The sequence below is a fragment of the Pocillopora damicornis genome, chromosome 2, assembly GCF_964200805.1.
Source record: "Pocillopora damicornis chromosome 2, jaPocDami1.2, whole genome shotgun sequence".
NCBI classification, from domain to species: Eukaryota; Metazoa; Cnidaria; class Anthozoa; order Scleractinia; family Pocilloporidae; genus Pocillopora; species Pocillopora damicornis.
This window is the reverse complement of record NC_142671.1, coordinates 5805833-6366572: the sequence shown is the minus strand read 5'-3', so window position 1 is coordinate 6366572 and position 560740 is coordinate 5805833. Positions and strand designations below refer to the sequence as shown.

The 560740-nt window shown below is 38.0% G+C and overlaps 53 protein-coding genes, 14 long non-coding RNA genes, 3 other non-coding genes and 3 pseudogenes across 131 annotated transcripts; 38 read left to right on the top strand and 35 right to left on the bottom strand.

The window, feature by feature from the left end:
- Nucleotides 1-11395: 11395 nt before the first annotated feature.
- Nucleotides 11396-12215, bottom strand: LOC149049685 (uncharacterized). The gene is made up of 2 exons (XR_016184468.1): nucleotides 11735-12215; nucleotides 11396-11601 (listed from the first exon to the last, which is right to left on the bottom strand). It is a non-coding gene; the product is annotated as an uncharacterized LOC149049685 (long non-coding RNA).
- A 5678-nt stretch (nucleotides 12216-17893) lies between these two features.
- Nucleotides 17894-18355, top strand: LOC149049684 (uncharacterized). Its single transcript, XR_016184466.1, has 2 exons — nucleotides 17894-18014; nucleotides 18148-18355. It is a non-coding gene; the product is annotated as an uncharacterized LOC149049684 (long non-coding RNA).
- A 3492-nt stretch (nucleotides 18356-21847) lies between these two features.
- Nucleotides 21848-36757, top strand: LOC113683113 (7-dehydrocholesterol reductase). 6 transcript variants are annotated; one of them, XM_089198502.1, is made up of 4 exons: nucleotides 26838-26972; nucleotides 27381-27518; nucleotides 29865-30013; nucleotides 33927-36757. In XM_089198502.1, exon 4 carries the CDS (start codon nucleotides 33956-33958, stop codon nucleotides 35636-35638), a length of 1683 nt encoding a protein of 560 aa, XP_089054628.1. In that variant the 5' UTR covers nucleotides 26838-26972; nucleotides 27381-27518; nucleotides 29865-30013; nucleotides 33927-33955; the 3' UTR covers nucleotides 35639-36757. The 6 variants fall into 6 exon arrangements, with proteins under 6 accessions (XP_089054630.1, XP_089054628.1, XP_089054629.1 ...); XM_089198504.1 differs by lacking the exons at nucleotides 26838-26972; nucleotides 27381-27518 and adding an exon at nucleotides 21848-22008; XM_089198503.1 differs by lacking the exon at nucleotides 27381-27518 and having other exon boundaries at nucleotides 26840-26972.
- A 12482-nt stretch (nucleotides 36758-49239) lies between these two features.
- Nucleotides 49240-50043, top strand: LOC149049683 (uncharacterized). Its single transcript, XR_016184465.1, has 2 exons — nucleotides 49240-49712; nucleotides 49846-50043. It is a non-coding gene; the product is annotated as an uncharacterized LOC149049683 (long non-coding RNA).
- A 9987-nt stretch (nucleotides 50044-60030) lies between these two features.
- On the bottom strand, nucleotides 60031-60805 carry LOC149049682 (uncharacterized). Its single transcript, XR_016184462.1, has 2 exons — nucleotides 60370-60805; nucleotides 60031-60236 (listed from the first exon to the last, which is right to left on the bottom strand). It is a non-coding gene; the product is annotated as an uncharacterized LOC149049682 (long non-coding RNA).
- A 2086-nt stretch (nucleotides 60806-62891) lies between these two features.
- On the top strand, nucleotides 62892-68421 carry LOC149049679 (uncharacterized). The gene is made up of 2 exons (XR_016184467.1): nucleotides 62892-63018; nucleotides 68355-68421. It is a non-coding gene; the product is annotated as an uncharacterized LOC149049679 (long non-coding RNA).
- LOC149049681 (uncharacterized) lies at nucleotides 63742-64556 on the bottom strand. The gene is made up of 2 exons (XR_016184463.1): nucleotides 64076-64556; nucleotides 63742-63942 (listed from the first exon to the last, which is right to left on the bottom strand). It is a non-coding gene; the product is annotated as an uncharacterized LOC149049681 (long non-coding RNA).
- LOC149049680 (uncharacterized) lies at nucleotides 65488-66268 on the bottom strand. Its single transcript, XR_016184464.1, has 2 exons — nucleotides 65825-66268; nucleotides 65488-65691 (listed from the first exon to the last, which is right to left on the bottom strand). It is a non-coding gene; the product is annotated as an uncharacterized LOC149049680 (long non-coding RNA).
- A 3792-nt stretch (nucleotides 68422-72213) lies between the features above and the next one.
- LOC113683118 (cGMP-dependent protein kinase 1) lies at nucleotides 72214-111483 on the top strand. Of its 19 annotated transcripts, none has more exons than XM_027200327.2 (23): nucleotides 72214-72477; nucleotides 72634-72796; nucleotides 84136-84304; nucleotides 85553-85988; nucleotides 96245-96411; nucleotides 97101-97214; nucleotides 98011-98116; nucleotides 98973-99036; nucleotides 99851-99928; nucleotides 100139-100233; nucleotides 100715-100783; nucleotides 101104-101193; nucleotides 102346-102366; nucleotides 103967-104066; nucleotides 104841-104977; nucleotides 105896-105985; nucleotides 106393-106492; nucleotides 106911-106952; nucleotides 107197-107295; nucleotides 107496-107683; nucleotides 108318-108380; nucleotides 108660-108726; nucleotides 109208-111483. In XM_027200327.2, exons 3-23 carry the CDS (start codon nucleotides 84148-84150, stop codon nucleotides 109301-109303), a joined length of 2379 nt encoding a protein of 792 aa, XP_027056128.1. In that variant the 5' UTR covers nucleotides 72214-72477; nucleotides 72634-72796; nucleotides 84136-84147; the 3' UTR covers nucleotides 109304-111483. The 19 variants fall into 19 exon arrangements, with proteins under 19 accessions (XP_027056128.1, XP_089054612.1, XP_027056130.1 ...); XM_089198486.1 differs by having other exon boundaries at nucleotides 102343-102366; XM_089198487.1 differs by having other exon boundaries at nucleotides 72240-72477; nucleotides 72688-72796; nucleotides 102343-102366.
- LOC149049678 (uncharacterized) lies at nucleotides 76847-82824 on the bottom strand. Of its 3 annotated transcripts, none has more exons than XR_016184460.1 (4): nucleotides 82781-82824; nucleotides 81840-81915; nucleotides 78364-78480; nucleotides 76847-78205 (listed from the first exon to the last, which is right to left on the bottom strand). It is a non-coding gene; the product is annotated as an uncharacterized LOC149049678 (long non-coding RNA). The 3 variants fall into 3 exon arrangements; XR_016184461.1 differs by lacking the exon at nucleotides 82781-82824 and adding an exon at nucleotides 82125-82190; XR_016184459.1 differs by lacking the exons at nucleotides 81840-81915; nucleotides 82781-82824 and adding an exon at nucleotides 78630-78781 and having other exon boundaries at nucleotides 77963-78205.
- Nucleotides 111484-112061: 578 nt separating the features above from the next.
- Nucleotides 112062-123615, bottom strand: LOC113683107 (uncharacterized). Its single transcript, XM_027200314.2, has 7 exons — nucleotides 123032-123615; nucleotides 121721-121861; nucleotides 118640-119087; nucleotides 118133-118355; nucleotides 115030-117941; nucleotides 114287-114324; nucleotides 112062-113651 (listed from the first exon to the last, which is right to left on the bottom strand). Exons 2-7 carry the CDS (start codon nucleotides 121823-121825, stop codon nucleotides 113142-113144), a joined length of 4236 nt encoding a protein of 1411 aa, XP_027056115.2. The 5' UTR covers nucleotides 121826-121861; nucleotides 123032-123615; the 3' UTR covers nucleotides 112062-113141.
- LOC113683108 (splicing factor YJU2) lies at nucleotides 123589-130573 on the top strand. The gene is made up of 9 exons (XM_027200315.2): nucleotides 123589-123696; nucleotides 124349-124449; nucleotides 125013-125067; nucleotides 125530-125619; nucleotides 126801-126935; nucleotides 127760-127853; nucleotides 128606-128693; nucleotides 129214-129340; nucleotides 129980-130573. The coding sequence occupies exons 1-9, from the start codon at nucleotides 123673-123675 to the stop codon at nucleotides 130289-130291; spliced, it is 1026 nt and encodes a 341-aa protein (XP_027056116.2). The 5' UTR covers nucleotides 123589-123672; the 3' UTR covers nucleotides 130292-130573.
- Nucleotides 130564-138151, bottom strand: LOC113683109 (serine-threonine kinase receptor-associated protein). Of its 2 annotated transcripts, XM_027200316.2 has the most exons (9): nucleotides 137950-138151; nucleotides 136215-136350; nucleotides 135188-135269; nucleotides 134237-134309; nucleotides 133960-134059; nucleotides 133432-133569; nucleotides 132556-132692; nucleotides 131908-132113; nucleotides 130564-131692 (listed from the first exon to the last, which is right to left on the bottom strand). In XM_027200316.2, exons 1-8 carry the CDS (start codon nucleotides 138056-138058, stop codon nucleotides 131941-131943), a joined length of 948 nt encoding a protein of 315 aa, XP_027056117.2. In that variant the 5' UTR covers nucleotides 138059-138151; the 3' UTR covers nucleotides 130564-131692; nucleotides 131908-131940. The 2 variants fall into 2 exon arrangements, with proteins under 2 accessions (XP_027056117.2, XP_089054634.1); XM_089198508.1 differs by having other exon boundaries at nucleotides 130564-132113; nucleotides 137950-138142.
- Nucleotides 138152-138171: 20 nt separating this feature from the next.
- Nucleotides 138172-151743, top strand: LOC113683120 (glutamate carboxypeptidase 2). Of its 2 annotated transcripts, XM_089198501.1 has the most exons (18): nucleotides 138172-138389; nucleotides 139667-139971; nucleotides 142962-143244; nucleotides 144009-144131; nucleotides 144793-144982; nucleotides 145508-145604; nucleotides 145946-146038; nucleotides 146679-146764; nucleotides 147274-147393; nucleotides 147515-147597; nucleotides 148337-148400; nucleotides 148535-148602; nucleotides 149001-149086; nucleotides 149279-149369; nucleotides 150025-150277; nucleotides 150705-150786; nucleotides 151019-151114; nucleotides 151351-151743. In XM_089198501.1, exons 2-18 carry the CDS (start codon nucleotides 139703-139705, stop codon nucleotides 151529-151531), a joined length of 2265 nt encoding a protein of 754 aa, XP_089054627.1. In that variant the 5' UTR covers nucleotides 138172-138389; nucleotides 139667-139702; the 3' UTR covers nucleotides 151532-151743. The 2 variants fall into 2 exon arrangements, with proteins under 2 accessions (XP_089054627.1, XP_027056133.2); XM_027200332.2 differs by lacking the exon at nucleotides 138172-138389 and having other exon boundaries at nucleotides 139544-139971.
- Nucleotides 151744-152495: 752 nt separating this feature from the next.
- Nucleotides 152496-156846, top strand: LOC113683070 (glutamate carboxypeptidase 2-like). 2 transcript variants are annotated; one of them, XM_089198510.1, is made up of 5 exons: nucleotides 152747-152887; nucleotides 154663-154945; nucleotides 155790-155886; nucleotides 156054-156146; nucleotides 156455-156846. In XM_089198510.1, the coding sequence occupies exons 2-5, from the start codon at nucleotides 154735-154737 to the stop codon at nucleotides 156633-156635; spliced, it is 582 nt and encodes a 193-aa protein (XP_089054636.1). In that variant the 5' UTR covers nucleotides 152747-152887; nucleotides 154663-154734; the 3' UTR covers nucleotides 156636-156846. The 2 variants fall into 2 exon arrangements, with proteins under 2 accessions (XP_089054635.1, XP_089054636.1); XM_089198509.1 differs by lacking the exons at nucleotides 155790-155886; nucleotides 156054-156146; nucleotides 156455-156846 and adding an exon at nucleotides 155118-155270 and having other exon boundaries at nucleotides 152496-152887.
- A 280-nt stretch (nucleotides 156847-157126) lies between these two features.
- Nucleotides 157127-168711, bottom strand: LOC113683069 (uncharacterized). 2 transcript variants are annotated; one of them, XM_027200270.2, is made up of 34 exons: nucleotides 168327-168711; nucleotides 167955-168085; nucleotides 167800-167865; nucleotides 166207-166274; nucleotides 165882-165955; nucleotides 165716-165774; nucleotides 165217-165286; nucleotides 165060-165133; nucleotides 164790-164898; nucleotides 164545-164639; nucleotides 164199-164383; nucleotides 163995-164062; nucleotides 163673-163734; nucleotides 163474-163590; nucleotides 163196-163300; nucleotides 162994-163097; nucleotides 162764-162806; nucleotides 162273-162347; nucleotides 162088-162158; nucleotides 161725-161806; nucleotides 161540-161602; nucleotides 161262-161324; nucleotides 161063-161125; nucleotides 160923-160985; nucleotides 160323-160385; nucleotides 160053-160163; nucleotides 159434-159520; nucleotides 159245-159319; nucleotides 158873-158947; nucleotides 158703-158753; nucleotides 158202-158438; nucleotides 157924-158112; nucleotides 157674-157769; nucleotides 157127-157483 (listed from the first exon to the last, which is right to left on the bottom strand). In XM_027200270.2, the coding sequence occupies exons 1-34, from the start codon at nucleotides 168550-168552 to the stop codon at nucleotides 157328-157330; spliced, it is 3276 nt and encodes a 1091-aa protein (XP_027056071.2). In that variant the 5' UTR covers nucleotides 168553-168711; the 3' UTR covers nucleotides 157127-157327. The 2 variants fall into 2 exon arrangements, with proteins under 2 accessions (XP_027056071.2, XP_089054611.1); XM_089198485.1 differs by lacking the exon at nucleotides 158703-158753 and having other exon boundaries at nucleotides 157129-157483.
- A 54-nt stretch (nucleotides 168712-168765) lies between these two features.
- LOC113683082 (ADP-ribosylation factor GTPase-activating protein 3) lies at nucleotides 168766-179930 on the top strand. The gene is made up of 19 exons (XM_027200282.2): nucleotides 168766-168892; nucleotides 168975-169093; nucleotides 169308-169380; nucleotides 170579-170637; nucleotides 171639-171711; nucleotides 171827-171968; nucleotides 172081-172137; nucleotides 172367-172422; nucleotides 172766-172801; nucleotides 172999-173366; nucleotides 173708-173749; nucleotides 174464-174511; nucleotides 175950-176003; nucleotides 176378-176424; nucleotides 176504-176571; nucleotides 176839-176941; nucleotides 177308-177378; nucleotides 177727-177765; nucleotides 178300-179930. Exons 1-19 carry the CDS (start codon nucleotides 168818-168820, stop codon nucleotides 178321-178323), a joined length of 1554 nt encoding a protein of 517 aa, XP_027056083.2. The 5' UTR covers nucleotides 168766-168817; the 3' UTR covers nucleotides 178324-179930.
- An 808-nt stretch (nucleotides 179931-180738) lies between these two features.
- LOC113683087 (small VCP/p97-interacting protein-like) lies at nucleotides 180739-184340 on the top strand. The gene is made up of 4 exons (XM_089198484.1): nucleotides 180739-181133; nucleotides 181329-181379; nucleotides 182055-182165; nucleotides 182913-184340. Exons 1-4 carry the CDS (start codon nucleotides 181077-181079, stop codon nucleotides 182925-182927), a joined length of 234 nt encoding a protein of 77 aa, XP_089054610.1. The 5' UTR covers nucleotides 180739-181076; the 3' UTR covers nucleotides 182928-184340.
- Nucleotides 184341-185149: 809 nt separating this feature from the next.
- On the bottom strand, nucleotides 185150-193849 carry LOC113683086 (growth arrest-specific protein 2). Of its 2 annotated transcripts, none has more exons than XM_089198482.1 (5): nucleotides 193715-193849; nucleotides 189246-189865; nucleotides 187501-187593; nucleotides 186820-186922; nucleotides 185150-186471 (listed from the first exon to the last, which is right to left on the bottom strand). In XM_089198482.1, exons 2-5 carry the CDS (start codon nucleotides 189831-189833, stop codon nucleotides 186398-186400), a joined length of 858 nt encoding a protein of 285 aa, XP_089054608.1. In that variant the 5' UTR covers nucleotides 189834-189865; nucleotides 193715-193849; the 3' UTR covers nucleotides 185150-186397. The 2 variants fall into 2 exon arrangements, with proteins under 2 accessions (XP_089054608.1, XP_089054607.1); XM_089198481.1 differs by lacking the exon at nucleotides 193715-193849 and adding an exon at nucleotides 190479-190583.
- LOC113683068 (uncharacterized) lies at nucleotides 190783-200350 on the top strand. Of its 2 annotated transcripts, XM_089198471.1 has the most exons (10): nucleotides 190783-190936; nucleotides 192289-192344; nucleotides 194977-195138; nucleotides 195728-195784; nucleotides 195868-195921; nucleotides 196184-197287; nucleotides 197517-197635; nucleotides 197940-197998; nucleotides 199028-199173; nucleotides 199501-200350. In XM_089198471.1, the coding sequence occupies exons 1-10, from the start codon at nucleotides 190932-190934 to the stop codon at nucleotides 199926-199928; spliced, it is 2190 nt and encodes a 729-aa protein (XP_089054597.1). In that variant the 5' UTR covers nucleotides 190783-190931; the 3' UTR covers nucleotides 199929-200350. The 2 variants fall into 2 exon arrangements, with proteins under 2 accessions (XP_089054597.1, XP_089054598.1); XM_089198472.1 differs by lacking the exon at nucleotides 194977-195138.
- A 1567-nt stretch (nucleotides 200351-201917) lies between these two features.
- LOC113683067 (uncharacterized) lies at nucleotides 201918-217858 on the bottom strand. 7 transcript variants are annotated; one of them, XM_089198474.1, is made up of 19 exons: nucleotides 215328-215695; nucleotides 215050-215196; nucleotides 214177-214222; nucleotides 213406-213452; nucleotides 212922-213069; nucleotides 212181-212447; nucleotides 211830-212029; nucleotides 210706-211216; nucleotides 209596-209754; nucleotides 207770-207885; nucleotides 207521-207569; nucleotides 206832-206890; nucleotides 206428-206486; nucleotides 205635-205695; nucleotides 205135-205216; nucleotides 204690-204815; nucleotides 204420-204448; nucleotides 204086-204236; nucleotides 201918-203640 (listed from the first exon to the last, which is right to left on the bottom strand). In XM_089198474.1, exons 3-19 carry the CDS (start codon nucleotides 214217-214219, stop codon nucleotides 203585-203587), a joined length of 2163 nt encoding a protein of 720 aa, XP_089054600.1. In that variant the 5' UTR covers nucleotides 214220-214222; nucleotides 215050-215196; nucleotides 215328-215695; the 3' UTR covers nucleotides 201918-203584. The 7 variants fall into 7 exon arrangements, with proteins under 7 accessions (XP_089054600.1, XP_089054603.1, XP_089054599.1 ...); XM_089198477.1 differs by having other exon boundaries at nucleotides 206428-206480; XM_089198473.1 differs by lacking the exon at nucleotides 215050-215196 and having other exon boundaries at nucleotides 215328-217858.
- LOC113683123 (zinc finger CCCH domain-containing protein 10) lies at nucleotides 216783-219800 on the bottom strand. Its single transcript, XM_027200338.2, has 2 exons — nucleotides 219643-219800; nucleotides 216783-218968 (listed from the first exon to the last, which is right to left on the bottom strand). The coding sequence occupies exon 2, from the start codon at nucleotides 218755-218757 to the stop codon at nucleotides 217873-217875; it is 885 nt and encodes a 294-aa protein (XP_027056139.1). The 5' UTR covers nucleotides 218758-218968; nucleotides 219643-219800; the 3' UTR covers nucleotides 216783-217872.
- Nucleotides 219801-220200: 400 nt separating this feature from the next.
- LOC113683093 (zinc finger protein AEBP2) lies at nucleotides 220201-225410 on the top strand. Its single transcript, XM_027200296.2, has 5 exons — nucleotides 220201-220522; nucleotides 220687-221138; nucleotides 221887-222008; nucleotides 223218-223288; nucleotides 224223-225410. Exons 1-5 carry the CDS (start codon nucleotides 220230-220232, stop codon nucleotides 224368-224370), a joined length of 1086 nt encoding a protein of 361 aa, XP_027056097.2. The 5' UTR covers nucleotides 220201-220229; the 3' UTR covers nucleotides 224371-225410.
- Nucleotides 225289-235451, bottom strand: LOC113683092 (uncharacterized). The gene is made up of 13 exons (XM_089198470.1): nucleotides 235331-235451; nucleotides 234033-234131; nucleotides 233341-233529; nucleotides 232581-232694; nucleotides 232256-232498; nucleotides 231844-232101; nucleotides 231407-231700; nucleotides 230592-230852; nucleotides 230117-230272; nucleotides 229430-229638; nucleotides 228985-229140; nucleotides 226894-227291; nucleotides 225289-226528 (listed from the first exon to the last, which is right to left on the bottom strand). The coding sequence occupies exons 2-13, from the start codon at nucleotides 234097-234099 to the stop codon at nucleotides 226114-226116; spliced, it is 2760 nt and encodes a 919-aa protein (XP_089054596.1). The 5' UTR covers nucleotides 234100-234131; nucleotides 235331-235451; the 3' UTR covers nucleotides 225289-226113.
- Nucleotides 235452-237694: 2243 nt separating this feature from the next.
- On the top strand, nucleotides 237695-247152 carry LOC113683121 (RYamide receptor). 5 transcript variants are annotated; one of them, XM_027200333.2, is made up of 2 exons: nucleotides 237695-237826; nucleotides 244975-247152. In XM_027200333.2, exon 2 carries the CDS (start codon nucleotides 244979-244981, stop codon nucleotides 246128-246130), a length of 1152 nt encoding a protein of 383 aa, XP_027056134.2. In that variant the 5' UTR covers nucleotides 237695-237826; nucleotides 244975-244978; the 3' UTR covers nucleotides 246131-247152. The 5 variants fall into 5 exon arrangements, with proteins under 5 accessions (XP_027056134.2, XP_089054591.1, XP_089054589.1 ...); XM_089198465.1 differs by lacking the exon at nucleotides 237695-237826 and adding an exon at nucleotides 239284-239371; XM_089198463.1 differs by lacking the exon at nucleotides 237695-237826 and adding an exon at nucleotides 240746-240979.
- A 1530-nt stretch (nucleotides 247153-248682) lies between these two features.
- LOC113683097 (uncharacterized) lies at nucleotides 248683-256008 on the top strand. Of its 7 annotated transcripts, none has more exons than XM_027200302.2 (6): nucleotides 248683-248802; nucleotides 249248-249292; nucleotides 250998-251105; nucleotides 251495-251890; nucleotides 252198-252443; nucleotides 255072-256008. In XM_027200302.2, the coding sequence occupies exons 2-6, from the start codon at nucleotides 249253-249255 to the stop codon at nucleotides 255281-255283; spliced, it is 1002 nt and encodes a 333-aa protein (XP_027056103.1). In that variant the 5' UTR covers nucleotides 248683-248802; nucleotides 249248-249252; the 3' UTR covers nucleotides 255284-256008. The 7 variants fall into 7 exon arrangements, with proteins under 7 accessions (XP_027056103.1, XP_089054595.1, XP_089054592.1 ...); XM_089198469.1 differs by lacking the exon at nucleotides 255072-256008 and adding an exon at nucleotides 252639-253377 and having other exon boundaries at nucleotides 248691-248802; XM_089198466.1 differs by having other exon boundaries at nucleotides 248724-248802; nucleotides 250986-251105.
- A 3377-nt stretch (nucleotides 256009-259385) lies between these two features.
- Nucleotides 259386-260490, bottom strand: LOC149049677 (uncharacterized; annotated as a pseudogene).
- Nucleotides 260491-261544: 1054 nt separating this feature from the next.
- Trnaq-cug (transfer RNA glutamine (anticodon CUG)) lies at nucleotides 261545-261616 on the top strand. The gene has a single exon. It is a non-coding gene; the product is annotated as a tRNA-Gln (tRNA).
- Nucleotides 261617-262785: 1169 nt separating this feature from the next.
- Nucleotides 262786-262857, top strand: Trnaq-uug (transfer RNA glutamine (anticodon UUG)). The gene has a single exon. It is a non-coding gene; the product is annotated as a tRNA-Gln (tRNA).
- A 588-nt stretch (nucleotides 262858-263445) lies between these two features.
- On the bottom strand, nucleotides 263446-263517 carry Trnaq-uug (transfer RNA glutamine (anticodon UUG)). The gene has a single exon. It is a non-coding gene; the product is annotated as a tRNA-Gln (tRNA).
- A 1586-nt stretch (nucleotides 263518-265103) lies between these two features.
- LOC113683100 (uncharacterized) lies at nucleotides 265104-266608 on the top strand. Its single transcript, XM_027200307.2, has 3 exons — nucleotides 265104-265301; nucleotides 265850-266195; nucleotides 266385-266608. Exons 1-3 carry the CDS (start codon nucleotides 265175-265177, stop codon nucleotides 266425-266427), a joined length of 516 nt encoding a protein of 171 aa, XP_027056108.2. The 5' UTR covers nucleotides 265104-265174; the 3' UTR covers nucleotides 266428-266608.
- Nucleotides 266609-267559: 951 nt separating this feature from the next.
- On the bottom strand, nucleotides 267560-270199 carry LOC149049674 (uncharacterized). Of its 3 annotated transcripts, XR_016184454.1 has the most exons (4): nucleotides 269963-270199; nucleotides 269669-269819; nucleotides 268139-268211; nucleotides 267560-268069 (listed from the first exon to the last, which is right to left on the bottom strand). It is a non-coding gene; the product is annotated as an uncharacterized LOC149049674 (long non-coding RNA). The 3 variants fall into 3 exon arrangements; XR_016184453.1 differs by having other exon boundaries at nucleotides 267560-268211; XR_016184455.1 differs by having other exon boundaries at nucleotides 267560-268211; nucleotides 269969-270199.
- Nucleotides 270200-270382: 183 nt separating this feature from the next.
- LOC149049673 (uncharacterized) lies at nucleotides 270383-272247 on the top strand. The gene is made up of 2 exons (XR_016184457.1): nucleotides 270383-270512; nucleotides 271834-272247. It is a non-coding gene; the product is annotated as an uncharacterized LOC149049673 (long non-coding RNA).
- Nucleotides 271503-273678, bottom strand: LOC149049672 (uncharacterized). The gene is made up of 3 exons (XR_016184456.1): nucleotides 273317-273678; nucleotides 272042-272192; nucleotides 271503-271610 (listed from the first exon to the last, which is right to left on the bottom strand). It is a non-coding gene; the product is annotated as an uncharacterized LOC149049672 (long non-coding RNA).
- Nucleotides 273679-276755: 3077 nt separating this feature from the next.
- On the bottom strand, nucleotides 276756-285392 carry LOC113683101 (uncharacterized). Of its 2 annotated transcripts, none has more exons than XM_027200309.2 (14): nucleotides 285279-285392; nucleotides 284154-284194; nucleotides 283508-283589; nucleotides 282959-282997; nucleotides 282483-282689; nucleotides 281736-282191; nucleotides 281232-281255; nucleotides 280590-280979; nucleotides 280240-280352; nucleotides 280064-280128; nucleotides 279738-279905; nucleotides 279187-279353; nucleotides 278387-279006; nucleotides 276756-278063 (listed from the first exon to the last, which is right to left on the bottom strand). In XM_027200309.2, exons 3-14 carry the CDS (start codon nucleotides 283563-283565, stop codon nucleotides 277383-277385), a joined length of 2988 nt encoding a protein of 995 aa, XP_027056110.2. In that variant the 5' UTR covers nucleotides 283566-283589; nucleotides 284154-284194; nucleotides 285279-285392; the 3' UTR covers nucleotides 276756-277382. The 2 variants fall into 2 exon arrangements, with proteins under 2 accessions (XP_027056110.2, XP_027056109.2); XM_027200308.2 differs by having other exon boundaries at nucleotides 284154-284205; nucleotides 285279-285383.
- LOC149049671 (uncharacterized) lies at nucleotides 284290-288054 on the top strand (annotated as a pseudogene).
- Nucleotides 287857-300638, bottom strand: LOC149049670 (uncharacterized). Its single transcript, XM_089195281.1, has 16 exons — nucleotides 300577-300638; nucleotides 299085-299172; nucleotides 298103-298678; nucleotides 296546-297009; nucleotides 295851-296028; nucleotides 295646-295765; nucleotides 295080-295148; nucleotides 294563-294658; nucleotides 293806-294240; nucleotides 293481-293504; nucleotides 292797-293186; nucleotides 292377-292489; nucleotides 291972-292030; nucleotides 291666-291845; nucleotides 291289-291452; nucleotides 287857-291157 (listed from the first exon to the last, which is right to left on the bottom strand). Exons 2-16 carry the CDS (start codon nucleotides 299164-299166, stop codon nucleotides 288726-288728), a joined length of 5382 nt encoding a protein of 1793 aa, XP_089051407.1. The 5' UTR covers nucleotides 299167-299172; nucleotides 300577-300638; the 3' UTR covers nucleotides 287857-288725.
- Nucleotides 300639-304056: 3418 nt separating this feature from the next.
- On the bottom strand, nucleotides 304057-311289 carry LOC113683054 (uncharacterized). Of its 2 annotated transcripts, none has more exons than XM_089196300.1 (12): nucleotides 311113-311289; nucleotides 310344-310420; nucleotides 309687-310112; nucleotides 309276-309299; nucleotides 308970-309164; nucleotides 308344-308544; nucleotides 307609-307721; nucleotides 306983-307056; nucleotides 306821-306841; nucleotides 306449-306573; nucleotides 306116-306136; nucleotides 304057-305883 (listed from the first exon to the last, which is right to left on the bottom strand). In XM_089196300.1, exons 2-12 carry the CDS (start codon nucleotides 310399-310401, stop codon nucleotides 304577-304579), a joined length of 2565 nt encoding a protein of 854 aa, XP_089052426.1. In that variant the 5' UTR covers nucleotides 310402-310420; nucleotides 311113-311289; the 3' UTR covers nucleotides 304057-304576. The 2 variants fall into 2 exon arrangements, with proteins under 2 accessions (XP_089052426.1, XP_027056051.2); XM_027200250.2 differs by having other exon boundaries at nucleotides 311172-311259.
- Nucleotides 311290-312243: 954 nt separating this feature from the next.
- On the bottom strand, nucleotides 312244-313364 carry LOC149049669 (uncharacterized). Its single transcript, XR_016184485.1, has 2 exons — nucleotides 313217-313364; nucleotides 312244-312819 (listed from the first exon to the last, which is right to left on the bottom strand). It is a non-coding gene; the product is annotated as an uncharacterized LOC149049669 (long non-coding RNA).
- A 1491-nt stretch (nucleotides 313365-314855) lies between these two features.
- On the bottom strand, nucleotides 314856-333948 carry LOC113683117 (uncharacterized). 4 transcript variants are annotated; one of them, XM_027200326.2, is made up of 23 exons: nucleotides 333643-333948; nucleotides 332018-332084; nucleotides 331321-331374; nucleotides 330515-330659; nucleotides 329997-330099; nucleotides 326439-326553; nucleotides 326184-326299; nucleotides 325545-325635; nucleotides 324776-325054; nucleotides 324177-324395; nucleotides 323561-323602; nucleotides 323320-323430; nucleotides 323140-323172; nucleotides 322269-322790; nucleotides 321114-321182; nucleotides 320173-320622; nucleotides 319994-320017; nucleotides 318888-319064; nucleotides 318175-318402; nucleotides 317493-317656; nucleotides 316434-316492; nucleotides 316181-316350; nucleotides 314856-315616 (listed from the first exon to the last, which is right to left on the bottom strand). In XM_027200326.2, exons 2-23 carry the CDS (start codon nucleotides 332067-332069, stop codon nucleotides 315312-315314), a joined length of 3528 nt encoding a protein of 1175 aa, XP_027056127.2. In that variant the 5' UTR covers nucleotides 332070-332084; nucleotides 333643-333948; the 3' UTR covers nucleotides 314856-315311. The 4 variants fall into 4 exon arrangements, with proteins under 4 accessions (XP_027056127.2, XP_089054771.1, XP_089054770.1 ...); XM_089198645.1 differs by having other exon boundaries at nucleotides 322269-322787; XM_089198644.1 differs by having other exon boundaries at nucleotides 333639-333713.
- A 1621-nt stretch (nucleotides 333949-335569) lies between these two features.
- LOC113683124 (uncharacterized) lies at nucleotides 335570-351361 on the top strand. The gene is made up of 22 exons (XM_027200339.2): nucleotides 335570-336292; nucleotides 336738-336819; nucleotides 338051-338204; nucleotides 338609-338711; nucleotides 339641-339779; nucleotides 340085-340288; nucleotides 340866-340990; nucleotides 341539-341680; nucleotides 342126-342236; nucleotides 342596-342631; nucleotides 343360-344019; nucleotides 344328-344650; nucleotides 344943-345087; nucleotides 345387-345608; nucleotides 345985-346197; nucleotides 346950-347062; nucleotides 347900-348047; nucleotides 348182-348781; nucleotides 349126-349275; nucleotides 349574-349864; nucleotides 350408-350565; nucleotides 350684-351361. Exons 2-22 carry the CDS (start codon nucleotides 336762-336764, stop codon nucleotides 350894-350896), a joined length of 4308 nt encoding a protein of 1435 aa, XP_027056140.2. The 5' UTR covers nucleotides 335570-336292; nucleotides 336738-336761; the 3' UTR covers nucleotides 350897-351361.
- Nucleotides 351362-353324: 1963 nt separating this feature from the next.
- Nucleotides 353325-366468, bottom strand: LOC113683074 (protein CIP2A). Of its 2 annotated transcripts, none has more exons than XM_027200276.2 (23): nucleotides 366196-366468; nucleotides 365192-365351; nucleotides 364445-364557; nucleotides 363687-363781; nucleotides 363064-363160; nucleotides 362414-362536; nucleotides 361858-362003; nucleotides 360989-361064; nucleotides 360315-360521; nucleotides 359589-359745; nucleotides 358926-359058; nucleotides 358339-358414; nucleotides 358029-358171; nucleotides 357671-357926; nucleotides 357167-357232; nucleotides 356954-357064; nucleotides 355990-356052; nucleotides 355793-355834; nucleotides 355351-355442; nucleotides 354747-354860; nucleotides 354574-354656; nucleotides 354100-354239; nucleotides 353325-353976 (listed from the first exon to the last, which is right to left on the bottom strand). In XM_027200276.2, exons 1-23 carry the CDS (start codon nucleotides 366301-366303, stop codon nucleotides 353803-353805), a joined length of 2775 nt encoding a protein of 924 aa, XP_027056077.2. In that variant the 5' UTR covers nucleotides 366304-366468; the 3' UTR covers nucleotides 353325-353802. The 2 variants fall into 2 exon arrangements, with proteins under 2 accessions (XP_027056077.2, XP_089054587.1); XM_089198461.1 differs by having other exon boundaries at nucleotides 363064-363156; nucleotides 366196-366425.
- Nucleotides 366469-367791: 1323 nt separating this feature from the next.
- On the top strand, nucleotides 367792-369810 carry LOC113683075 (uncharacterized). Its single transcript, XM_027200278.2, has one exon. It carries the CDS (start codon nucleotides 368019-368021, stop codon nucleotides 369228-369230), a length of 1212 nt encoding a protein of 403 aa, XP_027056079.2. The 5' UTR covers nucleotides 367792-368018; the 3' UTR covers nucleotides 369231-369810.
- An 88-nt stretch (nucleotides 369811-369898) lies between these two features.
- On the bottom strand, nucleotides 369899-377037 carry LOC113683076 (uncharacterized). Its single transcript, XM_027200279.2, has 6 exons — nucleotides 374616-377037; nucleotides 373859-373955; nucleotides 373397-373498; nucleotides 372630-372726; nucleotides 371764-371831; nucleotides 369899-371392 (listed from the first exon to the last, which is right to left on the bottom strand). The coding sequence occupies exons 1-6, from the start codon at nucleotides 374762-374764 to the stop codon at nucleotides 371243-371245; spliced, it is 663 nt and encodes a 220-aa protein (XP_027056080.2). The 5' UTR covers nucleotides 374765-377037; the 3' UTR covers nucleotides 369899-371242.
- Nucleotides 377038-379542: 2505 nt separating this feature from the next.
- On the top strand, nucleotides 379543-383956 carry LOC149049668 (uncharacterized). The gene is made up of 5 exons (XM_089198462.1): nucleotides 379543-379704; nucleotides 380233-380280; nucleotides 382482-382589; nucleotides 382702-382864; nucleotides 383432-383956. The coding sequence occupies exons 1-4, from the start codon at nucleotides 379675-379677 to the stop codon at nucleotides 382825-382827; spliced, it is 312 nt and encodes a 103-aa protein (XP_089054588.1). The 5' UTR covers nucleotides 379543-379674; the 3' UTR covers nucleotides 382828-382864; nucleotides 383432-383956.
- Nucleotides 383957-389324: 5368 nt separating this feature from the next.
- LOC149049667 (uncharacterized) lies at nucleotides 389325-393548 on the bottom strand. Of its 2 annotated transcripts, XM_089195817.1 has the most exons (4): nucleotides 393198-393548; nucleotides 392167-392402; nucleotides 391931-392023; nucleotides 389325-391427 (listed from the first exon to the last, which is right to left on the bottom strand). In XM_089195817.1, the coding sequence occupies exons 2-4, from the start codon at nucleotides 392240-392242 to the stop codon at nucleotides 391189-391191; spliced, it is 408 nt and encodes a 135-aa protein (XP_089051943.1). In that variant the 5' UTR covers nucleotides 392243-392402; nucleotides 393198-393548; the 3' UTR covers nucleotides 389325-391188. The 2 variants fall into 2 exon arrangements, 1 of the variants encoding a protein (XP_089051943.1); XR_016183495.1 differs by having other exon boundaries at nucleotides 392159-393548.
- A 1297-nt stretch (nucleotides 393549-394845) lies between these two features.
- LOC113683058 (uncharacterized) lies at nucleotides 394846-408497 on the top strand. Its single transcript, XM_089198457.1, has 4 exons — nucleotides 394846-394860; nucleotides 399434-399552; nucleotides 405839-405959; nucleotides 406420-408497. Exons 3-4 carry the CDS (start codon nucleotides 405859-405861, stop codon nucleotides 408104-408106), a joined length of 1788 nt encoding a protein of 595 aa, XP_089054583.1. The 5' UTR covers nucleotides 394846-394860; nucleotides 399434-399552; nucleotides 405839-405858; the 3' UTR covers nucleotides 408107-408497.
- On the top strand, nucleotides 395980-399324 carry LOC149049665 (uncharacterized). The gene has a single exon (XM_089198458.1). It carries the CDS (start codon nucleotides 395980-395982, stop codon nucleotides 397027-397029), a length of 1050 nt encoding a protein of 349 aa, XP_089054584.1. The 3' UTR covers nucleotides 397030-399324.
- LOC149049666 (uncharacterized) lies at nucleotides 397043-399283 on the bottom strand. The gene has a single exon (XM_089198456.1). It carries the CDS (start codon nucleotides 399281-399283, stop codon nucleotides 397655-397657), a length of 1629 nt encoding a protein of 542 aa, XP_089054582.1. The 3' UTR covers nucleotides 397043-397654.
- A 3816-nt stretch (nucleotides 408498-412313) lies between the features above and the next one.
- On the top strand, nucleotides 412314-418883 carry LOC113683057 (uncharacterized). 5 transcript variants are annotated; one of them, XM_089198454.1, is made up of 3 exons: nucleotides 412314-412437; nucleotides 415216-415347; nucleotides 416308-418883. In XM_089198454.1, the coding sequence occupies exons 2-3, from the start codon at nucleotides 415235-415237 to the stop codon at nucleotides 417971-417973; spliced, it is 1779 nt and encodes a 592-aa protein (XP_089054580.1). In that variant the 5' UTR covers nucleotides 412314-412437; nucleotides 415216-415234; the 3' UTR covers nucleotides 417974-418883. The 5 variants fall into 5 exon arrangements, with proteins under 5 accessions (XP_089054580.1, XP_027056053.2, XP_089054581.1 ...); XM_027200252.2 differs by having other exon boundaries at nucleotides 412389-412569; XM_089198455.1 differs by lacking the exon at nucleotides 412314-412437 and adding an exon at nucleotides 413615-413824.
- LOC113683059 (thymocyte nuclear protein 1) lies at nucleotides 418835-425372 on the bottom strand. 2 transcript variants are annotated; one of them, XM_027200255.2, is made up of 10 exons: nucleotides 425269-425372; nucleotides 424433-424467; nucleotides 423648-423719; nucleotides 422898-422966; nucleotides 422255-422350; nucleotides 421726-421787; nucleotides 421266-421299; nucleotides 420845-420913; nucleotides 419921-420002; nucleotides 418835-419241 (listed from the first exon to the last, which is right to left on the bottom strand). In XM_027200255.2, the coding sequence occupies exons 1-10, from the start codon at nucleotides 425327-425329 to the stop codon at nucleotides 419171-419173; spliced, it is 651 nt and encodes a 216-aa protein (XP_027056056.2). In that variant the 5' UTR covers nucleotides 425330-425372; the 3' UTR covers nucleotides 418835-419170. The 2 variants fall into 2 exon arrangements, with proteins under 2 accessions (XP_027056056.2, XP_089054585.1); XM_089198459.1 differs by lacking the exon at nucleotides 422255-422350.
- A 506-nt stretch (nucleotides 425373-425878) lies between these two features.
- LOC113680128 (uncharacterized) lies at nucleotides 425879-427962 on the top strand. Its single transcript, XM_027197121.2, has 2 exons — nucleotides 425879-426428; nucleotides 426765-427962. The coding sequence occupies exons 1-2, from the start codon at nucleotides 425917-425919 to the stop codon at nucleotides 427462-427464; spliced, it is 1212 nt and encodes a 403-aa protein (XP_027052922.2). The 5' UTR covers nucleotides 425879-425916; the 3' UTR covers nucleotides 427465-427962.
- A 756-nt stretch (nucleotides 427963-428718) lies between these two features.
- LOC149049664 (chromobox protein homolog 6-like) lies at nucleotides 428719-429717 on the bottom strand. Its single transcript, XM_089198450.1, has 3 exons — nucleotides 429512-429717; nucleotides 429333-429418; nucleotides 428719-429164 (listed from the first exon to the last, which is right to left on the bottom strand). The coding sequence occupies exons 1-3, from the start codon at nucleotides 429641-429643 to the stop codon at nucleotides 428750-428752; spliced, it is 633 nt and encodes a 210-aa protein (XP_089054576.1). The 5' UTR covers nucleotides 429644-429717; the 3' UTR covers nucleotides 428719-428749.
- A 4185-nt stretch (nucleotides 429718-433902) lies between these two features.
- On the bottom strand, nucleotides 433903-436006 carry LOC149049663 (uncharacterized). Its single transcript, XR_016184452.1, has 2 exons — nucleotides 435818-436006; nucleotides 433903-434064 (listed from the first exon to the last, which is right to left on the bottom strand). It is a non-coding gene; the product is annotated as an uncharacterized LOC149049663 (long non-coding RNA).
- LOC149049662 (uncharacterized) lies at nucleotides 436006-437266 on the top strand. The gene is made up of 3 exons (XR_016184451.1): nucleotides 436006-436157; nucleotides 436267-436354; nucleotides 437123-437266. It is a non-coding gene; the product is annotated as an uncharacterized LOC149049662 (long non-coding RNA).
- A 4383-nt stretch (nucleotides 437267-441649) lies between these two features.
- Nucleotides 441650-446462, top strand: LOC149049661 (RNA polymerase II-associated protein 3-like). The gene is made up of 6 exons (XM_089198649.1): nucleotides 441650-441720; nucleotides 443306-443374; nucleotides 443619-443684; nucleotides 444220-444381; nucleotides 445306-445383; nucleotides 446113-446462. The coding sequence occupies exons 2-6, from the start codon at nucleotides 443308-443310 to the stop codon at nucleotides 446460-446462; spliced, it is 723 nt and encodes a 240-aa protein (XP_089054775.1). The 5' UTR covers nucleotides 441650-441720; nucleotides 443306-443307.
- A 545-nt stretch (nucleotides 446463-447007) lies between these two features.
- On the top strand, nucleotides 447008-452562 carry LOC149049660 (uncharacterized). Its single transcript, XM_089198647.1, has 4 exons — nucleotides 447008-448282; nucleotides 448403-449596; nucleotides 450272-451942; nucleotides 452204-452562. The coding sequence occupies exons 1-4, from the start codon at nucleotides 447008-447010 to the stop codon at nucleotides 452213-452215; spliced, it is 4152 nt and encodes a 1383-aa protein (XP_089054773.1). The 3' UTR covers nucleotides 452216-452562.
- A 5007-nt stretch (nucleotides 452563-457569) lies between these two features.
- LOC113665610 (vacuolar fusion protein MON1 homolog A) lies at nucleotides 457570-469687 on the bottom strand. The gene is made up of 17 exons (XM_027181330.2): nucleotides 469523-469687; nucleotides 468796-469112; nucleotides 468384-468443; nucleotides 468120-468198; nucleotides 467392-467478; nucleotides 466761-466854; nucleotides 465987-466101; nucleotides 465525-465592; nucleotides 464515-464586; nucleotides 463179-463260; nucleotides 462654-462747; nucleotides 462001-462121; nucleotides 461584-461650; nucleotides 461368-461479; nucleotides 460378-460480; nucleotides 459203-459298; nucleotides 457570-458558 (listed from the first exon to the last, which is right to left on the bottom strand). Exons 1-17 carry the CDS (start codon nucleotides 469606-469608, stop codon nucleotides 458514-458516), a joined length of 1698 nt encoding a protein of 565 aa, XP_027037131.2. The 5' UTR covers nucleotides 469609-469687; the 3' UTR covers nucleotides 457570-458513.
- Nucleotides 469688-472262: 2575 nt separating this feature from the next.
- On the top strand, nucleotides 472263-475180 carry LOC113665596 (QRFP-like peptide receptor). The gene has a single exon (XM_027181315.2). The coding sequence runs from the start codon at nucleotides 473123-473125 to the stop codon at nucleotides 474269-474271; it is 1149 nt and encodes a 382-aa protein (XP_027037116.2). The 5' UTR covers nucleotides 472263-473122; the 3' UTR covers nucleotides 474272-475180.
- Nucleotides 475181-476047: 867 nt separating this feature from the next.
- Nucleotides 476048-478245, top strand: LOC113665597 (QRFP-like peptide receptor). Its single transcript, XM_027181316.2, has 2 exons — nucleotides 476048-476262; nucleotides 476383-478245. Exon 2 carries the CDS (start codon nucleotides 476440-476442, stop codon nucleotides 477562-477564), a length of 1125 nt encoding a protein of 374 aa, XP_027037117.2. The 5' UTR covers nucleotides 476048-476262; nucleotides 476383-476439; the 3' UTR covers nucleotides 477565-478245.
- On the bottom strand, nucleotides 477997-482386 carry LOC113665611 (uncharacterized). The gene is made up of 4 exons (XM_089198438.1): nucleotides 481943-482386; nucleotides 481204-481339; nucleotides 480309-480473; nucleotides 477997-479536 (listed from the first exon to the last, which is right to left on the bottom strand). Exons 1-4 carry the CDS (start codon nucleotides 482306-482308, stop codon nucleotides 478971-478973), a joined length of 1233 nt encoding a protein of 410 aa, XP_089054564.1. The 5' UTR covers nucleotides 482309-482386; the 3' UTR covers nucleotides 477997-478970.
- Nucleotides 482387-483242: 856 nt separating this feature from the next.
- On the bottom strand, nucleotides 483243-486402 carry LOC149049659 (uncharacterized). The gene is made up of 2 exons (XM_089198440.1): nucleotides 486279-486402; nucleotides 483243-484835 (listed from the first exon to the last, which is right to left on the bottom strand). Exon 2 carries the CDS (start codon nucleotides 484766-484768, stop codon nucleotides 483737-483739), a length of 1032 nt encoding a protein of 343 aa, XP_089054566.1. The 5' UTR covers nucleotides 484769-484835; nucleotides 486279-486402; the 3' UTR covers nucleotides 483243-483736.
- A 957-nt stretch (nucleotides 486403-487359) lies between these two features.
- LOC113665598 (ATP synthase peripheral stalk subunit b, mitochondrial) lies at nucleotides 487360-493123 on the top strand. Its single transcript, XM_027181318.2, has 10 exons — nucleotides 487360-487440; nucleotides 487992-488028; nucleotides 488157-488209; nucleotides 488496-488567; nucleotides 488837-488907; nucleotides 490377-490469; nucleotides 490750-490875; nucleotides 491231-491308; nucleotides 492237-492338; nucleotides 492936-493123. The coding sequence occupies exons 1-10, from the start codon at nucleotides 487407-487409 to the stop codon at nucleotides 492990-492992; spliced, it is 723 nt and encodes a 240-aa protein (XP_027037119.2). The 5' UTR covers nucleotides 487360-487406; the 3' UTR covers nucleotides 492993-493123.
- A 501-nt stretch (nucleotides 493124-493624) lies between these two features.
- LOC113665590 (thymidine phosphorylase) lies at nucleotides 493625-499334 on the bottom strand. Its single transcript, XM_089198437.1, has 5 exons — nucleotides 499171-499334; nucleotides 498480-498866; nucleotides 496772-496990; nucleotides 495379-495633; nucleotides 493625-495060 (listed from the first exon to the last, which is right to left on the bottom strand). Exons 2-5 carry the CDS (start codon nucleotides 498847-498849, stop codon nucleotides 494516-494518), a joined length of 1389 nt encoding a protein of 462 aa, XP_089054563.1. The 5' UTR covers nucleotides 498850-498866; nucleotides 499171-499334; the 3' UTR covers nucleotides 493625-494515.
- Nucleotides 499196-510525, top strand: LOC113665599 (uncharacterized). Its single transcript, XM_089198436.1, has 18 exons — nucleotides 499196-499721; nucleotides 501230-501258; nucleotides 501691-501790; nucleotides 502106-502149; nucleotides 502944-503022; nucleotides 503318-503388; nucleotides 503921-504152; nucleotides 504324-504420; nucleotides 505661-505689; nucleotides 506125-506414; nucleotides 506691-506787; nucleotides 507537-507610; nucleotides 508123-508198; nucleotides 508353-508441; nucleotides 508586-508655; nucleotides 509248-509307; nucleotides 509396-509470; nucleotides 509964-510525. The coding sequence occupies exons 1-18, from the start codon at nucleotides 499494-499496 to the stop codon at nucleotides 510042-510044; spliced, it is 1821 nt and encodes a 606-aa protein (XP_089054562.1). The 5' UTR covers nucleotides 499196-499493; the 3' UTR covers nucleotides 510045-510525.
- A 678-nt stretch (nucleotides 510526-511203) lies between these two features.
- On the bottom strand, nucleotides 511204-511907 carry LOC149049658 (uncharacterized; annotated as a pseudogene).
- A 2669-nt stretch (nucleotides 511908-514576) lies between these two features.
- On the top strand, nucleotides 514577-515794 carry LOC149049657 (uncharacterized). The gene is made up of 2 exons (XM_089198447.1): nucleotides 514577-514684; nucleotides 514783-515794. Exon 2 carries the CDS (start codon nucleotides 514805-514807, stop codon nucleotides 515651-515653), a length of 849 nt encoding a protein of 282 aa, XP_089054573.1. The 5' UTR covers nucleotides 514577-514684; nucleotides 514783-514804; the 3' UTR covers nucleotides 515654-515794.
- A 5025-nt stretch (nucleotides 515795-520819) lies between these two features.
- On the top strand, nucleotides 520820-521854 carry LOC149049656 (uncharacterized). The gene has a single exon (XM_089198449.1). It carries the CDS (start codon nucleotides 520936-520938, stop codon nucleotides 521737-521739), a length of 804 nt encoding a protein of 267 aa, XP_089054575.1. The 5' UTR covers nucleotides 520820-520935; the 3' UTR covers nucleotides 521740-521854.
- A 5309-nt stretch (nucleotides 521855-527163) lies between these two features.
- LOC149049655 (uncharacterized) lies at nucleotides 527164-529764 on the top strand. The gene has a single exon (XM_089198448.1). It carries the CDS (start codon nucleotides 527522-527524, stop codon nucleotides 528368-528370), a length of 849 nt encoding a protein of 282 aa, XP_089054574.1. The 5' UTR covers nucleotides 527164-527521; the 3' UTR covers nucleotides 528371-529764.
- A 3105-nt stretch (nucleotides 529765-532869) lies between these two features.
- On the top strand, nucleotides 532870-536134 carry LOC113665600 (uncharacterized). Its single transcript, XM_027181320.2, has 2 exons — nucleotides 532870-534047; nucleotides 535293-536134. Exons 1-2 carry the CDS (start codon nucleotides 533519-533521, stop codon nucleotides 536120-536122), a joined length of 1359 nt encoding a protein of 452 aa, XP_027037121.2. The 5' UTR covers nucleotides 532870-533518; the 3' UTR covers nucleotides 536123-536134.
- A 1644-nt stretch (nucleotides 536135-537778) lies between these two features.
- On the bottom strand, nucleotides 537779-541547 carry LOC113665601 (small ribosomal subunit protein RACK1). The gene is made up of 6 exons (XM_027181321.2): nucleotides 541355-541547; nucleotides 540191-540362; nucleotides 539443-539590; nucleotides 539110-539205; nucleotides 538191-538442; nucleotides 537779-538016 (listed from the first exon to the last, which is right to left on the bottom strand). Exons 1-6 carry the CDS (start codon nucleotides 541461-541463, stop codon nucleotides 537846-537848), a joined length of 948 nt encoding a protein of 315 aa, XP_027037122.1. The 5' UTR covers nucleotides 541464-541547; the 3' UTR covers nucleotides 537779-537845.
- A 91-nt stretch (nucleotides 541548-541638) lies between these two features.
- Nucleotides 541639-556741, top strand: LOC113665608 (coatomer subunit alpha). Its single transcript, XM_027181329.2, has 41 exons — nucleotides 541639-541859; nucleotides 542777-542890; nucleotides 543323-543396; nucleotides 544008-544088; nucleotides 544354-544430; nucleotides 544570-544679; nucleotides 544925-545040; nucleotides 545623-545722; nucleotides 545904-545993; nucleotides 546409-546454; nucleotides 546601-546683; nucleotides 546935-547020; nucleotides 547259-547323; nucleotides 547427-547496; nucleotides 547871-547946; nucleotides 548088-548170; nucleotides 548318-548457; nucleotides 548690-548775; nucleotides 548892-549030; nucleotides 549676-549730; nucleotides 550085-550192; nucleotides 550302-550379; nucleotides 550492-550560; nucleotides 550875-550961; nucleotides 551396-551498; nucleotides 551604-551699; nucleotides 551934-552022; nucleotides 552395-552518; nucleotides 552630-552722; nucleotides 552817-552920; nucleotides 553026-553100; nucleotides 553305-553373; nucleotides 553992-554128; nucleotides 554373-554445; nucleotides 554727-554918; nucleotides 555021-555053; nucleotides 555166-555249; nucleotides 555339-555416; nucleotides 555521-555633; nucleotides 555835-555916; nucleotides 556167-556741. The coding sequence occupies exons 1-41, from the start codon at nucleotides 541820-541822 to the stop codon at nucleotides 556224-556226; spliced, it is 3678 nt and encodes a 1225-aa protein (XP_027037130.2). The 5' UTR covers nucleotides 541639-541819; the 3' UTR covers nucleotides 556227-556741.
- Nucleotides 556364-560245, bottom strand: LOC113665605 (dehydrogenase/reductase SDR family member 12). Its single transcript, XM_027181324.2, has 3 exons — nucleotides 559323-560245; nucleotides 558464-558628; nucleotides 556364-557864 (listed from the first exon to the last, which is right to left on the bottom strand). Exons 1-3 carry the CDS (start codon nucleotides 559849-559851, stop codon nucleotides 557584-557586), a joined length of 975 nt encoding a protein of 324 aa, XP_027037125.2. The 5' UTR covers nucleotides 559852-560245; the 3' UTR covers nucleotides 556364-557583.
- Between the last annotated feature and the right edge of the window lie 495 nt (nucleotides 560246-560740).

Here is a 560740-nt window from a genome sequence, read left to right as displayed (position 1 = left end):
TTTCCACCTTATAACTTTTTACTGGGATACCTGTGGTAGCCCAGTCATAAAATGCCTTTGTTTTTTTGTCTTCTTTTTTTTTTATTTCCTCCGCCACAAAATGGAAAAATTGCGCAATAGTACTCAGTGGTCATTGGGCTCTCAACACCATGACAACCAACTGCGATCCAATGAAGTGTTCACATGCTGATCACGCGTGTTATCTTGATTGATCATTGACGTTGTCATGCACGGACAGGGCCGGGTCACATGACGAACCACGGAATTTTTACGTATACTAGACCCTGTGAGCAGGGTAACTGGGATACCTGGATGGTACTGGATCCGTGGAATCAAGTGTAGTGATACTACGCGTGTCGGACTAGTATACTGAAATAGTGAGCTCAAGTCTGGCCAAGGGCATACACCTGTCTCAAAACATAGGCATGCTATGCATGCAAGAGTTATTTTTTCTAGGGTGGCTGGATTACTTGAAACATTGTAAGTGGTCTACGTTCTTACAAAAGGAAAGAAGATTATTAACGCGGGAAAGAATGAAAATGTCGAATTACCTCACACACAGGTATTTTGTGGTAGATTATGTGTGTTGTACGAATAAATGTAACCAAAAATAAACTGTATTTGTGCCACGGATACCTGTTAGTACAAAATGTAGACAGCAGACTGCAGACCGGATACAAAATATAGACTGCAGAGTGGGTAAAATATGCAGACTGAGAATCTGAAGAGTTTTTACGTCTGGTATATAATAACATGTCATCTTACAGCTTACCGAGCGTCACGCAATCGCTTTTCCGCGATCAGCCTTCACGATAATTTGCACAATTGTGGAAAATTCCTGGCCCATTTCTTGATGAAAATCGATCGTAATATTATTTCAAGCCTTCAACATAGTCTTCTTACTTTGCGCGCGAGTTGGTTGGTGTGATGTCTGTACAGATTTTACCAGTGTAATAAAAGTAGATGACGTGAATAATAGTGATGGTAAAGCAAGCTTAAAACGGCAACAATCGCCAGAAACTACAACGGATACACAGGGTATGAGTAAGTTTTATTGATTTTACGAGAAAAATCTTCATATTTCGAAATACTTATCGTTGTAAATCGACCATATTTCGTTCCCTATACTATTCCTGATAACGTGTTCAAATTTTCAACGGTTCCTAGAATAACTTACTCTGAGTCACACAACGCGTGACGCGTTCGTGAATTAATCGTTGGCTCTTTCTCGAAACGTGACCTTGGGTTGCCTGTGACAAGACAATTGCGTAAACAATACTTGACATAATAACATTATACACAAAAAACACGGGATTTTGGATCATGTATTTATTAAAAAAGAATATCCATACAACTACAATGAAAACAAACATAAGATTCACCTTTCTGATCGTGAAATTAATACCATTCGCACTGTTATCGTAGCTACGTTCCCTGGCATCAAGTGAATCCAACATGGCGTCTTTCTTCACAAGCAGTTTGCATCCATTTGAATTTTGTTCTTCAGTCTCACGGTTACCGCTCAATAACATCTTTTTGTGTGGATTGGCCGCGAACAATACGACTTGTGTATGCATCTATAAGTATTTTGAGCGTTTGCCCCACAATGCTCCAGATGATCGTAATCCAATTACATTGAAATACAAAACGACTGACAAAATAGTTTTATGGGCAAAAATCTCGTGTTCGTCATGTGACCCGGCCCTGTCCGTGCATTACAACGTCAATCATCATCAAGATAGCACGCGTGATCAGCATGTGAACACCTCATTGGATCACAGTTAGTTGTCATGGTGTTGAGGGCCCAATGACCTCTGGGTACTATTGCGCAATTTTTCCATTTTGTGGCGGAGGAAAAAAAAAAAACTAGACCCTGTGAGCAGGGTAACTGGGATACCTGGATGGTACTGGATCCTTGGAATCAAGTGTAGTGATACTACGCGTGTCGGACTAGTATACTGAAATAGTGCGCTCAAGTCTGGCCAAGGGCATAGACGTATTTCAAAACATAGGCATGGTATGCATGCAAGAGTTACTTTTTTGTAGGGTGGGTGGATTACTTGAAACATTGTGAGTGATGTCTACATTCTTACAAAAGGAGAGAAGAATATTAATGTGGGAAAGAACGAAAATGTCAAATTACCTCACTCACAGGTATTTTGTGGTAGATTACGTGTGTTTTGCGAATAAATGTAACCAAAAATAAACTGTATTGGTGTCACAGATACCTGTTAGTACAAAATGCAGACAGCAGACTGCAGACCGGATACAAAATATAGACTGCAGACTGCAGAGTGGGTACAAAATGCAGACTAAGAATCTGAAGAGTTTTTACGTCAGGTATATAATAACATGTCATCTTACAGCTTACCGAGCGTCACGCAATCGCTTTTCTGCGATCCGCCTTCACGATTATTTGCAGTATTGAGGAATATTCCTGGCCCATTTCTTGATGAAAATCGATCGCAATATTATTTCAAGCCTTCAATATAGTCTTATTACTTTGCGCGCGAGTTGGTTGGTGTGATGTCTGTACAGATTTTATCAACGTAATAAAAGTAGATGATGTGAACAACAGTGATGGTAAAGCAAGCTTAAAACGGCAGAAATCGCCAGAAAATACAACGGATACACAGGGTATGAGTAATTTTTATTGACTTTACGAGAAAAATGTTCATATTTCGAAATATGTATCGTTGTAAATCGACCATACTTCGTTCCCTGTACTATTCCTTATAACGTGCAGTTCCTCTCGTAACTTAACACCGAGTCACACAACGCGTGACGCGTTCATAAATTAATCGTTGGCTTTTTCTCGAGACGTGAGCTTGGGCCGCTTGTGACAAGACAATTGTGTAAACAATATTTAACATAACAACATTATACACAAAAAAACACAGGGTTTTGGATCACGTATTTATTAAAAAAGAATATCCATACAACTACAATGAAAACAAACGTAAGATTCACCTTTCTGATCGTGAAATTAATACCATTCGTACTGTTATCGTAGCTACGTTCCTTGCCATCAAGTGAATCCAACATGTCGTCTTTCTTCACAAGCAGTTTGCATCCCTTATAGCTATGTTCTTCAGTCTCACGGTAGTAGCGTTGTTCAATAGATTGCATAGAGTATAAGCAGTTTGGTTTCAGATTTCAGATTTTGCTTTTTACAACAAGTGAACATTTTTCAACTAAGACATTAGCATACTTAGCATACAAGGCATTCGAGGCTTTCATGGCTTTCAAGCGTTCGCGACTCAGTCCGTTCCAAAATTACCGCTTAATAACATCTTTCAGTGTGGATTAGCCGCGATTAATACGACTTGTATATGCGTCTGTAAGTATTTTGCGCGTTTGCGTTATAATGCTCCAGGAGATCGCAATCCAAATACGTTGAAATACAAAACAACTGACCTAAGAGTTTTATAAGCAAAATCTCGTGTTTGTCATGTGACCCGGCCCTGTCTGTGCATGACAACGTCAATCATCATCAAGATAACACGCGTGATCAGCATGTGAACACCTCATTGGATCACAGTTAGTTGTCATGGAGTTGAGGGATAACACGCGTGATCAGTATGTGAACACCTCATTGGATCACAGTTAGTTGTCATGGTATTGAGGGCCCCATGACCTCTGGGTACTATTGCGCAATTTTTCCATTTTGTGGCGGAGGAAAAAAAAAAAAAAAAACTAGACCCTGTGAGCAGGGTAACTGGGATACCTGGATGGTACTGGATCCGTGGAATCAAGTGTAGTGATACTACGCGTGTCGTACTAGTATACTGAAATAGTGAGCTCAAGTCTGGCCAAGGGCATACACCTGTCTCAAAACATAGGCATGCTATGCATGCAAGAGTTATTTTTTCTAGGGTGGGTGGATTACTTGAAACATTGTAAGTGGTCTACATTCTTACAAAAGGAAAGAAGATTATTAACGCGGGAAAGAATGAAAATGTCGAATTACCTCACACACAGGTATTTTGTGGTAGATTATGTCTTGTGCGAATAAATGTAACCAAAAATAAACTGTATTTGTGCCACGGATACCTGTTAGTACAAAATGTAGACGGCAGACTGCAGACCGAATACAAAATATAGACTGCAGAGTGGGTAAAAAATGCAGACTGAGAATCTGAAGAGTTTTTACGTCTGGTTTATAATAACATGTCATCTTACAGCTTACCGAGCGTCACGCAATCGCTTTTCCGCGATCAGCCTTCACGATTATTTGCACTATTGTGGAATATTTCTGGCCCATTTCTTGATGAAAATCGATCGTAATATAATTTCAAGCCTTCAACATAGTCTTCTTACTTTGCGCGCGAGTTGGTTGGTGTGATGTCTGTACAGATTTTACCAATGTAATAAAAGTAGATGACGTGAATAATAGTGATGGTAAAGTAAGCTTAAAACGGCAACAATCGCCAGAAACTACAACGGATACACTGGGTATGAGTAAGTTTTACTGATTTTTCGAGAAAAATCTTCATATTTCGAAATATTTATCGTTGTAAATCGACCATATTTCGTTCCCTATACTATTCCTTATAGCGTGTTCAAATTTTCAACGGTTCCTAGTATAATTCTTAATAAAGAAACCACAACTTTTAGTTTGCAAGACATGTTTCGACATTCTTATGTCATCTTCAGTTGTAAATGCGATTTCAACGGTTGTACATTTGAATTTATATGAAATTACGTTACAAATTACGCCATATTGTTTACGTACGATTTGAATATTAACTACGAAAAAACGATACAAAGCACGCGCTAGATGGCGTGCTTTGTCACGTTTTTTCGTATTTAATATTCAAATCGTACGTAAACAATATGGCGTAATTTGTAACGTAATTTCATATAAATTCAAATGTACAACCGTTGAAATCGCATTTACAACTGAAGATGACATAAGAATGTCGAAACATGTCTTGCAAACTAAAAGTTGTGGTTTCTTTATTAAGAATTATTGCCACTCTGCTGTCTTTACGTCCTTTTCCTAGTATAACTTACTCTGAGTCACACAACGCGTGACGCGTTCGTGAATTAATCGTTGGCTCTTTCTCGAAACGTGACCTTGGGTCGCCTGTGACAAGACAATTGCGTAAACAACACTTGACATAATAACATTATACACAAAAAACACGGGATTTTGGATCATGTATTTATTAAAAAAGAATATCCATACAACTACAATGAAAACAAACATAAGATTCACCTTTCTGATCGTGAAATTAATACCATTCGCACTGTTATCGTAGCTACGTTCCCTGGCATCAAGTGAATCCAACATGACGTCTTTCTTCACTAGCAGTTTGCATCCATTTGAATTTTGTTCTTCAGTCTCACGGTAGTAGTGTTCAATAGATTGCATAGAGTATATGCAGTTTGGTTTCAGATTTTGCTTTTTACAACGAGTTTACGTTTTTAACTAAGACATTGGCATACTTGGCATTCAAGACATACAAGGCATTCAATGCTTTCATAGCTTTCAAGCGTTCGCGATTCTGTCCGATCCAAAATTACCGCTCAATAACATCTTTTTGTGTGGATTAGCCGCGAACAATACGACTTGCGTATGCGTCTAAAAGTATTTTGAGCGTTTGCCCCATAATGCTCCAGATGATCGTAATCCAATTACGTTGAAATACAAAACGAGTGACAAAATAGTTTTATGAGCAAAAATCTCGTGTTCGTCATGTGACCCGGCCCTGTCCGTGCATGACAACGTCAATCATCATCAAGATAGCACGCGTGATCAGCATATGAACACCTCATTGGATCACAGTTAGTTGTCATGGTGCTGAGGGCCCAATGACCTCTGGGTGCTATTGCGCAATTTTTCCATTTTGTGGCGGAGGAAAAAAACAAAAAAAAAAAAGACAAAAAAACAAAGGCATTTTATGACTGGGCTACCACAGGTATCCCAGTAACTAGACCCTGTGAGCAGGGTAACTGGGATACCTGGATGGTACTGGATCCTTGGAATCAAGTGTAGTGATACTACGGGTGTCGGATTAGTATACTGAAATAGTGAGCTCAAGTCTGGCTAAGGGCATACACCTATTTTAAAACATAGGCATGATATGCATGCAAGAGTTATTTTTTGTAGGGTGGGTGGATTACTTGTGGTCTACATTCTTACAAAAGGAAAGAAGAGTATTAACGTGGAAAAGAACGAAAATGTCGAATTACCTCACACACAGGTATTCTGTGGTAGATTATGTGTGTTGTGCGAATAAATGTAACCAAAAGTAAACTGTATTGGTGCCACAGATACCTGTTAGTACAAAATGCAGACAGCAGACCGGATACAAAATATAGACTGGAGACTGCAGAGTGGGTACAAAATGCAGACTGAGAATCTGAAGAGTTTTTACGTCTGGTAAATAATAACATGTCATCTTACAGCTTACCGAGCGTCACGCAATCGCTTTTCCTCGATCAGCCTTCACGATTATTTGCACTATTGTGGAAAATTCCTGGCCCATTTCTTGATGAAAATCGATCGTAATATAATTTCAAGCCTTCAATATACTCTTCTTATTTTGTGCGCGAGTTGGTTTGTGTGATGTCTGTACAGATTTTACCAACGTAATAAAAGTAGATGATGTGAATAACAGTGATGGTAAAGCAAGCTTAAAACGGCAGAAATCACCAGAAACTACAACGGATACACAGTTCGCGACTCAATCCGGTCCAAAATTACCGCTCAATAACATCTTTTAGTGTGGACTGACCGCGAACAATACGACTTGTGTATGCGTCTGTAAGTATTTCGAGCGTTTGCGCTATAACGCTTCAGGTGATCGTAATCCAAACACGTTGAAATACGAAACGACCGACAAAAGAAAATCTCGTGCTCGTCATGTGACCCGGATCTGTCCATGCATGACAACGTCAATCATCATAAAGATAACACGTGATCAGCATGTGAACATCTTCACCCTCATTGGATCACAGTTAGTTGTCATGGTGTTGAGGGCCCAATGACCTCTGGGTACTATTGCGCAATTTTTCCATTTTGTGGCGGAGGAAAAAAAAAAAAAAAACTAGACCCTGTGAGCAGGGTAACTGGGATACCTGGATGGTACTGGATCCGTGGAATCAAGTGTAGTGATACTACGCGTGTCGGACTAGTATACTGAAATAGTGAGCTCAAGTCTGGCCAGGGGCATACACCTGTCTCAAAACATAGGCATGCTATGCATGCAAGAGTTATTTTTTGTAGGGTAGGTGGATTACTTGAAACATTGTAAGTGGTCTGCATTCTTACAAAAGGAAAGAAGATTATTAACGCGGGAAAGAATGAAAATGTCGAATTACCTCACACACAGGTATTTTGTGGTAGATTATGTGTGTTGTGCGAATAAATGTAACCAAAAATAAACTATTTGTGCCACGGATACCTGTTAGTACAAAATGTAGACAGCAGACTGCAGACCGGACACAAAATATAGACTGCAGAGTGGGTACAAAATGCAGACTGAGAATCTGAAGAGTTTTTGCGTCTGGTATATAATAACATGTCATCTTACAGCTTACCGAGCGTCACGCAATCGCTTTTCCGCGATCAGCCTTCACGATTATTTGCACTATTGTGGAAAATTCCTGGCCCATTTCTTGATGAAAATCGATCGTAATATAATTTCAAGCCTTCAACATAGTCTTCTTACTTTGCGCGCGAGTTGGTTGGTGTGATGTCTGTACAGATTTTACCAATGTAATAAAAGTAGATGACGTGAATAATAGTGATGGTAAAGCAAGCTTAAAACGGCAACAATCGCCAGAAACTACAACGGATACACAGGTTATGAGTAAGTTTTATTGATTTTTCGAGAAAAATCTTCATATTTCGAAATATTTATCGTTGTAAATCGACCATATTTCGTTCCCTATACTATTCCTTATAACGTGTTCAAATTTTCAACGGTTCCTAGAATAACTTACTCCGAGTCACACAACGCGTGACGCGTTCGTGAATTAATCGTTGGCTCTTTCTCGAGACGTGACCTTGGGTCGCCTGTGACAAGACAATTGCGTAAACAATACTTGACATAATAACATTATACACAACAAACACGGGATTTTGGATCATGTATTTATTAAAAAAGAATATCCATACAACTACAATGAAAACAAACATAAGATTCACCTTTCTGATCGTGAAATTAATACCATTCACACTGTTATCGTAGCTACGTTCCCTGGCATCAAGTGAATCTAACATGGCGTCTTTCTTCACTAGCAGTTTGCATCCATTTGAGTTTTGTTCTTCAGTCTCACGGTGGTAGTGTTGTTCAATAGATTGCATAGAGTATATGCAGTTTGGTTTCAGATTTCAGATTTTGCTTTTTACAACGAGTTTACGTTTTCAACTAAGACATTGGCATACTTAGCATACAAGACATACAAGGCATTCAATGCTTTCATGGCTTTCAAGCGTTCGCGATTCTGTCCTATCCAAAATTACCGCTCAATAACATCTTTTTGTGTGGATTGGCCGCGAACAATACGACTTGTGTATGCGTCTATAAGTATTTTGAGCGTTTGCCCCATAATGCTCCAGATGATCGTAATCTAGCTACGTTGAAATACAAAACGACTGACAAAATAGTTTAATGGGCAAAAATCTCGTGTTCGTCATGTGACCCGGCCCTGTCCGTGCATGACAACGTCAATCGTCATCAATATAGCACGCGTGATCAGCATGTGAACACCTCATTGGATCACAGTTAGTTGTCATGGTGCTGAGGTGCTGAGGCCCAATGACCTCTGGGTACTATTGCGCAATTTTTCCATTTTGTGGCGGAGGAAAAAAAAAAAACTAGACCCTGTGAGCAGGGTAACTGGGATACCTGGATGGTACTGGATCCTTGGAATCAAGCGTAGTGATACTACGGGTGTCGGATTAGTATACTGAAATAGTGTGCTCAAGTCTGGCCAAGGGTATACACCTATTTCAAAACATAGGCATGCTATGCGTGCAAGAATTCCTTTTTTGAAGGGTGGGTGGATTACTTGAAACATTGTGAGTGATGTCTACATTCTTACAAAAGGAGAGAAGAATATTTATGTGGGAAAGAACGAAAATGTCGAATTACCTCACTCACAGGTATTTTGTGGTAGATTATGTGCGTTTTGCAACAAATGTAACCAAAAATAAACTGTATTGGTGCCACGGATACCTGTTAGTACAAAATGCAGACAGCAGACCGGATACAAAATATAGACTGCAGACTGCAGAGTGAGTACAAAATGCAGACTAAGAATCTGAAGAGTTTTTACGTCTGGTATATAATAACATGCCATCTTACAGCTTACCGAGCGTCACGCAATCGCTTTTCTGCAATCCGCCTTCACGATTATTTGCACTATTGTGGAATATTCCTGGCCCATTTCTCGATGAAAATCGATCGCAATATTATTTCAAGCCTTTAATACAGTCTTCTTACTTTGCGCGCGAGTTGGTTGGTGTGATGTCTGTACAGATTTTATCAACGTAATAAAAGTAGATGATGTGAACAACAGTGATGGTAAAGCAAGCTTAAAACGGCAGAAATCGCCAGAAAATACAACGGATACACAGGGTATGAGTAAGTTTTATTGATTTTACGAGAAAAATGTTCATATTTCGAAATATGTATCGTTGTAAATCGACCATACTTCGTTCCCTGTACTATTCCTTATAACGTGCAGTTCCTCTCGTAACTTAACACCGAGTCACACAACGCGTGACGCGTTCATGAATTAATCGTTGGCTTTTTCTCGAGACGTGAGCTTGGGCCGCTTGTGACAAGACAATTGCGTAAACAATATTTAACATAACAACATTATACACAAAAAAACACAGGGTTTTGGATCACGTATTTATTAAAAAAGAATATCCATACAACTACAATGAAAACGAACATAAGATTCACCTTTCTGATCGTGAAATTAATACCATTCGTACTGTTATCGTAGCTGCGTTCCTTGCCATCAAGTGAATCCAACATGTCGTCTTTCTTCACAAGCAGTTTGCATCCCATATAGTTATGTTCTTCAGTCTCACGGTAGTAGCGTTGTTCAATAGATTGCATAGAGTATATGCAGTTTGGTTTCAGATTTCAGATTTTGCTTTTTACAACAAGTGAACGTTTTTCAACTAAGACATTGGCATACTTAGCATACAAGGCATTCAAGGCTTTAATGGCTTTCAAGCGTTCGCGACTCAATCCGTTCCAAAATTACCGCTCAATAACATCTTTCAGTGTGGATTAGCCGCAATTAATACGACTTGTATATGCGTCTGTAAGTATTTTGCGCGTTTGCGCTATAATGCTCCAGGAAATCGCAATCCAAATACGTTGAAATACAAAACAACTGACCAAAGAGTTTTATAAGCAAAACTCGTGTTCGTCATGTGACCCCGGGCCCTGTCTGTGCATGACAACGTCAATCATCATCAAGATAACACGCGTGATCAGCATGTGAACACCTCATTGGATCACAGTTAGTTGTCATGGTGTTGAGGGATAACACGCGTGATCAGTATGTGAACGCCTCATTGGATCGCAGTTAGTTGTCATGGTGTTGAGGGCCCAATGACCTCTGGGTACTATTGCGCAATTTTTCCATTTTGTGGCGGAGGAAAAAAAAAAAAAAACTAGACCCTGTGAGCAGGGTAACTGGGATACCTGGATGGTACTGGATCCTTGGAATCAAGTGTAGTGATACTACGGGTATCGGACTAGTATACTGAAATAGTGCGCTCGAGTCTGGCCAAGGGCATACACCTATTTCAAAACATAGGCATGGTATGCATGCAAGAGTTACTTTTTTGTAGGGTGGCTGGATTACTTGAAACATTGTGAGTGATGTCTACATTCTTACAAAAGGAAAGAAGATTATTAATGTGGGAAAGAACGAAAATGTCGAATTACCTCACTCACAGGTATTTTGTGGTAGATAATGTGTGTTTTGCGAATAAATGTAACCAAAAATAAACTGTATTTGTGCCACGGATACCTGTTAGTACAAAATGCAGACCGGATACAAAATATAGACTGCAGACTGCATACAAAATGCAGACTAAGACTCTGAAGAGTTTTTACGTCTAATATATAATAACATGTCATCTTGCAGCTTACCGAGCGTCACGCAATCGCTTTTCTGCGATCCGCCTTCACGATTATTTGCACTATTGTGAGATATTCCTGACCTATTTCTTGATGAAAATCGATCGCAATATTACTTCAAGCCTTCAATATAGTCTTCTTACTTTGCGCGCGAGTTGGTTGTTGTGATGTCTGTACAGATTTTACCAACGTAATAAAAGTAGATGACGTGAATATTAGTGATGGTAAAGCAAGCTTAAAACGGCAGAAATCGCCAGAAAATACAACGGATACACAGGGTATGAGTAAGTTTTATTGATTTTACGAGAAAAATGTTCATATTTCGAAATATTTATGGTTGTAAATCGACCATATTTCGTTCCCTGTACAATTCCTTATAACGTGCAGTTCCTCTCGTAACTTAACACCGAGTCACACAACGCGTGACGTGTTCATGAATTAATCGTTGGCTTTTTCTCGAGACGTGACCTTGGGCTGCCTGTGACAAAACAATTGCGTAAACAATATTTAACATAATAACATTATACACAAAAAAACACAGGGTTTTGGATCACGTATTTATTAAAAAAGAATATCCATACAACTACAATGAAAACAAACATAAGATTCACCTTTCTGATCGTGAAATTAATACCATTCGCACTGTTATCGTAGCCACGTTCCCTGGCATCAAGTGAATCCAGCATGACGTCTTTCTTCACTAGCAGTTTGCATCCATTTGAATTTTGTTCTTCAGTCTCACGGTAGTAGTGTTGTTCAATAGATTGCATAGAGTATATGCAGTTTGGTTTCAGATTTCAGATTTTGCTTTTTACAACGAGTTTACGTTTTTAACTAAGACATTGGCATACTTGGCATTCAAGACATACAAGGCATTTAATGCTTTCATGGCTTTCAAGCGTTCGCGATTCTGTCCGATCCAAAATTACCGCTCAATAACATCTTTTTGTGTGGATTAGCCGCGAACAATACGACTTGCGTATGCGTCTAAAAGTATTTTGAGCGTTTGCCCCATAATGCTCCAGATGATCGTAATCCAATTACGTTGAAATACAAAACGAGTGACAAAATAGTTTTATGAGCAAAAATCTCGTGTTCGTCATGTGACCCGGCCCTGTCCGTGCATGACAACGTCAATCATCATCTAGATAACACGCGTGATCAGCATGTGAACACCTCATTGGATCACAGTTAGTGTCATGGTGTTGAGGGCCCAATGACCTCTGGGTACTATTGCGCAATTTTTCCATTTTGTGGCGGAGGAAAAAAACAAAAAAAAACTAGACCCTGTGAGCAGGGTAACTGGGATACCTGGATGGCACTGGATCCTTGGAATCAAGTGTAGTGATACTACGGGTGTCGGACTAGTATACTGAATTAGTGCGCTTAAGTCTGGCCAAGGGCATACGCCTATTTCACAACATAGGCATGCTATGCGTGCAAGAGTTCCTTTTTTGTAGGGTGGGTGGATTACTTGAAACATTGTGAGTGATGTCTACATTCTTACAAAAGGAGAGAAGAATATTAATGTGGGAAAGAACGAAAATGTCGAATTACCTCACTCACAGGTATTTTGTGGGAGATTATGTGTGTTTTGTGAATAAATGTAACCAAAAATAAACTGTATTGGTGCCACGGATACCTGTTAGTACAAAATGCAGACAGCAGACTGCAGACCGGATACAAAATATAGACTGCAGACCGGATACAAAATATAGACTGCAGACTGCAGAGTGGGTACAAAATGCAGACTAAGAATCTGAAGAGTTTTTACGTCTGGTATATGATAACATGTCATCTTACAGCTTACCGAGCGTCACGCAATCGCTGTTTTGCAATCCGCCTTCACGATTATTTGCACTATTATGGAATATTCCTGGCCCATTTCTTGATGAAAATCGATCGCAATATTATTTCAAGCCTTCAATATAGTCTTCTTACTTTGCGCGCGAGTTGGTTGGTGTGATGTCTGGACAGATTTTATCAACGTAATTAAAGTAGATGATGTGAACAGTGATGGTAAAGCAAGCTTAAGAAAATACACCTATTTCAAAACATAGGCATGCTATGCAACGGATACACAGGGTATGAGTAAGTTTTATTGATTTTACGAGAAAAATGTTTATATTTCGAAATATGTATCGTTGTAAATCGACCATACTTCGTTCCCTGTACTATTCGTTATAGCGTGCAGTTCCTCTCGTAACTGAACACCGAGTCACACAACGCGTGACGCGTTCATGAATTAATCGTTGGCTTTTTCTCGAGACGTGAGCTTGGGCCGCTTGTGACAAGACAATTGCGTAAACAATATTTAACATAACAACATTATACACAAAAAAACACAGGGTTTTGGATCACGTATTTATTAAAAAAAAGAATATCCATACAACTACAATGAAAACAAACATAAGATTCACCTTTCTGATCGTGAAATTTATACCATTCGTACTGTTATCGTAGCTACGTTCCTTGCCATCAAGTGAATCCAACATGTCGTCTTTCTTCACAAGCAGTTTGCATCCCATATAGTTATGTTCTTCAGTAGTTGAACAGCGTTTAGGCTTTAATGGCTTTCAAGCATTCGCGACTCAATCCGTTTAAAAATTACCGCTCAATAACATCTTTCAGTGTGGATTAGCCGCGATGAATACGACTTGTATATGCGTCTGTAAGTATTTTGCGCGTTTGCGCTATAATGCTCCAGGAGATCGCAATCCAATTACGTTGAAATTCAAAACAACTGACCAAAGAGTTTCATGAGCAAAATCTCGTGTTCGTCATGTGACCCGGCCCTGTCTGTGCATGACAACGTCAATCATTGTTAAGATAACACGCGTGATCAGCATGTGAACACCTCATTGGGTCACAGTTAGTTGTCATGGTGTCGAGGGATAACACGCGTGATCAGTATGTGAACACCTCATTGGATCACAGTTAGTTGTCATGGTGTTGAGGCCCCATTGACCTCTGGGTATTATTGCGCAATTTTTCCATTTTGTGGCGGAGGAAAAAAAAAAACTAGACCCTGTGAGCAGGGTAACTGGGATACCTGGATGGTACTGGATCCTTGGAATCAAGTGTAGTGATACTACGGGTGTCGGATTAGTATACTGAAATAGTGAGCTCAAGTCTGGCTAAGGGCATACACCTATTTTAAAACATAGGCATGATATGCATGCAAGAGTTATTTTTTGTAGAGTGGGTGGATTACTTGTGGTCTACATTCTTACAAAAGGAAAGAAGAGTTTTAACGTGGAAAAGAACGAAAATGTCGAATTACCTCACACACAGGTATTTTGTGGTAGATTATGTGTGTTGTGCGAATAAATGTAACCAAAAGTAAACTGTATTGGTGCCACAGATACCTGTTAGTACAAAATGCAGACAGGAGACCGGATACAAAATATAGACTGGAGACTGCAGAGTGGGTACAAAATGCAGACTGAGAATCTGAAGAGTTTTTACGTCTGGTAAATAATAACATGTCATCTTACAGCTTACCGAGCGTCACGCAATCGCTTTTCCTCGATCAGCCTTCACGATTATTTGCACTATTGTGGAAAATTCCTGGCCCATTTCTCGATGAAAATCGATCGTAATATAATTTCAAGCCTTCAATATACTCTTCTTATTTTGTGCGCGAGTTGGTTTGTGTGATGTCTGTACAGATTTTACCAACGTAATAAAAGTAGATGATGTGAATAACAGTGATGGTAAAGCAAGCTTAAAACGGCAGAAATCACCAGAAACTACAACGGATACACAGTTCGCGACTCAATCCGGTCCAAAATTACCGCTCAATAACATCTTTTAGTGTGGACTGGCCGCGAACAATACGACTTGTGTATGCGTCTGTAAGTATTTCGAGCGTTTGCGCTATAACGCTTCAGGTGTTCGTAATCCAAACACGTTGAAATACGAAACGACCGACAAAAGAAAATCTCGTGCTCGTCATGTGACCCGGACCTGTCCATGCATGACAACGTCAATCATCATCAAGATAACACGTGATCAGCATGTGAACATCTTCACCCTCATTGGATCACAGTTAGTTGTCATGGTGTTGAGGGCCCAATGAACTCTGGGTACTATTGCGCAATTTTTCCATTTTGTGGCGGAGGAAAAAAAAAAAAAAAAACTAGACCCTATGAGCAGGGTAACTGGGATACCTGGATGGTACTGGATCCTTGGAATTAAGTGTAGTGATACTACGGGTGTCGGACTAGCATACTGAAATAGTGCGCTCAAGTCTGGCCAAGGGCATACACCTATTTCAAAACATAGACATGCTATGCATGCGAGTTACTTTTTTGTAGGGTGGTTGGATTACTTGAAACATTGTGAGTGATGTCTACATTCTTACAAAAGGAGAGAAGAATATTAATGTGGGAAAGAACGACAATGTCGAATTACCTCACTCACAAGTATTTTGTGGTAGATAATGTGTGTTTTGCGAATAAATGTAACCAAGAATAAACTGTATTGGAGCCACGGATACCTGTTAGTACAAAATGCAGAAAGCAGACTGCAGACCTGATACAAAATATAGACTGCAGACTGCAGAGTGGATACAAAATGCAGACTAAGAATATGAAGAGTTTTACGTCTGGTACATAATAACATGTCATCTTACAGCTTACCGAGCGTCACGCAATCGCTTTTCTGCAATCCGCCTTCACGATTACTTGCATTATTGTGGAATATTCCTGGCCCATTTCTTGATGAAAATCGATCGCAATATTATTTCAAGCCTTCAATATAGTCTTCTTACTTTGCGTGCGAGTTGGTTGGTGTGATGTCTGTACAGATTTTATCAACGTAATAAAAGTAGATGATGTGAACAACAGTGATGGTAAAGCAAGCTTAAAACGGCAGAAATCGCCAGAAAATACAAAGGATACACAGAGTATGAGTAAGTTTTATTGATTTTACGAGAAAAATGTTCATATTTCGAAATATGTATCGTTGTAAATCGACCATACTTCGTTCCCTGTACTATTCCTTATAACGTGCAGTTCCTCTCGTAACTTAAGACCAAGTCACATAACGCGTAACGCGTTCATGAATTAATCGTTGGCTTTTTCTCGAGACGTGAGCTTGGGCCGCTTGTGACAAGACAATTGCGTAAACAACATTTAACATAACAACATTATACACAAAAAAAACACAGGGTTTTGGATCACGTATTTATTAAAAAAGAATATCCATACAACTACAATGAAAACAAACATAAGATTCACCTTTCTGATCGTGAAATTAATAACATTCGTACTGTTATCGTAGCTACGTTCCTTGCCATCAAGTGAATCCAACATGTCGTCTTTCTTCACAAGCAGTTTGCATCCCATATAGTTATGTTCTTCAGTCTCACGGTAGTAGCGTTGTTCAATAGATTGCATAGAGTGTATGCAGTTTGGTTTCAGATTTCAGATTTTGCTTTTTATGACAAGTGAACGTTTTTCAACTAAGACATTGGCATACTTAGCATACAAGGCATTCAAGGCTTTCATGGCTTTCAAGCGTTCGCGACTCAATCCGTTCCAAAATTACCGCTCAATAACATCTTTCAGTGTGGATTAGCCGTGATTAATACGACTTGTATATGCGTCTGTAAGTATTTTGCGCGTTTGCGCTATAATGCTCCAGGAGATCGCAATCCAAATACGTTGAAATGCAAAACAACTGACTAAAGAGTTTCATGAGCAAAATCTCGTGTTCGTCATGTGACCCGGCCCTGTCTGTGCATGACAACGTCAATCATCATCAACATAACACGCGTGATCGGCATGTGAACACCTCATTCGATCACAGTTAGTTGTCATGGTGTCGAGGGATAACACGCGTGATCAGTATGTGAACACCTCATTGGATCACAGTTAGTTGTCATGGTGTTGAGGGCCCAATGACCTCTGGGTACTATTGCGCAATTTTTCCATTTTGTGGCGGAGGAAAAAAAAAAAAAAAACGACAAAAAAACAAAGGCATTTTATGACTGGGCTACCACAGGTATCCCAGTAAAAAGACAAAAAAACAAAGGCATTTTATGACTGGGCTACCACAGGTATCCCAGTAAAAAAACGACAAAAAAACAAAGGCATTTTATGACTGGGCTACCACAGGTATCCCAGTAAAAAAGACAAAAAAACAAAGGCATTTTATGACTGGGCTACCACAGGTATCCCAGTAAAAAAAAAAAAGACGACAAAAAAACAAAGGCATTTTATGACTGGGCTACCACAGGTATCCCAGTAAAAAGACAAAAAAACAAAGGCATTTTATGACTGGGCTACCACAGGTATCCCAGTAAAAACGACAAAAAAACAAAGGCATTTTATGACTGGGCTACCACAGGTATCCCAGTAAAAAACGACAAAAAAAACAAAGGCATTTTAAGACTGGGCTACCACAGGTATCCCAGTAAAAACTCTCTTTGTCAGTCGTTTTGTATTTCAACGTGTTTAGATTACGACCACCCGGAGCGACATGGCGCAAACGATCAAAATGCTTACAGACGCATACACAAGTCGTATTGTTCGCGGCCAATCCACGCTAAAAGGTGTTATTGAGCGGTAATTTTCGAACGGATTGAGTCGCCAACGCTTGAAAGCCATGAAAGCCATGAATGCCTTCTATGCCTTGTATGCCAAGTATGCCAATGTCTTAGTTGAAAAACGTACACTTGTTGTAAAAAGCAAAATCTGAAATCTGAAACCAAACTGCATATACTCTATGCAATCTGTTGAACAACACTCTTACCGTGAGACTAAAGAACAAAACTCTAATGGATGCAAACTGATAGTGAAGAAAGACGGCATGTTGGATTCACTTGATGCCAGGGAACGTAGCTACGATAACAGTGCGAATGGTATTAATTTCACGATCAGAAAGGTGAATCTTATGTTTGTTTTCGTTGTAGTTGTATGGATATTCTTTTTTGATAAATACACGATCCAAAATCCTGTGTTTTTTTGTGTATCATGTTATTATGTCAAGTATTGTTTACGCAATTGTCTTGTCACAGGCAGCCCAAGCTCACGCCTCGAGAAAAAGCCAACGATTAATTCATGAACGCGTCACGCGTTGTGTGACTCGGTATTATTAAGTTACGAGAGGAACCGTTAAAAATTTGAACAATAGTATAGGGAACGAAATATGGTCGATTTACAACGATAAACATTTGGAAATATGAACATTTTTCTCGTAAAATCAATAAAACTTACTCATACCCTGTGTATCCGTTGTAGTTCTGGCGATTTCTGCCGTTTTTAGCTTGCTTTACCATCTCTGTTATTCACGTCATCTACTTTTATTTCGTTGGTAAAATCTGTACAGACATCACACCAACCAACTCGCGCGCAAAGTAAGAAGACTATATTGAAGGCTTGAAATTATATTACGATCGATTTTCATCAAGAAATGGGCCAGGAATTTTCCAAAATAGTGCAAATAATCGTGAAGGTTGATCGCGGAAAAGCGATTGCGTGACGCTCGGTAAGCTGTAAGATGACACGTTATTATATACCAGACGTAAAAACTCTTCAGATTCTCAGTCTGCATTTTGTACCCACTCTGCAGTCTACAGTCTATATTTTGTATCCGGTCTGCAGTCTACTGTCTGCATTTTGTAGTAACAGGTATCCGTGGCACCAATACAGTTTATTTTTGGTGACATTTATTCGCACAACACACATCATTTACCACAAAATACCTGTGTGTGAGGTAATTCGACATTTTCGTTCTTTTCCGCGTTAATACTCTTCTTTCCTTTTGTAAGAATGTAGACCACTTACAAAAACAAGCTCAAGTGAAAGAAGACCATTCAAATAACTTACTTTCAAAGAAAAAAGCGATAGATGCATATTAAGTTTTTACACTAAAATCAAGATAAAAGATAAAAATCAATAAATTTTTGCGCACGTGTGCAAACAAGTGTGCAAACAAGTGTGCAAACAAGTGTGCAAACAAGTGTGCAAACAAGTGTGCAGATCGGATTTCAAAGTGAATATGCAAATTTATCAGTGTGTGGAGAGATCTCTTGAAACATGGAATTTAAAAGTAAGAAGAAAGACGAAACTGACCAAGGAACGTTTCGGGAAGAAAGCTTTATTCAAAACAGTTCTTGATTTCTGTTAGAACCGAAAAACGTACGAATTTCTTACGTGAGCGAAACCCACGAAGTAGAATTCATCATGCTTAAATCGATGTTTACTTGACTTCACAGCAAGAATATTGCGCAGCGTTATGTTGAAAATACTGAAAGTTCTACGTTTTAACACAAAATCTTCTATTAAACAAATTTTTTGGACATCTGATTACTCAAACATGATAATTACCGTGCCTTGGAGTCTTCATAATGTCGCTAGGCCTCGCTTAAAGTCCAATGAATAAAGGGGTAAGTTTCTAAAGAAACTGTGGTGCTGCGTCGGTGGGAGAGTATAGCAGGTAATTTAGTGTTAACAACTGAGTTTAACACGTAAATTAGCCATCGTAAAGGGTAAAAAAGCTGACATTTTGACCGTTAGCCCTTCGTCAGAGCGATTGGATAAGTCCGATAGTTTGGTTTTCACTTTGCGGCCCTAATTCGCATTATTTTAGAGAATTGTAGTATTGTCGATTCCAAAGCTTATTTTGTCGTTTTTAAGACCTTGATGTCCATTATTTTTCAAGCAGCTTATTCTATAGTATTTTTTCTTTCCATTTTGTGTCCCAGGAGGTCTAAAATGGTCGGAAAGAAACGGAAAATCCGACTTGAAAATATTGAAAGTCGGCCGCGTGTACGCCATTTTTTCAAATTTGATCATTTTTTGTGAACGCATAAAATGGCGCCTCTGTACTACCCTCTAAAGTCATCAAAATAACTGCGCAAAACACGGATTCTGATTGGTTTATAGATCCTCTAACAACAGAGGAAATTTGGAGACAAAATTCTGCTTAGTAGGGGAGATAGGGGGGAAAAGCGTCTCCCACGCAAGTCCCCCACGCGGCACGGGCGGTTATGGGCGGTTTGGGTGTCAATGGGATACAGTGAAATCTGTATAAGGTAAGCGCTCCCCTCCTTTTGGCCGAATAGGAACATAGGCGCGTTAATAAGGAATTACTAAGGTTTTGGCTCATTTTTGTTTGACATGGCAAAGGCTTTATGAAATTAAGGTTATTTCACCGTGATGGCATCAAAGCCAAGGCGTTGGGATGATGTTGCCGATAACGGTTGGGAAATTTAAGTGAGCACTAAAGAATAGGTACTCAAGACTGAAACAATTCAGATTGTTACAAGAATTTCTAGAACAATTTCAACAAGGGGTGTAACAATTGCATTAGTTCAGGTGCTTTCTCCTAATATTTGCGCAGGGGAAAGCTAAGAGTACCTGTGATATCTTGATAAGGGTAATAATTCCAGTTGCAATGCCGTAGTGTAAACCTGGCATTCTCGTCATTCTCCCAGATTCCGAGAAGCCGCACCTGAAGGATGCTACATCTAGAAACTGAAATTACCACAAGTCCTTGTTCCCCAAGGAAAAATTGATTTTACACAATATCTGTAACACCTTGCATGGGTGTGCATGTGTGTGTTTTTAGAGACACTAGCGTGGACTCAGAGCCCGAGGTACTTCTTTGCTGCGAGGATTCACCCACTGATGTGTTCTGGTTACACTAGCTTAGCAGCTCGCCTCTTAGATGTATACTTGTTGTTCGTTCAATTATTTGTTGTCTGTTTGTTACAAATCCTTTCCGCTTATAATACTCCCCAGAGGAACCATTATGTCAACTGAAAAAGGAAACGCTTAGTTATTTCTTTCAAAACGCTATAAAATCACAACACGATAGGGCTCCGTAATGGTTCATATGGGCATGGTTCTTATGAGCAGTATCAAACCTCCTCATAGGAGGTTTGTAGCCAAAGAATATTATCAGTTAGGTAAAATTATTAATTGCATTTTTTAAAGTTAATCAGCTTGAACCTTAAATTGTGAATATATATTTTACGTTCGTACATTAAGATAGATTTTTAAGCCTTATTTTACAATAATTGTCGGTGCAACTATCTTTTCAATTATCTATTTATACACGACCCCAAAAGCTGCAAAGCTTTCATCCTTATCGTGATTAACATAAATTAACATTAAGTATAAGGAATGATTAAAGATACTGGGACTAGACAACTACAACTTTTTCTAAATATAGGAGGCTTTCAAACATGCCTAAACAAATAATAAATTCAAGCATGCAATGTCATTCTTAGTAAATATTATCATGGTTGAACAATACACACCACAAACCACAAACAGTCTCTGCGTCTAAGGGTGAATCAGATATCAAAAATTTCATTACTTCTCCAAAATTTCAGAGCTCTCTGGAACTCGAGCGAAATGAAACTTTTGTTTTCATTCCACCAAATATTGAAAACACTTAACTCCAAACAAGAAATGTATTTATTTGTTTGAATATTGTTTTTACCGGATACTCGGGTCGTTTGTTTTAAAGAAGGTAATTGCCTTCAACTTAACAAAGGTGAGCCACAGAATATTATTTTAATAAAATTTCTAGACTGGAAAGAAAACTGAAACCTGAAGGAAACAAGGAGACGGACTAAAAACGATGAACTTGAATTATTTTGCTCATCTTTGCTGAGAGAAACCAATCCTGACATGCCTCCTTAAGTTCGAAGAATAGAATATTCATCATAGTTCCATGCTTATGGGGTTTTGCCAGAGGCAAATATCAGTGTTCGAATTACCATTATCGAACGCCACGAACAGTGCTCGCTCGTAAACTCACGGAACAGGCTGGCCTATTTGATAGCAATAGCCACCTTCGGCGTTCGACTTTCCTCTGGATCTAACCTAAGGAGAAGTAATCAAATACTGGCACAACAAAAAAGCAGGTAAAAGAAGGCGTAAGTCATATCGTACTAGATCCTCTCCAAAATTTAAGGGGGATTTCAGGGAGCTTTCTATTATTTCTCCTTTGAAAATTGCTGCACATTATTGTTACAGTAACCAACCGACTTTCAGGGGATGCGGGTTTCACTAATAAGCCTCCCTTTTTCAGAACCGAGCCGGCCTTACTAACTGAGCCGATTTGAATTGCACTTCTGTTTGCTCGAAGTTTGCCCGCCCGAGAAATTACAAAATTGGTCAGCTAGGGAGTTTATTTGCACATGCCAATTGTGCTCTTGTAGAGACTCGTTCCAGCCCAGTAACTTCAGCTCATTTCTGACATACACGATAGATCTCTTACCGACTAAAAGGCGACCATGCAAGAGCAGCATGTCCGCACGAATTTAGCTATATAACAACGATTATAAAATCATTAGTTCGTGATTCTAGCTGAGCGTATATTGAAATATGGATGCACGCAGGATGTGTCGAAAGCACTAGAAAAGCAAAGTTATAAAAGTTGCTTGAGAAACGTAGCCTAGCTGAGAGCAACTTTAAAAGTTCTTGAGAGCTCTCCAAACTCCTTGCGTGCATCCATATCTCTTTATGCAATAGGCAAACTAAGCACAAACCGATTGTTAAAGGAAACCATATGTCACAACCAGGTATCGTATGAAAATCCCTAACAAGCCGTAAATAACCATAAAAGAATCTAAAGTATAAGTTAAAACGCGGTTTACCTAATATTAATGACATTCGCAACAAAGGTTGAAAGGAAAAGAATTGTGGATCAAATCGTCTTCGTCTTTGACAGACCAGTAACCCATTTAATAAAAATTTGTTGATTTTTTTCGCCCTTTTTTTTATCTTTTCCTTCCTCCTCTCGAAGCTCCACTAAGATTGGCCACAACTCATCAGATAAATCTTGTTGTATTGTCTGAAGACAAACCACACAAAATATTTTTTTTAAGTTCAGGTCTAAACTTGCTCTGTCATTGACAGATATTGACCGTGAAGTGGTATTCTGATATTATATTAGCATAAGTGCTGTCTCTGCCCTAAGAAGCAGACAGCTAACAGCTAACTGCAGTTTCATATCCAAGTTTACAAATAATGGACAATATCCTCTAAGGAACTTAGCGCCAAGTTCATCGAATGTAAAGCATGCAATCTGTTTAGCCGGTATACAAATCGGTGTCTCGGATTTTTCTGCTATCATTTATTCAATCCTTCGTCCATCTATTTACTCAGTTCTCATTTCTTTGCTATTTGTTGTAGTTGTAATTGCTGAACTGACGGTACTCGAGCCGATAGCTAGTCTGTGACATTGTCTTTGGTTTCGCATGATCATATAAGCCGAATCACATAGCAGGGTGTACTGACAGACACTTCGGGCCATTTTTTGAATGTTATTTTACACAGTATTTGCGACAACGTGGAGAAGGGATATCTTCGTCTCCAGCCTTCTGTCCGTTTCTTCCAAGGCGTTTTGCGCAGTGTCACGAGCCTGTTGCATGGCAAAGCCAGACCATCAAGCATCGCGCACCCCGCTCTTAGTGCTTTATGATATTTGAAGAAAAGTAAAGAGTGTTGCCACCCGCACATAAATATTTACATTAAAACATACGGAGCGGGAATTTTTAAGCAACTTTCTATCGACCTGTATTCGACGATATGGCCCGTGACAAAGTGAAACGAATATCAACTCGGTCGTAGTGACATACATGAAACAAATAAGTCATTATTTTTACATCAAAAAGTGTAAACGGGTTTGGCGGGAGAAGTGGGTCACAGCTGTTATTCAATATAAATTATATTCTAAAAAAAGAGTAACGCCTTAAAATATAAGTTTCATTTCACGGCTCCTGCTGGCCTTATCCTCCACCAAATCCTTATGCTGCAGTTCATATTATTGTAGAGAAGTACTAAGGGGACTTTCGCAGTGAGAGGCACCAAGAATCTTCTTTTGATTTTTCCTTTAATTGTTCTTCTCCAGCATCTAGACAACTTGACAAATTTCTGCTACCACTACACTTAATCACTCTAACACACCTCCCTAAGTATTCTATGAATAAACATGCTTGGGTTATGAGCCGGTTGGTCCTAGGGAACTGAGACTCTTGGTAAACGTGCTAACCCAAATAATTTTACAGGAAGAATAGAAATGAACAATAGAGCACTTACTGATTTAAACTAAATAAAACCAATCACTGAATACAAAAACCAAATCAGGAACTCTGTTGTTGGTCCAGACCAAGGCTGTGAGACAAACCCAAATAGGAACACCTAACAAACAAGAACAAAGTACAGTACAGGGCTGCCGTTAATGAGGATTTAGTTCCTCTCTGGCTTGACTCTTTTTGCCATTTTGCATTTCGATGTTATTTTTATTTTTTATCTGTCTGTAAATATATATATATATATACATGACAGGACGGAAAAACGTGTGGACTGTAAGTACCTCCCGTTGTCCCATACAAAGCCTTAGAAAACTTTTCTAAGGCTTTGTATGGAACAACGGGAGGTACTTACAGTGCATGCATTATCCGTCCTGTCATGATATATATGTTATTTGCCGGCTGGGAGGTCCGTATGGTGAAAAACTGTGACCGAGGTCTTGAAAATACTGCCCGAGGCCGTAAGCCGAGGGCAGCATTTTCAAGACCTCGGTCACAGTTTTTCACCATATGGACCGACCCTTAGCCGGTAAATAACATATTTATTGTTTTTAAACTTGACGAAATTCTTTCCGAAAGAACCCGAATGATTTAGGGCTGTAAATACGGCAAGATCTTCCATAAACTGAACAATTTTTGAGTGAGTAAATGGTAATTAAAATAGTGGTGATGCAAATTAAAGAGAGATGCCTCAGCGAAACATTTTCATTTCCGTAACGATAAAGGTGATTTAAAAGGCTTCGAAACAAACTTTGAAACATTATTTTTACAAGTATCTGTCACAATCTGACACCTGTCAATTAGAGAGCGCGCAAGAAAAAAAAGCGTAGGAACATTTGAAAAACATCAGAACTAGTTTGGCAAGGGCTGTCACGACAATGTTTTCTTCAATGATGTCAATGATCTAACGGAAAGTATTATTCACTCTCATCGACCATTCATTCATGTACGAAGATTTACCCCTGTTCATTAAGTAAACGGCGAGGAAAGTAATTGTGAGTAAATTCAATTTTTTTACTTTGAAGTTGTGAGAGTTTGCTCGTTTGTTTGCTGCAATGGCGTGTGTGACTCTGGTCTTTCCTTCACAAAAACTAAATTCGAACGGCACACTCCAACGAGACACAAGGGAATTTAATGCGGCCTTTTCTCAAAAAATTCCTTCAATTTCTGTTGTGCAATTTACGGTACAAATGTCTAAATTGAAGGGAATTGGAAAGACTCACCGGGAGCGTATATTTGTTGTAGAACTTAAATTAAAACTCCGCTCGCTCTTTCACTACGAACAAATTGCTCGAGAAAATTCAGATATTAAATGAATGAAAGCTCCATCATTCAGTTTAACTGTAACCAAATACTTCACGTGTCAACTTTCTGGATACTTTTTGTGAACGATTAAAATTAATTGCAGACGGTTTTTAGGCCGCTTGTCAACTTCGTAATGACACTATTGTTTATTCAAATTCATTCTGAAACCAATATTTTTCTGTCAACCAAATTGATTTGATAGAGAGAAAAGAGATGATTCATAAGTTATTTATCGGCTTGAGGTAGTGACCGACGTGTTTGCTTAAAAATACTGCCCAGCCGGAAAACGAGGTATATTTATGAAAAAATGACAACGAAAGTTGGGATGTACTCGGCGACTCAAGAAAGCGTTACCGTGGCCCGTGGGCAGAGATAGGAAAATACTGACCGAGTAAAGAACCAATCAGATTGCAGGATTCGTTACCGTGCCCTCTAAAAAAAAAAAAAAGTTTTATTATTATCTCTGCTTTTTTTTTATATTATTATTATTATTATTATTATTATTATCTTATTATTTAGGCAAATGAAGTTATTATAAAATGCAGTCGCTGGGTGTTCGGTCTCGCGAACTTTAGAATCAACTAAACCATTCAAGTTTTCAGGCTACTGGACATAACATACAATAATAAGGAAACTTCGCGTGAAAGCTAGTACTACTTCTAACGATTAACTCCACTACTTTATGTCTATTATGAACTTTCGTCATAATTTGCAAAACGTTACGAGAAGCGGTTTATTTTTTCCAATTTTTTTTTCATGGAACTTTGCGAACTTTCGAAATCTGGGAGCTATTTGTTAACCAGAAAACAATGATAAGGTAATTTGGTATTATCAACTGAGTTGATAAGTAAACGTAAATTGGCCACCGAAAAGGGTTTTAAAGCTGATGTTTCGAGCGATAGCCCCTCATCAGAGCGAATGACAAAGGCTAACACTTGAAGCGTCAGCTTTGAAACTCTTTGCAGTGGCCAATTTACGTTTACTTATCAACTCAGTTGATAATACCAAATTTCCTTGTTAGATTCTCCCACCGACGTAGCACCACAGTTTCTTTACAAACTTACCCCCTTAGAATACAAAAGTAGTCTGTCAACGAATCTTCCCGGTTAAACTCTGTACTACATGAGCTTGCCCTACGAACAGTCGGACCACCTGATATCTTGGGATATCAACCTCAGTGACAAAAACACTCTTTCGTCACATGATTACTATTAATGATCTATTTTTGCCTTTATTCTGCTTTAAAAGCTGCTTTTTTCATTTTAAAAATGGAAATTATACCACACTCGTCTGCTATTGGATAGAAGACACACCACGTTTTTCTCGAAAAACAATTGTCTTCTTTGTCTCATGTATAATGATCACTAGAAATAGGAAGAATTTCTCCACCAGTTTAGCATGTGATTTGAGTCAGTGCGGTGTATTTATTTCGGCAGGAATATTCGTTGACAGTCAAATGTGTCAATAACAAACCAGCTCAAAAGAAGGTAAATTTTCTTCATTATTTTACCAGGGCTAATTCTGAAAATGAAATCAGGCCCTCAATTTTATTTACATCAATTTTACGTTGTATATCTAACCTCTAAGAGGCTAAAAATCAAGTTTGGTGCGCGACTACTGAATCAATGTATTATGAACACGGTAACCAAGATCAAACTGAATTTCTACCTCCAAACAAACGCGCAGTCTAGAACTCGTTTCCCACGACTGTTACAGAATGATGAAATTATTCAATGTCTCAATGTGAAAGGCAAGTCTCCATGACAGACTTAACACTTTATATTTCGATGAGTGTAAATACTTTTTTCTGAGCAAATTCATTCGGTCACAAGCGTTAAGCGAAATTCTTCTATTCGACATTATTTCTCAGCGCGGACCATTTACTTTTCCCACAGTATTTCCTGCTTCAAAGCTGACAGTCTTACTCTGTGGTTGATCTAATTAAGAAGTAGCTTCGACTTCACGCGAGGAAGTTGCGCTTGAAGTGAAATTCTACGAGGAAAACACTCTGATTGTAAAAGCGGAAGCCGGGGGTGAGCTATAATCAGATGAAGGACTGCGTTTCTGAAAAACGACGCAGAAAGTTATTTCTTTCTTCGAAAGCCGTGAAAATCATTATCGATGCCAGCCTGGGTTTTTAACGTGAAGTGGTTATTTGCCCTTTTTATTTGCTCAAGCTAAATAGTCGCCGGCTTTGAAACATCTTATGGTTTGGTGAGAGCCTTCAGGGGATTTATTTTTAGGATCTTTTCGCTGTCAGCGTTTTTCATAATTAGTAAAATCTTATTAGAACCGAGAACGACCCTATTTGAAATGCAAATTTTCATGAGAAAGTTGCTTTTGTTAGCTAGCCGACAGATGTGTTACAGCTTTCTAAAACAATAAACCGGCGGGCTCCTCAATTGATTTTTATTTTTCTTGTTCTTTTTATCTACCCACCATTTGGGAACAAATTTTTCGTTCTTACCGTTATAATTACTACGATCTGACCAATACAAAGAACAACAATACTCAGATATTCGTATAGGACCGAGCTGTAGTTAATTTGAGTCATCCGATCTTACATTCACTCATGCTGTAAAATAACTTGTCCACACTGAAGCACCTACTGCCGCGACTGTCAGACAGTTTTATAATTATAATTTCAGCATAAGTTTTTATAGTCTTTGAAAGGGGAACGACCATACCTTTTCAAATATGCGATCTTCGAATAAAACCAAGCAAGTCCTGGCTAGACAACTTTAAAATGTGTAACTCGACCTGATGTTTCGTGCACCCGTCGGGAAAGTTTGCGCCAATGCGGCCGTGAGAACACTGGCATTTGAAATTTTAACTGACAAGTGTGACAATAGGCAAAAAAATGGAGTGGCCATAATCTGCAAGGGCTGATCAAGGTAGAAAATCCGCCGCAGCAGTGTCATGAGAGAGGCCCTTATTATTGGTGCCGCAGGAAGCGCGTTTCTCCAGTCGCGGGAAGATTTGAGACGATCTGAGGAGAGGTTTGCCCGGGAGGTTAGTGCCAGACCCCCAGCAAAACTCTTGCCGACTCTTGTGGGCTCATTTCCGTACAGCGGCTGGCAATCGAACCCACAAGAACGGCAAATATCTCCAAAGAGATCCGGTCATAGCATAGACTAGGCTCTTGTGACGTCAATGGTCTGTAACGGGTGCGGTGAGGGAACAACAAAGTATCTTTCTGTCCTGACCCTCGTCGTTTTCCACGTCCTGGGCTCAAACCACAAGAGCCACATTCCCCATCGGATATGGCTTTTTCTCTCCCTCATCTCTACAATTATTCTACGTTTTTTCTTTCCATTAAAAATTTCCATTCATCTATTTAAAAGCAGGAAGCCATCAGCCTTTTTAAAAAAGGTTATCTGTGGGTAGCCGGCGGAAAAGCTTCCTGTACTTTTCAAATGATTTTCAACTCTGGTTTCAGATCCCTATTTTAAAAAACACCACACGCTCTCTAAATCAAATTAGCACAGACATTATTTTCTGGAGAGAAGTCACGGGCTCAAACACAGAAGTACATATCCGGATTTGGAGTTCGTGTTGAAGCCGACTTCCACTCGATTATAATGGTCTGCAAGATAATGCACTTACTCCCAGCGCATAACAGAAAGAAGCCTTTAATTATTGTTCTGTAAATTTCACCAAGTGTGTTGTACCGGAACCTCAGAGAAATAATCTTAGGTAGAAATTCTCATTCGCTGTTGGACAAAAACAAACTTGCGTGTGAACACATGGCACTAGCACACTTGCTGTCGACGCCAGCGGTCTTGTAGCCTTGTCGATGCTCGAAAACGTCAGATTAAAAAAAAAAAAAACAAATAGCAGGTCGCTACAAGTTCCGGTTTTCCAATGCAGGGGTATGAATAATCTGTTCATGAAAGAAATATCGAGACAAGAAATTCAATCGTGCTTCGGCTTAATTTACTCATTACTCCACTTTTTAGTTCCCTTGTAGCTTCCCTTGAATAGTATAAGGTCGAATGTTTTAACCCTTTAATTCTGTTTGTTTTAACTCTCAAGATCTGTTTATTAATTCCACTCTCTAGCCACTACACATTTCCTTGTAAGATAATTAACAACTTCTACCTGATAAGTTGGAGTATTCTGGACGAGTTTGCTGGATAATGTATGAATATTCTGGACGAGTTTGCTGGATAATGTATGAATATTGCAGGGAGAAGTTAGATTTTAATCAGTTTTGGAGTTAAAGGGATTGAAATTATAAAAGGCGGCATTGTGGGGGATTTTCTATCCCGTGGTCCACAGATATAAACAGCAGGTTTGAGGAGCGGGATATCAAACACATCCTTGTGATCTATCGTGTTTGTCTCGTGTTCGAGTAATATTTTTATTATTTCCGGTAGGGTCACATTCACGCTTTCGATTACCCACTGTTTTGAGCGCCACAGCCATTAATAAACATAAAGGAAGCGTGTTCTTCGTTTGGATAATTGAACTGACTTCACAGATTGTGCAGCCTCTTGTTGGGAAAATATACGAACCAAGTGTAAAGGTAAGTGATTGGATGTGTCGTAGCTCAGCAAACCACGATCTGATAAGCAACTGGGGCCTGACACGAAATAGCGCATAATTTCTCTGTCTGTCTGACCTTGGCATAATGGTGATTGTTGGACGAGAAATTCGAGTTCATGTTACGTTTATATCAATGGGTCAATTGTATAGCTGGATGATAAACCGTAGATTCTGCCAGGACCGATGGGAAATATAAGCTGAAAGGTGAATATAATTACCTTGGCAATCGTTTATTTGGAAAGCCTTGGCGGCTTGAAGTTAAGCAAAGAGTGTGTCAAGATTTTTTCAGGTAACTGTTGAAGGGACTTGAAATTTTAATTTCATAGCACTATCAAGGCAAAGAAGAAAATTTAGATTGAGCAGCTTTGTGTCGTTCATTTCTGGATTTCAGTTTCATGAATTAAGACAGATTATCTTCTCTCCATGACAAAGGTAATTATTGTTGGGTTTCAATGCCAGGCGAAGAAATTCCCATTAAGAGGTGAATAGGATTATTGATGACTTGACAGCCAAAGCTGACATTTGCAAATTTTGAAAGGAATTATTTATCACGAAATTCAACAGAATCAATCATTATCCCTCAGCGTTTTTTCTGGCTCCAGAAATAAACAGCACTACATGCATAGTTATTTTCCTGACGTCTGCAACATAGACTGAAAGAGAAACTTTCTTTAATTCACATTTTTCGGATGCGGCCCATCGTTCGTTTGAGAGTTTTCGGCTTTCAGAGGGTTACGAACGAGTAAATTAGGAAACAATAGAACAGTTAGATGAGATTTGGGAAAGGTTAAAAAGGTTTCTAGACATTTATTAATATAATCCACCGAAGCAAAAAAATATTCAAATTTTGTTTACGTCCAAAGATTTGGGATTAAGCGAGTTTTACATAGGCATTAAGATTAATGAGTTTCGTTGATAAGGATTGGAGGAAAAACAGCTTCAACACCGTATGAAAACAAGTTTGATAATCTCGTGATTCCATGATATCCCGAAATGAAAATTACTAAAATTATTGCTCAGAAGCATGTTTCGGTTCTCATACGAGAATTAAAAACGCAAAGAAAACAAATTATACAAGATCAGGCAATTCTGTGCTGGAGTTACAGAAATAGTTACGAACTGTGAACGATAAGAGAAAACCTGGCGGTGATTCAGAGTAACGGTTTAAAAAGAAATACTAAAAATGACACAGTTTTGTCAACTAGTGTTGCAGGTTTCGTTTGTTCAATGACCAGATAAATGTAGAATGTTTACTGGTTTTGTATCCGGCTAATAGAACGTCACTCTGACGGTGCGAGTTTCAAGAACCAACACCAAACGTATTACTGAAGACTATGAAACTTAACTTAACTATGAAACTTGTTAGAAAACGGCCATCACTGAAAAAGCCGTTAAATCAGCGAATTCATTTCAGAACTTAACTTCGGAGGGTCGTAGGTGGAAAGCAGATTGGCCTAAAATCTGGCGTTACTTAAAGTCGACGCGATTGTTGCTCTTGAGAGTCTTTCAAGCGAACAAGATAAGCAATCATGAGTTTAAATCTATTTTAAGTTTCATAACAAAACAAAATTACACCCCAAACACTTATCAGAACGAACAAAAAACAAGAAGAGCCTATAAGAACTTAAAGTGAAAGCGTGCAATCTGTCTGAAGCGTGGGAAAGCACGATACATCTCGTCGCATGCATCTGATTTGGTCAGATGATGATACGAGTTTCTAGACCAATCACCGAACGATGAAAGGCAAAATTAATTCTTCCATGGAAAACTCCTGAAGTTCTATATCGATCAAAACCGTGTGGATAACAACTGCGGTCTATTCTTCTGTCAGTGATGAATAAAAATAACTGAAAGACGATTGGGCTCATTGATCCAATTATTGGTCATCATATATTAAAGTTCTGATTGGTCATCATTTATCCAAAATTCTTTCCTTCGACGGTTGTCGAACCGGTAAATTTTTGGCTCACTCTTGGTGCGAGAACCTGTCCCTTCACTGGCGATTGACGGAGAACGAAGAACACAAAGAAGTCAAGACAGTTGATCTTAAAAAATTATTGGTGACAACACAAAGAACAATACACTATTTCTTGCACCGAGGTATGCCTTAAATTTTTCTTGACGACTGCTGTAGTGTTGTCTGTAAATGCATTTTAAACCAGTGTGTTTTTTGAATTGTTGGTTATGATGTTTATCAATTCGTTACTCTTTTACGAGTTTTTAATCATGGGGTGTTATGTAACGTTACGTAGAAAGACAAAAAGCATTGTGGCGAAAACATGAGGTTGAATGGGAATATTTACGGCCGCTCTTAGGGATAAAAAAGTCAAATTAGCTAAAAATACTTCAACTTACTTCCACAGTGCATCGCTTGTTGTCTGACAGCTTACTTTGTTGAAACGAGGCCGTTTTAGCGAGTTATCCATTCTTAGGTTTCTTACTCTTAAGAGAAGGACAAGGCTGCACACTCCATTACCGAGAAGCGAAAAATTCAAGCTCATGACCAGGCGGCCACAAATCCAGCGCAGAATCCAAGCACGTGAATTGAACAGTGGCTTAATTTCAATTCACCACCAACTCATGATCATTCCTTAATCCGGTGGTTTCAACAAAGTGAGCGGTCAGACAACAATGGAAGTAAAAAGCAATGAGAATTTAAGAGCGGTCGTAAATATTCCCATAATTTGGCCACGACGCTTCTTACGCAAGATGATCATCTCACAGCTGGAGCTTGGGCCGCCTGCAATGTACTAAGAAAACTTGTGTGTGTATGAGAGCTAGATCCAAATTAATTCCACAGTTTCATCGTAGGATTCCTGAAACGCTGACAAGTAAGACGCAGTCGGGTGGAAAGCCCTCCTGAATAATACCTATGTCGTATTTGGGTCGTATAAATGAATTTGCGCCGGCAGCGATTGGAAACATGTGAAACGCATCAATTTGATCGCATTGTGCATTCATAATGACATAGTTTTCACACATGAGTGGCACCCGAAATGAACAAAACGAGGATTTTCATTTTGGTTGTAGGCTCATCAGCGATGTAAATTCAACAAACACAGTGAACCGCGTTGACGGTGTGAAGTTAAAGAACTGAAGCTTAAGAACTCGTGTTTAAGTACTTATATGTGTTTCCTTCGGTTGTTCTCATCCACCGGAGAAGCGACATACTCATGGTATTAACCCATTGCCTCGCTAACTACTGGAAATCTAAGGTGTTCCTTGCCCACAGAACTGAAATCATTTTAGGCGTATTCAATAGTGATATCTATTAATATGGTTTACATTAAGACCGTTTTTATAGAGAAATGTTATACATCTTACACAACACATTTTCGATTGTTCGTGTAATTCGTAGATTTGTGCACCGGTTTTTGGAGAAATATGTTATGTAACCGCGGCTTGCGGTCCGCGGTTTGTGTATGAATGCTATTCTCGAGATGAAGAGTACTGGGAACGAGGTTGAGTGAGTCTCTAAGAGCACCAAAAAAAAATTCTTGAAGATGCCTAAATCTTTTACACCCCAACATCAGTATGCATGGTCTCCATACTGTTCCATACACATTTTCAAAGGTATTTACATAGAGAATTTTCTTAACAGTCAAGATATTTCCTTTTGAATCTTTTGCTCTTTTTCTTTTACAAAAATGCAAACATCAGTTACGTAGCGCCCCATCTCAGCTCATCCATCAAAAACAAAAACAAAAAAGTCTTGCATACGTAGCATGCCTATGTTTTGATCTTACGATTATTTCCTTTATTCACGTGTAAGGAGAAATCAGATGCCAGCCATTCTTAAAAGGATTAACTTGTTTTGTATCTTCTTAGTTGTAGCCTTTTTTCAAGATCTTTTTGCTATATCTTTTTTTGTTCTGTTTCATATATTTTCGTAGACAAGCTTTCTTCCTTGGACAACTCTATCATGAAGTCAACCTCTGAAGTTAAAACAGACGATGGCCACTCGGTTGTAAACGGCTCAGCGCAAAAGTACTCTGGGGAATCTACTACACAGAATGGCCATGTATCTGTCAAACAGAATGGTCACGTGCCTGACTTGCAGAATGGTCACGTGCCTGACTTGCAGAATGGTCACGTGCCTGACTTGCAGAATGGTCACGTCGCAGAAACACAGAATGGTTACGTGGCAGAAACACAAAATGATTACGTGGGTCCGTCAGCCTCCGATTCACAGCACGACACTGCTCAGCTGCTCGTTAAAAGGAGAAAAGTAGGAAACCGGGTCCAGGATGCCGAGAGAGTTAGAACCAAAAATGAAATTATCAATTTGTCCCCAGGCCTACCAGGTTTCAGCGCCAATATTATAGGATTCCTCATGTTGCTATGGCCACCAGTCTGTGTTGCCTTCTTCTGGCACGCCTGTCACGCATATCAGTGCTCTCTTGGAGATTTGGGGGGGCAAGTGCTGCACGAGATATCCGCCTGGACCATCATCGTCTTCGCGAGACGAAACATCCCGGAAGTTAGCGCAGGTTCGATAATGTTGTACAGCGCGTGGATGCTTCTGCAAGTGTTTTTGTTCTTGGTACTTCCTGGTCGCATCAGACGTGGAACAGCTACGCCTGCTGGAAACGTACTGACCTATAACTGTAATGGCTTTAGTGCTTGGATTGTGTCTCACGTTCTGTTCTTTATCTTGGTGAAAATGGGCCTGATACAGGCAACGATTATCAGCGACAACTGGGGAGCCTTGATGGTCATTTCCAATGTGTTTGGCTTCAGCTTGGCCCTCTTCTCCTACGTCAAAGCGCATTATTTTCCGAGTCATCCGGAAGATCGGTGTTTCAGTGGATCGTGTTTCTACGACTTCTTTATGGGTATCGAGCACAACCCCAGGATTGGTCCTTTTGATTTCAAGTTGTTTTTCAACGGAAGGCCTGGAATTGTGGCCTGGACATTGATCAACCTGTCATTCGCTGCCAAGCAGTACAAGGACTTTGGTTACGTTAGTAACACAATGATTCTCGTCAACCTATTGCACGCTACTTATGTTGTTGACTTCTTCCTCAACGAATCTTGGTATCTGCGCACTATCGACATCGCCCACGACCACTTTGGCTTCTACTTGGCTTGGGGAGACACAGTCTGGCTTCCCTTCATGTATACTCTACAAAGTGTTTACCTGGCCCGAAATCCAGTGAACCTGCCCTGGTGGGGATGTGCAGCCACCCTCTTAATGGGTTTGACGGGTTACTTGATCTTCCGATCTGTCAATCACCAAAAAGATTACTTCCGGGTGGAGATGAAGACGAATGGTAAATGTACTATCTGGGGTAAACCTGCTCGGTACATTTTAGCACCTTATGCCACCACCGACTCCAAGCAACAAGTCTCTTTCCTTCTGGCTTCTGGTTGGTGGGGACTCTCCCGCCATTTCAATTACGTCGGCGACTTGCTAAACGCGTTGTCGTACTGCTTAGCGTGTGGGTTTGGTCACGTGTTGCCGTATTTCTATATTGTTTTCATGTTGTGCCTTCTGATTCACCGTTCGTACCGTGACGACGTAAGATGCAGGCAGAAGTATGGCGTGCATTGGGAGAAGTACTGTGAAATAGTACCCTACAGGATCATTCCGTACGTGTTTTGAAAAAAGTTGAAAATGCCAATAGCTGCACCTATATATTTGCTTTTTTCGCAGAAAAACAAATTTGCCATCAAACGACATGATACAAATTTGCCACTAATGAACAACAGGGGAGCATAGGGTCAAGCAGTCTTGTGGTCGGTAGATGTGGACATAACTTCATGAACACGTCTGTTACTTATTTATCTTGGTGTTGGGAATTTAAAATTGATATTTATCATAAGTTCATTATATTCGGTGAAATAATCAGTCACCGCGAGAAAATAATTTTTCTATACCCGTATTATACTTGCTGCTAACTGTTAGCAGTATTGATCATAAAAATTACAATTTCCTCGCTTGTGATTGGTTTAAAAAAACTCCTGTTTTCCACTAATACACTTAACAAGTTGTTATCGGACAGTTTGTCATCAGAAAGTTCAATAAGCCAATCATATTCAAAGTTGTAGTTTAAGTCAACCAATCATATTCAAAGTTGTTATTAAAAGTCAATTTAAGAGCGGCATTACACAATTTACACCCACTTGTCAGTCTTTAAATGAAAATTTTCCCTTTCTTTCATAATTTGGCTATTCTTCTTTTCTCGGAAATTGTAATTTTTATGATAAATTTGTAACAAGACTTCGTGTCGTCCAATTCGGTCTGTAATCATACTCGTGATAAACAAATCGGTCTCCCGCTACGCGGACCTCCGATTTTGTTATCACTCGTATGATTACAGACCGCTTTGGACTCTACTCAGTCCTATTACTATTACTAGTCGAGACAGAATTTCTCTAATCTTGAATTCGGTGAGGAATTACATGTTCTCTTTTTGTGACAGTTACCCTCTTCAGAGATTCATATTTGATTTACCAGGCTCGCCTTAGGAAAGAAATAATCTCTTTACACGAGGAATATGAGGGTGATCATCTTTAATAAGGAAGATTTTTGTACAAGAAATTTCCGCAAAATACCTGTCATGTATTTTCGATATTTATTTGTATTTTTAAAATGTACTTATTTTAGATAAACCTATTCTGAATTCACTATCAGATAAGAGTTCACTTTACTATAATCTCAATGCAATTTAACACCTCGAGGTGGCTGTATGTGCAAATAATTATCAGTTTTTTCTTTAATATTTTCCGCGTCCATTTTTATTCATAACTAGACCCTGTGAGCAGGGTAACTGGGATACCTGGATGGTACTGGATCCTTGGAATCAAGTGTAGTGATACTACGGGTGTCGGATTAGTATACTGAAATAGTGCGCTCAAGTCTGGCCAAGGGCATACACCTATTTCAAAACATAGGCATGCTATGCGTGCAAGAGTTCCTTTTTTGTAGGGTGGGTGGATTACTTGAAACATTGTGAGTGATGTCTACATTCTTACAAAAGGAGAGAAGAATATTTATGTGGGAAAGAACGAAAATGTCGAATTACCTCACTCACAGTTATTTTGTGGTAGATTATATGTGTTTTGCAATAAATGTAACCAAAAATAAACTGTATTGGTGCCACGGATACCTGTTAGTACAAAATGCAGACAGCAGACTACAGACCGGATACAAAATATAGACTGCAGACTGCAGAGTGGGTACAAAATGCATCTGAAGAGTTTTTACGTCTGGTATATAATAACATGTCATCTTACAGCTTACCGAGCGTCACGCAATCGCTTTTCTGCAATCCGCCTTCACGATTATTTGCACTATTGTGGAATATTCCTGGCCCATTTCTTGATGAAGATCGATCGCAATATTATTTCAAGCCTTCAATATAGTCTTCTTACTTTACGCGCGAGTTGGTTGGTGTGATGTCTGTACAGATTTTATCAACGTAATAAAAGTAGATGATGTGAACAACAGTGATGGTAAAGCAAGCTTAAAACGGCAGAAATCGCCAGAAAATACAACGGATACACAGGGTATGAGTAAGTTTTATTGATTTTACGAGAAAAATGTTCATATTTCGAAATATGTATCGTTGTAAATCGACCATACTTCGTTCCCTGTACTATTCCTTATAACGTGCAGTTCCTCTCGTAACTTAACACCGAGTCACACAACGCGTGACGCGTTCATGAATTAATCGTTGGTTTTTCTCGAGACGTGAGCTTGGGCCGCTTGTGACAAGACAATTGCGTAAACAATATTTAACATAACAACATTATACACAAAAAAACACAGGGTTTTGGATCACGTATTTATTAAAAAAGAATATCCATACAACTACAATGAAAACAAACATAAGATTCACCTTTCTGATCGTGAAATTAATACCATTCGTACTGTTATCGTAGCTACGTTCCTTGCCATCAAGTAAATCCAACATGTCGTCTTTCTTCACAAGCAGTTTGCATCCCATATAGTTATGTTCTTCAGTCTCACGGTAGTAGCGTTGTTCAATAGATTGCATAGAGTATATGCAGTTTGGTTTCAGATTTCAGATTTTGCTTTTTACAACAAGTGAACGTTTTTCAACTAAGACATTGGCATACTTAGCATACAAGGCATTCAGGGCTTTCATGGCTTTCAAGCGTTCGCGACTCAATCCGTTCCAAAATTACCGCTCAATAACATCTTTCAGTGTGGATTAGCCGCGATTAATACGACTTGTATATGCGTCTGTAAGTATTTTGCGCGTTTGCGCTATAATGCTCCAGGAAATCGCAATCCAAATACGGTTGAAATACAAAATAACTGACCAAAGAGTTTTATAAGCAAAATCTCGTGTTCGTCATGTGACCCGGCCCTGTCTGTGCATGACAACGTCAATCATTATCAAGATAACACGCGTGATCAGCATGTGAACACCTCATTGGATCACAGTTAGTTGTCATGGAGTTGAGGGATAACACGCGTGATCGGTATGTGAACACCTCATTGGATCACAGTTAGTTGTCATGGTGTTGAGGGCCCAATGACCTCTGGGTACTATTGCGCAATTTTTCCATTTTGTGGCGGAGGAAAAAAAAAAAAAACTAGACCCTGTGAGCAGGGTAACTGGGATACCTGGATGGTACTGGATCCTTGGAATCAAGTGTAGTGATACTACGGGTGTCGGACTACTATACTGAAATAGTGCGCTCAAGTCTGGCCAAGGGCATACACCTATTTCAAAACATGGGCATGCTATGCGTGCAAGAGTTCCTTTTTTGTAGGGTGGGTGGATTACTTGAAACATTGTGAGTGATGTCTACATTCTTACAAAAGGAGAGAAGAATATTCATGTGGGAAAGAACGAAAATGTCGAATTACCTCACTCACAGGTATTTTGTGGGAGATTATGTGTGTTTTGCGAATAAATGTAACCAAAAATAAACTGTATTGGTGCCACGGATACCTGTTAGTAAAAAATGCAGACAGCAGACTGCAGACCGGATACAAAATATAGACTGCAGACTGCAAAGTGGGTACAAAATGCAGACTAAGAATCTGAAGAGTTTTTACGTCTGGTATATAATAACATGTCATCTTACAGCTTACCGAGCGTCACGCAATCGCTTTTCTGCAATCCGCCTTCACGATTATTTGCACTATTGTGGAATATTCCTGGCCCATTTCTTGATGAAAATCGATCGCAATATTATTTCAAGCCTTCAATATAGTCTTCTTACTTTGCGCGCGAGTTGGTTGGTGTGATGTCTGGACAGATTTTATCAACGTAATTAAAGTAGATGATGTGAACAACAGTGATGGTAAAGCAAGCTTAAAACGGCAGAAATCGCCAGAAAATACAACGGATACACAGGGTATGAGTAAGTTTTATTGATTTTATGAGAAAAATGTTCATATTTCGAAATATGTATCGTTGTAAATCGACCATACTTCGTTCCCTATACTATTCCTTATAACGTGCAGTTCCTCTCGTAACTTAACACCGAGTCACACAGCGCGTGACGCGTTCATGAATTAATCGTTGGCTTTTACTCGAGACGTGAGCTTGGGCCACCTGTGACAAGACAATTGCGTAAACAATATTTAACATAACAACATAATACACAAAAAAACACTGGGTTTTGGATCACGTATTTATTAAAAAAGAATATCCATACAACTACAATGAAAACAAATGTAAGATTCACCTTTCTGATCGTGAAATTAATACCATTCGTACTGTTATCGTAGCTACGTTCCTTGCCATCAAGTGAATCCAACATGTCGTCTTTCTTCACAAGCAGTTTGCATCCCATATAGTTATGTTCTTCAGTCTCGCGGTAGTAGCGTTGTTCAATAGATTGCATAGAGTATATGCAGTTTGGTTTCAGATTTCAGATTTTGCTTTTTACAACAAGTGAACGTTTTTCAACTAAGACATTGGCATACTTAGCATACAAGGCATTCAAGGCCATCATGGCCTTCAAGCGTTCGCGACTCAATCCGTTCCAAAATTACCGCTCAATAACATCTTTCAGTGTGGATTAGCCGCGATTAATACGACTTGTATATGCGTCTGTAAGTATTTTGCGCGTTTGCGCTATAATGCTCCAGGAGATCGCAATCCAAATACGTTGAAATGCAAAACAACTGACTAAAGAGTTTCATGAGCAAAATCTCGTGTTCGTCATGTGACCCGGCCCTGTCTGTACATGACAACGTCAATCATCATCAAGATAACACGCGTGATCAGCATGTGAACACCTCATTCGATCACAGTTAGTTGTCATGGTGTCGAGGGATAACACGCGAGATCAGTATGTGAACACCTCATTGGATCACAGTTGTCATGGTGTTGAGGGCCCAATGACCTCTGGGTACTATTGCGCAATTTTTCCATTTTGTGGCGGAGGAAAAAAAAAAAAAAACGACAAAAAAACAGAGGCATTTTATGACTGGGCTACCACAGGTATCCCAGTAAAAAAGACAAAACTAGACCCTGTGAGCAGGGTAACTGGGATACCTGGATGGTACTGGATCCGTGGAATCAAGTGTAGTGATACTACGCGTGTCGGACTAGTATACTGAAATAGTGAGCTCAAGTCTGGCCAAGGGCATACACCTGTCTCAAAACATAGGCATGCTATGCATGCAAGAGTTATTTTTTTGTAGGGTGGGTGGATTACTTGAAACATTGTAAGTGGTCTACATTCTTACAAAAGGAAAGAAGATTATTAACGCGGGAAAGAATGAAAATGTCGAATTACCTCACAAACAGGTATTTTGTGGTAGATTATGTGTGTTGTGCGAATAAATGTAACCAAAAATAAACTGTATTGGTGCCACGGATACCTGTTGGTACAAAATGTAGACAGCAGACTGCAGACCGGATACAAAATATAGACTGCAGAGTGGGTACAAAATGCAGACTGAGAATCTGAAGAGTTTTTACGTCTGGTATATAATAACATGTCATCTTACAGCTTACCGAGCGTCACGCAATCGCTTTTCCTGCGATCAGCCTTCACGATTATTTGCACTATTGTGGAAAATTCCTGGCCCATTTCTTGATGAAAATCGACTGTAATATAGTTTTAAGCCTTCAACATAGTTGGTTGGTGTGATGTCTGTACAGATTTTACCAATGTAATAAAAGTAGATGACGTGAATAATAGTGATGGTAAAGCAAGCTTAAAACGGCAACAATCGCCAGAAACTACAACGGATTCACAGGGTATGAGTAAGTTTTATTGATTTTACGAGAAAAATCTTCATATTTCGAAATATTTATCGTTGTAAATCGACCATATTTCGTTCCCTATACTATTCCTAATAACGTGTTCAAATTTTCAATGATTCCTAGCATAACTTACTCTGAGTCACACAACGCGTGACGCGTTCGTGAATTAATCGTTGGCTCTTTCTCGAGATGTGACCTTGGGTCGCCTGTGACAAGACAATTGCGTAAACAATACTTAACATAATAACATTATACACAAAAAACACAGGATTTTGGATCATGTATTTATTAAAAAAGAATATCCATACAACTACAATGAAAACAAACATAAGATTCACCTTTCTGATCGTGAAATTAATACCATTCGCACTGTTATCGTAGCTACGTTCCCTGGCATCAAGTCAATCCAACATGGCCTCTTTCTTCACAAGCAGTTTGCATTCATTTGAATTTTGTTCTTCAGTCTCACGGTAGCAGTGTTGTTCAATAGATTGCATAGAGTATATGCAGTTTGGTTTCAGATTTCAGATTCTGCCTTTTACAACGAGTTAACGTTTTCAACTAAGACATTGGCATACTTAGCATACAAGACATACAAGGCATTCAATGCTTTCATGGCTTTCAAGCGTTCGCGATTCAGTCCGTTCCAAAATTACAGCTCAATAACATCTTTATGTGTGGATTGACCGCGAACAATACGACTTGTGTATGCGTCTATAAGTATTTTGAGCGTTTGCGCCATAATGCTCCAGATGATCGTAATCCAAACACATTGAAATACAAAACGACTGACAAAAGAGTTTTATGGGCAAAAATCTCGTGTTCGTCATGTGACCCGGCCCTGTCCGTGTATGACAACGTCAATCATCATCAAGATAGCACGCGTGATCAGCATGTGAACACCTTCATTGGATCACAGTTAGTTGTCATGGTGTTGAGGGATAACACGCGTGATCAGCATGTGAACACCTTGATTGGATCACAGTTAGTTGTCATGGTGTTGAGGGATGACACGCGTGATCAGCATGTGAACACCTCATTAGATCACAGTTAGTTGTCATGGTGTTGAGGGCCAATGACCTCTGGGTACTATTGCGCAATTTTTCCATTTTGTGGCGGAGGAAAAAAAAACTAGACCCTGTGAGCAGGGTAACTGGGATACCTGGATGGTACTGGATCCTTGGAATCAAGTGTAGTGATACTACGGGTGTCGGATTAGTATACTGAAATAGTGAGCTCAAGTCTGGCTAAGGGCATACACCTATTTCAAAACATAGGCATGCTATGCATGCAAGAGTTATTTTTTGCAGGGTGGGTGGATTACTTGTGGTGTACATTCTTACAAAAGGAGAGAAGAGTATTAACGTGGAAAAGAACGAAAATGTCAAATTACCTCACACAGATATTTTGTGGTAGATTATGTGTGTTGTGCGAATAAATGTAACCAAAAGTAAACTGTATTGGTGCCACAGATACCTATTAGTACAAAATGCAGACAGCAGATCGGATACAAAATATAGACTGCAGACTGCAGAGTGGGTCAAAATGCAGACTGAGAATCTGAAGAGTTTTTACGTCTGGTAAATAATAACATGTCATCTCACAGCTTACCGAGCGTCACGCAATCGCTTTTCCTCGATCAGTCCTCACGATTATTTGCACTATTGTGGAAAATTCCTGGCCCATTTCTTGATGAAAATCGATCGTAATATAATTTCAAGCCTTCAATATAGTCTTCATACTTTGTGCAAGAGTTGGTTTGTGTGATGTCTGTACAGATTTTACCAACGTAATAAAAGTAGATGATGTGAATAACAGTGATGGTAAAGCAAGCTTAAAACGGCAGAAATCACCAGAAACTACAACGGATACACAGTTCGCGACTCAATCCGGTCCAAAATTACCGCTCAATAACATCTTTTAGTGTGGATTGGCCGCGAACAATACGACTTGTGTATGCGTCCGTAAGTATTTCGTGCGTTTGCGCTATAATGCTTTAGGTGATCATAATCCAAACACGGTGAAATATAAAACGACCGACAAAAGAGTTTTCTAAGCAAAAATCTCGTGCTCGTCATGTGACCCGGACCTGTCCGTGCATGACAACGTCAATCATCATCAAGATAACACGTGATCAGCATGTGAACACCTTCACCCTCATTGGATCACAGTTAGTTGTCATGGTGTTGAGGGCCCAATAACCACTGGGTACTATTGCGCAATTTTTACTGGGATACCTGTGGTAGCCCAGTCATAAAATGCCTTTGTTTTTTTGTCTTTTTTTTACTGGGATACCTGTGGTAGCCCAGTCATAAAATGCCTTTGTTTTTTTGTCTTTTTTACTGGGATACCTGTGGTAGCCCAGTCATAAAATGCCTTTGTTTTTTTGTCGTCTTTTTACTGGGATACCTGTGGTAGCCCAGTCATAAAATGCCTTTGTTTTTTTGTCTTTTTTTTTTTTTTTTTTTTCCTCCGCCACAAAATGGAAAAATTGCGCAATAGTACCCAGAGGTCATTGGGCCTCAGCACCTCAGCACCATGACAACTAACTGTGATCCAATGAGGTGTTCACATGCTGATCACGCGTGCTATCTTGATGATGATTGACGTTGTCATGCACGGACAGGGCCGGGTCACATGACGAACACGAGATTTTTGCCCATTAAACTATTTTGTCAGTCGTTTTGTATTTCAACGTAGTTAGATTACGATCATCTGGAGCATTATGGGGCAAACGCTCAAAATACTTATAGACGCACACACAAGTCGTATTGTTCGCGGCCAATCCACACAAAAAGATGTTATTGAGCGGTAATTTTGGATCGGACAGAATCGCGAACGCTTGAAAGCCATGAAAGCATTGAATGCCTTGTATGTCTTGTATGCTAAGTATGCCAATGTCTTAGTTGAAAACGTAAACTCGTTGTAAAAAGCAAAATCTGAAATCTGAAACCAAACTGCATATACTCTATGCAATCTATTGAACAACACTACCACCGTGAGACTGAAGAACAAAACTCAAATGGATGCAAACTGCTAGTGAAGAAAGACGCCATGTTAGATTCACTTGATGCCAGGGAACGTATCTACGATAACAGTGTGAATGGTATTAATTTCACGATCAGAAAGGTGAATCTTATGTTTGTTTTCATTGTAGTTGTATGGATATTCTTTTTTAATAAATACATGATCCAAAATCCCGTGTTTGTTGTGTATAATGTTATTATGTCAAGTATTGTTTACGCAATCGTCTTGTCACAGGCGACCCAAGGTCACGTTTCGAGAAAGAGCCAACGATTAATTCACGAACGCGTCACGCGTTGTGTGACTCAGAGTAAGTTATTCTAGGAACCGTTGAAAATTTGAACACGTTATAAGGAATAGTATAGGGAACGAAATATGGTCGATTTACAACGATAAATATTTCGAAATATGAAGATTTTTCTCGAAAAATTAATAAAACTTACTCATAACCTGTGTATCCGTTGTAGTTTCTGGCGATTGTTGCCGTTTTAAGCTTGCTTTACCATCACTATTATTCACGTCATCTACTTTTATTACATTGGTAAAATCTGTACAGACATCACACCAACCAACTCGCGCGCAAAGTAAGAAGACTATGTTGAAGGCTTGAAATTATATTACGATCGATTTTCATCAAGAAATGGGCTAGTAATTTTCCACAATAGTGCAAATAATCGTGAAGGCTGATCGCGGAAAAGCGATTGCGTGACGCTCGGTAAGCTGTAAGATGACATGTTATTATTTATCAGACGTAAAAACTCTTCAGATTCTCAGTCTGCATTTTGTACCCACTCTGCAGTCTATATTTTGTATCCGGTCTGCAGTCTGCTGTCTACATTTTGTACTAACAGGTATCCGTGGCACAAATACAGTTTATTTTTGGTTACATTTATTCGCACAACACACATAATCTACCACAAAATACCTGTGTGTGAGGTAATTCGACATTTTCATTCTTTCCCGCGTTAATAATCTTCTTTCCTTTTGTAAGAATGTAGACCACTTACAATGTTTCAAGTAATCCACCCACCCTAGAAAAAATAACTCTTGCATGCATAGCATGCCTATGTTTTGAGACAGGTGTATGCCCTTGGCCAGACTTGAGCTCACTATTTCAGTACACTAGTCCGACACGCGTAGTATCACTACACTTGATTCCACGGATCCAGTACCATCCAGGTATCCCAGTTACCCTGCTCACAGGGTCTAGTTTTCTTTTTTTTTCCCTCCGCCACAAAATGGAATAATTGCGCAATAGTACCCAGAGGTCATTGGGCCCTCAACTGTGATCCAATGAGGTGTTCACATGCTGATCACGCGTGTTATCTTGATGATGATTGACGTTGTCATACACAGACAGGGCCGGGTCACATGACGAACACGAGATTTTGCTTATAAAACTCTTTGGTCAGTTGTTTTGTATTTCAACGTATTTGGATTGCGATCTCCTGGAGCATTATAGCGCAAACGCGCAAAATACTTACAGACGCATATACAAGTCGTATTAATCGCGGCTAATCCACACTGAAAGATGTTATTGAGCGGTAATCTGGAACGGATTGAGTCGCGAACGCTTGAAAGCCATGAAAGCCTTGAATGCCTTGTATGCTAAGTATGCCAATGTCTTGAAAAACGTTCACTTGTTGTAAAAAGCAAAATCTGAAATCTGAAACCAAACTACATATACTCTATGCAATCTATTGAACAACGCTACTACCGTGAGACTGAAGAACATAACTATATGGGATGCAAACTGCTTGTGAAGAAAGACGACATGTTGGATTCACTTGATGGCAAGGAACGTAGCTACGATAACAGTACGAATGGTATTAATTTCACGATCAGAAAGGTGAATCTTATGTTTGTTTTCATTGTAGTTGTATGGATATTCTTTTTTAATAAATACGTGATCCAAAACCCTGTGTTTTTTTGTGTATAATGTTGTTATATTAAATATTGTTTACGCAATTGTCTTGTCACAAGCGGCCCAAGCTCACGTCTCGAGAAAAAGCCAACGATCAATTCATGAACGCGTCACGCGTTGTGTGACTCGGTGTTAAGTTACTAGAGGAACTGCACGTTATAAGGAATAGTACAGGGAACGAAGTATGGTCGATTTACAACGATACATATTTCGAAATATGAACATTTTTCTCGTAAAATCAATAAAACTTACTCATACCCTGTGTATCCGTTGTATTTTCTGGCGATTTCTGCCGTTTTAAGCTTGCTTTACCATCACTGTTGTTCACATCATCTACTTTTATCACGTTGACAAAATCTGTACAGACATTACACCAACCAACTCGCGCGCAAAGTAAGAAGACTATATTGAAGGCTTGAAATAATATTGCGATCGATTTTCATCAAGAAATGGGCCAGGAATATTCCACAATAGTGCAAATAATCGTGAAGGCGGATTGCAGAAAAGCGATTGCGTGACGCTCGGTAAGCTGTAAGATGACATGTTATTATATACCAGACGTAAAAACTCTTCAGATTCTTAGTCTGCATTTTGTACAAACTCTGCAGTCTGCAGTCTATATTTTGTATCCGGTCTGCAGTCTGCTGTCTGCATTTTGTACTAACAGGTATCCGTGGCACCAATACAGTTTATTTTTGGTTACATTTATTGGCAAAACACACATAATCTACCACAAAATACCTGTGAGTGAGGTAATTCGACATTTTCGTTCTTTCCCACATTAATATTCTTCTCTCCTTTTGTAAGAATGTAGACATCTCTCACAATGTTTCAAGTGATCCACCCACCCTACAAAAAAGTAACTCTTGCATGCATAGCATGCCTATGTTTTGAAATAGGTGTATGCCCTTGGCCAGACTTGTGCGCACTATTTCAGTGTACTAGTCCGACACCCGTAGTATCACTACACTTGATTCCAAGGATCCAGTACCATCCAGGTATCCCAGTTACCCTGCTCACAGGGTCTAGTTTTTTTTTTTTTTTTTTTTTTTCCTCCGCCACAAAATGGAAAAATTGCGCAATAGTACCCAGAGGTCATTGGGCCCTCAACACCATGACAACTAACTGCGATCCAATGAGGCGTTCACATACTGATCACGCGTGTTATCCCTCAACACCATGACAACTAACTGTGATCCAATGAGGTGTTCACATGCTGATCACGCGTGTTATCTTGATGATGATTGACGTTGTCATGCACAGACAGGGCCCGGGGTCACATGACGAACACGAGTTTTGGTTATAAAACTCTTTGGTCAGTTGTTTTGTATTTCAACGTATTTGGATTGCGATTTCCTGGAGCATTATAGCGCAAACGCGCAAAATACTTACAGACGCATATACAAGTCGTATTAATCGCGGCTAATCCACACTGAAAGATGTTATTGAGCGGTAATTTTGGAACGGATTGAGTCGCGAACGCTTGAAAGCCATTAAAGCCTTGAATGCCTTGTATGCTAAGTATGCCAATGTCTTAGTTGAAAAACGTTCACTTGTTGTAAAAAGCAAAATCTGAAATCTGAAACCAAACTGCATATACTCTATGCAATCTATTGAACAACGCTACTACCGTGAGACTGAAGAACATAACTATATGGGATGCAAACTGCTTGTGAAGAAAGACGACATGTTGGATTCACTTGATGGCAAGGAACGCAGCTACGATAACAGTACGAATGGTATTAATTTCACGATCAGAAAGGTGAATCTTATGTTCGTTTTCATTGTAGTTGTATGGATATTCTTTTTTAATAAATACGTGATCCAAAACCCTGTGTTTTTTTGTGTATAATGTTGTTATGTTAAATATTGTTTACGCAATTGTCTTGTCACAAGCGGCCCAAGCTCACGTTTCGAGAAAAAGCCAACGATTAATTCATGAACGCGTCACGCGTTGTGTGACTCGGTGTTAAGTTACGAGAGGAACTGCACGTTATAAGGAATAGTACAGGGAACGAAGTATGGTCGATTTACAACGATACATATTTCGAAATATGAACATTTTTCTCGTAAAATCAATAAAACTTACTCATACCCTGTGTATCCGTTGTATTTTCTGGCGATTTCTGCCGTTTTAAGCTTGCTTTACCATCACTGTTGTTCATATCATCTACTTTTATTACGTTGATAAAATCTGTACAGACATCACACCAACCAACTCGCGCGCAAAGTAAGAAGACTGTATTAAAGGCTTGAAATAATATTGCGATCGATTTTCATCAAGAAATGGGCCAGGAATATTCCACAATAGTGCAAATAATCGTGAAGGCGGATTGCAGAAAAGCGATTGCGTGACGCTCGGTAAGCTGTAAGATGGCATGTTATTATATACCAGACGTAAAAACTCTTCAGATTCTTAGTCTGCATTTTGTACTCACTCTGCAGTCTGCAGTCTATATTTTGTATCCGGTCTGCTGTCTGCATTTTGTACTAACAGGTATCCGTGGCACCAATACAGTTTATTTTTGGTTACATTTATTGCAAAACGCACATAATCTACCACAAAATACCTGTGAGTGAGGTAATTCGACATTTTCGTTCTTTCCCACATAAATATTCTTCTCTCCTTTTGTAAGAATGTAGACATCACTCACAATGTTTCAAGTAATCCACCCACCCTTCAAAAAAGGAATTCTTGCACGCATAGCATGCCTATGTTTTGAAATAGGTGTATACCCTTGGCCAGACTTGAGCGCACTATTTCAGTATACTAATCCGACACCCGTAGTATCACTACGCTTGATTCCAAGGATCCAGTACCATCCAGGTATCCCAGTTACCCTGCTCACAGGGTCTAGTTTTTTTTGTTTTTTTCCTCCGCCACAAAATGGAAAAATTGCGCAATAGTACCCAGAGGTCATTGGGCCCTCAACACCATGACAACTAACTGTGATCCAATGAGGTGTTCACATGCTGATCACGCGTGTTATCTAGATGATGACTGACGTTGTCATGCACGGACAGGGCCGGGTCACATGACGAACACGAGATTTTTGCTCATAAAACTATTTTGTCAGTCGTTTTGTATTTCAACGTAATTGGATTACGATCATCTGGAGCATTATGGGGCAAACGCTCAAAACACTTTTAGACGCATACGCAAGTCGTATTGTTCACGGCTGATCCACACAAAAAGATGTTATTGAGCAGTAATTTTGGATCGGACAGAATCGCGAACGCTTGAAAGCCATGAAAGCATTGAATGCCTTGTATGTCTTGAATGCCAAGTATGCCAATGTCTTAGTTAAAAACGTAAACTCGTTGTAAAAAGCAAAATCTGAAATCTGAAACCAAACTGCATATACTCTATGCAATCTATTGAACAACACTACTACCGTGAGACTGAAGAACAAAACTCAAATGGATGCAAACTGCTAGTGAAGAAAGACGTCATGCTGGATTCACTTGATGCCAGGGAACGTAGCTACGATAACAGTGCGAATGGTATTAATTTCACGATCAGAAAGGTGAATCTTATGTTTGTTTTCATTGTAGTTGTATGGATATTCTTTTTTAATAAATACGTGATCCAAAACCCTGTGTTTTTTTGTGTATAATGTTATTATGTTAAATATTGTTTACGCAATTGTTTTGTCACAGGCAGCCCAAGGTCACGTCTCGAGAAAAAGCCAACGATTAATTCATGAACACGTCACGCGTTGTGTGACTCGGTGTTAAGTTACGAGCACGTTATAAGGAATTGTACAGGGAACGAAATATGGTCGATTTACAACGATAAATATTTCGAAATATGAACATTTTTCTCGTAAAATCAATAAAACTTACTCATACCCTGTGTATCCGTTGTATTTTCTGGCGATTTCTGCCGTTTTAAGCTTGCTCTACCATCACTATTATTCACGTCATCTACTTTTATTACGTTGGTAAAATCTGTACAGACATCACAACAACCAACTCGCGCGCAAAGTAAGAAGACTATATTGAAGGCTTGAAGTAATATTGCGATCGATTTTCATCAAGAAATAGGTCAGGAATATCTCACAATAGTGCAAATAATCGTGAAGGCGGATCGCAGAAAAGCGATTGCGTGACGCTCGGTAAGCTGCAAGATGACATGTTATTATATATTAGACGTAAAAACTCTTCAGAGTCTTAGTCTGCATTTTGTATGCAGTCTGCAGTCTATATTTTGTATCCGGTCTGCATTTTGTACTAACAGGTATCCGTGGCACAAATACAGTTTATTTTTGGTTACATTTATTCGCAAAACACACATTATCTACCACAAAATACCTGTGAGTGAGGTAATTCGACATTTTCGTTCTTTCCCACATTAATAATCTTCTTTCCTTTTGTAAGAATGTAGACATCACTCACAATGTTTCAAGTAATCCAGCCACCCTACAAAAAAGTAACTCTTGCATGCATACCATGCCTATGTTTTAAAATAGGTGTATGCCCTTGGCCAGACTCGAGCGCACTATTTCAGTATACTAGTCCGATACCCGTAGTATCACTACACTTGATTCCAAGGATCCAGTACCATCCAGGTATCCCAGTTACCCTGCTCACAGGGTCTAGTTTTTTTTTTTTTTTTCCTCCGCCACAAAATGGAAAAATTGCGCAATAGTACCCAGAGTTCATTGGGCCCTCAACACCATGACAACTAACTGTGATCCAATGAGGGTGAAGATGTTCACATGCTGATCACGTGTTATCTTGATGATGATTGACGTTGTCATGCATGGACAGGTCCGGGTCACATGACGAGCACGAGATTTTCTTTTGGCCAGGAATTTTCCACAATAGTGCAAATAATCGTGAAGGCTGATCGAAGAAAAGCGATTGCGTGGCGCTCGGTAAGCTGTAAGATGACATCTTATTATTTACCAGACGTAAAAACTCTTCAGATTCTCAGTCTGCATTTTGTACCCACTCTGCAGTCTCCAGTCTATATTTTGTATCCGGTCTGCTGTCTGCATTTTGTACCAACAGGTATCTGTGGCACCAATACAGTTTACTTTTGGTTACATTTATTCGCACAACACACATAATCTACCACAAAATACCTGTGTGTGAGGTAATTCGACATTTTCGTTCTTTTCCACGTTAATACTCTTCTTTCCTTTTGTAAGAATGTAGACCACAAGTAATCCACCCACCCTACAAAAAATAACTCTTGCATGCATATCATGCCTATGTTTTAAAATAGGTGTATGCCCTTAGGCAGACTTGAGCTCACTATTTCAGTATACTAATCCGACACCCGTAGTATCACTACCCTTGATTCCAAGGATCCAGTACCATCCAGGTATCCCAGTTACCCTGCTCACAGGGTCTAGTTACTGGGATACCTGTGGTAGCCCAGTCATAAAATGCCTTTGTTTTTTTGTCGTTTTTTTTTTTTTTTTCCTCCGCCACAAAATGGAAAAATTGCGCAATAGTACCCAGAGGTCATTGGGCCCTCAATACCATGACAACTAACTGTGATCCAATGAGGTGTTCACATACTGATCACGCGTGTTATCCCTCGACACCATGACAACTAACTGTGATCGAATGAGGTGTTCACATGCTGATCACGCATGTTATCTTGATGATGATTGACGTTGTCATGTACAGACAGGGCCGGGTCACATGACGAACACGAGATTTTGCTCATGAAACTCTTTAGTCAGTTGTTTTGCATTTCAACGTATTTGGATTGCGATCTCCTGGAGCATTATGGCGCAAACGCGCAAAATACTTACAGACGCATATACAAGTCGTATTAATCGCGGCTAATCCACACTGAAAGATGTTATTGAGCGGTAATTTTGGAACGGATTGAGTCGCGAACGCTTGAAAGCCATGATGGCCTTGAATGCCTTGTATGCTAAGTATGCCAATGTCTTAGTTGAAAAACGTTCACTTGTTGTAAAAAGCAAAATCTGAAATCTGAAACCAAACTGCATATACTCTATGCAATCTATTGAACAACGCTACTACCGCGAGACTGAAGAACATAGCTATATGGGATGCAAACTGCTTGTGAAGAAAGACGACATGTTGGATTCACTTGATGGCAAGGAAAGTAGCTACGATAACAGTACGAATGGTATTAATTTCACGATCAGAAAGGTGAATCTTACGTTTGTTTTCATTGTAGTTGTATGGATATTCTTTTTTAATAAATACGTGATCCAAAACCCAGTGTTTTTTTGTGTATAATGTTGTTATGTTAAATATTGTTTACGCAATTGTCTTGTCACAAGTGGCCCAAGCTCACGTCTCGAGTAAAAGACGATTAATTCATTAACGCGTCACGCGCTGTGTGACTCGGTGTTAAGTTACGAGAGGAACTGCACGTTATAAGGAATAGTATAGGGAACGAAGTATGGTCGATTTACAACGATACATATTTCGAAATATGAACATTTTTCTCATAAAATCAATAAAACTTACTCATACCCTGTGTATCCGTTGTATTTTCTGGCGATTTCTGCCGTTTTAAGCTTGCTTTACCATCACTGTTGTTCACATCATCTACTTTTATTACGTTGATAAAATCTGTACAGACATCACACCAACCAACTCGCGCGCAAAGTAAGAAGACTATATTGAAGGCTTGAAATAATATTGCGATCGATTTTCATCAAGAAATGGGCCAGGAATATTCCACAATAGTGCAAATAATCGTGAAGGCGGATTGCAGAAAAGCGATTGCGTGACGCTCGGTAAGCTGTAAGATGACATGTTATAATATACCAGACGTAAAAACTCTTCAGATTCTTAGTCTGCATTTTGTACCCACTTTGCAGTCTGCAGTCTATATTTTGTATCCGGTCTGCAGTCTGCTGTCTGCATTTTTTACTAACAGGTATCCGTGGCACCAATACAGTTTATTTTTGGTTACATTTATTCGCAAAACACACATAATCTCCCACAAAATACCTGTGAGTGAGGTAATTCGACATTTTCGTTCTTTCCCACATGAATATTCTTCTCTCCTTTTGTAAGAATGTAGACATCACTCACAATGTTTCAAGTAATCCACCCACCCTACAAAAAAGGAACTCTTGCACGCATAGCATGCCCATGTTTTGAAATAGGTGTATGCCCTTGGTCAGACTTGAGCGCACTATTTCAGTATACTAGTCCGACACGCGTAGTATCACTACACTTGATTCCACGGATCCAGTACCATCCAGGTATCCCAGTTACCCTGCTCACAGGGTCTAGTCTTTTTTTTTTTTCCTCCGCCACAAAATGGAAAAATTGCACAATAGTACCCAGAGGTCATTGGGCCCTCAACACCATGACAACTAACTGTGATCCAATGAGGGTGAAGATGTTCACATGCTGATCACGTGTTATCTTTATGATGATTGACGTTGTCATGCATGGACAGATCCGGGTCACATGACGAGCACGAGATTTTCTTTTGTCGGTCGTTTCGTATTTCAACGTGTTTGGATTACGATCACCTGAAGCGTTATAGCGCAAACGCTCGAAATACTTACAGACGCATACACAAGTCGTATCGTTTCGCGGCCAGTCCACACTAAAAGATGTTATTGAGCGGTAATTTTGGACCGGATTGAGTCGCGAACTGTGTATCCGTTGTAGTTTCTGGTGATTTCTGCCGTTTTAAGCTTGCTTTACCATCACTGTTATTCACATCATCTACTTTTATTACGTTGGTAAAATCTGTACAGACATCACACAAACCAACTCGCGCACAAAATAAGAAGAGTATATTGAAGGCTTGAAATTATATTACGATCGATTTTCATCAAGAAATGGGCCAGGAATTTTCCACAATATTGCAAATAATCGTGAAGGCTGATCGAAGAAAAGCGATTGCGTGACGCTCGGTAAGCTGTAAGATGACATGTTATTATTTACCAGACGTAAAAACTCTTCAGATTCTCAGTCTGCATTTTTTACCCACTCTGCAGTCTCCAGTCTATATTTTGTATCCGGTCTGCTGTCTGCATTTTGTACTAACAGGTATCTGTGGCACCAATACAGTTTACTTTTGGTTACATTTATTCGCACAACACACATAATCTACCACAAAATACCTGTGTGTGAGGTAATTCGACATTTTCGTTCTTTTCCACGTTAATACTCTTCTTTCCTTTTGTAAGAATGTAGACCACAAGTAATCCACCCACCCTACAAAAAATAACTCTTGCATGCATATCATGCCTATGTTTTAAAATAGGTGTATGCCCTTAGCCAGACTTGAGCTCACTATTTCAGTATACTAATCCGACACCCGTAGTATCACTACACTTGATTCCAAGGATCCAGTACCATCCAGGTATCCCAGTTACCCTGCTCACAGGGTCTAGTTTTTTCCTCCGCCACAAAATGGAAAAATTGCGCAATAGTACCCAGAGTTCATTGGGCCCTCAACACCATGACAACTAACTGTGATCCAATGAGGGTGAAGATGTTCACATGCTGATCACGTGTTATCTTTATGATGATTGACGTTGTCATGCATGGACAGATCCGGGTCACATGACGAGCACGAGATTTTCTTTTGTCGGTCGTTTCGTATTTCAACGTGTTTGGATTACGATCACCTGAAGCGTTATAGCGCAAACGCTCGAAATACTTACAGACGCATACACAAGTCGTATTGTTCGCGGCCAGTCCACACTAAAAGATGTTATTGAGCGGTAATTTTGGACCGGATTGAGTCGCGAACTGTGTATCCGTTGTAGTTTCTGGTGATTTCTGCCGTTTTAAGCTTGCTTTACCATCACTGTTATTCACATCATCTACTTTTATTACGTTGATAAAATCTGTACAGACATCGCACAAACCAACTCGCGCACAAAATAAGAAGAGTATATTGAAGGCTTGAAATTATATTACGATCGATTTTCATCAAGAAATGGGCCAGGAATTTTCCACAGTAGTGCAAATAATCGTGAAGGCTGATCGAAGAAAAGCGATTGCGTGACGCTCGGTAAGCTGTAAGATGACATGTTATTATTTACCAGACGTAAAAACTCTTCAGATTCTCAGTCTGCATTTGGTACCCACTCTGCAGTCTCCAGTCTATATTTTGTATCCGGTCTGCTGTCTGCATTTTGTACTAACAGGTATCTGTGGCACCAATACATTTTACTTTTGGTTACATTTATTCGCACAACACACATAATCTACCACAAAATACCTGTGTGTGAGGTAATTCGACATTTTCGTTCTTTTCCACGTTAATACTCTTCTTTCCTTTTGTAAGAATGTAGACCACAAGTAATCCACCCACCCTACAAAAAATAACTCTTGCATGCATATCATGCCTATGTTTTAAAATAGGTGTATGCCCTTAGCCAGACTTGAGCTCACTATTTCAGTATACTAATCCGACACCCGTAGTATCACTACACTTGATTCCAAGGATCCAGTACCATCCAGGTATCCCAGTTACCCTGCTCACAGGGTCTAGTTCCATTTTGTGGCGGAGGAAAAAAAAAAAAAAAAAACTAGACCCTGTGAGCAGGGTAACTGGGATACCTGGATGGTACTGGATCCTTGGAATCAAGTGTAGTGATACTACGGGTGTCGGACTAGTATACTGAAATAGTGCGCTCAAGTCTGGCCAAGGGCATATACCTATTTCAAAACATAGGCATGCTATGCGTGCAAGAGTTCCTTTTTTGTAGGGTGGGTGGATTACTTGAAACATTGTGAGTGATGTCTACATTCTTACAAAAAGAGAGAAGAATATTAATGTGGGAAAGAACGAAAATGTCGAATTACCTCACTCACAGGTATTTTGTGGGAGATTATGTGTGTTTTGCGAATAAATGTAACCAAAAATAAACTGTATTGGTGCCACAGATACCTGTTAGTACAAAATGCAGACAGCAGACTGCAGACCAGATACAAAATATAGACTGCAGACTGCAGAGTGGGTACAAAATGCACACTAAGAATCTGAAGAGTTTTTGCGTCTGGTATATAATAACATGTCATCTTACAGCTTACCGAGCGTCACGCAATCGCTTTTCTGCAATTATTTATTTATTTGCACTATTGTGGAATATTCCTGGCCCAATTCTTGATGAAAATCGATCGCAATATTATTTCAAGCCTTCAATATAGTCTTATTACTTTGCGCGCGAGTTGGTTGGTGTGATGTCTGTACAGATTTTATCAACGTAATAAAAGTAGATGATGTGAACAACAGTGATGGTAAAGCAAGCTTAAAACGGCAGAAATCGCCAGAAAATACAACGGATACACAGGGTATGAGTAAGTTTTATTGATTTTACGAGAAAAATGTTCATATTTCGAAATATGTATCGTTGTAAATCGACCATACTTCGTTCCCTGTACTATTCCTTATAACGTGCAGTTCCTCTCGTAACTTAACACCGAGTCACACAACGCGTGACGCGTTCATAAATTAATCGTTGGCTTTTTCTCGAGACGTGAGCTTGGGCCGCTTGTGACAAGACAATTGCGTAAACAATATTTAACATAACAACATTATACACAAAAAAACACAGGGTTTTGGATCACGTATTTATTAAAAAAGAATATCCATACAACTACAATGAAAACAAACGTAAGATTCACCTTTCTGATCGTGAAATTAATACCATTCGTACTGTTATCGTAGCTACGTTCCTTGCCATCAAGTGAATCCAACATGTCGTCTTTCTTCACAAGCAGTTTGCATCCCTTATAGCTATGTTCTTCAGTCTCACGGTAGTAGCGTTGTTCAATAGATTGCATAGAGTATATGCAGTTCGGTTTCAGATTTCAGATTTTGCTTTTTACAACAAGTGAACATTTTTCAACTAAGACATTGGCATACTTAGCATACAAGGCATTCAAGGCTTTCATGGCTTTCAAGCGTTCGCGACTCAATCCGTTCCAAAATTACCGCTCAATAACATCTTTCAGTGTGGATTAGCCGCGATTAATACGACTTGTATATGCGTCTGTAAGTATTTTGCGCGTTTGCGCTATAATGCTCCAGGAAATCGCAATCCAAATACGTTGAAATACAAAACAACTGACCTAAGAGTTTTATAAGCAAAATCTCGTGTTTGTCATGTGACCCGGCCCTGTCTGTGCATGACAACGTCAATCATCATCAAGATAACACGCGTGATCAGCATGTGAACACCTCATTGGATCACAGTTAGTTGTCATGGAGTTGAGGGATAACACGCGTGATCAGTATGTGAACACCTCATTGGATCACAGTTAGTTGTCATGGTATTGAGGGCCCAATGACCTCTGGGTACTATTGCGCAATTTTTCCATTTTGTGGCGGAGGAAAAAAAAAAAAAAACTAGACCCTGTGAGCAGGGTAACTGGGATACCTGGATGGTACTGGATCCTTGGAATCAAGTGTAGTGATACTACGGGTATCGGACTAGTATACTGAAATAGTGCGCTCGAGTCTGGCCAAGGGCATACACCTATTTCAAAACATAGGCATGGTATGCATGCAAGAGTTACTTTTTTGTAGGGTGGCTGGATTACTTGAAACATTGTGAGTGATGTCTACTTTCTTACAAAAGGAAAGAAGATTATTAATGTGGGAAAGAACGAAAATGTCGAATTACCTCACTCACAGGTATTTTGTGGTAGATAATGTGTGTTTTGCGAATAAATGTAACCAAAAATAAACTGTATTTGTGCCACGGATACCTGTTAGTACAAAATGCAGACCGGATACAAAATATAGACTGCAGACTGCATACAAAATGCAGACTAAGACTCTGAAGAGTTTTTACGTCTAATATATAATAACATGTCATCTTGCAGCTTACCGAGCGTCACGCAATCGCTTTTCTGCGATCCGCCTTCACGATTATTTGCACTATTGTGAGATATTCCTGACCTATTTCTTGATGAAAATCGATCGCAATATTACGATAGGCTTCAAGCCTTCAATATAGTTTTCTTACTTTGCGCGCGAGTTGGTTGTTGTGATGTCTGTACAGATTTTACCAACGTAATAAAAGTAGATGACGTGAATAATAGTGATGGTAAAGCAAGCTTAAAACGGCAGAAATCGCCAGAAAATACAGCGGATACACAGGGTATGAGTAAGTTTTATTGATTTTACGAGAAAAATGTTCATATTTCGAAATATTTATCGTTGTAAATCGACCATATTTCGTTCCCTGTACAATTCCTTATAACGTGCAGTTCCTCTCGTAACTTAACACCGAGTCACACAACGCGTGACGTGTTCATGAATTGATCGTTGGCTTTTTCTCGAGACGTGACCTTGGGCTGCCTGTGACAAAACAATTGCGTAAACAATATTTAACATAATAACATTATACACAAAAAAACACAGGGTTTTGGATCACGTATTTATTAAAAAAGAATATCCATACAACTACAATGAAAACAAACATAAGATTCACCTTTCTGATCGTGAAATTAATACCATTCGCACTGTTATCGTAGCTACGTTCCCTGGCATCAAGTGAATCCAGCATGACGTCTTTCTTCACTAGCAGTTTGCATCCATTTGAGTTTTGTTCTTCAGTCTCACGGTAGTAGTGTTGTTCAATAGATTGCATAGAGTATATGCAGTTTGGTTTCAGATTTCAGATTTTGCTTTTTACAACGAGTTTACGTTTTTAACTAAGACATTGGCATACTTGGCATTCAAGACATACAAGGCATTCAATGCTTTCATGGCTTTCAAGCGTTCGCGATTCTGTCCGATCCAAAATTACCGCTCAATAACATCTTTTTGTGTGGATTAGCCGCGAACAATACGACTTGCGTATGCGTCTAAAAGTATTTTGAGCGTTTGCCCCATAATGCTCCAGATGATCGTAATCCAAACACGTTGAAATACAAAACGACTGACAAAATAGTTTTATGAGCAAAAATCTCGTGTTCGTCATGTGACCCAGCCCTGTCCGTGCATGACAACGTCAATCATCATCTAGATAACACGCGTGATCAGCATGTGAACACCTCATTGGATCACAGTTAGTTGTCACGGTGTTGAGGGCCCAATGACCTCTGGGTACTATTGCGCAATTTTTCCATTTTGTGGCGGAGGAAAAAAACAAAAAAAAAAAGACAAAAAAACTAGACCCTGTGAGCAGGGTAACTGGGATACCTGGATGGTACTGGATCCTTGGAATCAAGTGTAGTGATACTACGGGTATCGGACTAGTATACTGAAATAGTGCGCTCGAGTCTGGCCAAGGGCATACACCTATTTCAAAACATAGGCATGGTATGCATGCAAGAGTTACTTTTTTGTAGGGTGGCTGGATTACTTGAAACATTGTGAGTGATGTCTACATTCTTACAAAAGGAAAGAAGATTATTAATGTGGGAAAGAACGAAAATGTCGAATTACCTCACTCACAGGTATTTTGTGGTAGATAATGTGTGTTTTGCGAATAAATGTAACCAAAAATAAACTGTATTTGTGCCACGGATACCTGTTAGTACAAAATGCAGACCGGATACAAAATATAGACTGCAGACTGCATGCAAAATGCAGACTAAGACTCTGAAGAGTTTTTACGTCTAATATATAATAACATGTCATCTTGCAGCTTACCGAGCGTCACGCAATCGCTTTTCTGCGATCCGCCTTCACGATTATTTGCACTATTGTGAGATATTCCTGACCTATTTCTTGATGAAAATCGATCGCAATATTACTTCAAGCCTTCAATATAGTCTTCTTACTTTGCGCGCGAGTTGGTTGTTGTGATGTCTGTACAGATTTTACCAACGTAATAAAAGTAGATGACGTGAATAATAGTGATGGTAAAGCAAGCTTAAAACGGCAGAAATCGCCAGAAAATACAACGGATACACAGGGTATGAGTAAGTTTTATTGATTTTACGAGAAAAATGTTCATATTTCGAAATATTTATGGTTGTAAATCGACCATATTTCGTTCCCTGTACAATTCCTTATAACGTGCAGTTCCTCTCGTAACTTAACACCGAGTCACACAACGCGTGACGTGTTCATGAATTAATCGTTGGCTTTTTCTCGAGACGTGACCTTGGGCTGCCTGTGACAAAACAATTGCGTAAACAATATTTAACATAATAACATTATACACAAAAAAACACAGGGTTTTGGATCACGTATTTATTAAAAAAGAATATCCATACAACTACAATGAAAACAAACATAAGATTCACCTTTCTGATCGTGAAATTAATACCATTCGCACTGTTATCGTAGCTACGTTCCCTGGCATCAAGTGAATCCAGCATGACGTCTTTCTTCACTAGCAGTTTGCATCCATTTGAGTTTTGTTCTTCAGTCTCACGGTAGTAGTGTTGTTCAATAGATTGCATAGAGTATATGCAGTTTGGTTTCAGATTTCAGATTTTGCTTTTTACAACGAGTTTACGTTTTTAACTAAGACATTGGCATACTTGGCATTCAAGACATACAAGGCATTCAATGCTTTCATGGCTTTCAAGCGTTCGCGATTCTGTCCGATCCAAAATTACCGCTCAATAACATCTTTTTGTGTGGATTAGCCGCGAACAATACGACTTGCGTATGCGTCTAAAACTATTTTGAGTGTTTGCCCCATAATGCTCCAGATGATCGTAATCCAATTACGTTGAAATACAAAACGACTGACAAAATAGTTTTATGAGCAAAAATCTCGTGTTCGTCATGTGACCCGGCCCTGTCCGTGCATGACAACGTCAATCATCATCAAGATAGCACGCGTGATCAGCATGTGAACACCTCATTGGATCACAGTTAGTTGTCATGGTGTTGAGGGCCCAATGACCTCTGGGTACTATTGCGCAATTTTTCCATTTTGTGGCGGAGGAAAAAAACAAAAAAAAAAAAGACAAAAAAACAAAGGCATTTTATGACTGGGCTACCACAGGTATCCCAGTAACAAAGGCATTTTATGACTGGGCTACCACAGGTATCCCAGTAACTAGACCCTGTGAGCAGGGTAACTGGGATACCTGGATGTTACTGAATCCTTGGAATCAAGTGTAGTGATACTACGGGTGTCGGACTAGTATACTAAAATAGTGAGCTCAAGTCTGGCGAAGGGCATACACCTATTTCAAAACATAGGCATGCTATGCGTGCAAGAGTTCCTTTTTTGTAGGGTGGGTGGATTACTTGAAACATTGTGAGTGATGTCTACATTCTTACAAAAGGAGAGAAGAATATTAATGTGGGAAAGAACGAAAATGTCAAATTACCTCACTCACAGGTATTTTGTGGTAGATTATGTGTGTTTTGCGAATAAATGTAACCAAAAATAAACTGTATTGGTGTCACGGATACCTGTTAGTACAAAATGCAGACAGCAGACTGCAGACCGGATGCAAAATATAGACTGCAGACTGCAGAGTAAGTACAAAATGCAGACTAAGAATCTGAAGAGTTTTTACGTCAGGTATATAATAACATGTCATCTTACAGCTTACCGAGCGTCACGCAATCGCTCTTCTGCGATCCGCCTTCACGATTATTTGCACTATTGTGGAATATTCCTGGCCCATTTCTTGATGAAAATCGATCGCAATATTATTTCAAGCCTTCAATATAGTCTTCTTACTTTGCGCGCGAGTTGGGTGGTGTGATGTCTGTACAGATTTTATCAACGTAATAAAAGTAGATGATGTGAACAACAGTGATGGTAAAGCAAGCTTAAAACGGCAGAAATCGCCAGAAAATACAACGGATACACAGGGTATGAGTAATTTTTATTGACTTTACGAGAAAAATGTTCATATTTCGAAATATGTATCGTTGTAAATCGACCATACTTCGTTCCCTGTACTATTCCTTATAACGTGCAGTTCCTCTCGTAACTTAACACCGTGTCACACAACGCGTGACGCGTTCATAAATTAATCGTTGGCTTTTTCTCGAGACGTGAGCTTGGGCCGCTTGTGACAAGACAATTGCGTAAACAATATTTAACATAACAACATTATACACAAAAAAACACAGGGTTTTGGATCACGCATTTATTAAAAAAGAATATCCATACAACTACAATGAAAACAAACGTAAGATTCACCTTTCTGATCGTGAAATTAATACCATTCGTACTGTTATCGTAGCTACGTTCCTTGCCATCAAGTGAATCCAACATGTCGTCTTTCTTCACAAGCAGTTTGCATCCCCTATAGTTATGTTCTTCAGTCTCACGGTAGTAGCGTTGTTCAATAGATTGCATAGAGTATATGCAGTTTGGTTTCAGATTTCAGATTTTGCTTTTTACAACAAGCGAACGTTTTTTAACTAAGACATTGGCATACTTAGCATACAAGGCATTCAAGGCTTTCATGGCTTTCAAGCGTTCGCGACTCAATCCGTTCCAAAATTACCGCTCAATAACATCTTTCAGTGTGGATTAGCCGCGATTAATACGACTTGTATATGCGTCTGTAAGTATTTTGCGCGTTTGCGCTATAATGCTTCAGGAGATCGCAATCCAAATACGTTGAAATACAAAACAACTGACCAAAGAGTTTTATAAGCAAAATCTCGTGTTTGTCATGTGACCCGACCCTGTCTGTGCATGACAACGTCAATCATCATCAAGATGACACGCGTGATCAGCATGTGAACACCTCATTGGATCACAGTTAGTTGTCATGGTGTTGAGGGATAACACGCGTGATCAGTATGTGAACACCTCATTGGATCACAGTTAGTTGTCATGGTATTGAGGGCCCAATGACCTCTGGGTACTATTGCGCAATTTTTCCAATTTGTGGCGGAGGAAAAAAAAAAAAAAAAAAAAAAAAAAGACGACAAAAAAACAAAGGCATTTTATGACTGGGCTACCACAGGTATCCCAGTAACTAGACCCTGTGAGCAGGGTAACTGGGATACCTGGATGGTACTGGATCCTTGGAATCAAGTGTAGTGATACTACGGGTATCGGACTAGTATACTGAAATAGTGCGCTCGAGTCTGGCCAAGGGCATACACCTATTTCAAAACATAGGCATGGTATGCATGCAAGAGTTACTTTTTTGTAGGGTGGCTGGATTACTTGAAACATTGTGAGTGATGTCTACATTCTTACAAAAGCAAAGAAGATTATTAATGTGGGAAAGAACGAAAATGTCGAATTACCTCACTCACAGGTATTTTGTGGTAGATAATGTGTGTTTTGCGAATAAATGTAACCAAAAATAAACTGTATTTGTATACAAATAGACTGCAGACTGCATACAAAATGCAGACTAAGACTCTGAAGAGTTTTTACGTCTAATATATAATAACATGTCATCTTGCAGCTTACCGAGCGTCACGCAATCGCTTTTCTGCGATCCGCCTTCACGATTATTTGCACTATTGTGAGATATTTCTGACCTATTTTTTGATGAAAATCGATCGCAATATTACTTCAAGCCTTCAATATAGTCTTCTTACTTTGCGCGCAAGTTGGTTGTTGTGATGTCTGTACAGATTTTACCAACGTAATAAAAGTAGATGACGTGAATAATAGTGATGGTAAAGCAAGCTTAAAACGGCAGAAATCGCCAGAAAATACAACGGATACACAGGGTATGAGTAAGTTTTATTGATTTTACGAGAAAAATGTTCATATTTCGAAATATTTATCGTTGTAAATCGACCATATTTTGTTCCCTGTACAATTCCTTATAACGTGCAGTTCCTCTCGTAACTTAACACCGAGTCACACAACGCGTGACGTGTTCATGAATTAATCGTTGGCTTTTTCTCGAGACGTGACCTTGGGCTGCCTGTGACAAAACAATTGCGTAAACAATATTTAACATAATAACATTATACACAAAAAAACACAGGGTTTTGGATCACGTATTTATTAAAAAAGAATATCCATACAACTACAATGAAAACAAACATAAGATTCACCTTTCTGATCGTGAAATTAATACCATTCGCACTGTTATCGTAGCTACGTTCCCTGGCATCAAGTGAATCCAGCATGACGTCTTTCTTCACTAGCAGTTTGCATCCATTTGAGTTTTGTTCTTCAGTCTCACGGTAGTAGTGTTGTTCAATAGATTGCATAGAGTATATGCAGTTTGGTTTCAGATTTCAGATTTTGCTTTTTATAACGAGTTTACGTTTTTAACTAAGACATTGGCATACTTGGCATTCAAGACATACAAGGCATTCAATGCTTTCATGGCTTTCAAGCGTTCGCGATTCTGTCCGATCCAAAATTACCGCTCAATAACATCTTTTTGTGTGGATTAGCCGCGAACAATACGACTTGCGTATGCGTCTAAAAGTATTTTGAGCGTTTGCCCCATAATGCTCCAGATGATCGTAATCCAATTACGTTGAAATACAAAACGACTGACAAAATAGTTTTATGAGCAAAAATCTCATGTTCGTCATGTGACCCGGCCCTGTCCGTGCATGACAACGTCAATCATCATCTAGATAACACGCGTGATCAGCATGTGAACACCTCATTGGATCACAGTTAGTTGTCATGGTGTTGAGGGCCCAATGACCTCTGGGTACTATTGCGCAATTTTTCCATTTTGTGGCGGAGGAAAAAAACAAAAAAAAACTAGACCCTGTGAGCAGGGTAACTGGGATACCTGGATGGTACTGGATCCTTGGAATCAAGTGTAGTGATAATACGGGTGTAGGACTAGTATACTGAAATAGTGCGCTCAAGTCTGGCCAAGGGCATAGACCTATTTCAAAACATAGGCATGCTATGCATGCAAGAGTTATTTTTTTGTAGGTTGGGTGGATTACTTGAAACATTGTGAGTGATGTCTACATTCTTACAAAAGGAGAGAAGAATATTAATGTGGGAAAGAACAAAAATATCGAATTACCTCACTCACAGGTATTTTGTGGTAGATTATGTGTTATAAACTGTATTGGTGCCACGGATACCTGTTAGTACAAAATGCAGACAGCAGACTGCAGACCGGATACAAATATAGACTGCAGACTACAGAGTGGGTACAAAATGCAGACTAAGAATCTGAAGAGTTTTTACGTCTGGTATATAATAACATGTCATCTTACAGCTTACCGAGCGTCACGCAATCGCTTTTCTGCGATCCGCCTTCACGATTATTTGCACTATTGTGGAATATTCCTGGCCCATTTCTTGATGAAAATCGATCGCAATATTATTTCAAGCCTTCAACATAGTCTTCTTACTTTGCGCGCGAGTTGGTTGGTGTGATGTCTGTAAAGATTTTACCAACGTAATAAAAGTAGATGACGTGAATAACAGTGATGGTAAAGCAAGCTTAAAACGGCAGAAATCGCCAGAAAATACAACGGATACACAGGGTATGAGTAAGTTTTATTGATTTTACAAGAAAAATGTTCATATTTTGAAATATGTATCGTTGTAAATCGACCATACTTCGTTCCCTGTACTATTCCTTATAACGTGCAGTTCCTCTCGTAACTTAACACCGAGTCACACAACGCGTGACACGTTCATGAATTAAACGTTGGCTTTTTCTCGAGACGTGAGCTTGGGCCGCCTGTGACAAGACAATTGCGTAAACAATATTTAACATAACAACATTTTACACAAAAAAACACAAGGTTTTGGATCAAGTGTTTATTAAAAAAGAATATCCATACAACTACAATGAAAACAAACATAAGATTCACCTTTCTGATCGTGAAATTAATACCATTCGTACTGTTATCGTAGCTACGTTCCTTGCCATCAAGTGAATCCAACATGTCGTCTTTCTTCACCAGCAGTTTGCATCCATTATATTTTTGTTCTTCAGTCTCACGGTAGTAGTGTTGTTCAATAGATTGCATAGAGTATATGCAGTTTTGTTTCAGATTTCAGATTTTGCTTTTTACAACAAGTGAACGTTTTTCAACTAAGACATTGGCATACTTAGCATACAAGGCATTCAAGGCTTTCATGGCTTTCAAGCGTTCGCGACTCAATCCGTTCCAAAATTACTGCTCAAAAACATCTTTCAGTGTGGATTAGCCGCGATTAATACGACTTGTATATGCGTCTGTAAGTATTTTGCGCGTTTACGCCATAATGCTCCAGGAGATTGCAATCCAAATACGTTGAAATACAAAACAACTGACCAAAGAGTTTTATAAGCAAAATCTCGTGATTCATCATGTTACCCGGCCCTGTCTGTGCATGACAACGTCAATCATCATCAAGATAACACGCGTGATCAGCATGTGAACACCTCATTGGATCGCAGTTGTCATGCTGTTGAGGGATAACACGCGTGATCAGCATGTGAACACCTTATTGGATCACAGTTAGTTGTCATGCTGTTGAGGGCCCAATGACCTCTGGGTACTATTGCGCAATTTTTCCATTTTGTGGCGGAGGAAAAAAAAAAAAAAGACGACAAAAAAACAAAGGCATTTTATGACTGGGCTACCACAGGTATCCCAGTAACTAGACCCTGTGAGCAGGGTAACTGGGATACCTGGATGGTACTGGATCCTTGGAATCAAGTGTAGTGATACTACGCGTGTCGGACTAGTATACTGAAATAGTGAGCTCAAGTCTGGCCAAGGGCATACACCTGTCTCAAAACATAGGCATGCTATGCATGCAAGAGTTGTTTTTTGTAGGGTGGGTGGATTACTTGAAACATTGTAAGTGGTCAACATTGTTACAAAAGGAAAGAAGATTATTAACGCAGGAAAGAATGAAAATGTCGAATTACCTCACACACAGGTATTTTGTGGCAGATTATGTGTGTGCGAATAAATGTAACCAAAAATAATCTTTATTGGTGTCACGGATACCTGTTAGTACAAAATGTAGACAGCAGACTGCAGACCAGATACAAAATATAGACTGCAGAGTGGATACAAAATGCAGACTGAAAATCTGAAGAGTTTTTACGTCTGGTATATATATAATAACATGTCATCTTACAGCTTACCGAGCGTCACGCAATCGCTTTTCCGCGATCAGCCTTCACGATTATTTGCACTATTGTGGAAAATTCCTGGCCCATTTCTTGACGAAAATCGATCGTAATATAATTTCAAGCCTTCAACATAGTTGGTTGGTGTGATGTCTGTACAGATTTTACCAATGTAATAAAAGTAGATGACGTGAATAATAGTGATGGTAAAGCAAGCTTAAAACGGCAACAATCGCCAGAAACTACAACGGATACGCAGAAAATAAAATTAAATTTATCGTTGTAAATCGACCATATTTCGTTCCTTATACTATTCCTTATAACGTGTTCAAATTTTCAACGGTTCCTAGCATAACTATTCCTGAGTCACACAACGCGTGACGCGTTCGTGAATTAATCGTTGGCTCTTTCTCGAGACGTGACCTTGGGTCGCCTGTGACAAGACAATTGCGTAAACAATACTTAACATAATAACATTATACACAAAAAACACGGGATTTTGGATCATGTATTTATTAAAAAAGAATATCCATACAACTACAATGAAAACAAACATAAGATTCACCTTTCTGATCGTGAAATTAATACCATTCGCACTGTTACCGTAGCTACGTTCCCTAGCATCAAGTGAATCCAACATGGCGTCTTTCTTCACAAGCAGTTTGCACCCATTTGAATTTTGTTTTTCAGTCTCACGGTCGTAGTGTTGTTCAATAGATTGCATAGAGTATATGCAGTTTGGTTTCAGATTTCAGATTTTGCTTTTTACGACGAGTTAACGTTTTCAACTAAGACATTGGCATACTTAGCATACAAGACATACAAGGCATTCAATGCTTTCATGGCTTTCAAGCGTTCGCGATTCAGTCCGTTCCAAAATTACTGTTCAATAACTTCTTTTTGTGTGGATTGGCCGCGAACAATACGACTTGTGTATGCGTCTATAAGTATTTTGAGCGTTTGCGCCATATTGCTCCAGATGATCGTAATCCAAACACGTTGAAATACAAAACGACTGACAAAATAGTTTTATGGGCAAAAATCTCGTGCTCGTCATGTGACCCGGCCCTGTCCGTGCATGACAACGTCAATCATCATCAAGATAACATGCGTGATCAGCATGTGAACACCTCATTGGATCACGGTTAGTTGTCATGGTGTTGAGGGCCCAATGACCTCTGGGTACTATTGCGCAATTTTTCCATTTTGTGGCGGAGGAAAAAAAAAAAAAAACGACAAAAAAACAAAGGCATTTTATGACTGGGCTACCACAGGTATCCCAGTAAAAAGACAAAAAAACAAAGGCATTTTATGACTGGGCTACCACAGGTATCCCAGTAACTAGACCCTGTGAGCAGGGTAACTGGGATACCTGGATGGTACTGGATCCTTGGAATCAAGCGTAGTGATACTACGGGTGTCGGATTAGTATACTGAACTAGTGCGCTCAAGTCTGGCCAAGGGCATACACCTATTTCAAAACATAGGCATGCTATGCGTGCAAGAGTTCCTTTTTTTTAGGGTGGGTGGATTACTTGAAACATTGTGAGTGATGTCTGCATTCTTACAAAAGGAGAGAAGAATATTTATGTGGGAAAGAACGAAAATGTCAAATTACCTCACTCACAGGTATTTTGTGGTAGATTATGTGTGTTTTGCAATAAATGTAACCAAAAATAAACTGTATTGGTGCCACGGATACCTGTTAGTACAAAATGCAGACAGCAGACCGGATACAAAATATAGACTGCAGACTGCAGAGTGGGTACAAAATGCAGACTAAGAATCTGAAGAGTTTTTACGTCTGGTACGTAATAACATGCCATCTTACAGCTTACCGAGCGTCACGCAATCGCTTTTCTGCAATCCGCCTTCACGATTATTTGCACTATTGTGGAATATTCCTGGCCCATTTCTTGATGAAAATCGATCGCAGTATTATTTCAAGCCTTTAATACAGTTTTCTTACTTTGCGCGCGAGTTGGTTGGTGTGATGTCTGTACAGATTTTATCAACGTAATAAAAGTAGATGATGTGAACAACAGTGATGGTAAGGCAAGCTTAAAACGGCAGAAATCGCCAGAAAATACAACGGATACACAGGGTATGAGTAAGTTTTATTGATTTTACGAGAAAAATGTTCATATTTCGAAATATGTATCATTGTAAATCGACCGTACTTCGTTCCCTGTACGTGCAGTTCCTCTCGTAACTTAACACCGAGTCACACAACGCGTGACGCGTTCATGAATTAATCGTTGGCTTTTTCTCGAGACGTGAGCTTAGGCCGCTTGTGACAAGACAATTGCGTAAACAATATTGAACATAAAAACATTATACACAAAAAAACACGGGGTTTTGGATCACGTATTTATTAAAAAAGAATATCCATACAACTTCAATGAAAACGAACATAAGATTCACCTTTCTGATCGTGAAATTAATACCATTCGTACTGTTATCGTAGCTACGTTCCTTGCCATCAAGTGAATCCAACATGTCGTCTTTCTTCACAAGCAGTTTGCATCCCAAATAATTATGTTCTTCAGTCTCACGGTAGTAGCGTTGTTCAATAGATTGCATAGAGTATATGCAGTTTGGTTTCAGATTTCAGATTTTGCTTTTTACAACAAGTGAACGTTTTTCAACTAAGACATTGGCATACTTAGCATACAAGGCATTCAAGGCTTTAATGGCTTTCAAGCGTTCGCGACTCAATCCGTTCCAAAATTACCGCTCAATAACATCTTTCAGTGTGGATTAGCCGCGATTAATACGACTTGTATATGCGTCTGTAAGTATTTTGCGCGTTTGCGCTATAATGCTCCAGGAAATCGCAATCCAAATACGTTGAAATACAAAACAACTGACCAAAGAGTTTTATAAGCAAAATCTCGTGTTTGTCATGTGACCCGGCCCTGTCTGTGCATGACAACGTCAATCATCATCAAGCTAACATGCGTGATCAGCATGTGAACACCTCATTGGATCACAGTTAGTTGTCATGGTGTTGAGGGATAACACGCGTGATCAGTATGTGAACACCTCATTGGATCACAGTTAGTTGTCATGGTGTTGAGGGCCCAATGACCTCTGGGTACTATTGTGCAATTTTTCCATTTTGTGGCGGAGGAAAAAAAAAAAAAAAAAAAAAAAAGACGACAAAAAAACAAAGGCATTTTATGACTGGGCTACCACAGGTATCCCAGTAAAAAAGACAAAAAAACAAAGGCATTTTATGACTGGGCTACCACAGGTATCCCAGTAAAAAAAGACGACAAAAAACAAAGGCATTTTATGACTGGGCTACCACAGGTATCCCAGTAAAAACAAAGGCATTTTATGACTGGGCTACCACAGGTATCCCAGTAAATAGTATATTCGTTCTAAGAGTACGTTAATTTACGGAGAAGGGCCTCCTCCCTCCCCAGACTTGAATGAGTGGCTACTACCATTTGTAGGGCAATTTTCAGTGGAGTCCTGGCCCGGGTTGTTCAAAGCTGGGTTAAGGTAATCCAGGGTTAGTGTAAAATTTGATTTCAGGTCTGAAAGCTTTAAGAGAAAATTCAGTTCAAATCGTTTTGCTTGCGATTTGATCATTGGATGTTCTAAAAATAATAGTGAAAATTTTCCCTAAAAGACTTTTGGACAAAGAAATAAAGAAACCTGAATTAAAATTTAACCCTGGGTTCGGGCTAATCGGCCTTTGAACAACTGGGCTCTGGTCTGCTTTGGGCTTGTTTCACTTCACATTGTGATTTGTCCAAAATCGGCAGAGAATGACTTTTGATTTTTTTAGTTTGTAGTTTGAATCCCAATCGAAATCCTGCACGTTCTTACATTATACAAAGCAGTAATTGGGTTTCTTATCAACACTCCTTTATCGCGGCACCCAAAGAGAACATAAGCCCGCAGACTGAGCGATTTGCTGCTTGAATTTGGGTATAGCTCAAAATTCGCCAGGTAAAGCCGAATTTCAGTACGTTCCAGAGATACAGAACCGATTGGTCAGGCTACAGTATGAGAAATAGTAAAGAAACATTGGAGAGGAAGAGGTGTTACGGCGAAGAAATACCAAAAACAAACAGAAGCGGGGAAGCTATGAGCAGCGGGGGGGAAGAGACGAAAAATTTGTAGCTATTACTTCAATTTGTCTATAACATCAGAATGAACACAGTAATATATAGGTGACCAATCGATATGTTTCAGACTTGACTAAATGATTGTTGGGTTGTTTGTCACTTTTGTGTTTTAAAGCTTGTGACGCATAAGTTTTAAAAAGGTGAAAACGTGCAGGCTGAAACAAATTGTTTTTAAAATAATCGCACATCACGATGATAAACTTAGCATGGCACGTACCTGTGGTGTTCTTGGAAATATTGTTACGTTCTCAAATATATTACATTGTTTCAGAAAAGAAAGCTAAGGGAATTGAGTCAGGTTTTGCCTTGTGGCTAATTGGTGCAATCACAGAGCAGCAGAATGGAGGGTCTTTTCAAGGTGATGAGCTCTCTTGACTGAAAACTTCAACGCCTGTCAACATGAATGCAGAGAAGGTCACGAAAATACGGGCAGAGCTGTACTGGACACAAGTTTCGTGCACATGTAAGGCCAATCACGGTATAACGATTACTTCAACAAAAGAACTGTAATCAAAGGATTTACGAACAGCTTTGTTTCACATTCCACGGTTAACATGTATATCTTCTGTAGAATAAACAGACTAAGTTTTAAAAAAGTGAAAAAGAAAACACTACAACTGATGCACAAATTGCAAGAAAAACAGAGAGCGTCTCTGTCAAAATCCGCCCCTTCGTGGTAAGAGACGCATTCTGCGACTCTTCGAAGAAAAGACTCTCAGGGCTCTATAATTATAGACTTCATAAAAATTCCTAAAATGTAAAACGCGCGGTGGGTCGGTTCATTGTAAAGATATCCAATTGAGATAATAATTGACTGCGAACGCCGGCGGTCTAATGTCTTGGAATACTCGGGAACAAGACTTCACAGGCCAGCTTTGGTTACCAATCACTCGTTCAGTGTTTTGACGGCGGGTCAGCACCCTCTAACAATAGCATAATGAAAACCTTTCTGTTTTTAAGAGAAATTAAATAAATTATTATACAAACATCTGAGCAGTGAAGCGGAGAGCGCTTGTCAGTTGTCAAACACCACAAAAAACGTGTCACTTCCAAGTCTTGTGGCGGTCAGTGTCAGATTGTTTCCACTTGCGGTATGCTCTGCTATTTTCGGTTTCTATCAACATACCAGGCTGTTAAATAGCCCTAAGCATTGAATACTGAAACATAAGAACGAAAGAACGCCTCGAGCAAAGCTGACAAACAAGAATAGGATACGGAACCAGTGCTTTCAAAGGATGGTTCCTAGAGAGACGAGGTATTGTATCGTTGTTGTGGAATCTTTCGAGCTCATTATAGTTTAGAGCTATGTATTGCTGTCCTTGTGGTCGCATCAAAGTTTGATTTTTTTTTATTGAGTCACACCACAGCTAAGTTTGAAGTGTTTTCTTTCGTGTGATTTTTTATTCATGAGGCTTAATTTGACCACACGTAAATACACCGCTTCAACTTGTAACACCACCAACAGTATCCTCTACGAGGCACAGCTGCCTTCGTCTCATTGGAAGAAGTCACCATCTCAGTGAAGAGAGCCGTTCGCTACAATACTGTGATTGACAATCCTTTCTTTATCAGAGGTGAGTCATGGCCGAGTTTTTAAGGCAGTTTAAATTCTTGTTGAGGTTTTGGGGATATATTGAGCCATACTTTAAGCAAATCCAACGGGTTACTTGGTTTCTATCGACGCTAGTCAGTAAGTGACTTATGGCTTACAGTCAATTGTCTTAACAAACTTTGCGGTCACGATGTCTGCTGGATTTTAAATGAAAAGTGAATTGCAATTTATCATTCTTGTCAGTTGTGTGACACTGATCAATGAAAAGCTTAAACGAGCTCTTACTGAACGGCTATCGAGCTTGTTTACTTCGGAATCGTGCCGTTCTTGAGCGTCCGTCCTTACGGTCACTTGAATTACAGTCAAACCATATACTTGCGTTGATATTCTGTGGAGGAGTTTCGTCGGAGCCATAACCAAGTTTAGTAATTTGCCGGAGTGGAGTGGATCGCAACGGTAAATTAAGAATTACAACGTAGACTGCGAAGCAAAGAAATCATCACATTCACCATCGTTGATTCCAAGCCAACCGTTATTAGCAATGTTTTGATTCAATAATCAACTTATTAATGCTTTGTTAGATAAGACGGAACCAAGTTGAACAGTTTTAGTAAGATTATCATGTTTGTCTTGGCACTAACTAAATCATATATGAATTTCTTTCCGGCGCGCGATACGGCTTCAAGCTTACATCTTTGGTGAACAGACTAAAGTAAACTGCAGAGTTTACATTGTTTCAGAGGCTGTTTACACAGCGCAAAGCTCTCTTTGTTGTGCTTCAGTTTAAAGAATCTCTCCACGTTTTATGGTCTGTAACTTTAAGAAGACATCCAAACCACGAGCTTATGTCAAATGCGCATTTATTCTCAAGTGCTGCCGCGTCAATTATATTGGAGACATATGCTCGCCATAAAACAGCTGAAATTTTCTCTCCAACTAGTCGCGAACTGAGAAAAATCTAAGCAGAAAGATCAAACAAAACCGATCTTTGAGCAGGTTATTTTATTATTTCCCTTCGTTATTCTATCAAAACAAGATTTGGTAACAAGTAATAATAACAATCGATAGAATGTTATTCTATTAAAACAAGCCCTAAGGGCATGCGGTGAAAACGAAATGATCGACTGAAAACTTGAAAGCGACCCCGATCAAAAATAGAAGTAATAGCAAGAAGCAGTTGATATTAGCGTTTTTTTAGTTTAACCCCCAGCTGTGTTTAAAGAAGCGAGTTCTCTCACAATCTAAATAAAGTATCACCTCTACAGAAAAATCAATTTTCTGTCCGTTTCGATTAAAAATCAATTTTCTGTCCGTTTCGATAAAATTTACAAAATGATAAAATAATTCAAACAGGGTCAGTAAGAGGCCGCTGAATTGTGCAGTCTGTCAATCAAACAATACCAATGGCGTATTTTGTTTTCTTAATGAAATAATTGTCATGAGAAAAACAGAATACCGATTTTAGATTATTCATGAGCGGAAAGTGCCGCTACAATTATTTTCCTTTAGCTAATTGCTGCGAAACAAAAAGAAACTCGGGATCTATTTGTAGCGACTGCTAATGGCTTGTCTCCCAAGATACCACTTCCATGACTTAGTGTCAGGTTTGATTCTTTACATTGTTTAAGCACTTGTTTACAAAAACGTGACTTAACCTGAGTGTTTTGCTGTTTAAAGATGCTCTGATAACCTCTTTATGGAAGAGAGGGGCGTGAGGTATGGCAGATTATGGTAATTCGCATCCTTGGGGCTACAGCGGCTTCTTTTCTTCGTGATAACTTATTAGCCTCTGTTACTAGTAAAACTGTGTGGAATGATTTCATATAATTTCGGTGTAATAGTACTACTACACGGAAGTGAACATCCCATTCGGTAAAGAAACAATATGATCACAGGTAACATGTTCTTGTGCTGATAGTATTATTTAAGGCTCCTATAAAGTGCGGTGTCAAACCTTAATTGCGGACACCGTTTAGTCAAGAAAATAGACGTAATGTGAGGCTAAAAGTGGTCAGTATTATTTGCAGGGATTATAATGAAACCAAGAGAGATTTTTCAAATTGTTATAACTTAGAGGATAAAGATGAAAAATCAGCAGTTGTCCAAAAGGCATTTATCATATACTAAGATCTATCTCTTTCTTTGGTTTTGAAAAGCCAACGGCAACTAGAAGGCGGTGCGTGGCTAATGACCTTCACTCAACTTACCAAAGCTAACGTGTGTAACTTCTTCCAGTCGGTGGAGCTAAAATAGCCGGCCATATTGTAAAGAAGAACTGTCTCCTTACCTTGATCCGAAAAAATGTCTTATTTTTTCTCTCTTCACTGTCTGCCCGCGGAGAGAGCAGTGGGATAGAAAATGAGTGAAGAACTCAGAAAGAGAACACATCATCTTCTAGTCATTCAAATAGTCTTGATAGATTCACAAAGCGCTACATAAACGTTTCTCCTCTTCCGCCTTATCTTTGAGAACGGCGTGTCTAGAAAAAAGATATGATCATCATCTATGCTTCTGGACTACATATTGTTTCTACAGAAGTAAAAGAAGTTGATTTTATGTTAATGATCAACAAAAGCGAAAGGGTAAACACGCGTCAAAAACATCTCCAAACAACATGACACCATTTTCCTCAGTGACTCGCTAAAGAGATGACAGTCAGTTTAGTTTACACCGCACCCATGAAGGCTATGACTGTTCGCGCTGAGTTAATCCGCTCGTAAATCAAGCCAAACCTGTACCAACCCTGCATCAAGGTGCTAAAATTCTCATAAATAATTTTTTAAAGGTAATGTCGTGCTTGAATGTAACAATATGTAAATACTAATCCCTTTCCTAATTAGAAATCGCAATTAAAATGGTCGCTCAACAACATCGTTCAAATATTTTCTTACTTTCTTGAGCAGACTTTCACTCAACTTCAGCCATGAAAAGACTTTTCTACCTCACCATACAATAAACCAAATTTCAAACGCTTAGCTCAAATCGTGAAAGGGCACTACTGTACAGTAAGTGTCACAGCTGAACAACGAATGGAAGCACAAATTATTTGTAAATTCATTCATCACAAAGCCATTTGAATCGCAACCTTACAAAAATCAGTCACGATTGACTGTTATTTCGTTTCTTTTTCCTTTTCTGAAGAGCTGCGAGGACCTCTGAAAATCCCATCTTACACCTGTCTATAGTATGTATTTGTTGTGAGATGATGACTGGTCTCAAGAGGGCAGAAAAGCTAGAACTTCGAATTGACAGGTTTTGCCCTAAGCATCTTTTAGCACCATCTCTAAGCGGGTGTTCAGTTGATTTAAACCTTAAATACATTTGCATAAAGAATAGTCTGTTTTACGTCGCTTTTCCGCTAATGATATAACCACAACCAGCGTGCCAACCTTCTTGGAAACCATCCTTAGCAACATTTCTTGGCAAACAGTCGGAGATGTGTACGTATCGTTTAGTCCACAGTGAAGTGGACTGTGAGATGCCATGAACTGACAAAAACTTTTTGGAATCCGTCTAGTCTGTCGTTTTTCAAGCACTAAAATAATGAATGTTTTTCTTTCTTGAATCATGAGCTATGAAATAAATTCAGAAATTAATACAGCCCGCCAGACTACACACGTAAGATTGCTTTTTATGATTGTTCCAAAACTGTTATCAATCTGACGGTCTGCTTTAAGGTCGTTCTTGACGGTATCGCGGAGGTCACGGGTTCGAATCCCGTTGAAGTCCTGATTTTTTTCAGGCTTCTTCTTTCCAATTGCTTAAATTGGAAAATTTACTGCGATGATCACATTTCACTTTCATTGATAATGTATTGCGGGTAACATCACCAAAAGTTAAAGACCATTGCCTAAGAACCAATTTCTTGGCACAGCGCGGTCAGGGAAGTCTAAACTACAGGTAATAATTTTGTCTGAAGTGAAATTACCTATGGATCAAACATGGTACAGATGAGAAACTCGCACTAAGGCTACCTTTTGTAATGTATTTATCAGACATCTGGATACCAAATGTACATATTACAACAGCAAATGGACAAATTGTTATCACGAGTTGTTGAGCGACCATTGAGTTAAATAGAAATTTTTTTTTTCAATTTGCAATATATTCCATCTACAGTGTATTGAATTAATTTAAAGAAAATTACTGGAAACCAATGGAGGAATGTTAGAATATCAGTCAATGGCCATTACTTTAAATTGAATCATAGTAGCATCCTATTCGTTTACACTCAATCCACAAACTTTGAAATTCTACGCCATACCATGTTTTAAAATCATGTGTAAAGTTCAGCTACGTCAACTCGTGCAATTAAAATGACTATTGTTTGCAACAAGGTTGGAATCGATGTCCTTCCTGAGGTTAACGCACAGTGGCACACGTTTTTCCCATTGTGAAACTGACCCGACACTTTGTGTGTGAACAAACATCTTACCCTTTATATTCCAAGTGCTGACTCCTTTGCATTTATTATCCGCCCTGTCACTCTGCCAAACTATTCCATCTTCACAGTACTAGAATACTGAAGAGATATTCTCTAATACCTCTTTGTTAAGTTCCTGTCTTTCTACCGACCTTTTCATTGCTGCTGCTACCTGTGCCGCTGTAGCTGTTGTTGGTGCTTTATCAAGACAGTGTTATGGTCTTAGGAAGAATAGAGGAGCTTTTATCGATTGACCAATTAGACAAGTAGTTTTTCGACATGCAGGACTTCTTCATACTCGTTTTCAACTTAACAAAGTGAAACACTCAATAACATGCTTGTTGTCTGTTGAATGCTGTTACCACATCTTACCTCCCCGCCGTGCTGCGCCCCACCTCCCTTACTTACGCCAGGAATGAATACGATCTCGCAAAAAAAAAAAAAAAGTGGATAAATAAAACTGTGACAAAAAAAGGAAAATTTCGACCACCTCCACACACGGCTTCGGTGCAAAAAAATGGCGAGTTTTATTTTGCTCTGATTTGTTTTTTTAAACGTCATCTTAATGCAGAGACAGTGTGGCAGAGTGGTTAGGGCGCTGGACTTATAATCTGATGTCAAGCCCTCCAACTGGTCTGTCTCCAGCCAGTTGGGATTCTTATTAACATCATGTTTATTTACAATGTTTGTTTTCAATTAGTTTGTATTGGCCCTTAAAAGCCCCTATGGGGAAGGGTTCAATTATCATTTTTGTTTTGAGGGAGGAGTTTGGTTGCTTCCATATATTCCGTGTAAGACAGCAGTTGATTTTGTGTTGTGGCCCTGGCCTCACTCTCTCTAATAAATTTCTTCCATAATCACAACGTTTGACATTCTTGACACTTCAGTGACAAGAGATCCTAAAGGCTTAAAATGTTCAGCTGAATGATGCAAAACAGATTTGTCGGCAGAGGTCTTGCACGATCTTGCCGAGCTATGGAATGGATTTGAACAGTCGTGGCTCTAATCCTACAAAGAGCAATGGTTGAAATAAGTTTATCGTTCGATCAAGGAAACTTAAGCTGAAAAGAATTGCCATCTTATAATCACACACATGGATCGACTCACATAATGAGAATTAAATGAGATCGAGCCGAACAGTAATGAATAACGATATAATTACTCACGTCTGTTGGATTTTCAGGTGTGCATACAAATAGTCTGTGACTTGTATTTTCGCAATTGAAGGATTAATTCTCTCAGTACCACTTGTGCGGTTGATTGTCTCGTTTTTTTTCGATGAGCTACCAGAAAATTGACAGGAAAAAAATTGGAATAAAAGTGAAACTCATCAGTCACCTTTCACTGAAAAAGTCGAGTGAGCGTTTTCATGGAATATACAACCCCTTTTTGTGAAATGTAGGTGCAAAAACATCAAATAATAGGGTCGCACCGGGTCACGTTTGCCATCTTGTCTGTCAATAATAGGTGTCCTTGAACAGATTCGCGAATGAACTCGTTTATGGTTACTGTGCTTTCATCTTCAGCTGTGTTTAAGATAAGATAAGCAGATCAATAAGTGGATCATCACACCACTTCTGGTTTGTTTATGAACACAGTGTGAGAGTGTAGCCCTTGTGTTCTGGTTTATTCTCTGGAATTCCGATCAGATCAAGACGTATGCTTAACAGCGCCCTAGCAATCGCACGAACCTTTTATTTTCGATTTAGCAGTAGCGGCATCCTCTGTCTTCTAAAACTTATGCCGATGAGCTTTATTGAGGTGAGTCTCGCAGTGCTATGACTATTGGTCAGCTGTTGGCTCTGTAACAGTACTTTTTGATTGTGTCATATCGTTAACTTTACATCTGTCGAGGCTCATTGCGGGTAACTTTACTATCGGAACGTACATGCTAGAGATCGAAGTCTCCCTCGACGGTGACGAAAAATGGATTTCTAATAACTGCGTTAATTCAAACGTAGCCAAAATACATAGCAGTACGTGGTTAAGCATACTAATGGAGCGTATAAGCTACGTAGCCATTATTGGCCACCATGCAAAACGTTTCCTATTTAATGTCGCTATATAACACGTCAAATACTTGAACGGCAGAGCATTGTATTTTTTTCCAAAACAGAAATCATCAAAACATACCAAAACGGAAATTAGAAATTCGTGTTTTACACTTGATCGCTGCAAAACGTCATTCACTTTTGAATTGGATATACCGTAACTAAGCTACTGGCTCTCATTCTTGAGGGGATTAGGTAATTGTTCGGTTATTGCGGGCAAATTGCAAATAAAGCGCTCCAAGTATGTGAAGTGGCAAGGGAACGTTCCTTTATCAGCTTACAAGATTTAGCCATGTGCCTTTGGCCCGCTGCCGGAATTGCTCTCTAAGCAACTAAGTTCGTTGTTGATTAAACTATAGAAGGATTACAGGCTTCTCACTGAGCTGTTAATTTTCTGAATACAATATAGTACATTAATTGTTTATTTTTAACTGAGCTGACTTAAGTTAAGCCACTGTAAATGGTTCATCCAAAGGCCTGCGTTTGGCAGAAGATGATTTTGACCGTTGCACCCACCAGCTTGCTGCTTGCTGGCACAAAAAAATGCAAGTACTGACAAATTAAATTTGTGCGCCCCGGCTTAAAGGTTTCGAACGACGACGATCAGATGATTCACAACTTACTGTGGAATCGAAAGCCTTTTCCATTGCTCCTTCGTTTAATGCCTTTAAACTATCTGATTATTCCCAGGTTTCGGTTCATTTTTATCTTCCTTCTCTTCCACGATATTAGACTTTTATTTAAGCTCCCGAACCTTATCTTTAGTTGGTATCTCGTCGCATTCTTTCGGAAATTTCTTATGTGAGATGGTACATATCGTCACACAAAAAAGTAATTCGAACGATGGGCTTATCTAAGTGACAGGAAGAGTTTTTTTTTTTCAAGTGATTCCTTCCATACCGGATTCTTTATCCTCCATTCGCACGTCCACAAAACTTATGAAGTTTTTAGAGTGAAGAATTCCCTAATTGATTGATTAACTTTAGGTGATAATGTCAAACCTGTCCGAACTTGGGCATTGACTGAATAATTTCATTCTAGAGATATTAAAAGTCACCTGGAAATGATACTAATTTTTGATTTTCAGCAGACTCTTGTCGGATCATTTGTCTCAAGCTTTCATAGATAAGAAAAACTCGAGCCAATTGGTACGATCCAGTGATCTTCATACAACGCATAAATCTCTTTAATGTGTTACCTTGTTACCACACAAGGCCCTTTAATAAACTACCTTCTCTTTCCGCCGTTAATCCACTTAGACATGCATGTTAGATACTTTTAATCCAGTCAGCAGTAGTTATCTTTACTACTTCACCCATTGACCTCTTTGGTCCGACCTAATATCTCAATCAGGCGCCTTCTGTTGGACTCGGACGTCTTCGGAAAATTAGTGCGTCACATTCGTAAAAACTAAGGCTCTCCATACTGACCCTTGGTTGGAATATCCAAGTCCCACAGATGATCCATATGGATCCTCCCTTAGCGAGAGTAACTCAACGCAACAATTTGGTGTCAAATCGATTACAACCTATTTGCTTGAAACGATTTCATCAAAGTCCAATGATCGGAGCCTCCAAAATATTTTTTGTCAAATGCATCATATGTATACCTTTATTAAGTTGTTTTTGTTTTATGTTTTGGTTTAAAAGAAACAGAAACGACTGCAAAGTGCAACTACTGATTCATGTTTTTTCGCCGGTCGCGGATTATTTGTGCTTTCCTCATTGCTGCTTTAGTCGGTAAAATTAAGAGTTCCTTCCAGAAGTCTATGGAAAGGTATTTACCTTCTAAGTGTAATCTACGCCCATGCAAGCTTTTCATCAGTTTTAAATGTCAAAATCTCATCAAAAATTTTGTAAACATGTTAGCTTTCATCAGCCTCTCATGCTTTTCTACACAACGATACTTCATCGCTCTCTGGTATCATTTTCCTTACAAGAAAGAAGACAAGATATTCAAAAAGTGGACCCCGCACCATGCTATGTTTCTTCCAAATGCATGAAAAGATTTTGCATGATTTTATGATTAGCGATCAGGGGGTCAACACGAAACTCAATCATCTGGAGTAATGGCGTTATGCAAAGATGTCATGTTAACGAGACATACTTCCGTAATAGGTTTAACTGAAGGCTAAGGAAGATAATTAAATTAACTCAGAAAGAATTTTGTGGGAATGCATATGTCGTGATCACGCGTGTGTAGAATGTTATTTTCGCAAAATGCTACGGCATCGATTTACAACCACAGTGCGTAGGTTACGTTGCAAACCAGGATTAATTTACATATCTCTCGTAAGTCTTTTGAGAAAAATCTGTCAAGAAGGGCCTCTAAGGCTTAAAGTCATGGTACTAGAACATCGTTACTTCCTCGTTTTGTTGGTTGGTCTTTTCATAGTTCTTAGAAGGCGCCTCTATGAATATCACGTGCAAATCGAGTTGACATGGGAGGAATAAATGAGGTCACCAGGTGGGCTTTCAAGCACCACATTTGTTATTCTAAAAGCACTCTGTCAGTTCTACAAATACTTAGGCGGGTTCTCGACAGATACAACGTAATTGAACTTAATAAAAGTGGCTGCTAAAAGCACTCACCACATCTTGAGCCATATTACCGCTGCGGAAGTCGCCTGACAACTTGACGGAGGCTACGAAATTTTTTTCCAGGAAACTGAAAAAGACAAAATGCAAAATGGAATTATGGAACCAAAATAGAACATAGATGGTGAAGGATCGAGGAAAAAAAAACGGGTCAGTATCGGACGACGACGACCTTGCAAAGTTTGAGCTACATTATTGTGAGATGCGCAAACCGTGACAGTCATGGTACACAAAATAACACTGTCAGCTTTGAAATCTGTTTTGTAAGAGCAGAAATACCTTTCAGGACAATTGGGGTAATAATCGACTCCTTTCATTGAAAATCTAAACGACCCCGGTTCCCAAGCTGGCGATTGCCCGGTATTATTGCTGTGTCATACAATCGTTGCTCACATGTAGCAAGTCTTGAGATAAGAATTTCCAATTCTTGTATTTATTTGCTTTTTGCATAGACCCTAAATAAGTCTATTTAGGAGATCTGATATCGAGGAAACATTCATGAATTTGTCGTTTCCTCTTTTCTTTTGAGTTCGAGAAACAGTGTCAAAAAAAAAATTGCAGTCAGTTCGTGACATGAGAGATTTAACTTGGCACGAATGCTGACAACTTTATTATTCCTTTTTTGCGGGCGAATATCAAACGTACTTGACCCGCTTTTTAAGTTCATGCGCCAATAAGGCACATCCGATACTTTTCATTTCTCAAGGACCTCTGACGCTCTGTCCGCTGTCTTCCCTGCAATCACGGATATTTCAAGTAGGACTTTTTACCTTGTCTCAAATGTATGTATTTTTGTTTGATTGCTTAAAAGAGAGGATTAGGGCATAATTAATTTATAAAATGATCTTAGTTACAAAATGTTCGGAGAGCAGTTTGGGCTTCTGCGCCAGATTTGGTGGGACACTGTTGTAGAATTCAATGAGAGGGTAACATACCTTACCCTGCTTCCACGCTAACGGTTGTTTTTTTAACATTTTCCTCTTTTCCATTGCTCTTGGAAAGAGCGTTTCAGTTCTAAATAATTGATCCCAGTACGGTTCATTCATTCACTTGCGCTTGAGACCTCTCCTGTATATCAGTTTGTCACAATGTCCCAGAATGGAGTTCCCGTAAGTGAAAAAGTTTTCAATACCAAATACTGCAACGACAGCTTTACAATCTTTTCGTGAGACTTCGCTTTTGGGACTCTTTAGGAAAACTTCTTTTTCAATTAACGTTAAAAGTTTTTTGTTTATTGCTAATTGGTATTGACAAAACTCTATAAATAGAAGTCCGGAAATGAAGCATTAATTTACTCATGCAAACCGTTGTCCGTCAATGGTCAATGTATTTGACAAACATCGCGAGCCTTAAGCGTAATTTTCAGGCACAATGGCACTCCGCGTAACCTTCAAAGATCACTTTGTCACTTTCTTATCCTATTCATAGATCAAAACTGATTCATTTTAGTTTTTACTACTACAGTCGAACCTCCCCTTGCCACCCCCTCTCGTATTAAAAGCTACCACCTCTCATAAGCGACCACTTTTCAAAAATACCAAAAGTTTTCAAGCCAAATCGCTATCGCTGGAACCCGTCGAAAGCGACTACCTCTCAAAAGCGACCACTTTCAGAGATGATTATCAATTGCTTTTAACCTCCCGTAAGCGACCACCAAAAGTCGATATTTTGGAAGGTCGTTTACTAGAGGCTCGACTGTAGCTGTATATCGATTACTGAATTACTTTATGTCTTTATTCCTATTGATTTGTTGTTCATCTATCCGTCCACTCGTGTGTGTTGTGTGTATCTGTTTTAATGGCGGTCTGAGGGAGGTGTTATATTGGAAGCAAGTTGAGTCGTGCAAATCGTCACACGACCGTCTTGTGCCTATCAAGTTTTAAACGCATTACTTCCAATAGTCATCTTTTCAATGAACTGTCTCGTTCACCGTCTGAAATTTTTAATTTGAAAAGAAAAGCAACAGATGAAAGAGGTGTGCTTTTTTTCATCATAACAATCGAAGCGATGAGTTTCGTTATAAACGCACCTGTGACCCTAGTTAACGACAGAAATATCAATCAAATGCGGGAAACATTTTCCACATCATTACCGTTTCGACAACCAGGCTACCAATAATGCGTTCTCAGTACGTTTGAGATGTTAACTGTCATACTCTGTTAAACCTCTGATTAAAGGAAATGAAAAAGTCCACAGTCCTATTGGTTGAATCGTGAAGCGACCACAAGGTGAGTTAATTTAGTTCCGCCGAATGACGCTGTCGTACTTACTCACTCATTCGTTATTTCAGACCGAATCATAGATGCAGGATCACATTGGTTCGCCAGCGTTCAAGCTGGTTGCAAGGAATTCTAGAAATAATTCCCCTTTCTTCAGGAGCGACTCAAACAACAACACGCCTCGGCCTAAGACACCGCCAATGAATAATCCCAAGCAGGAGAGAGACAGAGAAGGAGAACGTAAGTATATCGTTAGCAAACTGAACAGACCAGATCATGTCGACGCACAAATGTAGCGTCATGCCAGTGATATTGGTTCTTGTGGTGAGGTGATATTGTGCACTAAAAGTAATAAAACAAAATGAGATTTACCATTTGCATGGAGACCTTATGAACTGACGCGAAAATAAGTTTTTCATTTATCATGAAACAAGTGCAGGTTCGCCCAAAAAATTATAGTGAGATATATATTTTTAAAGTTACACCTGCGAAAATTGATTACATGCAATTTGAATTTTTCACCGAAAAAGCCATCAATACGTTTAAGATGATAACGAATGGATGAGTGGCTGTTGTCATGAAACGTCATTGAAAAATGGTAGAATCTTGATTCCGTACAGCAAAATGCATGTTGACGCTCTTATAAAGAAAGAACAAATGTGCGGAAAGTTTGGTGAGAAAATTAGTAATTCATGGAGTCCTAATTATCAGATTTGATGTTCAAGGCCTGGACGAAAACTATAGTTTTAGTTATTCAGGGGCGGATCCAAGTTTTCTTTTTTATTAATTAGTTACATGAGAGCTACATATTATTGTGATTTGATCCGCGTTATAATAACTAAAGTTACCTGCAAACAGCTATTTAGGCTAAATTACGTTCTGATATGCTAATTTTGAACAATGCAATTTTTTATTTCAGTACAACAGGTTATTTGGCACTTTTATAACCAAGAAAAAACAAACATGAAAAATGACCGGGTAGTTGTCTTTGCATATTAATTTTTTGGAACGATTATTGAAAACGCTCGTAACAAGGCCTTAGGCCGTGAGGTTTCGGGCATCGATAAGAACTAGAAACATATGAGGAGCGAGAGGGGCATGGGCACGATCAGGACACTCGACTACTAGATCTGATAGTAAATTCTCCTGACTGGTGACCGTATATTTCTCTACTGGCCTTTCAAAAGGTCATTTTATATAGATAAAAGCTTTTCTTTTCCCAAGCATTTTTTGAGAGGTAGGTAAATTTACGTCACTAGTGAAAAAACACTAAGCACCTTGATCTATAAAAATAACTCTAATCAAGCTACGGGTACTGTGTGGAGAAATGAATAAAACATCTCTTCTATATTTAGACGCTGAGTTATTTACCTCAGTTTTGCTCACTTTATATTCTTTCGTTTATTTATCTGTTTCAACCATTTTTCATATTTTGTATATTTTGTTTATTTTGTTTCATTTTTCACTGAACCAAACCTAAAACAACAGGACGAGCAGCAGCCTTGAACCTGGAATGGCTGAAAAGTTCCTTCAAGCTGTTAGAAAGTGCGCTGAGGGAGCGGAACAAACAGCTCGAGATACAAAAGAAGGAGATCGAGTTCTTACGGAACGAACTTAGAAGAAAAGATGATGTCATCAAGGAGTACGAAAACTTGATCAATGAACGAGAGGACATGGAGAAACAGGAAGTCGAAATTTTACACAAGGAAATTAGAATATTGCGTATGGACGTCATGTCTAAAGAGATGACAATACGAGAGCACCAGAGCGAGATTGAGAGACTGGACAGCAAAGTTGAAAAGCTCATGTCCGTTATGCCGCCTCCATCTCTACCTCGCGCGCGCGCGCAGGGAGTATCCGCTGAACCAAAGAACCTGAACAACAACAGTCAAAAGCAGCTTAAACACTGCCCCAAAAAGCCAAGGTATGTAAGCCGGAATATCATGTTATTAGTTTCTTTACCTCTCCTTTTTTTTTTGTAATACGTGCGAATGTATATCAAGGGAGGCGTATTAACCGTTCCCAGGAGCTCGCTGGAGTTGTTAAAACTAAGCCCTGAGAGGGCTTTGCAGGGCCTCGAAATCAGGTTTTTGGTGTTTAATTAGGGGCAGGCGTCAAATTATGGTATTTCTGCCACTATTTGAGCATCCTTACTATAATCTATGCTAAATAAGTAAAAAGAGAAAAAAGTATCACTGGTCTTATTTGTATTGAACAAGTCACTCTTTCAGCCCAGCGGTTTGCGTTGATTTGTTTTAGTTGGACAGTAACGAGACAGTTAGTTACTGGCGCGTAAACAATTTCGAGTGGAGTCTGGTAACAAAAGAAGGGGCTACATCGTGATTACAAAGGAATACCGCATATTCGAAACAAAAAGCAATTTTTATTAATTTCTCATATAATTTTGAAAAAATAATACAATGGTAATAATAACAATGATAGACTTGAAAGAGTTGAACCAACTTAACGCTTCGTTCGCATCATTAAAACCAGCCATGTTGACTGGTTCGCCCTGTGGGTTTCCTCTAGCTACATAAAAATATGTTATATGTTTTATACTTTGCCCTACTTTACCTCGACGACGTGGAAGCAAGTGTCTTACGTAAAATGAAAAAGAAGGCATAACTAAACAAACAAACAAACAAACAAACAAAACAGTCATACAAAACAGGACGCTTCCCTTGAAATTCCCTCGATTAATTTTTAGCAGGCTCATTTGAAAATTAGAAAGTGTGAACGCAATAAAGAAAAAGAAGACAAAAATTCCTTTGAGCCGGATGGAATAAAGGGAGGATTTTTCATGATCACCATATGTAAAGGACATTGTAACCTCACCTCAAGTTTTATAGGTACAAGAAATAATTGTCTTCTAAACGCTGTTATCAGAAAGTTTTCCAAAGGGGCGTCCATCAACGAGAGAAAGAGGAAAAGGATACTGGGCTATTAACTGCATACTGCATGAACTTCCAATCACATTTCCAATTAGATAATCTTGACCCACATGCACACTGATGAACTGTAGCGTTTAGGCCGAATGAAGTCCCCTTCTTGCACTCAGTCACGTCTTATTCATAGTAACTCTGCGGTTATTCTATCACACGTAACCCTTTTGGCTATTCTGGCAAATATTAAAATGCTGAAAGAAGAAGAATTTTCGAAGAAGCAGAATTTTTCCATGATGCTTACAGAAAACAAATTTATCAGTGAAGAATCACAACCTTGTTTATGAGTGTTCTGAAAACCCCAAAATGCTGCCTTCTGGGCGAAAGTTTGATAAGATATTACAGAAATATGCAAATTCTCAAATTTTATCATTATCAATATTTTAAACTTCGCCTCAAGATTTGCTGATGGTCTACCGACAGAGTGTAATCCGAGTGGAACTGCCGGTAGGTATTGTTAATGGTAGTTAAAAGCTGGAATACAAATGATGCTAAGTTATAAATCGTGCATTGACTCTGAGAAGGTCAAGTTCGTGCACGTAGGCGTTTGGTTAATGTTCTCTCGTACGTGCTACACTCAAACTTAGCTCTCCACTCCACCGATCCACCCTCAAATAGCTCAAAGGCAATAATTTAGGAGATGACAAGCGATGCTCGTATTACTCGTAATAAAGGCTGTTTTCATGAGAAATATCATCCATGTCTTGAACTTTCATGAACACTTAGGCAAAGTCCTATTTAAAAGACCAAGGGTCGGAATATTGCGATCGCTAGAACATTTTGAACGGATCTCTAACATATCCTCATATGCCTTTCTGTGGTTTAATTACCCACTTTTTTGGGGGGAAATTTGTGAGTGAGGTAAAAATGGGTTTTTCTAACAAGGATCAACCCTGGTTAACGGTGATTTCCTGTAAAGGACCTTGGTTACGCAAGTATACAGGTGATCTTGTCCACAATGACCAAGGCACGTTCGTGGATGGAGGCATTTCATATTTGTTGGATAAGTTAACATCTTAAAATTCCCTGCTCAAAATATTAAGCACGGAAATTTTAAATATTTTCATGAATGGTGTTATCATTAAGTTTATCTCCTACACTTGACAATAGAATGTATTTTGACTTTTTTTCGTCTAATGGAAAATTATCAGTGTTCCAATGTTTTCGGAAGGAATTATGTTCTAAGTGCGTGTAAGGAGAAGTGCTATTTGATTGATTTGATATTGTTTTACCAATTTCATAATCCCTTGATTTAAAACGAGGTAGCTCGGAATATACAGCTTAAATACTTGTGGCAGGATTATTGTCACCTAAAGCCCACTTTACACCAGGTATTTACAGGAAGGAAGAAAAAATTATACCAAGTCAACATTTTCACCCGAAAACTTGCTTGAAACGTGTGGATAACATACCTTAACAATAGGCAGAGGCGTTACCACAACGTTCTGGTGGTTTTAAGAACAAATTTTTCCTTCTTTCTGCATCTTGGCGAATTTGTGTTGTACGTGAATGGATATTTTTAGCCTTAGGCAGGTGCAGGTAGCGCTGTTTTGACTACTGGAAGCGAGGAATGAGACACGCGACCTTCCGCGATTGTCTTTACACGTTCCTGTTTCCTACGCGCGCAATCTTCTCAAGCCAAAGATTATCGCCAATAATTTACAGTACTGTTTGGGTGAAGAAAAATTTTAACTTTTTTTCTTTTCTATCTGGGGGCTTTTTCAATGATAATCTGATATTTACGTGTAGGTACTTAGTTACTATTTTTTTATGTTAAAAAAAAAGACTGGATGATAAAGGATAAATCTAGTGTGCGCCTCAGGGGTAAAAAGATCGCGTCAACTTTTTCCCTCTTCCTATCACTTGCTTACGTTTATTGTCTGCAAAATATTTATTTATGTAAATGTAAATGGAACGGTTTTGATAATCCAATGTCTCGCGTTAAAAGGCAGAACGCGAGGTTGAATAGCTTTTTGACAGAAGATTCTGCTCGATTCATTTTATTAATGTACTTTCAATCAGAATATTTTTGGGCCACCTATTTTACGCTTTGTTATCAATTTCCCGATGCTCTAAGGTGAAGAAACAGATTTCAGTGGCAGAATTGTGCGGCCTTCCCTGGCTGGAGTAATTAGCTTGTTGTACCAATATACCCTCGATGAAATCATGCCAGCTTCAAATTCCACCTCCTTACTCGTTCACACTCACGGCATTGCCCAAACAGACCAAACTTATATGTGAACAAGTGATGATAAATACCAGATGAAGAAGAAATACAATTGTCATTTAGATATTTTAAGGATGTTGCTTATGGCATACCACGCATTTTGACTGCATAAGTGAAAATCGACATCAATACTAATGGCTAATCGGGGTTTTTTAGAGGGGGGAGGGGTGGGGAAACATCTTGCCCCTTGTTTATGATGATCCGTCACGTCGTCCGTCGTCTTATGATGATTTTTCTCTGATGGAGTATTTACTTTCAAGCCTCGAAGAAGGATCTTTGTTAGCTCTCTAAAAAAAATTGTAAAAAAAGAAAAAAATATACATTTTTGTTTTATATCAAAAGTAGATGTTGAACCCCGCACGGTTCGTTATCAATTCTGACTGGCCACAGCTGTATAACACGGAAAGTTCATTCACTCAACAGCTCTGTCCTCCTCGCAGTGTTTAACATTTTTCCGCATTAACCCAACCTATAATATCCGAAAGATGGTGAATGCTTTAACAAAGCCGACAATTCTTTGTTCCTCAGTCATTCCTCGTTCAACTAAATGCAAATGTGACAGAATTTTTTTGCAATTTAACGAATATCGGTGCCGAATACCCGGCGCTGAAGTTGTCACCAGAAACATAGTTAGTAGAGGCTCTACTAACTATGCCAGAAAGAAATAACAAAACGGCTTGGTTCGAACTCATATAAACTGTGTTAGGCAGGTGGTATCAAATCATTACTGCTTTTATCTTATTAAGTTGGAAAATACCTTTAGTGATGAAATTGTTGATAAGTTCAATTCAAGTTGAGCCGAACGGCACGCTATGAATATTTGAACGAATCATCGTTCAAAATCTTTACCATTTTTATCTTTTTGTTGTTGTTGTTGTTTTTTTTTTTTATGGACAATTCTGTCAAACCAATTTATGTAGTTGATTTCAGTCTTAAAATTGCGTCGTCGTTCTGGAAAATTTAGTTATCAGATCTCAGACAAAGAATTAAATTGCTGGCGAGAATAAAGTCGTATTCATTTAATAGAATGTTAATTAGCAGTTAAAACTTCCACTTATGATGCGGTAATTTCAACTCTTTGTAGCCTAGCACTGTCACTTTTCTACCCTTTTGTGGTCCTGATATGCAAATTTAACCAATAAAATAAAGGGACTCCAACAGGAAATGTAAACAGTCTTAATGCTTTAAGATTTTGTGTCGAAAACACTCCAATGAGTGTGTTTTAGGAACAAAAAGAAAGACAATTCGATCATAATTTAAGTAAAAGAATCACCGCTTGATGACCTTTTTTCTACGGGGCAAGTGACTTGAAGAGTGATAGGTTTACATCCGGTTGCTTTTAAGTTTTGTAAGGTAGACTGCGAAAAGGGTAAAAAAAAAAAAAGGGGCCAAATCGTACGTAAGCACAGAGAAAAGGACTAAAGAGATTATTCTTCAATAAAACTATTGTTTTATCCTTTGTTGGTGCTCGGCGCGGTAAACAAGGCGCCGCTGGTTTGAACTGACAGCTCTCTACCTACCTTTTCTTTGTTATTGTTCTTTATTTTTTTTTTTTCCGTGATGTCTGAAAATAGTGCCCGATGCTTGATATCCTTCATATCTACTGGCGTCGCAAAGTTTGTGAGACCTGTCACCAGCAGAATATCTTCGTGGGATTTTAGTTCAGAGTGTGATTAAAGGTCAAGTCCTCAAAACGCACAAAATTTGTCTGGATTAAAATATTCTTCAAGTTAAGTGTAAATGAGATAAGCGCTGTAAATGGTATTTGACGGTTATGTTGTCTAATTTCGGTTTATGAAGTGAGTGGAAGCTGACTGGACTAAAGCGATCACTCCGCCTCGAACCCGTCCGCACTGCTTAGTGTAAACAAACAATAAATGCAGTTGAAATTTACTTGGAGCAATCAGTTTTATCTTTGTTTTATTGGCACATTAAGACTTTAACATTTCAGTCAGTTTTGTCCTGAGTGGCAGCTTCGGCTCAAAACAGTCAACGTGCGCAGGTTTGCCTCGATGATTAGGCCAGAACATCCGTTCCAAACGTCAATCATCTATTAACATACAAATTACTTTATAACCACGTCCCTGATAAAGCTCTTACGCATGATTTACGGAACCGAAGTGCGCATTTATAAGGAGGAAGAGGTGGCGTTGCGATTTCTTCGTTAGATTCGCGCTTTACCCGGCGAACTTTAATTTCATTTCACAAATTTTGCGAGTGTCTCTTTTGAACTACCCTCAGGATATCGGTGAATGAATTCCCAGTATTCCATTGGCGATTAGATAAAGCGCGCGGAGTGATGCATTGCGGTCGAGCTGAGAGTAAAAAGAAGGCAGGGTGTTTGTGTTTTCGGCGGGGTACTGCGGCAACCACAGCGAAAATGGGCAGTCTGCGAGAGCTGCAGCAGGCCCTCCAAGAGAAGAACACCGAAATGAAAATGAAGGACAGCCGCATCTTGGCCTTGGAGCAGGAATTAAAAAGGAGAAATGAGTTGATCCGTCGACTCGAGAGCGAGTTAGACAAATATCGTTCGGTTCTGCAACCGGCCGTAGCAACTCGTACTAGAAATCAACGCCAAGGAATTTCAGCTGAGCCACAAGGCTACAAAACGGTCACCGATGCCTCTCAGCCACCTAAGAGACACAACAAAAGTTCCAGGCAAGGACGATTTCTATTCTGTTGTGCTTATGTTTCCTTATTATATGCGGGGGCTCGATCGATGGCTTAGAATATTTCTCTGTCAGTAAGCGTGTCGATTATTGTGCGCGCTCGTAGCTTTGCTGATCTTTAAAGTCATCGAAAAGTTATTGGTAACCCTTTTATCGCAAAATACGTGCGGCTGTAGACGATTGCTACTTTTTTTCCGCCGCCTGTTGTCAATATTTGCGGTCATTGAAAACCATCGCGGAACGCCAACGCAAGATAGCTGGAAAAAACGAATTTTCAATGTGCGCCTGAACTTCTGACACTAATATGAAGAAAATTACGCCTCACAGAAGGGGTGATTGTCTCAGTCAGCAATACGATCTATCTTCCTTTCGATCGTTGTTGCTGGAGGTTCGCTGGATGTTAGATCTCAGATGGTCGGCTTTGAATTATAGACCGTTTGTGCGTGTAGGCTATCGGTAGTTCTTTGGTTCTTGAAAAGTGACACCTTCGGTTAAAGTGGCCGATCGTGAATTTAATTTCGTCGTTCGGCTCAAGCACACATAATACCCGTTTGATTGCATGAATTTTCCTCAGTCTCGATTGCGCTTCTTTTCATGAACTTCTTGTGCATTTCCTGTGATCTTTTCTTTGTTGTTTTTATTGTACACTTCAAATCGACAACAAACCGCATTCGGCGAGAGCTTAAGATACACAATGTCGATCGAATCACGCTTGGTTGAGTTTTAATATTTGGCAAATTGCAACATCGAACAGGAGTCTTTCTTTCCTTTTTTTTTTTTTTTCATATACGCTATACCGCGATCGAACATTTAAGGCCGATTTATTTTTGAAGTTACGTTTACTTTAATTCTAACATGTAAAAACGCGCTGAAAAGGATACTTATTTATCTTAATTGTGCTTCATGACTTTTCGAGTAGCGAGCATTCTCTGATATTGACATGGTCACAGATCCAGTTGGTGTTTGGGCGTCCACGAGCCTAGCACGCTTCTGTTCAATTTATCTCTTTCTCCGTGATCTGAAGTTTACAGCATTTTGGGCCCGGATTAAAGTAGCAATGATTGCTGGTTTGATTTTTATTTTTGTAAAGCTATACCCAGCTTTACCAGATATCGTTCAGAAGAAGGTTGTTCAGTTCGGGTCGTGTTTTATCAGAATGTCAAGCTTGAGGTTTTGGATTAAAGCGATGTTCGTTTTTCTTTTAAAAGCTGATCTGACGAAACAACCTGTTAACTGAATATTTCCGGGCTCTGGCTAGCCGCTTATTTTAGATCGATCGATTTGTACCGACACAAGATTGTTTATTGCTTCGGCAAGTGCTTTTATGGCGAACAAACCGCTGTTTGGTTTTGTATATTTCTATTGATGCCTTGATACTTGTAGTCTCGCCATTCGGAAGCTCCATGCGAGAATTTTTATCAAACTCGAATTATTTGGTAGCGGTTTGCTTACAGAACGATATTTACATATAATGGTTGAAACATGTTAAATATAAGCTAACTAGGCTTTGAATACAGAGATCGGCTACGCACCAAAATAAAGACGAGGTCTTGAGGGAAACGTGCGAAAGAAACGAGGTAACTTTTCGTAAAGATATGCAGGATAGAAATAAGCTTTAGTTCCCTGTTGGAGTGTAAACATTTTGGAGTCAAGGATTTTGTTTTTTTTCAGATTGCTAAATAACAAGTAGCGCACAAAAGACAAAGATTACGATATGAAGTTCACTATTTTATTAACACCCTTTTTCAGAATAGCATTTATGCGCATGCCTTATACTAGAGGGCAAGTGTGTTTGTTTCATCTCACGAAAGACGTTTTTTTCCGTTTCTAAAAGAAATTGAATCAGTCGCTCACGAGCATACAAGCATTCTGTCGTGATTTAAATATTTCATCATGTAAATTGCCCTTTCTTACAGCTTCTGTGTATATTATACACCAAGGAATTAATTTTGCGGTAAAGTTACAATTTCATCGGTTGTGAGGGTTTCTTTGTTATGACATGGTAAATTGCTGTAGAATCATCTTTTCTTGATTTACATAGGAAGCAATAAATTAAAACCAGGACCAAGGAGTATGCTTGAAAGCAGCTCCTAATCTTGTGCTGTAATCTCCTCATCAAAACAATCACTGTTTGGGTTGAAACAAGCCTTTAGTAGCTTGTGTAGTGCACCTGTCTTGTGCTTAAAGTACTCAGACTCTTAGAAGGAAAAGTTCAACTTTTTATTGAAAATATGAAAAAAGTGACAATATTGATATTGAGGTCAATTTTACCCTGAAAGTGTAAGGGTCAAATGTATTGCAATTGAAGAAATTCAGAGTCTTTACTGTTTTATTGGTGTGTAGCCATAGTGATCAGCCTCAGAATACAAAATGTAAAAACTGAACAAAACAATGAAAAAGATAGGTTATCTTTTAAATTCTATTTACCTATTGTTAGGCTTCATAGATTTTAAAAGTTTCCTGTCTAAGTGAAACAGTGATCTGACTTTTTGGAAACTCTCACAAAGCTTTACATCTGCATACATTCCTACTAATCATGTCATATTGGAAGAAATTATGGGTGATGTTTTCACTACCTAAGATTTAAATATGTAAAAAAATAATCTCTGTTTTGGATTTAGGTTGAAAAAGGAAATTCTCCACTTCTAATTGCTTCTCAATTAAGGTAGAATTCAGTTTCATTTTCATCAATTTGTACAGCATTGCATAAAAGTTTTACTCTACAGTGTGAATTTTACGCTGTTAAATCCCATGTTATGGGGTGAATCTTAGAGACTACATGTCTTTGTCTTTGAGATGTCATACAAAATTGTAGTATCTTGAACACTGCTTTTGTTTAAGTATTTAGAGCAATGAGAAGGTGATTTGTTGGCTAAAGTGAGTCTTCTTTTCTGGATTTTGTTATGTTATATGCTGTATAATCATACATATATATATATGAAATGAAATAGTTTCAAGATTTGCATTTGATTGAGGAAATTGTGGCTTTTTAGGTTGTCTTTGGCATGTTTTGTCATGATTACACAATGGCAGTAAAAAGAACTGATTTTATGAGTTGCAGTTTATTTTTAAAAAGTGGTGATATCTAAATATTTCAAAGTTGCGTTGCTAAATTCCCACAATGAAAGGAAATACTGGCATTTGCATCAGTATGTGAAAAGATACACAGTCTTTTTAAGCATAAAATCTCTCCTTATTATTGGAAAAATAGTACTCAGAAACTTCACTGAGTCCTTACATTCAATATGATATCAGTTTAATTAAAGTTCAAATATCTCAAGGAGCTCACTTGAACTAATAATAATCCAATTACCAACCAAAAAGAAAGAATGAAAAGAAGAAATTTCTGCCTTCATCATGGAGATTTTATGGTCATAAATAAAAAAGACTTAGGTTCATGAGTATTTTAGACAATTTCCATGCCTGTCACCCTTTTATAATTTTAAGGTAATATCTTTGTGAAGCTCAGTTTTGCCATCCCTTGGCTTTACACACTGAGAACAAAATGGAAAATTAGCCTGGTTATTATGACAATATTTTTAAAATGATTTTATTATTGTTCCTAGCTTTTTCTGCAAAGGACTTTTCATTTAGTTTCATGGTTTTGTAGTTTGTTGCATTTCATATAATTTCTCACTTGGAAGCGTATTTTATTTAGGAAACAAAACATATGCAAAAAATCAGAATCAAACTAAAATTACAATTTTTAAATTTTCATAATTGGACTTTGTATCCTTGGAAGTTACACATAAATTTAGGTGACTGAGAAAATTAAAAAAAATAATTGAACAAACCAAAATTTATCCCTTGACATGTACCATATCAAATCCTATTTATATTTTTATGTACTCTGTTTTATCCCCTCCAATAATCCATAATATATTTTGAATGCTTAGTAGAAAAGTACCTTTTCCTTCCTCCTTCCTCCTTCCTCCTTAAATAAAAACTCTGAAACAGGAACATTTTATCCTTTCATTTGAGTTGGTAGCATTTTAGTACAAAGAATACTTCTTAAAGAAAGCCTGGCTCAGTTCACATTTGAAATATTTTAGGTTTGAACAGAAGAACTACATGCTGTACATGGTATTTGTTAGATTTCAAACAAGGTGATAAATCAGATGGAAAATGATGACTCATGTTTTGGTTTGCAGTGAGTTTGTGACAACCTGCTGTCCCCTTGATATAGACTGTAAGCAGACCTCGTTGTTGAGGGTCTCTTTCCTGTGTAATTCATTGGTCTTATGGTACAAGGTGGCGGGGAGGGGGAAGGGGTTATGAGAGTGAACATGACTATGTTGACACAGATTGAAGCTAATCTTGCTACTTTTCTGTACCAAAATAGATCTAAAGAACTTATAAAGGATGCCATTTTGGACAATGATTTCCTCAAAAAGTTGGAACCATCGCAAATCCGTGAAGTTGTTGAATGCATGTATGAGAGGAAATGGAGAAAGGGTGAATTCCTTATCAAAGAAGGAGAATCAGGCTCACACCTTTATGTACTGGAAGGTACATATCTCATGTCTTTATTAACATGTTTGAAATATGATCATTATAATTAAATATTTCTTAAGAAACATTATGGCTAGAAATTAACTCTAGTGCTTGGTGGCCAGTCGAGCCAGTTTCCCTGAATTCTTTGTGGCTCATCCCAAAATGAAGTAGCCCTTGATTTCCTCTAGTTTAAAATGAAAAACTTGAATAAACACCCTGTGGCTTTTAATGGAGCATTAACTAAAAGGAAAGAACAAGCTCGTGAAATCACTGTTAAAATGGCTCGGAATTTCCACTTCAGAACTAAAAAATTTGCTAAAATGGATGATCTCAGAGTCCAGGCAAAGAAACGAAGAGAAAGGAAGTCCAATTAAATTACATATTGAGTTTTATTTTTAACTTCGTACTTTGCATAATTTACATTGCAACTTTTTGAAATTCTGTAGCATAGTCACATGTCGTGTGTTCCAACCTTAACTTTTGATGGCCCTGGTCATTTTTAACTCGCCACTGGGGACTGTGCGACCACCAATTTTTAGCCCTGAAATATATAAGCCATTGTCTATCAATTTAGAGTATTCACCTTTGTAAAGATTTTTCTGTAAACCTTTCATGGAAAACTTTCTAATTCTGTGGTGAACCTTTTGAAAAATGGGTAATTTACTTATAGCCATGAATGTTGATGTAATATGTTTTTTTTCCAGAGGGTAAAGTCAAAGTCCTAAAGGAAGGAGAGGAAAAGGGTAGTATGGGACCAGGAAAAGTGTTTGGGGAACTTGCTATCTTATACAAGTGCCCCAGGACAGCCAGTGTGAAAGGTAAATTTCTTGTTATTGCTTTTTCCTTTGGTTAATTAAGTTGAAAAATTGTTGTTTTCTGCAAGCAGTGAAATATCAGTTTTTTTGTTTACAAGTACATGTATGCCTTTCTATTCATTTCATTCAAATAGTTTGCCCAAGTAAAGAAAACTCTGATTAGTTTTAAGGCTGGATTTCCCTGGGATACAGAGTTGTTTACACCCACTTTAGGAATTGTCACATTAGGAGGGAAACATTTAGTTATTGCAGACATTAACTTTTTTACAGTTGAAACTCAGGTGCAGTGATCATTTATTTATAATTTGTACCAATGCCAATCTCAAAAAACACTGAAATCTGTAGACATAATTAAAGGGGATATGTTTAAGGTGTTGGTGATAAGCTCCAGGATAGTATAATCATACCAAATCAGAAGCTTGCATTTAGATAGTGGGTTGTCTGTTACTATGTACCACTGGCCATTGACTACTGTCTCTTTTGCTTTAACTGTAAATAATCTTATTTCATTACTGGCATATTTTACTCTTACATGGTAAATTAGTTTAAGTATGGATATTACCAGGGTAGTCTAAGAAATATTTAGGGTCATTTAGGGTTATTCTAGCTGATTTCCTCTATTATAAATTTATGTACATATTACTTACATTTATTTTTGTTGAGCATTTTTAACATGAACCTTTGGCATGGAGAACTGGGTGTAAATTAAGTTATCTTATCTTTTCTTATCTTTTCTTATCTTATCTTATTTTCATTTGTGGAAACATTAGTAATGTTTATGTGTTATCCTTCATTTTAGCTGAGAGTGATGTCAAGGTCTGGTCCATTGACAGGCAAACATTCCAGACAATAATGATGAAGACAGGAATGTTAAAACAGAAGGAACACATTGACTTTTTGAAAAGGTGATTTTAGGAGATGAAGAATCAAAACTTACATTCAGTCTATGTTAGATTTTCTGCGCTTTGGTGAAGTTTAAGGGTTGTGATTTTCCAGAACCTAACCTTCCTTTTAATGATAATTGATTAGTGTTGATGTCTATGTTGTAGTGAAAATGATTTCAGATTGAAATGGTTTCAAACTTGTTTGACTTCTTTTCTTCAATTAAGGACTATGTTAATGTAATGGTACCTAGAACAAAGGAGAAAACAAATTTATGATCATTTTGAACTTAAATTTAGTTCAAACTACAACAATTATTTGTTTAAGTTTATTTGTCTAAACTCTTCTGTTATTTTAAGTCTTAAGCTTTGAACTCCCAAGATCCAGTTTGTAATTCTCTTTACTAATTGCTATGGAAAATTTGGTCTTATGTCTTGGTAACACCCTCTTGCTGATAAGAATCTAGGATCATATAACTTGTTTGCAAGACAATTATTGTTATTTTTCCTAAAGCATTTCAGCATGTCTGAATCTTAAGTCTGATTGGCTAATGATGCGCTCATAACTGGTCCAGCTTTTAACAATATGAACCATGGTCCATAGATATTCACAGCAAATTGGAAAAAAAAACCCAGTGGAAAAAATTTTAAAAGGTATTTACCATTGTAAGTAGTTCCTTGTGAGGGAAATTGTGCCTCAGGTTTTGAGTACAGCCTGAAGGCAGAAGGCCACACTTATGACCAAGGGTACAACTCTTACTCATACAGACATCATGCCTGGTAATTAACATATAATTAATTGCCAAGAGAAGTTACATGTTAATCACTTTTGGAAGTGAAAGAGTTAAATGTTTGTATGGCCTATCATTTTACCTTTCAGTGTCCCATGGCTTGCTAAGTATGGAGAAGACCTGCTCTGTAAGGTTGCAGATGTCATTGAAGAGGTAGGGTTAATGTGATGATCACAGACATAGTTCATGAAGTGTCTCATCGTTGGATTATTTCTTTACGTTACTGTTAAAGAAAAAAAAAATACTTGTTTGGTAACATTGTTCTCTAAGATAGAAGGGTTAGTTCTCCTTGAAATCTAAGCATAACTTGTTGGTAAATCTTCTCTCAATCAATAATTTGTGTTGAGGCTGTGATAACTGACTGTCCAAGAGAAGCAAAAAGAGCTGGCATTAAAACAACAACTATTTATTGTGTGGGCAAGTGTTCTCACATTTGCTCAATCAGTGATTTACTCATCTCATTTAGGCATGACAAAGGGATGGCTGTAGTTGGTTATCTTCAGTCATTTGTCATTTACATCTAATTAACTATAAGATTATAAAATGAAGATTTCTATTGAGTGTCTTTTGATGAGGGGAAAGCCTGAATCAACTAACACACATAGAAATCAAGAGAAAGAGTTTCCCAATTGTTTACCAGATGTAAATTTTAAAACAAGATAGGCTCATTATTTTATTTTGTTCACAATGCCCAACTGTTTGTCTACCTACTTTACCCAATAATTACCATGGAACAGATAATGAGTACTGTAGTCAATCAGACTGTGACATTGGGGTTGCCTTTCAGCCCCTTCTCTAGGCACAGCGGTCTAAAAAACACCATCAATTGGTGGCCAACTATTGGAAAGCTTATTGAAATCCCTGAAATGGGTGCATAATCATTGTAATTTAATACATTTCATGGTACCTTTGATTTTATAGCAGAGTATTTGCTCTGAAGCATTCTTTGAATATAACTTTATAATAGGCATTCTATGATGAGGGAGAGTACATCATACGCCAGGGTGCGAGGGGAGACACGTTTTTCATCATCAAGAAGGGAGAGGTAAGTAATGCTTAATGGAATGTTTCTTCCTTTTCAGTGATGGAATAAATGAGTGTTACAAAATTTTGAGTCATAGGTGTACACCATGGGTTAAGTTCTATGGTTAACTGAGGCAGAAGCCATTCTTTTGCCACCCGTAACTTGTCTTCAGTTGTGCTGTTTACTATTTTTTTTGATAATTTTAGTTCTGAGGAAAACTTCTTTTGGTAGGTTGAAGTTACACAGAGAGCTACAGTGCATGCAGATCCTAATTTCATTCGCACTCTCAAAAAGGGCGAGTACTTTGGGGAAAAAAATCTCATGGGGTAAGGTTGGACTTTTCTATAATGTCATTAAATGGGGTTAAAAATTGTGTTGTTTTTGACCACATGGAAGTTTCTTTTCTTTTTCATTACAGCAGACATACATGTTCATGTAAATAACACATGGATTACTGAGTGCTTATTATAAATTTAAAAATTGGGTCTAAAAGCTTTCAAGATGTACAAATAAGAGCATAGTTATAATCCCTTGGAATTTCACAGAAGATAAAGGTTTACTTGCAGTTTACAGGGTAACTTAGGTTATTTATTACTTCCTTTCAGATTTTTAAAGCCCCTTCTGTGGTCTCTACTGCCTATTTTGTCATTGGCAGCCAGTAATGAAAAACAAAATAATAGTGACATTCAGCTGCAGCAATGGGCGTGTTATGGATAAATTCAGCTGTGACACATATCTTTTAATATATTTGTTCATTTATTTTAAACAAAATATGCTCCAAGAATAAGGGAATATTTTCTTTTGCAGTGATGAATTTCGAACAGCAAATTGTATTGCAGCCAAGGGAGGTGTGCAATGTCTTGTGTTGGATCGAGAGTAAGTAATAGAAAATAATTTTAAAAAAAAACTTAAAATTTACAAAATCAATATTTTTTCGAAAGAAAAGTCTCTAATTTAACATCATTCTAACGGAAACAAGCTCCCGGTGAGAGCTGTCTTAACCATTTGGTGTTTACAGCTATCCAGCTTTGACAGTTATGTTCGTGTGAATATACAAATCACAATTATACTAATTCTGGTTCAGTTCAAGTTCCCCTATAGAAAAGGAAACTTAAGTGTCATTTCTAAAGACATATTTTTCTTGTTGTGAATTCATCACTCCACCTTGATTGCCCAGCTATGTTTGCATTCCTTAGACCTTTTGAAGCATATATTGGAAGTTTAGAAGACTTGCAAACAGACAAATATAGCGACAAGGCAAGAGGAGTTGAACCACAGACTGCAAGGTAATATAATTGTTTTCAATTGATTTTGATATTGCTTCAAATCAGCTATCTATTCAATGGTTATCACCTCTGAGTGAGGAGCCAAGTTAATGACTTTGATCCATGAATTTTCAAGGTGGTATGCATCAAGTATGACATAATTCTACATGTTTTGTTGAGTCATATATAAAGTAAGTTTTGGTGGTAAGAGGAAGACGACTTTGATAAAAAGGCTAATGCTGGAAATATCAGCTTTAAAAACTCTTTACAGTGATAAATTAACATCAACTCAATTGATAAAAGCAGATTAGCTGATTACATGACAAAAAGAGTATGTATTGAATGAAATGATAACAAGTGAGTCAAGGAAGGATCAAAGAGTAGCTCTTAACAGTGATTTCTTTTATAAAAAATAGTTGTGCAGTTGAAATGGTACCCTCAATTTTTTTAAGTTATAAAAACAGGTTCAAGAATTAATCATTGTTTAACTGACTCCATTGAGAAGGTGATTGTTCATTCAATTTTCATGAATAAAAAGCAAGCTTGTGTTAATATCAGTTTCTAATTCTTTGCTAGGCGTAACTTCCTTCAATAATATGTATCTTCTTAATGAAATGTCTTTTAAATTAACTTTTCAATGATCAGTTTGCAGAGTTTTAACTCAGTATGCCAGTATGCTAAGGGTATCTTTCTAAAGGGCTCGGGAAAGGTCTGATGCTTTTTAATAAGAACCTATGGTGTCAATGTCAGCTATGGTTTTTCATCTGCACTTTGTTTTGCCAAATTGTAACATCCAGTTCTACGGGATACATGCTAGTGGATTTTCAGGAGAAAGCTTCTTAGTGTCCTGCCTCTTAGGATTAAAAAAGAGCAAACAGAATCTTCATGGGAATTAAACAGCACCTTAATTACTATGTGTTGTGTTGACTCACCATAAAATTTTCTTTGTGAGACCCTCATAACAGCTACTGTTCACACATTCAAATCTAACGAAAGTAATCATTTCTAGGGTTGTAAATAGCTTATTTTGAACTTTGATTTTTTTATTTTAAGTAATGTATGAGGCTAATTTAAATCTACATTCATGGTAAATTTTGATCTTTCATACTTAGAGTTTACTTTTTGTCAAAGGACTTACATTTATTTTTTCCTCTTAACCCTTAAACCAAGTAGACAGATCCAAGAAATTGAAAGGTTGGTACATTTGGAAACTTTTCATGCACCAGCAATGTAATAATAACGTTTTTAAATTTAACTCACTGAGCACTTAACTTTAGTTTTCAAGATACTAATGATTTAAATGTACTTAAGTTGCTGTTTTCATAGTAATGAAACTATGTTCTATGTGGTATTTACATAACTCATGGTATTTTCATGTAATTTCTTATTGTTCAAATGTTCTATGCATTGCCAATTTGAATGATAAACATCTTAGTAGTGATGATTTCAATGAAGATGGTGAATGTTAAGCCTGGTGTTTTAGTGAAAGAAGATGTTATTCGGTGAAAGACAAAAAACTCCCAGTGCTCCCAATAGGAGTCAAACCTACAACCTTCTGATTAGTTCTTTTAATGCTCTGCCACTGACTTATAGGAGACTTGCTGCAGGCTAGGCAAAGGCATAACAAAATTTTTTTGCAAACTTGGTCAAAGTGTTTGTACTTCATCCAAAATGTTAGACAGATGTCTGCTACTTTACATCAGCTATTACTGACTTCCTTGGGAAAACAATGCATTCAAATTCAATAGCAAAAATTTTCTTGCATTTAAACTCAAATGTTTTGCATCTCCATGGTCAGATGTGATATGACAGGTGGACATGCAGATAATGAACAACACAATGAACATGTTTTGACTGTACTATGAAGAATTTTGTCTGCAACTTAATTTTGTTATTTCAGAAGAGCACCATATTAAAAAATCTACACTACTGATGTATTTGTTGGGAATTATCAATTCTAAAATGAAGGGGGGAAAGTACAGTTTGTTCATGTTGTTTTCTCTTTGGGTTTTTACTTTTAAGATATAATTTACCAGACTGACCTTTTAAGAACCATCTGTAAATAATTTCTTGTTAAATTTTTATGCACTTTCAAATAGGCAGGTCAGAACAAAATCATAAAGTTATCAATATAGAGATAATTTAAGTCCTGACACAATGTCAAATTTTCAGCACTAGCCAACAAGATAAATGTGTGGTACTGAGAGAATTAACTTGTATTTCATGAAAGTCAAATGGTGAAGATTATCCTTTGAGAAATGCAAAAAATTCAAGAATTTTTGCATCACTGTTTGTGAATTGAAAGTGACAATGATGCCTAAAAAGTGTACAGTGTTGTACAAATATTCATATTTGTAGATAAGGGTTGTTTTAGTTGGGAACCTCTTAACCCTTTAACTCCCATGAGTGACCAAAACAGAATTTCTCCTTACAATACCAATACACTATCAACCAGATAAGTGATGAGAATAAAGAAAAATATCAATTTGGGGATAATTAGTTGATCTAACTCTAAATTCTCTGAACTAACATTACAAGAATTGTATGGTTGACAGTAAGGGGAATTACAATTATGATCTGGGAGTTAAAGGGTTAAAATGTTAGTTTGTTTGATTGTTTTTACTTCTCTAGATAGTGTTTTTCAATGGGTGTATGGCTTATTACTGGGTTCTGTTTTGTGGCTAAGTTGCTGGTTTTATTTTCTCAAACTTAAGAGATGCTTCTTTGTTAGTGACTAGGATTTTTCTTAGAAGTTTTCATGATGGGTGTACTTATTCAAGTTTTTTGTTTACAGTCGCACTAAAGAAGAACAGAATGAGTTTGCAAGTGTTTCTTTGAAAGATATCTCAATCTTGAAGACACTGGGAGTTGGAGGTTTTGGGCGTGTTGAATTGGTGAGTCTAATGAATTGGCACTCATTACTACTGGTTCAGAATATCACTGATCCAGTGTATTGTACAAGCAGAGCATAGCAATCTTTTTGAAACAGGTACGAGTCAATAAGGGTCCATAACCCTGACATACATGGAAAGGTTTTTTAAAAGTTATGCAGTCTTGTTTAACATTGCCTAGTGTTGCACTTGTGCTAAAATTATGAAGCCAGAGTAGAATAATCAAGATATGCTTTCCAAAACCTTCAGGTTGTGAAATATCTTTCTTAGCCCCTTACACCCTGACATCAGTTTGCAAGATCTCCATACTGTTCTTTATACGTTTTGTATGGTACTTATTTGGAGAATTTGCTTAATGGTCAAGAGCTTTTTGACCTTGTCATTATTTCATTTATTCTCATGACCTTAATGTTTGATTCTGGGCTGGTACCATTGGGAGAAATTAGATGCTTATCACTCTCAGGGAGTTAGGATTATATCTGAACTAAGGAGATCAAGCCATAAAATTGATATGAAGGAGGTGTTTTTTAACTTTTGTCTGATCATTGCCTGAAAGGGAAAACTATGAAAAGAGAGGGAAGGCATCTTTGACGGTCAACTGGAAGAAATGTGTCTGTTAATGAATTGTGTGAAATTTTTCTGGTAAATAATTTGCTAGTCTATCATTAAATTGGTATAGCTCAGTCTTAAGAGGGAAAGCATGATGTCTAGATAACAGCAATATAGATAAACTCGGTCGTAGTTAGGCGTATAACCTTTCCATTTTGTCATTGTCAGGTTCAAGTCGCCAATGAAAAGAAAACATTTGCCCTGAAAACTCTTAAGAAACATCACATCGTTGAAACAAGACAACAGGACCATATCAATTCAGAAAAGAAAATCATGATGGAGGCCAATTGTCCCTTCATTGTGAGGTAAGCACAAATCTTTGGGCTTGTATGAAACAAGTTTTCTTCATGATGTTGTTCCTGAAACGGTTCCTTTGAGGAGCAACAATTGTTTTGGGTAGCTAGGAGGGTTAGGGTTAAACTTTGGCTTTTTTTCATTCGATACAATAGTGAAACAAGTTAAACCTTGGTCACATGCACATTGGGCGTGAAGCTTGTTGAAGCCAAATTGTTATTGTTTTGTTGTTTTGTTATGTTGGAAGCCCTAGTGAACGTTATGCGTTGTGTATTCAATGACTCTTGCCAGTCATTGAGCCCTGTTCCCATTTCATGTTTAACGTCTTTACCTCTTCTTTCCTTGTTCATCTTGTAAAATCTTGCGAATTTGACCTTGTTTAAATGTGGAACCTTTTAGTCATTGTTCCTCTTCATAATTTAAAACTTATTAAGCTTTGTCCACGATGTCGGCCATTTCTGTTTCCCTGATCACGTGACGTGCGTGAGCTTGATCACTGCCAATAGGGAGTTTAAGATGTCATTACGGCTATGGTAAAAGGTTTACTTTCCTCTAAGATTTTCGCCAATAGCTCGATGCGCACAACGTTTCTGACGGCAAGAATCTTCACTTCGTCATAACAAGTAAATGCAGTGTTGGGTTCAAAGTGAAAATGAGACTAAATTGCTGTCGAGGTTTCTTTGCCAAAAGAACTTGAAAGTTGGTGATTTGACGTTTTTGTTCCCGTAAGGGACGGCTACGAAATGTACACATTTTTTAAACGTACGTGTTTCGCTTATTGTCTTGCTCATTTGATCTTTCGTTTGGCTACGTTCTCGATGTTGTCGCCGTCGTGGTTTTCTTTAAGTCCCTTATATTGTCCTTGTATGGTCGGAAAGAATAAATATTATTGATTAGTTTTGAAACCTCGAATTTGTTCCCCTTTTCAGGCTATATAAAACGTTTAAGAATAATAAATACCTATATATGCTTCTGGAAGCTTGTCTGGGCGGTGAACTTTGGACCATTCTGAGAGACAAGTAAGTAGGGTTCTGTGGTTTTATCTTGTAAAGAAAAATTGTAGTGGAAAATCCGTTTAACAACTCAGACCCACAAAGCAAATCTTAGAACCCCCACGTTTCCCCCGTCCAGTGACCAGAATGCAAACTTCTTTGAGATGAAATTGCACGGTGGACAGGGAGGGCACAAATTAAGAAGAGCAAAATTTTCCAACCCTTCTGAAATTGCATTTATTGTGAATTTTCCAGCCCATCCCCTCCCCCGCCCCATCCGTATTTATGACGAGCCCCTTACCTTCACTGAAAAGTCTAAGTTGTTCGAGACTCTTTAATCCCTAAGTCCTTCTCTATCAGCCCGTTTGAGGTCAAGAATGTAACATTTCTGTGACTTACTGATTTAACTAAGCTCAAGTCTTTTATCTCCGCAGAGGGTCTTTTGATGATGCGACCACACGTTTTTATGTAGGCTGTGTAATAGAAGCTTTCACGTATCTCCACGAAAGGGGCATCGTGTATAGAGATCTGAAGGTAAAAGCCCTGGTTTTTTTTTAAGACTCAGTACAAGCTTTTAGCACTAGAATTACAAGCAGCAAATTCGGTTGAATTTTCTTTAAGGGAGGAGCTGGGGAGAGGGGAGGGGAGGGTAAGTGTGTCCTGTACTGGTGTCTTGCTGGTGTTTACAGCTCTGCGAAGATGGTGTTTTGTTTATTTGCTACCAACTTTTCCTGACACGAAGGGGGTTACATGCAAACCTCCTCTCCCCCTCCCCCCCACTTTCCCTTCAGTCTCTGCATCTAAGAAGAATTCGCTTTTTCAGTCATGTACAATGGTAGAAAGCCTAGAAAACCTCACTATGGAATGTAGAAGTAGTGTTGTTGGTGATGTTGCTATAAAGATTGAAACTTCGATAGTGGCTTGAAAGACTTGTCTTGTTTCGCATTTTCAGCCTGAAAATTTGCTTTTGGATGAAAAAGGCTACTGCAAATTGGTAAGTTGAATGACATGTTTTGTTGCTTTTCATTAAAAAAAAACTTTGTGCTGTAAACTTGTGTACTATTCATACGTTCAGTATTTGAAAATTGTAGTTGTAACTATTATCTCTGACACTTGAAATAGTTGTAGTTTGAAGTGCGGTTGCTTTAACCTGTGTAAGTAGAGTTAACAGTTTTTTTGAGCATGAGAAGACTTGTTTCAAAGGTGCTAAATTTTCCTTTTATTCCCTTTGATCCAAGGTCGATTTTGGTTTTGCAAAGAGAATAGGCTATGGAAGAAAAACGTGGACGTTCTGTGGAACACCTGAGTATGTTGCACCTGAGATCATTCTTAACAAGGTAAACAAACTAGTCATTCTTATCTTCATTAAAACAAAATAGACCAAGGTAATCCTGGTTTCCCCCCGACACTTACTTAAAACTCTCTTAAGTCCAGTGAACAGTTTTTGTAAGGATCAATTTCTTTGAAATCAAGATTCATCTTCTCCATCCGATAATAATGATTGGGATTACTACTGAATGTTTGTTTACCTTCGTAGGGCCACGACTTGTCAGCAGATTATTGGTCTCTAGGAATTCTTATGTATGAACTGCTAACAGGCAGCCCACCTTTCACGGGGTCAGATCCAATGAAGACCTACAACATAATTCTCAAAGGAATTGATATGATCGAGTTTCCTCGCAAGATCACCAGGAACGCTCATGGTCTCATTAAAAAGCTGTGTCGGTAAGTTCTTGTAGGTTGGGTTCCAAACAGTTTGTTAGATTATAGTAAAAAAAAAACAACATCAAAACGTCATTTTCTCAACTTAAAGCTTCACTTCAATGGTAGTGACAGTTGATTAGTGTGGGTAATAACAGAGTTTCGAGTGCAGTAAATTTTTCAAAGACAATAAAATTACACGAGCCCGTAGGGCAAGTGCGATTTGTAGTCTTTGAAAAATGCCAAACCAAATTGCACGAGAAATCATGTTGTTGCATGTCAACAATGTACATGAAAAAATATCACAGAGATTCAAGATAGACGTAAATTTTGACAGCGCTGGCGTGCTATTTGTAATTTACATTCGTATTACAACTGTGCACTCGTGTTACATGAGAATGCCCTTTTCAGCCAATCAGAAGCGCGTATTTTTTCAGGTACATTATTAAATATTAAATTTGGTGGAATTTCTACGGCCGGTGTATGACACGAAGAGGGCAGGGAGAAACTCTGAAGTGTCTGTTGGTGTTTATCCTTGTTAAATCTTGCCACTTAATGGTTATTTTTAATCAGAAGTGAAAACCAGGTAATTGGTTCCATCAAGTTTGTTATCAGCCCAGTTAGCTGAATTACTACGCCTTGTCATTTGTCTTTTTAGGGACAACCCGATTGAGCGTCTTGGCTACCAAAAGGGAGGTCTGAAAGACATAAAGAAAAACAAGTAAGTATCTCAGTGAAAATGGGCGAAAGATTGCAATCCTTATCACAGCTCATGCCACCATATTAATAGCCATAATGCCAACTGAAATGGCAGCAACAACATCTACATCTACAATACTTTTTGTGGATGTTTAAGGTCGAAGGAAGGAAACCCCCCCCCCCCCCTCCACAAGATCGTTGGTTCCATTGTAGCATCTCTCTGTCACCCTTTTAAATCCTCTCAATGAAGGCCTATTCACCAAACATTTGCGTGTAACTTAACATGTCTGTGTGTGTCTAGGTGGTTCGATGGTTTCAACTGGGACGGCTTGAAGCAGAGGATACTCAAAGCCCCCATCGTCCCAAAGGTTTGTAATATTTGACAAAGGTTTGGGCAATTGACGAGATAAGTAACGCAATGCTCCTCTCTGTTACCGAGAAAATTACTACTTGCCGACCCATATAAGGTAGCCATTTTCTCAACTATAAGTTTTAATTAAACCAAACCATTTTATAAAAAGACATTTTTACATACGCGAATAAGTCGTCGTTGAGCTCATTTTCTTCTTTGTTCTCGGGGATTATTTGGTTTTGTTGAGTTTTTCTAAGAGATACGAGGGGCAATTTGCTTTAGGCAGACAACTTACACAACACACAACACTGTCATGGCAGGCGAATAGTTTCGTTGTGTAAGAACTTAGTTACTCGTGAGTAGGATGGTTGGCTGCGTAGGTGTCTCGTAAATCGTGTAATATTTACGGCTAGTTTCCGTAGCCCTCACACGCGTCATGCAAACCTCTTCCTCAAATGTAGCTTTTAAAGTAAACAACAACCCTAATTTTCATTTAGATCAAGTCCCCAACGGACGCATCAAACTTTGACGACTACCCTCCCGATGACGAGATACCTCCAGATGACACGACAGGCTGGGACAAGGACTTCTAATCTGGGTGTCAGTGCTATCGCCACCCGCATACTGCTTGGATTCCTCCAGTGTACAGGGCAAGATGATAAATTCCTTTTACGTAGTTCTTATCCCTTCTCTTTACTTCCTTAGTTCTTACCATCCGTGGTCTAAGTAGCCAGGATAAAAAGTTTTTAACCTAATCTGAATAGTTTTTAATACAGTTTTAGTTTGTTCCTGAAAAAGTCTATTTGGATTTGAGGGAGAAGCGACAGCAATAGAGTCGTTTACTTCAAAGTAAGTAAAAAGACGAGAAATTAGATTGATATTCTAGGACTTTTTTGTAGCGGTTTTATTTGAAGTTCCAAATTGATCTTACTCCGAAAATGTTTTTATGGTTATTATATATGTCAAAAACAAGACTGTACACTATAGACATACAATTGTTTTATAGGTTCGTTGACTTAGGTTTTCCTCTTTTCCTCCTCGTTTCTGCCTGATAAAATCCGCACAGTCAAATTGAACGCTGGAGGGGTGACGATTGTTTTGCAAAGTCTTAAATAGCAGTAGGTCAGTAAGAGACATTAAATAACTATTCTCATATTTTAACAATGTTTTATTCTTAATTGGTTTGCTTTGGAGAGTGTTATTATCCAGGCATACCCACATATTTTTATTAATAAATATTGTAACGTCTTTAAAGTAAATGGTAATGATGCCGGAGAGGGAGAACAATTTTAGTTGATTGTCAATTTGTAAACGAATCATTTCACTGTGTTCAGGACCTCTGCAAACAGGATAGCAAAATTTAACATGTGTTAAGCATATTCTGCTCTTTTATGAGATTACGCTTCAAATTTTCTTTCGGAAGTGTGTTGAAGATATGTAAATAATTCAGTCACAAATAATTGAAGTTAACACTAACATATTATTACCCTGTCACATTATTATATCTCCTAAAGATACTTTCCTTGTGGATTAGCTTTCATTATTCCCACGCTTCTAGCGTAGCCTATAAATTTCTCCAGAAAGCAAATCTTTTGCATCCAGTAAGGTTGGAACAATACCAAATCAGTTACATTTGTGGCTGAACCGCGTTAGATAGCAACCTTACCAAGGGAAAAACAACAAAAAACGCGGTTTGCTATCGGTGGTCTCTTATGAACTGGCATTTGAATGTGTTACGCTTGCTGTTTCGCTTAGATTCCTTTATGGCTTGGGTTACCTTATTGTCAATTTATATAGGACGTATGCTGCTTTAAGTAACTACTTACAGGAAATAATTGCCCACCGTAAAGTAAATTTATTTGTGTGACAGCCTTATAGAGATTGGTCACGCGTTCTTCGTATTGTGCGACGGTCAGTTGGTTTTCACGTCCTGCTCGCATGCAAAATATACCTTGTAACATGAAAATAAGTAAACTTTTGTTAGAACTAAAATGGTTGATATATCTATCAGGATCTATATGGAGCTGGTTTGGCCGCGAAGTCAGGAGAGCGAGTCGATTGTCTGTGCGGTCGAAAAATATAGATCTGCTAGGCGAGTGAACCATTTTGTTATGGCCTTTGTCACTATTGAGGCTTCGGTAAATAATAATAATAACTTTATTCATGTGTCAATTATAAAAAATAGCAGTAATGAAACCACTAAGTAAGGACACAAAACTCATCTGTTTTGTTTCGTTAAGAAAGCTCTGCAGACCTCCGGCCGTCAGTGACATTCCTGGGAATGAAAGAGTAGTACCTTAATACCTAAGCAGTGAGCGAATTCTGTCAGGTATTTTCACTATCTTATTATTAGGAATGTAGACTACTCATTGCCAAAAACGAAATTATAACACACCCGAGGCAGATAACTTTGCCCTCTTATAAGTATTGAGCGAAATCAATTTTACGTATAATTTCCTTTTGTTTCGTTTTGTAGTTCTTTAAAGGTGGGGAATGATTTTAGCAATTTTGCTCTTTCTTAACTTTTAAACATAGTTTCAAAATCTTTAGGAGAGTTTTATGTCGATTATTTATTTCGGACGCCCCTATCCGTAAGAAATTGTAATCGTAAGGAATTGTGCTGTGCACGGTGGTTTTGATACGTCATATCTGTGAAATGAAATGAATTATACCGTTGGTAGTTTTGTATTTATTTCTTCTAGTAATGCCAATCAAAAATATAATCGGATAAAGCTGTGCAATGAAAGCGTCATTAAAATTAATTTTTTAACCACTTCATTCGCCTTTTTCGAAGTAAGCGTTGCTTGGGGGTATGGGTGTGTGGAAGGATGCAAACGATCCCTTACTGTCGAGTAAGTCTTGTATCTCCTCAAATTCTAGTAAAACGTGTTCTAAGTCAGCACTGGTAAGCTCGATTTCCGTCGTTTCCGAGTGCAGTCTTCGATCTTAGGCGGCTCCCATACTTAAGTCCCTCACAAAAGTTTGCGTACTCTCCAGACTCCTCTTAAAAGACTTTCTTTATGAGAACCAAAGCTGCTACCTTTAATTTCAAACAGCAGCGGAAGGCTAGGGAGAGAAAAAAATTGTACCAAGACTATCAACGGGATGGGCGACGGTCAAAAGGAAGCGGAGGAGACGGAACTGGACGATAGGAATTTTCGCTTAGTTCCCCCCTCCCACTCCTCTGACTCCAAATCAAACATTACCGGCCGAACTTGCCGTAATAAGATGCCTGCCCCGCAGGCCGCGCCTGTACCTCGTTGCCAAGGAGCTTACGACACATCTGATTACAGGAGCGGCGAAGTCTACAGAAGAGTAGGTGTGAGGTAGAGATTGATCATCGACTCGAAGTAAAATTATTGCGTTTAATTTCTCTTATTCAGTGCAGTATGTGATCATCAACCACAAACCTTTACCACAATAGTAAATTTCATTAAATATGATTTAGCAACTGCTATTAAAATACCTTTCACCTTTACAATTAATTTCTATAATCAATGCTAGTGCTTCTTGTAACAATTCAAATTTAACTCGATAAATTTTTACCTATTGGGTGCATAAGACCACTTTAAATAGAGGGAATTCTGTTCGAAATTTCGTCCACATTACTAACTGTCAATAAATGGTAAATATTCTTAAGGTACACAGTACCTTCAAGGAATCGTTTAAATATGGAAGGCAAGATTTCTTATACTCAGTTACAATATGATGCACGACCAGTAAAAGAGACATAAATATTATATTTACTCCTAATTCCACCCTGCTACTTAAAGGCTCGACAGCCTTGTTTTCATTTTCCAATCAGAGTCAACATAGTAGACGATAAATGTAAATACAAGACTACGTAACAGGACACAGAACAAGTCAAAAGTTCTACTAAATAAAAATCGAACCGAGGGAGAAAAGAAACAAGAAAATATTTCTACACTATTCGACAACTATACACGATAATATGTTTTAACTAAATGATTAAACGATGCCGTATTTATTTTCATTTAACAAAAAGTCGACCTTCTTTTCCACGTTCACATTCGCCGTTTTCGTTTCCTTCACGATATATCTAGTAAACATGACTGCGATTCCTTTCAAGATCGCAATCGAACCGGCGAATATTTTTTTGCAAGGAAAATGAAAAATCAAAACGTGGACAGATCTTTGATTTAGGAAGCGCCGGCCGCTTTATGGCATAGTAAAGAGCAAGTAATGAAAGCTGTTTTTGTTCTACGATGTTCCATTCGTATTTGTAACTACTGAGAAATGGAAAATCCAGTAAATTATGGCCCAATTTCTGCTTAGTCCAAACCCACTTTCCCCGTTTTATTTCCCGTTACCAAAATAACTCGTTTCATTTTAAGCTTTCATGAGCTGGAGCTTCTTATATCAAACACCCACCCCCACCTCCCGCCCTTTCCCAATCACGTGCGGTTGAAGCTACGTTATGCTCACACTAGACAGTGTCAACGAATTTCTTTCAATATTCAAGGGCGTGCTCGATCTTTTCGGCGTGATTTGACCTTCAAAGTTTTCACCTATAACACTTGTGATTCTACTATCATCACTCTCGAACGGGACATCATCATCGTCAACAGACGCCTCTCTCATCAAGTTTATTTTCAGACGCATCGCCTCCCTCGGTGATCTTATCACGCGAATTTCTCCCGAGTTAAGTGGACCTGGTGACGACTCAACCATGTGATTCGACTGGGAAGGGTGTTGCCCTGAACTATCTTCTGACCAATCCTCACCCTGATCTGATGCGTCCATTTCTAAGGTTTCTGAATAAGAGGAAGAAATACAAACTTGCTGGTTCGTATGGCTGCGGAAGAATTCACTTGTTTGGACTTGTTGCTCTCCCTTGGGTGGCCGGAGGGGAACTGGCTGCGACAGAGAGTCATATGCCTGATGAGCGGCTGACATGGTCGGAGGGCTTTGGTCTGGGGCCTGGGAAGAGACAGAACAATATTAACTCGATCATAAAAATGAAATGGAAACAAGCTGTACCTCACAGAAAACCTCAATACGCTCTTATGTCGCACCGGGGAAACGATCATACTTACAACCACCACACATACAATTTTGCTCAGGATGTTACGGTAGTTCTATTTTCACGCGTGATTACCGGGCACATCAAAAGGAAAAAAAAAAAGGAAAGAAAAATGTCTACCCATAAGGCTCTCCCTTTCTACAAAGATTCAACGCAGAGGCTATTCGGAGTCTAACCGCCCCTGCCGAAATCATCTATTTTGGAGCAAAGAGTGATTAGGAATTTATCAAAGGATATTTCTCTAACCATGCGCGCACAGACAGGAGAAAAAGGGAAGACGTTAGTTCCTTCACTCTCTATGTGTGCAAGCCAAGCAGACCATAAAGAGCAAGCAAGTCAAGCCAACTCTCTGCATGCTTTGCAAATTGAATTACCAGCAGCCATCGGCTAATGCACTGACGTCATACATTGGTGATACATTGACGTCATGAATATCTGTTGAAGCGAAAAGCAGTCTATACCTTCACTAATTTGTACACTTTCCGTTTACCGATATGATGCTTCGTAAAACTGATATATTAAAGACGATTACCTTATCGTTCAGGGAATTTACCATATCCTCATCGGAATCTACCGTAATTAAAATAAAATCTCATTGTCAAGATATGTTGATAGCATTAACATTACTTGTTTAGGTTCAATGATGCTAGGAAGAGAAGAACTATTTTACATCGAAGGGAAAATTCAACCTCAAACGAGAAGCCATAATCCAAGTTCCTTATCTTCTTGGATAGAACACTTAACCCTGAAATGTGCCTCTCTTCGACTTTGAGTCTCAATAGAACAGACGACTGGTGGGAGAGGATTTTGCTACTGATGTGTTAGGGATTGCCCCGAAGTAAAGGCGAGAGGTTGTGAGTGGATAACACTTCTTACATATAAACGCATGCGTCTTTCATATAAATCCACACACAACCCACAATTCCTCTAATCGCTCTGACGAAGGGCTAACGCTCGAAACGTCAGCTTTTTTACTCTTTACGGTGGCTAATTTACGTTTTCAACCCAGTTGTTAACACTAAATTACCTGCTTTACTCTCCCACCGACGCAGCACCACAGTTTCTTTAGAAACTTACCCCTTGATAACACTTCTTACGCTCGTTCTCTAACTTTGCCCCAGTCCAATCCCCTTACACTTTCTGAATAACCCTTAGTTCCCATACCGAAGAAACCCCTCTTATTTTTTTTTTTAATTTATGGTAATCAAAGTTAAAGAGAAACTCGACCCTGAAAAAAGCTGGTAGTTGGTAGACAAACTCGAATCTTGAGCTCACCCGAAAAGCGTTTTTCAACGCAGTCGTCTTTATTTTCCGGTGAGGAGCAAGTCAGCTGAATGACTGGGGCACGAGCAGAGGTCCGTTCGTTTGACATCATCTTCTTAGCATCGGGTGACTGGGCATTCTCTCTCCGTGGTGGAACAGGTGGGGGAGGCAGCAACTCTTCCCTCGAAGCACTACTTCTTGATCCATTGTGTCGTCTACCCTCCCTCGCCGATGCAGCAACAGGCTGAGATGTTCTTCCATTTGGGAGAGAGGTACTCATATGGGCAGCAGCCGTAAAACTCGAGTTACTTGATGATTTTCCCACTCTGGGTGGCAAAGGGGGAGGGTTGAACTTCTTCCGTGGGGGGAGGGCTGGCGCAGGGGCGTTGTCCTCTATGATTTGTGGACACTCAGTGTCAAGCATGTCAGAACTAAGCCCATTTATTGGACAAGACACTTCAGTCTCTATATTAATAACTTCGTTTGATCTGCAAGTATCATTCTTCAAGTCCATTTGGAACTGTTCGACGTTTCCAAATTTCCTTTGCTTCTGTTTGTTAGTGCAAGTAGACGATAAACTGGGTGAAGCCGTTTGTTTTGCTGTGTGATCAGCCGTGAAATCCTCTTTCTCCAACCACTCCTCTTTGGAAGCCTTTTTCACTGCAGGTTCGTCTTTCTTTGTATCACTGCCTTTGGATATCTTACGCAGAATCTTGGAAGCGGATGAAAATTTTGCCGTGATATCAGGAGACTCTTTGTCTTTTCTTAATTTTTCCTCTCTGGATGTCTTACGCGAGGCCTTTGGTGACGACTTGGACGATTTTCTGGTCATCTGAGGGGACACTTCTGGTGTACTTGGTTCGCTTCCCGAAAACCGTCCTTGAATATCCATGACATCCCCAGGCGACAACGAATCTCTCCGAGGTTTTTCCGGTACATCTTCGCACGCCTCACCTCGTGAATCGTTACTTCCCCGCCGAGGTTTTCGCGCATGCTTCCACACTTTCTTCACAAGTTTGCTGGCCTTTGAATCTTTACGTTTCATATCTTTAAGCCCATCGTCTTCTAAATTTTCGGTCGACTTCCATGAACTTTTCTCTGAGGGATCATTATTGGCACTTAATAAGTCATCATGACTTCCCCCGTCAACAATTGAACACGTCGGAAGTTCACTTCGTGGAGCCAGGTTTGTTGCACACTGAGCCAGTTCATCTCTCATTTCAGTTTTCTCAATAAGTCGCGCCTGTATGGCCGCTTCTCCGCTCAGGTGGCTGGAATTGATATTAGTCTTCAGGGGAATTCGAAATATTTGCGGATCTACACTGCCTATACCCTTGGCGAAGAATGTCGAACGATGAGCGGCCGCCAGTTCGGGTCGTTTCTGGAGTTCTTCAGATATTTCCGTGGTGGATCGTCTTCGGATCGCTTCGCTGGGCGTGGGACGAACTGGCAATGGAGGAGGACCCGGAAAGGGAGGGCGTGGTGCGAATCCTTCAGAGTGAGAATTACTTTTCTCAATAACAGAACGTTTCTTGAGCGACAGATGATTAACTTTCCCTGTCACTGAGGTTACCGATGTTTGCTGAACTTCATGTACCGTCTCCACGGAAACAGCCCCAATACTGTTACGCTTAAAACGCGAACATGGAAAGAGGTTGACGTCGTTCTCTTGTGGTTTCTCCATCTGAGCAACAAGTTTCTCGTACATATTTTTCATCGACTCAGGATTAGAAGTATCAAAATTAAAGGGAACCCGAAGAGCATCACTTTCTGATTTAGATTTTGGTGGTAAACTGTTTTCCGACTTAACTGCTTGTTCCTTTTCCAACTTTGGTTTCAGTTGGATTTCACCGCAGTTTGGGTCTTTTATTTGGGAAAGAAGATTCTCGCGTGTTTTTTGACTAACTCGCACAGTAGCTGGTGAAAGTTCCGAGCTGTTACTCTTCGCTGAATGTGCACCAACAGAAGAGCGCCGTAGACTTTGGTTACCAGAGATTTCGCCCATCTGGTCATCCGTCCATTTTTCGGACACGACAGACTCTAAAACATTCCTGTTTCCGTCGAGGCTACTTTCAGTTGGCCCAGACTGTAGGGCCTCGCATTTTATATATCCTTCAGAGTCGATGTCGTTTTCTTCCGTAATTTGCTGTGCGTTAGGAAAGGTCTTAGGTAGAGAATTAGCCGGACGACTATTGTCTTGCAGTAACTCGCATCTAATATATCCTTCAGAGTCCATTTCATTTTCTTCCGGGATCAACTGCGTGTTTGGGAAGGTCCTGGACAGAGAGTTAGAAGAGCGCATGTTTCCCTCTTCGCTTCCAAATGAGCTGCTGCTCGTAAAGGAATCGGTGGAGGTTTTGCGTGAGAGTGGAACTGGATCAGAGATGTGGATTGGCTCCGCGTTCTCGTCCGATACAAGGTCGATATAAGGGCTGATTTCCGACTCCTCGATCACGCCGACATTTGCATCAATCTCTGGATAATTTCGCCGTGGCACGAAAACGTCATCATCTCCAGCTTTTTCAACAGACGACTCGGTGGCAGATCTCGATCGGGAATCATAACGGGATACAACGCCTTCTTCTATTTCGCTCTGTTCAGCGGCTCCATTGTCCCCTAATCTCTGGCCCAAGAAGGGATCGGTATCGGCTCGTCTTCTCGCCTGATCAGTCGCCAAACTGTTCTCCCTTTTAAGTACACTCGCAATCTTTCCCGTGGGTGCGGTCATCGTTTTTGAAAGCCTTTTGGGCGAACCAAGATTTGGTGGAGACCTCGATTGGCTGTTTGTCGAGCTCCTTCGGAAAGCCTCGCGCTTCTCCGCTGCCGACTTGACGACGTACCGCGAGTGATGTCGGATTTCATCGGCGATAGTGGCGCCGTGTTTGGTCAAGAACTGGAATATTCCTTCACCGGTCGCAGTGCGTCTGTTTAGAGAGAGAAAGAGTGAATTTCCCAGAAGTCTAAAGGAGAGCTTACCATTTACATAACATTTCGAAGGGTGAATAACTAGCTCTCTTGGTTTTATCCTTGAAAATTAAAATGGTGTAGTTGCTTTTGCAATGTTCTTTCAAACCTCCACAACATCACTATTTGTCTACAAAGTTGAAAACCTTACCTTCCAACATGTAGTGTGAGAAGTTGCATATCTTTAGCCGCTACATTAACTGCAGGTTCACTCTTAAAAGCTCGTAAATCAGCCACAGACCATGAGACCACTGTCTGACTCCTCTCAGCAGCAGACTTCAGGAGTACCTCTCTATCAGAAATACACATCAGAAAATCTCCCCTGATATTGTTCTGCTCTGAATGGGGAGTGAGCCTTGTGGTGACAAAATAACCTGTTGACAGAGAAACAGTGTGACATTTACTCCTGGTAAGTCATTTGAAAACTGGATGTCCGTGGTCGGGGGGGGGGGGGGTTTGGGAAATTTGAACTTTGCCTGGGTGGTGTGGGGCATTTCTACTGGAAGTGTCAAGTCTTTCCAATATAATACACGTGTTTCACTGGAGGAATTACAGGTAAAGAGTCTGCTTATCCCTGTTGATGATTGTGTTTGGTGGGCAAAAGCAAAAGCAAAAACTTTGTTTTATAATCAGTCTATTCAGTGCCATTCTCACAAACCTGCTGCCTTCCTGGTTGTGCCTGGAGACACATCTACGGATTCACTACAAGACTTGGAGAGTGATGGTGACAACTTGGCAGATGCTTGTCTTGGAAGCTCTGGTGTTGACACTGGACTGTCATCAACTGTGACATTCGCCCACATCTCTGAGGAGTTGGTTCCACCCTCTTTGATGGCAACTCTGTTCAACATCGACAGCCAATCTTTTCTAGCTTGTTCTGTATCACAAGCCAAGGTCAAGGCTCCCTGCTTACTACACAGCACCATTAATGGATAGGAATTGGACTTTGAGCTTTTTGTTTCACCAATGAAGGCAATTTTATCCAATCCAAAAGAATACTCCACTGATTTTTGAAACCCAAATGCAGTTTCATCTTTGTAATATTCTAACCTTTGAATGGATTTGTGTGTCTTGTCTCTCAAAACAAAAAATTTTGATTGCCATGCCTGGGAAAAAGAAAGGACTAGGTTATGGAATAGTGATTGAATCATTTACTTAAGATGAACTTGTGTTAAGAGTAGTTCTAGAAAGAGTTAAAGCATTAACAAAAAAGATTAAAGCAGGAATAACATAAAAGTCAAAGACAGCTAATTTGTCAGCTCCCAACCTTATGGAGTCTGTTTTTTCAAAACTTTTTGTCTGATTTTGTTTGCACAAAATGCATGTTAAAATAAAGTGAAAAATGCAATTCCCTGACTTTTGCCTGATTTAAATAATTTCCAGACCTACTCCTGAACCACACCAACCAGAAGATATAATTAAGTAATTGAATACAAATTTGCATTCTGTGATACCCTTGAATTCTTTGATAAAAATCAGTTCAAATGTGCCAAGGAAAATCTAAAAGTGTAACAGTGTAAAATTTCTAGTTAGAGAAGTGTAGTTTTTATTAGGTTGTTAAATTCTTTACTCTCAGGTTTCACAGATACACTGTACTGAAATGTGTTAACTTGGCAGTGAAAGCTGCATTGTCTGATTTACAATAATAACTTATCTGCCTTGTCTGAACTGTCTGTTGTGTAAAGTTTTGAAAAAAAAAAAAAGCATAAAACAAACACAGAGCAATAGTGAAAGTACAACATCACTGATGAGTCATTATATAAATTATGCAAAAGTTTAGCAAGATATGCTATTATTTAACCAAATGATACTTTACTTTCACACAACATCATCCTAATCCACAGCTGAATTATTGTTATGACATACTACTCATCTCAGAATGCACAACCACTTGAAACTACCCACTAAAAATTGTCCTCCTTTAAGTACACACTTTGATGCACATTTTAAAAATATGTAAATTCAAACATTTGGTTGCTGGGAGAGTTGAGAATTACTGATAATGATCTTCTTTCAGTTACAAGGTTTACAATGCAATTTAAAAAGCACAAGGAGAGTGCCTTTGAACTTCTCCATGGCAAGTTCTGGCATTGTGACTTAATCATATTAACTGTAAACTTCATGTAAAGGCCCAACATTTTTCTTTTTTGTTAAAATCTATAATTATTATACAAGATACTTTGCATAATGACAGACTGTACAGCTGTCACATAAACTAGAACATTCTTGACCAGTGCTGATTTCTTATACTGCATAGGTGTAAGTTGCATATACATGCACATTTACTTAAGATTGTTAAGTTTCAAATATCAGTAAGGAAAGGTTACACAGAGCAGCTCAAAGGAAGTATAATGGCAAATGTTATGAAAAGTTTTCCTATTGAATGACTTCAAATGTTAATGAATCACCATTCAACATAAACAGCTTATGACAGTTGTGGCAGCTAAGTTCTTGATTGTTGCTTGAAATTTCAAGCTAACTATGCAGCAGTTGTTGGGAAAGTACAGAACATCACAAAGATCAAACATTAAATTGGTGATAGAGAAAATTTATAGCTTCTTTATCTTGGAGAGGCCAACATTTTGGATGCATCAATGATTTCAAGCATGGTTTGGTGTACTACACTCAAGCCCTGTTTTTTTAACAGAACTGAGAAAGAAAGATATGGCAGAAAGAAAAAACGGAGGGATTCTCTAAATTAGAATGGCTGTCTCAAGGTTTTCCAGTTTAGAACAATCCCAATCATTCACATTCTGCTGTTCAGTTATGACAAATTATTAGTCCAGGGAAAATTTTGTTCATGTACAATCAAGTATTGATATTTTCATGTAGACTAAAAATGCATTCCTGCCAGCATCTCTAAGAGAATAAAGATGAAAGGAAGCTATCTAACTATGATCATAAATAATGCTTGTAATACTGAGTGTGATGACAGCAGGATGGGTGCATCCCTTAAACAACTAATAAAAGTTTTCATAAACTTCTTTTTCCATACTATTCAGGATTTAAGGAAATATTCAAAAGAAAAAAAGATTTTGATTCATACTTAAGACCTTCTGAAACACACAAGAAATTGTGATTCTCTAAGAGACCCCCTTAGCTATTAAATCTTATATTCTTAATTCTTAAGAGCCAGTTGCATGCTTAAGACTGGAAGATCAGATAAGAGATTGTGTACATTTGTCATGAATAACACTCTGAAACTAATCACAGAAAAAAAATGTACCTTTTATAAAATACTCAACATTCTCTCAGACTGATTGTAAAAGCTTTTCAGTCAAAAATTGATTGTTTGCAATCTCACTCTCAAGCTCTAGATAAATTTGTCAATGATAACTATTCACTGAATAGAGAAGCACAAAAGTGCAAATTCTTATTCATTATCTCTAGAAGTATACCAGAGGTCTCCAGACACACGACCATAACAGAAAGACTGCCTGCAGGAAGGCAAAGTCCTGAGTACTAACTCAAAGGTTCCCAAATCTCAAATAAATTTTACATAAGGCTGTGTCAGACAGGTTCTGTTATATAAAATTGTTTGGTAAACACAGAGAAAAAGGTAACTCTCACTGCTCATTGCCTAATATACAATACATGAGTCTTTCTGCTTTTACAAGAACATGGAAAATGATGACACCAATCTGTAACTAGAAACACAGCGCAGCCACATCAAATGCGATGATGACTCACGTTTGAGAGCCTGTTCTTATTATAAACACAACCTCTGTACTTCACTCACCTTAATCCGCACTTTGGTAGAAGATGGTGGTCTTTTAATCCTCATGTAACCATACTTAATAATGTCTCCAGCTTCAAAAATCCCTTGGCTATTAACATCAACCATGACTACCACGTTACCTATGCAGTATTTTTCCAATTCCTGTAACAAGGAGAAAAAGAAGAGAATTTCAGGAAATGGCAAATAAGATATTTGACTCATTTCATTATCTGAAGAGGTGTAAACGCACAGGCTAGGAAAACACAAGGCACAATTATAAAAGGCAGATTGTTACCCAGAATGAAAGAAAGAAATAACAGTTATAAGGACTTATCCTCCATAAGTAACATCATGCAGCTGAGAATATGAAATAATAATAATTGCCATGTCTGTTAAAAATTTGATGAATATTTTTGTTGAATAGATGACGGAATGATTTCAGCACAAACCGGAATTTGATCATTTCGTTGCTTAGTAAGGCATGAAAAAAGGAAGCCGGACAGACGTGAACTAAATAGGATTAAACATTCCTTCTTGAAGACAGCTTTCATTCTCAAGAGATGATACGGTTCACTGGTTTTCACCCGCGATGTGTCAGGGGAAAAATTGAACGGATTTCGAACCAAAACAAAACAATCAATATCTAGTCCAGTATGTTCGAGCATGACATCGGCGCGAAAGCATCATATTCAATTTCTCAAGAGTTTCTAAATATAATTTGTATTTCTTTCCGTCCTATACTCCGAAGCTGGACGTGAATTTCATTCAAACAGCAGCAACATGACGTGATTACCATTTCCAATAGTTATATTCAAGGTGCATTCATCAATGACCACATGCAAGTCTGTGAAATGAAAATCTTCTAATATCTGTTTAGAACGGCAATGCAGGATTCTGTCATGAAGAGGTAGAATGCATTACAAAATATCAGCTGAAAGAGCCGACCTTAATTTTGCACTTCCGTAAGACTGAAAGTGATCGCGTGGTTTTAGGAAATTTGATGCAAAACCGCAAGGAAGTGCGAATTTTGGAACTAATCTAACGAGAAAAAAATTTTATCACGCACAACTTGCGGCATGAAAAGGACAACTACTCGGTATTTAAGTGGATATTTTACAGCCCAAACAATTTTCAAATTTTCAATAACATGGCATGTTAGTATAATTTAAATTACTTCCCTTGCTTCCTGCTGATTAGAAGCTTTACTATGTCGTCAAAGTTCAATAATTAGTCACCGCGTTCGTTGAAATATCGCAAAACAGTTCACTGTAACTAAGCGAACCACAGACATGAATTTCAGTAGTTATAGCATACACACAAAACAATACTCGCCTCTCATTCTGTTTGACGTCCAAAGTTCGAAACGATTCTTCCCCCAGACAATGCCCACAACAGTAAACGTGATGAATCTATTGTCAGTATAACGACAAAGAGAAGTCACTAGGTCTATAATTCTTGCTCTTTGCTCTCGCAGAAACGGTTGACTTGATGGCACGCAGATCGAGCGTATATATTACTTAAGTGAATGACAACTCCGATCCATTATAGCAGACGTCGGTTGGGCCACATATCCACAATTTCCATCATTTGCATGCAGCAAACTGAAAGACTGGGGGGTCAGTTATTAGCGTAAGATGAAGCTATGAAAGTCAAAATAGCCACCAAGAAGATTTTCGATGAAGACTGCACCCGGTTCGATTGAATGAATACGGCAGCTTTGCTTTAATACTTGTCCCCTCCAACTTCAGCAGATGATCGCAATTTTTTTTTTATGAGAAGGCTTCGGTCGCTCAACATTCGGATAATAATCACGATTCCCTCTACATAGCTGATTTTCCCAGCTGTCAAAACATCAGAGCCAATAAATTATTCTGTTCTCCGACCTTTTCCTTCTTTTTATATAAAAGCTACAAAATTGCTTTGAATTATGGGAAAGCTTGGTGACCGCTCAGAAGGAGCAGAAGAAATACAAGATGTCGGAACGCAAGGTTCTCAACGTAAGTAGGATTTGATTTTACGGCCATTCCTGGCAATATGATGAAGCAATTTTTTATTATTACCTGAAATATTGAGAACATATTCTAAGATAGTCAATAATGACGTAATTATGGAATGAAATAAGCTAGGTGACCTGATAACCTTGCCTCAGCTAAGCTCACTAATTTATATGACCTGGGTTATTTGATTATTCAACTTCCTGAAAGTGCATGATTGTAGACTATGCATATAAGAATTGTTTTTCGAGGATATTTTCTAGTCTATCTTTCATTGAAGGTCTTTCTCGCTACTGGTCTATGTATTTTCTTTATATTACTTTGTACTAAAATAACTGTGATTTGTGGAATAATTTATTTCTGATTGTGTTCTGTTTTCAACTTCCTGTTTCTTATCTATATATATTAAATGACGTGATTAGTGCCTGACTAATAAGAAAAAATTAATTGTATGAAATGCTACTAGACAAGATTTTGGTATACCCCCATACTGTTTTTGATTAAAGAAAATAGCAGTGGAAATTTTAGATTGCCTTTTGGACCGAGGCTTTGTTTTAAAATAACATAGGGCTAGTATAGTATACAGAAACCTTACCTTCTATTTGTTTATATATCTAAGAGAGTATTAAAATTCATCTCTTTTTTTATCCTATAGAAATATTATCCTCCAGATTTTGATGCCTCTAAAATCCCTAAGTTGGGACTTTCTAGAGATCGTCAATATGTTGTGAGACTTATGGCTCCTTTTAACATGAGGTAGGTTTTTGAAAGCACGCCAATCAAAGAGAGATGCCAATCTCTGGAATTCTGAATCGTGGAGATGTTTGATTTGCACTCACTTCCTTCCCTCCCTTGCCTTTTAATCCTAAAAGTTGTCTTGTGAATCTTTTATCTCAGTCTTTACCAACAACTTTAGGTCATTTTTGTAATTTGTAAATGTTGCTTCTGAATAATCAATGGTAAAAAAATTTGAGACATGAAAACAACCCAGTCCATGAAACAGATCTGTATCACTTTTATGGCTCTTAGAGAGTCTGAAACAAGTGTAAATGGTACACGTAGATCAACAAGATATTTGATAATTTGGCAGAGTATGAATGGGAGCTTCTTTGTTAGGTCACAGCTTCAATATTCATGTCAAAATTGTACTAAGAAGTTGTTTTGTTAATGTACCTCAAAACAAGCAGTTTATAACAAGAACAAAGCAGTTTAATTGAATGAACTACAGAACTTAATACAACTGACCACTATGGGGAAATATCAAAATGTCACACAACATTAACAATAGTATTTAGCTTTGCACGTAACTTTATTTTTAGGTGTACAACTTGTGGAGAGTATATTTACAAGGGAAAGAAATTTAATGCAAGAAAGGTGAGCACATGGAAAGTGATATCCAGTGGTTCAAAGGTGCTTTGTTATGGCACTTCAGTCTGAGTTAATTAGCTGATGAAGCTGTAAAACTGCATCACATATGCACAATGATTGTCTTAAAAGCATTTCCAGTCATGTCTGTTACAAAAGTATAAAAATTGTGTACATCAAGCAATTAAGAGAATATGATATTTTTGCAACAAAAGATAAGTTAGGTAGAAGTTACAAATACTCTCAAATGTCATGGAAAAAGTTACAAATGATTAGGCTTGAAGAGGCTCATAATATTCCTAATGGTGGCTGGTAATGTAGCTTTTTCCTTTGTCTAATACACCATTTGAAAGTGTAGTCTGATTGTCAGACAACCTGAGCAAACATCATGATCAGAATCAAGAGAATATTGTTGTCAGTCAAATAGTTGTTGTCATTCACATGTCTAACATGCACATGTCCTTGTTGCAGGAAACAGTACAAAATGACACATACCTTGGACTTCTGAAATTTCGATTCTATATTAGATGCCCAAGATGTATATCAGAGATAACTTTTAAGGTAAAAGTTAGTCCAAAAGAGGGCTGTGCATTTAATTTTGTTTCTGACAATATTTTCAATAATTTTCATTCTGCATGGTAAACCTTGTTGGGAAAAATAATACTAAGGCATTTTACCTTGTATCATGATCTTTGTTCCCTTGGTCCCCATGGCTGTTGTTGAGTTTCTCTTTTTTTCTTCCATTTCTTTTTATTTGAGTGTTGTTGCTGGCTGATTAGTTAAAACCATGGAGCATCTATGGCATCTTCCAGAAATGTATAAGCCTTCAAAAAAATAAGACACCATCACCAATCAAAATTATTTTTACATGTACTGTCATGCCCTTGTCATGTAGGTTAATTGAGTTTTAGGTCAAGCTAATTTTATCAAAATGGGTTTTTCGTTTTGTAAGATTATAATAGTCTGAACTTTAATTTTTGAATATACAGTTATTGGTTTCAAGATAGTTCAAATTTCAGTTTACTTAAAATTTACTTCAAAATGCAATATTGCACCATTCTGTAGATCTCAGGAGACAAAGAGGTTTCTTTGGCTCGCTTAAACTTCCAATATTCATTTTGTTACTCTGAACATAAATACATTGCATACTTGCATAATTGTTGCTGCCAATGTTGAAATCTGGAATTTTGAAGATACTCTGTAATTCCTTTGTTGAAGGGCTAATTAAATACTCAAAGTATCAGATTTTAAAACCTTTCTGCAGGAGTTATTTTTGTGTTGATAACTTCACAAATTATTGTAAAATAATATATAGATTTAGCCAAGCCTAAAAGTGGAGCTTGCATTTTTTTTTCACCCACACATCTTAAGGGCATGACACCTTGCCCTGGCCAGGACTAGAACCCAGGTCATCCAACTCAGAGCCCAGTGCACTGACCACTGGACTACTGAAAGTCGTGGCATTGGTGTGCCCATGGTACTGTTGACCACGCATGTTAAAACTAGCACCTTGTACAGTTGTACAATCATACATCCAAATTTTTTTGGCTTGATGGGTTACTACTATTTTGTATAAATATGGGTCTATGCTCTGCAAGCTCCACTATTATTTATTAGTTGAATTTCAACCTCAGGGTACAATTATATTTGCAAATTCCCAACCTTATTGTCCAATTTGTGGTGAAGTTTTTGCATAATTAGGTGTAATTATGATGTACATTTTTGCGTTCTTGTTCTTGTAGACAGATCCTGAAAACACTGATTATGTTTGTGAGAATGGAGCGACAAGGAACTTCCAAGCTCAGAAGCTAATGGAAGATGAAGAGAACAGAAAACAAAAGGAAGAGGAAGAAGAAGAGCAAAACAATCCAATGAAGGTTTGACTGTTATGAAGGTTTTGATGAAATGAATTTAAAAAAGGAGGTTCCAAGAAAACACAACACTTAAATCCTGAAGAGTGACTGTAATCAAATTTCTCCCTACAGCATCACTGCTGAATCAAACAGTATGGTCATGATGGCAGTCTAAAAAAAAACTTGTGATTAGCCAAGTTGTGATTGAGTTATAGCCTGATTGGCATATCAGAGGATGGTTCATCACAGTCACAGAAATACTGAGACAAAGTCATGTAATCTTGGATTTCTTCAATGCTCAACCAAAAATTAGTTACAGGTGTCACAAAAACAACAAAAACCTAAGTTTCTAATACAAAAAGTATTGTTGTGACAATCCCTTTGTTTTTTATCCTGCCCAAAAATAGTGTTTAGTGGGTCTGGGAAAACTAAGAAATCTGTGGAATTTAATGTGATTTTCCAGACATGGAAAGTCAAGAAATTTGATTACAGGTCCCAAAAAGTCTGAGAACAATGAAGGGAGAAATGTATTTATTGAACAGCTATTTTCACATTTTTTTTCACACCAGTTTCTTCATCACTGGGCTTGAAAAGATTATTTAGGTCCTGAGGTGGTCAAGGTTATAGAGAGTTATTTTGAATTTTACAAGTGTGAAATTGTTTGAATTCTGAGATATCACCCTTCAGTGACCATTTGGGAAAAAGTGCCTATGCATGGAGCCCAGAAGTAAGATAAAAACATTTTTTAGGATGCCCTCATTTGCTTGATGGTTTCTGTTACTAAAGAAACATGATTATAGAAATTATCTTCAATCTGTGCTATATGTACATGTCTTTACATCTTTCAGGCCTTGGAGAAGAGAACAAAAGAGTCCAAACAAGAGATGGACATTTTAGAAAAGTTAGAAGAGTTGCGGGATCTGAACACAAGGCTTGCTAATGGTATGTGCTGAGTTTAATTGCAAGGAAACCACACAATGAATTACAGTTACCTCTCAATTTTGTAGAATTACATTCTTGGGTGTCTCCAATGCCTACCTGTAGAAATAAACTTGGTCCCTTCCAAAAGTGACCATTCAGACCACAAGGATACTGGAATCAGTTGTCTGGGTATAAGATGTTTCTACTCTGCTTTTCTAAATCAAGACATGTAATTCTGATTTAGACTGTCAGGTTTCTCTCCAAGTTGTAGTTATCTGGGCCAGTTGTTCAAACAGGGTTCGCATTGGTCCTGGAAAATCCGGAATGTCCTGGACTTTTATTTTGACATTTTCCAGGACTGGAATGGAAAAAGAGTACAGATCCTGGAAAGTCCTTGAAATCTGCTTAACTCAAGAAATAGAGTTTTCAAAATTTATGTTATATGAATTGCAGTGTAGGTCATAAGGAGAATTGATTTTAAAATCTTGGTATGAAGGGTTCAAGCTGAAATTTGGAGTTATGGAAAAATAAATCGGAGTCCTGAAAAAGCCTTAGAAAAGTCCTTGAAATTTGTCTCTGAAAAAGGATACGAATCCTGTTAACAGAGCGGGCCATGCTATGCTAAGGTTGAATCACTACTGGTATCCAGCAGATATACGACAGTTAACATATGACACTGCACTATCCAATGGATAGAGATTGGTTTAGTGGATTCCATTATCCACCCTTTGAACAATGGCGGCCTGACAAAGAACTTTCTTCTTGTTTTGTAGTTGATTACGATACCTTGTTGGAGCTGAATGCAAAGGCAGCAGAAGAGATGCGAGCCAAAGAAGAGGAGGAGGATGAGCAGTTAGTCCAGTAAGCACAGCTTGGGTTGATTAAAATTAACATTTAATGTCAAAGCACAAAAGATTGATTGACTAAAATTTGTCACAAGGATGGAAGGTGGACAATAATGACTACCTTGCGAGGATTCCAACCACAGCTTGTTCCCACTGCTTTAACAAAAATCAGTTGTATACAAAGATGAAATTTTAGTCACACTTGAAGGAGCAGTTCCTGTTGCTGTACTTAAGTTTCTGGCCACTATTACCAACACAGAGCAACTTACATTTTGACTCTTAGAACAAGTACCCCAGGGTCCATCATTAGTTCTTGACTGTTAAATAATGCCAGTTAATAAATACTGTTAACTTCACTTTTCTCTGAGTGCAACAAAAACTGGAAGAAGTGAAAGAATCTAAGGAAATAAAAGCTTTGAATTGACCTCATATATAATAAATTCCATCTCCTTATCCCAGTAGAATGGGACAACGCAGGAGCTGGTTTATAGTTTGATCTAAATACACTAACTTAAATGCTTGAAAAAAAATTTTAGATCCATATTTGGTAACCAGAAGATCCAGAGAAGATTGGAAGATGAAAGTGATGATGATGAAGAGGAAGGAGAACAGAAGTCAACAGGAAGAACTGAGAAAAGAAAAGCCACAGACATTTTGGCAGAGGTAAGTGCTCTCTCACTGCATCCTTCAGTAACATGTGAACTCTGAGGTACAGAGCCAATTACATTACAGAACCATTTCCTTTGAAACTGCACATTCTCCCTTAAAGAGGCATGCAACATTGAGCAATTAGGGAATGTAAAATGCAATTTTCAATGATGCACACTTTAGTACTGTACTAAAAGTTCATGTTTGCAAAAAGATAAATTATACAGTAATTTGCAATGAGAACTTGGAGTTCTAGGATACCAATGAACATGTGTCAAGTAATCAGTGGAATAAGATACTTCTTGTTTTATCAACTGAGCTGATAATGTACCTGTAAATTGGCCACCATCAAGAGTTTCAAAGCTGATGTTTCGTTCATTGGCCTTTTTTCAGAGCAAATGGAACAATTTGATTGGCTTTAAAAAGTTTGGAACACTGGGTATTCTACTTGTTATAACTAGGTGAAAATGCCAAGATGGCACACCTTTTTTTTTTTTAACTTGAAAACACATCTCCCACCTGATTGTAATTATTTTGTTAAATTATGGAACAACTAGAAACTGAGCATGATGTAGAAGTCAAAAGTCATTGTGTTCTTTCCTGACTTTAATTTTCTGATTTTTTTTTTTTTTTTTAACTTCAATTTGTCTTCAGGATGTCTCCCACACATCTCAACCAGCTCAGAAAAAACAAAAGACCTCAAGTAATGTTAGCATTGGGAAAATGCAGAACAAATCACTACTGTCGTCATTAGTAAAAGTCAACAAGGACAAAGCTAAAGAACAAAAAGCTGCAGGAAAAGCAGTGGTAAAGCCAGGAACTACCTCCTCTGAACAGAGGGATGTGATAAAAAATTCTCACAAAGACACTGTTGAGAGAGAAGATGTTAATAGAGCTGGAAAAAATGAATCATCACTTGGATTGTTAGGGAACTACAGTAGTAATAGTGAGGATTCTGATAACTAGGGTCAAGAATATATGCAGATGTTTCAAATAATGACACATGCCCCCATACTTTTTTTTTTTTTATTTAGTAGATATTGATTAGAAGGGGAAGAGTCCAAAATCAACATATTACGGTATTCAATCGCAGGCTCTCCACATAAAGTTTTATATTATGTTGGATGTGTACCACTGGGATTATAAGGGACTCTTGTACATAATTAATTCTACTCTTCCCATTTAAACTTTTACCTGTGAAAGGAGTTTGAATAAACAAATAAATATACAAGCAAGACTTCAAGTAAACTATTGTTTCATTTCATTACTTTATCTTATCATACATAAACATAACAATTATTTTAAACAAGAGTTTTTAAAAGCTAATTTTTCAAGCAAGAGATCTTGGTCAAAAAAAGTGCTCAGCAAGGAATGCTTTGCAATTTAAATTTACTTTTAACAGTGCGCTAATTTACTAAAACTCTATGACAACAGCTGCTGTTGCTATGCTTCACAGTTTTTTCCCCCCAAGTGGTTGTCATTGCACACGACATCTTTAGGATCACACTATCACTTCATTGTGGAAAATGTCACAGAAATACATCTAGTGAACCATGCCCATGAAATGATTAGTGGTTGTGACAAAAAAGATCTGTTTTGAATTACAATGTACAAAATGCAGTATGAAAGCAGCACAGTGCTAAAAGGGAAGGAGAACCAGGACTGGTCATGTAAATAAATTCTCTAAGTCTCTCATCAACACCATACCTCCAAAAAAACACTAGTTGGTTCCAAGTATCTAATATTCATATAAGAGTTAACATTAAACACAAGATTTTCCTAACAACAAAAATTAAATATAAATGTTTGGAACACCCAACAATGGTTTGAGGAAACATGCAAGAGACAATTCTGAAAATACCATTACTGATAAGATTCTTCTGTTCAAATTGCCTGTCTCATCTCAACTGCAGAGATAACTTTAAAAAAAGGAGAAGAGGAACTTGTGCTTGATAATTGATATTTAGTAGGCATTGGTTCTTCTCTTACAAAAACAGCACACTAGTGATGAATTTTGGTATGCTGCATTGCATCCTCACACTTGCATTAGAAATTAAAACCAGCCCAAGACACTATACTTTTTGGAACTAAAATTGAAGTGCAGAAAGCTATTGATAGTCTTTGATATTTGACAATTGATAAACAAGTTTGGCTATAAATATAATGGAATTTTTCAGAAGGGCTCATACACTTATATCTAACAAAGTACATAATATTATACAATGTTGTAATTACACTTCCAGTGATAGTGGTTTTTTTTCATAACAATATATACAGTGAGATAGAAAAAAGAATAGCATGTTTCAGAAAGCTGGAACCCACATTTTCCTTATTTCTTGCAACTGATTTTACACCTCTGAACAGACCCTGAGAAGGAGTAGTGATGATATCAGTAACTGGCAATTTCTGACAACTTCTGACAATTCTTTGTGCTTTACTTTTCTATGCTTATTCTAAAATCAACTAGTTTGTTAAAACCATGCAAATAATCTTAATATGTATCTTCCAAACAAATAATAAGTTTAAAGCAAAATTACTTGGAAGTAGATTTCATCAGACATGAAGCCAAAAGATCCTATTACCTTTAACTTAATACAATGACTGGCTTATTTTTATCAGGTTTCAGTAGAGACACCATGATTGTTAACAGCTCGCCACAACCCATAGGTCTTGCCCACAGTGTGCTGCCAAAGTCGCAGTGTTCCATCTTCAGACCCAGATGCATACAGCTCACCATCAGGGGAATATCTCACACAGTGCACAGGACCAAAGTGCCCTTTAAATGATTCTAGAATAATATTGTTGGCAGAAGTAGACTAATTAAAAGTGATTTCTTAACCCTTTAACCCCTAAAAGTGACTAACATCTAATTTCTCCCTACAATATCAGCCCTAAATCACACATTAAGGTCATGAGAATAAAGGAAATGGTCACTAGGGAAGGAACCTTTTGATTAGCAAACAAATTCTCCTTGTCAGCACCTTAGGAAATGTATAAAGAACAGTGTGAAGAATATGCTTACTGATGTTGGGGTGTCAAGGGTTAAGACAAACACCTTAAATACATAAGGCATGAATGCTGTTAGGGGATATTATACCTGAGACAACAAAAAAATTGATCAGGTTTGATGATGATGAGGTTTTCACACAAGGAGCTCAAGAAAAAAATGGTAACAAAATTTGTGAAATGGTTTCTTGTCAATTAAGATTTAAATAACTCTGTGTTCTCACCTATTTCCTTTCCATCCTCATAATCAAACTTATAGAGCTTAAAGTCATCTCCTCCAGCTACAAAACAAGACTTGCTAGGGTGGAGTGAAGCTGAAAATATTGGTGTCGGAGCAACAAAGGACTTGATCAGTTCCATTCTAAACAAAAGACAGTCATCCTGTATTAAGCGGTTGGTTGTCAAAATTCCCAATTTTTTCCCTCAACACTGTAGTTTTCAACTCTATTGGGTGGTCCCCTCTATTAAGCAGTCCCCTTTTATAAGTGGTAATGGTCACCCTGAAGTGAATCCCAACAGCCTTTTTCTATTGTTTTCCATGTGTACTGAATGGTCACTTAAAGCAGAACCATTTATTGACAAATAAAAGTAAGAGTAACTTTCAAGTAAGATTTAATCAATATTTATCTCCCAAAATCAATGCTAGAAGCATTTCAGGCAAGTTTTTTACATTGTAGTGGTCAATTAAGACATAAAACGGCATATTTTTATTGTTTCTTAGAACACCCCTATTCAGTGTAACCTGTATTAGGTGGCCATCCTGCCATTCCCTGTGGATGACCACTTAGTACAGGTTCAACTGTAACCAAACAGGGGGCTTAAACTCTGCCACTCCTGCCTCTGAAAAACACAACTATAACTTATCTGCAGAATATCATTACATTTTTATTTACTAATAATGTCCCACCATCCAAGACATTTGTAGAAAAGACTAATTAATTGGCCATTAGAGCATTTACAGAGAGGGTGGGGGAAAGTGGCTGAACAGTTGAAATTTAATTACCCCAGAAGTGGAAGGTTTTTTAATCTTTCTTGCCCCTACTTAATAAAAAAAAAACTCTTAAAGTGGTAAAAGCCATTCTCCATTTTTGATTACTCACCTTTCTGGATTCCAAAAAGAGATGGTTCTATCGTATGTGACAACAAGTACACTGCCATCCTTGGACAGAACCATGCTTGTTACACTCTGTGGTATATCTACTTTCTTTACCTCAGTCATATTTCTTGTATCCCAAAGCCTACAATCACAAGTTACTGGTTAGGAGTAAATATTACATTTCCCTGGTTTTACTGAAAAACTTCAAGGAGAGCTTAACATAATTTTAAAGCTTATTTTTGCTGCCTTTCACCATACTTGAGGCCCTGGGTACTTCTAAAAATTATCCCTGGTGATGAAATAGTTATTATAATGATCAAGCCGAAAACCATTGGATTCCAACCAATAATATAATACAAAACCTCACATGGACATAGAAATGGGTTAAATTTCATTAAGGAAGAGATGGAGATTTGAGCAGTTCATGCTAGCTCCTAGGCAGCACAAAAGCACAATGCAAGTCACATCTGTATTTACCACTGGATTATTACAAGTGAGAAAATTTAGTTGTGATAGAGTTGTATGAGTATACCTTATTGCTTTGTCTTCTCCTCCACTCATAATATACTTGCCATCTTCACTCCACAGTGCGGCCCTTATATTTTCTTTATAACCTTGTAATAAGTCTGGTTCTAAACAAAATATTACATTGATTTATCCATAACAGAAAGTAATAGCTTAGGTTATAAGCCTGAGCAAAGGTCTTTACATGATGCAGAAAACTTCTGTCAGTCACTGGTACCCTCAAAAAGACTTTGCATTTCTCCAATAAAGATGATTGAAAGTAAATAAATTGAAAAACTATTTACCAGCACTTTCATCTTGAAGATCAAATACTCTCATGAGCATTTCATTACTGGCTGTAAGGAGTCTATCACCATCCTTATGAGAAAAAAGAAATTGCACTTAGCTGTAAAAAAATGATCTGGTCTCAATATAAACATCTCCACAGAATTAGACAGTGTGCTGCTTTTAGTTTTTAATTCTTTTCTGAATGGCACAGATTGCATGCTACATTATTATCATAGTTAGTTAATAATAAATAATGATTATTATGATAGTTTAGTTTGCACTGAGCAAAAGGTCTTACATTCCAATCACCAAAATTTGTAAGTATATCTCGTAATCATCTTAAACCTTTAACTCCCAGTTCAAATTTGTTATTCTCCTTACTGTCAATCATACAACTCTTATGAAGTTAGTTCAGAGAATTTAGTATTGGATCAAATAGTTATCCCCAAATTTATATTTTCTTTAATCTCATCACCTATCTGGTCGATATTGTATTATTATTTTAAGGAAAAATTCTGTCTTGGTCACTAACAGGAGTTAAAGGGTTAAGTAGAAAATGAGAGAACTGTTTGTGTGCTGTCAGGGCATGGCAAGACACTGAAAAAAACATGTTTACTTTTAACTTAAAATATAATGTTCCCAGAATTACAGTTATCAGTAAAATGCATCCAAAGTTATGAGGGAATACACAAAGTCTTCAAATAATAATTATCTATGTCTCTTTAAAATATCCAGATTTAACTGTTATTTAACCCTTCAACTTCCGTGAGTGACCAAAACAGAATTTCTCCTAACAATATAAATATCAATTGAACAACAGGCAAACAAGTGCTGAGAAAGTAGAAAAATATCAGTTAGGGGATTATTAAATAAATTGATCCAATACCAAATTCTCCCAGCTAATATTATATGAATGGTAGAAGGGTCCATAAAAAATTTTCAATTTCATGGAGCTTCTTGATACTTACTGGAGAAAAATCCACAACCTTAACAATATGTTTATGAGGTAGACTTCTAACTTCCTCTCCACTTACAGCATCCCATACTTTACTGTTGTGAAAAAAATAAATATATAAAATTTACTTATTTTTAGTCAACTCTACTTTTTTTCCTGTTTTTATACAAATGCAGATAATACCTAGACATTTACAGTAGGGATAAATTCAGCTATTTTCCAGTCAGTAAATCCAATCAAAAGTTTACTTTATTACAAAATGGAATCTCATCTTTCAAATTAATCTGCTAAATTAACGACTGTGTACATAATTATGCTTTAATTTGAAGAATACAGATCCCTAAATAGTGAGTGAGATAATTCTTTAACTCTGCTGATACTTTTCTATCAAAACCATTTCCTATACATTGTGAGCAGCATTTCTGTCGCTATTTACTGGGTGTATTTGACAGTAAACCAAGTAACAGATAACAGAAGCATGAGAGTTGCCAAATTCACAAGAATTTTACATTCCCACCTGCTCCACCTTTCAATCCCATCTCAAACCCTTTCTTGCAACTTGTTGCAGATCAATTATTTAAGACTATTCCCATCTGGAATATCTGTCCTGCTTTCTGCCCTCAACACATTGTGGCTTCTGACCCTCTTCCTCGCAGTATCCCCTACCCATACATTGATTGTTATTTGTCAAAACCTAGTTTGCAAATGTTAAAATTCCTTAACAATATTACAGTCATCATTCTTTGCTAACCAATTCAGATTTGCTGACTTGTGAACAAAAGAAAGCTGGGAAAAAGAAAACAGGAGCAAAAACCCCTTTTTTCCAGCAAAAAAAATGCCACATGGTTTAGAATCAATCACAAGTGATGATCAGCATTTACAAATAACTCTATCAATGATTTTAACAAATTTTTTTGTAGATGGCTGGCTCTATCAGAAACCTTAGCTGTGACCACTTATACAAATCTCATAAAAAACCTTGAAGGTTGGTAAAAGGCAAAGTGATGGTACACCACTACCCTATATATGCATATACTTACGCTGTGAAGTCAGCAGCCCCAGTAGCTGCCTTGGTGACATCTTTATTTAAGGTAGCACTCCATACTGCTCCTTTATGACCTTCAAAAGTACCAATCCAGTCTCCTGTGTCACCATGTCGTAACATAGGCTTTCCATCTGTGGCAACAATAGACATACAAAACAGTAAAAGATTATACATCGTATTCAGTGTCTTCTTCACAAGGGTACTATGCACAATTAATGAACAATAAAATAGAACATCGGATAAGAAAAATATAGTGGCATAACACTAAAATTAAGAGTAGAAAGCACTAAGTGATTGGAACAAATTCTCCTTTTCATTAGAAAAAAGAGAGTGTAACAGTCTGGAACACCTCAGCTTTAGGAATTTTTTTCATCCTTTTGGTGGCATTGATAAGTTGTAAAATGTTAAACTAATTGTGGTAACCAAAAACTATAGTACAAAAATTTAGTTCTTGAAAAACAAATGAAAATTGATTTACAGATAATCCAAAAAAAAAACAAACATTAATTTTAATGGGTCCATGACTTTTCTTCTAAAGCATCTTTTCCCCATAGGATAAAGGGGGAGAGGGAGAGTGATTCTACCCTAAAATAATAGAGATGCTTGTCTTCCAGAGTCTTTGTCTCCTTGGTCCTCCTCAGTGTGCTCAACAAGAAATTCCTATATATTCAATTCAATTTTTTGGCATCCTCTATAGCTTTCAAATATATAGCTGAAAGGAATACCATTGATCTATTTAACCCTTTAGTGCCTGACATCAGTTTGTGTAATCTCCATACTGTTCTTTATACACTTCTCAAGGTACTGACAAGGAGAATCTGTCTAACAATAAGAGCCTCTTGGGGTGCTGATAATTTCTTTCATTTTTTTGATTTAAGAGTTGATTCAGCAGAGACACTGTATAGACCAATTAGGTGCTATCACTCTTAGGGGTGAAAGGGTTAACCCTTAAACTCCCAAGATTTGATTGTTCGAGGTAACAACTTCCATCTGATTAGTTTGTGTTTTCTTATTACCTGTTTGTTGGATACTGTATGGATATTTTAAGGAGAAGTGACATGTTGGTCATTATTGGGAGTAAAAGGGTTATGAGAAGGTCAGTTTGAAAGTGAATGATACCATTAAGTAACACTTGGGGTGTGGGCCATCAACTTAGATAATGAAAAAACGTTATGTAAACATTTTTTTTTCAAATTTAAATAATGGTTAACATAGCTCTTACTTGTCTGCATATATGGTTTCTCTAGGGGGGTCTGAATTCGATCGAGTTTAATCTTTACGGGAATTAACTTAACAATATTCGACGACGATTTTGAGATCAAAAGGTCTTTCCCTTTGATCAATAACGATAATGAGGATACGGTACATGCTGATTGACTGTTGTTTGTGAAGTGGGTGTAAAAATTGAGTCCGACGTAAGAAGGGTAAAATGCAGAGAGCTGGATGCCGAACGAAGCGACCTTTTTTCCAGTTAAAATTTATGACAGCAATTTGCCGGCACAGTTCGTCACAGCGCGCGTAAATTCGGCTTCTCCCCATAAAATCCAAAAGCTCCCTCACCATGTCACGTCCTAGGAATAGGTCTATATTTCCCTACCAAATTTAATAACCCGTAAAGCACGTACAATAACTGCAGTTTATTTGTCCTTCTCAGGCAGGATATGTAGACAACCGAAAAAGACAGAGAAGAGATAATTATCTGCTCTAAATATACGTAAAAAGTAACTTACCTTTACACGCGCTTATAAGAAAGTACCCATAAGGAGTTATATCTGAGAAAGATAGATGAACCACCGGTCTTGTATGTCCGCTACATGTTAGAGGTATTTGTCGTGCCATACTTTGAAACTTAAAGAAAAGTTACTCAGAGGAAAGAATCACGAAACTCGGATGGCAGGAAAATGAAAAGATCCCTCATGTGGAAGAACGCTGACACCTGTCATCACCGTCCTATGGTACCCAGGACTTCTTGTTGGCCCCAAGTGATCTTCAAACCCTTCCACACATCTAATAAGTGCTAAGCGTCAACTGGTCATAATCAGCCGTCAAACGTGAGGTAGCAAGGATTTGGATTATACAAAATAAAGAAGCAGACGGCGATGACGCAGCCTTGTCGAAAAGCATGGCTTTCAGAGGCTCCTAACAATTCCAAAAACTTCCAGCTCCACAGGTAGTAAGAGACTTCGGATAACCCATATTTAATCAACGTTCTGTACGGTTTTGAATCTGCAAATAATTTGACCCTTTTGCATGCCAGTGATGAAACTTACGCTCAATGAAAAGAGTAGGGTGATTTTATCGCTTGAGAAATGTGGCAATGAAATGTGTCGGGGGGGCTTTGGAATGGAAAAGGACTGGGGAGGGGGAGGTAAATTTAACCTTTAAGTCTAGTAAGTTTACGTTAAGAGGGGTTTCAGCTAATACAAGTTTATATATGCCCCCTAACTGGATGCTAAAAAGTCGCATACTTTGATCCAATGTACCGCAAACCTCTTCCCTAACGTGCCTAACTGGCTGTTTGGAGAAGTGCCTCACCCGTGTTATGGAGTCCGCTGTTTATAGCTTTTTTTATTTATTAAGCGCCAAAAAAAAAAAAAAATCACGTCTCTCGGAGATTTGAGAAGGCAAGATCGGGACGCAGTCCATTGTAAGTTTCAATTCTGACAGTTAAGCATCCGTTACGTTCGATTTCCCCTGACATCATGCATCAAGATAGTGGGCTCAAACCGGAGTAAAGGGCTTGAAATCTTTCTTCTTTACGGTTGAAGTATCTCGCATAAATTATCAGTGATCAATTAACCTCAAAATGAATTGTGTGTGGTTTATTTAGTTTGACTAAGCTTTGTCTGTTCCACCTCAGGGGTCGAGTCAACCCCCATTGTTTTTCTTTGTTTTTTTGTTTTGCTTTAGAATAAATGAAAAAAAGTGTTCAATAATAGATAGTATTCCGCGCCAGTATGAGGTACGGTGACAGAGGTTATGGTCTTTTACATTTGTGTATTTTCCATATTTTATTTGTTCTTGGTGAAGGGCTCTATATAGGACAGGCTTCCTTAATGGAAGCGTGTGATTTGTAGGTGAGCGCGATGAACGCCTGTCATCTCGCGCATGGTTCTTTTTTCACTCTCACCTGCATGCAGGAAACTACAACACTCAGCGTTACCTGCTTATGTACATTTTCACGATAAGTCATGCGTTACGTGGGAAAAAGGGGCACCTGCATGTATATTAGTTAGGGAGACTAAAATCAATAACGATAGCTGATAACTGATATGGTCTATGAATAAAATAACCTTAATAATTATCCGGCATCCACTTCGTCTGTGATGAGAATGACTTGAGTGCTAAATGACGTGAAAGTCAATTTGATGGTATTTACATCATGTGTCATGCAACTGTCTGAAATCTAAACCGCACTTACTCTTGTTTATGTTAATTATTACTAAGGTTAAGGTAACAGTTTCAGTACGCATCGAGATTTCCATGGAGGAGAAAGGATCGTATTCGTTGCTTTACAATTCACCAAAACGACGCAAGTGTGCTATTGCGCTGATTGTGCTCAGCCTTCTTGTTTTCTTTGGGATCGGTATACTGGCTGGTTACTTTATTGGACGTGGAGCTGCCAAAGGTTGTGATGATGGCGACAAGAATGACCGCTCCAAGCCAAAGGGCGATACCCAGGAGCAGCTGGAAGTGTTCCACAAGAGAGCGGTCGACATGATTTCTACTGTGGAGCTGAGAAAAAACTTGAAGTAAGTAGTAAGAAACTACATGCAGTAGCTGTGTACAAAACCTGATTGCCAAGTCAGGGTCAACGAGTAAATTCATATGACGTTTTTGCAGAATGCAGCAGCAATCAATTATTTATGGCGGTGAAAGTTAGAACTAATTGATATCGAATTCGGTTGTACGATTGCAAAACTTTTATTTTGGGGGTAAATGGTACAGGATACCGTGAATCTTAAAATTTTTCTTTGCTCCGGAGGTCCTAAGCGAACACACGGTTAGTAACAGGATATGGGTTTGACATTCACCCCATCTCCTTTAAACAGGGTGCACAATTTCAGACGCAGACATGTCTGCTCTGGATGCAAAGTGAATCTGTGATCATACTACGACTGTTGCCGTGAAATATCATATATTGATCCGGATTCACCCGAATTTATAGAGCACTTAGCAATCCAAAATGCCGAAGAATCAGAAAACGTTTGAACTCGGTGTGAAATCAACTAACAACAATTGATTATTTTTTGGTCTCTCCCTGCAAAAATTCACCCGATCGCGGCTGTCTATGCGAGACAGGAGAGGTTAGAATTCAGGCTACTTTCTCTTACCAAGAGGGTATTTCTCCAAGGCGGCAGTAATACCCCCACAAGAAGTTCAAGTACACCCTCCTAATCCTAAGCCCACGTTATTTGTTGACAGAAAGTTCTTAGCAAATGAAAATAACATTTTCACCTAGGTCATGTAAAACCTAACAGGCACCTCCAGCTTTAAAAGCGACTTCATCAAGCTAACTTTTGAGAACCTTGTAAATAGTTGACATCTCATAAAGCGTAGATGACTACATGATAAGCATAGTCACACAGCGAGCAGCCACCCAAAGAAAGCCTTTCTTTTTTCAATATATTTGCATACGATAGTTGAGCCGGCCTTTGGTAAACAACCTGGAGATATATGTTAAACTGGTTCATTTCTAGAAAAAAAGATGCATTTAGATCATCTAATGATGCCAGGTTAGTCCTTTAAAGGGATTCTGTTTAATCAATCAACCAGGAGTTATTATTGTCGGCGGATGTTGCTGCCTCGTATGTCAATTATACACGGCAGTCCATAACTCAAATCGGTGCCACAGCAGAGACGCATTCATGTATTTATCGGATCGGTTAATAGGTGTTTTAATTATTTAGCAGTAAAGAAGTACATTTGTTACCAATCCCTAGCGTGTGATCATGCCCTCTTCCGTTTCCTATGACCTACCTGTCTCTTCTTTTCCTGATATGAAAGAAATAAAAAACAAAGATACTCTCCTAATCGCTGTTTAATTGATCCCTGAATATCTTTATTTCCTTTCTTCGTATTACGCGCTTAATAAAGATGCGAACGAAGAAAGGCGGTTGCAGAATGATTCTAAGTTGTAGAGCAAATAACTCGACATTAGCAAGACATAGGGTGTTTTCATTAAGAGCGCTAGCTATATTAGTTCATACTAAGACCACCAAGCACTTGTCATTAACTTTGGACAAAGGATTGAGCATGAAAATCTAGTTGAAGAGATGGTTTTATAACTCCGTCTCAACAATCGGTTGTTTCAACCCTGAAATCTCAAAATGTTTTGACTCCAGAAAGAAAGGTAAACGGAAGCGGCTTAATTTTTTCGTTACTTGTTTGTTCTTATTATTATTCTGACATTCGAAGACCCTGAATTTTCAATTTTTTCGCCTTCTCCTCCCAGGTTATTAAAACTCCTACTTATTCCAAATTGCACGAGAAAAGTCATGTGATTACGTGCTAATAATGTACATGAAAAAATACGAGATAGCTTATCGTAATTGATGCAGAAGCAAAGCGCGCGAATCAAGTGCAAGAATAATTTATTCAACTCTGCAAGTAACTTTGTGTGTTCGATCAAAACAACCGCATACGATCAAAACAATAATATATAATGAAATTTTCACATCTTTAAGGCGCAAAAAAGTTCAAAGTCCGGCTAAACAGTTCAAGGAATTGTTCAGTCTGTGTCCGAATTACTTTCGATGAAATGGAATCGTCGTTTCGAGGTTAAACCGTATTTTTAATTTCGGCGTAGAATCGCTCGAGTAAAGTGTTAAGCTGGGTCGGGTCGAAATTTTCGATTTCCTTTCTCAATTTTCCTTTCCTTTCGCAATTCCTTTCTCTGAAGACCACTTTTTCCAAATCGACAACCCAAAAAGCAGTGCTTTTTACAGTGTTTTCGTTGTTAGAGCTGTTTTTCAGCCGCTGTATTGTTGTTACGGTGGCCAAAGGAAACCTACTTAATACGCCGGCCATTGTTTCGCTCGCAAATTTTCAGCGTATCCAAATGTTGTGACATCCAAGGCTCGCACTTGATTGGCTATCTGTGAGTTTCTTTGATTATTGACCAATCAGAATGTCTGGTTTGTTACTTCTTTGCCCTGAATTAACTCTCCTCTGCACTACCTGAATACTGCATTTATCGGCTCAGCCAATCAGAACTGAGTAATTTTCTCATGTACATCATTAATTGCAAAATAGTTTCGATTTTATGTCCTTTTTTTCCATAAAACGAACGTTCACACATACTCTACGCTTACTGGAATGTTCATGACGGCGACATCAGTTGTAACCCGTTCGACCATCCGTTTAATATTTTAGAGCAAGTAATTTGTGCGCAGACAAACATGAACTTAAACGAGTTAAAAAGAATTTTAAACCAAACCGACGCCTAAATTTGTTTTGTTACTTGTTTGTTTGTTTGTTTGTTTTTAACCAAACATCCTTTGAAAGGACTTCCACTATCTTTTTGCATAACGTCTGTATTAATGCACGTCTTCTTGGATTGTTTCATTGTAAAATCTGCTGATCCAGATAAAGCATTATACATCGATGTCAATTTCTAGTGATCCTATTCAACGACACTAAAACCTGAGTTAAGATGTTTTACTGGCGTGAGGTATGATGGATATCACTTGTATTTAATCAAGTTCATGAACGTAATTCCAAACACTTGCTTGAATTGCAGGAAGTTTACCAAAGTGCCACACTTTCCTGGGGACCCAGAGAACTTTGAACTGGCGAAGGACATGGCAGAGAAATGGAGGGCATATGGCATCGATGTTATATGGAAGAATTACTCCATTATGTTGTCTCGGCCAAAGGATATGAAGGCAGGAGCAGCTGCGCTGTACAATGGATCTATTCTGATCCGCAAGTCAGCTCCTCAAGAAAGATTCCTTGTTCCCTCAGAGAACAACAGCAAAGTGGTCCCACCTTTCAACGCCTATGCACCATCAGGATCCGCAAAAGTGAGTGTCTATTCACAGTTTAAATGCTTGCTTGACTGGTTTGCTCAGCTTAAGCGTGAAAACCGAAATCCCACGTCAATAGCATTGGAGCAATTTTCATATGAGTTTTGGAAGTAATCCAGAAAACTTTGATTTTTTTCCTTTGCATTGTGACTGCTCTAAAAACTGACGCTAGCCAGTCACTCTCAACCCGATAGTTTGCGTGTTCCCAAGCTTCAGGTAGTTTGCATATTTGTATTTAAACCTTTTAAATCCCAAAAGTGATTCGAAGTGAATGTGTAGCAGCTACAGGGGAGAATTAACAATCATAACTTGGGAGTTTCAGGGTTACGTTCTCATGACCTTCTCGTGACATTCTGCGTTTTTGCAGAGATTAGTCGTTGTGATGACTTTGGTTTTAATTTTATGACATAGATTAAAATGACCCAACAACTGGTATGGCATTTTTAACGAAGCTTTTCAAAGTATCAATGATAAAACATATGATTATGTAAAAGGGCTTTTCCCTACCATTATATCCAGAGGGTGCATTCAGATAGATGCATTAGAGTGCGAAAACCAGCTTCCCTAGTTTCTGAAAAAGCAACACCTCAGAGTTTCCGTGGCGGATTGAGTATTCATGGATGTCACAGACTAACGCTAGTATCCACTAAATTGAAAAGTTAATTTGAAATACGATTGACAACCACCACACAAGCTTAATTTTAAGTTATATTTTTCATGATGATATTCATCACCGCACTTCTTTTGCTCTGAATCTCCAGGGGAAACTCGTGTATGCTAATTATGGGCGAGACGAAGACTTTGAGAAACTCAAAGAACTTGGAGTTAACTGCAGTGGTAAAATCGTCATTATGCGATATGGAAAGGTTGGACGTTCAACTAAGGTTAGCTCTTGTTTGGTGTTGGAGAAGTTGACTGACTCACTCTCTGGAGTGACCATGAAGCAATTTCTCCTTACCGTATCGAAAGCTTTTCAAGCAGTAAGGTGATATGAAGAAAGAAAAATATAATGTATGGGATATCGTTTGATTTGATACCCCACTCTGAGGGTTAAAATGATACGAAATGTTGGGAAAACAATGCAGAAAATTGTATTGATTTGTTGAGGGTGAAAAGGTGAATCCAGCTATTGTTGTCTTTTAAATGAATGACCCAGGAAACGGATGGCATGAAGTTGGCCAGGTGTTCTGAGTGTTGTAATAAATGCTTGAAGATGTGATAATCATTTTTGTCATGGATAAGATTGGACTGTACCTTGAAGCGAAATGTAATTAGCCCATAAAAAAAGGTATCCTTTGGGTAAAGATTGTCTACAATTTGAAATCATTTTGTTGTGGTGTGAGAAGCTCCTGAGAATGTTGCTAAAATTCAGTTTTTTAACTTAGCGTATCAGCAGGTTTCTGGCTTCTCTCTTGGTCTACTCCTCAGTTTATCCCCTCTCCCCTCTCGGATCCTGTATGAGGTTCTCCTCGGATGAAGAATAGCAGAGATACAGCTAGAAGTAAGTAACTTGTCAACTCTAAATCACAGACCGCTTTCCTTTAGCCCAAACGTGCTCACAAGGAAGGAGCTATCGGAGTGATATTATACATGGATCCTGAGGATTATGCAAAGCAAGGTGTTGATAAGGTGTACCCAAAGTACAATTGGCTGCCTAATTCTGCAGTTCAACGAGGAAACATCAAATCAACTCCAATAAGAGGCGATCCACAGACGCCGGGCTACCCTTCAGTCAGTAAGTAGGATGTCTTAGCCGGTTAACGTGCAAGACGTTTAGATGCCTTAAAGAGGAGAGAATCTTCTCTCTTCATGGTCGTGGTCAAGGTCTTCAGGTCGTAGCTAAGCCCTGTAATAGGAAGATACTATCAAATAAAAGAGCAAGCGAAAAATGGTGGTCGGGTGGACCATGGTAACCGTTGGTTTTCGCTCGCCGGTTTTTTTTCTTTCTGTAGTTCAGTGTCCCCATAGCTCAGACTGAGAGCTTGGAAAAGGCTTGGAGGGTCATTATACTTTTTTCGCTTCTGATCTCCTGTTTGCCTGGGAAATACTTCAAGTAAATTAATCTGTGTTTCAATACGGATTAGTTATGTAGAAGGAGGTAAACCCATCGTAACATCTCTGATTTTAAGCCACTAATGAAGACACCGCTAAGCGACATAGGAGCATGCACACCACTCATCAGAGAGACAAGGTCATACACTATAAATACGTTTGTACAGAACTGGAATTCTTACATTGCTATACTTTTTTCTGATTCTAGAGGGTATGTATCGTCTGCCAAAGGAGGAGGCTGAAAAACTCCTCCCTCAGATTCCTGTTCATCCTATTTCTTATGAAGATGCTGAGTCCCTGCTCAGGTAAGTGAGCACGTAAGTTCTGCAATCCTAGAGCACAGCGATGTATTATTAATTCTCAATGACATTTTCATCAATCTTAATTCTGAATTGTGAAAAAAGAAACCTCTCCAAATGTCCATAATGGCGTAGTAAGTTGTGGAAAGAATCCCTCTTTTGCTGGATCCAATCTGCATTCTATGTAAGCTTCTTTAGTCAGGCAACAGCTTCTTTAGTCAGTTACCTTCCATTAATGACTATATTTACAGCTGTATTGTCAGTTTGTTCAAGTTTTTATTTTGTGAGATATTTCCTCTACTTTTTCTTTACAAAAGTAACGTGCGGCATGTTTTTTGTCTATTTAGGATTCTCACACGCGATGTGGTCTTACCCAATTCTTCCTTCCAAGGTGGTTTGAACTTTCCGTATGGAATACAGATGGCGGAAGATGATCCGAGGTGAAGAATAGATTTTGAAGAGTACAGAGAATGATATCGAAACGGGCTTGGGTATGAAATTCTTAGAGAGAGTGAGAGACAAAATCCGGTGAAATATTTTGGGATAACATAGCAAATACCATTGAGTGTTCGTAAGGCCTTTATATTTGGATGTTATCGGTGTTATTCTGTGGCCACAGGAATAGCGTCAACAGAAGATCCATAGATTCCCCCGGAAATTAAAAATTTGCTTTGATAAATGTTTTATTATTTGTCGGTGCGACGCAAAGAATTATTCTCCAAACCAAGAGATTGCTATCTCTTTTATAAATTTGATCTTTCTTCAATTTTTGACCAAATGCGAAATTTCATTTCCTGGTGATGAACCGCGTCACCTAAATACTGTATTGGAAAACTAAGGTTGCAAATAGGAGAAAAGTTGGAGTTTATTTGACATTCAACACGTGATGGTGGAGGAGGATAAGTTATGGCCACCTGTAATGCCAGAAGGTGATAAAGGTGTTGTCTGTTTTGAATTAAACTTCTGCTAAGGCTAAGGAGGACTGAAAAGTTCCTTCAGAGTGGGTTGAATTTTCTGACAATCCTTTGGGGCTTCGGTGGCTTTTGTGTTAATTCGTTTTGTGTTTCCTCATTCTCCCAGGGAGATCGAGGTGAATTGTACCAATGAACTATATGTAACAGATGTTTACAACTTGATGGGAGTAATTCAAGGATCCACTCACCCTGGTATGTGTCTGAGCTACTCAAAGGAGTCATAATCAATTCACAAAACAGTTAACGCACATCCTTAGCCTTGGAACTTTGTTTTTAAAATTTTACCAGCAGGAAATTAAAAGAAAACTGTGCAGTGCAAGGTGCCCGTATGTTCATTTTTTATGTAATGACTGAGATACTACCAGCGCCCTGATTGGTAAAAAAAGCTATCGTTCATTGAACTAGTAAACCCACAGGCATTTCATTAAAGCAACTGATCGCACATTCTATCAGTTTACCTGCGTAATAATGGAGAACACGAGAAAAGTGCGCCTGCGATAATGGGCCGGCGTCACTGAGGTGATATTGTTTAGTCACATTTTTGATGACACTAGAGAATTTCGGTTTTTGGAGATTAATGAAAGAACCCCTTCTGCTTTAGACGAATTACAAGAGCTGGTGAGGTGGTCCGCTGCAGAAATGTTTAAGTTTCACTTTCAAAGCACTTCTAGATTATGATTTACGTTTCAAACTTTTCGCAGATGAATTGGTGTTACTGGGTAACCACCGGGATGCTTGGGTATTTGGTGCTGCAGATGCATCTAGTGGCACTGCCGCTTTGATGGAGTTGTCCAGAGCTCTTGGAGCACAGCTCAAGGAAGGTACAGCGACTATGTTTTAACTGTAAAACAAGTTCCGTTGATATGATCGATTTATCGCAATGTGTCTTTGATTGGTTAATTCGTGAACTTCAAAATTGATGGGATTTTTTTATCATTTTAGGATGGAAACCAAAGCGCACTATAGTCTTGTTAAGCTGGGGAGCTGAGGAACCGAAGTATATGGGATCTGTTGAGTGGCTGGAGGTACGTTGATATATCTACTGGTAGACGGTTTAGAAATATGGAGTGCTCCTTGCCCATAGAGGCCATAGTACAAATCCCGGGAAACGCGAGCCATCAAGGTGATATTGAGTGGGTCTAAACTCTAAACTGAGGGTGGTATAAACCAAAAGCGAAGTAATGACAGCGGTCAGTCGAGCAGTGTATCACAAGGAGACAATGATAACTCAAAACAAACACTGACCCCAAGCGCGAAACAGTTCAGCCAATCAGATCTTCATCGAGAGAGTGACCTCAATTTTTAGACCAGTCACATGGCCAAGGAGTGAAAACGTAATGTAATCAAGGGTCATTTCGATACCAAACAACTTTTCTATAACTTTCGGATTATTCAGAGGAGGCTTCTAAAATTCATTCGGCTTAAAAAATAATTTACCTCCTGTGGGTTCCTTTTTCAATTGACCTGGCCCTTTAACTCCCAAGATCTCATTAGTAATTCTCCTTACTGTCTACCATACAGTTCTTGTGAAGTTAGTTTGGAGAATTTGGTATTAGATCAACTAATTTTCCCCTAATTGATATTTTTCTTTATTCTCATCACTTGTCTGCCTTATATTGTCTTGATATTGTAAGGAGAAATTCTGTCTTGGTCACTCATGGGATTTAAAGGGTTAAAGAAAGGGATGCACGTTGCTGTGGTTTAACAAAACTCTCAAAAAGTAACCAGTCGCGTGAAAAAAATTATATTTTTGTTTTGTTAAAGGAGCATTCGAGGTTATTGTCTGCCCGAGCCGTGGCGTATCTCAATGTGGACATGTCAGTTGACGGTAAGACCATATAGGGATAATCAATATAAAATCAATATAATTTGAATACAAATGATTTAACTTGTGATTTAATATATCCAAATTGGTGGTCGTTTAGTGTCTTTTGGTTGATGACTATCACTATATCTCTTAAGGGAACTATTCTTTCCGAGCAAAGTCCGCGCCTCTCATGGACTGGGTTCTGGCCAGAGGAGCAATGAAGGTTAGTGCCAAACATAAATAAATTTAGCTGCTCAAACCATGCTTGTCGTAAATCGCACTAGGAACGAAATTGGAACAAAGAAAGACTAGCCGGGTATACTGTTTTGATGTCATTTTGGTATCTAACTATTCTATGATACGGGATAAGAGCATAAGTGTTAAGCAGAAGTGGGATGAGGGACCTGAATGTTATGTCGACTTCTAGTTGTTCATGTTACTTTACTTGCCAAGAGTGCAGAAGGCATCAGGCAGACGTGAAGGTTTAGTCTGTTGCTCACAATTCAATTTACATCGTACTTCTAATTTAAAATTCTTCAAAACTTTTCCGGGGTGTATATTATAGAAAAGGTAACACATCGGATAGGTTACCGAGCTAAACGACCGCTCTCACTTCTTCAGGTACCAAGCCCCTTAGGAAACGAAACGGCTTTTGATGAATGGATCAGGAAAATTCCAAACACGTTGGGGCTAAATTATTTGCCAAGGTACGTCATCACTCGATAATTTAGTTAATTTTTCTAGTACATTTCGTAAGAAGGAAATACAGACGGAAAAGTGAACAACCACAAAAAAACAACAACATTGTTGTAAATATGTCCAAGTAATCTGAGCACTCTAGATAGTTACCTATTATTTGTTAATACTTACTTATTATTCTTTTCATTAATTTTTTTTAGACTTCAGCAACCAAGAGCAGGCAGTGATTATGTCAACTTTATCCAAAGGCTTGGAATTCCCATTGTGGATATTCGTTACACATACAACAGCGTAAGTAGTAAGTCGTTTGTTTGAATAGGACGGCAAGTTTCGCTGATGTGATTTATCGGCCTTGTGCTTGAGAGTGCTGATAAGGCTCATATCAATTGAACGCTTGACCTCTATTGTGCCCTAAAGTCATTTTTGAATGAGGCAAATGGTATGGTAACTCATGCCATTGGTAACGCTTTTTCTATGACTCAGATTCATTCGCCGCACCTCTCAGGTGAGGGGGAAGTGACAAGGTAACATAGCTAGCTGTATTTGAAATACCTGCGGTACCTTTACCGTGCTAAAATCAAGCATTAGACCACACTTATCAGTTTACCGGCGTAAAAACCCACGAGGGATTTTAGAAGAACACGAGAAAATATTATAAATCACGAGCCAGAAAACCGGCCACAATCTAATACGTTGATGATGAAATAAACTTCAATTTTATATGGGGTCTACCGGTGCAACTAACGATAGGTTCTTGACCAATGAGGATGTTCATTACTTATCAGTTATTTTATAATGTACCTGAAGAATATCAGTTGTACTTTCATACGGGTTTTGTAACAGGCCTTAGAATCTTCTTGACTTATATCGAGAGCAACTGTTGATCTAACATACCCGTAGCTATGTTTTTTTACTTACATAGCTATCATCGTTTTTCTTCTTACAGAAAACTAGCAGCAATCCTTTATACCACACAGTTCACGATAATTTTTGGTGGATGTCAACTTTAATTGACCCCGAGTTTAAATACCATCAAGTGACTACAAGGGTTTGGACTGAGATTACTATGGTGCTGGCTGACTCTGTGATACTTCCATTTAACGTGACTCATTATGGCGTTAATATGAAAATTTACAATATAAAAATAAAGAAGAAGTTTGAGGAAGACTTTAAAAAGTACAATGCAAGAGAAGATCTGAGTAAGTTACCGTTTTCATTAATAATAACGTCGACGCAAGATTAGAGAAAAAACATGATCGTGTTTTCTAAGTTCCCTCCAGTTTGTTATTTTTCAGAATTAGCTCATTGTATGCATTCTTCAAAAAAGATGTGCGCAGTTTTTTGAAGCAATTCTTCTTTGAAAGGATTTTGGCATTCTCCGGACGTGCAGAAAAGATAGCTCTTTGCAAGACTCTTTAAGCCGGCTCTCCTGATGATTCAGAAGAAAACGGAAATTCGATAGTGACATCGATGGGAAGATAGAGATGATCATCATTTTAGAGATGGTTGGAAAGATGAGACTTCCAACGATATATTTTATTTTATTTTTTTGTATATTGTGGTATTATGAATGCTCGGCTGACTGATATAACCAATATGTGTAATGCGTATACTCATTATTGGCAGAGTTTCTTGACGAAGCTGTGGAAAACTTTCTGAGTGCTTCCCGAGAATTTGACGACTTTGTGAAAGGAGCAGACAAAGAAAAGTGAGAAAGCCTTTACTTTAACCCCTATGCTTGAGTACCACTGGAACATTTTCTTGCACTATTCCGTTAGACTTATATACCGTGGAACACATCTTAAATTTCCGTTGGGAAAGAGATGCCTTGCATATAGGAGATAAGCAGTGTCTTTCACGAGAATATGTTGCGACATGCTTCTGTGAGTTACCGACTACAAGTTCATTAATTTGTCTCTTTTTCGTTGCTTTTTTTTCAGCGTTGCAGTTGTGCGAAAAATCAACACACGCTTGCTTAATGTTGAACGGGCATTCATAAATCTTGAGGGAATTCTGCAGGCCAACCCATTGCAGAGGTAAGTAAGATTGTTTTATTTATTTTCCCCAACATGTGGGGTAGCATTATTCATATCGTTAAGCGTTTCCATATATTTTTTCTCTCTCTCTCAAAGTGGATATCACAATTTATTTAAAAGTTCTTTGATTTTCCCTCTTCCCTGAGCAGAACCAAACAGTACCAACAGACTTACCATTTAGCGTGAATGCTTTCTAGTTTCTTACGTGAAGCTAATGAATATTCTACGTTTTTTAGACACGTCGTTTTGGTTCACAGCCCAACCATTTACTACAGTTGGTATGGTGGCGTGGTGGACGCCATTTATCGTGCTCGAAAAGGATTAGTTACCAAGGAAGAAGTCAAAAAGCAAATATCAATTGTTGCATATGGCATAAACTCAGCTGCACAAATACTCAAGCTCTCACCGATTGAGTGAACGCTTCACAAAACTCCTTGTAAAGTTTCTCAGTGAGGAAACAGTGTCGTATAGCTAAGCTGTTTTGTATATGTCAGCAAGAGTGAGGATATGTATTCCTTTAAGTATACCCGTGAGATACTATACGTATATCTCCATTGTCAGTCAAGTAGTAACAAAAACCATAATTTTAAAGAAAAGTCTTCCAAATACATATAGATATCAAGAACCAAGCACGGTTTCCCGGCATATGCGTTTTGAATGACCTTTTACAAATAGTTTCATGAGAAAGTGTTGTTGTCCCTTAGAGTTGACAGTGCTTTTGGTTAGTGATCTTGCAATGAGTTTTACGATGTGTTACAAGTAAGTAAAGCCTGATAAAAAAAAAACCTTCCAGTTTGCGACCCTTTAGCTGGAATGAATGTAACACTGATTTCTGCAATTCAATTGACTATACAAAGATAAAATGGTTTGGACTTGGACTTTCGTTAGATATCTGTCGCCGAGTTTCGTGTCAGTGATAACTCGTTTCAAGCGCTTGTCCTTATCAAAAGCGAAATAAGTTAAAAGTGCTCAGGCTTTATCGGGTTGATAAATAACTTAGACACTTGTAATTACGGTGACACTGTTTAGCCAAAGAGGTTTAATTGTGATTTGTTGTGTAAAATTTGCTCAAAATTTTGTAATCAAAATTCATTTTGAGTTGCCAGGGCGTGCGTCTCCCTCGCGCGTGAAGCTCAACCCAGGTCCCGTTTCCACCCGATCAGAGAGCATAGCTAGACTGAAGTCCAGAAATAGCTTTACTTATTCATGTAGATTTCAGTATACGTCATGCATAACGTGAACGTGATAGAAAGTGACACCTATGCGTAATTTAGCTGTAGGTAAAGCTTACCTTCAAAATAATCCTGCATTTTGTCTGGGCCTGGTCTGGGAGTTGAGTGCTAAGAGACGTAATATGACTAATTAATATTTTAATTTCAAAATGGCATTGAAAATAGGCGACATTCAACTGTCTAAACAACACCCGTCCGTGAGAATATTAATAACTACAAAATTGTTGCTGGCGGTCGCTTCTAAACAATCGTGGAACTGCATCGAGATGTTGTCCATGGAAGAGAAAAAAGCGTTCGTTTACAGTTCACCAAAGCGGCGATGTTATTTCATATCGTCGATTGTTCTCATCTTTCTTGTGTTGTTTGGGATCTGTGTACTGGCTGGTTACTTTATTGGACGTGGAACTGCGAAGAGTTGTGATGATGGCGACAAGAATGACGGCTGTAACCCTCCAAAGGGCCATACCCAAGAACAGCTTGAAGAGTTCCATAAGAGAGCGGTCGACATGATTTCTACTGAGGAGCTGAAAAATAGCTTGAAGTAAGTGTTAGGAGACTACGTGCAGTAGCCGGGCTACATGTCCAGGAATTTATTTATTTTGTCAAGTTCGACGCCTGGAGTGAGGTTTCACAAGTAATATGACTTCTTTGGTCAGTGCATCAGCATACAGCAATCAGTTTTCATCACTGAAAATGGCGGTGAAAGTTGCAAATTATCGGTGATAAGATAAAAAAGCTTTTACCCATGGAGGTTAATTATGCTGGATATCGTGACTACTACATGAATCGTAAGACGCTTAGCGGTTGTAACCCAGAGTCAAATCAACCTGGATCAACTGTTCATGAATTATTTTCCGGTCTCACTACAAAAATTCACCTAATCGCGGTTATCCTAGACGAGACCGAAGAGGCTAAAGTGCAGGCTATTGTATCTCAATAGAAAGGTATTTCCCTAAGGCAGCATTACTACCCTTATGAGAAGTTCGAGTGCATCCTAAGCCTGTGTTAATGTTGACAAACAATTTTTAGCTAATTAAAATAACATACTCATTCTGGTCACGTTCAACCTAAAAGGCACCTTCCAGAGGTCATACTAAGAGGCACCTTCCAGAGGTCATAATACTAACTTAAGAGAAACCAGCTAATTGCTTACATCTTAAAAAGCGTAGATGATCACAGAATTAAATTTGTCATACAAGGAGAGAGCCTTGAATTTTTAAAGTTTACTTACATACCATAACTTAGCAAGCCTCTAGTAAACAACTTCGCGATTAATTCCACTGCAGAAAATAAGAGAGTAAAAAAATATTTCCTCTGAGACATTGCTAGATGTAAGATGCATTTCGATCATTTAATTATGACAGGTTAGTCTCTTGAGTAACTGAGGGTTAATATGCCGGCTAATGCTGTAAAACTGTTTGGCCTTGCAAAGCGTTAAGTAAGTTCGTTTTCATTTTAAAAAGACTGCGACCATGAAATTTTCATTAGCTTATGGACAAAAGAACCAGCATGAAAACTGGATTTTAGATATGGTTAATTAACTCATAACAATTGGTTAATCCTACCGTTAAATCTCAACATGTATGGATGAAGCCAGCAGGAAGGATTACACTTCGGCAGCGTTAATTATTTTGCACTTCTTTTTTTTAGATAACCGTATTTTTCTTTGCTTGTTTGTTCTTCCCATTAGTTTGAATTTGGAAATCCATTCAACCTTCTGCTTCGCGAAGATAACGAGTTGAATCGCTCTGAATTTCCAGTTCTGTAGATACTTCTCCCGAGTTGTAACAACTCCATTCACTTATTGAAAATACATGATGTCGATTTTGTATCCTACTTTGTGAAATAAACATTTTCACTCCCGAACAAACACACCCACCATAATGATCGTGGGGTGACTACTGCTGAAACCGATTCAACCGTCAGCTTAGAATTTTCGAGAAAGGAATTCATGAAACGAGCATGACTGCCAGTTACAACGAATTTTTTACTGCGATTTTTTTGTGTGAATGTGTTTTATAACCAAACTTATTTTGGGAGGACCTGCATTACCTTTTTGCTCTTCGTTTGCATCAGTGCATATGCCATGAAAGCCTCCCTGGATTATGTTAATACTGTTGATTCAGATGAAGCATTATACATAGATTTTAACGTTTAATGATCTGATTTAAATTATTCTTAAAAAAAAAAAAAAAAAAAGTTGACACTGATCATTAGTTTGTTAATATTTTGCGGGCGCGAGATTTTTATGGATACCACTTGTATTTAATTAAGTTCTGGAAAGTAATACTAAACGCTTTCTTGAATTGCATGCAGGCGTTTCACTAAAGTGCCACACTTTCCTGGAGGCCCAGAGAACTTTAAACTGGTGGAGGGCATGGCAAAAAAATGGAAAGAATATGGCATCGATGTTATATGGAAGAATTACACCATTTTGTTGTCCCGGCCAAAGGATATGAAGGCAGGATCGGCTGCACTGTACAATGGATCTACTCTACTCCACAAGTCAGCTCCTCAAGGAAAATTCCTTGTTCCCTTAGAGAACAACAGCAATGTGGTCCCACCTTTCAACGCTTATGCACCATCAGGATCCGTCAGGGTGAGTGTCAATTAGTGTTTGTGCTATTCCGTGCTTTCTTGGTCACACGCACGATTAGTATATAAATAAACGAAAGTCCACCTAAAAAAATGATAGATAAGTTTTCAATTTCGTGTTCGTGAGTGATCTGGAAAAATATTACTTTTTTCACTTCTCACTCTAATTTTTGTAGAAAACTTGCGCCACCCCATTCGAGAGTCACATGCAAAACTGAAATCAATCTTAACTTGCTAAATCGCGTCTTCGCAAGCTTCAGAAGTTTCTTATTACCTCCTTGTGATATGATACCTGGTGGAGTGACCAGCAAGTACCAAGCATCTTTGGAAAAATTAGTTAGTAAGAAGTTAGTAAAGTTAGTAAGTAGGATATCGAAGTTAACGCTCAAGAAGTTTAGATTTGTGAAAGAGGAGGAAATCTTCTCTCCCTTTAGAAAGTCCTGCAAGGTCGTAGCCTGTGTCAAGCTCTCCAATAAATGGAGACAATTGAAAAATACGGTGTGCGAAAAATGACGTTTATGTGGACCATGACGAACGCCGGTTTTCGATCGCCCGCTTTTTTTCAATTGTTTCTCCCGTAAAACAGACCAAGAGCGTGGAAAAGGCCTGGAGAGTCATTATACTATTGTCACCTCTGATTCCCTGTTGCTTGGGACTGATATACTTCACCTGTTAAAAGACGGATTGGTCATAAAGATGGTGATAACTGACCCAGTTTTCTATCGCTAAGTCGCCGGTTAAGACATAACATAAGAATACATCAGTTTTTAAAAAGCGACGAGGTCTTTACAGAATGACATAGTACAGAACTGAAATTTTTACATAGCGATACTATTTTCTGATTGTAGAGGGTATGTACCGCCTGCCTGTGGAGGAGGCTAAGAAACTCCTCCCTCAGTTTCCTGTGCATCCTATTTCTTATAAAGATGCTGAGCCCCTGCTCAGGTGAGTAAGCACGCAAGTTCTACAATTATTAATCTGCATTTAACAGCGTAAGCACGTTTAGCCAGGCAACATTTTCCAACAATTTTTATATTCAGAATTATTTGTCAGTTTGTACGAGTTTTTTTCGGAATGTCCGTATTCTCATGTTTTATTTTTTGGTCATCCAGAACTCTTACTCGCGATGTGGTGCCATCAAATTCCTCCTTCCGAGGTGGTTTGAAGTTTTCGTATGGAATACAGATGGCGGAAGATGATCCGAGGTGAAGAAAAGATTTTGAAGATTAGGAAGAATAATTCTGAAACAGGCTTAGCTGTAAAATTCTTGGTAGTGAGAGTTGAACACAAATTCCTAAATGTTGTCCATTTTTGACTGTGAAATTCCGTCGAATGTTTCCAGGGCCTTTTATTCTGACGAGATTAAAGGCGTTATTGGTGTTGTTCTACTAATTGCTACAAGAATTGCTACAGCCTTACCATCTAGCCTGAATGTTTTTCAGTTTCCGCGGACTTGCTATTTTTTTTTTTTTTTTTTTTTACGTGAAGCTAATGAATATTCTGCGTTTTTTAGACACGTCGTTTTGGTTCACAGCCCAACCATTTACTACAATTGGTATGGTGGCGTAGTGTACGCCATTTATCGTGCTCGAAAAGGATTAGTTACCAAGGAAGAAGTCAAGAAGCAAATATTAATTGTTGCATATGGCATAAACTCAGCTGCACAGATACTCAAGCTCTCGCCGATTGAGTGAACAATTCTAAGTAGTCCCCGTAAAGTTTCTCAATTAGAAGACTTAGTCATGTAGCTGAGCTGATTTAAGCACGAATGAGATAATGAAAAACACCCTTTGTAGCGTACTCACGACATATCATTACACATTTATCTCTCTTGTCAAGCAGTGATAGAAACCATAAGTTTTACGATTTGTTTTGTGTATTATATAAATATTTAGAGACAAGCAAGGTGTTCATGTGTGTTTTACCTGGCTTCTCTCGTATTACGAGCTGGTGAAAGTGTTTCTGAGAAAGTGTTGTTGTTTTTTCTAGGAGTAAATGGTGAATTCGAAAGTTAGTGGTGTTTTGTTAGTAAGTCTTACAATTTTTACGATGTGGTGTGAGTAATTAGAGCTGAGTGAGATGAAAATTCTGAAATTGCGACCCTTCGGTTGAATGATTGTCATTATCGCAGCACAATTGACTATACATGAATCATACATGAATCTCCTAGAGAAGAAAAGAAACGTTTTTTCCAATATGGTTCGGATAGCAATCGGATTATTTGCTCTTGTTTTTATTGTTAAAATTTTCACAACATTGGTCCTAAAGATTCGTAATCCAAGCGAAATTTCAAGGTACGAAGTTCACAACGAGTACCACGACAAACTCAGTAAAACAAAATTGTAAGGTTTTTAAAATCTTCAGGCCAATTTCAGGCCTTCTACAATTATTCGTCATCCATTCCAAACCCAAATAGTGCGTCGGAGTCAAACCATGCAATACTTTCTTGCTTCTCTTTCTTTTTACGCGCAAGTGGTTTTATTTTGGTTATTTTGCTCTTGAATGGGGGCTTCATTCCTTGGTGCAACCCACGAGACTTCACCTGGTGAAAGAAATATCACACCCCATGGTATTTAAAATATAGAGATTACTACTACGTTTAAACATGAATACAGTATTCGAAAAAGAAGCGATGGGCAGTATGTTGGGATGTTTTGCTCTAGTATTTTTCCAGAGATAAATTATTTATGAAATTCTGGCAATACCATTTTAGTTATGCCCTCCCAACTTACCGGAGACTTATCGTACAAGGAATCCGGACTTTTCATGTCTGGAAACAATTCCTTGAACTTGGCCATTTCCTCGGATTCCTCACTTTGGATTTTCATCTAGTATGAGAAAACCATGTAAATACATGTTAAGAAAGGACTGAAAGAAAGTAAACGATTAAGGCTTATCAGAGCTTTTTAACCCACCCACGTCGAGTGTCATGATGAAAAACATGCAAAACAATTAATTCTATAGTCAAGTAACTATTATCACCTTCTTCTGTGTTTGTGGAGCCATTGGCTTTCCTCGTGGGATTTGTTTGAGTTTATGCGTTTCCAGATATGGGGAATTTGTGGACAAGGGCTCACTGTTCGAGCTAAATGGCTTTGGAGAAAATCGAACATTCGATCGTAGTTTGTTCCTCTGGTTCACTTTTTCCTGGCCAGGACTTGTTCTTCCGACCTGTCCTCAAAAAACAAGCAGAGATCTTGTGTGGATGGTGCATTGATGAAATACAACTAATATCTGGAATCAAAATAACACTTAAAAACCTTGGTGAGGTTAAAAGTATATTTCTCGTCTCCTTCTTCTTGCTCCCCTGCAGTAGTGAAAGCTACCCTCCTCTTTTTCTGAAAGGCTTCGTTTAGTTTAAGAATTCCACGAGGCTGCTTTGGAGTTTCAGGAACCACCGCAGAATCTTGAGGCGTCGCTTCCACCTCGTTATGATCTGGTAGTTTTGGCGTCTTGAGTTTCCCGTCTACAGATGGGGTTCGCGAACTTCTGGTAGACTTGAGGCAAACGATAAATCGAACCAAAAGTATTAATGTGATTCTTTATTTAAAAAAAAGGTGATGAAAGGGTAAGGTTTATCAATTCCCCAAAGCTAAGCAGCACATTAAAAAGAAGTCTGAAGAAATTAAAATGATCAAATTATGTAAGCCTAACTCAAGAGCTATCAGCGTATAATTTACTTCTTACACATAATCATATTGATCATAGGAGAGAGATACACAAAGATGATTCTAGCTGAATAAATTGCATAATTCTCTTACTTTGTGGTATTTTTCGCCAATGTTTTCTTGAAACAGCGTCATATCTTCATTCTGAACGTATTAGTTCAGTAGGTAGTTAAAAGGAGAGCAGTAAAAATAGAATTAACGACCTTGAAAGCGGCGATGGAGACAAATTTTAAGATGACACTCGGAATATTTCGTAGGGTTACCTTTGCTTCTAGTTGTTTCGTCAGAACTTGGATTGCTTCAGATTTTTCGAACTCTAATCTTTTCCTGTCTTTTTCCTGGAGGCATCGAAAATCAGTGATATAGATAGGAAAACATTGCATTTACTTAGGTAAACAATACATACGAAGAGGAAAATCCCCAATTCTTCTCGAAAGTCGGTCAGTTTTGTAGCTAATAATTGATTGAATTCAGTAAATAAGCAGTATTTCCTTTTCTGCTTTTATTTTGTTTGTTTTTTGTTTTGTGAGTATGTTTAGTTGTTTTTATGGAACAGAAATGGTCACTGTAGCTAAATAACAACGACAACATATTTTACCGAGCCCCAGTAGGAGGAATTACTTGGAGAGTTATACCTGATTCTCCTTAAGATCACATATATCTCTCTCTAATTTTTCTATTTGTTTCTTGGCTTCTATAAGTTGTTTCTCCTGCAGGGAAGAAAAAATCAAAAGAAAAAGAAGTAAACTGTTGAAATAATGGGACCTACTTTTCACCACTGCTCGTTATAGCTACAAACGTTCGCTCAGCCTCGTTGTACTTACATGTTTTTCCTGCGATTCTTTCTCTGCATTAGCACGCAAGAGGTCCAGCTCTCGCTCCTTTTGTGCCACTATTTTTTCGTTTTCCAGCTGTCGATTAAGAAAATTAACTTGCACTTTTTACCTTTTTTGAGGAAAAAAACCCAACTATACTTACGATTAAATTTATCTTTGAAAGCGTGATTGATCTTGGAGGATTTCACAAAATTATCACTATGCACATACTAGGAAAGGCTTACGAAAAAATTCAGCATTCTTAATGCTCAAATTAAACCTTCTCTCACGCAGTGTAAATATATCTGGGCTAATTTATGATTTACTTCTATGACTTTAAGGCCGTTCGACCATTAGTTAACGTGCCATCACTATTCAGGTGGGATATCATGACACTGGATTAAAGGATGCTATGTTCTTGCAACAACAACAACAATAATACTTTAATTTACATTCCCTTACTATAAAGCATTAAAATGTATAAGCGTATCTAGCTAAATTAAATTTTCATAGGTAATTATAGGAAAACCCCAGTCAGAAATGTCTATTGAGTTCCTTTGTGTTCAATTAAACCAAACAGTTTTCTCGTTAGAGACTAGTCTTGTAAGTCTTGTTTTTTTTAATCTACCTTGTACTTTTCCAATGTTGCGCATAACTCATTCATTTGCTTTTCAGATTCCTTTTGTACTGTTTCTTTATCTTGTATTGCTTTTTCTTTTTCCTCCTTGAATTGTTGAACCTGTTTAATTATGTTCAATTCAAAACTGTAGTAGATTTAGGGGAATAGAATCACCCTGGCAGTGTCCTTACAAATTCACAAAGTAACTTGGTTAATTAAGAAGAAAACATACATCAGTTTAAAATTCGGGGGCCCTTGGTGAAATGCTATTAATCTTACTTGTTGTTCAAGATACTCCGCTGTTTCAGACTTCTTGATGATTTCCTTTTTCGTAGCCTCCAACTGAAAAGCAACACGCATTTTTAGATTCATCGCTATTTTCTTTAATCCGCCTTGATTTTTTACCTGACATGTTGTACTGAGTTTTGAACCTCCGATAAAAAAGAAAAATGCTTAATTTTACTTGCTTATTCGAGAGCTCTTTTGTTGCTATTTTTCTGTTTGTAATGGGATGAGCATGTAGAAGTTCCAACATAACTAAAACAATTACCGAACTACGATTCCAGAAACTTCAAGAATACGTCATAAAGAATAAGAACACCTGAAGGAAAATACGAATTGGAGGGTAAAACAACTTGAACAATCCGTTTTGGAAGTAGCACCAAGATTTTTCGTAGTAAAAAGCCCCTAAAACCACTCAACACCTGTCTGTCGATGACTTCAGTACGGTCCCTCGTTCTTTGTGACAATTTAATTTAAGTAAAATAAACAGATTAACAACATGCGTGCCTATTATTTAACTCAAGAAGCCAGCTGAAAATGGGAGGTGTAAACGATCTAAATCGCAGCTGTATAACATGGAACTTAAATTATGCTCACCTTTTCTGAAAAATCTTTAATCTGTTCTTTTGAAGCGTCAAGTTCACTGGATATCTTTGATTTCTAAAGCAAAAGGATGAATATCAGTGAATACATACATTATCGTTCTGGAGGAGGATTCCGGGTTATCGTAAAATTACCTGATTTTCTAGCTTTTCGAGAGCTTTGGTTTGGGAGGTAACCTTGCTTTTCATCGTCCTATTCTTTGTGCAATAAAAAACAGTAACATCAATGGTCAGTCATTAAAAGCACTCAGATTGTCTAATTTAGTTCTGTCATATAACCTTAGTCTAATTTGGTGATAGGGTTCTGTCAAATAACCTCTGGATATATACTTACTTCTTGCTGCAGTTCTTTAGTTTGTTTAGTTTTGGCTGTAAGCTGGTCCTGGAGACCTTTTGCCTACAAAAGCAATTCACTCGAAGTTTTACCAAGTGTTTTAAAATGGGAGGGAAGAGGACCCAACTCTTACGATTGCAAATTTATGCTCATGAAATTTCCAGAATTGGCTTTGCAATTCACTAAAAAATTAATCGATTTAATCATGATCGAAACGAAATTGATTCTGAACGTTTCAATGTGGCTATCGAAGTAAGACATAATAAACTCTTGCTTACCTTTGTTTCTAAGATTTCCAACTTCTTGGTCTGTTCTTTCAGGTCATCTTTTAGATATCGATTCTGTTTAAATTTGGTAATATAAAATAAGTCTTGAAATGCACCTAAGTAGATAAATTGGTATGAACAAGCTTCAACCACATTTGAAATTTCTAATAAAAATGACCACAACCCAGGTCAATTACGTTGTCTTTTTCTTTCTCTAAAACTGTCGCCCTTTCTTCATCTTGAACTCTTCCGTCACTCATCATTTTGTTGTATTTCTTCCTGATGATTTCAAGAAAACAAGAAAGGTAATATGCTAAATTTCAGGTTCATTGGATTGAATATTTTTAGAGGTTTTACGCTGCAGTAAAGAAAATGAGGGCACAGAAACATAAACGTTTTTCGCAACGGGTTCGCATTTTAAATTCTCGTGTAAGAAATACAATTTTTCGAAAACGTTTTTATCGTCAAAATTATTTTGATCCCTCCTTTCTCGGCTGTAGTTGATGCTTCATGTCTGGAGGGGAAGAATTAATCGGCCCTAATCAGCTGTAATAACTTACTGAAGTTTCTGAAAATCTCCATCTAGCTTTTCAATGAGTTTATTGGACTCCTCTCCTGTTTTTGTTGCTTCCTGTTGATTAAACATGAATTGGTATAATAATTGCGACAAAAATATATTCTTTTTCATTTAAAAAAAATGATTAAACATCAAAGCAAACAGAAAAAAGAATTTATAAACAAATACCGCTAAGCTCTTGTCCAGTACTGAGTTTTTTCCTTCGAAAATACTGATTTCATTTCTAAGTTTTCTCTCAGATTCCTATTTAAGGCAGAGAAAACACAAACAGATTTATCAAATATTTGAAAAAATATGACTTGAAACTGAAGTAAGTACGCTATAATGGAGTGGAGTTTCTTAGAATTGAAAACAGCGACTTCCGTCTCTATCTTTCCGGCTTTTTGTGGACTGACCTTAGATCACTCATATTGTGGGTCTCCATTTATTCAAGTCCGGCAGACGTTAAAAGATCGAGATTAAAAGAATCGCGTACAAACAATATTCATCAGAGCCGAGTTTTCAATTTAACTACTACGAAGAGCGTTTTCGGAAAGATCCGATTTCCAAGGAATGGAAGAAACCGAGTGACGTTTTCAAATTATCCGGCGTTATGCTGGCGAGGCCTTACACGAATAAAATGGATCTCACTTACAACCTTGACTTAACAGACACCATACCTTAGAGTCTTCTAAGCAAATTTGGAGCTGCTCTTTTTCTTTCCTAAAGCAACACAAACGAAAGCAAAATAATTTTTTAAAAGCTACCACCAGAGACATCAATTCAGTTCAAGAAAGCCAATACACTGAAACAGCCCTAAATATATGGTTAAGATCAGATAGAGTCCGATTAAGACAATAATCTACATTTTAGATAAATGTACCGTTAGTTTTTGTTATGTAGAGGGTACCTCTCATCTTCAAGCTTTGTTTGAAGATCTTGTGCTTTTTCCGTTAGGTATTTCACATTGTAATTTGCATTGCAGAATTTCACCTCCAGATCGCCTATTGTCCTCTACAAAGGGGTTATAATATTAGTCAAAATTATTAACGAATGTCACCTACTTCAGCTGGTAATATTACAGTAATGTTTAAATCAGCAGGCACATTTACCTGTTTCTCTTCGGAGGCAAGTGTTAATATGCAGATCTTTTCCTCTAATTCCTGTTTAACTTTGTTGACTCGCTCAAGTTCATTCATTAAGGAGGAATTGGTCTCCTAAACATCAAACAACTATTGAGTAATGATAGGAGAAAATGAAGATCGTACATAAAGAAACAAAACTTTAAGCAGAAACCTATGGTTCGAGAAGAAGATAAGAAAAGTTCAGGAGAGATTTCGATAAATTGAACCCTAAAAAATACATTAAACCGATAAATAAAAGCTATGACCTGTAGCTCGCCGAGCTCTTCTTTTGACTGCCGCAACAAATCTCCTTTCGATGATACCCTCTCCGCTTCCTTTGACAAGTTCTCCTGCAGGTCTGCGCAAGCTTTCATCAGATCATTCTGGATAGGGAGACAAAAACGATCCATAACAATATTGGCAAAATATTTTCTCTTGAGGTCAGGACAGTTTTTTCAAAGTTACCTTTTCTTTGAGAATGTGATCGTTTAAAGTATCTGATTTTTCCTTCTCCCTCGTTAGAGCTTCTGCAACGCAATAAAACATTTCTTCACGATAAGGTCGAGTAATCATGAAAAACTGTTGGGGTTGTTAGCAGATAAGCAAGTCCCTAACTCTTTCTTTAACTAAAATAGGTAATATATCTAAATAGGCTTAAGAACGCAATCAAAAGCGCGACAACTGCCATGACAAGCTTATTAAATATTATCAGCCAGCGCTAGAGGCCTCAATCCTATATAAAGGAGTCGATAGGAAATTGCTTAAAGCAATCAACTCATAAACTTACCAAACTTTACCCGTAGATTTTTCAGTTCATCTGTTGTCGTTTCGTTGGTTTTGGTAAGATTTTGTAGCCTTGATTGTGAAAGAAAAAGTGTTATGTGTTTGACAGAATAAAATAGCAAATTATTAACGTCACATAGTGGTACCAGTATCAGTTTCGTCTCTGGGCCATACCAGTTTTATTTTAACGACATATATTTATACTTACTCCTCTTCCAGTTTTTTCTTTTCCTTTATCAGAGAAGAAAGTTGTATTTCTAGCTCGTCCAATATTTTCCGTTGCTCCTTTTTCATCTCGAGATTACTCTCTTTCAATTCTTGGTTCTCTTTTTGGACACCCTCAAACTGTGATTGGATGGCTTCTCGCTCTTCTTCGATTCTCTTGCACTCTTGCTGAAGTGCACACCGAAACAGAACGTTACAGAGTCAAAATGAAACGCGAAATGTTTTAACACAGTAATTTGGTGAAGAATAAATAATTTTTTCTTCTTCGCCCGTTCCCCATAACTTTAGATGGTATTTTATGAAGAAGCCAGCATTTTACTTTTTCGCACCTTATTGAAAGACAACATGTCCTCTGTATTTTGAATTTGGACTTGTTGCGAGGTGATGATACTTTCCAATTTCTTCAGTTTATCTTGCAAAAGAGCTATAGAAGAAAAGAAAAGAACCTGAGAAGTAGAAGTTTGAAGGGGGCATTGCACTCTAAGAATGAAAGGAAATGCATATCTATTTCCATTTCATTAGAAATTAATGCAAAGTTTATTTTCATAATTTTTATATTAACAGAGCAAATTGCCTAGCTCGTGTTCCAAAGAAGTAGATTCCTCTTTGCTCTTCTCTAAAGCTGCCTCCATCGTGGAAATTTGGTTCTCCTTCGTTTTCTTGTCAGTTTCGAGGAGCAGTATCTGCGCAAGTTTAAAGAATGATTAAAGGAAGCAACGGTAGATTGTATGATATGTAGTTTCCTAAATAAATGCCTTCCAAAAGAACTCCGTTTCTGAATCAGTGAAAGTGTGTTCAGTTTTTAAAGTAAAAGGTGAGCAGATGAGTGACATCACACCGATACCTGATTTTCTGCTTTCTGGAGTTTTTCTGTATATTCCATGACGAAGTCTTCGTGCTCTTGTCTCTGCCCATTAACTGAAAGAACATCGTAGTGTAGGTGAGGTCAATAACAGACGTTGAAAGAACCCATCGGTTTGGAAAAAAACACAAACGCTTACGTTTAGTTTTCATTTCATTTAATTTTGCTGTGTGTTCGATTTGTAGATCCTGGAACTTAATGACCATTTCCTGACAAAAAAAAATGCATGTTAGGTTACTGCGAATTCAATACGGACATTTGTAACTAGGATACAATACAAGTTTATTATTATCAGGCATTCTACATGAATCAAAATCCAATTTAAAAGTAAATATCATAACATATGAATGAAAATTTAAAAATTTAAAAAAATTAAAGTTAGAATCATAAAATACAATCTAGAACAAATCCACGTTATGCAAAGAAGTAAAAACGATAATCATATGAAGTAACAATAGTATAACAATAATTAAAAAGTTAGGTTGGAAGGCCCCAAAGATTAATTTATTTTATACTGTTTTTGAAGGTCTTAAAAGTTCTAGCAGTTCTCTGTGACTCTGGTCGTAGATTCCTCTACTAAACTCGTTGCTATAGCATCTGGATGTTATGAAAAGCAACAACTACGAATTCAGCATCACCTGAAATTGCTCAACACGCTTTTCATCTTCAAATCTGAGTTCGTCACGATCAGCTTCTCCTGCATGGGTCAAAAAAACAAAAAATAGCTCTTAGTTTATGTTGTTGATAGTTCTAACTACTCACCTTCATTGGAGATCTAAATTCAGAAACTCGACACATACCTACCTTTAAGAATATTTTCCTCCACCTTTGCAGCGTGATCTTTCAATACATTGCACAAATCTCTGGTAGAAACGATTCTAAAACAAAAAATTATATTTACATTTGTGATATATTAACATACGTGTCAGTAAATTGGATCTTGAGATTTTAGAATAACATTCATTGTCAACAGCATTTAGTTCTTTACTCTTAACTCAGGTTTGCATCATTGTATGCCGCTGCCCGTCTTCATCCGCTTGTAGACTAACTATACAGAAACTAATGATATTGTTTTCATTATTATTATCACCATCTTTAATTCAAACTTTATCATGATGTGTTGATTTACTTGTGTTCCACCTCCTCCCTATTTGCAAGCTCTTCCTGAAGTTTTGAACTGAGGCTTTCATTTTGAAACTATAAAAACAAATTTAAGTACAGCCGGTTAAAAAAAAAAACATCTTCAATAGAAGTTGCTATAATAGACTATTAGTCGCATACATCATAAAATTTTTTGCCTGCTATTTAACAAATAGATTCCAAGTTGTCGTGCGTCTGTTCAGTAATAGATCACAGATAACGTCAAAATGTGGTAAGAACAAAAATGTGGCACACGAGGCGGAGCTGAGTGTGTCACTGATGGAATCTACTTGGAATCTATTTGTTTTATATAATAAAGAATAAAAATATACGGAAAAAAAAGTGTAATGATGACGTCATCTATAGTCTGTCCTCCAATAGATCATAAGTGAGAACCAATCAGAATACGTGCATAACTGAGCTTATTATATAAAGCACAATAGAAACAATAATACTTGGCTATGGCGTGCAAGTAAAATGGTAATCATTTTGATAAACTTTCATAACCACTTGAAAGCCTTCGAATACCTCTTTTTGCATTTTCTGACCTTCGCGTAAAAAATAAACGTTGTTCTTGTTCCATCTACTCTTTTGTTTCTTGTGATCACCATTCAAAGCAAGGATATAGGACTGATTATTGGACTGATGAACACGGGTGGACCATACAGATAGACCGGAGAAAAACTCTCTTAAAACTGAACCATGTTATTGGCATCTCAGTATAACAAATTAGACATGCTCATGCTAGAAAAAATCCGAGTCTTCATTGGGCAAACGCTTGTTTGATTTGTTTACAAAGTCTTATCATCTCCTAGACGTCTTGTCAGTCCTATAAATTTGCAAATTCTTGCACAGTCCTCAATGATGTTCATCTCACACCGAAATGTTTGAGAGCTTTATCACTTTAAAAAGTACACAGAGCTTTGCATGATTGAATGGAGTCGAAAAGGAATGCAATAAACTGATAATAGCGAGATAATTAAAATAATGTGCAAAATTATTAAATGCTGATTGGCTGAGACAATGGCAATTTTCGTTAATTTTAGTAATTACCCCGATCAGTTACCAAAATTTAGAAACATTTAAAAAGGCTCAACTTTGATTAAAACTTTTATAAGTTCATTGATGGCGAATGTTCTTCAGCAGGGTTGTTTCCGTTACTTTGGCGTTGTTGTGCAAAAAGAGAATTTCATTCAGCAGCTTAGTTCGTTTAACATTTCACTGACGCTAACTGGACACTAAATGGCTTCCTACGAGAATGCGCAACAGCGTGCGTTGTTGATCTTTCTTTATAAGAGAAAATTTTGCTCTTAATATCATAAACAGTGAATCGCTTGTTTCCTCATAAAATTAAGCATTAATGTTATTCGTGTTTTAAGAAGTTGCAACAATTGCACTCGTTGCTGTGACTCGTGCAATTTTTGAAACTTCTGAAAACACGCATGAAATCAATCCTTAATTTTACTCAGCCTCATGCGATTACCTTCACTTGCTCGCAAAATTGCAAAATGAAAAAAAAAATTGTGTGGTATAAAATTTCATTCTTAATTACTAAAATAAAGTAACAAACAAATAAGGCTACCTGTAAATCAAGAATTGACTTCCTCTGAGAATCGATGGTTTGAACAGCTTCCAGTAACTTTTTCTCCTACGTATTGAAATACACAACTTGACACAATGGTAATATATCCACGGTTTGAGAAACATCGTGGTTGTGAACAGCTTGAATTTTATTACCTTTTCTTTAATTTCTATCTCTGTGGACGTTTTCCATTTCCTGATTTTTTCTGCTTCTTGATGGAGACGGGTGTGAAGGGAATGAATTCGTTCAGCTGATTGCGTCCTGTCTTTTTCCGCTTTGTCTGCCTCTGCAATATTACCAATATGAACAATTACTTCAATTTCACTAATGCTCTAACGCTTCATAAATAAAAGAACTTTAACAAGTAATACATAATTTACTAGCTATGAGTAAATATATTAGCCTTCACTCCAATTTTTTAATAATGTAGCTATTTAAATTTTTTATTTTGTTGTTGTTGTTGTTTTTTTTTTTTCCAACGAGAATTTGCATCACCGCAAAAGTAAAGTTATAGCAGATAAATTTACCTTTTTCCTTCTGTCTTGGTGATTTTGGGCGAAAATTGCTGTTAGAGGGTGAGTTCACAGGTCGGATATTTAATTGATGTCCATGATACGGAGATTTGTTGACAGTTGGGCTCACAAATTGCGAGGCTGTTGTTGAATGAGTTTGAGATTGAGAAAGTGAGTTTGTCAGCTTGAATAAAGGCTGCTGAATGTGATGCCTCAGCTGACTGTGGGCGTGTGACTGCATTTCGTTAACATCACTTTTCTTCAGAGAGAAGAAAGAGCATGTTCCTACAATTTAAAAAGCCACAAATGGCAACATAACCGATCGATGTTCGTTTTCTTTACGATTAAAAATATTTTTGGATAATCTAAATTTCCCGCCACTTTAGCGGGCTGCAAGTGCCTCGTTACAGTGCGTTATCGAAACCCAGTTTCCTCTCTCAGAACAATTCTTGTCACGTGATATTGTTAAGTGATGACGTTTCCAAACTTCTCTCGGAAGAGAAAAAATGGCGGATGCAATTGCTGGTCCGAAAGACATCACCACAATATTCAAACGTTTGAAATCTCAACCCGACAATAAGGTTAAGATTTAACTTTGTGGTTATTTTATTCTATTGTTTAGCTCCTTTTCGCTTGAGTCTAAAAGTTTCTTTTCCTTTTCAGACGTGCTTTGATTGCGGACACAACAATCCAACATGGGCATCAGTAACTTACGGAGTATTTCTATGTATCGACTGCTCCGCTGTTCACCGATCACTTGGTGTTCACTTAACCTTTATTAGGTAAAGAAAAATACATTACGTTACTTTTCAACAGATTCTCTTTTCACAGGGGAGTAATCCTCCTAAGAAAACAAAGCGGAATGATCGTCATACGGAGATCTTCGAAACGACTTTTTTTTCATGCGAAATTCCTTTTCGAATGATTTGTTCATTTGGTAACACGCTATGGATTAGATTTACATGTTTATTTCATCTCGTCTTTCATGTATCAAAGATCCACCCAATTGGACACAAACTGGACATGGCTACAACTGAGGGCAATGCAAGTTGGCGGAAACGCAAAAGCGGTAAGATAGTTGGAGGAGAAGGTTCTTGATCAGTTGTGTCAGGGGGTGATCCTGACTTGCTTTTAGACATGACTAATTAAGTTATTCAAAGGTTTTTCCGTCTTTTTGTAGGTGGTTGGATTTCTTTGGTAAATCAGGGTTTTAATAGTAGTTTCGCATGGCGTGATTCAGCTGTTTTCGAAAAAAAAGTAGGGAAATCAACACCAGATTATTACGTGATACAGTGTTGTGTGGTTCGATTATTAGCGTCGATTACTTTGATTGAGGTTGTGATTATAAGGGATAAAATCTCCTCTACAAGCACTTCACTTGATTTACATTTGTTAAGTGTAACACGGTTATAACAAGTTTTTAGAAGCCGGTTGTATAAAAGTTCAGTTTTAAATTTTCAGTTTACAAATTTTATTCATGATCGGTTTTCCAAACGACCTGTTGACTAGTCACAGGGTTAAATATTAATTTTCGCTTTTGCTTATAAATAGTTTTTGATAGACTGGGTTATTTGTTGAAGGTTAGAGTTTAAAATAGTAAATAACGTTGAATGCTTACACAGACAAGGTCTTATGTTGATGATAAAGTTTATTTTGTCATCGCAACACTTCAAGAATTAAAATCTTTATCTTAACTTTAGTCAGTTTTACTTAAATGGGTGCTCAAAGAAGAAAGCAGCGTTTGTAATTCTTTTGAATTGGAGAAATCTACAGACAATTTTTGACAACACCCACAACAATAACTTGAAGATAAAGTTTATGATGTTAAAAATATTGAACCACAGCATTTGTATATGTGTATCAATGGCCAAACCAAAACAGTCTCTCAACACTTTGTGTCAGATTGCTTCACAAGATATGAATGAAGTTTTTTTCAGTCAGAGCAGATATTGTCTCTGAGAGGCTTGATTGTATTTAGCTATTTAGTAATATTGTTTTTAAAAAGTTTTTGGTGGTTCAGGAGTGTTATCGAAATTTGTTACAATTGTGATTAAACAAACAAGGCAAGATGACCTTTTTGTTTTTAGTTAACCCCTGTCTGAGAGAAAGCCTGACTTAATCTTTTCAGTGCAGTCATATGAGGGACATGGCTCTCTGCCATGTTGTTCACATTTAGATAATCAGATCTTGGTAAAGCTATTTTTTTAGGTAGTTTTGATATGGATTTTGAATTTTCTTCTAAAGATGTTTAATTTTGTTATGCTTAGAATGCCTTCTTCAGACAGCACGGTCTCTCAACTGAAGACACATCTGCTAAATACAAAAGGTAATTTAAAGATAAAAGAAGAGTTTTCTGTTTGTTAAGAGATGTGCATTACTAAGCAACAAATCAGTTTTTCCCTTTGTAGGGAGCCTTATTGCAAATGCAAAGTCAACATCAAAATGCAAAGTCAACATCAAAATGCAAAGGAACATCTGGAGAAATTCTCTTAAAGGAAAAATCTTAGTGCACATTTAAATATTTTATGAATTAAATTTGGGTTGAATTTTTGTTAATTACACTACCACTCTAAAGTAAGGTGGCAGTCCCTTGAAACTCAATTGTTAATCCTCAATTCCCAAAAACTTTGAGGATTGAGGCTTGTGTTGAGTTTCCAAATACTTGAAATGAGTTCAGGGTCTCAAAACAAGGAAACAAAGAAATTTACAGGAATTGATTATTAACAAAAGTTGAAGCTTCTTACCTTTTGTTGTACTCATTGGATAAAAATCCAAACAGCTTGCATCATTACAAATGCAACAGAACTTCTCACAAATTCTCTCTGATGTTTCTTACAATAACCTTGCAAATTATTATTTTCACAGTATGCATTAGTCAAAAGTCAAAAGAAACAGCTCAAGATCTTCTCTCAAGGGGAAAATCTAAACTCATATTTAGATATTTTGTAAATTAAATATGATTTGTAGAACTACTTGTCTACTTAACTCTTTCTCAACCACTGAAAATTATCAACATAGCAACAAGAAGTAATTTTTCTCATCATCCTCTGTGAGCTATTGACTATCAAAACTTTTTTTGACCATGATTATTGTCAGTGTTACTGAGTATATATCATCATTTGTTAGTAATAAGGTGTATTTGATACATTTCATGTAGGTTGTGAGCTGATTGCATCTGTGTTCACTAGGGGTATGGTATGCCTAGTGAAGTTGCTAGTCCTTTAGGTGACTACATTGGGCAGCAAACTCAAATCTGCAGTATTTAAAAAGAAATGAGGCAGATCCTTGATTTAAGTGCATCTGTATTCTTATTTTTCATTTGCAAAGCCGCGTGGCTGCGATGTACAGGGAAAAAATTGCAACATTAGCAACAAAGGCCTTACAACAATATGGAACCCAGGTGAGGGAAAGTATTTTTTAAATGTTTCTGAGACAGGTTTTTATGTTGTGCTAATGTCTGCTTAAACTCTATACATATTCTTGTAAGTTTCATGTACCTTTTCATTCTACTTCAGGCACTTTTGGACAGTCACCATGGACCCCAGTCACCCAACTCTCCTGATCGTAAAGAACAAGATTTCTTTAAGGAAGTAGAGAGTCAATCTTTTCAACAGACAGTTATGATACCAACAAATGGAAAGAATGGAAACAACTCTGGTAAATGAAAATTGTGTATTGACTTGGGAAATGTGTAATTAGCAAACATGATGAAACTGTTAATTGATTTAGAGTCTTCTGTTACTTCAACTTGTTTAATCTCTTTTGCTAGGAAATGATTTAAGCAAGAACATGGAAGATCTCAGTGTCTCACCACCAAAGCAGCAAGGTTTGTGTGATGTTTATTACATGTACTTCAGATACAGTGTAATGTGTATGTACTTATCCTCTTCTAACAAAACCAGTCAACAGCTTGATAACTCAAGCAAAAGCTTTGAGAATACTCATGGATTTTAATTGCACACATTTATGAAATCTCAACAGTGGTTGGGTAGCACGCATTAAACTCCAAAGTACTGAAAGATGTACAGGTCTGTAAATATACTTTTCCTTTTCAGAAACCCGTGTGCCTACAATAGGAACAAGGAAGCCAGTTACAGCCAAAAAGAAAGGGGTGAGGTGTCCTTTTCATGTCATCAATTTTATTTTGAAGAGTTACCACCAAAATTGTGTCTGAGCATTTTTATTGATCCTTTAGTTTCATGCTACTACAATGTGTTGCTGTTTGAATAAAAGCTGAAACCAACTTGAAGATTCCCTTGGCTATAAATTAATCCAGTTAATAGAGTAAAGAGATGTTCTTTGATCACAGTTTGAAACAAAGTGATGCACATTTACACTGCATGGTAGCTTGCTTAGTGTCAATTTTGTACTACTTGTTATAATGAATTAGTTCATGTAAAGTGTATTCTATATTTTTTGACAATTACATTTTTTACTTTGCTTTTACCTTAAAGCTTGGAGCAAAGAAGGGCGGGTTAGGAGCAACAAAGGTTTGTTTCTTTAACACTTATGTTTGTCAACTTGATGTTAAACCAAATCCTCATATGTGATTTACAATAAATAATGGAGTTATTTATCAGATTATTGGCGTTACTGGGTTATACCCTCTTAGTGGAGGTCTGGAACCTCAAGAAAAGATTTCTTTTGTCTGTACTTTTAATATAGATTAAAATTTTTGTTCCCAAAGGTGAAAACAAACTTTAATGAACTGGAGTCAAAAGCCCAACAGCTGGACAAAGACAAGGAAAAAGCAGCTCTTATGAATGCCAAAGAAGCAGAAGCAGAGCTTATTTCTCCAAATCTAGCATACAACCCAGTCAACTTTAAGAAAGAGGAGGATAAGCTGCGTCACTCTGATCCCAAAAAGGCTGCTCAGCTGGAACGCCTTGGAATGGGTGTCAGTGGAGGCAGGAAAGGGACAACAACTCCTGGTAGAGGTCACTCAGCATCAGCTGCTATGGCAACTGTTGAACAAGTGAAGCCTACTAAGACCCAGCCATCTTTTGCTGACAAACTCAGAGTGTCTTCAAACTCTAATATGGATTTCTTTGATAGGTAATATCTGGAGATGATAAATGTCCAATTCCCCCTCACAAGCAGTTGAAACACTTTCATTTCATTTGGGTTGTTACACTGATAGTAGTTGTTAACTAGGCCAGCAACAATGAATTGGTGCTGCAGCCAAATGCAGGATAAGTAATGTTTGGTAAATAAAAAGATGTAAGTTAAAAACTATATGTTGTAGGTGATCATAAGAGTCAGCTTATATCCACTGTAGAAAATGCATCAATTTAGTTTGGAATAAAAGACTGATGTACATTAATACATGTAGGTTTGAGCAGTTACACATTGTTTCTCTTTACTGAGCTAAGATACTTTTCTTCTTCTATATGTAGCTATGGAATGGATGGCACAAGTTTCACTGAACCACCTCCACTGTAAGTAATACAATCAATAATCAATTCAGTCAATAAACAACTTGGAAATTGCTTGCCTCCAACAAGTGTTAACTGGTATTGGTTACATTATTTAAACTATCACCATATCTTGGGTTGAGTTTTATCTTGTTACCTTCACATAGGTTTGAACCAGTTTTCCTCTACAATATACATGTATGTGCAAGAAAGCACAATTAGTCTACTCTGAATTCCAATTCTACCTTGAAACAGTTGTGGAAGAGCTTTTAATTTGTGGATGTGCCACTACCTAATCTTATTTGCAGATCCTTTGTAGTTTAATTAAACTAGTCCAAAAGTTGTGCATGGTGTTGTCTGTGACAAGTACTAATCACTATTATCACAAAATGCATATTTCCCCCTTTTTATTGGTCAAGAATCAAGAGGGTGAGCAGCAAAGAGTTGTCTACTGATGCATAATACTTTCTAACTGTGATTAGCTCTTATCAGTTTTCCTACTCCTGCATGATTTCTTTTTTTTTTGGCTTGTCCTTGAAAAATGGTACAGTATATTGTCTCCTTAAGCTCTTAGAGAGTTATTTCCATAAACTCTTATAAACAACAAAGCTATTTCAGTAATGAGTTATTTGCCTCAGCTTACAACTGAAAAATCATGAACTCTGCTGGACCTCAACAATAGGTTGTTCTTTTCACTGTCTTTAACTGCATTACCGTTTACTTTCTTCTTGGGATTAGGTATGATAGTCCATTTGGATCAAGCTCTTGGGACAGAGGTCGAGATAGGTATGTTTAATGTGATTAGCATGCTTTTACATTGTAGCTCTTTTAAGAGGGTGCCTGGATTAGAAAATGGGAAGAGCTACATTAATTTTATCCTAGTAAATTTTAAATGTTGTTTGCACACCTTGAGTAATCCAAGAATGGTTGTTATGGTAACCAGTCACACAAACATCAACCCACCATTCATAGTCTTCCTGTTACTACTGTGTGATTACTCCCTCCTTTTTTTAAGTAAAATGTATTTCAAGTTGGATTGGCTCAAATGTTTTCAACACAAGAATGTCCCAGAAATACATGTAGATGTATTTTCAGTGCTCAGGGTATTCTGACTTTGAGAGTAAGACTCTTCAAGTTCCTCTACTAATAGATATTTTACTGACCATGATTACCGTAATTTCCGGCCGTTTACCCGCGGGTAATCTGTTGATTTTGCATTAAACGCACGCCACTGCGGGTAATAGGGAGGTGTGGGTTATGTGACAATTTTAAAATCCAGTGGTAGTTGAATTGAAAAAAATATCACCAACATGCGTTTCCACCTCTCAAGTAAATTTTATTGTGTTAATAGTGCCGCAAAGCGGCACGAAAACATGATGCCGACTCGAGTTTATTTCACGCATAATTAGTTGCACGACGAACAAATTATTATCGGCACGCGTGAAAACAAAACCTTGATGGTGACAAAAATTATCCATAGATATCCGGTGCATCAGTAACAAATTTCCATTTAACACTAGCTTGAGCTAAAGAGAATTTTCCCGTTTTAAGGGACTTGTTAGGCCCAATAGAACCGGAGATATCGATTTTTTCAGAAATCGCTGACAGTACTTTATAATTCAAGTTTTAATACTCACCCAGCTTTTTTTCAACAAATCAACATGGCGCTGAACGATTGCTCGCACAAAATGTGGCCACAAATTTGCATTCTGTCAAGTATGAAACTTTGAGATTTGGGCATGGGCCGCTAGTGTTTTTACTGTATAATCTTATCAATAAAGTGCATGCTAATATTGACACAGAATTGTGCACATGTCTGAATTTCTTTGACCTTTAAACTCGACAAAGTCGCTTTCAAGTTTTCGAAAGTTGGATCAGACAACTTTTAAAAGACTGAAATGTATCACCTTAATGTCACGTTTTCGCCACCAAAAAGTTGAATAACAACGTGCAGGTTATCCACCAGAGCGGGTAATCTGTTGACTTTTTTTTTCGCCGTATGCAATAATCGGCCGGTGCGGGTAATTGGCCGTGCTGGTAAACGACCGGAAATTACGGTATTACAGAGTAGATGAAAATGGTTATTTTATTGAATGAAATTTGTTGTTTTATACATAGCCTGGGCTGGTGATTATTTGTTCATAAGTACTGTAATTAGTTTGCAAAGTTATTTTTACCAATGTTGGGTTTTAACCATACTTTATTTGTCACTTGCACTTATCAGGGATGAAATAGGTTCATCTTTCTCCAGTGAGAGGCGCTCCAGTCGTGAAGAAAGGTGATTATTTGTGATTTTGATTTGATTTTCATCTTCATTTTGCCTCATTACTGGAGCATTCTATAATTGATATTTTCAAGTGCTATGCAGAGGAAACTCTCGTAAGGCCACACCTTCTGAATAAAGAAAAGTGACTATGATTGGAGCTGGCCCCATCCAAGAGCCACTCTCATACTGCTAATTGTCAGGCTTCATTTAGAGGTGTAAGCAATAGATGGTTGCTTACAGGAGCTCTTGCAGTTGGAGGGGTTACATGCAGACAGGGCTTAGAAATTCTTTGCCACTACATTTGATAAGAGGAACTCTTGCAAATTTTAGTTAAAGTTTGGAACCTCAAACTCAAATGTTTGCACTGTTTTTATTATATTTTGCAGGGTAAACAGAAAGAGAGATTCAGAGCCTGTGAATGTGTCATCAACAGGTAAAAATTCTGATTATTTTACATTGCTGTCAATTGTTGACTGAGCATTATATTGCTAACACGCATCCTTAATATGTAGATGAAGCCCAAAGAAAGTTTGGAAACTCTAAGAGCATTTCATCAACTCAGTTCTTTGGCAATGACCAGGTATGATGAAGTAATGATCTGTAAGATGAAATCCATAATGTTTTGGCGGAGTCATTTCCATAGTGCACCATTGGGCAATTTTGTGCTCAAGTTGGTCATTAGAGACATACCGTAAATACACACTCTATACTACGTTCATTGCTTAGAAGTTGAACTTGGAGTAAATGAGGTGTATTCACATAGCACCAATTACCATGTAAATGTAGCCTCAGAACTGAGTACTTCTAAAGCTTATTGTGTGTGTTTTTGGTTTTCATGGTATTATAGGAAGAATATGCTATCAAGTCACGACTGGATCGTTTTCAAGGATCTAACAGTCTTTCAAGTGCAGACCTCTTTGGTGATGATGATAGCAGACCTTCTCGGTCAAGTAAGAAATTTTGTTGGGATGACTATTAGCAACAAAATCAGTCTACCAAATTGACTGAGTATTATTTACTTTTGTTGAAAAACTAAGGACAGACTTTGAGACTATGGTCATCATGAGTTGCTGAAACTAACCCGGAAATATCTATATTTAAGCATGCAATAATGTAATTTAGAACTTACTTTCATGTGTAAGGGTATGTATCACAGGAACTGGTAAACATTTATTATTTTTAATACTGGAGATCATTTTGCTATTAACTTGAAAGGGTTGCAGTTCAATACTATCCTTTCCTTGTGGTAATACTCTTGATTTTTTTGTCCAAATTAATCATGGTATGCATTTTATTTTTCCTTATTCTTCACTCAGATGCCTCTGGCAGTTTTTCATCAGCAGATCTTTCACAGCTGAAAGAGGGAGTTGCTAGAGTGACTGGAAAGGTAGGAATACTATCGATGTTAAGATACTGTAGCATGTTAAAAGCCCCATAACGAAATAAAGAAATTAAAACAGTGATTAGTAATTGAGAGATTAGAAAGATGATAGGAGAAAGTGTCTACAAATAAATAGATATTGAATGCTGAGTAAATGAGTATACCAGACATAATTGATACCAAATAATGATGACAGTGATACTAACAATAGAGATTATAGAAGTGAAAGAGGAGTACCCTAATAATTACTTATTAATTAGTTACTTGTACTTTAAAAATTTGGACATTAATTGTAGATTTACCTGACAATAAGTATTTCTGTTTGCTGTGACATTATTCTGATTCTTGTTACAGTTGTCAAGTATGGCCTCAGGAATGATAGGAACAATACAGGTAAATGTTGCAATCAGTTCTCAATATATATGCATTACTGACCAAGTGTGAGGTCAAGATGGCCCTTCTTTTGAGTGTTTATGGTCCAAGAAAAGTTGAGGTCTCTCAAAACAAATACACAAAAAGAATGAGGCTAATATTCAGAAATCTTGACCAAACAAGCATGGTCAGTGAAGGACTTTATGTTCAACATGAAGATTTTGCTTTTATTAATAAGAATCAAGAATGATGTGTTTATTTTCAAGTATTGGGAAACAAAGCCTGCTGGTGGGAATGGCACGTGCTTATTTCTTATTTGACAAATTGAAAAGTAACATGATTTTATGGGTTTACAGTAATGATGACTAAATGTCAAAAATTTTAATGGAATTAAAAAAAGCTACTCAATCTTTCACAATAATTTTTTTTCCTGCTTAGTCTAATCATTTGCATCAGTAAAACAGAGTATTGTCTTTCTTTTGTTTGAAATAGAACAAGGACCGCGTGTTAAGTCAGTGATGAAAATTTTAACTTTTCTTTTCTTTCATTTTTCAGAATCGTTACAGTGGGTCCAGTTGAAGATTGTTTCAAGCTTTTGCAATTAACTAGGGGAATTTATCATCTTTGGTAATAATCTTACCAAAGGATGATAGAATTGGAAAAGTCACAAAGGCAGAATCCTTCCTTTTCGATAGAGTATTTATTTCATTTTATTCTTTTCCTTTGGTTGGGGAGTTCTTGAATGATAATTAGATTCTCTCAAAATGGTCTATACTAAGTGTAATTTGATGACTCTCTGGAGGAAATCTGTTTTTGATGAGTTACATGATTGTGGGATTGCAATCCTTGCAATTATCTGTTACAAGAAACAAACTTCAGAATAATTTTAAATGAAAATTGCTTTATTAAATTCCCTTGTGGTAAGAACTTTATTATAAAGGCAGATTGAGTTGAATGATAAAACAGCATTGTGAAGATTTCTGGAAACTGTTTCTTTCAGAAGCAAATAATTTGATACCGCCTTATGGTGTAATTTAGATTAAGATGTTACCCAGGGAGGAAAATAAAATGAAAGGAAAAAAAACTATTTTAACTATTCACATAGCTCTTTAGTTATAGAAAACTGTTCAGAAAGTCAAATTAGCATTTTAGCAATACATAAAATAAAATTGAAATAACAGTGCAATTGTAATATTCATTGCATTTTAAGTTGATGGTACTCTCAAAATACGTTTAATCTTTTTCTCAAATTCATTGTCAATGAGAACCCAGTCACACCAACTGAACTTGTTTTGAAAAAGGAGTTAGTCAAAAATAGCATACAAACTGAAAGTATTCTAATACATATTCTATAAATAAAATTCATGCACCATACAGACTTGTTTAATTCCTAACATTTAAACATCTAAATCAGGTTTTTAAGATGCATGGGATAGTGTTTGATCAAATCATATAAATTGTTCACATGTTTATTGTTGATTAGCGTGTGCAAGACTCTCAGTTTGGTGAAGAAGTTCAATCCAGGCAGCAAACAAGACAGAGGTGATCTCCACAACCCTCTCCCAGAAGTGTGCCAATTTTCAATATTCCATGTTTTTGGCTAGTTTTAATTGAATGAGAGCCTTGTACAGGGTAATTATTTGATTTTGACCAGTTTTTCACATAACAAAACAGGTTTTGGTTACAAAACTGTTTGCATCCATCACTGGGTTACAGGAATTGATAACTTAGAAGTACAGCATGTACATGAATGAGTTCAAGACATTTTCTTGATAATTTACCTTTCTCTAGTTTGCATCGGTATGTGCTTTATTTAGCTTAACAAATTAGCAAGTAAATGTTTGGCAAAAATAGATTATAATAAGAAAGAATATTTTTCAAATTTAAAGGTATTGTGTGTGTATGGAGGGATCTCTTTCACTTGTTTTGTTGTTAAAACTTATAGTAGTGTTTCCATTTAAAGAAAATACTCACTACTATGAGACTTGATACATCTCACCTTGATGCACATAACAACATGACTTTTTAATTCAGTAAAGTGCTGTGATTGGAGAGCTAGGTGAAATTCTGTTTTCATGTCTCCTTTCAGGATGCGTGCTCATCCTGCTATGGCAGTGTTACTGTTTCTTATTCTTTTTTTTTTTTTTTTTTTTCGTCTTTGATTAAACTATTTTACCATCTGGTTACTTCTCGTTTTAATTGTATTGATTCTTGTGATTTCCTGTCATTTTATCAATTGCCTCTCTCTTTTTTTCTTGACTACACTACACACATAACTTGTAACACCTTTATGGGTGCCTCTTACCTTAAGTTCCCTCTCTTGAAAAAGTAAAAAAAATTGAAGGAAGGACCTGCCGAGCCCTCTCTGACCAATTAATTCCACAATTAACCCTATGTTATTTGGGGTTTCAAAGCTGTAAATAAAGTTAAAAGATCAAAACTGACTATGTAATTTAGTGTTATCAACTGAGTTAAAAAAGTAAATTGTCCACCAAGACTTAAACTCTTTACCATGGCCAATTTACGTTTTTAACTTGGTTGATAACACTAAATTACCTTGTTATACTCTCCCACCAACGCAGCACTACAGTTTCTTTAGAAACTTAGCCCCCTTTATTCAAAACCAACAATGGTTTGATGTGGTTAACAAATGTGCTGTACATGCTGAGGAAGAGGTCAGGGAGGGGTATGTAGAGGGTGGAAAGAAAAATTTTAAAACCAAGGTGTTAGAAGGGTATTCTTGGAAAATTTGAGAAGCGTTTACTGCATACGTTAAGTTTTCAGAAAGCCTCATACTTTTTTATATTTATGTAAGACATTTTCCCCACCTTAAGAGGGTGGAAAAGGACGGGAATCTCGAACCTTAGTTTCAGAATTTTTGGCTTTTCAGACTGGAAGCGGCAAAGAACCTCACTAATTTGAGTTGCACTCTACAACCCCCCCCCTTCCCCCTCCCCCCTCCTTTCCTTCCCTCTCGTGTAAACTTGAAACCTGTAGGAAGGAGAGACTCTTGGAGTAAATAGGGGTAGGAATTCTTTGATATTGTAGATAATCCTATGGTTTGATATCACTGATTTCCATCTCAATTAAAAAATGATATTTCAAACATCACTGTTATGTTATAGCAGCCAAGCGGAGAGCGACTTAATGATGCTACCAACCCCTCCTACAGCGAGAGGTTTTAAAAGGACACCTTATGTATCTTACATGAGCTTTGGACCTACTCCACAAAGGAGGAGTCTGTACTCATGCCAGTGTCTTCACTTTCCTTCGTTATGGTTTTCTAATACAAGTAATTCTCGAAATTTGACATGTAGAGACAATTTACAGTAATGGGAAATTGCTACGATTGTTTTAGCCCACAACCAGAGGTTGAAACCCCGGATCCGGTGAGTGAAAAACGCGTTATTCTGCAAAGATTTGTAGCTTGGCTTATTCTAAGTTTATCGTAATAACATTCACTATAATCACGTGGGCTTTTGAGCAGATATACACAGGAAATAAATATTTTTCTTTGAGCGCCATTTTTTTGTATGTATTTTTGGGTCCGTGGAAGACATCATTGTTGCGTATTTGATATACAGGAAATTAGAAGACGACAGCAAGAGGAGGCTGCGTTGAAACGACAGCAACAAGTAAGGCTAAATAATTTTTCAAAGAATTCTGGCAGAAGTAATTCTCTTTGCACGGAATAAGCTTAAATCATGTCACTAAGCGTTAGGCTTTTCTAGCTGTTTGTGTTTGAAGGAATGGGAGGAGGGTTGATCAGAATTCTCTGGTTTGATACTCTCCAGCCTCCTGCACCTTTGACTCTTGCCTCCTGTCTTCTTTTCTCTCTGCCTCCTCCCTGTTGACCCCTCCTCTTGAAAAGCTGACTGAAAGAAACCATCATTTCCTTCCTCCGTCCCCTGAAAAAGGGCTTATTTCCAGGTCATTTACCATGTTATGTAAAGCACTTGCTTACTACTTACAGGTAATGATATCTCAGTTTTACTCAGTATACCTTTACCAAATTTGTCTGTATTTTTTATTGCCTTTTTCTTGTTTAATATGCGAAATTTGTCATGGTTTGGATCCTTAGTTCACATGTTGTAGAGTGGGTCAAATGTCTCCTCTAATAATATCCCTCCTCTATCAGGAAATTATTTGCCTTTAATGCCACATTTCTTTTTTGGTAGCACTTGTGATGGTGCACTTTTACTGTTCCTGGATTGTCTTTTAAATAAAAATTAGCCTTTTGTTTCATGAAAGGGAATTCACTGGTACCTCCATACCAAAATAGGGCTTATAAATTTCTCATTCTTAATTAGGCTGATGGTCGCGGAGTTAAGGATCCAGAGAGACTCAAGAGACAACAGAAACGAAGAGAGGATGCTGAGAGGGAGGCTTTGAGGCATGGTCCTTCTGATGGGGGATTGAAGGTTAGCACATTTTGGCATGAACAAGTTTATCTTTTATATTTTTAATTACTTTTAAGATGGATGCCTTTTGTATCAAAAGTGATTTATTTATAATGTTTTACTCAGTGAGTTTGGCTTGAGTGGTCTTATTCAACAGGGTCAGTGTGTAGTTTCTTGGGTATAAGTCACTTGATGACCTAAGTACCTGTAGCTTAGCAGCCTTTGTGTACATGTATTCTGCAAAGTGGTATTATATGTGGGTGGAAATCTAGAGCGGCAGAGCTGAAATAGGGTTAGAGAAACCATTAACACCTGTTTTCACAACTCTGCCACTCAAAGCTTCAAACTATACACAAAACAACCAGATAACATGAAGGCTTCTTCTTTCCACTAAGGAGTATTTTAAACAGTGTTAAAATATTACAAGGAGTACAAAAACTGCTTACCCTAAACTTAAAAGGAAAAAATCAGTGGGATGTATTGACATATTTAATCATTGACAGTCTGCTGGGTCATTCGGCAATATCTCATTATTTTTAGTATTTACCTTTTGTTGGATGAATGTATTGTTGAGGAAGACAATTTAAGCAGTTTGAGAAATCAATTTATGAAATAAGTACAGATGATGCCATGTGCTTAGCAAACTTTTGATTGAAAAGTAACTGTTATTTGCAACTTTTATGTTATGATTTAAGTAAAACATGACGGCACACTTTTGTATCTCATCCATTATTTCTAACTGTGATCATTTCAATCTTTTCTATGCAGTGGACTGTTGGATAACTTTAGGACCAGGACAATCCCTCAAGATACCCTTGCATGAGAAATTTCAATTCAAAGTCTTCTTTTGGAAATGTATATCTAATGTAAGCTTTAAGCTTTTGGAAAAGTCAATTTGGTTTAAAAAATGTATATCTATGTATATCTAAATCTCTAGTAACAGTGTTACTACTGATCAGAAACAATTTTTACTTACAAGTAAATTTGATTTCTGGACTACTTCACTCAGGTGTTGTAGGAGGCTGAGTTACAAAATATTTAGAGTATAATTAGATATCCATATTTATCAGCCAGTGGGCAAACATGACATATGCCAGTTCTTGAAGGTTCTTTGAAATTGGGTCTAAGTCCACTGATAATCTGGTGTTATCCCTTAAGTAGATAAAAATGTCAATTGGCCACCATAAAGAATTTCCAAGGCTAATATTTCAAGCATGAGCCCTTTATTTTGTCAGAATGGCTAGAGTTCAACCCAGGTTAACCCACTGTCTCTGCCTGTTGGTGAGCTACTGAACTCATTTCTCACTATTTGGACAAAAGTATGGCACCTATTGTCAAATCTTTACCATCATACATAAAAGACAGCCAATGTGCACATGAAATTTTTTGCAATAATAAAAGTTATAGGTAGGTATATGTAGTCAAAGTAGAGAGCTGCCAGCCAGAAAAAATAACTTTCTGCTTTGTAAGTTACATAGCATGTTGTGTGTGGGTATTTTTAAAGCTGAGGCTGTAAAGAAATGTGTATAAGAAAACAACAGACTGCTTAAATCAAAGTTTTTTTTAGTCATTTTCATCCCTACTTGAATGAACACAACATTCCCTTTGGCTGAGACTGCCCATTTGCCAATAGACTGTCTTGATTACCTTGCAAGGTAGATGTAAAAGGCACTTAAGCTGTAAAAAAAATGGTAATGTGAAAATTGTAGTTAAAATGGGTATAGATTGTTGCAAATTATTATGCAAAGAAAGGGTATTTAAAGTAAATCTATTTCTCATTGTGATGCTCAGGACTTATTAACAATTAACTGCAAGAAACTTAACAGTTTAAAATTCAAATCAGTGCATTCTTGCTTTGTAATGAGTTCTGGTTTCTTCTCTGTGAGTGATGGTTGAATTGCCTTAATTTCAATCCAAATCACAAATGAGAATTGAATTATTGAAGAAAAATTATTAATTTTTTAGAAAATTAGTTGGGTAAAGTATTTAAAATCCAGTATTTATCATGTGTGCCAAACAGTTGTATGCATTAGGTCTAACATTGTAGAAAAGCCATAAAATGTTTAAAAGTGATGTCACTTACTAGTTATCTCTGATCAGTTTTAAAAAAATACATGGCCAGGAATAATTTTGCAGGCGTGTTAGAATAACATTGTAAGCTAGTTTCACTTGACAAATAAAGAAGCCTCTAATATACTCTTTATTGTTGAATAGTTGGCATGAAGTGGCCAGAAGACAAAAGAAGTGTTGAGGAAACACCAGTCCGGTCAAAGCAAAAACTAGAAATTCAGCTTGCATACTGTACATCTGAATTCTAACAGAGTACACTTTTGGAATAAGTCAGATTGAGTTATATTTAACACCATTTACCATGGTGGAGGTGGCTAGTGGTAGATTTTAAACAAGCTGGGAAGTGGCAAGGTAAATATCCACAGCTAGCTGCTAACACTGAGGTGGATATTCCTTTTAGTATCTACTAAAACAGGGAGCTGATACAGTACAAGATGATTTTAACTCATTTATTCCTGTTACAAATCCTGTGTGTTGCCTGGATATTTGGAATTTGAGTAGCCAATTAGAGTGTGCCTTTTACACTTTCTTCTGTTTTAGTATGTACTAACAAAATTTAATCATAGATTAAGAATTTATTGCTTAGCAGTGAAAAAGAATTCAGAAGTTACAGCTGTTTTAACTAGAATCCACTCAAAGTCAGTTGTCTGTCAGTTTCCTCTTGCTAAAATGTGTTTGGTTTTTTTTTGAGAAATGTGTTGATTCGCAAGTGACAGGATGAGGCTTGAAACAACACTGTTGTGGTGGAAAACACGAGGACACTATTTTCTCAAGAAGAATGATAGGCTTGAATTTCCAGTCATGCTTTAGCTTATATTTGCTGAGAGAAGGATTATAAACCAGAGTCCAAAAACTGCTTAAACCAAGCATAAGACAAACTCTTTCAGTGAATATCAAGAGTAAGACAAACTCTTGCAAGTAAAATAATTATGCACTTCCAAAATGAGGCAAATTTTATTAAACCTTTCTGAAATGTTGCAACTAATTTACAATAAAAAACATCTTCACACCAATAAACTCCATAATGTAGCAAATTTTGTGAGTTTTTATTTTTTAAGATTTTGAAGTTTTCTTCAACTAAAAAAACAAATGTCTGCCAAAAATTTTCACTAGGCATAGCTCAACAAAGATTTTCATGCTAAAACCAAACGAGAAAACTCCTCTGGAGTAAGGAAAGGCAGAGGGAAGCATATTGAATTTTATTTCATTGTTTTATCAGTCCTTTAAGGCATCTAGATTCCAAGATTTTACAGAGTTTAAAGAATTTTTGATTAGTAATAAAAACAATAAGTATTAAATACATCTCTAACTTTCTGGGTAGGCTGCTGCAACCCAACATGTTCTAGAAGTTGAAAATATTACATTTCCGTCACAGTGACTATTTAAGTTCTGTTTGAACAAAAAAAGCAGTGCAAATAATAACTATCCCTGTTTAATTTTTGTTCAATTCCACCTTAGATTGTCAATATTTTGTTCCCTAAAGCACAAAAAATTGCTGATCTGCCAAATGTAATCCCATAAAATTTTCATGCTCCACATTATCTTGAAATTGCAACTTACAATTCTTGAGTTGCATTAATTTAAATATCAGCCATAGCATAACTGGCTCACAATGTTTAATCTTAACTTATCACCAATAATACCAGTATGTCATTCCTGATTCTCAATTGTGTATTCAAATTTGCTAATGAAACCCCAAAAGCAATTGTCTTCATTTAGAAAAAACTCCCTTTAAGCTTTTGGAAAAGTCAATTTGTTTTATAAAATTATTCTTCTCTTGGTTAACCTGCCAAGCTATCAACATCTTTTCTTGCAACTAAATACAAAGTTTTGTGAGATATAGTTTACCCATCCCATGAAACATCGCATACATACATGTTAGTACCTTATTCCTGCTTAAATTTTGTTTAACTGCGCACATGCACAAAAAAATTGCCCTATTCACAGCCTTGGCACAGCTTGCACATTTTATGACTCTACATAAAGAAAAAGTTTGTGCCGCATTGACCTTGTAGAGGTTCATGCCATACTTAGGTCACTGGCAAATACCAAATTTAAAAGGCATCCAATGTATGCAGCACACACATAATACTATAAAAATTAAAATTCATATTTTAAAATTATTAAAAAATATTAGAAGTTTCTTTAATTGAAGGATCTAACTGGGTTCAAATACAAAGCTTTTATGTTGAAGCAGAGCATGGCATTCCAGGTATTTGACTATGATGATGGTGATGGGAACAGGCCTGAGGTGTTGCTAGGAAGACAAAATGATATGACAATTTAGTGAAATTTCTTCTCCATTATGCCATGTTGGACACATTTTCTGTTTATTGCCGAATGTTTTGAGCAGTCATCAGCTGAAATGTATTACAAACTATGACTCTAAAGGGTGTGTTAGTGGTCTGAATCATTTGACAGTCTCAGATCTATGCCCCTTATTTATGCCCTTATTTGAAAAATTCAAAGATGAGAAAGTCACAATTATTTATAAGCCTTGCATGAATCAATTACCAGCTGGGAATACACTAGCCACCACAACATCAGTCTGAGAGAGAACATATACCCAAAGTACTGATCTTGTACTGTAATGAAAGTAACTTACATGTCAAAATTCTTCCTATCTTATTGGGATCATGGCGACTGATAAAGTGTTCCAATGTGTCCCATCCACCTCCAACTCTCACCATAACATGGTTCCTTAAAATCTTAAGTCACAAGAAAACAAGGTTACATTAAAAATTCATTCAAACAGTGTGCAGATCTAAGATTTTGATCATATTATCTTTTGCAATAAAAGTCTGTTTACCAATTGCAATCATCAATTGGCAAATACATGTACAAATATTGTTTCAGACTCAGTCTTTCCCTACAGTGATAAAGCACTGATTGCATTGATGCTCATGCATGACTGTGTCTGCCCAGTTTCACTCCTAGTATTCACAAACAATCTAGACTCTATTCAAAGGCTTTCTTTAGATAATTTTCTTCAATTCTTTTTAGAACATCCAGGCAGCAAATGGTAGACAAAAACAATAATACTGAATATTCTTTTAAAGCTTTCAGATCTGAGGTCAGATTTTACAGTAAACCCTATGGTTAACCTAGTTTTGAAAAACTTGGCTCAGATTATTTCTGGCATGAAAACCTCCAGCAGTACCAGCTTCTTAAGGCTAACACACAAGCACATTTGAGTTGACCTTAGCTTCACATATTACATGCAAAAATGAATAGTTTACACTACCAGTCACTGTGTATAGAACCAAATTACACAGCATGTCATTACCCTGACAAAGATGTTGATTTTTCCATCCACCACATATCTCCCTTCTTTAATTTTTTCAATTCTCACATTATACTTCGCAGCTAGTCTTGCAACCTGTCAAAGAAACACTTTACATGTAATCTGGCATATGCATGCAATCATAATACTCAGCCATTCAAAGAATGTACAAAACAATAACAACCAAATGGCTAGATAACTAGAGAAGAGAGGGAGATTATAGTATTTCATGATGTTTTGAAAAGGAAATGAACTAATATAAGTTTGAGTGATTAACAAGATTGAATAAGTAGAAGATTGAGTTAGGAAGAATTCTTCTAGATACAAATATTTTTCCACTTACATCAAGTGCTACTTACATTACAACATAAAATCACATCAATATTAACTGTCAAAATTTAAATTCAAGGATAAAAGGATTACAAAGTAGCCAAGTGTCTCCAATACATATACCATAGTTGTCAAAGCAAACTAATGTGGAGTTGGCAGTTAGTTGCACATTTGAGAAATAGCCATTTTTACCAAAGCATACACCCCATAGAGTCAAATGAATATGAATCTTCGTTACACCTGCATTTCATGAAAGTCAGAATGCAATTCTTTAATCATTTATCTCCACATAGTAAAAATTCACAGAAGCAAGTCTAACCCAATATATTCTTTATTGGAACATTTAGGGTTACTATATCCTAAGAGAAATACTTATTATCATTAAATTTCCTTCTCTACTCCTTAAAATACAATTTCAAGTCAAAAGTTATGGAAACAGCAGCAGAGCCTTAAATAATCATTTAAACTGCAACTGAAAATCATGTCAAGTTTGGTTGAATTTCATTGGGCATACATTAGAGAGGCTTGAAAGCCAACATTATTTGAGAAAAAACAGGAGTTTTGTTTATATTCCAATATATTTCAGGGCCTGTAGTTGATTTAATAATGAGTCACAACCCTGGCTGGAATCTATATTTTTACAAAAACTGTGCTGCTGTGTTAGTAATATTTGATGCCTTGCCAAGTAACATCAGTGGGAAAACAGGATATGTGGTATAGTAAAATGTGGTCACCAAAACACATAGCTACCACAGAAAATTGCATATAATTAAAGTTTTCTCTCTCTCTTCTTTTGCCATAAAGAAATGAAATTTAAGTTGATAACTGTTCAGTTTCCTAAAACTGAAAGCTTTCATATACTGATCCCTAGATCATACGTGAAGCAACAACTGTATTTGCTCAACAAAAGTTGACTGATATTCTTTTCAGTGCGAATGATCTATTAAATTTAATAACTGTGTAGACAGCATTAGTCCTTGCAGAATACCATTCTTTTATCAGCAATAAATGATCTAATGTGATAAATGCACGCTCAATAACCTCCGTCGGTTTCTGTCGCGTAAGTAACTGAAATTGTTTATACGCAGGCATTGAAACAGCCGGAAGAACCATCAATACAATTTTACGTAATTCGCGTGGGCATGTATATATAAATTCCCTCATATGAGTGACAATAATATTCATCTCAATGACAATTTCCTCGCTTTATCATTGAAATGAACAACACAAAGTTGTAAACACTAGGCCGTCGGCCGAGAAACGGCGAGTGGTCTTTCATAATTAATTGATGTAAACAATAATAAGTCGTGAACTTTAAAAACTTGCAGGTGCAATTACCTTGATATAGCAATGTCAGGAATGAAACTACACACCCATCGATTGAGTGATATTTTCAAAGTAAAATATCGACTGCTTACCTCAGCGTCAATGCTTGCTGCTTTCGACACTTTCTTTTCCTTTCTGATTGGTTTTAATTCCGTCTTCTTCTCCTCCTCCGCGGCAATCTCATCGTCAATTTCTTTTTCTAGCTTGACAAGTTTTGGAGGTTCTATTCCATAGTTTGCACCCACTCTGGCAATTTCTAGTAGACACAATATCACTTCTCTTGGTTGCTTTTGAAGAACCAGCCCATCCGATTCAAAGAGAACTGAATCTTCAATCTCGATCTGTCGACACCACTGCAAGAAATGCGCCGCATTGTCCCGAGCAAAAAATGTGCCCGCTTTAGCGTTTTGGTGAAACTTGTTAGAGAACGGGGCAAGTGATTTCACTGATTTTCCAGCTTTTATGCAGTCTTGAGCAGCTGACTGTACGATCTGAGCAAGTTTACAAACCAGGACACCGTTATCTAAACAATCTAATAAATTTTCGGCGGTAATTTTTTCTTGCAGAACTCTCGATAGCCATTCCGCTAGGTCTTCCTTCAAAGGCAGCAGATCCTGTTCTGAACGCTCGGCAATCTTCGAAGTCAAATCCATGTCAGCTCTTCCTCCTTCCTCTTCCATAGTTGTTCTCAGTAATAAAGTGAGCAAATATCCTTGTTATCAAGAAAGTGAACGATATTAATCACAATCTAGGCCAACATTACGGACATGCACGACTAAATTAGTCCGTGATGTAAACATCTGATAGCTGATCTGTGAAGTGTTTAACTAGCGCTGGCACTTAATATTTCCCTAATGACCTCTAAAAACTGAAATTAACATTCTTTGGCAAGTGCTGATGTTTCTATTTCCAGAAAAACGTCCTTGCATAATGCTGAATCAGAAAATGTAAATTTCCAAAGAGGGAATAAAATTTTAGTTTCGTCCAGGTTTCACCTTTGTCGTCACGCTAGGCTGACGCGTGCGGTTTTGGCGGGAAATCGCGGGCTCTTTAAGGAAATTGACCAATCAGGAGAATAGGAAAAGGGCATTCACTAAGACACTTGAAACCGAATTACTGCTGATATCTAACCCAAATTTCTACCTATCCAGACAAAAAAATGTTTATTTTAAATCTAGATTAAAATCAAAACTTACGTGGTTTTGCATTTTTTAGAGGATCTTACAATTGCAATCTCTCCCACCTCTTTAATTGTAAATTAAAATTCTCAAATTGTTAATTATGATCACCACATTTTAATATCTCACTTTCGAGTGATTACGTACCTAAAGACATAAAACTTGGACTGTGCGCAAATCATTACTTTTGGCTTTACTGAAATATTTCACCAACTCATCCTGATTCAACCACTCACTAGGCGCAAAGTAGTTCCCATAGACATCCTAAAATGTCCTTGAGTGTACCCGGCCCTCTTTTAGCGCAAAGTAAAGTGCAGCTCTTCCCCAGGAACTAAACTTTCTTGGCATAACAAAGCTGTTTTAATGAGAGAATCAGAATTTTTTGTTTTCCTTGCCACAAGCAAATGCTATTGTTTTGAATGCTTTGACCATTACTTTGTATGAAAAATACACCCACGCAATCGATACCCCTCATGCGACGGACTCGGTTCATGTTTCTCCCGCAAGATTCGTCATTTTACATGAGAAACTTTATTCAGAGGTGTGTTTAGCTTTTCCTTGACCTGGGTAATGTGAAATCTGATCATCAAAGACTGGAGTATGAAGTAAGTAACTTTGACTTGTTGCCCAGATGACCGATTATTAGGCGAGCCGTTGAGCGCGTAAAAATTCAATGACCAGGTTACATTCAATAACACCGACAAAGAATATTATGATGGAACAATAGAGAAAAACTGGGCCGTGAGGGGTTATCAAAATATTTCTCTCTGCTAACTTGTTACCAGCAATGTATTCGATTTCTATGTGAACCAATTTTTAAGTCCAGACGTAGCACATTTTCCTATTAATTTTATTCAAAGTCAAATCGATAGACCAGTAGAGATTGTTTATCAGTAAAAAATTGGATGTCTTCTATGAGATTTTTCTGAGATTTGATCTGAGTATTTCAACGAAAAAATTGTTTATTATGCCAGCTTGTGCTGGTGTTTTGCTGGTTTTTTTTTTTTTTTTTTTTTTTTTTGCTTTTTCTGATCGAGCTGGTCGAAATTGTAATATTTTTTCTTTTCTAGTAAAGCCCAAAATTGGAGTTGTCTCCGAGACTTTTATGTATTGAAAAATATTTTTTAAGTATCGAGGACAGTTCTTTTTTATCAAAACTGCTGTTTGCCCTAACGATATGATGGAATGATGTTAGACCAATCCTTAGCTTGGTAAATGAGTTTGCCCAGAGCAGAATATCAAATGGTGCTTTGGCCCGTTTACTGTAGTATCTATAACCTTCAAATGATCTTTTTAATTATTTGACTATATTCTTCTACTAATGGAGGGATTCATCTTCTCTAATGTCGTCAGAGCCTGCAAAGGTCTCACTAAATCGCAACATTGTTTAGTTTGCGTATGATACTAAAATACATAAAATAAAAAATTGTACCCTGTAACTGGAAATTCTGTAATCTGAAAAATCAACATTTCCATTACAAGACGGCATAGCTCACAATGAAGCTGACGGATGAAAGGGACACTTAATATCAATTAATCTTCATTCCTTTTGGCAATTCCACTCATTTTCTCAGTCCAAGTAACGGATTCATCTGGTCGTCACTTATTTAAATTCCTCCAAGTCTGTTTTGGCTAAGCAGCTTTTAGAAATGTGCTGAAATGTCTGGCTTAGGCGACGGAAAGGATTCTTCTCATAGGTTGTGTTTATTAGCATCGGACTCACCAGGTTTTTTTACCATTATGAATAATCGCCTTTTTCGTTACAAGGAAGGGGAACGTAAGCATTCAACTCTTCAACCCCCTCCCCCCTCCCACACAAGCAACTGCTGGTTGCGCCTTCGCAGTTGTTGTCACAACTACAATTTATTTTCACGAGATTCTATTTGAACATCAAATTGATAAGTTAGCTTTTTGGTTTGTTTACATTTTGAGGCTTATCTTTTCTTTCTTGCCGTAGGTTGGCTGTTCTCACATATTTATTCATTTTCACAAGGATTTCCTGTGGAAAGGACGGTAGGTGTTACACTACATCGACGCAAGTTTGAGCAAATTACAACGGTCCTCTGTGACTCTTTAAGGTCTAGGCATGAAGCATCCATATACCTTAATAACATCTGATTTAATTGCGTGAATAAACAAAATTCGTTTTTGCTTTTCGTTTTTCTTTTTTCACGCTCAAGAAAAGAAAATTGCAACTTTTAAATTTCTTAATTTGTTCGTGTATCACGATAAATGACATCTAACTTTCACTTTCGTTTCATTTTTTTCGCTCACTGGAAAACATGCAGACCTCGAGTTTATGGATCAGTATAAGAATACTTTTGATTCGCACTGTAGTCAGTCACTCGATAAGCTGGAAACCACTCCGCTTCGCGTCGTGGTTTCCTACGCTTATCTCGTGTTCTCCCAACCTCCCGCGTGCTTACATCAGGCTATGTAAACACGGAAACCATTTTACATTTCTTCAATAAATCAAAAAAAATAAAAACTTTGCAAGTCAGGTTTGCGTAAAAGCGTGAATTCTAGGAATTTTCGGAGCATAAATCTCTTCTGGTGCTAGATATTCCATTTACTGGTCCTTCCCGGCCCGCCGCGTGAATAAGAGCCCGCTTATTCGCAGGGTACAGCATCGGTGTAAGCCGCTGCACTTCAGGTGCGCAGAAATTTGTTGCTGTTAGGCCCCCATTTTTAAAAAGTCAATTGTCTGTGTTACCTAATTGACTGACTGCCCGAACGATTAAAAGACCTGACGACCCAATGAAACAATAACCGAATAATAGTCGAAAGACCGATCGATGCGTGATCGACTTACGACCGACGGCTCGATCAGTTATCGGTCACAAGCCGTGTTAAGAGATTCGACGGATACGTGACACTCTATCTTGATAAGGACTAGTTCATGGCAAATAATGTTTAAGTTTCAAGATTTCTATGGTATCTGAGCTATAAAAAGGTTAATAGGCAGATCACCACTTACTGAGTTGTCGAAAGGGCAGGCACGGTTATATTTGCAAATTAGCATTAAAAAATCAAAAGAGAATCGAGAGAATGACTCGTTGCTGGTTTCACTACCCGCTTCACTGGTATTTCTTCGAAATTAAAAGCAAATAGACAGACCGCACGGTCCTAGTCTCCAAACAATAATATAGCAAAGGGCACGTTACTGTATGGTAAAGTCTTGTATGAATTGGGATTTTTTTTTCCTTTTTTTATCAGTCATATTAATTTCCTTAGGCCTAACATATCGAATCACACCAGCAAGCCGATAGTTTGCAGCTTTCTTGAAAAAATAAATAAATAAATAAATAAAAGTCGGATGACCATCCGCAAATTAACGGCAAGCACTAGCTTGCATCTTGAAAAATTAAAAGTGCGCTACCCACCTTTACACTTTGTTAGCCGAAAGTTACAAAGTTTCCAGACAGGCGAACTAAATATCCAGATTTAAAAGCTGATAATACTTTCTTCAAACAAGGCTAAACACTATGAGGCTGACTTTATTTATTCTAGTTTCCGGCGATTTAGCGCAACGTTGATCATATGGTAGTTAAAGTTTGCCACATGATCGCTTGCTCTTGTATCATGGGACTCTAAGAGATTCGGTAGAACCCCGCTAACTCGAACTCCTAGTGTTGGGGTTGGTGTTCGACTTCCAATTATCCAGTTAATGATTAGTAAGGAATCATGTCTTTACCATTCTTGCACTATCAAAAGTCAATTTTGCACATTTTGTTTGTTTCATAATTAAGAACTTTTTTATAAGAACATTGAGTTTGGGAAGTTTAGTTAAATGTATTAGTTTTCATAAATGTTATCACGTCTGTATCAATCGGGATTTAAGCTAGCAGACTGAAGGTTGGGACGTACTAATCAGCTATGTTCTAACAGTGTGACGTTTAGCGACCGACGTTTTTCTTTAAGCTCAAGTTATCTGGGTAAATTTGAGCTAGGGGAAAGAACAATTAATTCGAGTTAAGCGGGGAGGTCGAGTTAGCCGATAGTAAATGACTGGAAAATGGGGTCAAATCCGAGGGAAATCGGATCTTATTCGAGTTAGCAAGGGGTTCGAGTTAACCGGCGGGGAGAGGATCAAAGGAGCTACACGGGAAAACTTGAATTCATCTCTAACAACTTGAGTCATATCACAGGGGTACAGAAAGTGATCATTCTATCCTTTGTGCTGTCATCGCAAAAAAAAAAAAAAAATGCTACTACTTCAACTGTCACAATTCTCGTAGCACTTTCACCATTGGTGTCGCAACGGGCCGAGTTAACTTGATGAGGACAGGGCCAGTTTTACAAAGTTTTAGGATTATAAAGAAGCCAATCCGCTCAATTTGATTCGTGTTTGATTTAGATTTACTGACTGTATGTTCGGCGAAATTGTCATAAGAACACCTTTGCTCTCATACAAAAGAAATTGTATGGACACACTGTAAAACAGTGGTGTATCAAATGTTTAGACCAGAAATAAGTCTAGCAAATGTAGAGCTTTTGCAAAGACTGCGATTGGAAAAGTGTGCTATCTATGAAACGACATATTCAGCCACACTTAGGGACAATCATGAAAGCACAAGATGTCCGGCTACGTATACTTCAGTCAAGAGGTTAATTGAGCGATTATTTAACTTTGCCTTCCGTTCAGAGAGAAAAGCTACCAAACACTTCTTTCTCCAAAGACTGGAGGACGCAATAAAACTCCATCGTGATGACCAAGGACAAGCTGTTATAAATCCCGCCTCGCTAGCTCTGTTTGCCACAAGTTCTAGAGATGGAAACAAAATTCGTAACATAAGAGAGGCGAATGGTAAGCATCGTTTCGCGTTGAGACTGATACCATGGTAACGGTGTTTCGCGTTCAATGACAACAAAAAAAAAGATTTGTCGATAATTTTTTTACCGAAGAACTAGTATCCTTAACCACTCATCAGTCGCCTAAACGAAAATATTGTGATATATTTTGTTATTTACTCGCTTTATGAAGAACTGCTAGTGGTCTTATAATTTCGGGAAGGGAAGGGGGGGAGGGAAGTTTTGTGGATAGCTGCGTCTTAAACATTTTCAGAGGCTCTGTCGTTCCACCCTCTCCTCCTTGTTCTATACAATTGCTTCTCCCTACTGAGCATTAGGTTTGCTCTCTTTGTTCTGAAAGCCTTGGAGCAAGTTAAGAAAACAAGGCTTTGAATCAGAAGTCAAGACCAATCGTTAGTCTGAACGTAAGGGATGTTAGAGGCTGACATTAATCTGACCTCAAACACACCGATTGATATAACTGAAGATTTTCTTTCGCCGTATCCTTAGGTATAATGAGCATTTAACATTTCATAACTTAACCAGCGTCTTAGTAGTGTGGGAGGAAGTACGTAATATATCCTTTTAAATCTTTTTGCGCACAGATCCATGTCTGCGGAAACGTAGCTATTTAAAAGGAGGAACAAAACGAAACCTCACAGGTGAGAGCCGATGTAACTGAAAACTTGTCAACTTACTTTGGTGTCCAGAATTGATGGAACTTTTTTCTAAACCAATCACACAGCTCTAGAAGATTCGTATGGTCTGGGGGACCAGTCTATTCAGTTCACAGTTCCAAGTAAGTCAATATCCAGTGTTAATTTTCAATGACAAATCTTCCCAGACATTTCTGTAAGAATATAGGGCCAGTTACGACACTTTTCAACTGAGAGCTTCATTGGTATCCCGATATTACAATATCAAGGCAATAAAACAACAACCAGAGTGCGTCTTAGAAGAAAGTCAACTTTACTGACTGTAATTTAAAATATTATCATTATTTCGACGACTACATCACTATTTTTTATTTTAACATGTATTCCCATAACACCTAATTTCAGCCACATCTCCCCTTAACGATGTCATCTGTCCGGGCGTGGCTGGGCTCCCCTTAAAAATTATACTTGGTGTAAAACCAGTGGCAAATTCAAAGCCAACCTCAGCGGCAACGACCAAAATTACGGCAGCTACAGTGAAACTGACTCCTTCCGCCGTCAAAACTGCAGTGACAGCAGCTAAGGCAGTAGCTGCTAAGGCTGTGGCTAACTCTAAGGCTGTTCAAGCTGCCAAAAAAGCAGTTGCTGTAGCAAAAGTAGCGGCGGCTAATGCTGCTGCAAAAGCGAAAGCAGCTGCGAATGCGAAGAAGGTGGCAGCTGCCAAGGCAACGGCAGCAGCGGCGGCAGCTTCCAAAGCTAAAGCTGCCGCAGCTGCTAAGGCACAAGCTGCCATCAAAGCAGTGGCAGTAGCTAAGGCTGCAGCAGCTGCGAAAAGTGCAGCTGCTGCTAAAGCTCTAGCAACAGCAAAAGGAGCATCAGCAGCCATAGCATCTGCAGCGGCAAAGAAAGCAAACGCTGCTAAGGTAGCAGCATCAACTGCAGCTGCCGCCGCTAAGGCTCACGCGCAAAAACAACAGCAAGCAGCGCAGGTGGCCAAAACAACAGCTGCGGCAAAAATGGCTGCTAATGCCAAGGCGCAGGCAGAAGCCAAGGCGGCAGCAGCTGCTGCCAATGCAGCGAAAGCCAAAGCGGCTAATGCAGCAAAGGCTGCAGCGAAAGCTAATGCAGCAGCGAAAGCAAAAGCTGTATCAGCCGCCAAGGCAGCAGCCGCAGCAAACAAAGCAGCAGCAGCTAAAAATAAAGCAGCAGCCGCAGCAGTGGTAGCCAACGCTAAGGCGTCTGCAGCAAAGAACGCAGCATCAGTCGCCAAGGTAGCAGCCCAGGCTAAAGCGGCTCAAGCAGCTAAGGCAGCTGCTGCAGCCAAATCCGCCGGTAAGCCAACAGTGGCTCCGACATCTTTGGCGACCTCATCAGTGACGTCGTCTGCAACTGGAGTGAAAGCGGCAACAAAGCCGACCTTGTCTACAAAGCCTGGAGCCGGTGGCACCACACCTACAACAGCCGCTACCGCCAAACCAGGGTCGTTAACGTCGGTTGGAAATAAACCAGGTACGTACGTACCATGTAGTGAGGTTAGAACAGCGGTCTCTCGAAACAAATTCAGTCATAGGGCCATGCGTGCTATAAGGATAATAATAATCCACCACGGAAACGTTTAGGTCTCTAAGTAAAAAGCCGAACGTGGAAGAAAGGAAATAAAACATTTTGGGGAGAGCAATGGAACTTCGGGAACATACCATGACACATGAAGATAACTCTTCTCTCTTTCTGTGGAAAGGTTCTCGTCAGAAGTCGTTCAATGCAGTAGTGAGATTACCTAGTGCTGCACACAAGCCTGTACTCAACAATAAAAAATCAGCACAGTTCAAGACACTGTCAAAGAACCTCTGTAACAAGGTAACATATCAATAATAACCAAAACTGCTTGATTTCTAGCTCACTGATCGCTCTCGTCGCTGACCAATCAAATGTCCCTTAATGGCTTTAGAAAGTATCAGTATGGAATAAGAGCTTGTAATTTCCTATCAGCTTATCGTCCAGCCCTGTTGCATTGCAAAAAAAGTAAATTATGCCTCATTTGTAATTTCAAAAGTTGCACAAGCGTACCTCACACATGTTTCAAAACATTCGTTTCTTCTTCCCGTTACTGAATCAACTAACTGAACTTAAAACATGCTGGTTCGAATGCTTTCTTCCCCAGTTAAAGTCAGCTATTCAGGGAGGTAAAGCTGTTAAAGAATGCAATGTTCAAAGTTTTCGGTAGGTACTACTATAAGTGGAAAACAAGGGCCAACATTTAATATTAAAGACTTGGATAGGTATATAGGCTTACAGCATAGATGAATTGTGTATACAGCTGTTTGGAGAAAGGTTGTCGGATAAAAGGATGAAAGTGCAGGCTACAATCTTGAAAAAGTAATCTGGATATCCGGTAATCAATAAATTTTAATAAGTCAAATAAATAAATAGATTCATCAAACCTGCCATGTCTCGTCCTTACAATGACATTTTCTCAGATTCCTTGAAATCGTGAGGTCAAGGAACCGTAACCTGAAAACTTATCACAATACTTTTTGGGGTTTCTACGTGCACTTATACGTTTTTTTTCTGAAAGCCTTTCTCGAAACAACTGCATCCATCCTTAAAGGCTACTGAAATTTTACGGCCACCTGCAATTACGGATCTGGTTGGAATCATAACCCAGACAAGATAATTCTACGAAAATCGAAAAATTCCGTTTCTACACGTCAGTAATAAAAAGAGAATTTAACTTCTGATTTTTCATGAGCGGTAAGAAGCCTGTTGACCCTGAAAAGTTATATACAATAGTTGTAAGTAGAACATGACCCAGTAACGTATAGGTCGGGCGTCGACATATTTTGAAATGCATAAGATGTAAGCAGTAACCTCCGTGCGATTTCCTGATTGATTCAAATGACCGTAATTTAAAACGCTTTTCGATTGAGCATAGTAAAAGAAAGTCCAAGGTGATCACAACGACCAATGAGGAGACAAGAAAATACCTCTAAGAACCGATGATAACTCAAAGTAAAACAGATCAAACTGCCTAAAGCGCGGGAAAACGCGTGCGGTCAAGTCGTGATAGGTTTTAGTTTTGCATCTGATTGGTTAAGAGAGTGGCGCCAGTTCTCTGGACCAATTACAGAGCGAAAGAGAGCAAATCAAAGCAGTCCTAGATTAATTTCGATACTCGGGATATGCTCTAATATGCGTTGATAATACGAATCTAATCGCATTTGATTACCTCTTGTTTTTGTTCTCTGGCAGTCCCGGCAGTCTCTTGGTAGATTTCTACTTGAGGTTCTTAAACACCATACCTAACCCCGTGCAGCTGTTACTAAACTTACTGAAAACTGGATTTATGGGAGGAATTCCAGTTGATAAATTACCACTGAGGCTATACAATGGGATAGGTGAGTAATTTGCCGCAAGTTATGGCAGTTTCTGAATAATAGTACAGGAGCCCGTGAGTCGGTAGAAAGTCACGCATTTGATAAATTAACCACCTACAATAAAGATTAACGGAAAAAGGCAACTGCAAAAAGAAGACGTGCATGTAAAACCACCCTGTTGTGGCAAGCAGCTTGTTTTGGGCACCAAAATCACAACAAAGACTCAATAGTTATATAGTCCCTTTTATACTGGAGTTGGAACTATTCTCGTCAAGGGATGAACCACATGAAGGTACCGAAGCTTAACGTGGGTAAAAATAACTTTGCGTTTCTGTCTTTCTCCCGCAGGAGTTAAGTTTCCACCTGGTTTCTCAGGCTGCAAACCCGCGGGGTGCCCAGTTCCTTGCACACCGCCTACATGCAGCATTGCTTGCTCGACTGGGATTCCGTGTAGTCCTCCTGCGATTATTCAACCGGTCGCTCCAACTCCTCAGGTTATTGTGGGTCCCACAATTCCAGCAATACCTGTTTCTTATCCAGCTCCTCCTGTCTACGCTCCAGCACCGGCTCCTTATCCGCCTCCTCCGCCCATGCCCTCGCAGCCGGCCTGCCCGGTGCAATGCTTACGGCATGCGCCACAGTTCTGCCCATCCTACTGTGGGCAGAGCTGCTGTAAGTCAAGTTTTCCTTCATATACGGGAAAGAAAACTGAAGTGGAGAGACCAAAAAGCATCAAGTCGTTTCCAAAGGAAAGGCGTGCTAGTCAGAAGACGTAAAAATCGACACCCGCACACATTTGATGGGGAATAATCGTATTCCAAGAATATGAACAATCATCCATCCCTCACTTCTCTTTTGGGAAAGCAGACTGAGAGGAAGCAAATCATATTTACTATGTAATCAGGAATTTATACATTAAGAGTTGGAATGCGAAAGATTATCAGTATGGAGGCTGATAATAGTTTAATTTGTATACTTCCCGCTCAGACATGGTCCCCCTCGAGGGACGAGACCACCACACAACTGCCACTCGGGTGACTGGGCTAGACATGCACCTTCGGTAGTAGAATTCACAGAAATCTAGTCAGATCATTTGATTGTGAACAGGATTGTAGATATACAAGGACAAAGACTTGTCAGCCGGGTGGAAGGTTTACTAATGCATATTTAATCAATAAATGCCGTTAGGCGTAAAATTTAATGAATTTAACCGCTAGTCGTAAAAAAAGTTAACCATAAAAATTTTTCTCATCTACGACGCGTCATCCAAGAAATAAACGACCGTTCATAAATGTGTTTTAAGACATTGAAAATCAATTGTTAACTTTTAAAATAATTGATATTATTATTTCACATTTATGTTAATGATACCGGAAAGTTATTAACCATTAGCCGTAAAATGGCCAAGATTTTATCGGTTGGTCGTAAAAGCCATTACCCCATTGAAACCCTCTTAAAATGTAACCAAATTAAAGTGTAGTTCATGAAATTTTTATCTTCATTTCCTGGCAACAATAGTGGTTTAACATACTGATGATTTATATGTTTTCTGGTTTTCTAAACCTGAATAAGCTACAGAAAACAGACAATGAACATAACATCGATGTTTTCTGGCCCGTGCATCCGTTCTTTAACCTTGATTGAGGACCCTGGTTCCGGTCGTCGTTCCGGTCATTTCAAAACATTACGAAGAATTACAATCATTTGTAAGATGCATGTGAAACTGCACTGATATCGTAAACTTTGAACTCACACATGTTCTAGCACTACAATCTCTTTTTTCTGTTGAACTATTGCCATTCTGAAACGATCAAAACCAGAATGTATGCCCGGCTTTGAATAAAGTAAAAATTTAGGAACAATGGAACTACCCTCGACACGTTTTCGACGTGGCGTCACGTGAAAACACCTGCCATAACGATTTTGATTTTGGTGTCAGTTGTTTAACGCGTAAAGGGAAATTGAACGAGTAGGCAAGTATTACCACATTGTTTGGATCAGAGCAAGCGTGCAAAGAGAAAAAAAAAGAGGGTGGGAGGATTCTGGCGCTGAGACAGGTATGACACATGCTTCCTTAAGGTGCATTATCTGTCCTTGCAACATACAACTTAAATAACAAAATGGCTGCTAACTCATGAGGCGCTTTGCACAGTTAACGGGGAAATAAATGCTACTTCACTCACTTCTGGGCCTCAGTCAGGGATTGTGGAGCCAATTCTCAACTGGGGGGTGGGGTCAAAAACGAGCCCATCATCCCCCAGAAAATTTTGAAATTTAGAGTCCCAAAAATTGTATTTTTACATTCTCCACGAGATATTTTCTGTCGAAAAGTTCCCGCCACCGTGTAGTATCCTCTTTATGACAGTAACTAAATTTTCACAGGAAATCCAACTTCATCGCGATCTCGCGGAATAATCTGCGATGAACCGGACTTTTTTTGTTTTCTCTTTCTTTCTGTTTTACCTACCTCACAGGAATCTCATACTAAATAAAATGCCGTCCTCCTTCGCAAAAAGTGGGGGGCTTAAGTCCCTCGAGCTCTGCCTTCCCTCTCTGCAAGTAAAATCCCAAACAAACGTTGCATATTGAAGGTGAGTTTCATTAATTTAACTTAGATTTTTTTATAGAGAACTAGTTTGAATCATGTCTTTTTTTTTTCTGTGCGCGCCGCCTTGTAATTGATATCCATATTCATATATAAGAGGTGTCATGTACATGTAGTATAGCTGTTTGCTTAGAAATACTCAAGAAAGAGCGTATCAAAATAATGGTAAAAATAATTTTAATCGGCTATCCGTGTAAAATACAAAGGCAAACGGAATACGATTTTAAAGCGAGGCGATTTTCTTAAAAGCTATCCACTCTAAGAAAATATATTTATTATACCCGTTTAGAAATAAAATAATCATATAAACTATGGTAGAAACGGCATGAAAGCTTCATTCCCTATGCAGCGGGAACTCGAATCCCTCACTCAAAAAAATACTCTACCCTACTTATTAAAGCATACCTTATATGTCGCTCTCAAGGTGAAAAACTATATATCTGTAAAAATACGTTATTTTGGGTAAACTAAAGCAGCAAAATGGACTTCTATCATTCCTACACATTGATTCAACTATAATGTTGTACGTTAAATGACCTATTGCACCATATGAAGTTTTATGTAAGCCACTATTTAAGTAGAATAACTTCCTTTGTCAAGTCTCAAATTGTTGAGTAGCATTCAGTCTAATTTGATTGATTAACCAAGCAGTGTTACTGCATCAAGTTGTTTATACAAAATAAGACTTATAACTTTCAAAAAACTGTGAAAAATAACCCTAAATCACGCTTCAAGTTCAAGTGCAGAAAATTTTTTCATGCAATTGTCTTAAAAAATAATGAACCACTTAATATTAATACTTACCTAATACATCTTAAGTTAATATAGCAACATATTGGCAAAAAGTATCTTTATGCTTACAAAAGGCCTAGCCTAGCTTGGTTAGCACTTAGTACCATTTTATCAATCATGGTCAGAACAGAACCGCCCCTAACACCATTAAATTCACCCTAAAAAAAGTTTGGTAATGCACCAAACTCATGCCCACTTATGCTCGTAAATAATTCATATAACTGGATCAACTGGATCAACTGGATCTGAGGTCAGCATGCTTCAGAGGTAAAGCTAATTTACTTCAAACTTAAAGCTTTTTCAATTTGTTTTTTTTAGATGTCTTCCATTATCCTTTCACGGCTTTGGATATTGTCCTATAATTTTCTGGAATCATGACACACCCTTGCGGAAAGTCTCACAACTGCATCTCAGAAAAAAGCTGGAAGGCATGGCAATTTTCCTTCTATTCAATTATCATCTGAAACAACAGAAAAAAAAATAGACAACCACACACAGACAAGCAAATGAACAACAACCAATTCAGTTCCTGTGAGTGTTAGTTTATACCTACACTACATAAACATTTTTTTGCCAATCGACCCCACTTCAAGAATATCTGGTGATAAATGTTCATTTCGGTTCAAGGAACTAATTAAGTGTGTAAAATAAACGACATGACCAGTCCTGCTGGTCATACATGATAAACTAATCTAAGCTATTGTTCTTGTCTGACACTCTATAACTGTTACCGGTGTTTTCTGTCATAAACTACTTGATTGTACAATCTACACTCGACCTTACTGGGATAAAAAAAAAATCATTATTTATAAATTAATTTCTAAATCGTAAGTAATGATGGATTACAAGCCCAAAATGTTAAAAACCATATAAGAACTTTATTTAATTGTTATTGTTATTGTTAGTCTTCTTATAGCGCTACACATAAAGCCTTCCATTTATATCTAATTCATTATAACTAAATATAACATTTTTAAAGACTTTAAAATCAACTCTCTGGTTAAGAAAAATATTATAGCTTGTAAACTGACACGTTTACTTAGGAGGAACACGTGGTGGAACCCTTGGTTGTATTTGAGGAGGGGGTGTATCTGAAAGTAAATTAGTACATTCTGTTAAAAGCGATTTTAAAATCAATAGATATCAATTCATACATTAACCTCAAATTAAAAGGCAGTACCAAATTGTAGGCATTCAGTCATTCATTTTGTTAATGCACTTTTGAAAACATTCTACAAGATAAAGTCCATGGTTTCGACCAATTTGTGTAATAGTTTGGCATGTAGGGTAGAAATCATTTGTTTGAATGGTGTATGGCAGACTTCATAACAAAGTTTTGGGGTTGAATATCAATTGGGACATCATCCTGTTTTTTTCTCCAGTTGCCGATACTATTCTGTACGTGTAATAAATTTCAATAAAGTTAAAGTTAAGTTGTTTTGGAGTTGTCTATAATGTCCATAGGAAAACATTGGAGCATGTTTTCATTCTGATTGAATGCTTTTGCATATATATTGACTGAAGGTTTGTACATACCGGGAAAACCTGGTAATGCAATACTTCCTACTGGTCGTCTTGGTGCTGCTCTAGGCTGCCTTAAGTCATCAGGTGAAGGCACAGGTCCTCGGGGAGCAGGAGGAGGAGGTGGAGGATCTTCCTCAGGGATACGGGCAGGAGCTCTCTCATACTGTGGTAGTAGATTTGTCATTGGTGTTTTTTGTTTCAAGAAAAAAGATATATCAAAGGAAATTGGTTACTATGGTTTTGATAAGACAAGTTTACACAAATATATATATATGTATCAATATGAGTAAAGTAAAATCAAAGCACTACTGAACAGATTAATTATAAGCAATGCATTTAAAATTACCTTGGAATGGAGATCTAAACCTGAGGTTGCTGAAAAATAGAAACAATCATATGATAAAGAAAGTCTCACTCTGACATTTCCTTCAGTTGTTAAAGTTTTAACCGATAACCACTGTTGAACAGAACCCAAAGGCTTTAACAGAACCCAATGTCAAGTCAATTGGTGAAAACATATCATTTTACAGCTTGGTTTGGATAATGAAGAAAAATTGATGGTTTTAATACTATTTATTCCTTTTATTGTAATTGTAACAAAAGAAGGTAGCCTCACCCGGCTCGCTGCTCCGTCGTTTTACGGGAGGAGGAGGCCCTGGTTTGATTAATCCCTCAAGATCTCTTTTGTCCACAGGTGTTGTACCAGGTCTTGGTCTTGGATGAGGCCTCCTCGCTGAGCTCTCTAAAAACCATAAACTTGGACATCTGAGTCATTTCACTAAATCATATTCTAGAATTATTTGCACTTCCATATGCACTATGAATTAAACACAGTTTCATTATTCAGCCAATATGGTTAGCTACAACAGTTTCAAAAGAGAATCTTATGATTCAAAAGTTAGTGAAAGTTATTGCAATATTACAGAATTATCTGTAGATTATGTAGAGACTTTCTCTGAAAAAGCTCATCTTTTAAAAAGTAACCTCTTTGATTTGAGGAAATTTGTAATAAAAAACCATAGATGAAATTTGAAAATCTATCAAAAGTGATAACAACCAACCTGTGATTTTCTCCTTTTTATCATAGTCTGGGCGTGGGAGGGGGGGTGGGGCACCTCCAGTTTGTGTGTCATCATCATGACTCTATAATATCAGTGAAGGCAACAACTGATAAATTATGAGTGACATAACTTGGGGTGCTGCACATTTGGGAAAATAAAATTTGAACAACAGGTGCTTTAATTTTTAAACTAATAACAACGAATACAAATGTTTCTGAGGCACAAACACAAGAATACAAATTAGAAGACATGGTGCAATTTGTCATAATGGTGCATCAAAATAATAGTATGCTTTGCCATGCTTAAGGTTTGGAAATACTTTAAATTTATGATTGACATAAGCTTACTGCATGTTCAGTAACTATACAACTATAAAGTTATAGTTAACTGTATACATCTTAAAGCCATACCTGCAGTAACAAGACTGCAATGTTAGCATTCAGATGCTGTTTCTAAATATCTATCAATAATATTTTCTCCTGCAAGAATAATCAATCTACCTTTGATTTGTGTGGCTTAATACTACACTTCTGAAAGAGTTCTTCTCGAGTGAGGTGTATTCTAAAAAGCAAAGGAAAACAGGACAAAATTAAAAATGTTGTCCTGGACATCTAGTTGCAGGGTTTTTAAAGGATGTATAAATTTATGTCTTGGCTAGTTCGACAGAGTAAAGAGTTTCAAGCAATTAGTTGTCATTAGTATTTGTACCTCATTTCCTAAATATTGAAATCCTTTATTATTCATTTCATTGCTAATGTTAGGTATTTTGCATACTTGCAATGATCAGTTTGTGATTTAACTTTGTGACAGTTACAATTGATCATTGCACTGCCCTTAAAATTAGTCATTGGATCATATAACTGAGCATTTCATCATGGATATGTCACCATTTCGGTTCCCTCTTCTTCAAACTTTGTCCTTGTTATTCAAAACCTTAGTAAGAACCCTAAATTAAGCATTCTTATATTGTATGGATCTTATCATTGGTGGAATGTTTTTTAAGGAAAGTTTATACACCCCTGTTTAATTTCTGAGGCATATGTTGAAATGGCACTTTATGTCTGAGTTTCCAATCCATGATTTCAAAATAGCTATTAGTCATTATTATACTGCACATATAAATTTAAGTGAAAATACAATGTGCAGTTTTTTGAGACAAAGGGTGAAATGTGAAAGATCCAAATATTTATCATGAGTTACACTTCACTACACAAATTAACTATACCTTGTAATTTTAACATCAACATGTTTTTATTCCTCCATTGGCTAAATTCACTCAATTTAAATACTTACTCCTCTTCTTGTAAAAGACATACATCTTTAGGGTCCTCTTGATGGTGTATAAACTGTAAGTTAAACACAGTGGTCATGTGCAATTAATAAATTGTTTAAAAATAAAATTACTTTCCCACATAGAATTCCGGGCTGACTTTTCATATGCAATCTTCCCCCATTTCAGAGAACACCCACAACATGGGACACTGCCAGCTTGAATATGTAAACCTTGCCTATATCAATGTATCATCACTGTCAGGATTGATGTGAAGTCAACAAATTGTGGGAAAAACAAGTAAACAGTGTATTAATGTTGAACTTCACCACAATGAATAACCACAACTGCCCCAGAGCATCAAGTGCTCCCCTTTACAGGATAATTTGAAGAAACCTGAAACTAGGTTTCAGCTATTTTCAAATACCTCATTTCCTGAGCTTATCCCACTACTGCTGCTACTGCCACTACCAGTACTGCTGATAGCTGGAAGAAAAAAAAGTGTCAAAGAAAAAGTCCAGTTTATCTATACAGCTGCAAGAGCTTACAGCATTAGCAATGTAAAAAGCCTTCTCTACCCAAAGGGATCTACAAACATTTTACTTTAATTATAAGGGTTGTCAAGGTTTCAAACTTTTAGAGAGAGACCAAGACTGTGAAGATTACTGTTTTTAGGTATATTATTGCTGACACTATTTATCAGATTGAGTCAAAATCAACTTGTGTGGCTGTCATTTTGAAAATTACTGCTTCACAGTATTTTAATCAAATTGCATAAAGTGATTACAATAGGATATGCAACCTACATGTACCTTTCCACCATTCAGAGCACACACATCTCTGTAATCACCTAGCTAATGCAAGCAACTATTCTTATTCTTCATAATTGGAAAATTTATGCCAGCAATCCAAGAAATCAATACAACTGTGCCAATCTCAAAGCACTAAGACTCCGACCTGTAATTTCTTCCACTATATTCGACTACATTTGTTAACAAAAGTTCTTAGTATGATAACGATTCTTTATTATAATTTGTAACCACTGTCTCTTATCAATGACAAATTTAGCAATTTTTCACTGCGCTACATGTAATGTTCCACACAAACTTTACTCACTTGAGATAGAGCTCCTTGAACTTATTGAACCTGTCCTTAGAATTGGTGCCTGTAATAAACATAAAATCTTTTCACTAAATTAAACAACATAATTGTTTTTTGCTGTTCATATTCAGCATCTTATTAGGCTACGACATGACATGAGTAACTGATCGATATCACTAATAAAGCTGTGGCTAAATTGTAGTATCTATGATAAGGATCCAGAGGACCAGGCACAATTTCTTTTCAATAGTTGTTCCTCCTTACCGCAGAATATGAGCTGCTCACATGCATACGGCTCACCATGTCTTCAATTGCTTCACTTGAATAAACTCCGCTTTGTTTTAATGTTCTTCGTAAGAGTTCTTCTTGTGACATCTTGCCTAAGATCAAAAAATAAAACAACTGCAATTCTTACAGTAGTATTTTTCTTTAGAGCTGGCACTTGGAAATTGATTTGCCAGTTCCTTTTTCAGGCTTATTAATTTAAGCTGGGGCCAGTAAAATGGCATGTATTGAGACCAGAAACAGTGAAACAAAATGACCAAAACAAAACAAATGAAACAAGCATAACAACCAAAACAGAACCACTACAATGATCGAAACAAGTGGAGGATGAAATGTCATGGAAAATGTAGAATTTACTCAGACATTCTCTTGCATTTAAGGCTTTTAAAACTTGGGGCTGTCTCACAATACTTAATTTTTTTTCCACCACATGAGAAGTTGAAACTATAAGTTGACACTTATATGGAGTTTCCAAGATGGAATGCTAGCCATATCAAACACCAAAGCATATATGGAAAGGAGAGGAAAACAGATAAAGGTATTCATTGACAACATCTATGTCAATGATTTTTTAATTAATTATTTTTTAAATTAAGGTTTCCTCGAGGCCTCATGCCAAGTCAATGGCAATCAAGAGATAACTGAGTTTCCCTGTAAGATAGATCAGGAGTAGACCATAATCAAAACCACATGAATAAGATGGCTGAAACCTGACACCTCTGGACATTCATTTCATTATTATTGACTCCTTCTTTTTTAATTTTCTAATTGTTTTGGTCATTTTGTTCGGTCATTTCTCCTGTTTCACTAGTTTTGTTTCAGTTGTTTGGTTTTGCTGTTTCTGGTTTTTAGTACATGCCCAATAAAATGACTTTTTCTTAATTCTTTTTAACATGATTCTCAAACAACTCTTCCTCCTTTCCCTCCACATTCTTTTCAACTTTCTTAGGAAATGTTCCCTGCAAGATTTCACTTGCTGTCCCTTAAGTGTTGACAATGCACATTTATATTCTCTTACCACACATAAAGATGAAAAAAAATGTTATGCAATTTCTACCTCCAATAGGGAATTCATACTAATTTCAATGTTTGCATACCAACAAACGACAAGAAAGCACCTGAAATTGCTAATATAATGCAGAGGGAGCACAACAGGATTTTACAATGGGTCAGTAATTACAATGTATAATTACTGCAGAAGTTGGAGTTATGAGATATATTGCAGCCACCTTCGGGCTATGCCCTTAGCTGGCTGCAATATATCTCATAATGCTGACTGCCTCAGTAATTATCTATTAACTAGCTGCAGCCTTAGTCTAACAACTTTGCAACTTGTGCTGGAGTGCCAGAGAGAGGCAGTATCAGAGATTGTAATCACGATAATGGTAAATATTGAAAGTATTCATCACTACTGCAAAACGCTATCCATCTCTTAACCCTTTCACTCCCAAGATCCCACTATGAATTTTGTTCAATGTCTACCATACAATATCATCATATTATCATATGATCTTAAGCTCTAAGAATTTGGTTTTAAATAATTCAGACTGCTAATTATCTTAAAGTTATTGATATTTTTTCCTCTTCCACTACTCAAAAGGCTATTGGTTCAACATCTGATTGAAGGGTTAAATTGGCAATTTTATTCAGTGTGAGGAATTCGAATATAGTAGATACTTTGGGCAGGAAGTCTCAAATATATTGGTAAAGAAATGCTTAGCCTATGGCTAACAGTCTTAAATTTTACATGCATGGATTTGGAAATTTATTTTTGCTATGTGGTAAATAATTATTATAGTACAAACCTCTTATTGGTGGCAAGGTCTGAGTCTTCCTCTCATGTTCAATTTCTTTAGCCCTAATAGCTGCAGCCATGCTGGCAGAGCGGTAAAATCCTGGATCTGGATGAACTGGTAAATTTGACTTTGGTGTAACATAACCAGGAGGAACCTCTGGTTGTTCCACTATGTTAGTAAAGAGATGATAAATGTCTTGACGTTACAGAACATTTCTCACCTAGCAAGGCCCTTTTGAAAAATATACCCCCTAACAGAATTTAAGACACACTAGAAGGTTGTTCTTTCTAATTTTTCAGTTTGCTATATAATTTAATTTATATACTTCTTACCATTAAATATACAATAGATGAAGTGTTCAGGAACATTTACAAATTTGTAGGTTCAAAGGCAAAATGTGTACAGGAGACAATTGGTGAATGTTTGCAATACTATATATTATTAACAGAAATATATAACCTATTCACTGCACAAAAGTAACACTGACCAATATTAAATGCTGAATCTTCAAGTCTTCTTTAGCATCCAGAGACCATGTGTAGTTACATATTAGAAGGTCATGGTTCAACTGAGCTGTTAGCAGCACTTAGAATTTCTTTTTTTGCTTAATGAATACTATAAGTAAGGTTGAAATTAGAAGATCCTCGCAGCTAAGAACACTACTGAAACTAGTAGTTGTAAGTAGGACCTGAAAAAAATTTCAGGCCCGTACGGGATTTGAACCCATGACCTCTGTGATACCGGTGCAGCGCTCTACCAATTGAGCTAACAAGCCAACTGGGAGCTGGTCAATGAATTGGGTACAAATAAACAAATTAAATAAATAAATAAATTGGTAGAGCGCTGCACCGGTATCGCAGAGGTCATGGGTTCAAATCCAGTACAGGCCTGAAATTTTTTTCAGGTCCTACTTACAACTACTAGTTTCAGTAGTGTTCTTAGCTGCGAGGATCTTCTAATTTCATCTTTCCACCGCAGTGCAAATATGTGAATTTTCATATATCTAAAATCTTCATAAGTAAGGTTGTTTCACTAAATGAAAAACATAATCATTCACTAAATCACCAAGCTCCTAAAATGCTCTCTTTTCCCATCTTTATAGTACTTATATCAACTTACCCACAGACTCCATTGATGTGTAAAATTCTGAGGGATCCTCTTCTCCTCGTTCTCTTTCCATGTCCATGTAAAAATCATCTTGTGTTTCTTCACCTTCAGGATTGCCCTCCATTGCTTCATAAAGTTCCTCATCAGCGCCAACTTCAGCTTGATAATTTGCATATGTTGCATCCTCTTCTTCATTCTCTTCAGATTCCGTGTATCGTTGAGTGACCTTGTACTTCCCTTTCTCATTGACATCTTCATATAACTTACCACTGTGGCTTTCCTCTCCCTTTACAGGAACATAATTATAAGATCCATCACTGTTGCGCATCTTCACATAATAACCAGCCTCATCCTCTTGTTTGTCCAAATTTATGTACTTCCTTCCTTTCATATACATATACAGTCCATGGCCCTCTCTTCCCATGGGTACGTAGTTGTATGAACCATCATCCTTTTGCATTTTGACATAGTAACCATCTTCATCACCCATGTCAGCATAGATCTGATTTGGATCTCCTTGGTCCTTGATGTAAATAATCAATAAATATATATAAACATCAATAGTAATAATGATAAAGATGATAACTACAGTAATTAGTTAAATTTATTCCTATTATTATTACTATTATTATTATCATCATCATCATCATCATCATTACAGTCTTTGCAAAAGTACCATCACTATCATTACCATTGTTATTAACTAGAGATAACTCTTTAAAAGAGAGGGGTATTTTGAGCTAATGGTTGTCAAGTACACTTTCAAACAATCCTATCAACATTTCTGATCCCCTATTTAGCTATAAGATCTTCCTTACCAATAAGTTCTGCCTGGCTCATTGTAAATGGACAATGAAATCCCAAGATCTATGGCTAGAGTTCTAAATTAACAAGACTCAAATTCTTTTATTTGTCCATGCTTGTAAAAAACATAGAACATCTTCAAAATTTTCCATCTTCAATTTCTTGATTTATTAGAAACACTATACTATAATTTAAATTAGAAAAATAGGATCACATCTACACTTAATAAAATCACCATTTTCTTTTTATAATTGCACAATTAGTGGCTAATGTGTAAATAATTTACAACACTATTTAATTTACACTTTGAATCAAGCTGAGCTAACACTTACACGGAAAGTACGCAGATTGTCTGCCAATTGTTTAAAACCATGATCCTCTGCAATGTTGTATGGCCATTTCCCATGATAATTCTTTATAGCACAAGCCTCTTGAGCTCCAGGATAATGCAAAAGGGTGGCAATGAGCCTGCTTAATCCAAATTGTGCTGCAAAGTGCAGAAGAGTCGGATGCTCAGCAGTTGATTCTCCAGCTGACAAAAGATATAATACTTAGTAAGAAATAACTTATAAAAATCACTAGTAAATGATGTAAATTGAGCAGGAAAGCTGAATAAGTGAATGTTGAACAATTTTGGCTCAAACTAAAGATAATCTTTCACCTCCATGCAATAAAACTCTCACCTTCAGTATTCTTGTGGATACCTAGCAAATTGAATCCTTCAGGAGCATTTGAGGTAAATGTGTCTGCCAAAGCACAATCCAGACTTAGGACATCAGTTGAGGACAGACTCAGTGATTCACACATGAACTTGACAGGATCCAGTTCTGTGTACAGCAGTCTGTAGAAGGTATCACTTCTTGATAGAAATTCAAATGCGTGTTGGCCTAACAATCTACGATTTATTCCATGATAGACATAGGCTGTCACAACACTGGCCACAGGATATTCTTAAGAAATAAAAGATATAAGTCCATGTTACAATGTTTAACAGCATGGCAGTTTTTTTGCGAGGCTAACACAAATATATAAATAAGAGATGGAGTTATTATTTTGGATGGTCTATACCAGCCATAATGGACCAGAATTTACTTTTATAGATGCCAAATGGCAAATGGCAAATATGTATTATTGTTTTAGTTACCAGATTGGAATAATTTGTCTGAACACAAAAAAGTCCAACTCCTAAAATAAAACACAAGCCCATTAAAAAGTCATCAACTACATAGACCTTCACATCTTGAGTTCTGGATCACACAAATATTAAGGCAAGACTTGAAGTGAGTTCTTCTGATATCATTACCCATCCGTGGCCAAACCACTGGGAGGTAAAGCAGACACAGGATTTGCACTCTTTATTCTGTTGGAAATACACCAAGTGCATGTCTCTTAAAAACTTTAGCCACCTATGACTTGGTACCCACCTGGTGTCTCCAAAATCAGGGTTGAGCTGTTCAACTGCTTGGCAGATACTTGAACTGCACCAGCCGTCCCCACAAAATCAACAGAAAATGGACTTCTTGATTTTGAAGGTAAGCGCTTATTAAAAACAATCACTATTTCCTCTTTTACCTGCAAGATTCAAAGACATCCACTTAGGATCTTCCATTTATTCTCATTGCATTTGTGTATTGAATGTCAACAGATATTTTATGAAATTAGAGAATTTTATTATCCATTTATAGACTGAACATAAACAAAATGTATCATGCAACATTCATTTAAGAATTCAAGACAATATAAATATATAAATTTTCATACTGAATAGTAAAAATTTAAACCTACAAAGACTTTGAATTATATTTTCAAAGAAATGAGAATTTCTCCACAAAATTTCCAATTTACCATACAGTGGATCATTATAAAAGAAAAAATCTCTCTTTTTCTAAAATTTTGCTTTACACTCACATCGTTCTGAACTCTTGGTGGGATAATTGCCTTGACAATCAAAGGATCTATAACAAACATCAACAACATTTAATCCAAAATTTTTTCAATACAAACACATACATTACATACATACATTATCATACATACATAGACAGGTTGAATAGCCATCTCTTTAGTGTCCCCCCAAAAATGCAAAAATTACTTCAAAGAAAAATTATAATTTGCTTCCAAATTTTATTACGAAGGTAGCCACATGCAAAAACTCAAAGCAGTGCATGGCAAGAGCTCAAAAATATTTGTTCTATGGGGCATATTCCTTGACTGAAAAGGTAATCTTGACCATGTGTCGAAAATGACATGACTGCATTGGATTACTTTATTTCATTCTGTGACTAGTGCAGAAAATTCTCACCACCATTTTCATTGATCGGATGCAAAAGGAAAACCAATTACCACTTGGTCAATCATGATTTTCCCATTCTTAAAGGAGTTGAATGCTTGTTTTTACTTTTATTGGCTCCTTTTGATAATTTTCATTAGTTTGATTGGCTATTGCTCATTACTTTGGCTTTGGTGTTAAATTACTCAATTGAATAGCTCTCTGATGCGTCATTTAATTATCAAAAGCAGTTCATTTCATTCATCAGAATGTCACTGTGTTTATACAACCCAACATTCACTCAGCTACTAAAATTTATCAGTCCAAATTATCTACGAATATGACTGTTTACCACTCCAAAATGCTTCAAGACTTTCGAATTAATTTTCTACATGTGTCAATACACTTACCATTCACGAGGGCTTCATCATTCCCAAGATCTTGAGAATGCATTGCCTATTAAGAAGGGTAAATAATTAGGAAAGAGCAGATTCATAAATACAATATAGGATCTGATAATATTACTGCTGGCAAGTAATCAATTTTGATTTACACAATTTAAGATTGTTTTTGGCATATGAATAATATTGCGAGTAACAAAAATTTAATTTCACACTAATGAAATATATCTTTTTTACTAGGGGTGGAGTAACAGATTTTAGGCAGTGAAGTGTACAAGAAGTTACCAGGCTAATTTAATCATAATAGTCGAGGAAAACGTCATTACGTTTATAATCTCTCTCTCTCTCTCTCTCTCTCTCTCTCTCTCTCTCTCTCTCTCTCTCTCTCTCTCTCTCTCTCTCTCTCTCTCGATATTTTCACATTCGAGTTCGTTATTGCGATTTTGGCTGACAATAAAACTATTAGAGACTTGAAAGGTTACCAATACGCTTTTCCTTTCAAATAACAGCCAGAAATAGCGCTCCTGAACCGACAATATGTAGTTTTGAATCCCTGTTAAGGTACTGACGAATATTTCGGATATTACTTTTCTCTACAGCATTCGTTGAAGCTGTATACAAACGTGCAACCTATCTTTCCCTCTTTCACTTCCGGGTGGAAACTTGTTTACGACAGCTAAATCGATGGTCTTCGACCTCGAATAACCCGGCGCCGAGATCAAGAAATTTATGTCCTGTGACTTTAGAGAGCATAACCTAGCGTGAAACCAGAACCTCCCGAGTTTTGATGACTATCTGGTAAGCACTCATAATCAAAATAACGATTGCTAGTTATGACGCTCATGAAGTACTCAAAATTAATTAGGAGGAAATTAATTTTACCTAGCTAGTCGGGTGTCAGCAGTTGACTTTGTTCGACGTTCGTGTCAGCATTGCGATTGCCGAATTTCGTCGCGATAAGGTTTTTCAGAGTAATGAATGCTATCAGATGACTTTCGAAATGAGTACAATGTTTGCCAAAGGATACAACTTTAAATGAAAGAAAATAACGAAACTTAATCGACAAAGATGCAGTGAGAAGTTAGTTAGTCGCCGATAGCATCGATCAACTTTCAAACATGATGCAGTTCGCGCACTCAAAAATGGCAATCAGTACTAACCTGGTTATCCAAAGTGTATTCTGTTCTTCAGTGATCTCGTATTCCACCTTCAAGAAATTACAACACACCAGGTAATCCAAATAAAACTGGACGCAAGTGCGAAGTCACATTACCAGGCGCTTGCCTCCACTTCAAGTCCCTTATATGGAATGCATGAGCGGAAGTTGTAAGCTGGGTAACGGGCTATCGTTTTTAAATTATTTTGCGGAAAGAAAGTTTCTGTACTACTTCCGTCAGAGCTGATTTCAATAACAGCAAATCTTCAACTTGGCAATTCGGGCTTGCGTCATAGTCCGGCAAAAGATTGATGCGTGCGTCTAGGATCACCAACGCGCTGTATCAGAGCTGAAGCAGTTATCAAATTACGGTTCTGCACATTACGAAAGCATTCCAGACATATTTCCGTCGTCCCCAGCGCTCTGGGCGCATCTTAAGGCTTTCCAGCTTTAAAAGAGAAACACTCAACTTAATATCTCCATAAATACAACCAAATAAATCGAACTAGAAAAGGTTTCTAAAATTTTCTCTCATTACTTCCGTTTGAACGAAGTGCAAAGATCGACATAGAACGTGCACATGTCGAGACCCATCCGGCTCTTGAACTACTTATATTCGTAAGACAAGCCTTTGGTTCTTGCGTTTAAGATCACTTTTTGGCAAGATTCCAGTCTATCCTACGTCGAATTTAAATCAATTATAGGGATATAAGATCATCTAGACAGACTCCCTGTCTTCTGAAAAACCTAATAGACTCTTTGTTGCTCATGTCATTAGAAATAGTCCTGACAAGGATGTACACCTTTTACTGCAGGAAGGGGAGAATGGTAATTATAAAGTGCATGCTCGAGTTTAAGATAAAAACAACAAAAAAAAAAAACTGTGAGGACTGAAATGATCTGAGCACTTGGTCACACAACAGTCTGAGATTCCGTTCAGCTTGTGTAAACCAGGGCCAGGTTGTTCAAAGCTGGGTTTTAGATAACCCAGGGTTGGTGTGAAATCTGATTTCAGATTTGAAAGCTTATAAGAAAATTCAGTCGAATTCTTGTTGTCTAGAATATAATTATTGGATGCTCTAAAAAGGATACAGAATATTATCTCAAAAAGGCTTTTGAATATATGACTAAAGAAACCCAGGTTAAAATTTAACATTGGGTCAGCACTAATTGGCCTTTGAGCATCAAGGCCCAGCTGAGTAAAAAGTAAATTCACCCTTCTCAAACATGGCAACTGCATGTATGTAATGAAACCATTTTTAGACAATAAACCCCCTACAAAGAAATGAAACCATGATCAAAGTACATTTGATTAATCATGATTTTGGTCACATTAAAGAAAAAGTTTCAACTACCCAGACAACATTTCTTTTCAAAGTCTGAAAAAACAAACAAACAAGCTGTTCAGTTGGGGTTTAAACTTCAACTACCCATCCACCATTGACTAGTGAGCTATGGGTAACAATCAACAAAAGGTTTACTAGCAGAATAGACAAAAAGACACAATGACTGATGGAGTCTCACACTCCCATAAATTAACAAGTGTGTAAGTAACATTTTACGCTAAAGAATAAAAAATTAACTAAAAAGACAGGAATCCTTCAGATAATTCTTAACACCAAATATCATTCATTCATAAAAACTTGGAGGGTAATGCCACACTACCTCACAAGTAGTGTCTCCACTTCCATCACCAATATTTCCATCCTTAAATTCTTCCCTCTAGTCACTACATACTTCCTTGAAAAATTAGTTCCAAGAGTTTGATGTCAGATCCTGAAAATGACTTCTACGTGACAAATTTGAGTATTCTTGATCACCTGTTCGCTAGTGTATAGGGAGAAGTTACACGCTAATCACTTGTTATAAGTTAATCACTAAAGGGAGTTAACCAAACATCCTATACCAAAAAATCTTGTTTTTGCACTAAATTCACATTTGGGATGTCAAATATTAAATCTAACATCACTAAAAAAGTCAAAGGTTAAGGAGAAAGGATCAATCATTTAGATAAGCATACTCATTTAATCCTTCATTGTCCATATTGTCTGAAATAATTTCAATAGACTTTCCATGAAACTTTATTTGTGGCTCCAAGACCACTACTTGTTCTTGTCACTAATGAGCCATCACTTTACGTGGAAAGACCTATCCAATGATAACTAGTTGCTGATAATAATACACACAGAATAAACAGGCCTGCTATGTCAACTCAGACAACTACAACAATTATGTTTAAAAAAAAGTGAGTGCTAAGTACTGTAACAAAAGTCTAATTATCCTGGGCCATAAAAAACTGCCCAGTTTTATCTAGATACAGTCCAGTTCTTGTGACTGTCATACATCATCTAAATGCATGTGTTTTCTCAAGGAACAAAATTAAAATGATCAAAATTGTCACACGTAGACACCCGACCAACTAAGACATGAACTGCTGATCAGATGCAAAACTGAGTGTGCTTAAAACTCATGTTGTTGATTACTTGTAGCTTAGGGCATGTAAAGTTCCAAGAAATAGATAAAAAAAAAAAAAAACAGCATTCGCCCCTCTAATCAAACTTAGTATAACCAGCACCATAGGCAGAGTTTGAAGTGTAATTTCCTGATCCACTGTAAGATGAACCACTTTGACTGGTTGTAGAGTAGGGATCTTTTGGAGGGGCATAACTGCTGTATGCATCCTTTGAAGAGTAGGTCTCCCTTGGTGGATAAGAAGTGCTGTAAGACTGGTTTGAACCATACGTTGATGAATATTCACCTGGCCTTGAACTGCTGCTACCTCCACTACCATTATAGCTACTTCGCTCCCCTATCTGATTGCGATACTTTGCATTTTGTTCCAAAAGAACCTCGTTGGTAGCCTTCAGGTCAGCCACCTGCCTTTGGAGATCAGATATTCGACGACGCAGTGATTCATTTTCATCCATGAGGTAGTAGTAGCTGTGTCCTTCATAAGAATCACGGCGACGTTTACTGGGATGACCATTATAACCATGGCCCATAAATTCTCCTTCCTCTTCAAAAACATGACGATAACGACAGCCTTGCCCTCTTGTGCACTTGTTGTTCAGAAAATCTTTGCAGACAGGATCATTTGGTCCTGCACGGGTTTGTTCTCCTCTTGCTCTAAATGGGAAGGGACCATCTCGCCTTGGAGGTATTTGACCAGTGCGAAGAAATATCTTCTCTTCATTATTGGAAAGGTGTAAATATTTGCAGGTTGAACGGCTGCATTTTCCATTTTGAAAGTCTCTGCATATCATTGGGCTGTTTGTAACCTCTGTTCCCATACCATCTGGGTGATTAAATTTACACTTTGATCCCCGAGAGCACACACCACGCTGATAATCACGACAGATATTTCCACTTCCTTCCTCACTCCTTCCAGTAGTGTTATTGTTGGTGTCATTTTTGTTTTCTGATTCTTGCGACATTTCTTTTAAAATAGGTTTGACTGTGATCTACAAAATAGCGCTTTGCTATCTCTCAAATTCAATGCTTACAGTCAAAGTGCGCTCACCAGATTAAATGGAATCGCAGACTAGTGCTGCAAATGCTGCCAAGACGGTGTCTGCTAACCTGTCGCAAGGTTTCTGCGTACAACTCACTGCTGCCTGCGCCACGCAAATCTGGCGTACTGGAATGCTGCATAACGGAAGCGCAAAAATGCATTTAGTTAGGCCAAGTCATTGTTTCAAGTAATGCCAGGGCATGCATATAGTATAGGTACGCAAACTTTTGTTGAGAGAAACAGTCCTCAGCATACAACTAATTAACCAAACCAAACAAATAAGAAGTACCTGATTCAGTGACACCTTAAGTACATAGTATATGTTTATTTGAGAATCGTGTTTTTTGAAGAAGTCAGCTTTTAGTATGAAAGATAAGCTCATCTCATAACGTAAGGACGCCTAAGCCTCTTCGTTTTGTCATCACTGAACAACCTTTCGTTAAAAGGTGACTAATTCATTTCAGTCTTCAGAGAAATGCAAAGTAAGCATTGTAAAAGCAGCAAAACGTCTGGGGAGTTTTCATCGTTAATACAAAACACAAACAAAACAAGATATAACCTTCAAAGAGTTTGAAAACAAATTGGAGATTGCCTTTCCTAAAATATGATTAAAACTTTTGTTCTACAACTTAGAAGGCACAGGGGATATTTCTGAAACAAAATCAACTTAAGGACAACATAATGCAGCACTTTTCATAACAAGACGACCGCGTGCTTGTCAATTTGTATTCAAAAGGTGACGCGACTGCTTACGGCAAATCCCTACGAGAAAGTTGCAAACGTAACCTAACAGTGAAATAGCGCATACTTTGCCTGGTATCCTATGGCGCCTTTAGCTTAGAAATCCTTGCTCTGAATGTAAAGAGCGAGTTTTAGCTGAAGTTGCTCGATATATCAACAAAGCTTCGCCCTGCTTAACCAAGATGGCGGCTACTTAGGACCGTCAACGCCGACACGTGTCCAGATCAGGCGCGGCTGCTTCATATGTCCTAATATGGAAATCAGCGCGCCATTTCGCATTTTATATTTACTACTCTTTCCGATTATTTTGTTAGAATCTTATCATTTTGACTCCTTAATGATATTTCTCTTTTCAACAGAGCTGGTAAATTAAGCATATTTTTTCAAAATTTTGGCGATTACATTTTCACTGTTCTGTCGGAGAGTTCGTTAGAGGTCGTTTACTTCACGAAGACTTGATATAACTTCCAAGCTAAAAGAATTTATGTTATCAAAATAAGACACACATTAACAGCCAAACTTAAAACTATCTGAATTTTTTTTAGTAAAATTCCTTGCTGTTTTTGCTTTCTTGTCATTAATTACCGTTGAGCCCTCTGATTGGTTGCTATCATACAAAACACTTTGAATTCCACGTGATTCCCTTAGCAAAACATGGCGGACGTCGAAGATAGATTGGAGTCGCCAATTTGTCAGACCACGATCGGCCTTGGATCGCTGAGAGATGGAACGCCTAACAGCTTTTGTAGTACACCAGAACTTGAGATAATAGGGAATGAAAGCTGTTCAGTAAACGATTCAAAACAATCCCCTAATCGCGAAGGTTCTCCTGCGTTCATTTCGTCTGAGACAAGTTTATCTAACGAAGCTAACACTACTCTGATACGTCCCAAAATTAAAGAATTAGGCAATTTCAAAGGGCCATCTACAGGAGTGGACTTGAAGGAGTAAGTATGCGAATCTAATGATTTTGTTTTCAGCATTCGTTCAATCAGAGTACCAGTTTAAACCCTCCGCTTAGCTGTCACGCTATTTTAGCACTCACGCACGGTAGTTAACCAGAATGCCGAACCGTTGCTAAAGTGGTTTTCATTTTTTCATCTGATGATAGGACAAGGAGAGAAGGATCTAAATCTTCTGTAAATAAGGATCAATGTGGTGTAGAATGCAAGTGGATTTCTTGCCACGTTATTTTAAAAAACGCTATTGAATTATCGGAACACGTCAAGACTGCTCATGTTGAGCCAATGTCTAAACATCAAGACGTCTTCGTCTGTTTGTGGGAAGGCTGCAAAGTGTTTGACAAACCGAGTTTATCACACACGTGGCTTGCGAAGCATGTAAACGTTCATACTGGTGCTAAGCCATTTAAGTGTATGATAAGTGGATGCTCCATGACATTTTCTTCGAGAGAGGGTCTTGCCAGGCATGTGCCCTCGCATTTTAATGACGCTAAGCCCACAAAAAGACAGAAGTCAGATAACGATTCCTCGCCCAAGAAAGTAATGAAAAAGAAAAAGAAGAAAATGAAGAACCTTCGGCAGGCGAAACCACCGCCTCAAGGTTAGTTTGATTTCTTAAGTCATCTTTATAAAAGAGTTTTAACTCTTGACACGACATAGGAAAACTTGTCTTTTTCTGATCGTCTCTCAGTCTTTTGAAATTGGTTAAGCAAGTTCAACGAGGATTTGAAAGTATTTAATTAATAAACTAAAGTTAAGTGTCAGAAACGCGAAATTTTTTGTTTGCTTTTAAAGGAAAGCTTGACCTCACGTAGGTTTCTTAAGAGAATGTCATCATCAAGTTGTCTCTTCAAATTTTTGATGTAACCGTCAGCGAGATGTCAGTCTACTAAATATGAAATATAGGAAACACCTCTTCAAGATTTCAAAGATCTCTATTGTATGAACCACCACTCTTTCACAGAATAAGCCTTAATAGGTACCAGATTAAATATGAAATTTGATTTTCTGCTTCTTAGATGCAGCAATTCAATCAGTTGAGGATTCAACTGGAATGACCTTTTGGGTTTTCAGAACCATTGTATATTAATTACAGTGTGAGAATTTTGGTGGAGGGAATCATAATTTATAAACTGACATTTGTTTGGACAAACACATTGAACAGGAATATATCAGAGGTTTCAGGAAATTTTACAGAATCTAACTTCTGCAGTTTGTGGTTTTAGATATTTGTTGGAATAAAGTGTGCAGTACTTCATAGAAGTCATTTAGCAATTAAAGTGGCAATAAGATCTGACACATTTCAATTTTTAAACACTTAGCTCTTGATTATTTTGCAACTTTGACAGTTAAGGAAGATTTCATTGACCAGCATGCAGTAAGCAGCATAAAAGAGAAGCTACCACATGTGATGCCTGTGTCATGCTACAGACTTGGCATTGATGGTGCAAATATTGTTTTTCAAAGTAAGGTGAGTATTTTATCCCTGTCATGGAAGAGGATTGAGTTGAAGAAAGCATGTTGGTTTTAAGTTTTGATGTTGTTGTTGTGGTTGTTGTTTTGGGGGAAAGCTAATCTGTGTTCTCAAAGGATGAAATGATTGAAATATAGGAAAATGAATGGAGAACCGAGGTTAAATTTATACATCAATATATACAACACCAGTGGGAGAAGCTTTCAAATGTGTAGTTGCCCTTACTCAAGTATCTATGTTGTTTCCTTTGATAGAAACTTTATCGTCACTGCTTGTCTCCATCTAAAAGCATAAAATTATCATTGGTAGCTACAAACAGTCAGGGAAAGCATTTAAATTAGCTACAAAGTTTTTAGAGGTTGCTCTAAATGGATCTTGATATTCTGTAGTCATAGCCCTTGATAGATGTCATGTTGTTCTTTTAAAGATCTAAGATAGGCGAGAAAGATACTACCTAGGTGGCCCATGCACAGACCCCTCTTGTTGTGAAGTTTAAAGGTCTAATTTCTCCTCACAATAGCACCCTGAATCACACATAAAGGTCATGAGAATAAAGGAAATGATCACCAACTAAAGAAGTTCTCAATTCCTAAACAAAGTGTCCTTGTTAGCACCTTAGGAAATGTATAGAGAACAATAGGGAGAAAATACATCATGATGATAGGGTGTAAAGGGTTAAGCTCCCATCGTAAATGGATAAGAAATCATCTGAATGGATCAAGTGGTCTCTGACAAATAAAAGATTTGAATATTTTTTACATACTTCTAGGTAGCAAATTTACCTCAGAAATTTCTCTCAGATATGTGTTTCTGTATACTGAAGGATCACATAACTGAAATCCCTCAAATAAGATTTTACTTTACTAAATGATTGTGTAAAGATCCCTCTCAAACAAAGAGATAAAAAGGATCTGGTATGTCTGAGCTTTTCTGAGCAAAATTTTTGTTTACAAAGTATGTTGGATTCCCAGATATTCTTGGAGTGATATGTGTGCAGAAGAATGGACCTGAAGGGGTTTTGCTTAGAACATTGGGAAAGCAGATTTCTAATCATGTGATGGCATTCTTGTGCATTGTTGTTAAAATTGCTAGAGCCTGGAAAGAGAGACAATAAGGAAATTTTAATTTACCCTTACATTGGAGAACTAATGACGTGATGGCAAACAACCTGATTAGTTGTGCTGACGTAATAATAATATACCATAGGTTCTTGGAAGAAGAACAGAAGAGAAGTCTGGGGAGGAAGATGTACTTCTAAGATGGCTTCCAGAAGATATGTAAGTTACTAGCAGTGGTAATAATGATAATATGTTCTTAACTGAGTTTACACCTTATATACAACTCAAAATTTCTACAATTAACTATTGATATTAAGAATCATAAAGTTGAACAATTTTCAGAAATAGGCCTGGTTATTATTTGAGCGAGGTAATTGACAAGTGCTCTGTTTTAATTTGGCAGTGGCACTCAAGCTTAAAAAAAAAGATCATCTCCATGAAATTTCTGTGGAAAGTTTCCAATAATTTCTTTCATAGATATTATGTTGTAAAAGTTGTGAGGAGTGCCACATCTTAAAAAGTACCTTTTAGAAAGCATCAAATTGTTGTTAAATCTGTGTTACATGCACTAAAGGCATGGAGGTGGTATGATATTCTGGGGATAACAGCTGAACTGGTCTCTTCCAAGCTACATATCATTGTTTTCTTAGCAAATGATTTAGACACTTGTTTGTTGTACCCTGTATAGTTTTATGATAATAATGAAAGCCTTTTTATGAGGTAGCAAGACCAAAATCAGACCTTCAAGGTCATTTTAAGTTAATATGTATTAGTAGCAAAGATGTTTTAAAACCCTGATTAAATGTCAAAAAAATATGGTATTGATCAGGAGTTTCACAAATTTTATCCTTGATGAATGTTAACACGTGTAATATCATTATTCCTTCATCTAGAAAACAGCTTTCTTCAGGTGGTCTTATATTTAACTTACCATTGATGAAATGACTTAATCTAAGTTTTTGGGCCCTGGAAAATATGGATAAACTTAAAAAGGAAAAGAATATAGTTGCTCAATTTATATTTGGAAAATTGAAGGAAAAAAGAAGCAAATAATGAAACAGAAATAGCGCGTCAGAGAGGCTCTTCAACGTTTAACGTCGTGACTCCAAGAAAGAAATGTTCAAGGCTTTGTTTTTAAATCTCTCCTTAACAGATTACCAGATGAGTGGGTTCCTTTAAATGAGGTTCAAAAGCATAGGACACGAACTGTACACATCTCTCAGCTCCCAAACGACGTGGCCGCTGATTTGGATCCCTCGTTCTACAGACAATTGTCCCACAGAAAACACCACCGCAAATGATTATCGCAGTTTGTTACAAAGTGTAGCATTTATAGAGATCTTAGTCCTTTACATGCTTTCAAAGTTATGATACTCTTAAGAAAAGAAATCACTCTTTACCATCAAAGCTAATCGGTGTTACCATTGGGCTAGCTTTCCCACTCTCCTTGATTGCGTTAGAAAACTCCAAGCACTCTTTCCACCAATCGTATGCAAGAGTAAACCCAGCCATGATTTTCTCAAGGACGAGGGCGTTATATGTGTCTACTTTCAGTTCGCTTCAGGCTCCTGGAGTTCTTACACGTTACTTTGTTCTGGTTGGCCATTGTAAATACGCTGGTTTTGGTTTTTACGACTTCAGTGGATAAAGGCTTTAATTTAGCTGACGCTCTCTCTCAAAATTCTAACTTTTCTTTCTCCTTTCTCTTCACGGTCACAGCTTTTCTGCTCGTGTATTTATAAACCTCTTTTGAAGATTATTGCTGTCATTTCGTTTTCATTTTAAAGTTAGGTTACTTTTATCGTTCTGTGCGACTGTCATCCGACTTTGTTCTTAACTTGTCCTACAAACGTTTTTTTTTTGGAATAAGTAGCTTAGATGAGGTGAACCGTCTCTCAGAACTAACTTATGCTTTTGTTAACTTTGTGAGGCGTGTAGAAATTGTGGGCTTTCTTTGTAATGGGGCGCTTTCTGTGAACTTTCTTGGATGACAGATTATTCCATCGGCTTTCTTAATGCAACTTGTCAAATTAAACATTTGTAAATAGTTACACAAAGAGACTATAGGGGTTTGGACAGGCGCCAATATTTTCGTCATCTCCTCTTGTGTTTACGCCTGGCTGTCTCGAAATACGTAGGGGATTAGTCGTGATAAATTAGCAAAGCTTCTAGTTTATTGTACAGGCAGCACTGCGGCGTGGATAACTGCAGTACTGAAGTGAGTTTAATATCTATTTCTATTTATTTGCTGCAATATATTTTGTTCACACATGACAGAGTTTATGAATAAAGCTATACTGTACATAACTTGCTTTGCAATAAATGTGATATTGATTCTTCCTAAGCTGGAATTTGATGCACAGTTGTTCGATCATTTGAAAATGATTCACCCTCCAATTGAGAGGCGAAGAATACCTATTTCGGTCCATCGTGAGGAGTGACCACAATTCTCCTCTTTCCCCTCATTGCAGCCGACACCTGTTCCAGATACCATCATTATGTTGTTCACATGTCGAACTGATTGTTCTGATTAAAGTTGGTCATTACTAAGTTCAACTTAATAAAGCTGTCAAAGACCATGGTGTTAAAGGGAAAATTGAAAACGATCACAAACGCGAAGGAAGCACAATCGTTGGGCTCTGGGGCCTTTGTTCGTTCTTAGTTAAAACGTCTTAGTTTAAATAAATTGACAGAAAATGATAGTAAACAGATATTTGAGCTACTTTTGTTTTCTTGTTTGTTCATAACAAACTATGCATCCGAGATTTCACAAGCAATTATCTACTCCTAAACTTGAACTTTTTAACAAAGCGCCCTTAAAATCAAATTATCATCAAATGCACACCACTTCTTTCACCCACATAAGCTCATTTTTAGTTTACTAACTCTTACATGACACACTGGGGAGTGAAATTTACCTAAATACCGCAGCAGATATAAAAAGAATATTTTAGAGAAACGGACTTCATAAAGAAACTGTCTTGATATACCTTATTTTTAAATTAAAAAAATATATTTAATACGTAAGTAGGTTGACAGAGCTCTTATTTTTTGGAGCACCGCCCTTGTGCAAGATACTTCATTTCCACGTCACTAAGAGCGTAATTATAAATGATAAATTCATCAACTAGTCCTGTTAAGTAAGATCCTGTATAAAAATGTCTTCCGATACCGGCAAAATGGCCCCAATCTTGAGACAGGTCACCGCTCGCAGATTTTTGTTTCACCATGACTCCGTTAACATAAACTTTCGCCAGCATGGCTGTGGAGTCATACGTCACTGCCACGTGTGTCCAGTTGCGCGCAGGAATGGAGGGAAGGGTGACGACATTGAACACTTCTTTGTCGTTTTCTTGGTGATGATACCAAATTACCTTCCCATCCTGCACTGCGAAGTGGTATTGGTCATGCTTGTGATCGGAATGGCTTCCGATTGTATTAAATATTTCGTGCTCTTTCCTATGTAAAATGCAAAAAGAATCTCAGTGAATTAATTGCGTCTAAAATCATTACAGGGGACAAGCATTTTAGCGCAGCTGTCTCACTTTGGTTATCGAGAGAAGTAGAAAATTACATCGAATTCTTTGCGGTAACACCTCTCGCTATTTTAGGGGGAAAAATAATCCGCCTCCATCCAAAAGAGACAAAGTGGGAGAGAGTTTTTAAATATACAGCCATTTTTTAACAAAGAGAGCTTAACTGTAAGCAGGGGCCGGAAGCGCTTACCCCCCCCCCCCCCCCTCATCGATTAAGTTCTTTTTTCCGACGTCCCTGAAGATAGAAACTGATTAAGTCATAACTACCCGTAGTTACTTATATCAAACCTGTTTGTTTGTAGACTGATCCACACTGATATGGTTATGGCTTTTTGGGGTTTTTCTCTGAAACTGTCACCGGGAATTTTAATCTGTCCCATGGTCATATTCACAGCCTTCCCGCACGTTCCATTGTTGGAGACAGCTGTACCATTTATAGCCATGCCATTGTTTGCAAGCCCAGACTGGTCATACACTGTTTTACCCGCAAACAAATCAAAGCCATAATGTAGTACTATTCTGTGGTAATTGCAGGTCTGAGCAAGAAGTGTTATTTCATTTTGTTTCAAGTCGCGCTCAAATAAATAGAACTCGTCGATGATGCCGTTCAGATTGTTTTGCTCAATCCATTTTCCATCAGCCCCTTTTTCGTACTCTTTTCCGATGCTAGTCTTTCCATTCCAATCCTGGTCAACACAAGAAAAGATAAATACATTTAGCCCCCCACAGTCTGTCTAATTAAAGTTTTGGGTAGTCTTTCATACACCGGGATCTACAATAGAAAATAATTAAGGTGTAATAAAGGTTTAAAGATTAAAGAGGAACAGCGGGCACAGAGGACCAGAGGAAAAGTGGGCACAGAAGATCAGAGGAACAATGGACGCAAAAGAGCAGAGGAACAATGGACGCAAAAGAGCAGAAGAATAGCGGGCACTGGGGACCAGAGGAACAGTTAGGACATAGGACCAGAGGAACAGTGAACACAGAGGATAAGAAGAGTGAATACAGAGGACCAGAGAAACAATGGGCACAAAGGACCAGTGGAACAGTGGGTACAGAGGACCCAGGGAACAGTGGGCACAGAGGGCCAATGGAATAGTGGGCACAAAGGACCAGTGGAACAGTGGGTACAGAGGACCAGCGGAACAGTGGGCACAGAGGACCAGAGAAACAGTGGGCACAGAGGACCAGAGGAGCAGTGGGCACAGAGGACCAGAGGAGCAGTGGGTACAGAGGACCAGAGGAACAGTGGGCACAGAGGACCAGTGGAACAGTGGATACAGAGGACCAGAGGAACAGTGGGTACAGAGGACCAGAGCAACAGTGGGCACAGAGGGCCAGATGAACTGTAAATACAGAGGACCAGAGCAACAGTGGGAGCAGAGGACCAGAGGAACTGTGGATAGAGAAGACCAGAGCAACAGCGGGCACAGAGGACCAGAGGAGCAGTGGGTACAGAGGATCAGAGGAACAGTGGATACAGAGGACCAGTGGAACAGTGGGCATAGAGGACCAGAGGAACAGTGGGCACAGAGGACCAGAGGAGCAGTGGGTACAGAGGACCAGAAGAACAGTGGGTACTGAGGACTAGAGCAACAGTGAGCACAAAGGACTAGAGGAACTGTGGATACAGAGGACCATAGCGACAGTGGGCACAGAGGACCAGAGGAACTGTGGATACAGAGGACCAGAGCAACGGTGGGCACAGAGGACCAGAGGAGCAGTGGGTACAGAGGACCAGAGGAACAGTGGGTACAGAGGACCAGAGGAACAGTGGGTACAGAGGACCAGAGGAACAGTGGACACAGAGGACCAGAGGAACAGAGGGTACAGAGGACCAGAGGAACAGTGGGTACAGAGGACCAGAGGAACAATGGGCGCAAAGGATTAGAAGAACAGTGGATATAGATGTATTATTTCTGGCTTTTCCTAATTCAGAGCGCTTCTACTTCGTGTCGTAAAACTAAACAAGGTAACCACAACTACCAGTCGTAGCGAAGAAAAAAATATCACCAGGAGCTGATGAGGACTCGAAGCGAAACACGCCTAATGCGTGGGGAAACGTAAGTGACCAAAGAGCAGTTGGTTTTTACATTTGATTGGTTCCGGGGGCTTGTTTTAGGACCAATCATGCAGCAGAGGCAAAACCAGTGCGATTATGGATTACTTTCAACTCTCTATTAAAAATTTCTCCCAATCTGATACAATTTAAGATCACTCTAGCTTTCTGCCGTTCTAAATCGACGGGGAGATTCAATTTTGATCAATCATATCCTTGGACAAAGTTTTGCAGAAATACACAGCCATTGCGGGGTCAATAATTTTTTTGGAATTTTTTTTTACCGAACTTTTCCTCTTACATTCAAGAAGGGATGTTACCTGAGAAAGAATTCCACTGCCAGTGAGCTCTTGTTTTTTTAACACCCCATTCACATATATCTCAGATTTCCCGCCAGTTGCGGTGTAAGTGCAGCTGATATGAGTCCATGTTCCAGCTGGTACAAGTGGAGAGTTTGTCTCGGCGCTGAAAACAGTCTAAAGAATCAAAGAAAGAAAGTGACGGAAATTTAATCTTTCTTCCCCTCTCTGTGGTAAATTTTCTTCTGTCAAGCGTTTTCTTTTTCTGACCGACTAAACGAAGTCAAGTGACTATTAATATAAGCGTGCTTGTGATTGGTTGCAAAAAAACTAAATAAGTGAATTCTAATACAAAAACTGTCGAGTAAAAAGCACACACGTTAGACTACTCACAAGAGCTAAGCCATTCGTTAGGTTGCACTTCCTGCGCGCACGCTAAGCAGACCTATGTTTTATAAAAGCTCACCTGGGATTTTTCATTACGGTGAAACCATCTGACTCTTCCGTCTTTGATCGTTAGCGAATACTGCTGATGTGTGTTCCACGGGTTATCGGGATTGCAGGTGCTGAAGACAGACTGTTGACCGCGGTTGGTATTCAACTTGAGCCATAGCGCCACTGTCACACTGAACAGCGGTTTTCTCTTTATTCGTTGTCCGTCAATCAAAATATTGCCTATGGGAAGATGATGAAATGAGTAACTTGTGCTATCTTCAACTGTAGTTTTTCCATTCCATTCAGATAACAAATCTCTAGTTCGTCATTGGGTATTTCAGTCAATCAGTCAGTCAGCGACCCAGCCAATAAGACGAGTGACTAACATTCGAAACCTCAGCTTTAGAAACTCTTTTCGGTGGTCTGTTCACATTATAAACTCAGTTTATAAAACAGTAAATCAGTCACCCAGTCAGTAAGACAATCAGTCAGTCGGTCAGTCAACTGGTCAGTCAGTCCTTCCGTCCGTGCGTTCGTCCGTCTATCAGTCAGATGGTCGGTCAGTCAGTCAGCCAGTCAGTCAGTCAGTCAGTCAGTCATTTATTCGTCATGGTAAATCAGCTAATAAGTCAGAGGGTCGATGGTTGTCCTTAACAGGATCTGCATGATGCTTCAGTTTGCCATCGTTAACTTATCTTAACCGCCGACATAAACTTACCTCCACGTAGTTGAAGTCCATTCCCGCAAGTTCCACTGGTCTTTGTCACGGTAGCAAGGCTAGTTAATTTACCGTCATTCAGGCTACCGGAGTCATCAAACACATCACTGCCTGACACGCGGTCAAATCCAAAGTAGAACACTTGACCAGTGCTCGCTGAAATGAAAAATTTGACGTAGTATTAAAACAATCGATATAGGGCGAAACAAAAAGACATGGGTTACAAGAAGCCCACATTCAAAAAATACATTGCATTCATTTTCGTTCTTTCGTTCAATCCAAACTCATTGCTTTGAGAAAAACTATACATTAGCCTTTTCCTAAAAATAAATGCTTTTATGAATCTTAATGGTCGATGAAAGAATCGCTGAGTTATTGTTTATCCATATCAGCTGATGATCAACGTGGAAGAAAAATATAATGTGTAAACAATTTGAGAGAAAGGAAATTACAGCTTTTGTTGAAAGTAACTCACGTGTTTTGGCTAACCCAAAATTGCAGTTATCATAGAGCGTTTTCACTTCAAACGGAGTCAACTCCCTGTTGTACATGTATATTTCGTCCAGAGTGTCGACATCTGTGACAGTTCCTTCATGTTTGCCAAATGCTGCATAGCTGTCCCAGTCTTCTGACAATCTCCCTGATGCAGGCCCTTGCTTGTTGAGGTTGCCGTTAATAAACACCTTAGCCTGGCCACTCTGCTCATTGTATGTTACTGCGATATGCATCCATTGTTCTAAGGTGATAAAAATAAAAATAAAACAAGTACGTAGCAACAGGGGGGAAGTCCTTGGGTGCCCGTGACCTCCTCTTTGTAAGCCTTTTTTAAAGCAAACGACCTACAATATTTAGGTGGCAAGAACTGGTGAGAACCCTCTGTTTGACACGATGTGACCGTCCCCCACCTTTTGAAAAATCCTGGCTACGCCCCTGTAAAATGGAGTGTGGAAAAAGCTTGCAGTGTCTAGGTGGCAATTGATAAGATAAGGGCGAGTTGATGTGGAATGAGAGAATTGGGTCGAGTGGGGAACCAGGAGGACGGCCCAACTCTTTAAAAAGCATGGAGTGCAGGAGAAAATTGCTTGGATTAACATTTTATATCCAACATTTGTAGCGTTGCACAATTATTACATTCAGTGGTAAGAGATCTTGGCAAGCTTTATCTTAATAATAACCCCTAGTCTAAATTTTCCTCAGGGTGAGAAATTTTTCACCATATGCTGATCAACAGTATAAAAGTAAGAGAAAAGTTACCATATATTGTGATAAAAAAGTAGACCGTAAACTTACTCTCCGTTACTATAGGATCAGTGACAACTTTGAAGAGTTGTTTATCATTTTGGTCGTTATGACTCCAGCCGATGGCCCCGTTCTCCATCATCAGAAGATACTGGTCGTGTTTGTGCGCTGAATGGCCACCAATCGTGTCAAACAAGTAATGTTTTCCCTTAACCGAAGTAGCATTTAACCACATTGCTATGGTTACACTGTCAATTGGTTTGTTCCGGAACGTTTTCCCGTCCAGTTTGACATCCGCTTGTCCAGCATTTAGTTGTACTCCGTTTCCACAGCTTCCTTTTACAGCTAATGGACAACAGAGAACCAAAAACTTTCGAATTAAAAGTCTCCTTGGAAGGCTTGCAGATCAATTATATTCTCAATAGATCAATTTATATTTTATAAAAATAATGTTATCTCAGAATCTGACATGCATTAATTACACTTACGTGGAGGAGGAGCAGGTTTTGGTTGGCCTGGTTGCAGAGGCGGCCCACCAACCTTTGCGTGGTTCATAAGTCCTGATTCATCCAGAAACGTATCACCGGTTTTCCTGTCAAAGCTCAGATGTAACACCATGGTGCTTTGGGGCCCTTGGCACTTTTTAATAAGCGTTTTTAGCTCAGGTTCCGCTAGAGTCCTGTTGTAAATGTAAAACTCGTCTACGTAGCCCTCTAAACGACCTTTTCCGCCATATAAGCCGATCCCTGTATGCGAGGTTAGATTAAAAAAGGGAGGCAAATTACGTAATGAATAGCTTTGTAAGTCATAGACGCTAAATAATTGCGTGATCATGAATTTGACTCAATCCTTTTTTGTTGTACGTGTAAAGTAATATCGGGCCACTTAACCTCCACTTACCCGCATATTTAGACCAGTCTCGCGACAGGAATACACCGGGGTCAGCAGTTTCCTGTTTTGAAAGTTTTCCATCGATATAAATCTTAGCAATGCCCCGAAGGCCGTCATACATTGCGGCTAAATGATACCATTTTCCATTGGATAACACAGGACCGTCTGTTATGATACTGAACACGGTGGAACCATTTTCATTTCGGTGAAACCAGCGTACCCTGGCATTTTCAACTTGTAGATCATATTGGGCTGAATTAACAGGAAATAAGTAAGTCATATGTAACGTCCAAAATTTGTAGCATTTTAGAATTACAAGCAGAGAGTTACTTACGTTCCTCGTGATTAGATCTGGGCGGTCCTCCAATAGTCTCGAAAAGATCTATTGTTCCGGATGTTTCCTTTAATTGTACCATCATTGCAATAGTAACTTCAATGTAAGGAATTCCTATATTGGGGAGTCACAATCTTTAATAAAATGGTGATATGTCATGTGCAAGCGTATGCGGGTGACTCAAAGTTTGGAAATTGACATAAATAAGACTAGCTTATTTTCGTGAGTGAGCTGGGTGAGTTCACTATTTCGTTCCTCCCTCTGTCTTTCAGCCAGTCAAACAGGCAGGCAGTCAGTCAGTCAATGAGTCAGTCAGTGAGTAAGTCAGTGAGTCTTTCATCGAGTCAGTCAGTAAGTCGGTCAGCCAGCTTGAACACCAGCCGGCCAGCAATTCAGTCAGACAGACAGAAAGACAGAAAGACAGACAGACAATCAGCTGGCCTGTCAGTTAGCCAAATGCATGGTTGGTCGGTCAGTCACATGAGGCGAGTGGCCCACACTGTCGGAAAATAGCCGGGAAGTGTGTCACAAAGCAGATTGGAGTAAGGCTAATCCATCTCGAATGACTTGTAAGCCTTAGTATGCTATATCTCTCACCCCTCCTCCCCCTACGGCCCAAAATTTCAATGAGTTGTTTTGACATTGTGTTCTTGCGTGGCGAAAGGAATCATGAAAGAAAGCCAGAGGAAAGAGCCTTGCCCATGCGTAGTAAATAGAAATAGATATCATAACCATATTTTTTAGATATATTATAACTCACCAACGAACTTTGATCCGTCTATTATAATCTGTCCACCACAGCAGATCTTAGCACATTTGCCACAGCTACCTGCTTCTTTATCCAACTGAACATTCATGAGAGTCGCGTTGTTGTTGTGCGATGAATCATCGTACAAGCGTTCTCCATTGTACCGATCAAAACCAAGGTAATATACCTGATTATAATCCTCTGGAAAAAAAAAACAAAGAAATTCAAATAAGAATTTTTGGAGCAAGGAAAAGAGAGAAAAGCCTATAACCCACGAGTGCAGTTGATTTCACAAGATCGATGTGAGCCATGTTCTATCGCTGTGACTACTGTTTGCATCATCAACGACCAAGGCGGTCGTGCCTTTTTAAAGTTGTATTTCCCATTTCTAGCAGTAAGAAAATTGACATTGGGTAGTTAAGTTAAAGGTCAAGTCGACCTTGCGGTAAACTGTGCCAAGGATAATTGCTATACTATAAACTAGTTTACGGGGCTATAAATTTTCATTTTCAAACACCACAAAAAAATGTTTGGTTTTAGCCAAGAATTTCATTTTCAATATCATTCCACACGAATTAAGAAATCTATTGACCTCTTAGTTTTGAGGAAGGTTTTTTTTTTGTTTTAAACCCTTCAGCATTTACTGCAATGAGCGTAAGCTTTGACCTTACAACTGACCACGAGTAAAAAAAAAAGTAACTCACGTGTCAGTCCAGCCCATGTGACAATGACACCTGCCAGTAACAAGAGACATACACCTCTCAAGTGCATGGCTGGAGAGTGCCTTCTTCAAATCCCTCCACCTTAATGAATTAGAAATGAGAGAAAGGGAGAAAGAAAGAAAACACCATTAAGGTAAATAAAATTGAATTAGTTTTCTTTTTTAAAGAAATCTCAAGAGAATACAGGCTAATAAATCTTACAAACGTTGCGCGCATGCGATGACTATTCCGGATATGTCCTGATTGTAACTCTGACAGATTTACTATTAACGCGCAAAACTATGCGTTGATACAGTACAGCTTGTTGAGACTAATTAGCCTGATTACTTTGCTATGTCTCTGTTGAGTCGGTTCCAAACGGCATAGGAACTTACAAGTTTGTCATTCGACCGGATTAACTTACCCGTCATTGTGGTAATACCTTGAGAAAAACTTACCAAACGCTTACCTTAGAGTACCCATATCATCTTTTTAGATCTTTAAACACTTTTATCTCGTTATGGTAAAAGATCTGGCTATTAACATGAAGTTCAGTCACAGCTTTACTCCCCTCCGAGTTCAGTTTGGGGGGGCACGTAGTATTGAAGCTTTTGGGACTCCATATTTGGGAACAATGTGTTTTGGTTATAGCGCGCAGTTTATCAATTGGGCTGGTTGTTGGCGCATTATATGATAGTTTTAAAATTGTCCAGTTTGTTCAATATGTCTGTCTTGAAGAAAAATTTTTCGAAGAACGAGTTGAATAGGAATACTCGCGTGAGAATATAGCAAATTTTGTGTTGAAGAAAAAGATGGTTGAAGAGGGTTGAATTCTCGAAATATTCGCTACTATGTTTCTTTAACGAGGCTCCAAGAGTTAGCATTTGAACAGTCAAAATAGAGGAAGATTAGTATCTTTTTGTAAGGCTGTAAGGACTTCTTGTGCGGAGTAAAATAAATGAATATACATGTATGTTAAAAGTGCAGGTTGAGTCCTAAATAAACAATGCAACCACAGGAAATCACGTCGGGTACCTTAAAGTTACGTACGGTAAGAAATAGAGCTTAAGAATTGAACAGAGCAGCTACAATTGTTTATTACGGATGTGTGGGTAAAGAAACCACAAGATGGTTGGTCAATGGAAAGTTAAATCACTGATGAAAATTGATATCAATGAGCCAAAGGATGAAAATCAGAAGTTCACAAAATGACCTTCACAGCAAGGGTGGTTGTACCCCCTGTAAAAATACCATAATGTTTACTCGCTTTAAGGACACCATATATCGTAAGTTCAACTCACCTTTCAGGAATACATCAGTAAGCTCGTTTTATGTTTTTTCAAGCCAGTCATGTTGGCTCTAGAATCGCCATCTTTGATCTCATACAAGGGCTCTATCTGAAGACATGACGTCATAGTTTTGGATTGCACGTATTGATCCCTTTGAAGGAAAGACGGGTGTCGGTGTTGATAGTTTAACGAACAAAACATCACATGCAAGACAGGTTCATTTTATTAAATACATGCCAAGAACATCTGAAATTAAAAATATGTTCAAATGCAGGCGAGTTCAGTCTTGTTCAAAGTGTTGAAAAAAACTTATGACCACAACTGCTTAAGCGAAACGTATAATAGTATTTTGATTCAATGGGCATGCGCAGTGAAGGCCAATTTCATGGTGAGAGATAAATGTTTTTGAATCAGAGATCAAGAATTTAACATTTGAAAATTACTGAAAGTCTCAAAAAATAGTAAAAATTATAATAATAATGGCAGCAATTATAGAAATAAGGCGCAAATTGTGAATTAAGTTCGTTTTTATTCTTTAGCTAAAACAAAATTGAGCATTGTGGCCTGGCAACGTGACTGGCTTCCTTAAAAAATGACATACATCCAAAAATACTAAGCTTTCTTTTGTTTTTCTAAAGTAAGTGCAGACTTACAAACCGGCTGATAATCATTTTCTCCAGTACCATTTTTTTTTGGGGCGTTTGAGGGTTAGTCTCGTCAAAACTCATTAGTTGTCATTTCTTTCTTTTCACAAGGCGAGCAGCTACTCTATCTGCAATTAACGCTGTTTAAGTCAGTCTGCTTATTAAAAATGTTGGTTTGCTAGTTCAGGTGTCGATGGAATAACAAACAGTTAGCAATGACGCAAGCTATTAGAGCTTTTTTATTCATTTCTTCTTGCAGCTGTCGAGTTGATTTTAATATGACAGGGCCACGTACAGCAAATCTATGCAGTTTATGAATCCGGTAGCTGTCTTGTTATCAGTGTTTAGTGTGCGCCATCCCTACTACAATTTAGGTAGGTTATTCGTTTAATCTTCTTACTTATGCAAAATGAAATGAGATATTTGGTTTTTTTTACTGCCGGATTAATTGAGCGATTTTGACGGATGGGTTGGTACACAAATCCGGCTTTGTTTATGATTTATGATTGAGTTAACATTCATCTGGCAACGACTACCGGAATTCTACATTAAGATGACATTTTCAGTCCCACTACGCCAAAAAGATGGGTTGGTTTGGATCTTAAGGAAGTGAAAGTAAGAAAACGAAATCTTCGATTTTTGTTACTAAATGATATTATTTTCCAAACTCTGCTCTGATCAATGATGCATTTTCGTCTTGAAACCATAAGCTTCAGGAGTAAGCCTCTCTTACTTTCATTTCGGGTTTCCATCCACCGATCAGCTCCAGTTCAACGGCAAGCTTGAAAGCATCATGGAGTGAAACTGATAATATTGTTTAAGTGTTTCAATCAATCGTTTTGATTTACATGTTCGAATGTGCCAAACGGAGAACATTTAACTAATGAACTCCTTTTAAGCGTCAGAGGGCTTATAGGAAGCGAAGAAACGTCACGTCACGTCACCGTGCGGGTATTTCATCGCAGATATGCCTCTTATTCAATTTAAAAATCAGTTGAAGCTTACTCGTTAAATTGTGCTAGAAGATGACCCACTCTGCCTCTCCAGCGAAAAAATGCAAAATTAGCGTTTTTAGTTTTTCTATAGAAAAGTATTCTGAAATGTATTGAGTCTAAAAAAGAAACCAAGATTTTCAATTCATTCCCAGAATTACCTTAATTTGGCGAGATTGATCGGTTTTTTGCGCGATTTTTAATGATAAAGCCCAAACATTGCTCATTTCAGCTGCTTCTATTTCTTTGAAAAACTCGAGCCGCGAAGCTATTTCTTTATACTTTTAGGACGTTAAGATTTCACGGACTGACTGAGTTTATTTAAAAACAGAAACTTCAATAAAAATAGGATGCGATTTTCCGTGATAAAGCCCATACGTTGCTCATTGCAGCTGCTTTCACTCCTTTGATTAACTAGAGCCAGGAAGCTCTTTCTTTATACTATCTTGAAGACATTAAGATTTCATAAATAGCCGTAGTTTATTCAAATGCAGAAACTTAAATTGAAATGGGATGTTATTGAATTACAGCTTGCACTATTTAGAGTTTGCTAAGAGCCGCTTTGTAGTTTTCACATTATTCGCCTTGCTGGTTACGCACGTGACATTTCATGGGGCTATATTTGCTCCTCTTGACGCTAGAGCGAGCTTTACTCTATATGGGAAAACCGCTGACCAAGAGAGTCGCATTATTACTCTGAAAACACGTCAAAATTTAGAATAATTAAAGCCTAAGCCAGTATTTTGGCGAACCTATCACTTGAACCTTGAGTTTAATCTACTTTCATTTAAAGCGTCCATATCCTGCCATCCATCAGCTTGCAGGTTTTGACTGAGAGGGTTTTTATGCTAAACAAGCGATCAATCGTCCAGGTAAAGTCCTTTATGAATTATATCTGTTTTAGGAATTACAAATCAGTTCATGATATGCGCGCAGCGAACATCATGAGAAAATTAGAGTCAAGCCAGCCGAATGCTGCATCATGAACGGAAAAAAAAACGAGTTTTGGGAAGTAATTAAATCAATCTCCGTTTTTCACGCGGCTGAATTATTATTACACGAGCTGAATGTTTCGCTCCTTCTTTCCAACTTATCGTATCTTGGACCACAAACAAGAAGAGTAAAGTGGTTTATTTTATATCTTATATCGCCGAAAATATCGTTGCGTGCTTTCACTATGATTTCACGCTTATTGTTAGGTTATTTCGAAATAACCAGGCACTCAAAATAAATTTATAACGTAGCCAGAAAGTAAAGACGAGTCTCGAAAACTTCAACTTCAACGCCATCATTTCAGAAAAAACAAGTTAAGGCTTTTAAGAGAACTTGAGCGACCTTTTATCCGTATTTGTCTGAGATAGTCGCGTTTCCCCATTTAGGGTAATGTTTTGAGATTTATGCTAAAACAAATGAGTTTAGGCTGAAAGCCATTGCATTCTATATTGATCTGAGGCAGAGGAGAATGGAATTCTCCCCATAAAAGATCATGACAGAACTTTTAGTTTTAACGACAAGATAAAAAACCGTAAACTTTAAAGAAATCTCTCAATAATCAAATTTCTCGCCGTTTAGCATTGGTATAGCCTTATTTTAACAGCTTTGAATCAATTTTATATCCAGAAGCACTTTTAACTTGAACTTAGTGGCAGAGGAAATCTTTTAAGAAAAAAAATCCGCAAATCTTTAAACTGACTTATAAGTCGGGGACTTTAGTAGATGAAACTAGCTTAAATTTCAATAAAATCATTTTAGAATTTACTATTTGACATGGTGTAAATGGTTTTAAATGGATTTCATTAATGCAATTTTCCTCCTCTTGTTTGGCTCCTAATGGATTTCGGTTGTTTTGTGATCTATGTCACACCAAGTACACAGAAGTCTTTTATTATTCCCCAAAAAACGTTCAAATCACGGAAACAATATCGACAAGTGCTATTTCAGTTTGCTAACTTTCGTTTAATGAACTAGGAATGATATTGATGTTTAAAATCGAGTAGCAATTTACAGTCTTATCAGATTTTATCTTAGCATGCAAATAAATCTTTCTCGGCAAGTATAAATTTGGAAACAGCCAAGTAGGCCACGGCGAGATTTTGGCCTTTTGTCAGGCACATACGTCGAATTAAGAGCTTTCAATACACAATACACAATAAAACTGACCACGTTATCGGTTGTACTGTCATTGGAAAAGCTTTTATTTAAAATGCCGAAATCAATCTACTGGTTTTGCATAGATCAAAAAGCGAGCCAAGGCGTCGATAAAAAACTGAAAAAAAAACCTTTTGCTAGAAAGGAGACTAACAATAAAAGAGCCCCTCTAAAGCCAAACATCGCGGTGAGACTTCTACGGCCAGCGGAAACTCTATCACGACTGAAGTAAACTTCGATTCTTACCTTACTAAGCCATAATTATCACGGTAAGAATTAGAAATGGCGTTATCTTTTCTCGATTGCGTTTAAACTACTAGTGGTACCGAAGCTACAATAATGATGTAGTATTAGGCTTCATCTCGAGGAAAAGCGACATAAGGGTCCTAAACACGTCTTAAGACTGCTCAACTGAAACATACATTTGCCTAATCTCTCTTAAATGGCCTGAAATATTTCTTTTTAAGATATTAAAATGCTACCGTGGTATTTGTATTGATATCCTGGTTAAAGGTAGGGTTGGAAAGTACGACCAGCCACGATATGTGCGTGAAACGTACTCCTTGCGCCGTAATACTTATTCAGAAATCTTTTTAGAACGAGTTTTCAGACAGCAAACAATTGTCTACACTTTGAAAAAACTCTACATGTCACTTCAACTGCCGAAAGCTTTCTCATGTTAAACCTTTGCGGCACAGTGTTTAGATTAAAGTTTTCAGGACGAGTATAAGCAAATATGGGAACTGATTTGGACTTATATAATACCTACATCCTGTTGTGTGATATTTATCTAACGTGTCTCAAGGGAGAAGTCGGGAAGATTAGATTGAGAGCAATAAAAAAAACTTAAAGAGAACTATACTCTGGCCCTTTAAAAGATATCCTGTCGTCAATTCGATTGTTATCTGTCTATCGTAATGATTGCAAATGTTTCTCTACAATCAAATCTGAGAAGAGCCATGGAAATATCCCATCCAACACAAATTGAAATATTAAGGTCTTAAAAAAACCTGATATGCTGATGACGTGGTCATTTGAAGGGCTTAGTGGAGTTACTTTGCTTTCTATCAATTAAATCTCAAACAATAATTCTACATGAAAACAGGAGCTAAAAATTTTTCGTTTCCGTGCTGATAACAAGATCTTGGTGAAAAGAAAAAGCAGTCTAGATATTACAAAATATGGAAAACTTAACGAACGCATATTGCCTGCTTGGCTGCTACTCGGCAAAAGAGCTTTATTTCAAAGCGATAGTACTCCGTAATTATTACCATGGTAACTGGTCAACCTTACTGAGGCAGTATCAACTCAGGAAGTGAAATTGTTTTGATGCTATTTTGTTAGAACTTGCTTTCGAGATATTTACTTTTGCTTCTTCCCACCGTGGCTCCTTTATTGACAAGAACATAATAGTTATTTCTTTCCATAGTCAGGATGACGGCTGAATCCCATTTTAATCAGCTATAATTGCTTAGATTAGAAAACTTGCCTATGCATCTCAATTGAAAGTTTACCAAATTGGCCAATCATGACTTGTCAGGAACTCCTCGTAAAGGACTTAGATTAATGAGTGACAGGGAATGTCTTTCATGGTTGTTTCAAAGGAGAAGTACATGAATCCTTAAGGATTTGCAAGATAAACATAGCAACGATCTCTAGGTCACTCTTTTGAGATTTGACATCTATCATGATTAGTTTTGAACAGGAGAGTTACAAATGACATAAAAGACCGACCCAGTCAGAATAGTTCCCTTTGTCTCTGTAATGTCATTTGAAGCTCAGTCCAAATTACTATTCATCACTATTTATCAAGCTGACTTTTCTTCGCCTGCAACCGGATTCTCTGAGCACGTTCTACATGAAACTTTCACAGACTGGTGAGAATAAACAGTTTGCTTACGGCAGTGTCGATGCTTTTAAAAAAAAAACCGTAAACCAAAACCTTTAGCCCAAATATTGAAATTCGAAAATCCTTAAAAAATAGCGGTCACATTTATATATTATGGTTGGGAACAATAGTATCGAAAAATGTTGTTTTATCTGTATATAAGAGGAACAAGCCAAGATAAGTCGAGTTTGCAACAACATGCAAATCGTATTTCTATTGAGGCGTCTAGTAAATGAAATGTTTAAACCATTTTAGACGGGAAATAATTAATACTTTTTTTTTTCCTCGATGTGGCCACGAATACATATTAAAGCTTTTTAGGCTCCTTTTTATTACTATATTTGGAAAGACTTCGGAACAAGCTGTTTTTCATGTGGGGGGGGGGGGGGGGTGAGTGAGGTGAGGGTGACGAAGTGCGTTTGTTTTTAACGTCACTTTTTCATCAATAACTTGTACGAGATGAAAAAAAAAAGTTTACATTGGGTCACTTTCATTCCGTTTATCTAAATCTCTTGTTGCCGAATATATGATAGTGGAAATAAATCCAATATATCCGGGCACTCTGCTATAGACACCATTTGATAAAGGCGAAAACATTTCGGTTAGGTAACCGTGCGCTGACATTGATAAAAAAGGAAAACATATAAAATCAATAAGATGAAATTCTCTTTAAGAGATATTTGTCGATATAATGTCATGTACACACAAATCCACTTACGATGAATATGAAATTTAGTAATTCTTATTTCCGTCCATATATACAAATTTTCGAAATGAAAAGGCAAACATGAAAATGAAACCCTTTGACACGAACATGTTTATTTTTATAATATAAGTAGTTATATATACACAGCGCCTCCAGCTTAAGAGGTTCTATGCTAAATAGTAACTTGAAAGGATACTGAAATCATATGATAAAGGTGGTTGCCTGGGAGAAAAATCGTGGAGAGTTTTATTTGATAAAGAATAACAAGAAGGCAAGTATTACAAGTATTTTGAAAAATATTAAGTTACATCCGACTCCGAAGTGGAAACTGGTTGGGAAATCTGGTGGTTTTCTTTGTCATTTGTTCTTCGAATTCAAGCAAGATAACAATCTCCTAGTCTTTTTGGGTGTTTACTCTACCAGAAACAAGTTTAAGAGAAACTTCCTTTAAGCTAAGTTCCATCGTTTCAGTGATTTTTTTTTGAAAAATTGTCTTTAGAAAATCACAGAAAAAAAATTAAGGGACGAAGCTTTCCTCTGGTCATTTATCTTACTTTTATCTTGAAAACACCAAAGTCACTAATCATCATCTGATGAAGATTCAGAGCATACTGAATTCTCGAAAAAAATCGAAGCAGGTGGAAACAGTATTTTGGGATTCCTAACGAGTGGAAACTCTCAATTTGCGTGTCAAACTAGATTCTGGATATATTTGCTTTTAATTCTACCAACACAATATTTTGTTAACTTTTATTCACGTTATCAGTGGAAGAGAGTATGACTAAGTTGATTTAAAAAGGGAAATGCTGTCTAACATAGATTTAAAAGACAAAAGACGAATTAAGGGCTTCCGAGCTTTCCTTTGTCAACTATTTCTTTTACGCTTTTCTATCATCCTTATGGGACCGATGTGAAAATGTATGATGTAAATTTTTTCTCAAATTTTGACGATGTAATCTTCCAATAACGGCTAACATGTGCTTAAGGACTAGCTTTTACATCCGTGTCCATCTTTCTTTCTCGCAAAGACAGTCATGGCAATTTTTCACCGCTCTCATTAAAGCAAAATAGAATTACAATATGATTCAGTCACGGAGCTGGGATTAAATCATCTTTTGTGTACTTTCATGCGAGATGTGAGAAGCCTCATTCATTAAAGAAGAGTAATGATTCAACCACACTTAAAAAATAACATGACGACACAGCTGTTATTTTTCGGTTAAAAAAGAAATGATCCTTATTTTTCATGTTTGTTGAGGAAACTACACCCAGCAACCCTCCAAAATAAAAGTAACTAGAGCATGAATTAAGCAATCCCCCTGGGCCTATGTAAATGTATGATCCTTGAATTAACGTTATGAAAATACACCAAGGTGAGTAAGGTGAACTTAGCGGGAAACTTCTATTGCAAATACAAAGGGTGTTTTGTAGAGAGGCCGCCTACTGCAATTTCTGACAAACGGACAATTGGAATTTTTAAGTTAAAAGAAAACCGAAAGAAATTTGATTCTGAATTGTTAATCTTTAGTCATTTCCTCTGTTTTTCTAGAATACGGAAATCAATTATTTGCTTCCAATCCACTTATACATTGTCGTGCATCTGTCATACAGACTTAGGACAACATAAACACTCTTTGCGGAAGCTTGCACGACCATATCAAACAGTGAATCTATAAACTGAACATAATTATTTTTCGAAAGGAAACCGAGACAATCAGCCACAAGTTCAGTCTACTAAATTCTGACTAAACGGGAAAAGAAATTCCGATAACTGGAACGATTCTTGTGGTATTACTACCATTTTTTTGTAAGTATGGGGCTTCGCTGCGAGCATAAAGCATAAATGAATTTTTAGTAGTATTATCAGGTGAGGTTTAAATTAAGTCAGATGCTATTACTTTCAGCGCCACGGTAAAATAAATATTTAATCGTTTTAAGCCAAATTTCAGTTGGGCAAACTGGAGGACTTAGTTTAGAGCATTTCTGGTTATATATCTTAAGCAAATCAATTCAGATTTTTGGTAACTTTTCTTTCTTTTAAAGTCATATGTGAATTTTAACTTTGCAAAAAGACACACCTAAGAGATGCAAATCAGTAAAATGAACAGAAAATTTTTGATGCATTACAGATTGAAAGTGGTTTTGATCTACGTATTTGCGCCTTGATCCCCTGGGATTTGAATCTTTTTCTACTGCCTATAGGAGTTTCTTCAAAACCTTCCATGTACAAAATACATAATGAATAATTTGAAAGTCAATCTTGTAAGTCGAGATTTATTCAAAAACATCGTGAGCACTGATAGAGGCACGTGCGAAAATAATTTTTCTGAAATGAAAAAGAAAAGGGAAAAGAAAGAAAGGAGGAAAAAATACGGCGAATCGTTTAAGATGATTCAGAGTGTTACCTTAGATACATTACTAGACGATAAAATGTAGTGAAGTATAAGTGGTTTTTGGGCAAAATATATTTACTTTGGATGTGCGGTCGTTACGGCATCGTTATTCCCATATTTAAGAAGAAAAGATAGAACCAAATCACAAAAAATTAACGCTCATCTTTCCTAATAGCAATTTAAATAGATCTAAAACACTTCGCAGTGATGAATGGCCATCAAGTGGAAATTTGCGAAATGTCGAAAAAATTGTTCAATACTGGACAAGGAAATCTTAAGGAAAGAAGAAAAAAGATATTGTTTTTAAGTTAAGTCTAACTTAGAACATTTCTTATTCCTTCAGTTTGCTTGAAGAAATTGTAAATTGTCAGAGTTAATGTTAACTATTACGAGAAAAAAAAAATTAATCTGAGCGTTGGAAGAAGAGAAGGATCAAGAGATAATTTTCTTATGAAATTTGAACGAAATAGATACCGTATCTATTTCGTTCAAATTTCATAAGAAAATGATCTCTTAATCCTTCTTTTTTTTTCAATTTTATTATCAGAATGTTTAATTGTTAACTTCAAATGTTTTTTGGTTTTTTTTTGTTCAAATTTCTTATGAAATTTGAACGAAATAGATACCGTATTTATTTCGTTCAAATTTCATAAGAAAATGATCTCTTAGTCCTTCTCTTTTTTCAATTTTATTATCAGAATGTTTAATTTTTAACTTCAAATGTTTTTTGTTTTTTTTCGTTCAAATTTCTTATGAAATTTGAACGAAATTGATACCGTATCTATTTCGTTCAAATCTCATAAGAAAATGATCTCTTAGTCCTTCTCTTTTTTCAATTTTATTATAAGAATGTTTAATTTTTAACTTCAAATGTTTTTCCAAAAGGAAAATGAATAACTCAAGTGTAGTGGTACCAAGTTCTTCTGGCGGTGAACCGACAGAAAGTCTCCCTTTGAACGTGTCGATTCAAATCATCCAGGCAGTCTTGTCAACCTTGGTTATGATTTGTTCGTTATTTGGCAACGTGTTGGTGATCTGTGTTGTCATGCAAAGCCTCCGCATGCGCACTGTGACCAACTTCCTAATTGTGAACATGGCGTGCGCGGACATTCTTTACACACTGGTTTCTTTTCCTCCACTTTTTGTTATGATTTTTGACGAATACGATTGGGCAATGAGTCGCCGTGGGCTTGGCATATTCTTCTGTCAGGTGGTAAATTTTGGTCAATACATGTTGGTTCCTGTTTCAGTCCTCACTCTAGCTGCTATCGCTTTCGATCGATTCTTCGCCATTTTGATGCCACTGAGGCGTATCATCAACAAACGTGTCTTCCGCTGCATCGTAATTGTCATCTGGGTGACTTCCGCCGCCGTAGCTGCGCCATTGCTGTACGCATTACAAGTTACTATAGACAGCAATGGCGGCTTGACCTGCGACGAAAAATGGGCCCCACTCTTCGACGAGAACACGGCGCACAGGGATTACGCATTGGTTTTATTCTTTATAATGTTTTGTCTCCCAATCTCCGTAATGATTGCCTTGTACTCAGTGATTTGTCGTCATTTGTGGTCCATAAAGCCACCTGGAGAGATGGAGCAAGAGGAATCCAAGAACTTGATTAAACGACGTAATTCACGACGAAGTGTCGTGAAAATGCTTATTACCGTTGTTGCAGTTTTCATCATATCCTGGTTACCACTGCAGATTGCCAATTTAATATTTTACTTTCAGGAAGTTTATATTTCAGAGTCACTTCACTTCGCCTGTGAGATTTTCATGCGCGCCAGCTGCGCTTTCAATCCATTGGTTTACGCAGTTTTCAGTGAGAATTACCGTCAGGGATTTAAGAAGGTGTTTGCCCGATGCTGTTGTTCAAAGATTAAAGCTTTTGTTCCGCAAAGAGTTTTTAGTACTTCGTCTTCGCGCCAACAAACGGCACCTTCCTTATTGAGGAGTGATTACGCCTTATCGAGACGAGAAGGCGGCAAGAAAAGTTGTCGGGAAGTGAAAGAAGAGGATCAAGAGGAACATCAAATTTGAATTAAATGAGTGTAAAAATTTCTTCATTGATTTTGTATCGTTACTGAAAAAGGTTTGAAACCACCTTAACTGAAAGTAAACGTTGACACCGTTGCCAGTTTGCCAGACACTGTTGACAAACTGAAGAGGAAAAACTTTCTATTTAGCTGACTTAATAAACTAAGTGCGGCGGTTTAATCTTCGAGTAAATTTGCAACTATTGCATGTCCCTGCGGACGCATACCGTATTATTCCCATTGTTATTGTAATTAATATTACTGTTACATTATTATTATAATGATCACTATTATCATTATCTTTACATTATCATTGTTATGCTATGGCCGTAAGGAAATTTTGATCCCTTAAATTTTGACTAGACCACTCCAGTTAAAAATATCTGAAAACGTAGACTATCTGTCCAAGCGCTGGAAAGAAGGCGTCTGATTAAAGTAACTAGACCCCCTAAAACTGTAAGTCCTTAGGACCTGAATTGAAGCATCAGGCACGTCCTGCGTCAACAGCCCTGCTCAAAATTACAGCCCGGGAGAATCGTCCAAAGCGATCGGTTATTACTCCTGGATTTGAACCATTTACTGTGTGAAGGTATCTATTACTATTGCTATTTACACCCGCCAATAATCGTTATTACTATCATTTATATTTCCTCGTCAATGAAAGACCAGCTGTCCTGAAGTTCCTTATCAAGTCTCGCTGTTGCTAGAAAAAGAAACTTTCACGTTCGAGTTCACTATTTCACGCTGATATAGATCATGCTGAGATATGCCTATTCGCAGAATTATATTATACACCTACAGCAAGTGAAAATAATTAAATTGGACGCTCAAAAAATCTATAATCGTTAGAAGTGAATAGAAACGGAAGTGTAATTCTGCGACCTTGTATATAATAATGCGCTGTTACGCAGATGGCTGTAATGACGGAAATCTCCTTCGTTAAAAACTAATCTAATAAAAACTGCAACATATATATCCTAAAAACAAAAGATAAAAATAAAGACGTCTAGAAAAAAATTAATTGGGATTTTCGTAGTAGTATTTATGCCTCAATGCTTGTTCACTTTATATTTGGACATCATATTCCAGACACACTGTTTTAGCTTAGTTATGAATTTCCTGACTTTAGTCAAAGTCTTAAGGTTAAATTATTGAATCACACTGCATGTCACCTGCGGCAAGTCCTCTTTTCTTTATCACTATTTTTCTCCATTGCTGTGACGTACAGACAAATTTCTTTCCTCTTGTGTAGCAAAGTACGAGGCCAATTTCATGCAATCTCCAAAGTAATTTTCTGAAAGGTGACGTCTCTTTGAAGTTAGTTATAATGCCATTGTTATATTTCAAGGGGTTTCAGATATCATTATTTTTTCAGTCAATGTATGTTGTTTTTTGTTTTAGCTTAACATATGCGGGGTATAAGTTTGTGATGACAGGATAGATTAGTTCTGTATAGAGAGGAAGTTATTTACAAGATTTCACTATCATTTAGTTTACAAGCAAACAACAACTTTTAAAACGAGCTCAAGAGAAAATGTGTTTCCCCATGATTTGAAAAGTGTCTGGTAAAACTATCAAAACAACAATCACTGATTCACCGGCTGAATCTTTAAACAACAGGAACTCACATGACTAAAACCCATGGGGCAAAGCGCGCGAATAAGAATGCAATCTATGGGCCAGGAAAAATAAATTGAGTGCCAATACAAATGTGCCCTGAGTAAAAGTGTTGAATTCGCAAAGGATACAGAAAATCGTTACTAAACATTGCCATAAGATGGTAGTATCAGTTGTTTTTTTCACAGATTTAATCACTGGTAGATAATTTTGGTATATACTTGACCAATTCTTGACCTACCCGTTCAGGAAGCAAACAACCTGTCTAGGGTCAACGAGCATCCCTGATTATTTTACTTGGATTTACTGTCTCTTAGTTCACTTCTAGTAAAACACAAACGCAGTTTCCTAACCTCAGAGCTTGAAAAAAACCGAGTATCTATCTTTTGGAAAGAATTTAACAACAGGGAGGAGATTCAAAGACCATTTTGCTGAAGCCTGTATGAAAAATTAAAAGCTAGAACCCGTCGTTTGTGGCCAAAATCGATGAGTCTTGGTTTTTCAGTCTGTAATGCGTTTTCTAAGAACTTAGTCCGTTTCAGTTCTCTCTACTTGGTCCTGCTTGTATGCTGTTTCATTGTGAAAGTTTTTCTTACTTGTTTGAACAAAACAAAGGTGGCCACTTCACAAATAGAATTTGACTGGTGGTGTCAACAATTTGTCGCCTCTCAATGGCTGATCGGGTGACTGGCAAGTTATCCTGCGGAGCAGGGTTATGAACATCCCGTTGACAAGTTACACGAAATTGCAAGAGAAAATCAGAGTTCTTGAATGATTCTTCGCGATTGCAAAATACACCAGCCTCTCTTTTCATTAATAAAAGTGCTTTTGAGTGGGATTTTCTCTACCTACGACCGTCACCTTTTCTGTCATTTGCTGTGAAATATTCATGGAAGGTAAGTGAGAGAATGCCCGGGTCATGACTTTGGAATGTGCAATTGATTAAATAAGACTCCCAGATAAGACACGTCAAATAAGAATACCAGAAACTCGAAGGCCATTTTGGCTCAACCAACAAAATTCGACAAGGACTTTTTAAGGGTTTGGTAGTTTCACAAGGTAAGAAAATGACCATCGTCTACCATTTGCGTTTGTATATTTCCCAACGAGGCGCATTATTTTGGAAAGGTCTTAATTCAACCTGTCTTCTACCTGCTACAAGCAGCCGTGTTTTTCTTTGTGCAAGTCTTCGTGGTTATAGAAACAAGAATTTTCCACTGACGTAACTGTAGGTTGTACTTAACCTCTCACTCTCTGGGTCTTGTAAGAACGCAGGTAGCAGCTCTTGTACTCGATACGTCCAAGCAGCTTGATTATACAGCGTTCACAGGACGACGGCAGAGGGGCAATTGTTAGTCAATATTTATGTTAAAATTTCATAACACTTTTATTTTTCGATCGGTTATTATAGACCAGCTGATAATTAAGTTCTGTTTTGTTAAACGGCAAAACATTTTTTTTTGATACAAACAAATTCTGAATTTGATGTATTCTTTTCTTTTAGGAAGGATGGAGAGATTTGTCTTCCTTATAGCTTTGACCGTTAGCGGTAAGTGCATTTTCATATGATGCTTTGAACGATTATTCAACGGTTTTTAGCCTGGATACGGTTTTCAACTTGTAACAACATGAGTTTGATGATAATTTTGTTGAGACGACGATGTAATCGCCTTAAATGCTAAAGAAGACGATCAATTGTTAGTTTTTTTCATAATGTTGAAGAGATAATTGTTTGATCTATATAGGCAAACCCCCATATAGTTTCCGACTGACATGGCTTTATGTGTGGTCATCGATGTCCTGAGCTATCAAGGATACCGTAAAACGATGCTGCAACTCAAAAAGCGTAGTTCGCTATGAAATTAACAGTTTGATATGCAAGGCCTTAATGTAGAATTAGTGGCAGTCTGAATCGGTGGACCGCCAAACGCCGGGGCCAGAGGCCTTTATAAACTAACCTGTGCACTTACTAGCAAATCCACGAGAAGCAATACACATGGATATTGTTTTCTTAACTTTAATCACAATATTTACAATACTTTTTTGGTTCTTTGACAACTTTAAAACACCGTGAAATTTAGAGGTTCCGTCTTGACATTGTCTGGATACCTGCAGATTGCGTAAAGTTTGAATGACATGAATCTTCTGAAAATGTTGAGGATTGCAGTTTCCCGATGATTCAGAGTCAATTCCGTTCAGACGAAACTAAAAACAGATGTAGTTTAACTGAGCATTGTTAATGTAATAGGAAGTTTTGTAAAACTGCGCTCACTGGAAAAACTTCCACCAGGGAATCAGAATAGGTGCACTTCAGTTGAAGCTTCAAGGCACAAATGAAATTAGCCTCAAATGTACGTCGCAGTGAACTCTTTTGACCTCAGATCCTACTAAGAATTAGCTTAGTGGAGCCGATGTGTATTTCTCCAATATATCTTTTATTCTTCTCAAGAGGCTCGCACAGATTCTTTGACCACCATCGATTTATTTGTTGGGTGACACAAACACAAAAATGCCTATTGTAACAAACTGATTATTTTTTATGCAGATTTCCGTCAAAAATGTTTTTTTTTTTCATGACAAGAAAATAATTTCTTACAAAAGCTAACAGCTGGAAATCGAAAAAAGAATATTTACAGTCGACAACCAAAATCATTAGCGAATGATTTCATGTTTTCAAAACAATACCGTTACCTGCTTCTGGAAATCACGTACCGTGACGTGATAGTCAAGACTGCTGACCTTCTCGGGTCGATCAAAGACTCACTGAATACAGGATTTTGCCACTTGACCATTCAGAACCTGTTGAACTTCAGAACAATAGAATTTTAATGGATTTAACAATCGTAGGTGTTAATATGAGTTTGGACTAAAAAGAAGGCTTAAACAAAGATATGCAGAACATATTTGTCCTTTCGACGTGAAAAACAATTTTCTAACTCTTTTATAACGTTTATAACGTGATTCTCGCTTGCAAGACCACATTAAAGTAAATAAAACTGTAAGGTGCACAAGCTGATTAAATAGAGAATAAAATGGAGATATCCACGGTTGCTATATCAGCAATATTTAGATCCGTTAACTTTTCATGTCAAACTCTCATTCAGGGGGCCTGTAGCCAGTGATCAAAGTGTAATCTCACTAAAAACCTTCAGTAATATACCGAATTGGAACTTAGAAATTGCATTCAAATTACGATGTTTCTTTTGGCACTGAATATGATGTCGAGCCTCTTCTGACCATAGGTTTCTTTACAGGTGCATTGGCTTCTTGTCGGCACCCAAAGCCTGGCCAATTCATGGCCAAAAAAGAGGGAATCCCCAGCTATGTAGACAGTCCATCAGCAGCTGACTTGGCAATTGACAGTGAGTATAAATCCACCGATCATCTTCGCCACAATTAAATACATTTTGTATATGTTCATTTAATTATTGTGGAAAATGATGAGGGGTATAGGTACAGTGTCTGTTCTATGATTTCTCATTGAGTATTTGAAAGTACCTCAGATGTATCGCTCTAACAACAAATAGAAAAAGCTATGCCTGGAAAAATAAGTAACTGTTGGAAAACTCAATACTGCAAGTCGGAAAAATTCTCCTAGGAGAGTTGTAGTGCAACTCTTGATCTCATTAGGCGCTCATCCAGGGAAAACAAAGGAACGCTATTTTCTCTTGGTGCTTAAAGCTTCAAGGAGCCTTTTTCGCAGCTCTATCAGAATAATTACTAATAATCATTTACTTGTTTTTGATGAAAGAGCGCCTCGTGGGACATCTTCAGTTCAACACTACCAAGGGTAATGTGGTTGAGGACTCCTCGGGTTATGCGAATAACGGCATCCTTCAAGACGGTGCTATTGTGGTCAACTTTCCCAAGAGCAAGTGTGGAAATGCCGCTTATGTTTACTGCGGGGACATTCTTTTCCACGGGGACACCTTCCAGGCCAAACCCAGAGAGGGCGTCACAGTTGCTGCTTTTATCAATTTGAAGGACATCGAAGGCAGCCGATCTGTCTTTGATACCATTGGTATCAGTCATCAGTGCGGTCAATTTCACTTTGAGGTGAACTATGGTTCTGTGCGCTGGTTCCACAGGAATGAGACTCAGCACATTATTTTCAGCGTCACCGCGGAGGGAAAGCAGGTGCCAAAAGGTATGTGGCTTGCTCATTATGTATTTTCTTTTCAGCATAACATTGCTCCCTTAGGACGGGTTTCCTTCTTGCGGCATCATTTCAACTGGCAACCGCTTCAGACAAACATAGTGGCAATACGCGTGAAATCTAAAATTCTGCATTTTGGTCCAAATTAACCGAGAATACTACACTCACAAGCTCGAATTTGATGAAATTGTTTTTATCTCTTAATGAAGATTTATAGACCTTCCTTCAAAACGTTTTTGCGTTATACATCTATGCCATGCTTAACTAATCCTCCTTCCGTCGTTTTCTCTCTTACTAGATCAATGGACCCACATTGCAGGAACCTACGACTCCGCTACAGGCAAGTCCAAGATCTATGTCAACGGTGAATTGCGTAACATGACAATTGGTGGTGGACTTCTTTCGAGAGACTGGCTTTCAAGGGCTGGAATTGGTGACCACAAGGCTGGCCGTCCACTTTCGGGATTTATCGATGAGTTCAGGATCTACAACTACGCCCTGACCAAAGCTGAGATCGAGGCTTTGGCAAAGATGTGTCTGCCAGGTATTTCCTAGATTAAGTTCATATCTTATTTTCATGGATTAGATTTATAAAATGTTTGTTTCCACTCCAAAATAGATTCCAAACACAGCTCTTTTGGTTTTGCTCTTTGACTTATCTGCGTAGTTTGTTTTCGCTTCACTGGGATAATATGATTATGTATGCATGTGCTCCTGTTAAATGAGTCTTGTTTGAAAGGTGTTACTCCACAAATGGACAGCATCAAACCATCCAACGACAAACCATCGACCCTCAATGACGATTTCGAATTAGGAAATAAGGCAAATGCCTTTGGTCAAGGGCACAAGTCTAACCAACCTCAAGAAGAGTCGGTCGAAGAAGCTATTCTTTAGGATGAGCAACGAGAAGACCACCATTTGCCGACTTGAATAACATTGACAATCAGGATTATTTGACGTCACCTATGTGAACATGCTCGATACTGCATTGAAACACTCTAAAAGCTTCATGTGATAGCTGGCTTTTATTTTTTCGTTCTTTCTGTTAATTGTTTACTTGTTTGTGCGTTTTTTTTCTTCTCTTTGGCGGAAAGTAACAGAAAATTAAAAGCTATCACCCATACGCAATATTTTTTGGAGAAACTTGATTGAGGTTTTCCTGAGTGACGTCAGCAATATGCCAGCATAATAATTAAACCTTTCAATGCAACGAACAGTAGATACAACCAAGAGAAAGGAAGATTTGAAATCCACCTCGATCCGCGCCTTATTATTTGATTATGATGGGAGAATTTCTGTACAAATCGAGTGTAAATTAATTAAGTGCTGTGAAAGACCATAGTTTTCTTTGATGCCGATTAAGTTTTAATCAGGTTTCTGTAAAGTATAAGAAAAAATGCTATGCCTTTCGCCTTGAAATCGGATGTTTAGCAAAACAATCAACTTGAAAATAAACCCGGGAATGTTCGTCATATCGATATACAGTATTTTTTAATTTTGATTGCCATGATGTTCGGTGGTTGGGTATGATGGTTAAAGCGGGGGATGATCTGGAATAATAGTAATTCATGAAAGGGGCGGGTAAACCTTGTTGACCTCCTTCCCCCCCATCCCCACCCCCCTTCCCCCACGTAACCCCCAAAAGTTGGCGCTACCATCGAGAATATCTATCGTATTTCCAGGAATCCAATCGGGAACCTCTTTTGTTTTGAGAGATAATGTATCCCGAGCGCTAAATGAAAACTTTTCAGTTTCATTTACAGTATAATTTTGGTCGCATAGGAACTACAAGGATATTTATTGATTGCTTGACGTACAGGCTAAATTTCGAAAATTAGAACTTTTAATCGTCATTTCAACTTTAAGTTCAGACAAAACAAGATGCAAATGTGTGTTAGTTTTTCTCTGGTACGTTGATTACGTGAAATTAAGATTATTACCTGACCGAGTAACTAGAAATCATGCTCACTAGGCTATCAACATCGACAAAGTAGGTTTTGGCTAAAACAATTACAGTGAATTCAATGCAGTTCTAAAATATTTTCACTTAGTTGAATAGACTGAATTTGGCAGGTAAAGGTTGTGTTGAGTATAGTTTTCATCTTCAACAGCTAGATCAATTTGACTAATTATAGAAAACTGGAGTTGGCAGACATTAAGGAGTAAAAGATGCTTACTATGTTAACCTGCTGTTTTGGCCTCTGGTTTGTTCCTAACTTGAAAGAATGTAAAGCGTTTAACTCTAATTTAAAGATACTATGTGCTTGGGCACATTTTTATGATCAGTTCTATCGAAATGTTTCCAAATTAGTCTTTTAGTGTGGTTATCAGAAAAATAAATTCGATTCAAAAGATCCAAGTTTACAGGCTGATATGAGCAAAGTACAGGTGAAATACCAAAACTTCTATTCGCTTGAGCACGATATACTCAATTACGTAAAACTTCCCCTTTTAGAGCTGTGTTACTTTTGTAATCCTTGCTTTAGCCTTTGAACCAGTTTTTTGGGGCATTCCAGAGATATTTTTTGGTATAAGCTGGATCTACCCCCCCCCCCCTTACACTGGTTATATTAATAGAAGGAAGTGGGAAGGAAGAAGGTAGTTAGGCAGCATTATCATCATGTTCTTCTAGTGTGGGCGGCATGCATGTTACCTTAATTACGCAATTGCATTGACTACAATAAATGTTTCCGTTACGGTAATGCTCTTTGAGGTCGTTGCTTTTTTGCTGCTCACTCAAGCAGCCTGTGACTATTGATTGTAGTTACGTGGCCAAAATTATATACAATGTGGTATCTGACCTATATGAAATTTGGCGTGATATCTGACCTACATTGGTCATTGCTCTCTTGCAGCTTCTTGCTGGTCACTCTAGTACCCTATGAGCGTTGAATTACGTTTTACGACCTATATAATATGTAATTTGATGTCTGACCTATATAAAATATGGTGTGGTATCTAACCTGCAATTATTGTTAAGCTTTTGGTGTGCTGGTCACTTGAGTGCCATCGGACATTGATTGATGTAATATGACCTACTGTTTTGAAATGTAAAAATAGCTCTGGTACATGATATTGGATTTTATGCATAACTAAAATAGGAAAGGGAGTAAGATCTGACCTACATCGTACGTGATATGATTTCTTATATATGAAAATTATATTGTTATAGGTGGTGGCGGCGCCGCAGGTAGTACTCCAGCACCAACTGCAACCCCACCCTCCGGCTCAACCCCCAAGAAACCTTCTGACCGAGTAAGTAACGATGCTGAATTCGCACGCAAGGCCGGGAAACATTTCAAGTTCCCTCAAGAAGAATCTGTGGAGGAAGCTGTGCTCAAAAGGTCATCTGTGAGAGGATCACGCAGCGTCGATGTGCTGTAAACAACAACAAACAATTGAATGAATGACGTTACTCATGAACTTAAACTCGATGCTAGTCAAGGTATCGGCTAGAACTGGATTTTCTCTCTTTGAAACTGGACAATGTTTAAAAACCCAACCAACATGTAAAGTAAGGCATCTTTGTTATAGGAGACCTCTTCTTTGTATTACAAGAGCCCCGTTAGTGTGGTTTTTAAACAAGGGATGTATCATGACGTCAAATCAAAACCCTGTCAAACCGTCCACAACTGTCGATTAAATGCTTTGTGCATCATTGTTCTCATTCTTTGGTATTTCTGTCACTTTACATCGCACGTTCTGCAATCACTCATAAATGGCGTGCAACATGATTGGCGGGTAAACTTAGTGAGATCAAACATCGATGTAAAATTTGCACGAGAATACGAGTCTAGATCCGACACTGAATGACTTATGGGTACATGCGACCGTTTATGGGTAGTTCTCTTCCCTTCATTTCTAGTTTTATGGCCAGTTTATGTAACACGGCTAGTGTTTTCATGTAAGGAACTAATGTACAAATTGCTTGTAAAGTTATCTTTGATTTTTCATGGTACTAAATTATCTACCGTTTCCATAATACTATTTGATTTTCTAAGCTTGATGTTAGTACAATAAAACGAGCGAGATAAAGCTGTGTTTTAAAATTTGAAAGAAATGTTTGGATGCCGAATAGCTAAGAAATAAACACGGGCAGTATTACAATATCTCGTCTGGAGTCTCATTTTATCTTAAACTGCGCATACACCAGGGCTGGTACTATTAATTCAATACCTACCAGCCATCAGTTTCTGTAAATTAAATTGGTAGTGAACCCCGTCTCTGCTTTTCAAAAATATGTGCCGTGATACACCATTCAATATTTCATTTACAGAAACAATTCCTCGATTGTCATATAAAAAAAAAGTATTTTCATATGCAATTCCTTGACATACTGACACTTCAAGCTTTCTACTTAATGTAGGTTCAGAACAACCTAACTTTAACGGTTCGTTATGCTAGCTCTGAACGAACTAACCTTTTTTCTTCGGTTAGCAAGATGTCTCGACAATTAAGATAATTTGCTTTGTTTATCAGGATTTGTACGTAATTTGAAAGTCTAGAAGTGTGGCGTGAAAAGGTTTGTGTCGTGAGATTTGCAGTGCGTGTTTCTTAAAAACGATAAAAGAGTCGTATAACCTTGATTGAGAATCAAAGACACGAGCGCTGTTGAACTCCAAATTGTTCATAGCGCTCCCTGAATTTCCTTTTGGACCCTTTGTATTTCGTGCAGGAAGACAAAAAAAAAAGTAAAAAAGTTAATTATGCGTTCATGCGTTTTCATTTTGGAATGCTAGAAAGTACGTAGTACATAGTAAATAACCGTATGAAAGGACAGTGCAGTTTGGATTTTACGATCCCTCGTTTTGCTTCTTTTGTCTTTTTAGCTTTGTAGGCTTATCTCAGGATACCCGTGAAAAAAACAAAGGACAAAATTGCGTAAAGTGCCCATGACACGAAATGTTTGTTTGCGTAAATATTTAGCTTATCATATGTACAAACCAATTCCGGTAGAAGAAAAATTTCAGAAAACTTAAAACTCGGTTTTTTCTGACCCTAAAGTGCTCTTTATTTGTCTTAAAAGTGTCCCGTGGACTGGTAACGAATTAGCTGGTGATAACGTAGAAAACTGTGACGCAACAGGATATTGATCATGGAAAGAGCTTGAACTTCGTTACAAATGATGGAAACTACAATTGGTAGGATTTTCATACGATAAGAAAAGCGCAAATGTAGTCATGCAGAAAGACAAGGAGTACGAGTACATATCAAGCGCGTGAAATAAACAACTATAAGGAGTAAGGAGCTCACCATTCTTCCCTTGCGAAATGTCAGCCGAAAAGAATATTGAACAAACGTGTACGGTGTGGAAACAGGCCCCTTAATCAGCATTTTTTTTTTAGCTAAATTCATTGATTATCTTCCCGTGATTTGACCAGTGATATGTGTTCATAAAAGGTGTCTTCGAAGCCGGTACGGAGCAAAAGGCCGAAGACATTGCAGAGTAAAATCTTCTCGATGTCGACGATCGAAACGCGTCCATTTTGGCCATACAGCTACATCCTTTGGAAAGTAGTGTAAAAAATTCCCCGGTATATGTGCATTATTCTTGTAGCTAACATCTATGGTGCTTCGGCCACGCAATACGTTCGTCCTTTCCTCTAGATTTCTCCTTTCTCCTCAGTGGTTGCCGACGTGTCTTCACAGTTTTCTTCGTCACAACTATGTAACATGATCGTTTTAGCCGCGCGCTTAATAGGGACACTTTTTGGCCGCCAAATCGTACTTTCAATGCGCAAAAAATGGTCAAGGAGAACTCGGTAGGCGCTAAGGTCGATTACTTCTAATTCTAAATAGAGCTATTAGCCACAAAATGCGAAAAAAATTTCGTGTCATAGGTACTTGAAAAAATTATTTCATGGCTTTACATTGTCAACCATAGTCCTTTCTTCTATAAATTTTGTTTATAACTCAGGATAGAAAATAAAAATGTTTCGCTTCTTCCGCCGTGAAATTTAAGGTTTTTCTGAGCTGATCTGTCTGGTTCAGGGGTTTCCTTTTGTATGTAGGTGTTATGCACCTGTTGTGAGCACACAAATCTATTGCTTTCGAATACTGATGAATTAGACTAAGGCGTAAGAGCCTAGGAAACTTAAAAAAGAAACATTGAATTAAAAAATCAGTGTCAAAGATCTATTTTCCCCTTTGCGCATCTCATATAAGTGAGTAATCGGAATTAATTTATCATCTGATAAAGCTTAGCAATCAATGATTACAGAACGCAACGTTTTTGAATTCTCAAAAAACTGATATAATCATTACAACAAATATATACTGATTAGTTAATTTACAAAGTTAATCAGCAGCTCGCAACGTTGGAACCTATAAATTGAATGTTTACAACAAGGAAAGATGCCAGTACCTAGTGTGTTGTTATCAGATTGCAATGACATGGTGATATTCCGAATTGGGAGAACTGTTTCTAGTTTAAAGGAAATGTTTCCGTAAACCTGTTATGTGTGAACACTGTTCCGTGTAACATACCCATTAACTCTTACCTTCCTTGAAAAGTTCCTGAAGGCGTGTCAAAATATATAAGTTAACCAAAAAACGGTTTGCCTCTTTCGTTGCTTTCACCCTAACCCTAAATCTGACCTTGTGTGACCTCGGCCCTCAACCAGTTCCTTAACAAGTTTCAGTTCAAAAATGCTCGTGGCTGGTATCCTTTACTATTATTGCGTAAGAGTTCTGCTTCTCTGAAAAGTTTAAGATCTTTTTTTAGCTTTAAAAGACAGTTTAAAAGGAGGCCGGCATGATAGAAAATTTTTACGTGTTTGCCCAGCGCAGACGAACCCTGAGCACTATGGGATACTAAAACTCAAACGCGAAAGGTACTCCAAATTCATAAAAGAGAACTGATTTTTTTAAATTCACCAATGGAGTTCGCATATGAACTCCATCTGAAAATTGCATAGAATTGAAATCCTCAGGAAAAATCTTTAACACCTGACGCACAAGTAGCATGCTTTAAGAATTCAATTTTTTTTGTCTAGTCGCGGTAAAACGCTGCCCGCCTCAGGAGACACATCTTACACCAAACCAGAATTTATGGAACCAGCTTTTATACATTACCCCTTTAAATCCCAAGGTTTGATTGTTCACCCTTCCCTTTTGGCTGCTACACATTTCCTCGTAAATTAGTGGAGAGAATTTAGTGTTATATCCAGATAACAACTTTCACCTGATAAGTTTTGAGTTTTCTTAGCACCTGTTTGCAGATTATGTAAGGATACCATAGGGAGCAGTTTCATGATAATCACTTCTGGGAACTAAAGGGTTTATGTAATAGTGTAGTTTGATCGTCCGGGTGAGTGTAGTCCTGAGAAGGGCTGTTGTCGGTAGTAGTGACTGACGTTTCGACAACCTGAGCGAAAGTCATTATCAGAGTCAACTGAAAGGTTGTTGTCAGTTGAATGTACCTAGTCCGGTTTGTGGACACTGATTGGTCAGTTTTGCCGTGATGTTATTGGCTGAAAGACTCAAGTGGCGTAGGTCAGTCGTGATTGGTTAGTTTGGATCCGTTAGTGAAGTTAGGTCGTTCTGTTCGGTTCGTTTGTAATGTTAATGTCGTGGATGAGTCGTTTGTATGGTGTCGGTAGTGGTTGACACCTGTTGAGGGGAGTCTGTTCCAAGTTAGTAAACCAGCTTTCCAGGGTCAGTCGTTGAAAGTAGTTGGTGCTGTAGGTTAGGCATTGCGCAGAGTCCCAGTCAATAGTGTGGTTCGTAAGTCGGTGATGTTCAACAATGTGATTGTTGACATCGCCTTTCCTCGTCGCTCGTTTGTGTGCAGTCAGTCTAGTTGCGAGGTTTCTGCCAGTCTCACCGATGTAGGAGGCGTGACAGTCGGAGCAATTGATCTTATATGCTGCTCCTTGTCTGTTCTTCGGTTCGTCTCTGTTTTTGATGTTAGTCAGTAACTGACGTAGTGTGGTAATAGGTTTGTGAGCGACGCGGATATTTAATGGTTGTAGGATGCGTGAGATGTTCTCAGATATGTCCTTTATGTATAGTATAGTGGCCGTGATCGTAGGAGTTGCGTTGTCATTAGCTTCGGTAGTAGTAGTAGGTCTGTGAGTGTTACGTTGGATGAAGTCTTCGTTGTAGTTGTTCTATGAAAAAACACGGTTAAGGTACTTGTTCTCGTCGGATAAGTTGTCTGTCGTATTACATACTAATTGCGCTCGTCGGGTAAGAGTCCTGATACTATTGGCTTTGTGTGATGTTGGGTTGTAGGCTGACTCGTCCAATAATCTGTCGGTATGTGTCGGTTTCCTGTAAACTGTTGTCTGTAGAGAGAATTGTCGTCACGGCTTACCAAGTAGTCTAGAAAAGGTAGTATACCATTTTCTTCGACCTCTCTTGTAAACTGTATATTAGTGTTTTGTTCGTTAAGGTGGTGGTGGAATGCGTCGATTTCGTCCTGTCGTACGGCAGTGAAAGTATCGTCAACGTAGCGTAACCAAAGTGGTATCGTCTGTCGGCAAGTCGAAAGGGTGCTTTCCTCGATGTTCTGCATCACAATTTCTGCTACAACAACAGAAACTGGAGACCCCATAGCTGTGCCGTGTAACTGTTTGTAGTGTTTGCCGTTGTACTGAAAGTAAGTTGATGTCAGGCAAAGGTTTAGTAAGTCCATAATGTCCTCTGTCGGTAGCGGTACCTCGTCATTCACTACTACTAACAACAGTCCTTCTCAGGACTACACTCACCCGGACGATCAAACTACACTATTACATGTTACCCCTGGGTAGCATGAGTGCAGTTGGTTTCGCTCACGATAGGATGATCTTCCTTCTTCGTAGGCCGAAGAGCGGTGTAAAGAAGTGAGAAACCATATCACTTTCCTCCATTCAATTTAATCATTGTGAGCCAAAAACTACCGGATCCGTAGGGAAAAGCTGGCCTAGAATTAAACCATTTTCAAAGCCTTTTAAATCTCGGAGGAGATATTTCATTGATTGGAGACTGAGATTAATCCTATCCGTGCGCGTTGTTCCGTCCTGGTCAGCGGTGATTGTTACTAATGTAAACATGGCGGCGAAACATGGCGGCGAAACATGGCGGCGAAGTTGTTCAGCTCATTGGGGCGCGTTCAAACATCTCAAATCCTTCAGCGCAACGTTAATATTGCTTTTATCTCAAGTTCTCAGCACTCGCCATCATAGGATGATTGAAGTTAAACTATTTCACGAGTTTTGATGATCTCGCATGGGTGAAAAGACGAAGCAAAGACGGCAAATCCGAGATCGACTGAATCATCTTTGTTTCAAGTCCTAATTTTTTTTGTATTTTTAAGTCGAAGATATTAAAAAATTTCAATTTTTCACTACAATAAAATTATATTTATAGTCATAAGTTCTTTCAGTACAATACTACGGTAATGGCTTGGTCAAAAACCCATTGACGATCGGGCGGTATCACAGTTAATAAATAGCTATACGCGAAAGCGAGTTTATTAGATCAGCTAAGGTAAGTAAAAGTAAAATATATCTATCAGAAGGAGAGCTAGGTTTCTGGATACCTTTTGAGATGTTTATTCCAGAGAGTTTAGAATTAAATGTGGTAAGGCTGAGTTACTTAATCAGAAGGACTTATTTTAAAACATGAATATATAATTAAATTTTTCCCCTTTACAGCGTCAGTGGTCCCATGGTGTAATGGTTAGCACTCTGGACTCTGAATCCAGCGATCCGAGTTCAAATCTCGGTGGGACCTAAATTTTCTCTGTTGCATTTTGCTTCATTTTTCCTCTTAATCTTTCTATTTCGACATTTTATGGGATTATCTATACTAAAAAACAAGTTAAATCCTTTTTTTCGCTTTCCCACTCTTTATTAAAGCAACACTTTTAGATTTTCATTTTAGAAACGATCCCCCATTACAGCTCTTGTAAATCCGTCCCTTTTAGCTAAAGATACTGATAAAAATGATCAAATGGCTTAACACGAGATACTAGCAATGAGTAAAACGTTCGTCAGTGCGTAACATGTACCAAACCCTCGAAAAAGGGATCTGTTATTCCACATAGTTACGATATTTTCTAGTATTTTGGCCACTTGTTTCGAAATATTTAATTACACACCGATCGTTTAAATTTCTCAATTTGCTCTCTATTTAAAACTCAAAAGTTTTATCACCGTTTCGGGTACTGTGGCGCATTTTGCGACCTAAAATGTTTTTCATCCAGTAAGCCTCCCACTCCAACTGACTGCTAGCGCAATTTCAAGCATTTTTCTGGATTTCACAAATAATCTTGGATCGCAAATTATTTCGCTGTTGTTAATAGGTCATTTGTGAATCCAATAATTTGATCAGGATCTGCAATTGTTGGCTAGATTGAAATTTTCTTTTCAAAAAGGATTCATATGAAAATATACGATTAAATGTTTCGGGGGATAAAATATGTTAGGATTTTCTCTAATCGGTTTCCGTTTGGCCCCGTTTGTTGACTCGCTCTACTTTTCTTGCGGGCCACCTGATGGACGCCTGACAGATTTCATCACCATAACTACTGGAAAATTGCCGAATTTTTTTAAACTGTATTTGGGTATTTAAGATACCTAATCATACCATTTCGGTACACTTTGGCGGTATATCAGGCTTGTATACTCTTGCTATGAGTGTATGGGATCGATTGCGTCTCGCCACAATACAAACCAACGCTCGACCAACTCGCATGTTATGCCGCTGAAGCGTCAGGCAAAACGGTACGAATGGGTAAAGTGACAATTCTAGTGATACTTATGATCCTTACAATTACGCAGTATGTATTAAATCAATAATAATTTGAAAAGTGCAATCAGTTTTTAATTCTATAGAAGCTAAGAATTTCTGTCATTGAGGTATTTAGGATATTGTCTGTTGTGACGAAATTAATTGGTGCGGGTCCCATGGTGTAATGGTTAGCACTCTGGACTTTGAATCCAGCGATCCGAGTTCAAATCTCGGTGGGACCTTTCGACTAACATCACTGTTGTTTTGTCTCTTTTGAACCTTTCCTTAATAAATTCAAATTTTGATGTTTAGTGCCAGGAATATAATATCATGATGGGAGCTTAGTATAGGACGGGTCTTTGAAGTTAAAAAATTAGAAACGATGAGTTGCAACTAGTATAGACAGAGAGCCTTGTTCAGCAATGTATCACAAGTGTTTTTTAACTCAGTACTCGAAGATCTGTTTTAGACTCTGCCAGTGAGATCCTAACTCACGTGCCTCGTGTGATTTTGCCGTAGATAGTGCTTTTTGGTGAAACCTGGGACAATATCCAGTGTTTAATTTCAAAAATATCTTAAGGGTGGAACTTGTGGCATCCCTTATCTACATGTATTTTTGTTACGCAAGCAATTCTTGTTGACAAAGAAGTATAGGACTACTGAAGTCTTTCTCGCCATCTCAACATTCCCTTCGTCAGCCTGTAGTCAGTCCTCGATTGATTTCAAAAACTTTTCTGAGGCTCTCTGAGTGTTTAGTGATTTATGTAGTTGGGTTACACACATAGTAGCACGTAGCAAAAACTCGTTAAAAAAAGATTCGTCCATCCTAGAGGTCCCACCGAGATTTGAACTCGGATCGCTGGATTCAAAGTCCAAAGTGCTAACCATTACACCATGGGACCTCGCTTACAAATTATCCCATCCAGTGCTTATTATGATGGCCTGCTGATGAAGGTTGTTCACAAAAACGTCACCCTATCCTGCAGGCAGACCATTATTCAGAAAGATTTCCAAGCTGAGTTTACCGGCAACATAACTTAGAATTCTAGGATGGTTGTTTGTAGGCTTTGTCTTTGTTTCGTCCCCGAGTCAAAAAAATTCAAGAAGGCTTTATGGGGCACATAGCTTCAAAATGGCACCCTTAAAAATCTCCTTCAACATACATGACCACACTATAGCCAGACCGATTATCATAGAATAAATAAGTAATCATATCTGCCCTAAGCGTCATATAACGGATCCAAAATTCCTTATTGGCGGCAATAAACCTAAGGCGGTAACGGCATCATGTGCTGGACTCTTATTAACGGCAAACAACTGTGTGCTTTTACTTTTCTGTGCCATGAAAAATAAAATAAAGAATTCCTCCTTGCCAAGCCTTTGAACAGGAGTAAGGCCAAGGGTGACCTTGTTATGATACAAGCATTGCTGTTTTTCAAATGTAAATTACTTTGTTATCATGCTTACCAGATACTGGTCTCTATCACAACAAGGTCACCTTCAGCACCACTCCAGATCAAAGGCTTGGCAACTAAGTAAACAACTGTAAATGGCCCATTCTGAACTGCGCTTTTATTAGCGTGCATGGTGAGCGTGGCGTTTCCAAATCCTTTTCTCCGTACGGAAATAGAAAGGCTTGCTAAGTATATCATGCAGGCCTGATCTCGAATTGATGAACACTGAGCCCCACTTATCATTGATTGCAATGATCTTTTTTTTCGTTGAAAAGGAGAAAATAGTCTTCGTATATGGAGTAAATGAAGTCGTCTTTGCGATATATGAAGCTGATGATCTGGTTAACTCATGACCTTAAAACAGTTGAAATGGGAGACAGTGAACGACAACAAATTTTCCCTCACGATAATCAACACATCATCACTAGTAAAGGTCGTGACAGTGACGTGAAAGATCAGCAAATTTTGAAAAATATTTGAAAACCGAGGAATATAACTTGAGGTATATCTCTCAGCCGAGGACGATACTAGCCTACAGACCAGCAATTGAGAAAAACTAACTGCGTGGCAATAAGATAAAAATTTAGGTTAAATGTCAACTTTTAAAATTTTTATGATTTTATGATTCGCGTAATATGTGGTTATTTCGTGTACTAAACCTAAAGGTAAAAAATAATCGTACCCAGGACGCCAGTCTAAATCGGCGTCAAACAAAGGTTCAGAAACTGAAAACAGAAGTCCACTTTGATGTTGTTTCTTACGCTATACACAAGCTACCTCACTTCACTAGAGAACATTTTCCCCGAGAGAAGGTTTTTCTTCTCTCTTTTTCATGACAATTTTATTTTAAATATTTATCATAACTGGCCCGAAATCATTGTGAAAATGAAATGTACGTGTTTCTTTGGTTCATGAAATGACAGCACGGTTTCCTACAGCTGCCTATCAAGCGTGGAAACCATGAATGCTTCAATTATTCCTAATAAACGTTTCAAAAGTACTAATGAAGTATCATTATCAGTCTCTGCGGGCCTTTCATTCCCAGCTGTCCGTAGCGAGGTATTTATGCTGTTTGGACAACTCAAACCTCTCAATAACGATTTACATGTGGAAGAATTATAGCGCGCTTTATTGCTCACTGTTTCAGAGTAACATGGCTCGTTTATTGGCAGTTGCAATGACCGCTCTTGTTATCTCCTGGGTTCATGGACGAACCGCATATATTCCAGCCAGTAAGTATTTTTGACAAAAAATCTTGTAAATATCGCTTCGTAAACGATATTTTGTGTCAAATTTTTTCTCCTTTTTCGGCATCGATGTAAAGTAATTCAGTCAAACAGATTCCAAAAACATATAACCCTTTAGATGATGTGCACTGAATGGTACGCGACATTAGTTCAAATATAGGTATGTTTGCCTTGTGACAAATCGCTTAGACACCATTTGGTGGAACTATTTTTAAAAGAGTTTACATTTAATTTTTTTGATGCTTTTCTTCTACCTTTCCTTTTCAAATACTTCGTCCACTGTTATTGATTTTGGAGAAAAAGAATAATGAGAAAAGTTATCTTTCTTTTCAAATTTCGCGTTCTAAAAACGATTTTTAATCGAAGTCAGTTGTTCTCAAAAATCAACAATTGGCTTCTAACTTGGTAGCTAACCAGCCACTCAACAAACCCATCATGGAGCTGGCTATCAAGGGCAGAGGTAAAGCCAGACGGAGTGGAAGATAATTTTTTAGAGCCAGATCAGAATTTATCGATCGTTTTGAATTTTGTAGAACGATTTGCCAACACGGTATTTGATGCAAACAAGAACGACCGCAGCGATGCACTGGTGGGAGACAAAGACCCATTCTGGGCTCGCAGTGAGGGGGATGAGCTGGAATACGATGGAAATTACGACAGCTCAGTGGAAGAAAATAAAAGTCCCTTTCAACGTAACTACAGGGTCCCTTACGAAAACGCTGATGAAGACGTTATCCCCAGGAGCGCCGACAGACACGAAAACAACGATGGAATTTTTGAGATGCGTTTAAGGTCGGCCAGTCATGAAGGAATGAACGATACTCCTTTCAAGCGTGCCCGCATTCCCGTTCCCTGCTCGATGTGCTGTAAAATTCGCAGGTGAGGAGAATCTTTAAAATTTAGTTCTGCTTTGTCTTATGATGCAGGAAAACACGAGAGGCTTCACGAAGGGCATAGATTTGAGGGGCACGGCGAATGTGACTACCACACAGTATAAACATTCAACGGGTTTATCGTTTGATTTGACTGATCCTCTTGACTGTCTCCTAATACATTTTTTTTTATTAGGTGTATTGCTACCTATGATTACATGTGTAACTGTAAGAAGTGAAGGATGCAGTATGGAGCCAGCAGTTGTAGTTGTTAGCAATAGGTTGAAAAAGTCACTGAAACGAGCACAATTCTGTTTTAAGCACCTTAAAAGTAGTCATAGGAAAATGATACGTTTTTTTCTTGTTGGGCCATATAAAAAGAAGGGATGAAAGAGATAATAAAATGAAACAGGAAAAGAAGAATCATATTGATTACACCGTCATCTGCTACTTCTTACGGCTTCGCATTGTTTTTATTTTAAATGTTACTTTTAGAACCTCGATCATTCTATCACCCCACCCCCACCCCCGCCCCACCCCCACCCACAAACAGATCGATTCTGTTTCCCCTTAATCAGTCGATGAATGCGATCAGCCTTTTTTTTTTATTAGGCCCTCTGACTGTTTCATTTCAAGCCTGACAGTGTGATCCTCTCCTCTAAAGTAGCTGAATAATGAAAGATTTATTACAGGTTCATAGCGCTTTTCGGGCCAGTTTTAAATAAACCGTGTGGATATTTTCGCCGTGAAAAAAAATTAATAGGCTCATCTTTATCGTGCGGTGTTTGATTTCTAGTTATGATTTCACATTTTCTTCATTTTGCCGACAAAGTGCAGTTTTGGATGCGTTCATGAGAGCCTTAATTTTTAGCCTTCTATAAAGTAAGGAAAGTGTTAGCTGTGTTCGTTTGAACATAACAAAACTTGACATCAAAGATACTTGAATAGATTCCTACACTGTGCAGGAAACAAACATTTTTTTTGCGTCACGAAATCAGTTAATCAGTGTGACACTTCTAATCAATATGTCCGTCATGACCTCTTCTTTAATCTATTGTGAGGTATTTTCTGCGGAGTGTTCCGAGTGGAAATTCAGTTGTGAATATGAAACCAGGTAATTCAGCCGGGTCTATCCCTTGGAGAGAGGAGACTTGTCTATGGCTCAATTTCGATCGAAGACAGGGTGATTAAAATATGAAGATTTATAATAGCATGGTGCTTTTTCTATCATAAAGCGAACTTGATGTTTGGAGTCGCAGAACTCTCCTTAGAGGTGGTAGCCATCCCCTCAGCGTATAACCAAAGGGTTAATTAATCAGTCCAATGTTCGTTTCCCATTACCAATTAATAAACAGTAAGACGTAACAAACATTGTTTTTAGTGATACTGAGTCAATGGTTGTTTAATCACCCAATAAGTAAGTATTAAATACATTTATGCATTCACTACGTGTTTAAAATGTGCTTCTTGCCCTTTTATTTAAATTGACTCATAAGAAAAATACTCCAATACGAGATTAACAATTAATGAAGTAACACACCTTAACTAAAATTTTTAGACTAAAGAATGATAAAAGGGATAAAATCGATCAAAAAAGAAGAAAATGTAACTAACAGTTCTTAATTCAAGCTTATTTTAATTCTGCGTCTTCAAAAACTCTCACTCAAGCAATGGCTCTTGCGTTCTCTTAGCACACAATAAGGGGCTGCCAATGCATAAACAGCACCACCATTGATGAGCTATAGCAACTTCATGTTACGTCTCCTCCAAATCATTGGGGATTCATATCACCAAAGGAACTTATAATGAACATTTCTCTTACATTAAAAAGGGGCATAAGCATGCCAAAAAACGCTGTGGATTTAGTAGCAGTTTAACACGCATTTTTGCGTTTTCTTTGCGGCGTTGTTCTTCTAAGAAGCACGTTAATCTAACAGTGGAGACTAAACGATGTAACGAGAAGAGTACACACTACAGACTGCATCTGTCGGCGCATTCCTTTTCACTTTTTAAAACGAGGCACCTGCAGATATAGAACCAAGAAAACAAATTTTGTAAGAGGCAATCAATTAAATTTTCCTAGCCTTCTAAATACAGCCGCGTTTAACCAAGGGGTGAGCGAGGTGGGAAAGCTAGGAGATATAACGGACCAAAGGAAAAAAAAAACTTTGTAGGAGGCAGTCAGTTAAAATTGTCCTATTCATCTGAGTACAGCCGCGTCTAATCTTGGGATGGTAAATGAGGAAGGCGGGGGAAACGGGAAGGACTGAAAATATAAATGAAGTAGCGATTGCCACTTTATCAAAAAATGGAACAGACTTGGGGGGATTTAAATCACGGTGGATCACAGAATGGCTGGAAGTTTTGACCTGAATTCGACCTTGGAGTTTATCTTTTACCATCAGAATTCAGAAGATGGTTCTGGGTCATTTTTTTCTTTGAAAAATTCCGGAAAAGGAAAGTCACGTGTACTTCTTTTTCCTTGACGCCTCAATCACGATTTTAACTCTTATCCAGAGTACCAAATGGCAAAAATTAGACATATGCACACAAGGTTTAGGACATGAACAAACATCGAGTTTGGGCCAAACCTTCATTACGCGCACCTGTTATCGATTTGAATACTTCCTTTTTCAAATGAAAAGGCATAGAAGACGAGCTAATTTTTCGAAAAGTTTGTTCATAAATTAGTCTCTCAAATTTCATGGAGACAATAGACGATAAGTCAGGAGACAAAGGATTTTTTCCTATTCGAGAACCTTTTAATTAACCCAACAAATTTTGCTAAGGTTTAAACAACGACCATGTTTATCATAATTTATTCGTTAGTCTGAATAATTGTTCAGTCCAAGTTAAAGGAAAAGAAGACGTTTGGTAAATATTGGTTGATATTCGGAGATGGACGCCAGAATTTGAGATAGCATTTATTGTATAACTGAAATTTCAGCTACTTTTTTGTTTGAGGTGAGAGACAAAAAAGTAAAGGAAATGATGAAGTGTTTTATGAAGAACACATCTCTCCAGGCTTAATTGACAAAATGGAAGGAAACCGGCTCTTTCTTTTGTCTTGAACTCTCCCTAAGATCACGTAAATCACGAATCGTTTTAAAAATTGTCAGACATGGCAATTTTCCTCAGTCAATTTCTCAGGCATTCTCAACACTGATAAAAACGCAGTCTGAATGTTCTCAGCTGGACCAGAAAACACGATTTTTAAATAAGGACACCATTTAAATACTGCTCCCATTTTATCCCTCAGACATCCTGCATCAGTACTGCTATTCAGTACTGCTATTCGAAATCACGCAATTATTGAGTAAAAAAGGCTCTTCCAGTTTATTACTCTGAGTCTGAAGTCCAGTGAGATTGGTCAAAAGCTTTTGAATTGATGAAGTAAATTTACAATGATCGCTGCACTATCACATTTTAAGTTCATACCAAAAATGGTAGGCTATTTTGTAAAACACGCTGTTGCCTTACCATCTACATTTTAGGGGCATGGGTTCCCTTCTTCTCAGGTAATCGTCTTCAAAGTTGCTCTCATCGACCATGTCTCCGAAGTCAGTCCCCCTTTGATCCAGTATGTTCTCCAGAATATTGGTTTCATCAGCACTCACTTCATCATATTTACCTGATGAATGAAACCCTGATTAAAATCATTACATTCTTGAACACTTAACACGAGACAACATTGCTATAGAAGTCATTTTGACATGATGAAAAAAAAAATCAAGGAGTTATTTAACGGTATCTTTCGGCAAACGCTCAATTTACCTTTACCCAATAAACGAGGGAAGGCCATGGCGTTGTGTAGCAGTGCCATCAAACAAAACACAGCTAGAATATTGAGGGTTTTCATGGTCGAAAGTGACTCTAAAGATTTAAGGGCCCTAAGAAAGTGTTTAGCAATGTTGTATGAGGAAACTGGCACGATAATGTAGACACGTCTTCGTAAATCCTTCCACAACCTTTGAATCTTTTATGGTACCATGCTGTTTGTCATCTGCTCTTGTCCGTGGGTTGCTAAATGTTTTACTTCAGGAGATTAATTTACTCGAGTTATCAAATGTTTCGTTTTCAAGTCTCATTTTATATTGCTATCCCTTTCTTTTATGTGGCTGTGAATTATAACTGCTTCTCTTGATGCCTGATCGATTCAATAAAAGTCAGACAAAAGAGTATTTGATTTTCATTGATCAGGGCGCTGGAAAGGAATCTAAATCCCACCTTAACTCCAAACAACGTCAGCAGACTTTGTGTACATGATAACCGATGTTGTTAACTGATCTGCTTATTTGGTAAAATGAATACTGAGGTGATTTTGGTTAGAAACTGTTAATTAGATAGATTTGTTTACTTCACATGATTGTCCTCCTATACTTTCTTGACCTTAATATGACCTTTTTCTAAGTGTCAGAACTTAAAAAAGAGAGATGTTCGCGCTTCAAAAATGTTTTTGCGTGTGGCAGGAAAAAAAAGCGACTCCTATCCAAAATGGACCTTGGAATACTCCAGGAGAATTAAGCGTGTGCTAATCAATTTTTGTTATCAAACAGCAGGTTATTAAAAGAGTTCACACGTTGATGTTGAATGCCTTGCCGCTTAATCAGACGTTCGGAGATAAAAGACGTTTATCTTTTCCTAATATCACTTCAGATTCCCGTCGCTTTAGTTTTCGTCACTAACATTATATGCACTTCGATAACAAGAACTATAAATAGAGAGTCTCATGATTCCCAACCTGTTCCACTAGCAGCGAGTTTTAAAATTTGGCAGTATGTTGTTGAGAGGATATTAAACTTGCTATGAGTTAAAGGTGTTTCATTGGAGACTTCTTGGCCAATTTTTATGGACACTTAAAAAGAATACTCAATGGAAACCACTGAGACCAGGAAAACTGTTCCATGGATAGGGAACCAGTTTTATTTGTTCCACTGTTTCAGAACAATAGGAGATGCATCCAGTTTCAGTCTTAGGAACACTTCTTTATTTTTGAAAACAAATTTTCGTTTACAAGGGAATTAACAATACAGAATAAGAGTAAATGGGAAAAAAATTAAGTCCTCCGGAAAAAGAAAGGTTTGTGGTTTTTGAACAAGGTGATAAGGGTACTAGCAAAGGAATTAGATTATGAAGAACTTATGGAAAATTTTGTTATGGGAAGGTTCCGCTGAGAAGCTTCTATCCAAAGAAAGTGTTTCGTCGGGTAAGGCACTCGATCTTGCAAATGTAAATACAGCTTTAATATTTCAAATTAGGGGGAACTTTCTGAGATTGCCATTACAGGGGCTCATTCAGACAGAAGTATGACATATTTAACTCCTGAAATAATTCTTTATTCAATTTGGAAAAAATATTTTATAATCAGGGGCCAACATTCCACCGACCACTGCACAAGCATCTTTCGTTGATATACGAACACCTAAATAATAAAAAAGAAAGAAAAAAATCCATATATTTTGGTTTGCACAAAACTTAAGCTACTTAGTGATTGCTTTGTGACAAGGTGTTGGGGGAGGGTTACGTCATATTTTATGAAATTCTTACTTTCAGTTGTTTGATTTTCAGTTGTGATGATTTCGCCATAAATTTGCCTCCCAAGGCTTTATCATGTTCGCATGAGTGCCCTATCGTTTATTTCACAGTCTATCATCAAATGATCGATAACGACACAAGAGATAAACAAATATGATCTGGTGACAAGGCATGGATATGGTGGCCTGTAGCAGGTCTTGTAAGCTTTTCAATACATTGCGGTGGGAGTCCAACCAGAATGCGCATGTCGCGGTTTACAAAGGAAAGGTTCCTATCAAGGTCTGAATGACGATAACCTCATCGCATCTGATATCTTACCAAAAGTTCTGGCAGCAAGTTGCACATTCTGAGGGTATGACTTGATTCCTTTTGATGTCTGGCGAATCAAATTGCGGCTTATCCAGTCCTTTTCCATACAAGTCCTCGTTCTCTTCTGGATATGGTTTTTGGTAAAATGGAAGTGATTGTCCTTCAACCAAAATACACAAAACAGAAAACAGTAAAACTTTCTTTTAGAGAAAGGATTACATCTCAGTTTTTACTCACCGCTAATGGGGTTCCTCAATCTTTTTTTTTTTTTTTTTGCCGGATGAAAGACTGCGTGAATATTCAACCATGATTTTCATTAGTTGTTCACAGCATGCTGAGCCAACATGGCGATGAAACTTTGAAAGCATTTAAAAGGCGCAGTATGCACGAAATACTGTTTTCCATTACATGGGCGTCTTTGCTCTCGCTTATTCGTGAATTTAGAATTTTATTCTGAGAAAATTGGTTTAATCTTGTGGGGGGTCCCCCCTCCTCTTAGAAGTGGGAAACACTCCCTCAGTGCGAGTTAATAATTGATCGACTCTTTACACTTTGGCTAATGCAAGAGCGTCTATGTAGATCTTTTTGGCTTACAAACCGACCCTAACATACATCGGGTAACAAAAGGTGGTTTTCGAGAAGAATGAGAGGTTTAACCATTTATTCGTTATTTTCAACGCATAAAATCTCCTAAATTTTTTAGAAATATATATTTTGTAGAAAACTAAATCAATTTCATGGTTTTGAAGAAGATTCCAAACAGATATCACAACTCTCTCTCATAACGAGCCGAAATAAACTGGGTTTATGAAACTTTCAATTTGGGTTCTAGCCTAAAAGAGGTAATCTTTCGCGTTAAAAATACCATTTTTTTTGAACAAACGAAAAATAGTTCTCAAAACAAAAATGAAATTAAAAACAATGAACGACTCCCCTTCAACAATTACAAGAAGCCAAAACAGTAAAAACAATGTATAAACTATATTTACTGAATCGATGATATCGATGATATTAGCTTTGTCTTCAAAGTTGCGTAGAAGAGTATTCTAAGTTAGAACCAATTATCAAATTCTGCACAAAAGAAGCTGTATTCGCTCTTGTAGGGTTTTTTGTGACAAATTTGTATGTACCTCCCGACCTACACTGAAGACTACATTACAAGTCTCGATCCTGAAATTCATTCTCGAAATTTTCTTTAGTCTTTCACTAACTGACCTAAGTTCAGAGAACAATCTCGTAAATCGACAAATATTATAACAATAACGTATCTGAAAATCTTCATACCTGGAAGTCTTTTGGGTGGAACAGACATAGCACAAGAGATGACTACAGAGAATAGGAAACAGCTACACCAGAACCCTATTGCAGTCATTATTTCCTATCGCAACGTTTCTAGCCGGAGTACTTCTGAAAGCGCAGACAATCTAATCTCAATCGGCTCAGTTTACTTCTTTATATAAGACTTAAGACAATTGGTGGTTGGCACTTCCGAGCAATGGCTCAATTCAGCGTATTCACGACAAAAGACTTGACAACTGGCATGGCCAAAAACGCGAAGACGCGGATATTAAGTGTTCATAGAAAATTTAGCGTCACCTGTAACCACGCAGTTTCGATCAGCTACTTCCTTTTTAAGCTATTTCGGATATGGGACGCCTTTGTTTAAAAAAGCGTGTTTAATAAAACTTGCGAAACAGTTATAGAGGTGTCGGTTCTTTGATCTGTTTTAACAGATCAAAAGATGAATAGTGCTGACAATATTTGGATAAGTAAAGAAAAGTTAAATTCTGTTTAAAATGATAATTTTCGCGGCGCTGCGAAAGTTTGTTTACGTCTTCTTTAGTTCATATCATTTAAAGGGACTCTGGGGATTTAGGGTTATTGTTTTTATTACGCAAAATTTGCAGCTTGCTTTTCAAGTTGTATTTATGATTTTGATCATTTCTGGCTGATATTTTATTTTTTATAAAGTAAATCGACTTGCAAGTTTTGAAACTGAATCACTGTTTATATTCTTCAAGAGAATTTCACGCTTGATGTTATGGTACGCGAAAGGCATGAAAGCTTTTGAAAGGCATAAGGTCACAATAAACACAATAATAAGCAGTGACGCAGGTGCTTAAATGAGAAAGGTTCGCTTGAAAAACGGTGTATTAGCTGCGTTTTCAACAACATACATTACTCACTAGATATCCAATGAAGGCAGGAGTGGTTGACGACAACTTAACAAGATCCAATAATAAAGGGCAAAATTGTTTCGGAGTAGCCTACTTTAGATAGTCATTACCTATCAAGCGCGTCATTGAAAATGCCTGAGTTTACCGATATTAGATATAATGAAAATGATCTCCTAAATCAGGTTTTCATATTTCCATTGGAATAAGTGGATTATTTTAGACTTAGCCCGCAATAACAGAGGTAGACAAAATTAATTTTTTCGTACGAAAAAAGTTCTCGCTTCCTACTCAACAAAGCAAAAAGTTCTTTCAATAGAGGACCACGTGCCCACGCTTCGATGCTGTGCGCATGCAGGTGTTTCCGTCAGACTTTAGTTACAAGTGTTAAATAATGCTTAAAGAGAAACAGCGGTTTGCACGGAACTTACAATGTACGAAGAAAACAAAAAAAACGACAAAAACAAGGCTTGGGCTGCGAAGCTAAGGATACATATCAAATTGAATGGAGCTGCTTTTAGTGCAGAATTTAAAAAAAAAAAGCTATTTTTTGTTTCTGAATCCGCTTCAATTTGCTGGAAGAAAATGATTCCTCTTTGAATCCCTTTTTGAAAAGCATCAATCATTTTGTGGTTCTGGCACTAAAACAATGTTAATTTGAAAGCATGGACGTAGGATAAAGTGCGGGACTTCGTGGTTAAATCTAAGTGATTCTTTATATACAAAAAGGAAACTGGCGGAGCGAAGAGAGCTAGCTAGCTCGCCATGGGGTGGACTATCGTCGTCTGATATCAAATGCTTACAATTTTGTATTATTCGAAAACCTTTCTGTTACCTTTTAATCGGCTTTATCGTTAACAAATGCCATAGAAACCGCGTTAAGGGAGCATACACTAAGGTTATGCCTTGAATGGAACCTATTTGCACTTTTCTATAGTTGAGCGACATAGTTTTGTTTAATTAATGTCGGAATTTAATGTGACCAAAGATAGTAATGATAACAGTGATAGAAAAAAAGACGCGATAAAGATATGATTAATGACAGGCTCATTGATGAGTGGATAGGATCAATGTATACTGAAAACGGGGTCTATAACAGTGATAGTGACGGGTCAACACAAAGGATGAATTCGGCTCCAGAGGTGAATGCAGCGATAGATTTTATGGATTTGCCATAATTGAAGCTACGTTTGAAAGCGTTCTCGAGTTAACATAGCCCAAAGCATATTTCAGACTAATTAAACCTGTTTGAGGGTGATTTTGGATGCTTATTAAACGTGTATATTTTGCGTTGAGCGTGGTCCGGTCTTGATTTAAACATGGGAGGACTTCACGACGCTTCGCCGTCCAGCTGTTGCTTTAAGTATCTTAAATGCTGTGATCGTTGTATACAGCTTACCATTTTAAAAAAGCGACAATTTTAAAAAAAATCGATAAAAAGACAGGATTAGGAGACGAGTATATAACAGCACCAGGGAGTGCTTGTCAGCAGAATGCACTGTTAGTTTGGCGGTGGCAATCGTGGCCGTATTGACCGATCACCACTTAAAGTGACTTCTTCTCCTGCAGCTGAATTAGGTTTGTGAATGTAAGACTTTTTTGTTATTGTTCAGACAGAGATTAATTACGGGACTATCTTACTAAGTTATGTATTTGGAAAAATTTTTGTTATAGGTTTCATTTTGTCAAAACATTAGTTCTCTCTAACTGGGCAAAAGCCCCCCTACTAAAATCCGCATTTTGCGAGGTTAAACATATTACTTGTCAGGCACTCTTACATTAAGGGAGGAAACCTGAGACGAGTTTACAAACCGCGTGCAACTAGTGACGATCGAAGGAGGTAAATATGGCGGTCATAGGGATTCCTTAAAAACGATCGCCATGAGTGATTAGGCAAATACCATTTTAGTTTGTGTTGTATGCAACAAGAATATTTGAAGTTTTACACACCTAGATTTCTAGGAACAGGACGTTTAATTTAAGCTGTCAACCAAATGAGCGGTAGCACGGTTGTATGTAGACCTTTTGAAACAATCTTCATTCACTGGTATTCAGCTAAAAATATTAGAAGGGCGAAGAGCATCTAGTTGTTTACGGATAATTTCCAAGGCTTTAGTAAAGTTCTCTTAAGCCTTGTATACTCTACATGTTCCTCTGGCGACAGTAATGTTTATCTTCCCAGAAGGAGTGTTTTAAGTGTACAGTCTTTCATGTACGTTATATTATCCAGCTCTTTTTTCACTTTTTGTCGATTTACAATAACTTTTTTCAACCAGCAACCAAGATTTACCCATCATTCATATGGGCTCGTTCAATTCGCGCGATATTGTTGCATAACGTCGGGGATATTACAAAGGGTGTGTTGTTCATGTTTATGGGTTAAATTCTCGAGAACGTTCAGGCCCTCAATCGCCCTCTAATACCTAACCATTACTTCCGTCGCAAAAAAGCCAGTAAAGTTCTCATCTGAGTGTGCTTATCTCTTTTCCCCTACCTTAACAATGCATAAGAGAAAAGTCTGGCAGACACTGGATTGTAACAACAGAATATATTTTAGAGACTCCTCAGCTTTATTGAATATCTTCTCTGCGCGTGATCATGGAAAACGATCACATTGTCCTATGAGATAGAACCCTTGTAAATAAAATCTCAATACAATCACTTAAGAACTAAACATTAATTTACAATATAATGCGAGCCAAAATAAAATATACATATGTACTTGTCAATCTAGCACTACGATATATTATAACCTAAACGATGGTTTTCTTTCTCCGAGGAAGAAATGATGAGAAGCTCCTGTCAAACTCCTGCCACCAGAAGAGAAAGGTAAGATAAACCCAAGTACTCGAGAACGTCGGATTTATGAAGTAACTAATACAGAATTTTTATCAGCTCTTTTATTACTCAGCTGTGGTTTGCTAAACGAGTTTTTTTTTTATGTTGGCTTATAAGTCTAAAAGCTTAAAAACGTGCAACAGATTGCAGTCATTGATTGATTTGCGTATAAAACACGCTAACCGAGCGACAAAATGCAGTCATTCCGGCCAAGAAAATTCAAAACGTTGCATACTAGCCTATCTGTTCAGACATTATTTAGAGTTTTCTTGTGGCTGACTTACACTGCTAGTCACAGTGTTCTTCAGTCTTTATAAAGCGTCGATAAGTGAAGTACTTTACTCCTTTTTGGAAGACTCTACAGACCGTCCCAGTCTTGTTTTGCAGCATGGTTTGGGACAGGCAGGTGGGCATACAGTGGGAGGCGCGGCTCCACACATTGGGGGACAGGGAGGCATAGGTGGCATCATAGGTGGCATCATAGGTGGCACCATAGGTGGGACCATAGGTGGTGGTTGTTGCTGAGGCACTTGGATCTGTATGGCAGGAAGTTTGATTAACATTGGCTTGGGCGGCGGTGGAGTCACTGGTTTACAGGGTTTTGCCGGAGGAAGTCCACAAGGCATTGGCATGGGCATTGGTGGCGCTGGCATTGGCATGGGCATAGGCATAGGCATTGGCATTGGCATGGGCATGGGCATAGGCATTGGTGGTGTGCATCCAGGAGTTGGCACTGGAGCGCACGGTTTGGGAGCTGTGCTTTTAGACTTAGTTTTTCCCGCTTTTGGTGGGGAGGGGGGTGGGCAGGGGTTGAAAGGAGACGGAATGCAAGGCATAGGCATTGGTGGCGGCATCGGAGGAGGCGGTGGTGGAGGAAGCATTATCATGCTGCTTTGTGGATAAGTCAAACCCATAAGGTTCACAGGTTTAGGTGGTTTTGCTGCCTTGGCCGCTGGCTTCTTCGGTGGTGGTTTTGGTGGACAGTTCGGGGAAATATTTGGAATGCAGGGTGGGGCCATCTGTTTAAAATAAATAGAGCAAATTAGTAAAACCAAATGTTGGAGATGAAAGCTTGCTTTATATGATAGTTTGTATTTCAGTTCGCTTCGTCTTTTATGAAAACACCCCAACTCAAAGTGCTATTGAAATATTAGTCCTCCCAATTATTCTCCACCTCTCCTCATCCACACCTCATGATAAACCTGATATGTTTCTTTGTAAGTGTTCTCCATTTATCCCTCGTCGTGAGTGCCCTTCATTTTTATCCCTTCCAGAAAAATACTCCCCCTTTGTTCTAAGGTCATTTTGGCATGAAACTAAACTGAGCAAACTGGCTCCTTACCTGAGGCATGGGATATTGAGGTATCATCATAGGCTGAGGTGGAGGAGGAGGAGGAGGCATCATAATAGGAGGACATGATGATAGAGCAGAGGGTATACACTGCCTAAATGCCCCTGCCTGTGGAACAGGCAACACAGCACGAGACACCGGCCTTGAAGATACCAACCTAGGCATTATACGCCTGTATGCCGGTTGAAGTGGAAATCTGTAAGCAATGCGAGGAGCACTCATCAAAGGCTTTTTAGGAAAGAAGCGTCCTGTGTTTGCTGCCAGTGGCCTTGCGACCATGTTGCGGCAAAAGTTGTTCATTATTGTTGGAACACAGGGTGGAGGTGGAGGTGGAGGATATTGTGGGAAAGCTGGAGCAGGAAAAGGCATCGGTTGTGGACAGGGCGAGGTTAGCGTAGGAGTGCATTTTGCAGCAGGTCGTTTGGCTTGGACCTTTGGCTGTGTTGGTGGTGGTTGCGTTGGAGCTGGCTTAGGTGGGCAGGGATTATATGGAGTTGGTACACATGGGGGTGCCATATATGGAGCAGGGGCAGGCACTGTGGAGGTGCAGCAGCTTGGAGCGCAGCTTGAAACACACTGAGTTGCACAGATTGGAGGGCAAGATGCTGAACCTGCATCAATATATAAGAAAAAAAGAACGTGTTTAGTAAAGCATCAACTTCATTTTAAGCTCTCCAAATGCTATTTACCTTTCGCTAAACTCGAGATAAATTCGAAATGCTCTTTCATCAAATACATTGGGCCAGCTTTTCTTCCAGGATAACAAAGAGAGTTACAGTTAAGTAACATACCTGGAGGAGCTATACTGATGGTGAGAAGTTTCAGCTTTTCGCTCAGTGGTGCTGGTAGTTTGTTTCCATTAGCTCGAAGATATTCCTGAAGAGGTGATGTTGGGTCTGGGAGAATGTTGCTTGGTCCAAATGTCAGGGATAGTTTCACAATAACCTTCTTCTTTGGCCTAAAAACAGAGTTCAAGCTTATTTTTCGGCAAATATGGCATTTCTCTTAGTTAAAAAGTTTAACATCACCCCAGCATCTCTTCAAAGTTGAACATAGGTTTCGGTTATCTTGGGGTACACAAACATACTTTTTCAAGAAAAGCATTTGCATAACCTCAGCTGTGTTATAGCACAAAGGTCAGTGATGTACCGAATGTAGTACTACCCGCCCTCAATGACAGTTCATTTAATCAAAAAGTTTATTGTCTTATTCATGTTTTAAGGCCAAAAAAATTGACTTTACATTAAAATGGTTAAACCACGAGGATAATTTTCAACCAATAATCCTAATACGCTACATTTCTTTAACTTAGTCGTTAATACTTGTGGAAGCTAACTCTTACTTTGTGGTTGGAACCTTAGGAGGAGTGGGCTTTGCAGGCGTGGCTACACCACCAGAAGGCTTTGGTTTTGGAGGAGTTGTAGGTGCTGGAGTCACTCTGATTGCAGTAACCTGACGTTTGCCAAAGTAGTTGTATACTGGTACTGGTGGTGGAGGTGGGAGACCGTTGCTAAATCGGACAAAAGATTAAGAACACAAAAATTTAGAAACGTCTTAACCGTGGTTCTTGCCCTGAATATCTGATAACGTGGTTCGTATAGTGAGACTGAGCTTTAGAAATGTTGAAATAAGGACAATAGTTTTCTTGTTCTCTTCCCATGGACTTACCTGACAGAAGTGATTACGGAACTCATGAGATTTTTAACTCCAGCCTTTGTGTAAATTTCTTTGAGCTGAAAATCAAATATAAAATCGGTGTCATTTAGAACCAGGTCTTTCTAACTATACGTAGTTAATGGGTAATACACTGGTAAATGTAAAATTGGTAAATGCTTAATTCATACCGCCTTTTGGAACTTTGTAGATAGTTGCTGGTAAGCGAGAGATCCAGGATTTCCCAAGTCATCCAACCACACCATGGATTCCACTTCGAGTTTCAGGAGATAGGTAATGTAACCTACAGGGGATGATCAACATTATGCTAAAACATTTTACACGTAAAACAACCGTAAATTGCCACGAGAATAATATTTTCGTATGTAATACTGTTACACACTTTAGTGTAAAATGTAATTTAGGTCCATGACATAAACTTCAGAGAAAGTCACATAACTCTGTTCCGCTTGTTAACAATGTATGCTCGTCAAACAATTTCTGCGTGTGGTACAAAACAACAAAATCCGTCATCGCTTACCTTCTAAAGGTTTTTTGCACACATACGTGCTGGCAGTGGTACATGGAAAGTCTGCCATAGTGCCGTACTTGGCCTTGTTATTGAAGCCAACGCAGTTTTCATTTTTGCCTGTAGGCTGTCCATTCACCCAGTCCATGAAGCGAATCTGTGAGCCCTCAACCGACATGTACATACTTTCTGCCAGACGGTCGTTAAAGCCCAGCCAGGTGAAATCTTTCTGGCCCTTCAAGAGCCCCTGCTTGAAAAAATCGTTTTCTAATGATGACTCGATCGGAGGGAGAGTTGCGCTTTCTTTCAGACATTCTCCTAAAGCATTCATCCATGTCTGCTTGTCTTTGTGCAGCTTGTAACAGGAGCCTTGATATTCGGTAAATCCAGTGGGGCATTTGGCTTTATTCAAATAAATGCATAAAATGAGATCGGTGTGATTGTCAGTATTAGCGCTATTAATACTTATTGATCGCACAGACCCTTTCTTTAGCCACTAAAACCGTATCACAGGTGAGATAGGTCGTAGCAACCAGCCATAAGCTATTTACTTTCTTACAAGTATTAGATTTTTCCCAGATAACGTTGCATTTGCTGATTAAATTTACACGTCTAAAAAAAAAAAAAGAAAAACAGGAACAACACAAGTTTTACCTCCAGTAGCTGCAGTAAACATGTCTGAAATAGAGAGAAACAAAATTAAATTCATTCTTCGATACTTGGCATAATGGCGTTTATAAGGAGATGCGCAGATGGCAAGAAAGGGCAGCATAAAATAGTGCGTGCGTGCCCAGTTATGCAACAAGGTTGCCTGTTGTTAAAAGCCCATTGAAAAGAAATAATTAGGCGTTTCTCTCCTAAGCGAGCTGTTTGATCTTAATTTATTTCCAAATTTTTTTGTCCCTTCGTCTTCCTCGTTATGCTGCACAACTTTAAACTACAAGTTTTGACCAAACTAAAAAGCGATAGTGGCGTCAAATGGAGATAATTGCGTGTCCTGACAGGCTTTCCAAAAATATTATAATGACCCGGGACCTTTTTCTTCGTTGGAACATCATCTGCTCGTTTACAGACATGTAGCTACATGTTATAAGAGTTGATAAATTATCTTGTTAATCAATTTAATCAAGGAGGCCACGTTGATCTTAGTTCCCTTACCGGTATATGGTTTTACATTGGCTTTCATCTTTTTAGCATCGGGAAGAGCCTTGGCATTATTTACATCTGGAGCGGGATCGACCAAGATGGTCACAAAGTATCTTCCAGAAGGACCCTTTTTGACCGCTATTCCAGCATGAGTTGCAGCCATCCAAACGGCGGTGACGAAAAACCTGTTGTTATCTTTCAATGCTGGTTTTGACCAATCGTAATCCTGCATTTGTTTTAACCAAAAGGAGTTGCACTCAGCGGACACTTTGTCTGAAGTTACCAATTTTATGCACTGCAGTTGTCCGTGTTTGATGCTGGCATCTTTCCTGATCACACCTCCTTTCTGCATTTTGTCGTTAGCGGCTTTAGCTCCAATGTCAAGGGTTGCCGACCTAAAGAGAGGGCCTCCACCGAATAACCTTCGATAACCGCTCAACTCGTACAATATCTTGCTTTCCAGTTGCACTGTGTGAAATATGATAAGATAAAAACAAGTCACAGTGAAAGTAAGTAAATCAGTTATTAAAAGACCTCGTTCGTTCCGCCAGCGTTCATGGCAAACTGATTAAACAAGCAAGTAGAGGCATACTTAGTTTTTCATCGAACTTGCATTTTTCGTTTAACTTGCAAGTCTGAATCTGGTCAATTTGGGGACCAACTTTTCTCTTTCTTTATCATATTGCAGTTCTATTAAGAATCAAACTTAAACGTTTCATTCAATTTATTCTGTTGACTTCCGTCATTGTTTCAACCTACCAGTAGAGAGGGGTTTAGCGGCAGCTTTTGCCGCGGTCTTGGCTGAGGCAGCTGGCTGCACATTCAGCTGGCTCTCGTCCATGACGTCATCGTCATCATCGTCATCATCTTCGGATAGCCAATCGTTATTGGCGTTATGATGGTGACGGCTAGCAGAATCAGAGAACGAAGACGGTGCAGCAGTTTCGTCACTGCTGTCGGTAAATGCTGTAATATAACACAAACTCCTCTAAGCTGGGAAGTATCTCTTCAATTTTTATAGAATTTACTTTTTTCTCGCTTTTAAAACAGTGATTGGCATCCATTGCAATGGGGATTTTTGGATATTTGGTTGCTGATGATAGGGAATGCAGTCCATTCCAAACACTTAAGTTAATGGCTTTTATTGGTTGAGACGAGTTTCCAGCCTCTCGAATAAGCATATTGAGGGCATATATATTCTACAGCCACACGGGAAAGTTGTCAGTTTTACTAACCGTCGTTAAGGCCTGGTGTAGGAGATAAACTGTCGTGTTCTGCAGAGTAAAACACAAAAGAGCGAGCATCACCGGTGGCGGGAAAATAGAACTAGTGTACCTACTTGCTCTGTTTTTGCGTATTTAGAAACTTAATTAAGAAACTAGTCGCGCAACCTGTCTATTTTATTTTATTAACTGCAGTAATAGTTCCAAAACCTGAATTCTCAAAGGAAGATAATTCTAACTCAGGAGGATAGTTAACGTTTATAATATTACTTCATTGTGTGGATGAATTAGCCAAGGAAGCTTAAGGCAGTCAGGCAGACAGTATTATTGGGAAAATGGTTTTTTTTAATTATTCAATTGTGAGAGACCACCAGTTGTGCCGTGGAAAAACAACAGCTTTACATCGATTGATTTTAACTCGGGTAGAACAATGCAAAGAATAGATAGGGAAGTCGCTCATAACGAGTTTGAATACGTTAGGAAAAGGTAAAATCTGTTGTGACTTTGAATTTCAGGAAAGTTTTTTAATTTAAGGTGGATATAATATTTTCGTGTCCTTACCTCTAGCTCTTACAAGGAGACCAAATGTTAGAAGAAAAATTCCTAAGAGTCCCCTCATATCAGTGCACTAGGTTTTCCAAACCTGTATGAGAATAAACATCTGATCATCTGCATCGTTGCATCATTGCTTTGATACACTATTGTATCTTGTATGATGGACTTTTACCGAATTTTAATAAATATGTTCTACAAGTTTTATATTTAAATGCTTTGTGAAATCTTGTCAAATGAGCTAATGGTTGACAGTGTGATATACGATTATATATATCACAATCAATGGATTAAGGTTAAGTCTAGAATGTTGCCCAGAGAGGAGTGGGTTCGCCATCGGACATATTATGTTTCTTTCTAATGGTGGGGATAAGTAAAGCTAATAATTTACTACTCGCAGAGAACAAATAATTTTGTAGAAGTCTTCCTACTATGTGTTAGATGATTTGCCGCAGATATACCTCTACGACAAATAATCTTCACACAGGCAATCCGTCATCCGTATTGCTGACATTTACCTGGACGACCCAATAGGCCTGTGAATTTTATGCTTTTAGATAGTATACTCGTAAAAGGTTTGACGAGTAAAGGCAAGGCGAAGAAGAAATCAATAAAACAATCAAATGGAATGTAAACGGTTAATAAATTGTCTCACCTCAATCTTTAGTGTGTCTTGCTGATCAAAGTGCGCTGTCCCTGAGATAAAACTGACAGGTCAATTGGTATTACATATTGCACGGATCATTTAAGTTATAAATACAGGATTTATAAACACGGCAGGTGGGTATAGCATGAGGTATTTTTCCTTAACAACTTAATAAAATATCAAATTCCTGCAGTGTTTCTGAAGAAATTAATTTCTAAGACTGAGAAGCGCTGATGTAATTTGCAGAAAAATTTATAAAAAGACTAGTTGCCATGTAAGAATTGACAAGAACTGCATTAACTAAGGGTAACACGTTGAACATGAAGATATATTATCTCATGCAGGTAAATTACCATATCACGACGGAATGCTAAATTCATAACAATATTGACCGACATGTTATACAGCTGCGAACACAAAAATTGATTAATGAATCCCTTACAACTAGGATTGGAGCTTAACTTGAAAGTTAATTTTACTTTCTTGTCTTATCGTAAAATGAAGTTTTCCCTTTGAGCGGGTTTACGTTGAAGTTTTGTTTGTTTGCAATTTCGTGAAAGTATCTGGTCTTGCATTTAGAAGAAACCTACCGTGGACAATAATCTCCGTGATAATAGGCTACAGGTCAAATCGATTTGCTGTGGCTCCCAATTTCTCTACTCCATTGCTCATGAGCAACCATGAAAAGGTAAACATGCAGCTCGCGAACGGACAACATTTGGTTTTTTAATAGACAGAAGGTTGCCAATTTTCGTTGTTCACAGGAATGTGTGTTTCAGTGATGATGGCACTCAAGACTTAGGATATAGTGTTATAAAATTTGACAATGAAAGGAGAGACGGCAAAATTGACATCAATCTAACAACTAATGGCTTCGTTGTAAAAGTTTTTAGCAACAATGCAAGCGAATCAGGGCTCAAAAATTTAGGAAAGAATTGTAGCAGTTTATAGACTGTGCTAGGTAATGTGTTATTTTTACGCTTTTTCCGATATGTTACGAGGATTCTCCAAAAACAAATTTCATAAGGATGCTCTGACAAACCCAATTTATGGTACAAATACCAGACGTTCAGCTTACTAAAATACAAATACAGTTTTCACCATTATTATCATTTAACGTTCTAAATTCCCTACCTGGATGTCAGATATAAAGTAGTTTCCGGAGCCAAATAAAAGAAGTCCTCTGGTCTTTGCTAGAACCCTCCAGACATGGCTCACTTACAACTACTTCCGATGTCTAGTTACGGTGACTCAATCTTCTAACTTTTGAATATTTTCAGTCATAAGTCACATTGTGTTTTGAGTTGACTGACCAACAGAAATGGCGAGATTTCGTTGTTTTTATGTAATTTTATTTAAACATTGAAGCTTATGGAGCAGGTTACACTGAAAAAGGATAAGACAACTAAAGTAGTAGGTTGCATTTAAGAGCATCGACAGAAGAACGTTTGAAGGAAATGGCGATACGGACTTAAATCGCTCCAGCTGTAATCTATTTCTCTTTAAAGACCTACATGAAATTGGTGCAAAAAGTGCAAAATAGAAATTAATAAATATATTTTTACGATTAAATATCACAGCAGTTATGTCACAAGCTTATTTACAATCACAGAGGTGCTAGACGGAAATCGGAGCAAACTTTCGTTTTTCATGTCATTAAAATTGATGGCGTTTTTCTTAAAGATGTCTCTTAAAACGTACAGAGATTTATTTCTTTAGTCGGCGTTCATGGGTCTTAAAAAAAGGCTGGTGACTGTTTTTATATCAGAATAAAGAAGTCACGATTTCATGAGTTGGCTTGCTCAAGCTTTAAATGAAAACTAGCGATTGTTTTCGTTATCTCAACAGTGGATGAAAGAAGTCTAACAGGTTGTTTGAATGTTATTTCATAACTCCTTAACCAAAAACTAAAACTGCCCCAACTGAATTGAACGAGTTGCTTTGTAGATTTATTTCTAGGAACTTCCCAGATTTCCTGTTACTTTGAAAAAACAAGGTTAGTTGTAAGCGTCTCACTATCTCTCCTTCAAAAAAAAGCTTACAGTGCTGAGCAAAAATTACGTACACTTTATGAGGTCATTTGTATAAATTAAAAATACAGACCGATTGACTAGCCATCATTAAACTTTTTTATTTTACTGTCTGATCTCCTTTTACATTTGTGATTTAATTTCCTAGCCTAACAGACGTAATCAAACAGAATTTGATTACTAGACCAGGAAACAACCATATGCACATATAGTACGCGCAAATTTTCCGAATGCCTGTGTTTATATTTGGCCAAAGCGGAAAATCATGAGTAATGGCATCAATCCATGGCACAAATGCACTTTTTCCAGATCCTCTAGGGAATGTCAGATCAGGGTCTTAAAGTACAATTTAAATGAATCAGCAACTTTCGCGCAGGAAAGTCTTGGTCTGTCATTGTAATATTGATTTAAAATATGGTTATCAAGGACCTCTTGGTTTCTTATCTAGTATTGCGTTGGATTTTGTTCGATTGATGGATGAATTAAAAGCGAAAACAATATGAGCAATAAATCTCTGGATTGCATGATTTTACTCCAATTACACCTTAAAGATTGAAGCGCCTTGAACTTACAGTTATACATTGCTTGCATATAATTTCTCAGCAAACAACATAACTATTTGTTAAAGAAACAAACACCAGAAAGTTATCTAAAAACATCCCTAAAAGAAAAAAAAGATATGAGTTGTTTTGTTACTACCGAGGGAATGAAGAGAACTTCGTGTCCCCCATCAGCTTTCGAACTTCAGATCTTCAGTTTTGCGCTTACATGCTCTACAATCGAGCTACAGAGAACTCGGATGGTAGGCTACCCCATTTCCAGATTAACTTGTCATAAGCTTCCTGTAAATTGCTAAGAAGGACTCTTTAAAGGAATTTGTTGTGATGTGTAGTGCGATGATGTGCAGATGCTAAAGAATTTATGAGCAAAATAAACACAAATTTCCACTGCCTCTATACAACGAAATGATATGCACTCGATGATCGATGATTGCTAAAAAAATTATCGGATATACTGTAATCAATGAGGATTTGAGCGATTTTCAATTAACGATAAGTATTCTTTTTATATAAAACTAAAATTAATAAAAGCTAAGTTTTTTCGTTTGTCTCACGATGTAGTCACGTGTGATGTAGATCGCGACGTTTCGACTGCATACTTCTAGTCTTCTTTAGGCGATGAGGTCGACTGGTCATGCGTGATCTTAGAAAGCATGATGCTCTGCTGTGATTAGTTGTTTTTTCAACAGCTCTGATTGGTGCACTTCTATCCTTGCTCTTCACTCAGTGACTTGCTCCCTCGGCGGTCCGCTGTCGCTGTCGGAAAACCAAACAACAGTGCCGAACCCGCCAACGAGTTCAAAGCTACTGCGGTTTTACCTTATGTCAAAGGTCTGTCCGAACAGCTTCGCCGTTGCCTACAACAACAAGCCGTAAACGCTGTTTTCAAGTCGGAGACTACGCTAAGATCTCAGTTAGTGCGACAAAAAGATGCTGTCGAACCGGCTAAACAGGATGGCGTAGTTTACAGGATTCCCTGTGAATGCGGCAGGGTGTACATCGGAGAAACTGGAAGACCCATGCAAGACAGAATTAAGGAGCACGATCGAGACATTCGACTCGCCCGTACCGAGACCTCCGCTGTTTCAGAGCATGCCCACAACACCGCACACAAGCCACTCTGGAACGAAGTAAAGTTTATTGATCATGACCCTTATTACTACACGCGCAGAGTTAAAGAGGTAATTCATATAAGACTTCACCCTAACAACAACAACAGGGATAGTGGAATAGAAATTCCAGAAGCGCGGATGCCCACGATCAAAAAAACACAACAACAGGAGAGCCATGCTTAGCTTTTATTGTTATTCATCACGATGAATAACCACAACCTTTTCTACGAAACTAAAATTAAAATTACAAGAAAATGTTTTCGATTCGAGCTGTAAGTGTTTGTCCTGAGGTCTGTGAAATATACATAAATCAATGTAATGATATACATGAAAAAACTACGCGCTTCTGACTGGCTGAAAACGAGTTAATTTCTTATGTAGCAAAGTTATAGCACGAGTATAAACTTCAAATAGCGAGCGCGCGCCGTCAAATTTTGTCTATCTTGACTTTCTGGGATGCTTTTTTCTTCTAAATTACGAATAACGAATTTAAGGAAATAAACGACACTTTTTTAAAAACATGTTTCGACAGTGTCGTTCACTTTCTTAAATTCGTTACATATCTGCTGCTCTCCAGACCTTTTGGCAAATTACTAATAAGCAATAACATGATTTTTCGAGCAATTTGGTGTAAATAAGTACGAGCCCGTATTGCTAGTGCAAAACTCACTTGTGCTTATCAAAACCACATTACAAATTGCCCTATGACATTGTATTTGAGCGTAAGAGGACGGAACCAAACTGTCTTATATCCGTTAAGGACTACAATTATCAGAGGATTATAATCGCTCAACGCACAAAAGAGTACAGCTGCTCCGGTGAAAAGCGAACAAAACTATTTGAATTAGCTTGGCTAACAAAATCATATGAAATTTAGATTTATCCCTTCTTAGCTTTTTTCACTTTCAAAATTTTTTTCTCTTTGCTTTTTGCCTTGGCCTCTTTTTGCTTCTTATTTTTATCAGGCTTCTTACTTTTCGTCTTCGAGGGACTCTTCTGTTTCCTACCTCTCTTTTTACAACAATATTTCGCGCAATATGTAGGGCAAAATACTCCTGGATAGTGAGTACAGGATATTGGACAGCTACTTGGAAAGACTGGTGAAGGTGGTGGAGGTGGAACGATAGGCTTTGGAAGTAAAGATGCTGGAGCAGTCTGAAGAGAAATTTCGGGAAGCTGAACAATTATTGAATGGGGGGACGCAGCTATCTGAGGTGCATTTGGTGGTTTGGGAGAAACGAGCCTGGAAAAAGGATTCATAACACTTGATGTATAACTCGGCGGCATAGGGAATGGGCGTGGTGGAGGTGGTTTGAGATAAATGCTTCCTTGAACCTGCAGAGGTCGTGTTAAAAGTATAGGCCTAGATTTTCTGTCGTACGAATTCGTAGGAGGCATTGAAGGTACATTTCCTGTATTTTGATTACAGGGATTCGCTAGAGAAGGGATGCAGGGGTTGATCATGGAGAAGGGATTTTGTCCTTGGGGATACGGAGGGAAAGGAAAAGGAGGAGCTATTGGTGCTGGCTTAGGATAAAGAGTTAAAGAACCTTGTAAAGAAATTGGTCCTTTGACTGGAATAGGCTTAAGCGGTTGAGGAGCCTGAGAGGGCTTTGGAGGCTCAGGCAAAGTCTTTTTAGGTCTGTCACCGAGAGAAGGTTTGGTAACTCGGCTGAAATAGGGGAAAGGCATTGGACTCCAAGGAGGCAATCCAAAGGGCTGTATTGGCGACATCTGAGACAAGGCAGGGGAGCGATACCGCTGAAATGGTGGTTGTTGGCCATAATTTTGGGTTGCATAGGTTGGAAATCGCCGTATTGGGTAAACTGGAAATGGCGGTGCGACAAATGGAGTATAGGATGCCACCCGAGATTGCCAGTATGGTAAGTTGCTATACGGGACCACATAGGAACTCACAACGGGTTTGGGCATGAAAGCTCGAGACTTGCCCTTCTTGTGTGATGGTTTCGAAAGCTTTCTTGGAGGACAAGGGCGGTTAGGAAGAGGAATGCAAAGCACAGGCCATAATAGTGGTGATGGGTATCTGGCCTGTGTAGGCATAATAGGGGGCATAATTGGTTGGGGACATGGATTGTACGCACTAGGAATACAAGGAGTCTGCGCCTGTGGTCGTACCAGCCGCATAAATTGTTGTGGTGGGTACGTGGCCAGTGCAGGTTTTATAGGGGGCCTAATGGGTTGAGGACATGGATTGTACGCACTAGGAATACAAGGGGGTTGCATCTGTGGTGGTGGCAAATGTATCACATGTTGCGGAGGATCTATAACTTTTAATTTGGAAGGTGGAATATTCGTCTGAGGTGGACAACGATTGTATAAAGATGGAATGCAAGGAGGTTGCATCTGTGGTGGTAGCAGACGATTCATTTGTTGTGGTGGGGATTGTGCAAGTGCAGGATTCACAGGGGGTATAATTGGCTGAGGACATGGGTTGTACGCACTAGGAATACAAGGAGGTTGTATCTGTGGTGGAGGTAAATGAATCACATGCTGCGGAGGATCAGTTACTTTCATAGGTCTCAAAGGAGGACTTATTTGTGGTGGACAGGGATTGAACGCACTCGGAATACAGGGTGGCTGTAACTGTGGCGGAGGAAGATGTATTATGTGTTGAGGAGGATCTGTTACTTTTAAAGGACTTGAAGGAAGACCTGTTTGTGGTGGACAAGGATTGAACGCACTCGGAATACAGGGTGGCTGCATCTGAGGCGGTGGAAGATGTATTATGTGCTGTGGAGGATCTGTCACTTTCAGAGGCTTTGTAGGGGGACGTATTAATGGTGGACATAGGTTATAAAGACTTGGTATACAAGGTATCTGCACTGGATTGGCGGCCCTTGGGAGAAATGCCTGCTGATTGGTTGAATAAGGAAGCCTTGGCAATGTCAAGCGTGGGATCGACATGATCGGACGTTGCTTTGGGCTCAAGATTCCTTGAATAGTTCGAGGTTGAGGCATTTTATAAGAGCCCTGAACAGTTTGTGAAACTTGAGTGCCTGGTGGGCAAGGTGCCTGAACGGTTGGAACACATCTTATTGCCAGTGTCACTGGAACTGTCATCGCACGGGCCTGCGGTACCATGGTCTGGAGGGGAGCCATTGGATACCTCGAAAAGCCAGGCATAATAAATCGCCTGCGATTTGCTTGGGTTATTACAGCGTGTCGCATGGCAGAGTACTGTATATTGCTTCCAGCAGCCATTTTGGAATTGCAACAAAATGGATTACAAGAGACGAGGCAAGTGGTATAGCAGGCGGGTGTACAAGTTCCCAACACAGCTGGTGGAACTCCTGAGATAAATGAAAAAATACATAATATAACATTGGAAAAGGTTGAAGTAGGTTGTAGAGGTCTATTTAGCGTCTACCTTAAAACCATGGTATATTTTCGTTCACTTTCACATATTTATGTAAAAACTTACCTGGGTGAACTATTCTGACGGATTGGATAAGAGTTTTCAGATTAACCGGACCTGGAAGTCTTCCAAGGTTCCTCCTCAAATGATTTTGAAATGGCTTTGTAGGATCAGGTTTTACTCCTGGTCCAAACTTCAAAATAATTGAACTTGTCACCGACGACTTCTCACTAGCAGATAGAAAAAAAGGAGTTCATATCGATTTTTTCCGAGAAACGAAAGAGAAGATGAAAAATGTTTCATACATTTGGGTCGTGAAGTTTTTTTTTTAATATTTTTTTGTGGTCATAAGATATTTTAGCCCCCTCGTTTGTTAAGTAAGGCCTGTTTCCGCGAGAGACGATAAACCACAAATCATTACAATTTTAATGTCGACCCCTTACTTGGAAATTGCTCCACCTGAAGTAGGTTTTGACGCTGGAGTGGCCTGTGTGGTTCCTGTCGAAACCAGTGTTGGTCTGGTGGCTCCAGAGACTGGAGATGTCCCTGATGACTTGGCAGGAGTCGCAATACCAGGCTTTGTTGGCTTAGCAGTGGGTTGAGAGATTACCTTAGGGGTTTTGCTGTGGGAAAAAGCTAATGATCAGATGGAAAAAAGATACGAAAATTTCATCACCAAAAGTTTTGTTAAAGAGGAAATTAACTGATCACTGATTAAAGTCTTCTCAGCAAAGTATACATGCATTTACCTGAAATCTTCGACATATCCTGACACGAAGGTCGGATCAATCTTAAAGATTTCCAGCAGCTAAAATTAGGGAAGGAAATCAATAATAGCAAAAAAGCATTAATAATTAGGGCAATTATCAACTGATGAGGTCATCTTCAGTTTGTTATTTGTATAAACGACCACTCTAAGGTGGTTTATAGATGCGATACTACATGCGAAAACTGTTTAATATCTTAGATACTATTTGGAAGTGTATTGAGACGTGGGAAGAGCTGTAGCCTTTGTAAAAATCACAGTGTGGGTGCCTCGTGGTTAAATCCTCAAATTTATGGTACGCAATAACATGGAAACGGCTGTACTTTTTTTTCTTTATGTTTTCAACTGACCCATAACACATTGATTTACTTACAGCTCAAAAACCTACCATTGTTTCTATCTTTTGCTTGAGGTCCAAATACGGGAAAGACGTCGCTTGGCCGTAATCATCCGTCCACAGTAAAGAAGTAAGTTGTATCTTCATTCGATATGTAATTAGTCCTAAAAGTAGTGTTTTAGAATGTGCAGGTGAGGAACCAGTCTTAAATCTGTACTTCAGTTTAAAAGTTAGTTCCTTCTACAGATCTCAAATGTGTCCTGGTTTTGGGTTGTACGCACATTTTGTTACACTAAGAAGGTAATGTTCAGTAAACCTGAGTTGTGGACTGCGACTCTGTGATGAATTAAGGATCTATAGTGCTGCTCTAGCTAGAGCTTTCTGGGTCAAACGTGCAGTGGCGTGATATATAATCCATGGGTGTTCTCTCAAAAAGTCTCTGAAAAGGAAGATAAAGAGGCAATTCCTCACCTTCAAGTGGCTTTCTAGACACGTAGCTATGTGGCTCAGTACATGGAGCATCAGACATAAGGGTGCCATAGCTAGTCCCTTCTATACCAACACAGTCTTCCTTTAAACCCGTTGGTTCGTTTGCTTTCCAAGAAGTGTGATCAACACTGGTACCGTCCGACCACGTATACGTCCCCTCCGTGATCCGATCATTCAAGCCTGTCCACACTAAACCTGTTATTCCTGGTGTAATAAGCCTTTGGACAAAGCCAACCTCATATGTCTGGTGGAAGGATACCAAGGTAGCGTTATCTTTGGCGCTCTGAAACAATGCTCCCTCCCAAGTTTGTTTATCCGAATGATATCTGTAACAAGTTCCTTTGTGAAGCGTATATCCCTTGGTACACAGTGCTATTGAATGAGATTGACAGAGTTACAATACCTAGTATTGCACAGAAACATCTTGATGATTTTACTGCAGTGAGCAATGGGTGGTAGAATAATTACTTCTTTGGTACTGATCAACGAAATGAATAGCCCCTGAGATGTAACTTGCATTTTGGCTATAAACACAAAAAAAGCTTCTCGATTTTAATCCCCGAGCCATGAGCCTTGTAGGGTCTTTTATTTATTGAGAAAATAAAACTTAAATCAAATTTTTGAGCGGGAGCATCACAAACGAAAAGGAGACAATAATTTACTTACCACTCTGCAATAGGATGTATACATCTAGGAATAAAGATTTGAAATACCAAGTTAACATTTAATTTATCCAACATCTCCGTTTTTTGCCTCTTATTCTAACTTGCTAATCTTTGAATTGGTGAAAAAAGTGCGTGGTACAACCTAAGCAGTAACGAATATTCCTATTCGCAGCAATTTACAGTCATTCTTTACTACATTTCCCTTTCTGAATTTAAGAAAAAAAATTGCTTTTGAAGTATTTAACGCCGGACTAAGAACCTGTATCATCACCTTGCGCTATAGTTTAGACAGTTTAGTGAGTATTATTTCTTTCTGTGTCGCATACCTGTATATGGTAGAACGTTTTCTTTAAGCAACGGCTGTTTATTTCCAGGCATTGGGTCAAAGTACACAACGATGTAAAACTTTGCAGATGGCGACCTGGCCAATCCGACACCAACAAAGTTACTTGAGAGCCATACGAGATGAATAAAAGGCAGTGCCAGAATTTTTGGCTGGCGCCTGGCCCAGTCATAATACTTCACTGATGTGTACCATGTCACCACAGCCAACTGGGCCAAACCAGTTTGAGAACCAACCTTGGTGAACACATTCGTGCCGTAATTCGTGTTCGGATCTATGGAGGCTGTGCCTTTGGAGACCAAGACTTGAGCCCAGTTTTGGGCTGCCGTAGAAATACGAGTGGAAATAATAAGAGGACCTGCACCATGCAGGCGTCTCAATCGATTGATAAACTCCACCACCTCTATACGGAAACCATCTGTAAGAGCAAGTTTGGATCATGACGATTTTCAAAATGTGTAACCCACGATTCGCGAGAGTAAAATGTCGTGAGGTTCTACCCACGTAAGAAAGATGACGGATCTATTTTCAGATAACTCGCTGCTATCAAGGAGCAGAGCAATTTCACCATATTTTCTGACCTCAGATTTACGGTGTGCGAATTTCTTATTTTGAAATACCATACCAATAACATATTTTACTTCGACATTATTAATACATTTCAGTCAATAAGCGTTAAGCACAGATTATGACTGTCTTGAACAGTTTTGAAAAATCTTGCTATGGTTCCGGAAACTTACTTATATTTGTGATAGCTCCAGGGGTGGTTACTCCTCCAGTGCTGGCCGGCTTGGTGGTCTGTCCTGGTGTTGTTGGAATTCTTCGGCCCGGTGATCCTTAGTGATGTTAGAGAAGGGATACAATTAAGCAAAGGAAAGTACCTCTTTGCATCAGTCCCTATCATTTAGAAACATGCACAAATGACAAGGGCTTCTTTGCCTGACACGGAATGCTTTATTTTTATGGTATGCTGTGCTAACATTCGGGGTCGAAATAATTTTCGTTTTTAAGTTTATACCATAAAAATATCCGAACCCAAAACAGAAGAGAATGACCTTTAAGCCAAGACCTAGACTTTCATTCTTTTTATTAAGCTATCGAAGTATGACTTTATAGGGACCAGTCTCTAGAAAAGGGATCTCAGGCTCGTTGCTAACAACATACTTGCGAGTATTTGCCAAAGTATAAGTGTACGAAGCGTCATCTACACCACTTAGAATTTTATGTTGCTATCGTTATCCACATTTTTGTGATTACCTTTTGCTGCTGTTGTTCGCTTTCCAGTTGGTCTTGCTGTTGGCTTTCCAGTTGATTGTGTTGGTTTTTCTGTAAGCAGTTGCAAATAAAGGAAGTCAAAGGCCAAATTGGAAGATGATCGAAACGAACCGTGAAACTGCAGACATGATACGATGATGATAATAACGGCGATAATGATGATTAGGATGTGAACGGTAAAGTTCTGCTTGATATTCTTGGGTCCGCCTTCAAAAAGGTGAATCTAACATCTCGCAGTTATCGCTTGATGCATCTTCTCTATGTATCACTTTAAATGTTTGCGGTCGATAACACATGGAAGCAACTAAATAATTTCACCAATTGATAATTCAACAGTTAAAATTACCTGTTGGTGGTCCTCTGAACTCAAATAAATTTTTTTCTCTCTCTTTCCATTCAGGGAAATGTTCGTGTTGACGTTTCAAATGGACAATGATCAATTTTATTTGGGATTATGAGAAAAGAAAACGCCATCGTTTCCCCTGAGCTTGGTTCTAAATCAAATTGAATTAAATTAAAATAAAGACATCCAAGCGAATAATTGTTACCGTCACATCGATGTCCACGGTACCCTGGTTTGCAGCGACATCGATAGCCGGTTTTATCTTTCGTGTCCACAATGCAGCTCCCTCCATTTTTGCAAGGACTGGCAAGACAAGGATCTTTCTCTGAAATATTGAGTTATTATGCATAGTTGAAGTCAAAAAGGCAAATTACTAGCCAAATATTTCTGAATTACATGAAATCACTTACTGTCGCCGGCGGCACATTTCGTCTTTACAGATTGTATCTGGTTGGCAGTCAGTGCAATTCCATAAATCTGCAGACAAGTGACCCTGCCTCTAAAGTACTGCTTTGGGTCGCTCATGGCACCCATACGAATGGGATATTGTGTAGCTAAGTGTATACGTCCAATCCTTAAGTGAGAAGCCTAAAAGAAAAATAACAAATAAATCTTTTTAACAGCAAACGGACATCAACTCGCTTTAGGGCCGTAGCTGGTGTTTGTAACCTACATATCAACTAATATATTAACATTAAAATCACACATGACCAGAACGACCAAACTTTACAGATGGATCGAAACTTACCGATCACGAACGCCTTACGCCACGTAAGTCTTACAACCAATAGCTTTACGGTTAAACTAACCAATAAATTTACACGAAACAGACCCAGTACATTCGAATGACAACAACTATTTACTAGACTCTGATGATGACATCAGCTCAGGATGTCGAAACGTCAGTCATTACTGACAACAATCCTCCTCAGGTCTACACTTACCCGGAAGTGCACACCACATTAGCACATGTTACCTACAGATTCAAACCATGTGCTGTATTACTTATTCTAGGTGAAGTCTTGACTTTGAATGCCCAAGTTATTGTTAAACCTCCCATTATGGCTTACTGATCATCTCAGAATATAAATATAACTCATCTCACCATTTTGCCATTGACCCACAAACTTGCAATTCCGTGGTTGTAATCGTACGTAAGTCCAACATAATACCACCTCTTTGGATAAAAATTGTAAAAATAAATTTTTCTTCTGTAAAAGTTGCGGCGGCTGTAAATAAGACCCACGAGTAGTTTGGAGCGTGTCATCCAAAGGCCGACGCCATATCCTCCTCTTCGGTAGTTGATGATAGGACCAGATGTGCCTTCAGGGAAAACCCACAAAAATATTGAGATAGAACTGTACGCGTCCAATTTGCCACGAGCGCTGTTTGGGAAGTCAATGTAGCTGTCGGATGTTCCCTTGAGGTAAAATGCTCCACCAGCTCTCCCGTAGGGTCCAGAGACGATGTTTACTGAACTTAAGTAACCTTTAGGAGCCTTACGTGCGCTTATGTCCTTTCCACGGGTTTGCTGGTTAAGTGGATAAATTCCGAACGCCGTAGGTAGGGCTGCAAAAAATACATCAGTCAGTGCTCAATAAAAGGCATGCTGAATTTGAAATTTTTTAGAACACCGCAGGTAGGGCTGCAGAAAATCCATCAGTCAGTGTTCAATAAGAGGCATGCTGAATTTGAACTTTTTTAGATACTGTCTTGAGATCACGATCACACTATTGATTGAGACTAGAGCACGAGCAATAATGGGAATCCTGGCGATTGGCCGGCGGAGGGTTATGGTTCGAGAAATTAAGTGGAACTCCTGGATAGGACGCTTTACCCTCACTGTGCCTTTCTTCGCCCGGGAGTATAAATTAGTAGCGGCGAATTGTCAGGGAAGCCTGATAAAATGCTGGAGATAATCTTGCAACGGAATGGCATCCCATCCAGGAGGGAGTAACATTACTACTGGTAGCTTTATGCCATGGAAACTGGCATAGACTCCGGCTGGATGCGACTGGAGTATAAATGGGTAGCGGCGAATTGTCAGGGAAACTCGATGAAATGCTGGGGGTAATTTTGCGATGGAATGGCATCCCATCCAGGAGGGAGAAGTATTACTCCTGGTAGCTTTGTGCCAAGGAAACTGGCATAGACTCCGGCTGGATGCGCCACTTGGCACGAGTATACACATTGCCTTTACCTTACTATAGGCGTCAAAATTGCTGACACATTGACCTTTCCAATTCCCCTTGTTGAGTTAACTTATTCTTCCTCTTCTTCCCAAAACGATGTCGTATCGTGATTCCATGAACGTTTAGCTACATACAGGCAACAATGAATAGGGAGGGGGGGTCTTGACCATGATTTAGGGTGTGGTACAAACAGGAGTGTTTTTCCACAGATAAATAAAACTCTTCAAACATGATGTGTCCCCTAATTTTGACACTGATTGTAGGTAAGGCATAGTGTGAGGAAAAATGTATTTCCTTTCTCTGAGCTTTGGAGGGTGGAAGTGCTAATCAGTGACTAGTTACTGAAAGGCATCTTACCTATACCGACCTCGTTTCCAGAGGCATGAGACTTTGAGAAAAATGTTATTAATTAACAGTGAATTTCAGATCTGTTGTTTTTTCTTTTTTGAAAAACTTCATTACACACTCACCATTGGTACAAGTTGTTGTTGCCAATTTCGATATAACACTGCTGAGACTGCTAAACCTACTGGATCGGAAGATGTGTGCTGGTTTTTCAACAAGCAACCTCAACTCGTAATCCCTCACATACTGCCCGATGGCCAAAGCATAAACCTGAACTCCTTTGGCTCTCAAGGGTAGAACCGCTTTGTCAAGAGGGATCGAATCTGAGGTACGTGTCTGATAACCGTCCGTCATTACAATCAGTATCTTAGGTACACTGCTCCGTGTTCCACCGTCAATAGAAAACACCTCCTCTGCTGCCTTTTTCAGTGCCAGGTCAATTCTGGTATACCCACCGGGATAAGGAAGTTTAGAAACTGCTCTGGAGAAACTCCAGAAGTGGTTATGTTGAGGAAATGATATTGTAACCTCAGCCCTTGTGCTGTACACTATTACTGCAGCATGCGTTCCAGAGCGAGATATTCCAAATATTCCCACGGTATTTTGTACAAATTTCTTCTCTTGATCATATCCCCATGATCCCACACTACCCGAGGCATCAATTGCAAAGGCGATGTCAACTGGACGTCTGCATACTGCACCTGCAAACATGGACCAGTTTTACAATAAATAAAGCTCATTTTTTTATTGCAAGTTAAAGAAAAATTTTCACACATACCTTACATTAGTTTATTAACCATTATAGGCCTTTTTACGTATGGGAATCATTGCCAATGATCAGGGAACTCGATGTCTTTAAGGTGCATGCAACAACACTATCATGCAGCTCATTGAAATATCTTTTGTATTTCATTCCAATCGTAGAGTTCTCCCCCCCCCCCCCCTCTTCTTTTTAATGGCTTAAGAGAGTCCATAGTTACAACTCCTTTTCAAGGGTTCATTCTCTCCAAGGATTACCGATTCAGTAACGTGTTACGCCCAGCTGGGACGGTAATCATGAAGATCGAAGCTGTTCCCGGAATCAAAGTACCTGGAGCTATGACTTACCATGTGCACATCGCCCTTTAAGAAACAGCACAGCAACAGCTACCGGCAAAAGAAATTCCAAAAAATATTGAAGTGACTTCATTTCATGCTGAAATTAAAATGAACAAACATATATTTTTTTTTACATAAAATTGAAAAGGAAATGTGTTCGAATCATATGGAGTATAACTTGTACTAAGAACAAAAGACTAAGGGCGTGAGATCTTCCACACAATGGATTTGCAGTCGCGAATCGGATCGTCAGTTCAACTTAGGAATATTTAACTACGAATTTCCCTTTTTCCTTCTTTTTTTTTCGGCTAAAACCTCCCTTTTCCTAGTTTTTACACAAGAAGGCCTGTCGAGGAATTACGGATAAAGGAAGATCAAGTTTAAAGTTGTTTTGCTGATGTGTACGGTAAACAATTTTTACAGTGTCTATTTTCTTTCCTTTAACTTATTACAGAATTAACACCTGTACTGTAGATAGACCGTTCAAAAGTCGGTGAGAAAGATAACTTGTCATTGAAAATAGGAAGAATTGTTTAACGGTCTCAATGGAGTGACTTTTACCCAACGGCTAACGATTAAAATTATGGCCATTTTACGGCTAACGGTCTATTTTTTCCCCTTGAGTTAAAAAAAAAATTTTACAGTCCGCTTTTTTGCGACTAATGGTTAAAATTTATTACGTTTTTTATAATTATTTTTTCCGTTTTACTGCTGATGGTTAATCCCATTGAGAGTCTCATGTCAGTTTTTTAGAACTCCTATTGGGTTATGTTTTCCTAAATGTTGGCATATAGGTATATTGTATTTTTATCCTTAGGATAAAGGCCGAGTCAGAGGTCATAACTTTTTTTTAAGAAATCAATTTAGAGGTTTGAAACCGTCGAGATTCACAAGAGGGGTAAAATTTTAACGCTTCTACCCTATCGACTTTACATGAAAGGGATTGCAACCCTCGGAAGTAATTTACATACAATGATCTGTGTTTTGTTGTGGTTCACCAGAAGTCTGTGAATTAAAATGAGTTGTAAGAACTCTATACGGAGAATTTGATAGGTACTTTAAAGGTTGGTTTGTAAAACTATTGGCGGATGTTTTGTAGGGTAACTTTTGTTGGATGAGATAAGGTACAGAAAAACGTTGTCAGAGATCTGTAGGAAATGGCAGATAAATGGCAACATATCATGGGAACAGAAACAAGTCATAAGGCCTACAGAGAGAAATAAACCCCTCTCCCTTCTTTCAAAGCGACTTCAAGGGTAAATTATCTTTGCTATGGTTCTTGAATCGTTCTGATTCCTTCCTTTAAACGAATGATCGTCATTTGAATGATCTTCGAAAGGTTTACAATGTTTACCGAAATAACAAGCAGGAGATGAAGTCATTTTTCAGGAATTTAAACAAACTTTGTCGAAAGGACGAAAGACATCCTTATCTTAAATAGCGGGAAGAAGAAATAAATAGATCAAATTAGTTACGGGCTAAAATTTAAACGTGTACTCACCGAGGTCTTTTAAAGAGTGCATTACAGCCATCAGCCCTGTCTCTTGTGAAGATCATAAATATATGCATCATCTTTTCAACGGCGTTACGAGTCGGCAAAATTGTTTATTTTGAGTTATGATCCTTTAAGAAACCTGCAAATCCACACGCTTGTTTTCGTCTCATATAATTTCAAAGCCAGTTTACCTTTTTCCATTTACCAATTATTTGTTTTCGGCCCACCTTTGATTCCGATTTTGGCCTCATTGTCCAATTTCTTAGAATCAAAATGATTAGATACTATTGCTGATATCGACTTTGTTCTCTTTCCTTTGCTTGCGTCCATTAAAACGCCAAATGTCCAGCCCTCTAAGTCAGAGGAGCATGTATTTCAAGACTAAAAGATAGTCGGAATTCGACACAACACTTGTTTTTTTTTCTTGTGGCGCAGTGGTTTTAAAATAAATTTTAAATTGATATGACTGAATTTTCAGTTTCATGACTTCAGCCGTTCGATTGCGTCGCACATACTCGCCACGTTTGGGGTGTTGTTTACTGCTCGACTGAGAGAATTTCAGAATTTCTATTCAGCTATATAAAAACAGAGTGAATAAATTCCTGATATCGTTTTTCACCAATGACAAATTTTAATATCTCGATTGCTTTTCCCTTCATTGAAAGTAAGATTGAGGGAAAGATATTGCCAGAACACCAAACCTCCCTTGGCGACCACCTCTGGTAAGCGACCACCTCATGTTGGCGACCTTATTTTTTCAAAATACCAAACGTTTTCAGGTAAAATCACTGAAAATGGAAACTAGCTTATTTTGATAGATGTCGAAAAAGTGGCGCTACCGATAATGTCTCAGGCCTTTTTGTAGCCACGTGCATTTTGTTAAATTTTATGCTTGTGGTCCGTTCCCAGAAAATTTGGACAGCACTTCTCGCAATTGATGTAAGCAACAGGCCGAGTGCCTTTCACGTGAATTGACCCAAACGCTGTATTGAATAATTTGTGAGATACAAGGCAATCATCATATTTTATATAATTTTTTTTTCCTCGAATAAGCCGCTAAAAGTTATTACTATAGATTTCGATGAGCGCTAGCGAAAGGGTCTGGTCGCTATGTGCAAATTACCTGAAATATGGGTCCCCTGTGGCCTGACCTCTGGTGAGTGGCTACCTCCCGTAAGCTACCAACCAGACTTGTCATGTCAGGTGGTCGCTTACAGGAGGTTCAACTGAATATAATTGATCATATACCTAAGATTTCCTACTTTAAAAACTATGGCGCTGTATACTATAGATGTTGTTGTTCATCGTGGTTTTTATAAAAAAAAATGAACATTTCATCGTGTGTCTCACGATATCGATGTAAAAGTCAAGTTAATCAACCGTGTATTGATGGCGACGTTTCGACTATTATACTGCTAGTCTTCATCAGGCGACAAGGTCGAAGGTTTAAACTATATGAACCATCTCAACTCTCTGACAAGGTAAATCAAGTGTCACATAGTTCCAAGAGACCTTCGGAGTCCAGCCTCCGGTTCCAACCAAAGACACTCGCAAAGATGACCAACTAGCTTCTCTGAAATTTTTGAGGGAAAGAATACGACCTACGCGGATAGCCAGGGGAGACGCGAACACAGAAACTGAACTTACTGCCTGGAGTATAACAACCCCTATGTCGGCAGGTGACGCTAGTGACATACCTGAAAATATGTTGTTACACATGGATTGTTTAATTTGATGCTGCTAAAGAACCGCAACGACCCAAGTTTCTAATACTTGTGCAAGAGAACCAGAGATTTTTTCTTGAGCAACTAATGTTCACATAACACCTCGCTTTGACTGTAATAAATGGGTTAATAACATATCTTCACCGTCCATCAGCGATGCTGAGATGTCTTTACTAGAGAAAGGGTTAAATTTCGAAGTAACGCCACCTAACATCCCTACCACTGAAATAGTTATTAAAGTCGAATCAGCTATTACAAAACTTGTCCACGAGAAAGCGGAAACTACAGGAGGAACTCTAAACAGTTTTCTGTAAAAAACAATACCACCTATGCCCAACATCACGAAAGAAATACAAAACACCCTTAAAGATCTTAAACAAGATGAATCTATCATGATCTTACTAGCCGACAAAGGTCGTGTAAGCGTAGTTTTGGATATTGACACAAACAGGTCCGTGCCTAATTCTCAACAGAGACCCAAAAACTCACTGATGAGCGTCTGAACCTGTAGCGAAGTGGCAATCTGTTGGAAAATATATACAGCAAAATCAGACCTAGTCATAATCTGCCAGCTAGAATCTATACGGCCTCCCTGGGATACACAAAGCTGAGATAACGTTAATACCCCACAGGCATACGCACTGTGTTTATATCCGACAAGACGCTTTGGTCACACGTAGTGTGGCCTTATTATCCCATTGAGTCAGCGAAACGGGACGGCGTTGTTTACAAAGATCCCGTGTGAATATGGGGAAATAAGGAGAGCGATGTAGGAGAGAATTAAAGAACATAAACGATTAAAATTTAGCGGTTCCGAACACACCAATTGAACGGGACACGTTCCTGTTTGGGAACAGGTTAAGTTTATTGATCATGACTGAGATACCATTAAGACCTTATTGGTATACATGTAGGGTGAAAGAACCCATCCCCATAAGACTTCATCCTAATAATACCAATAAGGGTAACGGAATCGACATTCCCGAAGCATGGATGCCTATACTACCAAAAAGCATAACAGACGATCAGTAACAAAGCGGAAAGGGCGCCATAACGCACCAATAACAACAAACCATGGTGCTCTAAATAGCGACACGTGAACAAATACACCTCGTTGCCTGACGAAGACTAACAATATAGCAGTCGAAACGTCGTGATCAACACAAGACTGATTCTTCTATGGCGTTGTAAACATGACTCTAACTCAAGCATGAAGACCATGGTCGCCGGCAAAAAGAAACTGTGGATTTCTTTGGTGCTGAGATTCCCCGCCTAGACACATGACCACCTGAAGTAAAGATCATGATGTTGACAAGACCCATGATGTCATGCTTGTGGTGACATGTGAAGTTCGTCGATTAGCTACCGTTATATGAAGATTTCAATGGGGTGATTGCTGTTACGGCTAAAAGTTAATATTTTGTCCATTTCACGGCAAACGGTTAACTTCTTTCCATTGTTTATAAAAGGGAAAAATTTTAAGGATAACTTTTTTACGACTGACGATTAAAACTCGTCAATTCTTACGCCTAACGGCTAATTCTTATGCCTTTTCAAGGTTAACGCGGTTGATCCCACTGAGACCCTTTCAGTACATAGATACGACAAGGCCCTACAGAGTTCAGAAACGTAAGAGGCTTTTCACACCATAATCTAGTATTTTGCAAACTTTGGAAGACGTCACTTCCGTTAGGATGGCACAAACGATTCATCACAGTCAGATACAAAAGCAAAAGTTTTAATGTTATACATTGTTCTCACAGCTGAGGTAAACGTAACATGGCTAATTTTTTGGTTGATTTCCAAATTTCTCTATGCTTTGAACGGAACCTTTTTCTCTGAGCCGAATACTCATTTGAAAAGCAACTTTCTTTTAAAACTAATAATGGCTAGCATAGAAAGTTCTCTTTAAAAAAGGAGCTTTATTTCATGGGCTCTGTAATTGTTTATGCGGTTTATTATTTTCTGAAATGAAGTACGATTTACTCAACAATGATATATCTAGCTAAAGCGTTATTTGTTGATAGAATGCAGTTTTTAAACAGGGCTACAGAAAAGTATATGATCGTTCCTACGGTGTCGTAGCACTGGTTGGAGTAAAAGGATGACTGAGAGTTTCTTTTTAATGTTTGAGTAAGTGAGGTTCTGATTGTATTTTCACATCGCTTTTCAATCTCCTTGAAAAGGTGAGACGCATGTCCCATAAGATGATTGTTAGTTATTGCTGAATAGATTTCGACAGGGTTAAATTTCTAAACTAAAAATGATGATGATGACGAGTTTTATTTATCAGAGTGGCTTGACTTTGTCCTGTGAATAAAGTTTCTCTTCCTGCCAAAGTTACCAACATCATCAATTCTCTCTTCATCCAATATTTCTTCAGTTGGGTCTAATGCAGAATCTTGCAAACTCAAAAGTCCTTGTTCAGCTGGTGGTTCGTTTTCAGAATCGTCACCTTCTCCTTCCTCATCAGTGCTCTCCTCAATCATTCTATTTCCAGGCTCGTAGACATTAATGGGGTCGTGTTGCTTCGCTGTCTTCCCTTTGTTAATAGGTTCTTCTTCAACTGAGATATTTGCGTGTTGAATCGTTTTCACGGCGTTTTCTCTTTCTTTCACCATGTAATCGTTTTGATATTCGAGATGTGATGTTTTATAAGTTTTGGTAAAGCCACTTTTACTATCATGCTGTCCAGTTCTATTTTCTTTTGTTTCAATGCTGTCACCTGGATTGCCAGTGCCGTCCCCTTGAATGCCAATTTTTTCGCCTTGATTTTCAAGGCTGATGTCTTCATTGCCATCGTCGTCTTGTAGACTGCCCTTGGACTTTTCCTTTTGACCAAAGCTCTCTTCATGATTGTTCGTGATTTCCTTGTTTGTGATATTTTTCTCTGCTAGCTCGGGCCTATTGAGTGTGTTGCCTACAGGCACACCTCTTGGCTCATCTTCATCATTAATGAGATCGTGTGCAATTGCGTCTAGTTCGTTTTCCTCATCATTATCATGTGACTGTTCCTTTTTGTTGAGAGAATTGATAACATGGTCATCTTTTGGTTCAGTAGAATCGTTAATGTCGTCGAAATAATCGAGCTTATCCGGTTTATATTTTTTCTTCAAGAGCCTTTGAAGACTTTTTATCTTTTTCTTGAGACTCTTGATAACATTTTTTGAAACATCCCCTTTATCATGTGACGCAGCATTGTTATGCTGCAAATCTGAATCTTTGTCCTCTGAATAACTAGATCCAAACTTTGTGTGATTTCTTTCATCACTAGTAGGTTGATCCTGATTTTGGAATCGCTTCTCCATTAGATCTTCGATGGCCTTCGCCTTCCAATTCCTTTTGCCTTCCCTGCTATCACAACATTCGTCGTTGCACTGCATGTAGCAGTCTAATGTTGGATACTGACTGCATGTCATTGGACAGCTGGCAGGGTATGGGTCTGTAGTGCCCGTCACGGTCTGCACCCCTGGGTAGTACACAGAGTATGCCGGTGCAGGGAGCCCAAGGTGATAATTATAAGGGTGAAGGGAGGAAGTGCATCTTCCATGGTTATTACATGAACCATAACAGTAGTCTCCTGCTTTGCCTTAAAAAAAAACGGAATATCAAAACAAGACATTCGAATTGTTCAGCGTGAAAAGAAATTGTATCTATAACCAAAGCACACTGTGTTCGATTTTCAGGAACGCTGTGATCATGGCTTCCAAGTCTAACTGATTATACTTAAGGAAAGATACGTGACTTGTCAAAAAAGACAATAAAAAAGGTGAGAATCGGTGCATTTTTAATGCTTTTCAGCAACTATGAGATTATATTACCTGTATGTCCTTCCGCTTTGTCTGCAAAGTGAGAGAGGAAAACAGTAAATTTTGGTAGCGCAAAAAGTGTCCACAACAATGGCCTATTGACAGTTAAATAAAGTAATCTAATTTGCAAAGAAAAATTATGATATTAAAAGAAAAATTACTGAAATGATGTCGAAAAGAAGGACATAGAAATTTGCATTTTGCCCTGAACATCAAATTGAGAATTCTCATTCATAACTACATTGATAATATTAACAATAGTGACACTACTAATAGTGATAACAACAATGAAAATAATAGAACTTATACAAACTGGAGTGATTTCTTTTTGTAATCAAGTCTCACCTGGTCTGTCAATGGTCATACTAAGAAGTTTCTCCGAAGGACGCAGAAATTTCTGAAACCGGAGAGTGGGGTCTGGGGTGAAGGATCTAAACTTGATTGAAACCGTAATTCCTAAGCCTGCAGGTCTGATGGGAGATAATTGAAACATTTTACTGGATAATATTTTCATCCATAATTAATTGATATCATGATTAGTACAGAAGTACCTTGCACTGCAAATGCTATTAATTTTTACATCGAGTCGTGCAGTTTTTAATTTACGACAGCCAACGCATAAAATCAGTGATCCATGAAAGGAAAAGGGACAGACAAAACTTAATCCATGTAAGTGGGTACATTTGTAATTTATTTACAATATAAACACGAACTTACCTTCCCTTGAAGGATATTGCCCTAAAGTGAGAGGAAGAAAGAAAATTCAGAACAAGACAGCAACATACATGTAAATTATTTTTTTGCAGTTAAAATCAGACTTGTCACTCAGTGATACAAATAAGGAACACAGAGTAAGCGAAAGACAGGATATCAACTCACCTGACACCTTTAACTTTAACTTTTCTGAATCCACCTTTCTTTTTCCCTGACATTCGTGTGAAGATTTCTTTGAACTTAAAAATTGAAAGCAGAAATAATTGAAATGCTAACCTCTGGTTTACCGGCGTCAACCCCACGAATCTTAGGTCTTAGGCAAGAGGTTGAGGTTTCTCACATTAAATATCTGAAAAATCTTTCAAGTATAGTTTGATATCCAAGCATCTAACTGGACACAATGGCAAAGAAAATTATATCCATGTTTGAAATAGAGAGTTAAAACTTAACCAGTGTTAGGATTATGAACAATATATTGTGAAGTTTATATGAAATAATTCATATTTGTACTGCGGTTGTAGATGAAAGTGAAATGTGATCATCGCAGTAAATTTTCCAATTTAAGCAATTGGAAAGAAGAAGCCTGAAAAAAAAAAAAAAAAAATCAGGACTTCAACTTCAAGTCCTGATTTTTTTTTTTTTTTTTTTTTTCAGGCTTCTTCTTTCCAATTGCTTAAATTGGAAAATTTACTGCGATGATCACATTTCACTTTGAACAATATATTGTAACCATAGTTTAACCAGAGAGTTTGGTGATTTATATTTGTAAAGTTACTAAACCATTTCCATACCGTTATTTTGATTCCATTCACCAGATCTCTGTAGGCCTTGGAATTTTTATCTTTATAGTTCGCTCTCCAGCGGAATTTTTTGAACAGGACCTCAGTTCTGTAAGTTGATTTGCCTGTTCAAACAATTAACGAAAAAATCCCTTGCGTTATTTGATAATGCATACGGGCTTCCTTGGCTCTTAGGCCAGGAAACGAGAGTATATTTTGATCAGGGTAGCATCTGGTATAAGCTATGGTTCTTTACAATTTTCTAGACCTCGTAATTCTTCGAGGTGTCTCATATAAAGTTTAATCGGTTAAGAGCTACGCCCTTAAAACTTTAACGCGATGATAGCGACAGAAGAATGATGTTTAATTAATACTATCTCCGTTTTTCTGTAAATTTTAACTATGATTTAAATCAACTTACGTGTCGATCAATAAAAACTCGATATGAAAACCAGACATTTTACGGCGTAATTAAAATGAAGTTAATATTTGTACTTCAACGAATTCATGTGACTTTGATCACTCCTATAACAGGTGAGATGCAGATAGCATATCATGACAGCGCCAAAAAGTGGACGTGAAAGTGAAGCCTTACTTCACACCTATACCGTCAACACCTAAATTTACAAAAGTCACCAAAGAAAACAGGAACAGAAAAAAATAAATGCTACAAAAATTAGAGTAAAGAACCCCTTCCCCCTCCCCATCTTGATCCTCTCTAGAACTGTATATTGAGCTTTACTCTACCTTCAACGGGGATCCTACATGTAAAAGGTCTCTTTTCGTTGCATGGTCTATCGTCCCAGCATCCTTTGGGTTTGCGAATGCTCCATGCCACGCAATTTTCCAAGTTTCCACCATCGGCATGAACCGGAACACACACGTGACTTTTGAACTTCAGTCCGTCAAACCATTTAAAGCTACCTTCATGTAAACTATCGTGTAAACCTGTTGAGTGTCGATCTGTCATAATTTATCCTATCTTCTGGTAGGACCAGTGAATTAAATATACTCTATATGAAGATTTATTGTAACGCACGCGTTTCCTCCTTTTCCAAAACACGCTTAGGGTTTAGTTCTAGAAATGAAGTTAAAAATTTGAAGGGGACTTATAATATATAATCTACCTGAACTACGGAATATGAATTAATGTTTCAAAACATCTTAAGTTGGAAAGGTTCGGTCTTTTTTTTTATGCAGATAGCATATTAGACATCGCTAGAATAATGAAAAGGATGCTTTGATAACTAGTTTTCACTCGTAATTATTGTTTGAATCAGCTATTTTCCGAAATTTCTTTTAAAAGAAACATGGCTGGAATAATCAATAATACAGGTATGAATTCAACTCCTTATATGGTAAATGTTTCATACCAATCCAAGTCTCCATTCCCGACCCAGTTTTCTTTTGCAACCCTCTCACAAATTCTTCCTCTTTAGCATTTCTGATAGAGGCTAAAGTCGCATTTTCTCTTGCGCAGCGTGTCACTGCTTCGTCCCAGGTTACTGCAGTCGTCTCATATTTGAAACAAGACGTTTCATATCTTGAGTAACCTGCAGGGCATTTTGCTGTAAATATAGGCAAAATAATTTAGAATTTCATCAAGTCAAGTCAAGCAAAACATAAATAAAGTTGCTTTTTCGTTTTTGTTGTTGTTGACAACCATGGCAGGATCTTACCTAATGGGCTTGCCTCCATTACGACTGCAAATGATAGTTTAAAAAAAATGTCAGAACTGATATGCGTTAGAGTGAAATTACTTTACCTCTCTAAGTGCGAGACAACCATAATTACGGGTTTGCGTTATTATAATATCAACGATGTGTATCAATTTAAGCAAATAACAAATAGCTGTTCCTTTCATCTCCCCTCTCAGGCCCTTTTCTATTTTGTGCAATTTCCTTACCTTTCCTATGAACCGTTATTTTCTTCACTAACTGGACTAATAATTACAAATTGCTCTAGAATTTTCTTTCGGAATAGCAAACATTTTTCAGGACAGGCCAGCGAAGATGGTTTACATTATCAAATGAGATCGAGTATCTACTTTTAAAGCTTGGAAGTTACGATAAGCAATAATAAATACTTACTTTTTACCGGTGGCACGTTTCTCAACACATTATTTTCATCCTGAAGCGCAATATACACGACCACGTAATATGTTTCATCTGTGTCTTTTGCTATCCCTACTCCTGCTTTAGTGCTGGCTTTCCAAATCATGTTCACGAATGGAAGAGCTTGCCCCTCGGCTTTTGGATGACACCAAACGTAATACTTCATCGACACGTACCATGATGTAACACACGTTTTGTCCAGATCCACCACAGATCCCTTATACTTGCAGAAGTTGGCACTGTATCTGTAAATTGGAACATTGTCTTTGCTTTTGGCTTTCATGAACAACATGGCCGCATTTTGTGCGTTTTTCTGGATGACATCATCAACCAACAGTGGTCCAGCCGCGTGCAAATGCCGAAACACGTTCATGTATGTGATGACATCTCTCTGTAGAGTAGCTGGAATAAAAGAAAGTAACTTAATATCATAATTCAGCAGTAGGAAGAATAAAATTCAGAATTCTCAGTTCGTCAGTGGCAACGTGAAAGTTCACGATTTAAATAAACCATGAATGCTAAAAATAATGCTAAAAATACATGCTTCTTCTCCAATTTTACGTTTCAAATGAGTGAAATTCTCGTTCCATTTCCATTTGAAACCCCATGAGAGAAAAATTAACATAAACGCACCTTTTACACTTGTACACACCAGGCTTGTAGAGAGAAGACAAAAGAACAGTAGCTTCATTGCGTCAACCAAATTTATTCTTATATAGAAGAAAAAGGTTGTAAGTTAGTCAGCTCTCGTGTGATATTAAGAGCATTTGCGATTGACGTGTTATTGTTACTGCAATAAAGGTAAAAACATATTAGTCGAATCTGTTATTGATAAGGTTTTCGTCAATGCCGTGAATGTGGAGCAGGTGAGTGACACCCAAACGGAAATATAGCTTTTGTTTGCCAACCATGAAAATCTAACCTTTTTTATATCATGATATAAATATAATACTAGGAAAATGGGTTGTCAGTTTAGGAAATAATCTAATGTGAACCTTCGTCAAAATAACTATATCACCGTAGCTCATTTTTGTCGATGAAGTACACAATTGACGTTGTTGAGATAACTTACACTAAAACGGAACGTAGCGGTCCTTCATCATAGTTTTAGTGAAGAGTTCCTAGCTTGGGTTAACCCAAAAGATGAAATGGCTTCTAAACCACTTCCAGGCTTGTTTTGAATCAGATTGGGTTGTGATGGGTAATTGTAGTAGCTTATTCAATAATATCTACTTCAATCAACTTAAAACAAAAGTTCTGGTCGTCGGACAAAATTTTCCATCTCAACCTTAAGGATTTCTGAATCACATTGTCGCATTTTTAAAGTTATTTGTGGAGGTACTATTTTAGGAAAACGAGACTACAAATGATTGCATTTTGAGTCAGTTATTATTTTACTTACCCTGTTCACAAAAGAGAGCGAAGAAAACTGAATGAAATTATTACCAAATGGACGCCTACTCTGTTTTGAAACAGCATCAACAATTAAGTTGAGAAATCCTAGCTTGTGTTCGTTTTTCACGTGGATTATTTCTTGTCTTTATCTTTCATCTTGGTTCACACTGATGGTCTCGACCACGGAGTATTTTATGAATAAATAATGTAGTTTAGTTATCAAAAACAGTTCCAGGAGTCTTCATCCAAGAGTAAACAAGTTATATCACGAGAAAATATATCCTTTTAGGTGTAATGGAGATCGAATGCAAAAAAAACAAAATAGTCCTAAATTTCTTGTACAATCGAAATAAATTGGTTCGTTCAGTTATTTTTTTGGATTTAGCATCCACAGTTCATTCTATTACTGTTAGCAGATCGATATGAAGGATCAAAAGTATTTTTTAATTTGCAACCAGCTTTTTACCCGCTTTGTTTTCCAAACATAGGGCATCTGCCTTTGGCACAACATTTATCCTCATTCCAATAAACAAATTTGTGGGCGTGGATGGCAATTAAAGTCTTAACTCTATTTTTAAATTATTTCTCTGGTCATGCAAACCCTTAGACTTTTGTTTCCTTTAAAGTTAAGTTGTGAAAACCTCCTCAAATTGTTTTCAGATGCTTGTTAATAAAATCACCGATAAATTTTTTATGCTCATCAGTTTGGTAAAATGTATCACTTTTAAGTAACAACGCTCTTTAATAACTTCCTAGTGGATCTTTGTATGATACAATTCTGGAAATTTTATTAGCCCCCTTATTTTTAGAACACTAGGTGTGGCCCATAATTGCTTCCCAGAATACGGCGTCTTTTGGTACTAATCACCGATAGCGTGCTGTTTCAATTTGTTTTAATATCAGGTTAAATCTATCATCTCAATAGCAAATAACTGTAGCTATCTGCATCACAATTTCACAACTCATTCTTGCGGAAATAATACGGAGAAAGCCTGTTTCCAGCTCTCCGTCATTTGCTTTGCGGAAAGGATACCAAAAAAGAGAAGTTTGGCACTCAAAATTCTAATTCTTGTAAACGATGCTTGAGAAGCTTCCGAAAGATCACTATGAGTCCAATGTAAATCAGGGCTAGAAAATATCATGCGAAAATTCTTTTTTATTATTTGTACTGTTGTTTACATTGTTGATTTCCTTCTTCTTGTTACCCAAAAGTTTGTGGTAGCAGATCCTGTTCAGCGTGGTTGTTGTTGTTTCGTTATTATCTTCGCACTCCTTCTAGCCAAGTTTAAACCTCTTTAAAAATAAAATCAGCGCAACAGACAGCTGCTTTACAAGTTGGTTGACAAATTTACTTGCTTTACATCTCCGAGTCGTATTGATCAAAAACAAAAGAACTTAACATTTACCTGGAAAACAATTCTTGTACAGAATGTTTGTTGGCCTTTGGGGCCGATATCACTCATATCAAAACATCGTATCTACATGATGCACTGTTCAATTCAATAGAATTCAATGTCGTCTTGTTATTGTCTCTGATATCTTCGCTGGTGCTGCTGCCTCCTAAAACGGATGTCCTCCTCGTCACCGGCTCCGTAATATTCATCTTCGTCACCATAGTCACCGTTATACTCATCATCCGGGAATCCTTCTTCGTCATAGATTGTTCTTCTTCTTCTGTTTGTTGGCTGTTCGGTAGAATCCCCATGAAACAACTCTGCGACAAAGTAATAAAGAAGAAATAGCAGAAATCGGACGAATGCTGGCTATTTTCCATGTAATCAGTCCTAACTTCCGTTTCCCATAAAACTTGTAGCTTGAACAACCTCGTGAAGGTAAACATGAACATGTGATTATATCTGATAAAGGATGATTTGATAACGAGTGTAATTTAAAAGTGAAATCACAGACTTAGATGATGAGGCAATACTGAAAACTGGATTTCAGTTAACATCCCTACTTTTTGTCTTAAAATCACGGTACCATCCGTAGCGAACTCAAGCCCTATTCGGTAGCGGGAAAATATGTTATAAGGCAAAAATTTTAGTCTTGCTGTGGCTTGACATGGACTTGGTAGGGAAAGCGACACAAAGATAACAGTTTCTGCTACTTACCTAAAAGTGTAAGAATGACACAGGAAAGAAATATCACTGCTACCGCACCCCTCATGGTAAATAATGAAGAGTTTGAAATAATCATGCGAAAAATTACTTAATTCATGGTTCAACGAGAACTGGTTCCAACTGAAATCATCGCCGTTATATCTGCATAAATTAGGGCGAAAAAGATGTTTATTTTTTGATGCTGGTTTCCCATTATCTGGTTGCGTGATTTTCCTGGTTGTGAGATTTGTTTTTCAGCAAAATAAACTCACTCCTTTTGTGATAACTCCTTGGTCAATTCTTTTCTATTGTGCGAATTTGCATGTCAGATTTCTTAGTGATATGTACAGGTCTTTCCCTGGAACTTTACATTTGAATTCCCCGTATAAATGAATTATAAGATTAAATCTCATTCCTTTGGAGCCACCACATAACATCGAGGCTCATCAGTTGTGGGTAACCTCGAAGTAATCTCATTTGCATTTTTTCTGTACGACTCGACGGGAATGTTTTACCGTGACTTATTTGTATATTTGTATACAATATCAATTTCTATTCGGTAACAGTGAACGAAACAGGAATGGACTCAAACAAAGATGACACTAGAAAGATGCGTGACGTGAGGGAAGAAAATCCATCGAAATGTTTCAACACCACCACACAGATTGAGGAAAAGTTAACCACTCTGGAGTCCAGAATTAGAGTTGTGAAATCGGATTTCAAGGCGCAAGTCGACGATCTTAGATCTCGTATGGAACGTTTGAAGACAGAGCTGGAAAATGTTCAAGACGATTTGAACTCGAGGAAAATGAAAGATGCGAAAAATGACGACGACGCGAGAAGAAATATCTTGAAAGAGACACGTGCATGTCGAAAACACCTGCTACAAAAGAACAAAGAGTTGACTTGAATTCATTCGAATTACAAAGAGATGCTTAGGGAAGATTTTCACCACGGAAAGTTAACGAAAGGGGCAGTGTTGTCTACGAGTAGAAAACCGGAACTCTAGGTCAGAAAAAATAATTGTAATTCATGAAAACAATGATAATGGCCACCTTAAATCTTCCAAACTGATGCCAAGTTTTTTTACTTAATTTGATTAACCCACGTGGCAATTTCGACTTGTGTAAACATCAAAAGTGTTTTTAAAAAAAGACTTGTAGAGCTAAACTGTGTTTATTTCTTCACAGGTAAAACCTCTATAAAAATCAAAAGGGAAATTTTGAGCGGCAGAAATTTGGCCCTTAGAAAAACGAACCTCTCCAATAATTCTAAAATTTCAGTAACCCCTCAGAAAATATTTTATCTCAGACATATTTTTCGCAGGTCTTTGTAATTTGGCTAGAATCTTCCGACGAGATGTTGAAGGAAAAACTTTTTCCTTTATACAAAGTGGAAATTGTAATTAAACTATGCACAAGCCATCGGTAATTGATTTCAGAAGTAATATTTCAAGAAAAGGTACTTTGTGTTTGCTCAAGAGATTTTAAACTTTTTACATTCTCTTGGTTTGCTTGAATATACACCGCTACCAAAAGGAAGTTCCTGGTTTTCAGTAGAAGAAAACGTTTGTGGTTTTCAGTCCACATGGTTTAACTTCGAATTTGGTACATTGATTGATAGATATTCTTTTTAACAAATCAAAATATAATTTATAAGTGCAAGCTTTTTTATTTAACCTAATAAACAAGTTCAAACATCCAACCGACATCAATCGCTGATGCTAGAGTCTCACAACGTTTTGTTAGTGTTACTGTTTTTGTAACTTACTGTCTTTGTCGTTCCCCTTAAGTTATATAAATCGGAACGTTAAACTGAAAAGCGTATTAAACACTTGTCTGTGCGAAGGACCCTACCATGTTTGTTTGCTTCGTGGTTAGATCATGATTAATATACATTATTTTAATATCTTTATCGAAACTGACTCAGTTCTACATCATCTTTTTCATTAAATATGTTTTGCAGAAAAAGCAATCTAACTAACGCCAGATATCTTCTTTAAATTATCAAACCATTTATAACAAACTACAGTAGGGTCAAAGCTATTTTAAAATAAAACGTTTACAAACTAAAAATTGTGTTTAACACCGGTAAAATGAAATCGGGGTTAAAACTTATGTATTCGTACTCGCGATCGTCTTTTGTTACAACAATATGGCGCGCAGTAAGATGGGCAGAAGTTAACATTATTGGTGCAAGCAATGGGGCACTGATATGGGTTTCTTTGGGGGTAGATTGGTTCAGGTTGGTAAGAAGCTGGTGATGGATACTGAACGGCTGTTGCTCCCGCTGCTGCTGCTCCTGCTGCTACTCCTACTGCTGTTACTGGAGCTGGAGCCTGGGCGCAGCAAGTCGGGTCACAACCTGGCTGACAGGTGCTGCTCACACATTGGTTTGGGCAAAGTGACGCGCCTGTGGTAAAAATAAACAAAGAAATTTTACGAGGTCAGCGCCTGTGGCACAAATGAACAATAAAATTTTACGAGGTCTTATTAGAGGTCACATTTGATCAAGAGACCCTTGCTCACTCAGCAAACCGTGAGAATTAAGGAGTTGCAGCCTACCGTGGATTTCTCTTGCTATTGTAATGAAAATGAGCATATAATTTACGGCAAAAGGCCAGCAGCGGATATCAAACCTCTTCTCATCTGCCTAATTAATTATTGTCATGAAGTGGCTCTAAACCTTAAACGCTCTGGATGTTTCTAGGGCGTAATGCAATGATAATACTCCTAAACTGAGTGAAAACAAAATACAAATATGAAGTTAAAGGCTGGTTTAGATATAGTTGGGTTAACTTGAAGAAGACAACTGAGCGCTGTGCTCCATTTTACCAATCCACCATCAGTATCCTGCAATTTTGGAATGCTCACATTTACTTCGTTCTACGTCATAATTCATTTAGTCAATACCACCACATTCCAATTAAGATAAGCGTTTGTTTCCCACTTGCATAGAGCTTGATGGTCTACTTACCTGGCAGGAGAATTGTCACATTGATAAGTTTAGCAGATACTCCATTTTCTAGTTCCAGTTCTCCATCATTCTCATTAATACTGGTCTTAAGTGAATCAATCGAGTCAGGACTGGCCTCCGGACCTAACCTCAAGATAACCTCAACAATTGATTTGCCGTCTGGCAAGCACCTAAAGAAAAAGGGAGAAAATAGACAACTCTTAAATCCAAAGAACAATAATTCAATTATTCAGTAAGTAGATGATTCATTTACCTGATTGTGTTCACAATTGGCTGAACTGAAAGGTTCTTTGCTTGGAAGTAACGAGCGATCTGTCAAAGAGTTAACAAATCAACAAATGTTAAAACAAAAATAGTTTCAGCTTTCGTATTCCTATTTTGAGACTTGGGCTTAAACTTCTAAGTAGTAAGACAAGTAAGAATGTGTTTGACATTTGCCACGAGCGAGGGAAAAAGAGTACAATTCTTCAATTGGTTCCTTAGATTGTTCGGCCGGTACTGAGTACGATATCTCAACTTTCTTAACTATTTTCACACCGGAATTGAGGAAAGAGTCCTCTAAAATAAAAGCCAAAGTTTTTCGCCTGAATTCTAATTATTTGCCTACAAAATTTCCTTCAGTAAGAGAAGGACCATATATCATTTGATATATTATCGATGATTAACCCTTGTACACCATAACATCAGCATGAATATCCTCCATACTGTTCTCTTTGGATTTCTTAAGGTGCTGACAAGGAGAATTTGTGGAACAATAGAGAACTTAAGTCGGTGATCATTTCCTTTATTCGGCTTGTGAACTTAATGATCGATTCAGGTGATATTGTATGGATAAATTAGACTCTTTGGGGTCAAATGGTTTAAGAGAGCAGAGTACCATTGCGCATGCGTTATTTATTTTGCTTAAGTTCTCAAGTCTGCTTTGCAACTGATCACTATATATGCAAATACAATCACTTCGGGTTTATGAAGGAAAATCATTATGCATACCTGAACGAAAACTTGACATGGAGCAATTAATAATGAATGAATTGTAGCCAATGCGATGGTGTGGCTTTATGGCCTCAAGAGTTGGAGAACGTGATTTTTTTCAGGTTAAGAATTATATTACCATAACAATTACAGACTGGTCACGATCTTCTATTCTCTAAAAATTTTTCTAAAAGCATACAGCTTAGTCTTTCATTTTTTTTTTCAATTCCATTGTATATCATAATCCTTAACTGACCCTTTTCCTGAAAACTTCAATTCCACGTCATAACCGCCTCATTCTACCTTTTTTCACAAAGTATTTACGTATACAGTAGCTTACCGTATCCCTGAGAATGTCATTCACATTCTGAATGACAGGCGCACACACGGTTGGGTAATATGACCCAGGATAAAAGGACTGGGAGTACTGAGAATAGGAGGTGTACTGGGACGACTGTGTTTGTGGTTCCGTCAGGTTAAACGTTAACTTGTAAAAGGTATGACCTGCATTGAGAAGTTAACAATAAGAGAGAATAGCCGACCAATCAATCAGGCTTACTTCAAACAAGAACCTGTCGTTGATTTCATTCTGAAATCATGATAAGTATATTTTGTATCCTAATACATGTGCAAACGTAAGCATGGTCGCCCATTCTTTGGTAATTCTTGTTATGTTGTGTCTTTGAGCAGGATTTTGTTGTGGTAATTGATCAGTATGATCTGCATGAATGTATATTGAATATGAGTACTAATGCTGTTAAATGTATTTAAGTAACGTGAATATTGTTTTAAGGCTATCGTGAGTTGTGATCCTATAACCGGCGTCTCGACAGACTTTACAGGTCCCATAGTTATCACATAATAATTCCACGATCAACGAAAATGTATCGGTGTCCTTTGGCCATAAAGAACCGAGTGTCATTGCCATTCACGTCAATTAAAGCTTTACACCCAATGTAACTCGTTGATTAGAGAATGACTGAAAGATATGATTTAAGCTTTGTATTATCATTGTTTCTTACCAGGAGCGGGAACCTCGCAGACAAAAGCCTTTCTATCGGAACATTGTCTGTCAGCCCATCCAGGTCCGTATTCCCCTTTGGCTTGCACGATACAGCTCTGTCCTTCATTTCCATCAGGTTCACCGGGCAGCCACTCGGAGAATGGAATTTGCGATCCTGAGACCCAAACGTAACGGCCCTCTGTTGAGCGATCATGGAGGCCAATCCAAGCTTCTGTAAGGTTGGCTTCTTTATAAAATCGTGCAAGAAAACAGAGGACGTTTGTTAAGCTTTCATTCATCAACCAGCACTATGTGTGGACCAGCAATCACTAATAAATGGTAGTGGCACTACCTCGAGGGCATTGAACTACAAATGGTTGGGTAATAGCTTAAAAGCAAGTAATTTCGTTCGTGAAACTTTTACCTATTACCACTGCCTCGATGTAACGTATTGCACCTCCACTTCAAAACCTGTGGCATCGTAAGTGCCACTTTTCATCGTGGAAGGGGAACTCAAAGCTCTTAATCGTTCGCATTACCTATCCTTTACTGTGTTCTAGTTTTCGTCCATAAAACTGTGAGGAGGAGACACTTGACTCGAGTCAGCGAGGTTGTTTATCTTAGATTTTGGCCGATGGGAGGGGCTCTTTTTCAAAAGGGTGTTTAATTTAGTGAATGGCTATCTCGAGTTTATTACATTTGAGTTTCGAACAAAGTAGGATTTTAGCTTACTTGCAATTAAACTAACAACCAGGTCAGCTTCCTCTCTGCTCTCAAGCGAAGCCAGGGTACCGTTATCAAGAGCACAACCAAGCAGAGCGTCATCCCAGGTCACTGGTGTGTTACGGACGGTGAAACATGATCGAGTAACACCCATCGGTATTTTAAAGTAGCCTTCAGGACAGGCAGCTTGATAAACGAAGAATGAGAAAGACGAATAGATTAGGACATAAAATAAATGGCTAACCAAACAAAACAAGCAAACTAACAAATGGCAGGTAAATTAATTTATCACTAGCTAGGAGAAGAAAGAAATTTGATAAATAGGTAGGTAAGTAGGTACGAAGGTAACTTGGTAAGCAAGAAGGCAGGGAATCTGATTAGTGGGGAAATAGGCTAATATGTAGGTAGTTAAAAGGTTAGGTAGGATGGTAAGTATTCGAATAGGTAGGAATGTTTTTATGGATATTGACTGTGAAAATAAGTTTCTAGAAATTTCTAGAATGCCAAGTTATGCTGACATACATAAAAGAGCTTTCTATTGTCTGGCATACCATAGAACTTTCCAGAATATTCTATTGGGTTATGTAGTCATGATTTAATACTTCCAAAATAGTTGTGTTTTAAGCTTCCAGATTCTAGACTACTTTGTGTAAGTGTATAGAAGGACTCAGTTGTGTGGTACTAGTTGTTGTTGTCTGGTGTGACTGATTGTCCGGAGAGCGATACCGAGAGAGAGCTATTGTGGAAGATTATTCATTTCAAGGAGATTTGGACACAACTATCAGATTGTGGCAGTGGTGAGCTAATTTATAATTTGTAGTGGGCCTAAGTTATTTTATCAAGGATAATTACTGTATCGCCTACAGGAATCGCTCCTTAGTAAGAATATTTCACGTTGTTTAATAAAGTTGTGGAACTTGTAGGAGTATGGTGTTCTTTCTGTCGTTTGAATTATACCGAAACAATGCAGGTACGTGGGCCATTGTGGAGGTACGTTTGGCGGTGGAAAGATTAGGTTTGTGTGTACACCAACGTAGCATTTACGTATCAAGTAAGTTTGACAGACTGGTTATTTTCTGAAACTATTTTTTCCATTTACCTTCACGTATACTTACCATCTGGTGAGGGTGTAGAGATTCCTGGAGAAAAACACAAACAAGTGAAGGATCAGGAGATTACAGATTGCTATTACATACATATGTTTTGTAAATAGGCCTCTCCTGGTGTACAATATACTGGATAATGAAATTCGAATCTTCATTAAGCACAACGTAAGAGCACATAAATCACCTACCAGCCGCAGGAAGTACGTTTTCTTTAACCTTGTCATCACTCTGTGCAGGATTTAAAAACACTGCAATATAATATTTGCCCGGGACATTCTCTCTCTTGGCATTTCCCTTAGCTTTAGCGATACCAACTCCGATGCTTGTGGTACTTTGCCATACCAGCTGTGTGAACGGAGACGTCTTTACAGTGAGCTTAGGATCAGCCCAGTCAAAGAACCTGATGGCACTATACCATTTGACTGCGCATGCCTTGGCAATATCAGCTTCTGCCTGATGGCTGCATACCAGTTGCCCAAATTCTGAGTCAGGATCAATCTTTTCTTCGCCAGAAGCTGCGAGATTTTCTGCCCATTCGCTGGCTAATTGGTTCAGTTCCTGACTATCCGACACATCTGAGGCTTGGTGGAGATTTCGGAAGACGTTGACAAGCTTCTCTACATCCTTCTTGAGTTGCTCTGAAAATAAATTCAAATTTCTGTCATTTCGCTTGTGAGACCATATACATCTGTCACTGACTTGTTACTGATTTGCAAAAAGTAAAAATTTCACAATTACAGATAAAAGAATAAATAAGGTTAAGTTCAGAGAGCTGTTTTTTACGAACTCTAATTCCTCATAAAGAGCAGAACTGCCTCTAGATTACAAGGAAGGCATCCAGTTCGTTGAAAGCTCAGCTGGAGGGGAAACAATCCTCATCTAATGTTTTTGCTTTGAAAAAAACAGTTATCTGCATGTGCAGCGTTAGAAAAAACGTTCCAGGATTAGAGAACATAACAACATACCAACAATAATTATTTTAGAATTATCCGCAACGATTACACAACTTATCCTTGAACTTTGGCTGAAAAGCAACTGTGTCAGTGCCTGTGGGGGCCACCCATGAGCAAAAAATGGCTTTAATATCATATGTATATTGCTAAAATAAGGATAAAACCAAACTATTCACCTATATCTGGTGGTGGACTTTGTGTTCCAGTCGGAGTAGCTGTTGACGGAGGAGCTGTTGTTGGAGGTGCTGTTGCATAGTAAGAAACAAAAAGCATCAGGAGTTATATTGTAAGTTCTAATAAGATGTGCCATCAACTCAGCATTACAACATTCGTTTCCTTGCAAAGTTTCTTTTATAACAATAATAATTGATATTTAAACAGGGTGACCCCTTCAGTCACAAGACTGGTATCAACGGGCACCCTGTATAACACAAAATAAAAGAGAGTAAAATAAATTACATATATATATATATATATATATATATATATATATATATACACATATAAATAAGAACCAACTGATATAAAAGTAACAATGTTCGATTTCAGAATGTTCTCTAACTCCGTAAAATAACCGGGTTTTAATATCTAATTTATTTATATATTTCTTTATTCATACGTTAATCTTCATGAATTCATCTAATTATTCATTCATTTATTTATTTGATTGTGAATTCGATATGGTTAATTTAAGTAATTAAAATGTTACAGCGAAAAAACAAAATAACACCATAATATTTCTTTGCTTACAACGGATGCGAATCATAAGACAGCACCTGAAAAAGAGCCTACGGCAGCCTGTAATATAATGTTTCCATTAGAGTAGTTGACATTATGTCACACTAACATAAACTGTTGGCGTCAAAGAGAGATGTCAGCCTCGACTCTTGTGTTTCCATCTAATCTCATAACTGATTGACCCTTTTACTCAGATCTCATTCGTAATTCTCCTTACTTTCTGCTATATAATTCTTAAGCTTATTTAGGAGAATTTGGTTTTGGATCAACTAATAATCCCCTAATTGATAATTTTCTTTATTTTTATCACTTGTCTATTAATATTGCATGTCCGAAGAAATTCTGTCTTGGTCACTCACGGAAGTTAAGGGGTTAAAACTGTCAATTTCAATCATATAAATTACATGTTTGTCTTATTCTGAATATCTTGTCTTAAGTCAGGTTCTTGTTGTAAGATTGAAGTCAAGTCCATGCGTTTTTCTGGAAACGTTCAAAGTCGTCGCTGCAGTCAGTGAGATTTCCTTCGTTTGTTGTGAGGGACGTTGAACGACGAATATCCATAATTGGTTTATCTGTGGTAGAATTGGATTTACCTGTTGTAGATCCTGTGCCTGTGGCACCTGCTGAGGCAGCGGATGAAATGGTGGGTGTTGCAGTAGTGGTTGCTCCTGTGATAGAAGTACCACTTGTAGGTTTTGCAGAGGTGCCTGCTTTGCGAGTGGTTCCTCCAGATGATCCAGGGGTAGAAGCACTACTGGTAGAGGCACCGCTTGTAGGTTTTGCAGTGGTGCCTGCTTTGCGAGTGGTTCCTCCAGATGATCCAGTGCTAGAAGCTCTACTAGTAGAAGCACCACTTGTAGATTTCGCAGTGGTACCTGCTTTGGGTGTGGTTCCCCCTGTTGCTCCTGCAGTGCTGCCTGTAGGTTTTGCAGTGGTGCCTTTTGAACCGGTGCCTGTAAGTGGTGTAGAAGAACCACTTGTAGATTTGGCGGTGCTGCCTGTTTTGCGTGTGGTTCCTCCAGATGCTCCGGTGGTAAAAGTACTGCTGGTGGGGCTTGCAGTGGTGGATGCCCCGCTAGCAGTAGCACCAGTGCTAGATGCAATAGTGGTACCTGCTGCGATTGATTGTTAATTAACTTTTACTTTAATGAAGGTGAACTTGGTCAATTTTCAAGCCCAAAGCTTTGTACTTAATGCATTCAAGGGTAAACAGCAAAATAAAAGGACTGAAATACAGTGAAAAACATTAGGTCCAAGAGTGACGTGGTTGCCAGCAATGTCGATAATGTCAATAGGGCTTCAGGATAACATTGATGATAGGAAAGCCGTTAGGCTTTGTAAATAAAATTCTACGAGACTCTATCGTTAGAGATTCCCCTCTACTTTTAAATGCTTACATATTTGAATTGTACCATAATTATATTAAAATTATTATAATTAAAATAATTCTTTTTGAGTTCTTACCCTGAGTTGTCTGTGGCTGTTGATCTTCCTTGACTGTTTCAATAAAGAATAACAAAAACTTTTTAGAGTGATCGACAAAAAGTAATTAAGCTATCGGCATAAGTCTAATTGAAAGAAGATCAACTCGTACAGTTCGGTGAAGAAATTAACATTTAAATCGGTATTAATTATAATTCTTACTTTCGCATTTCACTCCTGCGTATTGCGGAGTACAAATACAGCGGTAGCCTTCAGGAGAGTCAGCATCAGTCTTACACGTTCCTCCATTCAGGCAGGGGTTCGGCTCACAAGCTAAATGTCACGTGATACAAACAACATACTTTCTTTAGAAACAGTATTTTTCATTCAGGATTACTCTCTTCAGACGATAACAGAACACGATCAACAAGTACGTTCATTACAATTAAACGAATGTACTAACCTTGAGGGTTGGGTTTTCCTTCTTTGTCAGGAAGCCCACCACCTGCCAATCAAATAAAAGTAGGGTGTTGCTAATAAGTTTGACGTGTTGACCCCTGCTATTTTCTCCCTGGGCTTTTTATAAGTCTAGCGTAGTTCCTTTTTACCCATACAGTGTGTAAAGTATCTTAGATTGCACTGCGTTTTCATTGGTGTAACACAGCTTTTGGCGCACTCTCAATTAATAAAAACAAACAGAAAACGAAGAATTGATTCGGTCACCACTCAGCGCCATTTCCCTCCCTTCCAGCAATTTGTTCTCATTGGACGTTGTGAATGCTTTAGGTCTGGCTAAACGAACTCAATTAAGTTGCATCCAGTGAGGTGTGTAACACAGATGGAATGGGCTAGTGACACCAGTTGAGTCAAATCAATATCCCAGTTCCTCTTAAGAAAGCAAGAATTTGTTTTAACACCCAAACTAATCAACCGATCTACTCAATTAATACTGAACTCGTGGAAGCTATTGCAAGGGTAATATGAGGAATCTCTAAAGTAGGATCATATGGGAGAGTATCACTTTATGGTCGAAAAACAATTTAAAAACTTTGATGAAATGTCGGGTGTGCCCTTCATACCCTGGTTAAAAGCCTGGTTAACCTCGTCTGGTTGCAAAATTCTGTTCCAAGTAGCAAACTGGTCAAACTTCATTGGTAACATCTCCTGCACTAGATTGTTATGGTTGGGTTTGCTTATCCTTAAGTCGTTAAATTCGTTTCCTCTTATCTGACCCAAGCTTTCGCTCATCTGTTTAATACCAGCCTCTGTTCCGTTGATGTAATACTTTAGTCCCTCCTCTACAAGAAAACAAGAAAAAAATTTACGGTAGGAATTTATAGAATGCACTCAGCATGCTAACAACCAACATGAAGTGTTTGTATTCGTTTCAGAAATTCAATGGTTTCAATTTGGCTCGAATCCAGCCTAATTTGCTGTTTATATCGATGATAATAACCTATTTCGTGGTCAATTTTATTGCATTCTTAAGGTCAGAAATTTAAACGATCCATGCAACACCATCTTAGAACCACATAAAAAGAAATCTCTATAATTCATTAAGGAAATAAGAAAAAATAGAGGACTTCGGAACTAGATCCATTTTGTACAACATTTATTTAATTAGTCGGAGAAATAATTAAATCTAAATATTAAAATGGTTTTGATTTTAAGAAAGTACCATTTTTCCAGGTAAATGCGAATGAAAACCAAGAATTTAGCGGTATTTGTCCTTGTGGTATCTCAATTCTCCATTCTTTCTCAGCCGCCGACACTCTCAGTACAAACTGATAGTTCTGATGGAAAAAAGAGAATCCTCGGGATCTGTGATCTGACCCTCCACTGGATAATACGTATTTCGGAAGCTGCTGATCGGTTAGGAGGGCTGCTTGTTCGATTCTTGCCCAGAAAATCATGGTAACTCCGTTAGCACATAAAGATGGGTCACTAATGCATCTTCCTTTGAGAACAAATTTCAAATATAGAAGTATAAGCTTTGTTCTGAAGTAAAGTATCATCAGCCAGTTGGTCTGTATTATTCAATGTCTCCATAAAAGGAAATCAAACACTTCAAAATTTCAGATATTCAAAGGGGAATCCCTGAGTGACGTAAACAACTGATGACCAATTTACACCCTAATATATCTAAAACTTTCGACTTAAATTGTGCACATGTAACTATCTTGAATTCAATCAATCGGTTTCTAAAAAGTTTTCCTCACTATCTCAGTAATCAGCCATCCCCAAACTGATAGTTTGTAAGACATGCAAAGAGCGAAACCCACAAAAACCATCATAGTTTTGGAAAAGTTGGTAAAATGGTCAGATTTCTTGTTTTTCATGGTATAAAGGAATCCCATTTGAAGCATATTGCCAAAGAGTGGTATCAACTTTATGACAGCATTTAGCATGTGTTGCTCAACATTATTACATGCAGGTGATAACCTCACCCTTAAAGTTTCCCAGATCAATCCAACTGTTTTGTTCAAGTGTGGAGGCTACTTTTCCTCTTGCCGCGGAATCTACTATTCTAGCCCCGTCCTATGAAAGGAGAGAATACCACTGAAATAACGAACAGCACATGATGACTAACTTTTGATAGGTTTTGAAATATTTTAATGTATACATTGTGGCAGTAGAGAAATTAATATCGTGAACACAAATTCAAGCTTATAACCATCTAGAGTGAAAACTGGGTTGGATCTTCAAAACATAATAAATGATCCATAAATTACCACCATAAATTAGTGCATGCCTTTCCTACACAACAATATTCGTTTTTGAAGTCGTCGTCATTCAAGACCACAATGGTTTAACTTTACTGCACTTTTTCGAATAGTCTACAAATACTTGACGTAGCCAATCTCACAACCATTCAAATGCAAATCATGACTCGGTGACTCACGTTTTCCCAGGCGTTAAGCAGGTTTATTGTTACTTTTTGTTGTCATTGGCTCCTTAGGATAAAATCTTTCGCTCTGATTGGCTTTTGCAATTACTATGGTTTCGTTTACACGATAAGGCGAAATTGGCACAATACTGAACATCAAATCCCACCCTTCAAGTAAGCTGTTAATCCATCATTGTACCTTAAGCTGAGCTGGGAAGTTTCCTACTAAATCAGGAGATGAGTCGGCTTGAGCATCATTAAACGGCCAGCAGTGGGAAGAGTCCTTAAAAACGCCAACAAAACCACCAACCACAGCTGCACAGGACGAAAACGATAACCAAATACAAGAGTTCGATGAATAATAGATACAAATAGGGATGAAACAACAAAATGAAAATGGAGAAAGCACCGAAGTGGTGCTGAAGCGAACAAATAAAATAATTTGTATATTTACCGCCTTGTTTTGATCCCTGTCCAGAAGGAAATAGTTCTTTCGACAAAGCTCCTTGCTTCAAATCACAGTCACATGTGAACACATATACCTGTCCCCCAGGCGCAGTAATTTTGACCTTTTGCAAAAAAACTAAGGACAATTAGGAATTGCATGAAAAAATGGTAGGTGAGGGAATGGTGCAGTGGTGAGACTACTTGCCTCCCTCCGCTGTGGCCTGGGTTTTATTCCCATTATTATAATCATTATTGCAGTAAAAACCCTCTGGATGCCAAGATCATAAGCACGGTTATGTTAGGCGGCGCGAGCGGTAGCCAACCCTATGATGAAGACCTAAACTTATACTCTAAAAATAAAATAAAACCTTAATTGTTAAGATATTGTACACCTTATAAAATTCTTGCTTATGAAATTGGGATAAAGCCCCTTGTGACTAGAGCACTAAAAAGTTTCCTGATATTGTCCCAGGACATCACAGACATGTTAGCCAATCATAACCTAAAACAAGTAGTTACCAGACCCACTCGGGGCAATAGCATACTAGACCTTATTTTAACGGATTTTAGTGAATACTATAGCGAACCAATTGTCAGCGCGCAATTAGGGTCTTCGGACCATGGCTCTGTTCTCTGGAATCCGCTTTCAATGAACCAACTAAACCCGCTGTGCGTTGAAAAGAAAAGGATCCCGATGCGTCGCTTTCCTCAGTCGGCAATAAGCGCTTTTGGGAGGTGGGCGTGTTCACACCGTTGGTTCAGTGATTTAGAAGTAGACGGTGACTCACCATCAGTTGACTCTCTCACTGACTCATTTACTAAGGATCTTTCATCAGCCAGCGATATCTACTTTCCGTCCAAATACGTGAAGATTCATCCAATGGACAAGCCTTGGATGTCACCTGAGATTAAGGCTCTCATATTAGAGCGCCAACGCGCCTATCTAAATGGCCCGGAGGAGAAATGGCGTCGCCTTAGAAATAAGGTCAGAGAGGTTATCACCCGCCGGAAATGCGAGTTCTATAAAAACAAAGTTAATAACCTCAAGAGCACTGACCCGAGGAAATGGTGGAGTATGGTGAATAAGCTTGCAGGGAAGGCTAGCAGCCCTAACGAACTCAGTTATACTGACGAGGAAGGCAGAATTATCTCTGGCGCGACTCTCGCATCACGCCTTAATGAGTTTTTTGTATCTGTAATATCTGACATTAAGCCACTTGATACAAGTGCACTGCCCTGCTACTTACCATCCCCTCAACCGCCCGTGATCGAGACACAAAGGGTCTACAAAAAGCTACTTGCCATCAGCGCCTTTAAGGCCCCTGGGCCTGATGGGATTCCGACTCGTATTTGGAAAGAATATGCTGTTGAGCTCGCTGAGCCGATCACGCGAATATTCAACACCTCTATTGCATCAGGCTCCTTCCCTACTGCATGGAAAGACTCTAATGTCACACCGGTACCCAAGGTTACGCCCATAACCGGTAGGGAAGATTTTAGACCTATCTCCCTAACAGCAATCGTCTCTAAAGTCCTGGAGGATTTCGTAGTTGAATGGCTAATTGAGGATGTTGTGCACCTCATCGATTTCAGCCAATTCGGCTGCCTCAAAGGAACTTCAACCACCTATTGCCTGTTGGATATGATGCACAACTGGTTGTCCTCTATTGACAAACCAGTTATGTTCTTAAGGGCCTGCTTCCTGGATTTTAGTAAGGCTTTTGACCATATTGACCACACTATCTTAGTCAATAAACTCATCCACCTTGGGGTCCGTGGTTTTATTATCCGTTGGATTTGCAGTTTTCTTTATGGCCGTCGCCAAGCTGTTAAGATTAAGAACATTGTATCCCCTTGGTTGCCCGTGCACGCTGGAGTCCCGCAGGGCACTAAGCTTGGCCCCATCCTGTTCCTCCTGATGATTAACGATCTCGCGATTGAAACTCCATTACTATCGAGCCACTGGAAATATGTAGATGACCTAACAATATCCGAGGTCATCCCATCAGGCGGTACATCGTCCCTTCAGAAAGATCTTGACGCCATTGCACAGTGGTCGTCGCGCAATAATATGAACCTCAACCCAAAGAAGTGCAAGGAACTTGTGATTTGTTCGCTTAAAACACGGCCAGATCTTGGCCCTTTGTGCGTCAATGGACGTCCCTTAGAACGGGTCTCCTCACACAAGGTCCTTGGAGTCACTATCAGCGACACTCTTGGGTGGAATGAGCACGTGCGTGAGATTGTCTCCAAAGCCTCAAAACGTCTTTACATCTTAAGAGTGCTCAAGCGGTCCGGAATTCCACCCGAAGACCTTATTAACATATTTTATGCCTTGGTACGATCGGTCCTCGAATACGCCTGCGTCACTTGGTCTACTAGCCTACCAATTTACCTCAAGGACATGATCGAAAGAGTTCAGAAAAGAGCTCTGCGTATATTATTTCCGGCGCTGAGCTACAAAGACGCCATTGTGGCTGCAAACTCCACTCGCTTAAATATGAGAAGAGACGAACTCTGCAAGAAAATTTGGGACGGTATCTGTGTGCCTGGGTCACGGCTGTTCCACCTTATTCCACCAAAGCGCGCCGATTGCCACGTTTATGAGTTGCGCAACAAAAACCATGTATCACTCTTTAAATGCCGGACCGAAAGATTTAAAAAATCTTTCTTTCCAACAATGGCGTCTAACGCCCAGTCCTTGTAGTCAAGCAAACCTAAGCGTTTTTTTATTGGTATATAACTACTGACTCTTGTAATTCCCAGTCCCTTTAGACTCTTAATTTTGAAGTCAAATGTAAGATTTTCGTATTTTTTAAATATTTGAAGTATGCTTGTAAATTCACATGTATTTCACCACTTGGGTGCTATTTTTGAATACTTTTAATAAACCTTCCTCTTCTTCTATATGAATCTAAGATGTGAAACCACTGTTCAGCATAGAATCTTGACCGAGCAAGCGAAATGAAGTGAACTGGTTAAGATCGACTTCTGCATCTTGAGAGCTACTGATTTACTAGAGTCTCCTGCAAGATATTTCAGTGCCCTGCTAACTTCACGGGAATAGCTTCTCTGCACATCAATGATGATATTTCACTGGTTCACCCGGCGAACTGATCAGCTGTCCTGTGGCTTCCACTCAAGTGGTCCGTACCTAGTTGTCTTCTTAACGGCTTTCACCTAGCGATTTCCGATTCCCTGGCAGCTCAGCTCAAACAGCGACACTTCCGAGGGTTCATTTCACTCAATCTCACGTTTTAATAGGAGTGACGTATTTCGCTCTAACGAAGGGCTAATGCTCGAAACTTCAGCTTTAAAACTCCTTAAAGTGGCCAATTTACGTTATCAACTCAGTTGATAATACTAAATTACCCTGTTATACTCTCCCACTGCCGCAGCACCACAGTTTCTTTAGAAACTTACCCCTTTATTCACGTCTTTAAAATTATGAATTTATATCTTACATACCTGGGTTAATTTGATAAAATTCTAAATTGCCGGTTATTTTGGTGCTCGTTTCTCTCTATTTACAAAAGGTTCCCTTATCAATTAACATTTGACGTACCCCATCCAGGTTCCATTCTGGCATAAATCCAAAGTTGTCGTGCCTTAGTTTTATCTTTTTTATCTCGCCCACGTCCATTAAATTCAGTTGAAAGTTGTCAACTCTGGCAGGAGAAATTAAATCATATGCAAGTTTCATTAGCTATAATCTCAAAGCTTCCATCTGTGGAGCGCTGTAGCAAATATAAAATAACCACTATGTGCTTCCCTATCATTATTCTTGACGAACTGACAGACTAGTGACTGATTGCGCGGCTGACTGACTAACTAACCTACCGAAAGACTGATGCACTTTGCTGACTGCATCACTGACTCAGGATGATGGAATGTAGGAATAACTTACTGGTCTACTAAGTGGATAAAATACTGACTTCCGAACTTTTGATTTATAGGCTGTCATGTATGTACTTCTGTCTGACTGACTGACTAACTGGGAGCAGATCTGACTAGTAATTGAATAACGCTCATAATATGGCATATGAGCCAAGGAATCAGTCGACTGACAATTGATTTACGTACTTTCCTTTTTCAAAGTTGTTTTCAAAAGTGTTTATCAGCTTCTTTTCCATAGTCTCTCCTTTGGTTCCATAAACAGTTAAGTACACGTTGGCATCAGTCCCCGCTCCTTCCTGAACACCCGTAGTGACTTGAACTTGATACGGAGCTGAAATAGATAAACGGACAGAAAATGTTGAATTAGAAACCGCCGATCAGCGTTTCAACAACATTTTATTTTCAAAGTACTTCAGACTCTTTCATGGCGGGTTTCCAATGTTTGCAGTTTCTGTAAGGAAAAAGGGAGCTTTTCTCAACGAATCTCTCTTTGAGTTGAAGCGATTTTCTTTTCCCATCAATTAATGGTCTACCTTTTTATTCACCTTGGTGTGAAATAAGAATGCCATCGCACGAAATGCCCGTAATATTTAACTTTATTTAGCTAATACCTTAAAGAACATCAGAGACAAATCTTTCTGTATCAGACGTCATAAACACTATGAGTGACAAATCATGGAAACCGTCTGACCCAGGGATTCGAACCCGTCTGAAGGATTACAATCACTCAAAGAGACCATCTCTGTGAGATGGTTTTTTGAATGCATTGTGCTCTCTTTTCAAATTCAGATGAACATCTCTTTTTCGGTATAAACCTCACTTGACAAAATTTGTATGTTGCATTGACCTGTTAGCTGACCGGCTTTTCATTCTAAATCGTATTGCTTTCTTTGTAATAGTTAACACAACGCGCATTTCTATTCATTCATCATAACTCAAGGGTGCTTGACATTGTTATTAATCTTCTCCAAGGATTATCGTTTCACTCCTACCTGATCTTCGCTCTCTTGTGATCTTCAAGTTGCGCGCCTGCGTGCAATGTCCAGCTAAATTTAAAAGACGAGATTCAGTCAGATTCCAGATCGTCAAATTACCGAGGAGTCCGTAACTAAAGATATCTCATCCTTTGGATAGGTTATGCTCGTTTTTTTTAATGTGTCCTAGATTAAAACCCTAACTTAAACAGAGTTTTAAAACCATTATAAACCTGCTCACATTACGACCATTTGGGGGAAAGTTTACATGTATCTTCGACATGCTGGTCCTCGATCCTTCAGATTTTGCTGATTCCGATTCAATCTTATGTGTCCCCTGATAAGGCACATCTGTAGCGCAAATATAAACCTGGTAGTACCTTCCTTTCTCGAATTAATCATGTTCGATAGAGTATAGGCAGTTTACTTCAAATCAAATCATCTTTCAGTGAAATGGAAAATTTTTTGTCTCTGGAAGGTAGTCTCAGGTTTTCAGCAAGCTAAGCTTTAGACGGAGTTAGTCTTAAGTACCTAATTCAGAATTTGAACTTTGAAAACGTACATTTCAGTCTTTCGTACCACAAGAGTGTTCGTCCCAGTAAGTGCAGGCTGTTATCAACGTTAAGTTTCACCGAGAAAATTTCTTTTTGAGGACTACCCTCACTCAAGCAATTACACAACACAACTACACAATCAAAAAGTGTTGATTAAATACCTAGGACGATTCCTAAGAGGAACAATAAATAAAGAGGACCAAATGAGTCCATTGTCACCTAATCAACCTGAAAATGAATCACACATCAAATGTTATGACCAGATTAAAAAACCTTAAGGGTGAAATTCTCAATAGTTATAATCATGGTGTCCAAACCTTTTAAGGCTGCTAATCTATTTTTCTCTTTTAAGCTAAGAATCGGTGTAATTCAAATCAAAACACTTACAAGGAGAAAATTAAACTACGGCTGCTTCTAACTTTCACTCGAAACTTATCTCATACCTCCTGACGTAAGTGCCTCATTGTTGTCAAACACAGGTTTTTATCGCCTTATAGTGTAATATCTGATCAGCACAAGCTAATTCATTTTTAGATTCATATCATGAACAACAAACGTTTAATGTCACTTAATTGTCAGATTTTGTATCACTGTGTTTTGTACAATCCACTATTGATGACAATCTTTAAAAGAACAAAAGCTTCCGCCTTTCAACTCTTCCAATGATTTATCTTGATCCATGTCAAAATTTTTGACCTGTGTTCTGATCCTAACGAGAATTCTCACAATATTAAAGTATTATAAATGAATGACTCGTGGTCGCACTCAGTTAAATACTCAGGTTTCACTTTCCATAGCCAATTCGTTTTGTAAGTTATTACAGGACACCAAGAATGAGTGTGGACTATTCCAAGTTCCTTTATTTAGCTCTGCTAGGCAAAGAAACCGGTCAAAAAAAGTTAGAGTTTTACACTTTTTTACGATTCGACAGTCATGCCTCTAAAACCCTGTCGGACTGATGAGACAATCAGTTTACTATAGCTAATCAGACTATTTGCTCCTCAGAAGATAAAACCAAATCGAATACGTGTTTTTCAAGCGTTCTTTTCAAGTAAATCCAGGTGACGAATAGTTACAGGTAAAATATTGGTTTCACGTCTATCTTGACTTCCATTGTTTACTCATGAATCATCTTGACGTTTTCAAACCCTTGAGCCATGCTTTCCCGAGGGAAAAACTAGCATTAAAGAAAGAACATTCAAATAGTATTTAGAGGCAACATGAAAAGCACTTAAACAGAGAGATTTGAGAGAAGCTTTGATAAAATTCCAACGCAATCGATCAGTGTGACATAAATAAATCAAACCAACGATTAGCTTTATTCGTGTTTCCCCGCAATTTACATCACCAATCTTTCTCGAAATCTTCATATCACTTGATTATCTGGAAGTTTTGACTCGAGTTGAAATTTAGCTTTGGCGAGAGAATTGATTTTGTGGGAAAACCAATGAAACTTTATGAACCAACCGCTGTGGTACTTTGATTTCGAAGCGTTAGAACGTTATCATATAATTCCAGCTGCGTCAAGTTGGCGACTAGTAATTCTGAAAAAAGAAAGCATTTCTCGGAAAAATGAGTTGCCTTGCTTTCGAATTTTTTTTTTATTTTGCTTTGCCAATGGATGGTTTTGTCTACCGATGCTTTTTGTTTATCGTTATTACGAATTAAGATAACTACCAAATTGTTTATGATACACTAATTGACATCACACCCCAACTACTTGGATATTAAGCCAAGATCAAGCGTAATGAAACAGGAAAATCTATGAATTATATGACTTACGTACATAAAATCAGAAACGATATTTCCTCGTCGATATCACGATGTGTCCTTGCAAACGATGTCTCTATAATCTCTCAAGTATACCTTTTGTTTAGATAAACAACTCGAGCACAATTAAGCGGCAGGTTGCAGCAGTCAATATTTCATCGAAACTGGTCGAGTAGAAAACTCAACAAGACGTAAAAAAAATTTAATTCTTATCTTGAATTCTCCAGATGCTCTGGTGCTCATTACCAAAAGTAAAGAAATATTTTATTCTTTTTATCTTAATAAAATCCTAGTAACAAGGGGGTTGTGTTACCAGTATAGCAATAAATGTTCTTTTCTTTCTGTTAACCTATGCTGGTGCCTTCTTGTGTTCTTATTGCAAAAATGTTCACTCTCTCTAAGGATGAGAGCAGGGAAGAGCCACCAGTATTTGCCACAGGTAAGCTTGCGTCGCTTGACTGGTGATCGCCACTTAAGAGATGTCAAAGAGGAACGAAAAGAATGCCACACCATTGGTCGAGATAAAATTAAATGTGAACTCCATTTGCCTGCGACCAGGCGAACAGTGCAAGAGAAAGTCACCTCAACCTTTCATGTCACTGAGTCTTATTCAAGGGCAATTTTGGGCAATTAATGATGTTTGTGGGGACCTGGTTACCCTCGATGGGAATTCCAGGTGGGATCCTGCTCGAAGCATTGAACCCACCCATTGTGCACTGTTGAGCCCCTTCAAATCAATCATTGAAAAACGGATTGAGAAACTCTTAGACACCATTACATAAGCGAACAGTTGCAATCCATGTACTTATATGCACATTAGAATGGCGGAAAACATACATACAGGATAAGCAACTCATAATCCGCTCCAGAGTTAACAGACTTCCAACAAATTCTGGTAGTTAAACTGGCAGGCATTATGATGCCTAACGATTATTCGAACTATGAATGTTTTTTCTCATCAAGCGTTCTTAGCAAAAAGTTTTGAGTTGCACCTTCGAAGGCTGGCACCATTTATGAGATAAATTTAGCTTCACACATATCTTTTTGTCTAATAGATGTGATTTAAAAGCGATAGCAAGATCAATACGCCGTGAATCAAAAGTTTCTTTTTATAAAGAAGCTAAAGGTGTATTGAAATTATGAAGAAATAGTTTCTATTTAGAGCAACATTTAGACAGTGATAAACCGTAACAAGTATTGATGTATAGATAATGTGTACAGTGAAAAATATGAGCATGATGAAGACTCTTTACCTTATAATTATACAAATATCTTAAGCCTGTTAGGAAGCATCATTTACTGGGATGTGTTCCATCAATTTACTTCCTGGGTGCAATGGGTTTGGTCTCTTCATGTGACGTTACCAGAAGATGAGTCGGTCTCACGAAAGATAAAAATAAATTATAATGATATTTCATAGTTAACGAACTCAATAGGCGTTACAGGCTCCTTTAGTTTAATGTCCAGAGAAAAGAATGTTTGCCCTAAAATTTTAAATATCGAACACGCCTCGATAAAAAAAGTTTCCGTTTTGCTTTTGCGGTCATTCTATATCCTTAAAAAAGGCACGATGAATTTCATCACCTGAAAATTTAATTTGTAGTTATACTATATGGGTTTTCTTCGCAAACGTTCTCTCTGCCGCAGATATGTGGCGTATGAGCCTAAACCGAGACGTCTTGCTGGGATCCTTGTGGGTTGTCTACACGTTACTCCTACACAACGGTGGGAGGGGGGGGGGCATTGTCACCAAATCCCATCGCCGAAATTGTCCGAAATACAGCGTAATATTGACGAAGCAAATTTTTCGGAGGACTTTCTTGAGCATATTCTATGCTTTAATTCCATTCTTTCAGATTCATTGCAGATACATTGAGAAGTTTGCACATGCTAACGAATAACGCAAAGGGCATTTTGGGAAGTTTGAGAGGGGATATGCCCTTGGTCTAGGGAAGGACAAGACCTGCCACGAGCTGTCATTCAAATCTGCATTTGGACCATTAAGGAAGGTGTTAACTTCAATAGATATAACGTGATATTACAAATATTTTTTCGACTCCGAGAGTTATTCTCATTCAACTAGACATTCTGTTGGTAAAAAACCTTACTAACGTAGAATCCTTGTCGATTTAACCTAATGAGAATCTTCGCCTGGTCTGTATAATTCCAAGCCATCGCAGCTGCTTGTCTGTTTTTAAGAAAGGAATCACAAGCTCATCAAAATTGGTTATGTACAAATTTTGCTTCGTTAACCACAGTTGGAGTTTGATATCCCAAAAGTTGAGCGTTTGGACAAAAGTAGGACTTCCCTGTTTGAGCGTTGAAAATTCTTCTAGGTCGAACTGCGATGTTTATCTTAAATATTCATGAGTTTCATATCAATAATACACCAACATCCCTTTATCCTTCATGGTGAAGTGCTAAAGCTATTTACGAATCGGCTTCATCTTTATTCGTTCCAAACAAAATCAGGAAATTCGAAAGTCTGAGTAGAATAACTTAAAAAATAAGCGACAAAAATTTACGAAAAGCACGTAGGCTTGAAATGAGCCGTAAAATCGCTAGATTGATAGCAGCGGTGTTCAAATGTGATATTCAATCGTGTAAACTTCAACAAAGCGTCTCTCAATGGAATTGAACAATGACGAACACGGGATTTATTTGAGGTAAGAGACTGCTTCATGAATCCATCTTTTGTCCTGATCGGTGTCACGGACTGTTTGACTAATACTGGAAAGTTTAGGGGGAAAACCTGACTGTTATTGTTGCAAAAAAATATTACACTATATAAGTTGACCTCTCACCAACCAATGGCAAACATCTTCCTAAAGAAACTAATTTGAAGATTGGATCTGGTGCTAATATACTCTAATATACATTTATGGTTAGCATAAACAAAATAAGAACATGTACTCTAAAATTTCATAATAAAGACCATGGCGCGAAATACCACGAAAATTTAATTAATGCTTAGCTTTCATTTTGCCCTGCAACCCTTTCTTAGAACATCCATTTATAAAATGCATGAAAATTGTTCAGTCTTTGCTATAATTGCCTAGGAAATTTTGTATTTTTTGGTGTTCATATTTATTTTTCCTGTGTATCCTATAGTTGCCCAAATGTGAAAAAAACAGGATGCAAAATTCTGTGGTGTTTTTTACTCTACCTCTGTTGTTAACTGGTCTCATAGCAGGTAGGTAACTGGTAAAACCTTTAAGGTGACTATATCAGATTAACTTATCTTGCAGTTCGAATCTTGCATTTGCAATCCAATAATTCACGTCTTTTTAATCATACAGTGCTATTTCCGCGCCTCCGACTCGGCAATCTTTTTACACGCCATTTTACGCCCAAGCAAAAATCCTGTTTCTCTCAAACAAGCCCCATGTTTTACATGTCAAGTAGAATTTGTGTGAACAAGTTGTAAGGTCACTTTTGACTTGGCTAAAATTAATCACCCACCGTTTCCACGATAGGGGGGCAGTCTCCTTTAAACAAAAAAAAACCAAAAAAAACCAACAGAAACAACATTAGCAACAACATTTAATAGTCTGAAACAAGCAAGGCAATATCCCCGCAGGAACATGTTTTTGATTCTCTATTCAAACAAAATGGACCCGCCCACAGTTATTTGTTTCAAATGATATACACCAGAGTTTTAGTTTGCATAACTGAATAACTAAGTGCAGAGCGGTTCGCTAACAATGAACAGAGGAGAGAAAATACTATGGGTCTATTAAAAGTCTTTACTTTTCACAATTGTTCTATGCTTAGCGTAGGTATATCGACGTATGGATGCACGCAGGAAGTTTTAAGAGCACGAGAGAAGCGAAAAGGTTGCTCGAGGAGAAGCCGGGAACAACTCTGGCTTATTGTTAATGATGTTAGTCGTGTAGAGCTGGTACTTCAAGCTATGAAATAATGTTAAGATGACACTGAAATAAAACATATACGGTTATATTGTCATTCAGTCTACAATGGAAATATCATTCTTAATTACTCATCGGAATTCAATGCGAAAAAATAGCAAAAAAGTTGTACAAATTTGGTCTTGATTCTTTATCAGTCTATTCATTTCTGATCGAAACATCGAACAAAGGTTGAACGAATACAAAGGAAAAGAATATAACAGAAATGGCGCAATGAGAATTAATTAAAAGTCTAACGTATGCTACAACTTTGAATTCTCCAAATTATCACTCAAGATGCAACACGATGCATAGTAGGCTTATTAAATTTATTTACTCATCTCACTTATCAAAATTCTTTGATTACCGGATACCCAGATTACCTTCCGACATTATTGTATGCACATTTGTCCTCTTTCCTAGAACTTTTCTGGAGACAGCCCTATGAGGAAAGTGCGTCTTTTAAATTCCTCAATATAAATTATTGGGTATATCTCTTTACTCCTTTACTTTCAGGATCCAAAACTAAATATGATGTTTGCATATTCACTGGTAACAAGTTTGGAGCAGGAACAGATGCGCGAGTATTTATCACTCTGTTTGGTGAAAAGGGCCACTCGAAAGAGATAGAGCTTGAAAGTAAAGGACGGAACGACTTCGAAAAAGGACAGTAAGTTGCACTAATGATAAACTCGTCTTGTAAGAATGAAGAGGGTAAGTCTCTATAGTAACTGTAGTGGTGCAGCGGTGGTGGGTATTGCAAGATACAATTTGGTATGATCAGCTGAGTTGATGATGTCAATTGGCCACTGTAAAGAGCTTCTAAAGCTAACTATTCGAGTGTTAGCCCGTTGTCAAAGCGAATATTTAAGGCCCATCTTCAGAAACTGAAGTCTCAGGGCAAGCAACTTTGGGTTTAATATTTAGTGGACCTTTAAAATTAAGTAGAAAAATAGGTGAATCTACTAGTACTTTAATTTTGACATTACAAATTTAGCTTCAAGTGCGTCAAGAAATGAAATCTATAAACTTCTCAGATATCTCTGTGTCAGTAGTATTGGTGTCTATTTTCAGGAAGGATAAATTTGTCATTGAAACCAAGTACCTGGGGAAACTAAATGCTATCAACATAAGACACGACAACAGCTGGTTTGGATCTGGATGGTATTTAGACAAGGTAAAATTACTTACAGGCATGTGTACCATTTAAGGAGACAAATTTAGAGCACCTTTGTTGAGAGGTGTAAACTAAAGCCAAAGTGGTCAAGAAGACCGATCAAAAGAAAGCAAAATAAAGCCATGATTCATTGAGAAGTGAGGTAAAAAAAAAAAACCAACTGCTTTCAGCGCGGAAAAACTGATGCGAACGAGTCGCAATTGGTTGGTCGAGGGAAGGGTGTTGAATTTGAACACAATAACAGGGCAAAGGGATGTTTAGATGTTTCTAAAGTTAAATTTTATTGCTTCATTTTCAAAGAAAGAAGAGAAAGAGACCAATTGTATTGGTTCTTAGCACCACCTCATTCGGCAAATATCCTTCAATGTCTGTGTTGCCGGTCGGGATCTCCTTCTTTTAAAGCTGCAGTGTTATCGATCAAAAAGGAATTGGGGTTCCGACAGTCCACAATACGATAATACAACAATTTAACGATGTTAAGGCCATTGCAAATTGATGAAAAATCTATCAATCAAGATAGGATGCAAGTTATGCTAACAGTTGATTTTTGCTGCCCCTTACGTAAAATTCCATTCTTAATCTTTACATTTTTCATATTTCTCATTTTTCATATTTCCTATTTTTCATATTTCTCATTTTTCTTTGCGCTTACGTGCTTCTTCTTCAGCATCCATCCTACCTCCGGAAATCGAAATGGCTTCTGTCATATTATAATTGATGGAATTATTCGAATCACACTCCAATCGAATTAGTTTTTCTTATAATAATTAGAAATACCACGCAAATTTAAGTTACTAAATATTTCTGTTTAGTTTTCTTGACAATCGCTGCAACTATGGCTCAATTTATCCTTGCGGGGAACTAAACTTTTTGTCGTTCAACGCTTTCAGTAAATTTTAAACATCTTTTATCCTTCCATTCTTTACCAGGTGAAGATTAAAGGAAAGGATGGTTGTGTATATGAATTTGTAAGTCACAAGTGGTTGGCGTCTAACGTTGGAGATGGAAAGATATCTCGAGAGCTGAATGGCAAAAGCCGCTGCCCTACTTTAGATACTCCTACAAAAGGTACATGTCACAAAATATAGATAGGATGTCTACAGTCGGAAGAATATATTGTCGCATTTTTGATAGCCCTCTCGAGCCATAGGGTGGAAAACATGCAGTGATAGAAGAGGGAAGGGTAAATTTCAAAAGAATCGCAAAGAATACCAAATAATAAACTGTTATGGCTCATTTTCAAAGTTTTAAATCCATGGTTAACTCCTCACGATGTTGTTAAATGCAAATTTAGATAAGCTGTCTCGTTTTCTTTAGCGGGATCATCAATGTATAGGTTAACTTTGTAACATTCTGTTATTAATTGGTTCCAGACTGTCAAGAAGCTCTTGGTATAACCCGAGGACTGATAAAGGATTCCCAGATTACAGCTTCTTCATCTTACGATGAACACCATCAACCTTACCATGCCCGTCTGAATAAAACCGTCAAAGGCTCCCGTGGTGGGTGGTGTTCGGCTTTTGCGGATGAGACAGAATTTCTTGAAATTGACTTGGGAAATAAGACGGGCATCTCAGGTAAGCTAATGTCTTCTCTTCTCCACTGTCGAGCTATACTGTTGTTGTTGTTGTTATTGCTTAGGGTTGTAAGGACAAGTCTTCTTGTTGTTTGTTGAGGACGTTGTGATTCTCAACTCACAAGGGAGACCATCAAATACTGATCACTTATCTAAACAACGACCAAAAATTTGTATTATCGCTATGTACGAGCTCCGCTAATATTTGTGATAATACGTTTTAATAGAAATGATAGGGTTTCAACAAATTATTAGAAACTAGCTGTGGCACCCTTAAATTATCTATCTAAAGACTGCATATCTCGTTTAAGCCTCTCTTCGTTTAGGTTTAGATTGAGCGTCCTTTTTAACAGATTTGATTCCACATTGGTAATTTCTACCATTCTGCTTGTACACTCATCCTTCCCTTAACCTTTCATATTCTCCAACGACATCTTTAGTATTTGTTAAGCCTTAAATTCTATGGAATTGATCTCTTCCCAATTCATGTGTTACCTAACTCAGCCTGTTCTCAGGGAAGTGGTCTCTGCAAGAAAATTACTTTTACCTCCCTCTCAAAACAATCTTTATTCAAACAGGTATTTCAACGCAAGGTCAGTCCATGTTTGACAACTGGGTAACTAGGTATGCCATGTCATACAGTACTAACGGCAAGCATTGGCTAATGGTGACGGCGGGACGCAAAAGAGACAGCAGTCCCAGAGTGAGTGCAAATATAACACATTTTAGTTTGAAGACTTATCATATACTAATGAACAAAAACTAAAGATGAGGAAACCTAAGCTTAAAATTGTACCTATACTCTCTATGAAAATTTTCGCTTCCCACTCTTCATTTAGCCGCTCATGGATAATGGCTCAGTAACCTTGCCTATGCAGGTCAAACAGTGAGGGTGACAATGGTAAATCTTTTGTTTATAGAGACTTTAGTTACTTCATAGTCTAATACAACCCTTAGTCAAATCAATCTAATTGGGGACAGGAGCTTCGATAACAACCAGCCACTGATGGTCTACCTGCAACACCACTTACCGTCGCCTATTTAGCCTGAGAGCAGGTTCTTGTGTTTCCCTTTACAGCACAGCTTCCTCTAACATCATGGGCAATCGCTTATGAAAATAATTATTGAGACCTCCGGTTAAAAATATGAATTACGTATCACCCAAAACGTACGCCAGGAAAATTGTTTGCGATAACCAAACCTACATACTTCGCTTCTTAGAAATAACTGTTTTTTTGTAACACTTAACAGAACTTTACAGGCAACAAGGACCGTGATTCAGTAGTAACTCACTGGTTTCCAAGGTTCATAGCTCGGTATGTTCGTGTTCTTCCTCTGACTTGGAGTGGTCTAACCAACTGCATGAGGATTGAACTCTTTGGCTGCAGAAATGGTAAATATGCTTCTTATCTGACGATGGGACAATGCATCTCACTCATCACCCTCTTTTGATCATGGGGTTAATTTTGCGCATCCAAAACGGGCGGGTCGTCTAAAAGTATGCGTTACTGACTAAGAGTGAGGTCAGCAATTTTTATGGACCGATGCAAAGTCGAGGTTCTTATGGGACCAATACTGGGGGGATGAGGATTTTGGGAAGATCACATGGTTTTCAGGGGGGAACGGAGGGGAGAGATCAGTCGTCGCCAATAGAGTATTAAGAGGGGGACAGTAGAGAACTGACTGCCAATTAACAGCCAATGAGGAGGGAACAAACGAATATTGCAGGGCCTTATGGGACAATCAGGTTCATTTTATCGTGACGCAACCAAAATCCTCAAGAGTTTGTAATCTCTTGAAGAAAAAGACATTGATTTTCCTCTTTTTGATTTCTCAAGTGACCGATGCCACTCTATCGGATGAGGAGAAGAAGGAGAAAAACGCAAAGGGAAATAAAGAGAGCAAATCACAAGGCAAAAATGACGACAGTGACAGCATGAAGATCAAAGGTAATGACTTTTTTAGATATTTTTTCAGATTGTATTTATGTGCTTGTCGGCTAGTTGTTTAGCCTTCACTATAAAGCCAATTAGAAGGCTCATAGAGACACAAATACTGTCAAATTAAATATAAACGTGTTTCTGTAATATGTCACTATCTAAGTAACACACGATGTAAGGAGACAATTCTAACTGCACAAAACGCCAGAATGTTTTAATTATGTGAAATCTCTCGGTTAGACAAAAGAAAACTTGAAAACAGCAACGACCGCAAAAAATTTTCTTTTAAATTATCTAAAAACTGCAGTTCTGTCGCTAATATGTTGGTAGCTTTCCCCTGATTCTGGTGATAACTGCTTGCTTTTCAGGAAAACTGAGTGAGGAGGATCTTAGCATTATGTCCAGTAAGTACTAAATACTAACGCTGGCGCATCTGCATTGGAAAATTACTGCTCGGTTATTTCAAAATTTTTGTTTGTCAACCGGATTAACCAAATTCGGAAAGGGAAAAGAAAAATCATAAGGCAACGTCGCAAACGTCCACGATAATGAGTTTAATGAATGTCATGTCAGAAAGAAATTCATCTAGCAAAGAGGTAGATTGCTGGCTCATGTGTTGTCAGTTGAATCAAACAGATCAGAGCAAAAAATGGCCTTTACCTAATACATTGAATGAAGGAATTTTCTCTTAGAGGTGTACCGAATGCTGTATCCATCCAGGGGTTACGCCAGCCCATAGCACCGTAGGCCTGAGCCGACAACATTTGTTTCACTCGTTTGAAGTAGAGACCATGACTCTAACAAACCTTGAGACAAAATCTTAACTTTCTTCACTACATACTTTCAAGTTCTTAAATATCAAAGACGAAGCAAGAATAAGTTTCGTAACGTTAGAAGACTAGGTTAGCTCGGTCCCAGATCTCTGAAAATGCCTACAACAAGTCAAAAAGCATCTTACGCCCTTGCTATCGGCCAATTTGCTGAATCTAATCGGTCCCATCCGGAACTATCATATGACTTGATAATTCATGTAACGAGAGCTTTATGGAGAGCTTTTGTTGTTTTTTATAACAACATCTCATGGAGTGGATTTTCCCAGAGATATTGGTTTCAAATATCATTTTTTTTTCAGCAATTGAAAAAGCAGTTGTCTACCTCCGTTTTGAATACATCTTAAAGGCCAACATCATAGTGGACGAATCTCAGTTTCATAATGACGCTAAAATTGTGAACTTCGCAAGAACAGCTCAGTTCAGTGAAAGATGTGGTAATGGCGTTGATCTCAACGGAGGAGACATATTACTAAATGGACCTTCTTTTCAGCAAAAACCACGTGTAGCCGTAACGATTGCAGCCTGGATAAAGCTATTCTCAGTCGAGGGAACAAACTCTTTGTTTGACACAATAGGTGGAGTTAATTCGACACACGATAATGGTCAGTACCATTTGGAAATCGACAACGGCTCAGTCAGATGGTTTCACAGGAATGAACGTAATCAGATAATTTTCAACGTTACGTCAGAAGTAATCGTTCCTTCTCACGTATGGACGCATGTTGCGTGCACCTACGATGCTAAATTAGGCCAAGCAGATATCTACGTTAACGCCAAGTTTATCCTGAGAGGGGATGGCTCGGGAGAATTGTCACAAGATTGGCAAGAGAAAGCTGGGATCGGTGAACACAAAGGAGAGAGACTCTTCGACGGGCAAATTGATGAATTTTATATGTCAAATGAAGCTTTGAGTCAGGAAGAAATTAAAAAATTGATGCAGAGATGTGAATTTGAAAAAGGTATGTACGACTACTTATTCGAGGAGAAAATAAACGTTTATTAAAGCTCGTCCAAGCCTGGTGTTGAATGCAAGTCCTCTTCTCGGAAGAAACAAAACAAGCATCGCCACATCTATCCTCTATCTTTCATAGGTCTCGTTTGTACTCCCTAAGTAACAGTAAAGTCACTCGAAGAAACCCTGAAAAAATACAAATTAAAAAAGTATGATAAAAAATAATTTTTTTCATCACTGTTAAAGAGTACAGCCTCTTTGAGACCCTTCCAGAAGAGAACCTCTTTAGCAACCTATTTCACACCGTCTTTGCAGAATGCTTTTCACCGCTAGGAATGGAAGACATGAAAATAAGAGACGGTCAAATTACTGCCTCCTCGACATATCATCTCCATAAGCCGTATTACGGTCGCTTAAATCTTGTTTCATTCTACGACGATCCTCAGAGGACAGCCTGGTGTGCAGATGAGGATGACAAAGAACCTTATCTGACGGTGGATCTCAGAGAAGAGAAGACGTTATCGGGCGTGGCTTTACAGGGTGCCTCTCTTGCTGACAATTACGTCACAAGCTTCAAACTGTGTTATAGTCAGAATGGAAGGACATTTCAGTGCGTAACTGAGGATTTAACGGGCGAAGTATGACCATGTTTTGATTTTGAAATTGCAAATTCGGAAATTTCATCGGAAATCTAAGGGGGAGTGATTAAAACTTGGTTGGAAGACTCATTTCCAAACTTATCCAATAGAGCTATCTGCTACATCTGCTAATCGCTCTTTTTCCAGAGTGACATGACTTTTCTTCAAACCAGAAGCGTATGCACGTTGGTATGGTAAATATAACATAGGAGAAAATCTATAAAGTACTACTTTCGCCTATTTAGTGCGTCAATTTAAATAACTAAGTTATCATTGTGTTTCATCGATCCAGTCATTGCAGGGAAGTGACGACAAAGATTCTGTCAAGATTCACTGGTTACAAAGATTTTTCGACGGACGCTATATACGTATCTACCCTCTGTCGTGGTACGGAGATCATATTTGTATGAGAGTTGAGTTATACGGCTGCATTCCAGGTAAATCTGTTAATTCATTACGTTTTCAAGGATTTGGTGTTGATAATGTGTATTACTTCTATGATATGAGATTTATATTTTGAAGTGTGAAGCAGTTGAAGATTCATTAGAACTGTTTCCAACCGCCTTAAGTCCGCTTTCTCCGGAGATGTTGTATCTCGGGTCAAATCGCGAACGCATAGCATTCTGAATTGATTACCTATTTTACCCGTAACTGAAGATTTTTCAGGTCCAGGGAGACGGGCTAGACGGACATGGACTGATTAAAATTATTTTTCACCTGATCTTGATTTTTGCAGGATTGCTGTCTGATACAGTTCAAGCGGATTCTTCTGCCATAGAGATCGTAAATCCACTCACTTCGTGGTCAAATTTTGGCGATTGCAGTGTGAGTTGTGGAAAAGGAACGAAGAAAAGGGTTGTAAAATGCCAACCCAAAGGAAACGAACGAAATCAAAACTGTCCACCTGGAACAGAGTCTTACACGGAGAAAGTGCCATGTACCAGACCAAGCTGCCCAGGTAAAATCTAATTGTGGGAAATTTCCACAAATATACCAACTCAGTAGACCAATGTTGCTCCACCACTATTACATCGTCGATTTCGTATTGAAAAGCAAAAAAATGCGCAAAATCCTAATCTTTTCCTAATTTGGTGGTCAAGACACGCCTTAACCAACTACGAGCCACCTTAATTTAGGATGTTGTTCACTATATTCCCACCCTATCTTAATTCAACAGGTTTTTTTTTTTTCATGGTCGATTCATCTTCCAGCCGCTGTCGTTAGCTCATGTATTATGTTACGTTTTTGCATATGAAACAGTGTTTCAGGAATGAGGTCGAAAATGCTTATTTTTTACAATAACCAATGCTCTTTTGATTTACTTGTTATGAAAGAATGTTTTTCACCAATGGGAATGTCAAATGGTACCATCATGGACCACGAGATCTCTGGTTCATCCACAATAGACAAGGCACACCCTGCCTTCTACGCACGCGTAATAACTGCTCGTAACGAGCGTGTGTCCACAAGAGGGAGCTGGTGCGCAAAACTGGCTGATAAGGAGCAATTTCTAGAGATTGATCTCAAAAAGCCAAGAAAAGTCACAGGTCAGTCGTGGATGGTAACATTCCCGATAAAAACAAGATTAGTTGTAACACTTGTATACTGTTGCATAGTTTTATCACATATATTTCAGTACACCTTTTGTCAATGTCATTTTTGTCGTTTCTGATATGATTTGTTTCTTCCTGAGCTAGTCAAGACAAAAACAAATAAGAGAGAGATATAGCTTTTCCTCTTCATGTTTTTCTTGCTTGTAACGCATCAATTTTACTCGTTATGTATGCTGCTTGTAAAAGTAAGTTTCTAGAAGTTTTTTAGATTGTTGACATGCATACACAAACGTTCTATACAGTCATACCAAGGAACTTTCTAGAACAGCTGTTATGTTGTGTAGTTATTAAGTAATGCTACCAAATAGTTGTGTTGTAAGCTTCCGGAATGTTCTCGCATACTACTCGGTCGTGTAGAACTAGTTGTTGTTGTTGTTGTCGGGAGTGACCGACTGTCTGGAAATCTATACCGAGAGAGGGAGAGCTACTGAGGAAGGAGATTGTGAGATTGGAGAGAACTGTGAGATTGTGTCAGTGGTGAGCTTCGTTGTAGTCTATAGTGGGCTTCAGTACGTTTATTAATGATAATTACTGCATTGTCTATAGGAGTCGCTTCTCAATAAGAATATTACACGTAGTTTACTGAAGAGGTTGGATTTGTAAGAGTATAGTGTTCTCTCTGTCAGTTAAAGTAACACTCTTGTGTGTAAAATTCTCATGAATTCTCATTTTCTCCTTTTGTTCAGGTATTGGAACACAAGGGCAAGTTAGTGACGACCGCTGGGTGGTGAGGTATGGAATCACTTACAGTGCAAACGGGTTAAAGTGGACAAACTACACAGAGGACAACAGACAAAAGGTATCAAGTAACTATTTCTCCTCCGCTTGTCTATTTATATGTTGAAGTAAAATATTGTGTAATTTCGTCGATTGATACAAGTGGAGTTGCTCAAGGATAGCATCAACTGCAATTGCGATTTTAGGAAATGGAAAATTTTGAGCAAATTTTGTAAAACCAAAATATCCGCCATCGCTTCTTTGTCCAGAAGATTTGGATGTGACTGATGTATTTAGGACATTCGAATTTTCTCCCTACTTCAAGTCTTTCTGTGTGCCACTGAGCTGAAAGGCTGGACAAGGCTAAGGTGTTATAACCGTACTTCGAAGAACCGATTAAATAAGGAATGTGGAGAGGCGAGGAATTCCTCCCGTACCAAACTTTCAAAGAATCGTCTTCTTGATCAATTTGGCGGTAATCAAACTGTTGCGCAAGATATCTCGCAAATCCTGTTCAGGGGAAAGCTATGTTTATCCATAAACATCGGTTAGCACTTTATTGCAATGTTTGTATGCTATATAAATTGGTATCATACGCCTTATATTTCTTATTTTTTTGTACGCTATCGAATATTTCGTATGACTATTATCCAACGTTCTTTTACCAAGTGATGATTACGAGAAATTTCCACTCGGTATCAGTGAATTTGTGTAGCTTGCTAAGCAAATTTAACGTGAGTTGACCAGTTTTTTTATGGGTATTTGAGGTAAAACGGTTTAAAGTAAACTTTTCAAAATTATTTTTAACAAACATCGGTTGGCAACCTTTCAATTAACAACAGGAACAACAGCCATTCTATCAGAGGATGATGCAAAACGTTTTAAGTCCTTGAAATATCGAATTTTCTTAATTTCGCAGATTTTTGTCGGTAACGATGACAGCAAAACCATAGCAGTGCGTCACTTAAGACATCCAATCACAGCTCGTTACGTCAGAATACATCCATTGGCTTGGTATGGTGTACACATCTGCATGCGGGCGGAGCTTTATGGCTGTGATCACTTAGGTAGGTTTGTACCATGTTACATATGGATCTTTCTTCTCGCAATCTTATGACACTCATTGGTGCCGTAAATTTCAAACAAAAAATGCTGTCCAGTGATAGAGAACTAATTTTGCGATTGTTTTTTTTGTTATAAGGTCAAAGCTTCAAGCCAGTAGAAGTGACCGATAACAGTGAATCGTCCTTCAAAGTCACGGACGAAACTAGTGCCTCCAAAGCTAATTCAAAGCTTCACTTGAAAGCGAAAGCGTCGGCCAAAGATAAACCTGCCACCCTGAAAATGGGAGCAGCACCAGAGGAACACGCTGGCGGGAAAGCAACGATGTTTCCCACTTTAGTAATAAGTAAGTCCAGAGAAAACGCAGCTCAGTTCAATAAATACGCTCCACGTCCTTACCATGTTCAAGCACACAGCTCCAATGAAGTAAATCAAAACAGTTATCATCCTATCACAAGATTACCTACACAGCCTAACGCGCAACCAGAGCTTCCACTTACTTTCAGCAATACTACTAAACAAGCAGACGTCTTGAACAAGCAACAGGCCAACGATCTTCAAAGCAGCAAAACGAGTACCATTCATAATCATGGACAGTTTGATTGGGGTGCATTCAGCAAATGTAGCGTGACCTGTGGATCAGGGGTCAGAAAACGATACCGGAGGTGCAATGTTGAGCAATGCACGGCTCCGGGAATGGAGACTCAGGTTATCCCTTGCATAAGTGCCACTTGTTCGGGTATGTATCAATTCTCGTGGATAAGAATTGCCCACTTAAGAACTGTGAATTGAAAAAATAATTAGGGAGTTAAAAATTGGAGCTAGTAGAGCTAAAAAAAAAAAAGGGAAGATCTACAGAAAGGAATGGATCAAAGGGAAAAATGAAGGATAGTTGAACAGCTGCCTGACACAACACATATCTTGTAATCGTCTCATGAATGGCTAAAATCTTTACTCGGCCCAGATCGCGGTCGATTACTTTAGTTAGAAAAATGTTCCATTTTCAATGCATCAAATCAATTTTCTAAAGGTGCCCGACCTTAGGCATATCTTAATTTAACATTTCTCTGCGTATTTACCCAGCTGACGCTTTCAGTTGGTCTCCTTACTCGGCGTGCTCTGTAACGTGTGGTGTTGGCAAAAGAACTCGGTCCCGAATGTGCGATGGGGTGGCCTGTCCCAGATCAGGCCAAGAATTTGAGACCATCTCATGTTTTCGACCAGGGTGTCCAGGTAAGTTCTAATGTTCTTTTTTGTTATTTGTTCCACGCTCGTGACAATTAAAGCGATTAAAGCGTGCAATTCCGCGGGGGCAAAATGGGCTCATCTTACCTTCGGGTAGCCAATTAATCAGAATCACGGGCACTGGAAGCGACATAATCAAAAGATTATACTGCGGGTACGAATGTCTCGAGGAAGTGACCTCACAAGTTGGGGTTCCATGTAGGTTAACTGAAGAAAAGATTGCAACTCTAAGGTGAAATTATCATTCTAAAAACAGATGTTCAATCCTTCTATGTTATCTTTGTAGTGTTACATTTAGGGTTCGAGAAGTGGGAAAACCAAGTGGTTCTGGACGAGTCCGACAAGGGTAATAACGCCTTCTTGGACAAGGGTGCGTTCATTGCTCCACACAGAGGAGTTTGTGGACACTATGCAAGCCTTGGAAAGTCAGGTAATATACTGCTGGAAGATAAAACCTTCAGAGGCAAACCGAGCACTGGCATCACCGTTGCATCTTGGGTAAACCTAGTGGGAACTTCTCTTGGATTTCATTCTATCTTTAGCACAGCTCAGGTGATGAACATTGGGCAAATCATGGGTAAGACATTTTTCGTACTTTAGAGGCTCTGAAATTGAAGCATATCATTATAAATATAGCACGGGCAAACTATTTAAGCGACTTGACACAGGTGCCCTAGGTAATCCCATTGGCTCTCAAAGGCGATGCCCATATAAACAATTTAATCTGTGAGTTCACTCCCTACTCTTGACTTAGTCTTTCTGTTTTAAGTTCTTTCCTTCGGTTGCGCAATGACACATCAAAAAACAAAGCCGTCTGTTTCTTTTTCCCAGGCAAGCCTTGACTTGATTACTCGTGCCCAAATAATTTCTAACGCGGACGTTACAAAATCCCGGTGAAAAACTAAGTGACAATCCATCAAATACTTTACAAATGAAAGCGTTACTAACCAATCAAAGAAGATAATTCTATTTAATAAAAATAAAAAAGAACGCTACTCTTGCCCCTGCCATTGCAATTAATTGTTACAGAGGTAATGAGGCAGCAGAGGAGACGCCCGATGTAAAGTCTAAATACTTAAAAAGGTATTTCTCGACTTAATTTTCCATTTATTTTGGACAGGAGGATATCATTTTGAAGTTGATGACGGTAAGGTTCGCTGGTTTCATCGAAACCGCTTTCAGAATCCAGTGTTCAGTGTTATCACTGATAACATTGTCAAGCCTGATGTTTGGACACATTTGATTGGCTCCTACAACAGCACCTCTGGAGAAGCCAAGGTTTCAGTATTTTTTATACATTCAAAGTTTTCTAACGAAATTTTATTACCACAAGCCTTGATCCTTGATCCAAAGAAAGCACGATTTAATAAATATTCGATATGTATATTTTCCACAGGTGTACGTGAACGGCGCTTTGCGTGGTTCCTCGCGAGGTTATGGGGCTCTTGACGACTTTTGGGGTTACAAAGCATGTGTAGGGAGCTTTGACCTGGGAGGAAGATATCTTCAAGGCTTTGTCGACGATTTTTACATATTCAATTATGCAGTAGAACCTGGTCAGATCAAAGACCTTCTGAGAATCAAATGCCCTGAAAGAGCAATAAGCTGACCAAAACTTCGTTGAGTTCATGCGGGCGAAAGATGGTCGAGTGCAAGGCAAATGGTGCACGAGCTAGCGAAAAAATTCGCTCCTAATGACATCTTGCCACTCGATACTAACGTTCCAAACATTATGAACGGCTTTCTAAGTCATATCCGCGAGACAAAAGAAACTAGCAAGATTTACAAAAATACTCCGACAGAGATGGATGGAAGTTCCGCGGAACACTTTTATAAAATAAATCTATAGCAAATTTCGAAGAATACCTCGCTAAAGTCGTGTTTTTATTTCATAGTTAGTCGCCTCCAGCTTAGCAGAGAAAGCGAACTAATGAACAAATGAATCGACATACTGGGTATTACCAACTTACCATAATAAATTCCACTTTAGTAGCTGAGTTTATGATTAAGTTCAAACAGTTCAAAACGTGAGGCGCTTTCCTCTTTGAAATAATAAAAATATAAAAAATTTCATGTGTTCGCTATATATTTTTTTACTGCTCGGTATCGTCAGAGGAGCTGCCTGATTCGTGTAACCGATGGCTAAATTCCCTACTGAGGACTTAAAAACCCTGAGAGGGACTAAAATGGGAGTCCATTGCCAGGTTTCCAGATGATACAGCCCCGGGTGATCTTTTAGATGTAATACTCTGTAAAAAATGGAATGGAGAATTTGCTGTATAAGGGGAACTTGACTGGCTTTCAACGTCGCACCAGCCAGCGTTCGAACCGCCGCAGTGGCTGCGTATCGCAACCCAGCCAGTCGATGGGGATGATAGAGGCTCCATTTTGGACGACTTGGAATCTAAATCGCTATGGTCTAAATACAATGGGGACCCTCACTAGAACTTGAATCAGAGTACCTTTTTAGGTTTCTTCTTGGTGAAGCTGAAAGCTCGCTGTGAGATGATACATCCTGTGATAGTTTTGAACGATATCGTGTGACGAAAGAGGAGGTTGGTTTAATTTCAATTCTATGTGAACTTACTTGAAGATCGCCAGGGTAGCAGAGTGCTGTAACTCTCACCACACTGAGGCAAATCTGCAACACAGAGTCTGTAGTTGTGGAAGGAATCGGAGAGTCAAGAAACGTGTCTCTGCTCATTGAGTTGGCCGAGAAGAGCGCTTTGTCATTTCCCTCCACTATTGAAAATTCCTCTTAAGCATTTTAACCGATGTCTTTATCAGTTGCCGCTGAAAGAGATAGAAACTTCTCACTCGTAAACGAATGTGCGTGCATGCCCACGTCGAGCAATTAGAATAAAACCAACCGAAAAAGTAGACTTTCTCGTACAAATATGTCAGAAATGAACGGTGAGAGAGCTCTTGAAGTTCTCATACGAAAGACTCGCCAGTTTGTTCGGCGTTCACCCTTCAGTCCAACTGTTCAATACAGGCTACTCAAACTTCGCCACACAAACTTTTTTTCAGGCTTCGGACTTTTATCGGGTACAATTCGTTTTTGGCGGAAATTAATTGTCGAAGAGCAGAATCACGGTGGAAAGTCTGTGAAGCTTATAGCTGATGAAGACAGATACGTCCTTCTTCTCTTTCGGTTAAAAAGTGGAAGTGGAAGAAATTCTGGAAACTGCATTGTGGCACGAAGGATCACAGAATTGGTACCGACAGAAAAGTGTTCTTAATTGTAGCTTGTGATTTCAGCATTTCATTTTTCGTTAACTTAAGTTAAAAACAGCATTGGGAAACAGAGGCCGATACATACACTTGGAAAGTTTATAAAGAAGATTTTCTGTAGTCTGGTGTGTTGAACTAAGTTAAACCTCTACATTTCTCGTCATCATAGAGACGAAAAGAGAGATGCAAATTTGCAGCTAGTTACTTAGTGCTCGTTTAACAAGTTCGTTAGCTCGCTTAATGACTACACTGCATACTCCATCTAAGAAGGGTAATGTTTTCACCTCCACGTATCAAGTTTGCCCATGCGGGGTCTACTTATTTACCAAGGCCAATACAGGTAAAACGACGAATTAAGGAAATTCATGAAATACGCGCCATTTCTAGTTGGACAAAGCTAAATGTGGTGCTAATTTTGGATAGCGGCTTGGATAATTTCTCTGAATATACGTATTGGTTTTCATTGTAACCGTGGAACGCATACAAGCTATCATATTACACCTACCATCATTAACCCTTTACACACTAACATCAGTATGCATTTTCTCCACACCGTTCTCTATACATTTCCTAAGGTACTGACAAGGAGAATTTGTTTAACAATCAAGGTTCTTAAGTTGGAGATTGTTTGCTTTATTCTCGTGACCTGGATGTTTGATCCAGGTGTGATGTTGTGAGGAGAACTCACTCTCAGGAGTCAAAGGGTTGAAGACTAACTCAAACTCAAATAATCAGTTCTAATCAAAATATGAAGAAAATCTTACGAACAACCAGTACCCTATCAGAGGAACTGCAACCTTCACTTTCTCAGGAGGAATCTTTAATCCACCCTTCCTTAAAATATTACAAATTTAGTTCTGTTTGTTGAATTTGTCTAAAAAATGACCACATTTTCATCTTTAAAGGCGTATTTCATATGATCATTGGGCTCACTGTCACTCACTGAGTAGCTACGCACCTACCCCTCCCCTAACCCTAACTTTGTTATCATTTGACTGTTGTTGGGTTAAGGGAGAGGTGGGTGCCGAGTTGCTCAGATACTGACATTGATCTGATCATTGTATAAGAGATTCTCTTCATTTTGAAAAATCATCAGTGATGACGTGGGTAAGATTGATCGCAGAGCTCATGTGGAGATATCATAACAGAATAAAAATAAATTATCATCATGATTATTATGTACAGATACACGACTCTTCTAAGTTTCCTTTAGTGCGCTTTCTTCGTAAAATGTTCTGCTTTCCAGGCCCTTTGATAGCAAGCGGATCGGTTATGAAAAGGTCAGCTTGAATTGGTACCAAAATTATTTAATGGAACTTTTCCGCTACTCAAGTTGTGAATCATCGCAGCAATCTGTGCCTGTCGATCCAGCTCAGACTGTAATTCCTTGACAGTTGCTTCTCGCTTCTTTATCACGTCTTCGTGTTGGCGGCAGATCAGTTCCAGCGACGAGAGCTGTGAACATGCGAACGTATAAAAAGAGAGCAATTAGCCGAGATTCATCGCCTAAAACACATTTTTACCTTCATTTTAACATCTGTTTATCCCCAATTTTAAAGAAGATAAATCGATACCAACCTTATGCGATAACTCTTTCCCTTCCTTCTCGGCTTTGGCTAAATTACTTTTCAGTGAGTCGTTTTTCTCCTGTAGATCTTCGATATTCTTTTCGCGTTGTTTCGTTTCTTCCTCTTGTTTTTGTAGAGTTTTCCGGAGCTCTACAAAAGAGACAAGGTTTCTACTTCGAACAGGTTTTGGATATCAAACTGGCGCGAAATGCTGAACGAGGTTTTGTGTTGTTTTAAGTAGCTATTGCCAAAAATAAATATTACTAAAATAAATATTACGATCAACGAATTGAGACTCGAGACAATTTAACAACAGTGCTCAGAAGCCCCTAGTGACGTAAAAATCGACTACTCCATCACGTGGGGGTTCAGAGTTCAACGGCGATCCAGAGCTCTAGGGGCGTCTTTACGAATCCGGTTCTCGAATATCATAGTGTTTCACTGAAAACGGTAAAGAATATTTTAGAGACCCACAGAACTTTACCTTGGCATTTTAAGTCCTTTTCTTTGAGTTGCTGAGCAATTTTCTTCCTCTCCTGTTCAAGTTCTTGAAGTTGTCTAGATGTGCTGGGTAGAAAAACACAGAACATCATCACAAGGTGTTTCCTTGTAATTTACGACCAGAACTAGACCAGCGAATTGTGTGAATATTGTTACCAGTCATGTTGACTCTTAAGATTATCGTTGTGTCGCCTCAACATCTCGTTTAAGTCAGACAGCGCTTTGTGTTCGTCTTGAGCCGCCATAAGACTACGCTGGCTTGTTTCGAGTCTGTAGAGAGGTAAAAAAAATACAGTTTGATCAGGGCCAAGAATGCGGAATTGATAATATTAAGACGCTCATAAGATTGTGACTGCCAAAACAACCTAAATTTGACTTATTTGATTTCTGTATTGCAATAGACTTTCTCTTTTGGCGACACCTTCGTACAAGGAACACCAACAGGAAGTAACACATCGATACAAGGGCCGATTTTTTAAGTCCCAGGAGAGTCCCCTGACATATGATTCCACTAGTTATCAATTTCAACAACAAACAGTACAGCGCAGAAGCTATTTTTCATCGCATTGTTATAATTCTGATACTGGTACGAGTAAAGAAATAAACATGAACGACCATAGACGGGTAAACGTAGACTATTTGGGCGCTCACCGGACCAGTAGGGCTGAGATAACGAAGGTTCCTGTTCCTGGCTTTACCCCTATGTCCCTTTTGCCACACCATGCATGGCTTCGCTCATAAAACTAACCATTAAACCAACCTTTGTGACTGCTCAGCAAAAGCAATCTTGAGTTGCTCATGCTCCTCTGCGACCACTTTCAAGTTCTCATTGTGTCTCATCATGACTTCCATCTGAAAGAAGTCCGAAAGAAATAAATTGATCATAAAAGCGTTAAAAACATTGCGAAAGATCCATGGATAGACTGCTATTTTATCACGGGCTTGAAAACGGGGTAAAGAGTGTCATGGTAAAGAGAATAGGAGAAACATACCAAAAGAAAGCTTTGGAAAAAGGTCAACTTTCACACTTCCTAATATGTAATAGCGCGCACTTTTTCTCTCTTGGAAAAGTGTGATGTTTATGAATTTATAAAGCATCTTAAAGCATTATGTCACTGCGCCTTTGAGGAATGACTTGCGCCGACGAAAAACAAACTATATGTAAATGTTGGACATAAGAAAATCTAGACAGAAAAACATACCTCTTTTGTCGCCGACTTCTGAGCCTGAAGAAGTTCGTTTATCTGCAAATATATGCGAGTAAAGTATTTCTCATTTTTTGTTGAGAAAAAAAGGCACGGCACACTACTTTTCGACTAATCATCTTGTTTCCCTAATACTAATTACTCAAGAGCTAATTTTCTAGTTTATAGACTTCATCTCACCACACATGCATTACCTGCTCTGCTTGCTGCTCGGCTTTCTTTTCTGTCGTCTGCAAGAGCTGCATCAGTTTCGCACACTACAACAGAGATGAAGCCAAACGAGAAGGGTCATGAAAACCGGTCTTATATCGACTATTGTTAAAAACTGGATCATTGGATAATGCAATTCAGGAAGTTTTATTGGCTTAGACACCATGGGTTATGAGCCATTATACCATGCGCGCGCAGGACTTGACTGTTTCTTAATAGACATACATGTCATGAAGACGAGTTGAACTGGAAATGTTTTGGTACGCTGTAACATTCCGTTAGTTCTTTCAAAATAAGTTAGGAAGATTTGTCTTTATTTTGGGGCGTTCTTAGTTAAACAATTATTCCACTCGCGCTTGTTGGATATGAGATCATTATAGCCAAAGAATCCCTACGGATCTCATTGGCTATCTATCAGCTCATATCCAACGCGCGCTCGTGGATTAATTGTTTAGTCATAACCATTACAAACGTGATTGAGGCATTAGCTGCCCTATTTTTCACTACCTATTCAGTACAGCTGTAATCGGATACCTGAAGTAGCCAATCATTCTAAGTCCACACAGCCAAATCCAACAACCTCATAATTAATCACAATAATCACAGCAACAACCACTTATCCTGCAAGAAATTGAGGAATTTCCAAAACGGAGAAATTATTTTACTTTAGACACTGTCTCTACCGGAGATATTTGACCTAAATGTATTTGTTGTTTTCGGAAATTGTAACGGTTATGATTAATTGGCAACAGGACTTCTTGTGGTTCAATTCTGTCAGTAATCATACAGACAGAACTGTGATTGACAAATTGCCCTCTCGCTTCGCGGTCGTCCAATTTTGTTGATCACTCGTATGATTACAGACTGAATTGGACTCCACTCGGTCCTATTACCATTATTAACATCGAGAGCGACCAATTATTCCAGCGAACTAGAACATCGTCATACCTCGGCTTCCGATTGAGCCCTCCGACACCGGTACTGTGAAATGAGACGATCAGCTTGAGCCAACGCGAGAGCCTTTGCTTCCAACAGATCTTGAAGATGACTTTCCTTTGTCTAAAATGAACATTAAAAGGTATATTTCATTCACCTGATGTTCTAACGAGTTAAGCCGAAAAATAACTATGATTGGGATGAAAACGAGAATTTCACACTAACCACGAAGGCGGCCATCTTTGCCTCGTATATGTCCATGATTTCAGAAGCGTGAGGATCCGGTTTTATCTACCAAAAAAATGACGAAGTATCGGAATGGCGTTATACCAGAGGGAAAAGCCCGAATGTTATAGCTACCAATAGGACAGAAAATTTCAAGAAACATGAAAAAACAATACAAACAGTGCACACAGAGAAACTGGAACATCCTTTCTGGATATCTCCATTTCAGAGGCACAAACTTTTCTCACGACGGGAAAAATGGCTTCCCATATATAACCTCTGTATGTGAAGAGATATTAGTTTAAGAGACACTTTCCCTTGTCGCAAGGTTATTCCCCAAAAAGAAGTTCCATTGCATCCTTTTCATGGCTCACGAAACATTAACATGCTAAACCTAAGGAAGTATATATGTATTATGTGTATACCATGAGGCAGTTCGGTGCAGGAGTCAATGTTGTGCCAAAAAAGAGTTAAAGAGAAAAACGAGAAAATAAGCAAGGAGACCTCTAGTCCTGATTTCATCTTCTCGATCAACGACTCGATGTTTGCATCACGATTTGCATTCTTCACTGGAGCACTTATCTGAACAGGAGCGTGGTCCAGGCCTGCTGAACGTAAGCTAGTGGAGTTGCGGCTATTGTTGATGGAAACCTGGTGCCGAGGAGACGAAGGCGGACTCAAGTCTGTTTCGATGGGTCGTCTTAAAAGTGTCATCTCTTCCTCACGGGCCGCGTTATTTGAGGCGATCAAATCACCTAGCCTGAAATAAATGAACATCGAATGTTTTATAGCTGATTGTGAATCCTCACGCCAATAGAAAGATATGGCATTGTAGAGGATGCTTAATATTAAACGAACTTACCATATGGCTTGGAAATCTGGCAGGCTGTTAGCATCGCACAGAATCCGGAGAGCTTTTTGAACGCTGTCACGTGAATCACTACTCATCGCGCGCGCCAAGAATGGCACTAACCGCTGGTCTTGTAATGCGGAAGCAAGCTGTTCCTATAGAGAAATAAAGCCCGTCTGCAGAGTGAGCGCAAAAAAATTTTCCTCTAACTATCGTGCCTAAGAAATAATTTACAAACTCGAAGTGCCTTTCTTATAAACAAACCAAAATTGAGTTTGAAAAAATAAATTATTTACGGTATGACAAAAGGAAAGGCTTGTACCTTGAGTCCTGTTATATCATTCTTCAGCTTACACAGCAAGTCTAACATCTGAAGCACAAGGTTTACGCCTTCCTGGCTGCAATGAATAACGCTATCAGCAGGCGCGCATTTGACAGGTATATTGTGCATCATATGCACTGCTTTAGAATGATTCACCTTCAGATATAGAATCAGGCTTATGGAAAGTGTAAGGTTCAATAGGCTTTGCACATTGCTTAGTACAAAGCTTCTCTTGGGAACTTCTCACGAAACAAGAAGAATCATTCGGGAACGTCCTTTTTTTCCTCCAACAAAATAAGATGCTAACTAAGTAAAGATGAGGAAGTTTCTCTTTATCAATAATTAAAGAATTTTGGTATGACTTGTTTAGTATTCTATAAGCGAACTAAATTTGGGTTAGTGTAGCTTTAAGGCTTTGTAAACAAGTGTACCGTTTTGTTTGTCTGCTTTAAGCCGTTGTACGTGTAACGACTCTTTACAATGCCGAAACACAACACAGCAGCTCTTGCGAGTGTTCACTGGCAAACAATAATTTTACTGTTCATGTTTAGTAGAGAACATCCTGCCACTGTAACATTGTAACATACCTCCAAGGTAACGCTAGGGTGCTTCTCGTTCCAATACTGTTGTGTTGATATTGATATTCCAATAATTTCCACCAGTACTCGAGCTTTATATGTCCTAAAACAATACTCTTCAATGAATCCTCAAAACAAAGAAGTTTGAAGAGTTAAGGGGAGTAACAACTGGTGGACAGTGCACCATGATATGAAGAAGTAAGTTGCTCGTCATGTCACAACAATGGGACAAAAAAAGTCCCTATGAGGCATCGAACCCCAGACCTTTGGGTTCTGCACTGCGATGCTTTACCTTGAAGCAAAAAGGAATATTGCTACTACCTGCTAGACGGTATGATAGTCCATCGCAAGACACCCCAGCAGTATTCTGTCAGTCTTCCTGACAGTTTGCTAGAAACCAGTCATAGATGATGCTTGTTAGGGAAAGAATACAACACAATGGCTCTAACAGAGCTCACACCTCCATCTTTCAACTAGGAGTTATGCAGTCACTACCCAGGAAACTACTTAATCCCCCGTATCTTTGAAAATGGGAGATGAAAAACCATAAATACAATACAATTCTCACAGGAATACAGTTGTCATATAGTTTCCAAAACAACCTCATCTTTAAGCTAAATCGACGTGCATACTGTGAATATGGAATAACCTGAACAATATCAAGAAGGATATCATTAAGAACTTCCATGGCTTTGTTGATCTGTGCACATGTTTTTTTGAGTAAGGAGCCATCAATTTCCGTGGGTGGTACAATTAGCTGAGTCAGAACAGAAACAAGATCAGATGTGGGAGGAGAGAGCTGATCCAGAAGACCGCCATCAACAAGTTCCTGGAGTGGAAAGTAGAGACAACAAATGGACATAATCATGAATTAGAAGGTAACTAATGGCTATGAAGTCAGTTTTTTTTAAATACTCTCTAAATGCTTCAGGTAAAACAGTCACAAGGTGCTTCAAATGTTTCTTTGTTCATTTTTTCAGTCAAAAAAACTTTCCTAAATGCAGCTTTATGAGTCATCCGCCAAAACAAAACAACAACTCAAAAGTATAAGTCGTCATAAGTCAAATTTACTCCCAGAATTCAGTATATGGTTACTGCTGCTTATATTTATTTAGGAGTATTTTTGCTTCATAGCATTTTTGCTCTAAGATTTCCCATAGGACTGTAATAGATGAAATCATGAAATGTTTCTTGACCAAAATTTAATGCACTCAGAAAATTCATGTTTCAAAATATCTAATACCAATGTTTAATTTCATACCCTTAAAACTTACTACACATTTTTTCCAAACAAATTTTAAGTTTGCAGAACATTTCCAACCATTTTTGACGATAACTTCATCAAGCAGTGGAGATTTCCTTCTGATGCGTTTAGAAATTGTAACAACTGTTTTGTACCTCATAAATCTCCTTGATAAAATCAAGAGCCTTCAGGGACACAGTCGAGTGGGTGTCAACTGACTGACCGGCCCAGTATAAGACAGCATCATATGCACTGTTCACATTTGGGTCCTTTGGTTTGGAGCTTGCGGGTGAAAACAATGCTCTGCACACAAGACATTGTAACCCAGTAACTGAGCAGAATGTCAACAGCAGCTCAAATACCTTTCAAGAAATAAGCAAACATTATGTGGTAAATTAAAAGTTCTGGGAGCACCTCCACCAAGCTGAACCAAGCTCCTCAAAAAACTCTCCGAAATTACAAAATAATTCAAAGAACATCTGAAAAATGGGAGAAGACATAATTCTATTACCATTCATAATACATTGAATATTTTACTTGTGCACGATTGGTCTCATTGCATCACAGGAATGAATATGTCCTAGCTAAAATTGTTGAATACCCTCCTTAAACTTCTCTGTATGATAGTGCTAGTACCCTGGATTTTCTTTCCAATATGAAACCTCAATACTCTCAGCTGCACATGAGGAGAACACTTTTATTTCAGTTGTCTCTTAGCCAGCAGAAGACACCCTTAAATTCATTCTTGATTCATACAACAACCTCTACAGCAAATAAAAGCACATTGTTACAAATATCTACAATAATTTTAATGCCTAAAATGGACAACCTTAACTGCCTCATCTGCTTGGTTTAAGTGTAGCAAAGCCAGAATCTGCTCCAGGTAAAAAGCCAAATGTTCATGTCTGAAACCAAATAAGTCGTGGAGTCATTATACACATTAATTCATACATTTCATTCCATAGTATACCAATGTGTCCTTTTACAGGTTAAAACTGTATGCACTTTCCAGGAGTCACAATGCATAGTGCACATATTTGCAAGGGGTTTCAAAAAAACCTTTTTCATAACAAGTTGCTTAAGGTGGGAATGAAGCCTGTTGTCTAAAAGGGCCATAAAAATTTTATTGTTTATAACATATGAACAGATGGTACTAAAAGTCTTGAGAAGGCCCTCTGGGTGGCAATGGGCTTCAGCAAGTCCTTAATTAAGCCAACTGCAATAGAGTTAGTGATTATGAAGAAATAAATCAGGGCTGTCAATAAGTTTGAAGGTAGACAGCAAATGAGAATGTTGAGCCATGTTGTTTTGTTGGATTATGCAAAAGACTTGGCACTATCCAGTTAAAATATCCCAAGAGTCCATGAAGATCCCATGCACCTTCCAGAGAATTTGAAATAAACATGGAACTGATTTACACATTCTTATCACTACAAAATCATGCATTCTGCAATTTTGCTTAAAACTGGGAAATAGCTGCTGTACAAATTTCTTCAATCCCCATGGTATTTTGATAATTGTTCAATTTTATTGGCAGCAATGTTAAAATGAAATAAAAGAAGCAAAGCTGGCTAAAGGTAGCACACTAGGCAGAGGTTTTGGCCAGCTACCAGCTCCTCTAGACAGCTTTGCAAACCTTATGTTTCACTATGATGAACCTTTAAACAAATTAAGGATCCATACATTAGATGAACTTACATGAGGAGAGATTGCTGAATTTTAGGGCTGGCAAGTAAATCAACAAACAGATCCACTGAGGAACGTCTTGTTGTTGAGCCCTCACCATTTATCAAAAATGTGAAAACCAGCTGAAAGGTCTGGTGAATATTCTTGGAATTGAACAGCTAGTTGATATAAAGAAAAGTGAATGATCATGGTGGTGCTTAAACTACTACATGGTAAGAAGAAACTGTATTTAAATAGATCTTCAATGACATCTCCGATTAAATAGTCTCACCTAAACATGGGGGGGGGGGGGGTTGGTCAGTAGGATTTAAGACAGAATTTTGAAGCTTTTAATTGAGATCTTTAACACCCCTCCCTTCTGCCCCCAGATAGTTGAGATGTGACAATGTAAACATGGAAAAAGTCTACTAATGCCAACAAACTGTTTATGAATTCTCACTTTTTCAAACCTATTGACAAATGAGATTGGATTTAGCAGTCCTCAATTCATTAGGGTACAATGCTTTCAGTTTCAAAATTATCTAAAAGTTAAATATTAAGCTTAATTTTATCTACACAAGAAATTTACCTTCTCTCCTAACTGCTCATGAAGTGATAAGCTTGTCAAAATGGATAATGCAAACACAATTACTGTCAGGTTACTATGAGACAGAAAGGCTATTAGAGTCCGGTAGAGTGATTTTATGTTCTCCTGCAATGACAAAATTAGCCTCTGGATCAGTAAACCAAATCAGTGTTTCAAAGTTACTATGAGACTCAAAAAGTCTGAGAATACTAAAATTATTCAGAGCATGTGATTGTGCGACAAAACAACAAGGTGTTCAGAAAACTAAAACCCAAACAGCAATAGTTATAAAGTTGAGGTTAAGATAGTTGCTTGTCTATTTGCCACAATTATTTTTATTGGTCATTTTGGTAGAAATAGAAATTGACCTGTCAGAATCACACCAAAATGTTCATAACTTTCTGAGTTTGTAGGTAAACTTTATTGTTATTATAAATGATATGCAAGTTAAACTCACAGGTAGCTTTAATGCTTAGCAATACTCAAATCTGAAAACTTTATTTTTGCATATCAGATGGCTAGGTAATTACAATCTTGAAAAGAAAGTACAGTGTAAAATATTGCATAGTTTCATATACAAATCGCACTGTAAATATACACAATCATTACACATGAAAATGAAAATCAGACTTGAAAGGGATAACTTTGCTTACCAGTGCCTTGACATGGGCTTGGATTGGCAGATTATGTCGGCATAAGTTTGCCAACAGACCTAAACATGGTATAGTAAGGTCTGACTCTTGCATCTGTCTACGTTGAGTGAAAAGGTAGAAAAGATTAAGATTATCATGAAGAAAGTAGAATTCTATACTTATTTTATAACAGGTAGAAAGATGGACAGACAAACTGAAAGATGAACAAACACACAGCTGGAGCAACAGTTCTAACGACAGACAGCAACTAGCATAATTAAAGTGAACAAAAATTATAACAACTCAGACAAAGTTCTGCAATCTTTGTTCAATTACATTAATACCACAACAAATGCTTGGTGCTTCCTTCAATGCCCAAACTATCATTTTTATGTTTCCCTTGAACTGTTTTCTCCTTCCTCTTCTCTTCTCTTCTCTTAATAACAATCATGACAAATAATAAACTTTGCTTATTAAACTTCCCAAATGTTTCATCAACATAATACTATTATCAGCCACAGTAATTTTATGACAGCAGCATTGTCATCATATTTAACAGCAATAGATGCTTTAATTCATCATGCTGTACATAATATTTTCAATTGATATTTGGTTAACCATAATAGAAATCCACATGTACCTACATGTTATTCACTAAATATCTGATCAGTTCACCAATGTATCCACTTGGTGTAGTGAATTTACAGCCATATGTGACTCTTTCCAGAAGTTGCAGACACTTTGAATTTAAAACAACAAACAACAGATTTAAAACAACAGAAATGGTAAATATTTGTACACGATTGTACAACTGAATTCACAGAATTTTTCCTACACTAGAATGGCTACATCTCTAAATTCCAAATTATCAAAAAGATCTGTCTTTAGCAAACCTCTGCCCAATAAGATTCCTTTGCAGACGAGACAAAACAGTCAGGGTAACATACAGCACCTCTCATATGAATTGCAGCATTACATGCTTGTGATACATACATGCAATTCCCACATTTTACACAGGCAAAACATGCACAATATGTCTAACTATGTACAAATGCATATGGTAGAAAATGCATGCAAGTAATTGTGACATGCATGTAAATGCAGCAAAACATGCACAGTGTAACTATACACAAATGCATGATTGTGATATGCACGTAAATAACATGCAATCACATACAAGCAAGTGCAACTCCCATATTGTATACAAGCAGAACATGCACAATGTATGCAACTTAAGCAAAAATTGATATGGTAAAAATGCATGCAAGCGATTGTGAAATGCATGTAAAATTTAATCACATACATTAAAATCAGTCCACTAAAACTCATTAAATGCATACATTAAGATAATAGTAATAAGATAAACTAACCCTAACTTTGAGAAAGTGAACATGAAGGATACCTGTAAAATCATTTTGCCATTTGATGCTAGGTGATGTTTATGAAGTAGAGCTGCTAATGTAGAGGTCAGGTGATATGTGGAATGAAGAGTTTCTCTTGTGCTTCTGTCATTTGCTGATTGAGTGAGATGGGAAGTTATCAGCTAGTTGCAATGCAAACTGATACTTTGAATTCATGACTTCCAGATTAAACTCAAGTCTCTAATGTTCTGATATTTATTTCATTCAACATCTTATTTGACCCCATGGCTTTTAAAACAAAAAGTTGTGGGACATTTTATGTTTAGTTTCACAAAGGCTACATTTGGTTTGCAAATTAAGACTGTATAATGCACTACCAAAATAGACCTTTCCAATGAAATCCCCTTTTATTGATACTCTAGGAATCAGTGAATGTAGTTTACAATGTACATGTTCAGTGAATTTGTGATTCAACAGGACCAATGCCCTAAACCCTTCAAAGATTTCAGTGGATTTCTCCACAAAAATAATATATATATATATATATATATATATATATATATATATATATATATATATATATGTAAATTGAACAACAATAACATACTTCAAGCCAGATATGTGCTGTGGCTCTAAAATTTCAGCACAAACATTCACAAGTTCTGAACTCATACCTCGTTAACTTACAAATAAAAAGAAGATAACTGGTCAACAAATACTACATGGATTTTAAGCTTTTACATGTGCTTGTGCTGAAATTGTGAAGCTCCCCCTTTGAAATCACTCACCAAGATTAAACAATAATGCCATAGCCTTGGTATGTAGACTTGGTTTCACACTGCTTTCACTCAATAGACCCACCAGTGAAGAGAGACATTCTGCAGGAAGAAGCTCTTTGGCATTAAATCCACGAAGAGGTTTCCCAGCTGAGGTGATTCCAATTAAAACCTGATATAAAAAAGAAACACAAATAGAAATTTGAGTCAATTGGAAAAAAGTACGAACATCTAAAACAGGATTTCTCACATTTCTCATCCAGCTGTATGAGTGCAATGTGGGATAAGAATCCAACTGTAGAATTTTCTAACAGTAATTTACACCTAGTCAGCTTAATGTATCTGCAGTTAGCCACTAGTATACATTTAACACGTAACTCTTCACACCCTAACATCAGTATGCATATCCTCCATGCTGTTCTCTATACATTTCTTAAGGTGCTGACGAGGATAATTTGTTTAAAAAATCAAGAGCCTCTTCAGCTAGTGATAGTTTCCGTTATTCTTGTGACCTTAGTGTTTGATTCAGGGGTGATATTGTAAGGAGAAATTAGATACTTGTCATTCAAAGGAGTTTTAACCCTTTAAAAAGGGTTAAAGTTAGAGATAAAGATCAGCTGAAATTACGCCTGGCATAAACTTTAAAATATTCGCTTATTTGTCTTCTTTTCAATTTTTTACCACAAATTGAAGGCTATCTTATCCAATATGGTTCCTTGGCCCCAGATAATTACAGATCACCCAAACACCCAACCCAAACTGTTTTATTATTTAATCACGACTATGACTCTATACATGTATGCTGAGAAGCTCTTAAAAGAAACTTTTAAAACCTGGAGATCAGTATCGTAACAAAACTGTCGAATTTCTAAAGATTGTCATGTATATACAGCTAGACCACTAAAACAACGCCGAAGAACCGATTTTCCCAGAAGACAATCATCCACTGCTTATTTCAATGTTTCTCATTTTCACTCCAATTTCATGAACTAATAAGATTCCAATCTGCAACTTACATCGATTTGTCGTTCAAGATCCTTCGTGTTATGATCAGTGTTGTGACTTCTGTATTGACAAAACGCGCTTGAAAGTGCTTTGAGACAAGCTGTCACATCCAGCGACATCTTGAGCTTGTGAAAACCAATCTTCAAGAGCCACAATCGTGCAGTAATACTAAGGGAAAAAAATGAGATGAATTCCCTTCGCCAGTGTTGTTAGATTCTCTTAAAACTGTTCCTGTAGTTTCAAATTCCCGCGCATAACATGATGCGCATCGAATTTTACGGATTGCCGCTGACAAAACTGTTCGGGAGTAATGTTGGGTTGTGTAAAGGTCGGATAGCACCATCCGCTGGATACATCTCTATCCGGTCTAAACCGCCATACCTTTTGCCATCACTTATCCGCTGGATAGCTATTTATCCTTTGGATAGCGTTATCCGACTTTTACACAACCGAGCCCTGCTGATTGGTAAGTAAGAACTTATCAGGAGCTGGTAAGGTGACTGAAACAGGTTTGTCATTTCTTCTCTCAACCTTACCCACAATTATGAGCTTGGCATTAGATAGGTTATTTAACGGTTCAACGTATCAAATTTGGCAGGATTTACCGCAAGTAGACTGTCACGTTCTACAAACGGGAGATCCCTAAAAAAAAAATCCCTCTCCCCACTCCCCCCCCCAAAAAGGAGGAAACCTCCCTCCCCCCTCAAAAAAAAGAAAAAAATCGAAGTATGTTCTTATTGACGTTAAATGGGTTCTATAATCGTCTCCTAATCAAACTTTGCAAGGCTTCATAAAATTTTCCTTGGTCAGCAGAAAAATGCAGTGAAATTCATGACCACTAGTGATACCATCGTCTGGTCGTTCTTTTAAGGTCCCTAATCGCTAATGGCTAGTTGATCAAGCAGTTACACCTCGGTTATCAGAGACTCACATGATGAGACCACAGTTATACAAGCGACTTTTCATAACTACTTTGGAGAGTGTTGACTAAAGATGGAAAAAGCTAAAACAAAAAATCTCCTGTTTCGTGGAGAATAGAACGAAAATTTGTTTTTAATCGGATAATGTAGAGTTATGAGGAGAGTCTTGGAGTGAGTTATTCAAGTTTAAGTGCCTTCGCTGTGCAAATCCGTATTGCCCTACATCACGTTAAATCTGAATGCAAGATGAGAGCGTTTTTTTCAAACATTACAAATGACTCGTGGAATATGCAGCTCGTGGCACAACTCAACAAACATGAGGGGCAATTTATAAGAATTGGGACATAATTTTTTTGTCAAGAAGTTTTCTACATGAAATACGATCGGTCTCTACATGGCCTCGCCCACAAGCAGGTCTCCGATACGCAAGGCGAACACAGAAAATTTAACACTTTTCTTGATGAAGTTTAAATAAACAACATCGTTGCGCTCCTTATGGAAGTCATGTTATTTAATGATCCAATACAATATTCTCCTAAAATATAACAGAATCTGACGGAAAACTAAGAATTGTTTACCATTCGCCAAAGTACATGGTGGCTAACTGATTCAACCTGTTCACCTGGGACGAATACGAACACTTACCCTCTCTCTGACTGAATCTACCACAAGTGCTAACTCATAATAAATGCATGATGGCATCGTAACTGGTCTTTGCATTGTTTCTCTCTCATATTTCATGCTACAATGTCGATTTTCTATCTTTTGCTGAGCAGACGACATAAAATTATTTCAATGATGGTTAATCGAAATTATGCAAACTTCGACAGTGATTTACGGATAGCTTGAAAATAAGCAGAGTGTGGAAAAAGTAAAGACACATTCTTGACAGATTTTTCCATCAGAGATCTGACATGAACGCTGAGAGAACTTGTGTTATCATCGTCCTTTTTTCAATGTGTCTAACCTTGGAGACACAAGCGCAAAAGAATGGGTTCAGAGGAGGATCGAAGTCATACGAAATTCACGTTGAGGCAAACACAATGGGAACAAATCTACATTATAAATTGCCCGAGTCCAAGGTGAAGGCTGCTTCTAAAGAAGACTGGCAGGTGGATAATGATAACGCTGAAATGCTGGCCATGAACAGCCCTGTTTTGGCTACAGTCAATGTAAAACATCCCAAGTTTAGTATGAAAGGACAGTGGCCTGAGTATAAGACAAGCTTCAAGCTGCCCAAAGATGTAAGTGTGGCTTCGAAACGCGCGGACTTTTCGAAGCTTTTTAAAAGCAAAACGAAAGTACGAGAAACTGATCCTGATCAAAGTGACGAGGACTCTTCCAGGAATGCAAAAGCCTCGAGAAATCATCGAGGTGAGAAACAACCTACGGGTTCTGGGATAAGGTTAAATAATCTTGCAGGACAGTTGTTTTCTGGGAGAAAAGCAGGGAAGAAAAGGCCGCACAACAAAAGGCTAGACATGTCACAAATTACAAGGCTTCTCCTTCCAATCGCAGGAATGAAGAATGTTAACCTTAGCAACCCTCGCGTTAGCAGTGCCATGAAAGGGGTTATCAAGCACGCCCGGAAAGTGGTGGATGAGGCAAAAGCGGTGCTCAACGACGCCGCAAACTTTGTGACAAAGGTCCGAAAGCTTGTGAAAGTCACTAAAGATCACTCAAAAATACACAAGCAGCTCCACAGAGTTATTGCCATGGAAACGTCTTCTAAAAAGCAAAATGAAGACAACCTTAACTCTGTGACTCCTAATGCGGAGACCTCCTCTTTGTCATCTAAGGATCAAGAAACTGAAAGAGCGCCACTCAAAGTAGTGGAGGACGCCAACGGCAGACAAAACGAGTTGAACCACAAAGAGTCAAGTATGCAAAGAACTGTTGATGGGCAAAAGCACAATCAAAAAGAGAGAACACCAGGCAGAGAAAATAAAGCAAGAATTGGAACGAGTACTAAAGGTGTTGAGAAACGATCATCCTCAGATTTTATGAAAACAGCCGACCAAACAAAACTTGAAAGGAAATCTCGCGTGCGTCGGAGAGGGCTGGCTGAGACACTGGAAAGCATCTTGTCAACAATTAACGACCTTCAAGGTCTTTCAGAACATTAGTAATGGCAGTTTTTCTTATTTAAAGCCTAAAATATACGAAGGTGTTCTGTCTTCACTTTCCTCCGGATAGCTAGTTGTGCTTCGACGGTGTGCACATTGTGCTCCTCCATTGTCCTCTCCCACCGCACACTTTCAAGGTTTGAAGCACTGCCATCGTGTAAATTTTCAGTAATACCCTCCCCTATGCTTGAAAAGGGCTCTTGATTAAACTTACGAAAATTAAGTTACACAAACTCTTCATTATATTCTTTCTGTTCTGGTAAACAGATACAAGATCTGGAGGTATCTAAATAAAATATTTACATTAGTTACTGTAAAGGAGACTGAAAACAAACAACAGCGTTTTTAGCAGGGAATAACCTAAGACGCACTACCATTTGGTAAAGACATACACAAATTGTAAGATTTTTGAAGGTTGGTAAATTTACAACAACAATTAAAAAAAAACCCCAGTTTTGGGCTTTTATCATTGGTTATTGATAGTTCAGGTGCCCCATGATACTTCATAAAATGTATGTAAACAAGTAATGAAGGGAAAGAAAAACTTTGCACAAACAGTAAAACAGTTTTTCAATAAAAAGTTGTATCTATATAACGTTTGAAAAAAACAAAAAACAAAAAGACATCCGAAACAATAATCAACAATATAATACTGCATTGACTGTATGTTCAGTACAAGTCTACTTTTAATGAGATCAATCTGGATCAGGGTGTTTGACACCCTTTTTATTAACAGCACCCCTCGATGAGCTGCCTACAAACACTAGACTGGCAGTTAACTAAATACGAATTAGTTTTAATCAAGCCTTGACCAGTGCCAAGTATGCGAAAAATAATTGAAGTATTTAGACTTTATAGTAGTGGACTAGGAGCAGTCCCACCTTATCATTTAAGTCCGTTGAGCAAGTTAAAAAATTCAGGGAATGAAAATTTCAAATATATGCTAGCACATTATGCAGAACTCTAGGAGTGAGGTGCCTCACTCTTTGTGCACCTCACTCTCAGGGTTCCATCTAGCACCCTAACATCAATTTATTTTTTCGTTGATTTATTTCGACTTGCGTGACTGACTTTGTTGAAAACAGGGACAGCTTGTAGTCCATTCTAGTAGGGATATACTGTTAAGAGTTACTATAAAAATATCATATCAGTAGCTAACAAACATTCCAATAGCCGGTAAGCCAGTGCTATGATGAAGAATAATAGACAAAACATGTATTAAAAAGGTTCACTTTGTTATCTTACTGCTATGCAATGAATAGGTGATGCAGCAAAACAGAGATAGGTGAACTGATAAGTTTTGCCTGGTGCCCAAAGGTGTCTTGCAAACACTTTCCCTCTTTTTGCTTTAATGTATGCATGTAGAACTAACTTAGTGGCTATTTTAGAGCTTGCAAATAAGACTATATGACCATCAATATGAATCAAGGATCTATTATGGACATTTTGATTACTATTGCACCTAATAGTATTTGAATTAAATGATTATGTTCAACTTTTAAATGTTTTACTACAGTTTCTAGATTATCTCAAAAACTAAAAGATGAAATTATTGCGACTAATTGAATAACTGTGTTTTTAAAGGCTACATTAATTTGAATGTCTTTCTTTTTTCTTTGCACCCCTTCTTCAGGATGACATGAAATCCTTCCCAGCCTATGGTGACATTCCAAAGGAAATGGCAAGAAAAGGAGGCAAAATAAATCAAGGATTGTGTTGTTCATGCTTTAATTAGTGCTAATTTCTTTGCCATGTTTGTAACCAAAAGGATACAAAACTAAAACTGATAGGGAACTGGTCACTAACATTTTCCTGGACTTAAAGCTGCCAATGTATTTTCTTATAGTAGTCAAATACACCTTAGGCTGCAAAAATTTCTTTGTGTGGTTATTAAGAAAACTTTACACAGTTCAATAACTCAAAGCATAAACTGGAAATTTACTATATAATGTGAATGACAGATTGTATGTAGAACTAATATAAAAATGTGAAGCTTGTCAACTAATGGCACATTATTTAAGCTTTCCTTCAACACCAAGAATAGCCAGTACAATTACTGCAATTATGATGGCTACTACAAAAACCAAAATGAGGCTGATCTTCTTGTTCTTCCACCACATTTCTCTGCGTAACCTTTTTGCTTGTCTGTGAAACACCTGAGACTGGAAAAATAAAAATAACTAAATCAGAGGAAGGGCCACTTTGCTGAGAGACAACAAATTAGGTATAGAATAAACATATGATCATTGTCAACAGAAAATCTCTCCAAATAGTAAAACTAATTTAACCTTTAACAGTCCTCCATGAGAGGCCAAATTTCTACTTACAATATCAAGCAGACATTAGTGACAAGAACAGAGAAAAATGTCAGTTAGGGAATTACTATTTAATCCAAAACCAAATTCTCCAAGCAAACATCATACGTGTAATTGTATGATTGATAATAAGGAGAATGTCCAAAGAGATCTGGGAGCAAAATGGGTCAAGCACATATTAGTGCACACATAAGTACTTGTAGGTAAAACCAACTTACACTATGATCCAGTTCCTCTGTCTTTCCCACAAGAACATCAATCTTCTCACCTCTTTCAAGTACTTTTTCTACAGCAAACAAATGAGGGTAGTTAAAGGATATAGCTAGAGTACATTTACTTCTTAAACAAGTGTCAGAAATAATCCAGAATTCCTGAGATTCACTTTGCTTTGCTGTGTGATTTGTTTAGAAGCCTTCCTCCAAATCTTTAACAATCAGATGCATATCTAAAACCAATGATGGCTTTCTTATTAATTTGCTCCTTTAATACTTTAGGCCTGATTGTCTTCTACCTTATTCATACTTGACTTTGTAGGTACTTAATTTTACGAATATGGTGGGACTGTATTTTTTGAGGTTTTATTTTTGCTATTTCAATAGGCAAATATGAAAACAGGGTAATAACTTTAGCAATTCAAGTATTCTCAACTTCCTTTTATTTTTTGAACTTTTCACTAGTAAACCCTATTAATGATTTGTGTATTTTTCAATGCATGTCCCATAGGCATTGTTGTTTTTACAAGTTAAAAATTTTTCCCTTGATTTGAATTTATATATAGGTTTTAATTTTGTGTTTAAATTCTGCAACCACTTTTACTTTGAGTCATTTATTTCACAATTTTGTTACAATCACAAGAAAAGGAAAATTATGCACCTGTGAAATTAGGCATGAATACAGTGGAGGAATGATTTTTTCCTTACTGTAAACTAGGTACTGTAAATTCCTTGGCTTTGGTTTTGTTTTGGAACATTTGGAGAACATGCAGCCAGGGATGTAAAGAGCTAAGAAAGCCAAAAGCTAAAGACTGGAACAGCTGTACATGTATGAAAATTATAAGAACTCAGGAAGAAGGTGCAATCCTTACCTATATTTTGAGTCATGACATCTTTGACCTCATTAACTTCCTTCCGAACTTTAGCAATCTGGTCTGACTCATCGTATCCAGGATCAGAGTATAATGACTATAATAACAAAAACATTTCATATGTAACAACACAGAACTACCACCGTTTTCAACAAAGAGAAAAATTTGTGGGGTATGTATGGGAGTAGCAGGATGTTTGAAAGAAAACTCTCATTTCTACTACTGTTTTGTTATTGACATCTTCAATAACAAAACATTTGAAGGTAACAATTTTTTGGTTAACTCTGGTCTGAATGCCAGCAAGCTGACTGCTGTTGTTTGTACATGTTAAATAAGTTTTTGTTAAGTCTCCTTGTGAATCGATGGCAAAACTCTGGAAGCAAACAGAACTACTTCATTTAAAAGAAAATGTGCCCCCTTTGACCAAATTCATAGGGTATGTAAACTTTACGGATTGTTTGAAAATCTGGTCCAAAGACTCCCAGGGGGGGGCCAAGGATTCTTTTACCGAATTTTAAAGGAAATTAAGGCCCTTTAAATTGTAACATAGCTAACATTTTTTAGATTGATTGTATACATTATTATTCTTTATAATACCATATAATTATAACTTTTGTAAAGTAAACATTACAATTAACTTACAGAACCCCTATTTATACCAGTGTCATTATACTGAAGGGATTATCCTATATAAATATCATTATTATTATTATCAATGATGGCATTCTTGATGTCTGCATTAACTCAGATCTTTCCTTTTGTCTCACCATTTGACTAGCCAGTACTTGTCCAAAATCTCGTCTGAATTCATATGCATGAGCTGAAATTGCTCTTTGCTTCAGTGAACTGTTAACAAATCTTCTTTTTATCTGTAAATTGGTCAGACAAGAAAGAACAACACAAAACATGATTACTGGCAATTCAACAAAATATTAGAAATCCTTAATAAGCTGAGAATAAGTGTACCCTACACAATACCAAGTTATTGTACTCAAGTAAAAATCAAAGTGTCTGTGAAAGTGGTGAATATTTACCTCCCTGCCTTGCAACTTGGTAGATATCCACCTACATCGATAAATAATTGTGTACTATTTTCCAGCTACTACATTTCTTGACAAGAACTCTTATCGAGAGGCATTGACAAAAGATTAGATTTGATCACCCTAATTACTAGCTCCCTGCCACAAGTTAAAATGTCTGTGATATAGGTAGGTGACTCCAAAGGTTACCTCCTCTAGGAATGCATATGGCTGTCTCTTTCCAAAGTCCTCATCAGCCATACAAAGATAAACAAGACCATCATCAACTATCACATGAAAATGGTAGCTTGAAAACATAAAAAGAAACATGACATCATATCAATAAGGTTTATGAAAGGTGTTGACAGTCATGCTACCTTTAATTTTCAGATGTTCCTTGATAATGCTAGATCCTTTTCAAATGGCAATGAGAATCTTTTCAAATGTCAGCTGGTTTAGGCAGGTACAATGGAAGATGATCTCTTGTCCCTAGTAAAATTTTTTTGCTGTTTCTGCAAACAGAATTGGCCGCTACAGTCACCGCTGGGTGATGATGATGATGATGAAATAAAAAAAATTTCCCTACCATCTACTTCCGCCTCACTGTACAGCTTAAAGGGAAGCATTTTGTAAGGACCAAACAAGAAAACTCGTTTTCAACCGAATGAAGCAGGGTTATGTATTGTTATTACACGAAAATTGTTTAGGCGACTCGCTAATTTTACTGGCATTAAAAAACGAGGACATACTTGTGGGAAAGCTGATTGCGACATGTACATCTGACTACAAAAGCTCTTGGCTAACATTTGTTGGAGATTCGAAACAAGCATTACTAAACAAAAATACCGAGCTTGTTTTTAGAGTTCTCATTAAAACTAAAACTTGGCCAATATATTTTCCTAGCTACATCCAGATTATGCGAGAATAGATATTCTCAGTTAAAACTTTGTATTCCCAAGTAGCTTACCTTCCAGAAACGTACGTGCACTTCGTATCATCGTGCAAGGGAATCTTTTGCAAAATTGAACCTGTTATCTGTTGGAAGTTACCACTAGATTCTGTGTAGTCGACTAGAACAGTAGTACCGCGAGCTATGAGACTGTAAATGATCGACATGATTGAACTCTCTTTCCCGGTAATAGGATATTACCAGGCGACGATCACCTGGCACTGTCAGTTCGACTTGGTCCGAATCACAAACCATTATATGACTGTTACACCACATTCAATCTAGGGTAACCGCTCATTACCAGTCTTTTCACGGGTAAGGTGAAATTTTTCCCCATAGGTTGTAAACTTAAACTCTCTCCATCTCTAAACGACATTGTCCTTGAGGTCGTATCAAATTAACGAAGGAATTCACGCTGGTTGATGTTGTGTCAAGAAAACTCTGGAATGACAAGAACATTCTAGAAGTTGCAATGATTAAAAAAAATGTCCTGATAGGCATTGCAGAGCATCACTACAAAACGTCTGCGCGCGCCAGGGAGAGTAGGTTCTTTCGGTCAGCACAGCGGTCGAAGCAAGGTCGAGGTGCGTCGACATTGAGGTCACTTCCCCGAAGACCCTATTTGTATCGCACCTGAATTCAAAATTCATGTTTAAAATAAAAGGGGTAAGTTTCTAAAGAAACTGTGGTTCAGCGTTGGTGAGCGACACAACTCCCCGGCAAGATAATTTGTCTTCATTAACTGAGATGAAAATGCATGAAGAGTTTCCAAGCTGAAGTTTCAAGCGTTAACCATATGCATTCGCTGTGACGAAGGTCTAACTCTCTGCCGGAAAGTCAGCTTTGAAAACTCTTAACGGTGGCCAATTCACATTATCAACTTAGTTGTTAAAACCAAATCATCTTTACATTAAAAACCTTTTTAAAAATACTTCTACCATCCATGTGCTGATTGCTCTCACAACTGAGTGCTCAAACCATTACACCCGTAAATTTTTAGCCGTGTTGATATGAAAGGTGCTTTACTTTAACCAACCAGGGATGACACGAAAAAAGGGGAGGAAAAAGGTCAGGCAGAGGAAGGAGAGCTATAAGGCAAACACAAAACATGCATTTCAGCGACTGGGTTGATGCTCGAAGCGAAATGCTAAGCGAAATAAGAGTCTGTCGGTGTGATTTTTCGCGAAGTAGCGCCGCAAAAGAGATTCTGGCCACTGTATCTCTACATTAGACAACAATATTTCCGCTCCGATGCCAACTGCGAAGAAATTTTCCTTTTTCCACAATGGCCCGATAAAAAAAACACTTGGGGTACCTGAAGAACAATCTATCTAGCTTTCGGAAATAACCAGAGTTAATAGACTTGGTCAAATGAGCGATTTCATTGCTGTACAAAACTCTTCGGTGCGTCATTGTAAATCAATAAAGGACAATCGGGGGACGAGAGTTGCAAAATTCACTTCACAATGTTTTCTTTGCTTATCATTTTATTTTATTTCGTTGATTACTTTAAATAAGTCTTGTAATCTGATTGGTTGTTTTGTTTTAGGGTTTACTTCCCACTGACTTGGAAAAAGATGCAATTCAGAGCAAAAGATAAAGCGACTTGTACATAAGACCAGCGCCAATCGGATCGCAAGGATCACTAATAGATGTAACTCGTTATTTAACTTTTATTTGTATACTAATTTGTTTATTCATATATCTGTGTGTCCACGTACGATTTAAGTGAATGTTTCTTGTGAAATAAGTTCGTGATAGTTGAAGAACGGAAACAAGAACCGTTGTCTGCTTCCATCGTCCTCTTCAAAGCATGTTGTCCAAATTTTTGTAAGAAACGACCCATTAATTTTGGAAAGGCAACTGAAGCCGAATTCGAAGGTCGGAAAGTCTAAATTGAGTCTAAAATAGATAAAATAACTCTATGGACAATTGGCATGCTTGTCTAAAAGAAAGCTGTCACGTACCGGGAGGCTGGGAGTCGCAACAATTAGACAAAACTTAGAACCTTCAAGAGCGGAAATAAAAAAATTCAAGTCCCGAAAGTGTATCGTGCCTGTGAACACAACTGAAAACGCCCATCAAAATTAAAAAGTATAGACTGACTGAAAACATTGCCGAAATAGTCTGAAGACCAGAAAAGTGTTTCATGGAAAATGGAATTTTCGTAATGATGCACTGATCTTAAATCCTTATCAGTAGTCAATTTTACTTGCACATTCACGACAACATCCAGTTGTTCGTGGGCGACAAATATCTTATCTGCATCAGAATAAAGTTTCCTCGGGATCGACGCTTTTTTCAGAGCTCGAGAATGTGCTGCATGTTCCACGGGCCAAGTGTTCATGAACATCTGATCATCTAATTTCGTCTCTACAGACTCGGCAAATTCAGTGTTGAACCTAACTGATGGGGGTTCAGGTGGCTGGAGACAGTTTTCCTATGCTCTGGATGGATACACTTGTTCTCAGCGCTCAAAAACCAACTTCTCCCCCCCCCCCCCCCCCTTACGGTCAAACGATTCTCACGCGTTTACCTAAGGTTGGAAGTTTGAAATAGTGGGAGCGACCTGGCAATCTTAACCAACATGCTAATGCTGTGAATATTTTCTAGTGTAATATCCATTGAACGCTAACCTTTAGTCATGTCCTTTTAGCTCGGAAATGGCTTTATGGAATTTTTCCGAAGAAATCATTCAAAGATTTCGCCGATGTAAGAGAATTAAAAATGCTGAGAAATGTCATATGTTTACTCTTATCGTTATGTCATGAGTTGGACTAGTTGTACAACAGCAATTTTTTTCTTCCAACAATGTCGTTTACGCTAACTTAAAACATTTATCAGCGTTACTATTCGTCCAATTTTGAAACACGTTATTTAGATTAAGGTAGACGAGATTGATGGTAGCAATGTGGGTATCCCCTCTTATATTGCACCACCATGTACATGGGTATTTCCCCAATATTATGATGGACAATTTTTCGTTTCTTTTTCGTTAAATTGAGCGTGATTTATTGGAAATTAAACTATTACTTGACTACCTATGAAAGTAAACTGGAAGGGGGGGGAAAAGATACTCAAAACCTTAGTGATGTAAGGAAACTTACCATATGGCTGCTGATTTCTTAGTATTCCTCAAGGTCAACTATTTTAATATCTCCCTGTATTTTTTTTTTTCTGTGATTATCTTTCTCTTGTATTGGTGTGTTTTTTTTATATACCTTCACTTTTTACATTTCATGACTTTTAAATAGGGAGATGATGTTGCTCTTAATTTTAGTCGGGCCATGAGGCGGATGGAAGTATATACAATTTTAAAACAATAAAGAGCAAAATTTCCGCACAGCCCCATACTTCATTATGCATCCATTTATGAGGCTTTATTATTCAGTGTATCACCAATAAGACGTGCATGCACAATTAAGTATGGGACTGTGCAGAAATATTTCCCAATAAAGTTTTATTACAGTTGAAAACCTCACCTTGGTATGTCTTCTATTATGTGAAATTGCTGAAATTCCAACAAGTGAAAAAATCCTCATTCCGCACCTGTCTCAAATCGATCGGCTGATCTGTTTACATGCGAAGCAACTCACTTGAAACTGCTGACTGATCGCTCTTTCAAATCCAAGATACCATATCAAACTTATGGGGTACAAATAGTCTTAACATGAATGTAGTGACCACGCCCACTTCAACACCCCACTCAAATCGAGTGTAATTTTCGAATATTTTACCACCGTGCGGATTCTCTACGGAAAAAGCACTCAATGTACCTCTGAAATATTAAACTATAATATTGTGGCTTTCTATTTCGCTAATTTTCTAACTTGAAGGTAAAGTTTTTCCCTCGTCATTTTTACCTTTTCTCCGAGCGGTTGCGTGAAATTAGCAAGGCGTTTTTGATCAAAACACGACCGAGCGAAAGGTCTCGGGCGATATCTCTTTTACGCAGGCGCAAATTAAAAATGTACCGCCAGAATCAGAAAGAGGAACAAATTTCCTTTGTTTTGATATGTAAAGTGTCGAACAAAAAGCAGATTTACCTTCATCAAATGGCGTTTCAAAACAGCTGTATCTTCCTCCTTTTGATTTTTCCTGTTTTGTAAGCGTGAAAGCAGTAGGAGAGGGATCGGGAAACTCAGAAAGCGCTTCGGGAATTAATCTGCCATCGTTCACTTACAAGATAAACAAGTAAAATTTGTGAAGTTCGTTGAAGTATGAAGTCTAAATAAATGCCTTTTTAAAGCTTGTTTGCTGGATTTTTCGTAAACTTCCCTGATTAATTTTTCGTTTCAGCTTACTAGTCTATACTATTTCAAAGCAATGTCAAGACGAAGACGGAGAACCATGAGTCGGTCTTTTCAATAATCGTAGACAAAGTGTTTGAGCAATCAGGTATACGAGGTGTAATAATCAGTAGCCGCATACCAGAAGTCTTCAGAAAGAAAGTATTCTGTCTTCAGAAAGCTGTCAAGAAAGCTAATAATCGTGGCGGAAGGCAATTAAACGGGCCCTCGGTATCGATTTAATATCATATCGATCTCAATATCATACAGTTTTGTATCTTTCTTCCGTAGATTCGCCTTTCTAACGAGGGTGTATGTTAAGAATTCATTGCAAAATCGCTTTGTTTTTTTAATTTCCCGCTTTGACCTGTCCGCCATTTTAAAAATTCGTAACGGAGAGCATGCGCATTACGTGGGGTTAGTGGTTGCGTACACCTGGAACCGAGAAAAACAAATGTTTGTCGCACTGGGGAAAGAGCTTGATATGTTCACAACAAATGAACACTCCTTTTCACCGATCATAATCTCGAGTGCGTACGGAAGTTAACTTTGGATGACAATTTTTTGACGCCAATGCGTTCGCAAACAATTTTTTGTCCACAATAAATTAACTGTACTAGCCCCAGTCTCCTGTTTAGCGTCTCGGGTATTCGCAGACAACATGTCCTCATTCTAGAATTACCAATAATCAGTAACTGGCTCAGAGTCTTGTTTTACCAATAATCAGTAAAACAAGAGGCAATGCTAAGGAGGCGTGGATCCCAAGCAACGCGCTCTTCTGAAACAAGATGGCGGAGCAAAGCGAAAAGAGGGAACAGGTATAATTTTATTTTTATTTGGTCTTTCTCCTTTATTTCTTTGTCTATTTTTTTTTTCCGTGAAAAGGAAATAATCCTATACCTTTCTTTTTGTATATATACATATGCATATTTCGTATGCATTTTGATACAATTTGCAATGCTAATTTCTGTGTTTCCTGTTGAATATTCATTGAATAGCTGATCAGTCTCGCCAATCAACTTGTACTCCAAATTCGCAGCGCTACATTTTACTCGGCGTTAAGCATAGTTGAGCAATGCGTCCACCTTGTTATAAAACTAATTTACATCCGTTTTGTCGATTTGACGTTTTGAACTGTTCAATTTTACTTTTTATTTCGCGCTTTTTGTCACCGTAGCCATCGACGGCGCCAAATGATGTGTCGAAATGGCCGCATTTTACCGTGAAAACTTTTTGCGATCACTGCCAATACGTCGTTTGATAGAAGTAGTTCTTCTTTCTGATTTTCTCGTTTAATTTTTTTACCTCAAGTATTTAGTATTTGTTTCTTAATTTCTTAATTTCAGTTCAGTGATTCATCAGAATCCAATTCTTCACAGCCTAGACGTAAAAAGGTAGGCTTCTGCTTGATCCGCTCTTTTGTCATCTCAGTTTAACATGGAAATACAGTATAGATTGTTGATTGTGTTTAAAGTGTAACACCTTTTTATTCTACTGTACTTTGTACTACAGTAGGACCTCTATTAAGCGGCCACCCTCCATAATTAGGTGGCCACTTCCCAAAGTCTCCAATTATTTGTTAGTAAACTGCTGTATTCGATTAGTCTATTCAGCTACCTTTTGGCTGTCACAAGGTTATTATTTATTGCTTTTCAAGCCAAATTGGTGGTGATTGAATGACTATTCTATGGTTCAAGAGACTTGCAGAGGCCGTAGGGGTATGCACATCACTGATTAACCCTGGCTTTGTTACCTGAGTACCTTGCCCTAGCTATGGAAAGGTTTTTCACTTTACATCTCTCCATGCCTCCCATACTCAATTATGTACACTCACATATTTACACTTTTCAAGGAACATTTTCCTATACAGATCAATAAATTATTTTTACTGTCATTTTTCTACCTTATTAAAGTATTTATACCTCTATTAAACGGCCAACCTCTATTATGTGGCCAGTTTTCAAAGTCCCAATTGTGGCCGCTTAAATACATCCCCATCCCCTCTCCCCCAAGTTATTTGAGAATGTGAAAATTTTCTGAACAAAAAAAAATTGTTATTTGCATCCATCGCCTTTAAGAGGTGTTAAAGGACCCTAGGCAGCCACGCCTTTGATTTTGTTTACATACAGGTTTTCCGGTATCATATTTTATGCGGAGCATGTCAAAACGAAGGGATCCCCTCAAAACTGCTAAAGGTGCTTTAACAGACTTCCAGTAACACAACTTGCGGCACTGCAATAAGATTTTGCTTCACCACACAATTTTCATAATTTCAATGGCATCAAGAATGGCGGATTTCAAGAATTTCAGGGCTTGGCTGACTAGGGTCCTTTAAGTGAAGAATACTTTAAAAGATGATACAGAAGATTATCAGCATGGAGTGCATCAGATTTCATTCTCGTGAATCAAAAATTGTGATGCTTTGGTTTAACAGAGCCTGCCATGCTATAGGATAGACCTATTGTATTCCCTGGTAGCTCTAATTCATCAGAATGCACATTGAATGCTCCTGAAGTTATTTCCAAAATAAGTCAACATCAGAAAACGATCATCTTTCAAAGGAGTTTGAAGTTTTCTTACTTTAGCTAGTAGACTATCTGTAGTTTCGTGAATAACTGCTTTTCAAATTAAACCGGTTTTCCAGTTTATTAAACAATCCTCTATTTAGCAAAATCTGTATGGTATTAGTCTCTTTGCTTCTAACTTCTTGAAGTAGACAGATAAAAATACCCAATGTATTTTTACTTTCAATAATCCATGTTTATTTCTCCTTGCTCAGTATTAAAGATCAATAATCTAATAGCCATGAAGTTAAATTATGTTCTTTTTTTAGGATCTAAACACTTTGGATATTATAAGTTGTAACTTCTCCATGCACCCCTCCCCCCCAGTGTTCTTCGAGTGAAATCAAAGTGCTATATTAAATAATTACCAGTTATTCTACTTTTCTTTTTAACATGCAAAAATGACTGGGGAGTCAATGGGTCACATTACAATTACATTTCTCAGTCTTGAATCATAGACATACTCCATCAAATTAAGTAGTCAAAATATTGTTAATAAAATCATCTTTGGCTGCATTGGTATGACATTTTATCCCTGTCAAAATTCAATGTTTGCTTTTTCATTCTTCTTTTTGCATTTGCTTCTACATTTGTTGTACAAATTCTTAGTTTGCACTTTCGCCATTCAACTTTCCTTGTGCAAAATTCAAGTTTTTGCCTTGTACATTCACCTTGTCTTAGTTAGTATGCAAGTTTTTGCATTCCCCATTCAAGTTCAGTGGATTGTACATTAAAGTTTTTACATTTAACATTTAGCATTTGTCATTCAAGATTTTGTGGGGATGGAATGTCGTACCAGTGTGGTCAGTATTTGTTAGTTTGTCAGTGCCAATGGTGATTAGAAAAACTGTTGGTAAATTATAGTCAGCAGTCAAGTTTTTACATGACAATTACCTATTTTGTATAACAACTAAATAACTTTTAAGTTAACTTATGACTTTTAATTAAGTACATGCATTACATATACACATATTACATAAATACATTTTATTATTATTATTTTTATTATTATACTGTATTTGTCATTTTAGAGAAGATTCGGTGATGATCCCCAAGATCCTCATGATGCCTACTGGCAAAAAATAAGGGAAAAGGGCAAGACAAATGTAACTGTTCAGAAGAGGTGCCTGCAGTTAAGGGTATGACAAAGACCTAATTGCATTCCTGAATTTTGTTTGGACAGTATTTCCTATCATGTTAATGTTAGTGCCTTTTAATAAGTACTGAAATTTTGTGTATATGTTTTCTTAGGCAGACACTTTGTACCAGAAACACTATTATGATGTCATAGTGTTTTTTCATTCCTGTGTCCCTGGTCGGGAGACTGACCGCCACATTTTTTATTATTATGGCACTCCAGGTAGTGGCAGGCTCTGAGCAACAGTGCTCAGAGCATTGAAACGATTTTATTATGGTACGATCTTACACTTGGAAATAATAAAATGTTGCATATTACTACTTGTGTGGATCTAAAACCTATTGAGTAAGAAGCATTCTTTATTAAATTGAAATATAAAAAGAAACACACCCAGAAACAAAACGTCTGGACTTACAATTTCTAACGTACTATCTACCTATTATGTATATGCAAGACTTGTTTATTGAAAACAATTTCAAACATAATTATAATCAACATATAAACTGTAATTTCTACATTTACTGCAATATTTTAAAATTTATTTATTCCCTGTAAGTACACTAATTACAGTGTAACACTTTTTCCAACATGATATTAGCACTACTACATATCAATTTCTGGTTTTCATCGTAATGCCATCAAAAATAATTTTTGTTTTTATGTTGCCAAACCAAGTTATATACTTTTTTCATGATTGTTTCTAAAGTTTTCTAGTTTAGTTCAGTTATTTTTTACAATCTTTTCTCATTTTTTTCTCATACTGTTTCAGAACAACCTCCATCTGAAAGAACCACTGGTCCCTTTCCTCTTTAATTCAAATTTAGCCTTTTTTTTACCTTACAGGGCAAAATACTTGGCTCTTTTTGAAAAATATACAACGATTACATTACACTAGGTCTTCTAACCAAACTAAAGGAAGCAGACAACCTTTCTTGAAGATCAAATACAGGAATTATCATTTCTGCACGACAGAGTCCTGGAACCGAGTATGTTGCCATAGCAACATCAAATTATACACCGTCTGGTGTATTTGTTTGGGTGTAACAAGCTTGGCAAGTTTAAAGTACCTTGTCCAATTATTACCAGAGATATTCTTAATTTTGTGTTTTGAGCCTTAACCTTGTCACCTTGCATCCCGAAGAAGCCAAATAAGCTAAAGATGTAAATAGTTTTAAAGGAATTATTAAATAACAATGCATGCATATAATTTATCTTTTCGCATGTAACCATTCATTGATATGTTTAATTTTGTAGTTATTAGCTAGCACGGCTCTCTGGGGAACATTTAAGGACGAAGGAGAGGCCGAGGTTAAATAAAGCTTTACAATACATTACAGTACAGTGCAGTAATAAAAGTACATTACAGTACGGTACGGTACGGTACATTACATTACATTACATTACATTACATTGCATTGTATTGCATTGCATTACATTACATTACATTACATTACATATAAAAGTAAAACTTTTGGGAAATGTATCCTCATTGTAAATTGACCAACAAAGGACTATTGCAATGCCCCTGTGAAGCTTAGAGTAAATGGAAACGCCCCAAGCATGTTCTTATTTTAAAATATTCATTTGCCTTTGGCCACTTACCGTTAAAGGACTACTCAAAAGATGCGTTTGTGCTAAATATTAGACCCTATTTGCATGGATCAATTAAAGCCCATTTATCACCTTTCTGAGAAAAGTCTGTAGTTAGGGCCCCAAGCCGTAAAATGGTCGCACAAATCATCCTTTTTTTTCGCATGTCTGTGGAAAGTACGTAGTTTGGGCAACTTGTTTTAAAATGATTGCTCAAAGGATGTGTTTCGACTGAATATTGGACCCCATTCACATAGATCGAATGAAGTACGTTTTTCTGCCAAAAAGTCTGTATTTTGGGCCACATGCCGTAAAATGGTTGCGTAGAGTAAACCTTTTGGCTAAATATTGGACTCATTCGCATGGATCAGTGGAATTCCATTTTCGCCTTTTTGCGAAAAAGTCTAGTTTAAGCCAATGGTCGTAAAATGGTTGCACAAAGCACGGGGTTTGGCAAAATATAGGACTCGTTCACATAGAGCAATTGAAGTCCATTTTTCGCCTTTCTGCGAAAAAGTCTGTAGTTTTGGCCAATGGTCGTGAAATGGTTGCACAAAGCATTCGTTTTGGCTAAATATTGGACTCATTCGCATAGATCGATTTCAGTCTAGTTTTCGCCCCAAGTTCTGCGAAAAATTCTGAGGTTTGGGCCACATGCCGTAAAATGGTTGCACAAAGAATACGTTTGCTAAATATTGGACTCATTCCCATAGATCAATGAAAGTCCATATTTCGCCTTCCGCGCGAGAGAGTCTTTAGTTTGGGCCACATGCCGTAAAAAGGTTGCACAAAGCATGGGTTCTGGCAAAATATAGGACTCATTGGCATAGATCGATTTCAGTCCAGTTTTCGCCATTCTGCGAAAAAGTCTAAAGTTTGGGCTACATACCGTAAAATGGTTGTACAAGGTATACGTTTCTGCTAAATATTGGACTCCAATTGAATTCCATTTTTCGCCTCTCTGCGAAAGAGTCTTTAGTTTGGGCCACATGCCGTAAAATGGTTGCACAAAGCATGGGTTTTGGCAAAATATAGGATTCATTCGCATAGATCGATTTAAGTCCAGTTTTCTCCATTCTGCGAAAAAGTCTGAGGTTTGGGCCACATGCCGTAAAATTGTTGCACAAAGCATACGTTTTTGCCAAATATTGGTCTCATTCGCATTGATCGATTTCAGTCCATTTTTCGGCATTCTGCGAAAAAGTCTGTAGGTTGAGCCTCATGCCGTCAAATGGTTGGACAAAGCATCGGTCTTGGCAAAGTACAGGACTCATTCAGATAGATCAATTTCAGTCCATTTTTCGCCTTTCTGCGAAAAAGTCTGAGGTTTGGGCCACATGCCGTAAAATGGTTGCACAAAGCATACGTTTTTGCTAAATATTGGTCTCATTCGCATTGATCGATTTCAGTCCATTTTTCGGCATTCTGCGAAAAAGTCTGTAGGTTGAGCCTAATGCCGTCAAATGGTTGGACAAAGCATCGGTCTTGGCAAAGTACAGGACTCATTCGGATAGATCAATTTCAGTCCATTTTTCGCCTTTCTGCGAAAAAGTCTGAGGTTTGGGCCACATGCGGTAAAATGGTTGCACAAAGCATACGTTTCTGCTAGATATTGGACTCGTTCGCATGATCGATCTCAGTCCATTTTTCACCTTTCTGCGAAAAATGCCGTAAAATGGTTGCACAGGGCATACGTTTTCGCTAAATATTGGCCACATTCGCATTTATCGATTTCAGTACATTTTTCGGCATTGTGCGAAAAAGTCGGAGGTTTGGGCCACATTCCGTCAAATGGCCGCACAAAGCATACGTTTTCGCTAAATATTGGACTCATTCGCATAGATCAATTGAAGTCCATTTTTCGCCTTTCTAAGAAAAAGTCTGCAGTTTGGGCCACATGCCGTAAAATGGCTGCACAAAGCATGGGTTTTGGCGAAATATTGGCCTCATTCGCATAGATCGATTTCAGTCCAGTTTTTGCCGACTTCGCCATTCTGCGAAAAAGTCTGAAGTTTGGGCTACATGCCGTAAAATGGTTGCACAAAGCATACGTTTTTGCTAAATATTGGACTCGTTCGCATGATCGATCTCAGTCCATTTTTAGCCTTTCTGCGAAAAATGCCCTAAAATGGTTGCACAGGGCATACGTTTTCGCAAAATATTGGCCACATTCGCATTTATCGATTTCAGTCCAGTTTTCGCCAGTCTGCGGAAAAGTCTGAAGTTTGGGCTACATGCCGTAAAATGGTTACACAAGGCATACGTTTTTGGTAAATATTGGCCTCATTCGCATAGATCGATTTCAGTCCATTTTTCAGCATTGTGCGAAAAAGTCGGAGGTTTGGGCCTCATGCTGTCAAATGGCTGCACAAAGCATACGTTTTCGCTAAATATTGGACTCATTCGCATAGATCAACTGAAGTCCATTGTTCGCCTTTCTGAGAGAAGGTCTGTAGTTTGGGCCAATGTTCGTAAAATGGTTGCACAAAGCATTCGTTTTGGCCAAATATTGGAGTCATTGGCATATGTCGGTTAAAGTCCATTTTTCGCCTTTTTGCGAAAAAGTCTGTAGTTTAAGCCAATGGTCGTAAAATGGTTGCACAAAGCATTCGTTTTGGCTAAATATTGGACTCATTCAAATAGATCGATTTTAGTCCAGTTTTCGCCAAGTTCTGCGAAAAAGTCTGAGGTTTGGGCCACATGCCGTAAAATGGTTCCACAAAGTATACCTTTTTGCTAAATATTGGACTCGTTCGAATAGATCAATTGAAGTCCATTTTTCGCCTTTATGCGAAAGAGTCTGTAGTTTGGGCCACATGCCGTAAAATGGTTACACAAAGCATCGGTTTTGGCAAAAAATAGGACTCATTAGCATAGATCGATTTCAGTCCAGTTTTCTCCATTCTGCGAGAAAGTCTGAGGTTTGGTTCACATGCCGTAAAATGGTTGCACAAAGCATACGTTTTTGCTAAATATTGGACTCGTTTGCATGAACGATTTGGGTCCATTTTTCGCCTTTCTGCGAAAACGTCTGTAGTTTGGGCTACATGCCGTAAAATGGTTGCACAAAGCATACCTTTTTGCTAAATATTGGACTCGTTCGCATAGATCGATTTCAGTCCATTTTTCGCCTTTCTGCAAAAAAGTCTGAAGTTTGGGCTACATGCCGTAAAATGGTTGTGCAAAGCCTGCGTTTTGGCTATTTCTGTGAAAAAGTCCGCTTTTTGGGCCACATGCCACAAAATGAATGCAGAAATGATGCGTTTTAGCTTAAAATTGGACCCCATTCGCATGCATTGATTAAAATGCATTTTTCACATTTGTCTGTGGAAAAATCCGTGGTTTGCGCCACTTGTTTTAGAATGATTGCACAAAGGATGTGTTTTGCCTAAACATCGATTGAAGTCAGAGATCGATTGAAGTCAGTTTCTATCATTTCAGCCAAAAAGTCTGTAGTTTGGGCCACACGCCGTAACAAGTGATAGCAAAAAAGAAGCGTTTTTGCAAAACATTGAACTCATTCTCATACATTGATTGAATTCAATTTTTCATATTTCTGCGAAAAAGCTCACAGATTAGCCCACCTACCGTAAAACGATTTCACAAGCATGCGTTTTGGCTTATTATTGTAAACATGGTATCCCAAAATGTCGTGAATCCAAAGCTGACGTATGAACAAATAGCAATCTTGGCGAATTCCTATTCTGATTATGTATCGCGATGACTCAATTTAGCGTCCTCCTTTCAACTTGCGCCCCTGTTCGAATGTGTTTTTGTTAATAAGCTCCCCTATTCCAATAAGCACTCCCTATTCTAGTAAGCGCCCACATCAAAACAAGCGCTGCTATTCTAATAAGCGTCATTCCTTTAAGGATCCTTATTCAGTTCACGCGACAAGGATCCTTTCCACGGGATCACAGAAGGGAAGCTGTCTACAGAACAGCACAACAAAGGCAAACCGGCGTCCTATAGTTGACTGGCCCCGGTACCACCTATGCAAACTTAGTTTGCATTGGTTATTATCATTATTAACTCCCTTGGGATTGTATGAATATCCTATATAATAGATTGCATTGTACCACACCTTGTCAATCCACTTGAGACCGCGATCTGAAGTCATGTTTAGCTTCCCACCCTCGAGTAAGTCGGGTTGAACCTGTTTTGACACCTTTCCTCGGTCTGGTCTTGGCGCGTCCCAGGCCAGAGGGATTCCCCATACCTTAACTACATCTCATGAAAAACAATACAAAGGGGGAAATATTACACTTTGTGCGGCCTTCGAACCAGCCGGAAGAGACATTTCAACACGCCAGGTAAACAAAATGCGATTCCGAATTTATCTTGATATTTTCATCTGTTTCAAATATCAAAATTTCATCAGGCAAACAAAAAATATACATCCGCCATTACAAATGAGCAACACATTTTCTGTGCAATTAATTTGGGAGTCTCAGAGTGATATTTGCCGAGTCAAACTTGACACTAGGAAACTTTAAATAGACAGCGTAAAGCAAAACGTACTCCCCTACATACTATCTATGGGGTGTCAGTTGCTGTGAAGGGTGTGGCGCAGTGAATCAGTTTTTTGATCTGAATATGATTTCATTTACTTGGACACTGTCCAGTGGACTGATCAGTAGCCCTGCTGGAATTAATTAACCGAATGAAAAGAACGGTACAGAATAGAAACTTCAATTTAAATTGAATTTCATGTTACCGATGCACACGCACATAGATATGCACGTAATTGTAACAAAGATTTAGTGGACAAAAGCAAGTTTGGGGTAGCCGGTAGGAAAAGAACGGTTGCAAAATTCATCGTATCTTGTTCTAAAACACAATAAAGGGTTTCAGATTCCTAGTAGTACACCCCCGCCCAAACAGTTCTCGAGTATTCCTTCCTACCAACTAAAAAATAAAACATTGTTTAAGCCTTCAGAATGAACATTCAAACTATTTCCTCAGGAATTACAGAAGATTTGAAAAAACGGGTATATTTCTGCTTCAAAAAATTATGGACTAAATAGCTGCAAACAATGTTAATTTGTGATTGCTTCCAACACTTCCAACTTCTCTTGGGTTGGATATTACGCGGTTCTTACTTAAACGAATTTAAAGATAAAGAATGCACACAACACTCCTCAGCTACCAACATAAACGTTTTAATATCGTTATTATTTCCTACTGGAATGCCTTTAGAACCTACAACACTTTCTAGAGTTTAGGTAAAGCGTTTGACATGTTCAGCTTCTAAACTGAAACGTTTCTTCGACTTTTCAATAGGAAGAACTGTTGCCATTGTTGCTTTAATACATGTGACTTTTGTTTTCTGAAGAATTTTACACTAACTTTAACTGAAACTGGTACAGTTAGCCTTATGTAATTACTGCACCTGATTATACAGTTTGCTCATAAACATTCGAATCATGTGAACTTTTACTTTGTTCGAGAGAGATTTCCCATTGGTAAAAAAAATAAATTGCATGTCTAGTTTTAACCGGTGCATCAGTTTTATTATCTCGGTGTTGGAGCTTTTTATCTCAAAATAAATGTTTGTAGTGATTTGTTGTCGAGGCGATTTACATTTTTTCCTGGTGCAACTGCACTCGTCATGAAGCCAAATTTGGGATTTTGTTCAGAGGTTTTGTGTTTTACAATTTGCAACGATTGCTCTGCGTGCAGCAGTTTCTTATATGCATGTTCGCAAATTTCTCAACAATGACATTGACATGCTCGAAATAAAAATATAAATTCATTTCAGTTGCTTTAAATTTAGTACAGACTGAAGTGAAAGAATTCTGAGTCTGAGGACCATGTAAACTGACTTGGAAGGCTGAGGAGTTGATCTTCAAAACCTTCCTCATCGCACTACATGCTACCACTCCGGTATAGGCGAGGCTCCTATTGAAAAACTGAGCTTTGGGTTTTGGAACACATACGTTTATCTGGCAGCCTCTAGTTTCATAATGGTTGATATCTCTAACTGGTGTAAAGTTGCGTGCCAGTTTCCGTTAATTAACGAAGGTGACAGAAAAGATGGTCTGCTTGTTCTTAAGCCTCTGCAGCTTCGAGGAGACAAACAAATTTCTACTGGACCTTTATAGCAAACTTAAGTTTATTGAGTGGATCCCCAAGGATACACATAAGGGGTCATAAAGACTTAACCCTAACAACATAATAAGTAGAAGAGGGACATGGTGGTATAAAATTGGCTGAAATTATATTAGATTAACTGAAATTAAACCTAATTTGTTTATTGAATGCAAAACAGACTTACAAAGGGAAAAAAGCATAAATTATAACAAAAATATTAAGAAAACTTAAATTCAACAACAGAACAATCCCAATTATTACATTACTTGCGAAAAATTTTGGACGGTGTTAATTTCGAACAAAAAAAGTGTCTGAAAATAAACCGTCTGAATTTTTTAAGCGTCCCAAATTTAAAACGTCTGAAAATTTACAGTACAGCAAACCATGCTGGTAAGCCGAAACAAACCTGATATGATGACAGGAATAGTGAAGGCTGTCACTAAGAAGCTAGAACCAGAAGATCCTTTCCAAATTCTTGTCGTAGACTATTAAACCACTTTGAGCTCCAAAGCTCAAAAACTCTAGATGAGACACTGATTGAAATACTCACATATATCTACATGACAAAATTTGTGTTATTTTCTCATCGTTATATCCGTTAACCCTTAAGGGTGCAGAAAAACTATTTTAAGGCACGTTTTCGCAGCGTTATTCAACGTTTGTTGGCTTAAAAATTGCTTTAGCAATGTTTCAGTGAAGTGTCTGAAATCTTTGTCCAAAATTTGTCCAAAATGAGAAAAAATGTGTCCGAAAATTAACCATCTGAAATAAAACGTTGAAATTTAAACCTCCGAAAATTTTTGCACGTAATGTAAGTACTATATAGTTGACAACAAAATTGATAGTGACCTCATGGCTTAATAAAGACTACTAACATTATTGCATTAGAAAAAGTACATCTCAAAGTACTACTCATCCTAGACTAAGTATGTCATGAGACAAAGTAAACAGTGTTTATCTTGACTCACACCTGTTACATTTTTGACTCTTGGTGCAGAGCACTTTAGCATTGATTCAAATAAATGGGTCCTCGAAGCTTGCCAATTTGCATTAACTGACTCCATTCTTTTTCCCCAATCATTCGCTTGGGAGTCTCTAAGGTCTGTCCAACCATGAAGAAGGTTGTCTGCTTCATTTAGAAGAAATTCATAATTACCTAACAAGGAAAAGATAAAAATTAAAAATAAAATGATATGCAGCCAAAATTAGGTGGAATGTGTGATACAGCAGATTGGGTGAAATAATATAGGTGGCTGTGGTTGATGTTGTTGAATATATATGTTGTTGTGGCGATGTTGCTGTGGTTGAAATAAGGGTGATACATAGCACAATTACATTACTATATGTCAAAAGCCAGTGGGCAATAAAGTTAGTACATTATAAGGTAAAATATATAAACAATGAAGTGGCATTGATGGTGAAAAAAAGGTTATTCCAGTTTTTGCGTGTGATTTGTTGGGCAAGACTTCACAGAAATTCATTTCTTCAAATTAATAAACGACAAAAACAATTATTTTACATATACCCACGCGGCAATGTAATATCATCTATAAATATGCATAAACTGATTTGACCGGGTTCTGGCCGTTCAGTTGCAGCAAATGTCAAACTAAACTTATACCCAACTAACGATATAACTAACAATTTTTTGATTAATACCATCTGAATCCTGGTCTGCGCACTGTTCTATGAAAGGCTCACAAGAATCATGCATTTCTTCATCAAGGCCAGTGTCATTTGTACTCTTAGCTCCTAAAAATGCAGTAAAAAGAATTCAGGAAATGTAAAATATATGCGTAAAAAAAGCCCAAGTCACTAAACACGAAAAGAAAGAGAACACTTTATGACTTTACACGAGGCTAAAACGTCTGGAAACAGTACCAGTACCTACGTACCCTGGCTTTTCCTATTTGGTCTGTATTTCGATTTATAAACTCGTCGGCCAGTTAGGGGATCTCGCCGAAATTCCATGATTGTAGCCTTCTTTTAGGTTTTCTTAACGGCATTTTGATCCAAAAGTTTAGCAAGACCGGCAATAATATCCGCAGATGACTCTTTAATTCCCTTTTTCTTTGGCCTTTTCCTAGATCTGCTCTCATCACAAGCGACTAAATACAGGAATGGCTCCGACCTGTGATTGGATGATAAAAATAGTAAAAGTTCATAAGTTATATCTTAACTCCTTGCACGTGAGTATTGTTAACCGCGTGTACCGAAGCGGAACAATGAAATATCGATGCGAAAACACCGACGTGTCAAACAAGAAATGGCTACTTACATAACGAAGATAAGGCAGAGTCTATCTTCTTCAGCTAGGTCGTTCAGCGATATTCCGGCGATGAAAAAGTCATCCGCTGCCAATTTCCGTTGACAAAACTAATTTAGTCTGTCTAGACGGACGACCAGAGACTGGAGCCATTCCTGTATTTCACCGCTGACAGGAATGGCTCCAACTCATGCGTATATTAATTTTTGGTTTTGGCTAAATAATTTATATACAGATAAAAAGTGAAAGAGCTATTTATTAGGTTCTTCTTATGTTGAAGTCTACAGTGCTTGCAAATGAAGCCCTCTTTTATTTCTACTGGGCCATGTAGTTTCTAAGTTTTAAAATAATGCAGTAACTGCATACCATGTTTGAAAGATCACGCAAGGTTGCGTGACGCTGCCACCGATGTTTTTAATTTGCAGTATGCTCTACTGGAGAAGTATGGCTTGCCCGCAATCGAGGGAATTTTTTTCGTGGAAACGGATTTTCTAGGTAATTGTTCACATGAAGGACAAACCCATTCATCGGGTTCTTGATCTATTTTTGCACAACACCCAAAGGAAGAAAGTCGCGGATCAATTTTGCTTGGTAATTTCTAACAATTCCACTAGACCTAAAAAAGGAAAAAAACAAAACAAACAAAAAAAAGTGTCTTACCAGTTAAACCAGTTGCAGTAGCCCTCGCACTGAATCATATCGAAGTACCTTGACTGTTTGCAGTGATAGCACAACCAATCTTCGAACAGTTTTTGGCTATAACAAGAAAGAGTAAAATGATTTTATAAAACATGTTCCAAAATTAATGAAGGCTGTTCATCACATGACATAGTATTGGAACGAGTATATCTCATTAGTTATCGTATCACACTACTGTTTTAGACAAGGTATTTATACCACTTAAATTTAAGAAAGAATGAGTGGACCATAAACTAAATTTTTTGTACGAGCCATCCTAACCTAATTTGCCAACTGCTTTCCAGGCATCATCTGTAAAAAAACCTCTTCAATTTTTCAAATTTGAAAATTTTCAGCTAAAACCGCGGCTCCCAAAAAATATTTCTCATCTTGCCTAATAAATTTTCAAAAGAAATTTTCAAATTTTCACAACTTTGCCTATTCCTACTCGTAGGTCCAGGTAAGCCCTTATGTTCACTGGTCATAGCTGCTAACAATGGTTTATAACTATACGCATTTAGTGTTACCTCGTAAAACTCCCCGAAGAAGTTACGAGAGTTAGACGAAACGCGTCAGAGAATAAAGAAGTTTTACAACTACTGTTCGTACAGCACTGCTCACCATTTTAGTTTTAAATTTTTAAAATTTTTTTTTAAAAATTACTAAAAAGTTATTGAAAAAAAATTAATAAACGTTTGAGTCGGAGCTATTCCTGTCAGCGGTGAAATACAGGAATGGCTCCAGTCTCTGGTCGTCCGCCTGAACTGACCAAATGAGTTTTGTCAGCGGAGCTTGTTAGCCGATGACTTTTTCATCGCTGGAATATCGCTGAACGACCTCGCTGAATAAGAAAGGCTGCCTTCCCTTCGCTACGTAAGTAATCATTTCTTTTTTTACAGATCGGTGTTTTCACTCGCATTGATATTTCATTGTTCCGCTTTGAGACACGCGGTTAACAATACTCACGGGCAAAGAGTTAAGATATAACTTATTAACTTTTACTATTTTTATCATCCAATTACAGGTCGGAGCCATTCCTGTATTTAGTCGCTTGTGCTCTCATCTTGATCCGCCATTTTAATTCCTTGGGATCCACGCCTCCTTAGCATTGCCTCTTGTTTTACTGATTATTGGTAAAACAAGACTCTGAGCCAGTTACTGATTATTGGTAATTCTAGAATGAGGACATGTTGGAGCATATCCTCGAACTCGTCTCTTTTCCCGCCGAAATAACCCAGGAAGTACTGGTTTTCAACGGAACAGTTGTCAAGGTTTTCCTCAAGAAAGTCAATCGGAGCAACTTCAGAATACCACGCAACTCATTTACATGTCATTGAATAAGAATAGCGTCTATTGTGTTATGCCTCGATCTTCAAAGCCTCCCGACACATGTAAGTGAGGCGGACCAAAGTGGCGGGGTATTCTGAAGTTTAGCCAGTCAATCTCCAATTTAATTAAAGACGAATGATTAGTCGCCGCCACATTACGCATTCTAGTGTCGTAATAAAATATTGTCTTCAGGTTTTAGATGTCATCCTTTTTGCGGGCTTTCGCAATACTCGCGGGTTTCGGGTTTTATAATATCCCCGCTGACTAAAATTACCGTGTACTCTTACCCTTGACGATATGGCGTTGCCCTCGACGAGGACACCGAATGCAAATATGGCGGACCTCTCGGGCGGCCCGGGGCTAGTTGCGTGGAAGCGAGGCTAGTGAGGCCAGCCAGTGAGGCCGGCTTTTCCCTGTGTTTTGATCGTCACGAATGGCTGCTTCACGTGCGCTCACAGAAGACGATATTCCTGGAGCTTCTCTTCGAGGTAGATCGCCTGCCACGCTAAAAAATGAAGAACTTCGTTTCTGGCTGAAATGTAGGGGCGATACATTGAAAGGACTGAAAACAAAAGCACAATTAGTGAAAAAGTAGGATGCTCGTACTTCGACCGATTCGCGGAGATTTCGCGCCTCGCTTGCCTTGATTGCAATTGCGGTAACCAAAGTTTAAAAACGATCTTATCTTCCCTTCTGTTTAGGGTTGAGGAATATATCAAAGAAGGTCGTGATCAAAATATAGTAGATCCGGATCCTGACTCCGTATATACAAAGCGCAAGGAACGCTTGGATAAAAACAAAGATGACAACTCCGGAATTGCCGCAACTCAGCATCCTTTGAGTTTCCCATCAGATGGCTGGTCTGCAGACATACGGCGGATGCCCTTTTTTACCCGCGCCGAAATGAATGACCACATTTCAAAGTCTGGAAAAAGAATTGATCCGACAAGTAAAGCCCATTCAGTGCCAACGAGTATTCGGAAAGCGACAACTTTTCTGAATGACGAATATTTGAAGGGTATCTCCGCAGCAAGCGATGACAACTACTTTTATTTCCGGTCTCACTGCTATCACAGTTTTCGGAAGAATGATGCCCCACACAACTTGAAAGTCGCATTGTGCATTTTAAGTGGGGAAGTGAAACATGCTACATGTTCCTGCGTTGCTGGGAAGGTTGGTTTTTATAACCATATATTAGCACTCTTGATGAAGATTTGCAAATTCTCATTATATGAATGTTAAACTGTCCATGAACTTGAAAACGAAGAAGACATGCAGCCAAAGCAAGCATGTACTTCCTCTTTACAGAGGTGGCATAGGAAGGGAAGAGGAGACTCTATAAATCCACAACCAGCAATGGAGGTGCTTGTAGCAAAGACCTACCTGGAGCAGCCCAGATCATCAGCTCGAGAACCTGGTGTCAGATGTACACTATATGAGGCAAGGTATTCCTATACGGGGGCAAAAGGCAGATGAAGAAAAACTATTGGCAACCTTGAAAGAATTGAACCCAAATATGGCGCTAGCACAGATTATGACCCCAAAGGCTGATTCTATTCCCTTAGTAGAAACCAAATTTGGTAGAAGTCCACAAGGCTCGTATGCTAGCTATCAACTTGCAGTGACCGAAGATAATTTCAAAGTGTTTTGTGACATCACGTCTATCCCAAGGGCAAACCCTGCCAACCATGGTGAGCATATTGTGACATATCCAAGATTTCCCCTATCAAGTCAGTCTAATGAACAGTTTGAGATACCTGCTGATCTTTCAGAAGCAGAAAAATCACTGTTAAAGGATCTGCAAGTTGATGAAGATAAACTGAATGGCATTGAAATTAAAACACGCAGCCAATCAGAGTGCCCTGAATGGAAGTTGGAAAGGAAATTCCGATTTACTGCCTCCAATTTTGGTCTTGTATGGGACAGAAAAAGAAACCATGAATCTTTAGTACAAAATCTTATAAATCCAAAGCCTTTTTCATCAAGATATACTAATCATGGACTTAAATATGAGCCAATTGCCTTAGAACAATACCAAACATATATGTCCTCTATTAACAAGTCAGTGAAGGTTTTTAAGTCAGGACTTGTAATAAGTATGGATGCCCCATACTTGGGTGCATCACCAGATGGCAAGGTTATTGATCCTGGATGCTCTGATCAATTTGGTCTTTCTGAGGTCAAGTGCCCAGAAACCAAGTACTTAGTCACCCCACTGGATGCATGCTCTGATAGCAGCTTTTTCATGGAAGAAGTCGATGGAAAGCCTAAACTTAAACGCACCCATAAATACTATGTCCAAGTGCAAGGGCTGATGGGTGTGACTGGGGCAAAGTGGTGCAATTTCATCGTCTACACCAGTAAGGGAATGAGCATCGAGCGAATTCCATTTGACGTGCAATTTTGGAACAATTTAAAGGACACATTGAAACTGCATTATTTTAAACACTTCCCAGCTATAGCAGCTAGAGAAGCAAGAGCATAAGGCAAAGTCACTGTTATTATAATATGCATGTTTACTACATGGTGAGCCCCTATTTGGGACATTTAAACATCAAAACAATTAACTACTGTTATACAATCTTTAGGTTCATGAGGCTCTGGATTCTGGGGGGGGGGGGGGTACTCCATGTATCATTGGGTTGAGAGGTGTGGCTCAGACACTTGAAATCTGACCATGTTTAAGAAGAGAAACTTTCCCACCCTGCAGACTTTCAGACAGAATGCTGATTTTGGTTCCCTGCTTAAGAAATTTAACCCAAAACAATCCCTAAAAGCCATACACAGGCTAGCTGCATGTCCACCATAAGCCCTAATGGAGCACCCCCCCCATTCCCACCTTAGGTTTATATTTATGTGTTTCATGTAACATCATGGGTCTATAGTGTTTTGTTATTGTTCAGACATTGTGCAAATGCTAAACTTTTAGGTTAGCAGGACATTTAAGTGTTATAACTAGCCCTGCCGTCAAGTCAATTTTACTGTTGTGGTTCATATTTATTTTTGGTTTAGCATTTTTCAAACCAGTTTGATTTATGATTTTGTATGTTTCTAAATATCATGTTTTAAACACAAAAAGTGACAAAAACAAAACTGGTTTGAAAAATATTTTAACTAAAGATAAATGAAAACAACAACATTGGCTTAGTAAAACAATAAACATAAGCAGACCATGTGATATTAGATATGAGTGGATCCTGAGCGTTGCACAGGAAAGCACAAACAGTCCACATCTGGTTAACGACACTAAATAAACTCAGAGGAACAACTCCATTCCAAATTCGGAAGTTCTTTATCTTGTTGATGGCCCTTTCGACGTGTATCCAAAGACTTGCAATCTGCTGTGTCCTAACAACATCTTCGGCAGACATTTGAGCATCACTGCCTAAAAAGGGTGGGATATTCAGATCCACACCAAGGGGCAGGATGTCTTGTATCTGAAATCCCTTGTCTGCCATAACAGAGTCACCATCTTCAAAGGATTGGGACAAAAATCCACTCCGTAAAACAATTTCGCGGTCAGAGATGCTGCCGGTATAAAGTTGACTGAAAAATGTAATAGCTCCACTTGGTGCAATACCGACAAGTCCTTTCAATGTCACATGGTTTTTGTACGAGCTGAAAAGTTCAGAGTTCAAAAGCAAACTGCTTGGCATTTCACAAAAGACCTCTGTGCAGTCAATAATGACTCGCGTTGAGAGAAATTTTTCTTTGAAATCTGCAGGCATAGTTGCCTGAACAACTGACTTAGGAGGCCAGATGCAAATCTGGCCAAATTTCAGATACATGAAATTAATCCATGGCACAAAAAGCCTGCTTATGGTGGACTGGGCAACACCATACAAGTGAGCTAAATGGCGCTCTGAAAAGCCTCTTCTCAGGCGGCATAAGACAATAAAAAATTCTTCAACTGGTTTGAGTTTTCGTGGGCGTCCTTTCTTTGCAGGTGAAATGTTTTCTTCATCATCAGAGTCCACATCATAAAAATCCTCTGGCACATCTTTTAAGGTGCTTCTTGGACGAATGTTTTCTCCATTTTCACCCGGGTTCAAAAAGTTAAATAAGGCGAGGAAAGTAGCATAAATTGGAAGGCCAGTATAAAAGTTGATGTCAGCGTCTGATGTAAAGCGTTCCAGAGAAAATAGTCGGGCCGAGATAGCCTCGTTCTGTTTCTCTACCTCGTCCAATTTCTTTTTTAGCTCAGTGTTTTCCTGTCGAAGTTTTAACACCTCCTCTTCCAGTTCCTCGATCTTTTTTGGCGCATTTAACTCCGAACAAGTATCGTTTGGCTCAGTATTTCGGTTAGAGGCAGTTGCCGTCGACTCGGAAAGTGATTCCGCCGTGATATCTGTTTCGCTCACTACATGTAACTCGGTGTGATCAGAGGAAGCAGATGTTGTTGCAAATAATTTCTTCTGAGGCAGAGGATGTCTTTCTGGAGGAGCTTTTCTTTTCCTTGGAGATGGAACTGACCACGAAAATCTGGTTGGAACGCCACCGGGAACCACATAAGCCCGTGCATTGAATGATTTTCTTAAATCTTCTCGCCTAAAATGAAGGGAACAAACTTTTGTTCCATCGACGATCTTAGAATCCTTTCCTTCTTCACGGCGAATTGCGTGAATCCACTGTTTTCTCCTCGTAGGAGTGCGTGGGAATTCAAAGAAAGAAACTTTCTCTCCTGTGGGCGTCTTCTTTCCTTTCTGATTGCATTCAGGGACACAACAACTCGTAACCATATCGAAAAGCGTAGAACAGAACGACTACAAAACACTTACTCGATGGACTCGAAGGACGCGTTGTCAAAACAAACTCGAGGCCTCACTAGCCTCGCTTTCGCGCAACTAGACCCAGTCCTCCCAAGTGGTCCGCCATATTTGCATTCGGTGTATAGCGTCACACGGAAGAACGTATGAAGGTTTATGGTGTGTGCACAATCTACATGCCACTAAAGAGCTGCACACGGAGAGCTTAAATCGAGGGGAACGTGTTCTATTCATCGTTTATGGTAAGTATCAACTTATGCCTCGAACAGAGTTATTCCCGTGAATAAAGGGGTAAGTTTCTAAAGAAACTGTGGTGCTGCGTCGGTGGGAGAGTATAGCAGGTAATTTAGTGTTAACAACTGGGTTGAAAAAGTAAATTAGCCACGGTAAAGGGTAAAAAAGCTGACGTTTCGAGCGTTAGCCCTTCGTCAGAGCGATAGGGGCTAACGCTTTTCAACCCAGTTGTTAACACTAAATTACCTGCCAGAGTTATTCCCGGTTCGAAGCTTCCTGAAAACCACGCGTAATTTAGGATCTAATTCATGTGCTAAGATGCCAACACCTTTTACATGTTGTCAGGAAAAATCCCGTCAGAGGTGAAAAGTACCGTAACTCAGCCAAACGACAATTCTTTTTTTCTTAACTTCTTACAAAGTAAGCCTGCCTAAGTGAATAGCTTTGTGAATATAAACTCAATTACCGGTAATGTGAATCTAAACGGCCTAGACTGCTTATAGGCAGGGTACACATTAGTATTTTTATTAGTATTTTTGAGCAATTTGTTCAGCATAAAAGTCACAAGACTAGGATGGAGGATTGATGCAGTACTAAGCCAAAGTGGAAATGTGATCATCGCAGTAAATTTTCCAATTTAAGCAATTGGAAAGAAGAAGCCTGAAAAAAATCAGGGCTTCAACGGGATTCGAACCCGTGACCTCCGCGAATACCGGTGCGATGCTCTACCAACTGAGCTATGAAGCCACACATTGGGAGCGAGGTCAATTTATTGAGTTCATATCTTCCCGTGCAGTGAAATGATGTGGAGTTTATATGAAATAATTCATATTTGTACTGCGGTTGTAGATGAAAGTGGAAATGTGATCATCGCAGTAAATTTTCCAATTTAAGCAATTGGAAAGAAGAAGCCTGAAAAAAAAAAAATCAGGGCTTCAACGGGATTCGAACCCGTGACCTCCGCGAATACCGGTGCGATGCTCTACCAAATAGCTCAGTTGGTAGAGCATCGCACCGGTATTCGTGGAGGTCACGGGTTCGAATCCCGTTGAAGCCCTGATTTTTTTCAGGCTTCTTCTTTCCAATTGCTTAAATTGGAAAATTTACTGCGATGATCACATTTCCACTTTCATCTACAACCGCAGTACAAATATGAATTATTTCATATAAACTCCACATCAGTACTAAGCCAGTTTGAAATTAAATTCATCCAATTTGGGGGGGGGGGGGAAATAAGAGTTTTGCAAATTTGCCATATGATACTCTCTGTCCTTCATTTTCCTGCAATTTGATTGGTTACTTTAAACAAGCCTTGAAATCTGATTGGTTGTTTTCTTTTTTGGTGTAGCCTCCTCATTGGCTGGGGAAAAGATGCAATTTAAAGCAAAAAATGGTGGGATTCATTAATAAATCGCACCAATTAGAGCCAATCAGGTTACAAGGACCACTAGTGATTTCAAAATGGGTGTAACAAAGCCCAAAATTAATACGTGATACTTGAATTTTAGTGAGATTTGAAGTTCCCTTTTACCAGTAATTGAGATGTTTGAAATACTGGTTACATGATCTGTGAATGTATGCGTGCGTGAAGTGAAACCTTTGTCACCCTCCTTAGATCTAGGGGTGGATAGGCTTAAATTTGCAGAGGCTTTTGAGTGTGTTATCATTTTATGTTTTTGAAACCCATTGACAGTCATGGTTCATTTTCATCTTTACCATGTTTATATCTCATTTTATTTGCCATTGCGTTGCATTGTTTTAAAGTACCTTATTTTGGCAAGACAGTATTTCTTGGGGTTTAATTTTTGCCATTTTGAAAGAAGGAATTAAATTTCACAATTTTAGTATTTTTAACTTCATATTATTTTTCAAAAATTCTGAACTTTTTAAAATTCCTAGAGAATGTGGAACAACAATTAGCTTTAACTCTCTACTCCCAAGATCTGATTGTTAATTCTCCCCTGTAGCTGCTACACATTTCCTTGAAAATAAGTTATGAAAACTTGGTGCTAGATCAAGATAGCAGCATCTACCTGATAAGTTTGAATATTCTCATTACCTGTTTGCTGCAGAAGGTATGGATATTGTTGGGAGAAGTTTTATGTTAATCACCTCTGGGAGTTAAAGGGTTAAACAATACTTAAGAAACAATTATTTGCCTGTCGGTTAATGTTGATGAACAATCCCCTTCATCTAAGAACTTATTAACCAGTGTACACTTTGCCTTTGATGACTAATAGTCAGATATAGATAGAATTAGTAGATTTTGTTTCTACATGAGTACATAATTCATATGAATAGTTTCAACAAATATTATGGAATTATTTTGAATATACAGGAAGGTCCCTTGGAATTATTACTCAAGATAATTGGCAAGAAGCAGACAAACCTTTTAACAAACTTAAATGGTTAAGTTGGTTGCTTTACCGTTCCAATGTTCAAACAATCTTTCAAATCACTTTGAAAAGCAGGAATAAATCCTAATGTGAAAGAGAAAAGGGGTTTATTTCTATTGTCATCTGTATTTGCATTTTAATTTTTATTAATCATGTAAGCAGCGTGTGCACATTAAGGGTGAATGCATCACCCCAACAGGTGATTAAATAGTAGAAACTGATAAAATGAAAAGGAGAGAACTTAATTTCTCCTCTTGGAGTTAATCATTGTTGCCACAGTTCAGGAAAATTCACCTTGAGTAAGGAAAATTTAGATCTTTGAAATAAGTCTGTTAAAAGTGAAATCCCAGCAAAGATGAACTTATTTAATATCTTATTTTGGCCTCTAGGCCTCTTCATATTTGAATAACAATGAACCAATTATCACTGATCACTAATTTGGCTTTTGCAGTGAGAGATTTGATTCAAGTTTGAGTAGTTTGCTTTTTGAAGGTGCAATTTGTAATTGGCATGATGAATTTTAAAAAATCGTGATTGATTTTTTTCTTTCCAGGAATGTTTGTATTTCACAAGACATAATTTGCATTTGTTGTTTTGAAGTTAATTTTTTTTTTAGGATATTAGTGAGCCACCTTGAATTGCAATTGATTTTCACAGTTCACAAGAGAAATGTTAAAAACTTAGTTAGTGCATGGTAGGTGATGTGAGCTTGGTTTCACTTGTAGTCATTTTCTCTCTATGGTTGGTATGACCATAATTTTCATTACTGAACCACTGGCTCCTCCTGTAGTCAAAGCAGTATTAAGCAGTTACCCATAGGGAATGGTGGGGTAACTGCTGAATACAGGTTTCAAAAAAGAGGGGTAATATAAAACATGATTAAAAAAATGCCATCTCATGCCATGGTTGACCACTTAGTGCACAAACACCAGCTCAAAAATACTACTAACATTAATTTTGGAAGAGAAACATGGATTTAATTTTACTTCTAGAGATTATTCTTATAGTTTCATTTGAGTGGGTCTGCTTTAAGTGACCATCAATGCAAGTGGAAGACAATGCAACCAGGCTGTTGGGATTCAGTAAAGGGTCACCATGACACCTTAATAGAGGTGATCACTTAATACTGGTGAAAATCACAGTGACAAGGAGGAAACAAATTTGCAACTTTGACAACCAATCTCTTAATACAGGGTATTGGCTTAATACTGTTCCACTTAATACAGGTGTAACTGTGCATCTGTTTAAACAGATGACTTTTATTTCACAATTAAAAACAATACCAGTTGAAAAACATGATCATCATCGAGCCTGATTTTAAATTTATATATTTTACTTCCCTTACAGCATTGAATCATGTCACCTTTAGAGTAGAGATTAAGCAGTAACATTTCAATACTTCACCTGCAACAAACATAGAGTAACTTTCAGGCAATGGTACCATTTAACATCAAACTTCGTGAAACTAGAAGCTTTATTTATGTATAATGTATTGCTTCTTATATTAACTCTATGGAATGAGACAAAAAATGATGATTGCATGGAAAAATTAGAAATCTTTATTACCTAATCATTATTAGAGGGTGGTGTTCCATGTTGTAAACTTGATGTTTAATGCAGTTCCCTATTTGGAAAGCTTTTAAGGTAATAGAACCAATCTGCATACACATAATATTATATATGAGTATAGACAGATGTCGCTGTAAATATGTTACTCAGCAAGTTTCAATCTGATATCATGATTGGTGGTCAAAGCTGCAGAACAGTGGGAATTTACTCAAAATATTTTAGCACCAAATGAACATTTAATTTTCCCTAACTCTCATTCAATTTTTTTGAAAAACCTGGGAGTGTTTTCTTGTTGTTCTGAATACTCCGTGGTAAGAGTTTCAACAAATTTGTTGAGTTTTAGCTATCTTTTCCCCACCATGCCTAAGATGTTAGAAGGCAGGTGATGCACTGACCCAAAAATATATTCTTTCTGTCTGTTGTCTTTCCACTTGAAGTTCATTCATCAATTTTTTTTAAATCCATCTCCACCAAAAGTGTGGACCGCAAAGCAATTCAAAATCCAAGAGAGCTTGAAGCAGGGAAAAAAGTACATTGTACAGGGGAGGGACAAGAAGGGAACATCAAGTGAGCTTATGATGGTCAATAGAAAGCATCAATTTTTGTTTTAATGATATAAGGATCTTAACTATTGTTTCCCTCAATCATGTGTTCATGCAGAATTTGCAAGAGTTGATTTTTTAGCAGAAGAAAAGGCTGTGAAATGGATCCCTCCAAAGTGGCTTTGTCACACATCCAGTCCCATCTCTTTTATATTCTGGGGGAAGATAGCTTAACTCAACAAAGTCCTCTTGGGAGCATCAAGTATAAAAAGGTGGTTGTTAAATGGAAGTCAAAAAACTTTTCTGGGAACTGGTTTTTACTGAATGATAAGCGGTAATAAACAACAAACCAGCCCCTTTTTGAATGCCAATACATTTTTGGTGTTTGATGGGTTGCAGTTTCAATGTTACCAAAGAGTAGTAATAAGGAAAATCACAGCTTTAAAAAAAGCAAACAAAAAAATTGCACAGTCTGTAGTCTGAAGTTTGTGTTTTATCATGACTGTCCTCACCCATTTAGTGTTTGTAAACTTTTACAAACTCAGAGAGAAATATCTTCTTTTTTATATTGTGGTATAAATGTATAATAAAATAATACCTGAATTTGGTTTTTGAATGATATTATAAATTATCAAACCTTGCATCTGTGTTATCAGCCTCATCCTTTGTCTTCAGTTGATAACTCCAACCTCAGCATTCAATTTGATAATTCATAATATCATTCTCAACCTTATCCAATAATTGCTTAGCACCTGTAAATTGGGGCTAATGTGCAACTCAAGTTTCCTGCCATGTGGTGTCATTTGGAAATGGTAGCATTGATTCTCTACAAAATCACTTTGTTTTATTCATTGCCTATAACATATTGAGAATCAAGTGTGTTAATCAAACTATATCCCCTAGTTAATATTTTTCTGTCCTCTCATCAGCCTTCTGCTTATTAACGTATAGATATTGTGAGGAGAAATTTCTATTTTGGTCACTCCTTGGAGTGAAAGGGTTAAAGCTAAATGACCCACAAGTTAGAGGAAGGGGCTTCATTGTCTAGAAAATTTTGCTATTGCAATTGAACCCAGTTTATTTACTGGGTATCTCCTTTACAGCTTGAGAGGTTGGGTCTCCGTTCATTGACCCTGGATGTGTCTACCATGAAATAAATAAAACAATTCAACAAATAGATTGGATGTCTGTGTTTCTATTCAAAGATATATCACAAGTGACCTCAATGTGCTAAGAATAGACTGAAAAAGTGGCACTCGAGGTGTGGCACAGTAACTGATGTCTTGCCACATTTGAAGGTCTTCTGTGATCTGCTAACTGCACTGAGGTGCAACAACTTGGAGCCTCTTTGTTTTATGTCTTACAGAATCACAATTTTGTTAATGGTGTTATCATCTATGTCTAACTTCCACTAGGTCATTAGTTACACCCAACTGAAATGTGTGTATAATTCAGTTTATTATTTTATTATTATATTGTTTGTCTATATTAATTATTTAATTAGTTGTTGTTACCAGAGGTTTGTGTACCCCCTGTCCACCATATTTAACTTCAAGGTTGTATTATAATGATTGTGACTCAAGACTGTTGCAATTCTTGTGAGCACCCATTATCCTCAGCCACATTTACAACCACTTCAATTGCCAGATATGTCTTCATAGTTAATTAAACTGTATTGAACCTAGTAGTACATGACTAGAGTGAGGATTAATCATTTTAATCATCAAGGTCATGCTTGAAATATTATTCTTAGTAATATTTATATATTTGTGATGTAATATCCACAGACAGTTCAAATCAAAAGGTTATGGCCACCCCTCGTCCAAGGAAGATATTTCTCTGGTTATTTCCTTTGTTCTTATTGGCTACAATCCTGTCTGTATACATCTTCAGTGACCATTTAACAGGGTATGTTTTGTGTGACATCATTGGAAAAGTGAAACTTATCCATAGATCTGTATCTCTTTACTTTCTAAGAGAACCTTTAGGCAGCTAGGTTTAGTCACTGAGTGTGCAGTTAAAAAAATGCATTTCTAGATCTCTCCCTTCTAAGTCTGGTCACTTTTACTCCTGTTGGGAATAAGATATCCTTTGTTTAAGAATTATCACTGTTCAAAAAGTTCTTGAAGGGGTGCTTTCAAACATGAAAAACTGACTTGGTAATCTGAGGTAAGGCTTTGCACCAATAGCCTTGGTGTAATGGCTGAAATTAGCAGTAAAAGCTCACTTTATTAAGTTTTTGAAACTATTGTGGTAGGTGCTTGTGTGTGTTGCCTGCAGAATGTGGAAATTGTTTTTAGTTTGTGAACTTTTGGGTATTGTTTTGTCATATGTAAATGGAATGAGAGATCATACTTTTTCCCCACAGATTTAAACATTCTGTTTCATGCAATGCTTACAACTTTGAGTTCCGGAAAAGCCTTGCAGAGGATCTGAGAGAAATCCAACAAAAAGTAAGGAAGTCATTCCTGCATGAAGAAGCACCCTCGCCAAAACTACTTTTACAGTTGGAAGAAATTGTGAAACGGCTTGATCCTGAAGTAGATCTGGCAAGTGTGTTCACTCAGAAGGGTACTGATACTGACAGCTTGGATGTATGTCCAGAGGTATATAATGGGACAAAGTTTGGTTACCCCTTCTATGAAAAGGGTTGGGTATCAATCAACTGTACCAATGTAAAACCTCTTCGCTCTGTTGTTAGTGTCCTGGTCAACACTATTGCATATCCCAAGCAAGATGAGAACTATATTGAAACCGTTATAAAAGGCATAACAGAGACTTACCCAACAGTTCAGGTTTATTTGGCAACAGGAAGTGTCAATGTAATGAAAGCTGCCCAAAATTATAAAAATGTTGATGTTGTTCTGATTGATAAAGCTCAAGTAGCTAAGGGATGGAACATTCTGGTTGGGAAAGCCTCTACTCCTTATGTGCTGGTTGCACGTGATGTGTTTCACTTCACATGGCTAACACAACTTGAGAGGCAGATTCGTGTTACCAGTCAGACACCATATGTTGAAGTTGCTGGTGGATCATACCGTAACTTCTCTGGTCACTGGAAAGCAGGATGTGTCCAAACTACAATGAAGAACTATGTGTTAAAGTACCAAGAGGGATACTTGCACTCAAAGAATGGGTGTATGTTATGTGACTATCTTCAGGGACCTTTTGTAACCAAAACAAGTCTGTTCAAGCTTGATGAGAAGCTTCCAATTCAAGTTGTGTTTGAAGACTGGTTTTCAAGTATTATTAAAAAAGGTAGCTTAGTGATGTCATGTCCAGATGCTATGTATTTTACAACAGACTACTGGTCATATTCTAAAATAACTGATAGAAATGTGTGGACACCATTGGCTAAAAAGTGGGAACTCAATCAAGTTTTATTGCCGGGAGGGGTAAAGCATTCCTTCTCTTGTGAGGATATAGGTGTTACATGCAAAGCCAAAAGCGAACTTCTCCCTTTGTGTTGCCTTCAAGAGTACGCTTATGCTTTAGCATTTTTTCAGAAATTTGCTGAAGCTCACAATTTCACTTTTGAACTTGATACTGGTTCTGCACTGGGTGGTGTTAAGTTTGAGGGTGTGCTTCCTTATGACCTGGATGGAGATTTTATTATCTCGACATCTGGTTTTGACATCCTTGGAAAAACTGAAACAGTTGATTATTTCCAGAAAAATGGATACACTTTGGCAGATTATGAACCCAAAGAAGGGTACGCTAGACTTTTTTTCAAGAAGTTTTATTTTGAGATATGGAGATGGGGGGATATGTCAAACAAAAGATATCTCCCACCAGAGCTACAGAAACAAGAAACTTTCACAAAAGCCAACATTGGTGGTTATTGGATAGATACAGCATTTAGTCCTGGTTTGTTCTCTAGGAATCGATATGGAAGAGAAATCCTCAAACACTCTCAATCTTGGATCAAGCTGGGCTTATCACACAGCTTTATTGAATACAATCCTGGAGGCTTTGAGCTTTGTAAAAAGCCAGAGCATCATGCATGCATACACAATTTCCCTGCTGACGGCAACATTCCATTTATGGTAAATTAGACATGTGTAATGGTGCACAAAACTCATGAACAGTAAGACTGTAAGATGTCATGTATTATTGCCATTTTAATGTGTCAAGAAAAAATCTGAATAGTTGACTGAGGAGTAGTGGTTGAGCGTAGTTGTGTTAAGTATGTCACAACTTTCCCCTCTAATAGGATAAGACTTTAATTAAAAACAAATGCTAACAGAAAAAAACAACAACAACAACAGCGCAAATCAGTAAGGTCACGAGGAATGTCAGCGTAGAATCTATTGGATCTAGCTATCTAACGACTGGGAACTTATTCTCACGAAAGGGAGGAAAGTTAAAGAATAAAAACGAATGAATAGGTGACAAGACAATCATGATTTTCTTCTTAACAAATTAATAAATCATTCAAACCGTGAACATTTCCTTAGTTACTCTTCGCGTTCTTGAGAGCTGCCGGGCTTTTCGAGGCCAGATTATTGACCCGAATAACTGCACAGAAAACCTTTAAGATGCCATGGCAATTACACCGGTAAACGTGTAGCAACACTATAACCCATGGTTCAAGAGTTCAATTTACTATTAAGTAGAGAACAGCACATTGTTCAGTAACAATGGAGAGCGCACATATCATGTGCAACAAAGTGGTCAAACGTCGGGCATGATGCGCTAGGGGATATTAATTTGGCTGCCCGTGTGTCAATTTCGCGCAAAATTTTAAGGAAGCTCCATAGGGTTTTTTGACCGTTCGAGGTCTGGGTGTGAACATAGCACAAGCTTCAAGTGTCAGTTTGAAAAACAAACATAGCCGCTCAGTACGAAAACACAAAATTGCAAATAGCGAGGAAACTGCCTTTGTAACCCCTATTTTCCTCGGCAACATTGTGAAAATTTTGAGATATTTCCCGGAAGCAAATTGAAAAATGTTTAAGGCAAAGCCAAATTATCACTGGCTTGCGCCTCTTTCGTGGAGCCTAAGCTTAATAGCGAAAATAAATGGTCTGAACCTTGCTCATCGCCCCTTTGATAGCTTTTAATGATCTATGACACCTTAATTTAAAAAAATAAATAACAATCCCAACACCAGGGTAGTCCCATCAGAACGTAAGGCTCTGCTATCAATAGGAGTCCTAGTGAATAGGATCCTAAAATAAATACAATGCATAATACAAAAATAATTATAAATGGTACTACTAATAATAATAACGGCGGCAAGAATAATATATATGCTATCTAAATATCGAACAATACTATAAAAATCTATATATATACAATGGTATAAAAATCTATAAATACACACAAAATAAGGATCTAGTCAATAAAAAATATTATGGAAAATTCTAATTAATTTCACTATTATAAACAACACATCCATGATAATAAAAAGATTTCTTGGCTGTTTCGTTTCAAACGCGAGGCAAATGAAGTAAATTTCTCTGTCTTGTTCTGGTATTATTAAAATTGAAATATTGCTTAAAAAATTGAGGACAGTTACCAGAAATGCATTTATTAACTAATTTAAAAGTACGTTCGTCTCTTCTCGACTGTAACTCAGGCCATTTAAGATCCATTAAAGCTTTGTCACTATCCGTAGATCTCGAAACAATTTTGAATGCCCTCCTTTGAAAATAATCCAGCAGTCTGGCATTGCCCACTCCACAACAGTTCCATACAGTGTCGCCATAGTCAAAAATTGGATGGATAAATGATAGATATAAAGTGTTGGCAGCATGACAAGTTAAATCTCTTCGTAATCGAGATAGCATACCTAATCTTTTGCCAGCTTTAGATAAAATGTACTGAATGTGGGGAGCCCAAGAAATAGTCTCATCAAATATATTACCAAGATAAGTGAACATGTTTACCCGTTTTAAACTTTGTCCATGAAAAGTAATATCAAAGTATATTAAAGTTCACACGGCAACCAGGTGGACAATCAGACATAGTTTGATGCTACACTGGTTTGCAAATTTAATGAATGTAACCGAAGAAGTTACAATTCATAGACCCAACGTTTCGACACTCCTGTCTAGTGCCTTCATCAGGGGTGATCTAAACGCTGCAACAAGAGGTCCTTTTATATGATCACTAATTAGCGGCCTTTTTTTCTGACGAGGTGTAAATAAGCGTCAGGAAGCAGACCGCCATCGTCACGATTTAAAGGAGCGTGGGCGGAGTTAATGTGCCAAGCCTCCAAACAAAGGCGCTGGTGGTAACGCCGATTAGTGGTGATAATTTTAGAATTATCCCACCCATTTGTATGGTTGGTTAGGCATGTGTTCTCCGATAAAGCTGAATTTTCCTTTTTGCAAAGAAAAACCGCTTTTCGGTGCTCTTTTAACCGTGTACCAAACTGGCGTTTGGTCTGTCCGATGTATTCGTTGTCACAGTCATTGCAAAGAATAGAATAAATGGCGTCGGTTCGTTGTTCTTTCGTGACAGGATCCTTAGGTTTGGCGAAAATATGCCCCAAAGTCTGAAAAGGTTTTTGTTTTTTTTTTTTCTAGGCACTAGACAGGAGTGTCGAAACGTTGGGTCTATGAATTGTAACTTCTTCGGTTACATTCATTAAATCTGCAAACCAGTGTAGCATCAAACTATGTCTAATATCAAAGTCTTTATGTTTGGACAGTTTAGAATTAGTTCCAAATAGCATGGCTTCAGTTTTGGTGGTATTAAGAAACAAGCTGTTTACTTGAAGCTATTCACCCAATGTATTCAGGTCCTGATTCAGATTATCTTCGATGACTTTAGAGTTAGATCCGGCACAAAACAGAACGGTATCATCTGCGTATATAAGCACATTACAAATCTTAATGCAGAGGGGCGAATCGTTGATATGAATAACAAAGAGTAGAGGGCCTAATATGGAACCTCGTGGAACACCAGATGTTATGTGTGGAGGATCAGATGAGGCACCACCGACGCCAACAACTTGGATGCGGCTAGACAGATAGTTTTCAAACCAGTTTAGCTCTTTGCCTTTGATTCCAAGAAAGTGCAGTTTCCTAAACAAAATAGAATGATCTATTGTATCGAATGCCTTACGCAAGTCCACAAAAACTGCTCCCGTCATAAAACCCTGATCAATATTTCGCCGGATTGTGACCCAGAAAAGCGAACACAAAAATTTTCTAGAGTAACAATACGCTGGCGCGCGCGCCAACATTAAACAAAGACTACAAGGAGCCTCCTTAAAGGAAAATAACCGCTGTCTCGCAAAATAAGTGAAAGATAATTGAAAAGTTTCTAGAAAGCAGTAAAAGCTGTGAGACCACATGGTCGAGGGTCTCCAAGGGTTCAACCGGTAGCCTTTAAGTATAAAAATTGTCAAATTTTGACTAATAATCGTCAAAAAGTTAACTGTTGGAAAAATTTCTGGTGACAACAATTTAGATGGAATGTTATTAACCGTCAGCCGTAAAAGCCATCACCCCGTTGAAACCCTCTTGGCTCTGAAAGCCTTAAAGCACCTACTCATTACAACACATGCGCAGAAGTTTGACCACTTGGTTGTAACATGTAGTATTAATTTTTTATGATGCAATCTCAGTCATTGCACCTACGCAGCTTTCGGTTTATTGGGTACTCGCTTTCGGTTATCGTTATTGGAAATTCTTCGGGGACCTTTCACCAGTCTGACAACTGAAGAGTCATAGAACACGTCAGTTACTTAACGTTTTCTTTCCTTTTTCGTTCCCTTCACTTTACACTGCAATGCAGTTAGAGCCTGATGAGTAGGTTACAGCTTTTAATTTCCTTCCGCACCGTGCACGATGATCATCTGTCATTTTGTGTCACTCTGGGTGAATAATGTAGACAAGCTACATTAATGGGTTGAAATGACCATTGTAGACGGTATAGATTATTAGGCGGGAGATTGGGTTCCGCTCTCTTGTAGGCTCCTTGGCAGCCCGCGGGGGCTCAGTGGGATGTCACGGTACGCTACACCAAAGTTCTCTTGGCAGAGTGTTGCGTGACATCCGAACAGGCATTCTTGTTTCTTAAGATATCATTTATTTTTGGCCATGTGTTTAGAGAGACGATTATGGTGGCAAGTGATTACAGGTGGCCCAGGTGTTAAGAATAGAGCGCTCTACGAGAAAGAAGCTCGAGTAAAATGATACATAGCGGCTCGAGCTCCTAGTGGAGAAACCGTCCCAAGTGTAACAAGCCAGAACGGGCAATGTAGAGGAGAACACATACAAAACCAAGATGTCGGACCAACAAGATATATTTTAATATAAGAAAACAGATGTCGTCAGCGGACCACGAGGTCGTGACAGTGTCACGCAATATTGTTACACCAAGTCTCTCGCAGCCTTACTACTCGAAGCCACGAATAACTCCCAAAACTGAGGTGCGTGCCAGGATACCATTCAAAAAATTTATCTTCACAGTAGCGTTTCCTCATTTTTGGATTAGGTGAACGACCTTGTTTAGCCGGCTTAGCTACTTCTTTTGGATTTGCTGAGAAAGCAGTGGCTATGAAGTAAGTCCTCCACGCGTATAAAACATATTTCCTAAAGAAACCGACCAGAATTTTGACGAAGCAAACATTCACTGACTCGATAATAATGTTGTGTAATCATGCTGAAAAAACACTATAGTTGGTGGTAACTACTTGGGAATACCTGACCATGGCTTTCTGTACGGCATTAATTCGATTTAACGCCGCGGCGTTCGTTAATTTTTCTTGATTCGAGTGCAGCGTCTTAACGAGGGCGGCGTTTCTTTAAGATCCAATTGTTTTCTTGCAAACGATAGTATGTGTTTAGTGTTTGTCTTAAAAGTCTTTTTAGATCGTTCTCAATTTCACAATTTGCATGTTAATACTACTTCAGCAATAGTTTAAGTGAATAGAGCGAATAAAGATCTGATGTCGGATATGCTTTCTCGACATCAGACCTGGTACATACAAAAGGATTTGTGTCTGGTTCATTGAAAATTTAAAACTGCGATCGAAGCATTGATGAATGCGTGCTTTTTGAGTCTATTATCCGAATAAACGCCTCATCATGTTGCGGCGTTTATTCGAGGGCGGCGTTTATTTACATTTCTGTACTAAAATGCAGTGTTTATTCGAGAGCAGCGTTTAATCGAATAAATACGATATGCAAATTTACGAATGAGAGAGAAAATGAACCCAGTGATAACTAAGACCATTAATAACTTTGGGAATCTCAACCGGATGAAGTTCAGAATGACACTGAATTTACAGCTAGTTAGTTTTCTTATTGCAAGTAAAAGCACAGTGATGTCTTGATTGGTACTTTAGTGATTACTTAGAGTGTATCAAAAGGGAGGTCCTGATCCTGTTTCACTAACAATTAAAATTTAAAAAAAAAAAAGATTCATGCATCATCAATATAAAAGGGAAAACTTCAAATTTCTCCTCTTGTGTACAAGATTTCTGGGAAATCTGAAATTCACAAGTCATCTCACGCTTATATTAAAGTTCACATGGCAACCAGGTGGACAATCAGACATAGTTTGATGCTACTTTGGTTTACAGATTTGATGAATGTAACCGAAGAAGTTACAATTCATAGACCTAATGTTTCGACACTCCTGTCTAGTGCCTTCATCAGGGGTGATCTAAATGCTGCAACAAGAGGTCCTTTTATATGATCACTGATTAGTGGCCTTTTTTCTGACGAGGTGTAAATGGCTTCAGGAAGCAAACTGCCATTGTCACGATTTAAAGGAGCATGGGCGGAGTTAATATGCCAAGCCTCCAAACAAAGGTGCTGGTGGTAACGCCGATTAGTGGTGATAATTTTAGAATTATCCCACCCAATTGTATGGTTAGTTAGGCATGTGTTCTCTGATAAAGCTGATACCTTTTTGCAAAAGAAAACCGCTTTTTGATGCTCTCTTAAACGTGTACCAAACTGACATTTGGTCTTGGTCTGGTCATCTCATGCTTGTTCATAAATATACGAATCACATTCGCCTTCACATAAAATTCATGCATTACATCGTAAATCTGGCCCTGGCTTAATCATGTATAAACCCTTTTTCACTCTCTAGACTATGCTGTTTGCATTCTTAAAAGATATTTTTCTTCCCTCCCATAGTACCTAGTATTTCATTTTGCTGGTCTTTGTATGTTTGAGGAGTATTCTATTTTTAGCTTATTTATATCATACAAGAGTTGTGTGTATTTGTGAAAAAAAAAAATCAGTTAATTAGTAGTCTTGTAATACTTAACATTTCTTGCTATTTTTCTTCCCTTCCATAACACCCAGTATTTCATTTTGCTGGTCTTTGTATGTTTGAGTAGTATTTCATTTTTAGCTTATTTATATCATACAAGAGCAGGGCGTGAAATTAACTTTTTTTTTCTGATAGCCACTTGGCTCCTAACTTCTTCAAAGTGGTAGCCAATTCAAAAAAAGTTGGTCGCCATTTTCAAAGACAAACAAAATCTTTCTTTATGCTGTCAGCATTCTAGATAGACCCTCCAAAATTAAGTTAGGGAAAGATCTTTAACGTGCTACAAAGTGGACACTAGGATGGATGATATACAACATTCAGGCTCATCTAAATCCAAGATGGCGTCTAGTTATCGATCGAGATGCATGTGATACGTTTTGGAAACAAACTTAACGAGGAAGTTTGCCGCGGATTTATCTTTGCAAATCTTTTTAATTCACTATATCTCTTGGTAAGGTTATGATGAAACGTTCTTTCAGGATTTGGTTGCCAAAGTGAAAAATTTAGGCGCATTGGCGCCTGTATTAGGCGCAATTTCACGCCCTGAAGAGTTGTGTGTATTTGTGAAAAAAAGTTAGTTGATTAGTAATCTTGTAATACCAAACTTTGCTTGTAGTCATGTTTCGTCCCTTCTTTTAAGTACACATGCGTGTCTTGCAGCATTACATGGACACATGATGCATGAAATTTTCACAAATGACAGGAATATTGGATGCAAATCCCTTGAAAAAATAGTCTGAAATGTATGAAGTTTAAAGAAAAAAAATTAAATTATTTTGAAATGAAAAGGTTTGTCCTAAGTTCAAAGCAAAAACCTTTGTGGTAAGGGCATTACTGACAATAAATGAAAATTGCTGTTTAATTTAAAGATTACAGTATGTAGTGTATACTAATACATGGTTATCTTTGTGTACAATAGGGTAAGACTTGGCACAGTCATGTCTATTTTTCCTCAGTCTTGGGGAGTAATGTTGATAGCATGCCCAATACTCATGTTGGTAATGGTCATGTCCTTATATGTAACCAGCTCACATTGGATTGAAAGCTACAGGTAGATATATTTGGCTTTTTGTGAATTTGTTATTTAACTAAACCTCTCCTTAACCTTTCCTTGGGCTGATGGCTTCATAAACAGGAAAAAAGTATTTAAATACTAGATCAGAGGTAGTGCTCTCAATAACTGGAATAAAATGATAATGGAGGCATAAATGGTATGTTACAGCCACAACATGTAAGCTAAGGTAACAGTGGTAGTAACACTTGCCAAGATCTTTACAACTTAAGGTTACTTTCCACCTTCAGAGGCCAAAAAAATTGATTTTTCTTTTATTTGAATAAACTGAATTCAAACTTTTAACAAAATGTTTCCACAAAAAACTTTTCTGAAATCTTTAAAAGCAACTGAATTATTTAGAAAACATATTTTCAAATTAAAGGTAGTAAATCAGGAAGGTGTCATAATCTTGGACCTGGGTGAGTCCCCTGGGGGAACTTTAGCAGCAACCACTCTTCTTGGGGCTCATTTTTCATGTTATTTCCATATCTTGTCCACATTGCACACTTGACAAAATTTACGGGAGGAAGCCCTTTGCTTATAAAAAAAAATCTTTGAAGATTTGCAAAATGTTTGGGATCTGTTTGGTGATTTCCAACACAGTTGATTAAACCCTTTACACTCTAATACTCTCCATACTGTTCTCTATAAATCTCCTAAGGACAAGGAGAATGTGTTTAACAATCAAGAGCTTCTTTAGTGGGTGATCATTTCCTTTTTTCTCATGACCCTAAACTGTGATTCAGGGGTGACACTGTGAGAAGAAATTAGATGCTGTTCACTGTTTAGGGCCCAAGGGTTAATGTGTAGGAAGTAAGGAACAAAGAGGTAATAAACCACAGCTTAATTTCAACTGTTTAAAACCTTTACCATAACCATTATGAACTTGACAATAGACTGTATTTAATACTGTGTTTCTTTAAAATATGTTTAAGGCATAAATTTTGTCTCTTACAGGCCATGTGAAGAGACCCTCAAGTTACAAGAAAATCTTGTAAATGAACTTAGTGACATTCACCAACAATTGCAGGAATTCCTCCTGTTGAAAAAGGAACCATCGAAAGAATTGGCTGAGCAGTTAGAAGAAGTTATAAAACAGCTTGATAGAAAGGAAGCTGTGGAAAGTGTGGGCAACAATGATACTATTTTGGATGTGTGTCCAGAAGTTTACAAGGGGACAAACTTAAGCTCCCTTGAGAATGTTTGGATGATGACCAACTGTACCAATGTTAAACCTCTTGATTCTGTTGTAAGTGTTCTGGTCAACACTGTTGCATATCCCAAGCAAGATGAGGGCCATATTGAAACCATTATAAAAGGCATAACAGAGACTTACCCAACAGTTCAGGTCTATTTGGCAACAGGAAGTGACAATGTAATAAAAGCTACCCGAAATTATAAAAATGTTGATGTTGTTTTGATTGATAAAGCTCAAGTAGCTAAGGGATGGAACATTCTGGTAAGGAAAGCCTCTACTCCTTATGTGCTGGTTGCACGTGATGTGTTTCACTTCACATGGCTAACACAACTTGAGAGGCAGATTCTTGTTATCAGTCAGATACCATATGTTGAAGTTGCTGGTGGATCATACCGTAACTTCTCTGGTCACTGGAAAGCAGGATGTGTCCAAACTACGATGAAGAACTACGTCTTAAAGTACCAAGAGGGATACTTGCACTCAAAGAATGAATGCATGTTCTGTGATTATCTTCAGGGACCTTTTGTAACCAAAACAAGTCTGTTCAAGCTTGATGAGATGCTTCCAAATGAAGTTTTGTTTGAAGACTGGTTTTCAAGTATTGTTCAGAAAGGCAGCTTAGTGATGTCATGTCCAGATGCTATGTATTTTACAACAGATTACTGGTCATATTCCAAGAGAACTGATAGAGATGTTTGGACCCCTTTGGCTAAGAAATGGCAACTAAATAAAGTGCTTCTGCCAGAAGGGATAAAGCATTCCTTCTCTTGTAAAGACATTGAAGTTACTTGCAAACCTGACCATGAACTACTCCCTTTGTGCTGCCTAGAATGGTATGCTGATGCCTTGGCATTTTTTCAGAATTTTACTGAAGCTCACAATCTAACATTTGAACTTGATTGTGGTTCTGCATTGGGTGGTGTCAAGTTCAAAGGCCTTATTGCTTGGGACATAGATGGAGATTTGACTTTCCTTTATACTGGTATGAACATTTTTGGTGAAAATAGAACAATTGATTATTTCCAGAACAATGGGTACAAGTTACTGAGTTTTGAACCACAAGTGCAAGGAGGTAGTGCTGGATATGTGGATGTCCATTTCAATGGGTTTGATATTGAAGTATGGGGAATGGGTGACCTGACAAATAAAAGATATCTCCCCAGTGAACTGCAGAAATATGAAACATATACAAAAGCCAACATTGAAGGTTACTGGATTAATACACCATTTTCTCCTGGTTTGTTCTCAAGAAATCGCTATGGAAGAGAAGTGCTTAAACATTCTCAGTCCTGGCGTAGGACAGCTTCTAAAGACAGTTGGATTAATTATAAGTCTGGTAGGTTTATGCCTTGTGAGAGGTCAAGTGGTTATGGTTGTGTACATGATTTCCCTGCTGATGGTAACATCCCATTTTCAATAACTTAACCACTTTCAAATTAATAATGCAGAGTGTTTGACAGATGAGATTTGTCCTGATATTGGACTGTTGGAAGTCTCTAGCCTGAATTAAGGGGAGATCACCATGGAATACAGGAAAGAGTTGTCATATTTTTCACTATTATTATTTATGGGAAATATTTAAACAGCCTTGCCCAGTTCAATTTAAAGCTGGTTTACATGGGGGCCTTTTACAAACAGGTACATGAAAACCAATTAGCTGAGGAGTAAGTCACATGTAGGGGTTTAGTTCATGCAGTTCACAACATTTGTTGCGGAGTTTGTTCTACACGTAGGTTGGTACTCTACATCAGCTTTTTACCTAATATCAGAACCTTTAAGATAGTGGCTTCAGTAATGGCTAGGCACTAGCAAAAACACTGCTTTGCCCTGCTGCTATCCAAGTCTAAAGAAACGATGACTCTTCAGCAACTAAAGTATTTTAGTTTCTGCTCCAAAAAGTTGGAAATTTCATCTCTCTAACCCTTAAACTCTCCTTACAACATCAATACAATATCAAGCAGACAAGTGATGCAAATAAAGAAAAATCAGGGGATTATAAGTTGATCTAAGACCAATTTCTCCAAACTAAAATCACAAGAACTGTATGGTAGACAGTAAGGAGAATTACTGATAGGATCTTGGGAGTTAAAGGGTTAATGAGGAATTTCAAAGGTGGTCAAAGCTGTTTCACCTAGTGTTAATTATAGCCAATAAATTCACTTTTATGTAGAGTAAGTAACTGAGAGAGTGACAATCCATCGCAGCTTCCATAATCTGAAAGAATTATGTAGTTCTAGTCACACTTGGGACAGGTTGTATGCAGCTTGTTTAGTATTTAAGAAGTTATTTTTTTTTCTACAAAAATTGAATTTATTTAATAAAAATTTACAAAAGCAATAGACAGCATGTTTTTTTTTTTCATATACTATAGAACACAAGTCATAATTGCAGTTTTAGACCAGCAGGATTAGATGAATAGTTATTCCATGTAAAATTAACATACAACAACCCCACAAAATTTAGTGTTAAGGTACTTAAATTCAGCTGAATTAACCAAAATAACCCAAGTAACTCAGGAATAATAACCTCTGGAACAGGAACATTTTTCTTCGTGAGAGTGTCCTAAATTTAACTTACATTTGAAAAATTCCCGGTAGGGTGAAAGAGCATTAATTTAATTAATTAAATTAATTTTCCACAACTGGCATCACCCACTGGTTTGTCCTCCAAACTACAAATGTATTCAAATTCATCTGAAATGATAAAAGGGGAAATAAAATTTTATGTTAACTTTTCGAGGTTTACAAAACATTTTGGGGAATAATTTGAGTGCAAATGACTTGAGAAGCAGTGAAACAATTAGTGACTTAAGAGTTACTTCATTCATTTGCTATGTTCTTTAAAGGAAAGTGCTTTGAAATTTGTGTGTGGCAAATATGAAAATGAAGAGGATAAGTTTCTTAAAAAAAAACTAAGGCTTGTCGCTGGGGTGTTACAGGATAATTTGGTTTTATAGCAACCGAGTTGATAGTTTAAATTGGCCATTCTGAAGAGTTTTCATAGCTGACATTTAGAGAGTTAAAACTTCCTCATTCACTCCAACAACGACTTAACGCTGGAAATAAAATTAAATTATCTTGCAATGTGAAAATAGATATTTCACCAGTATGACAAAAGAAATAAATATCAAGTTAACCTTGACTTTATCACTCTACTGGGTTCTTTACAAGCATTTTGAATGTGTACTTTTAAAGAAGTTTACTAATAAATGAGTAACTACATCAACTAAGTAATTGCGTCATGTAGGTGTCATGCCAACGGCTAAACATAATTATAAAGTTAAATTTGGTGACTATTTTTTCACAAAAGACAAATTAAACAGACATCAAGTTGTTAACTATCTAATACAGTAGTACAATTTGCATGATTTACCTTCAGTAACAGGTTGAACTGATAGTCGGGCTGAAGTGAAGAGTGCCACTGACTTTAATGGACCATTGGTTGCCTTGTGTTCCTATTAAACACAAAAACAAACCATCAACAAACAAACAGGTTACTCCAAGTGTTGTGTACTTGCAGAAAGCATTTTACCAGTGAGAGCCAATGCTTTGCAGCTTTTGTTCTGATAAAGGGCTATGCTCCAAACATCAGCTTTGAAACTCTTTACAGTGACCCATTTACATCATCAACTTGATTAATGATACTAAATTACCTTTTTATATTCTCCCTCTGACCCAGCACCACAGTTCCTTTAGTACCTGTAATCTATGCCATTTAAATTTAAGAATTTGTTCATGCTTAGCGTGCATATATCGAGTTATGGATGCACACAGGAAGTTTGGAGAGCTTGAAAAATGTGTAAGAGTAGCTTAAATCACAGCGGAGAGCAACTCTAGCTTTTGAGAGCTCTCCAAACTTCCCAAGTGCATTCATAACTCAATATATACACAGCTAAAAGCATGAGCAAATTCTTTTATAACAGAGCGACAACAAGGATCTGCATGAAGAAGCCTTAATTGTGATAGAGTGCAAAATTCTCACAATGCACAAAAAAAAGGAAATAAATGCCCCTATTAGCTGGTCAAAAACACAGCACATTTTATACTTTGGTTTGAGCGAGAACATTTGATCCAGTTAACCGATAACTGTGAATGAAAAGCTCAAAATTTACAGGGAAAATGGAGAAAATCAAACCCAAATGTCATAAAGTGTCACTAAAAAAAATGCTCACATCATCTTATTTATGCATGGACGTGCATAAATAAAGATTTTGTTCATAGCGGCTCAATCGGACTTATATAGGGGAAGCATGCGTGCTGTTATAAAATTACTTTATGGATGAGTGAGACAGCTTACTTGATGAAGAGCTTTCAGTTCTTGTAGAGAAATAAAGCGTTTCATCATACGGACAAACTTTACATCCACCTACAAAAAAAACCAGTAAATATCAAAAACACAGTTTGCACCAGAAGAGGTACTCAAAAAAGAGAGGCCTAATTTTCTGATGGTCTGTTAAATTCTCCTTCCAACTTGCCTTCTATTTCTTTTAAAACAAGGAGAATTTAATGTTGTATCAAAAGACATGAAGCTTTGATCATTCTATGCTGCCCTTAATTAAGATACACCTTCAGTCATCACTCCTGCCATAGGATACTTTATAGTCAACCAATCCATTATGAATGCAATACCTTTGTGAAAAAAGATAATACATTTAACCTTTCCTAAGTTTACAAGTCTTCTTTCAAAGTTATTTAATGTTGCCATTGCTACAACTTACCATGAACCATTTGGGGTTCTCTTTCTTAGAATTCCTTTAAAAAAAAAATAATAATGAATCACTAAATGTAGATCAACTAGTTAAATATATCAGCAGAACTTGAATGTTTGTTCACATTTCCTCTCACTATCCGTGATAAGATAGTGAGTTACTGAGATTTGCATATGCACATTTTTTCAAAGGCACCACAAAATGACCTCATGCATGGTAATAAAGGAAGGTGCTGACTATTAATTTTGTTATGATCATCCTCTAGAAGGATTGTGATGGCAGACCTTTGGAATACATACAAAAAAAACTTGTTGGTGAGCCTGCTGGTTCATGTATACAACAAACACCCAGCATACCGATATCAAAAACAGCACAGAGATACAAGTAGAGGACGAGAGGTGGGAATGGAAAGAAAAAAGATTTAATCTGAAATATTTGATCAATAATTTTGAAGCCTGTTATTACTCACGGGTCATAATGAGGATCTGCTTTATCAAATTGTGTATAATCCACATAACTTTCTTTGACAATCTACAGGTTCAAATGAAAGTATATCAGTTTCTAAATAATGGTTGGAAGATTGACCACACATGACCATAATACACTTTTCAGAAATGGCTTGCTCTGGAAATCTGAAATCTAAGTTTCATTTTGGATCACCTTCCCATCCTCCCCTAATTTTGTTATACTTCCTTGTCTCATCCCTGAATTCACTAAAATGTACTCAAACAACCATCTTTGAGCAGTTTCATCCAAATCATTTTTTTTTAATGGAGATATATGTTACCTGGCTCCCCCCCCCCCCCCCCATTTTTTTGGTAATACAAACATCAAATAAACCAATATCTGCAAGATTTAGAGGACTGTGGAAGAGAGCAAGAGATTCTTCTCATAGAGGAGGAAGTAAGCTGTAGATTCCTACATACTTTGGGAAGATTTAGTCTGTAAAGTAGGTTGTCAACTATGGGGTTGAAACCCTCTTCAATGTGAGATTTTACCTCCACAATTGCAGCTATGCCAGGGTTTTTACAGTTACTGTGATAGAAGAATGCAAGGTGACCACTCTTCATTTGATCTCGCATAAAATTTCGAGCCTAAAATGAAAGTAGAATACAACCAAAAGAGATAAATTCCAAGTTCATTTACAAAATTTACCAATCATTAAATAAATGCACCTTAGCAGAGATGAAATCATTTTGCTGAGCATTTTCTCTGGAAAAATTACATTCAACTGATGACTGAGTTGACCCTGAATATTTTGACCATAAAAAGGGACCCTTAAATATTTATTAATTTTTAAGAACTTGGTTCCTCTCATCAGGTTTGAGTAAGAAAGGAAGCAAGAACTATTTTACTGTGTAATTTATTACAAATTGATGCTCCTCAAATAAAATATCTATATCTTTAATTAATCCTTTGAGCCTCATTAGCAACTTGCTTCTAATCTCTCCGTGTAATATTACCTCCACATCACACATTAAGGTAACAAAAATATAGAAAACAATCACTAGAGAAGCTCTTGATTGTTAACCAAATTCTCCTTGTCAGCATCTTAGGAAATGTATAGAGAACAGTATGGAGAATATGCATAGTGATGTTAGGGTGTAAAGGTTCATAATAGATGGGAAAATTTTCATATACCTGGTAATTTCTCACACCATCCCAACAGGCTGTTTGATTGGGTTCTTTCTTTAAGTCCTCAATGCCAAACTAAGATAATGTTCAGAGAACACTCCTGATTACCACTCACTGTTATTAACCCTTTAAGTGATTAACAAGTAACTGCACCCTATAATAACTAGATATTATCCAGCAAACAGGTCATGAGAAAATTCAAACTTATCAGGTCAAAGCTGTTATGTGTATCTTGATCTGACACCAAATTCTCGAAACTTATTTACAAGGAAATATGTAGCAGCTAAAGGAGAGAATTAACAATCAGATCTTGGGAGTTAAGGGGTTAAGTAAGATTTATACTAAGTGGCTGGATAATACATTAATTGTAAGATCATAAAAAAATTATACATCTCACAAAGATACAGTGTAAGTGAAAGACATTTTCTTGGTTTTAGGCATAGGAGTGTGGATGGTGTGGCATTGGTAAAGGGGAATTGGAAAATTAACTAAAATGACAGGTTTAAAAAATGGTAATTCTACTAACTTTAAGACTGTGGCACACTTGAAGTTATTGAGAACTTTCATCTCCCATAAAATTGAAGGAACTTAAATAATGCAGAATAAATAAATGGATTTGGGTGAAATGAAGTAATGCTGGTGTAAACAGATTATCAAGGCTGAAAACACTTTAAATGTACAAAGGAAAAGAATCACAGCCTCACTTAAATTGTCTTATTATTGTAAATGTTGGCTTTTAGAAGTAAGTTGTTGTACCTTTACATCTACTCCTTTCTCAAATCTGCTTTCAGGTTCAGATTTCATAAGCCATCTTGAGTATTGCACTTCCTGAAAAATTCAATGATTTAAAGTTGCAAATTCATCCCTTTTCATAAAGAAAAGTCACCCACAGTCACTGACAAAAATATAATAGTAACTACTTTAGTTAAGAATGTCATTTCTGTTTCTTAATCTTTTGAGAAATAGCAAGCATTGAAGTAATATGAGTGGGGCCTATTTATACATTATAATATTCAGATTTATTTGTTATTATACTTGGATACAATTTGTTCTAGAAGTGGGAGGGGTTTTTGTACAAACAGAAGAACCCCGCTAACTCAAACGCTGTTAACCTGAACCCCCCCTGTAACTCAAACAAGGTCTGATTTCTTTCCAACCCATTTATTTTCAATCATTTACTATCAGCTAACTCAAACACCCAGTAAATCAAACCATCTATTCTGTCCCTTGGGAGTTTGAGTTACCAGGGTTGTACTGTATATCATGACAAAGTTCTTAACCCTTTGGCTTGGAATGATTCATTGATTAATGAACTAAGTAACTTTTACTTCCTTTTGATTTTATTAACCAATTCTATTTAATATTAAAATAGTCTCGTAATAATTTTTCACTTAGATTCATCTATGCATATCTTATAAATTTATCTTGACACAACAGACTGAGCAATAAGTCCAACAACATGTTACCTACTATGCTTTTTACACAATATCCTGTTTACAGGACACAAAAACTGTTGAGATCAGTAGTAACCGCACACTTACTTTTTTTGGAGTCTTGCTTGGTTTGGCACTCTCCTCTATGGAGAGAGTGCAGTTAATTTATCAATAAACTGCATTTTCAAACAAAATTTAAACAATTCCCACTACATCTGTCATTTAACCTTGCTGGTAAAGTTAGGTTCCCTTCCAGTAGTGTAGCAAGCAGTACCTAGAGTGCCATATAATACAAGCAGTCCCTCCTTTTAAGCAGAGTCTGTCATGCATTTCAAAAAAAAATTTTGAAAAAATTTGTTTTAAGTGCCACAGGGAGCTCTTTTTACCTTTATTCTTTTACTATTATCATTTTTGACATCGCCAAAAAGGAGGGACTGTTATGTTTAAAGGTGCTAAGACATCCCCCCCACCCCCACCCACCTCCATCAAGTAATGTGATGTCCTATTATTCCTATTATTATGTAATCAATGCAGCAAGATGAGGGAAATATTAATAACGTTCACTGTTTACGGCCTAGGACTCATTAAACGTTTTGGCTGTATCAAAATACACAAGCTCTTGAAGTCCTCCCTTTTCCTATAGTAAATAGTTCGAAATAGTAATTTCAGTAATTATTATGGCTCCCTGATGATAACACGTGACATACAGGGCGATATAGTATTCGAAGCATACTAGCACGCAGGTTTCAAGTTCTGTGTAGATAGATAACATAACTTTCTCCTCGACTCCGATTAAGACTTCCGCTCAGGTTGTCGAAACGTCAATCACCACTACCGACAACAGTCCTCTTCAGGACTACACTCACCCAGACGATCAAACTACACTATTACATGTTACCCCCGAGTTCAAACCATTTACTGTATAAGTAAATGTCTTACTCTACCTCTTTTTGCAGTTTTTGAATGTTTGTCACTGTCGACCTTCGGCTTCTTCTTAGGAGGCATCTTGAATCCCCTCCTAGCGCGCGGTGTCGGCTCTCTAGACTGAGCCCGCATTTCTTTCGTCTATTTCATGTGGTAACGCAATCCAGTGGTTTGCTTAACCGTCACGTCGATTCCTTAAAGAGACCTTGAGCTCTCCAGCAGGGGCCCAGTTGTTCGAAGGCCGATTAGCAGTAACCCAGGGTTAAATTTTAATATGCGTTTCTTTATTCCTTTACTCAAAAGCCTTTTTGGGAAAATTTTCAGTGTCCTTTTTAGAGCATCAAGTAGTCATACTCTAAACAAAAAGAATTCGACTGAATTTTCTTGTAAAGCTTTTAGATCTAAAATCGGATTTCACACTAACCCTGGGTTATCTTAACCCAGCTTTGAACAACCCGGCCCAGGGTATTAGCGGGCTTCTGATTTATCCGTACATGCGCACAGTTCTTAGATATGAAAGAAAACGATGGCAATCTCGAGTACCGGGTCATTTTGGCTCCTTGGCAGCGGAGAAGCCAAAATGACCCTGGACTCGAGAGTGACACGATAGTGAAAACACGCGTGCGCTTTGCGAAAACTGCGACAGCGTTTCGTTATAGAACTGAACGATGTACTCGTGTGTCTCCCTAATACTTTTCGGTCTTTTCGCACAAGAAATCAAGGGAGAAATTCCTTCGGAAAACACCAGTGAAGGTGCCTTCTTTGCCTACAATACAGAGTCTCCTTATGCAGTATTTGAGGCATGGCGAATACTTGGAGAGCTATCATTCCTTTTCAAAACTAACAAGCCCACTGCCATTCTCGCTTACCAAGGTGACGGCAACTACAAATTCTTCGATTTTTTCCTTGTCCAAGGAAAGCTCCGCGCGCGGGTAAGATTTAACACCTGCGGACTAAGAGAACTGATAGTTAATGGAAACTTCTCTGATTCTCTTTGGCATAGAGTTCGCTTGACAAGAGGGAATGAAGAAGTCACCCTAACTGTGGATGGATGTAAAACAGACTCTTTTCCCTGCCAATTTACCGCTTCTGATTCACAATATTGGAAAATTCTCTACGTGGGTAATATTCCATCGAATATCAATCTGGCAAATCCACAAAGCGGCTTCGAATTTATTGAGTAAGTAGAAAAATGGTTTCTTTATTACTATCATTCTATATGAGGCAGACATCTAACACACCCTACAGACGCACATCTATTTCAAATCGCATGAAAACATTTCTTTTTATTCAAGATAGCAGAATGAAAAGAAAACTTTTGCAAGAAAAAAATGAGATGAGATGTCAAAATGCTTATGAAAAATGCATAACTTGAGAGTATTAAAACTTTACCAAGTGGTTTACAAGGCGAAAAAATTATCATTAAGTACTGAAAAATACGTCATATTTATTACGTTTAAGGTTGTAGTTCAGTTTATAAACCTTTTATGCCTGTTGACAACTTTGATTTACGCAGATTCCAGGGTTGCATTGGTCATGTGACTCAAACTACACCTGAACACAGTCCCAAGCCATTAGCACTGCTTCATAGCAATTTGACTGGTGCCAACTGTCAGAGTGAATGCAGTTCTGGCGGGAAATGTGATCCAATTGCTGACGTTACCATGAAAGAATGCGAATGTCCCGGATACGGAAATAGAGCAGTGACCTGCAGGCGTTACTTAGCCCTTCCCAAAGCGAATTTCAGTGATTCAGCCAAAGTTAGCGCTTCGCCTTTATCTCCCTCAACATCTCTGGGCTTCTCTAGCAAAATCACGCCCACCGTTTTATCCAAGGGCGAGATGATTGTGAAAGCCACGTCTTCATCTAAAATAAGTTGGAGGTCAAGCATAACCTGTTTCCAGTCAGCGACGACGCATGCACGAGAAACTCCTAAAGTGGAAGGGCAACATGCCAACAAAGCAGTTGTGCGTCATTCGCACTCGGTTCCAGGTCTCTTCAACCGTTCACAACATCTTGTCACAACTCACACGAGCTCGCTTCCGCCAACAGTACTGTTCCCCAGCTCAGCAGGAGTTCCTCTTGGCAGTTCTGTCAATTATAATACCTCGGCTGTGATGGCAAAAAAGAACAGTGCTTTACGAAGTCTCCGATCATGGGTCTTCGTTTACTTTGCAGTGACTATGTCAATTGCCAACACCCTTATAAATCTGTAAATACTTCAATATTTGTGTGGTAGCTCTGCTCGTCTGATAGGTTTTAAACAATGGATTTAGTAACTAAATAACTTTTCAGCAAGATGTACTGAAGCCGAAAATTTTGAAGGTGATTAAATTCATGGGAAGCATAATTCAAGTGAGGATATTGTCTTCGTATCCGAATGAGCCCAAACACCAAAGACATTCTGATACTCATGGCCCAATCATGGATGAGATGAATCAGTTTCAAACATATCTTTCTTTTGCTTGTCGATATGGTGGTAATTCAATAATGTAAAAAAAAACTGGAGTATTTGTCTTGATCCTCGAGAAAACTTGCTGAAATGTCGCTGGTTTTAATGTCGCTGAGCAAGAGAAGAAGTTGTCTGACGACCTCTTATGGCCCTGATGTGAATGAACGAAATTTGACATTGTAAGATCAGAAGTTAGGATGGGCATTAACATGAACAAGAATTCTTCGAGGAAAAGAGAACGTCAATAATTAAAAATCCTTTCAGTTGATGCGGTCTGATATAATTTTTTTAGAAATAGCTTCTTCAGCCCCACAAATCTTGCTTGATAACAGATACTGGACTTCTACCATGAGAATTCTCAGGTTCTTCAGGACCCACAAGTCTGTAAAAATTTTCACAGGGCAGGGTGTGGAGAAAAACAATGATTATGCTAGAAACATTGTATTACATAAATCAAATAAATGGGATGCTGCCTCAGATGTCCTAAAAGTTGAGGCCAGACAATGGGCACTACGTAAATCAGAAAGGGAGAAAAGGCCATATAATAAATCAAATACAGAATACTGGGAAAAAGATCTCCTTGAGGCAAGGAGCAAGAAAAGGAAAACAACATTTGATCCTGAAGAACCTGAGTAACGCTTAGTTTACCATGAGGGTAACATATATATCTAGGGTAGTCTCAGTAGACCACCACTGCACTGAACAATGGAGAGAACTCAGTATTGAAAAATAGAACAATAACAACAATGATTGGGATAGCAATCTCAAATACTACAAAACTATTGATTTTTTTGTTCTTTGGATTGTAAAAATGTTCTCTTAAAGCTGGCATTCAATGAAGTGGAGGTCTACTCTTGTGTCCTTTATACTTACTTAACAAATTGAAAAACAGCCTGCACACCGCAAGTACTTCTAGGTTGTAAATATGAAAAATTTGACTCAATATAAGAATATGTGATGAACTACTACAAAAATATAGATTTTCTATTTTGTAATAAATACACAATGCCAAATAGAATCAAATCAAGTCTTGGTTTCTTTAATTTGTCTCATGTCAGGCTACATGCTGCTTTACAAAAAGAAATACTCAATTTTTCTGGCCTATATCGTGGGCAAGGTGTAATTGACTCCCCTGTCAAGCTATGAGTCTTTGGACTCCATGACAAAAACAATCTGACCTTCACAGGAAAGTCAATTTGCACCCCATCCCCTATACTATCTATTAGCCTGTGCCATCCATTAGGAAAGTGGCATCTTATAAAATCCTGTTTTTCAAGGAGGATGTATCCACTGTCATTACTTTTCCGTCCCTTATCTTTAAACAAAAAGTTAAAATAAGTGTGGTTAAAAGCAATGACAGTGGGTAATTGGGACTTTGATTTTAATTGCTCTAAAATACCAATGTGGAGACCCTCACTGGCATCAGCAATCTCTTGCTGTGTGAGCCTTGGGTTGTTGAATGACCTAAGGGCAAGGAAAAAACATTCATCTTAAAAAATAGCATTACAATTTTTACATTGAATAGGAAATTATTACATACAAGCACAGAATATCAACAGAGAAAACCAATGTAACGGATTTCTCCTGTTTTTTGTGTAATTATAAAGCTGTTAATCACACATGATATCTCACCTCAAAGCAAAGGCGTTTAAATTCTCTTCTGGCTCCCAGGAGTTTTGTAGGCTCGAGTAGCCCTTCCATTTGATGAAATATTCAATCTAGACCAACGATTGAGTAAGGTTAAACGAGTATTCGTTATGAAAGAGAGATTCATTTCAGTCAAACACTCGGAGCAAAGCAGATTCGCTTACCTTTTTCTTACTGACTCTTTTTGAAACGACTCTTTCGCTCTCGTAGAATCTAGATTTTTTTCTCTTTCTCTCTGTGTAAAAATCCGCGGTACTGAGATCATTCAGCGATTTGTAAAACAAAATTCTTGGCATTTCGCTCACTGATAGCTTTCCGACTGCTTCACAACCAAGCTACGCAGACTCAGCAGGGTCGAAATGTACAGAATAGAGCCCGCGTCACGAACCGCTGACTGTCCTAAATTTCTGCCCATGCTTGGCTACGGTCATGATAAAACTCGTTGTTTGTATTTTGACTCGCCCAACAGGCTCGTCAAAGGTATATTTGTAAAAATACTCAGCTGTACTGACACACCAAAACGTATAATAAGATATATTATTTTATTAGGGTCCCCGAAAATTGTTTTGGATGGTAATTGATCAGTACTCTAGAGTGGCGTGGGGGGGAAGGAAGAGCAGGGGGAAGATAGCCCTTGGGGACTTGGGTTGGGAGAGGGCGGGAAGTAGGGTCCTACCAACCAGGCTAAGGCCCTATATATATATATATATATATATATATATATATATATATATATATATATACATAATTGTGGGAAATTGTACCAAATGCTGTAGGAAAGTGCTCAATACACGTGAGTGTAGAGCGAAACACAATTCAAAATGACTAAAATGAAACACGCATGATTCTCTGTTACTCTGAGTTTCATGCTTACGCACTCGTCAGACAGATTTAATGAAAAACATTCTTGTAGGCTAATTTATCTATAGAAAAAAAGGTAGCTGCTGATTACAATGGGTTTTTGTAATATAATAGGTGAGAAAAAGCGAAAATTACAATGGATGTGGGTGTATTAATGAAGGACAATGGGGCAGTAGGTGTGAATATATTGACGAAAGTCTATTGTAGCAGGGAGGCGTCAGATGTTCTTTAAGTAAAACTTGTTTTCGTGACGGCATTTAGATATAAGTTCGGATCTTTTATTCAGCAAGTTGTTGCTGTTGGACTTAATAATCATGAGTTTTTCGGTCAGGCAAAGGTAGCATCTTTTCGTCTTGTTGTTGTAGGGCCTGGCTCTTGCAATAATGGACCATTTTATGTTGAAGTTTACAGAGTTGTCCTTCAGTTGCCAGATGTATTTGGATAGTTCAGTGCTGTTAGTGTATTTTCTGTGTCGGAATGTAACCCTGTGTTGATTAAATCTTTGTTTAAAAGTTCCTTCGGTCAGTCCAATGTAGTTCTTAGGGGTCGTTTTGTTGTCTGTAGTGGTGATTTGTGCGTTGTAGATAACGCTGGAAGACAGGCAATTGTTGTTGAGCGGGCACTGGACAACTTCCAGAACAAACCCACATGCAGACTTATCAACCCAGCCAAAAGTGAAATCGGACGTTTAAGCAAACATATACTCGAGAATATCAACACTACTGTCGGACAAAAAAACTGGACTTAACCAATGGAAAAACTCCTACTCAGTGATCAACTTGTTCTCTGATATTCAACACAAGAACCAACACACTTTTGATGTCTTCGACATTGAAAACTTTTATCCATCTATCACCGAAAAGCTATTAACAGACTCTATCTGCTTTTCCAAACAATACACTACTATATCGGATCTTGACATTAACATTATTATGCACTCAAGGAAATCACTACTTTTCAACAACGGTACGGCCTGGATAAAAAAAAAGGGTCCTTTGATGTTACCATGGGTAGCTACGACGGCGCAGAAGTTTGCGAATTAGTCGGTTTATTTATTCTCTGCGGTTTAGGTAACACCTACGGAAAAGAATGCATTGGTCTGTACAGAGACGACGGACCTTGCCGTATTCAAAAACATCTCTGGACCATAAGCCGAAAGAATTAGGAAAGACATTACCAGTCATTTCAAGAACAACGGACTCAATATCACTATACAGACCAACTTGAAAATCGTCAACTATCTCGATGTCACATTTAATCTCAACAATGGAACGTACTGCCCTTACAGAAAGCCTAACAACCAGCCGCTACACATCAATGCAAAGTCAAACCACCCTCCCAACATAATCAAGCAACTACTTGACTCCTTCAGCCGTAGAATATCTGATAACTCCTGCAACGAAGACGAATTCAACAAGGCTATGACGGAATACGAAACTGCCCTCAAATCCAGCGGACATAAAATTTTCTCCTCAGATCAAGACCTGCTCCTTGTCGAAAGCAAAAAGAAAAAAAAAAAAAGAAAAAGAAAAATCATTTTTGTCCATTACCTTGGGCAGTGCAAGTTCTTGATCAAGGCCGATGTCTAAGTGAGGGATAGCAGCAATGCTTGCAAACAGGAGACCAATGAAGAGGGCAATCTTTACAAGCAAATAATGAAAAAAAAGTCTAAGTCTGACATACATGGTATAAGTCACATTGATAATAGTGCACAATCATCAGTATACAATTAATGTCGCAGTAACAGAAGAAAAGAAACTACAGTACTACTTGTGGATACTGCAGCACCCTCACACACACATCAAGCATGTGTAATTACTTACATAACGTGAAGTTATACGCATGCATGTAATCAAATGAATGCATTTCAATTTGGTCTTTGTCATTTGCTACAATTGCAGATGTGTGTGTACTCTTACACATGAATGCCATCACAATGGAAATTGGTGTTTTTTACTAAAAAAAAAAAAAATAACAACAAAAAATTGGAAATATGTACACATGACAAGAGGCCAAAACAGTTTTTCAGAACTACAGAGCATAGTTCATGAAAAAATGGACACATAATAAGTTAGTTGTGCACTGAAGTTCAAAATGGGTTGGATGATTATTTCTAGCACCTTTGATTATTTCAAACACCAAGCTGCCCTAAAGTCAGGGTATTTGGGATCATTGCAGTGGTAACCCACGCTGGTTAAGCAATTGTTCAGGTTGGTTTTGCTATTTTGAAAATATTGAAAGACACTTTGTATGGCACAAGCTTGTATTTGAGAAGCCAAAGGCTGGAAGCAGATATCTTGCAATGTGATGTTTGTGTCTTCATGGTGAACTTTTTCGTTCTGAAGATCTAATACCTAAAAATAGACATAAAAATATTATAAAGACTGTTGAATCCCTTTCTTTTTTTTGATCAATCTCTGAATGTTGAGTATAGCAGTTAAAATATGTTGTTTGCCTTTGCTATAACATCTGCAAACGGTTATCAACACTCGTAAATAGCAGAAATTAGGGACATTTTTCTCCCTCGGTGAATTCGGTCAGTGGTTTCGTCAAGTACTACTACGCATGCACTTTGAGATCAGATTTCATGTTTCATTTCAACGGTCTCGGTCAGCATTAGATTCCATCCACCAAAACCACCTCGGTCGAGAGGGACTGAGATGGAATATTTAATGACTTGCAAAACATAACCGAAGATTCTCGGAAATCCGCAAGTGATGTAGCCGAACATCCGAAGCTGTAAATCCCATGATTCTTGAGGAACAAACAAAAAACAGTATAGCGAGAATTTTAAGTCGTGAACCATTGATGGTGGACATGCAGATAATTTAGGATACGTAAATTCTGTTGATGAGGCGCATAAACTTATTGCGGAATTTGAAACAGGATTGACGACGAAGTTTTCTTTCTTTAAAGCTGTCAAAGGTTTCGGGAACATATATTTATATATATTGATATAGCTCTTTAGCATTACAAAGCTTTGCTATCGCTATTGTGCATTCTCACTAGTTTATCTAGTTCAAGTCCTCTGGCATGGCTTGGATGATATCACAATTGTGGAATCATTCGGGTTAATTTAATGCTTACACCTCCATGGAAGATGCATGAGATATTTAAGGAGCAAAAATTCGTTTTTTACTGGTGTGCCTTTCCTAATTTTGGGAAGGAAAGTGTTCAATTGCCAGCACGGCATAGATAGAACAGCTGGAGAGAAAAGGAAACGAAAAGATGCAGAAGAAGTACTGTATATAATAATTTCTTTTTATCCTCAACCTTTGTGTTTCTGTCAACTATGGCTTGCTAATTCGAAAGGTCAAATACATGAATGGGTCATATGACATTGATCTCAGAATACTTTTATGACAAACGTGATAACAGTTCAATCTTAGCTAAATTGAAGATGGTTTAGAAGTTAACAATTATAAGAACTTTTCACTAACATATGCTGCTGACAAAGGAGAAAATATATGCAATTCTGCATTTTTTGCTTTCTATCAAGCAATCATATGTTTGCTCTTTATCACGCTATGACACTTCCGTTTTGTCACATTCCAAAAAATAACTTGAGAAATACACTGTCACTCATATTACACTGTTATATTTACCTATTACAGAAGGCTGGAAACAAAGATTTTGTTTTCAAGAAAATAAGATTTCTTGTCCAAGACACAAGGAAGTTTGACTGCGAAGCACAGATAAAAATGCGAGAAATTTTATTTTTTTCAGAGAACAAGGTAGTTCTACTCATGTATAAACAGAACAAATGCGATTTAATAAATCAGATATGCGGCATGACTCCTTTTCTTCCATCCCCACTCAAAACAAGCAAACACACCTATATAGGTTCCAGTCTGGTCTGCAAATGAAAAGGAGGAAGGTGATTACTGCAAAATTAAGCATTAGGGTTCTTATTTATAACATATTGATTATTGTATATTGATATCTAGAAATTAAGGTTGCAAGTAGCAGCCAGCTGAGTTATAGTTTGAGTTTTATCAAGTCCATTACTTTGTTAAATTTAGAGAAACCTTGTCTTGAGAGAGGAAAATTGAGGAGCTGTAATATACTTATCATCAATTAGGGACCACAAAGAAAAATTTATTTATAGAGACTTTTGAAGGAGAGGGGTAAGACTTGTGGCAAGCTGGCAGACATATAGATAAACTTTACTGCTAAATGGGTTACAATACAAAGTGCTCAGTATTTGGATCAGCTATGGCTCAACTTAAACTTTGCTTTAGCTTCAAGTTTAATCCTTTGTGGTTTCCTTTCTCTGTGTTTATTTTTCAAGTTATATACACAGAAGAACACAAAAATGACAAGGAATGCTTTTGAATATTAAGAGGCTGGAATAAGCAAGAAACCAAAACTGAATTTTAAACAGTACAAAGTTAATTTGATCTTCCAATGTTATTCAATTTTAACCATTAATAGAATTTGCTATTTAAATTTATCCCCTCCATTTTTCTGGATATTGTGAGCAAAAACAAACAATTATCACAAAATGCATGGTATACAATGGTTTGATTCACCAATGTGGCAAAGGCCTTTCACTGTCTATCCATAAAAAGGGAAATAGTTTGTAAAATGTAAGACATTCTGCATCTTGAGCATATACTTATTCATCCATGTGAAATTAAAGGTTACTTGAAATAAATGTGAAAGATTTATAGGATTTTCAGACCCCTGATAATAATAGGCCATTTTACAGTTGTGTACTTAGTTGCCAAGCCTTTGATTTGGAGTGAGGCTGAAGGTGACCTTGTTGTGATAGAGACCAGTATCTAGTTTGCATGATAACAAAGTAATTTGCATTTGAAAAGCAGCAAGGTTTGTATCATAACAGGGTCACCCTTAGCCTCATTCCTGTACAAAGGCTTGGCAACCAAGCACACAACTGTAAAATGGACTATTACTAATGTGCTGATTTGTTGTACTTAAAGGTTATGATTTTAGCAGAAAAAGTGGAAGAAATTTCTGGACCTGGAATTTTGTTGCAGATGTCTGTTTAAATCAGTTTAAGTCAGTTAAAAACTCTCCTGTTTCAAGATTACATGATTACCACACCAGAACCTTTTGTATTCTATATTGTGCACCATGTTATGATTATGGTTTCAATAATAAAAGGTGCTGACTAAAGAACTTTCCAAAATATCTCTACATACAAAGAAATAGATTGTGGTTATGTACTCCAAATAGCAGGTCACATCAGTCTTCTGTAAGGAAGTAGCAGAAATTGCTATGGTGGTTTTGGTGGATGGAGAGAAACATCCACCAAAACCACTTTATTCTATATGTTAAGAGTTATGATAATCCTTATGAACGTTTGGTCGGTCAGCAATTGTGCACCATAAAAATAATTAGCCAGAGCACTAACTGCTAATTAGTGGTATAAATCTTTTGTCTCCCTGAACATCTAATAGTGGCTATAGATAAAATTAAAAAAAATATATTGTTGATGGTTTTGGTCAAAGTTTTGGTGGATGTTCCCCAATGACATCCACCAAAACTACGTAACATCTGGGCACCTTTTATATACGTGAAATATCTGCATAAAATTGCGTAAAATGTTTTATAATACTACAATCGAACAATAAATTAATACTTACCATTTCTTGAGTAAAAAGTTTTGACGCAATTTCCCAAACAAATGATACACTTAGGTCATCGGGATAAGTCGGCATGTTGTCGTAGCTTCGTAATTTTCAATTAGTATAACAAGTCATTAGTTGTCCATCATTCCATCTCAGTCCCTCTCGACCAAGGTGGTTTTGGTGGATGGAATCTAATGCTGACCCATTTCAACATGGCTCGGAGCTTTGGTCGATCACAAGGTTTTAAATACTCTTTCCACCGTAGTTTTTTAAAAAAATATTTTAAAGCAAGAAGAAGTGGATCTAAAGTTTATTTTTCGAGAGACTGATTAGCTTGAGAAGATCAAAGAACGAGGTATGAAATGTTCGAACAGTTGATACAAAAATATTATAGTTGACAAAAATTAATGTGATAGTTAAAGGTTTTTTTATTAACAAACAAAATTTATTTTTAACAATTTCAGGACTTTGAGATCGCGTGAAATAGAAGAATTGCCCTCTATGGACCAGCACATGGGAACCTTCAGCTCATTTGAGTGAGCAACTTAGCAAGTACTAGACTAAGTTTGTTTTCAGAAAGTGCTAGAAATAATCATCCGTGCATGCAGCTTGGGTCCACACCAGGCCTGGGTCCACACAAAGCTTATGCTTTCTTTTAATTAACAATCTTATAGGGCCTTATACAGCAACCCTCCTGTTTCCGTGCAAAGGCTACAACGTGTGTCAGCCTCGTTTCTGAAAGGCATCCTATCTATCCTTAAGTCGAATGCAATCAAAGTTAACTATTCCTCTGAGTTGAGACAGAGGATCATGATATTGTTAGATATGATTTTAGATGAAGAGATAAAAAAGCACAGAATGGAGTTAGCATGCTCTATGAAAAGGACGATTTTTCTCGCCTAGAGCTTCCTCCATATTGGTGGTATTATTTAAATAATTTTGGAGAAGGAAGAGCGGTTGACTTTCCTATTGAGTTAACCCTTTAACTCCCTGATCAAATTTGTCATTCTCCTTACTGTCAAGTATACAATTCTTGTAATGTTAGTTCAGAGAATTTAGCATTGGATCAACTAATTATCCCCAAATTAATATTTTTCTTTATTCTCATCACTTATCTAGTTGATCTTGTGTTGATATTGTAAGGAGAAATTCTATCTTTGTCACTCATGGGAGTTAAAAGGTTAAAAATTGTCCTTACTCATTTAAAAAAGTGTTTCATGTCATGTACTGTTTAAATCAAATTAGTGCCAAATTTTCCAGCTGAGAAAGTTGTGTTATATCTCAACAGAATTGTAACATGCCCTTTTCTCTCTATTGCAGAGCTTTATGGCCTCTTGCCTGTGTTCCAGAAGAAGAACATCCAGAGCAGCACCTTCAAGAGAAACACTACTTAATGTCACATTATGATGTTAAGCCATGATAGCTGATGATAGTTTTAACTTTCATTCACTATCATTTATTATCATGTTTGCATTCAAATGGTTCATGATAATTGACGATAGTTGACAAAATCATGCGAAGAGATGGCATAATTGTAAACAAATGTGGCGTGCGCCAAGGTCAGCAATATCGATGGCATTAATAATTTCTGTAAACCAAATTTGATAGCTATTTTAGTCAATTTAACATTTGCCATTTAGGTTTCCACAATATTGCTACACTTTGCCCTTATCAGTTCTAATCTGTCATTTTTGTAATGGTGGGAATTTAGAAATTGTTTACATTCAGGGGTTATTCATCCATCAAAGGATCATCTTTTATTTTGTTTACTCTGGAGTCACCAGGCCTATATGTGCAAAAATCACATCCAGAGGATCAGAGTTCTACTAGTGAGTTCACTTCACTTTGATTTTGTCTCTTTTTCAAAAAAAAAAAAACTTTGGCAGTTAAGTGTACTACTAGTGTAACATGTAGTGACAAACTGTCACTTCTTTGTTTTCGCTTCCGTGTTTGATTGTTTCTTTGTCTTTTCTAAAAAATACAGATCATTTTGTCTAGCTTGGGTAACTTGCTTTACAATTTGAGAAAGTGGAGTTATAATGTAATTAAGGGGTTATTTTTAGTTGGCTTGACTGAGTATTTTATACGGACTGTAATCTCATCGTCGTTTTGGCTTTCTTTTGTTTACTTTTTACCTAAATTTTGTCTGTTTGTTTATTCATTTTTCTTGTTTTGCCAAAGGTCATCCTCGGGCCCATGCGTTTTGGCTACCACACATGTCTCACTAAGTGTTCAACCACTGGTTCCTTGCTGTCACACTCCTTCGAAATCCCTCTTTTGTCAAATAGCGCTGGTGGTGTTTCAGAAGAAGAGAAGACCAAAATATGTTGCGTTTCTTCAGTAGATGTAAATCATGAATCCGCCACACCAATCTGATCTAGATAATTTTTTCCCAAATCAATTCACCCAGTAATAAAAATAGAACTGCCTGCTGAAGAAACAATTGGAAGGGTTATTAGTCTCACTGGCCACATTCTTCTATTCCAATACTTACAGCTCTGTTGTAGTCTTATATGAGAAGTTAACATCTGTGTATAATGTCATATATAGGTAGCAGTTTATAACGGCGTGAAAATGCACCTGTCTGCTACTGCTGTATTGCAATTCTCAAGGCCCTTTTTGTTCCTTGCCAAAAAAGAGTGAACCCTCTCCTGCCTTGCCCGATTAACCCTTTAACTCCTATGCATGAGCAAAAGAGAATTTCTCCTTACAATATCAACACAGAATCAAGCTGACAAGTTTAGGAGAATAAAGAAGAAAACACAATTAAGGAACTACAAGTTGATTCAGTACCAAATCCTCCAAATTGAAATCATGAGTATTTTATGGCAGACATTAAGGAGAATTACTAATAGGATCTCGGGAGTTAAAGGGTAAAACCCCCTTCCCTTTTGTACTCCTAATTGAAGCTCTAAGGTGATTCGATATTTTTACGATGTTCTTTTTTACTGGCTGTAATAGGACTCTTAGTTCGGCCAAAAAACTTCCAGCTGTGGCGCGTTTTATGAATGATTAAATTACAGAAGAGTCCTGTAAGTTGTCTGAAGTTGTTAAATTGAATAAAGTCGAAGTCGTTGTCTCTAGTACTGAATATTTCGTACTCTCCTTTATCTCGAATCGTTTCTGTTCCTTTTTTTTTCTTGAGTACTCCGAAATTCGTAGCTCTTAAATGCCCTTCCACATTTAGTCACGGGCTTGAACCCTCGATCTCCCACAAGGCAGTTCGGCGCCCTACAACTCAAACAGGCGGCAGTTTAACGACACACCACATCAGCAAAAAAATAAATAAATAAGGGAAATTTATATCATCGTGCTTTGCTCTGGATTAATGAAAATTAAAAACTTAAAAAAATGTTGTGTGACGCCTAGTCCCAACTTGATGTTCCGATAGTGAAATAGCATAGCCACCAAACCGAATCATGTATCCCGAAATAAACAAATGATACAAGATTTTCTGTTTCGAGTTCGATGAGCTCATATTCAGCTTCTTCAATACAACTGGTGTTACCAAGAGCACTGTTTTGTTACACTTGTGGGGCAAATCACATTTTCACAGGAGTAAAGATGAGGACAGAATTAGTTGATAAGGATCCATTGTAATGAATGAGATGGGCGAGTATTGACTAGATTACATAAACAAATAATTTGAAGTATAAGACGAAAGAATGAAAGAAATATCGATCGTATTTACTCGTCACGAGTTTGGGAGAAAGAATAATATTGACTTCACTCCAGGCTTCAAATCTTTGACCTTCGGATTTTACGATCTGAAAGTTAGACCTTGGAGCCTTGCAGCTCTCGTTAATGCGCCAAAACACGCATTGTTTAAGCTTGTTTGTATATGACAACCGTCCTGCATATTGCTAAGATCTGAAATGTAGTTAAGTGTCATGTCTGAGAATAGATAAATAAAGAAAGTGAGTTTTGAGCTCTATTGTCGAATGAAAAATATTCATAAATCTTGATCTGCTGGTCTAAAGATTGAATGCTCAAACAGGCTCGTATTCTTTCTCTATTATACACTCGTGAAAATAATTAAAATCGTTCTTTATCGAAGCCGAGAAAAAAAACATACTCTCCCTTTTTTTATTTAAGGTAGCTTATTTACATACCCATGAGGAATCTATGAAACTACATCATTAACAAGAGAATATCGACTGATATTCTATTGATATTACTGATTCCAGTATCATGTGTGCCGCTTGTCCTATATACACAAAATAGCCTTAGTTAATGAATCCGAACGCGACAGAAAATGCTGGGCTCAAAGAGAGAGAGCTACAGACTCACATTTCTCTTTCACGGTCCCAACTTACAGAAAACTGATTCAAAAACATTTTATTCACAAAATTCCTGTAAGATACACTGAGGTTTTCTCCACACAGAGATGCATGGAATTTCTAGATAGAAAATATTTCTATAACTTCAGCGGATATTTATTTAAGAAGAGATCATAAGGTATTCTGAGTTTAATGTAATCAAGTACGTTCTTTGCAAAACGTGAAACGATTTGAATCTGTTCTTCGTTAGTTACGACGAGAAGTCAAGTATCCTTGGAAAAGAGCTTTATTGGAATTTAACAGCGGCATTCTTGAGGTGAGGAAAGGTAGTGAAGTAATGAGTGGCATACTATAATCGAAAGAAGGGAAACATTTTGAAAAAAAGTATACAAGACAACTGTATTATTTATGGAACCTTTTTAAATTTATATCTGCCTCCGGTTATGAACAATGATGTGCCACTTGTTCTCACAAAGTGGATTTCAATACAATGTTCACCAAAACCAAAATTTAATCGTCCAGAACAGAAAAATTTATCTCATAAACGGAAGAATTTTGACATAACACAAAATTCTCTCTTCATGTGAGAGGCACTCAGTGAATGAATCAGGAAGATGGGTGTCCTTTTAATCTTCTTTGGGACTCAACTGCGTGTGAGCAAATCTATCTTGCAAATCAGCATCCTTTTCTTGTAAGGAAGGAACACATTTAATTGTTCCAAAAGTAATCGTATTGGGATGAGATATATAGCATCATCATATTTGACTAGATGTTTTTTTTTTCACTTTTGACTGTATATATCTCAAGTGCAGAATTGGCGGGAAGAAGAAATAAGTTCCCCGTTATTATTTTTAGCTACTTTATGGAGTTGTCTCGACAAAAGCGGAATATGAAATATTGAGAAAATCGTAACGCTTTTTTCATGGAAAGATGATAAAAAACATTTGTCTTATAAGCTGCATTGATTTATATCGCCAATCAGCTGCTGACACGTCACTCGCCTTCCGCGCCGCTTTGTCAGGTGGATGAAGGAATATCAAATTCTCATTTTTAGTATAGTCCACTTTTCTTGTCAGTAAAGGACTTTAGTGTTTGTCTAATAAACAAAATGATTCATGGTTGCTTGTAAATATGGAGTTACCCTTCTCGTTGTCACCTCGATATCTCACGAGTGAGCTCGGCAAACGAGTAAGATATCGAGGTGATCACTTGAAGAGGAATTCTATTGATACGATATTTAACTCACGGTTTGAAATCATTCTTTTTGATCCAGTTATGGCAGAGAGTGTCCTGCTCTGAGGTGAAAAAGGAATTGCGGTTGTTTTCCACTGAAAGGGGAATAACTGAATTTGAATCGCAGAATGAAATAATCGTCTCGCAGAAACATTTAAACAAACAGTAATAAAAAATAAAAATAAACAAACAATAACTTTCTTGAAGTAGAAAAGGAAGTTTTGATCACGACTCTGGGAATTAAACGAGACTAGTAAATGTTTTAAACTGGTGAATATAAAATATTTCATGTTTTCATCGATGTTATTGTGAAGCAAACATTGTTCTTGATATTTTCAGGCATGTAGAAATAGCAAAGAGCATCGTTTGGAGAATAGAGAGATTTAGAGGAAGACAGTTTAACAGGTACGAATCAATTTTTAAATTCCAATTTATGACAGTTGTTTAGAGCTCATGTTTTTTGAAATGGAAGCGCGTAATCTTATGTTCCTTACGCCGAACAGCAATTAGGTTTAATTTCAATCGAATTTTCTTGATTTGCTGTTGTCAGATATGAAATTTTTCACTTACATCACGCTAAAAAATTTCATTGGTTTCTCTCATATGATTAATAATGGTAGTAGAACTGAGTGGAGTCAAATTCGGTCTGTAATCTTAAGAGTGATTGGCAAAATCGGACGACCGCAAAGCGGGAGTCCGATTCGTCAATCACACTTTCGTATGATTTTGGGAGCTAAAAGGTTATTAGGCGGCAGCCGCACGTGATGAGAGCGTGACAGAACTGGATGACCTGTTGTATTTATAGCTCTCGTCAACATCAAAACTAGCCAATATTTCTCGAAAATGAAACGAAGCGTGAGGTTAAAAAAAGATACAAATACAAAATGCATTTCCATAAAAAAGTTTTTTCCCTATGTCTTAAGATCGCGGTTGCAGTTTTGATGTCGCAAAATTCGCGATGTATTGTAATTGTAACAGTATTGTAGATGCCCATGGAATAGAAAACATGACATCTTCACCGCACGCAGTAACGCACCATTTATGTCTTCACATGTTAAAATATCAATGTCGCCTTAATAATCGGATTTATCAACATTACGGTAATACTTTCCGGGAAGGCTTTTATCTGCGAACGTGTCTAAGGTTGAATTCAACTTAAAAAAAATAAATAAATAAAAAAATAAATAAAATAATAATAATAATAATAATAATAATAATACTAATAAAAATATAAAAAAAAATAAATTAAATAAAAGTGAAACATTTCTTCTGATGAGAATTTGCTAAATTTTCATGTCCAAATTTGAAGTAACTTTTCAGCAAGCTGCGTTTCGATGCACCAGATCGCCTTTCGGTGCTCTCAAAATGTTTCGAAATGATCTATGATTCACATTTGCTGTTGATATCTATATAAAAGGGAGGATAATACATGCTCACCGCTCGATAAAAATTTATCTATGATCTTCTCATAGGCGGGGGGGGGGAGGGGGGGGCGGAGGGACTTCGTTGATAGACTTCGTGACGGTTACGCAAACCCTCGTCTGTGTTTTGCGTTAATGATTCAGTAATGAATACTAGGACCCATGACAGTTGATGCCAACTTCTTAATTAAAACGAACTTTTAGGTTAAAAGAGCCTCGTGGTTCGCGAAAAAAAAAAAAAATTAGAACTTCAAGGATGATAATAATAATAATAAAAAATGCCAAAAAAGTTATCCATGTATTAGGTTTAAGTAAAATATACAAACTTAAAGGAGTCTTAAGTTTATCGGTTCAAATATAGGTCGAGAGGCTTTCCTTCTACGTACAGTAAGTCAACAGAGCGGAACTTGACTCAAGCTGTCACGCCACCACGATAGCGTGACAGGAGAAACTTTGGGACCTGTTTATTTTTCTCGACCTTCTCTTTAGATTACTTTCATTTCAGTCTCCTCCATTGATTTGTAACCATGATTTCTAGCGCATTAGAATCGACTCCTTTTAATTTTCAGCTATGGCAGAAAATAATTTTCCAACAACGGTGGAAGAACTGGACTTGAACAATGAACCTCCAGTCACAGGTAAGCGAAAAAGACCGTTATATGATAGTTTTGAAGTGGTTGTTAAACCTTTTGGTCGAATAGTAATGTATATCTTTAATCATGTGCAGTAATCTTTAAAACATTTACACTTGAAGGTTTTATGTGTTTTTGGAATCTAATAAATGCGTTGGTATTCTAGGTGGCGAGGATAGTGTGCATGTTGAAATTGCTTATAGCTGTGATCTCTTATAAGATTAATATATTTTCCGCTTGGCAATTTCAGCGATAGAGGAAAGTCAAATTACTTCGAGCGATTCAGAACTAGGAATATACGATGACCCCTCAAGAGGTGAGAAAACCAGGCGAAAATGACTTCTTTGAAAGGTGTCCCAATGTAGTTTTGACATATTTACATCAAGAATCTGTAGTGTTATGGGAATAACTTGCTGAGAGTCAATAAGCTTCATTTTCTAAGGTACGGCACTCAAAGTCGAACGTAAGCCAAGTTGATTTGGTTACCACGAAAAGTTTGCAAGGGTCGTTAACGCCTAAAAAGATAATGACTTCCTCATAGTTTACCAACTTTGTACAAAATTACCTTTTGTCAATAACTTGTGCACGCTTTAAAAGGTTATCTTAATACTTTGGAAAACGTACGCAAGGTGTAAATGGAGTTTAAAAGCTTCTCGACCTAAAAGTCACCTGATTAACTAACTGGTAATAGGCAAGCTACAGCTAAGACTACTAATAGCCTGTATATTTTACTTTATAAAAATACATAGATAAGCAGAGCTCTAAGTTTCTTTATGATCTGAAGGTTCGTTCTTACCTCTAAATTTTGCATTCATTACTAGATAATTAACATTAAAATGGCCTGCTTTCAGGGATAGCGAAAGTATGTCTCGCGGAAGGTAACAAAGAATACAAACAAGGAGAAGCTAATAACGCGATAAAGTCCTACACGGAAGGACTTCAAGTGAACTGCAAAGATGAACGGCTTAACGCCAAGCTTTATAGCAACAGGGCAACAGCTCATTTCCGTTTGGGTAAGAATTCCTTTTTCAAGCCTCTAGCCTTTTCATGCGGTGATAGAGTTCTTTAGCTGTAGATTATAACCGAGGATCGTGGTCAACGGCCGGGGTGTGGTCCTCGTGTGCTTGTAAACGCCCGTCATGGTCGTGAAAGACTGATCATTTTTGATACCACAGAATAACCAACCAAAGACACACGCTCTCTTCCCTCCTCAAAAATCCTGCCTTTGCCGTTTTTAGAGGAGGGGGGGGGGGGAGAAGATTAGCTAATTCGAGGTCATTTCACGATCTTTGAGGTTGGAATCTTTGGATCCAGATCCCAACGATTTAGTTCCTGAATCGAACTTAGGGAGGGCGTGCAGGTTGATTTGGTTTTCTCAAAAGAGTTGGTAATTTGATTTGGCTACCGTAAAGAAATTACACAGCTATCGTTTTGAACGTTAGCCCTTAGTCACATGGAGTCCGGATTTGCAGCAACACAGCTGCAAATCAGAAATTTACCCCCTCTAAAAAGGAATACGCAATCCGCTCCAAGAAAAGAATTAATTTGCACAGATGGACTCCAATTTAAGTAATTACGGAAGACTGAGCATAAAAAAGCAGTCCTCGACGGGATTGGAAACCGCGCATCCTAAATACAAGGTGGGTGCTACTACCAGAATAGACACGAGACCACACGCTGGCACGGGAGCGAGGCAAATTTTAAATTTTGAAAATTTTTGAAGAAATCTGATAGCAATCGCAATGAAGTAAAATTCTATTTGACCTGTGGTTGAAAATCGTATAAGGTAGACATCCTCAGAGGCCTGCAATTTGAGCAATTGCAACTTTTTGTCGCCTGGTTTCAAGGACAAACATATAAACGGATGTTCAACACAAATTACATGCATTTTATGATTTCGTTGATGACTACTTAAATTTAATTCCTGAATTCCATAGGGAACTACTTGCAGTGTCTCGATGACGCAACGGTTGCTGTTCAATTGGAACCCACTTTAATCAAAGCTATTAAGAAAGGTGAGTTTTTCAACCATAGTCATCAAAACTCTTAAAAGTGATTTCGTCAAAAGGAAATTGTATGGATTATGGCAGTTGACTGCATCCCAGGTGTCAATTGTATCTGGTGTGTCAATGTCTGATAGTGGGGAAAAACGCACCAAGAGGTTCATAAGTCTTCAAATATTTGAACCAATATTGGTAGCCGCTTTGCACTAACTCTTATTGTCCACTTTTAATTCTTCCACAATTTCTATATTCCTTCATTTTCACAGTTGTCTTACGAACTAAATGAAAAACACAGTCTGCACACATGTATACCTTGAATTAGCAGGTAATTTAGTGTTAACAACTGGGTTGAAAACGTAAATTAGCCACCGTAAAGGGTAAAAAAGCTGACGTTTCGAGCGTTAGCCCTTCGTCAGAGCGATTAGAGGAATTGTGGGTTGTGTGTGGATTTACATGCAGAAAGTGGGGCTACGCCATTGGTGGGAATATGGTGACGAGAAAACAGGAATAAATTAGTTGAATGAAAAGCGCTCGTTGATTCCGAGGGGATTGAGGGTGCCGATTTGGAATGTAAATTTTTGTCCGTTTTTTTGTTTGTTATTTACGTTTTCAACCCAGTTGTTAACACTAAATTACCTGCCATACTCTCCCACCGACGCAGCACCACAGTTTCTTTAGAAACTTACCCCTTTATACCTTGAATTACTTAGCTCTATCAATCATTGCATTCTTTCTTTTGAGGAGCCAGAGCTTGTGTCGAACTTTGCTTGTATGAAGAAGCAAGGAGATGGTTGCACATGGGATTGGCCGTATCCTTTGACGAAAGTTTCGATAATAGATGCAATGAGAGAAATATTTCAAAGAAAATCAATACGGTTCAATCAGATTATGACTACAAAAACATTGTATCGCTTACAGACAATGAAGTTCATAATTTCCTAGAAGGGGGAAAAAACAAAATACGAAAACAAGAACCGAAAGTTCTCGCGGTTGAGAGCGACAATCGAGGACTGGAAGACTTTCCCCAGGCCTATTTTGGCCGGGTGCTCGAAAAGATTTCTTCTGTCGGTAAGGAAATAGTCAACAGCTGAGAATTTTGTAGATTAAAAAATTACGCCCATTGTTTGTTTTTGCAACGAGTCAACGCATTTTTCACCCTGAGCCTTGTCGTCAAAGCACGTAATAACTTTTCTTCAGAAACTGTGGATACTGTTTTTTTTTTTCATTCATTAATTAAGTCGACTTTTCCCTCAGTAAAGGGCTGTTGTACTCATGTAATAGAAAATAATACATAGTTACTTGTAGATATGGAATTTCTCTTCTCGTGTTTAACTCGATACCTCACTCGTGTCTAGGTAGTTGAACACTCGAAAAAAATTCCACATTTACGCGCGTCCATGTATAATTATTAAATGACGCCTTCAGCACTTATAACAAGCAAATATAATATTATTTCATGAAACCTGAATAAAAAGAAGGGACCAAGGTAGAAACTAAACAAATAATTACCTTTGAAAGCTCGTTTACATTAATATTCACTTTATGAATAAGCGTATTGCTTAAGCAGCAAAACTTTACAAGACAGCCACGTCCAATGCGTAAGGTCCTACCTAATATTCTAATTATTGTTAAAATCATGACTTCTGTATCCTTGACAAATTTTAAGATTGACAAGAATGGTAAAGGTCTGCTTCAGCTACCGAACAGATCTAATAATGGACTAAACGTGATGATGATCAGTTATTGCAATCTCGGCACCATTTATCATGGTCTAGGAGAGTTCAAAAAAGCAATCAAATACCATCAACGTGATCTAGAAATTGCTAGAGAAGTGGGAGACAAAGCGGGAGAGGGACGAAGTTATGGCAGTCTCGGCAACGCTTATCATGGTCTAGGACAGTTCCAAACAGCAATCGAGTACCATCAACGTCATCTAGAAATTGCTAAAGAAGTGGGAGACAAAGCGGGAGAGGGAGGAAGTTATGGCAGTCTCGGCAACGCTTATCATGGTCTAGGACAGTTCCAAACAGCAATCGAGTACCATCAACGTCATCTAGAAATTGCTAAAGAAGTGGGAGACAAAGTGGGAGAGGGAGGAAGTTATGGCAATCTCGGCAACGCTTATCATGATCTAGGACAGTTCCAAACAGCAATCGAGTACCATCAACGTGATCTAGAAATTGCTAAAGAGGTGGGAGACAAAGCGGGAGAGGGACGAAGTTATTGCAATCTCGGCAACGCTTATCATGGTCTAGGACAGTTCCAAACAGCAATCGAGTACCATCAACGTCATCTAAAAATTGCTACAGAAGTGGGAGACAAAGCGGGTGAAGGACGAAGTTATAGTGGTCTCGGCAACGCTTATCATGGTCTAGGACAGTTCCAAACAGCAATCGAGTACCATCAACGTGATCTAGAAATTGCTAAAGAGGTGGGAGACAAAGCGGGAGAGGGACGAAGTTATTGCAATCTCGGCAACGCTTATCATGGTCTAGGACAGTTCCAAACAGCAATCGAGTACCATCAACGTCATCTAGAAATTGCTAAAGAAGTGGGAGACAAAGCGGGTGAAGGACGAAGTTATAGCGGTCTCGGCAACGCTTATTGTGGTCTAGGACAGTTCAAAACAGCAATCGAGTACCATCAACGTCATCTTGAAATTGCTAAAGAAGTGGGAGACAAAGCGGGAGAGGGACAAAGTTATGGCAATCTCGGCAACGCTTATCATGGTCTAGGACAGTTCCAAACAGCAATCGAGTACCATCAACGTCATCTAGAAATTGCGAAAGAAGTGGGAGACAAAGTGGGAGAGGGACGAAGTTATGGCAGTCTCGGCAACGCTTATCATGGTCTAGGACAGTTCCAAACAGCAATCGAGTACCATCAACGTGATCTAGAAATTGCTAAAGAAGTGGGGGACAAAGTGGGAGAGGGAGGAAGTTATGGCAATCTCGGCAACGCTTATCATGATCTAGGACAGTTCCAAACAGCAATCGAGTACCATCAACGTGATCTAGAAATTGCTAAAGAGGTGGGAGACAAAGCGGGAGAGGGACGAAGTTATTGCAATCTCGGCAACGCTTATCATGGTCTAGGACAGTTCCAAACAGCAATCGAGTACCATCAACGTCATCTAAAAATTGCTACAGAAGTGGGAGACAAAGCGGGTGAAGGACGAAGTTATAGCGGTCTCGGCAACGCTTATCATGGTCTAGGACAGTTCCAAACAGCAATCGAGTACCATCAACGTGATCTAGAAATTGCTAAAGAGGTGGGAGACAAAGCGGGAGAGGGACGAAGTTATTGCAATCTCGGCAACGCTTATCATGGTCTAGGACAGTTCCAAACAGCAATCGAGTACCATCAACGTCATCTAGAAATTGCTAAAGAAGTGGGAGACAAAGCGGGTGAAGGACGAAGTTATAGCGGTCTCGGCAACGCTTATTGTGGTCTAGGACAGTTCAAAACAGCAATCGAGTACCATCAACGTCATCTAGAAATTGCTAAAGAAGTGGGAGACAAAGCGGGAGAGGGACAAAGTTATGGCAATCTCGGCAACGCTTATCATGGTCTAGGACAGTTCCAAACAGCAATCGAGTACCATCAACGTCATCTAGAAATTGCGAAAGAAGTGGGAGACAAAGTGGGAGAGGGACGAAGTTATGGCAGTCTCGGCAACGCTTATCATGGTCTAGGACAGTTCCAAACAGCAATCGAGTACCATCAACGTCATCTAGAAATTGCTAAAGAAGTGGGAGACAAAGCGGGTGAAGGACGAAGTTATGGCAGTCTCGGCAACGCTTATCATGGTCTAGGACAGTTCCAAACAGCAATCGAGTACCATCAACGTCATCTAGAAATTGCTAATGAAGTGGGAGACAAAGTGGGAGAGGGACGAAGTTATGGCAGTCTCGGCAACGCTTATCATGGTCTAGGACAGTTCCAAACAGCAATCGAGTACCATCAACGTGATCTAGAAATTTCTAAAGAAGTGGGAGACAAAGCGGGAGAGGGACGAAGTTATTGCAATCTCGGCAACGCTTATCATGGTCTAGGACAGTTCCAAACAGCAATCGAGTACCATCAACATTATCTAGAAATTGCTACAGAAGTGGGAGACAAAGCGGGTGAAGGACGAAGTTATAGCGGTCTTGGCAACGCTTATTGTGGCCTAGGACAGTTCAAAACAGCAATCGAGTACCATCAACGTGATCTAGAAATTGCTAAAGAAGTGGGAGACAAAGCGGGTGAAGGACGAAGTTATGGCAATCTCGGCAACGCTTATCATGGTCTAGGACAGTTCCAAACAGCAATCGAGTACCATCAACGTCATCTAGAAATTGCTAAAGAAGTGGGAGACAAAGTGGGAGAGGGACGAAGTTATGGCAGTCTCGGCAACGCTTACCATCGTCTAGGACAGTTCCAAACAGCAATCGAGTACCATTAACGTCATCTGGAAATTGCTAATGAAGTGGGAGACAAAGCGGGAGAGGGACAAAGTTATGGCAATCTTGGAATTGCTTATGATGGTCTAGGACAGTTCAAAATAGCAATCGAGTACCATCAACGTCATCTAGAAATTTCTAAAGAAGTGGGAGACAAAGCGGGAGAGGGACGAAGTTATGGCAATCTCGACATCGTTTATCATGGTCTAGGACAGTTCCAAACAGCAATCGAGTACCATCAACATTTTCTAGAAATTGCTAAAGAAGTGGGAGACAAAGTGGGAGAGGGACGAAGTTATGGCAGTCTCGGCAACGCTTATCATGCTCTAAGACAGTTCAAAACAGCAATCGAGTACCATCAACGTCATCTAGAAATTGCTAAAGAAGTGGGAGACAAAGCGGGAGAGGGAAGAAGTTATGGCAGTCTCGGGGACGTTTACTGTAGTGTACGACAGTCCCAAACAGCAATCGAGTACCAGAACCGGTGTCTAGAAATTGCTAAAGAGGTGGGAGACAAGACCGGAGAGGGATTAAGTTATTACCATCTCGGCACCATTCTTCGCGGTCAAAAAAAGTTTAAAAGGGCAATCGAGTTGTATCAACGTTACCTAGAAATATCCAAAGAAGTAAGGGACAAGACTGGAGAAGCATGCTCACTCGGTTCTCTCGGAATAAGTTTCGAGTGCCAAGGAGATCCCATGAGGGCCTTCACCTACTTTAACTCGAGTGTAGAGGTGTATGATGACATCACGGCCAGTCTTCAACTCAACGATCAGTGGAAGATTTCTTATCGTAATCAGCACCAAAGTGCATACAAAGGTTTGTGGCGTATAATTCTCATTCAAGGTAAAGTTGTGAACGCTCTTCTTGCCGCAGAAAAAGGACGTGCTCAAGCTCTAAGAGATCTTATGGACACAAGATATCGGCCTGATCATACTTTAAGGAATAGCGGTTCGTGCCTTTCCCTGAATTCTGTTCCATCAAATACAGTTTTTATTGCTCTCAATGGACCATGCGTTTACTTCTGGGTTTTTCTCTGTGAAGATAATATCCAGATGAGAAAAGTACATGTGAACAATTATAAATATGAGAATGAATTGGAATTTTTCATCCGGCTACAGAACAAAACTGCCCTTAAGGAGATTGGCAGAAGAGATGCTGTTCCATGCGAAAATCCTCCACCTGGTTCGCCAAAAGAGGAGGAAGTTGCCAAGGATGTGATCCGAGTTGATGTGAGGTGCTCACAATCAAGGGCTCTACAGAAGCTTCATGACATCATCGTTTCTCCTATTGCTGATCTGGTCAAAGGCAACGAGATAACTTTTGTTCCTGAGGGGCCATTTTGCCCTGTACCTTATGCAGCATTGGAGGACTCGAGGTCATCATGTCTAAGTGATTCTTTCAGTATTCGTGTGCTTCCGTCTCTGACGACGTTGCAACTAATTCATGATTGCCCAGCTGAATTCCACATGAAAAGGGGTGCATTGCTTGTTGGCGACCCATGTTTCAAACATATCATCTATCAGGGAGGACTTTTGGTGCAACTTCCGGGAGCAAGGAAAGAAGTGGAGATGATCGGACGCATCCTAAAACATTCCCCTCTCATTGGAGAAATGGCAACAAAAGAAAAGGTGTTAAAACGAATGTCATCAGTGGCGTTAGTTCACATTGCAGCGCACGGTAAAAAGGAAACTGGAGAAGTCATCTTGGCACCAAGCACTACAAGGAAAAACTCTCAGCCAGAAGAAAAAGACTATCTAATGACTATGAAAGATGTCCTAGAAACTGGGCTGCGGGCTCGACTGGTTGTACTAAGTTGTTGTCACACCGCCCGTGGGAAGGTTATGGCCGAGGGTGTGGTCGGCATCGCGCGAGCATTTTTGGGTGCCGGTGCTAAATCTGTTGTGGTAACCTTATGGGCGATTGATGACGAGGGAACCCTGGAGTTCATGAGTTTCTTCTACGATGCACTTGCTAAAGGCAAGAAGGCAAGTGAAGCTCTCCAGCAGGCCATGAAGTGCATGAGAGAGAGTGAAATGTTCAAAGAGGTGCAGTACTGGGCACCATTCGTACTCCTTGGTGATGACGTCAGCCTGGATTTCAAGGAAATTCAGACTTCGAACCATGTAATTACTGTTTATAGCATTTATTCAATACCAAGTGACTTAAATCAAAATCATAGTTGTTTTATTTTATTTTGCTTTCAATCGAATTAGGAATTTTTCGTTACTCGAGTAAACTGAGGTGCAATGCAATCGCTGCGACACATTTACGATGAGAACCATGATATGAACGAAAAAAAAAGATAGATTTTATTTTGCATAGCTAAGGGAAACATCCTATGGCAACTCAACGATCTTTCTTGAATTTTAACTCCTATTTTTCAGCTGACGCAGTGAGCATTGGAACTGTATCAGGTCAAGGACCAAGCCCGCAGAAGTCAACGGTGATATTTGGACCAGAAACCAGTAAGCTACCGATGAAATCTTTGTCAAGAGTCTTCTCTTTAAAGCTGGGAGGATCAAAAGATGGCCAAAGTTAACGAGAGTCCCTAACGATCTCTATTGTTTCAAAACTTGACTTTTCGCCTGTCTGAACTGTTCTTACGAGCTTGACTGATTTTGAACTCTCTAAAGGAAAAGGACTTTCAAGTGTTTTGATCCTTGATATCTTACTCAAACTGATACTCATTTAATTTATATTTCAAGTAAGTTACATTTTTTTAGTCAAACATGGATGAAACTGTTAACTATAGACAAGATTTTGGGCGTCACATTAACGTTAAAGTAGAGACGTCTTTAAGATGATTTCCAAATTTTTTTTTGTACAGATTTTTCTCTGGATCGGTTTTTTCCTGATGAGGGATATAAAGCTATTAGAAACATATCCATAGATCTTTGAGAATAATCTTAGTTTATGTCAAATGGAGAATGTGATAAACATTTTTGTGGATTTTTACTTGGTCATTGCTTATCAAAGTTTTTTCTCTGTATCAGAAACATTGTTTTCCGGGACTAAAATTGACAAATTTTTACTTTTATGGCCAGGATAAAATTTTGTTTTTAGCAGTATTCCAACAGATTTTTCTTTTACGTTTGAATGCCATAAATTGTGCTTATTGTTTAAGCATCACGATGCATTTTAGATATGCTGTTAAAAGTAATCGCACAATAGTAAAACGAGAGGTTACAAAGAGTTTGTTTCAATCTTTTGTTGTTACTGCCATTTGCACGATTGTTTATCATGCAGAGCATCGATAGAAGCTCAGAATGTGCGAGAAAGCTGAAACCTAGTGATATATTTAGTCACTCCTATTTAGTTGTTTGCTTAGTTCGTAAGTACAAAAAAGAAGCATTTGAATGTCATAAATGAGGCAAGTCGTTTGAAATTTTGTTGGAAGGGAGGGGTAAGTCAATTACAAAATGAAAAAAATTTCTGGCAACCTTCATGGGTCATATCTGATCACTTTGAATAGCGCGCGCCCTTACGCACTTTTTTGGCGAAAAGGATGAACAGAAATGCCTGACCTGAAGCTTTAACAATAGAAATAACCACAAAAAACAAAAAAACAAAAAACAAAAAAAATTAACAAGTCTTAAGGTTGGTTGGTAGTGAAATTTTTTTTTTCCAATCAGTGCTCCAAAATGCACCAAATGGATTTGAAATGTGTTCCTGACCCACCAGTGTACCCCCCTTCATTTCTAAATAGGTTCCTTCGCTCCTGGTCAGTTATTTAGTGGTACGTCTCTACAAAAACATTTCAATATGACCTAAGGGAGGGAGTATGAAGTTTCAGTTACCCCACCCCCACCCCCCTTCCTAACTACGTCAAGATTGTGGGCAACTTTCTCGTCCCGCTTGTAATCTCAGTGATTTACATCACAAGACGAATTTTAATGATTTAGGGGCAGAAAGTAAAGATTTCACTCTGTTATGGTTAGACTAAGTTTTCTCCTCGTTTTCTCAGACATCGTCGGCGTGTTGAAAAGTTCGACTTGATCTACCGACTTTAGGACAGTTTACATCGATTTTTCATGTGATCAAATACATTTTTTAGATGAGAAATTGAGTGCGAAGAGGTTACAAAAAGGTTGTTTTTGTTACTTCTCGATGAAGTATGTTTAGTTCTTTTTGACGTTTCCTTTGTTTTTAAAGCCTACTTGGGTGTCGTATGATTTTGCTCTTAACTATCGCATACAACCTCAAATGTTTGCATGCAGCGTGAGCCTTGCAAATTTGCGGAAAAAATGAAAAAAATCACCATGGGCACGACATTTCCCCTCGAAATTTCGACGGTACGATTTGACATTTATTTGAGTTGAAAGCCTATTGCGTGCGATGGCTGCAGATACATCGAAAAGCACTGCAGCTTGTGTATTCAGCCAATAGGCTGTGTTTTCCGGAGATCGAGTCTTAAACAGGGTGTGAGATGTCACTCAATGGCCCTTTAAACAGTGTATCTCTCCGAGCTGGAGAAGAAGCGAATTCTCAACGCACGGGAAACTAGCGCACGGTCGACAAGAACTGGTCCTCTCGCGCATGCCCAGTCAACAATCGTGTTGGTTTGAATACTTAGTCTATCACCGCTCACCAGCTTAATCTCTTTCACCGACTCTCCCATCCTTCACGCTCCTTGCAGTGAAACAAACGAACTCACATGAGTGACCAAAAGAGAATTTCTCCTCTCAATATCAATACAATACCATGCATAGAAGTGGTGAGAATACAGTAAAATGTCAATTAGGGGGTTATTAGTTGATCTAATACCAAATTTTCCAAATTGATATGATACCTTGGGAGTTAAAGGGTTAAGATCCTAAAAAACAGGGGATCAACAACATAATTTTTATCATTAAGAACAAGTCTCTGTATAAGAATCAAACATCTTAGGAAATAAAAATTTTCAACCCCCCTTCAAATTTTGCATACAGTTAGGCACTCAGGGAGGGTGCACAAAAATGCGCTTTTTAAAGTTTGCAGCACTCTTGTTGCCATGGTAACAACGACTGCTTGTTCGAGGCCTGGGGCCTCATTTTCATACAAAAACGTCGCAAAAAAAGAGTGAAATGTTTATTTCTCTATCTCAAGCTAAATACAACATTACATATTGGCACTTCTACCATACATAGTGACATCATTCGTCTTTACTTTGATACATTTAATTTCCCCTGGGAGTGAATGTGAACACACCAACAGATTATTTATCTCGGTACAGTTTCGGTCATTTTTGTTGTCGGGTAAAACAGGGAAAACGTTTATCTGAATTTCTCCAAAAGTACAACGATTCTTGAACTAAAAATATCCACCTTGCTGGTTATAATATTTTAGTTTTTAAATATGTAAAAATCTCTGCGCGCCTGCCTCTACTTTTTGTAGGGGCAATACGCGAACGAAGCTCAAAAATCAGATATTGCATAATTTGGCGATCTTTACATCTAATGTTCTCAACAACAAATGTTTCAGACAAATGAAACATGCAAGGCTTTGAAAGAATGTTATCTTATGAGCAGTATCCCGAAGAGAAATCTCGCCTCTGGTTGTCATCTTTTAATAAAAATTGATCAACCTTCATGCCGGAGGACTACTCGACGTAACTACAAACATATACCTCAAATCGTGTGCATATCATCCAGATTCCGAGTGCTGCACCTTCTTTCTTGGGAGTTTGAGCGATCCGAATTTCCTGAAGATATACTTCTATACTTGTATGTCATTTACAACATGTTGAAGTCGGCTGAGCTACACGAAACTATCCTTACACCAGTCATTTGTAATAAACATGTACGTTGTCACGATGGCGTGACACTGTATTTCTCCGTTAAGTTTCCATCGGTCGTCCCAAAGAAGACGAGAAATGGACATTTTTCGATTTATCAGCAGATTTCCGCGCATTCTAAGTAAAAACAACCAAAAAAAAAAAAAAGAGAGAGAGGAAAACTTCGATTGAACGTTCGTAAACACATACATGAAGACTTTGACTATTCAGAAATCGATCATATGGTCAGAAAGGCCATATGATCGACCGTAAACGTCGCACTGTAGGGCTTGTTGACGTGGTCTAACTTCATCATCACACTCAATGCAACTGAGGATGAATGCTCATTTTGATCAGTTCGTATTCGTATTGTAACTAGCTTTACCCTCTTCATATATACTTTGATCGGATCAAAATATACATGCGACCGCTAGAGGAAACAGAGCACAACTACATAATATTTGCCTATTCTGATCCTAAGGGAAATGATGCTATCAGACTACTACAGTGAAAAAAGTCACAAGCATAAACAATAGACTGTTATCTTTAAAACATCACACTTACCTTACGCAAGGCAACAAATTAATTTTATTTGTATGTCACTCGCTTTACCTTTTACCGACTTGTCGAACGCGACAATCGACATTCGTTTACCAGGTGTTTACATCCGTTATTGTTAAGAAAGTCACAAATAGACAACAGAACTTTACTTGTATGTTACGCTGCATCCATGCATTTGTTGTTATAGAAACGAACAACGCTGCCCTCTGTTGTTAGAAACGAACAACGCTTTTAGAGTCGTTACTCAAACATATTTCAATTCTGTCCATACAATCAATTTCTGTGTAGTCAAAGTCTTCATGGCATTTTAAGACACAAGAAAGAGTTTCCCAAGCTTACGAAATGTCCGTGAGTAAGAAACGAGTACATACCAAACGAACAACGCTTCATTTTTTGTCAGAAACGGAGAACGCTTCCCTTAGTTGTTGGAAACGAACAACGCTTTTAGAATCGTTACTCAAACATATTTCAATTCCGAGCATGCGATCGATTTCTGTGTAGTCAAAGTCAACATGACTCAGGCTTCGGAGGACACAACTTCGGGCGAGATGACTCTCGGGCGACTTGACCGGTTGCCGTGTCAGCAAGGGAATATAAACTGCAGTTTATATTCTCTTCCGGGGAGGAAAAGTTCAACGCGTTACTTTCAGATTCATCATTATACTATTGTAAATTCCATATCTAAAAAAAAATAACCTTCTTATCATCTGTTGATAACATCTGATCCTTGGATAAAATTCGTTCTAGTTCATGTCAACATTTTTCATGTAAGTTAGCTGGAACACTCTCTTACCCTACGAACGTCACAAGCGAATTTAGCCGAATAGGCAGGCATGGAGCAACGTTTTCTTCATAATACCCCTATGGCTCAACGAAGAGTTTTGCCTGTAGAAAGGCACACGGGGTCTGATACAAGCAAGACGAATTTTGTATGTGGGGGAGGGGAGGATCTTTATTTAACACGATCTCGTGACGAATGTCAACCCTTTCTTTCCATATGGTTGTACTAGGATCTTTGTTACTATTTATAAATGTAGTTAGGCTTGTTCAATGGAGAATTATTTTCACTAGCAATACAAATTGCGTACATCATTCAGAATTCACTTTACGGGTACGGTGAAACACATTTTTTCCTCGTTGTAATCATACATGATCAAGTGACCTATGTGAGGCTCTACCCTGAAGAACAATGAGCCATCCGCAGAAAAGTTTCCTGCCTCATCCGCGAAAAACGCTGGAGCGCTCCGTTAACAGACTGTTGTCACTTTTCCTATCTCTGTTTCTTTACGACGTTGTAAAAAAGAATAAACAAGTCTTTTTCAATAGAGTGTTGCTTTTTTGAGGTCTCGCAAGAAAGAAGAGTAACAGCAAGCCATCCTTTAGAGACCAGACATTCAGTGAAAATCGAGAAGAGAGGGTATCTAGAACAGTAAACGATTTCTTTTTTTTTTACTTCTGTCATATTTTAATCGTTTTTCAGATGTACAAGAATTTTCAATAGCTCTGGTTTCTTCCTTTTTAGTCGCCTTTGCTTATACAATTTTTTCTTCATCCGTCACAAATCTTTGAGAGCCATTCAGTCAAGATATTGTCCACACCACACTACAGCGGCAGAAAATGCTGTTTCAAAGTGTGGAAACGGCTTGAACCTAATCAGCAAAGTTTGTTATCTTTATTGATGACAGGTTGAAAGGTTTTGAACGCAACTAGTAAGTGTTAAATCCTCTGGATCTACGACGCCGGTCGAAATAGTGTAAAAACAGAGTTTAAGCTATTTACACCTAATGTTTCCCATTTGGTAAGATATTTCTGTTCAAAAATAATCTCAAATTAACAATGTTGAAAACATGAGTGCTGGTTATATCTATCACTCGCTCGCATCGCCCACTCGTGAGAGGTATAATTGACACAAGAAGGTAAATTCGTATCCGCAAGCGGACATGCAATCTTCTGATTACTATTGATGAGGTATAAACAATTTCAGAACACGGGAATGCACGAAATGCAGAGGTCACCCACACGTACGATCCGCTTGCTGAAATGCTTCTTCACATTCCGACAAAAAAAAAGTTATCTTCAAGAAAAGAGAAAAAGAATCGTTAATCCAACTGTGCGTGACAAATAAAGTCACAATGTTGATAATCCCGGTAACCGTGACGAAAATGGTATCTACACGGCGCGCGGTGAAAATATCATGCTACTGAAACATGATAGAATAAGGGTATTTCTTTCATTCGACCCAAAGCAATATCTTTTTGCGGCCTCTCATCAGTCTTTCCCAGAAGAGCTTGAAGGGCAGCATTCTTTGAGTCCGGGCACCACGAGTCAGAGCGATAAAAGTAGTATTCCAGAAATTCTGCCTTATTCCAGAGGTGAGACCTTTAGAACACTTGAGAGCTCAGAATAAAGAGCCTGTCTTCCTCGCGCTGAGTAAAAGAAAAAAGAAAAAGATTACTAAATCGGAAAAAAGAGAAACGTCTTCAGCAACACTTTATCGTTTCAATACTTTTAACGCTGGTTGAAAGAACAATAAACACCTGTATCATCTCTTTGCTCAGCCGTCAAAGAGGTGGCGGTTTTACTAAAGAAGATTGGTCATCAAGCTCACAGATAATTGGTACAGTGAGGTCCAGTGTGGGCCAGTTATTTCAAAAGTCTGACAGACACCTAAGTTTTAGCCATTTAATACCACGAGATTTCCTAATTGGTAGGTTGACTGAAGTAAATGTTCTTTTTCAGTGTTAGCTAGAAGCCCTCTTAACCCTGATCAAAAAATCAACACTTGGATAAACCTTTTAGCTAAATTGTTACATTCTATCCCACATTTCCGGAGCTTATCACGATTTTTGTAGGCTGAATTAACTGGTAATATCGCTACTTGTGACAGATGGGATGCTTAGTCCATAGCAGATAAGCGTCTTGCCTAGCCGCCAGAACGCAAATGATCGGCTTGACATTCCAACCCTGTATCTCCCAAGAAAAGAAAACGAAGATGAACGTACACGTGTAAATGAGCCTTCACACACAGAAGAAATAAGAGGTAAACAGAGAAAGACCACAAGCAACAAACCTTTATCCATCTCAGAAGTTTGTTTATGGCAATGATAGCGTCTGGTTTTGTGACCAGTGGACTGAAGGCAGCGTACAACTCAAACCCAGATGTTACCTATCAAGAGAAGGTGCGATTTTTTAGCTTGCCGGCTTGAGTGGTTGTGAGCTTTTAAAAGTAGTAGCTGTTACTTCACAGCAAAACCAACATTTACCCTGTTAAGGCTTTCTTTGGTATTTAACTTTTTTAGCTTTCAAGCTTGAGTGGTCGAGAGCTGTTAAAAGTGGTAACTGTTACTTTTCAGCAAAACCAGCATTTACACTATCAAGTTTTTCTTTGGCAATTAACTGGAGAAATGTAACAAGTTTGTATAAAGAAGCACCATTGTCCTAAAACTGGCATTCTAGTTTTTAAACAAAGAATTGTAAAGGAATAAAATTGGCTGTAGATTTAGAATTGTCGAGGGAATTATGACGTCTGACGAAAATTTCATAATCACAGGTTTCCCCTTAAGGCCATTTGATGTGGTTTAAAACTTTTTTGCACTTTTTTAGAAGTACACTCGCTGAAGAAAACAAATTGTTTAAAAGCCCTTCATTATCAACTGATCCACAGCCAAAGCTTTGTGGAAATTATAGCGTTGTTATGATTTTCTAGGTAAAATTGTAGTTTGTTTCTCAGCGGAAGGAAGGACATCATATCAGCATATGAGCTATTTCTACCGCAAAAGTTTGTCTACATTCAGCAGTCTACTCGAACGTACAATAACATGATAGAAAATGAATCACATGATAGGAAATATCTAACAACAATCCAGATCAACAAGCTGCGAAAATCAAGATTCACTGCAAAATTTTGTTTCATTTCACAATTTATCGTGGACTCGTCACAGTATCGGTGACATAAAAATACCTAACAAAAATCCAGATCAACAAGCAGCGAAAATCGAGATTCATTGCAAAATCATATCTCATTTCAAAATTTATCGTGGCTTTGTCAAAGTATCGTTGACATGTTTCTAAGCATCTATCCCATAGGCGGACATTGACATGGAGACTTTTTTCGTTTCTGAAGGTTTGCTTCAGTTCAAAGAATAATTTGTTTATAAGGTAACCTTCCGGTATATTCTTCCAGCCTCGAACTAATGCTATGACTTAGCAGACAAGAATCTTCCAGTTACTCCTATCTATACACACCCATCCTAACAGCATCTCTCGTACGCCCACGTGACATAAAATTTTCAGAGGCCTGGCTGGCGAGTGAATCCGATGATGCAGGTAAAGATATAAACCAAAGAGCCTGGAAACGAATACAGATATTCATTGAAAAAAAATCATTATTGATTAGTATGTAAGTAGAAGGCAAATGAGATATGTAGGCGGTCAAGTTATCGTGGATGCCATGTTATTTCGTTGGACCCGCAAAACTGGGTACTTCTTAGTTGAAATGTACCAGGCGTTCCCAGAAGTTCGCACGAACCTCCAAGCAAATTCTTAGCGTGAAGTCAATTTACATGTCTAAACCTCTGACTTGTGAGTCATGCATTCGGTTCTAATCCAAACTGGGAAGTAGATACTGCGCAAATTTCTTGGATGGTATTTCAATAGTTGTATGATTGTTCATCAGCATTATGTGGAAAATTAAGTTGAAAGTAGCCGTCGAAAGATAGCAGTCTAGCCGCTGGTTTTGGTCGACTACGGGTCTTATCAACAGCTCTACTCTCCCACTAATTCTCCCTTCGCCTCTTCCATTTTGATTAAATTTCACAACCCCTAACCCTTTTTCATTTCTATTTTCCCTTATTTCTCCCTGCGTCTCCTGCCTCCCTCACTCTCATCCTCTTTTTTCTCTCCCATTCAATCCTTTTTTTTCCCCTTCTCACCGCCTTCCTTTCGTTCCCCTACTATCTTGTACGGAACTCTTTTCAGTCCCCTTTTAGCCAAGCTGGAGAAGTGTGACCTGAACGGGAACCAAGCGACAGCGCGAGGCTAGGGGAGCGAAAAGCTTTCACAAGCCTGAGAGGAAACTCTTCTCTTCTTCATCCTACCTTCCTTACTCCTCCATTCTACTTTCCTTCCTCCTCCATCCTACCTTCCTTCCTCCTCCATCCTACCTTCACCCCTTCCTCATACAGCTCTTAGCCTACTGAACCATTTAGTTTCGTTAAAACTTAAGAACCAAAATACCTTTCCTGTTCTTCTGGTTCAACATAAGGAGCTTCCAGCTCAGGTGAAGTATACTGTGCCGTACTTTTAGACTTGTAAATAAAATGATACAGCTCTGGGATGCCAACCTGATCTGTAACAGAAGGGATATGAGCACAGAGTTAGACGAAAGTAACAGCATAGAACCTACAACATAAAAACGAGCTGAAAAAGAAAAAGAAAGAAAATTAATCAAACCTGTGCTATAACTCTTTTTCGCCACTGCTTCATTAATAGCCTCTAAACATCTGTACCTCTTCAAGCGCTAGAAATTTTAAACAAGGTTAAACCTTAAACCAATGAGAGTGGCTTCTACTTTCTCCTGTTAGTATCACTCTTGAGACAGATGTAAAGGTAATGAAAATAAAAGAAATGATCGCCAATTCAAGAAGCTCCTGATTGTCAAACAGATTCTCAGTGTGGAAAGTATCAATACTAATGTTAGTAATGACAGTTAAACCCCACAGGATACGATAACATCCCTGTTCACCGAAACCACCCAAAATATGGCGGCATTCCGCACGAATCTGAGTCTTTCTCTTATTTGCAACAAGAACTGACTAAGAACTGACTGGACGAGGTAAACATCCAATTCATTAAAGAAATGCAGCTCACCTCAACAGTTTTAAGTCTGGTTTCCGCTAACTCAAAAAAGGCGTCACGATCAGTGGAAAGTAACAATAAACAGGCAGGGCAGTTGTCATCCAGATAGGAGATGTGCGCGTAAAGATAGCCACTGAAAACAACAACAACGAAAACATAATAAACAACGAAACATGAAACATCCATTTGGTTCTGACATTTTAGTATCTTCCACCTTGGTGCCTTGCTCACTATGGCCGAATTTGAATCTTTTTTTTCCTAACTTCGACACCCGTTAAAAAATATTCTCAAGTCGTTAGAGAGTGCTTTCCGGTGGAGGGTCGTTAAAAAAAAAAAATCACAACACTAACAAGAGTCAATCAGAAAAAAAGATTTGAGTCACAAAGAGTAGTTGAAAACATGGAGACGGTCCGAAGCGCAGCATGGGAAAGCGCGAGTAATCAAGCCACGATTAGTTTTACTTCTCCATCTGGTCGGTCAAGAGGTTTCTGCAAGTTTTTTTACACCAATCAAAGAGCGAATATGACTGAGCAAAAGACCAGCCTTTGAAATCACTGACTGAGGCATTCAACTGAATAACGGAAGACCGAAGGGATTGAATCCCTCTTCTTGTCAAATCCATGCTCACGACCTCTCTGATATATTTTATTACGTGTGAGTTTTACCTGTTATCAAATCGTGGCAAACAAATCGGTGTCCAGGACTCCGCAGTTTGAAAAGACGTGGATGCACTGACGAGGTTGAAGATGAGATGAAGATCTGGAGAGGACAAATAAAAAGTATCTTCAGAAACTGAGGGAGCATAAACTACGAAGCATTACCTCTCTCCTAGCTTCCATTGCGCGACCAAAAAGCTTATCAGCTGATTTCTAATCGCTGATTTCTTTTCCCTTGCTCAGGACAACAAGCTGGGAAAGTAGGACTGCAAATAATCTAGCTCAAAAGCCGGAAAGGAAAGTTTTCCAATTTTGGTGCTGGATAACACAGATTGTACGAGAACACAGCGCGAAAGAAAGAAGACCCTAAAACGCCAATGACGACCACAGTGGGGTGAATTATGAACCACAGACTGTTATCATCGACGAATATCCTTGTAAATATCTCGCTAGTTCCTCTAGTTTTGGCCGTTTTTATCTTCCATGAGCGCTCATTGAATAAGAGATGCTAAATAGGAAAGACAAAAAACTCACCTGAAGGATGCAAACTGTACTTCTTGGGTCTGATCAAGGTAATTAACTGATTGTTAGCGACCAAAATGGCAAATACGAGGTCCTGAGTAGAAAGCAGAGACAGCAAGACATTATGGCTTCCACTGGTAACATGTAATGCTGAGCAGACGCTGCATAATGATGAGCCCTGGACTCAGAACCATTGCTTTATGACCGAACAGTATGGGTCATAGTATTATATTCTTTAAACTTGGGTCAGGGACTGAACTCTTGCAAAGATTCTCTTCTACCTGGGGCATACACGGGCGCCAGAAAACGATCGTAAAAGCACCCATGATACCCCAACCCTCCCCAGACAATTCTCCCTACCCTACTCCCCACTCAACATCTCTTATGAACTGTATACGCTTACGGCTGATGATTTCTCTTTAGAGGAATCTAAACGATACCCCAAGCTACGAATGCGTGCCACGGAAGGCTTCTCAGTTGAGTAGTCTGACACCTAATGCAAATTAATCCGTTGCAGTCACCAAGAGAGGAAAAATATGACTAGGCAACAGAAACATCAAATGAAAAATATTGAACGGCCTCTTATCATACACGACATTTCCAGAGGAAAAAGTTGTGAGTTCCAAGAACATACGGACTCAAATTCAGGTAACCGTATTTCCTTTCAGAGGACTTTTGTATGAAACTCAGGGAGCAGGTTTGCATGTTAGCAGATTGAAGATTTTGATCAGAAATAAACGATCACTCAAACAATTGTTTAAAAAAAACCCTAAAATTTAATGGCTAGTTACCGAAGTTTGACACCAAAAACTCCAACTTGATGCCACTTTATTCTGATTGGAAGTAATAGGCTAACGAGAGGGAAATTGCTTTCCATTTTGTTCTTCAGCGGGTGCTTTACCGAAGTAGCCACTTACTTCAAATCTTATTGAAAGCACTGAACGGCCTGAAGCGCAGGAAAACGTGAGTGACCAAGTTGTAATGGGTTTTAGAGCAGTTTTCACTTAAGTTTAGAAAAACCAAACTTTAGGAAAAAATCATGGGACAACGCGAGGGACCAAATCGTGATTGATATTAGTTTTAAATCTGATTGGCTGAGAAGGTGGCGCTAGTATTTTTGGACCAATCTAAAAGCGAAGTACAGCAACACCAAAGAAAGCATAAATTACTTTCGGCAATCAATTGAAAACTATTCTAGTTCATCATCTGATTTCTTGAGTGGGCGGCGCGACATTTCTAAACTAACTCCTGGAAATAATAAAGTAAAACCAAAGCAATGCCGGGTAACTTTCGCCGGTCGAATCGTTTAAAAATTGCTCTACTCAGTGACTATCGTTGTTGTTAGTACCTTGACTCTTGCTTGAAGCATGCTCTGACCAATGGTTTCCCTGACAGAACTTGGAAGAGGTAAACATCTCACCTACAAGCCCCAGCAATTAAAGTTAAATGCAAGGAACTCAATTGTACAGGTTTTACACAGGTTTTAGTACGCAGAAGTCTTTCACTTTTTCCAAACTTAACTTTCAGAACAATAATTTTCTTCTTCAATGCACGAAATGATAACAAGGACGCAGTATATTTGAAAACACTCAATACAACTGGAAAAAACACAGCCAAGGACTATGGAAACTCTCTTAACTCTACTGAAAATGAATTTTCATAGACAATGCTGTGCATGAAATAAAAATTGCAGGCCAGCATTTCACCTGGTAATTAGCAATTTTTTGGTAAACTAAAAAAAAAAAAAAAAATTCTCAACTACTTGAATTTTTCCCAGACTTCATCCCTTTTTCAATTCTTTCTCCAGGTCTGGAAAGCTTTCAGATTCCATGCTTAATAAAAAATTCCAAACTTCGCAAAAAATCCTCAGCAGATTACAACATATCTCTGTTAAGGCATAAAACTCAGATTGAAAAAATGAGTTTCCTCTTGAGCTAATATCACCTTATCCCACAACAGCCTTAAAGATGTGTACCTTACTTCTAAAAATCATATATGTAAACTGCAGTTGAAGAAACAAATATGGAAGTGATCCTTGCAGTTACTAACACTACTTAAGTAGCAGTGAAAATAATGCCTGAAAAAAATTCAGGCTTGTACAGGATTTTAACCCATGACCCTGCGATACTGGAGCAGCCCTCAACCAACTGAGCTAACAAGACAACTAGGAGCTGGTATCTGCAATACCACAGCACTGCACTGGTATCTCAGAGGTCATACGTTTAAATCCTTTTTATGGGCCTCAATTTTTTTCAGGCCTTATTTTCACTTCTACTTTAGTAGTGATCATAACTACGAGGATTGCTTCTATATTCATGATAAGTTGAATCTTATAACAGTAAATAACATCATACTCACAGAGCCTAGCAGAAAGCTTGGTTCATGATCCATTAAATTTAATAAATTATCTATAAATTTTTCTGTCCCTGTAGATATAATATAGTAGATAAATGAAAATGAGTTTTGGAATTAATCAGCTGTCTGTTTTCTACTGATTAAGGCTTGGTAATCAAGACTTGCACATTAGCACTTTGATGATGTTTAACAATTTATGACTTTTCACACAGTTTTGTGATTAAGTTTATGGAAACTTTGATAAGAAAGTGCAAATTTCTTGGACATAGTCATCTCAGAACTAAATCTGGAAACAGCAAGCAATTAAGATACTGACTTCAGTTAACCATTAAAATACAGGTGAATTTTCAAGCAGTTTCTAACAAGCAAGTTTCATTAAAAAATTACACCTTGTGAAAAGAACCTTTGATCTTCAGTTCATAATGACATGTTTGTATGTGAACATGTGCATCTGTCATATCTTACCAGCCAATAGTCTTCTAAGATCATAATTTCTCCTCTGTTCCATAATTCTTGCCAATTGAGTATACGTTAAAACACTAAGGATTTGATTATAAACATAGGAGAGCTGCAGCACCAACTAGGAAAAAGAAAACTGACATCAAAAGTTATTTATATTTATCTTCAGTCAGTGGGTCTGAAGTAAAGGAAACACTAAAGCTATTTCAGGTTGAATTTTGGGGTGAATATGTTGAGAAAATAACAGTCTATCCTGACAATGAAATAGCTACAAAAGATCATACTTTTTGCCACAGTGCTTCTCTTCAGAAGGGTTCAGTCAAAAAGGACTCAGGTATGTGCTATAGCATAAAATGAATTTAAGGTCCAAATGATTTTAAACTATGGTAGAATTACCCAACCTCCTGAAGGAAACAAAAAATGGTTTGAGTTAGCCAGGGTTTGAGTTAGTTGATAGTAAATTACTGAAAAAATGGGGCCCAAGGAAAATTGGATCTTGTTTCAGTTACCAGGGGGTCAGAGTTAACTGAGTTTGGGCTAGCTAGGGTTCTACTGTAGTTTGAGACCACTTCAATTAGAATCATTCTAAACTACAACATACAGTGTATAAGTTCAATGCAGTTTATCAATAACAGTAAAGAAGGAATAATAATAATAATGATAATGATAATGATAACAATGACATACAAACAATAAAATCAAACCCACTTTAGGTCATTTGTTTTAAAGACATCATAACAAATTTGCTGAAGTAATTCTCTCATGAAATAAATGTGATACCTGAGTAACAGACTCTGGTGTGTAAGCCACAGCCACTAAAATAACATGTCCTCTAACTAAGAATACAAATTTATGGTCACCCGCCATAATACACCTGGAATAATAAAGACACATAAAGATTAAATTCATCAACAAATATGAGATAAATTTTTATTAACAAAGCGTATTTCTATGGTGCAGATGTATGTGCACAATGTCATGCAGCTATATTTCAAAGAAAATAGGGGTAGTGGGACCTGTGCAATGTTTGCCTAAACTTTTATAGGCTTACAGTCTGTGCATTTTACTGTGATATCTTGGCATGAGGTCCAACTATGACCATAGTGGATCACAAGAAGTACTTCCTTCTCAACTTACTTCAAAGTTTTCAAAGACATGTTTCAAAGCTGTTCTGTAAACCTATGTTTATTGACTTCAAATTGGGTGCATTGAAAATACTGACTACCTGACAACTTTGAACATCTCAGTTCTTCACTTCCTTGATTTTGATTTTCATTCAGTTAAATACAGTTTAAAAAAAGACATTTTGCTGATGTAAATGGGATGTAGGCTACAATGAGGAAAAACAGGCTGCTCCTGGTGTGTTACATCTGGTAAGAACAATTGTAAGGTCATGACCTCCTCCTCTTACCTTATTGTATTTTTGCCAACCTGGACAAAAGAAACTAAGGCTTGCATAACACCCATCAGGGTTGCCAGTTTGTCCTCACTTCCATATCTACATTTAATCAAACAAAATTGGTCATTATGACTGATAGTAAAAGTTAAATGTTAAATGTACATAAAAAATAAATCCTCTACTGAAGTTGAGGAAAAGTTAAACTGAAGCCAGAGCTGGCTAATGGATCATATTCAGAGTTTCAAATGGGTCAGCTCTACTGTATTTCAAGCAGCTTGAAGATGTGCAGTTGCAAGGAATCCCTTTGAATGTTCATGCAGTGAAATCAGCTGTACTTTATAAAACATAAACATGGCTTTAATTGATTCTGAATATCTGAATGAATGGAAAATAGAAATTACATTTATAAATAGTGTTCAAGCACAGCCAGGGAGTTGAACCTTGAGGAGGGGTTGGTTGTGGTAGGGATTTGGGTTTGTATCTCCTCCCATTTGATTAGTATGCATACAACATAGAACAGTGCCTGGTGATACCTGGACAGTGCAGTAGATAGCTGTAGTGTGTCCTGTTCAAGCCATGTAAAGTGGAAGCATTTTCTTGAGCACTTTCCCAAGCCTTATTTATCAATCAGCAACTTTTTAATATGCATAACTTTCACTTTAATTTGTTGAACAAATCTCTGAAAAGAAATGCTTATATAAAAATTGATTGTAATACCAGTAATAAAAAAAAACTTTCACCTTGAGTAAATTGGCTTTCCAGCCTCACTGAAAGCAAACACATGCTTTTTGTGCAATGTCCATTGAGGGTCGTTCACATCTTTAACATAGAAAAACAAGTTGTTTTACACTTCAATCATATATACATACCAACTATTGTCTCAAGTCATACAGTTGCATACATGATGCAATCTTAACAGTATAGCTGCTCATTGCGTTTAATTTTTCTGGGCAAATTTATTAATAGAACAAATAGAACAAAGAATCCATAAGCACAAAACCAACCTTCCACTGATGCTTCTCTTCCGATTTCTAGTACACTTGCAGCTCTTGTTTTTCGAGCCTCTGCCAAAAACAAAATGACAAATGACTTCAGGAAAAAAACAAGACTGTGAAGTGAAAAATGATGAGATTTTTGAAGACCATTTAAGAATAGAACTCATTATTATGAGAACAACAATAATTGTGAGAAATTTTCACATGCTCTGCATGATGTTGTTGTGGAAATTAAATTTATTTTATCATTTTAGTTTGTGGATTTGTTCCAGTTTATAATGAATTTAATGCTAGGAAATTTCTCATGGAATAATATGTGATTGGACATTACTTGAGATGAGAAATTTGCACACAATTGCATCATCACCAACATAATGCAAGATCCTTGATGGACAAGCTCAAGGCACTGGTTTTCTTTTACCTTCTTGTTCATCTTGAACACTTAACGAAGCAATTTTCTCATCAACTGAACCATCAGCCTTGCCTGGCATATCTGCTTGCCCAGGAAAAAGGGTCTCATTGAAGTTTTCATCTTCATCAACAACATCAATTTTGGGGGAGCTGCTGTTTGCTGCCTCAGGGGATCCGTGACTACTTAAACTGGAGATGAGCCCTGAAGCTAGGCTAGCATCAGAGTGGGCAGATGTTCTGGATTCAGGATCTGTACAGATTTCATCCACAGAAACATCAAGTTCCTCGTCAGGTTGGACATAGAAGAGTGGTTCTTGACCTACTGAGCTGCAAAAGAAAGAAATGGTCAAATCGGAAACACATACAATCCACGACAACATAGTGGGCTCTTTACTATTGAGATCACCACATTTTAGAAGGGCATACCAAATGTATTCCCGAGACCCAAAGTTACTTTCACATCCTCTCTCCTAAAACAGTGAGCGATACAAATTTTAAAACACGAAATACCCATAGATTTCAAGCTAACCTTACCGCTCTCTTTGAAAAATATTCGTTAATTTTACGACAATTCTACGCGACTTTACACTTTGTCTGAAGAACATTACAGTTTAAATCAAAAGAAATCGACCATGTTCTTTAATAAATCATAATTTGTACATACCGAGCAAATCGTATCTTCAAATCAAATCCTTTCAAAATGGGGTCTGTGTATTGGAAAAATATACATTTCTTACCCAGCTCCAGGCTCAGCACCCTGGAGAACATCTTGCTCTTGTTCTTCACGCTCTACACCAGCATTTGTATCAATCGCCGCTGCCATGTAGCATTCAGTATTATCATTCTACCCATGGTATAGACTTCTCCTTTCGTTCCGCCATATTTACTAACATGAAAGCGAGGCGAAGCTGTGCAGCCACGCTTAATTCTTCCTGCAAACGGCTACCTCCCCACCCCTGTTCCATTCGTCTCATCATTCCCCACTATATATGACAATTTGGTATTCCTGATAATGGTAAATTTTCGTTAATTTCCGTAAAGCAACGACTCTCTAAGTCGCCTAAAATACGAATAAATAAATGGTATGAGACTCAGAAAGGGAGAAGAGAGGGGTGGGGAGGGGAGGGGAGGGTAGGAGGGTTCAATTAACAAAGTAGTGACTCCCTCGACAAGTTCCAATTTCTTATACTTTCATAGCACTTTTGATCAGAAGTTACACTTTCATATGCCTTCTATAGAAAGTGTACTCCTTTCTGCACCCAAACAAAAGTAACGAAATGAAAAAGAGAATTTGGCCGAGGAAAAGACAAGAAAGCCTAAAATTTCAGTAAGAAAAGTTCTTCAGACTAGGCATGATTATTGAGCACAGTTCTGAAGATCTAAAGCAGAGGCGAGAGCGAAGCGAAAGAAAAAAAAGTTATACCTGTTCTTCTGGTTAGATATTGTCAACCTGCAATCAACTCATGACTTAAATGCCGTTTCATTTGAATGATTACAAACTCGTCAGTTAGGTTAAGAAGTAAATATAATTTGGTTTAATCAACTGAGTTTATATGTAAATGGCCACCGTAAAGAGTTCACTTCCAAAGCTGACGTTTCGACCGTTAGCCCTTCGTCAGAGCGAAGAGCGAGGGGTTTTCGCTCCGACGAAGGACCAACGCTTAAACTTCAGTTTTGGAACTGAACTCTTTACGGTGGCCGATTTACATTATCACAGTAAGTTGACAAAACCAACTTATCTTGTATACGAAGCAGCATCACAGTATCGCTAAAACTTCCCCCTTTTTATTCATAAGAAGTAAATATGTTCGATGTCGATGGCGAAAGTCACGAATTGTATGTAATATTATGCGAATGAAAGCTGATAGCTTGCTGTGCTGAACCCGTCTGGTAGGTTACTGCTTGAAAATCATTTTCATGTGATAAATTTACAGTATTCAGGCTTACGCCTAATAACCTGCAGCAGCACCACTTAGCTAAGCTTAGACGCCCGGCTAAAGAAAGTAAGAAAGTAGAATACCTCAAATTACAGTATTATTGTTCGATTTTACCATTAACAGGATAGATAGTTTAAATCCTTATCTTCTGCTTTATAATTATGGGTTTTTAAATATTTAATTCCTAGTGATATGACACTCATATAAACAACTGCAATACCGTTTAGACAGAAAGGTGTTACCTTGACTTGTCATTTCACAAGGGAAAAATATATACAAAAAATAATACATAACTTGTAGTATTTCTTTTTATTGGTTTTGATAACGAATTTATTTGTTATTTGAAACTGCCACCTTATTGAACCCTCCGGCCTCTCTATGAAGTATTGCCTCAATGAGGTCGCATTCAAAAAACAGTCAAAAAAATAGGAAACCGGGTTTGAAGGAAAAAGAATAAAAACCTTTCAATATCAAGGCAAATATTTCTGAATTACATTTTTTTGGTCGTTAAACTGTGTCAGAAACAGAACTCATCGAGACCCTTATCTTGTTGTTTTTGTTCAAATTTGGTTGATTGGATTGATGAGGAGTTTTCTTTCTTAAGACAAAACGTTAAAGGGAGGAATATGAAAGGCGACATGTCTGAATTCGACTTTCCCAGCTGGTTTTCTGAGATCTAAACTTAAAACTTAAAAATAAAAAGCGTCGGAGAGGAATAATTAAAAAACGCTTTAGGTTGAAATCAGGTGTTGAGTAAACTGAACTTACTACGTTGCGTAATGCATTGCGTTCGAAGGGTAATTCTGCGTCATGTAAGAGACCTAATGGAAAAAAAAAAAGAATATCGTTTGCCTTGAAACCAGCAGGTGTCTAATCCATGTTATTTGTATCATACTGAGCTTCTCTGAGTACAGAACTCATATAGTGATCTTTCTTCGAAAACGAATTTTCACGGGTTAGGTATCGAGAATGATCGATGGACCGGCATCAATTGAAATTGGTTCTGTTGGGTGCACTCATTTTGACGTACGTCCTGGACCGATAACAAGTTACCGTCATAACTCCCACGATCTTTGCACGAAACTTTCAAAAGGGACAATAACCTTTATTTTTATACAGCCAGTCAGTTGTTTTCATTTTCTGTCTAATTCCACAATACGACGCGACATCCTCTGAATGACGTCCGTCGGGCAAAATTTAATGGAAGTATTTTGGATTCACTTAATCCAGGCCCCTATTCATTTAGTTTTAACTTGTTTGATGAAAGCTTTGTTGATATCGCATCAGACAAAGCTTCGATGAAGATACGTTGTGTTTCTTGTTTTCCCGCTTAGTCAGCCCTGCAGTGATGAGTGAATTAAATCACTGAAGGAGAAATGGGATCTCTTTGGCGTTCGCTTTCTCCTTCAAGTATACGAGACAAATTGTCGGCTTGCAAACGCATATTCTTATGATTCAGATTTAGTTTTAAAATTATTTGAAAAAGCGAACGAATTCACAGCCTCAACTAGAGCACCAGAATTTAATCGCATCATTTTTTTTGCGGAGAATGGAAATCGAAACACCTGCCAAAAACTGCTAGCATATAAAACAAATTGAATTCAAAAGGTTCACGAAATAGATGTTATCAAGACGAGACTTTTCGATTCTTCAATATATCAGTCTTAATTTGCATAATTTTTCTTTATTTCTTCCACCTTTGGTTTGCGCAAATATTACAGAAAAAAGAATGGATAGACTAGAAATGAATGTCGTGGTAAATCATTACGACAATCATTATTTATTTCACAATTCACACTAACGTAATTTGATCCTCTTAGTTTACCGGTGGAAAAAAAAGGAAGACTTGGAGGGATTTTAAGAGCATTTTGGCCATTAATAGTTTAAAAAAAAAAAAATTTCGTGACAACGAAGTATTACTCTCACGGGAAATTATTGATATTAAACCATCTCTAACGATACGAGCAGTTTAACACACAGTTATTGTTTTAGATACCATTTCACAAAAGTTCCGGCTTAAGGAAAAAGCGAAAGTAGAAGACACACTGTTCCGTGTTTAAGGGAAAACGGGAGATAACAAAGAGTCCCTCTAGAATATCTTAACATGGCCTCTTTTTGGCTCTCGAACTGTATATGTTAGCTGCAGTACGTGATGTTAAACAAATTCGAAAATGTTGATTTTAATTTAACTGCGTGGTCGATTGATATTATTTGAAATTCAAATGATCCTTCGGAAGAATAAATAAACAATTAGATGTTCTCCAGCGGTCAAATAGTCAGGCTGAAAAAGCGGGTTTGTTTGCCAAGATTAACAGAAACATCTCACATTTAGCTAAAGAGAGGAAAAAACAAGTGCAGAACGCGGTGGAAGTTACAAAGGGAGATCGTCCGGAAGCCACAATGGAAAAAGTTGGTGAAATTTTGAATGACACAAGAAATCGCGTTATTGACAATAACTCAAGTGCAAAAAATACAACATTGCCAAGTGTCTATCCAGAAGATTCATTATTAGCGGCAATTTTCAAATGCTTGGCTTACAGCTTGATAGTTGTTTTTTCTGTCACTGGTAACTCTCTGGTCATAGCAGCTTTCAAGCTCAATGTCGACAGGAAACTTCGCACTGTTAATAATATGTTCATTGTGAGCATGGCTGCCGGAGACTTGCTCCTCACAGTGGCAAGTACACCAGAGCGAATCACAAGAATTCTGGCTGATGAGCAGTGGATTATTGAAGGGAACTGGGGAGTATTCCTGTGCAAGACGAGTAATTATTTGGAAAAGCTTTTCATGAATGTTTCAGTGATACATCTAGCGATGATTGCAATAGATCGCTTTCTAGTTGTGTACTTTCCCCACAAGAAGATTATCACAGCGACAAGAGCCCGTGTTATCATTGCCATCGCTTGGTTAGGATCCGCTCTTTACTGTGTCCCTTTGTTTTATTACGCCAACTTGCTGGAGGAACACGGAAAAATTTACTGTAAAACGCGACAGTTTTTCAATAATTGGAGAGTTTGGTATTTGTTCTTCCTGTCACTGATTGTATTAACACTGTTGTTTGTAGTAACATTGTACGCGGCGATTATCATTCGACTTTGGTGTGGGAAAACGACCGAGATCGTGCAAACCCCTATAAAACGCCGTGTAAGTGCACGAGTTAACAGGCGTGTTCTCAAAATGGTGGCCATGATAGTGATTGCCTTTTATTGCTGTATTCTTCCTTATTGGGTCGGTTGGGTGTTTTGCTCATACCATCGCAGTGAGCTCATTTGTAATGATACCTATGTATTTGTTGCAATTTTCCTCATGTATGCAAATAGTGCGGTTAATCCGGTCATTTATGCCTTTTTCAATGATACCTTCAGAGTTGGTTTTCGATTTATCATGAAGACGTCCAGAAGATGTTGTTTTAGCTCTAAGAACTTGAGTACGGATACGGCACAAGATGAATTTATAGGAAGAAACCGGAGCAGTAGAAAATCAAGCGAAATCCCATGCCAAGAACTAAAAGAACTTAATTCTAAAAAGCATTCATGCATATATGTTTAGGGCCGACTTAGGAAGTCTTCCTATTCCGGTACAATAGATGAAAGTTGTTAAAGCATTGATTCATTTACCTGGAGAAAGATTTTTTCAGGTTCATGATTATTGAGAAACATGTGTTTTGAAAGAGCACTCAGAGAAAGCCAAAATGTTTTCTTTTTTCGCAAATTCTGGGTCTGAACGATTAAATGAAGCCGAATATCAGTATTCATATGTTAAAATGGCAGAAAAACGTTATCATGCAACATTGCGTGATGTCGGTCTACCGACGAAAACGACTTGATATTATCTTGAGGAAGAGCATCGTGCTGAAATTACGGTCGGAAGACGATTTATCCGACGTTCGAATTAATGATGATTTAATTGTTCTAAGTCATCCTGTGTAGGCAGATGGGGGGTTTTTCATGTCTTAGCTCTCATTGTTTGCAAAGCTCTCTTCTCAAGAAGCCAAAGTGTTTGCCAAATAATAAGCAAGGTTGGAAAGAAGAGAAAACCAGGATGAATTTGCAAATGTGTCCTCTTAGACTATAAGGTCTGATTATTTAAACAACGTTTAGCCGTTTTTAACGAAACTGAACATTTGTTATTGTGAGCAGTGTCAAGTGGGCTGGAAGCAAACAGTGGAAGGACATTTATTTGATTCAATCAACCCACTTATAGAGGAAGCCTTAGGCCGACTGTTTGCGTAAAACCTTGGTTTGAGTAAGCCGGCCCTCAAAGTGCAATCTGATCCAAGCTTAGATAGATCTAGAATGAATGTTCTAGGAGGTGTGGGCAAACTTGGCATTAATTAGCCAACTTTCGTGGCACGACATACACATTGCGCAAAAGTCAGCTCATTTTTTTTTTATTTTTGTCATTACACAATCGAAATTTGAAACAATTAAATGATATCAGACCGCTGACGTTGACACTCTCGGCGGGAAAACCTTCAGTCTATAATCAGCATCACACCCAGAATCGAAGTGTGCGCAAGCGCACGATCCAACAACTCTTACCCACAAGACTCTCTCCTCTTAGCCTGTTTTGATCAGAATGAGACATAAACCCAAGAATTAGCATTTGCTTTAATATGTTCATTATAGAAGCCTCAGATAGAGAGTGAGGAAAACCAACAAGGAAGGTTATTGTCTCGATGTCAATTCGTCCTTTAATGCCAATAGCAAGGGATGCGAACAGCAATATGATATCAAGCCGGATAGAATTTTGAATCATTCCTCATTGACAACACAAACATATCATACTCATTCAACCCTGACATTGTTCAGATAGACTGGAGCAGCAGGTTTCCATTCAATTCTTGGGAAATGATTATATCTCTTTATCACAATGTGGATTATTGTTTTCAGCGATTTGAATCAGTTAAGCAGAGTGATTGAAACAACTGATTTAAAAAAAATTATATTGTTAAATTTTACCCCTGCAAGCTCTTGCAGTTGAAAGATGAAATCGAGGTGTAGATTACAATGAAGACAACTACTCGACAGGTTATTTTTCCGGTAAATTTGTCCACATCTCTTAAGGGAATCACACATATTCTCTCGATATGCGTTGCGGCGCAAATGGCAGAAGTCTTGATTTCATATTAAGGTACCAATTTAATTAATTTAATCGCTATCTGCTTCCAGAAAAGTGACGATGTGCTCAAATGTGATTAATACACAATTGAATATTCGCTGTTTTCCTTTTTCGTCTTTGTCAGGTGTCACTTTTCAAACCTAACAGTCAAAATCCACGCGGTAATTGAAATCCTTGAAAAACGTGGTTGGAGTTCAGATCCCTTTTAACCTGATCGAAAGCAAATACAGGAACTTTTATAAAGATGCTGCTTCCCACAGAGATTTCCTTTATTCATAACATCTACTTAATTTCTGGGCCATTTTCCAATCGTATTAATAATAAATGTTTGTCTGAGGCGGAATGTTAAATGTGTAATTTGCCTATCGAATAAGAGGTTTTCCTCTGTGCAAATATTTTACTAAATTCAAATTCTGCAGGTAAGTGGTGTGATGTTGCTGGAAGACCCATCGTGGTACCAAATCTGTGATGAAATATGACTAAGAGCAGAGAATCAGCAGTTAAATACGTTTAACATTTTACTTTTTCATTTTACTTAGTGAAAGGAGAGGAAAAGTGGTTAACAACAGAAGCACGCGAACAAGAAACGTCAATCTATGAGAGCCGGAAGGACTACATTGTGGCGGGAAATGAATGATCTTGGCACTGGAAACACAACCTCGTCCCCGAATATCTACGCAGGCGATTCGCCTATAGAGAAATCTTTTAAATGTTTAGCTTATGGTGTGGTTGTTGCACTGTCTGTCATCGGTAACACATTGATTATCTTTGCCTTTAAGCTTAATATTGATGGAAAACTCCGCACGGTCAATAATATGTTCATTGTGAGCATGGCTGCTGGAGACCTTCTTCTCACAGTGGCTAGCACGCCAGAGAGAATCACAAGAATTCTGGCTAACGAGCGATGGATTATCCATGGAAACTGGGGAATATTCTTGTGCAAGACGACCAACTACATGGAGAAGCTTTGTATGAACGTTTCAGTGATTCATCTGGCAATGATTGCTATAGACCGGTTTGTGGCTGTTTGTTATCCCCGGAGGAGAATCATTACAGCGAAAAGGGCTCGCTTTATTATTGCAACCGCTTGGTTTGGTTCAGCTGTTTATTGTGTCCCTCTGTTTTATTACGCAAATTTGTTAGTGAGCAATGAGAATGTTTTCTGTAAAACGCGACATTTTTTTATCAACTGGCGAATTTGGTATTTGTTTTTCCTGTCATTGCTCGTGCTAACACTGCTTGTTGTGGTCGGACTTTACGCTGCGATTATTATTCGTCTCTGGCCTGGAGAAAGAGGACCCAGAATCCGGATGTCATTCCGAAGCCGTACAAACGCGCGAATCAACGTTCGTGTTCTCAAAATGGTAGCCATGATAGTTTTTGTATTTTACTGTTGTATTTTACCCTACTGGATCGGCTGGGTATTCTGTTCGTATTATCGCAACGACCTCATTTGTAGCGACACCTACGTGTTCGTGGTAGTTTTTCTGATGTATTCCAACAGCGCATTCAACCCAGCGATTTACTCGTTTTTCAACCATAATTTTCGTCGGAGCTTTCGTTTTATTCTAAACAAGCTGTGTAAATGTTGTTTTACCAACAGAGCGCTTTACATTCAGCCAGAACCGAAACCAATTTACGTCATTGGCAGAGGTTTGCAAGATTGTGAGGGAACCGACAAGAAGACAGTGCAATTCATTTCCATCCAGAATCTACAGTGACATTGACATGAAAATCAGCAATTTGCGCAGTAGAATTTGTTAAACTTATCCTGAAATTTCTTACATTAAAACCAACAGGGAACGAAATTATGCTACTTAGAATGAAATGAAAACGAACCTCCTTGATGATCCTAAAGCAGTTTTGTCACCCGAAGTTTTTCGTCGTAATTGCATCGTATGTATCATGGAGGTAAAAAATCATTGAGCGGTCCGGGTTGATTGGTGATACTCCTGAGTGTATGTAATAAATACTAATCAAAATTTGAACAGTTTTGTTAGAAGTCATGAGAAAAACTAACGAATTGACAAATACATCATGCTCTCTGATATTTAGTAGGATTTGAGAGCAAATACGAAACAGCCTGATTAAACTAATTCGAACGACGTGGTTGCAATTTAGTGAAAGACGAAATTTGCAAAAAAAGGTGAAAATCCTTTATGAATGCTGTTTATTATTGGGATTGCAGACTTAACAGAGATTTATACTAACATAAAATCCTTAACATAATTTGAGTTCAAAAAAATATTTAAATCGCTATTATTGAGTTTCAATCTACAACTTCCTGTTTACTAATCCTTACTGTTATTAGACTTCAGTCGTTTCTGTTTCTAGAGTTGAATAGTTCCACCATTGCGTTGTGTATCAAAATAAAGCACACTCAATTAAGGCTTGAACGAGCAGAATAGTTTTTCGCCGTTTGATTCTATCTGGGCCTTAGGCCGCAAAACAAGCGCAATTTTTTTTTCCGTTTTTCAGGCGAACGCAGGCAAACTCGAGGAGAGCACACGTGCGAGTCACGCGTTGGGATTGGGGCACACAAAAAAATGACAAACAAGATACCGGTAGTTTTTCGTTTTTGCGCCCCTCCCCTCGCGGGCGACTCACACTTCGCGTCAGCCACGCGCTTGCCTTGGACTTAAAAAATGCAAAAGACTATCACGTCTGTCCTGCGGGCTATTTAGACCTTGTTATACTCTTCAGGAGAAAATGAAAATAAGTGGTCGTCTTATTTCCTTTTGGTTTTCAAGTCTGACAAACATTGGTGTGTCAATCTTATTACCATTCCTAATTCTGGTTTTCAAAGCGTGAAGCACTATTTCTCATGAACGGGATGCGATCTGTCGCAAATAGCAACCCAGCAATATTCGCAGGTACTCTTCGACTGAGAGAAACGCTGTACGATTGAAGTGTCTCGCCTAAGAAAACAGCACAGTGACCCTTCCAGGGCCCATACTCGGTCCTCTCTTTCTGAAGTCCTCGGCACTAAACTACCGGGTTTCCTACTTAAGGCTCACGAGTTCCAAAAAAAAAAAAGAATGTAAAAGGACGCAACATTAGTACAACAATGAGAAATGACAGCATAACAAAGGTAATGGCGATAAAAGAAAGTCTCAGCTCAATCAAATTACCGAGCATAAACTTCCCATTTGTCTCCTCGCGATAGAGAATTCACGCCACCATGGTCATCGCACCAAAATTGCCCGGGTGGACGAAAGGAAAATGCTCTCATGTCCGATTTCCAGTCAGCGACAAGCCGGTAAATCCTGTTAGTTCCATGGTGTGAATAAGAGCCCCACTGGTTCATCTCCAGGACTGTGTCATTGTAGGCCCCCCACTTGTCACAGTTGTGGGACAGTGTGGAATTATCATCCGGGAGTGTATCAAAAGAGTCACATGCTGTAGCTGGTTTGCTGGGATTTTCCAAGAAATACTCAAGTACCTTATAGCCGGCGGAATCGTTTTTTGTCATGACGTGGAAAACACTGTCCTGTTGTTTCTTGAAGCAATACCACCGAAGCTGATGAAAATTGATTGCTTGTCGAAGTTCTCGGATTCCCATGATCGAAACGAACACATAGTCGTCCGTATAGTTTGAAATAGCAATATAGTTGCTAACCATCTGCATGGTCTTAGTTGAAAGGTCAGAAAGATTTGCCGGAATTTTCGTGCGTTTTAGTAAAGTCCATCCACCTATAACATCGTGAGGGATAAACCACAATACAGTTAAGATCCAAAAAATTACCCTGAAAAATAAACATTGGCAACAAAGAAAAACCTCAAGACAGTAGCCAAACACCAGGTTTAAAAGGACACCTCAAAATGGGGATTGTAAAACAAGGAAAATGCAATAGTTGTCCACATTTGAATAAAAGGTTTTGTGAAAATAGAATTGAGTCAGACAAGATATGGAAATGTATGCATGAAGCAGTTTACAGCTTTTCAAATAGGAATGGGCTCAGTTACTTCCGCTGTACAATAACTGTTCGAGCTTTGTTTGTTATGAAAATTCAATGAAGCTAGCTCTCTTGCCACATTATTTCTTTGTCTTTGGCTTAACAGGCTTCGACCTAATCGGGCCCTCTAATGGATAAGAACATACCCCATAGGCTTCTTTTCAAAGTTGTGTTACTGATTAGCCAAGTGAGTGAGTTTGCTCGATACGTGACTTATTCAAGCTTGCTATTTGGGAGCAACAAAGTCTTCAAATTTTTATACCTTACAATTGCATATTTTAGTCGTACTTCAGACGTGAGGGTTTTAGCCAGTTTCTGGTGCAAGAATTTTTTTTGTGAAATTTTTGTCCAATATTATTAACCTGTGACAGTTATAATTTAGCAGTACGTGTTCCTAGCTTTTGTCCAAGAGTCCAACACGATAACTTCTTTAAATTTTTTAACTTCAGTTTTCACGCCTCAAGATTTTGATTCAGAAAGAGTAGATCAAATCGTTATAACTGTCTTACCTCCATCAGTTGTCATGTCACAGTACACTACAAAAGAGTCCCTGGATGCTCTGGGTGCAATCCAGTACTCTCCATCCGTCAGCAATTCACCCCGCTTGTCTGCAATGTCCTTGCAAGATAGTCCTGGATTGCTCCTATGGCTTCCTAAGGCTTCCACTTCGTCGCCTGAGAAGAAATCATGGTTACTTATCTCAGACACTTAGTTAAGAAAAAGCACCTCATGCATATCTTTTTATTGGTCTTCTAAAAACACTGTTCGAAAAATGTTTCTGATATTCGTCGTGAATTAGTGTATCACGGATTCACGTAATACAACGTAAATGTGCGTTTCATATGAGGAACAGGTTGTTGTTGTTGTTTTTTTTTTTCTTGCTTTAAATTTAAAGGGGGAATTATTTAGGACTTTTTTTGTGAGCTTATTTAGTCAGACACCAGATGACTCGCTCATGCATGCCCACCAAGACTTTTGCTACTTCTCATCCTGTGGAATCTCAGTAAAAACTGAGATACGGCCAACATTTTGTTCAACTAGGCCCATTAATTTGCATGCAAGGTAACATATTTTTCTGAGTTATACCTACACTTGTTAATTAATTCCTAGCAAACGTGAAATGATTTTTCTCCAAAAGTGAATTTTTTTAAACCAAATAAACTCTTTAAGCGATCATTTTCTAATTACTCCAATTTCTAAGAGCGCACTTAGCTTGTCCTCGATTAGAAAAGAAGTGCTTGACTTAGATTTTTTAGGGGCCACCTATAATTTTTTATTGTTTTTGCTGTCTGATTTCATGATAACAAAATAATTGGAGGCCATACCTATTCATCCTAGGGCAAGACCAGTTCTTAAAAAGTATAATTACAACGTGCTACCGAAGTATGAGCGTTGAAAACTTACCGGCGTACGAAACACTATTTAATTGCTGACAAGTGTTCCCTTGATAGCCAATGGGACATAGACATTTATAGATTCCGCCCTTGTAATCAGGAACACACTTCCCTCCGTTTTTGCATGGGAAACGTGAACAAGGCGTCTAGAAAAGGTAAAGTTTTAAAGCGTTTACCATAAATCGGCTGAGTCATTGTTCATTGATTAATTTGCGTTTTCACGCTCTACACTTTAAGATTGGTGTGCAATTTCTCTTTACTGTTATTTACTCGTTTCCTTTGGTACCGACAAGAAGAATTTTTTCAACAATCGAGAGCATCTTCCGTTGGTGATAATTTCCTTATTTTCGCGATCGTAATGTTTGATTTAAGGGTAATAGATGGGTAATACTGTAGAGAGGAATTAGATGCTATACAGACATATCTAAGGGTTTGAAAATCTCCACCTATCGTTAACCAGCTCTAAGTAATAATCGTCCTTTGAAAAGGGAAGTGAGAAAAGATTCTTATTGTTGGCTTTGCTTTCCGCATGTTCAAATTTTAATACCAGTGTGTCGCGTTTCATATCTATTTTATCTAGAGAGGAGATTAAATCTTCGTCCAAGTTTATTTGAGGCTGTTGATAAAAAGTAAACTAAATAAATGTAAAATGGGGATTTCGGTGGAAAATGTTCTCGATAATTCTCTTGTCGAATACGTGCGCATCTGAGACAGAGCAATCTGCACGACTGATGATAACGATTACTTACCAATTTACTCCAGTGGTGAAATTCCTTGCTGCGCTTGAAATGATGTGGGACGTTATACAGACCTTCAGACAAGAGCTCGCACAGAATTCCTGCCCGGTGCAATGATGCTTCCTCTATATTGAATGATAAGCACGAGGCAAGTCGTGCACATCTCAGGGCACACTCGCTAATCAAACCCACAAAGAAGGTCGAAAGTTTCCCCACATTAAGGAGATGGTTTTTGTGTTCGATAAAGTACGAAAATACTTCATTTGCGCCAATTGATAACCGAGTGTTGTCATTTTCTTTCATTGCAAGTATTGTGTATGTTTGTGTACCACAAATTATAGCGCACGCAACGACAACGATGAATCGAAGAGGGGACATTATTAGATGCGGCAAGTCATTACTGTAAAGAACGAACAGTGTTAAACTTGTGAAAAGGCTTCACAAAATTCTGTTTTCGCACCTGGTCTTGGTCTAAGAGGCAATAAATGTATTTTTAAGATTCTGTTAATAACAATGTAAGCCAACAAAACTTGCTTTTTGTACTTCAATAATAGATCTTTCAAAAACAACTTATAAAGAAAGAGACCTAAATTGCCCTCGTTTTTCGTTATTGAAAACAGTCACAGCTATAAAAATAAATTCCTATTCAACAACAAAGGCCCTTGATGAATGAATGAAAACTGCAGCTGTCCATCTTTTGTGGAAATCGATGTATTGCTCTTTTATTTGAAATTTCTCAATTGTTGGTTGATGCGAGGAAAATTTTAAGAATTATATTAGGAACTGTTGTCATTCCTAATCCATAAGTGGTAGCTCAGATGAGTCGAAATCTTTTAAGAAAGACCAATCATGATCTAAAATTTCGATCACCGAATACCGTTAAAAATATCTTACCTGTCCTTCTCGCAACCTTTGTTTCAAGATACGTAACTTTAATTACAATTTCTTTCCATAGTGCACCATAATTGATTGTCTCCCTGCTGGAGTCTCAAAACTCGTATACAGAATCCGTAATAAAATTTTCACAAGTCATTCGCTCTCAGGTAATGCATATTTTTTACAGGAATAATCGGTACTCAGACAAACGGAACACCCCCCCCCCCACCTTTAAAAAAGGTGGGGGGGGAGGGCTGCGAAATAATTTAAGTCAAGTAATGCATGCTGCTGGTTTCCTAGTAGTCTATAAATTTTTCATTTAGGCAACCAATAAAACTACTACTTATTTGATGCTATCTTACGCTGACAAGGAAATTTTAAAAATGTATAAGGCAAGTCCATGTATCTGGAAAAATAGACAGGATATTCATATAGATTTATTTACAATTTTTAATTTTTATTTATTGCAGAAATAAAAATTAGGAAAATTAAGGTTTGTAACTTGAGACAAGAGTTTATAATCTCTTGCTTGAGATTTAGTCTACAAAAAATAAGAGAAAATTCAGCAAGAAATTTTTCTGCCTATTTCTAATATTCGGCTCCTTGTTGTACACAAAAAGAAATAAAAATTGAAAATAGAACGAGTAAGATGTTCTGTTGGAACAACTTATTTTCAGGTTCAATACAGTGTGCATTATAAGTATATTTTATGAAATTAATTTCCAAGAAGGAAAGTGTATTAATACTTTGTGAATTTCAGACGTGGTTGATTTAAACGGTAAAATGCCAAAAAAATAGGCCCTTTACGAGATCCCTTGTTTTATAACAAAGTTTGCAGTTGCACTAAGCCTCGTTTTGAAAATGAGGGAAAAAGCACGGCGAATGGTGGCTTTGTGTTCGTTGAATCGTTTTGGAAGAAAAGATTCTTGCTCAAAATTCTAGCTCGCTCTCAGTTGGTGAACCAATCCCCTCGTCGGTTGTTTGCCCACCAACTGACATCTCAGCCAATTCGCTAAGAGTATTTTTACTTTCCTTGTGATGTAATGGACTCCATTCAAGGGGTGAGGATCTGAACATTGATGACGCAGGCGTTACCGGGGGAACCGTGCACGAATTGCACAAGTGATACCATCTCCTTGGATTCTCTGGGGAATACCTCAGTGTCTCTGGAGAGTTCGGTAAGGGTGGAAAACTTTTGTGATGGTTCAGAACACGAAGAGGATAAAATTTGTAGGTGGGAGAGATGCTGGTGTAACGCTTTTGTAATTCTTCTTTCTCAGGAACTATCTTTCCTTTGCTTATCTCGCTCTCAAGTCCATAGTACTTCGCACACTTTGCGATGCAATATGTAGGGCCTTCGTTATCCCACGTTTTGTATTTCAATAAATTTAATTCGCCCCTTGTTGGTAAATCACGCGACTCGCATGGTCGAAAGCCACCGTTGACAAAAATATTTTGCCAATCAATGTCACCATTAGTTTTAATTGCAAATGGTGTTTTCTCAACTTTGGAGGGTGACGTATCTGTTAGGGGTGGTAGACGATTAACTTCGTCGCCTCTTTTATGGTTGCTCAGTAGCTTTGGAATCTGAGATACACTACTTACAGTCTGACTTGCCGAATCACTTGTGGTAGGTCCTTCTATGGCACTACCCGCGTCCAAAATTCGACCAAACAATTCCTCCTCTATTTTGCTATCTTCTCTCTGTCGTGTTTCATTAATATTGCCTGTCTCTTTGCCGCACTGTTTAACAGGATCATAACTGGATTGTCTCGTTCGTTTCACTCTCAAACGGACAGGTTTGCAATTCACATGTAATTCGGGGAGTATTGTACTCCCTTTGTCAAATATGTTGGATTTGTTCTGAGAGAGCAGTTTTGCCCAGCTGCTGTGACGCAGTTTCGGTTTACCAATTGATATTCCAGGAAGATGCTTTGTTGAGCTGTCATCGTGCGATTTCATCTCCCAATAATGTCAATTCTTCTCTGTTGTCTTTAAATTCTGCTTTTATCGTAGGGTTCAAACATATCTGTAGAAATAGGGAAAGGGTATGTTTGCGATAAAATAGCTGTTTAAGACATGCCCATATCTTTCCTGATATTAAAGGAAATTCTTTCCTAGTAAGGAAATGTTCATTGCAGGTGAGCTAAAATAAAAGAAATTGCAAAACGATGCCCGGCCTGAAAATTTAATTCAGCCTTCGACGAGAATCGAACCCCCCCTCCCCCACCCCAGGAACTAGTTGAGCTCTACTATCAAATGAGCTAGAAGCCACACGATGTTTGGAGCGAGGCACGGGTTCGAATCCCGTCGAAACCTAAATCTTTCCAGGCCTCTTTTCTGCAATTGCTTAAATTGTATCTCACTTGCGTCAATCATTTCCGGCTTCGTGTATTTCGTTCGCAGGTGGACATATGATTAATTTTTTTTTGGCAATTTTGGAATACTTTCTCTTGACAGATGCGGTTATTGATACAGATTTTTGGTGAGTTATGATCAGTTCTAGTTAACTAAAATATTTAAATCCCACAAGACTTGTATACACTAATTTCCTCCGCCGAAAATTTAAAATGTGAGCTCCGTAACTTTGTCGACCGATACAACTTTTGCCTAACTACCTATGCTGGACGCAAACTAAAGAACTGAAGAACTATCTTTCATAATGTATGCTTAGCAAGAAAAAAGGACAGGTTTTTTGTCGAGTACAGACCATTCCAAGTGTGTATAACTTGTGCTGACACTGCCCTCCTTCCCCCCGCACCACTGACACACGCTACGTACACACAACCGCCTTAAACAAAGCTAAGTTATTGCCTTCTCAGTTAATTGTAAAAATATATTTTATGTATCTCACAACATAAAAAACTCATTTGGGCTTTCTTGACTTCTCGCTTACTTAGACTTATCACGATAACAAGAATTCGTTATCAACCACATGAACTACTCTTCTGACCATAGAGGTTTCATGGTTTTTTAAATCAGTAAACAAATTTGAAAAGCTTGTCCCACCGGCTTGTGCGTTATCATTCGTTTGTTTTCATTCATTAAGTTGTCTGAGACATCAAACAATCTGAAGGTGTGTTCGTCAAAGCCTACTGTCGTCGGCAAAAATACCGACTTTCGACAAAATTAGAGCCTCAATATGTAGATATGTAGCAAAGAGATCTCAGTTGACTGAGCAGGGAAGCTCACACAGGTTGTTATTATTCGACTTTATTCATGCAAACAGATGATTGACTAAATTTTTTTGTCTAATTAAAGTCAACTAATTTTCAGAGGCCTCTAATTTATCTTGGCTTTTTTACGTAGGCTCCACTGTACTTCAGTGGTTTGAAATAAAATACCAAAGTGGAACAAAACCATACAAGAATCTTTGGATTATCTTTCTGTTCTACACCAGTCTTCCTAATCTTTTAATTGCTTTATAAAACTATGAAATTGTGTGTTCAATTTTGAATTACATTAGTCTTACCTTTTTTCAAGGAGTGTCTTGATACAGACATCCTAGTTTCTCTTCTTAGTTTGATATAGTGAAGAAAATTTGACTGTTGTCGTCACAGCGCCGTGTTCCATTTCTCCTTAAGTGTAAGTGACTCGTTGCTAAGGGGTAGCTTTAAGATTTTACACGCTTGATATCACAAAAGTAATGAGTCTAACAAATAACGCCTAATTTACAATTAATGCGATATTGCCTTGTTGCATACAATAGACCGTACAGTAAAAAAAGGCAATCGAAACACACAAATCCCAGGGGTTATGGCGTTTTTACTTCTCAAAAGAAATTAATCAGCGGGAAACCATAATGTTGTTGACTTAAAAAACTGTCTCTATTCAAACGTCTTTGGGGTATAATTTCCTCCTAATCTTACTAATACAAACATAGGTAATCTGTCCAACCGTGATCAGTGAAGCACAGTTAACTCCACACTGTGAAATGATAAAGGCATTATTGGGGGTATTGGTTTATAGTTTCTATTTTCGCGTGAGCCTGATAATGCTCACGGTCATTAGTGAAACTTGTCATTGAAAGCTTTCACCTTCTATTACTTTCGGTATATGATGTATACTAGAATGATCTAAAAAATATACTGGAATGATAAAAGTACATCGCATGTTACCACACGCATTTATGTCAGGTTTAGCTTTTCAGTGTAGATTTTCTGCGAATTTCTCGAATCACGATCATATCTGAGCCAGATTTAAATACCAAGACGGTTTAAATAAAAAAATGTTAATCGGGTTTTGAATCCTTCAACGAAAGTGGACAGCTTATTTCGGATCTAACGGCAAGCGCATTGTAATGGAGCTAAATTGCTCTTAAAATGGTTGAGGTCAAATAAAATTTTACCACAATTATCATTACAATCGCGATCGGATATAATTAATTTTTTTGTTTTGTTTTTTTTTATGCATACTTTTAACAGCTATTCTTAACGTAGCCTATAAATGTCTCCATGTAAAAAGGCTCTACTCAGTCATTCATATGTACACTGTGCAGACCTAGTTTTAAGAAGGCTTGGCTACCAAAACGTTCCCAGCACGCCTCGCAGCCTGACGTACTTTAGCCGGCCATATTGGAAGGAGTCAACACTGTACGACCATGATTTCTCGGTTACGTTTAGCCACCAGAATTGGTAAGTCTTTATTCTTGAAGTCGGTGATGCTTCTGAAAAGGTTTTAAGACTCATCCATTACGTCTGATTAAAATGGCTTTGTCATTTTTGTACGCCAAACGATGAACCTCCCGCACCAAAGCTGCTAAGCAAGTATTGGGTCGTGAAATTGACACACAATCTTTTGAAATTGTCGTTTGTACCTCTGTAACTGATGTATTAAATGTAGATCTAGACGAAGTTACTACTGCTTTTGACAAGCCTTTATAATCGTGTAGATCAAAGTCATACGGTAGGGGATAATATATTATTGTTAATGATTACTCTCGACTTCGATCTGAATTTATTATGCATTCTCTTTGCCTTTGCAGTAAGTATATTGCTTTGGTGGTCATAAACTTTTACATTAGTACATTTACCTGTATGTAAACATTTTATCCGGCGCAGGATGCTGTATGAGGCCTATTTTTTTGCACAATAGTTGATGTGTAGGTAAATTTGACCGAATGATTATGTATCGTTCCATTCGTTGCAGTGTTAATGATATTTACATGTATCATGTTGCCTCTTAGGTGGTGCAGCCAGGCTCTTGGCACATGCAAAACCAAGGTAAACTTTTATTTGATCTTGGAAATTGACAAAGGGTTTAAACATGCAACTTGCTCCTACCGCTTTTCAATATTCAGTTGTAATTACTAAATGTAGTTTGAGTTAATTTTTTTTTAATTCATTCTTAGTATGCCTGCCACCACAAGACTGATGTGTCAGGTTCCTGCCCAACAAACAGAAGGTAATGCATATGGTACTTAGCAGAGTGCTTTCATATTCAGTTTTAGATCAGTTTCAACATCTTGAGACATTTGAGTAAGGCTTATGAATTTCCCAGTCAGTGTTTAGTGGGTTATGTAGAACCACCATTATATATGAAAGTTTATTATAAACTGTACTTAGAGCTGTGTCTCAGAGATAGCCATGGAATACCTCCTTGAGTTAGCTTTGTTGAGTTGGTCATTTATGTTTATGTTTAGTTAAAATTTGGTGACAACAATTTAAGTTTGATTTTGTTTATTATTTAGATAAACCTCAGGAGTTTGGTCAGTTCTATAGAGATATCAGCAGTTTGTTGAAGGAGAAGACTGGGGAGACTGGTAAGACGAAAGAATGTAGCGCATATAGTTATTATTTTCAGTTATAGAACATGCATTTATTGTTCTCAGTGGCAGTTTGATAAAGACAATTAAAAGTTGAACTTAAGAATTGTTGTGTTAAGGGCATCAGTTAGCTTCACTTAAATTTCCCTTAGCTTAAAACGCTAGATTTGACCTTACCAACAGTCTAATGACAACTGCAGTTAGACCTTATACTGTAAGAAAGATACATGTAATTAATACTATCTTCGTATGTATTTTATTTTTAGGCCACAAACTTTTGGCTGGTGGATTCCTCACCTACATCCTTTCAAAAGAAATACTCATTCTTCATGATGAGGTGCTTATGCAACAGTGGGCATACCCCTCTTTTTTTATTTTGGTTGAATTTGTTCCTTGGTTACAATCCTTTTCTCTTATGTAGTGGTTGTCATTGTAATTTGAAACAGATGGAAATCTCTTGTTTGAACTTATACATACCATGGAAAAAATGAAACCGTAACAAATTCATATGTTATATTGTGTTTTAAGTTCATTCTTGGTCTAAAGTTATCTATCATAATGTAAAAGAAAGGAAAAGAGAATTATACCCCATTCACACCATCAAAACATGTCTTGTTAAACAAAGTTTAATGAAACCATGTTTAATTAAACATGGTTAACTGATCAACCTGTTCACACTGAACAACAAGAGCTGACAACAATGCAGCCTTGTGTTCATGCTCGGCCTCGTGTTTGTGTGATTGTAATTGACATAAAATGTTACAACATTATACAGTCACAACATTTAAAATGTAAACAAAATGGTGGATGGGCAAAATACTGAGCTTTTGTTTTGGAAAACACAGAGAGAAGAAAGCCGGCTTCTTCTTTGGTGTGGCATTTCCTGTCTTAGCACATTCTTCTTTGTAGCTTCTATAGGCACTTATCAGAGTGTAAATTCGTGTCTTGTAGCTGCCATTGTCTCTGTCTTTGTAGCCTGCAGCTCAAAGATATGCCACAATTTCTCGCCATGTAGGCTTTTTTTTTGTGCATGATTTTAGCTGGAGCTGGATATTCTCATCTCCCCACTTTTCAAGTAACAGGAGGGTTTCTTTGTGCTCCCAAACTCTTTTGTGCGTTTTGGTTTCTGCCGCCATTTTGAATGTGTTTTATTAAACACAATTGTTTAACTACCTTTCAAGGGAGTTTTGTTAAACACAGTTTTAGACGTGTTTTGTTAAATGTGCCTGCAGTGTGAACAGCCAGTCTTATTAAATCTGTTCATCAAAACAAATTTTTAACATGTTTAAGCTTTGGTGTGAATGGGGTATTAGACGAATCACACTGCTTTAGCAAATTGGAAACCAAGAAACAATTTTAAGTGCAACATATTAGTGTTGGTGTGTGTTGTTTATAGGAGTACTTTTAACCCTTTGGATCAAACATAGTCACAAAAAGAAAAGAAAAGAAATGACCACTAACTAAAGCAGCTCTTGATTGTTAAACAAGTTCTCCTTGTCAACACCGTAGGAAATGCATAGAGAAGAGTGCAGAACATCAGTGTGCATATTATGCACACTGATGTTAGGGTGTGAAGGTTTTCATGAAGATATGCAATAGATTCTTACACTGATAAGACAAACATGGTTTGGGGCACTTTATGCTTGTGCAGACTAACTTTAAAATTGCAATTCCTTGAAATGAATTGTTCACTCGCTTTTTCAGAGAGTTTCACTATTAACCATTGAGACCTGAAGAGTGTGAGAGTAAACACCTCCAAATAACATGTTACAGAACAGTGACAGCAATGCTAATGTTATTTTTCAGACTCTTCTTGCTGTTGTGATGTTCGGCACTATGTATTGGGTCTATTTACAAGTTTCTCAGCCAGTTGCAGATTTCCTAGACAGTTATTCTCAAGTGAGTCATGTTTACAGAGATACTGAGTCTTTTGTACACATGTTATGCTACTAATTCTGCTGCGTTGTTCAATGGTTGTGGAAGGTTGAGTACATGCCACAAATTCATTTCTCAATTGATCATTTGTTTTTGGGTGCATTAATTTGAAACTAAAATCCAAGCAGTCGGCCAAATCAAATGAATGAAAGCCAAATTTCAAAATATTTTAACTTGTAATAATTTTAAAAGGACTCAAGGTTGAGAAGCTGAAACTGTGACAATACATGTCAAATTTTCATAGGGAATCTTAGCTAGATTCAATGGATATAAAGAGAAGCGCATTGAGATGTTGACTAGCACCATTGAGGAGGCCAGCCAGGTTGAGTACCTGCATTCTGCCAGGACAGACATTGTGGAAATTATGAGGGTAAGATGGCTAAATGGTTAAAGATGGTTAAAATTTTTGTTCACATTATGTGCATGTGAACTTTACAGAACTTTACTGTTGTCTATTTGTATTGCTTGAATGTTTTTTCCTTGAAATTGATATTATAATAACCTAAGATTTCATCTTTTGATGAGTTGGTTGGAAATTTTTCTTTCTTTTTGTGTTAATGCGTTTAAAATAACCAACTTGCAATGCTCCAAGCTGAACTTTTTTAAAGAGACCATCAGGTGGCAGGTGTCCTAGGCAAGCAACATTTGGGATAAACTTCTTTATGCCATTTTGTTCATGGTATGGCCTTCATACATACTTTCTATTTCTTCATTTTTTTAAATAGGAAAATAATGCCATGTCTCTTGAGCTGAAGTATCGAAACAGGCTGCATGAAGTCGCTAGAGAAGTCACCAAACGCTTGGTATTTATCATTCTTACGTTTTTATGTATTGTTGACTGTTGTTGTAGGAATGTTGTGACCATTGCAGAAGTATTTTTGTGTCCAAAAACAAACAAACAAAAAAAGAATTTAAAACAATTTGATTTCAAAGAAAAAAAAATTGCTCCCTTGGGTAAATTTAGTTGTAGAGGATAGCCTACTTACAGCTGTGACTTTTTTTTTTTTTTGTGGTCATGAAAAAATAATTTTGCATACAGAACCATAACACGCAACTCTTTAAACCCTAAGAGTGACCAGCATCTAATTTCTCCATTAATTATCATCCCTGAATCAAAAATTAAGGTTACAAGAATCAGGGAAATGATCACCAGCTAAAGGAACTCTTGATTGTCCAACAAATTCTCCTTGTTGGTGCCTCAGGAAATTTATATAGAACTGTGAGGAGAATGTGCATACTGATGTCAGGGTGTAAAGAGTTAAATTGAGTAGTGTGGAGCACTGTTATGGGTCCCTGTCACTTAATTTGGGAGCTTGAAATGAAGATTGTGATAGTTACCTTTAGTGTGAGCTCTATTCTACTGAGACTAAGGGCAGATATACGTGAAAACATTATTTCCCAAAAAGAATAAGTAATCTTCTACTTCTTTGAAGTACACAGTGGCTTTAGTTGGCTTTCAGGAAATATCCATGCCCAACCTAAGGAAGGTCTTGAAAATTGTAGTGCAGATGGAAACCTTAAGGGCTAAATCTACAAGATGATCATAAGAGGGTAGTGGTAGTTCTCTAAACCAAAAAGTTGTGGATCAGTGGATTTCATTTCAAGCTTAAGTGGCAAGCAGGGGTCATTAGTAACTTTAAGTCAGGTAATTCCTTTGAAGTCAAAGCCAGTTGCTGTTGAGAAACTTAGGAAACTTCTCTTTTTTCTGTTTTTTTCATTTCTAATGCACAGGATTATCAGGCAGAGATTGAAGCTTTCCATCGAAGGAATGCTCAAGCACACATTGTTGATTGGGTGGAAAAAGAAGTTGTCAAGAGTATTTCACCTCAGTTGGTATGTATGGAAAACTGAAATGATTACTTTTGATTTAACAATAACTTTCTCAACATCTTTTTCCAGTTAGGGAAACTGGTGAACTGCAATTAATTTGGGCACTTGTGTAAGCCATCCTGGTAAAAAAGGTTGCAGTGTTGGCTTATCACTGTAAGGAATAGAGTATGATTTACTTTTGTTTCTTTTAATTGAAATTTCATTGGATTTTTATAATCCTTGTCAACCCTGGGTTTCACAAGTCTTTCTTTGCACATTGTAGTGAGCTTTGGGTAAAGGCTCAACCCAAAACATATACACTGTTTTTGGGGTCTGTTAAACAAAATCAACCTACCTAGTGAATGAAATGAAGAATGCTGAATGGAATCCAATTGTGCAAATCAGTGCATAGAACCGTAAGAAGCAAATGTGGCACTGAATTTTGGTGAAGTTCATGGCCCTTTTCATAAAATTTAGTGGTTCAGATTTTCATAGGAGACTCATGTAATACTCCTTGCACTGACAGGGTCTGGCATCCAGGCCAATCCTTCTTTAAAACCCTTTAAAAACCTTTGTTCTCAAGAAAAAATAACTGACTTTCATTTTCTGATCTTCTCACAGGAAAAGGAAAGTGTTAGCCAGTGTATTAGAGACCTAAAGGCTATGGCACCAGCTTGAAAGGAGTGTGGTTCATTACCAGATTTAACAAACATTGGGCCTACTTTTTGTGAATATAAATTTTTGTTGTTTTGATTGTAACCCTTGGGTCATAATGGCAACTCTGAAATAAAGATGTGATAATTTTAAAATTGTGTGCTGTCATTTCTTTTCTGCTTTAAGTAGTACTTGATTCAGTGATGATAAAAGTTTCTCTTCTGGAGAAAATACCAGTACCTATAAATATTTGGTTGTTGAGGCATTGTGTTCCATGCTGTTCCTCATCTTCTGTCAAGTTTTTCAGATTATAAATTATCGTTGAGTTGAATTTCATATAGCTTGTATTTCAACTTAACTGGGTTGCTACACTTTAACCCTAAAGCAAATAGTACAATACTCAACTATAACAATAATATTAGAATTACAATGCTGAGAATTATTTTAACTTACTAACTGCTATATCTCACATAATATACCAAAAATAAGCTTGAAAATTTTCATCTTTGTGAAGGAAATTGATTAACATAATGAAAGTGACTATGTTTACAGCCATATGATTTATATTTGAATACTTGATTTAATACTGAATGAATAAATGAATACTTAATTTACTTGATATTTGAATATATGACTTTCATATATTCTTAACCGTATTTACAGCCATATATTACTCTTCATGTACATTTCAATTATTACACCAAATAAAATTTGAAATTATCATGAATTTGCACCTTGTTAATTATGTGGGTTCCAAACTAAAGCTATTAAAGCAGACATCACTGTTTCATTTTAAGATACAACAAGAAGTAAAGGAAGTCTCATTCATGATAACATACAAATATTTGAAACTATTATAGCCATAACTAAATAATGTCATAAATTAGGTACGCTCTATTCATTATTCAATTTGTTGCAAAGATGTTTCATTTGATTGTGTATTTCTGGCAAAGTATGTAACTCTAGGTATAATACTTTAAACTATTCAAGTCAACAACTGCATATAATTAAAACCAGTAGATTCAATTTTCCACCATTTTGACAATTTACTTGAGTAATGCTTTAAGTAGAGAGGGAGAGAGAGAGTTTCATGAATACTAAATTGTGTGAATGCTGATGATCAATGATGCTATTACAGTGGAGTGAGAGATGCAAATTGTGTGAATACTGAAAATCAATGATGCTATTACAATGGTGTGAAAGATGCAAATTATGTGAATACTGATGATCAATGATGCTATTACAGAGGAGTGAAAGATGCAAATATTTGGGAAGATACTATTCTAAACACTAATTTAAGCAAGAATGATTTTTGAACTATTTTCTTTAGAGGAAATGGTAAAGTAAACAAAATCTTATGAAAGTCTTGCCATCATGCAAAACTTCCCAGTCAGAATAACAAAATTAAACCTTCCTACACAAACCTTCATGAAGTGACAAGTACATACACCACTATCATTTTAGCAAATGTAAAAATAAAATACAATTGTATCATGAATCCTGGTTTAAAAAAATTTAGGTGATTTTCTCCACAAATTTTCTGTAATTCACTGACCAACAAAAATTGAATTTCGTCTTCTGCTGTCAATGACATCAAAAATTCTTGAAGCTATGGGTTTATCTGCAGTGCTACCATTTTCATTAATCTCCAAGGCACTTTTCAATTCAGCAATCTGAGAATCAGAAAGGTTACCATTGTGGTACACAGTCACCCATTTATCATCCTTACGAACAAATTGACCTACACGCACATCAAGGACAAACCCAACTCCATGATCAACTTTATCAGCCACATTACTTCTCCCTGCACCAAGCTTGTGACTCACTTTTGCGAGGACAAGAGCATCAATAACAGTCACAATTCCACTCTTGTCTACAACAAGGTCAAATCTTTTGGCAGCAATGGGTAAGATACTGAAGGGATCTGCATCTCGGGTACAGAGATTTTTAGCCAAATCTGGCGAGACTCCCTGTGCTTTCAGCATGTCACAGAATTTTTGAAGAGCTTTTCCATTTTCCAGTGCATCTGCAATGAGTTTTGCACCAGCTTTCTGTGATTCTACTTTGTTTAAAGCTTCAAGTATGTAACCACCTGAAGGAAATCAAATGTTGTCTTAAATAGAAAATATAGGCATAGATTATATACAAGTTTCCAAAAGCTACCAAAGAATTGTCAAGAAAGCTTTAAGGTTTACATAAAACCAGTAACTTATATTTCAGTTGCTATGAATAAATTCTAGCTTCACATTCATGGCAAGGCCTTTTGTCAATTGTTTCCAGGTCATTGGGTTCAGTTAGGTGGGAGGAGGAAAACTGATCAAGAAACCCTGGAGAAAGATCTCTTTGGAGTAAGGACGAGAACCTAAACGGCACACACGGCTGCACTATACCAGCCTACCACCATACTTGCCTTGTTCAGTCACAAGTTCTTTCAAATCTTTAGGGCCCCTTCCATTCAGACAGCTGATGGCTTCTGCAACCTCCACACTGTTACCTATAGCTTTTCCCAATGGTGCATCCATGGTGGTGATCAGGGCCACTGCCTTGATGCCTAAACCAACGCATATACCAACCATGGTCTGAGCAAGAGCCTGAGCTCTCTCCTCCGTGGTTGCAAAGGCTGCTTTGCCAACTTTTACATCCAGCACAAGGGCTGATGGGTTTTCTGATGGGAGGTGACAAAAAAAAAAAGGTCAATTTGACATTATCACTGGTATCATACAGTTATTGGATGAGGTTGACCGTGACATCATGAATTATTAATGCCAAGGTCTTAGTTATCTACCTGAGCCAAAGGTTAAGGTAGATAACACAGACAAGAGGTTTGATAATTCAAGATATCCAGTGAAAACCACATTTCGTAATTATTTTATGATACAAATTTTAAACAACCAGCAAAAGAAGACACTTCTCCCTGAGTTTGCAAAAGTTTGAGAACACTGCATATGATGACCCAGTATCTGCTGAAAATGTTGGGTTATCATGTGAATTTCATACTCTATTGTATATTGACTGTATGCTCTCCACCAATCAGAGTTTCCATGGTACGTCTGGCATGAAAATCTTTATAACTGACAAGGTGATTTTTTTCTGATAAAGAGCCACCCACCCCTTTTGACCATTGCCTTGCCTCATATCAGATGCTGGTTTTTCCTACCATATTCCAAGCCAAGCATTATACCATTATATCATTTTTTCCTTTCTGCCTGTTTTTCTACCAGTAATTCAATGGAATCAAGTTTATTTTCTCCCAGTCTGATTCTCCAACCTTATACCCAGGCAAGAGATTCAACACCTTTAGAATCTAATTTGAGGATAGAATGGCCAGTAAAATATTGATTAATTTTCTCATTCCAAAGGACAAATGGCCATAACCAAAGTTTGATATGAATGGTACCAAGCGTATCATAGATCATATGATCATAATTGCTGCTCTAATATTATAAACAGATAGAAAAGCCTCAACTGAGCTCTGTTCTATTATAAGGCACCCAGGAAGTGGCTAGAGCACAAAAGAAGTGTTTCTCCCCAAATCTTTCTGAAAATATCCATATTGTTCAGATAATCTGAGTTCACCTTCTATCGCAAAACCTTTGCAACATCAGACAGTTGATCTAAAAGTACTCGTACAAACACCATGGTCCTAGAGATTTTAACGAAGTATATTACATAGAAGGTCAACCTGAATTATTTCAGTGGTTGGAGGAAGGGATTGGGGAGAACAAATTCTCAGTGAGAGAGAAACAAGCTATATAAATATTCAAAGGTTTCTGATGCAAGTATACATCACAGCCATTGCATACCAGCAGCTTTCTTTGAGATAATAGAACTTGATATCAGAGGTATTGACGATACTGTAGCTGTAACATCCCTTATACGGTACAAAACGCGATCAGCAGGAACCACCGACTCCGTCTGTCCAACAATACAGCAGCCAACTTTTGCCAGCACATCACACATCTGCTTGGCGTCTAGATTCACTTGAAATCCTGGTATTGACTCTAACTTGTCTAAAGTTCCTCCTAAAGGAGATATAAAGTTGACAAAAATGAATTCAAGCATTCAACCTAACGTTTCCATAAAAAAACTTTTCTGAAATCTTTAAAAGTACCCGAGTTATCTAGATGACGTATTTTCAAATAAAAGTTAATAAATCAAGGTGTCATAATCTCGGACATGGCCGAATCCCCAAGGGGAACTTCGCCGCAACCGCTCACCTTGGGGCTCGTCTTTCCTGTTATTTCCATATTTTGTTTACATCGCACTGTTAAAAAAATTCATACGTGGAAGCTTTTTACTTATGGAAAGATCTTTGCTCATGGAAAAATCAAAAGCCGAAGAAACTCCTTAGTAAAAAAAAAGAAAAAAAACATGCCCGAAGAAGAAAGAAAGAGTACCATTCTGTCAAGAAAAGAAAAAAATTCCTTTGTGAAAGCGACTAGTACTGGCGTAGCTCCACGCTGGCGTCCAGATTTCGAACTAAGAAGTCACCGTCAAATCAAAATTTGCCACACATAATGTTAAAAACGAGGTTTCCCTTTTTTATTAAACAAGAATCAGCCTTGATACAAAAACATTATCAATCGCCTGGAATCGTAATTTTGAAAGCTGTCGATTCTTTGTCTTACTTCTCAGCACATTTCGCGGCTTTTTCCATTTTTGCCGTGGGTTTTGCCTTCGCCTTTAGCAACTTTGCCCATAATTGTATCGTCCTTCTCAACGCTCCACTGAAAAGTAAAACGTGTTTGCAATGGGATACTCTCCCGGGAAATCTTGATCATCTTCATTGACGCCAGGAGGTCTCGTTGTCCGATTGGTTTGCGGTTTTTAGGAGGCCAGATCTTCTGGCGTTGCGCGAGTTGTTTGCGAAACTGTATGACCTGAAATCTCGTATTTGATTTTGGGGGGAATACAACCACTTTGGGCGAAATTATAGAGTATATAAATTTGGCCGATTTTCGTCAAATTTCGCCAAAACATTCCGGGAATTACGACAAATGAAAGTGTGTCGGGAAATTATTCGTCCCGGGGTTTCCATTTACGCAACACGCATAACAAAAGAGTCAGACAAGTTTACGTTGATTGATGCCTTGTGAATAAGACTGTAATCATTTTGCACGTGCTGCGCTATCCGCTATCGTAGAACCTTCGATCGTTTCACGCTTTACCGGCTTCTGAAACTTCCTTAAGAGGAAAGTCGCTTAAATTATATTTTTATCGTAATCTGAAGTTATTAAGTTTTCTTTTGATATATAGTTTGCTTGGATTTTAGTGAAACTAGCGCGCGTACAAATTTTTTAGCGAAGGATACCCGCGAAGGTAGGAATTAACCTTTAGTATGTGTACAAATCGCTGATGCGTTGATGGCGTTCGGATATAATGAGTGGTTTGTTTGCAGTTGGTGGTTTTATCTTCAATTAGATGTAAACAAAAACAAACGTGGATGAAGTCTACCGTGATGTATTCTAAAGTTAAAACATCATTTCCAATTAAATAGAGAGTAGAGCATACCAGTATGACCAAGGCCTCGACCAGAAATCATCGGCACCTTCACTCCACACACAGCCAACGCGGGTGCGAGCGCTAAACTCACTTTATCCCCCACTCCTCCTGTTGAATGCTTATCTGCCACACTTCCTTGCCACTCTTCAGGCCACGTCAGAGAACTGCCTGACGAAAGCATCGCTTTTGTAAGGCTTACCGTTTCTTCCCGGTTCAGTCCCTTTAAATACATAGCCATGAGCATTGCGCCGATCTGGCTCTCAGACGCACCATTCGACGAGTAAGAAGCCTTCACGAAATGATGTATCTCTTCCTCGCTTAGTTCATCGCCATCCCTCTTTTTAGCGATCAGGTCTGGAATGCAGTATTCACTGGACATTTTAAAGAGTTACAACACTACAAATGATACAAATGAAAAGAGAACACAGCCCCCTAATTAGAGATACACGAATAACGCTTTCCAGACGAGTACCTCAAATTGTAACATGTATTGTTATATTTTTTTTAAGGTCTATGGCCACTCAGCCCACCTGACCCTAAGAAATTTTAGAACGTTTCCCAATTCAAGTTTCATTTAGCGTCAAACATAGTGAAATAATTCTACGCTGCAATAAGACACGTAAAGAATCTTAAGAATATTTAAATACAGAATATGTAGAGAGCTAGGAGCAAGGTGCTCGAAATTTCTACGTCCCCTCACCTCCCCCGATTGTAACAATATCGTCGCGGATGATATTCTTATTCATCACGTAGAGCTGTCAGTGATATGCTCATTGCTGTTTTGTGGTCAGAATGGGAGGAACAGATTTAAAAACGAAACATTATTCCGTAAATCCATTCGTAGAGTTAGAATAGCGGTGTTTTCAGTCAGCTGAATTTTTCGGTTGGTAAGCGTTCAGCGATGTCGATTGTTCTGCTGGCGCCCTGAACACGTTTCCATGGAACTTACGAGAACCACTGATTTTGGACCTGACCTGTGCACCCGGTCAGTCACTTATAGAAGACGCTGCGAGACATACGAAAATGCTTCCATCGATAACAAATGGACAATTCAGAATTGGTTCAAGTCCCATTCACGGTTTAAATGGTGTTCACGGAATTAGAATTTTAAACAACTCAAAAGCAAAGGACGAAGAAAGAAACTGTCCGAGTTTACCGCTCATTTCCGAGGGTTCCTTTACCTCGCTCGTCAGCAGGAGATCGGGGAAAACTTCTCCAAATGGTAAAGGATCAGAAAAAGGCAATGACCAGGCAAGTGAATTAGTTTTTACTAAAGAAAAATCGCGCACAACACTTATCTCTAAGTAATCCATTTCCTGCATGCTTAGTTTGTTTAAGAAATGAATACGCTCTTTGTTGATATTTCATGAAGGCATGCCGTGTTTATTTTGAAACTAATTATAAATATTTGGAAAGTAGAATTTCTGTATGGATAAACTTAAGCTAACGAAAGGAAATATTACGGAATTGTCTCAATCTCATCTGTCATTCCTAATTTCAAGGCGATGTAGGTAGGCTGATTTCAATGGATCGAATTATTTTGATTTGGCGTGACGCGAATTTGTGATTTGTTTGTGTTAAGGTAACAGAATATTTGATCATAAGTTTAATTACTTTCGGAGAGGTGTCCATACTGTCCGATTTCAGACGCCGTGGAAATAAATTTCTTCATGCCCATGCTGTAGTTCATGAAATGAAGAAATTCTAAACCGAGAGCGAATCTTGTTAGGAAAATTGCAGTCATGTAGAAAATTTATGTTGAAAGCGTCTTGCTTGCATTAGCAAATCTGGATACTTGGGCAGAAAATATGATCTTTTCAACAGACTGAGTCTAACAAATGTAAAAAACAGTATTATAAGGCAGACATTACCTTTGAAGCAGAAGTTGTATCCGCTTAAATAAGAGATGGGTTTTTAGGGTGTAAGGTTGTTGGGTGTGCTGGCATTTATACCGCGAAGTCACCAAATGTGTGAGCCTACAGTGTAGTTTACTAACAGAAGCTGGTTTACTTGGCCAAGAGGACTATCATGGCATCATTACTTGAGAAACCAAGCTGACATAAGAGTAGAAAAGTTCACAATTGTGGAAAAACACAACAATCAACTCTTTGTTAACCCTCTCACTCCCAAGATCTGATTGTGAATTCTCCCATTTAGCTGCATTACCTTGTAAATTGGTTACAAGAATTTGGTGATCAATCAGGGTAATGAATTCTAGCTGATAAGTTTGAGTATTTTCATTACCTGTTTGCTGGATAATGTGTAGATTTTATAGGGAGAAGTTATGTGTTAATCACCTCTAGGTCAGTTGAAGGGTCAACTAATATTACTGCCCTTAGTGCAGGAAAAAGTTTTCATGATGGTTTCTTAAAAGGAAATAAAGTTAGTGCAAAAAGCAAAAAAATTGTTTACATTATATCTGGCAATTATTGCTATTACTTTGTATCTGCATTAATTTGCTTCACATTTGGAAAAACAATCACACAATGATGAAACTTTGCATTTGAATGTCCATCGAGTCCGCTTGTTTAAATGTCAGTATTCCAGCATTTTAAAAATTATGAATAAATCTCGCATGAAAGAACACTGTTGGTATTCAAGGAATGAGCTTAACTCTAGGTACTCATTTCAAAATGGAGATTTAGGTTGTTGTTGGAATTTTAGGTGAGATAGATATTAAGACAGTTATGATGATATCTGTTACTGCTTTGGTTAAGTTCAACATAATTAATAATTGAATATCTTTTCTTTTTGAAAAGGGACTCAGTTCTAATGGAGGAATTGAAAGGTCAGTCTAGAACAAGTAACCATTAGGTATCTTTGAATATCACTGGTCATTACCTTTGGAATGACAGCGTCATTGATAATTTGGCTTATAATGTTGTAAATCACAAAAAAAACATTTACTTTGTTTCAAAGCAGGCATGGTTTTGTGAATATACTGTGAAATGTGTCAATCCATGCTGAATAACAATAAATTTCTTCAGAATACAGCCTCTATCCTGGAAACAAACTTTGTGATTTTGCAAATTCTTGGCTGTTCTCAAATAAGTGTCCTTTGTCCACATTATAATGCCACCTTACAAGTATGACTCAAGCACAACTTTTGAAAGAAAGTTGCTTGAGTTTTTACTTGTTCTTAAGATATGGTACAAAGGTGTAACAATTTTACTTTTAGTTTGTTTGATATTCTTTTAATAGATCTTTTTCTTTTTAATAGTGGATCGAGTGAGTTGAAAATGAAACAGTTGCAGCTTGATTGTGAATTTAAAAATGCTGAACGTGGTTGGTTCCCTCAAGGGCTTAACCCTCGCCTTGCTGTAAGTTGCAACAATCATTACTGTAACATTATAGTTGCAATAAGACTTAAATGTTTTCAGTATCATCCCCAACTGAAGAATTTTCTGGCTACTACCCAGACTTTTGTGGCTAAATTTCAGTGGTGTGAGATGTACTTTTTGGTTGCTGTACACCATTCCCCTTTCAACCAAAACATTGTCTTGCACTTGGAGGAAAGTATCTTGTGAATATTGCTTTCTTTTGTCAATCATTATGTCACCCTGCCAACTGAAAAAGTACTCCTGTAAGTTTGTTCTTTCAAATATTTATTTTATATCCTTTCTTTAATTGACCAGACCTCAAGTCGAGTCTCACACCTACCAGCAATGGGATTTCACATGTAAGTGAGAGGAGACAGAAAATGCTAAAAGATTATTAGCTACATGTATACAGACAAATAAAATTGGTCTGATTGTTAATAACGGAAATTGACTGCAATAACCAAAGGGTAAAAATTTAAGAATTTGTTCATGCTTAGCATGCGTATATAGAGTTTAATAATAGATGCACATGGGAAGTTTGGAGAGCACGAAAAATGCGTAAGAGTAGCTCGAGGTGCAGCTGAGAGCAACTCTAGCTTTTTGAGTGCTCTCCAAACTTCTCAAGTGCATCAATAACTCAATATATGCACAGCTAAAAGCATGAGAAAATTCTTTTATAACAGAGCAACAACAAGGATCTGCGTAAAGAAGCCTTTTATTGTGATAGAATGCAAAATTCTCACAACACACACAAAAAAAGTAAACAAACATCCCTATTGGCTGGTCAAAAACACACCACATTTTATACTTTGGTTTGAGTGAGAACATTTAATCCAGTTAACCGATAACTGTGGATGAAAAGCTCAAGTTTGAGGGGAAAATGGAGAAAATCAAACCCAAATGTCATAAAGTGTCACTAACAAAATGCTCTCGTCATCTTATTTATGCACAGGCAGCGTAAATAAAGATTTTGTTCATAGTGGCTCAATAGGATTTATATAGGGCAAGCACGTGTGCTATGTTATAATAGTCTAGTTTTCTCCAAAGCAGATGTAAATTAATTGACTGGTAGCTTTTACATTTTTGCAGTGAGTAAATTTTAAAGATGCTGACCATTTTCTTTTTTAATCTTATACCCTTTCTTAAATTTAAGGACAAGCACCTCTGAAAGATTAATACATCATCAATCAGTGGGTCAACCTGTGGAAAATTTACATAACAAGAGACAACTGGTAAATTAATATAATTCATAGATATCATCATTGCTCCAAATAGAGTCACCAACTTATTGTGGTTGGGTAGTTGCATGCCTCATTGAGTCCCCTCCCTCCCCTCCAGGGCTATGTTGAATAAAGTCTGGTACTCTTGGACCCTTGCTAATTACAAACAGAGACTAGACAAGGAGCAAAATCTGAGATTGGAGAAATAATATTCATGTATTGGGGAAATGCAAGAGGAAAAGGTTAAACATTGCTTGCTCAATTGTGCATTTTAAATCACGAGTTTTGATACTTTGATATGCTGTAGACAACAGATGACAACACCAACAAGAAAGGCTATCCAATGGCACCTGGTGGATCAACTGTTATTGGCACTAGGTCAGTTCTGGTTTTTCACACAGAATTCACTTTTCAGAAAGACCTTAAAAAATTGTAGCAAAGACAAAAGGATCTTCTAAAATACCTCCATCTCTTACAGTAAACCTTTCTTATCTGTAAGAGATTTTCAACAATATGTTAGTTCTGGTAAAGATATTTTAATACTTTTTGCAGACTGCAATAGTGGTGAATTCCTTTTGGATCTTGAAAGAAATGGTAAATCTCTCATGATCCTCATTAATGTACCCAAACTCTTGAAGTTTTCATCTCCAGCCAAAACTAGGTTGTTAAAACTGTCATCTTCATCATTAACTTTGTACATGTCTTATTTTTGAGTTAAGAACAGCACCAAAAGTTACTCAAAACTTACTAAAATATTGAATGAATCATGATTGAACATTTATTTATATAAATGTTGCTCTGCTATCTGGGTGAGAAGTTTCTAAAATTGTATATCATTCAGTCCCTGAGCTGTTTTTATGCTCAGTAATCTGCATTGATTTATTTTTATTGATTTTACCTCTGTTTTCAGATATAGGATGCCATCAGTAGGAAATGCTGTTTCTCCAACTAAAGATGTATCTGTGGCCTTATCATCAAATCTGTCTGAACTTGCCTCCCCCCGTAAAATACACAAAAGAGGTGTTAGTAAACCTAAAGAATTAGAAATACACTCACAATCATGTTCTTGTCGACGTCACACACAAGAGAGAGATCAAAAGGCAACCCTTAAATCAAGATCTTTAGATAGTTTGAGAAAAGAGGTAAGTTTCACATGTATGGTTAGGTATAAACATTCTCGATGTTTAATTCTGCTTTTCAGTATTTTTATAATTTTTTTAAGAAATGTCTTTTTACAGTTATTTGTAATTGAGTAAAGCTTTTATCGCAGTGTTAACAGATTGATTTTGACAAGTGTTCCTGTTTTTGCTCAGCGATTGAACAAAGTTGAAAGAAAGGAAGGTCTTAACAATAAAAAAACAGTAAAACCAACCGACAGGCCTCCTCCAAAGAAGCAGCAAATGCCCAATGGTATGAAAGTCATGAGCATTCTTATTTTGTAACATCATATGCTGTACAGTATGTGAAGGTAGAGTCTGAGACTACAAGCCATGTGGACTGTCTTGCGAGACCGGTTTCTTGAACATGAAGTGCACAGGAATATTGTTTTATAGTTGAATGTCCCAATTATATGCTGCCAGGCAAATTCAAGAAGATCTTAAAGTGAATAACTTGTTCACTGATTGCATCATGAACATTGTGAAAGGAAGTGTGACTGAAATGTGAAAGTATTGGACTCAAAATTGACTTATTCCAGGTTAAAAAACTGCTTCGACCAGTATTTGGTCCTTGTAGTCTTGGGTTCCACCACTTGCCTGAGTTTCCTTCCACCAGTTGGAGAACTTGTTAAACATTTTTCTTTAAATGTGAATTATTTGTTTAAGGATTCTTGAGTAAAGAGCTTGAATACCAACTGGAGTAGCTTAGTGCATTTCCGCAATGAAATATAACGATAACGTAATCTATGGTCCATAGCAGGCTATCTTGTCAGCAATTGTTCAGGTTTTCCTGACATGTTGTTTTTACCCATTTGTAATCCAGGGCCCAGTTGTTCAACAGCCAATAAGTGCTACCCTTAGGTCAAATTTCAATGCAGGTTTCTTTATTTCCTTTAAAAGCTTGTTCAGGGTGTTTTCTCTATTCTCCTTGGTGCATCCAATCACAACATTGTAGACAAAAAAATTATGCTGGATTTTCTTTTAAAGCTTTTAGATCTAAAATCAAATTTGCACTAATCTTGGGCTATCTTAACCCATCTTTGAACAACCTGGTCCAGGGTGGAGAGAGGCATTTTGTGTATTTAGTGTCTTGATCAAGAACATGTTGGTGTATGGGATATGTTTTGTTGTTAAATACTTAGACTTTCATTCGATAAAACAAGCACTTTGATTGGTTGATTCTTTGTCACGTACCTCTGATCAAATTAAAATGTATCCCGACCGGGATATAATAATTATTGCACTGTTGTTGCTGCATGCAGAGTACAACAGCACATGATTGTTTAAGGGAAGGTCTAAATATATAACAAAGCACTTAATGTATGGTCACAAGAGAAACTGGTTAGTTTTGTTTTCTTTCAAGTCCTGATGTTTCCTGAGATGAAGTTGAGGGAAACATCAGGACTCCAGGGAAAACAAAAGTAACTGTTTCCCTCAGGACCATATATTAGGTGTATATTTTTTGCCTCACTTGGTACTTGTTTTATCTTCAGTATTAGATGTTCCACAGTCAAGGAGAAAGGTGATGTATTTTCTTCTTGTCTTCTTTTAAATTGCTAAAACATGTTTTAATTCATTGAGCAAAAAAGTTTCAGGTAGTTTAGAGGCCACAACAACAGCAGTAAGAAGTGATACCTGATATAACATTTAATTTCTTTAAACAATGATTGTATCTCAATGCAGTTTAGCTTGACATCAAGGGCTCTTGTTTCCCTAATCCTGTCACTCCCTAATCTCATTATTGTAGTAATTCTCCTTACTGTCTGCCAGACAATTCTTGTAATGTTAGTTCTGAGAATTTGGTATTGGATCCCCTTACTAGATATTGTAGCGGTGTTGTATGGAGAATTTCTGTCTTGGTCTTGGTCACTCATGGAAGTTAAAGGCTTAACAATTATTTCTTTTCTTGTTTGTTTTATTAGTAATGAAACATTCAATTTTTTTTTGCTCTTTATAGAGTAAAAGGGCAAATGTACTTGCATCAGACAGCTTCTCTAATCTCCCTGACTACCAAAAACGAGTTAAGAAGTCTACATCCAAACTGACTGGTCAGACAAACCTTAAATCCCTAATGAAAGTGAAGGAAGTCAACAGGACAGAACCAGTACCCAGAATTGACATTGCAACCGAAGAACACTTAGAGGAGTTGATGATTTATGTCGAAAATTTTGATGAAGACCATGGTAATAAAAGGGAAAAAGAAGATGTTGTTGAGCAGATGGATTTAGAATATTCAAAAGACGAGAGGTTTGTTACAAACCAAGATCAAGGTTAATAATGGCATTGTTTATCAAGAAACTTGTTATTTCTGAATAGGCTTCAAGGCCGTAAGAATGAGTTTATACCAGTGATATAAAAAAGAAAGAAAACTTTATGGCAGAATTAGAGGGGAGGGGATGTGAATCATTTTTCTTCTTGTTCCTGTGTGTGTTTGATATCCAGGAAAGTTTTCCAGTTCTTTATTTTTTTTATGAATCGAGCTCATCTTCAACTGTTTTAAGTTGTTCCCTTTTTGTGTTATAGGGAGCTCAAAGAACAGTCCAGTAGATTAGACGTCACATCTGCGGCCTCCTTAACTGTGTGTGAGCCACAACGATCAGTCACACCCAGGCTTTTAAAGGTTGGGATATGATGGTGATAGACCAGTTTTTTATTGCGTTTTGTTGAACCAAAATTAAAGCTTTTAAAATGGCTAATCGGAGCTAAGGAAAAAATCACCAGTCTGGGAGTCTGTGAGAAATCAAACTGAGCACTGGTACGTATTACCTTAACGTTAAAACCTGAGAAAACGAGATACCCAATTCGTGTTTGGATTTAGTTGTACATCGATTGGCAGAGAAGGTGGTGTGAATGTTTTTAACCAATACTGAGTGGTGTTAGAAAACTAATGTACCGATTAACCGGTTTGCTTGCGTTTGGCTTTACTTCATTCTGTAGTTGGTCACAATTTTCCGCTTCTTTCTCGACCAATCAGATGTCAGACCTTGTGATTTTTTCCTTTGTTATGATTGGCCGTTGTGAACACATTGGCTCTTGTTTGACCGAAAAACACTCCTGAGTATGATCCATGTTTCAGACACCCTATGAAGCGCTCATACAAAAAATTGTTTTTCATCAATATTGAGAACATTTCCTTTTAAATTTAAATGCACAATTCGACTAGGGTGTAAGAACAATTCAGTTTTGCTTTCAGAGAAGTCACGCCCTCCATCTCGCGTGTCTCTTCTTACGTGTGTTAAAGGGGTTAGTTGCGTTGCCGAGCGGCTGGTACGCATCACTTACACCAGTTAAGCGTGAACGGTATTAGGTCTTGTTATTTTTAAAGTTGTTTGCTTATTTTTATTTAACTCGTCCTACTAAATGCCGCAGGTTTCGTCAGATCAACAAAAGGATCTTTCCACCTTATCTGCAATTTTCAAAAAGTTGGACACTGATTGTGATGGGTTAGTGATTTTTAAATGCGTTCTTTGTATGACGAAAGGGGTGAAAGGACTGCTGTGATCCTTTCTGCTCAATGTATCGGTTTCATGTAGTTTTGATCTTTCTGGGGGGTGGGGGGGGGTGGAGGGTGCAGTGGCGATGAGTACATCTAAGGACTGTGGAGTATGTTTTGTGACGGTTAAACACATTTGGTGACGGTCAAGTGAGTCAATTGACAGTTAGATACGTCTAGTGACGATCAAACGCGACGTTCAGTGAAGGTGAAGTGCACTTAGAGGGGGATGTTTTGTGATGGATGGGGCTGCATTATGACTGACTTGCAAGACAGTTGGGATGTCAGATGTAGTGACGTATTATAGACTAGTGATGGCTGGCGTGGCATGAGTACGTCAAAGGTTGAAAGGGAAATATCTCTTTTTATTATTTTTGTTTTCGTTTTGATATCTACAGTTAATGGCTTATCAATCAGGTTAGCTCTTTTTACCTGACTTTTTTAACTGATTTTTGTTATTAGACACTTATCTTTTGCTGAACTGAAGAAAAGCCTTCCACCGCATGTAACAAGAAAACAAGTTAGTTACCTGAAAAAGGTAAACATCGGCTAATGGTAAATATTTGGTAAATAGCCATACTCATTCACCACCACCACCACCCCCCCCCCCCCCGAGAGATTATCGGTGGAAATGTTTTTATCTCTGGTTTCTGTTGTTGTTATTGTTGCTTAAAATCCTGTCTATATTCCAGATTTACGACATAGCTTGTGAGAGTACTTACTTTGGTTTGGAGGAGTTCACAGCCACTCATCAGATGTGCGATCTTTTAGCCAAATCAAGGTGAAGTCAACTTTACTCTTACTGATGAAAAGGTTTCGATACGAGTGCACTCACATTGGCAAGCTATTCTTGACAACTTCTCGCGGCTTCAACAATTTACCTTGATACCGTGTGTCAAATTGCTTTCCTTTTTTTGTCCCTCAGTTCTGCTGTCTCAAATGCACTCAACAGCCTGGATTATTCCTCAGTGGACTTCTGGCTTAGCACTTTCATGGTAATGAATGAAACTGTCTGAATTATTGAAAAACTTAACGTTTTATCTCGCATGATGGTAGCTCATATTCCTCGCTCGCTTGTTTCTAAGAGTAAATGAGTGAACGTTACTGGATATCAATACATGTACATTTTATGCATCAATAAAAGACCCGTGTAATTTATAGGACGACTTTATCGGCTTGTTAATAGATTAACTTAAATCCTCCGACCGTGATTCCAAGAGCGATTCCATTTGTGAGGAAGGAAACTACACAAGCCATGCAAAGTGTCGAGGATTTTTGAAAGCGGCCGAAATTCAGCTTACCTTATGTTCAGTTTCTATACCAAAAAGACACGTTCTTTGACTCATTTTAGCTCTTTTTCAGCTGTTTAGTCTCGCCACATAACACGCTCTCTCCATCAAGTGACAAGGGCGTGACGAAGCATCGGTAATAGCGGGATGAATGTTCAATTCTAGGAATGTTTCTTTTCCTCAAAGAACGCGAGCTTTTTTTTTTTTTCCAGTATTCGATGAAAACGATTGAAGTCGTGAAAAGTACGAACTGTGTCACTAAACATAAACCAGACATAACATATTTCCCATTTTCCAGGAATCTTTCTGCAAAGTTGACAAAAAGCAGAGTGGAACCATAGATATGCAGTCTTTTGAGGTAATTATCTTGTGACCTACAAAAAACCGAGACTAAATTTGCGAAAGTTGTTCTTGTTCATCTTACGCCACGTAATATTTTTTTATAGAACATGCTGGCCTCTCTTATCAACGTTCATCCGGACTCCTTTATTCTGCAGAGGATTCTTAGTACTGTAAATAAGGTAAGCTCTATTCTTTTTGTTATTCTGCCAAAGTATCAGCAACCTAAGTGTTTTTATTAAGTCAGATACACAGAAAGCTTTGTTGTTCATGACTAATCGTCGTACATGTATTTACAGCCTGAATCGGTTCATTTTTGTGATTCGAAGCCTTGTAACCACCTACTCTATTTCGCTCTCGAGTGAGTTTTCAGTGGAATCGTATTTGATAAATTGATTCAAATCTACCACCTTATCGGGCAATAGAAAGTGAAGAAATACTATCAACAGGAATAGTAGGCATTATTTAACAACAACAACAAAAAAAACTACGGGGAATAAACGCTGAAAAGGGAAGACGCGAACGGAACACTAGAACCCATGCGAGGCGCCCACCCTTGTTCCAGGCAGGTATTTTGTGGGGACAAGCAATAAATGAGGGCGGCAATCAGTTGAAACTGTCCTGTATCAGGTAGGCTACTCATATGATTTTTCTGTTCTTCGTCTCTATGTTCAGACCACACATGATACCATTAGTGGCGTGGAATTACTGACATACATTCCGTACTTTATGACTGCCGCACCAAAAGACACCTAGTTCAACGCGGATGAATGCAAATGCAGTTATACTACTGATAGCGAGACTATGTCACAGTGCATTGATTCATTTATGGTATCGTGCGCTTTTCACTATTTATCGTTGTGATTGGCATATGAATGTCATCTGCTGGGGTGTGCAAATTCCTCGTCAGATATGTATGGTATGTGAGCGTGGCTCAAAAGACTGTCAGCTGTCATAGAGGTCATCAACTTGGAAAACCCAACCTTGATGAGGGACAAAGAATCAAGATGGTATAACAACCCTTTCATGCGGTGAAATAGAGATTTCGAATGGATTCCGACTTCTCAGAAACGATCGTGATGAGTCGTAGTTCCAGGGTTACACACATAATAGTTGGGCATTCATGTACAAGATTATAGTGCTACAATGGAAATTAAAGGATATAACGCGCAATTATTTTATTACTTTACATAGTTTATCAATAAAAGATGTTTAAAATTTTTGTACTGAACTGAAATAATTTAATTGTGGTTATTTGATCGATAGGTAAAAGTGAATTCTGAAAGAAGGAAGTAAATCTCTCTCCTGGAAACTTGATAAGAAATTACAGTGGTTGAAACGAAGAATTAGCTTAAATATCGCAGTGACTGCTTCGAACCAAAGGAAATATTAAGAAATACACAAACGACAAAAGTCCAGTCATCAGTTATTTATGATACAACGAAGTTGTCTTTGATTGTTATGCTGTCTTTATTTCCTGATGGAAGACTGTTGCCTTGTCTCTTTGAAGTACAAGGGGTTATGCAAAATGCCTGAAGCTCATCTTTTGTCGACTCGAGCACAGGGCTCTTCTCTCTTACTAAGCGTAAGCTGAGTTTGGTTTTGAAAATTACACTGGTACATATACTCGTGAATAAAGGGGGTAAGTTTCTAAAGAAAGTATGGTGCTGAAGAGTATAGCAGGGTAATCTAGTGTTATCAACTGTCTTGATAATGTAAATTGGCCACCAAAAGGAGTTAAAAAGCTGATGTTTCGAGCGTTAGCCCTTTGTCAATCGCTGACGGAGGGCCAAAGCTCGAAACGTCAGCTTTTAAACTCTTAACTTTACGAGCAAACCGTACGTCTCTGTCATGTTCTTTTATGCTTTGTCGCATTGATCACCTAGTTCCACCGATATACACTTTGCCTCATTTACATGTGATCTTGTAAACGACAACGTCTTGTTTTGATGGTTCTAGGGCGTCTTTAGGTCGTACTAAGTGAGACCTTAGTGTTGTGTCCAACTTGAAAACGGTTCGTATGCCTTGATGTTATAGGCAGCGGCGAAGAACCTCTGATACACCCTTTATGTAAGGGAGAACGGCAGTAGATTAAAATTCCTGTGCGGGTGTTTTGTTGGCTGTCACCCTTGTTGTCTTTGCGAGGTTTCGTACAAATGAAGAAGGATAGCTATTAGAAGTAAGTACTGATGACAAGTGTCTCTTCCTTAGGGATAACTGACGGTTTCGTTGTGAGGTGTTCGGCTCGGTCGTAGAGACACTTAACAATACCACGCTTCACTGACTGAGGGTGGTGTGAATCATAGGCTAGGTAATGGTCAGTGTGGCTGGGCTTTCTATAGACAGTGGTAGTAAGACGACCGTGTGAGTTCCTTGTAACTGTTGTGTCGAGAGGGGATTGGTGTTATCTTTCTTGATTTCCATGGTAAAACGAGTAGTAGGCTGTTGACTGTTTAGATGTTGCAAAAAGCCGTTGACATGGTCCCGGTCTAAGACTGTGAAAGTGTCATCTACATATAGTTTCCAGATCTTAGGTTTGCAAGTCGCATTTGCTATCGCCTGTTCTTCACATTCTTCCATGTAGATGTTAGCTACAACCGCAGCAACAAGGCTTCCCATGGCTGCTCCGTTTTCTTCTGGAAATATGTCGATCTTAAGACGAAATTTAAGTTTGTGCAGTTAGCAAGATCGCTGCTGTTCTCTAGTTTTCGTAATGTGGTTTGAACTGCACCCTCGATCGGTACGTTTGTAAACAACGATTCTACCTCAAAAGATACCATGACCTCGTTATCATGTACTTTCTCGTGACTGATGGTTGACACGAAGTGCGTAGAGTTAATAACTGAGTAGTCTGACTTGCCTGTCAAGGGGGACAGGATATTGGCTAGATATGCCGACAAATCGTAAGCAAAGGTGTTAATACATGATACAATTGGTCTTAATGGTGTGTTGGGCTTGTATATCTTAGGTAAGCCGTAGATCCTAGCTGTTTGTGCCCAGGTTTGATCTTGTTGTAGATAGTTTCTGATAGATGTCCACTTCGTTTCAAGTTGAGAAGCTTGTCAGTGAGTTTACGGCTTAGCCGTTCTGTTCTGTTGGATCTTTGAAACTTATCCTCTTCATTCTTTCGTTAACAAATAGAGAAGCCTTGACTTTGCTCTGTTCTGTTGTAAAGCACGCAGGAAGCGGTTAGAGTGCTCTAGCCGCTTCCTGTGTGCTTTACAACAGAACAGAACACAGTCAAGGCTTTTCTGTTCGTTTTATAATAAAGAATCCGTTAAATTCCCCACTCATTACTTTCAATTTTCAAAACAAACTTTAATTCTAAAGAGAACAACAGTGTCGTCAGCATGCTCTGTACTCTCATAAGGAATGCTACAATATGCCAATCAGAATCCCTGTTCCCACGCTACAATAAGCCAATAATGCTTCTCTATTTGTTTTATAATAAAGAATCGGTTAAATTCCCCAAGAATTACTTTCAATTTTCAAAACAAACTTTATTTCCAAAGCGAACAACAGTGTCGTCAGCATGCTCTATACTCTCTAAAGCACGCCATAATAAGCCAATCAGAATCCCTGTTAGAATGGCTCAAATAATCCGATTGGCTGCACAAGACTAAAGTTTTTTTTCTTTTAGAAACTTATAATTACTATCTCTATTCTTTCGTAGAAATTAGTATAGGTAATCACATGATTTCGAGTGCAATTTGGGATAAATAAGCACGAGTAAATTTTATTAAAGACTAACAAAATTGCACGAGCCCGTAGGGCGAGTGCAATTTGTGGTCTTTGAAAAAATAAACAAGTGCTTGTTTATTCCAAATTGCACGAGGAAAATCATGTGATTACGTGTTAATAATATACATGGAAAAATACGAGATGGCTTATCATAATTAAAAATAAGCAAAGCGCGGGCGTCAAGTGCAAAAATAATTTATTCAAACCTTTCGTTCGGTCAAAACATAGTTAGTCTCCTCTACTAACTATGGTCAAAACAACCGCGTACGATCAAAACAATAATAAATTATGCAATGATATCTTCACATCTTTAAGGTGCAAAAAAGTTCAAAGTCCGGCTAAACAGTTCAAGGAATTGTTTAGTCTGTGTCCGAATCACTTTCGATGAAATGGAATCGTCGTTTCCGAGGTTTAACCATGTTTGTTTTTACTTTCGGCGTGTGATCGCTCGAGCAAAGTGTTAAGCTGGGTCGGCTTGTAATTTTCGATTTCCTCGGCAATTCCCTTCTCTAAACACCACTTTTTCTAAACTGACAACCAAAAAGCAGTGCTTTTTACAGTGTTTTCGTTGTTTAAGCTGTTTTTCAGCCGCGGTGGCGAAAGAAAGCCTACTTAAGACACCGGCCATTGTTTCGCTTGCAAATTTTCAAATTTTGTTGCGACATCAAAGGCTCGCATTTGATTGGCTATCTGTGAGTTTCTTTGATTATTGACCAATCAGAATGTCTGATTTGTTTCTTTCTTTGCACTGAATTAACCCTATTCTACACTGAATTAACTCTCTTCTGCACTGAATTAACTCTCTTCTGCACTGAATTAACTGAAAACTGCATTTATCTTAACCAATCAGAACTAAGTAATTTTTCCATGTATATTATTATGATATAAATTAGAAAATTACTGACGCAGGGTTTTTTTTTGGAAACTTACCCTCTTTATTCTTTCGTGGAGATCAGAAAAGTGCTGACAGCGCTGCTTTTTTTTCTTTTAGAAACTTATAACTACTATCTTTATTCTTTCGTAGAAATTATGATATAAATTAGAAAATTACTGACGCAAGGTTTTCTTTTGGAAACTTACCCTCTTTATTCTTTCGTGGAAATTAGAAAAGTGCTGACATAGCGCTACTTTTTTTTTAAAAACTTATAATTTTTTTTTATTCTTTCGTGGAAATTAGAAAAGTGCTGACATAGCGCTACTTTTTTTTTAGAAACTTATTTTTTTTTTTATTCTTTCGTAGAAATTAGAAAAGTGCTGACATAGCGCTGCTTTTTTTTTTAGAAACTTATAATTTTTTTTTATTCTTTCGTGGAAATTAGAAAAGTGCTGACATAGCGCTGCTTTTTTTTAGAAACTTATAATTTTTTTTATTCTTTCGTAGAAATTAGAAAAGTGCTGACATAGCGCTGCTTTTTTTTCAGAAACTTATAATTTTTTTTTTATTCTTTCGTAGAAATAAGGAAGTGCTGACACATATTTAACTTATGCAAATGCATTTCAAAATCTTATTTAGTACCAACACACAGTATATTTTCACTCGCCGTCCACTGTTTTAAAAGTGTTGATCTACGTTTAAACGTCAGGCCTGAGTTTCAGCTTTTGGGGAGTGAAAAACGGCAGACGCATAAATATATTTTTATATTTTTACCTTCAAGGTATTGCTTTTTCTATATTCGACGTGCTCTTCCGCTCTGGTATTCCTCGAATGCCGACAGTTGAAATTTCATTTTTCATACGTCCATTTTTCCTATAGAAACACTTGACGATAATATTGAATGGTGAAAAAATTCAAGTTGCTGAACCTTTTCGTTTTGATCAGTATGGAGGATGACACAGGTTATATTCAGATAGATGAGAATAACAGGAGAGAGGAAGCGACCTTACGATTTCGCTGCCGTCAAGATTTTTTCAAGGTTGGCGTTACGTTAACATATTTCGGTTTTATTTTATGGCGTTTTATCAGCTTAGTTCTGTACAGCATTCACGCTACAGATTGCTTCTTCCGGGAAAAACTCGCGAGTTATCGCTGCAAAAACTTCACGATATTTTCTCACGCAAAGGAACTGGAGATAAGTTGGCAGATGTCTTCATTTATCAACACTGTACTTGTTATTCTTGTGCTACGAAAGATTCCAGATTTTGAAGGATATCTTTCTGCTCTTCGAAACAACTCGAAGCATGCCCGGTTCTGGTCGCTTTTCGCTCAGTTAATGGTTGCTGTTGGTTACAACATCATCGTCATATCCACAGAAACATCTAGAGTAAGTTTAATTATTGAAGTTATGTTCATTCTCGGAGAGATTGCGACGACCCTGGTTGTGTATCTGTGGAATACTGTACCCGCACCATGGAAGGAACCCAGAGACAAAGTAAAGAATTTGGCCTACTCACTTACTCTGCTCTTATTTATCCTGGAGAACTTATATCTTTTCGTGTTGATTTCCACGCAAGCAGCTTTCCAAGTAACAGGTGTGAATGACTTTCATCGAACCCCATCCGCCCTTCAGGCAGTTACTATTGTGGTTAATGCTGCAGAAGCCACCTTTTATTACGCCATGATGAAATTCTTTTGGAACAAATGGTTTGATGATCGAAGAAATCTTTTGATCAATGACAATGTTTAAGAATTCCATTTGCATCGGTCACGGGTAGTCGACACTTTGAATAAAAACCACAAATGGTCGACAAAACATTAAATAGGGCGCGATTTATGAGCTGAGCTTTTCATGAGCTGAACTTAAAATCTGAACCGACCAGTTTATAATCTCCTGGAACCGACTCAAATCGAAAATAGGAGGCCTGTTGAAGCCGACATTTATTACCTTTTATGGCCGTTCTCAAAACAGGTTCAAGAAAATTCCTTCAAAATACGTAACTTATATGCATTTAGTTCGTTACATGGAAAGTTCGGCATCTGGATCTGTCCTCCACTTGTACGGTCACTTTTAAAAGAGCCTCTGAACGTAAATACCGAGAATCCGCCGACAGTTCATTTTGTTTTTCCTAAAGGACCCTTTTGATGAATCAAATATGCCTAGATAGCCGTTGTACCCCTTGTGAAACACGATGGAAATTATGCTTCGGTAACTTCGTAGCGGCGCCACAATGCGATGCATTCCCGCTTTCAAATTTTGTGTGCTAGCAAACGGTCTTTTTATGTTTTCGAAAATGTAAATTTCGTGACATGTTGTTACATTTAAGTTGTCATAGTGACCTTCTGATATAATGCATGCACTTGGTTTCTTTTTTACAAAGGTAAAATAAAGGTCAACAGCTGTTTTAATCAGTTAACAAAGCCTATTGAAGCCAAAGTTGATCGCTTTTCTTTAAACGCTTGTAGGCCTATAACAAGGTCTGTCATACATATGAAGAAATCATAACATACATGATCTGAAACTTTTATCCTTGTATTTATAATGCCAAAAAAGGCAGTTAAGACTGCATATGGCTACTGATCTAGCACAATTTTGTATAGCATTGAAAAGAACCAGGGGTTGTATGATGATGCTAGAAGGTAGCGTTGAAGAAGATTTGTATCGCATGCAAGCCAAAAACCTGCCGCATCCTACATACTTATGAGAGCCCTGTTCCACAAGAGAAAGATGTTTCAAGAATATAGTGAATAGTTGACACTCAGCTACTGATTAAATGGTAACAAATCATCATATTAATAATAACAATAGCAATGATAATGATAACAAAAGTAATAGTAATGATAACTTATAAGGGCTAGCTCGAGAACCACACTGTTCCTTTGTTGGTCTATCCCTAGGCTCCAATAAAGATTAAACTAGCCTTCTTTTAATTTGATTTGCCTGTTAATTAAAATCATTTTCTCATTTCATTGCCATTCCATTTTTGTGAGACTTTGTTTCATACAACAAGGCATTCTGCGTTGTAGAATATTTCGCCATTCCGCCATTCCATCATTCCATCGAATGGCGTCATCCTGTTGAACTCGTTTTTCGAACCATGCTCGCTTCGCAAAATTTAGCGTCGGAGATTTCGCAGATATTTCACCACAGGTCTCGCACTGTTTAGGCAACAGGATATTGGTTAGCTCAGGAAAGGGCTTGAACTTCATTACAAATGATGCGTTTCTGTTATTAAAGCAAGATGGAAACTACAATTGGTCAGATTTCCATACGATAAGAAAGTGCAAATGTGGTCACGTGGAAAGACAAGGAGTATCAGTACATCTGAAGTGTGTGAAATAAGAACCGTAAGGAACTCATCATTCTTCGCTTGCAAAAAAGTCAGCCGAACAGAATGTGGAACAATCGTGTACGGTGTAGGAACAGGCCCCTTAATCAGCATTATTTTTAGCTGGATTCATTTGCCATCTTCCCCTGATTTGACATGTGGTATGTGTTCGTATTAGCTGTCTTCGAAGCCAGTACGGATCATTAGGCCGAGACACTAAAGAGAAAATCTCAGCCTCGATGTCGACGATCGAAACGCGTCTATTTTGGCCATACAGCTACATCCTTTAGAAAGTAGTATATCGAAATACCCGGTGTGTGTATTATTCTTTTAGCTAACATCATTTGGCGCTCCGGCCACGCAATATGTTCGTTATCTCTTCTAGATTTCTCCTTTCTCCACCATATTTGCCGACGTGTCTTCACAGTTTTGTACGTCACAGCTATGTAACATAATCGTTTGGCTGCACTTAATGAGGACACTTTTGGTCGTCAAATCGTACTTTCAATGCACAAAAAATTGGTCAAGGAGAACTCGCTAGGCGCTAAGGTCGATTATTTCTAATTTTAAATATAACTATCAGCCAGAAAATGCAAAAAAGAAATCTCGTGTCATAAGCACTTGAAGCGGAGCCACTCAAACAAGACTAAAAAAAATATTTCAAGCAAAATTTAAACCACCTTTCAAGTCTCCCAAAATGAATGTTAGTAGCATGTTTTTTTGAGGTTTTGTTCCTAAAGCGGTCTATTAGGGTATACAATGGCGTTTTCATCATTTTATATGATACCCTCATTATCTGGAACCTGTGTTCAGCGGTATTGAGCGGTCAACTTGTGTTAGGCGGGCTCCCCGCCATTCTCCGTTTGAGCCCGCTTAATTTACGTTTGACTGTACTTGAATATAGAGCAAGATTGTACGAAAAAGTTCGGGGCTATGTCAATGTGAAAGATTTTTGGGGGACTATTAGAAGAGAGTTGTTGCAGTTTCATAGCACAATTGACCAAAGCTTGACGTTTTGACAAGCTTTGTGGGCTAAGAAGTTATTTGCGAACATCTACTGCTTGGTAAAAACATCTCTTGTTCTGATGTGAAGAATAAGCTATAATAATATCTTTTCTTAATTTACCAAGTAGTTCTACAGCTTGTTTGATATATGTTCCGAAAACGAACCGAAGTTTCCGAGACCCTCTCGTGTAGTTCGGAGAAAAGTTTAAAATTATCGTTAGGATTCACCGGTCAACAACTCTGACCGATGAATGTAAACTCGAGTACCAGGCTCTTTTCTCTTACTTTGTGTACCAGTTTGCAAAACCAACTCAGCTTACATACTTTCAGATTCATTTACACATATTTCTTGATCTTCGTTTAATGGTGGCAAATGCCTTTTTGCAAGTAAAATATCAAGGTACGAATTTCCTCCGTAAACCCTGGCTGTGATCATCTAAACTTTCAGTTTCCGCTCAGAGCGTCTTTCTTCCTTCCCACTTAATTGTGCCGATGAAAAATGGACGGCTGTAACTTTAATCAGCAAATGAATTTATAGAATGAGTTGAAGAAACGAATCAAGAAGCGATCCTCAACCACTAGTTCAGTAGTGTTCATAACTGCGAGGATGGCTTCTATATTCGTTTCTTCAACCGCAGTGCACAAATATGATTTTCATATATCTACAGTCGTTAATCACCACTTGGAAGGTTTATTTGGACCCAAAACATTGACCAGCTCCCATTTGGCATGTTAGCTCAGTTGGTAGAGCGCTGCGGCGGTATTGCAAAGGTCATGGGTTCAAATCCCGAACGAGCCTGAAATATTTTTCAGGCCTTACTTCAACTATTAGTTCAGTAGTGTTCACAACTGCGAAGATCGTTTCTTCAACTGCAGTGCACGTATAATTTTCATATATTTACAGTCAGTAGTCACAAGGTACAGTCATGTTCACATATATTTATATATATACAAGGCCTAAATCCGGCGTCATTTACCCCACCCCGATCCATAGGATCTCAGGTGGCTTAGAAAATACTACTGGCTAGAGGTACAGCTTGCATATTTAGTCAACTTTGCCCAATTTTTTTACTGCGATTTGCTGTACATTTTACTTTTCCGCACTCCAAATTAGTTTTACTCTCCTTGGAATTACTTTTTTTCATGAACACATTTACATTTTGTTTTTCTTATTCAGTTTGAAACCTCTAGCCGGTAGGACTTTAAGAGGCTTTAAAAATACTTGAAGCACAGCTTGTATAATTAATCAACTTTCCCTAATTTTTATTACAGTCTACTTTGCATTTTACTTTTTGGTATTCCATTTTAGTCTTATACTACGTTGGAATCACATTTTACATGAATATCTTCTTGTTCCTTGGTCGTGTACCTACCACGGCTTATGTGATGGTGCAGCACACAAGCTATGTGGGTGCATCAAATGACTCTTTATGGGGAATCAGCTGAAACTAAAGCACATGCTCCCCTTTAAAGAGTTGCCATTATTAGGCAATAAGTATAGGGTTTCTGGTTGGCGTTCAAATAAGAAAGGTTTGATTAGTTTTAATAATAGCAATTTTGTTTAAAAAAACACAATAAATAACACAGGCACCGGTTAATCTTATTTATTTAATCGTATAAAACCTATATATATATCGTAAAAGACCATTTTACATTTTTAAGAATAACTTGCCGTGAGGTTTTCATACAGTCATACATGCTGTTTAATATCATTGAAAATACAAAAAAAAGGGCAATTTGGTGAATTAAAATAATGATCTGATTTTGATATTTCAGACAATGGTTGGCCTTGTCAACAACACTTCTAATCAAACACAAATATCATGAAAATAGAGACTGTTACTTTCTGAGAAATTCCTTTTAATAGATTAGAAAAGTGCTGACACAGCGCTGTTTTGTTCTAGAAACTTATTATTAGTATTTCAGACAATGGTTGGCCTTGTCGACAACACTTCTAATCAAACACAAATATCATGAAAATAGAGACTGTTACTTTTTAAGAAATTCTTTTTTATAGATTAGAAAAGTGCTGACACAGCGCTGTTTTGTTCTAGAAACTTATTATTAGTATTTCAGACAATGGTTGGCCTTGTCGACAACACTTCTAATCAAACACAAATATCATGAAAATAGAGACTGTTACTTTTTAAGAAATTCTTTTTTATAGATTAGAAAAGTGCTGATACAGCGCTGTTTTGTTCTAGAAACTTATTATTAGTATTTCAGACAATGGTTGGCCTTGTCGACAACATTTCTAATCAAACACAATTATCATGAAAATAGAGACTGTTACTTTCTAAGAAATTCCTTTGTATGGGTTAGAAAGTGCGACGCAGACTAAATTTATGCAAATGCATTTCAAAATCTAACCACATGTACATACCAACCCACGATACTTTTTTCACTCGTCGTTCACTATTTGAAAAGTGTTGATCTACGTGTAAACGCCAGGCCTGAGTTTCACTTTTTGGGGAGTGAAAAATAGCAGACGCATAAAAATATTTTCTCCTTCAAGGTATTGCAATTCCAATATTCGATTTTTGCTCTTCCGCTCTGGTATTCCTCGAACGCCGACCTCTTGATCCATTCTTGAAATTTCGTTTTTCATACTTTTCCATTTTTCCTATACAAACACTTGACGATAATATTGAATGGTGAAAAAAAAGTCAAGTTGCTGAACCTTTTCGTTTTGATCAGTATGGAGGATGACACAGGTTATCTTCAGACAGGTGGGAATAACAGGATAGAGGAAGCGACCTTGCGATTTCGCTGCCGTCAAGATTTTTTCAAGGTTGGCGTTACGTTAACATATTTCGGCTTTACTTTATGGCGTTTTATCAGCTTAGCTCTGTACAGCATTCACGCTACAGATTGCTTCTTCCGGGAAAAGCTTGCGAGTTATCGCTGCAAAAACTTCACGATATTTTCTCACGCAAAGAGAGTGGAGATCAGTTGGCAGATGTCTTCGTTTATCAACACTGTACTTGTTATTCTTGTGCTACGAAAAGTGCCAGATTTTGAAGGATATATTTCTGCTCTTCGAAACAACTCGAAGCATGCCCGGTTCTGGTCGCTTTTCGCTCAGTTGATGGTCGCTGTTAGTTACAACATCATCGTCATATCCACAGAAACATCTACTGTAAGTAAAATTATTGAAGTTATGTTCATTCTCGGAGAAATTGCGACGACCCTGGTAGTGTATCTGTGGAATACTGTACCCACACCATGGAAGGAACCCAGAGACAAAGTAAAGAATTTGGCATACTCACTCACTCTGCTTTTGTTTATCCCGGAGAACTTATATCTTTTCGTGTTGATTTCCACGCAAGCAGCTTTCCAAGTAACCGGTGTGAATAACTTTCATCGAAAACCATCCGCCCTTCAGGCAGTTACTATTGTGGTTAATGCTGCAGAAGCCACCTTTTATTACGCCATGATGAAATTCTTTTGGAACAAATGGTTTGATGACCGAAGAAATCTTCTGATCAATGATAATGTTTGAGTACTGCATTTGCATCGTTCACGGGTGGTTGATGTTATGAATAAAAGCGATCTAATGCAGTTGGTCGACAAAACAGTAAATAAGGCGCGATTTATGAGCTGAGCTTTTCATGGGCCAAACTTAATTAGAATCTGAACCGACTAAGAGATTATAAACCAGTTTACAATCTCTCGCAACCGAATCAAATCGAAAATAAGGGGGGACCTGTTGCCGGATTCAGAAGCCGACGTTAATTACCTGTTAAATTCCTTCAAAATACGTTATAATAACTTATGCATTTGGTTCGATTCTTTACAACCGTTCAACAGTTAACATTCCCGACAAAGCCAGAACGGAAGAACGGCCGAGCCGTTCGAAATTGAGGTAGCCATTCTCAATTGACTCAGAAGCCGAACTCGTTCTCTATACAATAGAATACAATATGCATATGTATATACATAAAATATCTGCGTGTCATCTGCATTGGTATGCGGACAAACTGTTGTGTTTGATAATATGGACGAGGTTGTTCATGATTAAATATCAAAGGACCTAGGACGCTTCCTTGTGGAATTCCTGCCACAATTCCTTGCCAGTTTGAGAACTGATCCTCTAATCTAACTCGTTGACGTAGATTTGTAAGATAATCCTCGATAAGCTCGGAGGTGTTGTCGTCAGTGCCGTTAAGCCCTGAACTTTTCCACTTTTAAGTCACGTGGCAGAGTGTCAAACGCCTTAGATGGGGCCATTAATACAAGGCCGATAACATTGTGATTCTTCAACGTTTTTTTCAGTCAACTCTATTTTTAATGATGAAAAGGTTTCGATTCGACTGGACTCACAGCTTTTCTTGAACAATTTACCTTGAGACCGTATGTCAAATTGCTTTCTTTTTTTTCCTCTTAGTTCTGTTGTCTCAAATGCACTCAACAGCCTGGATTACTCCTCAGTGGTCTTCTGGCTTAGCACTTCATGGTAATGAATAAAGCCGTCTGAATTATTGAAAAGCTTAGTGTTTTATCTCGCGCGACGGTATCTCATATTCCTCGCTCGCTTGTTTCTAAGAGTTAACGAGTGAACGTTATTGGATATCAATGCATGTACATTTTATGCGTCATTATAAAATGTTCAGAGAAATGCGCGTGGCGTGATTGGTGAGAACGAGGTCGTTATATTTCCATAAAGCACGCGCCTTATGTCATACGAGTGCACTGAAGAGATATAATGCACGCAGCCTAAGTCATCGGTACGATCGCGCGCAATGCACTCGGCGTGTGTTCTATTCCTTTAATAAAAGACCTGAGTAATTTGTAGGGTGATTTTATCTGCTTGTTAAAAGATTAACTTAAATCCTCCGAACGTGATTCTAAGCCTCAAGGTAGATTATGAAAGCGCAAATTGAAACCTACTCTGAGCCAGGAATAGTTAAGTCAAGAGAAAATGTACAAACAGAATGGTGAACCAGCTATTGAATCTATTACCGACCTAGCAGAGGGAAGAACTCATGTGTCTCCTTCACTTGCAAACGCGCTTAGTCGTTCTCCAACTTATTGTCATCAAGGAACACCAACAGAGAATGAAAAAATTCTAAAGCTACAAAATGACCTAGCCCTAGTGCAAGACGTTTTGCGGAGGAAACCTAGAGAAAGACATGATCGTTTCAATGAAAGATATTAAAATTAAGGGCAAAATGAAATAAGCTTTATTTAGTCAAAACATGGAAAAAACTCCCAAAGATAAATTAATGTACAGAGAACAGTGAGGAAAAATTTGTCTGATAACACCTTTTGCAATGTTGAAAATCAACTAAATTCAAAATATATGAATAATCACATAAAACTACTGCAATCAGGGCCATTCAAGAAGATATACCATGTTCAAATAAACAAATCAAGTAAAAATGAGAACAAATTGAAAATGGTTAGATTATTCTTGCTTTCTCAGCAAGAAACTAAAACTTAGATCCATAACTTTTAAAAGTGAAATGAAACAAAAAGTTAATGCCCAATGCTATGGTCAGAGCAATTACACAGTTTCATAATTTTTTTTGACTCTAGAAAAATTCATTCACTAACCAAAACTTTAAGGTAAAGTTGAAAAACATACCTCAATCGAACTTCCGTCCTGATAGCAGGTAATTTAGTGTTAACAACTGGGTTGAAAACGTAAATTAGCCACCGTAAAGGGTAAAAAAGCTGACGTTTCGAGCGTTAGCCCTTCGTCAGAGAGATTTTCAATCGAAAACATAGAAATCAAAATCAAAATCAAATCGCTCTGATGAAGGGCTAACGCTCGAAACGTCAGCTTTTTTACCCTTTACGGTAGCTAATTTACGTTTACAACCCAATTGTTAACACTAAATTACTACTCCCACCGACGCAGCACCACAGTTTCTTTAGAAACTTACCCCTTTATTCATTCCGTCCTGATACTTCTGTGTCCAAAGTTTCGCCTCTATCGCCCCTTAATGACCACCATCTTGAGTACACGCGAAGATCAGTATCTATTTACTGGTTTCCAATAGAATTATTGGTCGGTAAATACGGCGAGTAATGACGAATTCATTCATTTATTTATTCGATCATTATTTATTACACGGTAAAAAAATTCATCAGGTACAAAAAATCCAATACAATGACTAATATCCTAAGACCCTAAAAATCCTAATCCTAACATTATATTAACTTACAACAATGTGGCACTTAAAAACTTGATTTCCATGAATGCCGTGTTTAAAAATGGTGATAAAGAAGGCGTTTAAATTGGTTTAATGAACGAGACTCTCTAATGTTACAGGGTAAGCTATTCCAAAGGGTTGGACGAAAACAGAATTTGTTGCAATTTTCAGGAATATTGTTTAAATAAATAGACCCCTCGTCCCAAGTTAAAGGTATTTCGCGGGCTAGTCTAGGCCCTGTAGTTGAAAACTGTTCGTTCAAAGCGTTGGAAATCTGGCTAGAGTCACGGATAGAGATATCATTTACTTTCATTTCCTTTACTATCTGGTTGTTCTGACGACGAGACACGAGTCTTTCGAGCATTTCCTTCGGATTGAATAAAACTATTTTGATAATAGGATGCCCCAGTGGTTTTCACTTCATTGTTGATTCGATTTCAGAGCTTTCTGTAATTGGCCCAGTCTTGAAGGCTTTGTTGTTATCGCTTCCCTTTTAGCCACAGCGCACACCTTTCTTCAAGGCTGAATTAATCCAGGGTGTTTTGTTCAATTTAGCACGTCTAGTTCGAAAAGGAGCATGTGAGTTAAAAACGCGCAAAAATTTTGGCTTTCAGTCAGACCATAACAAATTTGGATCCTCTGTTCATCGAACGACCATTCTGAGACATTTCATTCGAAGTTTTTCACGATCAAAATTTCGAAAATTTCTGTAAGAGATGGGAAATATGGTAAATCAGAGGATAGTCTTCGATAAACATAGACGACGCTATGATCACTGATGGCAATGTTGGAGACTTCGGAACAGCCTACCCTGTCTGTATAATTTGTATAGAGCAAATCAATAAGTGTAGATGAGAATTTTGTAACACGCGTTGGTTCATTTATTAGCTGTTTGAGCCCATATAAAATAAACAGCGAACATTTCGGATTGGGTCCAAAAATCTTTGATTTCCGAAATGGTCGCCATGTTGTGACGTCACATAGTTATCCCGGTCTGTCCATTCGTAAGGAAGGAAACTAGACGAGCCGTATGTAGAACTACTGACATACATTCCGTACTTTAAGACTGCCGCGCCAAAAGACACTTAGCTCAACGCGGCTGAATGCAAATGCAGTTATACTACTGAAAGCGAGATGTCACAGTGCATCAATTCATTTATGGTATCGTGCGCTTTTCACTATTTATCGTTGTGATTGGCATATGTATGTCACCTGCTGGGATGTGCAAATTCCTCGTCAAATCTGTACGGTGTGTGGGCGTGGCTCAAAAGACTATCAGCTGTCATACAGGTCATCAACTTGGAAAACCCAAGGGGAAAGGACAGAGCATTTTTTTATTTTTCTACGTAATCACATGTTAGTGTTATGACTCCCGAGCGAATCATCAGGTGTGATATTGTAATAAAATATGTGTTTATTGTTCATCTTGGTGTAAGATGGGAGACGAACTTTGATCGTTTGTCTCACGATAGATTCACTTTTGAACTTACGTCAGCTTTTAAACTCGTAACGGTGGCCAATTTACGCTATCAACTCAGTTGATAATACTTAATTACCCTTACATACACTCAGATTCATTTTCACATGTTTCCTGATCCTCGTTTAATAAGGTGGCAAATACATTTTGACTAGTAAAAAAATCAAGGTACAAGTTCCCAATGTAAAACCCTGGCTTCGATCTTAATTTTCGTTCCGTGCTAAACTTTTTTCTTCTTCCCTAATTAATTGTACCGATGAAAAATGTGCAGCTGTAGCGAGTTTTATTTTTTATCCATTAAAAACTGCAGATTGTTAGCTGCTAAGTATGTTCTCTTTAACTATCTGAGAATTTTATTTCAAATATGAGCAGAGGATGACTCCCTAGAGAATCATCAGGTGTGATATTGTAATGAAATATGTGTTAACGGAAGATTAGACACCGGACGAAAGTTCTTAAATTCTTCAGGATCTAAGTTAGATTTCTTTAAAAGTGGAGTAATCATAGCGCACTTAAGTGCATTAGGTATAAAAGCCCCTCTAAAGAACGATTCGCTATGTTGGTAATTACTGGCAACGAAGTTAGCAAGCATTTCATTAAGACAGATGCTATAACCGCAGAAACAGGCCTCCCCATAGCTGCTCCGTCTTCCTGTTCATAAATCGACCTGTTGTATTTGAAATGTGTTGATCTTAAGACGAAATTCAAGAGGTCGGCAATTTGTGTAGGTGTTAAGTTTGTGTGGTTAGAAAGATTGCTGTCGTTCTCCAGTTTTCGTAATGTGGTTTGAACTGCACCCTCGATCGGTACGTTCGTAAACAACGATTCTACGTCAAAAGATACCATGACCTCGTTATCATGTACTTTCTCGTGACTGATAGTTGACACGAAGTGCGTAGAGTTAATAACTGAGTAGTCTGTCTTGCCTGTTAAGGGGGATAGGATATTGGCTAAGTATGCCGACAGATCGTAAGCAAAGGTGTCATATGATACAATTGGTTTTAACAGTGTGTTGGGCTTATGTATCTTAGGTAAGCCTTAGATCCTAGGTGGCTGTTTGTGCTTAGGTTTGACCTTGTTGTAGATGGTTTCTGATAGATGTCCACTTCGTTTCAAGCTGAGAAGCTTGTCAGCGAGTCTACGGCTCAGCCGGTCTGTTGGATCTTTGAAACTTATCCTCTTTATTCTTTCGTATAAATTAGAAAATTGCTGACACAGGGTATTTTTTAGAAACTTACCCTCTTCATTCTTTCGTATACATTAGAGAAGTGCTGACATAACGCTGTTTTGTTTGAGAAACTTATACTTAGCCACTTTATTCTTTCGTAGAAATTAGGAAGTGTTTACACAGACTAACCTTTATGCAAATGCACTTCAAAATCTTACTAAGTACCAACACACAATTTATTTTCACTCGCCGTCTACTATTTTAAAAGTGTTGATCTATGTGTAAACGTCAGGCCTGAGTTTCAGTTTTTGGGGAGTGAAAAACGGCAGGCGCATACTGAAACTATTTTTACCTTCAAGTTACTGCACTTTCAATATTCGACGTGCTCTTCCGCTCTGGTATTCCTTAAATGCCGATAGTTGAAATTCCATTTTTCATACGTTTCCATTTTTCCTATAGAAACACTTGACGATAATATTGAATGGTGAAAAAAGTCAAGTTGCTGAGCCCTTTCGTTTTGATCAGTATGAAGGATGACACAGGTTATATTCAGATAGATGAGAATAACAGGAGAGAGGAAGCGACCTTACGATTTCGCTGCCGTCAAGATTTTTTCAAGGTTGGCGTTACGTTAACATATTTCGGCTTTATTTTATGGCGTTTTATCAGCTTAGTCCTGTACAGCATTCACGCTACAGATTGCTTCTTCCGGGAGAAGCTTGCAAGTTATCGCTACAAAAACTTCACGATATTTTCTCACGCAAAGAGAGTGGAGATCAGTTGGCAGATGTCTTCGTTTATCAACACTGTACTTGTTGTTCTTGTGCTACGAAAGGTGCCAAACTATGAAGGATATCTTTCTGCTCTTCGAAACAACTCGAAGCATGCCCGGTTCTGGTCGCTTTTCGCTCAGTTAATGATCGCTGTCGGTTACAACATCATCGTCATCTGCACAGAAACATCTGGTGTAAGTTTAATTATTGAAGTTATGTTCATTTTTGGAGAAATTGCGACGACCCTGGTAGTGTATCTGTGGAATACTGTACCCGCACCGTGGAAGGAACCGAGAGACAAAGTAAAGAATTTGGCATACTCACTCACTCTGCTTTTGTTTATCCTGGAGAACTTATATCTTTTCGTGTTGATTTCCACGCAAGCAGCTTTCCAAATAACAGGTGTGAATGACTTTCATCGAACCCCGTCCGCCCTTCAGGCAGTTACTATTGTGGTCAATGCTGCAGAAGCCACCTTTTATTACGCCATGATGAAATTCTTTTGGAACAAATGGTTTGATGATCGAAGAAATCTTTTGATCAATGACAATGTTTAAGAACTCCATTTGCATCGGTCACGGGTGGTTGACGCTATGAATAAAAGTCTAATGCAGTTGGTCGACAAAACAATAAATAAGGCGCGATTTATGAGCCGAGCTTTTCATAGGCCGAACTTGATTAGAATCTGAACCTCTAAGAGATCATAATCCAGTTTACAATCTCTTGGAACTGACTCAAATCGAAAAAAGGAAGCCTGTAGATTCAGAAGCTGACATTTATTACCTGTTATGGCCATTCTCAAAACGGCTTCAAGAAAATTCCTTCAAAATACGTTTTAATAACTTATGCATTTGGTTCGGTACATGGAAAGTGCGGCGTCTAAATCTGGAGGCGTTTTACAACCGTTCAAGAGTTAACATTCTCGGCCAAGCCAGAACGGAAGAACGACTGAGCCGTTCCAAATTGAGGTAGCCATTCTGAATTGACTCAGAAGCGTTCTCACCACGGCAAACAACATACATATGTATATCTATACAATACGTGCTTGTTGTCTCCATAGGCAGACAAACTACTGTGTTTGATGACATGGACGTGATCGTTCATGAATATGTTAAATATCAAAGGACCTAGGACGCTTCCTTGTGGAATTCCTGCCGCAATTCCTTGCCAGTTTGAGAACTGATCTTCTAATCTAACTTGTTGAAGTAGATTTGTAAGGTAATCCTTTATGAGCTCGGAGGTGTTGTTGTCGGCGCCGTTAAGCCCTAAACTTTTCCACTTTTAAGTCATGTGGTAGAGTATCAAACGCCTTAGATAGGACCATTGATACGAGGCTGATAACACTGTGATTCTCCGACTCTTTTTTCCACTGCTCCGTAAGGCTGAGGAGGACAGTGTCAGATCCATGGGACTTCCGATGTGCGATCACATATTCTTGAAAAATGTGTCCAAAATTAGCCCTGATTCTCAAGTGGACTTAAGTTTCAAACACTATAGAAAGGGACGGCAAGATTGTTAAGGGTCTGTACTTTGTTTTGATGAGGCGACGGTCTCTCTTGAAAACAGGAGAAATTTCCCTTGTTTCCATTTCTGAGGTATTCTTGAGCAATCTAGGATAACAATTGAATTGTTTGCTAAAGGGGTGACATAGGAACTCAGCGCCCGCGGACTCTTTGATTGCTCTCGGTGGGAAACGATCACAACCTCTACTTTCACTGATTTTATTATTTCATTACCTCGTTTACCACTATGAGATTAGTTTTGATTGAAGACTATGTAGGTGTACGTGCCATACTGGTATATTGTTCTTCATGATCGAAGCTGATGAAGAATACATGTAATCAGTCAAGTTATTAGCTTGGGGTGATAAAAGGTTCGGGTTGTCTAAACTGAGCTGAGGTTGCAATGTAATTGAGTGGTAGATTTAGTAAACTGAGCCTTTCTTTGTTGACTCGTGACTTACTTTGGTTTTACAGTCGAAGCTGTTCTGATTGAGATGCACCGTATTAAGCGGTGGGTTGTAAAACTCCCGAAAATTTCCTCCTTAATCTCTGTAATTTCCATCTCTTCTAAGAAGTCACCTCTATGAAGCAGGGGGTTGGCCTTTACTGAGTCTCAACGGCCTGTTTGTACTGTCTTCCACCTGTATTGAACGGTCACCTAAGCGGAACCACTCACACAAAACTAAAAATAAGTCTTTCAAGTGAAATTTAAACCATGTTTCTCTCCCGAAATCAACGTCAGTAGTATTTTTGAGCGAGGTTTTGTTCATTACTGGTCAATTGTGGCAAAAAAATCGCGTTTTTTACAAGACCCCCATTGCGTGGAACCTGTAGTAAGCAGTCACCGTTTGAGCCCGCTTAATTTACGTTCGACTGTTCTTGAATATAGACGAAGACTGTAAGAAAAGTTCGGATGTCAATGTTAAAGATCTGAGAGGACTATCAGTATAGATAGCTCGACGTTTTGACAAGCTTTTTGGCGCTAATAGTTATTTGCAAATACATGCCGTTTAATCAAAACATCTCATGTTCTGAGATGAAAAATCAGCTATAATAATTTTTTTCCGAATATATCTACATAAATATTGAGTCAGTTATATTAAACACGAGCAAAACTTCAGCTTGTTGGATACATGTTCCGAAAAAAACCGAAGTTTCCGAGCCTTCTCGTGTAGTTCGGAGAAATGTTTAAAATTGTCGTTGGGATTTACCAGTCAACAACATCGACCGATGAATGTTAACTCGAGTGCCATGCTCTTAACTCTTTATTTGCGTGTCAGTTTTCAAAACCAATTCAGATTACATACACTCAGATTCATTTACATGTTTCCTGATCTTCGTTTAATGATGGCGTACTCGTTTGGCGAGAGAAATCATATCAAGGTATGAGTTTCCTCCGTAAATCCTGGCTGTGATCTAAACTTTATTTCCGCTTTATGCTTTTTTCTTCCTTCCCATTTAATTGCGTCGATGAAAAACGGACTGCTGTAACTTTAATCATCACATGAATATCTAAAATGAGTTGTAGTTTTTATCCAGTTTTATCAAATGAAACATTAGATGCATCGAAACTTATAAAACGTTAATAAACTAATCGCGGATTGTTAGCTGATAGGTATGCCCGGTTAAGAATTTCCTTTTTGCGTGAGCAGAGTTTATTTTATTTGGTATTTACAACGTCATGACTCTAAGAGAATTTTCCAAGATTACCATCGAAATCTTATATCAATTTAATAAGCGAGAGAAATGGATCCTCTTACTAAACTTGCTTGCCGAGGCGTGACGAGATACAATTCCGTTACCTGCACAAACAGTTATTACTGAGATACCAGTGTTATCATCCAGCGGTCAGTTTATGGCAGGGAGCTAATATGTGATATCAAGCTCTATTACTTTGATCAAGTTGACTGAATCTTACTAATTACCGGCTCTGCCGGACGAAAACTCCACGTGAAGACCAAAGAAGATTCCTGAAACGGGTAGGAAATTCGGAATTTTTTTAAAAAAGGGAAAAAACACGTAACGTTATGTGATTTGTATCTACTTGTTATTGCACTGAGATAATCTTGGATCCCAATTTTCAATTATTTCTCAACATCTAAATCTTAGGTTGTCGTATCTTGTCTTTATCCCCTGAAGGTGCTCGGTGAGATATTGTGTTTTGCAACTTTGTGCCACACGATTCTTTAACTGAAGACCAAGGCGCGAGAACCACAATTGCTTCATCCTTTCGGTTTGGAAGTATCTACAGGATGGTTGCCGGCTGAATTTGTTCCTTACATATTTTTTTCTTTTTTAAATGGCTCTCGATCGAGTTAAGGTAAGTGCTTTCAGAAAATTCATGAGTCAGTAGGACCATACTCAGTAGCTTTGATCCAAGTTTTAGTTTCCGATTTACAAACTGTATGTCAGAAGAACAGGTCCTTGTATGGTCATTTCGCTTGTTTTTCTATCTTTTGTTTTCTCCCATGGGGAGAGTGGCGTGGATATGTAAATGTTGGGATGGAAAGGTCGGTCAATTCGGAAAATCGAGCAACTTGAAATCGAGGTACCATTTCTCAAAATTTCCAGTGGCGACTGGTTACGAAAAATTGTGATTTGTTTGCCGCTTTTACTTAGTAGATCGATACACGCAAAGTTTTGAAATTCAATTGACGAAATTTCCAGGAAACGAAACAGAACAGACTATTATTCTTAAGATTTGGTTTGCAGAATATAACATCCGGAGCCCGTTCCTCGGAAGTCCCGGTAACTTAACGGGCCCCAAACCATATTTTAAAATCAAAATTTAAAAACAGTAGGGAAGCAGTTTCTGGCACCCTGACCGGTTCATTTTGTTTTAATAGCAGATGGCTTTCTGTATCGTTTTCAAAACCTTTAAAATCGCTATTTGGAGCAAAAGTTAGAACAGCTTTATGGGTCCAGTTAAGTTACCGGGACCTTCTAGAAATATGCCTCAGGCCCGAATTTAAATTTACTGCAACTTTTAAAAACCAGACCCCAATTCCAGGCTGTTTGAAACTAAATTAACGCTTGTGCCCATTGACCAATCCTGGCCCAGCTATATTGGTAATCTAGCTATTGCCATGGGATTATTAACAAGTGAAGACCTGATCCTTCTAATCGCGATCAAGGAGCTCAGCCCAGGTTTTGAATCAGCTTTAAAACGCGCTCGGCCAAGCTATTAACATATCTTAACTAAAGAGCGAGACAGGGTTTCAAAAATTTCCTACAGGTTTGTTGTGATCATTAAGGTTGTAAATGGTTATCCTTGTTTTGATTACAATGATCACACTTTGGCTCAGTGTCAATAAACTCGTTTTGTATGACAAATGTATGATCCATTAGAAAAGAAGATGACGGGAGTTAGTGACATTCGCTCCTTTCTTGTCGTTTGGAATAAACAGATAACAAAAACAGCGACTGTTGACATTCTTTGAGGGTACAAGGGTTTCCATGAAAAAAGCGGGCCAACACCAGCAAAATGAAGATTAAACTGATTTAAAAAATTACCACAACTGAAAACTCCAGTACGCTTGAAAAGGTTATTGGTTTAGAATTAAAAGTCCTTTAATTTTTTTGGACAAAATTCATCACTAGTCTGATTCAGTCATAAAGGCAGTAATATGTATTGAACAATTTCTACTCAGGTTTCTTGTTTGAACTTTTGTAGAGCGTTATTAAATCTGAATCAATATATGCCTCTTCTGTGTTACCACAGCAACTTGTGGGAAGGAAAATATAATATAAGGCACATAAATTCAGAGCCACTTTTAACAAAACTTTTCTGGAAATCTGAAGAATTTGATGCATATTCGATCTTTTTTCTTCGTTATGACGATTCGAAAATTAAATTTTGAAATAAGTGAAAACTAGGAAAGATATGCTCTTAATTTTTAAATTATTCGTCATTAGTGCTACAATCAATAACAATTCAATTGAACAGCGTCACTCAAACGGAAAAGACAAAAGCATCATCTCGTCATTTTGCATAAATTATATTACCAACGCGCTCAAATCTTGACTTTTTTACGCGAATGAAAATACTGTCGCATGTATGGGAGTCATGGTGTAAAAAAGACTACCATTTGAACCCTTTGTATCTTTAGCACTGGTGAAAATCAACACTGGCGCTTCTCAACTGGCTTTTGGCTGTGAGTAACTGAGCATCGACTGATCAGCGAGCCGTTCTGTAATTTCTAAATGGATAAAACTCCTGTGGAGGCTGAATATACAAGCGGCGATGAAGCCTCCGATGACGACGAACCGCAAAAAGATGATGTGGACGAAGAGGGATTCACACGGCTCGACCACATTACAATCTGCGTCAGTTTCAGCGGCCTGGCGATGCTCCTTCATTCGTTCTTTAGCGTTGCGATATCCGGTTCTCAAGATATCTTGGGAGGAACTTTTATCCCTACCACCACAATCCTCGCTTCGCATGTAACAACGATGGTGATCGTCACTTCAATTCTTCCCTGGTACATGCAGAAAATCCCTTACTTATGGCGGACACTCATTATATTCGCGGCTATGGCAAGCGGGACAGTTCTTATCATCTTGGTCGACAACGTTTACGTCAAAATTATCGGAGTATCTTTGAACGCACTTGCCCATGGCTTGGGAGAGATTTCATTCTTAGCCCTAAGTGCTTTTTACGGAAAGTTCTCACTTACTTCTTTCGCCGCAGGAAGTGGGGCAGGAATACTTTTGGGGCCAATTTATTACACAGGTAAGTCAGAAAATTAGGGGTTCTATCAGCGCGGAATTTTAAGTTAGATTGCTTGGAGTTCTGTATAAGCGTTTGTTAGTGTGGTTAGAATGTAGAATTAACAAAGCAAAGATCACCCAGACGAATAAATTAGCCAAGTTACACCATTTTCTTGTGATACCGTCGGTAGCAGATTAGGGAAATGTTTTCGTACATCAAAATAACATTCTTCAACAAAGACCTAGTCACAAAAGTAGTCTATCGCTTTCGCCATGTGCAATGTTTTCTATCTAAGAACTATATTCATCATGAAGTAGGCGGCTGTGCGGAAAATCTTGCTCAGATTAACATTATCACCCCTTTTGTTATTTTATTGTTTTTCACATTGAAAATTTACATCAAATTCTTCCTTCGACTGAATTGTCCTGCATTTTTTAACAATCCTGTCGCCTCTTTATTACAACTACCAGAGGAAAGACGGTAAAAATTATTTAATTAACTTATCGCTGCTATGCATATGGTACAAATATAGATCGCTATAAAGGTCAGACTATATGATCCATTCCTCTATAATTTTTTTTACCTTTTTTACGGACACCGATATATATTGATGTCCGGAAAATAAATCGAAAGACTTTCTCACCCTCTTTTGTGCCAAAAGTTAACTAGATTACGAAACAGAATAGTCAGGAACTGGAAAAGCTTCTGTCTTACCTCTCTGTTAGCGACGGTACAGCTTTCGAACTCATATCTGCTATCGGATGCATCTGCAGTCGTTATTTATCAGATTTTATCCTGTAGCCTCTAGCAGGTCTAAAATAATGACTCACTCACAACCAAAACACTGTGACAGCCCGAGAGAGATGAGGAGGAAAAAAAAAACGATTGAACAGGTGTATTAATCAAATGTCACGGGGGCATTTTTCTGCCGCTTAGCTTCCAACGGAGTAGACTGTTCCATGTTTAACGGCTTAGGCTTAAAATAAACTCAGAGGCGTGAGGAAAAAAGCCAGCAGAAAACTGAGAATTCTTCCTTGTTAGAGAAGCCAAAAGAAGGCAAAGAAGGTTTTTTTTTTGATAAGTCGGCACTGCCTTTTGGAGGTCGTAACTGTCAAAATCTTCATTGGCATACTAAAATGGTTTAGTGTAAGTCTATACTCGACGGCAGTAAAAAAATTTGTCTTCAAAATATTATTTCGTATCGATCAATTCTTTAGTAGCGTTCTTGGCTTTTTAATGAACTTTCTTTGAACTTTCCTTTGCCAGGAATGACGTCATGGCTTTGTTTGTCACCACAGATATCCCTGACAATTATTGCACCAGCCACACTTTTGATCCTGTTATTTTACTACATACTTGACAAGGACCGCATTAAGCCCTATGCCTTACTGGAAAAATACAACAAACTCAAGACCGCTGACTCCGAGTGCTCAGATGACTATCTTACCAAGGAGCATTTTGGCCATTTGTCTTGGGGTGAGAAGTGTACTGGTGCATGTCAGATCTTGCCCCTGATGATTGCTCTGTGCTCTGCCTACATTGCACAGTACATAACTATTCACGCAGTCTTTACAACGATCGCCTTCGAAGACGCTCCTTTTGCGCCAAGAGACCACTTTGTTTACTATGTTCTCGTAAACGGTATCGGCGAGTTTTTATTTCGTTCCTATTTAAGCGCAATAGCGTGGTTCAAGCCAGTTTTAATTCCTCGCTTCGTTGTAAAGCACACATGGATTTTCTCACTTCTTTTACTGGCTTTTATGAGCCTTTCAGTATGCGCTTCGTATTACCGAATCTTTGACTCGGTATGGTCGGTTTTGTTGATCTGCTTTATTATTGGCTCGTTGTCAGGCTTCGTTTTTGCGAACACAGTCTGCGCAGTGCCCCTGGTTGTGGAACCGAAGTATAGGGAATTCTGCTTAGGACTGGTAACGATTGGGGAATCTGCGGGGGTCTTAATCGCAAGCTTAGCAGGTCTTGCTGTGGAACCAATTCTGAGAAAACATTGCTCTCACATAGCGAACAAAACCGCTCTCTGTTACACAAGGCCGACCACGAATAAATGGAGTGCGTCTACATGTTCAATAAAGGGATGAGGAAGTCATAAAGTTGCGAGTAATCTCGTACCCAGATCCTACCGTGTAACTGTAACTGTCCGTGGGGGGGGGGGGGGGGGGTCAAAGGAAGGTAGGGGAGAAGGGAGGGTGGACATAGGGACATAGATAACCTCGCCTCGTCGGGTTTTTGAAGTTTGCAAGGAAGATAGTTCTTGTAAGATCGGAGGTAAAGGAACATATTTCTTATAGGTGGGAATAAGTCGGTTTCAATTCATCCATCTCGAATTAATGTTTTGAATAGGGAAAAGGGAAAAGGGAAAATCTTTGACTGGAAAAGAAAATACTAAATTCTGGTAGCTGAATTCGGTAATTAAAAAAAATGATTGGGATAAGATTGTGTTTCCTCGATGGTTTAGTTTTCGAACCAAGGACTGGATTGAATAATAAAACCCGATAAAAAAACGAGTTTATGTTCTGGTGATTTTCCATCTCGACGGTTGTCATGAGAACTAAACGTAGTGTTCGGAGGACACCTTGTACCGTTGATTTAAACTGTTCCTTAGATTCAATGCACTCGGTGATGGCATCAGCAATATCTTTAAGTGATTTGTTCTTGTGCAGTGAGTTTACAATCCTTCCCTAACGATCCGTTCACAAAACATCCGTTAACAGTCCGTCATTTAATATACACAACCTTCCGGGTTAACTGACTTCAAAACGCTCAAGATCCGATTAAAGATAAAAAATATCTCCACGCTCTGGGTTCGACCTTGTTTCGGAACAGAAAACCTCTAGTTCTCATATGGTTCCTGATCCGAGAGAAACCTGGTGCTTCGTTCTAAGTTCCAGTCAATGCATAACTAGTACCAGACTTTATCCTACCTACTACCTTGTTTGGTCAGGAGCCTGGTGTAGTACATTTCTCCAGACATAGGAACGCCCCCTTCCATTCGCTAGAATTTGTGAGAACACTAGGAGGAACTGGATCGGTTTGGGTGCTTATCAGGAATTCTTTGGTTGAAGCCTATCTGGCCAGCATAGTATGAATGAAAGAAAGGGGCAACTGGTTGACAACTTCCTGAGACCTCTACAGTTCTTTCCCTATGAAGACCAATTGTGCAGGCTTTCCACTGTAACTCCCACAAGGCGTTTGATGACGACTTTGCACAAAATCTTTGAATAGATTTGTTTCACGTCAACAATGCATCAACTAAATAATCTGAGAGTTCGACTTTTCCCAAGAAAGTATACTCAATTTACATGCGGGGTTTTCAATAACTTTCTCCGTAAGTGTGACCACTGATGGTGTAATTGTCGAGACCCGAGGTGACACCCGAACTAGAAAGCATGCTTGCAAGCTAAAAAGAGAACAGTAAGAGGTCTTATGGGCGGAAACCACTGTACATAAATAAGGGAACGTTTCTAATTCCATTTCGGCCCTTGCGTTAAAACAAAATGAGATGGCAGCTGATCTGAAGTCTTTTCAAGGTCTCTACATCTAGTCAAAGTCTAGTCATGAATACCACGTAGAACCTTTGTACACATGAAAACATTCATGAAATATTGTGCTGTTTGAACGTCTTTTGTTGTGCGGACAATTATAAAATTCACTGATGGCGTCAAAAATACCATAATTAACATACCTTTTGGGAACTTTACAGCTAAAAGACTCATCAAAAGGAAGCAGAATCTGTGTACTGTGTAATTGTATCTTTATTTTTACAATGTAAAATTCCTCAGTCACAAAGCATGGCTAATTGTCTTAAACGCGAGTGACTTGCCACACACGGATCAAGTTGTCAGTGTAACCTGCAAACAGAGTCTGGCCATCAGCTGACCATGCCAAGGAGATACAGTTGGCAGGTGGGGCTTTGCCTCCCATGCTGATCACATCTGGTCTCAGCTCATCCACAATGGACTTGCCTTCCAAATCCTTAAAGAAATAATTAGAACAAATTCTTCTTCAATACCCATAAGGAAAGTTCAGGGCAGCTTATGAGTCCAAGGCCCATACTACTAAACTTTATCCCAACTTCTGTAGCTCCAAGCAACTCTGAAAATCTCCCTTTAACTACTTTTTGCCTATTGTAAGCAATATGCTACTCACCCAAATCTTAATGCTGGGTCCTGCGGCAGCACAGAGCCAGTATCTGTTGGGGCTGAAACACAGTGAATTCAGAATGTCACCTCCATCAAGTGTGTACAGGTGTTTTCCCTCGTTCAAGTCCCACAGCATGGCCATACCATCCTTACCACCAGATGCACACAGAGAGCCATCAGGTGATACAGTGACACAGTTAAGATATCCAGTGTGTCCGATATGGTTTGTCTTGAGACGGCAATTGGTCAGGTTCCAAACCTTGAAGGAATTAATAAAAGCAGTTCATTAATTCACACGACACTCTTGAATCCCTTCCTGCTGAGAATATAGTATAATATAGCTTATCAAACTGGTTGTATTTCCTTTGTTCCAGAAATGTTTAGTCAGTCTTTCAGCCTTTACCCCAATCAAAAAGTTTTATTTGTGATCCTCCCTTGCTTACTGCTTCACATTTCATTGTAACTTGATGGGAAGAATTTGGTTTTTCTCAAAATAGCACTCAGGCACTGATCTAACCACCTTTTCTAAAAATTGATGGCTCAATATTGTGAGGAAGAACAGAAGTTTAATTGCCACTCTCAGCGGAAAGGATTACAAAAAGATAAACACAAATCAGACTAGTTCTATAATTATAAATTGTAAATCATGTTCACAATACAGAAATATACTGCTATGGTTGTGAGCTAGATATATTTAGGAACTAACAAATATTTGAGACACCCTTTACAATCCCAGGAATGACCACAGAGGAAGTACTTCATACATGTACTATAATGACACAGTTTCAGGGGAAAGTGATGGGAAGAAAGGAAAAAAAATGTATGAAAAAAATTGTAGATAAGTAATATTTTGACTTGAGAGTGAAAAGACAACAGAACTCTAAGTAAAGTATTTGGGTTTTGAAGAAAGCATATTTGAGAAATACCTTCACAACTTTGTCCCAGCCAGCAGAAACGATGATGGGATTTGTTGAGTTTGGCGAGAACCTAACACAAGATACCCATTCAGTGTGTCCCTCATCCTGTTATAAAGAACAAATAATTATAAAAAACCAAGACAAATATGAATTTTCTTGTAAATAGTCAACTTTGAGTTGGTGTCTGTTGTTGTTCAATTTCAACTCTTTGTTCAAAGTTGATGCTCACATTTTTCAATTTCATCATTATGTACTTAGTACTTAGCTTGACAAAAGAGAAACCATAGCAGAACAAATAATGGAATTACACTATTACAACAAGTCATGATAACTTCCACACACCTGAATAGTATACTTGCATTGACCCAGGGTATTCCATAACTTAATATTGCAATCACGGGATCCTGACACAATCTGGCGATTGTCAGCAGAGAATGCAACACTCAAAATGTCTTTGGTGTGGCCGACAAACTGGCGAGTGGTGGTGCCACTAATGAACAAAAAAGTTGACAAAAAAATATTTAAATACATACAAAAAAAGAAAAAAAAAGAAATAAATAATAATAAACTAAGAACCCCAAACTGAAAATTTTTTATATCTGGCAGTGAAAATTTCACATGAAATTATGACACTGACTGCATTTTGAGATTAAATGTCATCTAAGGTTTCAAAAGTTGTCTTCAATTGGGCTAAAAATTTAACTATGGACACCACCATTGGGACTGTTGCTTTACAACTCTCACTCCTGTCATTTCCATCTCTCTCCCATCTGTTTGAATCATAAATAAATACACAAAGTGGCAATTTTTTACTCAAGTAATGACTTTCTGTGGTAACCACCAAAAAAAATATTGGTGAGCAGTAAGTTTGGTTTATGCCATTTGATTTGATCACCAAAATTTTTGTTTCCCAAAATGGCACCAACCATAGTTAGTTTTTTGGAATATTTGAAGAAAATTTACAAATGGTTAGATTGCTCTCTCAAGTCTCAAAACATGATAAGAGATAAATCTATACATCTTTATAGTACTATGGCTTCTGAAGCATACACCTTCTTAAGTATGAAGTTTGAAATTAGACAAGACTTACGCATTAAGATCCCACAATCTCATGCACTTATCCCATGAGCCAGAGAGTGCAAACTGGCCATCAGATGACATGACCACATCAGATACAAAGTGATTGTGACCAGTGAGAGATCTCTCAGGTTCGCCATAGTTGGTTTCCTCACGTTTCAGTTTCCAAACAATGAGTTGTTTATCTGAGACACACAGAGCTTACATTAATACACTGGCAGTGATCAAAGAAAAGAATTGCAATCAGTTCTTGTATTCCAATCTTTCAGAATCGTAAAGTGGTTTAGTTCTTCTACCATTTACTCTCTCTTATTTCTCCAAGTGTGTGTATTTCTAGCATTTTAGACAAAGAGAGATTGTCTCCTTATCTTAAAAACATTTTCCAAATGTGTGTAACACTCAGAATAATGCAATGCATAGTGACAGCCAGTTACAAGCTACTCACTATACATGTGATAGCTAAAGCCTACATCTTTTCAAACAGTTTTGTGAATTTTTTTTAACATGAATTTTGGGTTGAGTCAATTTTAAACTTACATTTTCTTTCAAACACAATAAGAAAAAACAGTAATACTATAATATTAAGTAAAAATAACTTTGCAATATACAGTTAGAAAACAAGACAACAGAAAAACTCATTACACATCATTTGGAATTTTACATGAAGTTAAACACTGCACAGCAACAAGCTGATTTCATCTAATACCCAAGTACACGTGCCATGTCACAGCTGATGTTGTCTTAAACCTATCTACCCACCTCCTAGTCAACAATTTAGCTTAAATCATAAAAGAGAGCTGCCCTTCAGAAAACAAATTTTTTTTTCCTCAAGGATAGCTAAGATCTGACATCAGCACTGTTACACCAACATAACTGTACACGTATTATACCACTATATCGTGTTCAGCTGTAAAAATACAAGCTAACCTTTGAGTGAGTATTTAATGGTTCTGATTCAACTATTAGAAGTGCAGTTGTTATTCCTAAATGTTGGCTGATAGAGCACTAATCATTTGGTTACCCATAGAAATAATGAGTATTGGCGATAAAGATGATTGTGAACTTAAAATTTTCCACAAATGGAGGAAGCAATGTTTCGGCTAGAGATCACGGGTAATCATTCGTACAACTACCAACCCAACACCAAAATACAACATAGAATCAGTGAGTTACATACCCCGAGAACCGGATAAAATCTTGTCTGGGATCTGAGGATTGGTGGCTATCTGTGTTACCCAGCCATTGTGTCCCTTTAATGTTCCCTTAAGAACTAATTGTTCAGCCATGATGTATCGCTTTTCTTGTCAATTTCGGCGGATTGTACACCGATCTAAACCGCGATGGCGGTCGTAGAGAGGAAAGAGAAAGAGGAAGGTTGCGTGCCATGATTTTAAAACTGGGGCCGACTTGAACGATTTCTTTGAGGGAGGGGTAGGAGGAGCAAATCTCTTACATGAAATCGAGGCACTCACACATGTCTGAAGTGACGTGGCGACCGCCATATTGTTCGCAGTGGTAGAACTCTACAAGTTTTCTACCAATTTTCATCGTATTCTGGCGGTCCTGGCGATTGCAAGCCTTAGTGGTGTTTTTAGTCATTTATTATTAGCCTCTTGAAAGGTTTGGTAAATTATCTTTTACCATGCTTACGAAATTTGAAACAAAATCGGCGAGAGTTAAAGGTAAGGAAGTCGCTCTATTATTTCGTGTTCACGGTATGCATGACTCCTTGTACAGAATTACGACTGCCTTCATATGAATGTTTTTCAAAAAAATAATTTTGATCCCTTTTCATCTTAATCTACTAAATAAACTTTAATCTACCGTGGTTATCCGTGGAAAATCTCTTGTTCATGGCTTCTTTTCAAGAATCAGACGATCGATTGGTTCTAAGATCGAATAATTCCAATGTTTTTGGAAGTTTGTTGAATGCAGTGTATTGTTAATTTAATATAATTGTTAACTTATTGGTCTGTTGAAAGTCGCCTGTTCAGAGGGAAAAATTCTGTAAAACCTGACCACTGATTTTGAAAGTTTTAGTCACTGTATTTTGTGATTCAATAAAGTGATCATTTGTCAGTAATGGAGCGAATTTTGACGGACAGTTAAAAAACTCAAACCATTCAATCACGAGGGCCAATCAGAACAAAGGAAAATAATGTGAGAAGCCAAGTAAAATCAAGAAAACTGCATAAAACATGGGAAAATGCAAGTGACCAGGTTCTAATTGGTTGTAGTATTCAATATGATTGGTTGAGAAGGTGTGCAAGTTTTTAGACCTACCACAGAGTGAATGAAAACGAAACCATAGAAATGCCAATTTACTTTTGATACTCATTTGAAATTTGCCCTAGTGATATTTGGAAAAGCTTACTCTAGACTAGTGCTGCATGAAAACTTGATTGTTTACTACTTTTGTAGGTTCTACTTTAGACTCCACTGTTTCCAAAAATTGTTTTAGTGGTAAAATTAGCTTATGGTCATCTGAACTTTGTGAAAATTCCAAGAACTGAGATAGATAGTTGTGTACTATATCACTGTTAGGGTACATTAGAATTCCATGTAATATTGACTTCTGCCTTTGTCTTCCATTATTTAGGCATTGCCTTCCACCCCAAGAGACCATGGGTTCTTGCTAGTCTGCATAATGGTGTTATACAGTTGTGGGACTACCGAATGTGCACATTGCTGGAGAGATTTGATGAACATGATGGTAAGAACATAGTGTTTCAAGATGCATCCTAAGCATGTCCTAAGTCTTGTAATGCATGTAATAGACAATTAAATCAAAGGATGAACTAATCCTAGTGGTGGTGTTTCTTGTTTATATAATGACAGAAAGTAACACCTAAAAGAGCACAGGATCTTAATTGCTATTGACTCAATGATGTTCAATTTACAACATGTTTTAACTATTTTCACCATGCTTTGGTTCTATTATAATTAGGTGTTGGTTTTTCCAGAACAGATTTTATGTAAATTTTTCCTCGCCTTTTATTCATTTTTCTAGTTTGAAACAAAGGAATGAATCAATATATGAATGAATCAAAAGTTAAAGTATTTTTAAACACCATTGTAACCACAATAAGTTGCCATATCTTGTATATTATTTGGTCAAGATGTAGTACCCTTTTCTTTTTTCTAGGTCCAGTTAGAGGAATCAATTTTCATACCAACCAACCTCTGTTTGTTTCTGGAGGAGATGATTATAAGATTAAGGTATGTCTTTTGTGTCTCATTGATATATGTGATCACATCTTTCACTTTACCTCTATCATTTGAATGTGGCTTACAGGGGGTGTATGTACATTGTAGTCAATTGGAGTTACTTGGAATCAGAAATAAATAGGACTAGGTTTTGGTTTCTGAGTCATCCTGCTATGAGTAACTGTCCTATTCTGTGTCAGTGATAACACTGCTAGAGTACAATACCATCATTATCATGCAATTGTTCACTGGACATATGTTACTTTTACAGTTTCTGCTGTTGTTTCCTTTACAATAAATATCAAAGCTTTGTTTTGTATATTCTGCTGTTTTTCAAAAGAGAAATAAGTGCCCTGTCCCTTTTTGAATACGCACCCTTCCTAGAGGTACCAAAAGTAAGTAAACACCCCAGGCACTGAAGTGAGTCATAAAAGTATGGCATTTGAAAGTAAATTTGATCTTGGATTTTTGTATTGATAGCTAAATTCATATACAGGGTACAGGGTATCAATGTTTAGATTTGTGAGACAGGGTCAATATCAAAGTTTGTTTTCTCACAGATGACTATGAGCATTTTCTTCAACGCAGAAAACAGAAAGTAATCATTGTGTTTCTTGAATTAGGTGTGGAACTACAAACAGAAGAAATGTCTGTTCACTCTGTTGGGCCACTTGGATTACATCCGAACAACTTTTTATCACCATGTAAGCAATGCATGATATTAAGAAGTGTACAACTTTGGCATGGTGCTCTTTTAACATTATATGTCTCATTCTAGTTTAGTAGTTTTATTTATACCATTAAGCATTGTAAATCAGGGTTGATATTGTTACTGTTAAATTTTTTTGCTTTTTGGTCAAATAGATTCAGGGACCAGTACATGTTTTTGTCATTTTGTTGGTTAATGTTAATATTTTTTTCCAAAATGTCCAACACTGTTTTTATGTCAACATGTATGTTAATTGACAGGAATATCCATGGATAATCAGTGCTTCTGATGATCAAACAATTCGCATCTGGAATTGGCAGTCGCGCACTTGTATCTGGTACTTCCTTTTTTGGCCTTGACACAGTAGTGACATTTTATAATGATTATCAGTAGGGCCATGTTATTCTTGTTGATTTTTTTCATCATCACTTCTCCTTTTATCCAATAATGGAATTGATAATCATTTTCTCCTGCAGTGTTCTCACAGGACATAATCACTATGTGATGTGTGCTCAGTTTCATCCTGCAGAAGACTTGGTTGTTTCTGCTTCGCTTGACCAAACAGTAAGAGTCTGGGATATTTCAGGTGGGCACTGTTGTTATTACTGGTCCCTTTTAATGCCCATTTTGGTGCAGTATGATAAAATAGTAAGGAGGGAGGGAATCCCTACGCAATTTTTGGTATCAGATTAAAAGTCTCGTCATTCTTCTCTTGATAGAACAGAAGAGATAGAACAGAAGAGAATCTTATAGGGTTCTGATTTGATCATCATCATAACTGCAATTACTTTTTTTTACAAGCTTATCAAGTTGTCAACTTTAAAATTTAAGGCCTTAGAAAGAAAACCTGTGCACCTGGAGCAAGTGGACTAGAAGAACACTTAAAAACTCCTGGCCACACAGATCTATTTGGACAGTCAGATGCTATTGTTAAACATGTACTCGAGGTATGTGGATATGTACAAACTAATCAGATTTCCATGCCTGTATTGTACATATAAAGTTTCAGATTATCGGAACTTACTCTGGAAAGGTAGTTTGTTTATTATAAGGCAATTGAGCACCATTTATAATACATGCTGATAATATGAATGAAAGGAACCACTGAACAGAGTATGCTGATATGCCTTCTTTGAAAACCTTTCCTACATGTAGTTGTGCAAGGGGTCTAAAGAGATAACTTAAGATCCTGTTAGACATGTATGTGTATTGTCAGCCCATGGGAATGAATCTTTTTGAATATAGGGGGGCTTCCACCGTACCTGTTGCACTGGTTTGTTGTATGATAAAATACCAGGGGGGTTTTCCTTCTGGTGAGTCTGGTTGAGACTGATTCCAGAAAGTTCATGAAACAGACACACTGTAACTGTATTTGAATTACCACATTTAAAGGGACATTTTATCGAACCTTTCAAGCAATCTTGAGCCATTGTTTGGAATTATCAGTTTGTCAAATAGCAGAGGAAAGGGGAGGGCTGGTATTCCTGTACTCTTGTCAAATTAAAGGTCTCTTTGTGCTCTGTTCTTAGGGTCATGATCGTGGTGTCAACTGGGTTTCTTTCCATCCCACCATGCCACTTATTGTGTCTGGAGCTGATGACAGACAAGTCAAACTGTGGAGAATGAATGGTATTAAAGTCTGTTTTGTTCTCTAGTAAAACATTTCAAATACTCAGATTTGATCAAACATTCATGTAATTTGCACTAGGTAAATTGTAGTTGTCAGTTATGAAAATAATAATTCCAAGGAGTGTTATTTAGCCATGTGTTGATCAGTGTTACAAGATATTTTATTTTTTGTTAATTCTAGACTCCAAGGCCTGGGAAGTAGATACATGCCGAGGACACTACAATAATGTATCATGTGTAATGTTCCACCCTAGGCAAGAGCTGATTTTGAGTAAGTATACTAACTAAATATTGATGTCCTATACAGTTGTTAAAAATGTTTTTTTACAGTAGTTGAAGTACTGTTATATGGTGAAGAACAATGTTCTCATGGTGTCAAATTTCTCAAACAAATTGGGTTTTTTTTCCTTTTGTCTTATATTTGTCATACAGTAATAGTCTGAAATAAAGGAAACATTAAATTAAACTGTTTATAAGATTTAAAACCAAGAAAATTAAAATTTGAACTGCAAAATGATTGATGCAGCAAAATAGGAGCGAAAAAGCCAATTTAATTGAAAACTGTACTCCTTTTGAAACAATGTTAGGTTTAAGTCAGCATGCACTATATGTTGTGAGCGTACAGTTGTCTCCTGCTTTCTTTTAGTGCTATTATTCTTAAAAAATTTCTCCTCGTCTTTTCACAGGCAATTCAGAAGACAAGAGCATCAGAGTTTGGGACATGTCAAAGAGGTGAGAAGTTCATCTTAAGATGAGATGTAGTGGCATGATGTTTTCACACGTATACTAGGTAGTGAGACCTGCAAAAAATCTGGATCATTTCACATGTGTTAAGTATGTTTATTATGATTAGACTGAGTTCACTTTTACATTTTTAGAACTGGAGTTCAAACATTCAGGAGAGAGCATGACAGGTTCTGGGTAGCAGCTGCTCATCCCACACTCAATCTATTTGCTGCAGGTATGGTTCTGTCACTTGTGTTTTAGCAGAGAGTATTTCCCCAACATTTTCTTTTCATTGTACTAAAGTAGATAATATGAATGAAATAGAGCTTGCCCTTTGGGATTAGATTGGAATGTGGGCTTGCAAAGGCTTTGCTCAGTGGGTAAGTGCATAAAAAGTACCTTGTATGGCAGAGAAATTCATCTGCACATCTACCATGGGGTACTTACAGTGTTCTTTATGATTGAGAGCTGTTCGTTTCCTTCCAGGCCATGATAGTGGAATGATAGTCTTTAAGTTAGAGAGGGAGAGGCCAGCTTATGCAGTTCATGGAAACATTCTGTATTATACAAAGGTGGGTCAAAAGAGAACGGAGAAGAAACAAACAAACAAATTAGAAAACATTTTACCTTCAGTATGCTGGGCACTTACAAGTATAGTAACAGGAGTAAATATTTATGCATGGTTATGCCACTGCCAGTCCTTTAAGTGAAGTTGCCGAGGTAAAAAAGATCTGTCTTTTTTCATTACATGGATATGCATTCCTAAGCTTAAGATTTTTCTATGTTATTAAGAAAGTTATTATTTTGTAGGAGAGATATCTGAGGATGTATGAATTTGGAACCTCTAAAGATGTACCAGTCATGCAGTTCAGGAGGTACAAACCATTTTTAATTTTGCTTAACTGGACCTGCATGGTTGTATTTTGTTTGTTGTACATATTACTTTTTATGCACACTGATATATTTTTACAATTCTAGGAACTCGTCTCGCACTCCTGTGTATAGCATGTCATACAATCCTGCAGAAAACTGTGTTCTTCTCTGCACAGTAAGTGATTCCCATCAGTATGAATAGTCATGTGCATGGTAAAAGTGTTGCATCTATTAAATATTTTATCTGTGGGAAGAAGTGTCTTTGTTTTGCTCACAAGGGGTTACCCAAGGAAACAATTTCATTTTACATGACTGGAATGCAAATGTTATGCGGGTGAATATTCTTAACATCTGCATATGCTTTTTCTTTTTTTACCTAAAATTGAGAATTTAATTGAAATGTGCATGTTTAAAACAAAGAACCATGAAAATTTACATTGTTCTTGAGTGGCAGGTTGTGAGAAATGCCTTTGGAAAACAGAGTTTGACAGTTCACCAACAAGTGTGAAATAATTTGTTTACTTTGATTGGATGTTTCTTTCATGTTAGAATGCAAGCAATCCAGAGAACTGCGTTTATGAGCTGCATGCAGTTCCCAAGGATATTGACAGTAGCAACCCAGAAGGTATGCAAGTAACATTTTCATTTTTTCAGATTTCTTTTAATTTGGATGTATGATCTGCACTAGATATAGCAAATAGCTAAAATCGTACTCCCCACAATTTTATAACTGACTGTTGATAATGTGCTTTTTTTTTCAATTTAGTATCTGAGGGCAAAAGAGCATCAGGATTGACTGCAGTGTGGGTGGCACGCAATAGATTTGCTGTCTTGGACAGAACACATACTGTAAGAATTAGAGGAAACTGTTATGCATTTATCAGTAGCCTGCAGCACAGAAAACTGGATCTGCAGGAAGATTCAAAACCCTGGAATTTGGAAGTCATATGCTCTGTGACATACTTTTCATTGACATAAATTTGTTTCCTTGACCAGCTATTGATCAAAAACCTGAAGAATGAAGTAACAAAGAAGGTCCAAACTCCTCCTTGTGATATGATATTCTATGCTGGCACTGGCAGTTTGCTATTAAGGGACACTGACTCTGTCACCTTGTTTGATGTGCAGCAGAAGAGGTACAGTATTTTTAGAAATACACTTGTAGTAATTATACTTTCTTGGAAATACATGTACATGTAGTATGACTTGTGAATCAAATGTATCCCACCCATTGTTGTGATCAGTTTGTGTTACCAAAACCTGATGAACTTTCTGCCTCCAAGGGCAGGCGTGGTTTTGGCGTCTGGAATCCTACTGAAACAAAGAATATACTTCATATTTTCATCTTTAATTTCTCTCTTATGGCAGGTCCTTGGCATCTGTCAAAGTGAATAAGGTGCGATATGTGGTCTGGTCAGCTGATATGGCTCACGTGGCCTTGTTAGGAAAACACGGTGAGTCTGAATTTATCTTTGACATCATGCCAGTAACTTAAAGGGGTCAACAGAACATGTATGATTGCAACTTTCAATGAATTTTTTAAAATTTTCTCATTTTATTGTGTTCCCAGTTGTTGCAATTTGTAATAGAAAACTGGAGTGTCTTTGCACTATCCATGAAAACATCCGTGTGAAGAGTGGGGCATGGGAAGAAAATGGTGTTTTTGTCTATACCACAAGTAACCACATCAAATATGCACTAATAAATGGGTAAGTATGCAATTTGGGTGCCTGTTTGTTATTTTGTATTGTTAAGAGCCAGCTCTACAGTACATGTTGGCAGTCACTTTTACCTCGATGGGTAGCTCATTTGTACAAATGAAACATACAATTACCTATTACAGTAACTATGACTATTATTTTTTTGTCTTTAACAGATTTGAAATCACCTAAGTTTTGTATTGTACTTTAATCTGGGTTCCTCCCTTCTGTAAACACAATCTAATGATTGTTCTACAACACACACATGTACATGTATACTAGTATGGAAACAAAACTACTAATCTGTAGTATCCTATAGCTTGTTTTCCATTGGGGTGACCCATTCTTTGATGGGACCAGTCTTTTCTTGCATAAGTTTAGATTTGAGTAAATGTGTCAGTTCTAACAGATGTAGGCAAGTAAGACAAAACATTTTTGTTTATCTTTTGTTGTGAGGGGGCCTAAGTGAAGGCAAGTGGAAAAGAAAAGCTGCTTGTCCCAGATAATGGGATCTTTTTTATTATTTCTATTTTTTTTGAGCCAAGCGTAGAATTTGTCACTTCATAGGGAGGAAATCCAACCAGTGTTAGTTGCAATTTAGAGATCATTATTTGCATCATTGCAATAGTTGTCTGATACTTTCTCATATTCTAGTGACCATGGTATCATTCGTACACTTGACCTTCCCATCTATATCACAAGAATCAAGGTGGGTTCCTCAACATTTGAATGTGTCTTAGAAGTGGTATTCATGTTAGGTATTTTAATTGTTGCAGTCTGTGGTGTTTAGAAATATATGTCTTAAGGCCTATTTACACGGCACGACTTTGTCGCATGCGACAAGCTTACAACAGGCCTACGACATGACTTAAGATTCGTAAGCGAGTTGTAGGTTTGATTTACACGAAACAATTCGTGTCGTAAGCCTGTCGTAAGCTTGTCGCATGCGACAAAGTCGTACCGTGTAAATAGGCTCTTATACAGATTAGTTATGTACTATTAGAAAAGAACTGATGTTAGTTAATAGTGCTTTAACCTATTCTTATTTATATTTATTTTCTAGGGTAGCAGTGTGTACTGTCTTGATCGTGAGTGTAAAACCAGAGTTCTTGGAATTGACCCTACAGAGTTCAAGTTTAAATTGGCTTTGATCAATCGCAAGTATGATGAGGTAGGCTGGACTGGTTTTGGACACACCTATGATTACTTTTAAACATGCAACGTTCTGGTTTCATGTAAATACCCTCTGTAAGTTAGTTTTCTGTCTATTCCTTCTATAGGTTCTACACATGGTGCGAAATGCCAAACTGGTGGGACAGTCTATTATTTCTTACCTTCAAAAGAAAGGTTATCCTGAGGTAAGAAACTTTAATTTCCTTCTCAAATCAATCGCCAGTCTGGCGTGGGGCATTTTATAATGGTTTGTTAATGGCTGACAGACTCAGTACAATTTTTTTTTTCTTAATGCAGGTTGCTTTACATTTTGTCAAAGATGAAAAGACCAGATTTGGACTGGCCTTAGAATGTGGTAACATTGAGGTATGTTATACAAGGGGGATATTAAGTGTGGCTGTGCATTCTGTTGTAGAGATTTTAACCTTATGATTTAGTTGGGTCAAGTTTACAAAACCAGGTAACAGGTTGGTAACAGATTACAAACATTCGTGTCTGCAGTCTTAAAAAGAATAATAATGTTCCCTAGCTTTGGAAGTTCACTGAGCCTTGCCCTCTGTCTCTCTTACTACTAATATGCACTGCTGCTGATTTATGTGCAATGTACATATATAATACTATTAAAAAAAATTACAATTGTGCCTGAAATGTAAGAGATTTTTTGTGATTTTTACTTACAGGTAGCCCTGGAGGCAGCTAGAAGCCTTGATGACAAGGTGTGTTGGGATCGATTAGGAGCTGCTGCTCTGACACAAGGAAACCACCAGGTATGTGTCACAGAACATGTGTGTCTTAGTTCCTTGTACAGTAATCTAGGTTGCACTGAAGGCATACATTGCTCTTTAGCTAGTTCCACTATGTTAGCATCTTAAATCTAAGAAACTGGTGTCCAGGCTCAATGTGGATTGGCAAGTTTTAATTGTCATCATAACAAGTTCATATGTGAGTCACTGCTGTTTCCAGTTTGATCATGAGAGACTGATTAAACTTTCTTGGCTTGCTTTGCTGGTTTTATCACACTGGGGCCTCTTGCTTTAATATTTTAATCTTCCTTAATGAATAGAGTAGTCTATACTTAATGCATAGGATGAGACTGGTTTCTTTGGAATGCTTAAGGCTTTGTGTATGGCTGTGTCAATGAAAATTATGATGTTATACTTCAGTTGTTTTCATTAATTTTCTTTTGCATTTTATTCAACAGGTAGTAGAAATGGCATATCAGAGAACAAAGAACTTTGACAAGTTGTCTTTTCTTTATCTTATCACTGGCAACCTTGAGAAACTTGCCAAGATGACCAAAATTGGTGGGTGTGCTTTCTGAGTTTGACATGCTGTTTGTTGCTTTGTAGTGCACCAATTTATAAATGGATTCTATTTGTGAATTAACTGATTTTTGGTTTTGCATGTAGCTGAAATCCGTAAGGACATGAGCGGCCAATACCACAATGCATTGTACACTGGTGATGTGGAGGAGAGAATCAAGATCCTGAAGAGTCTTGGTCAAGGTAAATTAAATGACTAAATGTGTTTTTATAATCAGTTTTCTGGGTGAAATGAGGTCTTCAATGTCCCAGGAAAAATGACTGGATAAATAGTGAATGACAAGCCTGTTTGCAAGATGAGGATATTGGTAATGATATTTATGGGACTGTAATGGGACACCTGATTATTTTGTCAATGTGAAGGTAAATAATTACTGCCATTTAATGTTATTTTCTTTATTTGGACTCTTCTCAAAGGATCCTTGGCATACTTGACAGCTGCTACTCATGGGCTTGCTGAAGAATGTCAGGAAATAAAAGATACCTTTGATCTTGATCCAGAGACAGTATGTAGAATTTGATATATTTTAACAATTCTGAGTTTCTTATTTCTATGCTTAAGACTTAAGAGAAATGCATGTTGAAGCCACCTTGGTTGTACAATGAAGGCCACCATACATTAAATCCCTGCAAAAGAGAATGAAACAAGTTCAAGATGATTGGGGATTTAGGTAACTTTTACTGAATTAATGAAAAATGTTCTCCAACGAAAGAAGCATTTTTGTTTTTGCTGGTAAGAAGTTTGAGTTACCTGAGGTGAAGTTAGCAAAGTATGGCAATATACAGGCACTACCAGTAAACTATTTATAGAAAAAAAATTCTGTACTATCAGTGATTTATGATCTCAGAACCAAATTTCATTCACACTTTTTATTTAGCTTCCAGCTGTGAACCCAAATGCCAAGTTATTACAACCACCAGCACCAATCCTTCAGAATGAGGGTAACTGGCCCTTACTTACTGTGGCAAAGACTTTCTTTGAAGGAGCCATGGCTGCCAAAGGTAAAATTAGAACCACATGGATGTTTATACATTATGTAGAGCTCTTTAGTTCTGTGTTTAATATGTAAAGATGAAAATGCTAATTGAACATAAATTAACTTTGACTGATAGCTGGTGGTGGAGCTGCAGCTATGGTGGCTGCAGATCTGGATGAAGGTGCCGGAGATGGCTGGGGAGATGATGCAGCGCTTGTGATTGATGAAGGTACATTGTACTTTATTTGGGAGTTATTCATAGTCAAATGTGCCAGCTATGATCCTCCATCCTGACCAAATGTAAATACATTTTATCATATTAGAAGGAGGATTTGGTGAGGAAGGCCCTGATGGTGACATCCTTGGGGGAGATGAAGAAGGTGGCTGGGATGTTGGAGATGAAGATTTGGTGCTTCCACCTGATTTGGTAAGTTTTAACCAAGTCCTGTCTTCAGCTATTCATTATGTTTATTGTGAAATGTAACTAAACTGAGATAAAATATGGTCATGTCTTGTTGCATTTATTTCACAGGATGTTGGTCCTGTGTCTGGTGCTGGAGATGAAGGTTACTTCGTGCCTCCTGTCAAGGGAACTAGCCAGTCCCAGGTAATTTCAGAACACTCTTGTCTGGCACAATTTTGGTGATATGGTAAAATCAGGCCTTTTATCTAAGTCAGATTGTTGCTGAACAGATTTTTAGTGATATAAAAAGATATATAAAAGTAATTTGCTAATTACCAAATACATACAATTTATTTTATGATTAATTTGAAAATTACTTTTTGAAAGCTTGGTGGTTATTTCCTACAGGTGTGGTGCACTAACTCCCAACTTGCTGTTGATCATGTCCTGGCTGGGTCATTTGAAAGTGCTATGAGGGTAAGTAGTATAATCATGTTTTTTTTCTTTGAAAATTTTCTCACACACCATGGACTGTTATACCAGTAAAAATAAAGGAAATTTTATGTTGTGTGTTATAATTCAGTAAATTGCTGCGAGTCCACGGTGTTGCCAGTTTGATCATAATTGGCTGGTGCAAGTTCCTTGACTCGCTAGATGAACTGAGAGTCTTCTCACTCACCTGGTTTGTTTTTTCATAACATGCTTGGTCTTCTGGCTTCAACATTATACTTATTCCATGAAGTATTCTTTGTACAGTTGGTAGAAAGGGCTCAAATTTATTGATTTATTGAAGAAGCAGCATAAATGTAAATTCTTTTAATTCTCAGCCTGAGCCTTTTTTTTTTTCCTTCATGTTAGACCCACTACTGAGTTATTCTTCAGAACATTCATTTAAGACTATACTAAGAGGCTCAATTATGTGACCATCATCTTTTTCAAAATGGATGTGGAGGTGTAATCATGATTTTAAAAATTAAAGCTAAGAATTTGCAAGAAGCTTAACTCTGCTTCTTCCAAACCAGCTTTTACTGACCTCTATGCACTCCTTAATGAGAGATTTTTCTTGATTTTTTTTTCCAATTTCTGTGTGCACAGCTTCTTCATGACCAAGTAGGTGTAGTCGTGTTTGAACCATACAAGCCACTGTTTATGCTGGCCTTTGGTCGTGGAAGAACTGCACTTCCAGGCATGCCTGGAGGGCCACCATTGCTGGGGCATCCTCACAGAAACTGGTGAGCTGTTTGCTTTGGACTGAGCTCTGTTGAGAATTGAACTCTATTAAAGATTATTTTATTTTAACACATACCAGAAGTAAATTGTGCTCATTTCCTTTAGTTTTAGAAATGAGGAAATGTTTCCCTGTCGGTTTTGTCTGTTTATGTAGATGTGTGAAACCAGAGAAGAGTATATACAGATCCTCCTGTACTTATAATGCGTCTTTGAGGCCATTATTGATAATCTTATTTGGTTTTGTAGGAGAGATGCTGGAGCTAAAGGTGGCCTTCCTGCTGTGGGATTGAAACTGAATATGCTTGTACAACGTTTACAGGTGAGGACTACCCACAGTGACTTCGTTAGCATTGCTACATAGCATAACATAGCTATTATACATCCTTGCTTCTTCAGGTATAATTAGCTAGGTTACTAAATGCTTCTTCTGTGTAGTATGTGAGCATGCTTTAAGTTTTGTTTGGCTGATCCTCTTCTTCAGGGAAGGGAGGTACTGGAAGAGTATGTTCTATTTTCAATAACAGTGAAAACTTCTCAAGTCTTCCTGGCTCTGGTGTACCACCAATATTGTTTTTTTCTTTTTTTTTACTTTCTGAACAGGCTGCTTACCAGTTGACAACAGGAGGCAAGTTTCAGGAAGCAATCTATAAACTTCAAGCCATTCTCTTGAGTGTTACTCTGCTGGTTGTAGACAGTAAGCAGGAAATAAGTGAGGCACAGCAGCTGTTGGGAATATGTCGAGAATACATTGTTGGACTGCAAATGGAAGTGAAAAGAAAGGAATTACCTAAGGTGAACAAGGAGCTTTTTTTGGGGATCATTTCTTCTAGTCATACTATGTTTAGAGTGGTCAATTCCATGACATTACTCTAAGGGTGTTCTTTCTTTCCACAGTCCACCCTTGAAGAGCAGAAACGGCTTTGCGAGGTTGGTTTCTTGTTATGGCTTACTCATCTTTATGTAATATAACATCCTGGAAAGGACAATAAAGTTCATTTTAGTTATCAGAAACTTACTGCAAGTGTTTGTGTTATTGTAGATGGCAGCATATTTCACTCACTGCAACCTCCAGCCAGTACATCAGATACTTACTCTTAGGACTGCTGTCAATCTTTTCTTTAAGGTGAGACCATGCAACTCTTTGACATACAACCCGATTATTCATGGGTACTCTTTCTGCCTTCATATGTTAATGTTACAGTTTGTTTACAGTTAAAGAATTTCAAGACGGCTGCGTCCTTTGCTCGTCGCCTGTTGGAACTAGGACCACGTCCAGATGTGGCTACGCAGGTTTGGAAATGATCACTACTTCATCACTTTTTCTAATTTGAAGCAAGCTTTCAAATGTGTTTACCAATGATATGATGGTATGATGGTATGATTTCATTTGTTAGATTCGTAAGATCCTCCAAGCCTGTGACAAGAATCCTACTGATGCACACGTTCTTCAATATGATGAGCATAACCCTTTCACCATCTGTGGAGTATCTTACAAGCCTCTCTACAGGTTGGCAGTTTATGGTGTCCTTAAGTGGAACTTCTTCTCTATGTGATCATTTTTTAAACAAAGCAATATAGCTTTCTTTGTTAGTAACCTCTGATTTCCTGCCCCCCATGGTGCATTAGTTTTATAGCTGTTATTCAGACTGGGTGTGGCTTGCACACATGCTGAGTGGTGTTTATTGTTGGATCTTTTTTGTCATTATAGAGGAAAACCACAAGAGAAGTGCCCTCTCTGTCAAGCTTCCTATTTGCCTGAGTACAAAGGAACAATTTGCAATGTCTGTAAGGTAAGGTTTACAGCTTACCTTGGCTGTTTGTTTATTAAATGAAGGGGATATTCAAAACATACCGAGGCTTATCATCCCTGCACAAATGTTCTCTCAGTTTTTGTAGGGTAAGGTTTGGGGAAGGAAGAATCAGATGTCTGTCTCACAGACTGTAGAGTGCTTGCAATGCGTGAGGAGAATGAAGATCTAATCCAAAGATTTTTGTGATCAGTGGGTTCAAATTTTACTCATTCTTCTTTTTTTCTTGCAGGTTGCTGAGGTTGGAAAAGATGCCATTGGCTTAAGAGTCAGTCCATTACAGTTCAGATGAAGAATAAGAAGAAACAGCAGATCCTTTTCATTACCAGGAGAAATAAATGCATTTTTTAAACAAGACCTCCCATCTGCTTTTAAAGGAAGAATTCAAGGCCATTTTCCATTTGAAAAGAAAATAAACAAAAACAGTCATATAGTTGAAGTACCTTTAAAAAAATTACAAATTATTCCTTTAAGAGGTTGAAAAATGATTTAAACTGTAACCTTGCCTCAAGGTTTTGAAAGAAACATATTTCGTGTAGTTAGAAAATTAAATAAGTTCAGTTCATTTCTTGATAAGGTAGAGTTAAGAACAAACCATCACAGGAATCATAGATGTTCTATGAATTTTCTAGTGTTAAGATTTCAAGTAGCAGTAATGTATAAATCACAAAAACATCCATCATTCAATGCCATTAAAAGCATTGGAACTAAATATAAGGCTTTGTGTTTATAAAGAGTTGTTTGGAATGTTTCAGTGTTGAGTGGCAAAAATCAGGGCTGAAGACTAATAAAATATAATCTTTCTAATTGATAGGTAAATCATTTGTTGTCTGGGTTGTGATGCATTTTATTAGCATTGGCTTTAGAGAGGTCAATTAATATCAGGGAGAGCCTAACAGTTTCCAAAATTTCCTAAATCCTGGAGTCAAAGAGCAGCAAATACTGGAGACAGGGAAAACAAGATTCAAACAGCAATCATCCAGTTATCATGGGCACTAACTTAGAGAAATTACAAACTAGTTAATCCTGTGGTTGGTCAAAGTACTCTATCAAAGACCAAAGTAGTGGAGATGGTACCCTTCACACTAAAAAAATGTTCATTAGAGACCTGCATATGTGAGTACCTGCTCCCTCCCCTTGGTTTTACACCAGGATTAGCCTTTCATACTGAAAGTTCACACATATTACACCTTTTTGTGGTATCAAATACCATGTAAAGAAAAATGGGTTGAAAATGAACTCTCAAATTAATGATACTTGTTTCATATCTTTTAAATTTATCTCATTTTTTTTGTAGTGTAAATCGCACCAGCCCAATTGCTATATTTAAAGCTGAAATCAACATATCATGGCTTTTTGCTCTGGCTCTTCAACATTAAAAGATAACTTTTTTATAATGATAAATAACTGCACTAAATTCGCACTTCAAGATCCTACAATAATCATTGGTCTCTTGATGTTACCATTATTTGTAGATATGTTCATCTGGATCAGTAACTCTTGACTACATAACAACTTCCACAATCTCAATCAAAGAAAGGAAACAACCTTTCATCCTTGTTCCAACTAATGGCATTGCAAAATGGTGGTAAGCAAATGAGATGGCAACATGGTTACACCCTTGCTTATCTTCCTAATAATAATAATTGTCAGTTGGCTGATGAATCAGGCTTGAACTTGGAAGCCAAATCTTCCAGTTTGGTCATCAGCTCATTTTTGTCACCATCAGAAGCCTTTGACCATGCCAGAGGTAAATGAGTTGAAACTGGTTTTCTGTCTTGATAGAAGGCACCGCAGGGCTCCTTTGACATATCAGCAACAGACAGCCAAATGATTGTGTCAGCACCCTGAGCACAAGTACGCAGACGGTCCTTCATTTTGCGATGGAAACCTGGCATTGATGTCTGCACTGCTGGAGTATCTGCCCAACCTGAAATATAATGATTGCCTTACATGAACTGGAGCAGTTTTAATTGTTTTTGCAGTTGTCCATTTGTCACATCAGTGTGTAATCATGGTGGTGTCAGATAACTACTGTATCACCACAAAAAAGTGTAATTAGACTCTGTTATAAAAATAATTTAAAGGTTTCCTCTGATCAAAAATAATACCTGAGAAGTATTAACCAAGAAAAAATAATAAATGGAAGAAATGTGTATGTTACATGAAAGTAACGGTGGTATGCAAAGGGTGAAGTCTCTGTGGCCTTTACCAGTATTAATGACATGAAGCAACTATGGCCCATGCTGGCACATAGTTTACCACAACATTTTCCCAAGGATATGGTGATGTTAATCTACACCCTTGCTCATGCAGGGCAAGACACTGAAAATTAACAATCTTGTTAATAGAAGAACATTAAAGCAAAAAGCTTAAACCTTATAACTCAGACTCCAGCACAATCACCATTCTTTCCACCTCAGCTATTGCATTGGCCACTGATCAACTTCAAGAACAATAGCACTCACAATAGGCATTACAATTGTGTCAAATGCATTTTTCTTTTCTTATATTTGCACAACAACTTACCTGGGTGCATGGAAGAAAACAAAATTTCCTTATGTTTTTCTGCCCATTTTTCAGTCATGATCACTTGCTGCCGTTTGTTTTGTGCATATGCCATGGTTCCATCAAATGGGTTCATCTTTTCAAACTGCAGATCTTTTATATCAAGTTTCATAACCAGCATACCTCCTGCAAAAAATGAAATAAACCCATATAGCTTGCTAGAAGCAGTTTGTGAGATAGCAGTTCCAAGAATTAATGATACAGATCTCAAAGTGAATGTCTGATTGGAGTGGCATTGCTCTATGCTATATCTTCAAATCTTAGCCCACTTTGAAAAGAGTCATTTGTCTCTGTGTAACTCTATTTAAAACTTGAAAAGACACTCCTGATATTCCATAATAAATAAGCTATCTATTGAAGAAACAATAACACGATTTCGCTTTATTCAGCTAATTTTAAAGGCTTAGTCAGAAATGCTAGGATCTCTCACCGCCCCTCCCTCTCTCCCCTCCCCTCCCCTCCCCTCCCCTCCCCTCCCTCTCCTTAGTAGATAGTCCAAGGAGGCATTGGATGATAAACAAAGGTCGATCATCAAAATGAGAATTTAACAGACGGCCTGATTATTCCTATGCAGGAAAACATTTCGTGTCCTCCAAATGCTACAGCCTATTTACATTGAAATCACAAGACAAAGTTCAAGGTGCATTCGAGCTCTTACGAAAAAATTGACTTATTTCCACTGGGTGATTACGTAATGTGCGACGTGTAAAGTTTGGAATAAATCAAAATTTGCTCACAGTGCAATAAGCGAAATTTTGAGATATTTTCACTCGTAAACCTCCCTTTTGTATAAAGTGCAGCTACATAAATTCTAACCAACCTGACGAAACTGTAATGACTCTCGGAGCTTCGTTTTTGAGGAGTAAAGGCATGAGACCAGATGTCAAAATGTACGTTCCCAAAGTATTAGTGGCAAAGTTCTTCTCCAGACCATCTTCATCGACTTCTCTTGTGTTCACCATACAACCAGCATTGTTTATAAGGACGTGAAGAGCTTCATTGGCGGATGAAAACTTCTCCACGAATTCCCACACCATTCTGGGCTTGGACATATCAAGGATGTGCAAAATTACTTTATCGTTTCCCGACGATTCGCTGATCTCTTTTCGGGCTTCTTCACCTCTAGTTTCGCTGCGGCAAACCATGTGCACTGTGGCTCCTTTTTTGGCTAAAAATGCTGCTGTGTCTTTTCCGATTCCACTATTTGCGCCAGTTATCATGAACGTTCGCGATGAAACATCAACATCTAATGCTTTCGGATCAAACGATTTCTCCGCTGCAATATATCCGTTCTTCGTATATTCACGTAAACCTTTGGCAAACCAGACTACATTCCTATAAAACGTCATCTTCTTTGAATTCTACGACTATGTATGACAAAAGAAACCAACAGTAGTTAGTGAAGGTAACTTTCGCGATTTTTTAGATGGCGTGACAAAGCTTCGCGAGGTAACGGAGGCGTAATATTATGTTAACCTCGTTTCCAGGATCTTCGCCCCGTGACTTTGGACAAGAGGGAGAAGTCTACTTGAAAAAGCTCATTGCTCATTGGAAAGAAATCTTGTCATGTAACACGTATCCTGTGGAGATCAGGGAGATAGCAAATTCTGTTATGGTCACCTTGAAGATTGACTATTACAACGACCAGTCAAGGATAATAGCATATCATGCAACATTGGTCATTTTTTAAAAGTTTAAAGAAGAAAGAAACTCAAAATACAATTTTTTAGAGGTAAAACAAAACTAGAAAATGACTTTCACTTCACTATATGGTAGTACAGAATTCAATTTTAAGACGTCCTATGCACAATTTTATGATTTTCCTCATGAAAGTAACAGAAGATGCAGTTCCTCTACTATTCACTTGGTTAATTAAAGCTGATCGTTTTTCTCCCAAGGTGGGGCAAATATATATAGAGGATATTACATAGCCGCGCGCCGCGTGCAGGGATACGAATTTTATCTTCGAGCGCTGAAAGTACTTCTCACGAATGAGAGATACTTTCTGCGCAAGAAGATAAAATTTGTATCCCCAAGCAGCCATGTATGTTCTGTTTATTTAATAGATACTGATGAAATTCCCACATAAAAGACAACTTTTTTTTATTCATTTTCGAAACATAGTATCATAGTATGTTAATAACCATGGCAACACCAATATCCTCACACGTGGAAGATAAAAACAGTATCTTTTTTAGTAAAAGCAAAAATCCTGGTATTTCATCAGTATCTATATAA

Excerpts from the sequence above, each read along its gene's own strand:
- LOC113683113 (XM_089198504.1), top strand. The coding sequence starts at position 33,956 with ATGAAGTCAACCTCTGAAGTTAAAACAGACGATGGCCACTCGGTTGTA.
- LOC113683118 (XM_089198486.1), top strand. The coding sequence starts at position 84,148 with ATGCAGGATCACATTGGTTCGCCAGCGTTCAAGCTGGTTGCAAGGAAT. Across the intron at positions 98,117-98,972 it reads CACATTGACTTTTTGAAAAG|TGTCCCATGGCTTGCTAAGT; the intron begins GTGATTTTAGGA and ends TTTACCTTTCAG. Across the intron at positions 106,953-107,196 it reads AAAAAGGCTACTGCAAATTG|GTCGATTTTGGTTTTGCAAA; the intron begins GTAAGTTGAATG and ends CTTTGATCCAAG.
- LOC113683107 (XM_027200314.2), bottom strand. The coding sequence starts at position 121,825 with ATGGTTGATGTTAATAGCCAAGGGATTTTTGAAGCTGGAGACATTATT. Across the intron at positions 117,942-118,132 it reads CTCACACTACATGTTGGAAG|ACGCACTGCGACCGGTGAAG; the intron begins GTAAGGTTTTCA and ends CTCTCTAAACAG. Across the intron at positions 114,325-115,029 it reads CGTTGAAAAACGCTTTTCGG|ATTCCGATGAGGATATGGTA; the intron begins GTGAGCTCAAGA and ends TAATTACGGTAG.
- LOC113683108 (XM_027200315.2), top strand. The coding sequence starts at position 123,673 with ATGTCGGAACGCAAGGTTCTCAAC. Across the intron at positions 123,697-124,348 it reads CGGAACGCAAGGTTCTCAAC|AAATATTATCCTCCAGATTT; the intron begins GTAAGTAGGATT and ends TTTATCCTATAG. Across the intron at positions 129,341-129,979 it reads CCACAGACATTTTGGCAGAG|GATGTCTCCCACACATCTCA; the intron begins GTAAGTGCTCTC and ends ATTTGTCTTCAG.
- LOC113683109 (XM_027200316.2), bottom strand. The coding sequence starts at position 138,058 with ATGGCACGACAAATACCTCTAACATGTAGCGGACATACAAGACCGGTG. Across the intron at positions 135,270-136,214 it reads GGGGCTGCTGACTTCACAGC|TAAAGTATGGGATGCTGTAA; the intron begins GTAAGTATATGC and ends TTTTCACAACAG. Across the intron at positions 134,310-135,187 it reads AGGTTGTGGATTTTTCTCCA|GATGGTGATAGACTCCTTAC; the intron begins GTAAGTATCAAG and ends TTTTCTCATAAG.
- LOC113683120 (XM_027200332.2), top strand. The coding sequence starts at position 139,649 with ATGTTAATTATTACTAAGGTTAAGGTAACAGTTTCAGTACGCATCGAG. Across the intron at positions 146,039-146,678 it reads ATGGCGGAAGATGATCCGAG|GGAGATCGAGGTGAATTGTA; the intron begins GTGAAGAATAGA and ends TCATTCTCCCAG. Across the intron at positions 147,394-147,514 it reads TGGAGCACAGCTCAAGGAAG|GATGGAAACCAAAGCGCACT; the intron begins GTACAGCGACTA and ends TTATCATTTTAG.
- LOC113683070 (XM_089198509.1), top strand. The coding sequence starts at position 152,496 with ATGGCATTGAAAATAGGCGACATTCAACTGTCTAAACAACACCCGTCC. Across the intron at positions 152,888-154,662 it reads GAGCTGAAAAATAGCTTGAA|GCGTTTCACTAAAGTGCCAC; the intron begins GTAAGTGTTAGG and ends AATTGCATGCAG. Across the intron at positions 154,946-155,117 it reads CACCATCAGGATCCGTCAGG|AAAACTTGCGCCACCCCATT; the intron begins GTGAGTGTCAAT and ends TAATTTTTGTAG.
- LOC113683069 (XM_027200270.2), bottom strand. The coding sequence starts at position 168,552 with ATGCAGTCACACGCCCACAGTCAGCTGAGGCATCACATTCAGCAGCCT. Across the intron at positions 165,134-165,216 it reads AAATGAAATGAAAACTAAAC|TTAATGGGCAGAGACAAGAG; the intron begins GTAAGCGTTTGT and ends ATGTTCTTTCAG. Across the intron at positions 160,986-161,062 it reads TCGAAAAGCTAGAAAATCAG|AAATCAAAGATATCCAGTGA; the intron begins GTAATTTTACGA and ends CTTTTGCTTTAG.
- LOC113683082 (XM_027200282.2), top strand. The coding sequence starts at position 168,818 with ATGGCGGATGCAATTGCTGGTCCGAAAGACATCACCACAATATTCAAA. Across the intron at positions 174,512-175,949 it reads TGGGACAGAGGTCGAGATAG|GGATGAAATAGGTTCATCTT; the intron begins GTATGTTTAATG and ends TGCACTTATCAG. Across the intron at positions 177,379-177,726 it reads TTGCTAGAGTGACTGGAAAG|TTGTCAAGTATGGCCTCAGG; the intron begins GTAGGAATACTA and ends TTCTTGTTACAG.
- LOC113683087 (XM_089198484.1), top strand. The coding sequence starts at position 181,077 with ATGGGAAATTGCTACGATTGTTTTAGCCCACAACCAGAGGTTGAAACC. Across the intron at positions 181,134-181,328 it reads AGGTTGAAACCCCGGATCCG|GAAATTAGAAGACGACAGCA; the intron begins GTGAGTGAAAAA and ends TTTGATATACAG. Across the intron at positions 181,380-182,054 it reads CGTTGAAACGACAGCAACAA|GCTGATGGTCGCGGAGTTAA; the intron begins GTAAGGCTAAAT and ends ATTCTTAATTAG.
- LOC113683086 (XM_089198481.1), bottom strand. Across the intron at positions 187,594-189,245 it reads CAGCAAGCATTGACGCTGAG|GTTGCAAGACTAGCTGCGAA; the intron begins GTAAGCAGTCGA and ends TTTCTTTGACAG. Across the intron at positions 186,923-187,500 it reads AAATCAACATCTTTGTCAGG|ATTTTAAGGAACCATGTTAT; the intron begins GTAATGACATGC and ends TTGTGACTTAAG.
- LOC113683068 (XM_089198471.1), top strand. Across the intron at positions 197,288-197,516 it reads GTCGGTTGGAAATAAACCAG|GTTCTCGTCAGAAGTCGTTC; the intron begins GTACGTACGTAC and ends TTCTGTGGAAAG. Across the intron at positions 199,174-199,500 it reads GAGGCTATACAATGGGATAG|GAGTTAAGTTTCCACCTGGT; the intron begins GTGAGTAATTTG and ends TTTCTCCCGCAG.
- LOC113683067 (XM_089198473.1), bottom strand. The coding sequence starts at position 214,219 with ATGCATTCTCAAGATCTTGGGAATGATGAAGCCCTCGTGAATG. Across the intron at positions 212,448-212,921 it reads CCTGATTTTGGAGACACCAG|AATATCCTGTGGCCAGTGTT; the intron begins GTGGGTACCAAG and ends TTATTTCTTAAG. Across the intron at positions 204,449-204,689 it reads ACGACGGAGCAGCGAGCCGG|CAACCTCAGGTTTAGATCTC; the intron begins GTGAGGCTACCT and ends TCTATTTTTCAG.
- LOC113683123 (XM_027200338.2), bottom strand. The coding sequence starts at position 218,757 with ATGTCGCAAGAATCAGAAAACAAAAATGACACCAACAATAACACTACT.
- LOC113683093 (XM_027200296.2), top strand. The coding sequence starts at position 220,230 with ATGGCGGACGTCGAAGATAGATTGGAGTCGCCAATTTGTCAGACCACG. Across the intron at positions 221,139-221,886 it reads GGCGAAACCACCGCCTCAAG|TTAAGGAAGATTTCATTGAC; the intron begins GTTAGTTTGATT and ends CAACTTTGACAG. Across the intron at positions 223,289-224,222 it reads AGATGGCTTCCAGAAGATAT|ATTACCAGATGAGTGGGTTC; the intron begins GTAAGTTACTAG and ends TCTCCTTAACAG.
- LOC113683092 (XM_089198470.1), bottom strand. The coding sequence starts at position 234,099 with ATGCACTTGAGAGGTGTATGTCTCTTGTTACTGGCAGGTGTCATTGTC. Across the intron at positions 233,530-234,032 it reads CACATGGGCTGGACTGACAC|AGGATTATAATCAGGTATAT; the intron begins GTGAGTTACTTT and ends TTTTTTTTCCAG. Across the intron at positions 227,292-228,984 it reads GCAGTGGAATTCTTTCTCAG|GATTGGAATGGAAAGACTAG; the intron begins GTAACATCCCTT and ends TGTGTTGACCAG.
- LOC113683121 (XM_089198463.1), top strand. The coding sequence starts at position 240,867 with ATGTCATTTGAAGCTCAGTCCAAATTACTATTCATCACTATTTATCAA. Across the intron at positions 240,980-244,974 it reads CATGAAACTTTCACAGACTG|GAAAATGAATAACTCAAGTG; the intron begins GTGAGAATAAAC and ends TTTTTCCAAAAG.
- LOC113683097 (XM_089198466.1), top strand. The coding sequence starts at position 249,253 with ATGGAGAGATTTGTCTTCCTTATAGCTTTGACCGTTAGCG. Across the intron at positions 251,891-252,197 it reads GGGAAAGCAGGTGCCAAAAG|ATCAATGGACCCACATTGCA; the intron begins GTATGTGGCTTG and ends CTCTCTTACTAG. Across the intron at positions 252,444-255,071 it reads GGCAAAGATGTGTCTGCCAG|GTGGTGGCGGCGCCGCAGGT; the intron begins GTATTTCCTAGA and ends ATATTGTTATAG.
- LOC113683100 (XM_027200307.2), top strand. The coding sequence starts at position 265,175 with ATGTGGAAGAATTATAGCGCGCTTTATTGCTCACTGTTTCAGAGTAAC. Across the intron at positions 265,302-265,849 it reads AACCGCATATATTCCAGCCA|AACGATTTGCCAACACGGTA; the intron begins GTAAGTATTTTT and ends TGAATTTTGTAG. Across the intron at positions 266,196-266,384 it reads ATGTGCTGTAAAATTCGCAG|GTGTATTGCTACCTATGATT; the intron begins GTGAGGAGAATC and ends TTTTTTTATTAG.
- LOC113683101 (XM_027200309.2), bottom strand. The coding sequence starts at position 283,565 with ATGAGGGGACTCTTAGGAATTTTTCTTCTAACATTTGGTCTCCTTGTA. Across the intron at positions 281,256-281,735 it reads CAATGTAAAACCATATACCG|ACATGTTTACTGCAGCTACT; the intron begins GTAAGGGAACTA and ends TCTCTATTTCAG. Across the intron at positions 280,980-281,231 it reads GTTTACTGCAGCTACTGGAG|CCAAATGCCCCACTGGATTT; the intron begins GTAAAACTTGTG and ends ATTTGAATAAAG.
- LOC149049670 (XM_089195281.1), bottom strand. The coding sequence starts at position 299,166 with ATGAAGTCACTTCAATATTTTTTGGAATTTCTTTTGCCGGTAGCTGTT. Across the intron at positions 295,149-295,645 it reads CCGTGGACATCGATGTGACG|AAAAACCAACACAATCAACT; the intron begins GTAACAATTATT and ends AACTGCTTACAG. Across the intron at positions 292,031-292,376 it reads AGCAAAAGATAGAAACAATG|CTGCTGGAAATCTTTAAGAT; the intron begins GTAGGTTTTTGA and ends CCCTAATTTTAG.
- LOC113683054 (XM_089196300.1), bottom strand. The coding sequence starts at position 310,401 with ATGAAGCTACTGTTCTTTTGTCTTCTCTCTACAAGCCTGGTGTGTACA. Across the intron at positions 309,300-309,686 it reads AAACGTGCCACCGGTAAAAA|TCGTAATGGAGGCAAGCCCA; the intron begins GTAAGTATTTAT and ends TATCATTTGCAG. Across the intron at positions 306,574-306,820 it reads GCAATATCCTTCAAGGGAAG|ACCTGCAGGCTTAGGAATTA; the intron begins GTAAGTTCGTGT and ends ATCTCCCATCAG.
- LOC113683117 (XM_027200326.2), bottom strand. The coding sequence starts at position 332,069 with ATGGACTCATTTGGTCCTCTTTATTTATTGTTCCTCTTAGGAATCGTC. Across the intron at positions 322,791-323,139 it reads ACAGCCACAGACAACTCAGG|CAGGTACCACTATTGCATCT; the intron begins GTAAGAACTCAA and ends AATCAATCGCAG. Across the intron at positions 316,493-317,492 it reads ATGACATTCTCAGGGATACG|ATCGCTCGTTACTTCCAAGC; the intron begins GTAAGCTACTGT and ends ACTCTTTGACAG.
- LOC113683124 (XM_027200339.2), top strand. The coding sequence starts at position 336,762 with ATGCAAAATTCTGTGGTGTTTTTTACTCTACCTCTGTTGTTAACTGGT. Across the intron at positions 338,712-339,640 it reads CTGGATGGTATTTAGACAAG|GTGAAGATTAAAGGAAAGGA; the intron begins GTAAAATTACTT and ends ATTCTTTACCAG. Across the intron at positions 349,276-349,573 it reads TTTTCGACCAGGGTGTCCAG|TGTTACATTTAGGGTTCGAG; the intron begins GTAAGTTCTAAT and ends TTATCTTTGTAG.
- LOC113683074 (XM_027200276.2), bottom strand. The coding sequence starts at position 366,303 with ATGTCGCTGGATGTGACAGCTTGTCTCAAAGCACTTTCAAGCGCGTTT. Across the intron at positions 364,558-365,191 it reads GGCATTATTGTTTAATCTTG|CAAATGACAGAAGCACAAGA; the intron begins GTGAGTGATTTC and ends TCACTCAATCAG. Across the intron at positions 355,443-355,792 it reads AGAAGTCGGCGACAAAAGAG|ATGGAAGTCATGATGAGACA; the intron begins GTATGTTTTTCT and ends GACTTCTTTCAG.
- LOC113683075 (XM_027200278.2), top strand. The coding sequence starts at position 368,019 with ATGAACGCTGAGAGAACTTGTGTTATCATCGTCCTTTTTTCAATGTGT.
- LOC113683076 (XM_027200279.2), bottom strand. The coding sequence starts at position 374,764 with ATGTCGATCATTTACAGTCTCATAGCTCGCGGTACTACTGTTCTAGTC. Across the intron at positions 373,499-373,858 it reads CATATGCATTCCTAGAGGAG|ATAAAAAGAAGATTTGTTAA; the intron begins GTAACCTTTGGA and ends ACCAATTTACAG. Across the intron at positions 371,832-372,629 it reads TGTCATGACTCAAAATATAG|AAAAAGTACTTGAAAGAGGT; the intron begins GTAAGGATTGCA and ends TGTTTGCTGTAG.
- LOC149049668 (XM_089198462.1), top strand. The coding sequence starts at position 379,675 with ATGGCGGAGCAAAGCGAAAAGAGGGAACAG. Across the intron at positions 379,705-380,232 it reads AAAGCGAAAAGAGGGAACAG|TTCAGTGATTCATCAGAATC; the intron begins GTATAATTTTAT and ends TCTTAATTTCAG. Across the intron at positions 382,590-382,701 it reads AGAGGTGCCTGCAGTTAAGG|GCAGACACTTTGTACCAGAA; the intron begins GTATGACAAAGA and ends ATGTTTTCTTAG.
- LOC149049667 (XM_089195817.1), bottom strand. The coding sequence starts at position 392,242 with ATGGAATTTCGGCGAGATCCCCTAACTGGCCGACGAGTTTATAAATCG. Across the intron at positions 392,024-392,166 it reads ACCAAATAGGAAAAGCCAGG|GAGCTAAGAGTACAAATGAC; the intron begins GTACGTAGGTAC and ends CTGCATTTTTAG. Across the intron at positions 391,428-391,930 it reads CGCAGACCAGGATTCAGATG|GTAATTATGAATTTCTTCTA; the intron begins GTATTAATCAAA and ends TTTCCTTGTTAG.
- LOC149049665 (XM_089198458.1), top strand. The coding sequence starts at position 395,980 with ATGAGGCAAGGTATTCCTATACGGGGGCAAAAGGCAGATGAAGAAAAA.
- LOC149049666 (XM_089198456.1), bottom strand. The coding sequence starts at position 399,283 with ATGGTTACGAGTTGTTGTGTCCCTGAATGCAATCAGAAAGGAAAGAAG.
- LOC113683058 (XM_089198457.1), top strand. The coding sequence starts at position 405,859 with ATGGCCACCCCTCGTCCAAGGAAGATATTTCTCTGGTTATTTCCTTTG. Across the intron at positions 405,960-406,419 it reads TTCAGTGACCATTTAACAGG|ATTTAAACATTCTGTTTCAT; the intron begins GTATGTTTTGTG and ends TTTTCCCCACAG.
- LOC113683057 (XM_089198455.1), top strand. The coding sequence starts at position 413,745 with ATGGCTTCAGGAAGCAAACTGCCATTGTCACGATTTAAAGGAGCATGG. Across the intron at positions 413,825-415,215 it reads TGCCAAGCCTCCAAACAAAG|GGTAAGACTTGGCACAGTCA; the intron begins GTGCTGGTGGTA and ends TGTGTACAATAG. Across the intron at positions 415,348-416,307 it reads CATTGGATTGAAAGCTACAG|GCCATGTGAAGAGACCCTCA; the intron begins GTAGATATATTT and ends TGTCTCTTACAG.
- LOC113683059 (XM_027200255.2), bottom strand. The coding sequence starts at position 425,329 with ATGCCTCCTAAGAAGAAGCCGAAGGTCGACAGTGACAAACATTCAAAA. Across the intron at positions 423,720-424,432 it reads CAAGCAAGACTCCAAAAAAA|GAAGTGCAATACTCAAGATG; the intron begins GTAAGTGTGCGG and ends TGAATTTTTCAG. Across the intron at positions 419,242-419,920 it reads AGTTCAACCTGTTACTGAAG|ATGAATTTGAATACATTTGT; the intron begins GTAAATCATGCA and ends TTATCATTTCAG.
- LOC113680128 (XM_027197121.2), top strand. The coding sequence starts at position 425,917 with ATGTACTCGTGTGTCTCCCTAATACTTTTCGGTCTTTTCGCACAAGAA. Across the intron at positions 426,429-426,764 it reads AGCGGCTTCGAATTTATTGA|ATTCCAGGGTTGCATTGGTC; the intron begins GTAAGTAGAAAA and ends TGATTTACGCAG.
- LOC149049664 (XM_089198450.1), bottom strand. The coding sequence starts at position 429,643 with ATGCCAAGAATTTTGTTTTACAAATCGCTGAATGATCTCAGTACCGCG. Across the intron at positions 429,419-429,511 it reads AAAGAGTCAGTAAGAAAAAG|ATTGAATATTTCATCAAATG; the intron begins GTAAGCGAATCT and ends TCGTTGGTCTAG. Across the intron at positions 429,165-429,332 it reads TTAAACGCCTTTGCTTTGAG|GTCATTCAACAACCCAAGGC; the intron begins GTGAGATATCAT and ends CCTTGCCCTTAG.
- LOC149049661 (XM_089198649.1), top strand. The coding sequence starts at position 443,308 with ATGGCAGAAAATAATTTTCCAACAACGGTGGAAGAACTGGACTTGAAC. Across the intron at positions 443,685-444,219 it reads ATACGATGACCCCTCAAGAG|GGATAGCGAAAGTATGTCTC; the intron begins GTGAGAAAACCA and ends GCCTGCTTTCAG. Across the intron at positions 444,382-445,305 it reads AACAGCTCATTTCCGTTTGG|GGAACTACTTGCAGTGTCTC; the intron begins GTAAGAATTCCT and ends TGAATTCCATAG.
- LOC149049660 (XM_089198647.1), top strand. The coding sequence starts at position 447,008 with ATGACTTCTGTATCCTTGACAAATTTTAAGATTGACAAGAATGGTAAA. Across the intron at positions 448,283-448,402 it reads ATCTAGAAATTGCTAAAGAA|GTGGGAGACAAAGCGGGAGA; the intron begins GTGGGGGACAAA and ends ATTGCTAAAGAG. Across the intron at positions 449,597-450,271 it reads AACGTGATCTAGAAATTGCT|TCCCAAACAGCAATCGAGTA; the intron begins AAAGAAGTGGGA and ends AGTGTACGACAG.
- LOC113665610 (XM_027181330.2), bottom strand. The coding sequence starts at position 469,608 with ATGGCAGCGGCGATTGATACAAATGCTGGTGTAGAGCGTGAAGAACAA. Across the intron at positions 466,102-466,760 it reads CACCAGAGTCTGTTACTCAG|TTGGTGCTGCAGCTCTCCTA; the intron begins GTATCACATTTA and ends TCTTTTTCCTAG. Across the intron at positions 464,587-465,524 it reads CAAGCTTTCTGCTAGGCTCT|GTGAGATGTTTACCTCTTCC; the intron begins GTGAGTATGATG and ends TGGGGCTTGTAG.
- LOC113665596 (XM_027181315.2), top strand. The coding sequence starts at position 473,123 with ATGGAAAAAGTTGGTGAAATTTTGAATGACACAAGAAATCGCGTTATT.
- LOC113665597 (XM_027181316.2), top strand. The coding sequence starts at position 476,440 with ATGAGAGCCGGAAGGACTACATTGTGGCGGGAAATGAATGATCTTGGC.
- LOC113665611 (XM_089198438.1), bottom strand. The coding sequence starts at position 482,308 with ATGTCCCCTCTTCGATTCATCGTTGTCGTTGCGTGCGCTATAATTTGT. Across the intron at positions 481,340-481,942 it reads TTCACCACTGGAGTAAATTG|ACGCCTTGTTCACGTTTCCC; the intron begins GTAAGTAATCGT and ends TACCTTTTCTAG. Across the intron at positions 479,537-480,308 it reads TGACATGACAACTGATGGAG|GTGGATGGACTTTACTAAAA; the intron begins GTAAGACAGTTA and ends ACGATGTTATAG.
- LOC149049659 (XM_089198440.1), bottom strand. The coding sequence starts at position 484,768 with ATGAAATCGCACGATGACAGCTCAACAAAGCATCTTCCTGGAATATCA.
- LOC113665598 (XM_027181318.2), top strand. The coding sequence starts at position 487,407 with ATGATTTCTCGGTTACGTTTAGCCACCAGAATTG. Across the intron at positions 488,210-488,495 it reads TCCTGCCCAACAAACAGAAG|ATAAACCTCAGGAGTTTGGT; the intron begins GTAATGCATATG and ends TTTATTATTTAG. Across the intron at positions 488,908-490,376 it reads TACTCATTCTTCATGATGAG|ACTCTTCTTGCTGTTGTGAT; the intron begins GTGCTTATGCAA and ends GTTATTTTTCAG.
- LOC113665590 (XM_089198437.1), bottom strand. The coding sequence starts at position 498,849 with ATGTCCAGTGAATACTGCATTCCAGACCTGATCGCTAAAAAGAGGGAT. Across the intron at positions 495,634-496,771 it reads TATCTCAAAGAAAGCTGCTG|AAAACCCATCAGCCCTTGTG; the intron begins GTATGCAATGGC and ends ACCTCCCATCAG. Across the intron at positions 495,061-495,378 it reads AGAACTTGTGACTGAACAAG|GTGGTTACATACTTGAAGCT; the intron begins GCAAGTATGGTG and ends GATTTCCTTCAG.
- LOC113665599 (XM_089198436.1), top strand. The coding sequence starts at position 499,494 with ATGCTTCCATCGATAACAAATGGACAATTCAGAATTGGTTCAAGTCCC. Across the intron at positions 501,259-501,690 it reads TCTAATGGAGGAATTGAAAG|TGGATCGAGTGAGTTGAAAA; the intron begins GTCAGTCTAGAA and ends TCTTTTTAATAG. Across the intron at positions 509,471-509,963 it reads TTCTTAGTACTGTAAATAAG|ACCACACATGATACCATTAG; the intron begins GTAAGCTCTATT and ends CTCTATGTTCAG.
- LOC149049657 (XM_089198447.1), top strand. The coding sequence starts at position 514,805 with ATGGTGAAAAAATTCAAGTTGCTGAACCTTTTCGTTTTGATCAGTATG.
- LOC149049656 (XM_089198449.1), top strand. The coding sequence starts at position 520,936 with ATGGAGGATGACACAGGTTATCTTCAGACAGGTGGGAATAACAGGATA.
- LOC149049655 (XM_089198448.1), top strand. The coding sequence starts at position 527,522 with ATGGTGAAAAAAGTCAAGTTGCTGAGCCCTTTCGTTTTGATCAGTATG.
- LOC113665600 (XM_027181320.2), top strand. The coding sequence starts at position 533,519 with ATGGATAAAACTCCTGTGGAGGCTGAATATACAAGCGGCGATGAAGCC. Across the intron at positions 534,048-535,292 it reads GGGGCCAATTTATTACACAG|GAATGACGTCATGGCTTTGT; the intron begins GTAAGTCAGAAA and ends TTCCTTTGCCAG.
- LOC113665601 (XM_027181321.2), bottom strand. The coding sequence starts at position 541,463 with ATGGCTGAACAATTAGTTCTTAAGGGAACATTAAAGGGACACAATGGC. Across the intron at positions 539,591-540,190 it reads AGATTGTGGGATCTTAATGC|TGGCACCACCACTCGCCAGT; the intron begins GTAAGTCTTGTC and ends TTTGTTCATTAG. Across the intron at positions 538,443-539,109 it reads GCTGGGACAAAGTTGTGAAG|GTTTGGAACCTGACCAATTG; the intron begins GTATTTCTCAAA and ends AATTCCTTCAAG.
- LOC113665608 (XM_027181329.2), top strand. The coding sequence starts at position 541,820 with ATGCTTACGAAATTTGAAACAAAATCGGCGAGAGTTAAAG. Across the intron at positions 552,519-552,629 it reads AGGAGCCATGGCTGCCAAAG|CTGGTGGTGGAGCTGCAGCT; the intron begins GTAAAATTAGAA and ends TTTGACTGATAG. Across the intron at positions 554,129-554,372 it reads GGGCATCCTCACAGAAACTG|GAGAGATGCTGGAGCTAAAG; the intron begins GTGAGCTGTTTG and ends TTGGTTTTGTAG.
- LOC113665605 (XM_027181324.2), bottom strand. The coding sequence starts at position 559,851 with ATGACGTTTTATAGGAATGTAGTCTGGTTTGCCAAAGGTTTACGTGAA. Across the intron at positions 558,629-559,322 it reads AGTCATTACAGTTTCGTCAG|GAGGTATGCTGGTTATGAAA; the intron begins GTTGGTTAGAAT and ends CATTTTTTGCAG. Across the intron at positions 557,865-558,463 it reads GTTTTCTTCCATGCACCCAG|GTTGGGCAGATACTCCAGCA; the intron begins GTAAGTTGTTGT and ends ATTATATTTCAG.